This window comes from Spermophilus citellus (genome assembly GCF_964194105.1).
Source record: "Spermophilus citellus genome assembly, chromosome: 12".
In the NCBI taxonomy this organism is placed as follows: Eukaryota; Metazoa; Chordata; class Mammalia; order Rodentia; family Sciuridae; genus Spermophilus; species Spermophilus citellus.
In genome coordinates, this window is record NC_138198.1 from 112,557,291 (window position 1) to 113,134,006 (window position 576,716).

The window sequence follows — 576,716 nt, forward strand, 5'->3', positions numbered from 1 at the left end:
CAGGCGTGATTAATCTGAGATGGTCTATATTAGGAGTGATATAAACTTTTATTTTTTGCCTTTCTGCCTCCACTTGACCCAAGGCAACAAAACTGTAAAATACATAAACTACAGACATCACCACACCACCAGGTACTGTACTCACATACAAATAAACTGAACATTAACTAGTAACACTTGGGTTTCAGAAAGTGACCGCTTCAACATTAAAACTTCCACATAATTTTTCATAATCATATATAAACGTTAGCCTCCCAAGGGTAAACAGCATCTCTACTATACTTTTAGACAAACTGCCTTCAAATGCATTAGCTGAATCACACTTTATGTCTTGGTATTCTTAACATTAAATTTTAAAAATACTTACTTAAAAATTAAATTTATCACTATTTTCCAGATTACAATTTTAAGATTAAAAAAAAAAAAAACAAAGAACAGATGCTATATTTAACCAACCTTTTGTTAAAGATCTTTTAAACACAAAAATTTAGCGAACTCATTTTCAACCTTAAATCATGTTGTCTATATACCTATGTTGCATGTTTTAGTAGTTCGGATAATTACTGGTTTACAAAGAATTCCTATTGTTTCAAAATTTATTGTACTGTATTTTTCCCAGCTGTCTGAATTTGACATTCCTTTATTACTACAGAAAATGAGTATCAAAATTTAAAGTTTATACAGAATGGATTAAAATTTGGCATGGAAAAGGATTTGGAGACCCATCAACTGTTTTAGGGTAAGAGTAATTAAATCTCCTTAAGCCTGTTTATTTCTGGCAGTTTATAATTTGAATAATTTCTAGCCCAGATACCAAATACCCAAATATCTTTTAAAGAAAACAGGAGTCAATACTCATTTGAACATGGTTAGCTATTCCAAGTCCATTCTCAAAACTGAGTGCTCTATGTGCATGTGTATACCTGTACTCCTTGATTCCCTACAACAGTTTTGATGCTCTAAAAAGAGAAATTAGGCTTCAGTCAATATGCTACCAAACATTTAAGTCTCTTCTAAAATCAGAAGCTGGCTAATTTTAAAATAAAAGGAAGGAAGAAATACTTATATAGACTGACAAAATTTAAGCTTGGCAAAAGTAGTGACTTTTATTTACAATTGCATGTATCAAGATTACAACAGAAAGACTAGTGATACCATCTCAACAAAAGCAATGATTTATTGGTAATGGCAATGAATGAAACATTGACAGTCTCTGGAGAGAATCAAGCAATTATCCAGGAGCTGCAAATCTGATTGCAGTAGGTCTTCCAGTATCTTTTGTACCTTAGTGGCTTTCTCCTTTTTTGCCCACTACCTAGAAAAACAAAAATAAAAAGTTCATATTTGTAACTTACTGATTTAGAAATATGTGGGTATTTTTCAAAAATACTAATGTGGTAGGTATTTTTGCACCTGGTATTAATTTTTATTCTTGAATTTCTGCGCATGCAGTGTACTTTCACTGTGGAAGCAAACTGTGACACCCCTTCCCCAGGCCACAAGGAATTAAAAATGAAACACATGCAGGCTATTTTTGGTTTCCCACCCTGTTTTAAGAAAAAGTAATATAATTTACTCAAACAAGGTTGACAGTTTAGAGAAGTTAATAAAAAAAGATGATACTATATGAGTAAAACACATTTGGCATACTATTTTTAGGCAATTAGAAATCAAATGTCGATCACAAAATAATCTAAAATTAAAAGAGTAGCTAAATTCATGTCTTCATGCCCAAGATGACAGGTTTCTAGACTTTTCCTTCAATATGAGACATGCAATGAAAACAGATTAAAAATGACTACTTTTTCCCAGTTTCAAAAATCAAACACACACACACATCTTGGTTGCTACAAATTACTATAACAAAACAAAGAATAAACTTTGTGTCTGTCAATGATTAGAAAACTCTTCTATTGTGGGTTTTAAAACATGTCCTGATTAGTATAAATTTAGCATCATAAAAATGTAAAGAAAAAACTTGCCTACCAACCATTCTAGAAAACAAATTCTCTGTGGTAGAGTTCTAGGTTCTAATAGTAATTTACCTCAAATGTAGAGTTTATCATTAATTAATATATTCTCACAGACGAAATGCCTTTAAAGAAACCCACTTGCCAGACATTACATGTTATGTTTGTATAGAAAAAGACCTTATATACATTTATATATGTAATTTTCATATTTTAAATTGAGTCTGTTCCAAGTCATAGTATATATACAAAGCAAAACTCATAAAGGTCATCAAAACATGTCTGATCTAAAACAAAATAGCTGGGTCAATGTCTTTCAAAAGAAGATTTTAAAATTCTTTCCACTGAATTCCCAATCACATAATGCTGTTAATGTAGTCAGTCTAAAAAAAAAGCAGTCTTATTATTTTGAAGGAATTTTCTCTGATTAAAAAAAAAAGGTTAGAGAAGCTCAACAAGCCAGAAATATGATTAAAAAGATAGTGTCATAAATGAATGTAGATAAGAGTAAGAAAACTAGGATTAAAGAGACACTAACACTAGAAGGAAGGGGAGATGATGCTATCTGTATCATAAATGAATTTAAGCTGATAAACACTGAAAGCATTATTGATCATTGTATTATTTGGGAAATGCAAAACACTGAGCTATTAGATTAAGCAAAAGAAAACAAAAACAACTAATATTAAAAATTAAAAATTCAGCTGATGTGATACAGTTGAAGACGCAAATCTGCATACTGTTTCACAGGTTGATAACTCTCAACTTGCCAATATGTATTCTCTGTAAAAAAGAAAAAATTCAGCATTCCAATATGGATTTTTACCCCAAATATAAAGCTCTTTTATTATTCTTAAGTCTATATTAAACCTCAAACAAAAGTCTAGGTACATCAAAATTAGGTGTCAAAGACATTTATTCAGTAAAGAATCCACTGATCTTCTATGTTAATATTTTAGCCCCACCTATCATTCAGTCCATAAGTCCTTCTACTGGCCTTGAGCTCACTTAGGTGGGCATAAACAGAGGATCATTATCACAATCAATCAACAAAAAGACTTTGGGGCCAATGTTCCAATGAGAAAAGAAAAGCTATTATTCTCAACTAAAGTGTTGATATACTAGCTCAAGTATAACAGAATTTATATTTAAGTGGTTCTTTAAAAATAAAGCTTAAAAATTTACAATAGATTAAAACATTATCCAACTAATTTAATCTAAAAACATTTATAACTTTAGTTTTATTTCAATATTACTTCTCAAAATGAAAAACAAAATTAAAAATGAAACAGTAGAAAGCAAAAACAAAAAGTTCAGTGAGCAACACAGTATGGTAATTAAATTAAAGCACCTAGTTGCAAGCCCAAAACAAAAAGGCCAATTCAGAAACATGGCTAGGATGAGATTTGAAGGAAGAGATGGTTGAGGAAATCTAGGTAACAAGAAGGCTGATCCAGATGACAGAAGCTGTAGAAATCTTGCAGCAGCAATGGAGAGAATATGGGAAGGGTGAGAGCGGGTAGGTGCTAGATGAGCAGAGAAGCAAGGAGGGGAGTAGAGTGAGACAAGGTCAATCTGTATATTACTTCATTTTTAAAAAATCTTCTGGTTTTAGTTCATTTGAGTTGGATTAAAAAAGCTGAAAAATAAACAGATAGAAATGTTACAAAAATAGCTGATATGGTGAATGGCCAGTTTAGAAAATTCTATTTTTATTACAGTGATAAAAATCTGCTCAGCTTTTCACATGCGCCTCAATTCTGAAGAAGCAGAAGCCTCTACAATTTTCTCATTTTTATACACTTATATTTTAATATTAAAATAAAGCAATCTGTGTAAAGAGCATATTTTAGCAAAGAAAACATCTACTTCCAATTAAAATGGAAAGCTTTTCATGCTGCAACACAAGACACATTTACAACAAATAGCCAAAGTATATTTCATATTTTGTGTATGATGCCTTTAAAAGCCTAAAGCAGACAAGTGGAAGATGTATTCTAGTCTACATATCTTAAATGTATAACCTCATAAAGTTGTGATAGCATGCAAGGTAGTCTAAGATTTCTATCCACATCCAAGATTCATCAGCTTTACCTTAGCTTCTGTCATCTTAGTGACATAAGGGGAACATCAGTGACATTTCTCTGAAAACTAAAATTATCTACAAATAACTCACACACATAAAAATGTAAACTGAAAATGCTAAACACTTCTTTATCATTCATTAAACCATTTTGTATAGTTTTTTCACTACAAAGAAGATATCAAAACTTTCTTCCCTGTGCCTATAAAATACATGCCAAATCTATTTTAAATTTTAATTACAATGCATAATCTCTTTTAATTTCAGACTGACTGAAAAGTAAAGGGAAAGAAGAGTCATACTTGACTTGTCCTTGAATGACTCCTGCACCTTCCTATTTTCATGTCCAATTCTCTACTTTTTCACTCTTAAATGCCCATTACTATCTTCTCCACCCAAATTCTATTTCTGAACTTTATTTCAAATCCATCTTTCTTCATAAAGTATTTTCACACTTTCTCAGTGATTGTTTGAAAGAAAAATACATCTGGAGACTAAAAACATATGAGAATATTTTATGGATGAAGAGACCCTTGAATAAAATTTTGATTAATTTTCCATATGTCTGAATTATCCTACAAGAAGATAATCTCTGTGTAGACAGGAATCATGATTGAACTAGCATAGTACTACAGGGTCAAAAAGTACTAAACTGCGTATTATTTCCTTCACTGAAACCCAAACTCATTTATAATTTTTAATAAGCATCTCCATACAAGGACCAAATAGACCGATTTCAATTAAACTTTAAACTCTCTAATTTTTTACTTCATTGAAGTTGTGGCTTCACATAATATAAAAACAATGAAATACTAGCTTACTTTTGAGGAATAACCATACAAGACAATGAATGACTATATGCAGAACAAATCTCATCCAGAAACTATTACAAGGAAATGTAATATAATATTAAGAATTAAGAAAAATCACTCTACATTCATCAGACTTTAAAAGGAAAGAGCTAAGAAGTGCAGAATATCTATGAAGGAGAAACCTAAGAGTATTCAAATTACTCTCATACCAGTTATCAAAATGTGGCCCAGCCTGGGGTCCCTGATACTCTTTTAGAAAGTCTGTGAGGTCAAAACTACTTTCAGAATAAGGCTAAACAGTTATTTGCCTTTTTAATTCTCATTCTCACAAGGGTACAGAAGAGGTTTCCAAGGGTTACAAAAGACTGAATCAGCAGAAGCAGAGATGAGAATAAAAAAACTCTATTAGGAGGGTAGACAGTGAAGAAATTAAAAATAAATTATAAAATGCTCCTTCTTATTATTAAATTTGGTTTTCTTTTGGAAAAATATATTCATTTGAATTAAAACATAATATTTAATTAATATGATGAGTTTATTAGTTAGAAATAAATATTTTTTAAGTTCCCAGTTTTAACTTCTAACAGATAAAAATACTGCCTATATAAACAAAAGTTCTTGGTCTTTGATCATATTTCATAGCTTAAAGGGAAATCTGAAACCAAAAAGTTTGAGAACTGCTACTCTACAACTTTATAACAACTTTAGTTTTATTCTACAGTAATTTAAACAATATCAAAAAGGTTAAATTGACCAATGACTGTTACAAACACAAATACTCTCAAGCAAAAGAAAACCAATCCCTGTGCTAACTAATGACAGCCCTCAAAAGGGAAGTTTGGCAGTCAAAAAGGAGAAAAGACTAGGCTAGAAGTGATATGAGGAAGTATATAAAACAAAAAGGCAGAGTTAGATACTTAGATAAACAATGATTAATGCAAATCAGAAAAACTTTAATTAATGGCAAGCTGGCAAGAAGACAGAACGGTAACTATTGGAGAAAAAAATGGAAGCCAAATACATGAGCAGAGGTGAAAAAGAGGAAACTAGATCCAAATTAATGGTAGGAAAAATAATGCTTACTGTAATAGGCTGCAGAAAAGAACAAAGCTAATGAAAAACTATGCAAGTCACAGTTAAAGCAAGTCCAATAGCATTTAACTCAAATAGGCAAAGCAGCAAAACAGGAAGCCCAAACGTCTTTGTTGCTCATACATTTCCCCAGGAAAACATTTCTCTTATAGTAAAAATGTAGATGTTTAATCTCTGCTGCTTCTGATCTGGTATTATACATATATTATAAATCCACACATGACAGATCTATGTACATAATTGTATAATTGTCCCGATAGCTTCCAAAAGTTAATAAGTTATAAGAAAGAAAGAGAGTAGTTAAAAAAAACGACCAGTTATGATATCTACTGCAGAGGTTTTCAGTTTTGTAAAAACAATAATTTTATTATAAGACCATGCAATATTACATAATTCAATTACTTCTTCTGTACCTGAATTAAAATCAGATAAGCAGATACCCCCCACAAAACATTACAGCTCCAATTCCCCAACACACCTCATTCTTCAGGAATGCACAGCCCTAGGACAACTCTTTTTCTCATGTCCTAGTGTGGCTGCCAGATAACAGCCGCAAGAAACACTGTGACACATCTCCTGTGCTGCTACACTCCTTTTAGATGGATATTTCAAAATGTGATTAAACTGTTCTATTAACCTTATGAAATTCCAGGAAATACGATTTTGGGTCTTTATGGTCGAAAAAGTATGACTACTGATAAATATGAAATTATTCCTATAAAACTATATTATTCTAATTACATTAAGCAAACTTACTCGTTTGAAGTCATTCATATTTGTTGCCTGGACTGGAGTACCAATAAAAGTAAAATACGAAATTCTTGTTGTTTCTTCTTCACCCTGATTAGACTGAACAAATATCTGCCAAAAATTAACAAAAAAATTATCACACTTATAATTATAATCTTTTTTTTGATAAAAATGCTTTAGGTTTAATAGGTTTCCTTAGATTATTAATAAAAGTACCCTCCATTCTTTTTAAGGATTAATCTAAATTACATAACATTTAAACTAATACTCCTAAAGGTCTGTTAATTCCATTGTTTGCTCTGCTATTCTCACCTTCTCCAGGGGTATCATGGCAAGACACCCACATACACAATTTCATGGTAATTTAGTGTGATGGTATGGAGTAGTCATAATTAAATTCTTTACAGAGAATGTTGAAAGAGTATGAGATTCATGATTATAATAGGATAGACTGCTGTTGATTATTTTATTAAAATCATGATTTGTCACTGAGGAAAATTCTGCAGTTATATTCTTTGTGATATTCATGCATCCATTCTATTCCTAGAATATTAAAAGAAAAAATAGTATTGGAAATCAGCTCCTAAAACTATACTATGCCCTCCATACTTTTAAGCTTCACATTTTGCATTTTAAAACTCTGCTCAGCATGGTTTTTGTTTCTGTAGTGCTGAAGATTAAACTCAGGGTCCTCACACATTCCAGGTAAACACTCTGTCACTATACTACATTCCCAGCCGTACTTACTCCATCTTTAAAACACAATACTCTGGATACTGTCTACTTGAAAATACTGCCTTTCTTGATCTGGATGACATATTTCTTTCATTCCATGATAGTACTCATTTGCTGGATTTTACTGTTATTTTTATAGGCAAACATAGATTGATTTCAAACTAAGTTTACCATCAATTTAAAGACTATTACCAGTACACAGCTTATTTATACATAATGTATTTGGTCTTTGAATATAGCACAATTATTTCTTGCTTTTAAAATTCATCTGCTTTCTTTGATTAGACTCCAATCAAAACTAGTATTTTGATTCCAGTTTCATCAAAAAAAAAGTGGTAGGCATGTCTTTTGTGTCTTCATTTAAGTCATTAAAATTTTGATTAAGAGAGTACATAAAAAGTACATAATAGGTCTTGAACCTATTACAAGATAACTATCTTCAGTGACTCCCAATGACCGATTACTTCAGAATCTCTGAGTCAGAGGACTTTTTCCAATAAACAAATACCTCCTCCCCCCTGCTATTGCTCTGCTTAATCATGTCTTCACATTATGACTTTGTAAACTGTAAAACTTTTTGAAAACATGCTTAAAAAATTCATACTTGGGGCTGAGGATGTGGCTCAAGTGGTAGTGCGCTCACCTGGCATGCGCGGGGCGCTGGGTTCGAACCTCAGCACCCCATAAAAATAAAATAAAGATGTGTGACCACCGAAAACTAAAATATTAAAAATTCTCTTTCTCTCTTAAAAAAAAAAATCATACTAGAGCATTCTTCTTTTAAAAAAAAAAAAAAAGTGAACCCAAGGTGCTAGTCCTTTTAATTTTGAGACAGTGTCTTGCTAAATTGTTAAAGACCTTGTACTTGCCATCCTTCTGCCTCAGCCTCCAGAGTTGCCAGGATTACAGGCCTGTGCTACTATGCCACTACAGTCTAATTTTTGCAGAGTTTGGTTTAAGTGTCAGCAAGTGAGCCAATGAAATTTGAGAAAAGGATGAAGAGGGGGATTGTCTAGTCATTTCTTGCTGCTATAACAAAAGACTGGGTAATTTATAAAGAACACATGCTTAATGCTCACAGTTACAGAGGCAGGAAAATCCAAAATCAAGATACTAACAGCTTTGGTGTCTAGTGAGGATCTAGTCTATACCTCCAAGTTGACACCTTGTTATTGCATCTCACAGAGGGAAGGAACAAGTGTTCCCACAAAGTAGAAGATACAGAAAAGCAAAAAACTATAAGCATTCTTCCAATGAACCAGAACAGAATTAATCCATTAAATCTAGGCATACCAGACTGATAAATTTGTCATAAATTTATCATAAATGGTATGCCTAGTTCTCAATGACCTTGTGCTGGTTTCTTTCTTTTTCTAATATCCTTCTGCTTTCTTTTCTAACCTCCTCTCCTCTGAAAGATGGGGAGGGACTGGTGAAAGTGAATGTGGTGGGTTTTAATAATAAATTCTCAAAAGCAATTAACAACTGCTAAAAAGCATCTGAACTTTTGTAACAGGCATGCATGTTCTTTAAAATCAACATTTAGAATATATCACTTAAAATTATCTCGGGTACTATATAATATTCAGCTATACCTTAGGTCATTTTATAAAATGTAAGATAATGTTTTCAAAATGATATTTTTAGACAGAGAGTGGTGCACACCTGTAATTCCAGCAACTTGAGAGGTTGAGGCAGGAGGATTGACTGCAAGTTTGAGGTCAGCCTGGGCAGCTTAGCAAGATTGTGTCTCAAAATTAAAAATATAAAGGATATGGCTCAGTGGTAAAGTACCCTGTGTTCAATTCCCAGTACCCCCACTCAAAAAAAAAAAACCAAAAAACTTATTTTTACTGATAACATGACCACCACACTATTAAAATTCTGTATTCTAGAAAAGTAAATAGGATTCTAGAATTATATTATAACTCATTACCAGGTAAGAAAGATAAAGCACAAATTTAAGTATAAATGTTGCAGAATAAACTTTTTAACAGAAGTTGATGTATATATGCATACATAACTAAACTGACAAACCCACAAATATTTAAAACTCAACCTGTCCTTCCTCTTTAGGTTACATAGTTACATTAAAAAGAAGAAACTTTATTAACCCATTTTTACTCATTTCAAATTGCTGGACAAATACTACTTTAAAGGATCATTTAAATCATCTAGCATTGTTACCACAAACCCATTAAATATATCTCAATGAAATACTACTTACAGTTACACTGTTAACATTCTGAAACTTAACATAACGAAGTGGAACAATGCCATCTTCTTTGATATCATCCTCTGTCAGTTCCAGAGCTTGAGTTGGTTCACTTCTTTCTGCCTCTTCAAAATCCATAGATCGGGGTAGGTTGATAAAAATTTTTACATATTTAGGACCCTGACCTATAAAATGGTAGAATAAAGTGAAATGCTAAAAACTATGAACATACTATACTTTCTTTTATCTGTATACTCACAATATACATAAACACACACACACACACAAACGGGCACATGCATCTATGCACATACCCACATATACATTTATTAGAACTCCACCATCACAAGTTATATAAGTCTGAGTATTTTGACAATCCCTCCCTCCCCAATACATATTTACTGGTACCTTTTTGGCACAGCTAGCACTACTACAGTAAATATTAGGGATATAAGATTAAATTACACACATGAATGTGCATATATGTGTACACATACAAGTCAGTGTCTTTAACTACAAAAGACATGCTATGATAAAAGTGATAGCACTAATGAGGAGGTATAAGGAAGGTAGCAATGGATTCTGACAGTATATGCAGGTTAACAAATCTTCATAAAAGAAACAGCATTTGAGGTAGGTCTTGAGTTACCAACAAGTGATACATTTTGTCATTTAGAAGTATTATCAAGTGACACCATTTAGCCAAAAGGGAATGAATCATAAAAACTGTCAAATTCCACCTTAAGGACTAGATTTGGAATGTGCTCATAGTAAGATCACAAGTGGGTCTTAACCTTTTTAACTTCAGGGTACAACTTAAAGTCCATATTTTGTGACCAACTAAGGAATATTAAGATACATTTCTACAATATATACTTATATAAATATTCATAATAAAAGTATAATTTTACGAATGACAAATTATTAACATTTGAAAATTTAGAATAATACATGATAAGGAAATGCTATCTAATAAATGGGGGCCTTGGCTATTTCTCCCAATCAAGTAAACAAATCAACCAACCAACCTTAGATCCCCATTTCCCTAGGTTTCCCCCTCCCCGACTCAAAAAAAAAAAAAAAAAAAATCAGTAATAGAAAAAAAAGGAAAGGGTGGGCAAGGAAAATGCTTTATTTTACAAAAGTGAAACAGCAAGTCTATACAACTACGTCAACATACACAGACACTACTGACAGGGCACAAATAGGAAGATCTGAAGCCAAATTTTAGGAAGGGTTTAAAATCAATCTCATCTAGTTTTGACTCTAAAAAACAGCTGCTAAGAATATAAAGTTGGAAAGAAGGGTTCAGTAGTTTGTACACTAACAGGAAACAAATTTTAAAATAAAAGTTTAGAAATAAAAGTTCTATTTATTTATAATTCCAATCCCTAATAATTCCACATTTTTTGTCTATTCATTTCTATTCTTCCAAAAACAATTCCACTCTTTCCCAAGACAAGGAATATCTATCTCAATGTAATAAAAAGTTTTAAATATGTGCTAGCAAGTCTAGGAAAGCAGGTTAATTTGAAGAAAAGCTGTCCTTTACTCACCATTATCTGGCCCTTGAAATTTCATGGAATAAAGTTTAACAGGTTGATTGAATGCCACAGTAATAAGTAGCTGTGGGGAAAATAGTTTCATTATAAAAGGGCTCTTGAACACCGTGAATACACAAAAAACCTAAGCAGAATAAAAATAACAGACACAGAAAACACCAAGTTCATCTAACAAAACCTATGCAATATGGAAAATCAGTAAGTTGAAAGAAACTTGATTAGATTGACATTTGAGAAATACCACCATAAATTATTTATGTAAGTGAATGGTGAAAAAAAATTAATGACGTAAATTTACTAAAATTATACATTAGAACCTATGGTCTTGTAAACTAAAAACTGGCAGGCAATTTACTTCCCAACAAATCAAACAAAATCCACCCCCAAATTAAAATAAAATTTAAACTACACATGTTAATATGTAATATACAGCTTTTATAGGATGATAATTTAGAGGCAATGAATAGATTACACAGAGAAACTAGCCCTTATATGGACTTCTACCCCAAACTCAAAAGAAAAAATAGGGCTCAAGGACTAGGGCATGTACTTGGCATGCATGAGACTCTGAGTCCAATCCCCAGAACAGAACTTCTATAGCTCAACAGTATACCTTGAAACCTCCATCTTAAAGTTATTTAACTAAATCTGGAAGGCCACATAAGAGAACTAGGGTACAAAACACTGCCAGGATGTCTCAGAATGTGTGAGTCATTCATTCAACACTCTTTCCAGCCATAATTGTTTTGGACATAAGTACCTATGTTTCTAACCTGTAAGAAAGATTTCAGGGAGGCTGTAGGCAGTCCTGCTAATATATATCATGTTATTGTACCATTCACAAGGAACAAAATATGAATGACACTCTCAAAGCTATAATAAGGCGTCCCTTGTTAACGAAAGATTAATATTTAAGATTTGGATTTATAATTTCAGAATCATTTTGTGGTCTAAGAAAATGACCAGGCCAATTCCTTTGGTTATACCAACACTTTTTAAATTTTATTCATAATAATGTATCAAAAAATAGAAAGCATTACATGTTTAGAGAACTGAGCTACAAATGAAAGAAGGATAAGAGACCAAAAAGCCAGAAACACATTAAACCAGCAAGATATCTTCTTGAAGCCAGTGAACAATCATGTAATACTTTAAACACAGAGAAATATTCAGATCTGTACTTCAAAAAAAATAACTTTTGTGAGCATATACAAGATGAACTAGAATGAGGACAAATCAGAGACAATGGCATAGAAAGTAAAGAAAATAATACCCAGGTGAAGTTAAAAACTGGCCCAATGAAGGTTGTTGTGTCCTACTTCTTCTGGACGAGGTTGTTGCAGGGAAGCAAAGAAAAAAACCAGTACAGGTTTATATGTGGAAATGAGGAGCTAGCCACATAGGGAGTGTTCATCTAATTAATCTCTATTCCTCAGACACAAACTCATCTGGGTGGGAAAAATGTATAGGAGGGAAATGAAGGATTAAAAAAAGGACGAAAGAGTGGTGATGTCCCAACGAACAGTGGGAGCAATCCAAGAGTTCTCCAATTTTTCTTAATAAGTCTGGCAGCTTATACAGAAGAAAAAAGTGCATCTGGATGGTCAAAGGATCAGAGTCAAAGAAACTAAAAGCTATAAAAAGGAAAGGAAGAACTGATCATCTGGAGGAGAGAGAGAGAGAGAGAGAGAGAGAGAGAGAGAGAGAGATGAACCATGAGATGGGAACATGATAAAGAAATAAATAGTAGGGATAAACAGTGACAATCCCTATACCTTCAGTCAAGCAATTACCTGTTCATCACAGTCAGATTCCAAGAAGGTCATGTCTTTTCGTAAACAGTTGTCAAAACCATGTTCATCGCTTTCATTGAGACATTCACAACCAGCCTTGTTAATAAAAGGCATTAAATCCATCTGAAAAAATTAAAATAAAAACTTAAAAAGTATTTGCATTTGGTAGAGATATGTTAAAATTTTAAATCTCTGATTCTTTCTAGACTAAGCAATCTTAAAGAAAACATTTGTTGTAAATAGTTACTAAAGCTTTTATAATGGTCTTTTTATTTGAATTTCTGATTGAGAGCTACCATTAATTATTAAAGCCAAATCTGGGTTTTCTACTAAGTAAGATCTCAGAAACTAAGTCTTTAACACTAGAATTATAAAATAATTGACTTACACTTTTTAAATAACTGCTTTACAGTAGAGATTACACAAATTAAAATACCTGTGAGATCCAAAGAAAGTCTATTTTCCTATTAAACCCTGGACTCTTTAAATCTACATCTATAAAAAGTTAACTTTAGAATAAGTAACAAATAGGGACTTAATATTTTTATTATAGAAAATTTTCAATGTACAGAAATAGAATATAATGAACTTCACATATCTATCACCAACTATAAAAAATCACCAACTCATGGCAACTTGTTTCACCTCTACAACTTACATGGCCTCCCAATTATTTTGAAGCAAATCCTAGAAATCTTTTCATTTCATTCATGAACATTTCAGTATTTCTGAAGAGATAAGTATTTCTAAGAGATAAGTACTATTTAAAAACATACACACCTTAATATTATTACCACCACTAAACCCGTAATAATACTTTAGTATTAAGTATCAGTTTTATAATTTCCTGGGCTGTTTATAAAATATTCTAGAATTGAAGTTTTAAACTCAGAATATAGATTCCAAAAAGTATAAACATGGTCTTTGGTTAATGTCTCTTAAATCTCTTTTAATCTATAGTCATTAAGCCTGTAGATCTCTTACTACAATGTATTCTGCTGCCTGGTTCCTGTGGTGTCAGTCACCATATTCCTGTCTCATGGATATTATGTTGACCAACACTTTCATATTTCCACCACAACACCAAAGAGTTGAATGCTTGAAATAAACCCAATTTTGTTCACAATAGTATTTTAAAATTCTACTAATAGATTAAAAGTTTGATTTTTGTTTACCAACATTTAAAATTTTTACAATACTCATCGCTGAAGCTGATCTGTGGCTTTTCTTTTTGGCATATACTTTATTAGATTCTGGGATATTTACTTCAAGAAGAAATTTGAAAGTTTTCTCTTTACCATCTTAAAAAACAGTTGTAACATCAGATTACCTGATCTTTAAAGATTTGGATTCATTAGTGAAGTTATATGGGCCTTTATAGAAGAGCTATTTTACTGTTTCCTTTATTTCTCTATGCTAATTGGTCTATTTAGGTGTTCTGTTAAATAGTGGAGCTGGTTTTGGTAAACTATGCCTTTTTAGATATGTATCCATTTCACTTACCACAAGAACTACTTTTAAAGTTTACCAAGTAGTATAGATTATCAATCACTTGTTCAGCTTTCCATCACAAAGGACTTTCTTCATATTGTGAGTTTGAGTGTGTATGAATATATATTTGAAAGACTACATACATATAAATGTGTATTTATACATATATATATATATATATATACTATATAGTTTTGAAAAACTGAAAAAATATTTTTCATAGATTAAATAAAACTCAAAATGATAGTAATTCACTTGTATAAACCCCTATTTATTCATCAAATACCCTAAATGCTTTCAAGGTCAAAATGTTATATTAAATGTTTTGAATTGGTAACATAGCCAATTCAAAAAGATGGTAAGAAGAAAAGGAAGGCTACAGAGCAAAGTTTTACCGTAGTAAAATTATTCTGAACTTTATGAACATTTGTCTTGAAAGGGTAGTCCTGGCAAAATCTTTTAAATGCTGTCCTTATCTACCTACATACCACTAGGATTAAAACCCTACATATGAAGACAACCTTGCAATCATACTTTTAATATCTTAATGGTGAACATTAACTAAATGAGTAAATCATTTAATATAACTTTTATTTTGATTTACTGTGGGGCACACACACAAAAATACCACATGTAAATACTTGCTTTAGGGCTGAGGATGTGGCTCAATAGTACAGTGCTATGCTTAGCATACATGGGGCACTGGGTTTGATCCGCAGAACAAAAACAAAACAAAAAAAAAAGTAAACACCTGCACTGAAGTGTTTTCTTATACAATATTACCTGTGACAAGATATTATTATACTAGCACTTATGACATAACTGCAAAATGATACTCTAAAAATATACAATAAAAAAGAAATATCTAACTATATGATCAACTTGCCAATAATGAGGACACATAAGAAAATCAGATAAATTCAGATTGTGGAATAGTCTAGCTTGGAACTGCCAAATATGATGGACACTAGCCACATGTTACAATTTAAAATTAGATAAAATTAAAAATTCATTTACTCAGTCACATACATGAATGTTAGATCTACTCATGTGCCTAGTAGTTTCCATATTATTAGAATGTTAATTTAGAATTTTAAAATATAGTCATGAAAGGAAAAAACGATAGGGAAAGGTTTCTAGACTGAAGAACACCAGAGAAATAACAAATGCAATTCATGATCTTTAATTTGATCCTAGATTGGGAAAAAGGACATTCTGGGGATTATTAAGGAAATTTGAATGTAAGAAATTAGAGATGTTGGATCAATATTAAATGTATTAGAAGTAATTATGGTACCATGGTTATTTATACAGGAAAATGTGCTTGTCCTAAGTAGCTACATGTTAAAATATTAAGAGATGAACCATCAAGCTGTCTATAACTTAACTTACACAGAACTCTGCAAAAACTGAAAGTGGGCAGTGAGGTAAAACAAAAACAGCAAAATATTTACAACTGACAAACACAGGTGAAGGGTGTATATGTAATCTATTGTACTACTCTAAATTAGGGTTACATAAATTTGATTTCATTTTGACGACTATGACAAATTTGTACATCAAAACCCCTGAACAAGTTAAGTAATCAAAAGTTCCACAGTACTGAAATACACTAATATATCTAAAGATTCAGAACACAAGCAGCACAAGCTCCATTCAAAAGTGCCTAGCATTTGAACTTCTGAAGAGAGGAAGACCTAGCAGAGAGCATGAAGGGGATTATCTGAAGCTATACTGTCTACTACCTACTCTTTTAGCAAATGCAAGAGAAACAAGATACAATGCTTTAAATTTTTCCAAACTTTAAAAACCAATTTTAAGAAATAAAAGTCTTTTTCAGAAAAACATTTCCTTATATCTGATTAAGAATTTATTAAGATTTTTAGCTTCTGGGTATCATACTTATATCTTTGCAATATCTCCATACCCCAAAAGAGACACATGTAATTTCTCTTAAAAATTATAGTGAATTATATTTGTTCAGTCAGTTTTTAAAGAAATTCCTCATATCCTTTTAACTCCGGCGCCTGTAAAATTAAGAGTTTCAAAATAGCTGGGGAGGTAGCTCAGTTGTTAATGCACTGGCCTAGCATGTACAAAGTTCTGGGTTTAATCCCTAATACCACATATAATAAATAATTAAACATCATATGTAATAAATACTTAAATAAATGTTTTTTGAAAAGTTTCACAATAGAATGTATAAAACCAATAACTGCAAAGCTTCTGAGTCTTAGAGCATAATGATTAAAACTCTTTATTCTAAGAAACCCACATTTTTATCAAAAAACTACTTAAGATACAGGTTTTCATTCAGTGACTCTTATCCCTATTAATTGTCTATTTGTATGGTAAGAATATTCCTAGGAACATATTACTAGTTTTAAATATTTAATAAACGTATAGGACCTAAATAGTTCAAAACTTTAATGTCCTGAGTGATACCTGATAGAAAAAATATGCATACATTTTAATAGCTTTGCACATTTTGTATACAATATTTGCATGAAAACTAAATTTTTATTCCTTAAAACTCATTCCACCACCCCCTACCTTAGATCCTACCTGAGACCAACACACTGATATCACACTTGGTTGGTGTTTGTAAACAAGTATCACTGTAGCTAAATAGCAGGACTGTCATATTCTTAAGACTTTTTTCATGCAAACACACTGAGCAATAAAGGAAAAAATAATAATACAAAAATACAAACACAACAGTTTTTACAAGTTAAGTGATTTCCAAAAATTTTTAAACAGTGTCACTGAAACCAAGTTCAACAGGCTACAACCTTCTGTTAAGCATTTACTAAAAAGGGCTTACAAATGTAAACATGTACCTCTTGCAGAATTACCTGAAACACAATCCCCAAAATGAAAGCATCAAAAGAATTAAGACCTCTCTTCTAACTTAAAACTGCCAGCTAACAAAGACAGCTGACCTAATCTCATTTACACTAACCAATCCTTTATACATTTTACTTCTGATTCTAATTTGCTCCTTTCTAACTGTTGTGTAAGATGTTTTACAGAACATGGGCTCTGAGATATCACAAATTCTGCCCTAGGGATGATTCCAAGCTGTATAAAACTAAAAGTCTCAGGCCAAGATAATCTTAGATAAAGGACATGAGCTACAAGGACTAAAATAAAAACTGAGAGGTGCTGATGATGAAATCAAAATATATTGTTAGACTATTTAACTTTGCTAGAGATAAAACCTCTGTAATGTGGATCAGGATAGTAACAGTTGCTTAAGTTGTTTTCCAGGAACTTGGAGGCAGCTTTTATCTAGCTTAGACCAATTTAAACCACTGCGCCTTCACTTGGTCCGGTGCAACTGTCCAACAGGTGATTTCTTTCTCTGTCCTGAGATCACATTAACTTCTCTACTTTCCAAACATACACACTTTGGAAAGCCACAAAGTTACCTACACTTTTTCTCAGGTCTTAGACCACCCTGCTTGCTTGTTTGCTTTTCTCTCTCTCTCTCTCTCTCTCTCTCTCTCTCTCTCTCTCTCTCTCTCTCTTTGGTGGGGGGTAGTACTGAGAACTAAACCCAGGGGTGCTTTACCACCAAGTCACATCCCCATAAATATCCCTAAATCCTATCTCTGACTGGCAGATTTGAGACTTACACTCCATCTCCACACTTGGCTCCCTTGTGAATAAACTTTCTCTTTTACAAAACTTGTCATCTCAGTGATTGGCATGCTACATGACAGGCAAAATGGGCCCAGCTCAGTAATTATCAGCCCTGACTTCAACAACATGTTCATACTTTCTAATTGGATGTTATAACTTCAAATTACAGTTCTATTTTAAATAAACACTAACTGTACTTCCCAAACTTAAAATCATTAATGCCAGTATCACACATTACAGACACTGTTTGACACTCCTTAAACACACACAAAGAATCTCTCCTATTTACCTGACTACACTTTCTCCTTACTCAGCATGAGCTAAAAGATTTTTGAAAGGACTTACAGATAACTCTATCATGTAGATCTGCTTTAATTTATCTGATACACATTTTAAAATATATTAGTTTTAACTTAAGGTAACATTTTTAAAAATTCATTGTTTGATCTACCAATACAGCAATACTGTGAAAAATGTATACAAAAAAATTATGAAATTAATAAAACATATTAGTATGCAGAATTTACAAATTTGTATAAACAAATCTGCTACCTTGAAATACTTCTGAATTTTACTTCCTTTCTGAATAGCTCTCAAACTATAAAAATACTGCATTACAGTTATTTAGACTAGTTTTCAAAGACTATTCATTATTATGTAAAAAAAGTTTTAACTTACTCTATTATTTAAAAAATATTTTTTTAGTTTTAGATGGACTTAATACTTGTATTTATTTTTATGTGGTGCTGAGGATCAAATCCAGGTGCCTCACACATGCTAGGAAAGTGCTCTACTACTGAGCTACAACCCCAGCTCTTAATTTGCTCTTAAAACTTAGGAAAACATGATACTACAGTCACATTTGATTCTAAGACAAAATTAAACCAAAAACTAAAGAAAAAAAAATGAATGCCGGAAAAGAGGTAATAATACATTTAAAAAGAGAGAGAAAACTATAAGAAGTGGTGGCAAAGGGAGTTCAGAAGGTAATAGTCACATGTTAAAATTCACAAATTATTTTACATAATTATAAAAAAGTGGAATACTTTCCAATACATATTTCTTCACTTTTGTGGGGATAAAGTATAAAACAAGTATTAGAATGTGGCTATTTAAACAGTTCAGGGAACAGATAAAACAAGTGGGAAAGAAATTTAGCTGGAGAAATTTAGGAAAAAGTAGTTTATGATGTAGTCTTAAGGTTATAACACAGACATACAGCCAACACTCAATAGTCAACTTCAGTTTCAAAGTTCTTACATGAAAATATTCTGAATTAGTAAGAGAAAAAATATGAACACATAGTCAATTTCATTTCATTTCAACCAAATAATGATATTATTATTTCATTTTTCTATCTACATACATAGCCTTTTGGAATATCTGTGTCCTCATTGCTTCCAGGGTCATTTTCTAAGTGTTGCTTGATTTTTTCTTCTAATCCAACAGCATCTGCTCCTTGATATTGATCAATTCTCACTTTGTTTCGAAAAAACAAAAACGTAGGTGTTGCTGATATATTGTTTGTGGCAGCAGTTCCCTAGAAGTGGCAAATTAAACACTGTTATAAATTAAAATTAATCTTAACCATTTTGAATATTCATTCTATACCTTTATGAAAGTTAAATATCACAAGCTCTAACTAAAAAAAATATGTAAGACAACATATTCCTAATTGTTAAAAAGAAGCAGACCTATTTCTAAGAGAGTTCCTACTGAGGCATAGCAATGTTACCTTTACCCACAAAAAAGAACAACCCTATTTTTTAAGTTTTACTGTAAAAATACTTCATCCAGTAGAATAATTAGCTTGCAATACAGAAATTGTGCTTTATACCCGACAGTTAACTCATAATTACACAGTATGTATTTCTCAGAATGAGCAGCCACAAAGGGTATTGCTAAGTTAACACAAACCAATGCTACTAAGAAAAAGTACATATCTGAAAAATGTTGCCTAACTACCCATAAAAAGGAGGCAATGTCTTTTGTATTGCAACCCTCACCCAATTTCTACTTTTATAGAAACAGAGAATTCCAGTCATCCACAAATGTGCAAGTTATCTTTTAAAATTCTGCCCTAACTCAATTTTATACCACAAATAAATTAGCCATTAATAACCAGTAAGAAATATGATTCAAACATTTTGTGGATAAGTATTAGAAAGTAGTTGGGGACTGGGGGTATAGCTCAGTGCTAGAGCACTTGTCTAGCATGTGATAGGCCCTGGGTTTAATCCCCAGCACCACAAAAAAAAAAAAAAAAAAAAAAAAAAAAAAAAGTAGTAAAGCAAATGTATTACTTTATATGTTCAAATACTATGAAAAGGTACCACTACATTGTTTAAAGAAAAAAACCTACAAAGAGAGCCTAGGGATATCTTCTTAGCCATGTAAGTGAAAAAAACAATTACTAACATATTAGAACAGTGCTATCCAAAATAAATATAAATCATGACCTATGAGTTATGCATGTAATTTTGAATTTTCTAGCATCCACAATAAAAAAGTAAGAAGAAACAGGTAAAATCAAATTTGCCACATTTCAAGCACTCAAAAACCGCATGTACTAGTGATTACCACACCAGACAGCAGAGTTCCAAAGGAAAGTACTTTCAGATTAGAGATAGTGAATACTATATTTAAAATAAGGGCTAGGGCTGGGGATGTGGCTCAAGCGGTAGTGCGCTCGCCTGGTATGCGTGCGGCCCGGGTTCGATCCTCAGCACCACATACCAACAAAGATGTTGTGTCCACCGAGAACTAAAAAATAAATATTAAAAATTCTCTCTCTCTCTCTCTCTCCCCTCTCTCACTCTCTCTTTAAAAAAAAAAAATAAATAAAATAAAATAAAATAAGGGCTAGTGAAGTGATACAGTCCTATAACATATGACTTAAGTACAAAAACACAGATGTGTAATGCAGGACTTACGCCAAATCCCCAAACTTCTAACTATATGATATTCTAAAAATTTTCCATACTCAGAAATGTAGCAAATACAAAGTCTCAAAAAAAAAAAAAAAATGAAGTGCTGCAAAGTCGTTCCTTAGAACTAAAAATTCTATAATTAGTATATGGAAGAACCCTCCAAAATTCTTTTTTTCCTTAAGAGTTCTACATATTTCTAAATATGCAAATACAGAACTGTCATACAGCCATTTCAACTAAGTCATCAGGGCAATTTATCTACCTACAACATTGTGTATCAATCAAGAGTAATCAGTATTTTAAAATTTCTGCTGAATATATAGTTTCAGAGATAAGATTACTAACTGATCAATTCAAATCAAATACAAGAATTCCCTGTTATGACTTTATAGTCAATCAGTGCCTTAGTAGAATAAATAAATCTAGATATTGAAAAGAATTTTTTAAAAATGTAAAACATGGAACTGCCAGGTGATCTGTTACCCTTTTTTTCCCTTTTTTTAATTGGTACATTATAGTTGTACTTATTGGTGAGATCTGTTGTTATATATGTGTACATGCACACAACATAATAATATAATTTCGCCAATATCACTCCCTAGCACTTTCCCCCTCCCTCCCCACATCTCTCACATATTGGTTCCTTTACTGATATCCCTTTGATTTTTAGGAAATCCACTCCCATCTTTGTTTTCCTTTCTCCTGTCTAGCTTTGGCATATGAGAGAAAACATGACCCTTAAACTGAGTTTAACTGATTTCACTTCACATGATGGTCACTAATTACATCCATTTTCCTACAAATACCATAATTTTATTTTTCTTTATGGAAGACTAAAACTCCATTGTGCATATATACCATGTTTTCTTTATCCATTCATCCACTGATGGATACCTAAGCTGATTCTATAGTTTGGCAATTGTGAAATATACTGCTATAAACATGGGATGCAGGGATTAGTGCAGTAAGATGACTTTAATTATTCAGGATAAATACTCAGAAGTGGTATAGCTGGGTTATAAGGTAATTCCATGCCTATTCTTTTGAGGAGCCTCCATACAGATTTCTATTGTGGTTGTACTAATTTAGTCCCACCAACAGTGTAGAAGTGTTCCTTTTTCTCCACATCCTCTCCAGCATTTATTATAATTATTTGTATTCTTTTTTTTTTTTTAAGAGAGAGTGAGAGAGGAGAGAGAGAGACAGAGAGAGAGAGAGAGAGAGAATTTTTAATATTTTTATTTTTTAGTTCTCGGCGGACACAACATCTTTGTTGGTATGTGGTGCTGAGGATCGAACCCGGGCCGCACGCATGCCAGGCGAGCGCGCTACCGCTTGAGCCACATCCCCAGCCCCAATTATTTGTATTCTTAATGACTGCCATTCTGACTGGAGTGAGATACATTCTCAGTGTACTTTGATTTGCATTTTCTTAATTACTAATGATGTTGGACAATTTTTCAGACATTTTTTTGGCCACTTGCATTTTTTCCTTTGAGAAGTATCTGTTTAGTTCCTTTGACCATATATTAATTGGATTCTTTGATTTTTTTGGTGTAAAGTTTTTTGAGCTCATTATGTTTTCTAGATATTAATTCTCTATCAGAAAAGTAGCTAACAAAGATTTTCTCCCGTTCCATGGGTTCTTTCTTTACATTGTTAATTGTTTCCTTTGCTGTGCAGACACTTTTTAATTTGATGCTGTCTCATTTACTATCAGCATTATTTCCTGAGCTTCAGGAATCCTACTGAGAAAGTTGTTAGCTGTGCCTAAAAGCTAGAGTTTTGACCCTACATTTTCTTCTCGAAAAAGTTGCATAGTTCCTGATCTAATTGAGTTCTTAATCCATTTTGAGTTGATTTTTGTACAGAGTCAGAAATAAGGTCTGGTTTCATTCTTCCTACATATGGAATACCAGTTGTCCCAACACCATTTGTTAAAAAGGCTGTCTTTCTCCAATGTATGTTTTTGCCACCTTCATCAAGGATCAGTTGACTATACCTGTGTGAGTTTGTTTCTGTGTCATCTATTCTGTACCACTGGTCCATGTAACTGTTTTAACGCCAGTATCTTATAGTTTTTGTTACTGTAGCTCTGTAGTATAATTTGAAGATGGTATTATGAGGCATCCAGCATTGCTTTTTTGGCTTAAAATTGCTTTGGCTATTCTTAATTCATATGGCTATTATTCTTCTAAATGAATTTTAAGACTCTTTTTTCTAGTTCTGTGAAGAATGTCATTGGTATTTTGATCAGGACTGCACTGAATCTATATATTGCTTTTGGTAGTACAGTCATTTGAACAATATAAATTCTGCCTATCCATGAACATGGGATCTTCTGAGATCTTCTTCAATTTCTTTTTTCTTTTTTTTTAAAGAAAGAGTGAGAGAGAGTGAGAAAGAATTTTAATATTTATTTCTTAGTTTTTCGGTGGACACAACATTTGTTTGTATGTGGTGCTGAGGATCGAACCCGGGCCGCACGCATGCCAGACGAGCGCGCTACCGCTTGAGCCACATCCCCAGCCCCCCTTCTTCAATTTCTTTCTCCAATGTTCTACAGTTTTTATTGTAGAGGGTCTTTCATCTCCTTGGTTAGACTGATTCCTAGGATTTTATTTTATTTTTGAGGCTACTATAAATGAAATTGCTTTCCTAATTTCTTTCTCAGCAGATTCACTGTTGATATTTGTGTGTATGTGTGTGTATATGTATGTGTGTGTGTGTGTGTGTGAGTGTGTGTGTTTTAAGTTGTAGATGGACCCAATACCTTTATGTTATTTATTTATCTTTATTTGGCGCTGAAGATCAAACCCAGGGCCTCATACTTTCCAGGCAAATGCTCCGCCACTCAGCCACAATCCCAGCCCAAGCTATTGTGTTTTTTTTTTTTTCTTTTTTTAAAATATCTTGTCGAACCCAGTGCCTCACCCATGCTAGGCCAGTGTTCTACCTCTGAGCCACAACCCCAGCCACAACCCCAAGCTATTGGTTTTTTAATGTTGATTTTGTAACCAGCTACTTTATCACATTTGTTTATTAGCTCTAGTAGTCTTTTTGGTAGAGTTTTTTTGGGATCTTCTGGGAATAGGATCATATCATCTACAAAGAGTGATAATTTGACTTCTTCCTTTCCTATTTTTATCCTTTTATTTCCTTATTTTTCCTAATAGCTCTGGCTAGAATTTCTAGCAACATATTAAATAGGAGTAGTCTGAGTAGACAATCTTGTCTTTTCCCAGATTTTAAAGAAAATGCTTTTAGTTTTTCCCCATTTACTATAAGGTTGGCTTTGGGTTTTCCATATATAGTCTTATGATGTTGAGGTAGTTTCTTTCTATCCTTAGTTTCTCTAGAGTTTTTATCATGAATGGGTGCTGAATTTTGTTGAAGGCCTTCTCTGTATCAATTGAGATTACTTAATGATTCTTAATTAATTCTGTTAATGTGATGAATTACATTTATTGATGTGCATATATTAAAACATCTTGCATCTCTGGAATAAAACCAATATGCAATCTTCTAAATATGTTGTTGAACACAATTTGCTAATTTTTTAAAAATATTTTTGCATCTAAGTTCATCAGGAATATTGGCCTAATCTGTTACTGTAACCATATCATATTAATTTTACATCTGGAAAAAAATACAAATCTAATACAAATACAATAATGTGCTACCTTTCATAACTAATGTAGCCAGAATGACATTCATAAAAATGATAACATTTTCCTACCTGCTAAAGGACAAAGTACTACGTGCATAAAGAGATAAACAAAAGATATTCACATTGGATTTCAAATTTATTCAAAAGTAAAAGAAAAAAAGGACTCCTCTCCCTTACCTGACACTGATGTACATCTACTTCCAAGAAAACAGCCTGAGGATATTTATTACTCATAGAACTGAAAGCTGGGGCAATCCTCAAACATGGTCCACACCTGTGGAACAGAAAAAGCAGACATTTAGTAAAATAACACCAAAGATTGTACTAATTTATATCTTAAAAGTACTTGGTAATTGAAACATAAAATAAAAACAAACTAATATATATTCCTGGCTTTGGACACATTAGTCTTTTCCACTGGGCTATTTACATATACTTGTACCAATACCACACTGTCTTAATACAAATATTTTATTAGTTCTCAGGTTTAATATTGCTAGGTCTTCCAACTGCATGGAAAGAAATTAAACAAAAACCTAAATAAATGGAGGGATATACTAAGTTCATTAACTGGAAAACTCGGTGTTTTCAAGATGTTAGTTTTCCTTTTCTTGATCTTTAGAATTAATGTAAAATTCCAGAAGTTTTCTTGTAGAAATTACCAAATTTAAATTCCAAAATTTATTTGAAAATACCAAAGACAAACTGAGCCATCTGGAGATTCAAAATTGAAGAATTTACATTACCACATATTAAGAACTACTATAAAACTTTTTAATTAGGAGTACACAGTACTGAGCCTATAGCTTAGCATACAGGCTGAGAATCTTTAATTTTCATATTTTGGGCTGGGGATATGTCTCAATGTTGAAGTGTTTGCATGGCATACAAAGGACCCTGGGTTCGATTCTCGACATTGCAAAAAGTAATAATAATAATAAAGTTTTATAGTTTGAAGCATTGTAGATTTTAGATTTTCAGATTAGTGATAACTAAATGGTAAAATCTATGCAAATATTCCAAAGTCCTGAAATTTGAAACCCATGTATTTTAAACAGAGGGTAGTCAACCCCAACCCGTACAATGATAAATAAACTCATCAAAGAAAGAATGAGGTCCAGAAACAGATCCCTCCTACATCTGATTGATGAAAAGTTGACTCAGTCGTACAGTGGGGAAAGGATGGTGTTTTCAATAAGTAGTGCTGATCAACTGGCTATTCAGATGGGGGAGGGGGGAATGAATCTGATCGCCTTACCTCACATCATATGCAAAAACCAATTCCAGATGGGAAGTATTAGAATATATTTGATAAATTTGATTGAATATATTTTAAAAATATAAACATATATTTTTTGATACCAGGGATTGAACCCAGGGGCACTTAATCACACCTCCAAATTCTTTTTATTTTTTATTTTAATAGGGCTTCGCTAAATTGCTTAGGATCTTGTATGTTGCTGAGGCTGAAGCTGACCTCAAACTTGAAATTTTCCTGCCTCAGCCTCCTGAGCTGCCATGGGGATTACAGGTGTGCACCACCATACTCCTGTATGTGAAAATACTAACGTTAAGAACTTTCATTCATTAAAAGACACCGTTAAAAAAGTGAGAAGGCCAGAAGGGCAAGACGAGAAGGGAGGGGGCAGGGGGTTAGCAATGATGGTAGAATGTGACAGACATCATTATCCAAAGTACATGTATGAAGACATGAATTGGTGTGAACATACTTTATATGCAAACATTAATATAAAGAAATGTGCTCTATACGTGTAATAAGAATTGTAATGCATTCCACTGTTATGTATTTAAAAAATAAAATCAATTAAATATTAAAATAAATAAATAAATAAATAAAAGTGAGAGGGAATTCAGATTGAGAAAAAATACTCATAAACATATCTAATATGTAAAGAACTCTAATACAGAGCTGGGGATGTGGCACAAGTGGTAGCGCGCTCGCCTGGCATGCGTGCGGCCCGGGTTCGATCCTCAGCACCACATACAAACAAAGATGTTGTGTCCGCCAAAAAAAACTAAAAAATAAATATTAAAAAATTCTCTCTCTCTCTCTCTCTCTCCCTCCCTCCCTCTCTCTCACTCTATCTTTTAAAAAAAAAAGAACTCTAATACATAAAAAAGAAAAATAATGGCATCCAGAAAAAAAAACTGTAACTTCTTGAGCAGTAATTTGCCAAATGAAATTATCCAAACAGTCAATAAAAATAAAAAAGGTATTCGACTTCAGGAGTTAGTAGGGAAATGCAAGTTAAAACCACCTCCACCAAACCAATGGTATAGAATAGAGGACACAGAGACTAATCCACAAAGTTACAACTATCTTATATTTGATAAAGGGGCTAAAAGCATGCAATGGAGGAAGGATAGCATCTTCAACAAATGGTGTTGGGAAAACTGGAAATCCATATGCAACAAAATGAAACTGAATCCCTTTCTCTCGCCATGCACAAAAGTTAACTCAAAATGGATCAAGGAGCTTGATATCAAATCAGAGACTCTCCGTCTGATAGAAGAAAAAGTTGGCTCCGATCTACATATTGTGGGGTCGGGCTCCAAATTCCTTAATAGGACACGAATAGCACAAGAGTTAATAACAAGAATCAACAAATGGGACTTACTTAAATTAAAAAGTTTTTTCTCAGCAAGAGAAACAATAAGAGAGGTAAACAGGAAGCCTACATCCTGGGAACAAATTTTTACTCCTCACACTTCAGATAGAGCCCTAATATCCAGAGTATACAAAGAACTCAAAAAATTAGACAATAAGATAACAAATAACCCAATCAACAAATGGGCCAAGGACCTGAACAGACACTTCTCAGAGGAGGATATACAATCAATCAACAAGTACATGAAAAAATGCTCACCATCTCTAGCAGTCAGAGAAATGCAAATCAAAACCACCCTAAGATACCATCTCACTCCAGTAAGATTGGCAGCCACTATGAAGTCAAACAACAAGTGCTGGCGATGATGTGGAGAAAAGGGTACACTTGTACATTGCTGGTGGGACTGCAAATTGGTGCGGCCAATTTGGAAAGCAGTTTGGAGATTCCTGGGAAAGCTGGGAATGGAACCACCATTTGACCCTGCTATTGCCCTTCTTGGACTATTCCCTGAAGACCTTAAAAGAGCATGCTACAGGGATACTGCCACATCAATGTTCATAGCAGCACAATTCACAATAGCTAGACTGTGGAACCAACCCAGATGCCCTTCAATAGATGAATGGATAAAAAAAATGTGGCATCTATACACAATGGAGTACTATGCAGCAATAAAAAATGACAAAATCATAGAATTTGCAGGGAAATGGATGGCACTAGAGCAGATTATGCTTAGTGAAGCTAGCCAATCCCTAAAAAACAAATACCAAATGTCTTCTTTGATATAATGAGAGCAACTATGAACAGAGCAGGGAGGAAGAGCAGGAAGAAAAGATTAACATTAAACAGAGACATGAGATGGGAGGGAAAGGGAGAGAAAAGGGAAATTGCATGGAAATGAAGGGAGACCCTCATTGCTATACAAAATTACTTATAAGAGGTTGTGAGGGGAATGGGAAAATAAACAAGGAGAGAAATGAATTACAGTAGATGGGATAGAGAGAGAAGATGGGAGGGGAGGGGAGGGGGGATAGTAGGGGATAGGAAAGGTAGCAGAAAACAACAATTACTAATAGGGCATTATGTAAAATTGTGGATGTGTAACCGACGTGATTCTGCAATCTGCATTTGGGGTAAAATTGGGGGTTCATAACCCACTTCAATCTAATGTATGAAATATGATATGTCAAGAGCTTTGTAATGTTGTGAACAACCAATAAAAAAATAATAATTTTCTGTAAAAAATAAAACCACCTCCACCAAAATAAGTAAAACAAGAAAGAATGAACTGTTTTTAAGAATGTGGAGCAACTGAACTTTCATATACTGTTTGTGACAGTGCAAATTAGAATAAGCATCTTTTGGGGTTAAAAAAAAAGGAATTGGCAGTATTTCCTAAGCTAGACATATACCTACCTACCAATGACCATTCCCAGAGTATATCACCAACAAAAATGTTAACCTTACGGCACATGAGAAAAAAATTAATGATAGTAATATTCTTAGCAGTAAATAACAAGAAATCTACTCACATTCTTATCAATATTAGAATGAGTAAATTATAGTCATTTATACAATACAATACTATGCAACAATGAAAATAACTGATGTAAAATCTCAAGAGAAAGAAGAAATTTCACAAAAATAAAAACTACACAGCATATACTCTTATGAATCCCATTTACACACACTTCAAAATAGGCAAAATAATTCAATGATTTATAAATCAGGACAATGGTTACCATTGTGAGATTTAGTGACAGGAGGGAGATTTCTGGAAGCTAGTAATGTTTTGTTTGTCTGGGAGGTGATTACACTCGTGTGTTCAGTTTGTAAAAATTCACTGAATTATACCTTTATAATTGGGCACTGTGCACATTATAACTCAATAAACATGAGAAAAACCTTGGTTTTAGCAGACAGGGATGTTAGAAAAAGCAAATTCTACAGCACAAAATGAAAACAAATACTAAGTCAAGTCACGATTAACCCCATTCTTAACATATTCAGCATTTTTGTCCTGTGTCATCATAAAACCTCACACCAAAAAGCTAAGAAAATAACTATGCAGTTCTTAAGCACTAAATTTATTGTTTCTGAAAAAAAGAATATTTGGATCTAAGAATCCTCAGGCTCAGAAACACATGTACAGTCAACCAAAACTATCTCTATGATCATATTTTGATACTATATATGTATGAAAATGCAAACTATATATGTAAATACGTAGAAAAAAATTAGGCAAGACATAACAAATAGTTAACACTAATTACTTCTACAATGTGGAACTGGAAAAGAGAATTTAGATATGAATTTTTTTCAAATATCCATAATTCTGTTTCCTTCTTTTTAATGATAAAATGGCATTTTTATTTTTTAAAAAATTAAATGAATTGAAAACAGAATTTAACATTAACTGAATTTAAACACATACTCATGCTGACACAATATATCCGTTTCTGAAAACTGCCATACTGCAAAACCATGCACTCAAAATATGAGGATTTATGAAAAATAGAAACTTGAGGCAAAGCACTTGAAACTATGTAACTAGATCACCAAGAAAAACAGTAATAACTTGGACTCAGGAAATAGGTGGACATCCCAGCAGGTAGGCTACCTCAGAGGATATTTTAAATGAACAAAACAGTCAAGTGGAAACAGGTATTGTGATAGTACAGGTGGAAATAGGGCTCTGAATCAGTGGGACTGCCACTGAGAGAAACAGGAGGAAATGCAACCCTTCTGGAGAACAAGTGTTCAGTATAGGTGCTCATATTTAATTTTATTAACTTTTTTAAGTTAAAGCTGAATGGGAAACTGCCTATATGGCTGAGGGCTTTTCTTCTTTTAACCAAAGGTTTTATTTTTATTTCTGCTCTTCACTATTTAGGAAGAAAATCATACAGAAAACCAACACAATTTCCACATTATATACATATCACCTCTCAACTATTGATCAATCATCAATGAGTTAACCGTTGTTGAAGAAACATCCTGTAGCTGAACTGACTGACTGTACTAAAATGTTACCATTCAAATAATTATTTCAAGAATTAACCTGATTTAAATATTTTGTTTAATTTTACTTAGCCATCTTGGGTTACATCTTCAGTCAAAATTCAAAATAAGTAACAAAACAGAGAAGCACAAATACATACAAAAGTATACATGTATATGGCAGCATGTTTTCATGACAGTCATTCAAATAAATTGATTCTAAATAAGATGTTTGCCTTCTCTAACATGAGCATTCAAGAGTAAACAAATTTCAGCGTTGAGGAGCAAATTTCTGTAGTAGAGCATATGTTCAGCATGAGCAAGGCTCAGATTCAATTCCTAGCACCAACCTTCCCCGCTGCCAAAAAAAAAAAAAAAAAAAGGAAAAAAAGAAATAAATTTCCATTATAGCTGAGTTCAGGAACAAGTATAAAATAAAGATTTGATTTTCCAAAAACATTTTCTAGTTCTAAACTATTGTATACCAGTAAATTTGAATTTCAAAATTAAATTGCTCTCTTAACAACCTTGATTAGCAGCCCTGCTCATGGGTTAGGAGTTTTGATCTTGTTGCAAAAGGGTCCAGAGATCAATCACCTAGGCCAGAGATTTACAAATGGAAAAAAAAAAAAAAAAAAGCTTATGTTTAGTCTGATACATAAAATGGATATGTAAGAAGGATTTTAATTTTAAATTATGCTTTTAGAGGGGAGAATACAGAAAATGAACTTCTAGCCTTCTACAATATACAAAGAACAAACTCAAAAAACTAAAATTTTTAAAACTAGTGTAACTTATAAGAACTTACAATCTTTTAAGAACTGAAGACCAGAAAAAGTTAAATATCTTACCAAGGATCCAACACCCTAGTTAGTGGCAGGGACACAATCAGAGCAGTCAATTCCTAAATCCAATCCAACATCAGCCTTCTTTGAAAGCACTATATTAGGTTCTTATTAATAAGGCTTTTCTTTACAACTATAATTCAATTTTATGAACTTGTTAACTATTCTTCCCTATTTGTTACAATAGCCCATGCTCTATCTTTAGCAACACAGCTTGTATAAACATACAGATGGAAATGGATAAAGGAAACTTATGTGCTTTCTAAAGTCATATTTAAAAGTATTATTTTTCGTCCTGGGTGTGGTGGCACAGGACTATAATCCCAGCAGCAACCAGAGACTCAGGAGGCTGAGGCAGGAGGATTGCAAGTTCAAAGGCAGCCTCAACAATTTATCGAGGGCTTATGTAACTCACTATCTCTAAATAAAATATAAAAAAGGGCTGGGGATATGGCTCAGTAGTTAAGCACTCCTGGGTTCAAACTCCAGTACCAAAAAAAAAAAAAAAAAAAAAAAAAAGTATTATTTCTCTGGAGCATATAACTTCAAAATAAGCAATTTATAAATGTACCAAAACTAAGGGTTGCTATTAATTACATAAAATAGGTAACATTCATTGGGCACTTAACTATATTACAAAACTCACAAGATTCCTAAAGTGCTATCACTTAATTTAAGCTTTTCAACTCTCAAGACCATTGAAATACTGAGCCAGAATTTGATCCCAGATCCCAACTGTTAACCATTATTCCCAAAACTCCAAAACAGCAAAGTACAGGACGGCTTTCATTGTTACTTATAAATCAATTGCTAAGATCAAACTATTTATATGCTACTAAAAGGAAGCCAAACTACAATACTGTATTTTTCATTTCTTATAAAGTTTAAATGCAGCAAAACTAATATAAAATGTTAAAATTCAGGGGTGTAGGGATTTTGACTTGCTGATAATTATCTATATTTCATATAACTGTTGGTTAGATAGGTGTAATCACTTGAAATGTCATCAAACTGTATACTTCAATAAGTGGTACACATTTTTATATATACTTTAATTAAATTTTTCAGAAAAAAATAAACCTTCAATTAAAAAGTTTACTTAAAGGCCTCAATATGTCCTTAAAGATTAGTCTTAGAACTTACCTACTTTACTCACTAACATTATGGGCCTGGTTCCTACAAACTGTCAAGCCTGCTAACATTTTCTTTTAGTTAAGTACCTTCAGTTCTCAGCAATTTGAAAATATGCAGTATTTTATATTATATGTAACTTATACATACGTATGTGTCTGTCTGTCTTCTCTCTCTCTCTCTCTCTCTCTCTCTCTCTCTCTCTCTCTCTCTCTCATTTGGACAAACTACATGACCACTACATCCTTCTTCCACAGTGACAATGATACCTAACTACAAAGTAAAGCCTGCTTTAAGAAAATTGAAACATTGTCTACAAAAGTGATACATCCACCATTTCAAGATAAACATCATACAGGATAAATATCATACATACATATCCACAAACTATAACAAAAATAGCACTGCTTATAATAATTTTCCTTCCACTAAAATACTGTTTTTAAATATAACAGCTTTTGAACAACCCATGTTTTATAATTATGCTTACATAATGCCATTCTGGTAATGGAAGTTTCCTTAATAGATATGTTTCTCCACTTTTCTCACTCCAATTAATAAGTATTTATTACTTTCTCACCTCTTCCTCTGCTATGGTAAGGGGGAAAATATCACTTAGGACAAAAGTATAAAAATTCCAACTAACCAGAATTAGAAAAGTAAGACTCCTTGATGGAATCTTCTCTTTTTTTTTCTACCATGGCCTCTACACTTTAAAAATGTACAGGTATTCCCTTATTATAAGACAAAGGAATTACAAAATTGTTAAAGCTGAGAAGACACATTTATAGAATTAAGTATTTTTTTAGACATGTCTTAGAAATCATCTAACTATCATGAATCATCTAACTTCTTCAATTTAATAAAATGAAAGTTCACATATCATATGAGTAATATATACCACCCTAATAAATCCAACCTGCTACCCTTTTTTAACTCTGTGTGAGGCTGGTCCAAAAATATGTCCTAACTCGTTTGTTGCTGTTGTTTCACTTTTATTTGCATTTATTTTATGCTGCTGTGCCTATTGTTTTTGTTTCTTCATTTTCTTTTGGGGTATCTTTTTCTTCTGTGCAACCTCCTCTTCTTGTTTAGGAACAATTTGTTCCTTTTCAATGAGGATCATCTCAATGCGACAGAGGGAACTCACGTATGGGTTAATTGGACCATGAACTCTCTAAGTACAGCAATACATCCTGGGTGCTTTGCTCACCTGGATATTTTCAATGACCAGAGAATCTACATCTAAACCCTTAAGTTCAGCCATTTCTCTGCATTTTTAAACATGTGCATCAAAAATTCAGCACTCTTTTTGGGCCACTGGACCCTATGTTCAGCCCTTATATTTGGCCTAGGCACACATCCCAACTCCATCACTGTAACTTTGGAATAGCACACATTGGTTCTTTAAAGTGATATCTTTCAGATGTTTGCTGGCTTTTTGGCTATGCATAGACTGTGATGGCCTTCACAGTTTCCCGGGTGTCCTTAAAATGAATGTGAAGACTTGAACCTCTTGATTCGCATGATTTTGTGGAGTTTTCTGGGTCAAGAGAATAACAAACCATTTTCACAGATCATCTCAGGCTGCTAATAGGAAGAGCTAACTTTTTTAAAAATCTATATGCAACGCTCATTCCCCTAAAACTGTCTAATCCTAATGCCACCATTTATATATTCAACAGTTGAACATTTTTGACATTCAAAATACTGCTTTATATTCATAAAATTACTTGGTTGAGAAAACATGTTACATAAACTGATATCAGGAGTAGATTTCTCCAGGCTAACATATGTATAAATAATGCCAGAGGTCAAGGGGAAATCTCTAAACCCTCTAGGTACTGACATTCATGGTGTGTGTGTGGGGGGGGGGCCGGGAATCTATCAGTAAATATGAACACTAGCTGAATCTTGGTTCTCAATGCCTAGTTACAACCTGTCATTTTCACAGTACAACATTATCATACACCCAAAATAACAGATTCATCAGCTCTGTTACGTATACATTTTGTTGAGATCTACCAAAGACAGTTAACATCTTTCAAGATCCTTGTCATCCTAAATTATAAATTCCCAAAACGGAATTTGATCAAACTAGATGTCTGGTCACTCGTCTATCTGTAATATATATGTTTCGAACTATAATTTATGTATGCAATTATAAATCCAACGTAGTCAGAGGAGCCTAAGGCACAACCAAACAAGGAACAAAACGATAAGGACATTAAAAAGAATCTTAATCCAACATTAACTTAATGTAAAATGCACTACCCGAGCCTTAAAACCACGCATTAGTAAGATCAGTTGGAGAGCCCCATCTGAATCTGCCAAAGGCTTCACAAAGATGCAGGTGATGGAGGAAATGAAAGTGTTTGGAAAATTAAACTTCTAGAGAGTTGCTAAGATGCAAATGACAGCTTGCTCTCCTGGACAGGAGCAAATACCGAAGGCTGGAAGGTGTCGCGGGCCGAATTCTACTGAGGTCTCTGCTCAGGGCAGGGATCTCCGGAGCTGAGGGAGATGGCCAGCCAGGGCTCCGGGCAGGTCTGGAAGGCCCCGGTGCATAAACAGAGGCTCCTATCCGAGGGCTGAGGCCTAATCCTGACAGCGGCCTGGGGCTGCGGCCATCATCGGACCCTCCAGAGCAAAGGACAAGGAAACTTGGGCCCGGAAAGAGTGAAAGGAAAGCACAGGTCGATAGACGCGGGCCCACGGTGCTCCCACCCGGCCTCACCCTCTCATGGTGAACTTGACCACGGCGAGTCTGGAGCCCGCGCCGCTCAGCTCCGGCTGGAAATCAGGGTCGCTCCCGACCGGCTTCACTCCCACCATCCTCACAGAGAGCTTGGCAGGGCAGCCGAGACGCCTCCGGCTTCAAAACTGAATGAGGAGACAACCCGGGAGAGGAAGGAGAGAGGCTTAGGAAGGCTGAGGCCTGGACAGTGGAGCTGACGACAGCGGAGTCTCCTCCCGGGGATCTCAGTGCCGAGTCACGCCAAGGAGCTGAGCGGCCGAGGGGGCGGGGACGGGAAGGGGGAGGGGAGAGGCGCGGAAAGGAAAGGCTCCGGCACCCAGAAGCCACCGCGCGGCCCGGCCGCGGGCGCTTGCGCTCTTGACGTCATTTCCGTTTAGGCGTCCATCGCCCAATCCTAAAACGCGAAGTATGGCCCCACCCTCGACTGAGGAGCCACACGCTCTCCGAAAGGGGCAGGCGCAGGCGCGTAGCAGTCACACACCTACTGCAGTCCGCGAGTTAGAGAAGTTTGTGTGTTCCTACTTTTCCAGACGAGGAGGTTTTATTTGGGTTTTGCGTGGAGTGGGACAGGAAGAGAATTGCCCCATTTTCTTTGAGATTCATGGTAGCTGCCTAAGACCATAAGGCGGACTGAGGGTGTAGCTCGGTGGCAGAGCATTTGCGTAGCATGATCAAGGCGCTGTTTGACCCCCAGTACCAAAAAGAAGGGGGGAAAGATCATAAGGCCACATCGGGAGGAACTTTGAGGACGGTTCTTTCCTATCTCGGGGCAGGTCACTATACACAAGACAGGTCAAAGTTAAGAACAATAATTTACGGATCTCATTACTTAATGGCGCTCTCCGTGAAGTCATTCAGAAAGTGCGCCAGAAGGACGAAGACCTGTCAAATCTAGTGCTACAAACAACAGTTAACTAACAATATCGAGGACATTGAAGAGAACCGGTGAAGATAAATGAGATGGGGGGAGGGACAAGGTAAGCACTAGGAGACGTGAGTTGAGTCTTTTCTTTTTAAATATTTATTTAGTTGTAGATGAACACACAGTATCTATTTATTTTTACGTGGTGCTGAGGGTCGAACCCAGTGCCTCACACATGCGAGGCAAGCACTTTACCACTGAGCTACAGCCTCAACCCCAAGTTGAGTCTTGAAAGAAGGGTTTAATTAAGATGTCAAGAGACTATAGGAATATGCAAGCAAAAGGGACCAACCAATGCAAATGTGTTGCTTGATTACAATAGATAATATTTAACACATGGACAGGCAAGATACAAGTTCTCTGTACTTACTGGCTCATTTAATTTTCATAGGATATCAGCACAGTATAATGACGTTAATAGACAAATTGGCAGAAGTTTTCTTAATATATGCAACAGCACTATTTTATGGGTATGAGCAATCCATTAACTTCTCCGAACCTCAACTTCCTTGTTTGTGTGAATTGTATTAACACCTGCTTTCTAGGATTGTGAGGATTGATGATTATAATTATACACAAAAAACGAAATATGAGATAGTAAAAAAAATGTTCATAAACAATGGTGTTTTTGTCAGCTAGAGCTGTCATAGCATAGAATGAGTGGCTGAGTGGCTTAAACTTCAGAAATTTACTTCTCACAGTTCTGGAGACTAGAAGTACAAAATCAAGGTGCTTCTAGGGTTGGTTTCTCCCGAGTCCTGTCTGGTTGACTTTTGGGTGTGCGCACACTTGTTCATTTCATTGAGGAGATCAAACCCAGGGCCCTATGCATACTATGCAAGTGCTCTACCGCGGAGCTACAGCCCCATCCTTTCTCAATGACATTCATGGGGGGGGGGGCTGGGGATTGAACTCAGGGGTGCTTTGCCACTGAACTGTATTCCCAATCCTTTTTATTTTGAAACAAGTTCTTACTAAATTGCTGAGGTTGGTCTCAGACTTGTGATCCTCCTACCTCAGCTGTCTTGAGTCCCTGGAATTACAGACACCGTGCTCAGCCTTATTAAATGTTATATGGCTACGTTCTCATTGGATCTTCACATGATTCTTTTTCTGTGTGTGCTCATATACATAGTATTGGTCTCTTTCTCTTATAAGCGTGTACCATTTCTATTAGATTAGATCCCTACCCTCATGACCTCATTTTTACCACAATGACCTCCTTAAAGACGCATTTCCAAACACAGTACAGTACATTAGAGTTAGGACTTCAACCTATGATTTGGGGGGTTACCCAGTTTAGTTATAACAGGTGGATTATTATTCTCAGCTGTCCTTCCAGTTGTGTCTAAAAAACAAAAAGTGTCTAAAATAACAGTTTACTATTATGAAGGGGAAAACATAACTTATGAAATCAAAGCCTTAGCAATCTATGGATTACTGAGAACAAATGTGAAAAGAAGCATTAAAAAAGGTCTGACTGGGGCAGAATGGTGGTTGTTATCCTTACTTAATTAATGAAAAGGTTGACATTCAGATATGTGTGCCATTGGTTCAGAGTTATACAATTAAGTAGTTGTGTAGCTTTCTCTGGGTGTCACTCAGCGTTATATAGAAACCGACTATGTATGTGCATGGAAACATTTAGCAGATGTTATCCTGAGGTAATGCTGTTTTAAATTTTTTTTTCTTGTCTATATTTTCTAAGTTTCTTCAATAATTATAAACCACATGTATAATAATAAAAAGAAGGGACAGCTGCAAAAAAGACCTACACAAGAATTCTACAAAGATAATCTGAGTAGCTAAAGCAAAAATGATATTCACAGTTAATTAGGCTCCCCATGTCACATAACTACTGTTTAATATCATTAAGTAAAATTAAACATTTAGTGAGTGGAATTTTCCCCCAGTTAATATTTTTCTTTGAAATTCTTGTATGCCACCCTGAAAATTCCATTTCCTGAAATTTCCATGAAAATTACAGAAAAATCTTGAAGACTCAAAAACCTCTGCAAAGATGACTTGTGATTATTCTTAGACAGATGTGGAACACTTTCCCCATTCCCGAGAGTAATATTCAGAGGTGCCAAATGTGCTGCACATAAACTGGCCCCTCCCCATTCCCTTGGCTCGTCCCTGGTAGGCCTTTGAAGCCACATTTCCCATGGAATCTTGTTTCAGATTCAGAATACATTCAGTGGATCTACTACCAGAGTCAGCATTGTAGCTGAAACCTATTTGCATTCCCACACTTTATTATAAATGTAATATCCTGAAATTCATATTCTTGTGAGTTCACTAAAATGTAGGTTCCCAGTTGCATACCTAGAGATTCCAATTCATTAGAACTGGAGTTGATCCGGGACTCTGCATTTTAATAATCACCCAGGGTACTGATGCAAGAAGTCTATATTTTGGGGAACATTTGGTAGTAATTTGTCTACCATATACATAACATTTACAATGCACTTACTATATACATGGTATCGTGAAAATACTTTGAAACAACCCTCTTCATAGGAGTATTGAAAGAAAGACCAGACACTTTAACAAAAGCTAGTTAAAATAAGTGCCATAGCAAAAGTATAGATAATGTACCATAGCAGCTCCAAAAACGGAGAGATGATTTCCTGCTGGAATGAGCGGAGAAAGCCTACGAAGGAACATGTTTTAGAGAAACATAGGAAAGAAAAGCATTAATGTCTTCACTTCAAAGAAGTGACTCCTGACTGTCTTCTCAACTTATCAAGAATATAATTTGCTTCAGAGTCGCCCATTCTTATCAGGTTCAGCCAGTCACTAGAGCAAGGCCTTCTATCATAATAGTTCATTATTACCATGGGTTCACTGTGCTAAATGAGATATGTTGTACATGTATCTCTCTCCTATAGTCTTATGTACATAGTAGGTCCAAAATACTGGTTGAATAAATGAATGACCAGAAAGCACAATAAGAGTATTGGTTCTCAAAATCATGAGTACAAGAAATACTACTTTGTTTTCTGTCATTCAATTTTATTTTGACCCTGAATCTCCATTGTCCTGCTCCATCTAATTAGAACAAAACCTCAACTGGCCTCTTCCTCTCCCTGCTTCAGATATTGTGCCAATTTTCTGTGGTTGGGGTTAAGAGCAGGACATTAGAGTGCAGTTTTTAGGATTATCATCTGTCTCCTCTTGGAACATACTACAGAAGCTCACTGACAATTTCAAAAGCCAAGTAAGGTATTTCCCAGATATATAAAAGAGTTTTTCTTCTGAAATTTGTATCTGAGGTGAAAAAGTCATTAAACTGGAGTTTCTATTAGGAAGCCCAAATATTTAGAAATATATTTCAGAACACTTCAACCTCTGCAATAAAATGTATAATTTTATTTATTTTAATTTTTTGCAGTGAGGATTAAAATCCAGGGGAGCTTTAACTGAGCTACATCACCAGCCCTTTTTTATTTTGAGACAAGGTCTTGCTTAGTTGCTGAGCCTCCAACTTGCAATCCTCTTGCCTAGCTCCCAAGTTAAAGGCATGTATCACTGCACCTGGCTTCTGTGAACTTTTTAAGAGTATGTTCTGGATTTGCCTTAGCCAGTTCCCACTGTTGTAACAGAATATCTTAGACCTGGTGCTTAAAAACCAAACATGTATTTCTTGCTGTACTGAGGGCTAGCAGAACCAGCATGTGGCTCTGTTGCTGTTTCGCAGATGACTATCTTCTTTTATCCTCCCATGATGGGAAGAAAGAGAGGAAAAGCAAGCTTTCTTCTGCCTTTCTCTGGTCTTTTCTAATTCCATGATGAGGGTTCCTCATGATGCCATTTGGGTACCTCCCAAACACCTCACACCCAAATGGCATCACATTGTGGGGTAGATTTTTAACATATAAATGGGGGCACAAAATTTAGTCTATTGTTGAAATTAACTCTTTAGAAGTAAAATCTCTACATAACTAACAATCCATGTTTCACTTGGAGAGCACTTTTTGCTTGTGGTAGCAGCCCAGTTATTGACTAGCTAGAAAAGACTGACAGCAAAAGAAATGATTAAAATCTTAATAAAGATTTTTATTGTGTTCAAAGCCCTCTCTCAGGCTTGTCTTGGAGCAAATCCTTGTGTGTGCATATGTGCACACACCCCCTCATCATTCAGTCCATTCTTAAGTTACTTATCTATACGTCCAAAGGCTAGATACTGAAGAAATTCAATAAAAATAAAATTTTATCTTAATGGCTTTTCTACAATAAGAAGTGATTATTTACACAATGTTAAAAACAATATTTCCTACCCAAATTCAGAATATTAATATTGGAAGAGAAGTAGGAGGGTCACACCCACAACTGGCAGAAAGTTCCAAGATAATCAGTTCTCACAATGGTGGTTGTATCTATGTCCCCACCAAAATGTGAGCAAATTGGCCACAAGAACCAGGTTTTTGTATTTCCTGCATAGTGCCTAAGCAGTGCCTAAGCAGATTGTCTATTGGTGTTGAATAAGTAACCCATTTCACCTTCGTGAATTACATTTAGGATAAGCAAAGTAAAATACAAATTTTATGAAGATGGAAGTAAAGTTAACATGCTATTGTCACTATCCACTTCACCTCAGATTACTGTGGCATAAATGCCAAGCATCGTATAATTTCATCCGTAAGTATTTCAACCAGCATTGTAGAAGGGATCCTTTTTAAAAATCATAATCAAAATGACATTACTACAGGGCTGGAGATGTGGCTCAAGCGGTAGCGCGCTCGCCTGGCATGCGTGCGGCCCGGGTTCGATCCTCAGCACCACATACAAACAAAGATGTTGTGTCTGCCGATACTAAAAAATAAATATTAAAAAACTTCTCAAAAAAAAAATAAATAATTTTTTTAAAAAAATGACATTACTACACATAATATATTTAAAAATTTCTTTTATATTATTATATTTTATATTTATATTAGTGTTAAAATTTCCCATCTTTCTCCTGATTTACTTTGTAACTTATTTGAATCAATATCAAAATGAGGTATCTCATGTCTCTTTCCTTTCTTATGCCTCTTAAATCTCTCTTTCATTAAAATTTTGTTTAGTCTTTACTTTTGTCCAGTTTTTTTAGATGAAAAATTGAAACTGAAAGAAAGGTTGCAAAAGGACGTACAATGAAGACTGCAGATTTATCAATTGTTAAGATTGTTCCATGGAGCAACTTGGGAAGCAGACTCTGAGATGCAATGATGATTCCAAAAGGTTTATTGGGGAATAACAACCTGAGAGGAAAGAGGGAGAAGCAGAATTGATCAGAGAGAGGCTATGGCAGACTCCACTAACCCAAGAGAGCGCTCCAGGGCAGATTGTCTATAAGAAGACTCCTTCTTGGGACAGAAAGAGCCAATAAGCCTTAATACACTTCCCTTGCACATTGACCAGGGTTCCCCAGGAGAAGCATGCCTCTGGCCACCTTCTCTTGATTCATTTATTCATTAACCTGCTTCTCAAAGTAAAGCGACCAGCTGAGGCAACACCAAAGAAAGAACAGTGACCAAAGTAGGTGGGAAGTGGCTCTTCCTTGACAGGGAATCTGGATAGTGCATCTCTGAGTTTCCCATGATCCTCTATCTGCACTGCGTTGATCCCCTTCTCCATGCAGATTTGGGATGTAGCTCTTCCAGGGTTCTGCAGGTTCTCTCTTCCTGAAGGGAAACCTTGAAGAGCAGGGCGAATAGGACGGTCTCAAGCCCCTGTTGCTGCATTGGTGATGGACACTTATCACCTCCTTTACTATCCTAATTTCCCCTTGCAGATCCTGGAAGTTTGTTGAGGTAATTCCAAATTTTCTTTGGCTAGGACTTTTAGCACCCCCAATCTTCCCTCCTTCTACAAAGAAGGCCTGAATATGGAGCAACTAGAGATATTTCTAGAAAAAGGCAACATGTTACTTGGAAAGAAATGGTTTGATTCAGTAGAAGTCATGAGATAGGGAGAAAAAGAGAATTCTTACCAGTGGATTTTCACGTCATGTGAGAAAGTTCAAAGGGAAGCTCTTAATTACACAAGGGAGTTTAAATTACACAAAAATCACACAAAGAACATATGTTAAGCTCCTCTACTGCAACATGATAAAGTGTGAGGACTCTCAAAGTGAGCATGAGCCCCTAACTGATGTGACTTATAGGAGAATGGATAACCTAAGAAAAAGATATTATTAGCAAAGTGTGAGGCATTTGGGGGCACACCAAATTAATTACAGTCTATATGAGGAACAAAAAGAACAGCATTGTGAAATAATCAGAAAATGACAGTAACAATGAGATCATTGTCACATTGCTGGGCCATGTGGTCATCTCTCTTTTTTGAAATTTATAAGTGGAGGAACAAGTCTCTGCCTTTGGGAGAGCTAACTTGGAACCCAAGAAGTCCAGAAAGGCTTGGTGTGTTGTAGGGTGATTTGCTACTAAATTCTAAAGACAAAGTGATTCCTGCATTTTATTTAATGTCTCTAGTGTGATCAAAGCCCTATCCCTTACCTTGTGGGTTCTATTTATTGTTCTCTTGCAGTGACAACTATACATTTTTGGTTAAAATGACAATGACAATAGGGGCTGGGGATGTGGCTCAAGCGGTAGCACGATCGCCTGGCATGCGTGGGGCGCTGGGTTCGATCCTCAGCACCACATACAAATAAAATAAAGATGTTGTGTCCACCGAAAAACTAAAAAATAAATATTAAAAAAAATTTAAAAAAAATGACAACAACAATATCTCCCTTTCCTCCTTACCCCCCTGTGTTTCCCATTTAACTTACATGGTACATTGCTGCCAAATTAATATTTGTGGCAGGCATACCGTAAGATGACACACCCCTGATCCCAATAAGTCACATCTTTGTATGAACCTCTCTTCTGGAGAGCAGGTGAAACCTATTGCTTGCTTACCAGTAGAATATGGCAGAGCTACCAGGCTGCCCCTCTCTTATTTAGGATACTATCTATATGTACGTTTATATATCCGGATCGCTATCTGTACCTATGTCAATATGACTCCTTCTTTCTTGGGTTCACTTCATTCTCCTTGCTGGCTTTGAAGAAGTAAGCTGCCATGTTGAAAGAAGGCCTTTGATAAGGTCATGTGTTAAGGAACTGTGGCCTCCAGGACCTGATGGCCACTTCCAGCTGATTTGTCAGTAAGAAGCCAGAGCCCTTAGTCACTTAGCAACAAGGAAGAGAAGGAGACAGTATGAGTTTGGAATTAGATTCTTCTCCAGTTAAGTCTCCAGATGAGACTGTGGTGGTACGCTTGTGAAAGCATGAGGACAGAAGTCGTGCCTGAACTCTTTTTCTTGGAAGTGGAGGCAATAAATTTGTGTGGCTGTAAGTCACTGAGATTGTGGCAATTTGTTATAAAGCAATCAAAAATGAATATAACATTATTAGGAAAAGTATTGCTCTATATATTGGTTGAAATTATCCAATTATTTTGTTAGTGTCTTTGGAATAAAGTACAAAAAGCTTAAATCACTTTTTAAATTATTATTGGGTCTGGGCCAAACCTGATAAAGTCCCTACCAACCCAAAAGAGCATCAAGGCAAAGGTTGCCTGTTAGAGGAGTCCCCCACAGGGTGGAAATAGCTAGACCCTAAATCTACATTTTCCCATATGTCTACTTCATTCCCTGTATTACCCTCAAATTTAATTGTTGAGCATTTATAGCCATGTGTTACATTTCAATATTGGTGCCAAAGATTTCTTCTTTTAAAGTTTATCCTATCCTAAATCATTTCCATTTTTCTAGACCTTTATAATATCTAATGTTATTACACTTCCTTACTCCCACCTAGGAGTATTTCATTGCCTTTCTTCCCTATTCCTTACTTGTGCATTTTTCGTACTGTAGCATAGTATAGCTTATACATCTTGGTGGATGTTTGTCATTCTTTTTAGCTGCCCAGCATCCAATATGCTTCCCCATGTTTAGGAAATTCCCTACCTCCTGAGTCTCAGAGAGAAGCAGGGCCTGATTCCGAATATGCCAGATTTTTGTTTTCTCAGTAAGATTTTTATATAATCCCTCTGGATTGAGAAGAATAAATGTTTTATTCAAATAAATATACTCAGGATCAGCTTACTGAATATACAGATCTTATTTTTCAGGAAGGTTATATTTAAAACTCATGTATGTATTTGTGTGTTTGTGTAATTTTTCTGAACCAGAAATGTTTTAGTCATTAATATATGAATATTTATGTTAGCTAGTTTTAGTCATTAATATATGAATATTTATGTTAGCCCTGTAGCTCATTAGATTTTATATAAATATAGGTGGTGGTGATAAGTTTTTTGTTTTTTTTTTTTTAATACTGAGGATTGCTCCCAGGGGTGCTTTACCACTTAACTACATTCCCAAATCCTTTTTTTTTTTTAAGAGAGAGTGAGAGAGAAGAGAGAGAGAATTTTTAATATTTATTTTTTAGTTCTCGGTGGACACAACATCTTTGTTGGTATGTGGTGCTGAGGCTCGAACCCGGGCTGCACGCATGCCAGGCGAGCGCACTACCGCTTGAGCCACATCCTCAGCCCCGGTGATAAGTTTTATAAACTTGGTAGAGAAGGATCAGAGTGATAATAATACAAAAACTTTTCATTAATCTTTAAATTATGGAGGATTATGAGCTTAATGTTATAAATGTACTCATCAAAACAATAGAGGAAATGTGTGTACTGAAGCCAGCTGGCTTAGGAATTAACTTATTCTATTTAACATCATTTTTTCTCCTACAACTAAATGGTTGTAAAGTATTTAGTCAAAAGCAGAAGAAAATCACAGAATTCCAATTTTCAGCACAAGACAACTTCAGAATTATTGATTTTCAAGTACTTTATTAACTTCCCAGGTCAACAGTATGGCAGCAGATTTGGTCTCTAGAAATAAACAGAAGCAGCATATAAGAAAAAAGATACCTAAGACCTAAAGTACAGTGCAGAAGTTAGATGCTAAATGGTCTGGTGAAGGAACAAGGATTATGACACCCAGGACACCGATGGGGCTCTAATGTGTTTTTGGGAAAAGCTGTCTGCCTGGGGGGAAAGGGGAGGGACGATTTGCCATTAGCTGAAATAACAAACTGTAACAGGAAACTTTTTTCCCTCAGCATTGGGGACTGAACCCAGGTGCACCCTACCACTAAGCTACATCTCCAGCCCTTTTTATTTTTTATCTTGAGATAGGGTCTCACTAAGTTGCCCAGGCTGGTCTGGAATTGACTGAAAGCCTTTTGACCAAAGCAACAGTCAGCACCCTTGTGGCAAATGTTCCTGCTCTGGTCCCCTAGTTCCATTCTCCAGGCCCTGTATCCAATAGGATTTTGCAAGTTAAAGTATGATCCCAGGAGTGGCAGCGAGGGATATCATATCACCTGGGAGCTTGTTGGAAGTGCAGAATCCAAGAACCCACCTCAGACCTACTGAATCAGAAACTTACTATAACAAGATCCTAAGGTGATTCATATATACAGGACCTTTTGAGGACTGTAATAGGATTCTTACTTATCCCATAAATCCACTAGTAAGCCTATACAGACGACAAAACAAAACAACACCACCATCAAAAACCATATACTGAATTTTTTCTTCCTCCTTCCTTCCTTCCTTCCCTCCTTCCTTCCTTCCTTCCTTCCTTCCTTCCTTCCTTCCTTCCTTCCTTCCTTCCTTCCTAACAACAACAACAACAACAACAACAACAACAACAAACGGAATTGACCATTGGTCACCAGCATGGCACTAGTTTTCAGCTTGGCTGTCATCCATTCATTCATTCAATCAACCAGTCAATATTTGGGAGGAAGATAGAGAAGCACAGTGTCATTAACATACATTGAACTCCTTTAATTCCCCTAGAGATTCACTAGGTTATTATCCCAGTTTTGTAAGTGGGAAAAATGAAAAGAGAATGCAGAGAAGCAACACGCTCAAGATGACACTAACAATGTGCAGTGGAGGAAGTGAAATCCAAACACATGCCAGATTACAGACCTCATGCTCCACTAAGTAGTTCACACAGAAAACATATTCATTCCCTATTCTCTAAAAGAGTGCTGCACAAGGTCGGGCTTTCTTTGGTTGCAAAGGAGAGTTCCTTCTTTGGCCGTCTGCGTCGTGGGCAACAGCCAAGTTCTGAAGCCCACAGGAAAAGAGTAACATTTCCCAGGCCCCTGAATTGAGTCGTAGTGGAACAAGCACAAACTCTCAGTATCCGGGCCCCAGGGAAGACCTAGAGTTGCCACTCAGCTTCCTCTCAGCTCGGTCCTCCCAACGAGCAGTGGGAGGCGAGAGGACAGCCTAGAGCAGCCTTCCCACAACCATCATGGCGGCCGTGAGCTCCTCGCTCACAGCTGACCCCCGCGCCGCCTCCCGGTCTCCACGGTAACAGGCCGGCTCCTACGCGCTGACTTAGGCACGGCTTGTTGGGAAATGGTGAGCACTTCCCTCCCCCTCATTTTTGCGACAGTTGCAGCGAAAGTCACGGCAGTTGAGTCTGGTGTCAGCTGATTTACTGCGGCGGCGGCGGCAGCGGCACTTTGCAACCTCAGTGGGGAGAGGGTGATCCGCCGGCGCTGGCAGCTCCCGAGGATTTCCCACTTGGATTTGCGCACCCCACCTTCTCCTTAGATACGCCCTCGCCTTGTCCTCTCTGGTTGGGGCTCCCACGGCGGACTGATCTGACAGACCACATCGCGGCATGTGATGAAGCTGTGACAGGTAGGAGGGCTTGGAGCCTCTCCCGGGTAAACCCCCGCACGCGGTGTGCCCGCACTGTCGAGGGTCAAGGGTCACCAGCCCGCCTCAACCCGGGCGGCGCCAGCTGTCAGATCGCTGCTGCTGGAAGCTCTGTTGGGTGCTTAGCCTGTAGGTTCAGGCCCGCGGCCAGGAGCCTTTATCAGGATCGTAGGGGGTCCCCCCAGGGGTCTTTGGGGCCCCATGCCTGGTGAGTGACATATGCGCTTGTGACAGTGGCTTTGGTTTTGAGATGCAACTACTTTGCCTCCAGGGACAATCTAAACAGGATGAGGTGATAGTGATGATCGTGGATGGTTCTTGACAGTGCTTTCAGGTAATGTGCTTGCTTCTGGGGTACAAATGATCTGCCTTTACCTGTTGGTACTGCTCTTTCGTTTGCCTTGCCGGCGGTACTGAGGCGTCTGTTAGTTTCACCTTTTAGATGCCTTTGCCTTAGGAGCTGGTCTGAGAGGATATCTGCAACTTCACTTACTAATGGGTCCTCGCGTTTTGAAGCTATGTTTGGAGTCACCACTACCTTTCTTTTGATTTAAAAATCATATTGTATCTTTTGTTCTGTACTTTATTGTGTGTTTGACCCACTTGCTGTGTCTCTGTTAGGTTCAATGCAGAATTTGCCTGTTCTTATACTGTGAAACTATGGCATCTTCAGTTGCACCGTGGGCTGCATTGGCATCTTGATGCTGCTGAGTTTCGGGTTTAGTCAGTCACAGCTACAGATTCTTTCTCCCTGACGTTTGCCATGAAATCAAAAAGGCAAACTAACCTTTCATAATGTTTGTTTCTTGGGATAGTGTGGACAAGATGGCAAGAATCTCCTGTTGTATGAAAGAAATGAACTATTTTTGACATTTTGTTACATAAAAATTGGGATCCTCTTGCTTTATAAGAAAACTTGTGATAGTGTGGTGGTGGATGGCAGCTCAAAAATGGAAATAATCTATCGAAAATGTCTTATTTTGAAGAATTAAAGATGTCCTATTTCATCCAAAATAGCAGATCTTAGTTACTTTAGGTTGGGGATTGATTTTACCTTGTTTGAGTATCATTGTGGGAACTTAAATTTTGGGGTAGTGACTCTTGTATTTAACAATTTTCTTTTATATTGGATGTTTTATTTTGAAATTCAAGGAAATGGGTTGGTTTCTTCATATAATAAGTTTAGCACTGAAAACTTTTGAAATAGTGGTCTGTTTTTTTGCATGCATATCTTGAGAAGAATAGGATAATATTTAGGTATAGAAGAGAGTCCTTAAAGACTGTTTTGAACCTCAGATGCAAGGAATTGAGTTAGTCTTATTCAATTCAGTCATCATCACTGGGCTGTTTAAGTCCTCTCTCTTTTTTTTTTTTTTTTTCATGCAATGACTTTTATTTCCAATTCTCACTCCGTTCTCTTGCTCATCCACCAGTGGCAACCATTCTAATGTGTGTGACGTGCATTCTTCTGTTTGTGTGATTAAATGTGTGTGACTTTGGTATCCACATTTTAAATTTATACAGATGAGGGGCTGGGGTTGTGGCTCAGCAGTAGAGCACTCGCCTAGCAAGTGTGAGGCCCTGGGTTCAATCCTCAGCACCACATAAAAATAAATAAAATGAAGGTATTGTGTCCAACTACAATTAAAAGAAATTATACAGACGATGTCCTGCTATATAGCATATTAATTTCTTTCTTTTCCTGTTGTGCTTTAAAGACCTATTTGTATTGTTGTCCATTGCTTCTCTGCTACACAGTATTTCAGAATGTACATCTACTTCCATTCATTTGCCTATTTGTGGATGATCACATTGCCTTCATTTTCCTAGCACAGTGATGAATACAATACTGTGATAAATATATCACTTAGATTTCTGTGATGATATCTTTGAGACATATATCTAGGAATGTGATTATTGATAATACAATATTCGTGTATTTAATTGAAGCACTGTCAGATTATGTTCCAGAACAAACTTCAGTTGTCTCTACTCCTAGGTAGTTCATGCAGATCTCTCTATCTTTATATCCCCTCCAATATTTGATGTTATACAGTGCCTTAATTTTTCCAGACTAATAGGTAGAAAACAAAATGTGATTTAAAATTATGTTCCACTATTAGTAATAAATTTGAGCATTTCTTTTTTTTAGAGTAGTCCTAATAGAGGGTTGCCACTCTAATTTATTTTTATTTTATTTTATTTATCTTTTATTTTTTATTCTTATGTGGTGCTGAGGATTGAACCCAGTGCCTCATGCATAGTAGGCGAGTGCTCTACCTCTGAGCCACAACCCCAGCCCTTGAGCATTTCTTCATGTACAGTTTACCTTTTGGGGTTTTTCCTTTTGTAAAATTGCCTTTTCTTCCTTTTACCCATTTTTATTTTAACATTTCAGTCTGAGTGAGTTTATTTTGTTGAGTTAGCATAGTACCACAGATTGGATGAGTTGTAACACAGAGAGTTTTATTTTGACTTATGGAGGTGCAAGTTTGAGGGGATACACCTAGTGATAACCACCACTTTTGTTTTGTTTTGTTTTGTTTTCAATACTGAGGATTGAACCCATGGGCACTCTTATCACTGAACTACATCCCAGCCCTTTTTATTTTTTCATGTGAGGCAAGGTCTTGCTAAATTGCTAAGTTGCTGGGATTATGGGTGTGTACTACCACCACAGGTATGGTGATAACCTTCTCTCTGGCTGTGTCCTGGGGCAGTGCAAGGCATCACGCGGCCAGAGACAGGAAATGCACTCATGTGTATGTAGGTATCTTCTGGTTTGTCTCCCTGTTCTCATAAGGCCACTGATGTTCAGTCCTGGGGGGCTGTATTCTGATGACATTATGTATTCCTCATCACCTCCTGAAGGTCCCACCTCTAAACATTATTATCAGATTAAATTTCCTCTCCCTAAATACATCACATGGGGATTAAATTTCAACATGGGAACTCTTGGGGAATACACTCAAACCCTGTCCAAACCAAAGGTCACTCAAACTGGAGACCTTTCTTGATTTGCAGAAGTCCTGGTATTTCCTAGATGATAATCCTTTAAATATTACAAGTATATTTGTTGCCAATAAGCAATTTGTTGATAATCTTTTTAAAGCATATCCTTCATTAAACAGGCATCTTCAATATTTAAAGAAATTTTTTTGCAGTTGTAGATGGACAGCATACCTTTATTTCATTTGTTTATTTTTATGTGGTACCGAGGATCAAACCCAATGCCTCATTCATGCTGGGCAAGTGCTCTGCCTCTGAGCTGCAGCCCCAGCCCCAGACATCTTCAATTTTGACAGAACACTTCTTCCTCATATGGTTTATATTTTAGAGGTTTTGTTTCAGAAGTTTCCTCTCAGTTCTATTATACAGAGTTAGTCTCCTGTGTTATTTATCTCTAACTTCACAGTTTTCTTTTAAACTTACAGATTTTTAATGCATCCGGAGTCTGTCTTTCCACAGGTCACAAGTTTGTGATTCAGTTTCTTTTCCATAGAATGTTTCCTAGTGGGCTTCTCCTTTTCCCATAGGTAGTGTTACTGTGCTCACTGTGTTGAGTTCTCATGTGTACCCTGAACACTGGATCCTCCTCCTTCTGTTTGACTGCTCTTGCTCTAATACCACACTGTTGCTTTATAGTATATTTTTCCTCTATATTAATAATTCTTTCCATTTATTTTACTTTAGCTTTATGGTGATATGGATTCACAGGAAGTTTCAAAAATAGTGAAAAGATCTGGCTTTCCCTGATGGTTACATTTTATATAATTTCATTCAACTTTCTTCAGTGGTTACATTTTATGTAACTATAGGTACAGTATCAAAACCAAGAAATTGATGGTTGTTCAAGGCCTATGTATAGTTCTGTGCTATTTTATCTGTGTAGGGTTTTGTAACCACTGCCACAATCAAGATAGAGAACTATTCCATTGCCACAAAGATCTCCTTTGTGTTACCCCTTTCTAGTCTAGTGATTACTAATCAGTATTCTGTCTTTATAATTTTGTTAGTACAGGTCTGATAAATAAATGGAACCTTATCACATGTAATCTTTTCTAATTAATTTACAAATTGTTGAATGAAACAATTCTTGAGATGCATCCAAAATGTTGCATGTATCCATAGTTCTTTCTTTTTAGAATTGTTGAATAGTATTCCACAGTATGTATGTGCCACAGTTTAAGCATTCACCTGAATATCTGTGCTGTTTCCCATTTGTGGCTATTACAAATAAGGCTGCTAAGAATAGTTTTGTACAGTTTTTTTTTTTTTTTGTAGGGACATAACTTTTCTTTTTTTCTGGGATAAATGCCCAGCAATATGATTGCTGGATGGTATGGTAACTGTATGTTTAGTGTTTGAAGAAACTGCTAAAGTGTTTCCCAGACAGGCTGTACCATTTTACTTTTTAAACAGCAGTACATGAAATATTCAGTCTCTTGGCATCCTTACCAGCATTTAGTAATTGTCACTATTTTTTTTTTAAATTTTAGCTGTTCTATTAGATATGTAGTAATGGTCTGGTGGACTGTTATCCTAACTACTATAGTATGGATCTTGAAGTAATTTTAAAAGTTGCAAAGTTAGGCCTAGAACTATGAAGTGTGTTTATTCCTGATTATCCATTTTACATCTCCCCCATCCTTTCTCCTCTTTATGGTGCTGGGGATCAAACCCAGGGCCTTGAGCATGCCAGGCAAGTACTCTACCACTGAGCTATGGCTGTTCTCCCAACCCCCCTGCACCCCGACCTTATCTATTACATCTCAATGTAATATTTATTGTTTGTTTGTTGGGACACATAAACTCAGTGGTTAGAGTATGGAGCTAGTGTGGTTTATAACTTTTGTTCCTATTTGTCCATTTAATTGTAGTACTTTATAAAGAATCAACACTTTACAAATGTGCAGACCAATATCATGGGCTGAATCAAATAAGAGGAAGGATGACATAGTGAAATTCTACTATGCATAAGAATACTACTTATGTTTCCACTTATATATCCTATAATATAATGTTAAATTAGGATTTAAATTCCATATAGATGGTTCATTTTTCTTGATCTATACCTTATACTTAAAGCTAAATGGCTGAACCAAAAATACTTCTTTGAAAGGAAAAAACCTGCATCATTATTACATTCAGTAAATCCTAAGGGTCCAAGTGGAGTTTTTATTTCCTTCTATTAAAGAATGTATGTATGTATATTATATTCATATTAACTCTTAAGTAAGATTAGATTTCTAATCTTATTTAAATCTGGGTATGTTGACTTCAATGTGTTAGTGATGTTTAATGAAATTGCAGGGGTTTTTGGCTCATGGTTGCTTTGGTTAGTGGGAGCCATAAAATGATGGAACAATAAAATTTTAGGGCAGTGGTTAGTTCAGGGAAGAAAAATTTCTAAAACGTGGAGCTTATCCTGGGCACTTTTGGAATAGAAAATTTCCAAAATATATAACTTTTAAACCATTATCTCCATTCAGCCTAGCAGTTGTAATTTATGGCTCTTCACTCTCACTGAAGATATTTTATGCATGCATATTTCTCTCTGAATGTTGATAGTTAGTATATGTCAGTGATAACAGAATGATAGAATGAGCTAGTTACCTTCTGTTCTTGTATTTAAGTTTATTTATTTGGCTACCTTCCTTAAAGGATCTTTTTTTCCTAACTATTTCAAAAAGAAACAAATAAACCACCACTTGTGGGACTGAAAACTTCATGTAAATGAATTATGACTCTATTTACTTTAAGAAACAGTTTTGAAATTCATTAACTGCGCTTAATTATGTCAGCTTATTTACTTCATAGGTCCTAAGATCTGTTTTATTGGTTATATGTCACATACAGAATAGAAAAGGTAAAGAAGGTAGACAAAACTCGTAGCTGGGGGAAAAACCAAGTAGTATGTTAAAAGGAATTTGATTAAGGAGACCTATTATGATCGATGAGATTATCATAGAGAAATTATTTGATGGGACAGTTCTATAAACTCAAGATATACTTTGCATGTAAAATCAAGATATGCTTTATTTATTTGTTTTTGTGGTACTGGGGATCTTAGGGTGCTTTACCACCGAGTGACATTCCCAGTCCTTTTTATTTTTTGTTTTGAGAAAGGGTCTCCATAAATTGTGCAGGTTGGCCTTGAACTTGAAATCGTCTTGCCTCAGGGTAGCTGGTATTACAAGCATTACCCGATTGCATACAATTCTTTTTTAAATCAAGGAGAACATATATCATGAATTAGTTCATTTCTTCAACAAGTATTTGAATGTTTCTGATATGGCGGAAGTTTTAGGTACTGGTAATGCAGTAGAGAAAATGCAAATTTTCACCTTATGATGCTTATGTTATAGCAGGAGAGACAGGTGATAAATAAGTAAAACATGGTGTGTTAAATGATTGAAATGCTGGTTTGGGTAGTGGATTTGATCCTGATAGTCAGGGAAAGCTTCACCCAAAAGGTGATGTTATAGCAGAGATGTGAAGTAGGTGAATGAATGTGCCATGAGGAAATCTAGGGTTCATTGTTCTGAAGTGAGATCCTCCTTGGTGTCTTTGAGGAACACCAAGGAATCAGAGCATATGGAAAATAATAATCAAGGAGGAGGACAGCCATCTCACTCACAAAGCATAAGTTGTTATGTAGGTGGCTTTTATTCAGCTTTAGATGAGAAGCTAAGAAAGAATTTGAGATGTGATCACAATGTATTTTTTTTTTTTTTTTACATTAGCATCACTTCACATGCTGTGTTGAGACTGCAGGGTGCAAGGATGGGAGGTGCTGGTGGTTCTGAATGGAGTGGTTGTAGTGAGGGTGTTGAGGAGGCTTTGGATTCTGAATACACTTTGAGTTAGAGCCAGTAGCATTTGTTGAGGGATTGGGATGTGAAATGTGTGTAGGAGAGAGGAATTAAAGATGATTGTAGGATTTTGGCCTTGGTAGGTAGCTATAAAAACAGAGTTGCCATTAACTGAGGTGGGAAAGACTGTAGGAGAACACACTCTTTTGGGCAAGAAGACAGGGGCTCACTTTTGGACCTGTCGTCAAGTTAGAGAATCTTATTAGGATATGTGGTTGGGAGCTGGATATGTGAGTTTGAAGTTCAGAAGAGAGCCCTAAGATAGAAGTTGGGAAACTGTCCATGTGTAGATGGTCTTTAAAGCTGAAAGACTTGAGATCAGTGAGGGAAGGAATGTTACTGGGGGAAAGGAGTGCAAGGACTAACTAAGCTCTGGGTATGTTAACATTTAAAGGTTAAAAAAAAAAAAGAGGAAGAAGAAAAATAAAGCCAGTGAAGTAGAAGAAAAGTCAGGAAAGTATGAAGATTGGAGGCCAAGTAAAGAAGTATTTCAAGGAGGGAGTATAAAGTTTGCTAAATGCTGCTGCTGATTCCAAGAAGATGAAGATTAGGAATTGACACTTGGTTTAGCAATGGGGAGATTATTGATGACCTGTCAAGAATAGTTTGTGAGGTACCTAGAGCACTTTTCAATAGAATATAGGGACATAGGTAATGCTATAAATAAGAACACTCTTAACTGGGAGAGACTATATATTTCTTCAAAATTTACAGCCAGTAAATGGGAGAGCTGGGTCCTTCCTTAGTGTGACTCTCAAACCTTCACACTTTACCTAGCATATTTTACTGTTCCCCTGATTAATTTGAGAGTTCAATTTCTAGTTTGGGAAATCATGTTTGTTTCTTCTTCTTTTAGGTAGTTTAATTCAGTTTATATACAGACATTTCACTGTCCAGTGTAGAATTTTGTGTGAAGGGGAAAAGAAGAGAAATGTTTGGAGGTGCAGGTGAAATGAGAGGTGGGTCGCAGGAGAAAGTCACAGTTGATTGTGTCCTCAATAAAGTCCTGGAAGGCATAGTTTACTTTGAGCTTAATAACTGTTGAAATCCATGTTGATTGGTAATGGATAGAGCTTAAGTGGAAGAGATCAGACATCCTAATGGCAGCTGCAGAAGTTTAAAACATGGTTTTTATGTCTTAAAATCTATGAATCACTTTGAAAATTGTGATTTATTTTTGACCAGCTAGCTCTGCAGTTCTTCAAATCCTGTAACTTATGTGCTCAGGGCTGTTTTAGCGATAAGAAATAAGTGTAGTCTCCTGTTACCATCTGCTCATTCCACATGTTCTTTTGAAACTGAATACTGGAACTTCCTTTAACAAAGCAGTTCTAAAGTGTCAGGTTCATTGAGAATGTATTATTTGCCACCCAAATAAGAAAGTATAGTCTATTTTAGCTGCTTAAGTGTTCAGAAGGTTGTGTCCCTGACAACTTTTAATTCCAGAAACCCTTCTTTCTTCAAGGAAGCAGCTGAATACTGTAATTTCTTCAGTGTGTGTTATGGTTTAAATGTGAGGTGTTCCTCCGAAGCTCCTGTGTTAATGCAGGAAAATTCAGAGGGGAAATGATTGGATTGCGAGAGCTGTAACTGAATAAATCCATCCTAATTTGAATGGGCTGACTGGGTAGTAATGTAGGCAGGTGAAAGTAGGTCACTAGGGACATGTCCCAGAAAGGTGCATGTTTCCTGAGGTCCTTCCCCTTCCTCTCTCCCTGCTTGCAAGCTGCTATGAGGTGAGCTTTGCTCCTCTACCATGCCCTTCTGCTTCATCTTGGGCCCAGGGCAATGGACTTGGTGGACCAGGGATTGAACTCTGAAACTGTCATCCAAAATAAACTTTCTTCTTATAAGTTGTCCTTGTTAGGTATTTTGGTCACAGCAACAAAAAGCTGAATGAGACAGCATGTTTTATGGTCTGACTAACTCATTGCACTGTAATAAATAAAGTCTTCATTATCTGTTTCAGTTTTTTTTTTCACCAAATCTTCAATAAATTGGTGCCAAATGCATGAGCAAAACAAAAATTAATAATCTTAATGACCACTTCCTTTATCACATCATACTGTGATCTTGACGTGGACATGTTGTTTTGACAAATGATGTTGGAATGCTCTCTGACCATTTGAATAAAGCTTTGCAAGCTTTTCTTCCTTCATTGCTGCTGTGGCAAGAACATTTAGCTATTTTGTTTAGTCTCTGCTTCTCTTATTCCCCAGTGGTAAGAGGGTAATTGAGGCCTACTCGTGGGAGAGGGTTTGAGTTTGTTTTTTTTTCACAAGTCACAGGGGCCTGCCTGGTGCAGAGGAAGTACACAGACTGGGAAGATATACTCCCATGAAAATGCTAAGAACTTAGGATAGAAATATATCTTATTTGGCGTTTGAGAGTTTGAAAAACAATGTGGAAAAATTAACATTGATCTGATACTTGATTTTTTAAATATATAATCTTAAGTATTTTGTAGTTTTTAGAAATCATATGAAATACCAATATCATGTGGGATATTGTGTAACAGAATAATCTTATCAGAATATTACTCCTTAGGTTATTGATAGTTTCAAAGGGAAAAACACTGAGTTACAGTGGAAATATCTGATAGCCACTACTTTAATCAATGGTCAAGCTGGCATCACTGATATTAGGGCAGTGTGACATTATATGCTTCCCAGGGTGATGCAGTGCGAAGCGTGCATCACCTGTGGAGTGTTCTTGCTAGAATGTTGACTTAGGCTTAATGAAGTTTAAGTTTAATGAAAATTTTCAGTTTATAAGAAAAACAGTTGATTTTCTTATAAAGTCTAAAATTTGGAAGATTGGGCAAGCAGTTTAGGTTCATGGGTGAGTAGATTCTGAGATGAGATTAGTACTTGGTTTAATAGGGAGTTCTCTTGGGATCAACACTCAGAGAAAGGAAGCAGGTTTGGCCCAGGGTGAAAGTTGTGTTTTTATAAGTTTCAAAGAAATCTCAGTTGACCCTAGGGGCAGTTCTGAATGTAGAATGAGCCTTCAGAGATATCCTGAATTGGTGAGGAGACTGGGCCTTTGTATTTCTGCATCAGTCCTTGGATGTGGGATGTGTCCTGAGGAAGGGGCAAGAGCTTGGGCAAGTCATCTCTGGTTGGCTGAGGCCATCCGATTCGTTGTGGGTGCTGATGACCCATGCCTATGTGCCAGGTGCTCTCTTCCCAGGTGGGTGGTAAGTCCTTCATTCCTGAAGAAGGATGTGTTTCATTTCCCTCCCCTCCAACAACTCTTGCCCCAGATTCTCTTCCCTCTCTCAAGTGCCACTGATTCCAGCCAGCATGTGACTTTATACTGTAAGCACTGCAGTTCCACTTACATTTCAGTGAGCAATGTGTTTTGGTAAATTCTTGATTAACCAGATTGCCAGGATAATTTAATTTCTTGTAAATGGAATTTTGTGGTAAACAAAGACAATGTGGACTAGTGAGGAGATTTTCATTTTAGGAATCAGGAGATCTGTGTGCACCTCTGAACTCTGACATCAGTTTGCTGTGTGAGCTCAAAAGAGATTCTAATGGACCTAAATCCTAAATACCACCTGAATAAAAGTCTGCAGGATGGAAATGAGCTATACTTTTCTCCATTCGAGATTGGGAAACTGGATTTTTTTTTTTATTCCAACTACAAAAGGCTTTCTTTTTCAAACAATTAAACATAAAAAACAAAAGCAAAACAGCACTGACCCATCTCATAAACTTTTGAAATGACTGGTTTGGCAAAGGCTAATTGCATTCCTGCCAGTCACACGGGACACTTGTTATTGAGATCTCTTGTGCCTTGTTGGGACCATATTTTCTAAGGTATAATTTCTTTGAGACTCTTGCCTCCTTCCATTCTCACTCTCCTTTCTCCTTCTGCTTCTGCTTCCCTCCTTTCTCTTCTCACTCATCTTGGAAGGCTCATTCTTGTCCGTGACCTTACATACTTCATCAGCCCCTGGAATTTATTGTTCTTTCTTTATGTCTTATTTTTTCTTTTACTGTCATAGCTCTCATCATTTTAGTTAAGCTTCTTATCATTCTGCACCCAGGCTTATTACAGTAGCATTATATCTGATGTCTCAGCAATTTTGCGTTAACCTAACCTTTATACTGTCTTAAAAACAACATATTACTACTCTGTTTACATATATACTTTTGGACCATTAAATCTCACAATTTGGCTTAGTTGAAAATCAATATGAATCTTTGTGGTATTTTCACCTTTCACAAACCTTATAGTTAGTAAATTCTGGTTAAGTATAGAATAATTTATCTTAGTATTAAGGTAAATTCAGGTATTAGAATCTGAATTTATTGAGGACTTCTATGGGAATTAGTATCATGATCATAGTACCCACCCATTTTTTACTTAGAGTTGTTAGTATTTAAAAATACTTTTTTTATTTGATTCTGAGAGTACCATTGTATAAAACCTGTATCAAAACTCATATTGCATCCTTATCAACCTGATGTGTTAAACACCAAGTCTGTTGTATCTCTGAAATTATTTTCATGTTCATATTATTGTTCTCATTCTCACCAACAAACTTTATAATATATTTATTAAAGACATCTTATATGGCTGACACTATGTTAAGAATCATATGGTTGTGAATATATAGATTGTAGTTCTTGTTCTTAAGAAGCTTAAAGAGCAATATGGGAGAGAGCTGTTAAACAGAGAGGCTGGAATTAAGTAGTGAGAAGTCAGGTAAAATCCAGCCTCTTTAAACTGGCTTAGCCAGCACGTTATGTTCTGATGCATAAATAAGACACTGCCCTGTGGGTTCTTCTCTCCTCATTTTGCCTGTTCATTCCTATTGTGAGCCCTACTATTTTCTGTCAAGAAGGAATAGAAATCTTAACTCTGGGGCTTTCAACATGTGATTCCTTGAGCTTCTTTCTTGGTTCATTTCTACTCATTCTATTCATTTCTTTCTTTCTTTTTTTTTTTTAATGGATCTTTCTTTTAATTTATTTATCATGTGGTGCCGAGGATTGAACCCAGGGCCTCACACGTGCCAGGTAAGTGCTCTACCACTGAGCCACAACTGCAGCCCTCATTCCATTCATTTCTTTTTTTAGACTTCCCATTTTGTTTATTTATTTACTTATTTATTCTAATTTGTTTATATATGATAGCAAAATGCATTACATTTCAGATTACAAATATAGAACACAATTTTTCATATTTCTGGTTGTACATCAATTATAGTCACACCATTCGTGTCTTTATACATGTACTTAGGGTGATGATGTCTATCTCATTCTACTGTCTTTTCTACCCCCATGTCCCTCCTTCCTCTCCTACCTCTTTGCCCTATCTAAAGTTTGTCTAATTCTCCCATGCTCCCTAGCCCCAACCCTATTATGAATCAGCATCCTTATGTAAGAGAAAATATCCGGCATTTGGTTTTTTGGGATTGGCGAACTTCACTTAGCATTATATTCTTTAACTCTACGCAAATGCCATAATTTTATTCTGCTTTATTGCTGAATAATATTCCATTGTGTGCTTTCTTTATCCATTCATCGACTGATGGGCATCTAGGTTAGTTCCACAGTTTAGCTATTGTGAATTGTGCTGCTATAAACATTGATGTGGCTGTGTCCCTGTAGTATGCAGTTTTTAAGTCCTTTGAGTATACACTGAGGAGTAGGATAGCTGGGTCAAAAATCTTAACACCAAAAATACCCCAAATAACCCAATCAATAAATGGGCCAGCGAACTGAACAGACACTTCTCAGAAGATGATATACAATCAATCAACAAATATATGAACAAATGTTCAACATCTCTAGCAATTAGAGAAATGCAAATCAAAACTACTCTAAGATGTCATCTCATTCCATCTATTTCTTAGGGAAATCCTTCCTGGATGCCTGAAATCTTGGTGAGGGAATCCATCTTTTGTGCTTTCATGTCTTAAGACGATGGTAGTTGTTAGTTTGCATGTTGTGTAAGCCACATTGGATTTTGTGTCACTTTTTATTCCTTTTAATATTCTACACCTACCACCATGTAGGCTTACAATGGAAACTTGGGAAATACTGCTCTAAAATATACATGAATTATTGTTATTTTAAGATCAGAACTTAATTTGAAAGGTATTTTAGTATTGATGGAATTTTGTAATATTTATAATAAATCATGCAGAACCAATTGCCATATTTGCACTGTAAATTTCCATAATTTGAATTGCATTATACAGCAGTACTTTTATGTTGTGGCAGAAAGTGAATGAAAGATGTTGACCTGTTGAAAAGTCCAACCTTACTAAATGTTAAGTGATAGTGCTGGAAGAAACCAGTAGATGTGCAAGCAGGGTGTGAACTAGCAAAATCTTTTTTTTTTTTTTTAAATAATCTTTACTGAGCATCTGCCATGTGCTAGGTGTTATGCTAGTTGTATTTCATCTATGGTCCCTTAATCTTCATCTTTATGAAAGCTTTCTGAGAGGAGCTGTTATTATCCCTCCCTGAGAGAATTTTGCTGAAATCACATTGAAGAGCCAAAAATTGAATATAGGTCTTCTGATTGTCAGTCTAGTGTTTTTTAGTTATTATTTTTGTTGTTGACTGAAGTACAATTTTATTATTTCTATAAAGAACTAAGAAATATACCTGAAATTAAAGTCATCAAGAGATGACCAACATTTTCTCTCTTGAGATCCTTTTTTTTGATTCGATTTTTTTGACTTAATTTTTTTTTTTTAGAGAGAGAGAGAGAGAGAGAGAGAGAGAATTTTTAATATTTATTTTTTAGTTTTCGGCGGACACAACATCTTTGTTGGTATGTGGTGCCGAGGATCGAACCCCGGCAGCACGCATGCCAGGCGAGCGCGCTACCCGCTTGAGCCACATCCCCAGCCCTAAAATTTTTATTAATTATAGTCTTGATGAGAAAACTAAGCCTTAGAAATAAGATGGTGTGATCAAAGACTACAGAATTAGTGGCAGAAGGAGAAAGTAGGATCTAGAACTCTTTTTTTTTTTTTTTTATTGGTTGTTGGATCTAGAACTCTTGATGTTTGACTTTGGAACTTTATCTTTTAAACATTTTTGGTAGACATCTCTAAGTGTAACATGATCCAGATTTTGATATGAACACAAATGCAAATGGAATGTTCATAGGATTCATCTGTTTTTTAGAAGCATTTAGTCTTAGAATATATCAAATTTATTAGATAATGGGAAAATTTGAAATTTAGCATTTCCCTGAATGTCTTAGTTATAAAATATAATAAAATATAGATTTATTACATGTGTGATTTTTGTTTTGGAGTTTCTGTTAAAGTTAATACCATACATATTATTTAGACTTTGGCTTGCTCATTTTTTGCTTTTGGCTTTTTCCATGAAAATAGTTTTTTTTTTTTTTTTTTTTTTTTAATTTCAGTGAATCCTGTTCTGTGACTTGTTTAATATAAAACTTTTTTGGGGATATATCCAGTTTTCTTCAAACAATAGATAATAATGTTGGAAACATTGAGAATGGATTATTAACAAATAAATAGAATAGTTGAATGTTGACATCTGAAAAACTACATGCTCCACATTTCCACTGACCTTTTTTCTCTTTAGGAAAAACTCTCTTATGGTGCCAATTTAGAATGTCTTGGCTTATTGGTTATTGAGAGAAATTCAAATTTAAATATCTATGCTCTAATCAATGATTAGATCCTGTCTAATTTGCCCATTTTGGGGTTAAATTAGTTGCTTAGACCTAGATTTAAGGGGCTGCTGCTTCACTGGTAGTCTTGTTTAATCCTTCTTAGCAGCATTTGTGCTGTCGTCATAAACTCTGTTATCCTTTATTTCACATTATTTCATTGTTGCTTCTGTGGATTTTCTAGTTTCAATTTTATTTTGTTATAAGGTTTTTAAAGTTTAAGAAAAAAAATATTGTAGACATTTAGTACTGTATGCAGCTTGGTCCTGGATCCCTTGCTTTCTCCTTCATTCAGGCAGAATGCCCTCCCTTCCAGTCCTCAGGAGCCTGGAGAAGTGGTGTTCTTTGCAGAGCTCACCAGGAGGTGTTCAATGCCTTGGGCTTGTTTACTTACAGGAGAGAAACCTTCTTTGGTGATGTAATTGAAAGCTGAGGGTTGTCGCATGGGAAAATGAGCTCCTTCTAGATTCTCTTTTCCAGAAAGTCATTGTTGGATATGCTTCACAGCCAAAAAACATGCTGTTCCAAATTTATTAAATTGGTTCATAGCTTAGTTCTGTTTTCTAATATCAAATAGGAATATGGAAATGCTTATTAGTGTGATGGTAGTTTATGAAACTGTCATGACACAAATAGGGCAAGTAGGGTTTTCTTAATAGGAAGTGGTTATTTTGAATAATAATAATAATAATAATAATAATAATAATTATTATTATTATTATTATTTGACAGTATTGGGGATTGAACACAGGGTTGCTCTCCTGTGAGCTACATCCCCAACCCTTTTAATTTTTTAAAATTTTGATATAGAGTCTTACTAAGTTGCTGGTTTCAAACTTGGGATCCTTCTGCTTAGCCTCATGAGGCACTGGGGTAACAGGCATGTGCCACTGTGCCAGGTGTATTTTGAATGTTTTCTTTAAATGTGTACCTTGTACTTAAGCAAAAATGATGAGTTGTTTTTTTGGGGGGATGGGTGGGAACCAAATTGATGAAAGCTATGCATTCTAACATTAGCAAAAAAGGATATAATATGGGTTGTTTTGGGTAAGCATTCCAGTGTTCTTCATATTTTTTTACTTGATTCATTTTCATTTTCATGATCTTTTCTTTGGATTGACCATCTGTCAGACTGTAGGTGACTCCTAATAAGATCTGTCAGAGTCCACTTTTCTGTGGAGCCCTCTTTGTCTATTCTAGTCTTTCTAACTTCTCTGAACTTGTCTATTATTTTTTCCTTTATCACATAATTTATAACACTTAAATGTTGTTTTACCAATTAAATTTTAATTTTGTTAATGAAGGAATGATTCTTTCTGTTTGTACTCTTTTTAAGAGGTATATTCTAGTATATGCTGGTTAATTATCTCAAATCTAAATCCTCTCATATTACAGAGATATGAGTCTGAAAAGAAATTCTTTCCCCTAAGATTTAGGACTTATGGAAGGATGTCTGTGACCTTTGGACATAACAGGTTTGGAATAAATGTGTCCAAATGAGTTTCTTACTGAGCATACTCTGTTGAATGTTTAGCACACTATAAAATGTCCTGAGTTCTTGGGCATTGCTATTTACTACTGGTTTGGAGACATGGACTCCATCTCTTGTCACTTCATGACACTTTGCCTCAGTGACTCTGTGGAAGAAGAAGTGATCATAGTACTTATCTTATGATTTTTTGAAGGAATAATTGAAATCATTTTTATTTATATATATACAATGCTTGGGAGAATTCCTGGCATTTCTAAAATTCTTGATAATTCTGGTCTGGCGGTGGGGGTATAATTAATCTGTGTGGACTTGCTGAGCACTGTTTTTGTATTTGATTTGAATTATTTGAGGAGGCAGATGATTTGGGGTTAGAGGGCAGGATTTGCACTTGACTTGCTGCTTCTGGGTTTTAGGGTGAATATGTTTATGCCTCATTTTCTATCCTGCCAGCCTGGAAAGACTATTTTGAGATTTAAAATGAAATCTTTATATACATAAAAGTGCATCATCAGCTATATAGTACTAAATATGAGTATTGAATCATTGACTCTTCACTAGCAAATTTTAAAAATTGTGAATGCCTACAGTGAAGATTTGTGTCTAATTTTTTAATTAAAGAATCTGGGATGTGATAAATTAGTCATTTTGTTTGGAAATAACACATTTTTAAGTGGTCAGAATATACTACCAGAAATATATGCTTATTTTCAAATTGTACAACTTGGCTTTTTAATAAAGATATATAACATGTTTTAGAGGCTAACATTTTAATATCATATTATTCTTATAACATTTTCAGGTTTGAAAACACAATGGCAGGAAACAGCCTTGTTCTACCCATTGTGCTTTGGGGACGCAAAGCACCAACGCATTGTGTCTCAGCTGTGCTTTTAACAGATGATGGGGCCACAATTGTAACTGGATGCCATGATGGACAAATATGTCTCTGGGATCTTTCAGTAGAATTAGAAGTGAGTATTGAATTGTCTGTTGTACATCCTAAATACAAGAAGCTACTTATTAGAAAATTACACAGTACTGGAATTATACTTGAATTCGTAATACTTTTCTGCAAAATATGTTATGATCAAATTACTTGTATGCAGATTATCTGTTTACATTATTATAATTGATGTCTGCTGGTTTTTAGCAATTTTTGAATATAATATCTACGGTTAGTCACTTAATATTTATTTAGGTATTTAAAAAGATTATAATACATAAAGATGTGTTGAAAAACAGTATAAGAAGATGTGGCTTAGTGATAGAGCACTTGCCTTGCCTATGTAAGGCTCCGGGTTCAGTCCTCAGCACTGTAGAAAACAACAAACAGACAAAAACCAGTTCAAAACATACCTTCTAAAGTAAATGTTTTGAAGATGGCATAACTTTTTATAAAAATCACATAGGGATTTCTAAAATCACTATCTATTTATTGTCATTCCTTTGCCCATTTAGAAAAAAAATTAAAAGCTTTTTCTTTGCTTATGTTTTAATATTGGTTATTTTTTGATTATTGGTTTATAGGATTTTTTTTCTTTTTCTTCTGTTTTCTGTGTTGCTAGGGATTGAACACAGGACCTCATGCATGGTAGGCAAGCACTCTACCACTGAGATATGTCCCCAGCACTGAACTGTAGGAATTCTCTATATGTTCTTGGTACAGATCCATTAATAGATATTTAACTTGCAAATATCTTCTCCCATTATGTGCATTATCTTTCACTTTCTTGATGTTATTTCTTTCTTTTCTTTTTTTAAAATATTTTTTAGTTGTGAGTGGATCTTTTATTTATTTATAGGGTGCTAAGGATCAAACTCAGGGCCTCACATATGTCAGGCAAGCGCTGTACCACTGAGCCACGACTCCAGCTCCTTGATGTTGTTTTTTAAAGCACAAAATATTTTGATATTGATGAAGTCTAAATTATCTAGTTTCCTTTTATTTTGTTTTTGTTAAGGAGATTATTCTCTTATTGAATGGTGTTGGTACTCTTGTGAAAAATAAGTTGAGTATAGATGCATGGACTATTCCATTGTTTTCTATGTCTGTTCCTATACCATGTAATACTGTCTTGATTATTATTGCTTTATGTTAAATTTTGAAATTGAAATATATGAATCCTTCAATATTGCTCTTATTTTTTACGATTGTTTTGGCTATATAAGGGTCACTTGAATTTTCATACAGATTTTAGGATCAACTTGTCAATATCTATAAAGAAATCATTTGGGTTTTTGATAGGGAATATATTGAATTTATATATCAATTTGGGGAATATTACCATATTTTGTTTTATGATGTGTGAACATAGGGTACCTTTCCATTTATTTAGATATTAATTTTTTCTGACATATTTTGTAGTTTTCAGAGTATAAATTTTGTACTTCTTTAATGATATTTATTTCTCAGAATTTAGTTTATAATCTGGTACAAATAGAATCATTTTATTTTCTGTTATTCATTGATAAGGTATAGAAATGTGATTGAATTTGGTATTGATGATTGATGATTTTTATGAGAGAAGTGACAGTTGAAATGAAGTGCACAGCACTCAGGCTGATAGGAGCAAGAAACCATTCACAGTGCTAGGGAACCTTAAGTGTATGAGTGCAGGTAGGTTGGTTCCTCTTTATATAGAAATGCAGAAATTTCTTCATGCTTCTACAATTTTTTTTTTTCAGAAAAATAAACAAGGTCCTCAGTTGACAGTGAGGACAGGGGAGTTCCCACTGGAGGTTTAAGGAGAGATAAGTTGCTTACCTGGGAGGTTTAGGAGTATGAGTAGGCTAGAGAAATTAGGCAGGACTGCTGGATAGCACTCAAGGATCCTGTAAAATTAGATGTCATCAATTGCATATGAAAACAGATGGTGGTGTAGTGTTTCCACCCACCTTCAGTTTCTTGGGTATAAGTCCCAGCCAAAGAGAGAGCCAGGTTTAAGTAGGATAAAGTTTTCCTAGCAAGCTTAACAGGGAGAGATTGCACTTAAGGCTTGGTTGTTTTATGCAGGGTAGTAATTATGATGTACCGTGGACTCTTAAGTTGGGTAGTGGGGTTGAAGGATAATGGATTAGTGCAGTCGTGGTAGAATGAGATGGAATTGAGGTTTTAGGGGGACTGAAGAATTGTTGGGACTTGAAGTGGAGGGAATTAAAATGGCAGGAGGTAGTGATTAGAAGGAGAGGTGCCAAATAAGATTCTAGAGTAGTTCATTTATTAATGATCAGGGAACTTGAAGGCAGTACAGTAGGTATTACCAAGATCATTGGAGGTAAGGAGGTTAGAAGTGAGGCCTGGGTACTACTACAAACCTTGTCTGAGAAGATAATAAAACACCTAGAAGTAAGATACCAGAAGCAGTGGAGAGTGAAATGGTGAGCCAAGTGTTAGAGGCTTCAAGAAATGAGAGTGAGTAACTGTTATTTGTAATGAATATAATAAGGTAGGTGCTTATTGGTATAAGAAATCTTTTGCATTTCTACATAAAGAGCAACCAACCTACCTGCATTCATACAAAAGTGCTAAGGGTTGGAGAAGGAAAAACCAGAAGTTCTGGAGCTTAGAATGAGGGGCAAAAAAGACACTTAATCTTCTTTCAGGCTTTATAGTACACGTGATAGAGGAAAAAATCACCACCAGTTGAGAAGGTTTCAGTGGAGGCTGTCCTCAGAGGAATTCCAGATTTTGATTAGAGCAAGGAATTTGAAGCAATTTTCAGAAGTGCCGTTGATACTATATAGAGAATTTTGCTGACCGTTGATTGTTCTTGTGTTTCGAGAGGCCAGGAAGGAGAAATTAGGGGAAACATGACTGGATCACATTGGCAAGTATACAGAACATGTGAGGATTACTATTGACAAGTAATACTCAGAAAGTAATCAGTTAAATCCAAACTTATTAGTTTAACAATAATTGGCATTTAAAATTCTAGGCACTTGGATACAAAGATAATATTATAAACCACATTTCTTCCACTTAGAAAGCTTGGCCTAATTGTTTTGGGAGGTTGCATTGTATTTTCTGCTCTTGACTCATGAGAGAGGATTTCAAGCAATACACCAGGTGTGGTAAAAGTATACTTTATAAAGGGTCTTGCCTATTTAACACAAGGTTGGGGTAAGGTTTGGGTGAAGGAATGTGAATTAAGCTGTTGTCATACTGTTTACACATATGAAGGATTGATTAATGAATAATCATAGCATCTCAGGTAGTAGGGAAAAAAAAGCTAAAGGGAATTTAAAAAAAGAGAAGTGCTGAATGATGGCTGAGTGGCCTCAAAGCCTCTGACTGGAATATCAGTGTTATAGTATATGCTTAAGACCTGGCATGGCATATCCCATCTTTTTATTCTTGCCTTGCCAGTGATAACTCGATAACTTTTGCTTCTTAACTGTGTGATCATTGAAGATGAATGAATGATCTTTATGGATTGATCAAACATTATTTTATGATATTTCTTTGGTCTGATTAAGTGTGAAATATTTCATCACTAACTTTGATATAACAAATTTTTGTGGAACATGCTAGGATATAAATAAAAGGTACAAATGTAATAATCTAGATATTTTTCTCTAATAATGCTTATTTCCTCTGGAATTTTTGTTTTTTTTATTTTATATTGTTTTGTTTACTGGAGATAAGGTTTCACTATATTGCCCAGGCTGGTCCTGAACTCCTGGGCTCAAGTGATCCTCTTGTCCCAGCCTCCCCAATATCTGGACTTGAGGTACAGGCTACTGCACTCAGCTCCTGGAAGTGTCTTGATGTTTGACCATAGTGGTTGTGATCTAGCACTGATATTAGGCACAGATGTATTTTTAGGTGTTATCTCCTTATCATGATTATTATTCTTATTTCCTAATGTATTTATAACTCGTAGCAGAATACTTAGTAAGCAGGGAGTTTTTTCTTTTGGAATATTTTCTTCCATTGTCTAAACTTATAGGAAGATATTTGAATTACGGTTTTAAGATGTGAATTTTATACTATTAGTGATTTTGTAATACTTTTATTATAAATTTGGGAGCTGATTGCCCAACTATTTTAGAATAGTAGTATTAAGCCAGTCTTTCTACTAGACACTGTCTCTACACCAGTGTTCATCAAGGTTCTTCTTCCTGACAGTTAATTCTACTAGTAGCTTTTAGAAGGGTACCTGTCTTCTGTGTTGGGGGTTATGAATCCAGAGACTCGTAAAGCTTTTTCAGATCAGTGATATGTAAAAATAAGTGAGGCTAGATTTTCCAGTTTTATATATTAATTCAGATTCTTAACTCGCTTTCCTAGCATACTAAAGAGGTAGCGGTTAAGACTGCCTTAGTTTGAATCCTCGCTGTCTCTCTCCATCTGATCATGTAGTAGTGTAGCTTCTTGAATCCCAACTTTGACCTCAGAACTACTGTGATAGGATGATTGTGAGCGTTATATGGATTAGAGTTCACTGTTTACTCTTAGTTTTTAGTGTTCTGAGCAAATTTTTTCAAATCTCTATGTGTATATCAAATATTTAACATGATTACTAATCAAAAGGTTGGTTTTTTAAATGTGATATTTACACCAGTAAATTTTGCATTTCTAGGTTAATCCTCGAGCACTGTTATTTGGTCACACAGCAGCAATCACTTGTTTGTCTAAAGCTTGTGCTTCTAGTGACAAACAGTATATTGTGAGTGCATCTGCAAGTGGGTAAGTATTCTGCTTTTTGGTTTTGGTCAACTTTCTCTTTTTTCTAAAATTTTACATATTTTTAAAAACTTGTTTTTTAATTTGCACAAAAGAATTGTACAATTTATGGGTTACTATGTGATATTTATATATTTTTACTTATGTCTTTATAACTAGTATTTTGTGTTAGTAAGTAGGGAGTTATTTTGTTTGCTTATTTGTTTGTTGTTCTTTTTTTTTTTTTTTGGAGTTATTTTCTTCCATTGTCTAAGCATAAAGGAAGATATTTGAATGATGGTTTTAAGGATGTGGATTTTATACTATTAATTTTTTTGGAATACTTCCATTGTAATTTATGATTCTTTCTTTGCCTTGCTTTTGAGAAACTCAGAATACTATAAAAGTTAAAGTATGATCTCCATGGCATTGTTATTGAGTCAGTAGACAACTTCAAAAAATTTTAAAAAATCCTCAATGATGCTACTAGACTGGAATATATTTGGGAGATGAAGCTATGATAGAGTTTATGAATTTATATTGATGTGTGTTAATACATTAACTGTGTCTTCCTAAGTCTTAGAACATACCTTGCTTTTGGAGAATTAGGTCATTAAATAATAATAGCATTAGGGCTCAGAGTTTGAGGAATTTTAAAAATATTTTTGGTACTTTGAAATTATATATTGATCCCATGTACTATTGAAGCAGGTTAGGGAATTTGAAAAAAATTAGACATTGTTCTCCCTCTTTCCCCATAGTTTATGGATTAGAAGAGAACCTTGTATAATTCTTTGGAACAAGAAAATAAAATGTCAGGCAACAATGTAGTATCTTTGGTCAATGAAAGGATAATTTACACTAGAATGCTTGTTTAAATTGAGTGTTCTTTGAAAAATTATGTTAGGTGAGATGTAAGAAAATTATACTGTAAGGATATCCTGGTAATATCAGGATCATTGCATTTTATTAATATTTTCTTCTGTTAACTCTTATTTCTTCAAAATAAAAAGCATATTGACATTTCTAATTTTCAACTTTGCATCTTTATTTTGTGATATAAATTTTGTGTGTGTGTGAGTGTATGTGAAGTGTGTGTGCACTTAATAAATTTGCAATTAATTCAGAATCAAAACTGGAATATTATATTTAGTTTGCAAAGGATTGGAATTCAGTTGACTTCAACTTTGGCTTGTTTTCTGTAGTGCTGCATTTCAAGCTGCATTTAACAAATGGCAGTGCTCAATAATTTAAATTAAAAGTCCATGTCTTGTTTTTGTCACTTCTTGTCATGTGAAGGCTGTGCCTGGCTTCATCATTGTCCTTAGTTTAGGTTGATGTCGCAGCCGCTACCTACAGCAGAGGCAGAGGAAAAACAGTGCTGAAGAGCCTTGTAGTAGTTAGTTCTGGCCAGAAATGCTCCCAAGACTCTACCAACTAATAGGGAACCAGGAAGTGCATTCCTACTGTAGAGAGGATGTGGACTGAGGTGGGGTGGGCAGGTTGGAACGGGGATTGGGATGGTGAATGGGAGCACTGGAAATTTTGGCCAGCAGCAATAATGAGTATTAGCTATAATCTGTAATAAATTAGTGTTATTACTTCTAATAACACTAATTAATTTTAAATTAAATTAATTTTAAATTTACAAATTGAAACAGTGCTTTTAGCAAATCAAATTTAAAGTTAGCTATTTGTTTTGTTTTATAGAGAGATGTGCCTCTGGGATGTGAATGATGGCAGATGCATTGAGTTTACAAAATTAGCCTGCACACATACTGGCATACAGGTTAGTATATATTTCTGTGACTAAGTCAGTACAATTTGCAACAAGTATGTAATTTAATAATGTTTGAAATATTTTTTTTTTAAAGAGAGAGTGAGAGAGGAGAGAGAGGAGAGAGAGAGAGAATTTTTTTAATATTTATTTCTTAGTTCTCGGCGGACACAACATCTTTGTTGGTATGTGGTGCTGAGGATCGAACCCGGGCCGCTCGCATGCCAGGCGAGCGCGCTACCGCTTGAGCCACATCCCCAGCCCTGTTTGAAATATTGATCATGTATTTTTGTGTGAAAAATGCTGGGAAGGAATAAGACTAGAATTGTAGTAAAAGTATTCGTCATAAGATGCTAGAGTTGCATGGTAATAAAGTAGAGGACACCAATGAAGAAGGGTTTAGGATAAGCAAATTACCACTTTTGTTTTAGGCATTCTTGATTACCCAAATGAGATCTTGTGTTAGTTGCCTTCCTGATACTATACCAAATACCTGAGATAATCAACTTATTATATCGAAGGCTATTTTTGATTATGGTTTTAGAAGTTCTAGTCCATAATTAGGTAGGTTCATTGCTTTTAGGCCTTTGGTGGGGGTATCAGATGGTAATGGCAGGGAGTGTATGGTGGAGCAAAATTGCTTACCTCATGGCCAGGAAGCAAACGGGAGGAAGAGACCACAATACTCTTCAAGTGCATGCCTGAAATGACCCAAAAGACCTCCTACTGGGCCCCACATGCTAAAGGATCCACCACCTACCTGTAGCACCACCCTGAGGACCAACCCTTTATTGACCTTTGGGAGACACTTAGAATCCAAATTATAACAGAACGTCTTTACTACTTGGGCAAGTGCCCCAGATTTTAAAGAATGGAATTCATTCCTGCCAAAGCTATTCCATTTGTGATTAAGGTAAGTTGATCCCCTTTTTGGGTCATGTCTCCTTTTTTTGAAGTCAAAATATCATTTTTATTTTTTCCATATTTTTTTTTATTGGTACACAATGGTGAAATTCATTGTTATGTATTTGTACATGCACACAATATAAACATGTAATTTAGCCAATATCCTCTTTACCTCTCTTACTCCCTCTCCCTGGTTCATTTCTTCTGCTTTTCTGATACCTTTCAGTTTTCATGAGATTTCCCCACCCTTGACCTTTCTTTTCCTGTTTCCTCTCTAGCTTACACATATGAGAGAAAACATACGACCTTTGATTTTCTGATACTGTGGCTTGTTTTGTTTGCTTAACATAATGTTCTCAAGTTCCATCTATTTTCCTGCATATGACATAATTTCATTTTTATTTATGGCTGAATAAAACTCTATTTTTATATATAATACATTTTCTTTAAGCATTCATCCATTGACCGACATCTAGGCTGGTTTCATAGTTGGGCTATGGCAAATTGTGCTGCTATGAACATGGGTATGCATATAATGCTAAAGTGTGATGACTGTAATTCTTTAGGATAAATACTGAGGAGTGGTATAGCTAGTTGGGTCATACGGTGGTTCCATTCCTCCTTTTTTGAGTTACCTCCATGCTGATTTCAATAGTGGTTCTACTTATTTACCATCCTGCCAACTGTGTAAAGGTGTTTCTTTTTCTTCACATCCTTACAAGCATTTATTATTGTTTATATTCTTGATGGCTGTCATCTCATGGGAGTGAGATGAAATCTGTGTAGTTTTGATTTACATTTTCCTAATTGTTTACAGTGTTGAATTTTGATCCATTTTGAGTTGACTTTTGTGCCGAGTATCAGTTAAAGGTCTAGTGTTATTTTTCTATATATGGATAACCAATTTCCCCAGCACCATTTCTTAAGAAAGCTGTCTTTTCTCCAGTGTATGATTATGGCACCTTTAACAAGGGTTGGATCATTGTCTCAGTGTGGGTTTGTCTCTGTGTCTTCTACTCTGTACCATTGATAGCCTGTTTTTATGCCAGTGCTATACAGTTTTTATTAATATAGCTGTACAGTGTAATTTGAAGTCAGGTATTTTTATGCCTTCAGCATTGTTTTATTGGCTTAAAATTGCTCTGGTTATTCTGGGTCTTTTATTCATATCCTAAAATGAATTTTAGGACTGTTATGTTCCTAGTTCTGTGAAGAATGTCATTGATATTTTTGTGGGGATTGCCTTGAATCTCTATGTTGCTTTTGGTAGTATGGCCATTTTAATAATATTAATTTTGCCTATCCATGAACATGGGGGGTGTCTTTACATCTTCTTGTGTCTTCTTCAATTTCTTTCTTTTTTCAGTATCCCAGTAATTTTCATTGTAGAGGTCATTCACTCCTTGATTAGATTTATTGTGAGCTTTGTTTTTTGAGGACTTTGTGAATGGACTTGCTTTCCTAATTTTTTTCTAAGCAGATTCATTGTTGGTATATAGAAAAGCTATTGATTTTTGTATGTTGATTGTGTAACTTATTACTTGGCTGAATTTGTTTATTAATCATAGCAATCTTCTGGTAGAGCTTCTTAGATCTTCTAACTATAGGAGCATTCATTCACATTGATAAATTAATGTGAATTAATTTATCTTCTTTCCTATTTTTATTCATTTTATTTCCTTTTCTTGCTTAGTTTCTCTGGCTAGAATTTCTAGTACTATATTGAATAGAAGTGGTAAAAGTGGGCATTCTTGTTGTGTTCTGAATTTTAAAGGAAATGCTTTCCTTTTTTCCCCCATTCACTATAATGTTGGTGTTGGGTTTGTTTTATATAGCCTTTATGTAGCTGAGGTTCTTCTATCCCTACTTACTTTACTATATTCAGTGGATACTGAATTTTGTTTGAAGGCTTTCTTTGCATCCATTGAGATTACTGTGATTTTTGTGCTTACTTCCATTTAAGTGATGAATTGACATTTTTTTGGATTTGCACGTCAAAACATCCTTGCATCTCTGGGATAAAACCAACTTGGTCATGAGGTACAGTCTTCTTTATATGCTATTGAATATGACTTGCTAATATTTTATTAGGGATTTTTGTATCTAACTTCATCAGGGATAGCAGTCTAGTTTTCTTTCTTTGATGTGTTCTTAACTGGTTTTGGAATAGGTGATACTGGTTTAGTTATTCCATCCCTTTCTAGTTCATAGAATAATTTGAGGAGTATTGGCATTAGTTCTTCTTTAAAGGTCTGGGAGAATTAGCTGAAAATCCATCTTTTATCACTGCTTCCTTCTCATTGTGAATAATTGGTCTGTTTAGGTTTCCTCAGGCCTCTTGATTCAATTTAGACAGGTCATAGGTACCTAGAAATTTATTCATTTCTTTTAAGTTTTGCAATTTATTGGAGTATAAGTTTTAAAAATTGTCTCTAATGATCCTATGGATTTCTGTGATGTCTGTGGTGATTTCTCCTTTTTTATCTCTTATTTTATTAATTTGGCTCTTTTCTTTTGGTTAGTTTGACGAAGGGCTTATCAATCTTTTTTATCTTTTTTTAAATCTTATTTCTTACTTCTGTTTTTAAAATTTTTATTTATTTTTTTTAATCTTTTTTATCTTTTCAAAGAAATAACTCTTTGTTTCATTGATTGTGGGGAGCCATTCTGACACGTGATTGGGTGACTCCCGTTAAGGGCCTGAGGCACTCTGGCTGTGTCGGAGTTATCCCGACCCTTTCCTGATGAGAGAGCCCATCCGTGTGGGGGTGTGCGTAACCACTGACCCTGGAGACCCAATCACTGACCCTGACCTTGGAGTGCAGCCCCCCCTCAACCTTCATTGGATGGAATTCTCCCCTGAATCTCTTGTCCCCCCAAATAAAAGGCTACTCCCCGGCGTGTTCGCTCTCTCTCTCTCCTGCTAGCCCAGAGTAATCCTCGCTGCCCTGCTGGGCGGCTGGAGGCGGGGAAACAGGGAGGCAAGCCGTCTCGGACCTAGCAATGTAAAATAAGGTACTGTCTGTGTGTTTTATTTCGATCTCTTCTAACTAACTTAATGCCAGAACCTCATTAATGAAACCACTGCGCAGGCCGCGTGGTAGAATTGATCTTTTGTCCTAATTTTTAAAATTCTCTGTTGATTTGGCTTTGGTCTTGTTATTTTCTTCCTTCTATTGGTTTTGAATTAGTTTGTTTTTGTTTTTCAAGGACCTTCATATAAATCATTGGTTATTTGGGATCTTTCTGATTTATTTATTTATGTAGGCACTCATAGCTATAAACTTTTCTTTTAGAACTGCCTTTATAGTACTCCAAAGGTTTTGGTAGTTTGTATCACTATTCTCACTTGATTTTAAGAATTCTCCTGATTTCTTTATCACCCATTCATCATTCAAAAGAGTACAGTTCAATCTCCATGTGTTTACATAGTTTCTTTAGGGTATTTTGGTGTTGATTTCTAATATCATTCCATTTTGGTCAGATAAGATTAAAGGAATTGCATCAATTTTCTCATATTTGCTTAGAGTTGCTTTGTTATTTAAAATATGGTCTTTTGGGAAAAGTTCCATGAGCAGCTGAGAAGAAAGTGTATTCAGCTATTGTTAGATGAAATAGTCTATAGATGTTCATTAAATCCATTTATTTTTATTTTTTGCTTCTGAAGAGCCTTTACTGAGTTTATGTATGAATGAACTGTACATATTGGTGTGAAAGTTGTGTTGAAATCTCACAGTATTATTGTACTAGAGACTGAGTCTTTAATTTGAGTAGTGTCTCTTAAATGATTGGTTGCGCCAATATTTGGGGCATAAATATTTACTGTCATTATAATTTCTTGTTGGATTGTTCTTTTTATCATATGAAGTGACCTTCTTTGTCTCTTCTGATTAATTTTGGCTTGGAGTGTGCTTTTGTCAGGTATGAGTCCTTACTCCTGCTTGTTTGGGAGCTCCATTTGCATGGGATACCGGTCTCCATCATTTCACTTTCAGGAGGCTGTCTCTGCCTGGAAGGTGAATCTCTTGCTAACAACATATCGCCGAGTCTTGTTTTTTTATCTATTCTGCCAGCGTATGTTTTATAATCAGAGAGTTGAGGCCATTTACATTCAGTGTTATTATGAAGAGAGGTTTATTAATTCCTGCCATTTTAATGTATTTCTGATGTTTAATTTTGTCCTATTTCTCATTTGATTAGCTATTCTTCAAGTGAGATTTGTCCGTTTGTGAGTTCTGAGGTTCGTTTTTGATTTTGTTCCGTGTGAAATAGTTCTTTAAGTATTTTCTGTAATGCCAGCTTAAAAGTCTTGAATTCTTTTAGTTTCTGCTTATTTATTTAATTCTGTTTTTGTTTTGTAGGAATGAATGTCCAGGAGTAGAACCTGACACCTTCCCTTGCTGGCTGTTCCTATTTGGGGCCTGATCGTTAGTTTGGGGTTATGTTTCTTCTGTTCTTTCTATTAAAGTACAATTGACATTTAAGTGAGGCAAATTTGTATGTAGAACAAGGTGAACAGTCTTTTGGCTGGGTTTAGTTTAGCAGCAGAGTCTTTACCCTGTGAACTTGTAGTATCCCTGCAGATTCCCAGCACTGCACAGAAAAAGGAGAAAGAAACAACAGCAGCAATCAAGGCAAACAATATACAGCATTAAAATAAATACTGGGTGCCTACTATGACGTTCCCAACAGTGATTACCATGAAAATAGGAATGGAGGGGTTACCAGTTGTTAGCAAAAAACAATAAATAGCCACGAACCAAATCTGGTAGTTAAATGCACAGCAGATGTCAACTGTGTCATCCACAGCACTAATAACTGCAACAACATGAGTGGGTGGAATGGAGTAATATAGACCTAATAGTTCTAACAGATGATAAAATGAAGTTTATTAAGAGAAAAGAAAATGTGATAGGAAGGTAGAAGAGAGTTTAGAGTGTTCAAAATATGAACAGAGATAATGCAGAAGAGATGTATCTGGTGTGGTTACAAAGAAGGAGGAGGGATAATAGAAAAACCAAAGTAGAGAGAAATAGGAAATGAGAGAACTCGGCTGTTAGCAGAATAATGGAGAGAAAGATAAACAAGAAAACCAAACAAAAATGAAACAAAGTCAAAATAGATAAACCAAAAGCCCTAACCCTTAAAAGACAAAGAAAAATAGCTGTTGTACAAAACAAAACACAAAAAATACTAAAACTGAGAAAGGAAAAGAAATAAATATGTATATATCTACAAACAAATCAACACAGCAAGAACACAAAAAGAAAAAGAGGAAAAAAGAAGGATAAAAGATTCTTTTTTAAAAAAATTTTTTTAGTTGTAGGTGGACACGGTATCTTTATTTATTTATTTATTTTTTATGTGGTGCTGAGGATTGAACCCAGTGAGTGAGGCCTCACACATGCTAGGCAAGCACTGTACCACTGAGCCACAATCCCAGCCCGGATAAAAGATTCATAATGAAAGAATTTTGTCCATTGCCCTGTGGTAGTCAAAACAGTTAATAAGGGTGGACGGTCCCTGGTTATGCCTGTCTGTCCTTTCCATTTCTTCTTGGGCTATGTATAGAGAGAGGGAGCGCAAGGGCTGAGGGTTGTTAACCCCTTCCTCTTCCTCTTTTTGTGTTGTTCTCTGAGCTGCTAGCTTTGAGTGGCCTAAAACTGAAGCTGGTTGAAATGGCTCTCAGCTTCTCTTCTCACCAGTATAAGGTAGGACAGAATGGGAAGTCCTGTTGGTTGGAGTTTTGTCTCGACAGTTTAGGCAGATGCATTCCCAGGGTGGGCCTGCAGAGTTCTAAGAGAGAAGTTAAAACAGCTAGGACTTAGATCTATCAGGCTTAACTTTTTTTTTTTTTTTTTTTTTTTTTTAATTTTTGGCTGGAGTGGTGAGGGAGCCTAGCTCTGGAGAGATTAAATCAACATACCCCAGGGCCAGGCTGATGCCAATGTCTGTGGGGATTCTGGAACTCAGGAGCCTCCCAAGAATTCTACTTGCTCCCAAATTCACCCCTCTGTTCAGTTTCCTGAGTCTTCAGTGGGTCATGGGAGCCACCAGACTCAAAGGGAAAGTGAGTTGCACTCCCCTGTCTTTTTGGCTTGAATCCCCATAGGTACAATCTGGTGTGTGCTTGTTTCACTTATATTCCAGGTATACCCTAGGCCTCCTGCAAGGTGCTTGCAGGGACAACATGGCAATGCGTGATGTGATGCAATGTTGCTCCTGCAGCAGCAGCTGCACAGTGGCCGCCTCAAGATGGCTCCCTCCTCAGCTTTCCAGTTGCCAGTTGAGAAATGCAGAGCACTTTTCAGACACCACTTTGTTGTGCAGCTTGTGGATCCGCTAAGTTCAGGCTGCGTTTCTGATGTAAAGTTTTTTCCATCTCAAATTTGTCTGTTGTGCTTCTCTGTTATCCCTCCCATCACTGTCGATTTGGCTCCAATGTACTTTCTTGTTCCTTGTTCAATGAAACTGTATTTCTGAGTCTCCAAGAAACACTGACTGCCTGATACTGAATTCCAGTGAATTTTCCCTCTTACACCCACCTTGCTGAGAAGCAGTACTCCCACTGCTTGAATCCCAAGCCTGGAGCAAAACATAGGGAGTGCTTCAGGATTTCACATGTCATCTTTGTGTAGGGGCTATGCTAATCTTCTCAGTATCGTTCCAATTTTAGTATATGTGCTGCTGAAGTAAGCGCTAGGTTTGGCCTTTGAGCTCATTTTAAATACTTCCCAACTCTGTCAAAAGAAATGACCTGGCTCAATATGTAGAGTATTACACAGGAACTTGTAACTTCTGACATGCATTCCTGGTATTCTTTTTTATAATTGTAATCTCTCTCTGCTTCAGTTTCCTTGTTGTCTACTATATTGAGTGTTGGGAATATTATGAGGTATATAGGAAATATGATCAATCATTTTCTCATTGGGGAAGGAAAGGAAGAAGAAGAGAACTCATTTCTTGAGGTAATACTTAGAGGAGTTTCCTGTATTGTGTTTCATTTAATCTTCCCTGCATCCTTAAAAATTAAATTTGGAATGTATCATTTTACGTAAAAGGATGCTGAAGCCTAGAGTGATAAAATGACTTGCCCACGCGTCACAGTGAGTCATTCCTGGCACTAAGATTCCTCATCAGATTTGTCTGACTGGACACTGCGTCCTGCCCTTGCATCACATTGCCTCCCTTAAAACAAACTAACAAAATTAATCCCGAAGGTGCTCCAACAAAATTTAAAAGTAAAGGAAAATGTTTGTGGGGAGGTGGTGATCAGCGTGATATGGGGTCTTCCATGGCTATCTGTTGCCCTGGCAAATTTAAGAAATAGCTTCATCAATGTTTTTAGGGTATGTGCTTTTTATTTAAAAGGCAAATATTTATTTTTATCATGGGAGGAATCGATAAGGTAGGTAGACAGAAAAGTGAGGATAAAATGATGTAGATTCATTGATTTTATAACTTAGTTTAATTTTAACAATTATTTTGACTGTCGTACAGTTTTGATTTATGTTTTAAAAACTTTCGTCTTACATATTATGGAAAATTATCTGTTTTGTTCAACATATTTTCAGTGTCTGCTATTTTTCAAATCCCATATTAGCCCTTCTATATTTAGATTGGCTGCCATCTCTAAATAGAAGACGCTTTGTGGAAAATTTACTAGAGTGGTAGCAGTTTCCTTTGCAATTCAGAAGAAAGTACTTTTTTTATATCCTCAGAGATGATAAACTTTGGTGACATTGACACTTAACTGAACTCACAAGGCATTGCCAGTTTATTAAATTACCATGTGGGATATTCTTTTTTTTTTTTATGTGTGAAAAACTTGCTTCTCCATTTAGGATACTTTCTTTGCTAGTATCAAAGTGTTATGGAAGTTGAATTAGAAGATCGAGTGTTTGAATTTGACTTTACAGCAAAAGGTGGGAGTTGTTTAGCCAGGCAATTCTAATAAAGTATCCCACCCTCAGGAGGGAGTCCCTCTCTAGTGGCTGTAGTGCACATCTCTCCTTGCTGCTGGTGGTTGAATACTGACAGATTGCTTCACTGCACCTTGCCTTTCCACCTTGCTACATCCTCCCCTTATGGAGTTCAAGGCTAATTACTATGGCATCTTTCTTTCTTTCTTTCTTTCTTTCTTTCTTTCTTTCTTTCTTTCTTTCTTTCTTTCTTTCTTTCTTTTTTTTAATTTTTTTTTTATTTTTTACTGTGGCATTTTTCTGTTGTGCTGCTTGGCAGTCCCTGGGAATCTCCTTTGCTGTGTTGTGTTTTGGATTGAACTTCTGAGATCTAGAGCTGCCCACTGTGGTAATCTGCATTTGATTAGCCATCACACCTCCATAACCTCACCCCTGTTTTAGAGGTGCTACCTTACATTTAGTTGATTTGTTCCAGGATCAATGTTTACTCTTTTGTACAACATCTGAGTTGTACTCCTTTGCATACAGGTACTCCACAATTAAGATAAGAGTGTATTCCTTTATAACAACGTCAAGTTCTGAGAATAGGATTAAAGAGTGTGAGGCAGACCAGACCCAGGATTTCATAGTGTGGAGTAGTTACAACATTGGCCTCTGTGCTTTGCCTTGCTTGTGCTCCTGTTATTCATTTAGTAGTCCAGAAATGTCTTCACCTGTAAAAATCCTCTAGGAGATTGAGTCCCCTAAAGAGTCGCGTTTTTTTTTTTGAGGCTGAGGGAAGACAGGTCCTTTGATATGTATTGGTCTTGTTTTGATAGATATTCTTCCTCTACTCTGTGGTTGGTGGAAAACCATCTAGCCTCTTGAGTAGTTATTGCTAGTTATTGGTATTAGTAGTTATTGGTATTAGTGGAACATGGATCAGGATTATATTGGTTCTTCTGCTATTTTTTCTTCTACAAAGTGTAAATGCATGCTGTATTTATACAGTTTTCTTATACACTTATCTGAAATAACACTTCGTTTAATTGGAATCTAATTCTGATTATTAGCATGTCAATTATCCTTTACTTTAGATTTATTTAGTTATACTCAGTAATTATAAGCCTGTACTCACCTCTTACCATTCATTTAGAATTTGTATTTTGTTTTTGTGACCCACCTGAGCTACTCTTGATTTGATTTGTGAAGCTGGAGTTATTCAGGTGCTTTGCAAGTTAACTCAAAAAATTCTGTTTTAGATGCCAGATATGGGAATAAAAGAAAGAATTATCATGAATTCTGCCCCCAAACAGTTCAAAATGGAGGATACAAGGCTAGGAAAAGAATAAGTTTTGTTATATGTTTAAAATTATTAATAGAAATTGATGTATTTGTATGTGTGTACTACACACATTTAATATGAACTATATAGTACTTACATGAAAATATTACTGGAAGAGTTTAGTATTTAGGAAAATATCATAGTAAGCTTGATGAATGCTATTAATTTAAGTATCTGAGCTAAAAAGGGACCTTTAAAAATCCTTTTTCCTTTTAACATGAATATAGTTCTACCAATTCTCTGTTGGAAATCAGCGAGAAGGAAGACTTTTATGCCATGGACATTACCCTGAAATCCTTGTGGTGGATGCTACCAGCCTTGAGGTGTTATACTCCTTAGTATCAAAGATATCACCAGACTGGATTAGCTCCATGAGTATTATTCGATCCCATCGGACACAAGGTCAGTGTGTTCCCTTTAGATGTCTGCTTTATGACTTACTGCTTGGTTTACTGTCAAGTTCTATAATTTGTTAAAATTAATAATTTTGATTATATTATGTAAGAAAAAAGAAGAAAATTAAGAAATAATAGCTTTAATAATTTGTGGTCTGTTTCCTGCTTCATAAAGGAGAATTTGATTTAATTAAGATTTAACATGTTACATTGTCTTCATTCTATGGGAGGAATCACTAGCTGTGGGCCTCAGCCACATGTGATTTTCTGAAGTGGAGGAGGGGTATTGTAACCCTTTTGGGTATGGTGGGAGAAACTGTGACTTCACCTGTATATTTATGGATTGTGGTTTTGTCACTTGCTAAGAGACACAGGAAGTATTTCTGTTTCATGTGGAGAAATTGAAAAGGGAGGAGATTAATCAAAGCTCCTGGTAAAGACAAATGAGAAGTTATACTCCATTTATGTATGATGTGTCAAAATGCATTCTGCTGTTATGCATAACTTAGTAGAACAAATAAATATATTTTGAAAAAAGATCCTGTCTGGTACATACTTGACATAAATATTACTGTCTTTTGTTCATTTGTTTTGAATTAAAAATCTTTCAGTAACAACCTTGAGAGCAAATATAAATTATTTAAGAAAAGAACATTGATAAATGCTGAATGTTGAGTGTATGTTATTTTAAGCCTATTGAGGAGCACTCTTTTTCTCCCAGTGGCTACATAGTTAGGTGTTTTTCTATAGAGATTGACTGTTACCTCCTACCACCACAGGGACTTTATTTATTGAGTGCTTACAGTATAGGTATAATATGCTAAACAGTTGTATTTGACCAAGTTTCACAGTACCCCTTGAGATACTTGCTGCTGTTATTTCTCATATAAATGAGGAGACTGATGAGGTTTAGGGTGGCAGAGTCTTTGCCTAAGAACCCAGAGGTTCTTAGGTCTGGCTGACTGGAGGCCAGACGGACTCCAGAGTTGTTACTGTGTTCCGTTGCTTACATGAAGGAAGTGTCTTCAACTCTGTGGGAGCTTGCCTTTGCTACCTCTTGAGTGGGCTGGAGTTGATCCATGCACTGTAGCTTGCTGGCTCCCACTCTAGATGATGAATAGTCTCTGCTAAGAATGCCCGAAGCGACGTGGGTTGTGTAGTGGAGAATTACAGCTTTCTTCCTGAGCATAATAGTGAAATGAGATTTGATTTAATATTCCAGGCAATAGGGAACTCAGTTTTTGGATGTTTACCTCCAATCTTAGTTACAATCAATGACTTCTTTAAAAAGGGACTATTTTTGTGACCAAGCAGTTTGCATATTTTGAATTTTTATACTCTATATGCATGTACACTTTGGTCTAAATGGAATAGAATGTAACTTTAATGGAAAATTTTTTGGAGTCCATGCAATTCTAGATGTTATCTGTTTATAATGTTGCAAACATGCAATTTTCAATCAGCAGTTACCTTTTTCTAGTCTATGGGTATTTCAGAATTTTAGATATATTGTTGTGTTACAGCTTTACTATATAGGGGTCATGAATTGTGATCAGTGCATTCCAGTGCCTTCTGTTGCCTAGGGAACTACTGCATGTGATATGATGAGGTTTTTTACTTATAGATGCAAACAATTATTTTAGCAAAAGCAGTGACTAACCTTTATTAAGGATTGGTATATACTAATGTTATACCTAAGGTGTATCTTAATTTTGATAACAGCCTATTAGGATAGGCCCTGTGGTTATCCATTTCTATTTGCTTTGAGGTAAGTATACCAAATTTAAGATAGGTTTGTTAAGTTATCCATAGTTCATTGGTTAATTAGTAAAGAAAAAAGCAATTTTGATTTTACCGTACATCTCCCTAACTCTGAGGTCTTGTCCTCTCAAAAGTTTACATATATTTACTATGGTGTTGTGACTGGTCCCTGAACTGAGACTTATGAATTGAGGTGACCTCAAAAGGTCTGGGGATTTCACCCCACCGGCATGCACACCATCAGATCTGTAGAGGACATCAGCCAGCAGTCCTTTCAGTTCTGACACTGGCTGGGCATAGCATCGGATCCCACAGGTTAAGGGCTCAGATGCAAGACTTCTTCCCTGCCCCAGTTTTGATGCCGGGCACAGGTTTTTACCTGTGCTTGTGTTGTGATTGACCAGCTACAAATAGGAGGTTCCACACCTTCCTCTTCAGGTTCAGTTAATTTTGCTTGAATGGCTTGAAGAACTTAGGAAAACTCTTATGTTTATTGGCTTATTATTAAGGATATTACAATGGGTAAAGATGAAGAAATGCATAGGATGGTAAAGAGAAGGGAGCATGGAATTTCCAGGCCCTCTCAAGGAGTAACACTTTACAGGACTCTCTGTGTGTTGAGCTGTTCCAAAACTCTCTCAACCCTTTTCTTGAGGTGTCTATGGGGCAAGACACCTAATGGAATAAAGTCTTGTGATCTACTATCAGATAGTGTAGGTCAGAGAATTTCTTCCTGGCTGCCACCTGCCTTAGGGAAACATAATCTATTTGGTCTGCCCTGGGGAGGCAGTAAGAGCCAGGAACCATGGATGACAACCATATAGTGTCACACATGTTTTTCTTTTGATCACAGCCTGTGGTACTGTGCAGTAAAGTAACTGGAAGGCAGGCCAGTAGTAGAGGAAGGGGGAAGAATATGAGTGCCTTGCTTATCTGTGGTAACTAAATGAAAGTTGTGAATTTTGAATAATAAAATTTCTTTGTTAATCTATTAATTAAGAACAGTTGATATCATTAAAAACTTGGTGATTGGAAATAAAAAATTAAGTAACTGAAACAATTTTCCTTGAATTATGAATTGTTGGTGATTTTTAATTAACCTATGTTTCAAAAGCTTATTTCTATTTCATGAAAGAGAATTATGTTTTTCTGCCAATTATAAAACTGCTATGGTTAATTTCATTAAAACAAACTGTTTTAACATTTAGAGAGAAAGCATGCTATGTTTGTAACCTGGATTTCTTGTCGCTTCTTGATTTAGAGGACACTGTGGTAGCACTTTCAGTGACAGGCATCTTGAAGGTGTGGATCGTCACCTCTGAAATAAGTGGCATGCAGGTGAGACAAGTGAGACTGGGATTGTTTTCTCTGGTCTTATTCTGACATCTAAAGTTTCAGTGGACACACTCCTTCCTTCCCTCCTTTTTTTAAAAGGGAAGGAAAAGGCAATTTCTTTTTTGTGGTCCTAGGGACATAGTATAAAAGATCTCTAGGGTGCTGCATGTGTGAGTGAATTATTTCTTTCTCTTTGCTGATGACATCTGCACCACCAAGATTAGGAAATAGAGAAACATATTGCACAGAACGTGAAGTAGAGGAACAGAAGAGGTAGAGTTCTCCTCTGTGGCTTTTGCTTAAATTAAGTTAAAAGGTAGTTTGCTTGAGGGAAAAGATAAAGCAATCCACTGTGAAAAGTACATGAAGTCAATTTTAGTCTCTGTCTCAGTATGATGGGCATGGATTCTTAGTTCTTTTTCTTCTCTTCTCTCTCTCTCTCTCTCTCTCTCTCTCTCTCTCTTTTATAAATCAGTAAGAAGGGCAGATCAATTTTCTGACAGTATTGATGCTGTTCCCTGGAGCTAGAGAAATTTTAGGCATGGGAGATCCTAGAAGAACTGATCATTTTTTTTTTTTGTCTCTCTCCTCCCTCCCTCCCTCCCTTCCTTCCCTAAAACACATATACTTACAGAATTAGGATCAAGGCAAAATTTTATCATCTGCCTTTGCTAGAGTGATGACACACTGACTCATCAGAACACAAATCCTGGGTAGCTTTGTAGCCAAGATGTTTGTGCCCAGCTGTGTTTCAGAGTATATTTTTGCTGTTTTTTAATTACCTTTCTCCTAACCTCGGGGCTAAAATGATGAACGTATCAAGCAATGCCTTTATTTTATGTTGGTGTCTTTAGCGTTGGGTGATAATTTTAACTGACAACAAAACTATTCCTGAAGTTTTACAAATGTTTTTCTTTTCAGGATACTGAGCCAATATTTGAGGAGGAATCCAAACCAATTTATTGTCAGAATTGTCAAAGCATCTCTTTTTGTGCATTCACACAAAGGTCACTTTTGGTTGTGTGCTCCAAATATTGGAGGGTAAGATGACTACTTAAGTAAGAAACTCTATTTTTATCTTTTAAGATATTGGTTTATCAGACTTACAGAGATAGTCATAAAGAGCTGCTTGGTGAAAGACTTCTTTAGAATTTATGTCTGGTTTGATTTTTTTTTTTTTTTTTTTGGGTACTGGGGATTGAACCCACAGATCCTTAACTACTGATCTACACCCCCAGCCCTTTTTAAATATTTTATTTAGAGACAGGGTCTTGCTGAATTGCTTAGGACCTTGCTAACTTGCTAAGGCTGGCTTTGAACTTGCAGTCAGTCCTCCTGCCTCAGCTTCCTGAGCCTGTGGGCTTACAGGTATGCGTCACTGTGCCTGGCTTGGTGTGATACTTTTGAGAAATACTTGGGACTTGGCTTTAGTTGTCTTGTTTTGTTTTCATTCATGGAATAATTCGGTTAGTGATTTTATTGATCTTAATTCCTACATTTTGCTACTGTTTTAGTTACTGTCTCATCTATACATAAAAGCAGTATGAGCACATATTCTTCAGGACATATATTTCTTTGTAGGGTGTTGTTAGACCCAAATGCCATTTTTTTTTTCCTGGCTTCTTGGAGTTGTGAAGGTCTTCTTCCAGCACCTCAGAGTTAATGATGGAGGGAGTATATTATTTCTATGTTTCCAGAATTAATATTTCTGTAATAGAAAAGTGGTCAGCATGTTTTGAGAACTTTTTTCTTGCGTAGCACTTTTTTGAAAGCTTTCTGTGTATTTTTTCTTTTAATCCTCAGAACTCTCTAAGGGTAGGCGTATTAGTTAAGTTATTTAGTCCTGCTTAATAAATTACTCTAGAATGTAGCATATTAGAACAACACAAAAGCATTATAACCTATCTTATCATGGGTTAGTAATAAACCATCTTATTAGTAATGAAAGAGCTATGTAAGAAGATAAAGTGAAAAGCGAGTCTGCTTCATACCCTTTCCCTGGTGCTTCCTTTACCCTCTCCAGAGGCAATATCTAGTAGCAGTTTCTTTTGTGACTGTTATAAGCATTTTATAATTAAATGAAACAGACACTTTTCTTTTTAAAAATGCATACGTAAGTGAAAAGGCAACACACATGAGAGAAGATAGAGCATTCGTGTATGATGAAGAACTTATTCAGTATTTATAGAAAGCCAGGTCCTACAAATCAAGAAGAAAAATACAGACAGCCTAGCAAGAAAATAGACAAAATATTTCGCCAAAGAGGAAAGCCAGATGGCCAGTAAATGTATAGAAAGGTGCTCAGCTTCATTAACATCAGAGAAATTATGTATTAATACAGACACTGAGATAGTACAACAACATGCCAGAATGATATTTTTAGATATTTATTTCCATAAAGAAGTTTTTCATTTTAATATAGTCCAATATCATCTCTTATGGTTTCTAGAACAATTGTGACATGTTTTTAAGGGGCTTACTATAAGTTGAGATTAAAAAATACTCAATTTACTTAATATTCTTATGGTTTTACCTTATAGACATCTGATTCTTTTATCTTGAAATTATATTGCATAAATGGTGATATATAAATACAACTGTATTTTCATTGCAAAAGGATGCCCTGTTCCTGATGCCATATGTTGAACAATCCATTTACTTTTCCATTGTGCCTTGAAAATATGCCATTTTGCATGTTCCTAGACTGCTTAATTTGTCCATGCATTCATGCACCAATACAGTGCTGTATTATTTTAACTTTTATAGCTATATCATTTGTTTTAATAGATCATAGCACTGGAAGGCGGGTCTCCCTTCATTATTCTTTTTGGATTCTTCTTGGCTATTATTGTATTCCTAATGTTACATACTCATAAAAACTATTGCAAATCATGGGAAATTCAGCTAGGTTTATTCTAATTTCATGGGTTTGCACAGTCAACCTCATATATATATATATATATTTTTTTTTTAAGAGAAAAGTAAAACCTCTGGGCCATCAAGGCATGAAGAATTTTCATTTCTCCTGGGAAAGATTTGTAACAAAACAAAGTGTACTTTCATTAAATATTGAAAGTGGTGGAAAGAATGATGCTGCTAGGAATTATAAGACCAGGGTTTTTAGTTTTAGCTATTTCATTTATTGGAACTGTGACCTTGAGTAAGTGATGTTACCCTTATTTGTGTCAGTAAACTGAGGTAGCAATAGTTGCTTGCATTTCTCCTGCAGTGATTTGAAGGTTCCTGGGAAATTACCCTTGTAAAGGCACTTTGTAAAGCCTGATGTGCCTTACTTTACTGATGGAAGGCAGTGTAAAGTCAGTACCCTCTGTTGCTGGTGAAATTATAATGACTTGACTTTTACATGTAAGATTTACTAAATAAGCTGGGTGTGGTGGCACATACCTATAATCCCAGTGACTCTGGAGAGAGGCCGAGGAAGGAGGATTTTGAGTTCAAAGCTTGCCTCAGCAATTTAGCAAGGTCCTAAGCAACTCAGCGAGACTCTGTCTCTAAATAAAATATAAAAAAGGTCTGGGACGGTAACTTAGTGGTTAAGTGCCCCTGGGTTCAATTCCCTCTGCAAACAAACAAACCAACGAACAATCAAAAAACCCAATTTACTAAATAATGAAATGGAGTATGTTAACTTCTATTTATAATATTTTAGAACATTGGTAACCTAAGTTAAACAAGGAAATGCTCCAATGTCAAGAGTTGTGGTTAGAAATGTTACCAGAAATATGCTAAAACAGGAGCCAGAGGCTGCATTGCAAAGGGTCCTCCCTACAACTTGCCGTTCTTTATGGAAAGGTAAGGGTTCCTGTTCCTGTGTAGAGAACACCCCTGCTCTATGGTCCTGCTCTATTGCCTGATGGCCTAGAAGCTGCACACAGCTGGAAGCCAACTCTTTTTTTTCCCTCTTAAAGGTGACCCAGCCACAGAGGGCTCACTGACAAGATGTCTTCATCTGAGTTATCAAACTTGAAAGGCCTGAGTTTATTAAACATATTTATAGAAGTTTGTTAGTACTTTTTGAAATGTTGCTGTATCTTAGCTATATCTTATTTAAATCATCAGAACATGGACTAGATGGTGAATTTCTTGTTCCTTGTAGGTATTTGATGCTGGAGATTATTCCCTGTTGTGTTCAGGTCCTAGTGAAAATGGACAGACTTGGACTGGAGGGGACTTTGTATCAGCAGATAAAGTAATCATTTGGACTGAAAATGGGCAAAGTTATATTTACAAACTACCTGCCAGGTATGCAGTAAATAAGAGGTTAGGATTTTAATCAAAGTAAAAGATCATAATTTGGGGTGTAACTGGAAAGTATGAAAACATATGTAGTATAATATTTAATTTAGGCCCAAAACTTCAGAGCTTTTTAAGTTAGATTTTTAATGCTGATTTAACTTTGGAGTATAAAAATTAAGTGGATTTTTTTTTTTTTATTTGAAGAAGGATATTTTTATTATTTATTTATTTAATTTTGTGCCGAGGATTGGACCCAAAGATGTTTTACCCCACAGAGTTACACTCCAGCCCTTTTTATTTTTTATTTTGAGACAAGGTCTTGTTAAGTTGCTGACAGTCTCACTAAATTGCTGAGGCTGACCTCAAACTTGTAATGCCTTGGCCTCAGCTTCTCAAGTCACGGGGATTACAGGTGTGTACCACTGTGCCCAGCTTGAAGGAGGATATTTTTGTAATGTTAATTTAAAAAAATCTCTTTTTTGTTCATTGTTTAAAAAGAAAGAAAAACCCTTGTTATCATATGTAATGATAAAATAGCTAATGTCAGTATTTTAAGTGAATATTGTTCTTTTTCTAATTTTCAGTTGCCTTCCAGCTAGTGATTCATTCCGCAGTGATGTGGGGAAAGCAGTTGAAAATTTAATTCCTCCTGTTCAACATAGCCTCTTGGATCGAAAAGATAAAGAGGTAAAATTCTTCAGGTATCATTTATAATTGATGGTTATATTACAGAATTTTTACAGCTGTATTTTGGTAGCTAAGCATTTGAAAGACTTTTTTTTTTAATACAGTATCTTTATTTTATTTATTTAGTTTTTGTATGTGTTGCCGAGGACTGAACCTCGTACCTCACTGCATTTGAGGCAAGTGCTCAACCACTGAGCCACAGCCCTGGTCCTGAAAGATGTAATATAATTCAAGGCACTGTGTTAAATATCATAAAACATTTTGATATGATTAGTTATAAGCACATTCAAAAGTTGCTTATTTTACAATACATAATGTGTCTATAAAATAGCATTCACTTTTCTCTAAGTGCATATAATCTTATGCTGATTACATATTGAAATTGAGCTTTTGATAAAATTCAGATATATATTTATTTTACATTCTCATACAGTTAAAACACATGCTCAGAAGAGGTATACTGACCATCTACAGAGGTCTAAGGTGTTTTGAGAACTCTGTTACTCTGATGCTGAAAGTGTCTCTACACTGGTTTTAGCAAATATAATTGATTAGTGTAGTTGCTAGTGTACTATGTAAATTTAATGTGCAGGTAATAAAATAGTGTGTCTATTGTTTGAATAAATATGGTGTAATGATTATAAATAAATATAGTTTTATCTCTTTGATATATACTGGTAGTTTCATTTTATAATTTTAAAAGGGCAAAAGTCCTTATGTAATGATGCTGATTAATAATAGTTCATTACTTGACCAGTCATTGCAGTGCCTCCCCAAAGCCATGTAAAGATTTAACTCATTAGATATCAGACATAAAGAGTAAAATATTTTTTTCTCTATAAAATAAAAGCTTATTGTATTTTCTAAAATCCTGCTTAATTTTATCCATTAGCAGTTGAAATACAATAGCTCTTAGTACTAGATTTTTGACTCTGTTCTGTGTGCAGTAAGAAAGAAACTTTGGTTTTGGAATTTAAGTTTTCTGTGATGATGTTCTGGATTTCCACAATTCATGGTTCTGAAGAGTATGTTCAATCTTTTTGTGGTGGGGTAGTGAGGGGTAGGGAATTGTTTTTGTTTTTCAGGAATCTCTTGGATATACAGAATGTATACACATAGGCACAATTAAAATACTCTATATCCTATAGTAGGAGACCTTCAATGATACATAGAATTATAAGAGGTTATGAGGGGCAAGGGGGAGGGAAAAAAAAGGGAGAGAATTGAACAACAGCAGGGGAGGTAGAGAGGGAAGATGGGAGGGGAGGGGAGGGGGGATAGTAGGGGATAGGAAAGGTAGCAGAATACAACAGTCACTAATATGGCATTATGTAAAAATGTGAATATGTAACAGATGTGGTTCTGCAATCTGTATTTGGGGTGAAAATGGGAGTTCAAAACACAATTTGAGTCAAATGTATGAAAGATGATATATCATGAGCTATGTAATGCTTTAAATAATCAATTAAAAAACATATTAAAATAAAAAAAAATACTCTATATCCTGTCCATTCTTCACTTAACATAAACTTCTGCTTACTGCTCTCTAACCTAGTTAGACAGTCACTACCAGTTAAATGAAGGGGTAGTGACTTGAATAAAAAATGCTGCACAAAACAAAACAACATATCATTTTTCTTTAAATATCAGTCCCCTAATACATTTTAAAATCAAATATGTATTGTGTGGTACGAGAGTGCATATGTTGAAATATGGCATATGAGTATTTTTGCTGTTGTAGCAACTTTTTAAGTATGTAGTTTTTAATTAAAATTCTCAGTATTTAAGGAAAGTCAAATACTTGATTATGCTTAGTATATCTAGTTTGTATAAGTTAGTGCTTTTTATGAAACAACTAATACCAAATACAGTAACTAGATTATTTGTTAACTGTAATTGTCAAAATAGAAGTGTATTTCTTATTGCTCTTCAGGCTAAGATTCTATTCGTGAATGTTCCAGTATTTGTAAATTAATACTCCAAAGTTTAATTTAGTACTTAATTACTTATAAATAAGTGATTCACTAAAGACATAAAATCGTATGCTGAAATTTGTTTGAAAAAGGAAAATATACATATGACCCAGTGAATGGTTTTTGTTCCTAGTAGTCTGTACCTAACATTTCAGGCTAGATTCAGATTAATTATGTCAATATGACTCAGGTAAAATTACATTGCTTGTTGAAAAATATACTCATTGAAAAAAATGGGGACCCCTAGTTACACAAGACTGGTGCTTTAATGTCATTCTTATTTTTGGTGACTTATCAGGAGTGAGCAAAAAAGGCAGGATTAGTGAGCTTTCTTTTTGACCTTTTAAGTAGAGACTTTTCTCTTTGGTAGAGTGGCATACCTCTGTATTAATTATTTAATAACAGGCAATTAGACAAAATGACTTATTGTGACTAGTAACCGTATTTTATAAAATAAAGAGTATAATTATTTATTTTAGAGAAAGACTGTATAGTTTGTTTCCTTGAACATTTATTTTATCCTGATTTGAATATTGGTTGACATGCATATTAATGCTACAAAATTATATTAAAATACTGTTAAATAATCATGCCGCTGATACTTTTTTATCTTGTGTACTTAGGCAAGGTATTTAACATCTTTATTTGAAAAAAGGGTAATGTGTGAAATATTTTGATTAAAATATGATTAAAGATATTTGAATGATTTTTTGGCAGCTGCTAATTTGTCCTCCTGTTACTCGGTTCTTCTATGGATGCAAGGAATATTTCCATAAACTATTAATTCAGGGTGATTCCTCTGGAAGATTAAATATTTGGAACATATCAGACACTCCTGATAAACAGGAAGGTGACGAAGGTAATAGTAAATCACGTGTAGCAATTTCCTCATTCTCTTAATTTAGCATGTTAAATCTTAAGCACTGAGAAATAAATTCAGAATGTTCATATATAATTTTCTTGTAAGAATTATATTTGGTGAATGTGATCTTTATTGGTATATTACATAATCAACTAATGATGTAATTTTTTAACATGCATAAATATTTTTCTTTTATACAAAATTAAATCTCTACAGAGCTGAAAATGACAACCTCTATCAGCTTGCAAGAGGCCTTTGATAAACTGAATCCTTGTCCTGCTGGAATTATAGATCAGCTGAGTGTGATTCCTAATAGTAATGAGCCTCTGAAAGTGACTGCAAGTGTGTACATACCAGCACATGGACGGCTTGTTTGTGGCCGTGAAGATGGAAGCATAATTATTGTACCTGCCACACAGACTGCCATAGTACAGCTGTTGCAAGGGGAACACATGCTCAGAAGAGGTATACTGACCATCTACAGAGGTCTAAAGTGTTTTGAGAACTCTGTTACTCTGATGCTGAAAGTGTCTCTACACTGGTTTTAACAAATATAATTGATTAGTGTAGTTGTTATAGTGTACTACGTAAATTTAATGTGCAGGTGATAAAATAGTGTGTCTGTTGTTTGAATAAATATGGTGTAATGATTATAAATAAATATTCAGTTTTATCTCTTTGATATATATTGTTAGTTTCATTATTTATTTATATGGATTACCAACTATATTATCTGTAATAATGTAATCTTCTAGAATAGTGCTGTCCAGTGGAAACCTAACGTAAACTATATATTTAATTTGCTAATAGTCATGTTAAAAAGTAAAATGAAACAGATGAAATTAACTATAATATTGTATTTTATGTAACACAATATAGCAAAACTATCAGTTCTACTCGTAATTTGATATGAAAATTATTATTGAACTATTTTAAATTATTTTCTAAATTATTATAAATTATTTTTGTGCTGATTGTTTAAAATCTCCTCTCTCTTTGACATTCATAGACATATGAACCAAAACTAGCCCCATTTTAGGGGTTCAATAATCTCATGTAGTCACTGAATTTGGACAGACCCAGTTTTATATGATAAAATTGGAACCTTTTTATGTGATAAGACTTATAGCTCTTCTGACATTTCATGTTTACTTTCACTTGTTGAAACTTTCTAAGACTTTAATTTTTGCATTTTAAATCCAAAACCTCATTCACAGGTTGGCCACCTCACAGAACACTCCGTGGTCATCGGAACAAAGTCACATGTTTGCTATATCCTCATCAGGTCTCAGCTCGCTATGATCAAAGATACCTGATATCTGGAGGTGTGGATTTTTCGGTCATAATTTGGGACATATTTTCTGGAGAAATGAAACATATCTTCTGTGTTCATGGTGGTGAGATTACTCAACTTCTAGTTCCACCCGAAAACTGTAGTGTAAGTTGGTTTTTGTACTGATATCCTTGCATGGAGCCCTCTATATATTCTCATTTGACTTTAGTTGTAGTTGACTGGGTTTAGACATACAGCCTATGATATGGAACCTTCGTATGTATAAAACAATATGATGCCATTCACTTACATTTAGAAGCATACAAATTGATTCCATATACTTATACATGTGTAAGTAGTACAGGTGTTAAAATTGAATTGGAAAGATAAATGCCAAATTGAGATACTGGTTTGATTTTGGGAGTGAATGGAATCAGTATGGACAAGAACAAAAAATAACTCCTGGAAGGGTCATGTTTATTTACTTTTAGTTAGTATGTATTTAATATTTCTTTCACATTGATAACTAAATTATCAGAGCTGTTTTTATATTGTTGGAACGATTTGGAACAGGATTTTTGAAAGAAAGTGTTTTAAAATAAATTATTTAGTACTAAAATTATGCTTATGTATGGAGCATATTGGCTAAGTTATTTAATACATTAGCTAAAAAATTATAACTTTTCATTTACTGTGTCTAAATTTTTACTGTCCCATACACTCCAAAAATATCCAGAAGGGGGCAGCATAGATTTGTGAAAACAGAATGTCAGGCATCTGTCCTAAGTATTAGAGATTGTGCTTTCATTTAACAATATTAGATTCCTAGATCTAGAGACAGGTGTGATAATATAAATGGTTTATTTGGTTAAGTGTATGCTAGCATGACTAAGTTTCACAGCCAGTAAGAGCAATTAACAAATTAATTTTTCTTTTTAATAATTGTGCTTTTAGTCTGAAGAAATATTGAACACTTTTGCTCGAATTAGCTCTGATCTCACATTTTTAAGTCTGGGGTTTTCTTATTAATTTGTATTCTACATTTCAAAAGCAATGTCTATAATTATACCATACTCTCTGAAGCCAAGCAGAATAAACTCTGTTAATACAAATTAAACAAAAGCAGGAAACAGCTATAATTATTTTTCTAAAATATAATTTTTTTCTCTTAACACTTAATGATCTTAGATTTTGAGAGCATTTACATATGTTTTTATTGCACTAGCAACATCTTTTTGAAATTAATTTCATTAAAAAAATAAGCAATACATAGTAACAGAAAATACAGGCATTTTAAAAAGAAGATTTGGTTATCCTTCAGTGTCACTAAGTAAATTATGAGATCATTATTTTTAGTGATATTCTGTAACCTATTTAATTTTACTGGACATTTTAGAATGTTGCTTTTTAAAACTGTTTTCTTTCCTACCAGTGTGGGGGCAAGAAATACTGTAGCTAAGTATTTTTGTAGTTCCAGAATAGTTTCTTTGGATAAATTCTTAAATTTCAAATTGATATAAAAGAAGAGCATATTGATATAAAAGAGAGTACTTGCCTATCATGTGTGAGGCACTAGGTTCGATCCATAGTACCACATAAAAACAAATAAATAAAATAAAGGTATTGTGTCCATCTACAACTAAAAAAGTTTAAAAAAGAGAAGAGCATGTTAATTTTTAAAGGTATTGAATAAATATTATGAAATTGCTTTCAAAAGATTAGAAATAATTTTGTGTAGCTATCATTATACTTTCATAATTCTCTATTATCCTGTTTATAATCTTCCAAACTTTACTGATTTTCTAGACTTGTAGGTATCTATATATAGATTGTAAGTAAGTATAGTTCTCATCTTATTTGGAAAGTACAGAAATACTACAGATAGCAATACTATATTGGTTGTGCATTCTGATTAGTTTATATTCTTTTATAATTTTATGTTTCCAGCTACTATCAAAAACTAATGTATTCAACATGAAATTTATTTTCCTGCTATATTATCTCTATGTTAAAATTTTATGATGCATCCTGTCTTATGTAGTAAGCTGAAAAAAAACTCAGTAGAGTGCCAAGGGACTGTCGGTGAAGATCCTTTTTGTAGTAATGAGAAAGATGCATTCTTATTCTGGCCATGCTGATATTGTACAACATTTAAGAAATTTTAGAAATTTCTCTATTTGGGGAGGGTTTGTTTAGTTCTTACATTTGGATCTTATTATCTTTGGCAGTAAAATTTCATTGGGTATGAAATTTATTTTTTAGTAACAAGTGATTTGGTATTAAACATTGTAAATAAAGTAGTTGATTAAAGTACGTGTTTTAGTTTAGGGTGAAGAGAAAGTATGACACAAAACAAAGGCTAATTTTTCTTGAGAACTTAATAATATGGCATTTTTCAACAGAAAGTCTAATTTCTTTTAAAATGGCAAAAAAATTGTTAGTTAAAAGAAATTTTTTTTTCTAAGAATATTGTTCAGTTAGGTGCAACAACATAGTTTTGATTAGGCTCAGGGATATCCTCATGGGTAAGCTAGTCTGTATTTGATAGAGTTTAGTCTATGAGTGACCCAGACTAGCACATAGGTGATTATTATGCAGCATGATTAATATTATGAAAAAGTGTTTTTCAGGGCCTTTTGGGAATAAATAGAAGGTTCACTTTGGAGATCAGCTTTGGATGGTTTTAGAAGACTTCCAAGAAGGGCAATATCTATTGTATTTGGGGATATTAATTTTGTGGGTATATATAAAATTATACATGGTTTATGAACAACCTCTGTTGGCAGAGGCACTCAGTTTTAAGTATATTCTGTAAAGGGATACTTGATGAGTTTTTCTGACTAACATCTGATGGATCTGTCTATAATAGATAAAGGCTTGCTTTTAGGCAAATGCTGGCAGGAATTTGACATATATACATTACTTTGAAAATAGCAGCTAAGAGATCAGAGTAAAGGTTTTATATGTCTTGCAGACTAGCAGTATATGAGTATTAGGACACTTTATTTCATCCTACTTAGGAAGGATGTTTGAAAGAAAAAAGTTAAGATAATAAAATATGAAACTGTATTGAAAGGTGAAATATTTAAATTTGTCTAAAGAAAGACTTGACAAGTTAGGAAAGTAAAAAGAAAGTGGAATGATACAAAATCAGAAAGAAAGAATGTATGCTAATACTAACAAGCATAGTTTTTATGATTGTTTTGAGTTATTATGAATGGTTTCTTTAGCCACTGGTAAAGACTTTCAAAATAAGTTGGAGAAGGGCTGGGGTTGTAGCTAGGTGGCAGAGTGGTTGCCTAGCACATATGAGGCACTGGGGTAGATCCTCAGCACCATGTAAAAATAAATAAATAAAATAAAGGTATTAAAAAAAAGAAGTTGGAGAAAACATTCTGCTATTAATCTATGGACACGGAAATAACAGGGCTCCTGGTTAGTTAGGCTAGTGAAAACGAACCCTTTAGAATCAGATAGACCTGGGTTTGTGTCTTCATCTTGATCAGTAACTTACTTATCATCTTTGAGCTCTAGTACCAGTTTTGGTGAAGGGTTTTTCATATTTACAAATAAAGCCTCCTATAATGGGAACTCAGTAAATCATTACTATTGTTATTATTTGTTTTTTGATTTGACTACATTCTTGTTTGGATGATAAAGGCCTAAATCTGGGCAGTATGTTCATTCATTTTCAGTTCCAGAATGACTTAATCATAGATGTGCTTTGTTCTTATGTCAGGAGCTGCTATTCATTTCCTTGTTTCCCAACTATGGCCAGTTGGTTTTAGAAAGTGTTTTAGAGATGGATCTCTTTTCTCTGACTTTGAATCTTTTTTTGGGGAGAAGGGGGATTTAATATTATTAAAAATTAATATACATTTTAATTGACACATAATAATTGTAATTTTCTGAGTACAATGTGGCATTTCAGTAATTTTGTATCTTATTATCACATGAAATAAAAAGTTTTGGGTGCTGGGATTATGGCTCAGCAGTAGAGTGCTTGCCTCGCATGTGCAAGGTCCTGGGTTCGATCCTCAGCACCACATATAAATAAATAGTTGTTATGTTCAACTACAAATATGAAAATAAATATTTTTATTAAAAAAAGAAATAAAAATTTTAAGTTAACAAGAGACAACAACTGGATAAAAGGATTTTACTCTCTTAATTCCTTGGAAATTGTGGGTGGGTTTTAGAGGGGCAAGCCTTTGCCAGTATGACCCCAGATGATGAATGGGGTGTTTGACTTAATGTATTTTTTTTTTCTTAAGGTATAAATTACTTGCTTAATTATGGACTCTAAAGGTTAAGTTTCACTCTATTCTTTGATATAGCTTTAAAAAATAAGCAGACATTCTTTCAAAACAAAGAGATACTTTAGCATATATGTTCTGTTATTTACTACTGGAAAGAGACACATGGGTCCTTTCAGTGTCTCAGGTACTCACAATGAGGTCATTATCTGTTTCCATGAGAAAGGAAAGGAAAGGTTTTCCATGGTTCAAGGAGAGTTATGTAAGTTCAGTGTTTATTTCTTTTAAGGAAGCAGGTATAATGATAAATAAGATAAGGTAAGGCAAGCAGATTTTAAATGGCTAGGAATGATACAGTACTACTCATGTTCTAAGTTGAAGAAGCAGAAAGTAGAGGACAGTCCCAACACACAGCCCTCTGGAATCTAAATGCACTTCTTTCCAAAAACTAAAGCCCTGTGTCTTGGAAGGTGGTGATTCCTGCCATGTCAAGGTTCTGGGACCAGGACCAGGCAGATAAGAGACAGTTGACTGGTGTGCAGAGTGAAAACAGACAAAACTTTTGAACTGCTTAAACATAAAAACCTTAGAATATGTTCAGAGTCTGTAGATTTGGCCATCTTGGTCCTTAAAACCCATAAATATATAATTTGAAATTAAAGATAGCATTTTTACATTTTAAGGTGTGAACTGAAAAGTAATAAAGTTCAGTAGAAAAAAACATATAAAGAAATACTCAGAAAACAGTGGAAGGAATTTATTAAGTTGTTGGAATGAGTATTTTCATTGATTTATTATTAAAAATGTTATAAATTCATTAACCTAATGTTAAGATAATATGCAAGTGGTATTGGTGAATATGATGATGGAATTATTCAGATTAAATGAAAGCAGATATTAATATAAGAAGAAAATATTGAAAAGGGAAAGTAATGTTTTTGAAGAATTATGGATGGTTTAGGTAGATACCTAAATGTTGGCAACACTTAACAACTTCTTAAATAAATATAGTTATATTTTGAAAGAATTTATTGTATATAATGACAAAATGATAATGGAAGTCATATTAACTGCTATCATATTTTGTATTCATGATGTGTTAGTTACTATGCTAAATTGTTTCTGTACATTATCACACAGCAGTTCTATAAGATATGATTCTTGTTGTTAACCATATTATGCAGAGAAATGAGGCTCAGAGAAGTTAAATAACCCATTTAAGTCACATAGATAGCAAGTGACAGGGATGGAATTTGATCCTTAGTAGTCTGACTTGATGACCTGTACTGATCAACCATGCATATTACCTACTGGCATATTTAATAGTCTTTAAAATTGCATTTCTCCATTTTTTGACATTCTCAGCATTGATTTATGTAAGTGAATATGATTTTGATGCATACTTAAATATTCAGTCAATTAAAAACTAAAATTTTCCTTCAGTTTGTTGAACAAAACACCACCATTCTTTTCAGTTCCCAAATTTCTATTTCCTTTAGAGAACCGCATTGCTCAGTTTTCTTGTAATTTATCTTTTCGTTTTCCTTGGATTATTCAAGTTTGGAGTCTTTTAATTTTAGTTTCCTGTTGGTATAGTTTTAACTCCCATTTAATTAATACATACACAACGTTAAAAATTTTGAAAATAGAGGTAACTAAGAAGGTAAAAGTTCACCTGGTATCTTTGTACATATAAGAAAACTACCATTAATATATTTTGATATATTTTCCTCTGACCTTTAAAAATCCATTTATTGTATACTTGTGATTATACTATAGATATGTAGATAAGGTTATCTATGCATACTGTATCTTCATTTAATATTACAACACATTTTTCAAAGTTTTGCTTATTTAGGAAAATAATTTTTAATGATTGCATAACATTTCATTGAGTAAACATAATATATTTACTTAGCCATTCCACTCTCTTGATATTTAATTGTTTCCACTTTTCACTATTATAAATAATACAATATTGAATATCTTTGTGTGTAAAATTTTCTTGCATTTAAGATTATTCCTTTGGATGGATTCCTTGAATTCTTTTTATATTAGAACCTCAGAATTTTTCTGTGGTGGGTTAGTAATATTTTTAAGCCTACCAAGTTATTTTCTGCCCAGAGTTCCTATTGCATTGCCCCTCTCTTAAAAAAATGTTATTTGCTTAAGTTTCCACAGTATAAGGGAAATAAAAGTAATACCTACTTCAGAAGGTTGTTGTGAGACTGTAACGGATTCCTGTCAAGCATTAAGAATATACTTAGCATAAAGTCAGAACCCATCAAATGTTGATTGCTGTTTTTGGCTAAGTTGACAGAGGAAAATTGTATCTTATTGTTTGAATTTACTTTTCTTCAGTTACTAAATATATTGAAATTTTTCTATGAGAACTTAGGCAGTTTTTTAAGTTTTAATTTTTCTTATCCTTTGATGTATTAATAGTGCCCCCCACCTTAGGGGGGGTGCAGATATTAGTCAATGAACGTCCTCTTACCTAAAATACTAAGTGTATGTGGCTTCTGTTGTTGGAACATTTTCTAGTTTGTTATTTATTTTTGGATTTTTACCAAACAGATATTTTTGTTTTTTATATAATCCAATTTATATTTTTTCTCTGTAGCCTCCATATTTTTGAAGCTTTGAATCTTGCTTTCTTCCCCCCAGAAATTTGGTAAAACTTGATTAAAAGCAATGATTACATTAAAACAAATGTAAAATTTTTTATCAGAAATTTGTTTATGTTGTGGGGTGAGGTAAGGATTAAAATTTTTTTTTCCCTAAGCTGACAAATATTCACAGTGTTATTTGTTAAATAAATCTTGTTTCTCTGATAGGCAGCAACTTCTTAATCATGTATTATATTTATTTGCTGTTTTATAATTAAGAAATAGTAGAAGAAAGGAGTTCTAATTAGCCAACTTTTTATTGTTATCTTTTGTATATAGTGAACAAAGGAAAATGTTAGAACAGTAAGACCAAAGACTTATTGTTCATACATAATATAATTATCCAATTAGTTGGTTAGTCAGTTGTTTTGGTTGGATTACATGGTCTTATTTTCTAAAGTAAATATTAAATAGCCCTCTACCTTTTCTTTTTTTAAAAGAAGATTGGATTTCTGAAACTTAAAATTTCATTGTAATCTAGTTTTGTGGACGTGTGGAAATGAAATTAACATATAATTTTGTAGGCTCATTTTTCCCTTCAGGTAGAATATTTAAAAATGATAAATGATGCCTCTTAACGGCACATTTATGTTCCATAGAAAGAGTTCTGGGAAGTACAAGAAATAATGATTAAGAGAATAGTGGGATTGATTTATGAGCAAAAGAAGCTGGTCATTTATAGCTTGTCTAATGATGGGCATATTTAAAAGGAGAGACAAAAGAGTGTTCAGATATTTAGAAGATATTCACACAAAGGGAAAAATTGTTTGGGGTAAATATGAGATTGCTCCTCAAGTGATATGAAAAAAAGAGCAATATAGTTTAGAAAACAAATTAGCAGAAGTAGAAAATAAAAATATATATTATTTACACTGGGAATTGTTGGAAAATGGAAGCATTTCCCCAGAGAGCTAGGGGATGGGATAAACTAGCTGTCTCTAATTTCTGTAATTCATGGCAGATGCTTAGGAACAGGTTACATAAGAGGTTTCTGGGAATGGTTTAAAATGAAGTCTTGTAAAATGCGCAAGGTCAGACTGGATGACCTAGGTGGTATATTCTGACTCTGTCAGATGCTGTGATAGCTTGTGGCATTCTGCTGTTCGGCCTAATGTACTGTGAAGATTATTTACTGGCAAATTCAATGAGTCTTTATTTGGTTTAGGATTAAAATTCTTTGAAAAATAAAAATTGGCCTTGGAATGTACTTGTCTGAGTCCAGTATCCTCCCTCAACATCTTGCCCTAGTTGTCTTAATTTTTTCATTTTAAAAAATAGACTTTTCACTTGATTCAATATTTTGTTCAGTTGCTTATGTTTAGACTTTTAGTTAGCATTTTGTGTCATTTCTGTATGTTGTTTCTAGGACACGATTAATTTAATGAGTAATATTCACCTATAAAATACTAGTGAAGTTAATAGAATGCTCATTTCATGCTGCATGGTTCTCTACAACTATAAAAATTTTTAATGGGACTGTGTTTACACTCATAAGTCGTTTGATAGCAGTGGTTGCTGAAGTGGACATTGTGAGACAGTGGGGGTATGACGAGAAAATATTAGAACTCTAATTTATTGGATCTTTTAATCCGAGGAAATGGAGCTTTCTGAACATTTGCTAGATGGGTGGACACTGGTGTGCCCACTCCTATCATGCTCTGATGGGCATGTACTGCTGTGAGCAAAAGTGGGTGAGCCCCCAGGAGGTGCCAGTGACACTTATACCCCATGTGCTTCCAGTTAAAAGGTGTTGACTTAAGGAATCCGCAGATTATATTGTATAGTTCTTAACCTTGCTATCACAAATTGGTAGAGAAAATATTAATGGAAGATATTTCTGATGAAAAATAAACATTTTTTCATCAGCCACAATGAATTTCAAACAATGATGATCATTTGATGATTCAGGCAATAAGGCAGCCAAAATAATTTTGAATTATATAAAGTTTTTGGTTTTTTTTAGACTAACTTTGACTCCTCCTTTTAAAATATACATGTGTATGTTTACAATATATGAGATATATAACCAGTTAAGTACATATACAGAAGTATAAACACATGGAATACATTTTAAAATCTCTTAAATGAGTAAATGAGTGATCAAGAAAATTTGGAGCAAAAATGCATTTCAAGTAAGTTCATTTGAAGATGTGAGGGTCACATTTAAAAATTTTTTTTTTTTATTGTTGGTTGTTCAAAACATTACATAGTTCTTGATATATCGTATTTCACACTTTGATTCCAGTGGGTTATGAACTCCCATTTTTACCCTGTATACAGATTGCAGAATCACATCAGTTACATTTCCATTGATTTACATATTGCCATACTAGTGTCTGTTTTTAGTTGTATTACCATTTTAATTACACCAATTAAGTGTTTTACACACTATCTTGTTATAATGACCTTGGTGTTTAAATCATCTTTAGGTGACTTTTTCAGGTTAGAGTAGAAAAAAGTGAAAAGTAATGGAATTAATCAAATTGTGGAATTAGTCATTGTAGATGAATTAGATGTTTACTAACTCAGATCTCTAGAATTTAATAATAAGAGAATTGTGCTAATTCAACCCATTTGTGGAGAAACTCGATCTAAATCAGTAAGAAATATGAATTATAAAATATTCTTTGAGAAGTGCTTCTTAAATAATTTTGAGGACAGATAAGAGAATACCAGGTTAATTGTGTTTTAGCAAATCTTTTAAGTACTTCCATTTAACAGATGGCTGAGATTTATTTATCATTACTATATTTATGGTTTGAATTAAAATTAATACCAAAGCGTGCTTGAATGGTCTTTTTTCCTTTTACGTTTAAATAGGCTAGACATTTGTTTTGCTTATACCATTAATTTGTTTTCACACAAGCTGCAAAGGTAACCATCAACTCAGAATTAATTAGTGGAATCAAAATTAATGAGGTTTTACTGCACTGGTTCATTTCCACTCTAGGCCAGTTCTCTTTATATGAGTTGGAGTAGCACTTTGTTGAAAGAAGAAAAATTAGACTTATTTTAATCCATATTTAAAAAGCAGAGAACCATCTTTTCTTGTGAGTTAAGTACCTCTAATAACTATGCTTTCTTGGGCTTAGTAATTGATTTTTTTTTTGTTTTCATTCTTGATTATTTTGGCTATTTCAATATGTTCTTATTATAGTAAAGCTAAAGTTAACTCTTCAGATACATATTATTATTGACAGAATAGTATGTGATTTTTATAAGTGACCAAACAAGCCATGCATGGTAGTGCATGCCTGTAATCCCAGCGACTTGGGAGACCCAGGTAGGTAGGAGGATTGCAAGTTCAAGGCCAGCCTCAGTAACTTATCAAGACCCTGTCAGTAAATACATACGTACATACATACATACATACATACGTTATCTAACTTTTTTTTGTGGGCAGAGCATGTTACTTGTGAGTTTCATCATTATTGCACTCTGAAAAGGAATCAAACCATTATTTAAAATGTATTTAGGTAAATATATATGTAAAGAGAGTGCATTTTGTGGAAATGAAAAGCTAGAGTTTTTGGAATTATATATCTCTCTTTTTTTTAAACCTTCAGGAAATTATACCCTGTAATCTATTTTTTTTAAAGCTGATCCTATGCTATTATTTTATGTTTGTTGTATGTATTTTTAATTTTTACAATATAAGAGTAATATGACAAAGAGCTTTTAAATATTCTTTTGAAGACGGATTGCATTTCCTCTAATCTTTGAAATGATTCCCTGCCTATAAAGGGAAGGGTGAAAGTTCTGACAACAGAACTTCTTAGGACGGGTTGATCATGTTAAAGGTCAGGTTCCTCATAGGAATGGAAAAGCCTTTCTTGTTTGCTTAATGGCTCTTGTCCTCTGTCCACTAGAATATAAACTATGGTAAGGAGATGTGTGCACAGCTCTGTGGTTGTCATTAGCTTTGTATAGCTTCAGCTCTTGAGAGCTACAACAGATGGTAATTTTAGAAACACCTAACCTGATGAAGAATATTTGCAAAACTTCATATTGACTTATGCTTCTTTTCTCTACTTTTTGAAAAATGAATGAATTGCATGCATATGAACATTAATGAAATGAATTTGGACTTGGGACTAGCAAGTAGGCCAGTTGAGAGTGAGGTGCTATTTAAGGATTAGCTCTTTTTAAAGAGGAGTTTGGAGAGCTTATGAGTCGAAGTAGTAGAATCAAAAATAGTGAAGCATGTTTGAGTGTTGTAGTGGACCAGTGCGTGGTGAAAGGATATGAGTAGTTTGAAGAAAATGCTGTTTAGGAATCCTTTTTTTTTTTTTTTTTTGAGTTTATTATACCCAGAGACCCCTGGACACAGTGGTGGCACATGCCTGTAACCTTGGCTACTCTGAGACTGAGGCAGGGGGATTGAAAGTTGGAGGCCAGTCTTATCAACTTGGCTAGACCCTATCTCAAAGTAAAATAAATAAAATATGAAAAGTGCTGGGAATGTAGCTCAGTGGTAGAGTACCCCTGGTTCAATTCCCAGTAATGGGGGGGAAAAGTCATATAAGAGAAAAAGATCACTGTTTCTCTCATGAAAGATATGAATGACCTCTTTTTAGTGATGCAAAGTAGAAAACAGTAGTTAATCATTAAGGCTGCAGTTTTCCCTTTTTATAAAGTGAATAATAGATAATATTTGATAAATACAAAAACAGTACTAGTGACAATGTGTAGAAAAATCAAAGCGTCCATTGTATTAAATATCTAAAGTTAGCAATGCATGTTTTGTGTAGCTAATACTTTATGTTATGAAATAATTGAGAATAAAGGTATCATGGGGTACATATGTGTGTTCTTGTGCATTTGTATATATTTACTCAGTTGTATTCTGTAGTGCTTTAATTTAAATGATGTTAAATACTTTTCCACTTTATTTACATCTTTCTGCTAATTAAAAAAGTAATATTTGGGTGCCAGAATTCATCTGCCCCACAGTTCTTTGTACATCCTTTTAAAGAAAGAAATCATATTTTATATTTCAATTGAGTGTTTATCAAGATAAATGAAATAGCTTAACAAATGTTTAAGAAAGTTATAATGTTTTAAGGGAGGTTTGTAATATCTTTCTAAACTTAGTTTTCTTTCTTTCTTTTTTTAAAATTTTCATTTTTTAGGTGTAGATGGACCCAACACAATACCTTTGTTTTTATGTGGTGCTGAGGATAGAACCCGGGCCCTGCCCATGCTAGGCAAGCACTCTACCGCTGAGCCACAATCCCAGTCCCCCCCCTCCCCCGCCTTTTTTTTTTTTTTTTGCAAAACTGGGGATTGAACCCAGGGGCACCCTACCACTGAGCTCCATCCACAGCCATTTTTATTTTGAGACAGGTTTTCCCTAAATTGCTCAGTTTGGCCTTTAACTTGAGATCCTCTTACCTTAGCCTCCTGAGTAGCTAGGATACAGGTGTGCGCCACTGAGCCAGGCTTGAACATAGTTTTCTTAACTTTTAAATTAGTAAACCAACTGTTGTGCTCACTTTTGTGTCTAAATGATCATAAAACATAAAAAAGCTAACAAAGAATAAAAAGATAAAACACTTGAATTGGAGAACAAATTAGATAGTTTAATCTCATCTCTTTGTTTTATTAATGCCTTGTGTTATTCAAAATTGATTTTAAGTTGTTTATAAAAATAAACATTAAGGGACTGGGATTGTGGCTCAGTGGTAGAGTGCTTGCCTAGCATGTGTGATGCCCTGGTTCAATCCTCAGCACCGCATAAAAATAAAAAAAAAAATAAAGGTATTGTGTCTATTTGTAACTAAAAATATATATAAAAAATTAAGTAAAATAAAGATAAAGCTAAATCATGGTGAAGAGAAAATGAGAGAAGTGAATGAGACCACTGAGAATCCATGTTCAAATATGTATGTCCCAGGATCCTGCACTGGTATAGGAAAATTTAGTCTTAAGTTTGTTAGCAGCCACAATATAAAAGGAACCAGTTGCACCAGCTTTCCCTAAAATGTGACCTTTAAAAACTAGGTGTCATAGATAACATGGTCAAGCAAATTTAGAGATGAATTATATTTTATTTCCTTATAGGAATAATTATATTCACATCAACATGCTAATTCATCCTGGAAATTCTATGGTTAAAAACATCAACAACTGCATAGGTTCAGTGTTTTTCATGCACATTCAGCTACCTCCCCCACCTTTTCACCTAATATCTTTCAACATTCCCACTTGGGGAATCAGTGAGATATTGATCTCTGGCTAAAACAGTCTGTTTGCTCAGAAGTCCAGCAGGCTGAGGTTTGACAAGTCCCTTCCGTTAGATCTCATTGAAAGGAGAGTATATGTACGAACTGCAGGGGACCTCATCCTCTAGAAATAGTCCCAATACGTGGAGTAATTCAGATGGTTGTTTTCATATGCTTTCCCTCAGTATGACCTGAGATCATCATCTACGTCAACAAAGAGTTAAGTTTTAAATTGCTTAGGAATTGTATTATAGAAATTTAAAAACTTCAGTTTTTAAGTTTTCTCTGTTGTAGATTGAGTTCTTTGTTACTGGTGAAAATCCTTACAGTCCTTGATTATTTATATCTCATCTTGTTCTAAAAGGGAATTGAAAGGCAAAAACTAGATATGAGCAGAAAATGTTTAATTGGCTTATTGTGTGGTTAGCTGAGGTAATGCACCTGCCGGCATTATAGACAGAAGCTGGGAAGGAAGTAGGGGTGTGAATCTATAGATAACATGAAATATTCTTGACTCCCAAGGATGACTGGCAGGGAGACTGTGAGGGTATTGTTTCTGAGCAGGGAGGAACAGGGGTTTAAAATGACAGAGTCACACACAAACAGAAGGAAGGACTGCAGAAAGCAGCTCTCATGGCAAACAAAGGAAAGTTCATACTGTGGAAAGGGAACACAGAAGAACAGATCAATTTTTTTCCACCTTTGCCTGCTTAGATATAGCAACCATTTCAGTGAGCAGGCATCTGCAAATTTGAACAGCAGATTTTCCAAGGCTTCTTTTCCTGTTTAGTAAAAGTGTCTTGATGGTTGAACTGAGTGTTTTATGTATAATATAAAGGAATAAATTGTTCAACATTTAGTTGTATTTGATTTTTGGTGGTAGTGAATGTGTGATTAACTTTCATTTCAGTTATTTGAGAACAGAATCTGTTTTACTCTAAATTTAATCTAAATGTAATGAAGGTGCATTCTTCTTTTCAGGCAAGAGTGCAGCACTGTATCTGCTCTGTAGCCAGTGACCACTCAGTAGGACTTCTAAGTTTGCGAGAGAAAAAATGCATCATGTTGGCATCTCGGCACCTTTTCCCTATTCAGATAATCAAGTGGAGACCCTCTGATGATTACCTGGTCGTGGGTTGTTCAGATGGCTCTGTGTATGTCTGGCAAATGGATACTGGTAAGAATTAGCTTGAAAAGAAACTAGAAAATTAATGGGTATATTTGGTTTCCTAAAAATTAAGTTTTGCAATGTATAAAAATTGCTATTTTTTTCCTCATCACTGCTTTCCCTTAATATTCTCGTTGTTATCAATAAAGAAATATTTCAGTGTCTTCTTATTTGTTGTACTGTGCCAAATACTTGTGGATCAGTTCACCAGTCTTTAAAAGCATATAATTAAAAGTAACGTACAGATGAGGACAGATTTACAAATGACAAAGTATAAGTGATTTCTGTATAATTCATGAGATAAATTGTGAGTGGGATGAAGGAACCATGTTTGTCTCAGGTCAGAAAGAGCAGAAAAAAAATAAAATCCTCTTTTATTGAATAGCAGAAAGGCAGTGCTGGGCAGAAAATCATAGGAAGTAATCTACATCAAGGTTTCAAGTTCTAGTGGGGGCATGTAAAATTTCAAGTTTCAAAAATGTGATGTATGGAGTTTATAATGTGGATAAGTAAGGCTTAACTTAAAAGCACAGGTAAAGATATACAGTGTTCATACACACACTACCATGAGTTTCCCTGGGAAATACTTAAGCATGCAACAATGTTTTGCATTAATCTGGCTTTTTTGTGATAACATTGGATTCAACTTTTACATTGTTAGGTTTTTATCACTGATAGACTTATCTTTAGACTCCTACTTGAACTACATAATATTTCTACCAAATATTTTCTTTTTCTTCACCTTTTGTTTTTTGTTTTAGTCTTTTTGAAATCAGACTGTATACAGCTGCTTGCACAGTTATCAAATGGGAGTTCCCGTAAGCCTTTTTGGGATAAGTAGCTATCATCTTTAGCAGCCTTATTGATCACCCTCAGTTTAACTGTAACAGGCAGTTTTGACAAGAGGAACCTTCTGGAAGTCTCAGATTTCTTTACTTTTGCATTTAACTTTTTTTTTCTCTTGTCTGGTTGTAAAAGAAATTAATACTTTTGGTCAAATTTTAAAAGCACAAACATTAGAAGAGAAGAAAGGCAAAACCAGAGCTCATTACCCAGTTGTAAATATTAACATTTTGGCATATTTCTTTTTTATTTGTTCCCAGACATTTTTAAAAACAGAATTACTGCCATCCTATATGTGCAATTTTGTATTTTACTTTTGTGTTCCTTAATGTTATAGTCTACCTACTTATCATGGTCTTGCTTGTTGGTTTGATCCACTTCACACACTAAAGATACCATTTGTGGCTAGAATCAGATTGTTTGGTTTGAACTTAGGATCCACAATAACATGGAAGCACTGTGATTTCTTAGCTCACCAGACTTTTGCCCTTTGGTGTTTTCATCTGTCAAATTAGGATAGTATTTCCTATTTTACAACACTATTTTATAGTGTTGTAGGAGTAAAATGAGATAGTTCCCTGATATGATAAATAGAATGTATGTATAATGTATGTGTGTGTGTACTTTTTAGTTTGTGTGTATATGCATACATGTGTATGTATTTCCTATAATTATTAAAGAAACATGCTGCTTAATTTATTACCTCGTGGAATTTGGCAGAATGACTTTACCTACATTTGGAAATATTTTCTTTGGGAATAAGTATTGAAGAAAATTCTTACAACAATAGAACTATATTAAAATATTGTAAATACTGTAAAATTAATTGGTATGTCTTAAAATAGAAGATATGATAAACTTGTCTAGGCCTTTTTAAATAAATAAAGGAAAAGAGTATCATTGTCTTGAAAGATTGAAATTTTTAAATGTGTGGTGCTTGAATATTTAAGAATATTTAATCTTAAATATTAAGATTAATATTTAAATGTTTGTAAATAATACAGAGTAAAATATGAAATTCTTTCCAGATGAGATCTTACTGAAAAACAAGGTAACTTTTACAGTGATTTTTTTAAAGGGAAACAATAAATTGCCCCTAACTATAGGGATATTGGAGGATGTTCTGCTTGAAATGAAGTTAGTATAATTTAACCCAATTTAGATTAAACACAATATGTAATATTAAAATTTTAGTTATGCTCTGACCTTCAGGAGGACCTGAGTAAATAATCAGTTACTGACATTCTTAATTAAGGTACAAATAAAGAAACAAAATTTGTTTTCGATTTTAGCTATAATAGGAGGTATATGTTCTTTTTCTCTCTTAGCAGTATGTGCTGTAGCTAGTGATATATAGGTCTCTGGGGAGTCCGTAAGGTACATCCTGAAGGTATTGACATTATTTATTTATTAAATTTATTTATTTATTAAATAAATAAAAAATGAAGCTGGATAAATCGGATGCAGCCAGGGTTTGATGTATGAAATGTATTTAAACTCTGAGGAGATACTTGATCTTCGTGTTTTGGGAATGTATTTTCACAGATGAAGCTGTGCCATATAAAACCTGTTTATACGTATCAGGCATAGTTTGGTATTTTGAGTTTTACTGATGATTTCTAGGTTAAAACACATACATTTTCTTTATTTTGTACTTTTATGTGTCATTTGTTTTAATTTTTTTTTTCTTTTCACATGGATAGATTTTTGTCTTCAGTGTTTATTGTGTAATGAAATTAAAGCTAGGTAATATAAATATAATTAGGGAATTTGAAGTCCAGAATCTGTTATTCTTTTATGGGGACATTTTATTAGATGAACTAGCCACTTCAAAGTGATGAACAGGCCATGAAGATATTCTGGTTAAACAGTCAAACACTAGCAACAAGAATGGGCCAGATGAACCTTTTGACTCCCATTCATGAACTTATTAAAGGTTAGCCACTGATGTAGATGGTGACTGCTTCCACCTGGAGCTCTTTATGTGCTTCAGGGGTCAACTGTCTCATTCTTCACATTTGATATTCCAGTAACTGTGCATGTCATTCCCACAGGCCTTTGACAAGGTCAGAATCCTATTTGGCCCACAGTGGCATGCTTTAAGCCATAACTGGTGCCATAAAGTGTTCTTATGTAATCATTATCAAGCCTAAATAACATTCTCATTTGCTCATTTTTATCATCTTTGCTACTTGGCAAAAGTGATTCCCACATCATATTCCTATTTTAATAGGTTTAATTAGGTTGCCTTGTACAAATGCAAATATCATTAATGCTTGCCGAATATTATTAGAAATTAGCATATGAGTTCTTGTCATTTACTTTGTTCTGTTGCCTTTTTTTCTTTTTATTCATTTTCTGCCCCTCTGAGTTTTTTAAAATTCCAATTTTTACATTGACTTAATTAAATATATTCATCTTTTTGAACTGAATTACCTAATCAAACATAGCATAAAATTATGAGTTAATGTATATTCAGATGTCTGCTGAAAATGTCTATAAATTATGGATAACCAAAAATATATCAAGGATCAGATTTTTATACAAGTAAAGTCTAGTGTCATTCTTAAGACTAATTTCAAAAACATTCCTGTGCTTTTGTTTTCGTTTATTTAAATTTATGTTTCTGAACTTTTACTAAAATTGATGTTGAGAGGTTTTAGTGGCAAATATTTTCTTCACATATTTTACCTTTTTCCAGCAGTATCTGACATACTAGAGATTTGACCTTACCTTTCTGTTTTATAATATATTGCCACTACATTATTGACTCTCTATGTCTTTTACATTTTTTTACTTTTTTTTTACATTTTTTTTAGATGTTGATGGACTTTATTTTATTCATTTATTTATATGTGGTGCTGAGAATGGAACCCAATGCCTCACACATGCTAGACAAGAGCTCTACCACTGAGCCACAACCCCAGCCCACATTTTTACTTTTTTTTTTTTTACCCTTTATTTTGTTTATTTATTTTTATGTGGTGCTGAGGATTGAACCCAGTGCCTCACATGTGCAAGGCAAGTGCTCTACCTCTGAGCCACAAACCCAGCCCCAGATTTTTACTTTTTATTGTGTTACAAGCATGGAATAGAATAGGGGGAAACACAAAGAATGAATTAAAAAAGGTACTTGGTAAAATCAAGTATAATTAGAGAGTAACTTTTATCCCCTTTGATGAATGACTATAAAATATGAAATCTTACTTACCTATGTAGTTAACTATTTCCATTGCTTCCCTCTTGGAAGGAAGAGGTATCAAAGAAGAGATGTGATTGACTTTACCACTACCTCCTCACAACCCTGCATGCTGTTAATTACTAAGTCTTTCCCATTAGATTTCCCCCAGCTCCTCTTTTTTTCCGGTGTATTAGTCTAATTTAGGGTTTTATTTCCCCATACCTAAGCTATCTTTATTGGTTACTCTGCCTGCTCTTTCCCTTCTAATCTATCCTGTACTCTGCTTGTTAATTAATCCTAGGATAGAAGACAGCAGTAACATTTGGTTGATGCTACTGTTCAATGAATGAACTCTGAACAATGTCAGTTCACAATACCTTCAAGACAAAATCTTCCTACCTTTCTGTCTTTACTTCTTCTTCTTCTTATTATTATTTTTTTTGTTTGTTTTTGGTGGTGCTGGGGATTGAACCCAGGGCCTGTGCGTGCAAAGCAAGCACTCCACCAACTGAGCTATATCCCCATCCTTCTTATTATTCTTTTACATGACCATTTGCTGTAGTTAAGAATAATAGACTCGCTCACTATCACTTCTTTTAACTTGCATCATCTATATTCTCATGATTTTCACTTACTTAGGACATTTTTTTTCTTTCTGCTTTTTGAGAAGTCTATTGTAATTTAAGGAAATTGGAATAATTTGAATGAAGTCATATATTTACCTATGCATAATTATCATTTCTATTGTTCTTCATTGCTTTGTGTAGGTGCAGATTTCCACCTGAAATCACTTTTCTTTTTCTAATATTTAATTTTTCTTGTAGGTCTGAGGCAATGAATTCCTTCAGCTTTTGCTTGTCTGAAAAAAAATTCTTTATTTCACCTCCTTTAAATTTTTTTTTTAAATTTTATTTTAGCTGTGTCTATTTGCCCAGGCTGATTTTCAACTCATGAGCTTAAGTAAGCCTCCCACTTATGCCTCCTGAGTAGCTGGGACTAGAGGCATGTGCAGCTAAGTCCAACTTCACCTTTATTTATTTTTATTTATTTTTTTTGTTTTTTTTTTAATATTTATTTTTTAGTTCTCGGCGGACACAACATCTTTGTTGGTATGTGGTGCTGAGGATCGAACCCGGGCCGCACGCATGCCAGGCGAGCGCGCTACCGCTTGAGCCACATCCCCAGCCCACCTTTATTTTTAAAAGATATTTTCTATGAGTGTAAAGTTCTAGGTTCACAGTTTTTTCTTTCTTTCAATTCTTTACTATCTTCTTACTTCGTTATGTCCAGAGGGAAGTCTGCTGTAGTCTTTAACTTTCTTCTGTATATAACATGTTTGTTTTCTTGGGCTGCTTTAAAACTTTTTTTTTTCCTAGTACTGAGGACTGAACTCTGGGCCTCACACATGCCAGGCAAGTGTCTATGACATCAAGCTAGACCCCTAACCCTAAAACACTTTTATTACTTGTTTTAATTGTAATTTTCTTCGTTTTGCTTGGGCTTGGGAATCTGTGAGTGTGGGTTTCTATCAGGTTTGGAAAATTTACGGCTACAATTTATTCAAATATGTTTTCTGTCCTCCATTCTCCTTTCTTTCTTTGGAGACTCCAATTATATATGTTAGGCCATTTGATGTTGTCCCACAGCTCACTAATAATCTTATTTTTTTTCTTTTTAAATTTTTTATAGTTTCTATTACCGTGTTTTCAAGTTTACTGTTCTTTCCTTCCACAATGACTAATCTGCATTATTCACATTTAAATGTAAGTTTCATGACTTATGTTGTAGTTTTCATTTAGTAATTTTTTATTAGACACCAGATGTTATGAATTTTATTTCCCTGGATGTTGGATATTTTTGTATTCCCACAAATCTTTTTGAGATTTATTAAGGGACATGGTTGATCCTCCTTGGGTCTTGATCTCTCCTTGTTAGGTGGGGATGGGAAGTGATAATTCTGGAGCTAATTATTACCCGTGGTTGAGGCAAGACCTTACAGAGTACTCTGCCCAATCAGTTCTTCCCTGTGAGTTAGGAGACTTCATTCTAGCTGGTGAGAACAGGCACCATTCACAGTAGCATCTGCACCCCGCAGTCCTTCCAGGTGGTTCTTTCTTGAGCTTTTCGTGGATTCCTCACAATCATGAACTTCTCAGTCTTCTGGCAAAGATGTGAGGAACTTCTGCAGATTCCTATGTGGGTTACTCCACTCTGGTACTCTGTCCTGCAAACTCTAGCAGCTTTGGTCTCCTGGCCTCTCAGCCTTTTCTCTTCTTGTGCTGTGGTCCTAGAGACTCATCTTGAGGGATGAGCTGGAGTAATTGAAGACTGAACCTTGTTTGTTTCCATCTTTCAAGCATCACTGTCCTTAAGTGCCCAATGTCCATTGTCTGGAAAATCGTTGTTTTCATATATTGTGTCTTTTAAACACACACACACACACAAGCACATGTACACACACATACATGTGAATGTGAAGGGTGAATTTAGTACCTGTTACCCCATATTGACTGGAAGCAGAAGTCCTTTCTGCTTATTTGAATTTTAAAAGTCGTTAAAGATACAAACAGAATATACTCTCCTTCTAAATTGATTGTTTTTAAATAGATTTGCCTTGGACTGAATTTCTTTTTTCTCTTGAGTCTTTTCAGTATTTCCTTTTGGCTTGTGTTGATTACCTTTTTGTGTGCAAATGTTTTGAATCTTGCCATGTCATATAAATCTTCCCCCACCTTGAAGTTTATTACCATTGATATACTGCTACCATCTAATCTTCAGACCCTATTCAAATTTCTCCAGTTGTTCCACTAAAGTCTTTTATTGCAAAAACATCTACACTGGAATTGTGCATGGTATTTAGTTCTATGACTCTTTCAATTGGGAATAGTTCCTTAGTTTTTATTTTCCTTCAAAGACTGAAACTTTGGAATCTGATTGGCCAGTTGTTTTGTAAAATATTTCCCAAGTGATATTTTCTCATGATTATTTTCAGAGTATGTATTACAGAGTCACATTCCCAGCCCTTGTTTTTATTTTGAGCCAGGGTCTCGGTAAGTTGTGTAGAGCCTCATTAAGTTGCTGAGGCTGGCTTTGATTTTACAATCTTCCTGCCTCAGCCTCCCAAGTAGCTAGAATTACAGGAGTGCTCCATTATGCCTGGACCGAATATATATCTTTGGCAAGAATATCACAGATATTTTTCTCATTGTATCCTGTCACATGACAAATGATTTTAATTTGTTTCATCACTGATATATACTTAGATCACCTTATTTAGGTGGTGTTTTTTGGCTTCTTCACTGGAAAATTATTCTTTTTTTGGGGGGGCAAGGTACTTTGAAACCATGTAAACATCTGTTTTCAAATTTTTAATTTAGTCATTTATGTCATAAAGAACTTTTGGATTCCCATTTTATTTAGTGGATTATAATCTTAAACTCTTAATATGATGTCCTAGGAATCCCTTCAAGCTGGACATGGTTTTTGTTGTTGGTGGTGATGGTTTTGATTACCATTTTGCTGTCCAGCACAAACACATAGTGTTACACGGGCATCTTTTGCATTCTGCCTGGTTCTGATATACTATTCCTGGCCTGTCTTATGCCCAGTGTGGACATCTGCTCTTCCTTCTAGGGATCACATATCTGTGCAAAGCTACCTGCTTACACAGATGCTCTCCTCACCTCTCTCACACCTCAGACCATTCCTGCAGAGCATGTGGATGCTCTTCTCATACCTGTCAACACCCTGTGCCAGGTCGCCTTCATGACTAGACTTCATCCGCCCTCCCTCAGGTTCCATGCTGGGCTGCCTCTCGGGGTGAACTCCCTTTTCTGTCTGCCGGGGCTCCAACAATATCTTTATGCTAATGCTTCTGAGACTTTAGCCCCTGCACCAAGCTGTTACCTCCACCTTCCTCTTGTTAAGCTACCCTTTCGACCCTCTCAGGCTCAAACCTCCTGGCTTTGAGCCATTGCAGGCCCTTTCATCACCACCATGACTCACACCCATCATGGACACCTACCTTTGCTTGTTCCCACTTAATGACTTTGGAAATGTTGTCAAAATCAAGGAGTAAGTATAAACTTGACAAAAAGAGGCAAATTAGATATTTGGCGCTTGGCTTATAGTGTATGTTTTTTTGTTTGTTGATTAATAATTCTGTTTGGGATAACAATAAGTGTCACTTAAGTCTCTTCTATTATAACTACAGATAACATTTAATAAAGAACTAAGGGCTAGAAAAGTAAATTCTAAATTCATTCCTGTTAAACCCTAAGACATTTGAAACAATATAAGTATTTTTTTTCAAAATCTAATTTTAACTTACTTAAGTAATCTTACTTTTCCCATGATATTTAAAAACATAATAAAATATCAATATATTACAAATGATCATATAGAAGAACCTGAAATTCCTAGTATTTCAGCTATGTAAATATACCCTGTTAATCACTTTTTACTGTAACTATAGGATTCTTTCTCCTCCTTTAAATTATGAAAATTGTTCTCAACCTTGTTTTTTTTTTTATTAACAATATATTGTGGCTTTTATTCCATGTTGACACAGCTGAACTTCATTTTCTTATTGTTTCTACAGATTCATGTGTACAAACATGCATGTACATATAAACACACATGCTCTCACACATATATCTCTACCTCTAGTGGAGTTTACAGTTCTGGGTGGGTAGAAGCAAATCAGAAATTTTAAATAAACAGTGTGTTAATTGGCATTAGTGTTATAGAAAAAATAAAACAGAAAAGGGAGAAATTAAAACAATCAGAGAACAGCTGATTGGAAATGTGACATTATGTGAAGGTTCAGAGGGCTTTGGTGAAAGAGGTGACAACCCTGCATTATCTAGGAAGGAGAGGTCTGTGTGCTAACTTATACAAGAATTGCATAAATGGAGGTAAGTGGAAAGGAAGGCCAAATGAAGATTCGGAAGTAGTTATAAGTAGTAATTATTTTCAGAAATGTTTGGGAAACAGTTGGGTGGTGAGAGTAAGAATCAAAAAATTTCAGAGGCTGGGTTTTAGCTCAGTGGCAGAGTGAGGGCATTGGATTTGATTCTCAGCACCACATATAAATAAATAAAACAAAGGTTCATCAACGACTAAAAAAAATATTTTTAAAAAAATTTCAGACTGGGGGCTGGGAGTATTGCTCAGTGGGAGAGCACTTGCCAAGCATGTATGTCTGGGTTTGATCCCCAAAACTGAAAAACAAGAATCAAATGAACAAACAAACAAAAAAAGAAAAAGAAAAAGACAAAACAAGGAAATTTGCTTATTGGTTTGAAAAATTATGCATTTTAGTAAGATATTTTTGTTTAATATTGATGTACAACTTGGGGGACATTCAGGTCATCTTATTTCATGTTTATAATAGTGTAATGATGTAGGGGTAATCAAGGAAACCTGGGAAATAGGAATAGAGTGGAAAAAGCCTGAAGGAGGTTGTCAAAATCTTGGCTCTGAACTTGACCTTGTTGGGAAGTTGTGTTAGACTGAGGTAATCTGCATGGAAGATTATTAAAGAAAAGAAAAACAAGAAGATATTTCTAGAATTCACTGCTACTACATCTCTACATAGAAAGTTTTCTTAAAAAATAAAAAAAAAAATTTACAGTCTTGTGTGACATGTGAACGTATTTGCCTCCCAGGTGCTTTGGATCGTTGTGTGATGGGGATAACAGCAGTAGAGATACTGAATGCTTGTGATGAAGCAGTTCCTGCTGCAGTAGATTCACTTAGTCACCCAGCAGTCAACCTCAAACAAGCTATGACAAGACGTAGTCTTGCTGCCCTTAAAAATATAGCCCATCACAAACTACAAACCCTTGCAACTAACCTCTTGGCTTCTGAGGCATCTGACAAGGTGAGTTTTGTTGTGTGTTTATCAAGTATGTAGACCCCATTTAACTGCATTTAGTAACATACCTATAGTATGTCTTAGAGAATAATTTTTGAGAGATAATATTAATGGAAAATAAACTTCTGATTTTTTAAGTTTGTCCAGCAAAATTTTGGAATGATTCAACTATTTTACATTTCGAAAAAGTAAATTATTTTTACTATGTAAATATTTAAAAATTATTTCTGCTGAAAAATTATTTCTTCTGGATTTCTGAAATTAGAGCAAACATTATATGTATCATCTGTCTTATATTTTCTAATAGTCTTTGATGAAAGGTTAAGCACTAGTTAATGTCCCCAGTGAGAAAAAACAATGGGTACAACTAAGACATATATAACTGTGATGTATCATTTCTTTTAAAATTACAGTTTGATTTTAGTAAGGTTTTGGTCATTAGAAATGATTTAAGAAAATATTTGAGAATAAGTATGACAGAGTTGCACAAGTCTAGAAAGTTTTTTTTTTCCCTCAGACCCAAGCTCAATCACACTTTACCAACTGACACTTATAAGTACTTACAAAGCAGAAGTTTCTACTTCACTTAGCAGAAGATTGTCCTATAAAAAAACAACAAGCAATCCCAGCTCATTAATTGCATACCTGTCTTTAGCTTTCTAGAAACTAGCCACTATTTGGTTTGTGGGATTTGTGTTCTGTGGTATTATTAGAATGAGTTTGTCTCTAGTAATGGATAAGTGAAACTTACAGTATTTCATCTGAATCACCACTTGAAATTCTAATCCCATCTAAATATTCATTGGAATTATTTATGGATGGTACAAATATGTTTGTTACTTTTTCTTTTTTCCCCTGGGGTGGTGGGTGGTAACAGGGATTGAACTCAGGGGCACTTAACCACTGAGCCACATCCCCATCCCATTTTTGTGTTTTATTTAGAGACAGGGTCTCACTGAGTTGCTTAGCACCTTGCTGTTGCTGAGGCTGGCTTTGATTTCGTGGTCCTCCTGCTTCAGCTGTCCGAGCCGCTGGGATTACAGGCATGTGCCATCACACCCAGCTAATTCTATCTTATTCATGATTCTCATTTTTTAAATAGTTAGACAAGTGAGTTAATAGTGAAGGGGTTGAAAGGCTCATTAGCAAACTTGACATTAGCCACGAGTTAGTGAGTTCTAATGGCACACGGAGTAGTGGACAGTTCCACTGATCCGCATCCTCCAGTAACTTCCAGTAATATCACCCTTTGATCATTCTTTTCTTCCCCAGGAAATAAATGTTTTTTTGGTTCTGTTGTATTCTATATTTCATAGATTGGATTGTGAAATCCATCTGTTTGTTCTTCATGCTTTCAGTTCTGTGCTCTAGAGTTTGAGGAGAAATCACAGGTTAAATGCATTTGTTGTGCCCATCATTTCTTTCAAGGAACCACATATCTGTCCCTAGGAAATCAGGGGTTGTAGCATATTGTCTGGCATGCTATATGATTTTAATTTTGAGCAAATGTATAAAACAATGTATTCAAGAGCATGTGTGTATGTTAGGAAGTTCCCAAATATATTCTTTATCTTGGTGGTGTTCCTAGAAATAAAAATTCAGAAAAATAATTGTATAACTGGAAAATTAGAGAAAAGAGAGTGGTACAGTAACATTCATGAATGCCTTTTGTAAGTGGTCATGGTCCATTATGTGATTTTTACAATCTTGTTTGTCCCTGTTTTAATAGCGCATTTTATAGTGCAATTAGTGATAAAAGCACCAGATATCAGAGACATTACACTTATGTATTGTAAAATATATTGCTTGTGAATCTCCTCAGTTTTGTAGCAGTGGTAATTGTTGCCTGGCCTACCAGGAAAACAATTATGGAAGGGGAAAAGGCTTAGGAAGCTGAGGCTGCAGGAGGATAATCACTTTATGAAAAATGTATGTTGACTGGACCATTAGGGATTTCTTTAACTATTTTCTCATGTTGAGTTTGAGGCTCGCTCTGAGGGGAATATTTAAAGAGCTGTCCTCTGGATGGCTTTCTAACCTCAGGAGAAAAAACCCACCCAATTTTAAAAATACAACAACAATAAATCATCACCAAGAGCCCTAGAAAAATTTACTCTGTGATATTGGATCTTATTTTTTATGTGTTTTTTTCAGTGGAAAGTAAAGACTTTATTGGGAAACCCTATAGAAAACGTCCTGCTTTTGCCTTGTTAGAATACTGTTAGCAATCAGGCTTATTTAGAAGTAACAAATATTTATTTTGCTAATTATGTTGATTATACTGGTCGTATAAAACTTTATAACCAGGAATGAATAATTTGCAATATTATGATTTTTTTTCTCACCAGGAGACCAAAAGGGTATTATGTTATTTTTATTACTGCATTAAATCCTTGCAAGATTGTGTACGTTTGAACTCCTATCTATCTTTCTTAAGACTGGACAGAATTGAGTGTTTCTTCTTATTATTTTCAGTACTTAATGCATTATAACTACCTAACATTAGTGTTACTACATGTCTAATTACATACAATAGGGTATATACTAGAGAAGCATGGGAAGGGCTCAGGAAATTTAGTGGAAGGTCTGTTTGGAGGTGTAGATTGGAATCATATTGTGGAAGAACTTCACAGCAGAGCTGAGGATGTATCATTGGGTGATGATAGGATGTTGAATAGTTTGAAAGGAGTGTTTTGTTGTTTAAGAAGTATTTTGTCATGTCTGATATCTTTAAGAAATAAATGTTGATATGGGAAATTAAATGGAATGATATGGAGAGAAGTAATGGGACTGGAAATATGATTCAACTGTTGAAGTGCAAAAGAGCGAATGGCTTATAAGGTATTGTGTAAGTTGAATGAATATGTCTCCACAAATGGGCAGCAGAAGATCTTGACATTCAACATGATTTCAGAGACGCAAGCTGGGCTGAAAGGAGAATGGCTGATATCAGAAATGTGCACACTGTGGAAGAGACTTTGAGGATGATTATAATAGGAAACACCCTACTTCTTCTAGGTCAGGATTGGGAGGTGGTGTGTGTGCTGGGGGAGCAAAATGCCTCCAAGAAAGAAGTGACACGATGGTGAGATAGAGCAGGGACAAGGTTATTTTTTCATAGAAAAATGCTGGAGTGCAGAATATTTATTAGACTGCAGCTTACATTTTGAAGTACCGGCTGTCATGAGAGTTTTCCAGATATACTCTCTTCCTTAACCTCCCTGTAAATATGTGAGTCATTGCTGTCCCCAATTTCTAGAAAATGAACCTAAAACAGCTGGATAGAGCAAGGATTGATCTACACTTTCTATAAAGTAAATGTTTTAAGTTTTGTGGGTTATCTCTGTCACAGCAACTTAATTCTGCATGAGAGTGTGAAAGTAGCCTTAGACAAATGCTGAACAAATGCTCATGGCTGGCTTTTCCCATAAAGTTCTTCATAAAGGCAAGGAGGTGGGCTGGGCTTGGCTCATGGGCCATAGTTTGCTGACCCCTGCACCTGAAGACAGCATTATTAACTTCAGAATTGTGGGTATAGTTTTCTTGTGGAATGGCCTTTACTTCATTTTTGGAAAGCAGTTAACAGGAGTGGTTAAGAGCTTGGGTTTTGGTGAGGGGTATGTTTGTGTTCTGTAACTTGCTGGCTATGAGTGACCTTGGGCAAATAACCTACTAAGACCTCCTGTCACCTTTAAAACAAAACCCAAACTTCTTACATTGGCCTATAAGGCTCTCTGTTCAGATGTATACTTCCCTTATTTTATTTCATTCTTTATGCCTTGATTATTCTATTAGTCAACTGAATGCTTTTAAGTGGATGTTTATTGAATAGATTAATGAATGAAAAGAAATGAATGAATAAATTTAATTTAGTATGTTTTTACTGTTGTTAACACATTGCAAAGCCTTGGGAAAAAATTACAGTATAAAGACTGTAAGTTACATGTAAATTATCTTTTAAGAGTTACTTTAAAAAAGCTGAGTGTGATGGAACACACCTGTAATTTCAGCTACTCAAAGACTAAGGTAGCAGGTTGTAGTTTCAGGTTAGCTTTGGCAACATGTTGAGACCCTGTCTCAAAAACTAAAAAATAAGATTGGGGGTATTGCTCAGTGATAGAGTACACCTGTGTTCAATCCCAGTACCACAAACACACACAGAAACCCCCGTCAGAAATGCTTTTTGTGTCCTATGTTCTGATGATCATATCAGTGAGGAACACACGATGGAAGGTGAATAAATTTGAGGATGGTATGTTTGTTTAGGTGGCAGGAAAATGAGCCAGTGAGAGGCAGAGAAAGAAAAATTGCAAAATTCTAGATTGCACATATAATCAAAAACAAACCTTTGTAAAGGTAGTTAAAGGTCAGTAATTGATCAGAGAACTGAAATAATATTAAGAATTGGGAACCACACAGGGTATGGTGGTGCATGTCTGTAATTCCAGTGACTTAGGGAGGCTGAGGCAGGAGGATCACAAGTTCAAAGCCAGCTTCAGCAACTTAGTGAGACCCTGTCAATAAAAGAAAAAAGGGGGTGTGCTGGAGATGTGGCTCAGTGGTTAAGTGCCTCTGGGGTTGATGCCTGGTACCAAAAAAAAAAAAAAAAAAAAGAATTAAGACCTACAAAAAGAGTGTTTAGATTTAGTAATTAGGAAAACCATTGGTGATCATTAGGAGAGCTGTTTTGTAGAGTTAGTTGGGTCAGAAATCGTAAGTCTGAGGTGAAGTGAGGGAGACTGAAAAAAAATTTCCTCTTGGTGGACAAAGACAGGGTGGTAGTTTCAGTGATGGTCAGAAGTACAGTTTATATTTTGTCAAGGAGGCCACTGAACATCTTTGTTTCTAGAGACATAACTGGTAGAACATTGTACAAGCACTTGGTGTGGTTGGGGAGTTCACTGTAACTGGAGTATGTTTCCTTGAGGTTGGTAATGATGAGAAAGGGAGGTGACCATACTAAGTTATTTTCAGTGGAAGAGACTAGAAGCAGGCAGTGATGTCTGCTAAAAGGAAGGAAGTGGCTGTTATCTCTTGAAGGCAGAGCCATCTTCTTTTCTTAATCCTCACAACATCTGGCCTAAATAGTGCACTGGATTGGGAGAGGGAAGATTTGTAAAAGAGAAATAACTACATAACCATAGGTTACACATTGTAGTATTTGATGACTAAATAAATAAATAGAATAAGAGGACGGTCTGGGTATATCAAGTGATCTTTTTGACAAGTCTTCTCATGAAACACTTGCCTCAGACACTGGTTCTTGGGAAATGTCTGGGTCAGAAGGTTTAACAGTGAAACTAGAAAGCCCTACTGCCATGGAAACTCATTTCTTAGCCCAGGTGTGTGTGATTTTCTGTTCATCACCTTTACATCTGGAGCTTCGTTGTACTAATCAGAATCACCCTAGTTGTATGGAAAAATGACAAGGTTGAAGAAATTGAAAAATGACTAGGATTTTTTCTCTTTCACCTTACATTTCTTTCTCTGTTGTCTAATTAGTCAAAAGCCTGAAAAAAATGAATGGGCTATATTTGCAAAGGTCAGTAGCTTTGTATTCTATGTAACTAGGTGAGAGAATGGAATTTAGAAGTCAAATGTAACCTACTAAGAACATACTCTGTGTTTTATGCTTGCAAAATTCATTCTGTAAAAAAATTTTTACTGATGGAATTGACTTTTTGATTCACTGTGAAAAGGGCACTGTGAGGTACAGACAGGGACAAGGCAAACGACATTGTGTATAGGATCCCAGGCCTTGTCTACTGAACTGTTTTTGTCCTTAGTAGAATTCTTATGATACACATGACCTTTGAAGAATCAATTAAACTTGCTTAACATTCTACCCCCAAACTTTAATGAATATTTTAATAGAAATATGAGTGTGTTGATCATATATCCATTATAGGCTTTTTAGTATATATAAATTCAGTTTTGGTTGCTCCAAATGGTTACTAGGACAAAATTTTATATTATAGTAATCATTGTCTAATCTTTAATAAAGTTAGGAGACTTGACTAACCAGTCTTGAGAAAACATCTATGACTGTAAGAGAAGAAATACATTTCTTCTGTCAAATCATTTGTCACCTTCCATTCTGTGAGAAATATTGAGAGATATTAGGATATTCCAGTAATAAAATTATCATGTTCTTCTAACATGCAGGATATTTGTTGTTAGCTTAGGTAATTATTTGATATAGAGATGCTTAAATATTCTGTTAACCTCTGACATAACAACAGATATGATATCCCAAAAGAGAAATGTTGTGTGGGTCTTTATAATTGGAACTTGTATTACTTTCTGAATGCTTGCGTCTTAACTTGAGAATAGCAATCAGGGATTTTTGTCTTTTCTGTTATTATTGGCCTATTAAAGTATGTGTATTTCCTGAAATGTCCAGACCATGTAGATAGTATTAAATTATTTTTTTCTGGGGTGGGGAGGAGACAATATTTTTAAAGTTTAGCTTATAAATAGGAAACTTTGCATTTAAGGATATATTTAATGTTAATCAACTCTACTGTGTTTTTAGAATTAGTTGTAAATAAAACATTGTATGCACAACTTCTTCCTTACTAAGCTACTGATTTTTTTCCCCTAAATTGTTTATTATAAGCCTCTTATCTCTGCTATTCTTTGGCTAACTGCTGTGACCACTGACAATCTCTGCTATCCTTTCTATATTTATCTTAAAATTAATATATTTGGGTTTAAATCTACCATATCTACCATCTTGGTATGTGAGATTTTTTTTTTTTTTTTTTTTTTTTTTTTTTTTTTTTTTTTTTTTTTTTGTGGTGGTGCCGGGGATCAAACCCAGGACCTCATACATGTTTGGAAAACATTCTATAGCTTTTGAGTTCTCAACTGTTTCTTTCTCTCTCTCTCTCTCTCTCTCTCTCTCTCTCTCTCTCTTTTTTGTGGTGCTGAGGATTGAACACAGGGCCTCACTCATGCTAGGCAAATGCTCTACCCCTGATCCACATTCCTAGGCCCCTATTTTTTATCTAACCCTCTTTTATATTAAAGAAAAATTAAAATTTTAATTTTATTTTCTCCTTGCTAATTATTTCTAGTTACTCTAGGGGCAGTTTACCTGGTGAGTTTGAATCAAATTGTGTCTACTGCTATATTCAGGGCTTTTTTTTTTTTTTTTTTTTTGGTGCCAGGGATTGAACCCAGGCCCTTGTGCATACAAGGCAGGCACTCTACCAACTGAGCTATAATCCCAGCCCTCAGGACTTTTTTAAAGAAGCTTATCTGGTGGCTGGAGCAAGAATTGGTGGGATTTCTAATAGGACTGTTGCTATAGCCATCAAATCCCTTAGCCTCTGTCAAGCTAGTTATCACAAACACAGACTAATAAAGTAATATACAAAAACTCATTAAAAATTATCATGAAACCACAACACACCTTCTGGTTTGACTCAGAGCAGATATCCAGAAGAGGAGAGCCCATATGTTGGGTGCTGCCTGGCAAATTAAGAAGAACAAATTAAGAATATGAATTACATATTTAAAAAATTTGCCTTAGCTTGGTATCTACTATGGGCTTTTACCCCAGATGCCCACTCAGGGGTTTCCTTCTTTCCCATTTGCTGGATGAGATGGATGTGATGAGATCCAGCTGGTCAAGGCTATCCAGAGGTAAAAAATATTTTAATGAGAAGTTTGAAAGTTTTTAGAAGACCATTGCAAAGGATGAGAGGAAGCCATTGTTTGAGACAAAAGAAGGTGCAAGGAAAAGAGACACAAACAAAGGACATCATATAAATTAGCTCTACTAGACAACTGCAGTCTGTTCCCAGTGGGGTTCCTCTCACCTTTCCTGGAGCCCTGGGTTAGGCTCCTTATTCCAGATGTAAACTTGCAGTCAGGTTCTTCTCTCAACCATTTCTGGAGCTCTAGGTCAGCCCTCCAGGGTGAAACCAGTGTGAGTATAGTGGCTCCTCTCCCTCTCCCACAGGTGCTTCCTGTCATGGCAACTGGTAGGTGTGCCACTAGTATGGAAGTTGGGTTACAATGAAGTTATTTATTGTCTGGTGGTCACTCTTGTAGCCATCTCTAGATCCAGCTGGTTTGGGCTAGCCTTCCTGAAGAGGAACTTCTAACCTTCTGCTCCTGTCCTCAAAGATAAACGAGATTAGGGTCGAGTAGAAATTCTGGGAGGTCCTATAGGCAGTACACTGGGTAACGGTACCTGTGGTGTTTTGATGGATGTGTACACCTTGCTGGTTTATATAAAGTCCTTGTCTGCCAATTCTAATGTCTGTGTCATCTGGGGCTCTTTCTATTGCTTGTGTTTTCAGTCATATGCTCTAATCTCTTAGAATGTCCAGTACATTTTGAACCCAGGGCACTTAACCACTGAGCCACATCTCCAGCCAAGTTTTGTATTTTATTTAGAGACAGGGTTTTGCTGAGTTGCTTAGGGTCTCACTAAGTTGCTGAGACTGGCTTTCAACTCAGGATCCTCCTATATGAGCCTCCCAAGCAGCTGGGATTACAGGCATGCGCCACCACACCATTCCCAGTGCATTTTTATTAAATACAAAACATTATAAAGTCTTAAAAAATGTAATTGCATTCAAATGATGTCTTCTTCTAGAGAGGACTCACCCTTTTATTCTGGTGAAACAGAAGAAAAGCTAGTCAATTTAATTCAGTTGGGGGACTAGCCTGAGTTAAGGTTGAGTGACAGTGTTTGAAATCTCTGCCTCTCTGATTTTACTTCCGCTTCTATGGTGTAGTCTTCCAGGACTTCCAACTGAGAGCCTAGAGTATTTTAACAAGGCTCTTTCTTGTCGAGTCTTGAATCTATTCCTTGTCTTCCTTTTTTTTTTAATATTTATTTTTTAGTTGTAGTTGGACTCAATACCCCTATTTTAATTATCCATTTTTATGTGGTGCTGAGGATCAAACCCAGGGCCTTGGATGTGCTAGGCGAGTGCTCTACCGCTGAGTCACAACCCCAACCCTATTCCTTGTCTTCTTAATGTGACAACTTTACTAAAAACTTTTTAATTTTTTTTTTTTAGAGGCTTTCTGTGGAGTCTCAGTCTCTTCACAAAGCTTCCAAGTTTGGCACGTGGTAGGAGATGAATGACTCCTCCCGTTTTGCTGGGATCTTGGTCCCTTTAATATTCAGTTTTCTCTTTAGCCCTGCAAAACTTTTCAGAATTTTGCTGTTTTCTTTGTTCCTGGTATGGTCCTACTGCTTGCTTCATCTCCACTTTTTACAGTGACATTTGGTTTTTAGCAATTTAAATATGAAGTATCCAGGTGAGGTTTTTTTTGTTTTTTTTTTTTTTTGGTGTTGTCCTGCTTGAAGTTTTCAGAGCTTTTTCTGTCTGTTGGTTTTTCTCTTTCACTAGACTGAACTCATGAATTAACTAATTTTGTCACTGGAGGAGAGATGTCTCTGGAGAAGGATCCAAGGAGTTCCAAAGGAGAGGGGAACTCAATATAGGACCAGCAGGGTTCTGAGCATATGTGACAGAAAGAATTTTAGCGTGAGCCAGACAAACAAAGGCATAGACAGGTTTATTTAGGAAGGTAGAAACACATTCAGGGGAGAATGTGGGCTGTCTTGAGAGTGAGAAGGAGCCATGAATTGGCTGGGGGTCCAATATTTATGGAAAGGCTATATCAGGGCCTGGAATGGAGGTAGATTCAGGGTAGAGCTGCACAATTTTGTGCCGATTTTCCCTGTGTTTGCATATTTCCTTCATTTTACAAGGGCATGGGCCAAGGGTATGGGCCAATGGTGTGTTGCTTAAGATTTCCAACTGTGCTTTCTACATCTCAATGGATAGTGGGTATTTCTTTTAAGATTTAGTATTTCTCTTTTTTTATCCTAAATTTCTACCTCAACTTCATTGGGATTGAATTCTTAATTTTTGGATCCTTCCATTCCACATTGTTCTGCAGTATCTAGAGTCTGCAAATAGTAGTTTACAAGTCAGTGGGGCCCTTGAACTTAGGATAGTGTTTACATTTTAAGTCAAAAAAACTGAGTATAGGGCTGGGGTTGTGGCTCAGCGGTAGAACACTCGCCTAGCACGGGTAAGGCCCTGGGTTCGATCCTCAGCACCACATAAAAATAAATAAATTAATTAATGATATTGTATCCAACTACAACTAAAAAATAAATATCTAAAAAAAAACAGAGTTATGTGACAGAAACCTTGTATGACCCTCAATCTTTATTTGGCATGTGACTCTACAGAAAAAGTTTGCTGACACTTTCTCTATCCCAGTAAATGTCACCATTTGTTCCATTGTAGATGTTAATAATCATAGGTGTTATCTGACCCTTTTCCTTTGGAAATCAATCCAAAGTGAACTTTTATCATTTTTATCTGCTTCTGAAAGCAGTCTTCTCTTTGCCTTTACCATCCTAATTCATAATCTTTTTCTCAGATGATACCTTGTAACTGATCTTTCAGTATTCATTTGGCCCTCCCTCCACCCACCCAAGTCAGACACCTGCTCCAAATTCTCCATTAAAATACAAATTCAGTTTTATAGAACTCTCACACACGTAGAAAAGTATGCTGCACACAGGCTGCTAGAGCGTATATGCTCATTTACATGTGTTTGTGCATCATCTGTGTATATTTCTTAGAATTAGGGATGAGTACTTTGAAAATTTCCAACTCAAGTTAACTGTCTACCAACTTTTTCTTTAGTTTGAAGGTAATGAGTTTAGGTTACTATGAATGTAAAACCAGTTATTCTACTAAGCAATAAAACTAAATTCTCAAAACTAACTAAATTTTTAATTTGTATTTACTTTTTTGGGGGGCTAATTCCAGGGGTTTTTAAAGGATCCTTGAATTAGACATAACTGGATTTATTATGATTGAAAAAAAGCCACCAAATATCCAAGATGACTATCTTTTCTGAAACTTAATAAACCCCATAATTGTAGTGCTATATTGGCCCATGACTTGGACACAACAGTTGTTTGTAGTTCATATTAAGTATTATTTTCTGTGTTTTGAGCCAAGGAAAAGTGGTCTTCTGCGATGGTTTTAAATTCAGATCAGTTCTGTTCTTCCTTGGAAATTCCTTATTAATAGAAACACACTATACTATGAAGAAATTTAGATCGTTGTAGAATGTATGTGAGGCACAGCACAGAAATTTCTCTCACCATCTCACCTTATAAATCAAATAGTAGATTGCTTTGAGAATGGGAATACTAGGTAGATTAAACCCTGTGACCTTACCTAAGCAGCCAGGTCTTTCTAGCCCTGATGTATAACATTTTAACTCCTATTTAGGAATTTGAAGGTATTATTAACTAATCTGATTGAAATGCAAAGATTTGTGACTAAATGTTAATGTTTTAGTACTTTGAGGAAAAAGCAATTTCTTCTCTTTTAATGTACTTGAAAATCTGCTCTGTATTAAACCATATAAAAGATTTTGAAACTTCTTGACTTTTATAGCCTCTGTTAGAAAATAATTGAATCAGTCTAGTTCAGTAAACATTCATTGACTCCTGGGTACTGTATTAAGGCCTGGAGAGCCAATTTGGGTATGATATGACACTTACTCTCAGGAAGTATGAACAGGCCCACACAGTGCACTACAGGAAGTGGGGTGGCTGCAGGATGCAGAGAGTATTGCAGAAACCCATCTTGACTGGAGGTGATCAGAACTGGCTTCTGGGAGGAGAGAACATTAAAGAATGAGTAGAATATAGACAGGTAAAAGCTGATGGAGATGGGTTGCATTGTGTTCTGGGAGGTATGGGTAGCATAAGCAGAGAGGGAAGTGGAAATGTGTAGCTAGTGTTGCTGGAGGGCTGGCTGGGAGGCAGGTGTGGGGAATGAGGCATGGTCCCTATACCATGGGAGGATACTGAAACTTGATCTTTCACCCCGTTGGCCTTCAAGCTATTTTAAAAATTAGCTTTAGAATTCTGCCCTCACAAGGAATTTTATGTGAAAATCAGTATATAAAACTGATAAGAGGGAACATAGAAGAGAGATTAAATTCAAGAGTTATTTATGAGTTGCATTCCAAGGGACCTAGTGATTGATTGGGACAGTGGATTCACAGGTTTTGAGTGATTTTGAATGCTAGAGGCTTCTGTGCGGGATAGTGATGAGTGTGTTAGAATATGATGAATATGAGGTTCCTTTGTACTGTGTCAAGATGTCTGTCAGGCAGTTTAAAAGTGAAACTTGAATAGAGGGTTATGATAGGACATATGGATGTCCTTACCAACATACAGATGATACTTAAAACTGTAGAGGTGGACAAGATCATTCAGAGATGAACTCTCAGGAACACAAGTTCAAAGGGAAACAGTGGGAGTCAAATCTGCCAACAAGGAATCATAAGTTGCAGAAAAGGTTGAGAATCACTGTGTCAAATGTAGTAGATGTTGATTGAGTCTTCCAAGGGTCGAAATGTGTTTTTCAATGAGGTCATTAGTGTTCCCTTTTGGAACTGTCTTCCTAGGACATTGGTAGCAGAAGCTTAATTGTAAAGGGCTAAAGAGTGAATGGGAAGAATGTAAATAGAAATGTCAAGTGTAGGATGCTTGTGAAAAGTCTGCATGACAAGAGAGGAAGGGAGAAAGAGAGAAGCTAGTGCTAAATGCAGTTCTGAAGAAGTTGAGGAAGTGTGCTGGGTGTTAGGGCCCGTAGAGTAGGAAGGTTAGGATCAGAGCTGAGACATCCAGGGAGGTATGAGGGTCACTATGGCTCAGTCTCAAGTGGTACAAAGCCTATTCTTCCAGTCTTTTCTCCTTGCCATGGGGTGAAGAGCTTGGGATGAAAATGTAGTGTCATTTGGTAGACTGATTCAGGAACAGTGATTGAGCATATGGTCTGACTCTAGGCCTTGAACATGCCTGTTCAAGTGTTTTGGAAGATATAGTTTAAAATATTGTTGATGCAATCTGGATGTTGTGGCACATGCCTGTAATCCAGGGGCTGGGAAGGCTGAGGCAGGAGGATTGTGAGTTCTAAGCCAGCCTCAGCAATGGCGAGGTGCTAAGCAACTCAATGAGACCCTGTCTCTAAATAAAATACAAAAATGGGTTGGGGATGTGGCTCTGTGGTTGAGTGTCCCTGAGTTCAATCCTTGATACCCCATCTCCCAAATAAACAAACAAATAAAATATTGTTGATACAAATAAAAAACCCAAACTGCATGATGAAACTAATAGCAGCTTATAATTTAAAAGCAAGAGTAGCAGCATTTGAAGTTCATTGGATTAGACAAAAGGGAATGAAGGGAAGGGAGGTGGATGGGAATAGGAAAGACAGTAGAATGAATAGGACATAACTTTCCTCTGTTCATATATGAATACACCACTAGTGTGACTCCACGTCATGTTCAACCACAATGATGGAAAGTCATCTTCATGTAGGTAAAGTATGTCAAAATACACTCTACTGTCACATGTATCTAAAAAGAACAAATTTTAAAAAGGTGGGTGGGTGCTGGGGTTGTGGCTCAGTAGTATGGATTAGACAAAAGAGAATGAAGGGTAGGCACATGTGAGGCACTGGGTTTGAGCCTCAGAACCACATGAAAATAAATAAGATAAAGGAATTGTGTCCATCTGCAACTAAAAAAAAAAAAACAAAAAAAACAAAAAAAAAAAAAACAGCATTTGAAAGCCAGCACTTGAATGTACTGATATCAAAACATTGCATCCATGGGATATTCATATGTTCATGTGCAGTAAAACCTTTGTACCATTACTCTGCATTTCAAATAGCATGACATTTAATTAGAATACTGAAAGTCTGCATAAAACCAGTCATATGCTAATTTACAGTTATAAATAGCAAAATACAAAAATAGTACCTCTAGCATAATTAGCAAATTTAACCTTAGCAACTCCCTTTGTTACTGATTCAGTGTTTAAATTGCACCATTTGCCCTCCTACTTTGATTCCTTTTATAAGCAGCTCCCCTGATGAACAAGGACCTCAGACTTGAACTTGAAAATCACTGGTCTCTATGAATGGTGAAATTTTCTAGAATGATGGATGGCCGGGAAGACTTTGAGCCAGTGGCAATGATTGTGAAGTTTTAAAATTTTTCCAATATGAAGATGGTTTGATGATTTATATGACATAGTACTATAGACCCTAAAATTAACCTTGGAGGGAAATGTATTAGTCAATCATCCCAGGGAGACACTTTATTGCAGTGTTCAAGTAGAGATAGTATAATTCGTGTGTAGTGGTTGTGGTTAAAATTCTATATCTTGTCCTCAGTAGGTTGGAATAGGCAAAACGTTCGAAGATCTTTCCACTAATGTCTCCACTCATTTGTCTCTTTTTATTTTTCTTAATCATATTCAAACCTTGGTCACAATCACACCAGGTAGCAATCAGTCTTGGTGAGAGTGATATCATTTCAGGCAGGATGGGTGGAAAGGAAGAGGAAGGGAAAACAAAAGGGGAAGACAAAACGAGGGGATTTGTCGGCACAAACAGGATTTTAGTTTTTTTACGGTGAAACAACTTGGTTCTCCAATCTCCTTCACACATATTTTCAGAGGACATAGAACTTGCTGTTTGGTGCGTCTGGAGTGCCATGTCCCCTTCCTTCACCTGCCTAATTACCTCATGAATCTGACTTTGGTGACCATTGTCCCTACTAATAAAGCCGAGTTAGGCAGGGTCCAAGGATCTTCCTCTCTGATTCTCTGGCACTTGGTTTATGTTTCTGTCCTAGTGTTTATTCTGTTGTACCAATAAATGTAAGTGAGTTGCTGTGTGTTTTCATGTCTGTCTATATCAGGTTTTTCAACCTCAGCGCTGTTGACATTTTGGGCTAGGTAATTCATTGTTGTGGGGACCATCCTGTGCACTGTAGGATTTTTAGCAGCATCCCTAGTCTCTTTCCACTAGATGCTGTTAGTACCCCCTCCCAGTTGTGACCAACAATGATACCTCCAGACATTGCCAAATGTCCCTGGAGTGTGTCAGAATCACCCTGACAAGAACCTTCACTCTGTATTTCACTAAGAGCTTCTCAAAGGACTATGGGATATTCCTCCTGGTATTTCCAGTGCTCAGCACAAGGTGTGCGTTGACTTTCCATAAATAACCCAGTATTTGAGGGCTGACTAATGTGGAGTGCGTTTGCCCTTTCTCTTTCCACCTCCTGTTTCACAAATGTCTGTAGAACTTAGACTGAGAACCTGTTGATATTAAAAACGTGGGAAATATGAGGCAGACATAGGGGGAACCTGATTTCTCCTATATTTTCACCATTGACTTGCTGTGTTACCCTGAGTGACTGACTTGCCTTTTAGTTTCAATTTGATTTTAGCTTTAAAATTGGAATAATTGTGTTGTAATGAAATAAAATAGGATGTTTAAAAACATTTATTACCACAATTGGTGTTCAACACGTACTAGTTTAATACTCTTGATTGATTGATTCATGCATTTGTTCCACACAGATTGAGTGCATACCATAAGCTAGGCCCCAAGCTAGAACCAGTTGTAGAATGCACTAATCACATCCACACCCAGCAGGCCCTGGCACTGAGGAATTCTGCTCTGTGTGGGACACAGGTGTGCAATTCATCCTGATGAACCTTAGACTACTTAAGGTATGAACCACATGGGACACAACCATGAGGAAATGAACTAACCTCAGGAGTTGTTGGGAAGGCCTTACTGAAGAAACAAGGCTTGACAACAGGAAGAAAAGTGTGGACAGATGTCTTAGGCAAAGGTGGCACCATGTGCAGATGTGAGTGGGCATGGTGAACTGGCATACTGAGAAGAGTGAGATGTGGGCCAATGGGACAGGGAGAAGGAGAAAATTAAAAGTGATTTAAATCCATGGAGTGTCAATATTTCTGAAGTTAGGGGTTGTTCAACAGTGACTAGGGTAGATTAGAGCTGTATTATTATTATTTTTTTTTTCATTTCAGTCTTATACTTTTCCTTACCAAGTGAGCTTCCCAGAATCTCACCTTGTTACCATTTACAGATTCCTTTACAGATGCATGCAGGGATTTGGCATACCCAGGAAGGTATTTTATAATAGACCTTTGGGATTTTACAATTTCTTTTTATTTTTTCAGTTGGTTTAACACTATTTTCATGTGTACTTTTAACACATTCAAGATAAAATGAGCCAGATTTTATTATCTCCCTCCAACCAGTGAAAAGAATACTGCTTACATTATCTATTAGCTATTTGTAAAACCTCTCTGAGGTAGGTAGCTTTTTTTATTGGAAGATAGAGGAATTGATGCTAGGGAACATTTTTTCCGATTCATATGAAAGTCCATGGAGTAGAGAAGGGCTCCTAGCCTCGTTGCTTTGGTAACTTGGCTCTTTGGGAAGAATTGAAAATCAGGCTAGGCACTGTGGCGCACGCCTGTAATCCCAGTGGCTTGGGAGGCTGAAACAGAGAATTGCCTCAGCAGTTGTGAGGTGCTAAGCAACTCAGTGAGACCTTGTCTCTAAATAAAATACAAAATAGGGCTGGGGATGTGGCTCAGTGGTCAAGTACCCCTGAGTTCAATACCCAGTACCAAAAAAAAAAAAAAAAACCGAAAAAGAAAATCAATCTCTTCTATGCTACTGTTTTACAATTTATATTGTAAATGAGTATATAATAAGAAGACTATTAATATATTTATACAATCTGGATGTTTTTCATGCATTATTATGCAGTAAGATATGCTGGTAGGAATAGCTTTGGAAGATATTTTCTTTGTAAAAGGCATGATCTAAATTTTTATATTTAATACTTATAATTTACTTTTATGGAATGATTTATAAATAAATTTTAACGTTGAAATCCTTTAATGTTAAATATCTTTTTTTAGTTTATTTGTATTTGATATTAATGAAGAAACATGAAAGGAAGTGAACTAACATGAACTATATGACTACGTTGTCATTTATACCCAATTGTGGAATCGTATCTTATTCAAAAGCAAATAATCAAGATAAGTGAATAGTATATGATCTGATTTCAGTGTGAATGGATTCTCTGAAAAGAACTCCCTTCATTTACCCTCACAACTGGTGTTAACTAACAGTAGTACAACAGCAGAGGGCACCAAATATCCACTTCAATCTTACACATTTTCTTGATAATTCCTAGTTTTTAATGTTTCCCTCTCTAGTCTCTGCTCTCTTTCTCTTCCATCCTCCCTATCTTTCTTCCATTTTTCCAAAATTAAAACAGTCATTATTGAAATCATATGGTAAATACTTTTTAGGAGATGGGGAGGTTTTTCCCCATGTAATTTTTAGAATATTTTATTTTATTTTTTTTATTGGTTATAGAATATTTTAAAAGCACTTTAAGACATCAGTTTGTTTTTATTCAGTGTACCTTTTATATTTATCAGTGTGCATCAGAATTTCAAAGATTCTTCTGAAGGATTTTCTTCAAGAAAATATCATATACAAAATCCAAGGGGAAAGTTATTATTTTTTAAATTATTGTTCTTTTATTTTTCCTAACAAAAGATCATTGAGTAATAAACAAATTTTTCTTACAATATGTAGGAAATAAAAATTTTTAGAGTATGCATCGTAAGTGGATATATATATATATATATATAAAATGATTCATTTTGCAAAATAGAAAATTTATGATTTGCCAAGTACAAATTTTCTTTTGTTCTATTTTAGGACTCAAGATTGACAATTATAGAGGGGTGTGTGTGTGTGTGTGTGTGTGTTGGGACATTTTTTTGCCAGTTCTTTGTATCCTTAATCTCTGGTTTCAAAGCAGATTCTGATTTAAAAAAAAAAAAAAAAATATATATATATATATATATATATATATATATATATATATATATATATATATATATAAAGCCTTCTGGTATAAATCAACTCTATTTTTATATGGAAATATGAACCATATATATCATTCATTATATGTTGAACTCAGTACTTGTTCATGAAAACAGTAAATTATTGTACAAGATTACTTAAAAGGATAGTCTTGAAAATTATGATATTAAGTAAGCTTTGAAATCAGGACCATTGAATTGAATGGTGAATGAGTAAAATTATTGCCAGTGTTTTAAATTTCTTTTAGTCATTGGATAAATGAAGTGCACTTCAAATATTAATCCTTGTTAAGACTTTTACAACATTATGATATTGGTTTTAGGGGAGAAAGCTGTCAGGTGTTTCAGCAGACATGATTTAACCTGAATGTATTCAAACTTATTATGGTGATAAATGTTATAACAATGAAACATCAACATTTTTTCCTCAGCAGATTCAAAATTATTGCCTTTTGTTCCTGGGGTATATTGCATCTAGTGTATGTTTGTTTTGTATGTGTACTAAAAAATATCCATGCTTGAATAAAGATTACTCCTATCATCATGGTGCTGTTATTTTCCTGGGGTTTTTCACTTGAGAAACAATTTTACCTTGTATCCTTTGCATGATTGCCTGCCACAGGTTTGATTTTCAGTGGTGAGGAAGCAACACAATACTGTTTTCCAACATTGCATTTCTGTTGTATTTTAAGTCAGAGTTTTTATTTAAGATCTGAAGTGACAATCTGTATTTTCCTCATACAGAAAATATAAAGTTATAACAGACTTGATATTTATAATAAAGATGTCAAATATATCTTTTTTATGAGCTTTTTAAGTAGGTGTTAACATATGTGTGTATTTTGCATTTATCATTGAGTTTTACTAGTAATTTGACAGCATTTCATTTGTGTGAACCTTATACCTTATGATTCCTTGTTGGCTCTTTTTAAGTAAGTTTTGAAACTATTTTATTAATGTAAGAGGCTTTATTTTCTCCCAAGCATCTGGGAGATAATAGGCACTCCACAAATATTTGTAGAATTGAATTTAATCTTTCTTCTATGATAAATTAAAGATGAATTTGAGAGCACACATTTCAGAGGTTCTTAATAAAGGTGACAGAGCAAACATTCCTGTTAAATATTTCCTGGATCGGATAGCCTGTATTTGAAATTATTAAGAATATACAGTGATTTGAAGGAATTTGTCTTAGTGCTCTATCTATAATTAAGGTGAGACCCTTGGCATTTGATAGATACTTTTTTTCATTTACCTGTAGCTAAACTTTACATTGCTAGTTAGAAAATAAGATGGGTCAGTGGTTAACTTTGCTGGGCATGTGTATTTTGTTATAATAAGATTTTTACATTAGAGAAGCCACTTGTCAGGTAACACAGGCTCTGCAGGCTTGTCAGAGATTACAGCTCATGTACTTTTTTCTCCTGTTTTACTTTCAGCTGTTTCATTTTGGTGGTGTTTTTCTTTTCCTTACTCTTTCTGTGAGTTACTGGTAAGTTCAGGGTTTGCACAATGACACCATCAGTAGCTCTGAGAATGATAAGAGGACTCTCACACTCTCACACATGCAGATGTCATGGTACTAGATGTTAGATAACCTAGTAGTCCAAGCACCTGACTATCTGCTGGAGTACCTCCAGAAAGACAGAAATGGGAAAATCTGGGGGTGCCGAAAGGGGCACATGTGTGGCTGACATCTCATGAGAGAGTTTGAGGTCCACTTTGTGTCCTCACTCTTGCCTTCTTTTTACTTTAAGCTGCTCTTGCTGCTTCACTAATTTCTTTACCAAACATGTTTGCTTTTGCATTCTTTGTGCCACATCATCCCTATCTCTTTGCTAAAAGAATTTTGCAGATCTTTACTGGGAAAACAGTATCTGTTAAAGCGCTGTGGAGTTCTCCTTGTTTCATCTAGTTGTTCCTACCTCATGTTAGGTCTGTCTCCTTAGCAGTGTTGTAAGGTGGTATTTTACCTTTTGCAGTGACATAAGCTACCATAATATCTAGCGTGGTGCCTGGGCTGTAGCAGTGGCTTAGTATGTAGTAGCTATCATTATTAACAATAATTTTTCATATCACTGATATTATATTAGATACGATACACTTATTATACATAATTTTATGTGTTATTCACTGACATTAGTGTTGGAAGGTACAAAGCATTAAGAGTAGCTTACAGGTCCAATGTTTGAAAAAGCCAGTATAAAGCACAGTGCTGTGAGAAAAGGTCAGCATCTCCTTCCATCCCACAGTTTACATTCTCATCTCTACTGCACACTTTCACCTGGATGGCTTCTGTTGCCTCCATTTCATATTCCGGTCGCTGCTGTAGCTCCTTTTTGGTAATCATTGCTGGTGGAAGACTTTATATGATTGAATTTGATCATATTACTCCATTAAAGGGTTTGGATAGTAGTTTTCAAACTTCATTGCATCAGATCATCTGGAGTACTCATTATACAGATTCTGGCACATTCTTAGACATATAGATTCAGGTCTGATATCAGGCCCAGGAATCTGTATTTCCCAAACACCCCTGATGATTCTGAGAAAAGTTCTTTAGTGGCTCCCGGGCCTGCAAGATCAAGTTAAAAAGCCTTAATGTGACCCCGATACTCCAGGGAAGCATTCCTTGCATTCTTTATATTGATCACCTGTGGGTTTTATCAGTGTCTATCCTGTGATGTTTCTGATCCTTGTTCTTTTTCATATCCTGCTACCTTTCTGCCAGGAGTGCTCTTTCATACCGCTTTTATGAAGTGCTCTTGGTCACTCCAGGTGGAGTTGGTACTTTTTCCATTGTGTCCCTTTCTTGTGCCTTGCAACCCCCCTCTTTTTATAGTACCATTCATACTACCCTGTTATTACATGTCATTCTCTGTTATTCGATTCAATCTGTTACTTAGGTTCCATGACTAGAAAAGCCATTTCTTACTCTTCTTTTTGTCCTCAGTGCCTTGCACAAATATAGAACATAATAGGCACTGAGGTGAGTGTAGAATGAGTGAATTAAATACAGAGTAAGACTCAGAAAGCCTTGATTTTTTTTACTTCCTATATGTAACTTCATATTTACTAATATGCAGTATAAATTCATCACATTACTTAGGTTGTTTAAGTGTTTTATGAAAATATTTAAGCCAGGCATGGTGGGTATACCTGTAATCCCAGGAGCTTGGGAGGCAGAAGCAGGAGGATTGCAAGTTCAAAGCCAGCCTCAGCAACTTAATGAGATTCTAAGCGACTTAGTGAGACTCTGTCTCAAAATAAAAAATAAAAAGGGCTTGTGGATATGGCTCAGTGTTAAGCACCCTTGGGTTCAATCCTTCGATTAAAAAAAAAATTATATGCCATCCTCCTTTAAACATCAGTTCAGAAAAGTTTATACAAAAGGGTAGTGATAAGATCTACTTGAAGAATTCTTTATGGTGTAGGAGCCCGTTGATTAAAGCTGGAAAAGTAGTTTATCAAGTCAATGGGTCTTGAACTTTATGCATTTTATTTCAGAGCATTATTTTTCTAGTTATGAAAATAATATGCATTATTTATAATGTAAGAATTAGAAATACAAACAGAATGTTCTATAATTCCACTACAAGATAATACAATTAACATTTTGTGTGCTGTTTCTTTCTAGTCTCTCTTGCTATACTCATATATATTTAAGTGTTAAATAAGTGAAATTGGGACTATACTCTGAACATGCAAGTGACTATGTAGTTTTATTTCACTTAAAAGTGGAACATAGGCATTTTGCCATGTGGTTAACTATACCTAGAAAGCATGATTTGTAACATTCATTCTATCATATGGCTATGTTCAAATTATTTACCTATTTCCTTATTATATATTTAGGTTGTTTCCAATTTTTAAAAAACAGATGCCAAAATTAGGATGCTGCTTCACTGAACATCCTTGTATATAAGTTCTTGTCTGTATTTCTGACTTAATATTTAGGTTAGGATCCTGGAAATAAACATATTGTATCAAACAATGTTAATCTTAAGGGTTCACAAAGTATTTTGTCAAATTACTGTTCCAAAAGCTTGCACATCTGCTGTGTGTTGATTTGATTTTCACCATACAGGTTTTAGTGTTTCTTGTTAACAAATTTTATAAGTGATGTGGTTATTTTAACTGCAATTTCCTTGATCACTAGTTTGAGCAGGTTTTCCGTGTTTTTATTGACTATGTTTCTTTTACTGTGAATTGTCTTTGACCTTTATGTTTTTTCCCTTTTTCCTTTTATTTGGGCATTAGTATTCTTATTTACTTAAAAAAATTGTATAGATTATAACTTCATTAGTATTATTTCTGGCATATTTTATTTCTATTTCTTACTTGCCTTTTAACAATTGTTTTTACAGTGGAGAATTTTAAGCATGCTTATCATTTCTCATCTCAAGATCAGACATTCATCTATATTTTGATTTAGTTTTCAGAATTTGTTATTATCTATTTCTCTTAATAATATATGATAATGGAATGTTTTTTGGCAGAAGAGTGACATGATTAGATTTGTGCCTCAGAAGGAAGTCTGTGGCTCTGTGGGGGTGGCCTTGGGGTAAGGCAAGATGAATGCCTGTACAGCCTGACTTGAGTGGCAGACCCAGGGTCTGAATTTCTGTGAAGGTGCAGTAAGAAGGAGTAGTGGTTCTTGAGGACTAAGAAGACACTGCAGGATTAGTGGGAGGGTATAGGTGACACGTGTTAAATAGGAGGCTGGCTCCGTGGGCCATCCAACTAGTAGCATGTGGAAATACAGGACTAGAATTACTTTCAGAGGCCGGTCTGGCTGGAATTTGGGAGCAGCTACTTACAGGTGATATAGTTCTAGTGCCAAAGGAATAATGAGCCAGCAGGTGGCTGCCGAGGAGGAGGAAGGGTCAGAATTAGATAGCTTGGCTCTCTGGGGGCAGTAGGTGGGGATTCAGGGATGCTATTAGGTGGTTTTTTATTCTTTCTCTTTATTTATATTCTCAGTCTCTCAGGAAGAACAACAATAGCAATAACTGCAAAGATTAGGAAGGACAAAGACTGAAGAGTTCCCACTGGATTTACTATACTACTTTCACTAAATTTGACTAAAAGGGACAGTAGAAGGGGAGGGGAATGGAAGGGGAATGGTCAGACTAACATTTCAGGATCTGGAACAACAACAAAAAAGACTTGAATATGTTCTCTATACTGAGGGAAGGGAATCTGTGAACAGGGAGGGTCTGTAGGCAAATTAGCAGAAGAAAGGATTTGGAAGTCAGAATAAGGATTGGAAGTCAGAATAAGCAAACTCTTTCAGGTAGAACAGTAGTTCATTCATAGAGACAGAATTTGCCTATAAGTTATTGAAACAAATTTTAATCTCTTCTATGAGCAAAGAGACTCCTTGGTTCAATAAGACACTTTTTCTTTGATTTTTTAAAAATTTAAAAAAAATTTTTTTTTTATTTAGTTGTTGATGGACCTTTGTTTTATTCATATGTGGTGCTGAGAATTGAACCCAGTGCCTCACACATGGTAGGCAAGCACTCTACCACTGAGCTACAACCCCAGCCCCTGATTTTTAATTAATGACAATTTTATGATTGTTTCAGCATACAGATCTAATTGTTTAAAATGGTTCTTTAACATGCTGCTGCTGATTTGCAAAGTTAGTGTTATTTTTAATGAGATAAACCTCTGAAAAGACAGCTTAAAAAGCATTTTAATTCTGCTATTTATCGTTCATTAATGAATAGTCAAATTAAACACTTTTAATTATAACCATTTTTAAAAAATATCTGTTGCAGGGGAATTTACCTAAATATTCTCATAACTCCCTGATGGTTCAAGCAATAAAGACAAACCTCACAGACCCGGACATACACGTGCTTTTCTTTGATGTGGAAGCCTTGATTATTCAACTCCTGACTGAAGAAGCCTCTAGGCCGAATACTGCGCTTATTTCCCCAGAGAATTTGCAAAAAGCATCTGGCAGTTCAGACAAAGGGGGCTCTTTTCTAACTGGAAAACGAGCAGCAGTTCTCTTCCAACAAGTGAAAGAAACTATCAAAGAGAACATAAAGGAACATCTCCTTGATGATGAAGAGGATGATGAAGAGATAATGAGGCAGAGAAGGGAAGAAAGTGATCCTGAGTATCGGGCCAGCAAATCTAAGCCCTTGACCCTATTAGAATATAACTTAACTATGGACACTGCAAAATTGTTCATGTCCTGCCTTCATGCCTGGGGTTTGAATGAAGTTCTGGATGAAGTTTGTCTTGATCGCCTTGGAATGCTGAAGCCACACTGTACAGTATCGTTTGGCCTTTTATCGAGAGGAGGTCATATGTCACTGATGCTGCCTGGATATAATCAGGCTGCTTGTAAACTACCACATGGGAAAGCAGAAGCAGGAAGGAAGTTGCCGGCAATGGAGGGAGTAGGAAAGGGGACTTACGGAGTATCCCGAGCAGTCACCACCCAACATCTCCTGTCTATCATATCTTTGGCAAATACTTTAATGAGTATGACCAATGCAACTTTTATTGGTGACCATATGAAGAAGGGTCCTACCAGGTGTGACCATGATAGTTTGATTTTATTTTTAAGTTTTTAAAAAAGAAACCTATTTTTGTTATTGTTACTTTTTTTTTGTTTCTAAATACTTAGACCATTTCAGTGTTTCCCCTTTAAATTTTAAAACACAAATCTCTAAAATGCTTAGTTTAAGGCATATATATAAAATATATGTAATTTTATATATACATAAAAAACTTACTGGCTATTAAAAGGGGGTTTAGAATATGGGAATTGATCATCTAGACTAGCTCTTGAATAAATATGATTTTAAAATTGTGTACTAGTTTAAAATGCTTCTCAAACACAGATGCAATGAATGATATGTTTTCAGTGACTGGCTTCAGAATTTTGTAAGTATAATCTGAATTTTTCAGCAGGGAAAGAGAAAACAATTTTTGAAAACCAGAGTACTGTATTAATGTTTTTAGAACATCTAGCTTGCATGCTGGTTTCTATTTTCCCCAGGTTATGAAGACAACTTTTTATTATATTTTATTGAGAGTTGACCACCATATCAAGAATTCTTTTAAACAAATAATTATATAGCACTTACTCTGTGTTAGATTTTGTTGTAAGTATTTTACAAAAACTAACTAATTGGTGCTCTTAACTCTATAAGGTAAACGGTTTTATCATCCTTTCATTATAGTTAAGAAAATTCAGATAAGTGAAGTGACTTGTACAAGGTCACATCTGCATTCAGTGGTAGAGCCAGAATCCAAACTAAGATCTTCTGCTTCTGGGCCCAAGATTTTGTAATGCCTTAATGCCTTTTTTTATATGTTAGGACTGAGTACTTTTAAAATCCAGTATATTGTTCCATGAATTCATTTGCACCAGTGATAATGGGTTGGCTGAAATCTTAGCATGCTAATATTGAAGAATGGAGAATTAAGAATATTTACCTGTCAGTGGTAAATATTGGAATGTTCCTAAATATTTCTTGAACTAATAGTATAAATTGTAGGTATAAAATTTTTACTTGCTACTTGCTTAATCATGTAATTGTTTTATCATATTAAAATTTGAAATGGAAAATGTTAGTGCATATAAAATTCTTAGAGAGCCATCTTTTTGGAACAGTAAATTGAAAATTTTTTTTATGTTTCTTTGCAATTAATTTGAATCTAGAAAACAATATTTTAAATAGTTCTAGAAATATGAAAATGTGAAAAAATATATACATGTATTTTTTTCTTCTATTTAAAGGCCACCTAGACCAAGCACCCCAGACCTTTCTAAGGCAAGGGATTCTCCTCCAACTTCCAGTAATATTGTGCAAGGACAGATTAAACAAGGTAAAATTAAATCTTATTAAGTAATTGACATGACATTTCAGCTGTAGAAACTGAGGAGACATAGCTAATGTATAATCATAACATTTTGTTTGTCTCAGGTTGTTAAAAGAGAGAAAAGTTGTTATATTCCAGATGTAAATATGGATAATTAAGATGTCAGTTAAAAATAAATCAAATTTATTTGGAAATTGATAAATGAGCATATTTCACATAATTTTATTATACTGTCTTTGCCCTAATTTTTATGCATTAGGGGCACCTTAACTTGACAACACTAGTGTTTAATTGTGTGTATCTTGATTTTAAAAGCTATGCCTATTTTTAAACTACATTTAAGAATATTTAAATTCATGGTTCAATACTATGACTAATTTGCCACTTGCCAGTAGTTTATACATTGTGATTCACAAGTGGATATCCTTGTTAAACTATTCTTTTTATCTCTTTATTTAAATCACTATATGCCATCATTTTCATTTTAACTTTGTCTTTCATTAGTATACATACAAAAAAGTGCACAAAACAGAAATATACAGCTCAGTGATTTTTACCAGCTGAGCACTCTTGTAACTACCTCCTTGGACAAGGAATACAACATACCAAGAGTTCACAAGCATCTTATACCCTCCCACCCCGTTATCATACCTTCCCTTCCTAAGGACACCTTATAGGTCGATCATCCCTAATCAAAGTCTGAAATCTGATATCCTCCAAAACTCTGAAAAATTTTTAATTCTTTTTGTTCAGCTACTTCTTTGCTTTCTTTTATAGTTAACATCACCTAAGTTTAAATTCCTAAACTTTATAATTCAGTTTTGCCTGACTTTTGAGCTTTACGTTAATTCAGACAGAGAGTATATATTCTTTTGTGCCCAGCGTTTTTTGTGAGATTTGTCAGTGTTGCATTTGATGGTTCATTTTCATTACTGAGATTATCCTGAAGAATGAATAGATCACAATTTACTCATTTTGTTTCTATTAAGACTGGTGTTAGCTTTAGGATTTTCTAAGATGCCCTTTATTAGGTTTAGGAAGTTCCTATATGTGCCTGGTTCATTGAGATATTTTTACTATTATTATGAATGGGCATTAGATCCAGTCAGATGCTTTTTCTGCATCTGTTGAAACGATTATATGATTTTTCTCCTTCATTTTCTTTATAAGATAAAATATATTGACTTTTTTGTACTTTTTTGTTTTAAAACAACTTTGTATTATAGATCACAGTTCATCATGATGAATTATTTATTTTGTAGGTCATTAAATACAATTTGCTAAGATTTTGTTGAGGTTTTTTTTTTTTCTGTGTGTGTGTGTGTGTGTATGTATGTGTTTGTGTGAAGGATTTTGATGTGTGATTTTCATTTCTGATAATGGCTGTGCAATTTTGATAACAGGTAATACTGGCCTACCAAATGAGTTAGGGGGGGATTCCTTTTCTTGTATTTTCTGGAAGGATTAGTGAAAGCTTACAGGCCTGGAGTTTGCTTTATGGGAAAGTTTTTTAACTACAGATTAAAAATATTTAAATTTAAAATAGAAATAGATGTAAAATATAAATATATATTCATGTTTTTCAAAATTCCCCTTGAGCGAACTATAAAAGATTGTGTCAAATGTATCAATAAAAAATTGTAGGACTTGAGAAATTTTCTCTACTTTTTCATTTTTAATTTTCATAATTTTTGGTTTTTTTTCTGTTTTCCAAATCAGTCTGTCTAGTAGATTAATAATTCTATGGTTCTTCTCAAAGAAATAATTCTGGTTTCATTGATTTGTATCTGTTAATTTTGTTTTCTACTTCATTGATTTTTTGCTTTGATATATGTTAATTCATTATTTTCTGTTTTTAATTTGCTTATCGTTTTTAGTTTCTTATAGTAGTAGCTCAGGTGGTCATTTAATGCTATAATTTTCTCCCCAAGAATTCATTGCTTTAGTGGTATCCCACAGATTTTTATATGTTGTGCCTTTTCTTTTTGTGTGTTTCATTTAACAATAAGTAATTGAGTAATGAGTTTTTAAAATTTTTAAACATTTGGGGACTTTGTAATGATCTGTCTGGTTTCTAATTTATAATAGTCAAATTATATTTTGCATTGTTTTAATCCTTTTTGTAGGTCATTAAATACAATTTTTTAATTTTTGCTATTTTTTCAGTTTATTTAAAAAATAGAAAGTATATTTCGAGTATGTAATATGATGTTTTGAAACAAATGTACATTTTGGAATTGCTAAGCTCATTAACATGTCCAGTTCCTCTTATGTGTATATTTTTTTTCCTAGTGAAAACACTTCATCTTTACTCTCTGAGCAGTTTTCAAGTATGAATATGATTGTTATTAACTCAGGTCACCATATTTTGCAGTTGGAATCCTTTTGAATTTGTTGATACTTGTTTTATGTCCCATAATATGTTCTATATTGGTAAATATATTGCATGCACTTTAGGAAAAGTGTGTATTCTACTGTCATCGAGTGGAGTATTGCAAAAAGTCAATCTGGCCAAATTGCTTGACAGTGTTTAAGCTTAGTGTGTGTGTGTGTGTGTGTGTGTGTGTGTGTGTGTGTGTATTTGCTGGCTTTTCTGCCTAAATGTTTTTTATCAGTAGATAAGGACACACTATGTGCATCTATGAATTTGTTTATCCCTCCTTGCATTTCCATCAGTTTTTTTTTTTAAACTTCTTTATTAGGTGCATAAACTTCTGGGGCTGTTATTTCTGAGTTTTTGACTCTTTTGTCATTTAAAATGATCTTTCTGTTTGCTCTTATTCTTTGCTCTGAAATCTGCTTTGTCGATAATATTGTAGCCATTTTAGCATTTTTGGCTTCTATTATTCTGGCTTATTCTCTCCTGCCGGGGGCCAGCCCCGGCGGGGTCCAGGGAGTCCCGAAGGAGGAGTGGCGTCGGCGAAATGATGAGACAGGAGTCGTTCCCTTTGAGCAATCTTCAGAGAGAGAGCTAAAGCTGCTTTCTCTGGGTCCCCTTTTTATTACAATTTTTCTCATCATTATAGATTCACAATACGTCATTGATTATATAACTTAAAACTTTGCCAAGACATGACATTTCCTTAACCATGATTGAGAGCACACCGATCTACATTCTTCTAGGATATGACCCCCAGCCATACAATCATCAAAGTACAGATTCATCAATAAAACATGTCACCAATTTACATCCTTCAGATTTTCCCAAGATTTACTATTTTTCCCAAGATGTTATTTCCTTATTAACTAATGTCAAACTACGTAACCAGACTCTAAGTCTCCTAATTAATCATTAACCTAAAGTACACCTGCACTTTATTTTTAATCTAAAATTCCCATCTAAAAAAGTCCCTTTAAATCTTATATTTAAAATGTCCTAAAGTTTATGAATCATCCTTAAAGTATATCAGAAACCTATATAACTAAAGACTTAATAATTTCTAAACTTAAGAATCTAAATAATATTTTTAACATTATTCTAAAACTGTGTCTTATAAAGCTATTTTAATTAATTTCTAAATTTATTTTCATAAAACTGGTTGAGCTGCTTTCTCAGAGAGTTTCTTTTGTTTCTCAGTCAAGGTACACTAGTTCTCAAAGAATTTGTTTCTCAGTCAAGGTACGCTAGTTCTCAAAGAGTTTGTTTTTCAGAGGATGATTGTTGTCTGTTATTAGGTTTGTCCACAATGTACTAAGATAGAAGAATAGCCTTTTATTTTGTCCTTGATATGCTGAGGGGTGGGTAGCAGAACAGCTTCCAAGGCATGAACTACCTGTTCTGTTCTAGCCATCTGAAATTTAATTGTTTGGCATTTAACATACTCATGCCTCCTGTGAGAAACATAAGCATGAAAATGCAAAGTCCCAATTACATAAAAAAGGGTCTCATGGTTTCGGTTACCCACCAACCAGTGTGGCTTTGCCAGCATTCATCCTCACTGTGACCCTGTCAAGACAGTGGGAGAGCGGCTTTGCCAACACTTTTTCTCACTGTGACCCTGTCAAGACAGTGAGTGGGGGATCGCCTTCACCACTCTCCCATCCTTTTACTTTTTACCTACTGGGTCTTTTTATTTAAAGTATGTTTCCTGGAAGCAGTGTGTAGTTTAGTCTTGCTTTTTTTTTTTTTAATCCTATCTGACCTGCTTTCTAAATGTTTAAACATTTGCATTTAATATAATCATTGATATGGTTAGATTTGGATATCATTCTGCTATTTATTTTTATCTTTGTCCCATTTATTCTTTGTTCTTTCTTTTTCTTCTGCTGTCTTTTGGATGGATAAAGTGCATTTTATGATTTCATTTAATCTTCTTTGTTAGTTTATAAGCTAATTATTTTATAATATTACTGGTTATTTTAGAATCCATAGTCTACATCTTTAACTTACCACAACATACTTTTCTGTGATATTATACTACTTGACACTTTTAATATTGTATTTGCATTTCTTAACTCTTGGTCTTTATGATATCGTTAACCTGTGTTTTACTTTTACATATGTTATAAATCTCACAAATCATTGTTAAGAATTGTGTGTAATGGTCAATTAAAGTTCAAAAAAAAAAGAAGAAGAAAAAGAAATGCATATATGTATATTTACACATTTGGTTACTGTCTTGATGTTATTTATTCTTTTGTGTAATTCCACATTTCTATCTGCTGTAATCTTCCTTTTGCCTAAATGACTTGCTTTTCTTTTTTTTTTTCCCTTGTCCTTCCTTTGTATTCTTTTTTTTCTTTTTTTTTCTTGTTGGTTGTTCAAAACATTACATAGTTCTTGACATATCATATTTCACATTTTGATTCAAGTGGGTTATGAACTCCCATTTTTACCCCGTATACAGATTGCAGAATCACATCAGTTACACTTCCATTGATTTACATATTGCCATACTAGAGTCTGTTGTATTCTGCTGCCTTTCCTATCCTCTACTATCCTCCATCCCCTCCCTCCCCTCCCCTCCCCTCCCTCCTCTCCCCTCCCCTCTTCTCTCTACCCACTCTACTGTAATTCATTTCTCCCCCTTGTATTATTTTTCCCTTTCCCCTCACTTCCTCTTGTATGTAATTTTGTATAACCATGAGGGTCTCCTTCCATTTCCATGCAATTTCCCTTCCCTCTCGCTTTCCCTCCCACCTCTCATCCCTGTTTAATGTTAATCTTCTTCTCATGCTCTTCGTCCCTACTCTGTTCTTAGTTACTCTCCTTATATCAAAGAAGACATTTGGCATTTGTTTTTTAGGGATTGGCTGGCTTCACTTAGCATAAATGGTGCTGGGAAAACTGGAAATCCATATGCATCAAAATGAAACTGAATCCCTTTCTCTCGCCATGCACAAAAGTTAACTCAAACTGGATCAAGGAGCTAGATATCAAATCAGAGACACAGCGTCTGATAGAAGAAAAAGTTGGCTACGATCTACATACTGTGGGGTCGGGCCCCAAATTCCTCAATAGGACACCCATAGCACAAGAGTTAATAACTAGAATCAACAAATGGGACTTACTCAAACTAAAAAGTTTTTTCTCAGCAAAAGAAACAATAAGAGAGGTAAATAGGGAGCCTACGTCCTGGGAACAAATCTTTACTCCTCACACTTCAGATAGAGCCCTAATATCCAGAGTATACAAAGAACTCAAAAAATTAGACAATAAGAAAACAAATAACCCAATCAACAAATGGGCCAAGGACCTGAACAGACACTTCTCAGAGGAGGATATACAATCAATCAACAAGTACATGAAAAAATGCTCACCATCTCTAGCAGTCAAGGAAATGCAAATCAAAACCACCCTAAGATACCACCTCACCCCAGTAAGATTGGCAGCCATGATGAAGTCAAACAACAATGAGTGCTGGCGAGGATGTAGGGAAAAGGGTACTCTTGTACACTGCTGGTGGGACTGCAAACGGGTGCGGCCAATTTGGAAAGCAGTATGGAGATTCCTGGGAAAGCTGGGAATGGAACCACCATTTGACCCAGCTATTCCCCTTCTCGGTCTATTCCCTAAAGACCTAAAAAGAGCATGCTACAGGGACACTGCTACATCGATGTTCATAGCAGCACAATTCACAATAGCAAGACTGTGGAACCAACCTAGATGCCCTTCAATAGATGATTGGGTAAAAAAAATGTGGCATCTATACACAATGGAGTATTACTCTGCATTAAAAAATGACAAAATCATAGAATTTGGAGGGAAATGGATGGCATTAGAGCAGATTATGCTAAGTGAAGCCAGCCAATCCCTAAAAAACAAATGACTTGCTTTTCTTGTAGAAGACCTTCTCTTTTTTAGCTTTGTGTGTTTGAGAACATTTTTATTTGCTTTTTTTTTTTTTTTCAAGATTTTTTTTTTCTTGTACCATGATCTGGGTTGACTGTTTTTGTTGGTCAGTACTTCATAGCTTGCATTATTTCTAACAAGAAATATGACTTTTTCTTATGTTTGTTCCTCTGAATGTAGCATTACTTTATTATTCTTGCTGCTTTTAAAATTTTCTCTTTATATCTGGTTTCTAGAAAGTTGATTATGTGGTATCATAGTATTTCTCATAGTATTTCTTCTGGCTGGAACTTATTGAATTTCTTAATTTTATAGTTTTCATTAATTTTGAAAAAATTTTAACCAATTGTTTTTCAAATGTCCTTTCATCTCTCTCTCTTTTTTTAATATCTTTATTTTTATTTATTTATTTTTATGTGGTGCTGAGGATCAAACCCAGGACCTCACAAGTGCAAGGCAAGCGCTCTACCGCTTTGAGCCAGAACCCCAGCCATCTCCCTTTTTTTCTAGTGGACTCAAGTAACATTAGGTTGCTTGAAATTGTTTCATAGATCACTGCTCCTTTTTTATTTTGGGGTTCTTTTTCTTCCCTGGGTTTTGGTTTAAATTTGGATGATTTCTATTGCAGTGTCTTCAATTTCATTAGTCTTTTCTTATTAAACTGCCACTAATCTCATCTCAATACTTTTTCATCTCAGACAGTATGGTATGTATTTCCAGAATTCTGACTTGGGGCTTTTTAAAAGTAGATATAAGTTATGGTTATAATAACAGTTTTAATGGCCTTGTCTCCTAATTCTGATATCTCCTTCAGTTCTGGGGTTTTGATGAATTGTTTTCTTCTTTATGTGCTTCCCTGCCTCTTGGCATGCCTTATAATCCTTGATTAGATAGCAAATGTTTGAATTTTACTAAGTTGGATTCTAGATATTTTTGTTAATCTTTTGAGCATTTTTTTTTTGATCCAGTTATGTGGAAACAGTTTGACTTCTTTTTTTTTAAGTTCTGCTTTTATGATTTGTTAGGTAGATTTGGAGCATTGCTCGTGTAAGGCAAATTACTTCCTATAATGGAAGCAAGATGTTCCTGAACACTCCTATCAAATGCTCAGTTAGACTGGTGGGAACAGGCTCTGTTTCTGGCCTTTCTCTAGCCCACAGTAGTCTTCTTCCACACAAGTTCTGATTGGTACTCTGCTGAGCAATCCAAGGGGGCTTCAGTCTTTTTGGTTCTCCTTTCTCTGTCCTGTGAGTCATAGCTGCCCTGGTTTCCTGAAATTCTGAGCTTTGTCTACTCAACTCAGGGAGACTGCTTCACTTCTCCTCAGTTCCTCTCCCTGTACCTTGCTGTTAAATCTCTCTCAAGGCTATAAGCTAGACCTATCATACACTTGGTCTCCCATGTCTCATCCCTTTATTGCTTTCTTTCTTCCTTTTCCTTCCTTTCCTTTCTTTTTTTTTTTTTTAAGATGGGTTGTTCTTACTCCGTTTTATTCACAAGTACAAGTGTCTCTTCCTTCATTTGAAAATGGGCTTCATACACTTTTTTTGTGGGGAGGAGGTTGGGAATTGAACCCAGGGGTGCTTAACCACTGAGCCACATCCCCAGCTCTTTTTTTTTTTAATTTAAAGACAGGGTCTCATTACGTTGTTGAGGCTGGATTTGAACTTGTGATCCTCCTGCCTTACCCTCCTAAGCCACTGGGATCATAGGTGTGCACCACAATACGAGGCAGTGCTTCATGTACTTTATTTAATAAAATTCTTTATGTTTCTCCAAGTTTTAATGTTTTTAGAGCATTGTTATATGGAGAAATGAAAATAGGCTTTGATTCAGGCACAACCAGCATTTTAAAATTCCAGATATTTTGCATTTTCTCCAAGAGTATCTATGTATTTTTCTGAATTCACTTGCAGTATCTTCCATGGATAGATTAAGCAAATTGGGTAGCACATGTTTTCCTTCATTTCGTTTAGAGATGTTTTAATGATCCTGTTAAGGATATTTTGTTGTTGCTGTTGTCGTAGTAGTCGTCGTCGTCGTCATCATCATCATCATCATCATCTTTGTCATCATTCTTAGCAGTTGATTCTTCTTGAATTATATCTCCCTGCATATAGTAGAGAGAAGCATTCAGTATGATTTGTGACATGGCTGTAGTGCATTGTGTGTCTACCACAATAATAGTGTTGGACTTGTTCACATGCTGCAGACTGAAGATTTAAAGTGACATGTTCTAATATTGCTCCTCTCCGAAAAGCATTGAGTGTAGAGAGCAATAAACAGGCACTGAAAATTGAGTCTATTTCTAAAGCATCTATTTTAATCAATGAATTTAAGAATTTCCATTTGTTAAACACATAATGTTTGTCTTTTAAAGTCAGTGAAAGTCAGCAGTCTCTATTGAGAAAGCTACATAATAAAATACTTCAGGATGGCATTATGAAACTTACTTTTTATTTTAATATTGACATGAATATTAGTGTCATTATTTCTTCAACAAATATTTGACAAGCACTTTTTATCTCCTAACAACTCCTTTTGCTAGTTTAGAAAGATTAGTCTGTATGCTATCTTGAATAGTTTCTATATGTCTAGTAGATAACACAAGAACATAAATAACCAATATAGGGTAGGAAGTGGGAAGAGAACATACAAGGGACTCTTGAGTTCTCAAAGTCGAGCAGGGCATTATATATTCTTACTTTTACTCTAACTTTTATTTCCTTGCTTTTCTTTTCCTGATTGTTCTACAGTGCACAATGATTGATAATTTATTTTTAAGTTGGATTACAAACACAAATATGCTTATTTTTTAATAAATTATAATTTATATATTGGCTAATATTGTTCAGCTGCAAATAACCTACATGAAGTAAAGACTGGCTGGGGATAGAACTTTTCATTGAAATTCATGTTTGATAATAAAGATATGATAGATAGCTATATAATATTTCATAAACAATTCATTGAAAAATAATTTATTTATTAGAGTTTTATTTTGTCTGATAGTAGATTCATTAACTCAGTGTTTATCTGCAAATAACATTTACTGAGAGCCATCCATTTTTTGATATAATATTTACTTATTAGATACTCTTCTGCAAATTATGAAATACACTACTTGAGAAAGGAATAAGAGATTTCAGTCAACCAAATTTCTGTTTACAGTGATACAGTGCTAAATCTATGTTTGGCTTAAGGCACTTGTACATTCTGGCCTACAGTATTTCTATTCACGACTCTCGTAGCAAAAACCTGTGGTCTGCATCTCTGGTGCATCTCTGAATTTTATCTATATGTTTAGTTGATGCCTCCCTACCCTGGGGAGGTGCACAAGAAGGTCAGACAACTCCAAGATTTAAGATTATATTGCATTCTTTGCAATTTTGTTTTTCAGATATGGGTCAACATTGGTTGTCTAACCTGAGAGGTAAGAAGTTGTCACTGTTAAATTATCTCAGGAAACATTAATAAATTAACCAATAGTGTAGCAATATCCTTCCTTTTCCAAGATCTGTGGCATAAAAACTGAACTTAACCTGGAGTACATATTTCAAGTCAATAAATGGATCTGAGAATCCCTTAAAACTCAGTGTGTTTGAACTTAAATGCCTTTCTTTTTTTAACTGGCTAATAACTTTGATCTGCTTGGGAGCTGGAATGGCAGGGACATTTTCTTCCATTTTGTTTACTGATTTATTGTAAGTGCTTGGAACAGTGACTGATTCGTAGAGGGAGTATATTAAATATCTCTGGAATGAATGAACATATAAATACCTTTCCTTTATTTTTCTAGGGTCAGTATGTCAATAACTCCGTGCAGAGGCTGAAGGGTTGACAAAATAAATTCCTCCCCTCCAGGAGTTTATGTCTATTGGAGGAAATATAAGGAGTGCAGTTTGTGATAATATTTTAATTGGTTACTAATTTGCCTTTCTCTTAGGCTCAGTGCTTTGAGGGCAGAAGCTTTGTCTAATCTTCGTGTGTTTTTATATGCTTAGCTCAGTACCTGGTCCATAGTAATAAGCACTTAATTAGTGTCAGTTAAGTGAGATAGGACATGTTGACAGCTTTCCCATAGCTAGTTTGTTATTGTTTATGATGTTATAAGTTTATTTCTTACTTCTTAGAGAAGCCATTTATTTATTCTGGATATTAGTAATGACAGAAATCTTTATGAGATTTTTTTTGAAAAAATAATTTTGTTTTGTTGACTTGTTAGCTGTAGTTACAGGCCAAGGAAAATTACTGTCACATCTAGACTTATTCTAATTCTAACATAATCCAGGTGGTGATCTAGAAGTTAAATAGTGTTACTGAATTTTTTAAACATTGTGGGCACTTTCATGTGTTGCCTTGATGTGTGTTTGTCAGAATGCCACCTTGGGCAGGGCCCTTATCCTTGCTATTGTCTAGAAGTTTACTCTGCTCTATTTCTCGTTATTTGTAGTCTTGTTTTCAGTGTTTTAAGGATGTCCTTTTTTCCTAGGAATGTTTGACAGTATATTTCTTGATTGCTCCCAAATGTGTTGTTCATTTAGTGGTTCCATATCTAAGTGAAAGGTCTAAATTATTACTAAACCCATCACTTAAGTAAGGTTTTCATGCATATTTGTATAGCACCATGATGAATAGTGTGAATAAATTTATAATACGAATAAATGATTTACTTAGTACATATCATGCACTTTCCTCTAAACTTTTCATTCATTCCTCATATCAACTGGCCATAACAATTATGGCCATAATTTCTAAGAACATCATAATGACTTTTTAATTTCATTTTTCAAATTTTTAAAATTTTTTAATTTATTTTTTATTTATCTATGACAGCGGAATGCATTACAATTCTTAGTACACATATAGAGCACAATTTTTCATATCTCTGGTTGTATACACAGTATATTCACACCAATTTGTGTCTTCATACCTGTACTTTGTATAATAATGATCATCACATTCCAGCATCATTAATAACTCCATGCCCCCTCCCTTCCCTCCCACCATTTTGCCCTATCTAGAGTTTGTCTATTTCTCCCATGCTTCCGCTCCCTATCCCACTATGAATTAGCCTCCTTATATTGAAGAAAACATTCGGCATTTGGTTTTTTGGAATTGGCTTACTCTACTTACCTTTATCTTCTCTAACTACATCCATTTACCTGCAAATGCCATGATTTTATTCTCTTTTATTGCTGAGTAATATTCCATTGAGTATATATGCCACATTTTTTTAATCCATTCATCTACTGAAGGCATCTAGGTTGGTTCCACAGTCTAGCTATTGTGAATTGTGCTGCTATAAACATTGATGTGGCTGTGTACTTTTTTTTATATATTTTTTTTCAATTGTAGTTGGACACAATACCTTTATTTTATTTATTTATTTTTTATGTAGTGCTGAGGATCAAACCCAGGGCCTTGCACGTGCTAGGCGAGCGCTCTACCATTGAGCCACAACCCCAGCCCCATAATGACTTCTTAACACAGGGATTTATTTATTATATGGAGAGTGTCCAAAAATACCAGATAGATTTCATAAAACTCCAACTTAGTGTAAATAATATATTTGAAATTGTAATATCTGCTGATATATTTGCTTTTGTCTTTAGTCTCCAAATACATCTTATTTTTGATCATATTATATGATATTTATTTTCGCTATGTAGTTTCTTGTACCATTTCTACCCACCATAATAGTTTTATTAGTTATAATTCAGGAATAAACATGTTATTGGACTTTATAGCAGTAACTGAAAGCTAGTGAGAGGATAATGAAGTAGTTCTTTAACAATGAACCAAAATTTTGCATGCAAACTACCAATCAAATAAAAAAGCAGACCATTTTCAGGCATTTATGGTGTCAAACAGTTACTATATTGTGTATCTTTTCTGAGTAAGATATTAAAAAATATGCTTCATTCAATTAAAAGTGTAAAATAATTAAAAAAATAAGAGAACACTGAAGGAGAATTTGCAGGATTATAGTGAAGGGAGGTCTCACGATGGCAGACTTGCAGCAGAGATGTAAGAGTAGAAAAGAGATGGTTGGTGGAAAAATGAAACTGATCCGTGAAAAATCATTGAGAGCTTTCAAAAAGCATAAAAGATAAAGGAATAGGTACGTATAAAAGAATGGAAATGGAAAAAAAGGTAATTTTTAAGTTACTAATTTTTAAATAGCAGGTTCCCAGCAAAGGAAGTGTGATGTTAATAAGCTTCTTGGATCAACATTGAACAATATTTCTATGGAAATAATGTGAACACTTAACATTTATAAAACCTCAAAGTATGATGTAATTATTTTAGAAAGTTGGGGATAAAGGGAAATTTATTAGGGAATGTGGCTTGTCAGAGTGAAAACATCATCTTCTACAATATTGATAGAGAGCAGTAGCTGGTATTGGTGAATCACGAAATTACAATTAGCAGATTATTTAGTGATACAGAAGTGAATGCTGGAAGAAATGCTTAAAAGGTTTGAAAGTAGTTGCTTTTCGGGAACTATACTTTGGTTTGGCATGGGTTAAGGGAATCTTCCATCTTTTAAGATGAGCTTTTCAATATGTTTGACTTATTTAACTGCTTTATTATTATCCTTCATATTGAAGAAGCTGCTTTTTATGTTGGTCTTATTAAAATATGCTGAACTGCAGTGCAGTTGTCTTCTGTTTTTTTTTTTAAGAGGAGAAAGATAGTTTATTTACCTAGATACTTAGCATATTTGTTGCTTTTTATTCATTCTTGAAGTTTGAAGTTCCTCTCCAGTATCATTTCTTTTTTGCAGTTGACTGCTTGTGTAATAATTATTCAGGTATATCTCATCAGGCCTACTTGACAGATTAATCTAAGGAGCTTATTTCAGCAGAGAAGTAGGACTCCATAGGAAGGCACTTTTACGTCTACCTGAATCCAGCGTTATGATACTAAAGGGTAGTGTTGTAGCCATGTCCCAAGACACAGTCTTTATGGTTACTATACATGTATTCAGACACACACACAGTCTGAGGCTTCCATTTTTAGAAAGAAACTTTTGGGTCATAATTATGAATGTTGCTAACTTTCTGATTATGATAATAGATTTATTTGGTATAGCTTTTTGTTATCTCATTGTCATTAGTAAATATCATTTAAAAGATATTTTACCCTCTACCTAAGACATAAAAGAGTAGACCCGAAGGAGGCTCATTTAAAAGATATTTTACCCTCTACCTAAGACATAAAAGAGTAGACCCGAAGGAGGCTTGTAAAAAGGCAGATGTTGCCCTATACTAGATGCCAGACCTAGTGCTGAATGCCTTTATGTTCTAGTATATAGTGATTGGCTCTGCAAAGTTGCCTAATTTCTAAATGTTTCATGTTTCCTCTTCCTTTTCATGACCCTCCTCCTCTTCCTCTTCTCCCCCACTCATACCACACAAGTATCATTGCCTTATAACACCTTTGTTAAGGTGATTTATCATTTAATATTTTTATTCATTTTTTTAGTGTTACACTTTGAAAAACTTCCTTTCTTTAAGCATTGCATTTTTGTTTTCTGTAGTTTTTAGATTTTTTTCTTCTGAAAAATGCAAGGGCTATTTGTGTTTATATACTGGAAGGCTAATAAGATTTAGACCAATAAGTAAAGAGCACTCATCACTCACAATATGTTAACTGTCATACACACACACACACACACACACACACACACACACACACTCTCTCTCTCTCTCTCTCTCTCTCTCTCTCTCTCTCTCTCTCACACACACACACAATATTGTAATGGGAGTAGAGAAAAATGGAGATAAGGATCACTCAAATGAAGACTGAAATGCACCTGTTTAAAAATAAAAAGCATGGATATTATAATGTGAAGTCATAGATATGTGCTGTTTAAAGGGAAGCCAGAGCAGGCAGATATTTGTCTGTCTGTCTGTATGTCTATCTATCTACCTATCTGTCTATCTATTTAGATATAGAATAGAAATACACCACACAAGGTTTTTTTTTTTTTTTCATCTATCTTTTCATGTAAGAGTAAGTAGTTGAATAGGCTCTTAGCTGCTAAATTACTTTCTTAAAGCACACTTCTGGTCATACAATAGAATTGTGCCTTTTTTGTCTCCATTTTAAACCTGTGCTAAACCTGTTTTTCCTTGTTTTGCTAATCTTTAGTAAGAGAAGCCAATTGTTAGATGACATTACAGCTTTTCTGTTATAGGAAATCAAATGATTGATTATGTTTTATGGTATAAATCTTCAGTATTCAGTGCCACATATAACTTCAGATTTATTACTTTTCATTAAATAGGGAGCATTGTATTTTAGGAAGTAGTATTTTTTTTTCCTCCTAATTTCTGTTGCTGATTTTTCTATGTAAGTACAGTTGTAAAAGCTGTAATGGAGTTTAATTTCTCAATTGATTGTGAAAGTAATTCTAAATTCTGCATTCCAGTTGTGAGATGGTACGAATACATTTTTTTTAATGATAGTGATGCAAGATATTTTTAAAGATTTTAAAGGTGAATATTTTATAGGTCATAGAACTAAAATTATAATTAAATATGCTGATAAAAATTATGCAATGGAATACAGAAATATTTGTGATTTCTTTGCAAGATTATAAAGAAGTTCTTGGATCTTATGACACATGGTTGAAAGCAACTGTTAAGTTTAACATTATAAAATAATCATAATTTTATAAGGAACAAAAACTAAGTCTGTCATAATAAAAAAGAATCAGTTTCCCAGATAAAATCTTACGTGTGCATAAGGTGCTGCTAAGGGTGTATGGAGTTAAGTTTCCCTCCTTTGTTACTGTTCACAGACTTCTTTTAGTTCTACTGTTTACCTCACACGTGCCTGATTGACATTATGATGCATTTGTGTGGAAATTATGAAAAAGTTGTTTTCATGCAGCTGTCCTATTGTCACAAAAGAACTTCACCGCATGAAAAGCAAACATATCATTCAGCAGACAATGCTTAATCTGTTCAGGAGCCCAAACCTATTGCTGTTCAGTGACAGAAGAAAGGAGAGGGATTAATTTGAAGATGCTTGTGCATGACATATGGTAATTTCTCCATAGGAAGGAAGTGTCAAATGGTGACCTCTAAATCTTAACATTGACCTCCAGTTGTAGAATGTGTGTGCCATGTGGTCCTCTTGCTTTTTCATATGATAATTTAAGCTGAAACATTTTCCTGGCAACGTAACTTTTTTTTTTTTTTGAGGGGGATGGGTTTGGTTCATCTAATTCTATAAGAATGATAAGTTCGCAAGTATTATTTTTGTTGTGTTTATTTTATCATAAAAATTTTAAAACTCCAGTTAGTGAAACTATAATAAAATTCTTTTAATGAGTAAACATAATAATGCAGTATGTATATTTTTATGGTATATGGTAAATCAAGTTTTTATACAATGAGTAGGAAATTGAGATGAAATCATTGAGTATTGGTTTGAGATATTTAAAAATAATTCACACAAATGTTAAGAATAAACTAGAGAAATGTTATTGACAATGTGAAGATCAACATAAACTTTCTGATTATGTGATACATTTCAAAAAGTGTACTTTTTTTGTTAAATCTTAATACGTTGTCTTTTTTTTGTTATAACCTTCATTGTGTCAGAGCTATGTGTTGCAATATTTGATATACCATTTGTCTATAATATTAAACATTTTGACTTTAAGAGGAAGTTTAGCTACACTATGATTGCTATTCGATAAAATATATCATTTCCCTGCTATAATCTTTTATGATCATGCTCTTCTGATTAAAACATCATTTTTCAGTTTTATCTTCATTATATTTTGCCAACTTTGTTTCTCATTCTTCACTAATATTGAGCTTTTTTTCAGAAACTGCTGTACCTCAATTCTCTCCTCTTTATTTCTTCTATTTTCCTCTGCAAGTTGCTGCACCTGTCGTTTCCGCTCGGTCTGACGCTGATCACTCTGGCTCTGACTCTGCTTCTACTCCTGCTTTACATACCTGTTTCTTAGTAAATGAAGGTATTCTCTCTCAACTTTCTAACAACTTTCATTCAATCTATGCTTTATCCTAATAGACATGTTCCTTTTATCTAATTTATACATTCATCTGCTTTGTTATGTATGAAATCCCGAAGTTCCCATTTTATAACTTTATTTGCTAATGTCAATAAGAGCTAGTTATAAAAATGTTACTCCTGGCTGTCATAAACCATGTTACATATTATCTAGAATGCTGCTAGAGGAGTGCAGAGTTCCTACTTTTGATGTGAATTTAACGTTAAAAGGTGAATTCGTTTTTATAGTGGTATTTGCCATGTTATCTCAAGTATTAGTACTAATGAATTTGTTTCCCATGTATCATTAGTCTGTGACAGATATACTTTGCTATCTTTACTCAACTGTATGTTCTGGTGAGAGGGGGATGTGATGGAGTCTCCCAATTTACATTCTAATTTGAAAATTCTTCAGATTGATTATAGATTGATGGGAGTTCACCTATTTTATCACTATTTTTGCTTCAGGTTATGGCAAACATTCATAATTTAAGGCTATAAATTTAATTGGGTCACTGTATTATTCCTTTCTAGTTGCACAATGGAAAGTAATTTTGGAACTCTAAAAATGTGAATGGGATCTGCAAACCTTCGTTCCCTAAGACACATCTAGTATTATTTATAATGCCTGGGAAGTTAATGGAACTCATGAGTTCTGTATTGTATTCACTGTGTCTGTTGGGGTCTCAGTCTTTATCAGATTGTATAATACAAAAAAATTCGAAAATCTAAAATATAATCCAGAATGATTCTGATTCTAAACAGTTATATCACAAGCCCATTTGAATGGAAGGAATGTTGCAGTACCTGTGAAATACAGACCCCTTGTTGCAAGTAGCTCTCCTTTGGAAACAGAATATGGGCACTTAACAGTGTAATTTCATTTTTTGTTTTTGATTTCCCTATCATAAAACTATATGAAGCTTTGTGTCTTAGGACTGAGTTTTAGTAAAAATAATTAGGGTTATATTTACTAAACTATTCTGAAAAACATTTATTTGTTAATTCTAAAATGATCTGTTAGACTTTGGGCCTTGGTGAGAATCATGATATTATAAATGAGCTCATCAATACTTCTATGAAACATACTAATATGAAACATTAAAATAATTCAAGAAATTAATAAGTAGTAATATAGGTATGTATATATACATATACACACATATTCCTGTGTTGTATAATAAATTATTATCCAAAATTCATGGGCCTATTACTTAAATTAATGTTACTATGTATTTTCTATCAGTTGATGAGAATTTCCTCACTGAAAGGCTAAGTCTTTAAATAGATAACTTGTCTATCTCTCTTTATCTCTCTCTCTTATTTGAATAATCCCAGTGATCATTTTGAGATTTATAGGAAAATATTTGTCATTATTTTAAAGACTACAGTTTGGATTATTTCAACACATTGATTTGCTAAAATTCTTTGTTCATGGATAACTCACAATGTGAGTTATAATTAATCCATTCTTTATTATTTGTCTTTAGATATTACCATTATCAGGAAATAATGGTAATTGTTGTGGATTAATAATGGCCTCCTACATAATTTTGGAAGAATGAGGCACTTATTGTATGTACAAAGATATTATAGACATTTTAAAAATAGATAAAAATAATTGAGAACATTTGTATACTAGAACTTTAAAATATTGTGGTATACATAGTGTCTGATAAAATCAGATTCTATATTGTGAATTAGAATTTTGGAAAATATAACTTATTTCTATAGCCAGAGTTAATGATGTTTAAGACTTTGTACGTTTTGGATTGTCAGATTTTTATTTTGTGGAATTTCTGAATTCATTTTTCTTCTCAAAATTGGCATTACGTTGCTTATTTCAGTTATGATCGTGATTAAATATCTGATCCATTTTGTAAGGAGTGGGATCAATAACTACCTTAATTAAAGGCCCTCAGACAGGGACGGGAAGACATCTTTCTTGGCTGACACAATGGCAGCACAGATGGCCATGCCCTAAGTGACATAAACCTGTCCTTGGATATCTTCGATGCCCTTTTAACTGACAACAGTTTCACATATAGCTCTTATATGTATTTATTTGTGTCCTTTCCCATCCATTAATACATGTTTTATTTTAGAAAATCTGTTTAGAAATGTTTTTTTTCTTGTGAATCTGGTTATACTTTTTGTGGAAATTTATTTTTATTTGTTTTAAGATGTTGAGAGTTACAGGAGCCAAGTATATGATTTAGGTATAAAATCCATTTGGTATCATTCTTTGTATAAAAACATCTAATATTAAATTTAAATCATTTATAATATAACTTAAGGGGACTACCTGTTGTTTTGTTTTTGATATATGTATATAAAGAAAAACTTTTTTGACTTTGGGAATTCCAAAGTATTTGTAACATGTCACATTTTAACAGGATGGAGTCAGTTAGCTGCTATGCATTGTGTTATGCTGCCAGACCTGCTGGGATTGGATAAGTTTAGGCCTCCACTTCTAGAGATGCTGGCTCGAAGATGGCAGGATCGTTGCTTGGAGGTAATATTGAGGGGATAAGAATAGAAAACCAAGATATTAAAAAGGCTTGATCAAATGTAAATTCAAAACAAATAAATGGTTGATATTTATCTCATTTATCTTATTACCTGTTTATTATGTGATAGAAAATCTGGTCTCAGAATTTCCATATTTTTTGTCTTACTTCATAGACTAAAGTATAATGTTATAGCTTGTTTGTTCATTTGCTAATTTTTTTTTTATTTGTAGATGGGCACAATGCCTTTATTTTATTTATTTATTTTTATGTGGTTCTGAGGATCAAACCCAGTGCCTCACACGTGCTAGGCAAGTGCTCTACCAACTGAGCTACAACCCCAGCCTGTTCATTTGCTTCTTTTTGTAATTTTGTGATTATTTGATAAAAAGTTTCATAGCCTTTATAGAATTGTTTCTTAAGTATTAGTTTTTATTATAGATCATGCACACATGTACACAGATAAATACATATAACCACCTCCTCCAAGATCACACATTCAGTATAATCATATCAATCAAATTCCATTTGAATAGCTGTGGTCCAGTGGAAGATACCATGTATAGTAAAATAAGAAGGTCTTTAAAATTAGAAGAGAGGTGGGTTTGAATATTATTTCCAATAAGTATTAACTTTGTGGTCCCAGACAATTTACTTTACCCTATTTGAAGCTCGTTTGTAAGGTGGGGATAAGAATGTAGCCCTCATGGGTTTGCTATCAGGATCAAATAAGGTAATGCAAGTAAAATGGTAAGAGCTGGACACATGGTAGGATCTCAGTAAATGGTAGCCATTATTTTGTGTTAATTGACTTACTCATTATTGGATATTACTTGGAGTATAATATCACCAGAAACTTGGAAATGTTTTGTAGAAATTTTCCTTACTATGCCACTTATATAGCTCTAGCAGTTTATATCATTCAAGATTTTTAATTTTCCCAATATAATTATGGTCATTCATTGCATAATAATGGGGATATATTCTGACAAATGTGTCATTAGGTGATTTTGTCCTTGTGTGAACATCTTAAGATATACAGACTAAGATGTCTATGTTGTCAGTAGATATAGCCTTATGGGCCACTGTCTTTATGGTCTATGGTCTTTTGTTGATGAAATGTCACTGTGCAGTGAATGAGTATAAAATATTTGCGATTCCTAAACCACATACTAAAATTTTCATAGGTTTGGAATTCCCTTCAAAAGCTAATTATACTTAAAAACAACTGTTTTTGCTCAAACCCTTATTCAGATGCTGCTATCATTCTTTCAAAATTAAATAGTTAATACATAACCTAATAATTGATTAGCTTCTTTGACCTTATACCAAAGAAGCAAAAGTAAACTAAATTAAAACTAAAAGTTGTATACTACAATGAAAGAGAAATGATATGATTTGAAAACTGCATTTTCAGTTTCATCTTTAGAACTTACAGAGGTTATGTTCTTACATAGGAATGTATTGGACTATGTTATTCACGACTTAGGTAAATGTGAATCATGTGGGCTTGTACATGTTTGTATCAACAGCCTCTATTTAATATATATGGTATAAAGACATTAACTAGATAGCATTAAATTTCTTCAGGCTATGAGAGAAATTTAATGGTTTTAATTGTGACTTTTAATAATATTTATATGAAAATGTAGAATTTGAAAATGCTAGATGAGAATGCAAGAACGTTTTAGAAAATGAATATTTTAAACTCAAAGTCTGATTAAATAAATATACTACAATATGTTTTAGTCAAATTATTAATTACACTGTCATACAATTTATTGCACCTTGATAGCTAATTCATTATTTGATTAGTTGTTTTTCTCATGTAAATAAATGTGATTTCTGGTTTATAACTTTATTTCCTAGGAAACTTCTAATTTATAGGCACTCACCTCACCACCTGACCTTCTTTCTTTCTTTACACTTATTTTTGCGACCTCCTTTAGGTAAGAGAAGCTGCCCAGGCCCTGCTTCTAGCAGAGCTGAGGAGAATTGAGCAGGCAGGACGAAAGGAAGCCATCGATGCCTGGGCTCCTTATTTGCCTCAGTATATGGACCACGTCATATCACGTAAGAGTTCACATGCTTTTCTACAAAGCTTTGCAGGCACATGTAGAAAGAACATTTACCAATATATTTGCTATTACTTATCAACAAAATGAGTAGTTCACCTGAAAGTGAAAAGAGAGATCCTTAGATTCTGCTATTTAATTTTCTGAATCTGCTCAGTTTAATTTTCTGAATCTGGATTTTGGTAATTAAAAAAAAGCACAAGTTAATGTCACTATTCATTAATTAACTATTATAAAATTAATTTCCCATTTAAAAAATCCTAGTCTGTTTAACACTAGCGTCTTTCACTGCCATTGTATTATTATTTGTGTGAATTCCAGCTTGGTCTATACTGATTTGGTATGCAATGGCAAGATAGCTTGCAAGTTGAGATTGGAATTAGGAATTCTTAAAGTAATAAATATCTGGTAGAGTTAGAGCAGTGTTTAATCAGCTTTTTTGAAGCTGTAAACAAAAGACCTGACCAGAACAATTTTTGAGGAGGAACAGTTTTTTTGAGCTTCACAGTTTCAGAGGTTCAGTCCATAGTTGGCCAACTCCATTGCTTTGGGCCTGAGATGGGGCAGAACATCATGGCAGAAGTGTGTGGCAGAGGAAAGCAGCTCAGAGCAGGGCATCAGGAATTAGAGAAACACAGAGACAGAGACATAGAGACAGAGAGAAAGCTCCCTTCACCAGGACAAAATATAAACCCGAAAGACATGCCCCCAGTGACCCACCTCTTCCACCCACACCCTATCTGCCTACAGTTACCACCATTAATCCCTCTCAGTGGATTAATACAGTGATTAGGTTGAGGTTCTCATAACCCAGTCATTTCACCTATAAACTTTCTTGTATTATCTCTCACAATAACCTTTAGTGACAACTTGTATCTAAACCATAATAAGCAGTAAATTAAAAAAGAAGAAATTAGCAAAGATTTTGATTGATAGATCTTTCAAAAGAGTATAATTTGAAGGATTGGCAATATTGTTGAAGTTTTAAGTTTGTTTTTTTTTCTTACAAAACAAAACAGGTAGAATCATATTATATAAGGTCTAGTGGAGAAAAGTTACATTTGCTATCATAATTTTTTTATTCTCAAAGTATACTTATCCCTGATTCATCATTTCATTATACATGTCAAGATACTGTATGCTTATTCAAGAAGGAAAATGAAAGCAAAATTCAGGAAAGGTTATAACTATTATAACTGGTCTAATCCTATCAGATGTTTGCAGTGGTGACTGTCATAGATGTTTCATTAGGAATGTAACCTTGGGTACTTTTCTTAAGCTTTCTTAGCCTCAATTTTGTCATTGATAGAAATCAATATGATAGAAGCTTTTGTAGGATTATAATGAGTTAATGTTTGTTAAATGCATAGAATAATACCTAGTTCAGTACCATTAATTTGTTAAGTCAATAAGTACTGTATGAAAACACAAATACAGATTTCATATATAGCCAAAATATCTGGCAGTAGCAGCTCCAGTTAAAATTCTTATCTTTTTGAGTACCAGAATATTTACTGAGTGAATATTGGTTTTTTATTTGCTTATTGGGAGTTTTCTCCATTCTAATGAAAGGAATGTGTGTATAAAATCACGCATAATAATAAAAGAAATTTGTGTATAAAAACATCCAAGTGTGGTGGCACTTGCCTGTAATCCCAGTGACTTGGGAGGCTGAGGCAGCAGGATCATAAGTTCCAGGTTAGCCTGGGCAATATAGCAAGACCCTATCTCAAAACAAATATAAAAAGGGCTGTGAATGTGGCTCAGTGGTAGAGCACCCCTGGGTTCAATCCCCAGTCCCCACCCCACTCCACCCTCCAAAAAACTCTAGGGCTTCATGTACTCTAGATAAATGTAAGATATTAGGCTTAAGATTCTTTTAAAACTAGAGATTTAAAAATAAATTTCTAGAATATAAAAGTTTTACAAAAACAAAATTGAAATGATAAAGCCCTGCTTTTAAGTATTTGAATAATCTGGAATATGTTCTTTGTTTTAACTTGTGGCCATAAAATTCATATTTCAGGAAATAGAGTTCCATGATAAACTCATCATAAACCTTATTGAATAAAAGATCCCCCAAAGCAGGATGAACTCTGAGTGTGGTGCTGTTGAATCACTGAAGGTAGAACTACATAGTAGCAAATCACTAGGGATTCTTTTAAAAAGAAATGGTCATTGTGAAAATATTTAGAAACATTTTCAAAACATTTTTATTTAGAATAGATTAGGGTAAAGTGGGGGAATGAATTAAAGTGAAATATCTAAATATAGGATAAGGTAGAATAGATCATTTCTAGGCTTTGATTATTGATTGCATATAAAGGTCTAAAAAGCCCACCAAAATTAGTAGTACAGTGTTGTATTCTTGACATTTTCGGAGGAGAGGTATCATTACTAATTGTAGCAGATGCCATTTTACTTGTTCCTGGAAACAAGAAAATATGTTAACTGGGCTGGGGTTGTAGCTTAGTAGTTGAGCGCTTGCCTAGCATGCGTGAGGCACTGGGTTTGATCTGCAGCACCACATAAAATGAATAAAGTAAAACAAAGATAATGTGTCTGCCTACAACTAAAAAATAATTTTTTTAATTAAAAAAATTGTTAACTACGAGGTAAATACATAGTGTGGTCCCAAATTACTGTCTGAAACAATGATAGAAATGCATATGTTGTAGGTAAGAGGTCTATTGGTGAGTACAGAGAGTATAAAGTATAAGTAAAATAGTGACAATAAATACCACTAATAGGGTACTTCTCTGTCAGGCATTTGATGTGTTATTTTATTTAACCGTTGCCGTAACTTTGTAAAGTAAGTACTGTTGCCATCATTTTCTTTCATGAGTTAACTGAGGTCAGGAGAGATTCAAGAATTTTCTGAAGGTGTCTCAAATATTTAAGACTCCAAAACTCATTCTCTTACCTAATGTTTTTTCTACCCAGCTTGCTCCAGAAATTTAGATCTTAAATAGGGTAGAATGGGAAGACTAAATAGATGTTCATCTTAACTAATGCTTTCAGACATGTCCTTGACAGTCAAATTATGTTTAACAACAGCACAAAACGGAGCAGAAAAATTACTGCTAGAAAATTATTCTTTGATGGTTCTTATCATTGTTTAAATAAGCATAAACTAATGTGTTCTTAGGTCGGATTTAAACCTTTCTAATTATGTAATTAAACTGTTTTTTAACTTATAGTACCCTTGAGTACTTCATAAATTAACTGAATAATGATTTACTTATGATTTTAATCTTGTCATTTTATTTGTTTTTTTAGGGAAAGAATAAACAAACATGCAACCTACATATAAAAAAAGCATATGTTCCTTTGAAATAATATATTAATTAATTGATTCTGAAACTTTTTACATTGACTAAGTGTAAAATTACTTTTAGCTTGCTTTACTGAGAGTTTTCTGTTTTAATAAAAGGATGTCAAGCCAGAGGAATAGGGATTCTGAATGTATTAAAGGAGAAGAAAGCATACAACAAATGAGGAATGACCACATAGTGCTGTTGAACAGATTTGCCATCCGAAGGGATCAAAAGGTTATAGAGCCAGCTGGTGGACAGCCCACACCTGCCATCCACATGCTTGTAGTGAAGTCGCCTCCGCCATTGTCATTAATGTTTGAAGAGGTGATCATTATAGCAAGTTACATCATAAAGCATTGTTTTAGAGACTTAAAGCTTGTTTCTAGCACAGGAATCTTAATCACCAACGTAGGCAAAATATTAAACAATTTATCTGGTAAATACACTACTCATCAGAAATGTTCTTATAATGTAATTATTTTAAGCATTTAAAAATATGTAGTAATTTTCTGTGTGATATTGGTAACACCTAATTTATGACTACTCTTTGTCTAAGAGTCCCTTTATTAGTACTGCCTGAAACTCAAAATAATGCTCTTACCTGAAGAGCTGACTTTCATACTGGGCTCTTGGACTGTGATAGCCCTTCATCTTCTGAGATGGGGAGTCAGGGGTTTAAAAGCAGGTGGTAACTTTTTCTGAGTTCACAGTGAATGAGTGAGTGAGCTGGGACTGAAATGACCACTCAAGTCAACTGACCATATTGAGGGGATCCTCTGTATTTTGTTTAGATGCATTATGCAGTAAAAAGCCTTTTGCTGGTTTGTCTGAGAACTAAGGAAAATAATGGGCCCAGGCCAGCTGCTTTTCTCAGGACTCTCAAGAGCGTTAAATAGCAACTTAGCAAAGCATTCAGCACAGTGCATGATATGACTAGTGAATATTGGCTGCTTTCCCCCTTCTCTCCTGTACTGATTTCTGTAGTTTTGTTTTCCTTATTGACACTGCCTTGGAATTCACTTTAATTTACTGGGGAAGAAAACAGGAGACATAGTCTGTTTTCACTGAAAAGACACAAATTTCACTAAGAACCAAGTCTGCAGTTATTGAGCAACATGAGAAATTTGCTTCAGTTAATGGAGCTCTGTCCTTGAACTAGTCAGGATTATTATTTTATTCTTTATAAAGTAACAAAAATGTAAATTTTTGATGCCTAATTTCTGATAGAGAAATTTAAGGATAAGTACATTGTGATCCCTGTTCAAATGGTAATGGGACTCAAATGATCAATAATGCATACATTCCTCAATACTAACTTACAGAACTATTATAAATCTTTTCTGAATTATCACTCATCACATAGTCACTTTTATGTTCCAAACACTTCTAAAGAATTCTGCTAATTATTATTTTTTTTTTACTAAATAGGTGTTAGTATTATTTTGTGAAATTGTTGTGTTACAATTTGGATGAAGCTGAATGTTACGAGTTGTCTCAGATTTATTTTAGAGTGAAGATGTTTTGCAGAACCCATTTTTATATATTTCTTATTTGTGACATTCTACATGTAGCGTTTTAATAATTGACTTTTTTATGAGGTCAAGCACCTGCTAGTTTATGAAATATGCCCACACTTGCCCTTCATTTCTCTCAGTGACTTCTCTGAGGTAAATGCTGATAGTTCCTGATTTCCTTTGGCCTTCGATGCAGAATGACCTTATAGGGCATGAGGTCACAGGCGTAATTATTTCTTGTACATTGTATTCTGCTTGCTCACAGTGGCTCATCTCCTCTTTTAGTTTCAGAAACATTAAACACATAAAAGTCACTGTCATTATATAAATCAAAATCTCTTCTAAAGAAAGTGTTACTATAATTTTATTCATTATAGCCAATGTAGTATTAATTTGCAAATTTATCTTCTCAGATATTGATAGAAGGATGTGTAACACATCGTGTTTAATATGTATTGATGTCATCAGAAAGCACAATCCTTTGTTCTTATCGAGTCCCTGCCTTTTTAGCTTCCTTTTGTGTTAAGGTTACCAGGGTTAGGCTCGTCTTTTTATCCCACTTGGAAACAGAATAGAATTTCTTTGTTCAGTGAAAGACATTCCTAGTAAATGTTTTGGGTTTGACTTTCAACAAGCCACACTCTAGTACCTATTTTAACCTGGAATTGAAGTCACTTTTCTGATGATTATAAAGTAGTGGTCATTCTGAGCACAAATGTGGATGGACCAACAATATACAAGAAGGTAAGATGGAACTGTATCTTACAGAGGTAGACAAGAGTATATCATAGCTGGTAAAAATAAGTTAAATATTAGTATATTCTCTAGGAGTAGATATTTTCAGGGTTTGTGGTGGGAATAAGATGGGGAAAGGTTAGGGAGGGGGCTTGATAATATGATTTAAGTAAGCCTCTGCCCACCCATCAAAGGCTGTAACACTACACATCATCCCTTCCTTCCTTATTTTCTGGTATGTGCCTCAGTTATTCGGAACCTTGAATTGGTCATTTATAGAGAACGATTTTCTGAAAAACTGAGGATTTTAAAAATCACTAGATGCTAAGTTTTTTTTTTAATTTCTCCATTTTTTCTTAATATATTTCAAAACCTCTGGTTTTTAAGCATATTTTCAATAACCAGCATTGTTTTGTTCCATGCTATAAAATCGCCACCACCTGCTTATTGAAGAGAATGCACCTCTTTATTTGAATGAATCCCCAGGTTGATGTGCCTTTGCGTTTCATACTGGGCCTTTTAGAATTTGTGTTCCTCCTCTTTTTATTGTCTAGTAATTAGTACCAATTTTATTGCTATTGGGCTGTTTCATCTTACCCCTAGTGACTTCTGTCCTGATTTCTAATTTGCTCTATCCAGTGTTGTGGGTTTATAGATGCTATGTATACGAGCTTATTTGAGTTAAAAATAAAATAATTGGCTAAGAAGACAGGCTCTCTGATGAAAAAGTACCCAAGCTTTAGTGTATGCACTTGTGGTGTCTGGTAGCTCTTCACTCTCTGCTTACTTGACAATTTTCTCAGGTCTCTTGTGGTATTTTTGGGTGTGTCTTTCTTTTTGAGCAAGAATATTCTAATTAAAATTGAGGAAAAAAAGGGAAGATAATTTGGTTGCTCCTGAAGAACTGAATCAGCTGAAATTAAAAGATGACTTTGCCTCAGGGACATCTGTGCTGGCTGCCCTTCCTACAGTGTTCACAAAGCCAGTTGGAGATGATTGTGCATTGTGATTGGAAAAAGTATTAAATTATGACTGGATGATATAGATAAAAACCACTCTGTTCTGTGTGAATTCTTGTATTGGGAGACAGAGAGGATTTGTCTCAAGGCAAACTATGGTATGAAGAGCACACATCTGCACCGTGTCTGTCTGCAGTGTTTCACTGGGACCTAAGGTATTCATCCCTCTTTTTTCTTCCAGAATATCAGACCTATTGAGCTTAATTTTAAGTGTTCTAGACTGATCATGTATTTAATATCATTAAACTGTTCTAGTTACCTATATATAGCCACTGACCTAATGAAATAACAATGAAATTTGTTCTTAATTAGTCACAACTATCCAAAAAAAATGCCTTCTATGTGACTTGTGTTCTTTGACATAATATTTAATGTTCTTATGATTTCTTTTGTACTTTTTTAAAATTGCAAATTAGAGTAGTAAAGAAGCAAATTAAAATAAATTAAATTAAAGAGAAAGCTTACTGAATAGATTGGTCATTCAGACTTTACTTCTAAGTAATGAAACAGAAAACTCTGCTATCAAATAATACTGTACATTGGAACCCTACAGGGTTAAATAACTATGCTCCCATTGAATTCCTCTGTATAAGAGATACTCTAAGAATAGAGCCAATGTCTGCTTTTAGGTTATCAGTAGGAGCCCTGTGACAGGGTGCCACATTGTGGAACAAAGCAAAGAGTGGACTGTAGGGAAAATCAACCACTTGTTCCTTGTGGGGCAGTGAGGAACTAGGGGTGGAGGGTTCCATCTTCTGCTGCATCTCTCTAACTTATCTCACTTAGGGGACACTGGTAATTATGGGGCTTCTGCAACAAAGCTTCTGGACCTTAAATGGCTTGGAATAATTTTATTTGTTTCTTCATTTGTTTATCTTTTCCACTAGTCTCTCTCTATCTCCATCCATTGCAGAAATTCGTTACCACTCCTAGAGTTGTAGTTGGTGGCAAGGCCCCTAGGAGGCATAAGTGGCTTTCTTTGCAATGTTGATATGCTTCTCTGCTTTAAGAAGTTGAAGGTACTTAAACCTATGAAGACTGTTTTATAATAGAAAATCACCCATTCAACCTGTGATACATTCTTAAAAAAAAATTGGTGTTCAAATGGAAATGCCTGATAGACCTTTAGCTGAGATTCTAGTGGCCTTTGCTATAATAAATGACCTAGTATTACTTGGTATGAAGAGTATGATATTGATTTGTGCCATTATTCTCTTACTGATTTGCTGAAGAACAAAAATTTATAATGCTAATGGAAATAAAGCACTTTACAAAACACTGCACATGAATACTGGAACATGTTTTTGTAATAGAACAAGTGTCTAGTACACTTTTAAATATAAATTTTCATTATTCTAGTACAGAGGATCTCAGTACAGATATACTGAGTCCTGTTCAACATGTTTTTACAGAGCAAAAAGCTGATTTTAATTTTGTAATGTTTTAACTCTTAGGCATACATAAGACCAGTGGTTGTGAGGCTTTTATAATTCATACTATATTTTTAAGTTTCTTATCTTTGTATGTTGATTGGATATTATATGCATTTGCATTGTTTTAGTGTATTATGTTGAAGCCTTGTTGTAATCTGCATGTGACAGAATAGATTTTATAGTTTGGAAGGAAAATAGAATTATTACAAGAAAGGTATATGAAACAATTTTACTTGTGCTATTTTGCTTATAATAGCTAATGGTAGATTTTGTTCTAGGGTTGTTTATAAATTCTAGGATTAAAATGATCAAATTACATTAACATATCTTTGTTAATCCATTCTCCCTCACTTTCCTCTTTTTTTTTTTTTCAAGTATGGTGTTTTTTATCTAATTTTTCTCTAGTGACTTTGGCCTAATGATTTATTATATTTGCTATTTTTATTAAGCAGATTTTGATACAAATATGTATGTTAAAAATGCATTTTAATATTTATAAATTGTTTTACTGTGCATGACATTTTCAGACTTGGTTAATATTTTAGCACCTCTAGTATATGACCATAAAGAAAAAAATTGTTTTATTTGTTTGGGCACCCGAATTGACCCCAGCAAGATTGAGATTGATCTGGTTTCTTTCAGCCTGTTAAATGCCAATCCAGTCATCTGTAACAGTACTTAGTATTTTTGTAATTTTTCTGTACATATTTTCTGTTTGTTCTGTAAAACTTACCCATCACAGGAAGATTTTCCTTGCTTGATTTAGACATGAAAACAACCACGACCACCTATTTTATTGCTTGTTGTCTCTAAAAACCATTCCTACAGTCAATGCCAGTGCTATAATCACAGTTCTTTTTTTGTAATCCTATGAAAGGACTTCACAATTTTCTAGGAAAAGATGATAAGACTTATGTTTGAAATGTGTACTTGGATTAAAGAACATCCAATTCTGAGGGATGGAAGTGGTAGAAGAGAGAGATGGTTTTAAATATTTGAAGGTTCCTGCTGATTTTAAAACAATCAAATTATATCTTTCTAGCAATTAAATGCTATTAGGCAACTTCCAGCATACTTGGTGGGTACAGAGCTGCTACCTGAGCTTATTGTTTTTTTTTTAATTTTTTTAAATTTGTTGATGGACCTTTATTTTATTCATTTATTTTATATGTGGTGCTGAGAATCAAACCCAGTACCTCACACATGTGAGGCAAGCCCTCTACCACTGAGCCAGAACCTGAGCCCCTGAGCTTATTTTTAAGAGACCATCATATCTAAGGCATGAAGTAAAGGCCTTTTCTTCAGTAACTGTTAGGGGGTGACTAATGTGTCTTGCTCAGGTTTTGTTTTGACTTTTACTCATTTTTGCTCCTTAAGCAAGGGTCACTACTCAGAGCAAATAAGATCAAGATCAGAGAAACTAAATTAGAAATGAATCTCTGAATTTTGGGAAATGGGTAGTAGATGGAACATTTATAGTCTTAGTCATGGTACTTTTTTAAACAGTTTACTTAGGGCCACTTCAATTGACCATGTAGTCTCAGATGTCTCCTATTTGTAAGATGTGATTGGGATTTTGAGTCCGTTCCAAGCCTTCCCCCTACGAAGTGATAGGTATTTGGGATCAGGAGCTTTCTTACTCTGTCTTATCACTGAGAAGGGGTCTAGCACAGCAGTTCTCAAAAGGCAAGTGAGAGGCTGGAGGGAGGAGGAGTTTCAAAAGATGATTCTCCTGAACCTTACCCCTCCTCAAGCTCAGATCTGTCCTCCTCCCTCCCTCTCTCCCTCTCTCTCTCTTTCCTTTTAATGTTAGAGTTTCCAAATCAAATGACAATAAAAAGGAATAAAAATACTGTTTTTGAAAGAGTTTTCTGATTAATGTATAAATAACTAATTTACTGAAACAGATTATTAGGGGGGAAAGAACACATCTACACTTTGTCTTCTTCACCAGAGAGATCACTTATTGTTTCTCTCTCTCTCTCTCTCTCTCTCTCTCTCTCTCTCTCTCTCTCTCTCTCTCTCTTTCTCTTTCTCTCTCAAAGGAGAGGAATGAAAAAATTGTTTTTCAAACATTTTAGGTAGTAATCTTATATGTAAAATCTTAACTAAGGGCCCAATATATAAAAATATTTTTAAAATATTAAGTAGTTTCTTCAGGCAATTTATGTCTTTGTTATTTTTTCCCCATGAAAAAATATTTCTTCTGCAGTGAAACCCTCATGTCATCTTTTGTCTTCTGCAGTTTTTTTTCCCAGCATAATTGAAAACTGCTTAATTATGTGCTCACTAAATGCCATCTTGCTCCAACAAGTCTTTCTGTATTACATACCTGCCCACACACATGCACACGCACACAATATGATTCAGGGTAGAACTGGTAGAGTCAGTACAAACCTTATTATATAGAGAGGAATTACTAGAATTTGTTATCTTCCAAGAAAATGTTCACTTTCTCTGTAAATCTTATGGTTTTGTATGACAACTTGGGAATATACTCTTTGTACTTCTCCAGCAAATGATAGTGCTTTTCAGAGAGCTTCATGAGAAGTTACACCTAGCAGCATCATCAACAGAGAGCCTACTCAGGATGTGTCTAAACATTACCTGAAACAGCTGTCTCCTGGAAGCACAGAAACAATTTTGAATATGCTGTATTAATATTTGATGCATAGTTTTTAATTTTGATTTATACTGTGCTTACCTGTCAGTTATGGATTGGCCAGTATGGTTTTGGAACCTATTTTTGCTTATTTAAATGTATACTAAATGTATAATTTGATTGTAGATTCATACATAGCAAGTAACTTTGAATAGCCATGATCCATTTGACAAACCTCTATAATAATCACTTTTGTCCATTTGACTTAGTGAGTCATCGACTGAGGCTAAATCTGTTAACTTGGGTATTCTTTTTCTTTTTTTCCTAATGCCTAATAAGTTTAATAGGTTTCTGTGACATGTTCTTTGTGGAATCAGTAAATTGATTTGCATACCTTTCTAAGAAGCACACTACTTGCGTTTTGATTTATTTTTTTTCACGTTAAGTATTTACAATATTTTCTATTAGGTATGATTTTTGGTGGAGTAATTATTATGTAATTAATTCTGTATGTACTTTCTTCCTCTTTTTATCACGATCACACATGCTTTGTGGCCCTGTGGTATTCATGGGATGATCATGGTGAATAATAGAAACATTCATTTTTGAGATTTATTATTCAAGCACATAAATAAGATAATATGGATATAATGCTTTTTTTTTTTTTTTTTTTTTACATTTTGGTCATCTCTAGTAGTTTTTGCCCTAAAAAAAAAAAAAAAAAAGAACTGCAAAAAGTAACAACAAACAATAAATACAAACAATACCAACACATTTAAATATATCTTTTGAGAGTATCCTTACTGCTTTCTTTTCTATTAATTGTTTGCCAAGCATCCTTGTATATATTTGGTGTAATGTTGGAGATTTTAGGAGAAAACAAACCCAGCAGAGATCATTTCAAAGAAATTATGTTAACCTTCAGTACTACTCAGTTAACCTTTTTTTGATCTTTTTCCTTTTGGAATTGCTGCATAGAGATGTTAGGATGGTTTGTTAAATGATCTGTTTTGAATGCTATGGTATCACTTTATAGACTGGTTTTGGATAAATTATGTTTTTTGTTCAGTTTTTTTAAAAAAATCTTATCTATGTCTGTCTGTCATAGTCTATCTATCGCTATCCAGGGTAAGGTAATGAACATCTATGTACCTACTGCCTTGTCTCAGCCATTTCTAACTCATGGGCAATCTTATTTTATTATTACCCTTTATCTTCTGTATCCTATTATTTTGAAGTCATTCTCAAACACAAAATCACATAATTTATAAATTATTTACAAATATCTATTTGTATCTTAAAAGATAAGTACTCTTTTAAAACAAACAAAAATATTACAAGACCATTAGAATGGCTAAAAATTAAAAAAAATTTCTTAATATTATCCAATAACTCAGCATTTACATTTCCCCAATAAGTTTTATAATTGTTTTTCACAGTTCATTTATTTAAGATTCAAATAAAAATCCGTATATTACATTTGGTTGATATATTTCTTAATATTTTTTAATCTGTGGAATTCCTGTCCAACAGTCAATCAAACAAGCAATCATCTATTTTTTTCTAACCCTTTCTCCACTCGCCTCCTTTTTTGTGTGATTTATTGTGGAAGAAATTAGGAAGTTTGCATTATGATACTCTTTTCCTTCCTTTTAATTCACAGCAAATCCTGACATTCTGAATTCTACCATGCCATCTTTGTTAGCTAACAGACTTCTCTAAGAGGATCTTACCTTACTATTTTGTACCCTGAACTATATTTTAGGAAAGCCAGAACAAAGATGAGGTAACTTATAAAAATTTTATTTATCTTAGTATTAGTGTAAGTTCATGGATTGAAATACATTTAGGTTTTGATCAATTTTAGTATTTCTTATCATTGTCCAAACTGTGATCACATCAAAGATAGATATGATCTATCTGTGGTCAGTGGGAGCCTCTTCAGTTTACTTCTGAATCCTTTTGATAAGGCTGTTCTGGACTCCAGTAGTCTATTTGCTGACAGGACAGTTTGTGCTTGCCTTGTGCATTTCCTGACTCAGCACTGGATCAGCTCACACAGGAACCTTGATCCTTTTGGTGGGAAATGTTATCTTAAGATCACAAACAGTGCTGGTCATGTTCTCGACATGTGCTCATTCATTATTGTGGGGCTTCTGATAGACACATACATATACATTTGCATTTGGATATAAAAGTATATAGAATACTTGAGTTATGTTGATTCTTCCCATGAAGTGGAGGCCTAGAGATTGTTGGCTTTCATTTCATTCAGATTACATCTGTGTCTACGATCTCTTATCGTCTTGTTTCTAAATGATATCTATGTAATTACTCATTTGCTTTTGTCCCACAGTATACATCTAATAGTTCAGAATACTACCACCAACATGATCACTAAAAACATTGTGTTGGTATCATTTGTGTTTTTTGCTTGTTGTTACTTTTTGCAGTTCTTTTCTTTTTTAGGGCACAAACTACTAGAGAGGAACAATTAAATTACTATAGTGCTTAAGTTGCTGGGAATGACTCCTCTCTTTGATTACATCACCAATTTGCTACACATCTATGTTCATTTGTCTCATTCTTTTCATTTTAATTTCCCCTTCCCCTTGGTACCAGGGATTGAACCCATGACACTCAACCACTGAGCCACATCTCCAGCCCTTTTTATTTATTTTTTAATTTTAAGACAGGATCTTGCTAAATTGCTTAGGGCCTCACTGAGTTGCTGAGACTGACTTTGAACATGGTCATCCTGCCTCAGCCTCCCGAGCTGCTGGGATTACAAGTGCTTGCCCCCATGCCTAGCTTGCACTAGATATTTTAGTAAAATATTTTTAAAATATTACCTCCTAGGTTGCTAGAGTTATAGGTGTGTGCCACAAAGCCCATCTTAATTGCCCTATTTGAAAGTTATTTGTAAGGTTATGTAAGGCACTCACATGATTTCAAAGCCAAGGCGCAAAAGAAATTATACTTAGAGGAATTCATTTTCTATTGTTCCATGTACCCTTTATTCTATTCCCTTTCTCTCATTATACTTCTTTTTAGTATAGGAGTTATATTCTTGTTTCCTCTCTTTAAAAAATAATTTCAATCATGATAAAATACATATAGCATAAAAATTTACCATCTTAACCACTTTTTATTTTTGGTACTGGTGATTGAATCCAGGGGTACTTATCTATTGAGCCACATCCCCAGCCCTTAAAAAAAAAATTGACACAGAATCTCAGTAAATTGCTTAGGGTCTTGCTGAGTTGCTGATGCTGTCTTTCAGCTTACCATTCTCCTGCCTCAGCTTCCCAGATTGTTGGGATAATAGGCATGAGCCACCACACCCAGCCCATTGTAACAATTCTTAAATTCACATTTCTATGTGTTAAGTATATTCATGCTGTTTGCAGCTACTCTCCACAACTTTTTCACCATGGAAAACTGCAACTCTGTATCAATTAAATAAATTCCTGTCCCCTATCCTCCACCCTAGCCATTGGAACCATCATTCTGTTTTCTGTTTCTATGATATGAGTTGACTACACTTCATATGTCATGAATGTGAAATCACACAGTATTTGTTCTTTTACAGCTGGCTTATTTCACTAAGCATAGTTCATCTATGTTGTAGTGTGTGTCAGAATTTAGACTGAATAATACTCCATGTGTCTGTATTTATTGCATTTTACTTATCCCTTCATCAGTTAATGAAAATTTGGGTTGCTTCCAAAATGGAAGCTTGTAGATAGTGTCTAGTTTTCCAAGCGTGTTTGTTGAACTGACTGTCCTCTCTCCTTCCCCCCGCTTTTTTTTTTTTAAAGCAAATGCATATGTTTATCGATATCCCTCTTTTGTCTAGATAAATAGTAACTGCCTAATATATTTACCTAACTTTTCTCGTTTAACGTATCCTGATGATTAGGGCATTTCCTATCCCTCCCTTTTCATTTTGTTGGTGGACCACTTTTTATTGAGTAACGTTTGAATTGGTGGACATTTGAGTTGTTTCTAGTCTTGGAATTGTAGATATGGCTGCAGTGAATAGACCAGTTCTTATGTCTTTTCTCGTTTTGATAGGTGTGTCATGGATACATTCCTAGAAGTGGCTGTGCTGAGTTTTAAGGATAAATGCATGCATTATTCTGTTATATATTGCCCAATTCTTTGTTGTAGGCTTTGTACCATTTTTCATTTTGAGCAGCAATACATGTGAAGGCCTGTCTCTCTACCTCTTTCCCAGTGGAACACTGATATGCTTTTGGAATCTTGTGGTTATTATAGGCAAGAAATGAAATCTCATTGTTTTTCTTTTATTGCTGGGGTTTAGGATTTTATCATATGACTGTGTTTTGAAGATTTTTTCAAAGTAGCAATTCATACCTCTAGCTCAGTTGTTATTGGGATTAACCCTGTATCTGTGGTGGAAGATTAAAATATTTTTTTAATCTGCCATATTCTTATTTTGCTTGTGGTGTTTTCTCTCTTGTTTCAAAGTGAGGACAGTTTTTCTTGTTATAGGATTTCTCCATATTTTCGTATAATATTCCATTTCTACTTTTGCTTTCCTAAATGACAGTTAGAATTGGTTCTGCTTAATGGTATGAAGAATGGATTATTATTTTTTTCTTGTGTGGCTTATATCTGGTTCTCTTAAAAATCAATTCTATATGTTGTTTCTGTATGTAGTTTTATGTATTTTGGGGTCTTCCATTTTGTTCCATTGGTCTGTAGCTATTTCATATCTTAACATTTAGTGGTCTCCTTCCTGAATGCCCTTCTTTTTTGAGGGTTTTCCTGGTTTATTCTTGCTTGTTTGTTTTTCCAAATTGACTTTTTAATTACCTTATTTAGCTCTGGTAGGGGGACTCATCATGGCACTTTTTTGTAGGGATTTGTTTAATTAATAAATTTACTTAGGGAAGACTGACATTGTTATAACATTAACATCCTGACAAGAATAGGATAGGATAACTTTCATTAAAATCCTTTTTGTCTTGCAGGAAATTTAAATTTTTTTCATGCTGTTTTGGACATTTGTTAAGCTTTTGCTCAGGTAGTTTATTTTTCTTTGTTAAGTCCTTTCAGTTACTTTTTGTTTATGTATATCAATGCTATGAACTTTTTGATAGTTCCATAACCTGATATTATAATTTTTTTACTTCTTGTCTACATTTTCCATTTATTCTTTATTTTTATTTTTATTTTTTTATTGGTTGTTCACAACATTACAAAGCTCTTGACATATCATATTTCATACATTAGATTGAAGTGGGTTATGAACCCCCAATTTTACCCCAAATGCAGATTGCAGAATCATGTCGGTTACACATCCACAATTTTACATAATGCCCTATTAGTAATTGTTGTATTCTGCTACCTTTCCTATCCCCTACTATCCCCCCTCCCCTCCCCTCCCATCTTCTCTCTCTACCCCATCTACTGTAATTAATTTCTCTCCTTGTTTATTTTCCCATTCCCCTCACAACCTCTTATATGTAATTTTGTATAGCAATGAGGGTCTCCCTTCATTTCCATGCAATTTCCCTTTTCTCTTCCTTTCCCTCCCATCTCATGTCTCTGTTTAATGTTAATCTTTTCTTCCTACTCTTCCTCCCTGCTCTGTTCATAGTTGCTCTCATTATATCAAAGAAGACATTTGGTATTTGTTTTTTAGGGATTGGCTAGCTTCACTAAGCATAATCTGCTCTAGTGCCATCCATTTCCCTGCAAATTCTATGATTTTGTCATTTTTTTATTGCTGCATAGTACTCCATTGTGTATAGATGCCACTTTTTTTTTTATCCATTCATCTATTGAAGGGCATCTGGGTTGCTTTTGAGTTTTTTTCACACATATAATCATATCATTTGTAAGCAGAGACGGTTTTGCCTCTTCTTCTCAATTGCTATGCTTCTCACTGCTTTCTCTTGTTCAGCTGTATTAGCCAATATCTCCAACATAGTGTTAAATAGAAATGATAAATAATAAGATAGTTATTATAAAACACTAATGACATAATGAGTTTCTGTACATTGAAGGTAAAATTTTGTAGTTTGAAATTAAACTGAATCATTTATTTAACTCATTGATTATATATATAACCAGAATCATACAGATTACAGGATGTATGACATTCAGGTAATTTACATAGAGATGTGATTTGTCCCCTGTAATTCTCCTGGTCAGGAAATTTGTGGGAATGCTTTGCACATGGCACTTGGTGCCTCATATTCTGACAACTAACGTGTTTTGCTGTGAAGTTTTATTTCTTCTTCACCACCATTTGAAAGTTTTAGTTATTACCATTCCAGCATAACCCCTCCCATCTCCTCACTTAGGTAAATGCCTTAGTTTGGGGAAGTTAGTTATTTTCATTTAAAAATGAGAGTACCTTGAACTGGAGACATGAGTTCTTTAAAGCAATTCTTTAGTGCTGGCGTTTTCCGGTAGAGTAGTTAATCTACTTTTGTTAATCTTTACAAGTTTCTTTAATGATAATTTATTTTCCTGGCATTCTAACCCCACTCTCATCCACACAAGACTAGGGGAAAAGATATAGAGTTCCAGTCTAAGAGCGGCTGCCTCCTTTACACACTTATTTTGTTCTGTTTTGTTGTTTGGTTTTTTTTTTTTTTTTTTTTTTTTTTTGGTGTGTGTGGGGAGTTACTGGGGATTGGATCCAGGGGCATCTAATCACTAAGTCATAGCTCCAACCCTTAAATATTGCTTTTTTAGTTGTAGTTGGACACAATATCTTTATTTTATTTATTTATTTTATGTGGTGCTGAGGATCAAACCCAGGGCCTTTTATGTGCTAGGTGAGCGCTCTACCATTGAGCCACAATCCTAGCCCCACCCCAACTCTTTTTATTTCTCATTTTGAGACATAGTTGCTTAGGGTCTCCCTAAGTTGCTGAGGCTGGTTTTGTACTTGTAATACTCCTGCGTTAGCCTTTGGAGCTCCTGGGATTACTAGTATGAACCACCACATCTGGCTTGTTCTGGTTTTATTTGTAGAATGGGATTTTAAAAAATAAAACTTTATAATTTTAATATCTCTGTTATGTTAGTACTTTCCTGGCTCATTTTTCATTCTTTTATAACTTTATTTGCAAGCTAATTCTTTAAAAGCTCTCCCAGAGGCAATGATTCGTGCTCCTTTAGTTAATTCAACTTTTCATTCTCCTCTAAATCATTGGTTAGCTATGAATAGTTTTTAAAATGAATTGTGAGATTGAATCAGTGTAATGCAGTGGAATCGTGAGGTGCTTCTATAGATGCATTATGCTCATTACAGTGTATGAATGTCTGTGTCCTTCTGCAGATTGTTTCCACTTTGTCATGTTTCCAGGCTGAAGTAAACATATTTCATGCACCTGCTTACTCAGTTTTCTCTGAGGCTTACCATTTTGCTTCTTTCTTTATATTCCATCTATGAATATATATTTACATTTGGAAGACATAATTTGTATTTCATTCTGATCCTGAAGCTACACAATCTTCATAAAAATAAATATACCTAGTAAACAATCTACTGAGATCTGTCCTTGGGACCATGGTTCAGGACTTTGGTTTTTTGTCCCCACATGGCCTAGCATAAAGCCATTTGCAGGCTCTTAATAACTATTTGAATAATAGAATTCTTATAATGCCATTTTGTTGCTCAGGTTTTTCTAGCGTTGACCAAAAGAAGCTCTTTGGAGTTGGCTCCAGTGTCAATTTGATATGGTCTCGTCTTTTTAAAAGGCATTTTCTGATACATGTTCTTTGCTCATCTTGTATTTTCTCTGCCCAATTCCTAGACTCAGCCATTTCTCTAAGGAAGCTTAATTCTTTTTTAATGAAGGTATTAGAAACTAAGATCTGGGTGCTAGGCATGCTTGCTGCTCCTGGGGTTTTGCTGTTTCTAGATCATCTCAGTGGGCAGAACTTGGAAACAAATCTGTAATTACTTCAAATTTCTGTGTTTGTGTGCACGCGCGCATGCGTGCGCAGGACAAGGAGAAAAGTAAAATCAAACTTAGTTCATACTCATATCTCCTGTTTTTATTCTACTCCACTGGATTCATTCTGGTCTTCTCCTTTTGTTTATCTTTCTTTCTTTCTCTGATATGAGAAAACTGACTCTCATTATCTACCATAGATTTATTAATAATTCTTCAATCTAGTAGACACAAAAAGTAACATAGAATTGCTAACCCATAGCCTACAAGAAGCCTATTTACCAATTAAAGTGCAGTATTATACAGTTCTTTGTTTGTGTTTAGGTTTACATTAACCTATCTTTTTTCTGGACCTGTTTTTCCAACATTTTTTAGGTCAACTCCATTTTGCCTTACACCCTTCAGTGAGGTTAAACCATACATTTGTAATTCAGTTTAATAAATCTGTCAGAGTCTGCAGTTCATTCTGGATTGATTCCCCTATTCATCAGTTAATTCATTATTTTCTTAAACATTTATGTTCAACAAAGTTTACTATTTGTGGAATATAGGTCTTTATGTTTTGAGAGATGGGTGGAGTCAGGGATCTACTACCACAGTGCCATACCTTAAATTTCCTTGTGTAGCCTCTTTGAAATTAGCCCCTCTGCCTTTGATCTCTGGCAACCACTTACTGATTTTTCATCGTCCTAGTTCTGCCTTTTCCAAAATTTAATATAAATGGAATCATATGACATGTATCTTTCTGGATTTGGCTTCTTTCACTTAGCATAATACATTTAGATTTGTCCATATTATTGCATATATCAGTAGTTCTTTTTTTTTGGCTAAATAGTGTTTCATTATGTATCTGAACCTAAGTTTGTTTATGCTTTTGTTTGTTTAAAGACATCTGGGTTGTTTTCAGGTTTGGTTGATTATGAGTAATCTCTCTCTCTCTCTCTCTCTCTCTCTCTCTCTGTGTGTGTGTTTGTGTATAAACATATATGTGTATGTATACAAACACATACATACACACATATGCAAATAAATGTTATAAATAAATCCATAGTTAGTCAACTCTTATTAGTGTGATAAAAAGACCCATCAGGAAAAACTTTTAAGGAGGAAAAGTTTATTTTGGCTGTTTTAGTGCTTCAGGCTATAGTTTGTACCCAGTGTATATAAGAACATAAGAAAAAAGTGTTGGCCAACTTCTTAGCTCTGGGCCCAAGATGAGCTGATGGTGGAAAAGAGGTGTTCAGTTCATGACAGCCAGGAAGCAAAGAGAATTCTGCTGACCTAGAACAAACTATAAACCCCTAAGGCACACCCCCAGTGACCTATTTCCTCCAGCCACACCCCCATTGCCTACCCAGTAATCCATTCAAATTATTAATCCACCAATTAGATTATGGTCTCATAACCAATCCACTTCACTCCTGGACATTCTTCCCTTGTGTTACAGGAAACCACAAGCCATAGTATATAATTTAAAAATATACAAATATATTTGTATTTAGATTGTTATTATAGTTATACTCAATATATAATATATACTCAATATATACTCAATATATAGTTATACTCAATATATAACTACTATATCTATTATAGATAGACATATATAGTTTTATATATATAGACCTATATATATAGATATATATATCTATATCTATCTATCTCTCTCTCTCTCTCTCTCTATATATATATATATATAGAGAGAGAGAGAGAGAGAGAGAGAGAGAGAATGAATTTGTGTGAACTTAAGATTTAAGTTTACTTGAACAAATACCTAGGAATGGAATTGCTAAGTTGAATGGGAAAGTGTAATTGTTAAACATCTGCCAAACTCTTTTTCAAAGTACCTGTATCATTTTGCCTTCCTACCATAAATGAGTGATGCTCATCAATGAAACATCCTCACAAGTTTTTGATATTTTTAACTTTACACGTTCTAGTAATTATGAATGTGTATGTAACTGTGATTTTAATCTTCATTTCCCTTTTAACTAATAAAGTTGAACATATTTTCATATGGTTATTCATATATTCCTTTTAGGTAAATGTCTGTTTAGATTCTTTGCCCAGTTTTTCTTCTACTGTGTCATTGTTTTCTTTTGTTCTTATATACACTGGGTACAAGCCAGTACTGGTATGTATAAAGCAAATATGCAATTTGAAAATATCTTTTCCCAGTCTGTGACTTGTCTTTCACCCCTTCAGTAGTGACCTTTATGGTGCATAAGTTAAATTTTGATAAAGTTCAATTTATCCGTTTTTCTTTTGTGGCTCAGGACTTTGGTATTATGTTTAAAAACTCATTGGCAAACCCAAGGTCAAGCTGATTTTCTCCTGTATTTTCTTCCAGAAATATTATAGCTTTATCTTATGACTTGATCTTTTCATTTATTTCTATCTGCAAGTAGCATGACTTAGAAAACATGTGCTAAGGAAGAAACAAGAAAGAATGCTAAATTGCTCAGGGCCACACTAAGTTGCTAGGACTGATTTTGAACTTGTGATCTTCCTGCTTCAGACTCCCGAGCCACTGATGTTACAGGGATGCACCACCACACCTGGCTAGATAAGATTCCTATTTATTTATTTTCAAGTCAATCACTCACTGTGCATGAATAATTTAAAAGTCAAAAGCTTTTCTGTGTATGTATGTATATACATCAGAAAATAATATATTTGGCAGTCAAAGATTAATTAAATATTCTATTTTTTTAAAGTTTTAAATGCCTTATGTATAAACAGGTATCATAAAATGTTTGGAAATGTAGCCAAAAAAGGAGGGAAATGATGTTTAATAAAAAGTTCATAATGCAATAGGTTCACATGGAGAAAAAGTAAAAGTTGAAGTGAAGTACTTCCTTGGAAAAACTAAAATAATAATAAGGAAAATAGTAATAACAAAAACACGGTAGTGATATGAATGAATTAATATTGCTATTTATTGAGTACTTCTTACTACATCTCAGGCACTGTGGTAAACTCAACCTCTTATATCCATCATTGAATATAGTGTACAAAATGTCATTGTATTTGATCTTGTATTCATCAGGTTGTATATAGGGCAGCCTGACTGGGTTGCCAGAAGTTTCTGCTTTTCATTGATTATCTCTGTGGGGCATCTGGCAGTTTAGGTCAAACTCTCAGCATTGATATTTGATGTCATGTAGCTGCTTGTGGCTTTATTCAAACTGTAATCCCAAACTATTCTGGTCACCAGAAAGAGAAATGATGTAATTATCCTATGACTCCTCTAATATTTGGTATTAAGATTCTTGTTTATTGTCATTGCAGAGTCAACAACCCTAGTAGCCCTGTGATGACATTTACCAATTACTATTCTCAACCTACCAGCGTGGAGCCAGGTGTCTTCCTTAAAGAACATCAACATATTCCTTCTCTGCCTCAGATTTTCTGTTAGTGCTGTTTCTCTCTTTTTCCTGGGGGTTCTGACATCTAGTGTCCTGTCAGCCTCATTTCCCACCTCTCCCCACACTTGTTTTGTTCCTGCGACCTAGTTCTATAGATACATCAGGGACTCTTTACATAGGCCTTTGCCCTTTCTTCTTATGATTTTCTTCACTTAGTAGCATTCCATCATAACTTCTACCTCATTCAAGATGTAATTCAAATATTTTCTTCTCATGAAATTGTTTCTTTTATGTTCTTTTTAAAATCCCATTCTAAGAAGAGTTCATTGATTTTTCTTCATATGTAAACTATATTTTCACTTATGTATATATAAATCTGTATTCCTCATGTAGCTATTAGTTGTTCTAATGTGTAAGTTCTTGTGCTACCCTTCATTTTTATCCCCTTTGCTTAACATAACAATCATTCAGAAAAAGTTAAATGCATGAAATGTACCCTCCATGTCCTTCCTTATGTTCTGAGAGTCCCCCTTTTGTGTTTTATCAGGAAAAAAAACTCTTGACTTTCTTCCCATTCATTTTCTTTATTTAAAAAAATCAAGATGAGGGATTTTCAAATATTTTTTAGAAAGCAGTTAACTATTCTTCAAATGAAAATGTGTGTATATATGTGTTCATTCACCCACTATACACAGCCATGTATAACGAGGTAAAGATGGGGTTCCCTTCTAGGAAGTTCCTAGGGCTTCAAGAAGTATGGTTTGAAAATCACTGGCTTCAATTGCTACCTCAATTCTGGAGCCTTCCACGTCATTCTTTATATTGCTATAGAGGAGATTTTTTCCTAAAACAAATCGAATCAAAGCTATCTCACATTTCTCCAGTGACTCCCGTGGCCTCAGCTCACATGTGAGCTTCTTGGCATCTGAGATGGTGTCTTTTTCTCCTTGTGTCTCACCTAGTTTGTGGCTGAGACACAGTTGCCTGAGTGCAGCACGAGTGTGTAAGACAATGTGAGACCTCTAGTGGCTTTGCTTTCCTCAAATTGGCAATGACATCCTCTCTCTTATTCAGATCCCTCCTGTCTTTCAGCCTTACCCAAATCTCAACATCCCTATTTTTAAAACCTTTAGCCTTAGTAGCCTCTATCCATTTTTCTTTCTTTGACTTTCAAGGCAACTTACTATGATTGTAAAGGAGAACACACTTAGTGTACTCTGTGCATTTAGTTGTTACCACTTGGTGGTGTAACTTCAGCCAAGGTAATGCTAGCCAAAAGAAAAAGGAAAGAACATCAGAAAATCAAAAAAAGTTTAAATGTACCTTCTTTATATGCAAGAGAACATACCTTGCACAGTTCTGAGATATTTAATTTTGCTTATAATTGGGGTTTATTCATTCATTCATTCATTCTGGGGATTGAACCTAGGGTGCTTTGCCACTGAGCCACATCTTAAACCCTGTTTTTATTTTATTGAATTTTGAGACAGTGTCTTACTAAGCTGTTGAGACTGGCCTTGAACATTTGATTCTCCTGCCTCAACCTCCTGTAATTGGGGTTTTCTAATCACCCAGAGATTAAAATGTTAAGAAAGAGCGTGTCAAGACAGTTTTGCTTTTGTTTTACAACACTTTATAGGTTGAGTACCATAAGTCTTGGCTTCATTTGTTCTTTTGAAGCCAAAATTAAGTCAGCTCATGGTCTGTGAATCAAACCGAAATCTTTGGAAATGTACCTGGAGTGAAGCAGACTTATTAGATATGATTTTTTCCCATAGATCATTTTCAGATTCTGTTTGGGAAGAGAAATAATAAAGCTTTATGCTCTCACATTAGTATTCTGTTGATGTAGTACACTACCTGTAGTTTCTATTCTTTGTGTATTTTTTCAGTAAATATGTTCATTTTGCTGCTTTCAGAATTGGCTGTACTAGCATTTTATATAAAAGCAGTTATCTGAAAAATATTCAAAATACTAATTAGGAAAAGATGTATTTTATTTTTAAAAAATAACCATCAGTCCTCATATTACTAAACAATTACTATATTTTTATTCAGAAAGACACTTTGCTTATTTTTAATTACCCTTATATTTCTTTAATTGTGTTGTGCCTTTAATTGCAAGATGCCTTTAATAAGCTAACTTGTTTCTAATAAATTGAAATGATTTTCATTTAGCATAAGGGATAAATAACTTCACCGTTTTCTATAGGAAGTCATTTCTACAAGACAACATCTATAGTGTTCTATTTTATATTTTTGATGTTACCGCAGAAGGAAAAGTGGATACTGTGTCTTTAATGGAAAGCAAAAGGTTATCTTTCTGTGGCCTTTGTGTGTATGTGCTGATGTGGAGGGAGGCAGCCAGACAGGCAATGTGTGCAGAGAGACTAGGGAACGGCTGCGGATCGATACAAGTGGTGTGAAGTGAATTAATGTGAGGCAGGCCGTCTGTCTGTCATAAGGATTGTGGGGAATGTGGGGCAGTGTTGGTTAGTCACTGCAGAGATCTGCTTTCAATAAATCCCAGCCTTCTGCTGAAAGGAAACTGTGGATATTCACGTATTCCCTTTCTTATCGTTAAATTTTACTTCATTCAAAGTAAATGTGCACATCAAATAATTGCCTCCAGTGTCCTTCTTTAATTGGACCTCTGGAAAGCCACAGTCATGAGAAACTGATGAAACAGAAATACCCGCTTATTCTTTTGGATACATTTTTCAGTCTCCATGAAAATCTATATGATTTTGAGAAGGAGAAATATAATTTTTATATTTTGTGTATTTTTAATTTTAATCCTACCAGTATTATCACTTCCCTCTAACCTTCAGTAAAATAATAAATTATAATGAACTGATGTGGTTTTATATTCCAATATTGGATAAAGTACTGTATTTTACATTTTACTATATTAAAATCTTCATTTTAACCTCGATTAGCAAGTTAATCACATGGTGCTATAGAAGTCTCCCAAGTTCATAATATTTATTACTACTTAGATCTTATTAGCTAGTTGGAAAAAATGTTTATAAAGGTAATATGTAAGCCTGTGAAAGGTATGAATTTTATAGTAATATATCTGATTTTACTGGTGGGGATAGTTAAGTGTAGTTTTATACTGTTAATTTTGAAGACTGCATTTCCATATTTTTATTTTTTCTAAAGTGATTAAAATCTTAAATGGGCGATTTTATGTGTATAGGTCTCTCACAGTGCAAAGCAACCTAAGGATCTGGAATCAGGCTGGTGTAGAGATTTTCAAGTAGTCCCTCCTGTGACTACCAGCCACAACCTGCCTCTTCCTTCTTCTGATCATGTCCAGACTCACTCAGACAAATTTTCTGTTCCATTTTTCTCTTTTCCCTCCTGATTCACGGTATAAAAACAGTATATGAAGTTGTGTTATCTGGTGTAACAGTTTTTCATTTTTCATTTTGTGAAATCTGGATTTGGGGACTTACTCATTTTATAAGGAATGTCTTTCCATTAATTTATATTATTTCTTTGTATTTCTTTCCTCCAAACATTACCAGTATTTAATATTTAAATAATATAATTTATATATTATCTAATTTTGTGGGCTTAAAGGTATTCTAAATCTGTACTATTCAGCCTGTATTTGTTGAGCAATTATGAGGTATTCATCACTGCCAAATATTTTGGGGATGCTCAGAAAATAAGTCTTCTTAGATTTTATAGTGTAATTTGACAAAATAGCTCATATCAAGTGCATAAGAAAATAGGAAAGTCTGGTATAATTAATTGATAGAATCTTGTTTAAGAACAACAAGAAAGTGAAGTTTCTACATAAGGGATTTTCTTTTTTTTAACATAAATTTTTTTATACTTTTATTTTATTTATTTATTTTTATGTGGTGCTGAGGATCAAACCTAGGGCCTTGCACGTGCTAAGCGAGTTTCTACCACTGAGCCACAACCCCAGCCTCTCTACATAAGGATTTTCTAAAGATACTTTTTCTATATTTCCCAGGATATTTCGTCTTTTTTGATAGTAGATAGTGAGAAAGTCATTTTTATTCTCTGAAAAGCTTAGGCTTTTCATATCAGGAAGAAAGCAAGATAATTTTTCTCATCATTGTTTTATAGAAAATAGTATAGTATTCTGGCATAATCTTCAGTTCTCTTTCATGACAGTGTATATTACCTTCTAAAAGAGCTTTTGAAAAAGCAAGTTCATTGAGATATAATTTACATATAGTAAAAGTTGCCATTTTTTATTTATAGTTTATAGTGAGCTTTAAACAAATATGGATAGTCATGTCCCCATTTCCACAATCAGGATATGGACTATCTTCTTCCTTTTAAAAAATTTATCTACCTCTTTACAGTCAACCTTTTATCACACCCCCTACCCCTAGCTTTCTCTCCTATCGTTTTGCCTTTTATAGAATATCTACATTAATGTCTATAGACTTTAAGAGAATTAAACAACACATAACTGTAGTGATTAGATATAATCAAGTTCTGGTTTAGAATTTTTAAAAAGTTATTTTTTCTTTTGTAGATAAAGATTACTTAGAATCATTAAATAATGCTTTTAAATAGTCTTTTACCATAACTGTATGGTTAAAAAGTTTAACATGCAAACCACTTTCTAAAAGCAAACTGTTAAATTTGTTTTGATTGAGCTGTGACATTTCAGTTTGAGAATTGAAAGGTAGTTAGTCTGTCCATTCTCAGTACTTCTTTTTTCCTTTTAATTCTTTTATTAGTACATTATAGTTTTACATAATATTGGGGTTCATTTTGATATTATCGTACATGCTTAAAATATAATTTGTTCCACATTAATCCCTAGTACTTTTGCTTTCTCTCTTCTCCTCCCCCCTGCTGTTCCCCTTCCTCTACTCTTATGGTCTTCCTTCCATTAATTTATAGTTTTTAAAATTGGTGCTTTTTATATGTACATAAAGGTGAAGTTAACTGTGGTATATTTATATATGTACATAGCAAAATTTGGTCAATTTCATTCTACTGTTCCTTCCTTTTCCCATCCATCTTTCCTCTCTCTTAATTCCCTTTCTGAACTCCACTGATCTCCCTTCTGTTTTTATAGGCCATCCCCTGCCTCTTCCTCCCCTTATTTTGGTCTAGCTTTTGCATATGGTATAAAACATTCAACCCTTGACTTTCTGAGTCTGGTTTATTTCACTTAGCATGGTTTCCCTTTCCATCAGTTTATCAGCAAATGCTATAATTTCACTTTTTATATATGAATAAAGTTCCATTGTGTGTGTGTGTGTGTGTGTGTGTGTGTGTGTGTACATACACACACACCACATTTTCTTTATTCATTTACTTGTTGACAGAAATCTGGGATGGTCCCATCACTTAGATATTGTGAATTAAGCTGCTATAAACATTGATGTGCTTATATCACTATAATATACTGATTTTAGTTCTTTAGTAGGTAGTACACCATGACCAGATGGGTTTCATCCTAGGGAGGCAAGGTGAGTTTGACATACACAAATCAATTCATGTAGTTCAGCATGTAAATAAAGTTAAGAACAAGAATCTCAATAGATGCAGAAATAGCTCTAGACAAAATCCAGCACCCATTCATGTTAAAAGTACTGAAATAACTAGGAATAAAAGGAATTTACGTCAGCATTGTGAAGGCTATACACAAGAAACCCAAGGTCAACATCATAACAAACACAGGAAAACTGAAAACATTCTTTGTAAAATCAGGAACAAAACAAGAATGTCTATTTTCACCACTCCTATTCAACAGAGTTTTTGAAATTCTAGTCAGAGCAATAAGGCAAGAAAAGGAAATTAAAGGGATACAAATAGGAAAAGAAGATTTCAAATGTTCTCTGATTGTTGATAATATCCTATATCTAAAGACCCAAAATATTCCATCAGTCAACTTCTAGAGCTTGCAAATTCAGCAAAGTAGTAGAATGCAAGATCGATCGATCTATCTATCTATCTATCTATCTATCTATCTATATCAATCACTTTTCTATACTCCAATAATGAATCTGCTGAGAAAGAAATCAAGAAAACTATAACCTTCAACACAAAGAACAAACTTGGGAATAAATCTAAACAAGGAGGTGAAAGACCTCTACAATAAAAACAATAAATACTGAAAAAAAAATTGAAGAAGACTTTAGAAGATGAAAAGTAGAACACTCATGTTCTTGAATATGCAGAATAAATATTGTCACAATAGCCATAGTACCAAAAGTTTTACACAGATCAACTCAGTCACCATTAAAATACTAATGACATTCTTCACAAAACTAGAAAACTAGTTCTAAAATTCATTGGAAAAATAAAAGACCCAAAATAGCCAAAACACTCTCAGTACTTCTCACCTTTACTATATTATATAACACACTGTGAGTCTTAGGTAGTTGGTTACCATCCTAGGGTCCAGTCTGATGAGAGTTTGGACATTTAGTTTATCTTGAAAACATGAAATATATATAATTTTTAAATAACTCAAAATATCCATTTACTGATTGGTTACAAGAAAAAAGAAATTGTGACTGAAGATTAACAGAATGAATTACAGATGGTCCAAATCAAGAATATAATTCAATGGCTGGGTGTGGTGGTGCATGCCTATAATTCCAGTGGCTCAGGAGTCTGAGGCAGGAGCAACATGAGTTCAAAGCCAGCTTCAGCAACTTAGTGAGACCCTAAGTAACTAAGCAAGACCTTGTCTCTAAATAAAATACAAAAATTTCTGAGGGTGTGGCTCTATAGTTAAGAGCCCCTGGTTTCAATCCCTGGTACCAAAAAAAAAAAAAAAAAAAAAAAGTAATGAAAACATTTTAAAAACATAATGCCTTTTTTTTTTATAAAAGAAAATACTCATGGTGAATTTTGCTTTCTTATTTTATATATATATATATATATATATATATATATTCTATGTGAATCTTTTTCTTTTTTTTCTGTTCAGCTTTATGGCAGGAAAAAGTACCTAGAGGGTATATAGATGTGTCATGGGTGCCTAACCTGATCTGGAATGTTAGAAAATTTTACAGCTATATTGAGATATAGTTCATTAAATTCTCCTTAAATTTCAAACAATTTTAGGTTAGAGTTGCATAGTCATCACCACAATCAATTTCAGAACATGTTCATCACCTCTAGGTGAATCCCAGTACGCATTGGCCCCTCTTCTTACTCCTTGCACCTCTCTCAGCCCTAGGCTAAATTGCTAATCTACTTTCTAAATCAATAGAATTGACTGTTCTGGACATTTCATATAAATGGAATCATATAATATAATATTTTGTGACTGGCTTCACTTATTTAGCATAATCTTTTTAGTGTTTATGTTGTAACATGTAAGAGAAGGTCATTTCCTTAAATTGGCATATAATATTCCATTGGCATATAATATTTCAGTTTACTACTTATCAGTTTATGACTATTTGGATTTTGTCTACTTTTTAGGTTTGTGGATAATGTTGGTGTGATTATTGGTGTACAAGTTATTTTTGTGTATGTGGACATATGTGTTCATTTTCTAGCAGTTGTTGAGTCATATGATAACTTTACATTTAATGTTTCAAGGGACTACTGGACTGCTTACTGTTAAGTTTTGAGGGTTTCTTACATAGTCTAGGGACTAGTCCCATTCGGGATACCTGATTGTTGGCTAGTCTATAGATTGTCTTTTCATCCTCTTAGCAGGGTCATCCTCTTGCATAACAGAAGATTTTTAATTTTGATGACATCTACTTTGCCATTTTTCCCTTTTATGGATTATATTTGGTAATAAATTTAACCATAGGTATCAAAGATTTATTCATAGTTTTTTTTTTCCCCTAATGGCTTTGTAGATTTATATTTTGCATTTAAGTTCATGGTTCATTTTTAGTTAATTTTTACATAAGATGCATGCTATAGTTAAGATGTAGTTTTTCCCCAAAGGCTCACGTATTGGAAGTTTGGTTTCTATTTTGGCAGTGTTGAGAGGTAGACCTAATGGGAAGTTATTAGATTACTGGGGTGTCTTTGGAAGGAATTAACCTAGTTCTTATGGAATCCCATTTTCTTGTTCTGGTTTCCTGTTCCACCATGTGACTTTTCCTTGTGTGTACTTCTGCCATTGTTACACTGTTCACCATCTGTCAAGGAGGTCCTCCCCAGAGTCCAGCCAATGCCAGCACCATGCCCTTGAGCCTACAGCTCTGTGAACTAAATAAATCTCTGTTTATTTTAAAGTACTCATACCTAGATATTTCATTACAGTAGCAGAAAATGGACTAATAACAACTGTGAACCTTAAGTCAAGTTTCTTTCTTTCTTACTTTTTTTGGCTATGGAAGTCCAGTTGCTCCAGCCCTTATTATTAAAGAAATAATATTTCCTTCCTTAATTGCTTTGTACCTCTGTCTAAAATCAGTTGAACATACTGTGTGTGTCTATTTCTGGGTTTTTGATACTGTTTCATTAACCCATGTTTTCATCCCTCTGTCAAAGCCTTTAATAACTTTATATAGTAAAGTGTTAGATTCAGGTAGACTGACTTTTTCTGTTTTATTCTTTTTCAAAATTGTTTTATTCTAGTTTCATTGTCTTTCCATATAATTTAAGAATAATTTTATCCTTATCTCAAAAAAAAAAAAAAAGAAGAAAGAAAAGGGGGGTGGTCTTGCTGGAATTTTAACAGGAATTCCATTAAGTCTGTGTTACCAGTTTTTGGAAAGTTTACATGTTAGCTATTCTAATATTCTAATCTATGAATGTGGTGAATTTCTTCCTTTAATTTATTTAGATCTTTCTTTCATCAGTGTTTTGTACTTTGTAGTTTTGTGGTCAATATGCAAATTTTTTGTATGTTTTTTTAATTTACATGTAAGTATTTCAGTCTTTTAAACTTATTTTTTAAATTTAGGTGTCAGTTTGTTCAATACTAGCATATAGAAATAGAATTGATTTAAGTTATTTTATCATTATTATTATGATCATTATCATCATTATTTTTGGTACCAAGGATTGAACCCTGGGGGCACTCAACCCCTGAGCCACATCCCACGCACTTTTTAATTTTTCTTTTGATACAGGGTCTCACTGAGTTCCTCAGGACTTTGCTATAAATGTTCTATCTTATATTCTGTAGCCTTGATGAACTCACTTGTTAGGTTTTTTTTTTAAGATTTATCTGTGATTTTCCATATAAACAATCATTTTATCCTTAAGTAGGTTTTTCAGGGAGAGAAAACCAGTTGATGAATGGCAGATAACTAGCTAAGTAGGTAGAGAGAAAGAGGAGAGGGTATTTATTAGGGGATTGGCTCATGGAATTGTGAAGACTGAGAAGTTCTACAATAGAAGAACTTCTACAGGGAAGCCAGTCTGCCGGTTCAATCCAAGTCTGAAAGCCTTTCCCAGCTACTTAGGCATCTCTGAATCAAGTTACATTAACATCTAGAATTAGCCATCACATAGGGGCAATTGCACTATCTTTCCAAGCTGCGTGTTTTGTTTCATTTTTTTGTTTTGTTGCATTGAGTGGAACTTTGGTACTCTGTTGCGGTGAGGATGGACATCTTTGCCTGTTTCCTTTGTCTTAGTTATCCATGGACACAATATCATTACTTTTGTTTATTTTTATGTGGTGCTAAGGATCAAACCCAGGGCCTCATACATGTGAGGCAAGCACTGTGCCACTGAGCCACAACCCCAGCCCTACCTCATTCTTTATCATAGGGTGAAAGTATTTAGACTTTCACCTTTAAGTATAAAGGTTAAATGTGGGTTTTTACATATGTGCTCTTTTATTAAGCTGAGGAAATTTGCCTATATTTTTGTGTTTTTAAAGTTATTTTTTCTTTATGCTTGTATGTTAAATGTTATCAAATAATTGATATTATATTTTCTTTTTTAGTCTTGGATTATATTGACTGACTTTTGAAAATTGGACCAGATTTACATTTCTGAAATAAGCTCCACTTGGCTATATGTACAGTTCTCTTTTTATGTGTGAATTATGTTTGCTTATATTTGGTTAGAAATATTTACAACTACATTTATGAAAGATATGGTCTGTAGGTATTTTTTTTCAAAGGATTTTATAGTCCTTAGTTTGTTTAAGGGCTTTATAGCCCTTCTTTGTCTGAGCATCTGTCAAAGAACAATTTCAGTTTAGCCTTTTGTCTTTTAGTCTCAGATAGTTTAAGATGTATATGATTTATCTTTAAATTCTATCCCAAAATACTAAGTACTCTCAGTTAGGTACCTGCCTGGCACAAAACAGGGACTCAGTGGATAGATAGTGTTTAAATTAAATATTGTATGATTACATGGTTTCTCATGGATACACTGTTATGTTCTGTGATACCTTCTACCCTGCCCACAAAATTTCAGTCCTCATAAGTACTTGGTGGTAGAAGGATATTGAAGTTTGACATCAGAAGACCTGCATTTCAATCCTAGTTTCTGCACTAAGTAACTATGTTGTGTTGAATGATTACTTAGCCTCTCTGGCTAAATAAGATAAATGTAAATTAATTTGTAAATATCTTACAAAATAAACCTCCACTTTATTTCATTGAATATCCTGTTTTAGGAAAGTACTATTAATAGTGATTGCTACTATCCAAACTGTTCATTAATACTTTTTTCCTGTTTCTCTCATAATTTTAAAAATCATTAAGTGTTAGCAAAGAATGAGACTAAGATATTTCAAAGATTTATGCTTTGATTTAATTATATGGAAAAAGTGATCTTTGACTTTGTATTTAAACAATGCCTCTATTTAGGAATGTGGTATTCGCCTTTCTACCTTTTCTTTGTGACTGTTCTCTACTGGTAGATATCTTTAATTAATAAATCATTACTATTTTTCTAGTAAATCTCTTTCATGTTAAAATTTATCATCTTAGAAACCCACCAATGAAAAATGCTTCTGTAGGGAGAGGAGTAGAGAAAGGGGCTAGCTGGGGAGGGAGAGGAGGTGGGACAGGGGAGGACTGCAGAATACACGACCAAACGATGCTATGTGCACGTGTGAATATATCACAGTGAATTTCACTTTTATTTTTACTATATGATGCACTAATGGAAAGATAAATTAATGGAAGAACAATAGAGTAAAGGAAGGGGACCCGGGGAGGGAGGAGATAGTACTAGGCAGTGAAATGAAGCAAATTACGCTATATGCATTTATGCTTATGTCACAGCAAACCCCAGAATCATGTACAACTGTAATGTACTATGAAAAAATGCTTCTTTAAAGTATTTTTGTCATTTTCCATTCACCAGGGATCATTTTTTAGTAGTGGTCTTTTTATGTGGCTGGTTTGGTTTTTTAGGGGTACCTCTGACCAAGTAGTGATGCTAAAATTATGTCTTATTCTCCGTATTAAATCGTAGGGCTTGGCACTGCTTGGTGGTAGGGCCAGTTCTGAATCATTCATGGTGGTTAGTGACCAGGATTTTTCCTTTCTTGATGTCTTTCTTTCTTTTCTTAGGAGAAAAGAAGCCCTTGAATATTTACTTTGTTTGGTTTTAAAAAATTTTATGGATCCTGTGTGGGCCAATAATAAAGTAATTCTCAAGAAAAATGGATTAGAAAGTTCAACTCCTAAAGCAGCTTAAAAAAAATATTTTTAGTTATTGTGGTGCTGAGGATTGAACCCAGTGCCTCACATGTGCTAGGCAAGTACTCTACCACTGAGCCACTACAGTCCCTGAAGTAATTTTTTAGTGGTGAGATTTTTTTTATATTCCATAATTGAGTGATACCTGTTGATAATCATGTGAGTAACAGTCATACATCCTACTATCCATTGCCACATTAGAAATAATATGAGAGATGCAAATTAAACACAAAATATATCATCAAAAATAGAAAGAAAGGTATGAAGGGCAAAGACATTTGTGTGCACTGGCAAATTCTCAGATTTTTTATAGAATGGAAGTTTTGTCCCCTGGTCTCTTTTTCTTGCCTCCTTTCAGATAGTTTCTGTCAGTGTGATGCTATCCGACCTCAGGTGTTATTCCTTCATAGAGGGAAATGTTACACTCTTTGGGAGCCTTGCATTTCAGGTCTCTTTCTTATACTGAGGGGACAAATCCCTTTTTTGTCATCATCCTTTCTACCTAACCACTGTCTCATGAACAAACTAATGTCAAAGAGGAGCAAATGCTTTAAATTGTCCACTTTCTAGGGTATTCTGTCTTTGTTGCATAATTATGTTTAAATCTGTTAAATGCTTTTGTAGCAAAAACATTGATGAAAAAAATCAAGTGGACATGTAATTTACTTAAGAATCCGGTTTCTATTTCTCCTGGATCTTGGTTAAAAGTACCACCCATGTACACATATACATATATATTTATATACATATTTATATGCATGTAAATGAATAGAGCACATGTGAATGTTTTGCTTATTGATTTGTATCTCTTCCATTTGGGTAAATATATTGTATTTCTTTAAATGTATTATATTTGAGTTCAGTAAGTAAAAAGCTTTAAAAGTTTCTTTACATTTTTTAAAAATGAAACCTGGTTTTTCCTATTTGTTTTAGCTGGAGTCACAGCAGAAGCCATGCAGACTATCACCACTGCTCCAGATGCCTCAGGGTCAGAAACCAAAGTCCAGGAGGAAGAGCATGACCTTGTGGATGACGACATCACCACTGGTAAGTGTGGGCATCTTTAACATAATCTGTTTGGAGCTAGTGCAAAATGCTTTCTAGATCATTTATATTGGGACTAAATATTGTTAAGAAAAGGATGGAAACATATTAATGGTATATTTAGTTTTGTGAAAATAGTTGGAATTGTTTATTTGGTTCAGGTTGCTCATTGTTGCTTTAACAGTGAATCTGCTAGCTGTGCACTTGATTTTCTGAGATTTTTTAATTGAGAAATTGGATCATTACTAATGTCTGGGAACATGAGGAGAAACACACAACAACCATTAGGTTATGAAAAGTTTTGCAATTGTAAGGCACACTCAAGAATACTGAAGTTGTAAAAACAATACATAAAATATAGGCTTCATAAGGAAACTTATAGAAACTCTTTTTATTTATACAATAGAATTAAATGCTGCCCTTTAAATTTATTTACCCTATGTGGATATTGAACATTTTTATCCATATTATCTGTCATACAGCCAGTCACAAAGTAAATTTTAGGAAACTTACACATAAGATATATGCATATATTTGAATTACTGAATTTCTCTATTCATTTACTTTAGTTTCTTTGAATGCAGAGGATAAAAAAGAGTCTGAATAAATAGTTTCATTGGAATTAGGAATACTAAGCTTATTTTGGTGCAGATTAAAATTTAAAATCTGTCTAAAATCTATAGCCTGTGCTACTCTTACAAGTAAGTATTGCATAAGTTGGCAATTGTCTGATTTTTAATATAGGTGTTGAATAACCACCACCATGTATTAATGTATTTGTGTCCAGTAAATAAAAAGCTTTAAAAGCTTCCATTCTTCTTTTTTTTTTTCCATTTTTTAACTGTGTGGTGGTGGTTATTACTTATTAATTCTTTTTAATGTATGGGTTCTTTGATGACAGATATCATACAACTTAAGTATAAATGATTTCATGAACCACCAATGTTTGTGAAATAATTTAGTGTTTCCTAATTATGGGATTTGTTTTAATAGCTACTACATGAAATTCATTTGAATTTGCAGATTTTTTTAACTAAGACATTTTTTACTTCTTGTTTTCATTGCTTTTTTCCTGCTGCTCTAAATAAGTTTTGTTGTTATATCTTGATTTCTATAATTTTTTGATTCCTGTAATTTCCTGTAATGTTGTTGATGACCTACTTTAAAAAGTAGTTTTTTAAGTCATTATAAAAAAATTTGCTTTTGCAATGGTAGGTTAACTCTATATTCTGTAATAAAAGTTTAATGTTTGAGCAGTCCAGTAAGCATTACTAATCAGTACCCTGAATTTTTAAATTGTATGTTACTATCAAATTTATGAGGTGACATATATAGCACATTACTGTGTTCTTATTTTATTGTTTTAAAAATCAAGAGGCTGAAAAACACAATCCTAGTTGGAGTTAATTAATGCTGCATATATTATATTTTAATCTGAAAGAGATTTGGTTAAACATGTGTCAATGAATGGCTCTTGTGAGTTGATTTATTCACTTCCTTCCATGGGTACCAAAAACATCCATGTTCACTCTCCAAAGAATTTAAATGACTGAAATAGGTTTTCTTAACCTGTGTGAAAGTAGCTAGTATGCTGCAGTTGGTGGGTGGTTCGGCTTACCTTTAGATTGTGTGACTTGATTAAGCTGTGGCGTAGATTTTTGTGAAGCTTTAGAGGAATACCATATTTCTTTTTATTGACTAGAATCCTGTATAAATTGCATTATGAAAAATGTGGTAGATGTGCTGGGAAAAACCTGTCTCAAGCACAATAATCTTATTCTGGGATAGTGGGCAGTATAGAGTATGAGTGCTACAAAAGGAAAACTGGCCGTTCTAGCCAGCCCCACCAAGAAATCCTATTCGTTTTTCAGTTATTTAGAAGGAATTGTCTTAATATCTCTTCGTAAAATAACTAGAAATTATATCATGACAGATATTTGCCTATATCTCGAATGAATTCTTATTTAGAAACTTTTTTAGGTTAATATGTATAGTTATATTCATTTTGTTTGTGCAATAATCTAGTACTTGATCAGATCAAAATACTAATTGAAATGTGAAATATAATCTAGTGTTTTTGCTAAAGGTAGAATAGTCCTTTCTGGAATGTTTCTTTTGGTTGAGAATGAATGAAGTCTGAATGCTATCTTAGGATGCTGGCATCTGAGCTGAGCAGTCTTTGTTGGTGTTTGCTGTGTAAAAGTGAAGAAGCATAGATAAAGCTGTGTTGGTGTTGCCTATGATCAATTGGAACTAATTAAATTTATTTGAAATGAAGAGTCTTAACTGGAAAAGAACAGTGGGAAAAACTGGGAGGAAAAAAATTGAGTCTTGATTGAGACAATTTAAACCTTAGCCCTGTCATTTAAAAAATATGCTGCAGCTTCTTTCTATATCTTTCTTTTTAAAGCTAATATCTATTGATCGGCTCTACGAAGTAATGCCAGTGTACCTTGGTCAACATACTCTCAGATTTACTTAGCATTACGTCTTAAGGCTCATCAAATTCTTTCCCCAACCACATGTTTTAAATTATATATCACAGATGTTTTAGCCATTTTGGTGGATTAATACTATTTTTATATTGAAAAAATATTAAAAGCTATTACACATTTTTATATTGTACACTAAGCATGGGAAATTAACTTTATTTTTTAATGAAATTGCTTCAGATTTTGCTAAATTCTGTATATTTAAAATCTGTTTTAACATTTTCTGTGAACAATAATATTATTATAAATATAAGATTATTTCTAGATTATTTGTATATTCAGAGTTATAAGGATGTTATCCTATTCCTGTGTTTGCTTTTATATGTCTACTTTTATATTTAGCATTATAACTTGAAATTTGAATAGATAAAGTATGTAATCAATATTTGTAAATAATGTGTTCTTATTCACATTATGATATTAATAGGACACAATGATATTAATGGAGTAAATCTCAAAAAAATGACATATATAGAAAAGATTATAAAGTAATCATAGTCTAATTTTATAAAAGTAGACCTTTATGTGATTTAATTTCCCTTTGTATAGCTTTCTTCACTGTATAAGATGGCATTTTAATTAAGGATGAAGGGGTTGGGGATATAGCTCCGTTAGTAGAGTGCTTGCCTCGCATGCACAAGGCCCTGGGTTTGATCCCCAACACCACACACACACACACACACACACACACACACACACACACACAAATTGAGAATGAAACAATAGTATAGTTCCTTCAAATGTTATGTTAGAATAGCCTTCCCATAATTTCAGGATAAAAATATTTTTAGAAGAATTTCATTCATAAACCTGCATGTATTCCTTTAAGAAAGTCACTGTAGTCTTCTGAGGGTCATACTTCAGTGTCCTGCCTCTTGTTCAATATTAGGAAGGACACAGACTGACCATATAACAGTGATAAAGGGTCAGGAGTCACTGACATTGTCAAAAATGCAGCTTGTTCCTAGATCAGCAACTAGATAGTTGACAGATTCAACTGTTTACAACAAAAGCAGGAATAATATATGGATCTAAATGGATCTGTTGGCTGCGTTTTACTTTTTGATGCATTTTTTTTGTAAAATCATAATTATGTATATTTTAATTACTGATTTAAGTGAAAAACATGTCTATTTTACTGATTAATAGATGCTCAGAAAATGCATTTTGCTATGCTGTCTGTTTAGTGCTACAGAACTCTTGCCTGCCTGTCTGCCCCAGTTGCTTTCTGCACATGTGTTATTTTAAATCTAATTCTTAGCAGATGTGTATTTTACTGATTTAAAGTTTATATTTCTTGGAGGATATCCTATTTAAAGGTGAATATAGTTTTTTATAAATGTGCCTTTGTTTTACCTTGGCTTGTAGAATCAAAGTTTTTTGTTGTTGTTGTTGTTTTGTTTTGTTTTTATAGGAAGAACCTTAAGAACCTTAGAGACTGTTTTAGTGTACTCTCTTTTTTTTAATACTCAAATAAATTAATGTCACTCCTTATTAAAGAACTTACATGATTGATGCCTAGTGTCATAAAACATGCTAATTGAGCTCTCAGGTAGAATGTGTGAGTAGAATGATTTAATGTGAAAAATGTAGCAGTGGTTAAAGGTAGTATTACTGTGTATGTTTTATTCTTCCTATTGTGTGGTCATCTTAGTGCCCGTATAGTCATTCAGTAAATATATTTTGAATAGTACCAGACACTGTTTAGGATACATCATGGAATAAAATAGGTATCAACACTTTTCCTCATGGAGCTTATATTCTAGTTGGGGGAGGTACACAAAAATAATTACAAGTAAATATACAGAATGTTAGGAGATGAGACATCTATGGAAAGAAGAAAAAGGAAGGATAAGATAAATTGGATGTTATATCAATTTCCAACTTCTTCTGTATCAAGCATTTTATACCTTTTACAAAATTGCTTTGAAACAGACACTAGCATGTTCCTAGACATGCAGATGAAGGAAAAAAAAAACTCACAGAGGGAACTTTTATAGAAAAGATGCCACAGTTGATGGTGTCACAGGTGACCTTTATACTTGTTACCATTATACTTACTACTTTGCGGGATATCCACCTTATTTTTTTAAAATCCAAATTCTGTTATTCTAAATTTACACCAAGAAATTATCTCCTTTAGAAAAAGAATCATCATGTATTCATCCTAAATAATTTTTCTTTCTCTGTATTATTTTAAATATGGAGTAGGAAAATATAAATTAAAATATTTCTTTATTTAATGTTTAATGCTTTGCCTTAGTTGTATAGTAACAAGGATAAATACAGTACTTCTAAATATGGTATTTGAGAGTTTCTGACATGAATTTAAAAATATAGCAAATATGCTGCGATATACAACTGACACTCATTTTCTTTTCCCATATTTCTTCTTTGTGTGATTTACTTTCCTTGTTCTTTAGTTTCAAGTATAGATAATGATTTTCAGTTCTCTATTTGCAACCTAGGCTTCTCTTACCAATACCGGATTCATATATCCTCCTTTTGTCTGAATGTCCTGTAGATACTTAAATATGAGGTTCAAAATGAGTTCATGTTCCTTCCTAAAGCTCATCACCTTTCATATCTATACCTGCATTAAATACATCACTAATGGTGTCATTCATCACCCATCTTTCCAGTAATGTCCACGGTGTAGTTGATATGAGTTCTTATAAACTGTTCCTCTTAATTATCTCCTAGTGAATTTTCTCTTCTCTGTTTCCACAGAGAAGACCTAGGTCCAAACTCTTTTTTTCTTCTTTGCATTATTGTATATCCCCCTCTAACCATCTTCCTGCCTCCATTCTCTTGCCCTCATCCAGTTCATGTCTTCTCTTTCTCTAAAAGTGTTAGTAGCCATTTCATCATACGTCGTCACCCTCATCAACTGCAGTTTTACAGTCATGCCAGTGACTGTAGCAGAAAATCCAAACACCTGAGTGAGAGTCCTAGGGTCCTTCAAGGACTGCCACCCATCTCTCACATCATCAACTACTAAGCAATACTTAGTTTTCCTGGTATAAGTACCCTGCTATTTCATGATTCATACTCTGCATGTGCTCCTCTAGATGGTTGGTGTGTCAACTTTTTCACACATGGGGTGAAATTCTAAGGAGTTCCCCTCAAATCCAATTTGAGTGTCACCATCTTCATGAAACCTTTCTCTTATGAAAGATCTCCCAGTTTGTTGTATACACTCCTGCTATTGCAGAATATTGTGTAGCAATAATAATACAATGCAATATTGTTAGCCGTTTTCATTTCACTTGCTCTGTGGGAGTGGGCATGTAATTTTTATCTCTTTCTAGCACTGGATCAATGCCCTGGTACATGGCATTTCTCAATAAATGTTTACTAACTGAATGATTGCATTAGTGAATCCATAATGTTACTTGCATTTCAAATAGCACTTTTTATATATTATGTTATACACACACATACCCATAAATGAATATTCCTATATTTATATGGCATATATCTCCTTAACCACCCCCCTTCTTAGTGGTGTTTATTTATTGGTACTAGGAATTGAACCTAGGGCCGCTCTACCACTAAGCTACTTCCCAGCCCTTTTTATATTTTGTATTTTGAAATAGGGTCTTGCTAAGTTGCTGAGGCTGGTCTTGAACTTGAACTTGAACTCAGCCTCCTAAGTCCCTGGTGTTACTGTCATGTGCCATTGTGCCCAGCCTTAATGGTCATTTAATGGCTCAGAAAGTGTTTGTGACATATTAGTAACAGAATACAGCCTTATTTCCAGATAATCTGTGTTTCAATGTCATAAAGGTGAGAATTGGAACAAATCTAAGAACAGAGTAGTGCTACTGAACTAGTCATTGCTGATTTTCACTTTAATGTATATCTTTTTTGCTTGGAAACATGTGTTTTCAAAATGAGAAAAAAAATAGGAAAAAATACCTGGAATGAATTTAAAAGAGAAAATATAGGAAAAACACCTGAAACAAATGTGTTCTCTGGCTGAAATCCTGACATGCAGGTGGTAGGTGGGATGTGCTGTGTTGTACAAAAGATTCTTCTGGGCTTGGGGTGGCCACTGAAGGAGAAGCAAGGTGATTTGTATAGAGGAAGAGGTGGGGAAGTGCTTTGTTCTAGGAAAAGATGCAGTTTTTCCATGAAGCCTGAAATTTAAACACAGAACACTGAAGAGGAGAATGTGGGATTACACTGTGTTCCTGTTATGTAGCACTAAGGAAACTTCGCTTTTTATTGTCCACTGAAAAGTATAAGTTACACACCCATATTTCATGTGTTAAGCCTATTTGTTTAAAGGCCTGATCTGGGGAATCCTGCCTGAGAAAAAGTGCAAAAGAAAGAAAGAAGAGCAAGGACCAAAAGTGGCTATTAAATACCATTTAAACATTCAATTTCTCTTTAAACAAATATTTAGACTTTTATAAGCAAGGAATTTACTTAATATTGATGTATTTTGACTAAAAAGAATTTGTGTATTTAAACAAATTAAATGTCATAAAGTATCAGAGTGCTTTAACAAATTACATTAATCAATTGTTGGCCTTAGCACCATGTCTTTCTTAGTAATATTTTTCCAATAGGAGCTCTTTTATTTTTTAAAAATATGTATATATAGGTTGTTAGCATGCAATACTTTTGGAAGGGGTTTGGCAAACAAATAATAATTAAGACAGTTTTAGCAAACTCATGTAAAAGAACTCACTTTTAAATTAAGGACTTAATAGCCATCACAAAGACTCACTAGTGTGAATTGATAACATAGTGTGTGTCAGACTCTGCACAACAACTCCCGTGATAAGCCCTCATCATCACTGCCATTTTACAATAGGGAAGATTGAAGGACCATGTCCAGTCCACAGACAGGAAATGGTGAAGTCTGGGTTTGAACCTAGACAGCTTGCCTCTAGGTCTTATGCTTTTAAGTAGAGTAATTTGTTTGAAACCAGATCATTTAAAAATTCTCACAGAGAAAAAAGAAACAGATATAGTCATTATGGCATATCATTTTCTTTTTGATATAGAAACTAATCTATTTTAATTTTAATCCAGTTTACATAGTACATGAAGTATTTTAAATGTGGGGAAAAGATTTCCAGTTTTCTTAATAGGTTAACATAGATATTCAGTATATGAAAATAATTATATATATATATATATATATATATATATATATATATATATATTAGCTAAATTAGAATTTATATTTTATGTTTGTTTAAAATCACACACATAAATGCACCCACACACACACATAGTGGTGAGTTTAGAAAATTAAGGTTTGATTTCCACACTTAATATTATATCTTATTCTTGCTAAATTTAGGGGAAAAAAACCCCAGAAATTTGTACTTGTATAAAAAGCTTTTCCTGTGAGTGAATAACCTTCAGGATGAACTTAAAGTTTGGTCTTTGTAAGCTGTATGGTAAAACTTCACAGATAAGAATAAATTGCATTAGATGTGGCACACTATTATATATCTGTATATTACATGAATTGCCATTATAATTGATATCAAACCCATATGACCAAAAGTTGTAATTCACAAAAGTAATGACAACAATGTCTTATAATTCACAGACTTTATGTCATACCTGGGAATGATTACTTTTACTGTGCAAACAATGTTAAAGAGGAAAATCAGGTTTTAAAATGGATGTTGGGCTTTGAAGAGTCCTTCTTCCCAATACTTTATAGTTTCTTTTAATACATGAAAAGATAATCAAAAGTACGAGCGTCTTTGAATTTCCCCCATGATTTCTTGGATGAAAATCAGTTGTCAAGCACAAATACTTTTAATTTGAAATTTTTAATCACAAATGAAAGGTAATATTTGATATTTGAAGTGTAGATAATCATGAACCTGAATGTATTTTTTTTCTCATACAATGTTCTAGAAAGCGGAGACCTTCTCACTGATAGGGTGATAATTAGTGAAAATCTTTCTTATCTTTTGTTATTTTTGCAACTATATATCCTAAATAAAAATGATTGAATTAAATAAAATAATTCTAATTTAAGAGGATTGAAGGAATCTGAACCAGGATTCAGGGAATCTGTTTTCTTTTTTAAATATATTTTTAATGTGGCATCACTTAAAAGAAGTATAAAAAGTATTTCATTTTATTCAACACCAATGTTAATAAGCAGCTTATATCTTCTTTCAGCATACTCTATGGAGAATATAATAAAAGAAGCCTTTAGTTGATAAGTTGATAATTTAGACGTAGGCTGGGTAGTCACACATGTCTGCACACATGCACATGTGATGTGCATGGGCATGTAGACGACTTCACATAGATCAGAGCACTGGGACCTAGTGAGGGGTGGGAGTTAGGTAAGAGGTCAGCCTGCATTTGTGGAAAGATATGGGAAAAGCTTCCGTGCTAAAGCTTGTTGGTTCATTGACTTAAAACAAATTCTGTGTGAAGGGAGTGAGGAGACTGACCTTGCTAGAGCTGACAGAAGGACTGTGTCATCAATGGATGAGGGTCTACTATCAGCTCAACTTGTTGGATTGGGAAGCTGATCTTACATCCTACACTTTATTTTAAAGCAGGTTTATCATTAAACAGAAAGAGAAAGCATGTGAAATGTTGATGGAATGTATTAGCTAAGGCTTGATGTGCTTAATTCTACTTCTTTGGTTAATTTTGATCACCTGCTAGATATGGAGCCTTTAGAGAGAGTGAGATCTCCCTCTATGCCTTCTCTTTGTTCTCAAACATTTCATGTGATACTTTCTAGACCCCTTTGTCCTCCATTTAAACCTACCTCATTTGGTCAGTGATATTCTAAGGAATAGAATTCCTTAGAACTTGGCATCCAGAACCAACCATGCTACCACTAGCTAACCAGTATGGAACTGTTGCTTTCCTTTTTCTTGATACTGTAATTCTAAATTTAAATTAATTTTCTTTATTGAGATGTGCAGTGTGTTAAATAGACATTAGATCCCAAAGGATTACTAGGACAAACAAAATGAACATGAAATATATTACTAACAATTATTTTCTTTGCAAATTATGTTGGTAATCCATTGGGTTAAATGAAAATATATTAAAATTTATTTATCTATTTGTTTAAAAAAAGAAGTAAAGGAGAACAAGGTAACATTTTCTGTGTCTTGACTGCAGTACTATATATCCATATATATGTTGTCATTTTTATATTTGTGTTGTCAAAATTCATATAATTAGAAAGCAAATTGTACCATATATAAATTCTATCTCAACAAACATGACTTTAAAAAGAAATCTAGTTCATGAAGTGTTTTAACAGTATTGGGCACATACTAACCACCTGATAAATAATGGCTATTCTTATAGTTCATTAAAACAAACAGCATCAGGCTGTTTCATAGTGGGGAAGGGAGGGGGAGCATGGGAGGAATAGATAAATTCTAGAGAGGGTAAAAGTGTGGGAGGGCAAGGGAGAGGGCATGGGGTTAGAAATGATGGTGGAATGAGATGGACATCATTATCCAAAGTATATGTATTAAGACCCGAATGGTGTGAATATACTTTATATATAACCAGAGACATGAAAAATTGTGCTCTATATGTGTAATATGAATTGTAATGCATATAACAAATTAGAACAAAAAAAAGAGAAGGCATTCCATATCAATTGCCTAAGCTATCAGTTTTTACATGAAGTATGTTACTTCAAGTCTTCCCACTTAGGAGTAGGACTTGATATTTGTCCTTTTTGATTTGTATCTTGGTTTCAGCTCATCATCAAGTCTAGGAGTCTTTTCTCTTCTAACCTCTGTATTAGCTATTCCTGCCACCTTTATGTCCTCTGTAAATAGTGTACAAGCTTTTCATGTTGTCCATGTTAACTAGTGAATTGCTGACCAGCCCCCCGCCTCCCCGGTTAGGGAGCTACTCCACCTAGTCATCAATCCTGATATCAGTCTCTAGGTATGATTTTAAAATTCAATCCAAACGTTCCCTTTGCAGTATTCCCACCTCAATTTTAACCAACTTGCTTACAATAATTTTCCAAGAGATTTCTTCAAATGCTTCACTGAAATCAGAATACATTGCATTTATGGACATCTGTAGGTTGAAGATAATGGGTTTTACATTTGTGGGTTTGTGCCTAAACTACATACACATAAAAAGGTTTTTAAACCATTTTTTAAATGCTTTGAGTTATAGTGGAAATATATAATTTCCAAATTAGTAGCCAATAACATTAGTCATCCTAAGGATTTTTGGGGTCACTTGGAGAGTTATTGCCTGGATTGTCATCTGATAGAGCAGATGGAAGTACCTGCTCCTGGTATCTGTATATTATGCATATCTCCACAGTATTTAAAATCCAGTGTTGCTGCTGCATCTGCTCTGATTTTCATGGCAAATACTTATCAATGGTATATTTATAAGAATATGTAAATCTTGGTTTAAAACTTACTCCTTGAGTTACTATGTTTTTTAAAGTTGACAAAAAGCCATGTACAAAAAAGTAGCCATAAGACCATTTATGTCCCAGGCATGGATACTTTAGAAGCAGAAGCAGGAGAATCATCAAGTTCAAGGGCAGCCTGAGGAATTCATTGAGACTGTCTCAAAATAGAAAGTAAAAACGAAAAGAGTTGGGGATGTACCTTAGTGGTAGAGCACTGGGTTCAGTCCCTAGCAAAACACACACACACACACACACACACACACACACACACACACACACACATATTATTCATACATTATATTATTTTTAAATATCATGCTAGGAAAACTTGGCTTGGAATAAAAAGTAAGAACTCAAGTCCCTCTGGTGTTAATATTTTGATTCTTGATTTTTAGATACTTGCACTTGATTATATGTGATTCATGAAGCAAGTGAAGACCTTGCACATGTATAAATGTAATTTGTACTTTTCTGAGAATAATTTTCTTCAAATATGGGATGCTTTAAGCTTTATGAATTTAATTTGAATTAAAAAAATAAAGAAGCAAACGTAAAGGCTATTTGAAAGCCTGATATAGCTATATACAAAGTAGTTTTATAGTCTTCTTATAACATTCAGTTTTCAAGGCCAAATCTCACAGTTTTTATGTGATTTCAGTGAACTGAAGTTTTTTTAATTTTTTTTTTCCAAGTAAAAGTGGCAGGTGCAGTAATAGTTCTTTCCTTTCACTTGTGGCTGGGATCCACCTAAATTTTGGTGAAGAGTGAAAATATACAACAAATGAAACCATCTGCCACTCCCAACCAACTAGCCTGTAGCCCACTGTTGGGCACAATGCAGGGGCCCCCATGAGTCATTCCCTGGACAGGGCTCCTGCTGGGCCTCATTTTAGAGGGTTAAGGCAGATCCTGTCAGCACACATTTTGGGATGTGATTCCCTCACCAGTCAAGTCATATGGAGAACAAAGAAGCTTTTAATTTGCGTTTAATTATTCCTTGAAAAACTATTCACAATATCCAGCAACAGCTATTGTATAAAAAACAACTACATATGTATGTACTCTTTTGAAATCTGAAACAAACTTAACCCTTTCAAAGGCTAAATATGAAAATATTCATTCTTTCTTCATCTCTTTTCCATAAAATTATCAGTAAAAAAAGATGGTATGAACAGAAAGAATCATTATATTTTAGATCATTGATGCTTTGTAACATTTTACATTTTTTGAAAGATTCATTTCAACTCCAACTTCTAAGAAAATGGTTTAGCCTGTTTGTCAATGGGAATTTTTGTATCAGCATATAACTTCAAATTAAAATAATGTTGTATTTTTAGTGTGATGATTTTTATTGAGATGTAAAAAGAATTTAATTTTTATAGCATTGTTTTCTGAATCATGAAAGTTTAACAACAGGAAAAAAATTCTGCAAGTATCATATACTCAAAGGTGACTTCTCAGAGCTGTGACTTATAAACATCTATCTCACAACAAATTTACATAAACAATTTGTTCTCTGTCAGGTTTATGAGTTGACATCTATTTGAATGACAGATGTCAGTGAAGGTAAGATGCAATTTAATTTGAGAGGGTTAATCTAAAGAAGATCATATTTTAATCATTTGCTTCTGAAAAACAGTTGGGGCTATTGCCATTAATGTTATTGACTCCTTCTTTGGTGAAGAAGCATGGACACACAGAACTAATAACTATTTGGATCAAGCTTTTTATGGGTATGACCTGTAAAGAGATCTCAAAATTAGTCATTGTGACCATTTTGTGAGCTATTCTGACCAGTCAGAAAAGAAGTCTATTGATTAGCAATTGCTGACATTTCAAAATAGCCATGTAGAAAAATGTTATTGGATTTATTAATGTTTCTCATCAGCTGTAATCACCAGCAAATTTAAGTAAAAATGTCAAAAGCTGAATCTGTTTAATAATTTGCTATTATAAAATTTTAAACAAGTTTTGTAACCTCTAATTTCGATTAGTTCATTAAAATGCCACTTTATCAAATCTTTATTAAAGGATGTAAGTAAAAGGAAAGAATAGGGAAAATAGATTGAAAATTGGTTTAAATATTGAAGATTTTTTTTATTGAGGTAAAATAACATAACATAAACTTACCCATTTTAAAGTGAGAAGTTTGATTAGTTTTTAAAAAGATAAGGAATTTGAGGGCTAGCATACTATTGTCCTATGAGTGTGATGGCTATTTATCAATGTAAAGAAAATAGTAAATTTCTATTCAAAAATAGTTCTGAGATAAACATTTTTATCTTAATAACCTTATTATGTACAAAATAAGTACATTATAAAAACTCTATATTATGATGATGATATATATATAACTTTGGGTTTGTATGAATTCTGAAGAAATCAATAAGCAGTCAGAATAGGCGTATGTGCTAAACTTTTTATATCATTATAGCTTATTTTCCTTGCCCTTTACTTCTTTGTATATGAAAATATTTTCTTTATTCTTCTTTAAGTTCTTAGGCCTTTTATGCTAAAATAGGGGTACATAGCTCAAAGAATTTTAAGTCTAGATACTTGGCAATTTGCTTGAATATAATAGGCGAACTGTACCAAACTGAATGATTAAATTGTGTGAGGAAGTTAAACATAGTTTTCTATAATGTTTTTTGGATATCTGCTGATACAGTGTGAATATAAGATCTTTAATGACTAAATTTTACCTACTTTCAATTTGTCTATTTTATATTTATTTAATTTTGATCCTGGGGAACCCAGCCGTGGGAATACCAAAATTGTACCTATAGCAGAAACTTTTTAGTATTTGCTGCTTAAATTACTTGACATTGATTTTAATTTTGCTACATGTACTCATATTCGAAAACGGTTAGACACATCCTGTGTTTTAAGGTAGAAACAGATTCTCTTGCCCTGAAACTAGAATGATAGTCACTGTTCTACTTTCTGTCTCTGAATTTTTAACTAACATAGATACTTTTTATATAAGTGGAATAAAATAAGTGTCTGGCTTATTTCACTTAGCATAGTGTTTTCATGGTTTATCCATATTGTAGCCTATGTCAAAATTTCCTTGATTTTTAAGTCTAAATAATATTCCTTTGTATGCATATACCACATTTTCTTTATCCATTATTCTATCTATAGACGCTTGGGCTCTGTACCTTTTGGCTGCTGTGAAAAATGCCACTATGAGTATTGATGTATAAACATCCATTCAAGTTCTTGCTCAGTTCTTTTAGGTATATATTTAGGGTTGGAATTATTGAGTATTTGGTCATTCTTTCTTCGGTTTTTTGAGGAATCGTCATACTGTTTTCCACAGTGACTGCAGTTTTTCATTTGACTTGCATTTCCCTAATTACTAGTGACACTGAGAAAAAAAGAAGATTTTAGTAATTATTGGTCAGCATTTGAACTTCTGCAAATGTAGATACATTATTCCTGACACTATGTTCAGTGCTATATGAATCATTTTGTCCCTGTTGTCATACTTCTTATCTTCATTTATATGAGAGTGGCTGTTTTAATGATTCATGGTGCTTATTGTATTTCAGCCTACTATGGACATTCACAAAAAGATTAGACTATAAATTGAAATAAAATTATTATTTTTTTCATATGTAGTTTAGAAAATGTAATTTGGGACCCTTAACCTTGTAATTCATTGTTTAAATTTTAAACACTTATGGTAGGAGAAAAAAAGAGTTACAGCTCTGTCTGTAGCCACAGAGAAACCTTGCAAGAGTTCAAAAAAGGAGGGCCTCACAAGGCCCTGTTCTCTGTGAATGAATGATGTATCAGAGACAGAACATCCATACACAGTTTGGTAGAGGGACTGAGGATTGAGGACCAAGCAAGGCCTAAAATTGTCATGCTAATGATGTTGATTTTAAGACTTGTTTTTCCTGGTGTATTTTCATCTAATGTAGGTATAATGATTTGGGCTTGGAGTGAATTAATCCGATGTGTCCTGGCCTGTGCAGTTATCCAAGGTACTTATGAAGAGGGCTTTTTGACAATGAAAATATTTTCTTTCTTAATAATACTTCATACTTGATTGCATATGAAAGATTGCAAAGTTCTTTAGTGTTTCTGTGCATAGGACTTAGTTTCAATTTTAGTATTCTGAGAATTTTCTAATTTTATAGAATATTGTTTAATTTTTAAGTAGAAAGTAAGATAAATGAAATTTTATTCATTTTTATTCCTTTTCCAGAGATTTGTAATAGTATCTATGAAAAGTAAATGATTAATACTTCTATATGTCATAAATCTGTTTCTCAGCAGTGCTGCTTATAAGCAGGAAAAATATAGTGTTTTTCATTGAAGCTCAGCCATACTGTATCACTGTTACATCTAGTAAACATGTTAAAATCATGATTCAAACTGTTAGCTCTAATTTCCAATTTAAAATTTACCAGCTCATTTCGTTATGTTTTACATATTCATAATTAAGTATTTGATACATATTTTTTGAGAAGCTGCATGCATGTGCATTTTAAAATAAGAATCTTGAAGTTTTTAAAAGAAGTTATTAAATACACCAGAAATTTGGCTTGATAGTCTTTACCCAAAAAGTCTAAGCAATTATTTAATTTCAGGTTCCGAGAGAGAGAGAGAGAGAGAGAGAGAGAGAGAGAGAGAGAGAGAGAGAATTTTTTTTTTAATATTTATTTTTTAGTTCTCAGCGGACACAACATCTTTGTTGGTATGTGGTGCTGAGGATCAAACCCAGGCCGCACGCATGCCAGGCGAGCGCGCTACCGCTTGAGCCACATCCCCAGCCCCTCCACTAAAATTTAATTGTATTTGGAATAATATTTTTATCATGCTTATTAATTAGATTGGTAATGTGGAATCATTAAAACTATTGTTTACTTGATAACTTCCTTTCAACATTTGTGCATTTTTAATTAACACTGCTTTTCATACAATATTAAACATTTGGAAACAACATTTTATACTGTGGAATTGCGTCATGTAGTTTTAAATTGGGGTTGTATGTAACCTAATTTGCTGAGATTTGTTGATGAGATTTTTCTTTTCATATTTTTGTGTAAGAAAAGTTTCCTTTGAAAGAAACCTTTGAATCATTTGATTTTTAAGAAAACCTAAACCTAATTTATAGAATAAATCTCTATACCTGTAAATGAAGGTACTTCTATTAAAGACTTAATTGCTAAGTATTATCTAAGCAAATAGTGTGAGTGGCCTCTGTTAGTCACTGGTAGAACTTCAAACCACAAGCCCACTTTACTTTTCATATGATTTACTCAAACCCCAACTGGGTAATCGCTCACACATAGTGGTGGTGATTGCAGGTTGTTTGCTGTTCTTTTTCCACATTCTTTATTGAGGCTCTAGTTGTTCCAGATACTACATCAAGAGATACTTATAGCTTGCAAATAGACATGAAGTGTTTTTTATCAAGGCAAGTATACAGATTATTGACTAACAAAAACAGTTGCATTTTCTGATTTTTCCAAAGAGATTATCTTAATGTTTTCTTGGTTGCTAAATAATAAATGTTTCTGGGCCTCATGGCTCTTTCCTTCTAAATCAGACACGAATCTACCAAAATTTGCCATGTCTTCTCTCAACCCCGTGTACCCTTTAAATATCTTCTCTCACTTCTCTCCTTCCCAGCCAGGGCATGTGCTTCCTCAAGAACCTTCAAACCCTCTGCCATCTGGTCTTCTGCCTTAGATTCCATTGTACAGACCCTTATCTAATTTTCTGGGACCTAGTTGGTGCTCCTCAATAAGGTGACTAGATTGAGACTACTAGTTCTTGGCCCTTCTAACTACTTTTGGTTTTAGTTGTTCATGGACATTTATGTATTTTTTATTTATTGTGCCTCTAATATGCTAGGCAAGAGCTCTACCACTGAGCCACAACACCAACCCCTTTTTACCTGAAACCCCTTCACTCTTAGCACATGGTTCTTTTGCTTTTTTTTTTTTTTTAATCCCTCTTGCTCTGGTCCTTTTGCAAACTTCTTTTATTGCTTTTTCCTTTAAAGTTGGCATTCTTTGGGATTTTATCCTTTGTCCTTTTCTACACATCCTTATGACCACTTGTCATCACTGATCACCACTAAATTTTTAGCTCTGGGATCATTCATTTCTATTTTTTTTTTTTCTCTCTCCTTTTAAAACAGTTACCCAATTCTCCTTGTTTCCCACTTCTCTTCAAATCCAGGGTTACCATCTTACCATCCTAGCCTACATAACTTTCTAGCGATTTCACTCCTCTGCTGTTCTTGTGTCTACTTTTGGCATTCCTATAACTCACTTTCTATGCAGAATGACTTTTTTAAAATGTAAATCAAATTGTCACTTGCTGCCTAAAAACTTCCAGTAGCTTTCTATCCCATTTGAGACTAAGTGTTCAATTCCTGTTGCTCACAGATCTTCTCCTGGATCTGCTCTTGCCTCTTTCCATCCTGGGTCGTTGAGCATGCCCCACTGACTTTGAACACACTATATTAGTTCCAATTTCAGGAACTTGAAGACTGGCTGATGATGTGGCTTTCAGCTCAGATGCCTTTTCCTCCAGTTTTCTCAGACTGCCAATCTAAAGCACCCTTCCCTGTAGTCATTTTTTTCTAGTACATGATCCACTTTTGTTTTCTTCATTAAATTGAGAACGATCCAAAATTATTGTGTTTATTTATTTGTTTGCTTCTTTTTTTCTGATATAAATGACATATGAGCAGGACCACAGGGTGTCTTGTCAATAAAGGCTGTGTAACTGCATTGCATACAGTAGTATATGAAAAATAGTATGTGTTCAATAAATATTTGTTGAACAGTTGAACAAATTAATAGTCCAGCTGCCTTCTGACCATCTGTAAATAGGTTACTCTTAAATGCAGCATTTTGAAAACAGAACTGATGCTCCTAAACCCCAAACTTCTGTGACCTGTGTTCTTCGCCTAAGGTACCACCATTCACCATTGGTTCAAGGCAAATCCTGTAAATTATCCTTGACCACCACATGCTTCCTCCTGCTTCCAAGCCTAGTTGAACATTCTATCACTTCTCCCTCTTAAATCTTCCTGCAGCCCAATCTCTTTGACCACTTCAGTACTCCCTCACTGCTTGTGATGTAGCCACACCACCTTCAAATTCTCACTACTGTCAAAATGCTCTTTAGTAAAGAGAAGTTATCACCATTATTCTGTTGCTTAAAATTTTCAATGCCTTTGGGGTAAAATTTAAAATTTCTTAGAGTGATTTCTATACCCTTCATGATATGACCCTCTGCCCAACTGCCTGGCTTCATTGCTCAACTCTGCCCTTCTCTGTTGTTAGTTCTCCAAATACATTAGTTTTTCACTCCTCCATGCCCGTTCACAAACTTTCCCCCTTGAAACATCCCCCTACAACCTCATCTTCACCCTCTGTCACCGAGCTGTCTTCTGGTCATCTTTTAATACTAGGCTCTTAAATATATTCTGAAAACATATTCTTGTCTATCCGCATGGCACCCCTCCTCCCCCACTAGGCTGGCTATCTCTAGCTTAGTTAGATGTAAATATATCATAATTGACTATTCGTTTGTCATCTTTCTAGATTTTGATCTCCTTGTAGTTTGACCACCTAGTAAAGCTCCTGAACTGTAGCCGCCCAACAGTCATCTGTTACATGATTTAACATTCACCTCATGTCCAAGGGTTGTGAACTGGAGGCTTCATGATGCCCCCAAACACGTGTAATGCTATGGAAAATGTTGGAGTTATGAGTGTGTGATTTCTCTGGAGAAGTTGTGCTTCACTAAGATTCTTTTTTTAATACATTTTTCCATTTTTTCTTTTTAGTTATATGTGACAGTAGACTGTATTTTGACATATATACATGGAGTATAACTCTTGTGGTTGTACATGGCTTAGAGTTACACTGGTCGTGTATTCACATATGAACATAGGAAAGTTATGTCCGATTCATTCTACTGTCTTTCCTAATCTCATCCTTGCTCCTTCCCCTTCATTCTTCTTTGTCTAATTCGATGAACTTCTATTCCTCCCCCTCATTGTATGTTAGCATCCGTATATCAGAATGTTTGGCCTTTGTTAACTAAGATCCTTAATGGAGTCTTTTTCCAACAATTTTTTTGCAAAGATTTGTTTATGTAATGTATATGTATAATTAAACAATTTTTATTGCTTACTAATAGGTAATAGTAAAACCACAATTTATCCTTTTTTTCTGTCAATGGACATTTGGATTCTTAGGATTTTTGGTTTTATTTTGTTTTACAAACGCTGCTACCATGAATGTGTCATCTGTGTCTTCTGTATCCATTCCTATAATTTTTCTGTATATATAGGACTGAAATTGTTTAGTATATGCAAATGATCAACTTTATAAACTATAGTCAAATTCTTATCTAAGATGTATGAGAGTCTATTGATTTACATTCTCTTCAACACTTGCCATTTAAAATATTGCTAATTTAGTTGGGCATGGTGGCACATGCCTGTAGTCCTAGTACTCAGGAGGCTGAGGCAGGAAGATCATTTGAACCTGGGAGTTCAAGACCAGCCTGAATAACATTGCAAGACTCCATCTCAAAAAACAGACAAGATAAAATTCTGCCAATTGCTAAAGTGGAAATGATGTCATATTGTGCTCTTGGCTTGTATTTTTCTGCTTATTAATGAGTTTGAATATGTGTATTTCCTATTCCTGCAAAATGCCCTTTCAGGATTTTTGCCCATATTTTCCACTGGGTTGTTTGTCTTCCTAATTGCAGAGTTTTTTTTTTTATTTCAAACTAGTATTATTACTAGTACTAGTTTGAAACTAGTAATAGTACTAGTTTGTTATTTATATACCTGAAAAATAATTCCTCTTAGTTAGAATCTTATATTTTTCTTTTAAGATTCTTTTGATGAAAAGGGTTTAACTTTTATGTCATTGAATTTTATACATCCTTCCTCTTATGGCTGGTCCTTTTAGAATCTTAAGATATTTCTCTTTATATCATCATCTATATTTTCAAATGAAATTTTTTAAAAAAATTTTTATATATTTATTTTTAAATTTTGAGACAGCATCTCACTAAGATGCTTAGGGCCTTGCTAATCACTCAAAAGTTTTCAAGTTTTGTTATAGATATGTAAGTTCTTAATTTACTTGTAGGTGATTTTATATATGATGTAAAGTAAAGTTCAATTTTATTTTTATTCATATAAAAACATTTTTTCATGATATTTGTATGTATCTGAACTCTGGGTTTTTTTTGTTTTGCTCCTCATTTATTTTATCTAGTTATAAAATTTATCTACTATAAATTTATTCCTGCACCAATACCATGCTGTTTTAATTACGGCAGTTTTATAATTAGTCCTTATATCTATAGCATGTCTTTCCTTTCGACTTCTTCAGAAGTGTTCTGGTTATTCTTGGCCCTTTGTTCTTCCATAATACATTTTACAGTCAAGTTAATTATTCATCACAGGCTGTACAGGAAAATCACTGCCTTTCTCCTTTGTGTATCTGCTTCTATAAAACTCACAACTTTGAGAGCTGAGCAGAATATCTGCTCTTTGCAAGTAAATGTGTCCCTTAAGAGGGAGGGGCTGAGCTGCTCATGACAGATTTTCATATCCTAGACTCATCCATCAGAAAAGTCACTCTAGTACCTCTGGGGAACACTAAGTGAGGGGTGGGCCAGGAAGCCAGGAGAGCTTAGGAGAAAACTCTTCAAGGAAAGTAGAGGAGTGGTGGATAAGACCTCCCCAACCTCTACAGGTTTTCTCAAATTTCTTTCTTTTTTTTTTATTTTTATTTTTTTATTATTTATTTATTTATTTATTTATTTTTTATTGGTTGTTCAAAACATTACATAGTTCTTGATATATCATATTTCACACTTTGATTCAAGTGGGTTATGAACTCCCATTTTTACCCCGTAAACAGATTGCAGAGTCACATCAGTTACACTTCCACTGATTTACATATTGACATACTCATGTCTGTTGTATTTTGCTGCCTTTCCTGTCCTCTACTATCCCCCCTCCCCTCCCCTCCCCTCCCCTCTTCTCTCTCTACCCCCTCTACTGTAATTCATTTCTCCCCCTTGTATTATTTTTCCCTTTCCCCTCACTTCCTCTTTTATGTAATTTTGTATAACCCTAAGGGTCTCCTTCCATTTCCAAGCAATTTCCCTTCTCTCTCCCTGTCCCTCCCACCTCTCATCCCTGTTTAATGTTAGTCATCTTCTCATGCAGACTGCTTCTGTGGAACCAGCAGTGTGCCCAGACATACTCTGAGCATTTCGACTCTTAGCAGACATTCCTTTGCATATATGTATTCTATGAAAGAAATCAACTTCCATTATGTTTAAGAACCTGTAGTATATATCTCTCTGTGTGTGTTTGTGTGTAAGACAGAGAAAGAGACAGAGACAGAGAAAGAGACAGAGACATAGTCTCACCATGTTGCCCAGGCTGGTTTCAAACTCTTGGCCTCAAGTGATGGGCCCACTTTAGCTTCCCAAGCAGCTGGAACTACAATAGGGCACCACCCTGCCTGGAAAAAACCTGTAACTTCTAAAAAAAAAATTTGTTAAGAGTAAGTCACATTTTACTTGAATAAAAGATTTGTTATTGTAGTCTAGGCTATTTTTCTAGAATGACTAAGATTGCTATATTGATGCCCTATGTAATAAAGTATTAAATAGCTGTTTGTGTTTTCTGAAATTCCTTTGAGAAAAAAGAATAATACGTTGAAGCAAAAGTTTAAGGTCATTTTACTGTTCTTTCTTTTTTCCCCCTAGTACATTTTTGAGAAGTAGGGATTATTAGCTGACTTCACAGCTAATCTGAAATATTTGTTTCCCCTTCCTTGTATAATTGTTTTTATTATCTAGAAGGAAGAAATTGTGCAACATGAGGGGCATGTCTGCTTTTATTCCTTCCAATTACTTCTCTGTCAGTGTAAGCCAGCACTGAAGAGCCTGTGTCAGGTCCCTCACTAGAATGAGACGTAAATTCTGTGAGCGCTGATGTCCCTGCAATGCTGAAGTTCTCTATTGGTTCAATATAAATCATTCCAGAGTAATTACCTTCCTTTGAGGTAATATACAGGGCTCCTTTTCTTTTTCTTTGTTTAATACTATAGAGGAAGAAAAATAGTAAGTAGTGGTTTCTGATTTGGTATCTTTCCCTGTGAGCATGGAGCTTTTAGTGCACGAGGAGCATATTGGCAGCGTGATAGTTTAGGCACAGGCTCTGAAACACATGCATACATTCATACATACATACATACATGCATGCATATGGCAGCATGACATCTTAGCAGACATTCAGATGTACACTGACACTCATACATGCCTATATGAATGTGTGCGTTTGTATGTGCACATCCACCCTGACGCACCCTGGATTATGTGCATGGGACATGACAGAGGTAAGACATGGCAAGTCTCAGAAAAACCTGTGAGTGCTTCCAAGAAACCTTACTCTAGGCAGTGTGCAGCCACAGAGGACAGCCAGATCACAGAACTGATGTTCCAGCTGTGACCCCAAAGGCCTAGTCAAAGTTGTTTAGGTGAACACAGCAGGAAAGGGAACCACCCTTCCTGTGTTCTCTGTGGTCTCTTATGTCCTCGTAGACTTAGGACACAGCCAGGTCTCCCACAATCCTCTAGCCTTCTTCTTTCTTCTTTTCTTGGTGAGTTCACTCACTGCATGGCCAGGACTAATTTCCAGCTCTCTCTGGATCTCATCTCTGCTGAGCTCAGGCTTTGATTTTCAACTACTTGCTAGACCTCTCCACCTGTGTACCCTTAAGGTACTCAGTTTTATCCAACCTAAACTTACCTTTATGAGTTGCCCCATCCATCCAGATTTGAATCCTTAAAATTATGTGGTCTTTTTAACCTCTGCGTGTCTCTTAGGTCATTAGACACAGAGATAAAACACAAGAGTTTTTACTGCTGTGTGATATCTCTTATCTGTTTTCACTACCCTGGTTTGAAGCTTTTGGTGGCTATTTTCTCTCATATATTGAATCTCTTAAAAGTACAGTTGTCAGATTAATCTTCCTAATAATCACTATATGATTCCAAATCTTCACTTGCTTTTATAATATCATTTAATCTCCTTGGTCTGGTTACTTCACATCTGGCTTTTGCTTCTACTTATGCTTCTGTGAGCTCTTGGGCCCATGTAAACTGGTTTCTGTTTCCCAAAAAATGACTGGAACTGATCTGCTTCTGTGCTTTATTCATTCATTCAGCAAATATTCAGTAAGCTCTCACATGCCAGGCATTGTTCTAGATCTTTGAGCAACGTCAGTGAACAAAGTACCAGAAGTGTCATTCCCTGTTTTCTCAGCTGCATTCTAGCAGGGAAAGAGGGCCATAAATATAATAAATTAACATACACTTTATAGTGTGAAAGGTGCTGTGTGTCCTGGGAAAAGAACAGAGTTGGGCAGCAAAGAATGGTGGCTAATGCGTATAATCCCAGCAACTCAGGAAGTTGAGGCAGGAGGATTGCAAGTTCAAGACCAGCCTCAGCAATTTAGCACGGCCTTAAATAACTTAGTGAGATCCTGTCTCAAATTAAAAAGAGCTGGGACTGTAGTTCAGAGGTAAGGTGCCCCTGGGTTCAATCCACATACCAAAAATTTAAATAAATAAATAGAATGAAGAAGGAAGAAAAGACTAGAGCAGGGTAAAGGGGGGAACAAGAGGAGGCAAGAGTGGGGTGGTGGTCAGGATGGGACTCTACCTTGGCTGCAGTTTGTTATTCTTTAGATCCATCCCCATTTTTTTTTTTTATCTTTTTAAATCTGAATCCTGAATTGCACCGGAGACCTTCCTTCTCCAGGTGGAGACCAACTTCCTCTGCATATCCATGGCTTTCTTCTTCTTGTTGCCTTTGAATGATGTTAAGTGTTGCTTTCCTCCATGGATTTTAATTATTTGTTCATGATTTATGTTTTCCTGTAAAGTTGAGGCCTTTGAGGAAAAGGTTCATCCTGATTTTTATTTTTTCTTTAAGGTGGTAGTTAAAAGCATGGACTTTGGAGTTAGTCGGCCTGGGTTCATGTCCTGGCATCTCACTTGCTAGCTTTGTGACTTAGGCTACTTACCCAACCGCTGGGCCTCAGGTTTTTTACCCTGTTCCCACTTTGGGAAGTCGATTGTGTTCAGGCATATTTTCTATGACACTCTCCTTTGTCTTTGTTAATGCCCTCTAGTTTGTCTTTGTGTGGATTTACCTGCCTTCCCTGAGTTCTAGGTATAGGACAGCAGAACCCTTTGTCTGTATTTCTCCTCATTGTGTCCTCCCTCCCTCTTCGAATGAGTGGATGTTTGTATGAGTAAAATGAAACTGTTTGAAAGACTCTGTGTCTTCTACGAATATGTAAAATACACAGATTTAAGAGGAGATGCACAGTAAACATATGTGACTATTGAATACCAAGAAGTCTATAGTAATTCTTTTTAATAATGATGAAAAATAAGAATATCCCTTCTTGTCATAGTTTCTGCTTTGCTTTTATACTGAACATGCTCCCTCCTTGGTTTCCCTTGGAAAGACTTAAATGTCTTTATATTTATGGTTTTAGTAGCATTGATTTTCATGAGAAGTATCTGGTAAATGATTATATTTTGTGAATATAAATGCAAGCACAGTATTTTATAATAATGGATGGGTGGAGAGGGAAGGAGAAAGGGTTTCCAGACTCTCAGCCAATCGCAGCCCTTGGGCATGTGGTAGTTTCTGGGGTGATGGTTGTACTGATTCTCAAGCCTGACACTCTGCTCCCTGGAAATGCTGATGGATGGGTCCAGGTTTCTAAGAATATGGGGCTATTTTTGAGGGAAAACTAACAAAAATTAACCTGTATTCTGTCCAAATTTTTATAACCATGAGTACTTTATAGATTTTGATCTCTGTAAGATCAGAACTTAATTTCCTAATATAACCATGAATGCAAGGTTGTACCCTGAGTAACCAGGAGTACCTGGCTCAGAACATTTACTGTTGAAAGACTGATATGTAAAAATGTAAGAAAAACCACTGCTTATCTCAGCCAAAGCAAAATGGTTCAGTTTCACCATCCCTAAATTTGATCTATGTTTACATCTGTTTGCAAAATCTGAGCATTCCCTCCCCCCCACTGAACTAATGCTTCACTGCTCTCTCCTAATAAAAAAATCAATACATGCATCCAGCACTCATGAGTAACCCTATAATAATAAACCGGAGTACATGCAATTGAAAAAAATAATCTCAGGGAAAAACTGTTTAGGGTTGTGACAAACCACAGTGTTTCTTAAAAATAGATGGTATATGGTATTATGAATATAATAATTCACTTAATTTGATTATCATTGTCTTAAGATGTCCTTAACCTTTATTTTAAAAATCTTTTTAAAAATGAAGTGTTTGGTGTTTTTTTTCCTTCTCACAGTTAATGTAAGAAATTCTAAATTAAGATGTTTTAAAGTCCCTGAATTCAATTTTATAATTCTTTTTCTGACTTTCTTTAATTAATGGACAGTTATAATGTGAACATTTATAGAGGAGTATATGCATTCTAGATCATTGCTTTTGTATTAAATAAGATGAAAATACTGTATGGTAAAAATGTATCTTTAAAAAAAGTGTATATTTATTTTTCTAGAAAAACACTTTCTTTATTCCTATGTTACCTGCTCTGTCAATTTCCACCTCACAAATTTTTACATTAAAAAATTAAATGCACTTTTAAAAAATTGAATTCTTTATATTTTACAAATACATCAATCTCTTATGCAAAATAGTGAGTGTACAAGTCATATTGTTCACTCTTTTACTAGTCTTTGATGGTTGTACTTTGATAAATAAATAGATCATCTAAGATTCAATAGGCCAATTGCAGCATATAATAGCTATTCAGAGGCAATTAAACTGCCTTTTTTCATGCCGGCATGTGAGCCGCCCTTTCACAACCTTCAACTTGATTCGTGGTGATTCAAAATTAACTTAAAAGTCTTGTTTGCTGACAGCTTAAAGCTTAATTGACTGAAAGCCAAATAGAGTGTGTTCTGTATTCAGCACTAAGGCTATTGATAAAGCCATGTGTAAATTGTGCATGGTGAAAGACAGCGATTGGGCCTCCTGTTCCTGTATTAGTCCACAACTTAGCATTGCTGCGCAGTCAGAACTGCTTTGTCAAGTCTTTTATCACACCAGGTTAGCTCTCTCTGGAGTTGCTCCAGAAGCAGAGCAGTCTGAGTATCGAGCTTCTGTGATACTGTGGGGCCTGCCATAATTCTGTTACTTATTTGTGGTTTCATTTTTTTTTCTTTAATGTAGTATTGGCCTTTCATTTCTGAACAGGACCGCTGGTGGCATATTTCAAAAACCTTCTGATTTTCTGTATTTGTCACTTTAGGAATAAGCAATCTTTGGTTCGAGGGGTTTTGGAACATATTTTAAGAAAAATAAGTATCATAGTATTGATTTGTCTCTCTTATGAAAATTAAATTTTGCCATTTTGAACACTTGATTAGGGTAAGGAATGCAATGTAACTATTACATTCCAATAACAATTAGACCATTGTACTCCTTCAATACTTCATACAAAAAAAATTCCAGTGATTATCATAGGTTATAGATGAGTACATTTCTTTCTTTAAATTGAGGTTTAAGGGGGTGAGTTTATTAATATAAGTAAGCATATTCTATAAAATTTCATGGTTATACCCTTTTACAAATGAACCTAAGTATATTCAGTTGAATAGCAAATCAAAGAAAATTTACATATAAATTTTCATTATCAAAGAAAAACAGAAGCAAAGCTAAAAATTATTAAGAACACTGTACTATTGTCAGCTGTTTGTACTATACATTTTTGAACTCTCTAGACTTTATTTTTAAGAGCAAGATTTTGATCTGATATTGATTCAATAACTTAAAAAATTGAATTCACCGCGTAAGGTGTTTTAAAAATATTTTATAAGTAATATTCATACTGAATTTTGGTTTTATAGATTAGTTGTATATGAATGATAAATATGCTTGTAAAGAACTTCCTTCTGTTTTTTTGAGTTATCTTAATTTCATACAATCTTCTTTTAAATACAACATGCAGATTCACCATATTTTTTTTGAGAGAGAGAGAGAGAGAGAATTTTTAAAATATTTATTTATTTTTTTTTTAGTTTTTGGCTGACACAACATCTTTGTTTGTATGTGGTGCTGAGGATCGAACCCCGGCCGCACGCATGCCAGGCGAGCGCGCTACCGCTTGAGCCACATCCCCAGCCCAATTCACCATATTTTTGAAAAATTTTCTCATTTATGTATGTTGTCTATACTAAATAAATATTAAAAGTGTGATAAAATTTAAATAGCCTATTTTATGATTCTCCAATTTAGTATAGTTTCATTTTTAGAACATTCCAAATGAAAATATAAAATCCAGTATTAATAATAATTTTGATAATGAAATAAAGATAATGAAAATGTATTGTTTCATGCAGAAAGTGTAGTTTGCTGCCTTTTTTTTTTTAAGCATAAGACTTGGAATTGGATATTGCTGTATCTCTTATTGATATTCTGGTAACCATGGCTATCTAATTTTACCTGCCTTCCCATTGATTTCCCATAAAGACCTAGTCTATTCATAAAGAATCAGGATAAGTTGCAACTTAGTTTCAAAATGACTATAATTTAAAATACTGTGTTACTTCTATATACTTTTCAATAAAATAGTAATCATGCTTCAAAATGTAAAATCCAGAAGAGTACTGGTTTTATTGAAGTTTTACCTATACCCAGTGAGATTTGAGAGTCAAGAATGAATTGCTTTTATTGATTATGTTTTGTATTAACAGTTAATCTAACATATCTTTAAAAGCATGCATTATTTGAAAACAACATCTTGTTTCTTATTTGTAAGATACTTGTTTAGTATATACAAAGCGATTACATTGTTGGGGCAAATAAAATCTACTTTCTTATTTTTACCATTGAAAAGAGGCTAAATTCAATTGTAAGGATAAAAATTCAATTTCATTTAAACTAATTAAACAATTGTAATGATAAAGAAGCAAAACAGTTCTTAAAGTATAGGAAAGATGGCATAAATAAATATTGATTGTATGGTCAGTAAGAGAGTCTTGGTACAAAATTTGAAAGGGATGAGGAAAGGCCTTGGCCAGGCCATGCTCACTTTGCCAGTGCTATTTTTTTATGTTAAAAAATAAGAATTTACTAAGGTCCTGAGAGAGTTTACCTCCTCAAGAAGGACAAGGCTCCAGGCATGTTCAGGGGTACTAATTCTATGAATTACATATTTTCTTAAAGTACATTTTCTGGTGAATTATAATTGTAAAGCTTTAAATTTTTGATTTATCACCAAAGTATATTTTCAAAACTTTTGAGTTTTGGGGCTCTTATAGGAAAGTGAGAACTTTTGTTCACAATAGTCTTTCTAACTCTGCATAGTCACCTGTTTTCTTTTTATCTACATAGTATACATTTAAATAAGTAGAGTGTTGTAGTTTTATTATTTTTTTGAAATTTTTTTGAAAGAAGTTTCTCCTTTTCATAGTGACTGCACAGGTATTTTGTTTTAGTTAAAGACTTGATCAATTCAGTGGATCTGTGGATGTGCCTTCACAATTGAAAAGGACTGGCCATTTTATATTCCATTGTGCATTGACAGAGCTCTAAAAATCTCAATGCTGCATAGAAAGGGACAATTTTACCATGAAAATGAAATTTTGTGATGAGATTTGATTTTATGTTAACTTTTAATTTCCAAATCTTAAAATCTTTTATAAATTGAATACAATTTTGTGATGTTACATTTACCAAACTTGCTCAGTAATATTATTCATATCTTTGCAATTGAAACTCTGTTAGGGTATTGAAAGAAAAATTTAAAAAGGCATAGATTGAATGGAATAATAATTAGAATATTAGAAAGTTTTCAAATATTACAATTTATACTACACAATATATATTTGGAATTTGAAATTACCTGATGACTAAAAGAATACTTTTATTTTGTACTAAGTTACCTAAATATTCCTGGGAAAATATTACATGTCATCCAGTTAAATAAAATGTTCATATAATGTCATGGCTCTCACTTAGGTTGAAATCTATATTAAATAAATTGAAAATGATAAGTTGTAAAACCGTAGATGAGATCATAAATATCTGGCCATATACTTTTATTTGAGCTTTTAAAAATGAAGAACAAATTAATGTCTTGCAGAAATGACATTTTCATTAATATTATCTTGAAACTGAGAAGATTAGTCTAATAGCATACAAGAATTAAGTACAAAGAAAATTACTTTGACCATCAAGTTTTCACATTTGGGCCAATAACATTACTAAATAAAAATCATCCTGTGTTATTTATTTAACCTTGCAAGTAATAGAAGATAAATATATCTTAATTTCATCTACTTAATGATTTTCTAAAATAATGCTGGGTCCATTAAAATAGCTGTTCAGTAGTTGAGATGATCATATATGAAATTGAGTTATGAATTGGATTGATAAAGTACATTTTCTGGTAAATTATAAAATACATAAATTAAAAATACATACAGGATCAAAGCCAATATTGCCTCTCAGAGAATTCTCCATTGTGATTAACTTAGTTTTATTTGACTTCTGTATGCTACTGAATAACATGATGCTGAAAAGTAGGAAAGACATTAGATTTTATCTGCATTGAACAGTCAGGAAGGAGTTGCTTGTAGCTTGTGAGGTGGTGTGGTGTTATTCAAACAAGACTGATCATTGCATTGATGTACTAATCATTTGTATTTACTAATCACTTGTATCCATTGTACTCTAATTCAGTGGTAAATATGAGTTAATATTTTGGGAGAATTTTTGATAAGATGATGCATAGTTAAACAGAGTGACTGAAACATCTCTAAGTGCTAATGAGTACTTACTTGGTAGTCTATACTAATGCTTTAGTGGATGCTGAACAAGTTTAGATGTTAAGCTTTTTAGGAAGAGTGAATGATGGCTAATGATTATTTAATGACAGATCTCTGGACTGAAAGGCATTTAGCACTCAAAGTATACTGCAAAGCCTATTTCTCAAAGCTTCAGACAGGTTTATTTGGTCTCACCTTGAATAGAACAGTGCTGTATTGATTTCATTGGTGTGGATTTAAACACACTATCGGCTTAGAATAGCACTAGTATGCAGTAGAAAATGATTGTCTTAACCCTTATGGTGACTTTAGCTATTCTTCCATATTACAACGTGAGCTTCAGAAATGATTATGAATTTATTTCTGCTATTTGGAGTTCAGTTTGTGACTTTGGAACATACATGTGCATGTATACTTATAGTTGACATTAAGGTTTATGTAGAAGTAACTAAGATTTAAATTTATATTTTGAATTACTGTTTTTCACCAATATTGTATTTGAAGAAACTTTCCTTGTATGGAAAATGTAGCTGTTTCTGTGGATGAAATGCTGATTTTATCACTGTTAAATTATTTAGGTATTTGGTGTCTAGATGATATTTATGCTTAGTATTTTCTGTTGTTTTTCATGTTTCAATGTTCATATGGATTTTCATATAAAACTAATTTGATATACTTATTTCATATGCTTGATAAAATTTCTCTCCTCAATTTTTTTGTTTTTAGATTGTCTAGTAAAAAATGTATATATAACATTACATACTATAGACCAAAACTTATTTTAAGACTTTTTCTAGTTATGAATTTTGTTTGTTCATTATTTCTTTAGGAACATTTAAAATTGTAAGAATTTGCAGATACCTAATAAAGATTCATACTGCAGCAGATGCCAGTGAAGATTCAAGAGACCCATGTTGATGTTGTTTTCATGAATGCCCGCTCTATGTGTCCTTCTCCTCGTCACCTGAACACTTAACCCACTTAACTTTCCTTATCTATAAAATATGGGCACTGGTTTGGTTAGAACAGTTCTTTGATCCCCTTTCCTCTAAAATTTTCCGCTTGGACTTAGGAGATGTTTTATGTGCTCTGATAAGGATTTTTTTTCTTTGCAAATTTTTATAGTATTAATGTTTTTGTGAGAGAATTTGGAAGGTGGTTGTGAGCAGCCTGTAATCATATGATTAAGGCAAATGCATTAGTGAATGTGGGAGGCATCTTAACTGAGCAGATGGAACTTGTGTGAACCTAGTATGCTTTAAAATTACTGAAAACACGGATTTCAGGTTTTTCTGTTGGTATTTTTAAAATGGGGAACCTTTTGTCCTTAGCGTTTTGAGAGGATTTTTTTTCTATAAGTAAATACAGTATTATATGAGTATTTTGTAGAAATCAAAAGCACTGGATAAAGTATTAGAAAAGTTATTTATGTTTTTGTTAATGAGGAAGTAAGTTATATTTAAAATAAATGGGAAGTAGATGTTTAACTCTTGCTTTGGATTGTTTTCATGTGCCTGTACTGAACCTTCTTGTGGCAGTTTCTGATATCGACATCAGGGGTCTGTGGTGGTAATAATTAAAGAGTTTTCAGAAAATTTTATCTTCTCTTAATTCTGTACTCCTTTTTTTTTTCCTGCCCCAAAGTCTCTGATTAGTTAGGTACAAAAAGAGCCATCTTTGAAATGTGTGCTTATCCAACACCAATGTATATGTATTTTGTAGATTTTTCTATATGGGAATAATCTGCCTTAATAAAAATGAATTAGGGTAAGATTAGAAAAATATCTTTTCATAACTCATAAGTAACCTAATGAGTTGAATTAGGGAGAATTTTGAGTTAATAATTATGTTTTATTATGTAGCAGAAATGTTTTTAAAGCTAGCCTTTTAAAATTGTATAACATTAAATTTTTGTTTATTTCAGGAACGGTAGCTTTTCCAACCCTATGGTGCATCATCGAGGTAGCTGTCCCTTGTGGGAAGGGCTATGTAAAATTTTAAAATTCAAGCCTGTTTTAGTTTGCTATATGCAAGATAGCCAACCCAGATGCAAATTCTAAATAGGACTAACTAATTAATAGGAAAACATATACAGTAATTACATGAAAGAGAATATTAGTAAATTTTGATGTCTGTACATGGCTTACTTGAGAAAGTATATAGTTAAGTATATCAAATTTATAGGCAAAAAGTGTGAAAATTTTTTGCCAAATAATAAATTGTCAAGTTGTTGACAAGCTAGTTATATTTCTCATAAAATGAGGAAATGCAAAATAAATTTAAAATCATCTGTACAAATTTCATAAGCACACAACTCACTTCTCTACATGGAGTTTAACAATGGTGAAAACCCAAGTATGTAACACAATTAAAAATGAAAATTCTCTGTATTTGTCTACTAGCAATTCAAGCTTAGTACTACTTCATGCTCTATGGAGCTACTTAGAAGCTTCTGGAAAAATGAGAATTAGTCACTCACCATCATGCACCTTCCTTTGGTTAGAGTCAGACTACATTTGGTAGAGCAGAGTGCTAATAATGAGAATATACTTAACATTTTGGGTCTGTGCTTTACATTCTCAGTGGCCTTTAGACTTTCAGCATGGATTCTTGGTTTAATTTTATTTACTTGTCCTTTTCTGTTTCAAAGGTTTGCTTTCTTGATTACTAATATAATTAGTAAACTTAAGTTGTCTTTGATCTTTTTATTTCTCCTTTATTTTTTGCTCCTTATTTCTCTCTCTCTCTCTCTCTCTCTCTCTCTCTCTCTCTCTCTTTACATTTCTCCTTTAAATTTCTTCTTATTTCTTTAGTTTTTTTGGAATTATACCATAGGTTAGCCTCAGTTGAGCATAAAAACTAACAATACTAAAAAAATAAATAAAATAAAATTTAAAAAATCTCACGTACATCTGCTATTGGCTCATGTATCTCTGTGTTTGGGGACTGTCAAATGTTTACTATGAAACTTTGGGTTTGGCTAACACACTTCTATGCAGATCCACTATTACCACAGAAGTGTGGCCATTACTTTCCAAGATACTATCTTGAGGCTAACTGTTCCATTATTTCTATTTAATATTTCACTTACAGTGAAGAAAGCAGAAGAAAAAATAACATGTGAAATAAGGTGATCATTTTTCAAAATCAGAGATAGTATTATAAAGTAGTCTGAGAAAAATAAAAATGATAAACCCCTTAAAACTGCTGTTTTTCTCCCCACGAACCTTTAAAAATGATAACTTTTAGTCAAATCATTGTCTCATTATCCTGACCAAATGTGTAGTAATTCAACAAAAGTGAATATTGGAAATACTACTTATATATGAACAGATATATTTGTTAACTCCTCAGAGGTGGAGTAAGGCAATTTTCCCCTTTGATCTCAGTTTTATGTCACTTTGTAGATGGAAATAATTGCCAAGATGAGAATATTTTTTAAGTGAATTCAATAAATGATTTGTCATTTTATGAATAAAAATGACCTCAGATATAACAGTTTATTTCTCACTGTGCTGTAACGCACAGGTATAAAATCTTCGCAGAGCTCTCCTACCCGTCATGGAGTATTGTTTCATCTGTTTTGTGTGGTCTTACCCAGAAATACCCCATGGCTATTCCAGTGTTTTCATAAGTAAATCTGTTTGCATGAGTTATCTTTTCAGAACAAAAACTGCATGAGAAAAGATTATGAGAATGATTTGTCATGTTTTCAGATTTATATTTTATAAGCAACTTACCATTTTCTGAAATTTTTCTTTCCTCATGTAAAAGCTAATAATAATCTTCTTAACATTATAGCTTCTTCCATTTGATATATATATATATATATATATATATATATATATATATATATATATATATGATTCCCCTTGAAAGGTAAATTGAAACAAGAAGTAAACATTTTCAAAGATAAGTATTACCTATAAGATTTCTGATTACCTAAATATCTTAGGTATTTGGAATGTAAAAAATCTCTACTTTCTCCCAATTTGAAAATGTTTGCACTAAACATACAAAGAAAAACATTTGTTTTTTTTTTTTTTTTTTGATGTTTAGATAGAGAATATAGTGAAAAATAAGAATGCATATTATGGAAAAACAAGTATAACAGTATCTATGTGAAGAATAAGAATTTTTACATGAATTAGTTAAAAACAGGCAAGTTGCTCTCAAAGATAAGCTTTCTAGTTACCAAAGTTATTGATACACCACTAGGATAGTGATTACATTGAATTATCTTTGAACTGGGTGCAATGGTGCACACCTGTAATTCCAGCATTAAAAACATACTTTAGTTGCCTGTGACACATCTGCCAGCACTGTCCTCACATCTACTGACAGAGCACCTGGAATGTGCTTTCAGTCTGTGTAGCTTTTACTGTTGCTGCTGCTGCACTATTTACCCCTTTACTTAAAAAGTGAAATAAGAGAAACATGCTGTTAATTTATATGCATTCACTTAATAGTCCTCTGCTGGAACAGGACTCAGGAGGTTGAGGCAGAAGGACAGCAAGTTCAAGTCCAGGCTGAGCCAGTTAGTGAGACCCTGTCTCAAAGCAAAAAAATAAAAAGTGCTGAGGATGTAACTCAGTGGTAAAGCACCCCTGGGTTAGGTCCCTAGTACCAAATAAATAAATAAATAAATAGACAATTACATAGATAAATGAATAAAGTTCTCAGATATTTTGCTTTGTTCTGATTTAGTGTGAAATGGCTTGGTGTATTTTGTCAAATGCACACACATATACATAATACTAATTTGTGCAAAGAGGTGTTGTTTCAGAATGGCTTAATCAGCAGCAGCAGAAAGGAATATGCGTTTGCAGAACCCCTTGTGTTCCAGCAGGGGGCTATCGTGCATGCATACAAATTAACAGCGTGTTTGTTTTACTTCACTTTTCAAGTGAGGGGGCAAATAGTGCAGCAGCAGCAACAGTGAAAACTGCCTAGATTTGGGAAGCACATTCCAGGTGCTCTGTCAGTAGATGTGAGGACAGTGCTGGCAGATGTGTCACAGGGCCACTAAAGTATGTTTATAATGCCCCAGTGGAAACTCCTGTACTGCTAACGTCCTGCACAGACACCTGCTTTGATAATGTTAGAGTCTAAAAATAAAGGCAGAAGTGCTCTAGGGCAGTCATAGTTAATCAGTTGTATCTTTTTCTTTAGGAGGTGGAGAGGAAAACGTTAAAAACTATATACTATTTTATTTCCTTCAGATGCCTTTTGGCCATATAACCATCTGCAGTTGTATATATTTGTTTCCTATCAAAATTATTTATCATATTTTGAAAAAATTATAGAGCTCTAAGTTATGCCAGTGAATGAAAGTAACTTGTATAAAAGCACTTATTTAGAAAACAAACTCAATTATGTCATTTACAGTGGTATAGATCCTCCTCAAGACCCTTTGAAACCTGGATTCGTTACCAGGACAGTGAGGTCTCTGCATCCTTTCTCTCACGCTGGCTTGTCCCTGATCTATACCATTGTGTGTTTCCAATTAGCAAATTTATCTTGGAAGTATTTGACAAAGAATTGGGATATATTGAATAAGTGAAATTTGACTAGTCAATACTGTAGCATTTTAAAACTCTTTTAAACTAGATTGTTTTAAAAAGTGAATTATTAAAATATTATAGCTTGAGTTGTTTTTGTTTTTTTTCTCTGTTGTTAACAAGCTTATTTGGAAGACTACTTTTACATATCTGGTAATCTTTGACATTTTTATGACCTTGTTCTTTTATCAGTTTCAAGCAACACTCAGAATAGTAAGTAGATATGGATGATGTTTGGGCCAAACATATGCAGAAACAGTTACTCCTCTAAGGTCCAACATTACTATTCTAAAACCATGGGCATTACATTTTAAAATCTCAAAAAGCAGTTGTGTCTCTGTTATATACTTATATGAATGAGTACAATTATGTATATGTAATATAGGGAGACACCTAACATTTGATTTGCAGCATATGATGATTATTAAAATATGTCTCAAAAATTAAAATTAATATTCCATAGGTAACCAGGTATATTAACTTAGTAGTCAGTCAGGAAAAAGATTATTTTGATGAACGTACTTCTGAAAGACCATTTGAACTCAACTGTTTTTTAAAATCTAGTTTAAAATGTTTTTTTAAAAAATTTTAATTTTATTTTTTTAGTTGTAGATGGACACAATACCTTTATTTTAGTTATTCTTATGTGGTGCTGAGGATTGAACCCAGTGCCTCACACATGCTAGGCAAGTGCTCGGCCACTGAGCTACAACCCCAGCTCTTAAAATATGTTTTGATTGGGCAGTTTTCACAGCCATGAATTATCTTAAAATCATCTTTACTTAGAATACAATGTTATATGTGCTTTTTATCATCAATATCTGTTGATAATACCACAGCAAATTTTAAATATCTTTGGGGTCAATAAAATAGAAATAAATAAAATTGCAAATTTTAGAAGGATATGTTATTGGTCCGAAAAGTAGAAATCTTATGTAGTTTTATGAACTAACATTTCTAGAACTTGAATGATATTCTGAGACTACTATAGTTATATTCAGACATTGTAAATAGTATATCACATGCTTTATTCTAGAGGTTCTCTTGTCCTCCAGATTGCCGATATTAACAAAATTCACTCTTCTGAGTTTACTGTTCTTTAATAATTAATCAAAGCATAATATTCGCAAGTGCAGCTTATTGCCCATAAAACAAAACTGTAAAGAATTGTAATAGAAAGTATTTCTAGCTTAATTAAATTATTTTAAATAATCTCTATGTTCTATCCTTTAATTTTCTGCTATGAGATCTTGCAATTCATTGTTTTTCATATCCTTTTTTTTGTTTTTGTTTAATTAAAACAGTTCTTTTTCCAATGTTTATTCATTAAAGGTTAGATTTTTTTGTTGTTGTTGTTTTTTAAGTCAGAAGCCATGGTTTTTGATAAACATATAGTGTATATGTCTTATTAAATACAAATTATTTTCACTTTGCTAGGCAGCACATATTAAATACTATTCCATACATATGATTCTGAAATTATTAAATATTAAGAATGAAGAAAAATACCTAATATCATTTTATTTTAATTTATCATGAACAAATAGGTATTTCTGAATTTCAAAGTACCCTTTTGGGGTATATTGAAATGTATATCAAATTCAAAAAATATTCACAGCATTGTGAATGTTGATTGGATCTTATCATAGCCAGAAATTTCCAGCATAAAATTGGTATGCTAAGACCAGTCTTAATAAAATGTATCGGTCAAATAATAAAAAACCCAATAGTGTGTTTGCATTATGGGATATGTTTTAAATATAGTTGTAACCTCTAAGGGAATTCTGATTGAATCCAAGCACATTATTCATTAATTTTTTACTAGAAATATGCTTACATATGTCAAATATAAAAAGCATTCTGATACTCAGTCCTAAACAAAGAATCACATTTTGAAAACTGTTTTCCAGATCAAATCACACAGTTCTTAAGTATTTTCTCAGAGTAGTAAATTGGTGGTACCTACTTATCTAAGGTTTTAATACCTAATACAATAGCGGAGCCCCATCAATATATGGCTAATTGCAGATATAAAGTATCTGCTGGTAGTCTATCTCTCATAAAACCGCCTTTAGCCTTAATTCAAATCTATTGATTCCTATTCCAGTTAAAACTGAAGAACTTAATATGTCTTTTAATCCTTTTATTGTAAGCTAGGATAAAATTAATTTTACCCTAGAACTGCACAAAGCCAATTAACATGATCTTTAGAGTTATTTAGTAAAGTGCTTCAAACTGTTAAATTTATCTTGACCTCTTGGTTGCACTCTCTGACTGCTTTTTAAATGAAGTAATCAATATCTCATAGCCCTTTAAATAGCTTAAACTTCTCAAATATTTTACCTGTGCTCTAGTTAAGCTGTAAGTAAAGTGTTTACTCCTGTTCGTGTAAATCTGGAGTCAATTATGCTAAATCTAAAGACAATTATGTACTTTTGAGGAACACCATATGAATTAAATGGTTGTTTTAATAAAATCAAAGCCTCATATTTTGTTAAAAGTAACCCAATAATGAGGAAACATTATTTTCCCACAGAACCTGCATTCAGTTTGCAACTTAAATGTAGAACATTTATGTCCTTTACTATTGCAGGCAGCTTCTGTTTCCCACACAGAGTTGGTTGAAGGTATTAATTTTCTTACTGTGATAGGGTGATCAACCGTCCTGTCAAGAAAATGGATCTCCATGTCACCCTTTAGCATGATTAAATGGAGCCATGTCTCTGTGAAAAAATACCAAATTTTCATGAGACAAATGAAACTGTAGAAAGGTTTACTTTTACAGAATTATTTTATTTTTAATACCTCAAATGTCCTAGATAATTGTTAGTTTATTTGTAGGAAAGTATTGCAGCTAATTACATATTCCTTTTATTATTTATCAGAAAACATAGGCCAAAACAGTAATTTAAAGATGTTTCCAAATTTGAGAATCTAAAGAATAAGAAATTGCTGTGCTACTTTTAGAACAGTGGTAGGGGTGGGCACCTGACTTTATGCATGGACTAATCAGTCAGTGTCTTTTTTAGGACTTCCTTGCCTTTACTTCTTTCCTTGTTAACAAAGAGCTATCATCCTTTCAGATCCGAGTGATGATAAAAATTGCATACCAAAGAATTTCAGCATCTGTAGTGGTAATAGCCAATTGGGCAGTGTTATTATGAGACTATGCACATGCCAAACTTTAAATTACACCAAGTGATATACTTGACAGCTAATTAAGATTTCATATTTTGGTCACTTAGCAGAGGGCACCTGTTACAATTCTTTCTATTAGTGTAGGGATAAAATGTACAAATGACTGCTAGAAAGTACATTATTAGAACTTCCAAGTCTTAATTCCTTCCCCAGGAGTGGGAGTTAAGACAAGATTGAGGTAATTAAACAAAAGGAACATAGGGAAGGTGGGGGGCCAGGGCTGGAGGTGGAGCTCTCCAAATGCCCCTGTTGTTTAATTTCCTACTGGAAGCAGCCCATGTGTGCTTCTGTGCCCCCTCCCCCTTCAAGCAGTGGCCGTTGCAGAGGCTGCAGGCTGGGGTCAATGCCTTGCCTATTGATCAGTATCCCTGCAGTCCCCTGCTCCAGCAGCTGCTTCATTGGCTTCTTTCAGGGCCTGCTTCAGTACATTAGAATAGAAATCCATAACCAGAGCTGTGCTCATCCAAGCAAGGGAAGAAACTAAATTAAATGGTATAAAACAATCTTGGATCAGGAGTTTGTGCCAATTCATCTTGATCTAAGATGTCACACCGGGCTCTCTGTCTGAGCACCTGGGCTAGAGGCAGCCATAGTGAAAATAGATGGAGCTGCGATCATTCATTTGTCAGCTAAGGAGCAAGGCAGCGGTTAGCAATTCCCTTCTGCAGAGGTCAGCTGACAGAACAATCAGTGCAACTGCAGAATAGAGCTTTCCTTTGAACTATTGTTATGGAGCATGCTCTTGCTGAGACATGGGGGGAGGGGAGCTTGGTTTGTTTCCTGTTTCAAGAATACTATGTAAAGAGTAAAATATCTAGTACTGCAGTCCGTGAATCTAGGTGCAGTACACCGAGCTCTTACTCCTGTGTCTGTTCTTGTACATAAATAAAGTTGGTCTTAAATGCATGTACTGAGATATAGATTATCAAACTGTTAAATATCACTTTGTCTAGAATTAAGGTCCTTTTAAACACAGAGGCAATGATTATTGATTTTTTTTTTCTTCTGAGTATGGTTAAGCTTTTAGGTGTTATTTTTTTCCCCTCACTTTAGTTACCTTACCTATCACAGATCAGTGTCATACTTTGAATCTGTAATAGCATGTACTTGCTAATACTTGTTATTAACATTTCTTGTCTTTAAAAAACAAAAAATTTCATTGAGAGGGAGAAGTGATGCTCTGTGATGTCATTAGAAAATATTCTTGGTACGAATTAAATATTTTTAAACATTTTAATCTAGGGTTTTTATAAGAAATGTAATCGATGAAATATGATTTATCATGATGTTGGATGTTATAAAATAATTTTTTTAATATTGGAGAAGCACCACACATTGTGAAGCTGTCTACATGTGATCTAAAATATACTGTACAGAATTGCATAAATAAGGGAAATGGGTAATAACTAAAATTTTATATGAAAGAATTAGAATATTTTTAAGGATAAATCTATTCTTGTGGACATATTTAAATACTTGAAAATTTAATGATAAATTTCCTGAAGTAACTTAAAAAACAATAAAGTATGATACACAGGTTCTCGATATCATACAGAAACTATTGCTGCAACCACAGCCAATCTTTTTTTGCGTGATATCTACCATTTCTTTTTCTTAGACTTAACTATCTTTTTGTCAGCATCTAGTTGTCCCAGTGCCATTCATTGAAAACACTATTCTTTCTTAAATGTCGCTGAAGGATGTATTTCTAATCATAATTTTTTTTTTGTATTGATAAGCTTTTAATGTATATTTCTGTTGTGGTTTTTAGGATGTTTATCAAGTATCCCACAAATGAAAAAAATTTCAACATCCTATGAGGAAAGACGGAAGCAAGCAACAGCTATTGTTTTACTAGGAGTAATAGGAGCTGAATTTGGTGCTGAAATTGAACCTCCTAAATTGTTGACCAGACCTCGAAGTTCTAGTCAAATTCCTGAAGGCTTTGGTTTGACTAGTGGAGGATCCAACTACTCACTGGCCAGACATACTTGTAAGTTTTTAAATTCCTAATGCTGATCTGTTGCTTTTTAATACATATTATTTGTCAAAAAATTTTTCAGAGTATTCAATATAACCTGAGGGTTAGCTCATCTAGAGTGCTTGCAGTGAAATTAGAAAGTGGTACAATCTGTTAGACATGTTGCTCTCTAGTTATAGTTACCTGAACTTCTTTTTAAAAATTGAAACATGGTCTTTTAAATGCTTTTGTTAAAATAACATATTTCTGAACTTTGTGTTTTTGCATTTTTGACCAAGATTCTTGCCAAAATTTATCCAAGCTAACTCCAAGTTAAAATTTCTAACTTCTGAAATGATTTCTAAACTATATAACTTTTCTTGCATCTGGTTTGAAAAGTTAGGGATGGTGTGGAACATTCTCCCCAAAGAAAAGTGTGAATGATGGATGATGAATTATGAATTACCTCTATAATTAAAAAAAAAAATTCCCCAAGCTCAAAGGGCATGTGTCACATAGCCACCCTAGGTTCTGTGCCAGGTATGTGAATGATAGATTAGGATATTTTATGATGAGGTCTTTTAGTTCTTTACTCTTTGAACTCCTTTAGGTCAGGTCAAGGTGTGCCTACCATGTAGTGAATTGTGTCATATGTAAGCATCAAATGTAATTCCACTAATCACATCACAAGATATTCTTTGTAGAAAACAACTCAATATATTCTTTGGGGGGTTTTATCCCGAAACAAGGGGGAAAGGTGAATGCTATTTTGTTAGTTATGGCAGCAGAACACTTCACTGGATCATTAAATTATAGTTTTGCTGTAAAACTGAGAGTCATGTTAGTTGCTTTTATTATGCAAGCTTTTCAGTTGACTTAACTCTCCCTTCTGCTATTCCTGTAGCAAATCGCCATTTTTGTTTCTCATGCTTTCACTATAATGCAAATTGCTATTTTCAGGGGCCCAGTTGAGGAGAGCTAAATGACTAATGTGTGCTATAACATTATAATTGTGCTATAACAATGCATATAACAAATGTGCTATAACAATATAATAAAACACCATTTTATTTTCTATCTTCTCATTTGATTTTCAAAATAGACTTTTATGACTTTTTCAAAGTTGCTCAGCCAAAAAGTGGTGAAATCTGAACTTGAATTGTAGCTTCTTGTGATCTGAAAACTTATGCCTCTTCCATTCTCTACTTGGCATGTCTCCTTCCCTGTCCTGCAGAGGACTTCGTAATGTGGGTCCTCACTTCTCAATTCTAGCCTGTTCAACTTTTCTTGAGTTCAGATTCACTGCTTTCTGTTAATAAGGCCCTGATCAAATCTCATAACCTCTACAAAGGAGTCTTTTAATTAGGCTTACTTATTATCTGTGTCATTGCAAACAGCCCAAGGCATACATTATAATCTTGGAGTTAGAGTATTAGAGGGTAACAAAACTTTTACATGATTTAGTCTGGTGATTTTCAAACTTTTTTGCTCTCAAACACCATCTCCCTAAAGAGTATCAAGGAATGACTATACTTTGCTCATTTTGTTGTTGTTGTTGTTGTTGATAGTTGAAACTTTTAATTGTAAGCTTGAACATTTGCAAAAGTTATAATTTTGACCACATTGATGTTTAAACTAGAATTCGTGTTCTTTTTAGTTTATTATTAAGCAGAAAATTTACCTTAACTATTTGATATCCATTATTATCCATTAAACAAAAACATGAACAAACTTTCCTTTAAAAGTGAAAAATCTTACATCCTTTATTATTTTCCTTGAAGAGAAAATTTCTACCCTCAAAATTAACTACTTTGTCTTAATAACACTTGTGCTTTTAAAACTATTTCTTGAAAGTGAACATAAATCCCTACTTTCTTTGGAATTTTCCCATAGTCTCATATAAATATGCACATATAAATATAGGAACATAGTAGATTAATGAATTGCTGATTGAATTACTAGGCAGATTAATTTACATTACCTTATCCTAGTTATGTAGACTACCACTGTTACCATCACTTTTCTATCTACCATTATCTTCACACAAAATTCTGGTATTCATGAATTTGCTTCTGGATATTTTTTAACTGTGATGATTCCATTTGCAAATTGTTGCTGTTGCAACTCAAAAAAGAGGAAAGGTTAGGAGAAAAGAGATTTAAAAACCTATGATAGACTACAAAGACAAATATTTCAAAGATGTCCTGGGAATTAATAAAAGAATTGAAGGGCATTAGAACTGGCCTTTTGGCTGGGTGTAATTTCAGCAGCTGGGGAGGATGAGGCAAGAGGATTGCAAGTTTGAGGCCAGCCTCAGCAACTTAGCAAGGCCCTAAGCAACTTAACAAGACCCTGTCTCAAAATTTAAAAATAAATTTAAAAGGGGCTGGGGAATGTGGCTCAGTAGTTAAGCACACCCCTGGGTTCAATCCCTGGTATTTAAAAAAAAAAAAAAAAAAAAAAAAAGCCAGAACTGCTCTTTTGATTGTTAAAAAACAGGGAGCTGAAATACATGTGAAGGCATCCCAAGGTGTGTTTGTAGCATGAGGGAAATCCTGGGCCAACCTATGCTATGGGGAGGGACTTCCACACTGTACCTCCTTGGCTTTTCTCAGTAAGGTAAATAAAGTTACCTGAACATATCTATCTATCTATCTATCTATCTATCTCTCTATGTGAGGGATTTAACCTAGGGGTGCTTTACCACCAAGCAACATCCCCAGTCCCACCTCCCTTTTTAGAAAATTTTTATTTTGAGACAGAATCTCACTAAATTGCTTAGGGCCTCTGTAAGTTGCTGAGGCTAGCCTTGAACTTGGATTCTCCTACCTCAGCCTCTCAAATTGCTGGGATTACAGGTGGGTGCCTCCACAGCTGACACCTGAACATTTTAAAGAGCTAAATGATTCTTTGAGAATCTTGGATTAATAGTCTAGATATGGAAATGAAACAAGGCAATGCTTCTTAGCAAATTGTATTCATGATTATTTCTTTTTTTTTTAAGAGAGAGTGAGAGAGGAGAGAGAGAGAGAGAGAGAGAGAGAGAGAGAGAGAGAGAGAGAATTTTTAATATTTTTTTATTTTTTAGTTCTCGGCAGACACAACATCTTTGTATGTGGTGCTGAGGATCGAACCCGGGCCGCACGCATGCCAGGCGAGCGCGCCACCGCTTGAGCCACATCCCCAGCCCTCATGATTATTTCTTTGAGAGATTCTGAGAGGTTTCTAGCAAGCAAGGAGTAGTGCATCAATGAAATGAATGTTATAGTACCTATTACAGTCAATTAAAATATCTTTGATACTTACCTCTTTTCTTATGCTTATTCTATTTTATTTCAATAACATAGTATCTTAAAGGTAATCATAGATTGGCTTCTCTCTTCCTTCCCATTACTCTATTTTTTTTTTTTAATTCAGTGGCTTACCTTCATTGATAGTAGCTTTGCCTCCCACAGGGAGTTTGGGGACCTTTCTTTTTTTTTTTTTAATTTTTTTAATTTTTTTTAATTTTTTTTTCAGTTTAAATCTTGTACTCCTGATTGGAAGCAGTCATGTGTGTGCTGCCCACTGTGTTTTACTCAGCTGTTTTCAGTCGGTCATGTGTTGTATTAACCTGTTATAATTAATGCTCACCTGCCAGAAGCTTGGCATGTGCTGCCATGTTTGTTGATGTGGCATCTGGAATGCACTGCTACCACTACATATTTACTCTTTATGGCATCGTATTGAATGAGATAACAATTAGTATCCTAAGTTTGAGATAAGACCATTAAGATACACTATTTGATGATCTTTAATTGCTAACATAGTTAGAGGTGTAGATAGTGAGTTCTACCTTCCTCCCAGAGCTATTCTGTGAAGACTCATCAGTTTTCACATGGTCAAATCCAAGTTGTCCACATTGATGGGAGGAAAAAATGACAGTGATACATAATTCAAAAGTCACTTAGTTTTTTAATGCACTCTATATTTAGATTGGGCCTAGATAAATTTTCTTTAGGACTTAAACTTTACATATATTGAAATCATAAAAAAAGCTGAAAGAACTCTGAAGTTAACAAGAGGTGTATATTACGCTACTCTGTTAACTCATGTCCTTTGGGGAAGCTAGCCATCCCTCTGGGTTACAGTATCTTCTCATAAAATAATTGATAGAAAATATTTTGACTTTAGAGAACCTGTTTTAGTTTCTGTTTCTGAAGTTGAAATACAAAACATCCCAGGAAGTTTACCTCCTTCATCTCCTTCCCATTTTTCTGTCTGAGGAGGGGTGGAGATTTCCTTGTTTCACATCAAATGAATTCAGTAGAGATCTGTCTTCATTTTTATTCCAATCCACAAATGAGACATTAGTAGGGTATTTCAGAATACTATTTATAGTTTTAAACTTATAGGTCTTTTGGTTCATTTGTTCATTTGGCCTCTTCTTCTCATTTTATAATTGTAGAATTATGCTGGCACATCTGTAGTAAATTCCATTTTGATCTCTCATTAGCTTTTTGACTTTGGGCAAATGTCATAAGTCATTTCCCCAGGCAGCAGACTTGGAGACAGATTTGTGTGAGTATTCCCAGGATCAATAGCTTGAGGGGAATGAAAGAAGCAGGATTGGACAGGGGAGAAGTTGATCTGAGTTTTAGTTGCATACAAAACCTCAGTTAATCTTGGGGAACTTGGGGACTGGGATAACCCTTTGGGCTTTCCCCAATTTGAGCCTCAATTGGGACTTGGGGCTCAACTTTACTATCCCCATGTCAGACAGTCACTGGATCAGGGTGCCCTGAGAAGGAACCGACCTTGGATAAGACAGCCTTTCTTCTCCTGCTACAAAGCCAGACATAGACTCAGCTGAGACTCGCCAGCCACTAACACCCCCAGACTTTGGGAACATAAGTCCTTCTGGAGGGGGAGAGGTGGACTGCCTCCCCAGCTTCTGTGGGAACATGTGGCTGCCTTGCATGTTCCAGTTCACCTTTCTGTCATAACAGAAATGGACTGGGAAGGCACCACCATTTATTTAGGTTCCTTTTAATTAACACTCTGCGCATATCTTTCATTAACTTTCAAGACAGAAATTTTTATCACACATCTGACAAAATATGAGACCCATCAATGACAGTTGAGTTGTGACAATTTACCACCAGGCATTTAGCTATGCCCTTTACATGTGCTATCTTATTTAATCTTGGTGCTTTCAAATAAGTACTATTTCTGTTCCTGATTATCAGAGGAGGAAATGGAAGCTTTGCTTGGTACTACTGTACATACTTACCAAAGATTTGTGAAATAGGATTAAACTTCCCTTATGTAGACAATAAGTTGAGGCCTTAGACTATTTTTATTTTTCAGATTATACTGCTAAAAAGTAACCAAGCATGAACTTGAACACCTGGGTTTCAACTCTAGAGCAGCATTTTTGCCATTTCACACAGCTTTCCTATGTCTTAGACACATAGGCTTCCAAAGTGCTGCTTCAAAAAAGAGGGAGGTCAGGACATGCCTTATCACCCGTAAATACGAGCATCTGTTGAATCTTTCATTTAGGGATGTGCCGATGCTGAGGAGACACAAACACATAGAAAATCCACTCCTCTGAACTTTGGAAATGGCTTTCATCTGTGGCATAAAATACTTAAATGAGAGAAAATGAATTTCCCCCCATAGTGGATATTTAGAAACAATCTAATGTGAGGGTTCTTCAGCTGACTAGGTACATTGTCTTACTGACATTGCATTGAAAATGCCACACTTATGTGCTTCATGTTTTGTTCTGGGAAAAGGCTCCACAGAGTCCATTAAGTTCTCAAAAGAAAGTCATTAAAAGAAAAACGAATAAGAATCACTATAAAAGTTTGTCAAATAATTGCTTATCGGTTATTATGATTTTAAAAACTAACAGAGAGTTACATCCCTCTTGATTAGTTCAGCTCAGTACCACCAAATGGAAGCATCAATTAGATGCTGCCTAAGGGATATTTTATTTTTATGAATCTGTATTTAGACTTGTATTTGTTCTGCTCTCTGTGTTTGATTTTGTTTTGTCATAGCTTACTTTGTGAAAATATTTTCCCCCAACTCCCTGTACTTTCTAATCATACATATTTTGCCTAATTATTAGTTAATGTAGGTTGAGATTGATTTTACAATGAATTTATTTCCTAAGTTTTATTTAGCTGTTTAAATTAGAATAAAGTTAAGCCAAATCCCCAATACATGGTATATGTGATTTTGTGGGGGGGTTTTGTTTGTTGGTTGGTTGGTGAAGCTGGGATTCAAGCTGAGGGCTTTGTAGGTGCTAGGCAAGTGAGCTACATCCCCCATCCCCAGTCATCATAGGTTTGATCAGCAAGATTAGGACAAAGTCAGTGATAGTTTCAAGTTATGAAGAAAGTAGGAACAATGACAAGAAGAGTAGATACTTTTTTCCGTGAGCAATGGCAAGAGAATAGACATCTTCATTGTGTTGCTGAGCTGCCGCTGTGTCTCTTTTTCTTCACATTTCCAACCTGGCCTTCCTGGTACTCAGCAGGAATCGGACTTCCTATCTGGCTCCTTCCTTCCCTCCCTGCTTTGTTCCTTCTTCTTCTCAGCCAGCTAGCTTAGCATTCCATTTGTAATTTTATTTTGGAAAACCATCCCAGTACTAGGTGCCACTTTCCTGGCCTTGCCATGACATCTTCTGAGTTTAGACAGTGATTCTCCACTCTGGCTAGGCACTCGAGTCATGAACAGGTTTTTATAAGGCAGGTGTGTGAGTGAGATTCACAAGGGTTATTTTTAAAGCTTCATATGTAATTTTGATATGTAGCCAGAATAGAGAGGTTCTATTAGATGGAATAGTAGAAGATGGAATCCGATACAGTTATTTTAAATTGAGTGTTTTATGGTAGTTCTGATCATTAAACTACTTTAATGCATGGATTGTACATTTTTGTTATATTCTCAAGTGGAAGAGATAATGGGAACTAATCAGAATAAATAAATGACATTTTTACTACTCTCAGATAATTTCTTAGGTAACTCAGACTTTCTATTGCAATTTCATGACTTGGTGCAGGTGATGGTTGCCATCATGGCTTAAGAGGTGTGTGACCTTAAGTATTCTGTGACCACAAAACTATTTCCTTAACTAGGAAACAGGAATAATCATGGCACCTGCCTCAGAGTTACTGTGAGGATTAGGTAACCAGTGTGTGTAAAATACTTAGAAAAGTGCCTCACACATAAGTGCTTTATAGATGTTGTCATTGTTGTTTCTAGAAATGCTTGCAGAGTAGGGAAAAGAAATGGCTCTTTAAAAATGTATAGGTACTGCTTTTAAAACCTTCCTAAGACCCTTATGAGTAGGTTTTATTACCAACATTTTGTATATAAGTGAACTGATACTCATAAAATTATGTAACTACCTTCAGGGTTATCTGCCTCGTAAGATATTAAATCCAGATGTGTTTCTCCCAAAGCTCATGACTTTCTTTTCCTATTAATTCCCACTGTTTGTGGAACAGCACTTTAGTTCTCAAAGGGTTTATGTAAAAGTACACTTTTCTTTGGTCACATTATTGTTTAAAGAAAACCTTAAGTATGTTTATAATTTTTTCATTTATATTTGGATGAATTTCTATGTGTATTGCCTTCTCATTTTAACCACATCAGCATACTAAGTTAAGATCAAATAGAAGTTTTGACTCATTTCGTTTTAAACTTGTAAATAATTTATGTTGCATAACATCTTTATCATTTTTAACTGCATTCTGACACTTGCATTATATACTCTAACTGTCCTGATGATGTAACCTCATCCGTGTTTTCCAAAAATAACTTTAATTTGATCTCATTTTTTGTTAATTCACTATACTGTATGGGCTTTTGATTCCTCTTCCATAAAATGACTAAGTTGGACAAGGTTATTCCTAAGGTCACTTCCACCTAAAATAATAGAGTTCTATGAAATTATTAATGTGATATATTATTATCCTAAATAGAGTGCTTATATTTATTGATGCTATTGGAACTTGCCCAGCCTATTTTGATTGCTTTATAGCAGATATTCCCTATGTTTTTGCATGTGTTTGAAGCTATGTAACTTTAAAGCATTTTTCCACCCTCCCTCCATAAGACTTAGTTCAGCTCCCTAAGTAATGTCTATTTCTAAATAATTTGTTCTCCACCCATCTCCAGATTCATGGACTTTTGTTAATGTTGAATATGGTTGTACTGTATTCTATTCAGCACAGATCAACAAACCATGGCTATAGACCAAACCTGGCCTCCTATATGTTTTTGCAAATAAAGTTTTATTGGATACCCACCTATTTGCATAGTATCTCTGACTGTTTCACTGTGCATCATCAGAGTTGAATAGTTGCTATAGCAATTGTATGGATGGCAAAGTAAGAAATATTACTGTCTAGCTATTTATAGAAAAAAAAAGTACAACTATCATCTGCTATACATCATTTAAAAAACTTGCTGGTGTTCCCTTCTTGCCCTTTAGTTTACAAAAGAACTTTGAAATGACTTTAATAAAAAGATTTCAGTATGTAAATATAACAGCCATGGTAGAACTATATCCTTATAGGAATCTTAAGGATATAAAACAAAGGTTTATAACAGTTTTTGTTCTAAATTGTGATGTGACATTGGTGTATGACTCTTTTTTCCAACCACCTAATGTATATATTAGCTACTTTGGTTAAGTTTTCAATTTCAATTTAATTTTCAAGTGTCTTGATTCCTTGTCACTTGTGCTTGAGGAGTAGATTTAATGGCAAGCTTTAGCATTGTATTGTCAGTGAACACCCCCCACCACCACCACCACACACACACACACCACACGTAGGACATTGCTAATTCTAGTTTCAAAATAACCTTGATCTGATGTTTTCTTGACAACGCTACAGAGTTATTTGGAGTACTTTACAAATATTAGCTAATTTATTTTAACTCTTGAGATAGGCTAACTTTTTTATTATTACCTATGTATTTCTGTGGGAATATAAAATATGTAGGGTTGAACTTGACAAATTACATCTAAGATTTATAGAAAAAAACTTGAGATCTTACTGGAAGAGATCTTAAAAGACACAGATAAATAGCAAGATACACATTTTTTATGAGAGCAGCATACAGTACCATAAGGATATCTCTTGATTCATCCACACCAACAAAACACCAGTAGTGTCTCTGTCGTTATTGTTTTCATAAATAAACTTTATGTACTGATTTTCAAATGCATATGAGAGAGCAGTAGAGGAGAAGAATCTGTGGCATTCATTGCTAAAGAAGATGAACAAGAGAGAGATATTACATTTACCTCATATCAAAAGCTGTTATAAATTTATAGTTGTTAATACAGTATTAACTTGGTGCAGGAGAGACCAGAAGATTCACGAAACAAAATAGCAGAGAGGATTGCATACATACAGAAGAATTTGATTGTGCTTATATCTAGCATTACAGATCAGTGAAATAAAGGATAAACTGCTTAATAAATGATATGATTACCATTTGCTAACATAAGAAAAAAATAACAAAATTGGATTCCTAATATTCATCACCCCCCAAAACCAATCCATGTGGATTTAAAGACTTATACATGAAAGATGAAAGCCTTTCAAAACTTTATAAAGATGATATGGGGAAATATGACCTAAGAAAGGTAAAGATTCCATAAACAGTTGATAGAAAGTCAAAGTTTTAAACTTATGTTAATTCAAACTACCTTAAAGCAAGTGAGAAGTGAAGCCAAAGAGAGAAAAAAGTATAACACAGGTAACTGACAAGAAAGGGTTAAACACCTTTATATAATTAACTTACAGTAAGCAAATGATAAATGCATAGGAGAGAAGAGGGTAACGGTTGAGAAAAAGTACTTCTTAGAAAGGAAAGGAGTGGCTGATAAAATTGAAAAGGTGCTAAGCCTACTTATCAGGAAAATGCAAATTAAAAGCATGGAGCACTGTTATTTCTCACCTGCATCAAATTTTAGTGAGATGTTTGAACCAGAACTGTTTTTACACTGAGTGAAAGTTGGTTTAATAACCTCAGAAAATAGTTGCCTCTACTTTCTTGTGAGCCTGCCCCATGCCATGTCTAGAGAAACCCATGTGTGACCCATGCAACATATACATGCATGTTCCTAGCAAACATGCAAATGTATACTTATATATATATATATATATATATATATATATATATATGTCAGTAGGATTCCAAGCTTAAAAATGAATGGTTAAAGAATGAAACATTGTCTTTATGAAGTTTAAAAGCATTTAAAATTTAATGATTCCATTTTTACTAAGATAAGCATACATGTTAATAAAAGCCAGTGACCTAGGAAATAGTAATGAGTCTCTCAGTTACAAATAAGGAAAGGGAAGAATATTGAATAAACAATAAATAAAATTTGAGGTAACAAGTGTGAACTCATGGCTTTTGGTAAACAGAGAGAGAAAGAGAAATACATATAGATACAATCAGGTACACTGATTAGTATGCTTACGTGGGTTCCCTAGCTCTGACTTCTGAAAGGGCCTAAGAGTAACAACACAATGTCCATATCTAGAATTCCTTGGAGAAGTGGTTGATTCCAGGGCTGTGGCAGGGAAAGGAAAGATGAGTCTAGAAACTTGTTGTGTCAAAACACAAAGGAACAGGTTAAAAAGGATTGGTGCATGTCAGAGGGCCATGAGACCAACCTGTTGGTGCTTCCAATAGACAAAGCTAGAAGAATTTGAGCAACAAAATAAGTGATATGTTTTATGGAATTATAATCCATACCAATGTTAGTCAGTAAATAAATGTGGAAGAAGGGAGAGCTCTTACCAAAAAATTCCAGTTAATAAATAGAGAAGGAGTGAGAAGGAATATAAAATCTCTATCAGGTAAAGACTACAGTAGTAATTGTTGCAGATCATATCCACTTATGGATGCTGAAGTCAGTGTATTAATGTAGCCTTAAAATATCTTTTCCCAAGATATTTATCAATTACTAAGGGAAAATATATCCCTACACTATATTTGATTACCTTAACCAAGTGATTAGGGTTAACATTGCCAGTAGTAAGAGATATGGACATCATATTTCCCCTGAGATGATATACTGGGGAGGGCATAAAATCCCTTCTGTGATAATTCTGACAAAAAGAACATACCTGCGCTCTAGTCAAGAGAAAACATCAACAATCCCACCCAAGAGACATTTTACAAAATGTAATTTCTATAATTCTAAAATTATTCCAAAATAAAAATGGGCTGGTGTTGTTGCTCAGTGGTAGAGCACTTGCCTGGCATGAGTGAGGCCCTGGGTTCAAATCTTAGCACCACATATAAATAAATTTAAAAAAGGTACATCAACAACTAAAAATACAAAAAATAAAAATAAAAAAATTTCTTTTTTTATAGAGTTAAAAACATAAGCCCAATGATAGTATATGCCATTGCATTATTGAGTTTTAGAATAGAAAGATTTTCCACACTCATATTTATTCCATTGTTTCACATGTTTCTTACCTATCATTCTGTGTTTTAAAATGATGTATTTTTTGTGGGGGAGTGATATTGGCCAAATTATACTGTTATAGTGTGTGCAAGTACAAATAGTCACAATAAATCCCATCATTTCATACAACGATAATGCACCAATAAAAAAAAGGGAAAAATAAATAAATAGGTGTATTTTTCCTAGGGTATTAAATGAAATAAAGTTGAGACAAAATGTCAGAGCAGATGTTTTTATTTTTATTTTATTACCAATGGATTTTATTACCAATTATAAGGAGAAATTAAAAAAATGTTTCCTACTATTGTCAAGGAAGTTTTAAAAATTCTTACATTAAAAGTATAATAAGGTGTTTCTAAGGTATTGCCCTAAACTTCAGGCATGTTTTGTTTTTCAGTTGTTTCTCTTCTGCACGTATCCCTTGCAAATGTTTTGTTCCTTGAAGGAACATGAAAGAAAGCTGCCAATGGAAATCAGGTCCCCATATAACATGCTTTTTATTTATTAACTTTTGTTTTGTATTTTACTATTTAAAAAAAAAATTCCATGGCTGGGGATGTAGCTTAGTAGTAGAACACTTGCCTAGCATGCACGAGGCCCTGGATTTCATCTCCAGCATCACCGAAAAAAGAAAAAAAGAAATCATTTTAGGTTATGCAGAATTGATCTTGATTGTACCTAATATGAATATACCTAATGCTTTTTGTGATAATGATTTCTCACCATCATGTAAACCTTAAGAATAAATGAGTTTTTAATTTCCATTGAAATAAGTATTGGCATATGGATAAAGAAGTCATTTGGGAAATAATCCCTGAGAATTCAATATGTTTTTTAAACTTTTAATTTGTGTGTATGTTGGGGGGTGCATATGCGTGCACACATCAATCTGTTATTATGGGTTTTGCCCCAAACCTCTAGGTTTTCTACTTTAGGTAAATCGGATTAATCTCATGACTAATGAGTTATCTCTGAACTGAACTCATTGGACATATATAAAAAATAAATATCATTAATTTTGCAACTGGCACATTGAGCATTTTAGTAAATTTTTACTATCAGAAATTTCATCATGTCATCCATAGATTAAATTGGGCTGGGCACTTTAGAGAATTTTCATAGGATCTGAAATGTACTACTTCTCCATTTTGTGAAGAAAATGAGACACGGAATCTTCTTGAAAATCATCAAAGCCTTATAGATCAAGCAGTCTCTATCCAGAGCAGGTAAAGCAGTTCCTTTAAGATAGCATCATATTGTATCCTGAAACTTTTGATGGCAGAGGGGAAGAAAGGAGATACATACATCAAGAAACACAAACTACACAGGGAAATTGAAAAAAAAAAGAATTTCTTAATAGTAGAAAGTGGTTAAGTATTATAAAATAAGTCAGAAAGAGACTCTTAAGCATCCAGAAATAGTGGGTGTAAAAATATCACTATTAACTCATCTAGGGTGATATAAAGTAAATAATGAAAGAACCAAAGACAGAGAAAGGACTTCTTGGAAGCTGAAATTAGACTTCTTCAAGGGGGCAGTGACTATTAGGGGAACACCCAGACCATGGGCAATGAAACTTGCCAAAGGGCAGAGCCTAAAGTGGCATACTATTGGCTGAGAATGTGGGATGGGAGCTGGAGCTGCTCAGAAGCAGTCCACTGTTGTTGAGGTGTCCCACTGGTCCAAGCTGGTCCACTGAAGCAGCCTGCCGTGTCCCAAGGGCCAACCAGAGCTGCTTGGAAGGAAAGTCTCTTTCTCCCGGTGGGCAGGGTTGAGCTCTGTTGACAAGCCTAATTAATGTTCCACTAGCTGGAAAAGGAGAGATTTACAGAGTCCTGGTCCAGTGTTACAAAGAAGGAGGAAACACATGGATTTGGAGATGTTATAAAATGTCACTGGACCAGGAGGAATAATTTATTATTATAACTGTCAAATATGGTCTCATAAGGTGAGAACTTTGGATCACTACAATTTCATTTTCCCCTTGGTTCTTTATAATGCTGCTTATATTCTCCGTAAGTTTTGAGCAAACCATAATGAAATTGTTCACTATTTTGTTTTTTTCTGAGAAGTACCCTTATCACAGGTGCATAGTCTTGTAGCTACTGAAGGGGATAGGTTAAAACAGAAGGAAATAGGCCAGGCTTCAAAAAAAAAAAAAAAAAAATGAATTCTGCCTGTGTGTGGTAAGCACAACTAACCCCATTTTACATTTACAGATAAATAAATGATGGTTGGCAACTGGTTCCCCCAAATTTGCATTTCAATGGCCTAGTAATGTCCCATCACTTACTTCCTACTTCAGAGGGATGTTAGTGATAAGGAATAATTAATGATTTGTTAACAAGATCAGATCTTTGATTATAATGTACAATAGATGTACAAATTCTATATTTAACTTTTATTTGGCTTTTAATTGCTATGGATTTCTGGGCCTGCTACTAGGTACTTTATCAGACTGGAGAAATGGTTCCTATAATCTCTTATCCTCAGTCCCAGTGGACATTACAATGTATTTTCTCCAAAATAGAAAAGGCAGTCCAGTACCATTACATGTTGTAAAATGTTGCAGTGCCATCCATTTTAGCAGTGTTGTCAGGTCACTGGGACAGCATTCGGGAGTTAAGAAAGAATAAAAATGGCAAGCTGAGGATTTATTAGTGTTTTTGTGTTGAATGCTTTACAGAGAGAATACTATTGGCAGGTGGAAAATTCTTTGGACTTTTAAGCACTGGAAAAGAGTTTCAAGCCAAGAGAAGTAATGTATTAAGCTCAAGCTCATTTAAAATTCTACTTTGTTTGACTGACTGTCACATTACAGGGCAGTCTGCTCTGAATGTCTCCAGTGTGGGGTTCTGTGACCTCTCATTGCTTTGTGCAGCAGTTGGCTGTAGTGGAACAGGCCCCTCTGCTTCTGGGAAGAGAAGAGTTCTGGGCAGAAGCACAAGTCCTAAAATATTGATGCAGCCAGTCCTAAAGTATAGCAGTATTATATAGTTGTATGCAGTATGTCATTCAGTCTGTTTTCTTTGCCCAGAAATCATAATGCTGAACCTATAGGTTGTCAATCAAGTTAATTTTGGTAACTGTAGAGTTTGCTTTTGTGAGCACTAATATAGTGTATGTATATATAATTGTGCTTACTCAAAAATGTAAAATTTTTAAAATGCTCAACAAGATGGAAAAGTTAACCACTTTTCTTTAGTACCTTCTTTAAATCATATATCTAGTGACCTGAGTGCACACAGATGGAAGCCCTGTGTGATTAGTCCCTTTGAATGAATATGATGCAGATGAATTGGTCGTAAGGACTATGAAGTATCAGCTATTAGTTTGTGCCATATGAATTTACAGTTTTGAAAGTCAAAGATGGTTAAGTATTGGCAGTTTTACACAGCTCAGCCAAATAGTGAAGTATTATCAGCTGTGCTAGGATTTGAAAATGTACCAAGTCATTAAAGCAAATTATATAAACTAGAACCTAAATTAACAACAACTGGACAGGTGACAGACAAAATGATGTTAAGGGAAGTAAAAGCTCATGAGTGATTTATTTATGGCTCAGTCCATGCTATAGTAATTAGCATCAGTGAGATATGATATGGTATTGACTGAAAATATGTTGGTCAACAGATAACAATCTCTGAACAATGTGTTAGGATTATATAAATCCTTGCTGATTAATTCTTTCAAATTTGCTTATGAGTTTGCCTTCCCAACACCTCACATAATAATAGAGTTTTATTTCTGAACTCTGTTGCCTTCTGATTTTAAATATCAAGGTGATTGCCAATGGTGGTATTGTATTTAGTGCCTAGGGTGGTAACTATTTGCTTTTATTTAAAACTTAATGAAAACCTTGCCAAAAATATTTAAAAGTACATCATACACTGTTAAGGTTATACATCTGTTTTAGTGTGTTGTGTGTGTGTGGGGGGGGGGGGGGGCGGGGGTTATTAGGGGTTGAACCCAGAGCTCTATCACTGAGTTGTATCCTTAGCCATTTTTATTTTGAGACAGGGTCTTTCTCAGTTGCCCAGGCTAGCCTTGGACTTGGGATCCTCCTGCCTCAGCCTCCCAACTTGCTGAGATTACAGGTGTGCACTGGCTATTTGGTACTTTTATATCCTGACATTTTCTAAAGGTGGTGTTTCATCAATATCTTTAAATACAATGAATGAAATTGTAATTAGTTTGATTATTTTTAATAATCTTCATTCTTGTGCAATGATGTTTTTATTTTTATTTTTTAGTCAAGCTATATAAAGTGAGTATCCATTAATAAAGCAACGATCAGTTGACATTTGTTTTTCCATTTTTAGTGAAAATTGAATTTTAGGTTATTTTCTCAACAAAAAAAAGACTAAGGACAGCAGGTGGCTCCCAGTGCCACCTCACTGGTAAGAAGTAGTCATTTTATTCTGTTATCCAGACATGAAATTATTTAAAAATGTTGGTTGTGACCTAGTCTGACTCCAGCTAACGGTGGTCAACAATACATCTAAATTAAAATGTGTCATCCAGAGGATTATTTACTGATTCACAGCTTTACATTTAAAGTACAGTTAAAGCAATGTTTATAAAGTTGATAAATTTGCAGAACAGTTTTATCTTGAATATAAAAATAATCAACTAGTTGTTAATGCAGTGTATTTTTGAAAAACAAAACAAAACAAAAAAACAAAAACCTCTGCCTTTAACATGGTTGTTGATTAAAATGTTTTGCCCTTAAATTTAATTGCCTCTGAATTCATTTTAAAGGTAGCCTGACTTGGGACAATGATTTTTTTTTTTTGTAGCCTTTTTATTTAAAAAATGCTGTATGATTTTACCCTGGATATTATCAGACTTTTACAACTTCTGCCAATGTGTAGAGATTGACAGTCATTTTGGCTTTCCACATGAAGAGATCAAGTAAGGAATATAGTTCATTCCTGAGAGAAAGAAAGAATCCAAGGAACTGCACTTTGTTCTCACTTAGAATTACTAATTGACTCTGTGTAAGTCTGTGTTCAAGTGCACCGTCGTGCTGAGCAGACGTCCCTTTCAGATATTCTTTTCTTTAGCTTCTGTCTTCAGAATCTCCAGATAAACTACAGAACTTTTAAATATTGTATGTTGTATAGAGCAGTGAGAGAATGGGAGGAGATGAAGCAGATTGAAGTAAATATTAATATAAGTATTATGAATGCAAATTATTAAAGTGAAGTTATTTTCAAGTACAAGAACATATATAGATAGTCTCACAAACGTGTCTGTGACTTAGTGTGTAAAAGGCAGAACTTTGCTGAAGACTAAAAGTTAAAATGAAGCCTAAAATCTAGGGAATATCTTATCCTCCAAAGAAACAATGGAGATATTCCTCCATTGTATTAGTTCCCCTTTTTAATTATAATAATTATTAGAAAATGTGTTAGAACTAACTACTTTTATTCTTTTATTTAGAGATACAAGTGTTAGTGCCCTGAAGACTTACAGTTCACGAAATGCAGTCTGTTTTATTTTTAGTAGTAATGCTAGCTAGTTGAAATTTTATTTAAATTTATTATGAAGTAAGCTATATATTACACAGTTATAGAAGTGCTAAAAATGTTTAAAATGTCATCTGATGAGGCAGTACCTCAACACATGGTGACTCAATCCAGAGCAATTTATGTATTTATATAAATATTGTAAGTGAAGTGAAAAGACAATAATAACTGCAGTGGATGGAAATAGAAACATCAAATTTGCTTTGATTCAAGGATTTAAAATGATGTGAGAGGGAAATCATATCAACCTCAACCTCACTTTTGAATTATGCTAAGGAATTACATTGTTATTTTAAAAATTGGTAAATAAAGGAAAGTAAGAATTTATACTGTCTTTTAAAAAATATATATGTACTGCATGATTGAGGAGAGGAAATTCTCCTTCACAATTGTAATCTAGCCAATGAATGAAGGAGGGTTGATACAGTATCACTACTTGTCCCCCCAAAGGATTAGGGGACCTGGGCAGGATCTCCTAATATCCTCATAATGGAGGCAGCAAGCATTACACATTACACACTTCTCATGGAAGTGCGTAGAGCATCTAAGAAAGTCAGCACTTCAGACCTGAATCTGTTCAACCAAGTTATATGAACTCCAGAGGTCAGAACACTTCAAATATTGTCATAGAAACACAAGCAGCAGAATCCAGATTTTAGGAAACTCAATGAGATAAAGAACTGCCTGGGCAAAGGGATGTGAACTGTAGGTTAGGAGACAGATTTGGATTCTAATTGGAAGAGTCAAATGTGAATAAGTGAAGGAAAGAAAGAAAAAGGAGTGAAAGAGACAGTCAAGAGAGGGACAGTCAGATAAAAATGGGGGCAGAAAGAACCAATGAAATGTTAAGGCTGACTGGTTATTTAACAATTTTTAGAAATTAATCATTTTTTAAAGATGTGATAATAAATGTTCCAATATTTTTGACATATATGCTGCAGTATTTTTAGGTAGGATTTGCTATAAAGTAATTCAGAGTGCTGGGGAAGTCGGTAAGGTAGAGATGAAGCAGGATGGGCCATGAGTGTAGTCAATGCAGTGCTTATAAAGTGGCTTCAGTCAAAATGGCTAAAGTCAGATAATGCATACTGCAAGGTTTATCATACAGAACTCTTCTTTCTGCTTTTGTTTATGTTTGTAATTTTACATAATGAAAAAAAAAAAGATGTCTAAAGATGGAACTTCCTGTCTGTCCCACAAAATAGTGAACTCAGGCCAGTGGACTGAATTCATATTGTGTAGGTCTATGGTAGAGCCAAGAATCCGCTTTCATTAAGCTCATCAGAAGATTATACACATCAGCCAGGATTAGAAATCTCTAAGCCAGATCATTCTAAGGTCCCTGCTAATTCTGAATTGTCTTGAGTCTGTATTTCTTTGAATGGCATAAATAAGAAGTGGTACAGAAACTTGGAGTGACCAGCAAATCTTGAAGTGACCAGCAAGCCTTGGTTTAAAAAAAAAAATACTTGAAGTGATCAGCAAGTCTTGGTTTAAAAAATAAATAAAATTTGACTAAGACCTCGAAGGACAGATAAAGTATGAATGAGTAATGTGAATAGAATCCATTCATTCATCCCACAAATATTTTTTTAGTGCTTCCTTAGTGCCAGACAATGTGTTCAGCGTTGGGGTATGAATGCCATATCCTCTGCAGGCTGTGTATTACATTAAAGGGAATGCTGGGAGCTTTGGCTTCTTCAACTGCTCTGGCACCTGCTCTTTAGTTTGGAGTAAGCCATGATAACCTTTCTGATCCTTGGTCTTCTGATCTGCAAGATGAAAAATTTGGACCATTCTAGCTTTTGACTTTTAGAAAAGTATGATGCATAAAGCTAGTTTGTTCTGTTCTTTAAGTATCTTCTTATTCCCTTTGGACTAGTATAACAAAAATACCTTACACTGGATAATTTATAAACAACAGAAATTTATTGCTCACTGTTTTGGAGGCTGGGAAGTCCAAGAGCAAGTTCTAGCAGATTTGGTGTATGATGAGGGCCAGTTTCTCGTCAGTGGCTCTGTTTGCTATATCCCCACATGGTGCAAAGGATGGAACGAGCTCTCTCAGGCCTCTTCTGCACGGATGCTCATCCCATTAGTGCCCATGACCTCATGACCCACCAAAGGCCTTACCTCTCAATACCCTGGCCTTGGAGGTTAGGTCTCACCATATAAATTTTAGAGGGAAACAAATATTCAGATCATGGCATCTACATATGTGGACAGTGTTGTATGTGGAACAAAATGATTTCTTAAACTATCAGTAGCCATGAAATTTACTTGTTGCAGGGAAAGGGGTATGTTTCTCTTTTTCCTGCCTCTCTAATATAGTTCTGTAAATGCATATTTTAGTTCATACAATTATATTCTCTCCATAAACTGAAATAAGTCTGATGTTAAGCCCATTTACTGTCTTAGAATAGAATTGATCTTGCTCTCACATTTGATACACCCTTTACAGATTTCGAGAGAAAGAAAAATAGCATTGCTACCTCAGTTTAACTAGGCCAGAATTAATAGTGGGAAGGCTGGGACACCAACTGTTATAATATTTGCCTGCCTCTTTCTGACTTATTTTCATGTTAGTGTATGTAGAGCAGTCCAATGAACAATTTCAGCCACCCACATAGGCTTTTCACTTTTCATACATCTTATAATAATTTCTGCACTTACCACATTGTTAATCCAACAACTGTAAAGTGGGTTTTATCAGGAGGAAATAATGTGATACATTTCATTTGCAGCATTACACATAAAATCCTTTTGTAGATAGTACCTTAAGTGTGGTACAGAACAGAGACTGACTTGTAAGTCTATATTGTACATTATATGCACAGAACAGAGGAGTTAGGTTACCCTTATTCTAGCAATACGAACAGCATGATCTAGAATAAGTTAGTTAAGGTTTCTGAGAAGCACTTTTTCTCATCCTTAAAATTGAAACTAAGGGCTGGGGTTGTTGTAGCTCAGTGGTAGAACGCTTGCCTAGCAAGTACAAGGCACGGGGTTCGACCCTCAGCACCACATAAAAATAAATAAATAAATAAATAAATAAATAAATAAATAAATAAATAAATGTATTGTTTCCAACTATGACTAAAAAATATTTTTAAAAAATTGAAACTAATATTCATCACAGGATGTTTTCAGAGTCAAATGAAATGTCACATGTAAACAGCATAGTACCTGCCACCTACCAGAGAGTAGACAACTTCCTTTCTTCCCTCTTTCCTTCCTTCCATTTTCATTTTGTTGGGTTTTCTTATTATTTGGTAAAAATACTCAATAGTATTTAAACTTAAGTATAAAATTAGGTTGAGCAATAAATATACCACTTATGGTAACTTCAAAATAATATTTGTATTTATTATGTTCACAGAATTGAAAACTTGGGACTTTATGGGTTAATTCTTCTATCAATTCAAGAAAAGGTCTTGCTCCTATCCTGTTTATCTCTTAGGTAAAGAAACTAGTACTCCTTGGTTTATACTGCCCCAGATCAAAGTGTTATCAAACTGTAGGATTAGAATTAGAATCCAGATCTTAGTTTATAGCCCTCTACAATTATCCATAGATTTGTAGCCACCAGCAAGAGAGAAGGGTCACTTTTGCTGTCTAACTAGAAAGGGGCTAGGATTAAGGTGTGGAGTGGGGGGATACATCTAAATTGACTGGAGGACTTTAAGATAATACTCACAGAAATGTGTTCCCCTCTCTTATTGATACCTTCATGATGGCATTGTAAGACATGATTTGGTAATTTGTCATATTCCCTAAGTATGTTGAGATAGAAAAAAAGAAGCTGTTGTTCTAAGAGATACTGGCCTAGACATGAAATCATATGATTATGTCAAATGAAATCCCTACATGTTGTAAAGCCTTAAAATATTTTGACAACCTTTATTTTTCTTTATCACTCCTAGACAATTTAGAGTATAGGCATTTTTTATATGTTCTATATGTAAGAAGTAAATATCCTAGTATGTTGTTTCAGTTATGCTTAACTGTCAATGACAGCAGATTAACAGAGAAATATATTTCTCATTTTGCCTCACAGTATTCTTTCTTTCTTTATTGGAAGTGAAGGCTGTGTTATAGTACTTTTTAATCTAAATTTGATTATATAAAATAATTATCTAATGAAAATTAAGGCATATAGAGCTATTTTGAAAATTTAATAAAAAGGAGCTACATTTGAAGGAAAAACATTTTAAATATATTAAAACCATACACTAGCCAGTAAGGTATGAAGCAGCTAATTGCTTCCTGTTCCTTTTGAAATTACTCAACCTGAAAAAAGATAGCACTTATTGATTTACTGTGTAGTAACCGTCCCATTGTCTCTTCTCTTACGCCCCGCTCCACACACACACATGCACCTACATACACACCACACTTAGGTACACTGCAGTGGTGGAACTATGTGTCTTGCCATTTCCTCTCATCAAATTTATGTAATAACAAAATCAGGATGGAATGTCTTCTTTCTTTGTAAAATGAAATGACATAAAATTATGAAAACACAAAATGATTGGCAGTGTCATGTTAGGTTGAATGTATGACATGTTTGTTTGTATTAAAGCTCAAAAGAAAAGCAAGTTTCCAAAGGAAAAACAATTTTTTTTCTGATAACATAGTATCAATCTATTTATCTGCATATGTAACATTTTATCTATTTTATAAATGTGCATATATGGTATTAGAAGCAATGTCGAAACAACATTATTATATATTTTGATAATTTGTGCAAGTTACTATGAAGATTATGCAAATCAATTTGTACTCTCTGGTATAGTGTTTTGATTTATTTTAGGAGTGATCCACTAAACTAGAAAATGGGAATTTTATTCATATAATATGTTGTGGTTTACTTTTGTATAGATTTTTCTCCTACTATTTGTGATTTTTCTATAAGCATCTGATTTTTATTTCCAATAGACTTTGAAATGCTGATGTTAATTGTCCTAAAGGAAAATCAGTAAAATTAGCAAAAGGTTCAGAAAGAAACAGATTTTATACAGCATGCTGCTCCGAAAGGCAATTACATGTAAACATACAGATTTCAGAAGTATAGTCGTATATGCACATTTATTTTTTTGTCTTAAATAAATACAGATTATTAATTAAAATTCTTAATTGTAATCTTGGTTGCTTCTAAAGCTCAGTCATCATGTTGTTGTATCTTGTACTTTATCTTGGAAGGATCACAGCATCTTTATTTTCAGAAAAGAGAGTATCTTGTGATTGAAATGACCTTTTTTGGGTCATATTCTATGTTATTAATTTATCGATGTATATTCTTTTGTTAAAAAAATACATATAGCCCCAAATATTTCTTTGAAAATCTGTTTGTCCCCCATCTTGTTTAACATGGTGTCTATTCCTGTTTGGGATTTTTGTGGTGCTTCCTAGATGACTTTCTTTTAAACACCCTTGCCCCCTTGCTGTAGGAAGGCTACTGTTTACTGGCGAGTTCCCATTAACATAGCCACCACTCCTGGGTTAGATAATGGACTCAAAGGTTAAGAGCAGAGGATCTCAACAGCTCCAATCAGCAGGGCTTTTCCAGGGCTAATTACCTCTTTACTGCGCTGACTCTAATGTGACATGTTTATTGCCTTAACTAACAACTCATTAGCTTAGTTGATGTTTTTGTCAATATTAATTCGTTCATTTAAGCCAAGTCAAAGCTTAAACAAAGATGTCCAGACTGAGAAACGGGCAGCAGAGTGACTTTTGTTTGCTCATCTTTTTTCCCCCTTGTTCAATTTCAATAAAATAAATGTGTAGAAAGGAAACATTTTAAAGTGCTCAAATTGAGAATGTTGGTGTTGTCCATTTCCCAGCATGTAGAACAATTTCAAATTTACTTCTCCTGTGCCTATTCTAGTCACCATATCACAGATGACTTACTATGTAAGCGTCTACTATGGTATACTGTTGCTGCTCTTTGACTACACATCTGTAATGGGTTAACATCCAGCAGTTCTTTATTCCAGTTAATGCTTTATTGTGGTTATTAGAAAAGGGATCAAGTAATTTTTCATGTGCTTTTAATCTTCACTCTACTATCTATAAAATTACTTTGAGATTTATCTTTTAATGATAGCTTAACTTACTTAATTAGCCTGTGTGGATTATTTAAAAGAAGAGGCAGTTATGAAATTATAACGAAGTATTTCATTTACTTTCAGGGATTTTTTTTTTTTTTTTGGTCATACTTTTGGTTAACATCCATGGTGTTTCTTGGAGAAGGTCATTGTTTTGGTTTCCTGTGCTTTTTAATAATAATTAACTTGTTAATGCTGTAAAATAGTGAAATAGCTGAGTGTGTGCCTTAGACTGAGTAGTAAGTTGATTACTTTGGGCAGGTACATCAGCATCTTCAGAGCCATTTGGCGAGGCCCCTCTCCCAATATGTTTAACGGTGTAGGGATGACTAGGAAGGGTGCAAGTGTCTTCCTATCAAAATTAAATCTGAGTGACATGTCAGTGCTAAGGGGATTCTGTCCCCAGAAAGGCCAGCCTGTGCTTTGAAGTGAGGCTAGAGACTCACTCTGATGCCTTGTTTCTGGGAGGTGATCAGATCCACAAGACTACAGAAGCTGTACACAGGACATGATATGCCATTTTTAGTGAGAAATGCATGTCACATAAGCCAGAGATTCTCCTATCTATCTCATCCATCATTCTCTACCTACAGAAGTTTACATGGACATCAAATTATTATCAGCAGTCACAAGAAATCACTGTCACAGGAAAGAAAATAATTTAATCTGTAGAATTGTATACATTCTTTTCTAAAAATACGGACTGCATTTAACTTCCTTGCTTTCTTAGCGACTGTTCTTTCTTGAATTGGCTTCAATCTAGTTTTTCTGTCTCTTTACTGAAACCTTTCCAATAGGCCTACCAGTGACTTGTATAGTGCCAAATCCAATTAGCAATTCTGAAACCTCATCTCAGTCTCTTGGTAGCATATGGTAATTTTTGCTAGACTAAAACTTGCAATTTCACTTGGTTTCTATGATATCGTCATCTCCTGCAGTTCTCATGACTCAACAGCCACTTGTGCTCAGTTCTTGCTATTTCTCTTTCCAACCTGTAAATGTTCTTTTGTACCTACACTGATTGTCTAGGTGTGCACATCCAGTTTCATGGCCCCAATGACATCGGCACATGGATAATTTCCAAACGTTTAATTCTGTCCTGGTGTTGACACCTATCTCCAGGCTCTCATACCTAATAACTTAGCTGACTTCCAGCCTTTGGTGTGTGGTATGTACATCAAGTTTGAAATATCCCGAACTAAGCTGAATTGCTGTCCTCCACTTAAACCAAAAAGCTTCCTTTTCTCTGCTATTACTCATTTTAGTAAATGTCACTGCCATTCATCTAGTTGTTGATGACAGAATTCTTGGAATCATACTCCTCTTTCTGTCATGATATATCCCATCCCTAAAGAAATCCTGCTTGTTCTATCCTTTTAAAAGTTTGTTTGTTGTTGTTTTTTTTTTTTTAATCCAGAATTGACACAATTCTTATTACTCCATCACTACTCTGATGGCCTGAGCCCTCATTATGCCCTGAATGAGCCAGGCCTCCCTGATTCACTCTTGCCCCCAGCACTGTCTATACACAGCACCCAGCTACTTTCTATATCTAAAGCAGATGGGGCCACCCTCTTCATGTGACCCTCCCATAAGTTCTTCATAGCATTTAAATAAAACCCCACATTCAGAAGGTCCCACACAATCCATTTGGTGGCTACCTCTGTGACCTCATGTCGTACCCCTCTCCCCCTTATTCACTGCCAGGCAGCCTGGACTTTTTGCTGTCCTGTAGATGTCCCAGGCAGTCTCCCTCCTCAGGACCTTTTGTATTTCTCCCATAATTGTCCACGTGCCTCTCTAATTCCATTCACAGAGCTGTTACTCAGTAAGTCCTCCGTGAATAAAAGATTCATTCAGCTAACAGGTGCTGCAGCTGGAATGGAAGCCCTGGTGTTTGCCTCTGTCTCTTCCTCTTCCCCTCCTTGTCACCCACCCGCCCCTCTGTCTCTCTTATGCCATTCACCAATCCTTCACCTTCTGGGAAGAAGGTATAGAAGTATTTGGATTATTCACTGTTTAGTAGATTATAGATTTTTTTAACACCTCTTTGACCTATTAAACATCTACTTGTATAATTCTGCTTCTTAGTTGCTGACCCCCAGACTATCAAACAATCAGCACTTTTTATCTTCCTTAGGCAGAAAAAGGTTGTATGCATAAGCAATATCCTTTGTTTATTTATAGGAAGGTCAGACTATCTCATATTTTAGTCTGCCATCCAAAATGCATTATATCAAAAGAAAAATGACAATAAATTTCCCTGTGTTATACAACTTAGTTTGGAATTCAAGAGAACAAGAACAAAATGTGTTCAGAATCAAGGAGAATTAGGATTTTGTACTTTCCTGATTATAGGACAGGAAACAGCTAATTACTTTGAGTTAGGACTATTTTGATTAAGCTAATACTAGACTAATGGGTTTTTGGAATATCTTTGATAAACTAATTCCCTGATTTAACAAAGTTCCTTTATGTTTTTATTAAAAGAAATGCTGACTCATTGTTTATGCTATATAGGAAGTAAAAAGTTTCAAAAGTTTTTAATAATTGCATTGATTCAAAGCACCTACTTATAGAAATGTTTTTTAATTATTCCATATTCATTATAATGTGCACTACATTGGAATTATTTTTAATCAAATCAAGTACCTGTATAAAGCAAAGGAATAGAATTCTAGATGGCACTCTGCCATCCTTATTCTTTGATGGACATTAGCAAGTGGAAAAAGGCTTCATTCACTTGGTTACAATTTGAAATAAGTGGCCAATCATTATTAATTCATTTTGCACTCATTGTAATGGCATAAATCATCATAAATTCATTTGGTTTAAAGTGCATATAATATGTTCTCCCATAGGAATGTCCTTGTAATTGAGCTATTAATTAAAGTATTTTTTTTAATATGACCTTTTTGCCCTTCTCTACTATTTAGAGCTAAGAATGGTTAGGGGCCCTTTCTTCATTCATGATTTTTTTCTAAGTATGAGGAATGAGATTGTTATAACTAGGCCTGTTGATTGGCATAGGAGTGACCAAAGCCCAAGAAAATGGTTGTGTAAGTATATTTTCTACTAGCAGTATAGCAGTATTTCAGTAATAGTTATGGATGATCTCTGAGTGCTCTTTGAAAAACTCCCTGAAATGCTATGGTTTTTAATAATTTCAGTAAGAAAATTTCCTTGATAAACATGGTTTGACTCTGGCTTCTGTTTTAATTTCTTTCTTAAAACTCCTTTGGACTGATGATTTTCCATTAGCATTGATTGCCTTAAAATCCAAGTTTCCTTGCCTCTGGCAAGGAGTGCTCTGAAATCAAGGCCTCCTTCCCCTGTTATGCAGTTCTTTCTTGTTTCCCTCCTTCCTAGCCTCTTGAGCTACCCAGTGCTAGCTGTCTTCTTCTGTCAGGGTTACTGGTTGCTAAAAAGCAATGACAACTGATTCTAGAATCTGCATGTAGGTAACCACAGGATTCTCATGCAGGCTTCCAGGAAAGCTTGAGTGGGAAAACTTAGGCAAAAACATAATATTAAGGAAATAAAAATTATGAAAAGAAAAGCTAGAAATACGTCACCAATTTTATAACTAAAAATTTTATTTTCTTATTTAGTGCTATTATGCACAAACAGAAACTGGGGGAAAATACTATGTTCATGTTTCAGTGGGATCTAAGAAACTAATTGTGAGAAAACAAAGATGTGAGGCAGTTCTGATGTTCTGATAGTGTATGTAAGTGGCAGTTGACTGTGCAGGTGTGTATGAGTGTGTGTGTGTGTGTTTGAAGTCTGTGTTGTGTGTGTCTACTGCTGTGTATCCAGCATGCTGTGGAGAGCCGAATGCACTATTGTCAGGTTCAATCCTTGTTCTTGCACTAGGAATGCAAGAAGGAAAGGTGAAATAGCAACATAAAGCATACTTACTATTCAACAAAAATACTGAAAATGATCCACGATGCTTGCAGAAATATATAACTATAGTTATTTATGGTTAATAAAGTGTTCTTATATGGTAGACATTCAATACATGTGTATGTTAATAAGTTGAGTCTGTGCTTTGTGATAAGGATAATTAAATGTCCCAGAATACAAATTCATTAAGTAATCCTAAGTAATAACATCGGAGCACAAATGCACATGTGTATGTTATGTTAGGGTTTGTAAGCTGATCTTTTAAAAGGGCTAGCCATCATGGCTAGCTAGATATGACAGAAATTTTAAGCATTGGCATTTTTTATTGGTCAGTTCATGATTGGACATTCATCTTGCCAAACCAGCAAGTTAGCCATACTGTCATGCTGCCGGTTTTTTAACCACAACTTATATATGCTTCATTTTGCTATCTTTGTCTCATTTCTTTTCTCATTTTTAGCTTTTTGCTTTTAGAGCAAAATGTAAATATTTTCTTTGCTCCTCTGTAGCACTTAAAATAAAAAAACACTGAGATTAAAGTCGATACCCTTTTAAAAAATGAAAAACTTGAGATAAAATGCTTGAGATAAAATAAAATATGAGCTATTGTTATTACTCTTGACTGCATGACAACAGAATTAGTTTCTCAACAGCCAGAGGGTCTAAGTTAATTGTGATTTATCCAATGCTGGGCTTTAGTGCTTCTGCTTTTTAAAGGACTTTGTTTTGGTTCGGTTTGTTTTTCTCTATTCTGTGACTGCGTTTTCATAGATCATTTTGCATTTGGCTAGACAGAAGTAGTAGCTCACTATGAAGCTGCCACAGTATCTGTACTGCTTACCTATCTCATGAGTAGGAAGGACAATAAGTTGATAACTTAGCCTTGAATATGGCCCCAGATTGACCTGAATAATGCTGAAACACACCCTTTAATAAGTTGAATTAGGAGCCCCTTGGCATTTGAAGTCAAGATCCAGTGACCAACCAGTAAGTAATAGGACTTACTAGCTGTGACTCCTGGAATGAGATAAGATACTTTTTTCCCCGAGGAAAGTAAATTTATTACAAAGAGCAGTGATTCATAGGTGGTATTATGGACCAGTAAAATTTCCAAAAATAAAATTTGAGGGTATTTAGTAGTATTTTTATTTTCTTTATTTTGCTTGATACAAACATTAGAAAATATCATGTACATAATTTATTCAAAAACCCTTTTAGTCACCAAAAGGTTAATAACATAATCTCACCAAAAAAAGGATCAAGAAAGACTATAACCTCAGAATAAGCACTCCTTTAAATTGAATAAATACACTTTTATGAAAAAGATTTACCACATTGTTTGCATCTTTCCCATGTCTGCGTGGAACCATGGAAACTTTGCCATAGGCCAGAACAGGTTTTAGGAGACTCTTGGAAATTTTTGATCTGTGGATAATTTTTCTCACTGTGCTAGGCACATACAATATAAAGGAATTTTCAGTATTTGCCAAAACTTAGGGAATATAAAGCTGTGTATTAAATCTTAGGCTAAACAGAAAAGCATGTTCTTAAAGTTTCATGTTCCCAGGGAACTTAACTATTTAAAAGAGTGAAAAGGTAAATAAATAAAATTAGCATTAAACAATAGAATAAATATCAAAGATAGTATATTATTGTTTGTTAAAAGTTTGGACTTTAGTTGCTATCTTAAAGTGATGGGGCTAGGGTTGTAGCATTTAGCATGTGCAAGGCCCTGGGTTCAACCCCTAGCAAACAAACAAACAAACAAACACACATACACACATACACACACAGAGAAAGAGAGCAAAGCAAAAAGCAGAGGTTTTATTCTAACATAAACAGAGAAGATGTGGCAGAAATTCAGAAACTGCCAGCAATTATACATGATTCTGCTCTTCCACATGAACAAAATCTCAGTTTTGTTAAAAATGACAAAAAATATATTCACTAATGAACTATAATGAACTACTAATGAACTCATTCCTTGAAACTAAGGAAATATTCTATAATTATGACCCATGAAGAGTAATCAGACTTCAAAGCAAAAAATACTTAACTATTACATGTCTTTTATTCCTTTACCAATCTTTTTCTTCCTGCCTATGAAATGGTACTGGGCTGGATGAAGAATTAGTCATTTTGTGCCCATAATGCAACTAAGTTAGAACCAAGACAATAAAGGGGCCCTGGTATGATTGTCTTTAGCTGTTGAACCAATGAAAAAAACCTCTTTGTGTGAGAAAAGTTAAAAACCTATAATTGATTTAATCTGTTTTGGGGAGACACTGGTAACTGAAGCAAAAATTAATTCAGAAGGAGGAGCAGACAGACGTGAGATAGGTTGTAGAGGATGCAGTTCCGAATCTGTGGTTGAGTGAGTACCATGAATTCAGCATGACTCCATGACGCATGAGCGTTCAGAGATTCATTCTGGTCATTACACATGGTCTGGGCCACAGAAGCTGGACTCCTTACTTGGGCTATAGCTAACCATTTGCATCCTGTGGTTCTCAGCTGTCTCTTCTAAAACATAGAAACATACCAGATCTTTCTACAGTCCTTTTTAATTCAGAAATTCTGTTATTAATTAATTAATAATCTCATTTGGCCAGGGATGAGATCAGAATTGAAAAGGAACTAGGTCGTTCCAATCACTACAACTCAAGTGTTGATCTATGATGAAAATCATCTCTTTGCTTAACATTTTCCAATTGTTTCCTGTTATTACTACAATAACAAACTCCTTAGCATGGCTCTAAGAACTTTTTGCCTTACATCTACTGCTGTACTTAATCCCACTTACCGTTTACTTCCAATCCCCATATACAGTTTTCAGCCATGTTGAACTATGTGTAGTCTTTTGATCTTGCCACATTCTCTCCCATTTCCTTTTTTTCCACATGCTATTCCCTCTGCCTAGAATATTTCTGTTCTGATCTCCCCTGTATTTGGCTAATTCCTAATAGTTCTTCAAGTTTGGACATGGAGGTCACCTCTCCTAGAAGCCTTTTTTGTACTCCTAAAGATGGAGTTAAATGCTTCTGTTCAGGTCTGTGTTAATAATTTGTGCTTATAAACATTATAAGATTGTTCATAATATATTCAAACTGTTAACTCATCTGTCTCTTGAATGAGAATTAATTTCTTTAAGGAAAGAAACTTAGTCTTACTCCTTTATGTTTCTCAAGCACTTATAATAATATCCCATAAATAACTATTAGATGATTAATGGATGGGTTTGGACCAAATTGTGGAAAGTCTTGAATGAATGTCAGGCCAGTCACCTGAATGTATTGATGCTGTCATTGGAGATCCTTTTAGGAAGAGCTTAATCATGATGGTAGATGATAACATCATTCTCTACCTTGCTTATTATTCAAGGAGATGCTATGGAACAGTGGAGAATTTACATAAAATAAGTAAATATGTACTTTTGCACAAAATTAGAATCCATCTTATACAATTTTACATAGACAACTTCTGGGAATCGGGGTTCAGCTCAGTGATAGAGCATGTGCTTAGCAAAAGTGAAGATATGAGTTGAACCCCAATACAAATCACACACAAGCGCGCACACACACACACACACACAAAACCTTTACTGGGTGGCAAAGGTTTAAAAAAATTTAAATTTTTTAAATCATAAAATTGTGTCATGAGACTTTTTCTATCAAGAGGTAGGATACTATCTATTAGGATAGGGTACTATCATTATCTTTATTTTACATCACTTTGGTCTGTATTTGCAGAGATGCAATTATAAGCTAGAAAACCCTAAATGAGAGAGTACAAAGTAAGTTGAGAAAAGAATATCTATCCCTTCTTGTTTTCATACAACAATATTTTAAGGAGTAGTTCCATAGTATCAGCAGAAGGAATATCTGATGAAGTGTGAAATCAGGCATTCTCAGTTGTTTCTTCAGAATATCATTGTTATTGCTGCAGCCATAGTCATAAGCATGCGGCAAATTAATATGGCTAACAAAACAAAGGGTCTAACTCAAAAATCCTTTGTAACTTCTTAATTTATATAACAGTAAGATATCAGAGACAAATGTGGAATTTTATCACTTGTATGTCTTCATAATTCTAAAAGAGCTTGTTAGAAAAAGGCATACTTTTTTAGATGTAAAATGTATATGAAGTTGACCATTTTTCTCTCTTCTCCTTTAATGCCCTCCACATGTCCTAGAAGAGCTGTAAAAACTGCCCTGCCAAAGTGGTCAGGATCTTTGCTTTATGTTATCTGGAGACTATAATTTGAACTTCAATAGGAGGGATGCTGTAGGAGAATTTTACTTATGAGATCTTTGAGAGGAATAGAAAATGATTTAAGGAAGGGCAGCAGTGCTGCAGAGACCCTGTATTTCCTGCTGTGCTGCGATCCTCACCACCCGTTGTGGGTCACACTGTATAGGGGAGCAGCAAGGCAACCTGGTGGGCCACTGCAGGGCCAGGGGTCTTCTGGAGGACACTTGCTGAATTCCTGTTTTCTGTCATTTCTTCAGAGGGCCAGTGATCACATCTCCTAGGCCGTCCTTCCTATTTCCTTAGAACAGTGATGAAAAATACCAAGAATTCAGCCACTTACTGTTTATTTTGGCTCTCAGGGAAAAAAAATGTCAGAGTGGTGAGGAAGCTGCCTCCAGAGTTCCTATCACAGAGGCCCTTAGAAGCCAGCAAGGTCCCTAGCATTGCCAGAATGTTCCTACCTGTAATGAATACTGAGATGGTAGAGTGCAGTGAAGGAAAATGATGATTGAAAGGCTATAAAACATTGTACTCAGGAAACCTTCCTTCCCCTTTGCCATATTACTTACTAAGAATACTCCTCCAGGGAGCCCTAGTGCTTAGATTGGAAGCCATTGCTGCTGGTGCTTCAGGATGTCTGCAGAGAACAGCACTTGGGGTTTCTCTGTAGCTCTTACAACTTCCTGGAAATAAACAGGAAAGTGGTACATTTCTTAACATTTTGTAATATTCTGGCACTGGAGCCGGGAGCCACATTAGGAAGGTATGTGTTAGGACAGGCAGATCTATTTTCTGTTTTAGGCCCACAGTGAATGCAAAACACAGCGTTTTGGGGTTTAGAGATACCGAGTTATGTGACACACAGGTCCTAGTCTTATGGAGGTGACAGGCTTACCGAGGAAAAGGGAAATGCACAGAAATGCTCATGTTTTAAAATATCAAAAGGTGAGGCGCATACAAGAGCAGGCAGAAAAGTGAGAACAGTGATCACTTTTTTAAAAAGGAGTTCATTAATTCTTTTTATCCAAAAGCAAAACAGGAGGCTTTCATATGACATTAACATGGTTAAAAACAAGTGTAAAATTTATATAGACACATATGAAGTATGAATTTGGGGATATTTCCTCAAAGAGACATTTTATATGTACCCGAGTTTTTAACCCAAGGTTGTGGCCTCCTTGAAATTTTTTGCAGAATTTGGTGGATGTGTATTTATGTATGTAGTTTCCTGGGAAAAGGGCTGATGGCTTCAGTATATTCTTCAAAGGTTCTATGAGAAGAAATTCAAAACCACCAATTGACACAATGTCTCTGTAGATTCTTGGCCTTACAGTACCCTTCCCTTCCCTTCATCTCTACTTCACCCTTCTCACTTACCTGTTGATTCTAAGGTAAATGTGATTAAATGCTATTATTTGTTTGGCAAATTAAAGTTTATATGCCATGTTCTTATTTTGGAAGACATACAAGTTCAAGGTGTTATTGATAATGAGTGCTACCTGCCGTATTTTGAGCACTCACCAGGTGCCGGGCACTCCACAGCCATCAGTTCACTTCATACTCAGAATCTTCATGACAGCTCCCCTATGTTATCAGCATTTTGTAGAAGAGGAAACTGTGGTTCTGTGAGTAGCCTCCTAAGCCAGGCCCTACAGGGATCCTCCATTCATGTACCTGGCCATTTCCATCTTCAGTTGGAAGCCCCTGCTCCCCTTATTCACTATGCTATATTGTTCCCTGATTTATGAAGTTTTCTCTCTTTCCCCTCAAAATACAAACAAAAAGAGCTCTTCTAAATTACAGTTTGTTTTTCATAATCCCTAGTGGTTTTTTTTTTCTTTTTTGAATATCAACTGTCAGCATAATCTTCAACATAAAATATACAATTAAAATCTAGGACTGGGTGCAGTGACGCATGCCTGTATCCCAGTGGCCTAGGAGGCTGAGGCAGGAGAATCATGAGTTTAAAGTCAGCTTCAGCAATTCAGAGATGCCCTAAGCAACTCAGTGAGACCCTGTCTCTAAATAAAATGAAAAAAAAAGGGGGGGAGCTAAGGATGTGGCTCAGTGGTTAAGCACCCCTGGGTTTAATCCCTGGTACCTCTCCCCCAAATGTAGGTCATTTCATCAGATTTAGAACAGTTTTGCAATTGTGCTGTTTTAAAATTCATTTAGTAAACTTATATGAAGAACTTACCATTTGCTAATATCATTGTCATATATTGGTACTCAGCAAGAGAAAATGGAGGAACACTTTCCGGGGAGGGAAGCATTTTGAGCTTCACGCCCTACCTTCTCCGTCCCTGTCCCCTCATTGCCTATAATGAGAGGAGAGGTGTTATCCCTGGTAAGCAGTTTACAAATGAACTGCAGTAGGTACAACAGGAAGTTAAGAAATATCATATTATCTTATTTGAAACCATCTCTATTTTGTAGAATGCTGAGTAGGAAGAAACACTGTTTGGAATTTAAGATCACTCACAATATTTAGAAGTTATATATGCATATTTATATATAATTATTATGTAATTAAATACTTTAATATTTTGTATAAAATATTGTAGTCTTAATTTTTCTCTTGATAGTATATGACTGAACAAACTCTAAGCTCAAAATCTTTTATAATTTTATTGTTTACAACTGTTTTGGTAAAAAAAAAAGGTTTATATTTTGAAAGTATGCTTCAAAATATAACATGTTCAAAATATAAGTATGTTCAAAGAAAACATCACAAAAGTGTAATTACTTTACAGCACTGCATTTTATTTTGTGATTTTAGGTAAGGCTCTGACATTTCTTCTGCTTCAGCCACCGAGCCCCAAACTTCCTCCACACAGCACTATCCGTCGAACAGCCATTGACCTGATTGGGCGAGGATTCACAGTGTGGGAGCCTTACATGGACGTATCTGCTGTTCTGATGGGGCTTCTGGAACTCTGTGCTGATGCAGAGAAACAACTTGCCAAGTATGTGCTGAATTCCAGTGAATTTAATTTGTTGTTATTTGGGGGGGATTTTTTTGTGGAGGCCATCAGTTATCCTTCATAAATTATATGTGTTTCATGGACATTATCTGAATATAAGCAATTTGGGGTATTGGTAAAGAAAAAGAAGCACGTTTCTGTAATTTTAATACAACTGAGATTCAGCCCTGAGTCAGTGACTGATTAAACTTTGTTTATTTTACCTGGAGACATTCCGAGCTAATAACAGCATAAACACATTGTTTATAAGATCTGAAATGCATTACTCAGACATAGCCAAACAGTTTGAAGAATTAGTCCTCCACACTTGTGTTAACTTTAAAATCAGCTTTTTTGTTTGCACACAGTAAAAGATTAGTCATAAAGAGGTTGAAATTATCCAGGAAAGCAATGATCACATAGTGAAAGGGAGAAATGAGTGCAGCAAGTTGCCAACACGAGTGGGAACGCAGCTGGTGTTCTAGGAGCAACGGGGTAAAGGTGCAGGTGCTGGTGGAGATAGAGGGAGATTAGCATGGACTGGAGAACTCAGCCTCCTGATGCCTGGAAGAGTTGTTTTTTCCCCCTCCCTCTTTCTTTTGTTTTTGTTGGTTTTTGGTTGTGTGTGTATGTGTATTATACACAACTTGAAATTTACCATCAATTACATAACCATGGTCTAGACTGTCCCCCATTAGTTGTCACCCCAAATAGACACCCATGCTCATTAAGCAATCTTTTCCCATTCCGCCTCCCACCGGCCCCTGGTAATCACTAACCTGCTTTCTATAAATTAGTCTATTCTAGATATTTCACATCAATGCAACCTATGGTCTTTTGTGACTGACTTCTTTCACTAGCACAGTGTTTACAGAGTCCATCCATGTTGTAGCAGGTATCATTACCTCATTTCTTTTCATAAGTGAACAGCATTCCATCTGTGGGTATACCACCTAATGTTTGTTTGTTCATGGACATGTGGCTTATTTTTTACCTTTTGGCTACTGTGAATAGAGTTGTTGTGAACATTTACATCCAAGAATTCCTTTGAACACCTGTTTTCATTTGTCAGAGTGGAATTACTGTGTGTGTTAGTCAGCTTCTCGTTGCTGTGACTGAAACGCCTGGTAAAACAACTTAGAGGAGGAAATGTTTTATTTTGGCTTGTGGTTTCAGAGGTGTTAGTCCATCACAGCCAGTTCCAAGACAGAAACATTATGGCATACAGGAGGAACAGAGGAAAGCTGCTCAGCTCATGGCAGCCAGGAAGCAGAAGATGCAGGGAGATAAACCTTTCTAGGGTGTGCCCCTAGTGATCTAGTTCCTCCCACTAGGCCAATCTTCCAGTAATCCATTCAGCCATCAGTGGACTAATCCACTGATGAGGTTACTGTCCTCATGATCTAAATGTTTCCTAAAAGTCCTGCTTCCGAACCTTGCTGCGATGGGGATCATGTTTTCTTTTTTTTTTTTCATTTTTATTTTTTTATTTTTTTTATTTTATTTTTTTATTGGTTGTTCACAACATTACAAAGTTCTTGACATATCATATTTCATACATTAGATTGAAGTGGGTTATGAACCCCCAATTTTACCCCAAATGCAGATTGCAGAATCATGTCGGTTACACATCCACAATTTTACATAATGCCCTATTAGTAATTGTTGTATTCTGCTACCTTTCCTATCCCCTACTATCCCCCCTCCTCTCCCCTCCCATCTTCTCTCTCTACCCCATCTACTGTAATTCATTTCTCTCCTTGTTTATTTACCCATTCCCCTCACAACCTCTTATATGTAATTTTGTATAGCAATGAGGGTCTCCCTTCATTTCCATGCAATTTCCCTTTTCTCTCCCTTTCCCTCCCATCTCATGTCTCTGTTTAATGTTACTCTTTTCTTCCTGCTCTTCCTCCCTGCTCTGTTCATAGTTGCTCTCATTATATCAAAGAAGACATTTGGTATTTGTTTTTTAGGGATTGGCTAGCTTCACTAAGCATAATCTGCTCTAGTGCCATCCATTTCCCTGCAAATTCTATGATTTTGTCATTTTTTATTGCTGCATAGTACTCCATTGTGTATAGATGCCACATTTTTTTATCCATTCATCTATTGAAGGGCATCTGGGTTGGTTCCACAGTCTAGCTATTGTGAATTGTGCTGCTATGAACATCGATGTGGCAGTATCCCTGTAGCATGCTCTTTTAAGGTCTTCAGGGAATAGTTCAAGAAGGGCAATAGCAGGGTCAAATGGTGGTTCCATTCCCAGCTTTCCCAGGAATCTCCAAACTGCTTTCCAAATTGGCCGCACCAATTTGCAGTCCCACCAGCAGTGTACAAGTGTACCCTTTTCTCCACATCCTCGCCAGCACTTGTTGTTGTTTGACTTCAAAGTGGCTGCCAATCTTACTGGAGTGAGATGGTATCTTAGGGTGGTTTTGATTTGCATTTCTCTGACTGCTAGAGATGGTGAGCATTTTTTCATGTACTTGTGGATTGGTTGTATATCCTCCTCTGAGAAGTGTCTGTTCAGGTCCTTGGCCCATTTGTTGATTGGGTTATTTGTTATCTTATTGTCTAATTTTTTGAGTTCTTTGTATACTCTGGATATTAGGGCTCTATCTGAAGTGTGAGGAGTAAAAATTTGTTCCCAGGATGTAGGCTCCCTATTTACCTCTCTTATTGTTTCTCTTGCTGAGAAAAAACTTTTCAGTTTAAGGAAGTCCCATTTGTTGATTCTTGTTATTAATTCTTGTGCTATGGGTGTCCTATTAAGGAATTTGGAGCCCGACCCCACAATATGTAGATCGGAGCCAATTTTTTCTTCTATCAGACGCAGAGTCTCTGATTTGATATCAAGCTCCTTGATCCATTTTGAGTTAACTTTTGTGCATGGCGAGAGAAAGGGATTCAGTTTCATTTTGTTGCATATGGATTTCCAGTTTTCCCAACACCATTTGTTGAAGATGCTATCCTTCCTCCATTGCATGCTTTTAGCCCCTTTATCAAATATAAGATAGTTGTAACTTTGTGGATTAGTCTCTGTGTCCTCTATTCTATACCATTGGTCCACCCGCCTGTTTTGGTACCAGTACCATGCTGTTTTTGTCACTATTGCTCTGTAATATAGTTTGAAATCTGGTATCGCTATACCGCCTGATTCACACTTCCTGCTTAGAATTGCTTTTGCTATTCTGGGTCTTTTATTTTTCCATATGAATTTCATGATTGCTTTATCTATTTCTACAAGAAATGCCATTGGGATTTTGATTGGCATTGCATTAAACCTATAGAGAACTTTTGGTAATATCGCCATTTTGATGATGTTAGTTCTGCCTATCCATGAACAGGGTATATTTTTCCATCTTCTAAGATCTTCTTCTACTTCTCTCTTTAGGGTTCTGTAGTTTTCATTGTATAAGTCTTTCACCTCTTTTGTTAGGTTGATTCCCAAGTATTTTATTTTTTTTGAGGATATTGTGAATGGAGTGTTTTTCCTCATTTCCGTTTCAGAAGTTTTGTCGCTGATATACAGAAATGCCTTTGATTTATGCATGTTGATTTTATATCCTGCCACTTTGCTGAATTCATTTATTAGTTCTAGTAGTTTCTTTGTAGACCCTTTTGGGTCTTCTAGGTATAGAATCATGTCATCTGCAAATAGTGATAATTTAAGTTCTTCTTTTCCTATTTTTATGCCTTTAATTTCTTTCGTCTAATTGCTCTGGCCAGTGTTTCAAGAACTATATTGAATAGAAGTGGTGATAGAGGGCATCCCTGTCTTGTTCCAGATTTTAGAGGGAATGCCTTTAACTTTTGTCCATTCAGAATGATGCTAGCCTGAGGCTTAGCATAGATAGCTTTTACAATGTCAAGGTAAGTTCCTGTTAGGGGATCATGTTTTCAACATGTGAGCTTTTTGGGACATTCCGAACCCTAATACTGGGCTATATGGTAATTCCATGTTTAACTGTTTGAGCAGCCAACAACCCATTTTTCACAGTAGTTACAACATTGCCGTTCCCACCAGCATTGTATAAGAGTTCCATTTTCTCCTCATCCTCACCAACATATGTTTTTCTTTAAAGTGTAGTCACCTAGCGGGTATAAATGCAGGAATTCTTGAACTGCCCATGGTGCCTTCCTTCATGAAAATGTTACTACCTCTTTGATTTTCTCAGTGAATGACATTTTATTATTGTCATCATTGATCTTTTTAAAAAACTAGAGTAATCTGCTCTTTTCTTCATGGTTACCATTCCCTGCCCCACAGTTCTCTTAGGTTCCAACATGCTTTGGACCTATAGTTTTTCTGCTGACTGCTTTAAGCTCAGAGAGTGGAGACCAGATAAGCCACAGAAGGCTAGCACTCTGAGAGGGGGCATTCCCTGCCCAGTGTTCCAAGATTGAGTGGTAGGATAAAAATATTCATTTCAAACCTAAGCAGCTGCCTTCCCTCTTTACCTTCTATCATACTGCCATGCTTCTTAATTTTCACTTTAGATGGAGCTAGTTAAAGTACCTGTTTTGTAAGGTTGATGCTAGATGAGTTTATATTTACAAATGCTCAGAAGTGTAGTTAGCACATCTTGAGAAATTAAATGGTTGCTATGGTATGGTGATAGTATAAGTAGTGAGGTTGTGGTATGAACCCAGTGTTCAACAGCTCAATAACTGTTGAACCCATTTCTGGAATGAGCAATTTGGAAGCATGGTTGACAGTGTAGTTTCTGGATATAGGAGTCTAGATGATTTGCAGTAGACTTTAGAGAATGGAAGGGAATGTGAACCCATAAGTTTATGCTAATAGCACAAGGTATCTAGCCTTTGTGCAAAGCTCTGGAACATATCTACAACCTTTGGTCTCCGTCTGGCATCATTGCTACACATACCCTCTGGAGAGACCACAGTACGGGCCCCAGCTACCACCACTCTCCCAGTGTATCCTGAGAAGCCTTTGGCATATTCTGATTGTCTAGAATTTCCCTTGGCCTTGCATAGCTTATTTTCAAATCTGAGCTAAACACAGTTTCAACAGTATGTTCATTATTTTGTTACCTGGAAGGAGCAGTGAGACGTTTTTCTCTTAATTTTAGTATTTACAATTTTATTTCATTTTCAAATAATTTTAAATTAAGCTATATCATTAAAATAAAGATACACTTACATTCCATCTGCATGTATGTGCCTACAGACACAAATGCTGTAGCTTTCAGTGGTAATTTAAATCTTGCTATTACATCCTTCCTGTCATGAAGATTAGTATGACTTTCTATACACAGCTCTGAATAAATGAATGTAGCAGCATGTAGCCTTGAGGAGTCCAATGTAATTTTCATCATGATAAATTGCATAATAAGCAAGAAAATGTTTGCTTATTAATCTATAACAAGATTTAGATTGAAAATGGCCTGTTACTTCCATGACACACTCGGTACCAGCTGCGGAGGACTGAGATGGGGAGAAATGGAGCAGCATATACACAGGGGCTAAGTGTGCATCTTGCCCTCGTGGTGGCCTGCTGCGTTGCCCCTTTTTGTGCCTGATTTACTGTGTACACAATACCCACACTCAGCCGCCTTGCTTCTGTCTGTGATGTTAAGCTTGCTGTATAAAAAAGCTTCTGTGGTAGGCTGCTGCTTTTAAATTTCAGTTCATGTTTATGGAAAGAGAATAAAATAGGAACTGTTTCCTTCCTCATTCCTGTTCTTGTGAGTTTATGAGGATGGGTTTGGCAGAGGGACTGGAACCCAGCCCCCATTCTGGAGAACATGTAACACAGCAGGGTTCCTTTCTGCCTCTGCCTTGTAAAAACATCCCAAATTAAATTTTTACACCTAAAATCACAACATCAACCATTGTTTTCTAATGTTTTTAGCGATTTTTCCAGAATATAGACTGATTATTAATTAAGCAAGCATAACTAATAACTTTTTTACATAACTAATATGTGAAAGGGACAATGTTAGGTATTCGTAGTTATAAAGTAGAATCAAAGAACCTGTCTCTAAGATGCAGGAGAGATAAGATCTTTCCAGAGATAACCATGACACAATGAGAGGTGAGTGAAGGATGGACAGCCAGGGCCTGGTGGGAAGAATTTTAGCTGGGTTCCAGAAGGTAAGCAATGAGGAGTTCCATTTGAATTTTCATTTGAATGATTATGACTGAGGGAGGAGAAGAAGGATGAAAAAGAACACCGAGGTAGGAAAGCACAGGCATGCCCAAAGCTGATGAGTGGCTCCTTAAACCGATGGCAAGGAAAGAGTATTGTTTTCCACTAATTTGATTCATTAATTCCTTGCCAAACTTAAACTAGGATGCTTCCATCTAAAACCGACAATCTCCTTCCCAGTTATCTTTGATAGAATTAGGGTCAGAGGAAGGATTGGTTTGAGCCTTTGCTTTAGAAGCAGATTCTCACAAGGAGTTTTTCTTTACTTTTAGCACTTATAACAGTACGTAGCCATTCAAGGGATTGGGAAGTTCTTGTACTGAACCCTTGCTACCCATGTCTTTGTGTGTTGTACAAGTCACAAACATACTCATCTAGTTACACAGAAGCTCAAGAAAATAGGCGTGGTTACCCCAGTTTTGCACATGAGAAAAATAATGAAGATGGCTGAGAGAGAAGCCATCTCTTGTCCACAGTAACACTGTAGTCACTGAAGACTGCAAGGTCCAAATCCAGGTCCAGTGGACTCCAAATACCAATGCTGCTAGACCTAAACTGTCCTGCATTCAAAAGTCTTAACACCTCCCCCAGAATTAAGACAGCTTTTTAAAAGGCAATAAAATTGGTCAAGTCAGAATTTCCGTGTACTTTCAGAACTGAACATATTTAATGAAATTGTCTTCATCAAGGATTTTGTGTCTTCTAAAAATTAGGAACCTTGGGGCTGGGGATGTGGCTCAAGCGGTAGCATGCTCTCCTGGTATGCGAGGGGCGCTGGGTTTGATCCTCAGCACCACATAAAAATAAAATAAAGATATTGTGTCCACCGAAAACTAAAAAATAAATATTAAAAAATTCTCTCTCTGTCTCTCTCTCTCTCTCTCTCTCTCTCTCAAAAAAAAAAATTAGGAACCTTATTTGAATACCAATAAACTCCTTGAGTGCTTAGGCCCTGTAGTAGACGTTCATTCTTATTTATTCAGAACATATGGCAAGTGATTTGCATGCATTAAAATTTTAGTAAAGCCATAGAATTTTAGAGATGCAAATCTCCTTCCACCACATGTGATCCACACCCTCAGTATGCTATTAGGTAAAAAGAAGGTACAGCAAGATTTTGTGACTTGTCTGTGGTCACACTTGTACCCTAAGAGCTAAGACTGTCACTCAGGTCTCCCACCTGCCATTTTTTTGACCTTGTCCCATGTGCCTATGCCACCCTTTGTATGTAAGTGATCACAGGTAAAATCTCTTATAAGGGATTTAACAATTTTTTTATTCTAATTTATTATATAGACAGCAAAATACATTACAATTTATATTATACATATAGAGAACAATTTTTCATAATTCTGGTTGTATACAAACTATATTCACACCATTTGTGTCTTCATACATGTACTTAGGGTAATGATGATCATCTCATTCCACCATCTTTTTTACCCCCTTACCCCCTCCCTTCCCCTGCTTCTCCTTTGCCCTATCTAGAGTTTGTCTAATCGTCTCATGCTCCCACTCCAAACCCCGCTATGAATCAGCCTCCTTATATCAGAGAAAACATTTGGCATTTGTTTTTGGGGGGATTGGATAACTTCACTTAGCATTATATCCTCCAGCTCTATCCATTAACCTGCAAATGCCATGATTTTATTCTCTTTTATTGCTGAGTAAAATTCCATTGTGTATATATACCACAGTTTCTTCATCCACTCATCTACTGAAGGGCATCTAGGTTGGTTCCACAGTTTAGCTATTATGAATTGTGCTACAATAAACATTGATATGGTTGTGTCCCTGTAGTATGCTGTTTTTTAAGTCCTTTGGGTATAGACCGAGGAGTGGGATAGCTGGGTCAAAAGGTAGTTCCATTCCCAGTTTTCCAAGGAATCTCCATACTGCCTTCCATATTGGTGGCAGTCCTACCAGCAATGTCTAAGTGTGGTCTATTGTAGCGAAGGATCCATGTGCTGCTGAGAAGAAAGTGTATTCATTCTTAAAGGATTATATATTCTATATATGTCAGTTAAGTCTAAGTTATTGATTATATCATTGAGTTCAATAGTTTCTTTGTTCAGCTTTTGTTTGGACAATCTATCCAGTGGTGAAAGAAGTGTGTTAAAGTTACCCAGAATTATTATGTTGTGGTCTATTTGACTCTTAAACTTGAGAAGAGTTTGTTTGATGAACGGAGACCCTCCATTGTTTGGGGCATATAAACTTATTGTTATGTCTTGCTGATGAATGGTTCCCTTAAGCAGTATGACATGTGGATGTCTTCTTATGAGATGAGTCTCTTGGAGGCAGCATATTGTTGAGTCTTTTTTTTCTTTAATTTAATCTTGCAATCTATGTCTTTTGATTGGTGAGTTTAGGCCATTAACATCCAGGGTTATTATTGAGACATGATTTGTATTCCCAGCCATTTTTGTTTATTTTTGGTATTTAACTTGATTTGGTTTCTCCTTTGATTAGTTTTCCCTTTGCTGTTTTTCATTGTTGTCTTTCAGTTCCTCTTCATGGAATATTTGTAGAGGATGCTTCTGAGTTGTAAATTCTTTTAACTATTTTTTATCATGGAAGGTTTTTATTTCATCATCAAATCTAAAGCTTAATTTTTCTAGATATAAGATTCTTGGTTGGCATCCATTTTCTTTTCTTTTTCTTTCTTTCTTTTTTTATTATTATTATTTTTTTGTAGTTGTAGTTGGACAGAATTGCCTTTATTTTATTTATTTTTATGGAGTGCTAAGGATCGAACCCAGTGCCTCACACATGCTAGGCAAGCGCTTTGCCACTGAGGTATAGCCCTAGCCCAGCATCTATCTTCTTTCAGAGCTTGATATATGTTATTCCAGGATCTTCTAGCTTTCAGGGTCTGGGTTGAAAACTCTGCAAATAATCTAATTGGTTTCTGATTCCTTTCTCTTAATGCTTTTAATATTCTCCTTATTATGTAGGTTAGGCATTTTCATTATAATGTGCCTTGGTGTAGATCTGTTGTGATTTTGTACATTTGGCATTCTGTAAGACTCTTGAATTTGGCTTTCCAATTCATTCTTCATGTTTGGAAATTTTTCTGATATTATTTCATTGAATAGGTTGCTCATCCTTTTATTTGAAACTCTTTGCCTTCCTCTATCCCAATAACTTTTAAATTTGGTCTTTTTATGGTATCCCATATTTCTTTTTTTTAAGAGAGAGAGAGACCCTTTTTTTTTTTTTTTTTAGATGGATACAATACAATGCCTTTTTATTTTTATGTGGTGCTGAGAATCGAACCCAGGTCGTGCCCGTGCTAGGCGAGCACTCTACTGCTGAGCACTCTACTGCTGAGCCATAATCCCAGCCCAATCCCGTATTTCTTGAATATTCTGCTCATGGTTTCTTACCATTGTCACTGTGTGGTCCACATTCTTTTCAAGATTATGTATTTTGTCTTCATTGTCTGAGGTCCTATCTTCCAGTTGGTCTAATATGTTGGTCATCTTTCAATTGAACTTTTACTTTGGTTTATTGTTTCTTTCATTTCAAGGATTTCTGTTTTTTTTTTCCCTTAGAACATCTGTCTCCCTATCGAAGTAATCTTAAACTTTCTGTATTTGTTTATGTAGCTGTTTGTCAAAATGATCTCTTTTTTTAAATATTTAATTTTCTAGGTGTAGATGGACACAACACAGTGCCTTTATTTTTATGTGGTGCTGAGGATCGAACCTGGGTCCTACCCATGCTAGGCAAGCGCTTTACTGCTGAGCCACAATCCCACCACTCAAAATGATCTTTCGCTGCTTGTTTTTGCTCTTATATCATCCTTTAATTTGCAGAACATTCTAATTGTGAATATCCTGAATTCCTTCTCTGTCATTTTTTCTGCTGTGCTGGCCATGATTCTAATAATGTGGTATCTTGATTTGTTTGGGGTCACTTTCTTCACTTGTCTTTTCATATTGCTTGTGTTTTTTCCTCTTCTAGCACTGTGGATCCTAGGCATTAGTGTTTTTACCCTATAGGCTTATAATGTCCCTGTAGGGAACCAATACTCCTCCTTTGAGGTGAAGGACAATGTTATCAGATCCCAATATAAACAGTATATACCCTAAAAACAAATGTTTGGTGTTAAGGCGTTTACAGTTTGGTCACAATGTACAGAAATGGTGAATTCAATTATTATCTGCAATATACTCAGTAGGTTTGTAAAAGGGTTTACAGTTTCCGGTAGTGGACAAAGAACCAGGGCTCAGGAGTAGCATGATATGCTGAGGAGGTAGGAGGTGAGGATATAGAGTTGTTATATCATAGGAAGTGTGAAAGGGAAATATAAAGGGGAAGATTAGTAGTAGGCAAACGGAGAGGAAGTAATTTTGGGTAGACCAGTAAGTGGGAAGACAGTAGAGTACATAAAACAAACACACATATAAACAATGTTAAAATAGTAGAAATTGGTGGGAAAAAAGAAAAGAAAAAAGAATGTACAACACAACTTCAGACGTACCAGTCCTCAAAATCCTAATTTATGCAAAGTACTTGGTTTCACATATATTGAGGATGTGAGGGCGGGAGAATAGAGAAGGAGAGGAAAAAAAATCTTGAGGGAAGAAACAGGATTGTTTTGGTTGAAGATCAATATCTTTCCTGCTTCCCTTCTCATCCAATAGGTAGGGTTGTCTGTTGTTAGGTGGTATCTCTGCCCTTAGGATGGTGAAGGTAACCAGGTTGTCACTGTGCCTGGTTAGTGGCTGCTGGGGAGAGGGGGGAGTTAGAAACTGGGTACCTGGCCAACTGGAATTCCAAACTGGAATTTGACCCCTATTGAAGATGGTGATGAAGGCTTCTGCTTTCAGCATTGCGTTATCTAGTCAGGTGGGGAGCTGGGCGATGGTGTTGGACTGTGAATTCAGAGAGGAGCTCTGTGGTGTGCAGTGTGTGGCTGTTGCTGACTTCAGAGCCTGTGTGAAGTTTTCAGGCAGGTTACAACACGTAGAGGACTCTCTCTGCTGCTGCAGAGTCCCAAGATGTGGTGACTAGAGAACTCCACGTTGGTAGATGGGGGCCACATGGGAGTGGCGGCTAGAGTTCCTGCCTATGGAAAGCTGCCGGGTGTCCTGAGTGGGAGCAGCGGCAGTGATTTCTGCTTGGGTGGGTGGCCGAGAGTTCTGTATGGGTGCTGATGGTCCCACTCCAATACCTGTTGTCCTACCTGAGTGAGTAGTTGGGAGACCTACTCTGATGCTGAGGCCTGGAGCCCTCAATGGGGAGGGTGGCCGTGATCCCTGTGTGGGAGCAGAAGTATGGCTTGCAGAGAAGCAGTATTCTCACTACTTTTGTCCTAGCTCATGGAGCAACACAGAATGCTGCCTCCCTATGGACCGCCATCTTGGATCCCAAGGGATTTCTTTTAATGAGTGAGGATGGACTACTCATTTATGTTGAATGGGTTAGTAGAAAATTGAGGCTGCACTTCATTGAAATCCCAATTTTGAGAAAAATAGAAATATACAGGAGTATTTTTGTAACAAATCCAAAATTTGTTAGATCTGAGTGGTTGTATATATATTTATAAAATATTAGAAATAGATGAAAATTCTACCTTATAAATGAGTAGAATATCCTTGTGTCCTTGGAAGACTAGAGCTATGTCTGTTTTTGTGGTCTGCAATTTTGACTCCATTTGCCTAGTTCATGATGCAGGGCCCTTATTGTGTGTGAGGACAGTGGAACAGTGTTGGTCCAGTTGCCTAAGGGGCTAGTTTCTCATTGTATACTATCACAACTGAAGGACATTGGTGAATGACAGAGAGCCTGTTGCTTTTAGGGTATCATCATGGCTTACGAGATTTTAAGGGATAGACATTGTTGCTGGAAATCACACATACTTTAGATTATAGATAAGTGCCATAAACTAGAAAGATTCCTTTTGAACAATATAGAGTTGGAGGAAAGAATTCTCTATTTAACAGGAGTATAGCCATATTATTTATTTATTTATTTATTTATTATTTTTTTTAAGAGAGAGTGAGAGAGGAGAGAGAGAGAGAGAGAGAGAGAGAGAGAGAGAGAGAGAGAATTTTTAACATTCATTCTTTAGTTCTCGGTGGACACAACATCCTTGTTGGTATGTGGTGCTGAGGATTGAACCCGGGCCGCACGCATGCCAGGCAAGCGCGCCACCGCTTGAGCCACATCCCCAGCCCATAGCCATATTTTTTTAAATTGGAAGGGTGGGAAGTGGGAAAAGCAACACATCTTACAAGTGCTAGCATGCTTTGGGATTTGACATATAGACTATTCTTGTTGCGATGAGATTTACTTATAATCTGAGGAAGCCATTTAAGTTAATCATGTTAGCATAGCTTTCATGCACTGTGAATAAATACAGAATTTAGAATAGTTCTTTTTTAATATTTTATTTTAGTTCTAAAAGATGGGCATTTGGAAGAAAAAGAATTTCTATCTTTGGGTTTAAGAAATGAATGCTACCTATGAGTTATGATATTAAGGTCTATGTTGAATGAAGAATTGAAGATTCCAGACTACCACTAAATAGGGAAGAGAGGTAGGAGGGAAAAAGAGGGAGAAAGGGAGTTGCACGGAAGATGGAAGGAGAACCTCATTGTTATACAGAATACATATATGATGTTGTAATGAGAAAAAGGAAAAAAAGAGTGTGTCACATTATATTGTATAGAGAGAAAGGATGGGAGAGGAGGGGAGGAGGAGGGGGGACAGGAAGGGCAGCAGAATAGAACAGACAATATGATTGCTGTATGTACATTCCATGTAAGTATTATATATCAAAATGCATTCTACTGTCATGTACGACTAAAAAATAAATAAATAAAAATTTAAAAAAAAGAATTGAAGATTCCATATTAAGTTGACAGGAAGGATGAAAATCTGAACTGCTATAATATTAAGTATGCATTTTGATCTTCTTTGTTTTTGGTGGGGAGTGTTTTCAGTGCCCTTTTGTGACTGACCAAGATTTGCAGGCTATTTGGTGAATGTTTATGTGTTCTTCCCTCTGAATATTCCCTTATATTATTCCTTTATTTGACAAATGGTGAAGTCTTACAATTTTATATGGTGACATTTGACTGAAGTATTCTTACGTGTGAGTTTCAAAATACTTTTACCCTGGTGGAATGAGCCCCAGAACAGGATTAATGAGCAGTCAGGTGAAAGAGTGAGCAGAGCTTGAGTGGACTCCTTTTCTATTCATGTTTTTTATTTATAATATCTATCATCTCTGGTATTTCATATTGGATGTGTACACTGAAATGCTGAGCAAAATATAGTCTGTCATGTCCAATTTTTTAAGAATAGAGACTGAAACTAAAGGCCCATCCCATAAGCCTACAAAACAAATGATCTGTGTAACAGCCACATAAGCAGGATCAGAAACAAAGTGTGTGCTCCCTGTTCATATAGATTCCAGAACCAGACAGAAAGCCCCTTCCCTTTCCAGCCTCTCATCCTCTGCCCCCTCTTCACTCAGGTAGAATCCCACATTAAAATAGAGCACACACACAGTGCAGACTTGACTTTAAAGATGACTACGTGTAGAATTAGACTTTGTCTGTTGGGACCACCAGATCAATTACTTTGACTTCATTGCCTGGTCAATCCAGTCCAATAACTGGCTTAAGCGATTTCCCTTTCTCCTGCTGAATTTGCCAGCTGGCATCATTTAGTGCATAACTATTGAGCTTCCGCTGTGTCCAAGGGCTGTACTAGGCACTTTGGGGGGATACACAGGATTAGAAGGCATGCTCACAATCTGCACAGAGTTCACAGAACAAAACTAACTTCTAAGGCCTGGCAGAATGGGATTCTGTGTATTAAGGGCCCCTAATGAATGGGCTTTGTTGTTGTTTGTTTCAATAGAAGGTCACAGAATGCTGAAGCAATTGCAGAATACCATGTGGGGAAGACAGGAATTGATCAAAGGGGAGGGAGAAGAGTAGGCCAGTAGGAGGGGGCAGAGGAGCAGTGTTAGCAAAATCCTGGAGTAAGTAAAAGAACAGAATTTTCAGGAACAACTTTGAAATACAGTAGCCTGATGTTGAGAAGACTGAGTTGAAAATTAGTGAAACTAGATTTTGAAGGGCCTGGGAGTTTAGGGTTTTTCAAAATTCAAGCCAAGGAGTTAAGATTTTTCTTAGAGTGATGGGAAGCAACTGGAGATTTTTAAAGCAGGGTAACCATTAAGTAAAGCTGATGCTCTGTTGAGTAGAGGAGAGAGTCAGCTTTCTCTTCCTTCCTCCCCTGGGCCTTGGCAGCCTGTCTGCTCTCACACTCACAGCCCTCCCACTTTGCACTGAGGGTGCCCTCAAGGTCACTGCAGAACCCTGAGGTCATTGCAGTAGATCTGCTCACATTCTGTGATCCTGTGCTCAGGTGGCCAGGTGCTGACAAGGAAGTGTCTACATGACTTTGGTTCCCTTCCTTCCACCTTGTCCTACAGCTTATCATCCAGATCCTGCCACTCCATGGTGAACTTTGCCACTTTTTTTTGACATAAGAAGTTTACTGATTCCCCCAATTCAAAGGTCTTTTTCAGGAGGATAGGAGGATAGGAGAAGGCAGTATGTGGCTAGGCCTTTAATTTGAAGCCAGTGACCTACTGTTGGTTGACTCATTTTTCTTTCACTTTTGTGTATGAGACCTTTGCTCAGAAGAAGCATCTGTTGTTCATATGATATAGTCTCTCCTTTGCTTACTGTCTCTGCCCCTTCTTCCCTCTCTCTGTGTTTCCCCTTTCCACTAAACATTTGTCCTCCATGCAGAGAACAGAGAAGCAGTGGAAGTGAGGACTTAGTAATGGGTGGTAAGTGTGCTAGGATTCTCTTTTAAGTGCGTAGAACTCTGGTTTCTAGCTATAGAGCTTGGGGACTTCTCTGGACTCCACAGGTATTCTGTAGCTCTTATCTTTCAGAAGCCACCCCTTTCTCTTAGCACCTAGGGAGCTAGAGGAGGATAGACAGGCTATGAAGTATACAGCAGGAATAACCCCTTCCCCAGAATTACATCCCTCCATATAAACTAGCCCTGTTGGCAGCCATATCATGAACAGACATATTTATGTTTTAGTTACAATGCTCAGCAGTTCACAAGCTCAGAATAGTGTGTATTTATCCTCACATAAGACTTATTATTCAACTAAAGTTGATCTTTTTGAGGACTTTGTGTATCCCGGTTTGGTTACTTAATATGATTGTTCTCCATTACAACTTTATGTCCATGCCAGTTGATAAGAGTATATCCTGTATCTTCATTCAAACCACTGTTAATATTGAACAAAACAGCTGACGTCCAAGTATTAACATATCACTAGACTCCTCTCAGGGATGCAATTTAACCATTCATCTAAAGCTGCTGAGTTCAGTCATGTTACCAATTCATCAATCCAATCAACCATAGTATCATCAGGCCCCTCCAAAGGTCAGCTGTGCTGAAAGACATTACATTAATCCCCCCTTATCTGCAAGGGATATGTTCCAAGTCCCCTAGTGAATGCCTAAAGGGTGGTACCAAACCCTGTACATGCTGTTTTTTTTTATATATATACATACCTGTGATAAATTATAAATTAGGCACAGTAAGATTAAAAGCAATAACTGATAATAAAATAGAAGAATTATAATAGTATACTAAAATAAAAGTTATGTGAATGTGGTTTCTCAAAATGTCTTTTTGAACTGTACTCTTCTCATAACGTGAGCCAATTCAGTGTCTATGTGAAAAGATGAAGTGAGGTGAATGATGTAGGTACTGTGACATAGCTTTCAGCTATTATGAAAGGGTTATCTGAACATAAGCACTGCTATATGACGACCGTCTGATAACCAACATGACTACCAGTGGGTAGGTAGCATATATTGCATGGATGCTCTGGAGAGAGGGATAATTCACAGCCTGGGCAAGATTTAACAGGAAAGTATGAAATTTCATCATGCTACTCAGAATGTCATGCAATTTAAAACTCTTTAATTACTTTTGGAATTTTCCATTTTATATTTTGGAAAGGGAATACAAAATAATAGATAGGTGGGGAACACAGTATACTACTGCCTTGGTTTCAAATTTAGCTTATGTGGACCTGATTCTTCATTTGTGAAATGACTTTATCAGCTACCTCCTAGAGATATTGTAGGACAACTACAAAAGAACATGAAATGGCACAAGGAAGACTGGTTTCAATCCTAGACCCTGGGTCCAACTCCAACATTCTGTGATTTTCTTAATCTTGAAAAAAATTTTTTGGATTTGTTCAGAGTTATTCAACTGAAATAAATATTGGTTTGTCCCAGCCTTTCAATGTAATCAACCCATATTCACCCAAATTGATTAAAGAAAGGAAACATCATAGGATAACTAAAAAGTTTAGTTATTTTGTTTTTAAAAACAACCTAAAATATGGTATATAATCTAAATTTTACAATAATTATTAAGCAATTCAGCCCAAGCACTACTCACATAGTGAAGTTTAATCCAAAAAGGGAACTAGATAACTGCTCATCCTGCTGAACACTTCTTTCCAGCTGCTGCTGGGACCCTAGGGCACAAGACTTTTGAGGGAGAAACTATATCCCATTTGTTTGTTATTCAGTGTGTGTGTGTGTGTGTGTGTGTGTGTGTGTGTGTTTTCTCAGCTCACATTTGTAAATGTGATGTATTTGTAAACATCAAAGAAATACTCCCCTCTGAGTTCCTGCTTTGCATTTATCCTCATTTTGGAAAAAAGATGAAAGACAGTTATATATTATCAAAGATTTAAGCTGTATAAAAGTTACAAAAAAATTATAAGCAGATTTTTTTCAGGATCAATTTAGCTCCTTTAACGGTGACAAGAATGCCTGTGTCATCTTTATTTACAACTAAAAGTTCAAATACAAGGATACCTGTGAAATTTCTGAGAATTTTTAGTAAACATAATCCAGTTTACACATGAACCACAAAGACATATATATAATTGGAGTAGGATAAATCTTAATGTATCTTCATATGAATATTTAAATATGAAAACTACTTAATTAGAGAACTATAACAGGCTCCATTTTAACAAAACTATTTGTACGAAGTTAATATGCAGATCACATGCCACATTTTAATTTAAGGTCTTAATACTTTTCACAGTGGTTTATATGTAATATAAAGTACAATTGGAAGTAAGACTATCATTATTATGTGTCAGGTGGGAAATGAATATAGCACCCTATCCACCAGGACCTTTGTACTCTCAGTTTGGAAGGGTTTATTTCATTGAGCACATAGTTTTATATGTCCTGTCACCTGTTCTTTATATAAGGAGAACCAGTATTAGTTAATTTAATTTTATATCAATACTAAATAAACTGTCAGTAGAGCATGCCAATTAGTAGACTAGTTCTAAAAGTACTAAGTGTGGGGTAAATAGTAGTACTGAGGCTATTTCAAACTAAGAATAAAATACAAACTAAAAGCAATTTTGTCATTCTCAGTTCTTCTGATAATTTTCTAGATTAAGAATGAATTCTAGTATTGCTGTATGTATATACGTGGCCGTATAACCAATGTGATCCTGCAACCTGTACACGTGGAAAATTAAGAATTCATACCCAATTTGAATCAAATGTATGATATGTCAAGATCATTGTATTGTCACGAGCAACTAATAAAAAAAACTAAATAAATAAATAAGAATGAATTCTGCTTCCTGTCACACACACACACAGCCTAAAATAGTCTTTTAAGGTGACCTTATAAATAAATTATTACCTTTAATTTTTTTAGGCCAAAATTTGAAAAATACCCAGCATGATATTCATTCTTGCGTTTTTTCTGAGCTTTGTGATATGTATTCAGTACTAGTTCTTGATAATTTGTTAACAAGGCATTTTTAATACTTTGGACAGATGCGCATACTGTTTTCAATCTTCACGGTTAATTATTCGATTTTGTATTTGATGCCAGAACACCCTGACTCCTAATCACTGCTCATTGTTGCAAGTCCATTATATTCTAACTGTTTGAGTGCTCCCATTGACCTTGAACTGACATTATAAGCTGTGTCTAATCTTTTCACTCTATATTTCTAATGCTTCTTTTCTTTTTTCCTTTTTTCTGATCCCTGTTTAGCATCACAATGGGGCTGCCTCTGAGCCCTGCAGCTGACTCCGCCCGCTCTGCAAGGCATGCCCTCTCTCTCATTGCCACTGCCAGACCACCCGCCTTCATCACCACTATAGCCAAAGAGGTGAGGGGACTCCACAGTGTGCTGCAGTTTCCCATTTAAAGGAATTATCTGACACTGTAAACTGAGGGTTCATACCCACAAATGATCCTTCCAACTTGTTCTAAAACAAAGCAAGTTAATGATTTAGTACTGACATGAATATATGCGTGTTTGTGCATGCACTCTGAATTCCACAGCTGTGCATTCATTACTTGTGCTGTGGTATTCACTTCTGTTCTCAAAGCTAATTCACTTGCAAATATTTGACAATAGTTTTTCAATCTGAAATATAGCAGGGGTATGCAAAGTAAAGCCTATTAAAGGTATTCGCATTTTTCAAGTGTAAGTACCTACTTGTAATCAAAGTAAACTTCTTATTTAGCACTGGTTCTCCAACTGTAAACAAAAAATGTAAGTCATAAACGTGCTAATTGTTTTTCCTATTACATGTCACAGATAAAGACTTGAATGCCAATTGATTCCCACATTCTTAGTGTTCTAACTAATTGCCCACATCTAACTGAAAAACTAGTAAAGAACAATGAACCAATTATAGGATCTTTCTTATAGGTCTTGGTGATGGGCAGAAAAGAGAAAGGATGATAAGACCCTAAATTTTTTTTTAAAGGTTTGTTCCATTTCCACATGAATAATGTGCAGACGAGGTGTCCATAGGGCATGGGCTCTGTCTGAGTTGTTTTTCCTGTAGCTATGATGAATTTTTAAAATATGGAATAAATACTTCTGAGTCTATTCTGATAACCTGAAACCTATTGGGCCTGTGTCTGCCCCACAGCCATCCTTAACAGGCATGCTGTAAGTATTTCTGATGTAAAGGTAGCTAGAAGGGAGGAAAGAAGGTTCTAATAGCAATTTGTATAGGTGATTATGAGGCAGTGGAACTGTAGATTTATATCAAAAATAAATTTAGGACTAGAAGTATATCTTTCTAAAAGTGTATGGTCTTATAGTAAGGTTCCGCTACATTTAAATTATACATACGTATATATTTGGAACAAAATATTATAATGTATGTATATATAAATAAACAGTTAAAAAAATTTTTTAGTTGCTAGTGGACCTTTATTTTATTTTTATATTTATTTATATATGATGCTAAGAATTGAACCAAGTGCCTCACACATGCTAGGGAAGCACTCTACCACTAAGCTATAACCCCAGCCCAAATAAACAGTTTTATAAGTGTTGAAAATTCTTTACCAATTTTTCCCATTCATGAAGTACACAAAGAAAGTTATATTGACTATACTGAATAAGGGTTATATTAATCTAGCAGGTTCTTATATTAATTGTGATTTCAATCTTAATTTGTACCATTTACTTATGAGTCTTGTTAATTGAACTGTTAGAACACCCATGCTTTGGATTCTCTCTTCTTTAGTTTTTGGTTAGAAAGATATTTTAAAATATTTTGATGTAACAGCCTGTATTATCTTTTAAAACCAAGTTTTCCAATTTACTTTTTAATCATAAATTATTCAAGTAAAATACTAACATATTTCTCATTGTTACCACTGTTTCCTATCCTATCCCTGTGTCCACTGCTCCATGGCTAGTCCAGGACCTGTTAATATTCTGTCTCCTCTGAACTGGAAAACTTACAATTTGTATGGGAAAAATCACACTTGGATTTGTTGTTTGCTTTGTTCATTTTGATTTCCTAATTTGATGATAAAGCACTTAAAATAGTCTCTGGAACACAATGTTATATAAATATTATTTACCATTATTACTTGAGATCAAGGATCATATTTCCTTCTGGGTGTTTCCTAACCACACTATTACTTCAGTATCAAATATACTGAATCCATAAATCTTCAGTCTTCAATATGTTTCTTTTCTTAAATGTCATGGTAATATTGTATTAAGATCTCAAATAATACCCAAGATATATTGAATTTTTAGACAATATTTATTGAGTTATTATTTGGGGGTGGTGATCCAAAGTATTTCCTGAGCCACCCCATGATTTGCTTTTGTGCTCTTTTTTTTTCTGTAGTATTAGTAAGTGAAAAATAAGTCAGAAATGTAAAATTATATTAAGTGGCAGTTATATCTACAGCATGGAAATATTTTTATAGGTACACAGACATACAGCTCTTGCAGCAAATACCCAATCACAGCAAAATATGCACACTACAACCCTTGCACGAGCTAAAGGGGAAATCCTGAGAGTCATTGAAATTCTCATCGAAAAGATGCCTACAGATGTTGTGGATCTTCTTGTGGAGGTAAGAACTGTCTTGTTTAATGATATGTCAATATCCTAAATTAAATATTCCAGGGTATTAATATAAATTGGTACCTTAGTTTCCAGAATCTCTAAGATAAAGAGAGAGAAGAAGGGGAAGAAGGTAAGAGAGTGAAAGCAGGCAAGAGATAACTAAAATGAATTAACTTTTGTGACATTTCTAGAGGCTTTAATTAAATTTCCTCAAAAACCAAAATGAGTGCCATGTCCTTTTCCCATTCACATTGAATTGGTCTGTATTAGAGTATTTTTCAAAGGTTATAGAAATTCTCCTTGACATTATTAAAACAAGTTGTATAATGTGCTTGAATGAAAGCTATATGTCTTGTACATATACATGAGTAGATTCAAAGTTAACAAGTCTATTCTATTTACTTCACTGTCATTAAATTTTTATCACAAGTAAGACAAAGGATAGCCTGTAGTATACAAATGTTTAAAAGTAACTACTTTTGTTTTGTTTTAACTACTAAAATCAAACTATCTAGAATTTTCATGGGCAAATGAAGCCTAATGTAATCATTTAACTTTTTGAAAATTAAGCATTTAAAATTAATTTTTCATTCATTCCTTTTCCTCCAAAGGTTATGGACATCATTATGTACTGCCTGGAAGGATCTTTAGTTAAAAAGAAAGGTCTTCAAGAATGTTTTCCAGCTATCTGCAGGTAAAGATGCTTTCAGTAGCATGCAAAATAAGTAATTTCCAATAACATAATCTTAGTAGACTGTTTACAGCGATTAATTAGAGGTCTTGCCTCTTAGAAGGCCAATTATTAGTTAATATCTGCTTACCTTCTAAAATGATTTAGGTAGCTTTTAGGCAAAAATGCAAATATAGTAGAACCAGCTATGTGAAATCAGGTCATGAAGACATCTTATTCACAAGATAAAAGATGAATAAGAGATGCATGCCTAGATGTGTCTGTATTCTTCCATCAGTTACTCAGGGTATTATTACATTACAAAATAGGGTTTAGGAAGTTTCTAACTTAGGGAAGAAGCTGTACTTTCAGCCAACAGAAATATTATGTTACCTTTTCACCAGTGAATTTTATTTTTAATATAATGGCCAATATTTATATTATATCCTGTTAATATAGGTGTTTTCCCTTGAGAAAAGAATAAACTTTTTAAAACAGTGTTAAATATGTTAAGTATAACTGTAAGTATTACAGATATTTTGTGTAACATTAATATGCTATGAATTGAAGATTATTTTAGTGTCAAAGGTAGTAACATGTTTTTTTAAGTGTGTAGATCTCAAAATGTTCATAGCCTGAGACACCTTTTGTTAAAAAGAATTTTTTTTACCTCCATATAGGCAGTAGAAGCAATATTTAAATCCGTTCAAGATAATTGTTTTTTTAGAAAACAGGACCACCTATTACTCGTGGTTGCATAACATTTTCTTTTCATAACAAGTTCATTAATATCCTTACTTTTGCTAGTTTCTTTTTATTTTAAATTTTTGTTGCAGATGGTAAGATGGTGAGAGTAGTGACATTATATAGTACCACTTTCTTTCTTGTGTATTTCCTGGTATTTCAGCAAGTATTTGCTGAATTGATTGTACTCCATAAACCTTCCCATACATTTTTCAGTGTTTGCAGTAGACCTTTATATCTTAGTCTCTTCATTTTGCAATTTCTAACTTATGCTACCTAACAGTTAAAACATGAATACAGATTTTTAAAAAAAAAATTATATTGTAGCATATATGTGTACAGATGCACATTTTCTTATGATAAGATTGACAAATCGATGTTCATAGCAGCACAATTCACCATAGCAAGATTGTGGAACCAACCTAGATGTCCTTCAATAGACGAATGGATAAAAAAAATGTGGCATTTATACACAATGGAGTATTACTCTGCATTAAAAAATGACAAAATCATAGAATTTGGAGGGAAATGGATGGCATTAGAGCAGATTATGCTAAGTGAAGCTAGCCAATCCCTAAAAAACAAATGCCAAATGTCTTCTTTGATATAAGGGGAGTAACTAAGGACAAAGTAGGGACGAAGAGCATGAGAAGAAGATTAACATTAAACAGGGATGAGAGGTGGGAGGGAAAGGGAGAGAGAAGGGAAACTGTATGGAAATGGAAGGTGATCCTCAGGGTTATCCAAAATTACATACAAGAGGAAGTAAGGGGTAAGGGAAGAATAATGCAAGTGGAAGAAATGATTTACAGTAGAGGGGGTAGAGAGAGAAGATGGGAGGGGAGGGGAGGGGAGGGGAGGGGGGATAGTAGAGGATAGGAAAGGCAGCAGAATACAACAGACACTAGAATGGCAATGTGTAAATCAATGGAAGTGTAAATGATGTGATTCAGCAATCTGTATACGGGGTAAAAATGGGAGTTCATAAAAGATTGACAAATTAGAATACAGTTAATTTTTAATGTGTTGCATAATCTGTATTATGTTCTTCTTGTTAAAAACATTATGTATATTAAACCTATTGTGTGATTGATTTTTAAGAATACATAGAGCTGTTATTTTCACATTCGATTGTTCCTAAAGAAGTGTCTAATTGGAAATGTGCATTTGTCTATCACTTAGTGGAGGTGACGAGGAACAGCTGGATTAGGGCTGATCTCACTGAATGTTAACAGAGTGTTTCTTGTAGCAGCAGCTACTGCTGTGTAAATAACTTTTCTGGGGTTAACATGAGTCAATGGCTCAGTGTTTGAAGGGCCTGTTGTTCCCCTTGGCTGCGAGCCTGACTCTTCCCCAAGCAGCATCCTCAGTTCCTGGAGTCCCAAAGATGACTTTGGGTTCTGGGTTATATGCTGGAGTAGAGTACCTGCCAGGAACTGAGCTGGGCAATAAATGGAGTGCCCAACTCAGCATATGGGAATATGAGAAAGTTTCACAGACGAGAAGGCAGACAAATAATAATATCTGTGAAGAATGCTTTAATAAAAGCAGTTGCCAAATGGAAAAAAGGATGTATCCTCTGAGGGAATTGGGTGATGGCTGTGGCAGGAGTGTGGTGGGTTCTGGGAAAGCTTCAGAGTAGAGTTTGTTGAGATGGGTTATGCAGAGTAGATGGGAGTATGTCTTCTTGGACTGCAGAGAGAACCAGACCAACAAACGTGTAGAGGCACAAAAATGTACACTCAGTTCAGGAAATGCTGTGTGGTAGGGTGGCTGGAAGGTTGGTGGAGGATGGGAGTCTAGTATAGTGCCCAAATGTAGAACTTCAAATTTCATACAAAGGAGTTGATTGCTACTTGGTAGGTAATTAGGAGTCAAGAAAGTTTTAAACAAAAGCATGTAATCCTTTTACCAGAACATAGTCGATAGGACATAAGCTTACAAAAGATCAGATTTATAACAAATATTGTGTTAAATGTTATTAAGGCTGTGAAGATAAAAGCCACACAGGCCCACACATTGGAGAGTCAGCCCATAGATATAGAAGGATGATGAACAAATAAGTTTGTAGTTTATGCTAAATGTTAGACAAGAAATTATGGAGGACTTCAGAGAATACTAAAATTGGACAGGATCTCAAAAGTTTTACAGGTTGATGGCTATTCTATCTATTGACTGAATTTTACTAGTACTAGGTTAAGATATTAACAATAACAAAGTAACACAAAAGTTAAGATTATTTTATTGAATATCTGCCCTGTTTGTGGCATTGTAATATGTTTCTTATACTACTTATGAGCCCTCTGCTTATCAATGCCTTTTCTTAAATATGAAACTCCAATTGAAGTTGATGGCATGGATATCTGTGCGTCAAGCATGTGACATTTGTTTTTAAAACCTTGATATGGTTTTGTATTCTTCCCTCCCCGCTTTCCTTCCTTTTGCCCTTTCTTAAAGGTGAGGTGGGTTTTAGCTTAGACTGGTTTTATAATATTCCTGTATGCTGCTATTCAGTTGCTGTGGTTGAGAGATCATAAATGGTGTGAAGCTTCACTTAGTGCTTTTTATAAATGAGTAACATTTTTGAAAGTACCTAGAAGAATGCTTTTAGATGCTCAGAAAATGTTAGTTTCCTGCGGGTCTCTCTACCTTAATATTATTTGAAATGCCAAAATGTATATCAAAATATATTAATATATTAATATATTTGATAATATTTTGTATGTATAAAAATTACATGATGATATTGTCTTTGATTATTAGAAAAACAGTGTCTGTTTTCCTCTGCTGTCAAACCACAGTCAACACAAGGAACTTCTGTGACTCTGTAAGGTGTAGAGATTTCTCCCCAACTGCAAGCAAGCAGTTCTGGGTCTCCTAATTCAATTCAGTTTTAACTGTACCTGGAGATAGTGTCAGATCTTAGAGGTTGAAGACTCAGTCCCCAACACATCCCTCCACACCCTTCAGATGCCAGTCATAAGCCCTGGATTGTTTTACCTATGCTTCTGATCCACAGAGTACAAATTCGAGTTTCCACAGTTCCTTCCTTTGGTTTGAATAATTTGTTCAAGCAGCTCACAGAACTGAGGAAAATACTTGCATGTTTAACAGTTTAATATAAAGTACATTTCAAAGGACACAGATGAAGAGATGCAAAGGGCAAGGTACAGGAGAAGGGGTATGAAGTTTCCATTTCCTCCTGGGTGTCCCACTCTACAGGAACTTCCGTTTGCTCACTGTGCTATGAGCCTTGTCCTTTGGATTAAGGAAACTTCATTGCACAGATGTGATTGCTAATTGTCTGGGCAGGGAAATTCGACAAGTCCTGTCTATTCAGATTCTTGATGGCCTCTCTGAGCAACATTCTTTCCTCATGGGTGTGGGATACAACCCTTCTAGAATGAGGGAGGTCTTATGGCCCACTATCAGACAAAGGTGGGTCAGAAATTTTATTTTTGGCTAGTTCCAAATAGAAAGGAAGAGGAAGATTAGATTTTTTTATGGCCCACTTAGGGGAGGGAGTTATTAGCCATGGACAAGAACCAAAATAAATAAATGAATAAACATCACAACATTACGTTATCACCTTCACATCTATGAAAAATTAAATAATTTTAATCAATGTTATAAGTGTGATCTTCCCAACTAAAGTTGTATTAGTTCAGTTAAGAGTTAATGTAGTATCCTGAAGTCACTAAATATTTAAAAATAGAATGTTAATTTTTTATCTGAGTCCCAAGATGAAATAGCATCATAATACTAAATAATACTGAGTTAGGTTTCCTTTATTTTATTTTATTTATATTTTTTTCCCATCTCCACCAGTGGGTTTGTGATTCTGATGTGTATCTAGATTTATAGTTTCAGGTTCAGTATTTTAAAACTTGAGTGAGGTAGTTTCTCTATGATTTTCTTTTTATAATTAAATCTCAGATTCCCATTTTATTATTATTCTGAAAGTGTCTGGTTTATTAATTATTATATAATGACTGTAATTTAATAAGTTATACATTCATTCACCCAATCATATTGTTAACTGAATTTTTGGTTCATCAACATCTTCATTTAAAATGTTCTTAAAGCTACAGATTGTTAATTAATTGAAAGGATTGATATAAAAAGTTTAGTTTCTAAAATTTTGTTTATGTAATAGCTTATCTGTCAATTATTAAAACTTCTAGTAATATCATCTGCTTGAAAACAGAAATGGATTATAATATATGCCAGTACAATTTGTTAGACATTCTTTCTGCGTCACTGACCAAAACTCACTTGCTGATGTTAAAACAGGTAGCAGTGCATGATTAATAAAATAATACAATCATCTTTTTCATGTATATAGCACTTCATAGGGTACTAAATGTTTTAAACCACCAATTCTCAAAATTTTTAAGAAGGACATTTTATAGATATAAATAGAGGGAATTGAGGCAAAGGGACATAAGAATAGGAAAGAAAGATGAGACCAATGTGAGGTTAGAAGGCCTATGTATTTGACAATCTGAGACCCCACGCTTGTCTTTAAACTTAGGAGGAGCCAGTGTACAAAGCAGGACAGAGCTGAATCACACTGTTGATATGATAAAAAGAGAACACCTGTTCAAGAGAAATGTAACTTTTGTAGAAGTAAGATCAACATGAAATTGTAGGTTCTTATAAAGAAAACATTAAATGTATGTCATTGATAGACTATAAGATAGTTAGAGATTCTGTAAATCTTAAGAACATGCTAGGAAGGAGCTAAGTGTTAAAGTATATTTATTGTCTCTTATTTGATAGACTGAGGAATCATATAGGAAGGTAAAATTCAAAAACATTATGAGAAATCACTCCCCATTAGGTACTATGGGGAATAATGATCTCCGATTATTATTCCCAGACCACTTTCAAGAGAATGATCTGTTTTTAGGCTATACGACGGCCCCTACAACTGGGAAGCTGCAATTAGCAGCCTCACTGGTGATTCTTAGGCACACTAAAGTTGAAAACCAAGCACTCCGGCCATCTAAAATCAAGATAAACAAAACCTGTCACTGTGCTTTGTGGCCATTTTCTCTTATATCACACTTTGGACCCTTGAATGCTTTTCAGTTATACAGTGAATGCACTCTGATTCTCTAAAGAAATACCTAAAGACATTCCTTCAGCTCATGTAATTCCAGTGAGGACCCTTGGTTTTTCAGACTTGCTCTTAGTACCTACCACAGAAGGCCTACTGGGGACTTTAATACCTCTATGGTCTGTTTATTACTCTAAATATTCTAGTTTAATCCCTAGATAGAGTTAAACCATCAAAGAGCTGCATGTTATGCCCAAGTCGACTGGTTTCCTCCAGTCATCTCCCAACCTTCACATTCATATGATGCCCACAGTTTGCACTGGGCACCTTGGAGGAGAGCAGAGAAAGCCGCCAGCACAGGGAGTGTCGGGCTGTCACGTTCATGACATTTAGCATGTTGTTGACTGTCCTATGAAGGCTTTAGACATCTCTTTTCAATCTGATGACAGTCATTTTCTGTTATATTTTTTTTTGTCCCAAAGAACCTAGATTGTATATTGAGTTTTGTTTAATTTATTTATTTATTTTTTATTGGTTCTCAAAACATTACAATGATCTTGACATATCGTATATCATACATTTGATTCAAATGGGGTATGAATTCTTATTTTTACCATGTGTACAGATTGCAGGATCACATTCGTTATACATCCACGTTTATACATACTGCCATACTAGTGTCTGTTGTATTCTGCTGCCTTTTCTATCCCCTTCCTATCCCCCTGTTTTTTGTTTATTTTCCATGTAAGGAGTAGTAATTTAAAAACTTTGCTTTAGCCATTAGGGAAATTCTTTGCTTCATTTTAGTAAAGTATGGCTTCATCTCTCATACTGTGTACCTCATCATACTCCCACTCCTGTTTTCCTTTCCTTATTACTCTATTATATTCTATCAGCTTCCATAAGTCCTTGATGAGGTGTGTATATGTTATATATGTGTAGGTATATATATGTGCATATGAAATACACACAGTTTCAATTTTATTTCAAAAGCAATGAAAGCAAAAACAGTCATTGTAAACATCATATCAGCTATGGTTATTTTCTAAAAATAAAATTTCCTTATACTAACTGAAAAATTCTAGATCTTCCTGGAGTAGTTTATGTAGCTGTAGATATTTTCCTATAACATCACCAATAAAAGATATAAAAATCACATACTAATAACTATTATATAAACTTTATAGTCATACACTTAAATATTTCCTAATAATTCACATTTGAGTTCCAGGTATATTATTAATAACTTAGTGGCACCTATTAATAATACCAGAAAAATGACTGAGATTTCACTGCCCTTGAGAGAATATAGCATGCGTATCTTTCAAAACAAAGTTATACAAAATAGTTCTACTGTCAGATTTTTCATCTCCATTACAAATAAGACTTTATTATTGTACAGGAATTAAACTGAATCCTTTAAGTTACACATCAAACAGCATGTCAGAAATGACTTCCTGCAGATTCTTTGACATCTATCTCATTGGCCTTTGCTTTACCTTCATCAGTCTCTGAGGTGATCTTCAGAAGGCATCATCCAGTACTCTAGATAATTACTGTAGAGACAGAATGACAGAAGGATCTGAGTAATACACATTTAATTGCCTGGAATATAAATAATACAGCATCTGCAGTTAAAAATACCCTAGACAATAAGACAGTAGAACTAACTCTTCAAGGCTTGAAGGAGAAACATCACTGAAGTTTCATCAGAGTTTGTTGTTAAAAGTGGTTACAAGGTGCTGTATTTCTGAATTTAAATCCCCTTGTGAAGCTCGTCACCTACCAGACCAGTTGACACCAAGCATACTGTCTTTGACTCAATTTGATGTTTACTCCCCTCTTGGTCATCATACCAACCCTGACTCATTTTTTGCCACTCTTGTTTGATTCAGTAGCCTAACATGTGAAAATATATAGTGAGTGTACTTTTGGTACACTTTACACGGATGATACTGAAGTAAAAGTACTCGTGGAATTCCAAAGGAATTCTTAGTATTCATGTTGCAAAAGTATTCTTTACTGATGGTGGGATACAGAGATTTGAGCTCTTGTAAACTACTATCAAAGTTTAGTTAGAAATAAAGATAGGGCTGGGGCATGGCTTAGTGGTAGAGCACATACTTAGCATGTGCAGTACCCTGGGTTTGATCCTCAGCATCAAAAAGGAAAGGAGAGAGGAGGAGGAGGAATGGAGAGAGGGAGAGAGGGAGAGAAAGGGAAAGAGAAACAAAATACTTCTGTAGGTATGACACAAGTAAGTTTAAGGCTTTTTTTATTATGTTCTTCAGGACTAGTAGTGGAATAATGAACAACCAGAAAAAGAATAATTGATTTTTAAAATGAAGTACAAATTAATGGGAAAATAAGATCACATTTACATAAGCTCATATTTGTGACTTTGAGTCACTTAGAACTGCACAGTCATGCACATTGTAAGTAGTTTGAGAAAGGAGGCTTGTGCCTTCATTACTTGCCCAGTGCCCTATAGCAACTTGGAGTGGGCTCCATCTGGCCAAAGACCTATGCTGCAGGACTCCCCATTGGTTCCTATATCATATACTCATGTTTTTTTAGGTTGAGGCAATTTATTTGATGTGTAACTTAAAGTGATTTAATTTTCATGCTTTTAAAAGACTTGCCAAATAAATAAATTCACAAATACAAAAGAAATCCTTTCTTAGGTTCTGTCCCAATTTTTAGTTCAGAAAATATGAACACTCTACATAGAACACTCAACTCTAGAACAGTGGTTGAATAATGACACCAGCTATTTGGCTCCATATGTTCAGTCCTTAATTTGTTTTACTAGATGGCACCAATTTTTGCACTTAAGGAGTAACCTTGCTGCAATATTTTCATAGAATTGCAAGTTGCAAAATTTTATATCTGGAAAGCACCATCTGTAATGAGTCCCCTACTCCCATTCTTCCTTTTATGAACAGGCATACTGAAGGCTTTTTTGTGCTGACAGACCAATGGGAAGCTCAGCTCTACTGAACAGATTTCACACCTGCCGTGTGTTCTGCAGGGTGAGATGGGTGTCCATGCCTGGGTATGGACGTGTCAGGGGATGCAAAGAGTTGTGCCCACCCATCAGAAGATGACTGTTGATTGGTCCAAGCCCAGGCGCTTCCTCTCTCACCTCTTCTTGGACCTTGCTCTTTAGAAAACCCTTCTCTCACTTTTACCCAAGACTTCTCTGTGGCATCTCTTTCTCATCCCAGGAGCATGCTTATTATCTCTCATTTAAAAACCTTTCTTTCTGTCCACATCTTCTCTCCCTACTGTCTAGTCTCTCATCTCTCCTCTTCCAGGAAGAGGAGTCTGCACTCTGGACACTTTGTCGTCTTTCCTGCTGTCTCGATCTGCTGGAGACTGACTTTTGCCTCCAATATTTTGCTAATCTTTCCCTCCCTTTCTCTCTCTCTCTCTCTCTCTCTCTCTCTCTCTCTCTCTCTCTCTCTCACACACACACACACACACACACACACTCACACACTCACTCTCTCACTCTTTCCAAATCTGAACCATTTTTCAATTTCCACATGCTTTTCACTCTTTAAAGTAGTAGTTCTCCTTTTGGTCTCAGGACCTCATAAACATGGAAAAACCTAAAGAGATTTTTGATTATAAAGTTTCTACCTATAGATTCTTAGTGTATTAGAAATTAAAAGTGAGCGATTTAAAGAGTAATTACAGATTAATTTAAAGTTACAATAATAGACTTGCTTCATGTTAATAGAAAACATTTTTGTGACAAATAATTACTTTCCAAGACAAAATAAATAAATACGAAGAAAAGTAGTATTGTTGTACATTTTCATAGAATTTTTAAATGTCTGGTTTAGTAGAAGTCAAGTGGAATTTCATACCTATGCATGTTTTTAATTTGTTGCAGCATGTAGTTTTAGTTGAATTATATGGTGAAAATTTGAAAATTTGGCCTCACAAAAATAACTAATTGAAAAAAGGAAGGATGCTATAATTTAATAGTCTTTTCGGATAATTTCACATCTTTAACACTATACCCAAACTCAACGTGTGGTTATTTTTAAAGGTTAGTTCCAGTGGAATCTGCAATCATATAAGTTTTTCATACTGTTAAATTAAATCTATTGGTGTGTAGTACACTTTGACTCTTTCACCAATACATAATTTTGCAATATTTTGTGCTGGTCTTTGAAAATGCCCCACTCCAAGGAACTTGCTCATGAAAAGCTCTTGAAATCCTGTCCTTTTAAGTTTTTATGGAGATTTCATTGCATAGTTATGATTGAAGCATGGATGACCATGTAGAAAGGTGATTGAACACAAAGGTTGTTATCTGATGTTTATAGACTGGGAAAACCCTGAAGGCTGTGAGCAGAGCATTCCCCCATGGTAAAGCACTTGCCTAGTATGCATGAGGCTGCATGCATGCTAAGCAACTGCTCTACCATGGAACTTCATCTCCAGACTCTGACCTATGGATTGGAGTGATAATGCTCTGTCAGTGAAGGTTCATTGATTATAGCACAGGTGCCACTCTGAAACAGGATACTGAGGGTCGGAGAGGCTGTGTTTATGCGGGGGTTGGGGAGTAAGGGCACCCTCTGTACTTTCTGCTCAGTTTTATTGTGAACCTAAAACTGCACTAAAAAATAAAGCATTTAAAAAAATAAAAGCATATCATCCACTCAGTATACTGAGTCAGGAAGTCAATGTGAATTTCATTGTTTTTATTTTTAATGAATCAGTATGTCATTTTTAATCACCAAATGAGAACTTTTAATTAATTGCTTAGTCCATTATAGCATCCAATTATTTGAAATACAACACTAAATGGTGTTTATTTTAGAATTGAAAACTCATATAAACAACTATTTTAGTTGACTGGTTTTAAATATATAAATAGCCAATCTCAATACCAGATTCCAAAATAAGGAAAAAAGAAAACACTCAAGAAATAGGAATGGAAAAGATGGAATGCAAGTGATTTAATAAAGTTAAAGTTTTTAAGTACTCCTTTGACGTTTCTTAAAAATTCCTGAAAGTATTTTAGAATCCATTTGTTTGTTCCACACACATTACTGTGCATCTGCCTTGTGTGCCTTGCTGGATCTGTGCAGGCAGCTGAGCCACATCAAAATAGTCAGGCAGTCCCTGCCCTCACAGGCCTTGAACTGGGCTAGTAGAGACAGAGAGGTAAAAGCAGTGAAGTATCACAAACACTGGGAAAAAGGAGGCCCAGGACAGAGAACAAGATGCTCTGATGGAAGAACAGAATGGAAGAAGTGAGGAATTGTGCAGAGGAAAAAAGAAAAGAACTGGTAATGATTCAGAGGAGTTTTAAAAGATGAGTAGCATAGACATTCTTCAGGCACACAGGTCCTGATTTCAAAATCTATGCTTATTTTAGTATCCCAAATTGACTCTCATTGAAGGAAATATTATATTAAATGCTATATTGAATCTCTGACTAAATGAACACTGATTACTTTGCAAAAATTATACTGGATATTCTCTTACAATGCATATTTTACTTCCAAGAAAGAAGAAGTTTTTTTGTTGATAGAAGCATTCTGTACATAGAACTGAATAGTACATTTAGTGGCTTGACTACTTTGACTTCTCGGTACATATTAAAGATGTAAGTAATGGAAAGATGGGAACTAACTTTAAAGGTCTTGAGGAAAAAAAAAAAAAAAATATATATATATATATATATATATATATATATATATATATGATTTTTCTTCAAATGGATAAACCACCCAACTTTTAGTAGTATTGATATTGAAATTGAAAAGTGTTTTGTAATTGTTTTCCTGGATTTTCAGGTTATCTGTGAATTGATCTTCATTGGAAGGCATATTAGTAGTTTTTATACATAAAATGTGCTTCATATCAAAACATTTTCCTTCACCTTTTTCCTATAATTAAAATATGCTTACTAATTTTTGCTTGCATTAAAGTATGTTAGAACTGTGGTGCCCCATATAACCACTATAAACATGAGGTCAGTCCATTCCTACTCATGTGGGACAAATGTTATAGAAAAGACATTTAAAGAGGGACTAGCCAAGTTGCAGAAGAGTATATAAAATAAAATCACATTTTAAAAAGAAAACTGTGAATCTAGATATTCATGCATGTACCTGTGTATGAAAAATTCTGGAAAAACACACTCCAGGATAGTTCTGATGGTTATCTGGGAGGGGGATGGTGATGCATTAACTGGTAACTTCCACTTTTAACAGTTTTACATAATTTATGTTTTTTTTCCTCAATGTACATTCCTAGAAACATATATAAAACACATGCACATACATATGTGGCATGTATATGTATATTAAAATTCAAATGAAAGAACTAAAAAGTACTCACTCGGAAAATATTAAAGCTATAACATAGATAAGATACAAAAAAAGTCAAGGTAAAATAAGCATTTATACTTTTCAACTGAATTAAAAACCATCTAATCCAACAGGAGAGTAAAAAGTTTATATTTACAGAGATGGTGTACCTTTTCTTAAACTTTGTTATTATGTAGACAGACTGATTGATTTTGTTCTTCAAGTGAAAAGCTGAATCAGCCTTGTTCACCCTAAATGGGCACTTAAAGTCCAGTAAGGAAATGCACACAGTCTGCTTTACAACAGTGCATGAGCTCATTTTTAAAGAAACTCCTCCAAAACTGTGGTTTGTTCTCATCCCTTATGGTGATAACAACAATGCAATATAAAACAGTTCTATCCTAACTTCCAGTAAAATCCTTAAACTAGTAACTATTTTACATTTTACAGTACTTTTGATAATAATTGTAGATAATACTCTTGTACTCACAAGTAGAATTCCCTCTAAAATAATTCTAATTCATTTTCCTATTCCTAAAACCTCCCCAACAGATGGCTGTCTCTCATTATTAAAGTTCTTCATATTAAAATAAAACAGGGATGGAGTTATAGCTTAATGGTAGAACACTTAACTTGCAAGAGCAAGGGCCTGGGTTTGGTCCCCAGCACCATAATACATAGATAGGTAGACTGAAAGAAAGAATAAAGCAAAACAAAATTCTAGACCTTCCAGGAGTATTTATTTCATTGAATAACAGGAAGAATATTTATCTTTGACCTTTTTAAAGTGCTGCAGAGAACTAAAATCCATATTATTTGTATTAGCAAATATAGATTAAAACTAAAATTATTTATACTTTTTATCAGATTATACTTATAAATCACAGCTATTTAAAATATGTAAATATTTAGGATATTGTTTCCCCTAATTCATTAGCATGTTATTAGCACTTACTTGCCCTAGGAAAATAGCATATTAACTACATCTTGTTTATTCTTTCTGTAGTATATATTCAGAGATGCAGATGGCGATGATGATGATAGTTACTAAGGTTAATGTTTATCATACAAAGAGCTTACTGTCTGCCAGGTACTATTCTGAGTACTTTGCTAATATAAACTCATTTTAAGTTCCAACAACCTTAGTAAGTACTATTGTCATTCCCATTTTATAGATGAGGACACCAAAACGTTGATAATTTAAGCAGTTTGCATATGCTTACACAATTAGGTCAGAACCAGGTGAGACCAATTTCCCATCCATTGTGTCACACAACTTAGACATGCATACTATTTTTCCTTGCAGAAATTTCTGTTCTATGGACAGTCCCAGAAGCATTTTCAGTCCTTCCTTCAACACCCTGGCTACAGGGTGCTATGCTAAGCGATTTTTTTTTTTCTCAAAAGGAAAGTAATTCACATATCACTCAGCAGGAAGTATTTTTTACTATTCATAGTATGCAAAATCCTGTTTGGGAAATAGTAACTACAGTAACTATAGTTACTATAGTATCACCATCACAGACTAAGGGATTTTCATTTGGTCTTTTTTTTTTAATTTTTTTTTAATATTTATTTTATTTTTTTTTAGTTTTCGGCAGACACAACATCTTTGTTTGTATGTGGTGTTGAGGATCGAACCTGGGCTGCACGCATGCCAGGCGAGCGCTCTACCACTTGAGCCACATCCCCAGCCCTCATTTGGTCTTTTGAACTGGTGCTCTCCACTGGAATGAAACATTTCTAGAAAGTATTTTCTCACATTTGCATACCTCCAGAACTAAAGCATCTCCCCCTTAGCTGATGCCTTAACTGTAGACTTTGATGTATATAAATCTTCCAAATGCCTGTCCACAGAGTCCTCGAATTCTGGGAGGTAACTATGAATGTGTTCTGTAAAGGGCTTTTTCCTGTACAAAGTGTTCCCTTGATGGCAACTGTGGCATCAGTGAGGGTGCTGACCAAGGCTCTGAGGACCTATTCCTCATCTATTAGGCTAAACTCTTCATATGCATGGCACTCACCTTGTACTGTCCAGCCAAAGGGATTGGGACAGTGGTAGTCACTGGTATTTTCTTTTTGGTCAGAGTGAACTATGTGTTGTTCCCATACAGAAGTCCTGTCATTCTTCTCTGCAAAACCAGATTGCTTGTGATTTGGGCTCAAGTCTTTCTCCATGGTATATTGGGAACATATCATGGATATTTCTGTTTCTAGTATGCATAATGAATAAAGGACATGGTGTGTTGTTGATTCGATTTTCAATAATTTTTAATATTAATAATGAAATCCGCATATACATCCTTCAGAGTATAACCAAGTGAATCAATCCAAAAAGTTATTTCATGCAAATTAGAACAAAAAGCCAATGCTGAGTTTTCCCCCCTCTTATTGGCAAAAAAGTAGGAAACCTGATAATACCAGATGCCGTACCTTTTTGGTGAGAATGTAAAGCAATTTGGCATTTTCTATCAGAATTTAAAATGTGCATATTCTTTGATCCTGCTCTGGTGAATCCATCCTACAAAAATAATCACCAGGTAACTAAGATTCCGTATACAATATAACCTAACCACACAATAGGAAAAAAAATTAATTCAGGTGTGAGAAGAATTTCCTGAGATTCATGAGAGAGGCCTGAGATGAGAGAGAATGTCTCATGAAGTCCTGAGGGAAGACTACAACATTGTAGAATAACTGTAATATGATATCATTCCTGTATTAAGTTAGAAAAAGCTCTCCAAATTCTCAACAGCAGTTACTTTTGGTGTGAGAAGGAAGATGTACTTTCTTTTTTTTAATAAGTAATTATTATGTTTTAAACACAGTGGCCTGTAAAGGCATCCTTTATCTAGATTACCTAGAAACAGGACCCCAGTGAAGTGAGGCCTTTGAGCAGTGGAGATATTGGCCCAATGAGATTTTCAAGCAGAGGGAGCAGCAAGCAGCAATGTCACAGTCCTAAAGTGGGAACCATGTGAACATATCCAAGAAAGTGCAAGGAGATTTCTATGCATAGTGAGCCAGAGGAGGAGGAGATAAAGTCTGAATGGTGTTAGGGTTTTGAGGGACAGTTGTGAACAGACGAGAGAGGGAATGGGATTCATGGTTGATGACAAGGATCACCTTGGCTGCATGTGGACAGCAATGGAGGTTGGAGATAGTGACTTTAAACTGTTGGGATGAGACCACATCAGTCCCAGGCCCAGCAAGAGATGTTTTACATCATCACTCCCATCAACTTTCTTCTCCACTTGCCTGAGTGCTAACGTTCTCAGGTGTTCTTCTGGCCACAAAATAGAGGAAAACAGTTATTCTAACTTGAATGTAACAAAAGGATTCTGGCCAGCTTATTACCCATGAAATTCTACACGAGTGGCAGATTATCATCATAGAGAACTGGAGACTAAGCATTTTCAGAAGGCTTAGCACACATAAGACCCCAGAATTTTAGAAGAATTTAAGACTTTACTGGGGAATTAAGTCAAGACTAGCCTAATCATAAAAACTATGATGGACTCCCCTTTTCAATCCATTGATACCTTCAAGGGTGGGGGCAGTTAGTGCATATCTCACCATCCTTAATCTCATCAGCCCCCAAATAAGAAACTGGCTTCAGGAAGAACTCTCCTCTAGGGGTATGGCGGGCCATGGAATCCTCTATAGTGATTGACCTACTGCATCCAGTTCCCAGAGTAAGCCTTGTGAAGTGACTGTGTTCATGCCACAGATTTCTTAAGAGAAACCAGCTATAGCTGGGTGCAGTAGTGCACACCTATAATCCCTATGGCTCAGGAGGCTAAGACTGGAGGATCGAGTTCAAAGATAGCCTCAGCAACAGCGATGCACTAAGGAACTCAGCGAGACCCTATCTCTAAATAAAATATAAAATAGGGCTGGGGATGTGGGTCATTGGTTGAGTACGCCTGTGTTCAATCCACAGTACCTCCCCCACCCACAAAAAAGAGCCAGGTATAAAAAGTTTATTAGAAATCACAAGATAAAAACAAGCCATGAGACCTTCACTGTCCAGAGTTCTTTAAGATATTGTTTAGGAGTCATAGTCTAGTAGTAAATTGCAAAGAATGAAAAATGCAGACCTATAATATATGGTCCTTTCAGGCAGACTAAAGATTTGATACCAAGAATAGATTTGATCTTTTTTTCTCCCATAAATAATAGTGTTTGAAATGATGTAGAAGGATGAGGTTGATATCCAGAACATAGAAAATGGGAAATGTAACAAAAACTTTTTAGAATCTGGCTTGAATAAGATTTTTTCTACAGAAATGTATTTTACCGATGTTTTGTTTAGAAAAGGGTTATTTTAAGGGTGATTATATATTCACTTTTGCCAAAGGATTGTGGCAATATAGCTGTTAAATCTGGGCAAATAATACATAAAGCACTGCTGCAAATTTTATTTTCCTATGGCCATTAGCTTACACAGAATAAATATTTGTTAAAACATTTGTCAGATATTAAATTTCATGTTATCCTAATAGGATATAATTACATATCAGTGTTTTTTTTTTTTACAGGCAGAGATGTTGCTATTGACATAAATGTAGATTCAGTAATAACTAATTCTTAGACCACTGTAATTATTGAATTACAAAACATTAAATGTTTTTATTTTTTTTATTGGTTGTTCACAACATTACAAAGCTCTTGACATATCATACTTCATACATTAGATTGAAGTGGGTTATGAACCCCCAATTTTACCCCAAATGCAGATTGCAGAATCACGTCGGTTACACATCCACAATTTTACATAATGCCCTATTAGTAATTGTTGTATTCTGCTACCTTTCCTATCCCCTACTATCCCCCCTCCCCTCCCCTCCCTTCTTCTCTCTCTACCCCATCTACTGTAATTCATTTCTCTCCTTGTTTATTTTCCCATTCCCCTCACAACCTCTTATATGTAATTTTGTATAGCAATGAGGGTCTCCCTTTATTTCCATGCAATTTTCCTCTTCTCTCCCTTTCCCTCCCATCTCATGTCACTGATTAATGTTAATCTTTTCTTCCTGCTCTTCCTCCCTGCTCTGTTCATATTTGCTCTCATTATATCAAAGAAGACATTTGGTATTTGTTTTTTAGGGATTGGCTAGCTTCAATTAAATGTTTTTAAACTCTTCTAAATCATTTTCATTTTCAAATATAACAACATGAGATTTTTAATGTGAATTTCCACTCTCTGTTGAGGTAGAGTAATATAATGTTTTCTATTGAAAAAGTTTAAAGAAATGAACTTTTTATTAACCACTTAATAGCGAGGAAAGCTTCAGAGGTTTCGGGAACTCTCTTATCCTTCCTTCCCTCAAACCAGTGTATGAGGAGGACAGTGCTATTCCTAACACAACCCCACAGGCATTCTGAAGTAGTGTCTTCCATGGGACGAAAGTGAAGTCTTGACTTTCTACTAAAGGGAAAAGAGTTGGTCATTGGGTGAGGCTTGGGCATGGGACAAAAATACTGTGTTTCATCCATTACTTGGTAATAAGTAACAAACAAAAAGTTTTAAAACTAATAGTTTGTTTTCCAGATTTACAAACTATATATGAATGTCATGTCTGCAAATACCAAAAGGGCCCTATCAGAATGCTCCCATTCTCATGTTCAAACCTGTCTCTCTCAGCCTCTCTTCTATAATTTCAGAAATTTCTCATGTCCTAATAGTTTTTTACTCTACACCTACTTCAAGAAAGCATTAGACAAATGGTATTTTTTTCCTGTCCCGTTTTACCTCCCCCTCCTCCCTTTCAACAAAATAGAAAAGTTAGTTTGGTCATATATAACCAAAGGAGGAAATGACAAGTAATGAATTCAAAAATTAATGCAAAATTCTCATAAATATTTAGGGTAGGCTGTTTGTTCACCTTGACAACTCACACTGACGACACCATGGAACTGGATAATGTGATATATATTTAAAACTCTTTGCAGATATAGAATCATACCTGATTTATACTGGTAATAATTTTTACTCTTATATTCAGACCTAGCTATAAGAACTTGAAATCAGTATGATAAAGCATAAATCAGGAATTCATTAATATAGCCTTGGAATCTAATCTGGGTAAAAGAAAAACAAATGATAAAACAACCTCTTACAATCTTCAAAATCTTCCTAAATACTATTTTTATGTAGTACAAAATAAATAAATATCAACTATTTTATTCATACCACCTCTAGCCATAGTTATCATTTAGATTAATTGGTAATTGTGGAAAATCTAGAGAATTTTCCAGGTATCTTTTTTGCCAATGGATAGCTTTCTAACTTCATTCTAAATTATTAATGAGAACTTTAGACATAATTTTATGTAGCCTTTTGTGATTGTTCTGCTAGAAAGTATATTTCACTACTGAATAATGTTAATACCCCATGAAAATATAATTGAATATGTAAGCCTTTACAAAATTTTCCCCAATTCTATTCAAATGAAAATGTTTGCATAAGTCATTGTTGCAAAATTGGATTTTCAGAATTAATCTTAGTTTGTATTTGACTCATTGTTTGAGAAATTCAAGAGTATTTATGATTATAAAGTTTTCTATTGAAGATAACTAATAGGCCTAAATGATATTGTGCATCAGTTTTCTTTCAAAGGATTTCTATGAATTGCTAAAATTAAACATTCTTGAAAATTTTAACATTTATCATAGAGGTGTTTCTTTAGAAATATATATCAGACGTGGCTTTAATCTCTGAAATGTGATGCTGTCCACTTCCACGTGCAGGTCATCTCACCTGGCTTTCTGTTTTTGTTGTTGTGAAAATGTTTGATTCAGGTTCTACATGGTCAGCTATTATGAGAGGAGTCACAGAATAGCAGTTGGAGCACGCCATGGTTCAGTGGCCCTGTACGACATCCGGACTGGAAAATGTCAGGTAAATAAATCATCGTGACTTCCTCTCCATAAAGTGTGGAAGTTATTGAAAGGAGAAAGAGACCAGCACTTCACCAGTTGACGTGCTGAGCTGCTGGAACATTATGGATAATGCTAAAGGGATCAATAGTTTAATGAAGGACTCAAAGCATATAGAGCCCCACTGTCTTTATTCACTAGGACTGAAGGGCTGCCACAGATGGCTTCAGGATAGAGCCCAGAGTGAGGGGGTACTGCTCTCCAGCAACTTTGCAGTACACCTCTTCTTTTTTAAACAAGATTTTCTGGGCTCCTTATTTTTGTCATGAGTTTTCTGAAAAAAAAAAATTGATGATACACGGGTGTGATATAATGGTTGAACAAAAATTTATTCTCTAAGTAAAATGATTTATTTACATGGTAACAGGTGTTTATTTAATTGCAAGACAGTAATCTAGTCAGAGTTCATAAAAAGAAAAAGCAATTTCATTTAGTAAAGCTCTATTAAAAAATAAAGTAATGCTGTCTTTGAAATAATGATATTACTTTGTATACTTTTATAACACTTTTTATGTTTTTATAACATGTTACTCTTTATTAAAAATTCATCTTGGTTTTGATCTTGATCACCTTATTCTCAAAATATAACAGTTAGATAGACAGGGCTAGTCTAGCCCTACTTTAGATATAAGGGAATTGAAGCTCAGAGTCACATTAGTGGCTAAGGGCAAACCAGACCTAGGCACCAATGAGATGGCAAAATTATACCATTCATTGATAAATAGTGCCAAAACAGCTTCTCCCCCCACTCCTCTTCCTCCTTCTCCTCCTCCTTCTCTTCTTCTTCTCCTTCTCCTTTTCCTTCACCTTTTCTTCCTCCTCCTTTTTATTGATTCTTTTTAGTTCTACATAACACTAGGATTCATTTTGACACAATTAGAAAAGCACAATACATAGCTTCTTACATTTCATTATAGCATTTATTAATGCTGATATATTCACCTGTCTTGTAGTGTAAAGAATTTCCAGAAGGAGTATGAAAAAATTAATAAGGATGTGACTAAAATTTTAGGCTGTTTCTTAAATGCTATAAACTGTTCATTAATTCTCCAAAACTTCCCTGTCAGCTTTCAATGAAATAGTTCTAAGAGATGGTAACAGGTGTTGGGGTAAAACATTCAACAGGCAGACAAGTTTGGGAGATCTATTTGAATGTTAAGCACATTTATTTGTTCAGACTCCTGAGATGGTCATGTGTGTTGCTTTGCGCATAGATTATGCACCATTTGCTATACTTATTTAACTGTTGGATTGTGTTGGTATGTGTAAACCTCTTATCCCATGACATATTCCTTTATGCTGGGCTGTCACTGAAACCACTCTGAATGCTTGTCTAAAAATTAAGTTACACGTTATTTATAATATTCTTTCAGAAGACAGATTCTTCAAAGGGCACTTTCAGACTCTTTTAAGACAAATATTTTTCTCTTTTTAAACCTAATTTTTAAAACAGATATATAAAAGTTATATGTATTGATGGAGCACCATGTGATGTTTCAATACATGTATATGTTGTATAGTGTTTAAATCAGGTTAAACATCTTTATTTCCTCAAACACTAATCATTTCTTTGTGGTAAAACATTCATATTCCTTTTTTCTAGCTTTTTAATTCAGCACATTGTTATCTATAGTCACCTTACTGTCCAGAACACACAGGAGCTTTCTATTTCTATTGAACTGTAATTTAGTCCCCATGGATCAACCTTCCCCAATTTTCTCCTGTCCTCTACTCTCCTTAGCTTCTGGTAACCACCTGTTTTTAAACAGTTTGAAGAATTGGAGTTTATTAGACTTTGAGAGAAATAAACCACAAACATCTGCAAGGTAAAGATGGAAAAAAAAATAACAGGAGACCTTGTAAAGCTTCAAAAATGAACTGAAGAATTTCTAGAGAAGATCCTTCATTATCAGATGAAAATCAGTTGCCACTGGCAGACAGCCAAGCGAAACAGTGAGTGCAGTGAGCTAACCAAAAGTAAGCTGGAGGACAGCAAGTGTACACTAGTGACAAAGGACCAAAGTGCACTGAAGTATACGTTGCTTTCCATTTCTCTTCCTACTAAGTGGTCTCAGTGATGAACTCAGTAACATACTGAAAACGTTAATGTTTTGAATACCTTCTTCTTTTCAACTCGTTTACTTGAGATACCAATGACCAAAGTCATTCTTTCTTAAAAGGAATTTGAAATACCATATTTTCTGTACATTATTTTGATGCATTATTTTAGTGTCCCCAAGATTTTTTTCTACTTCATCTTCTTGATTTTAGTACCTAAAATTATCTTTAGTGTTGCCAGGGTGAATAGCCTTTACTTTCCCATTTTGTATGAAGGGAAAACCTACCCTTTTCTCTCTCATCATTCTCATCATTCTCCAAGATTTATCTTAACTACTCTTGCCAGCTATCATTTATATCCAGTGACAATGAACCCTTAAAAGATTCTCTTACTTCTTTTATTAATGTTGTAAGATTTAAGATAAGTGAGTGAACATCTGAAACAGCATACAGTGTAGGTAACATGTTTAGAAAAGGTGTTTTAAGAAGTGAATCCTAGGATCATTTTGAACTAGGAATGCAGTAAAGCACTTCTTGAAAAATATTTTGGAATCAGTTACAGGGACAGAGGGGTGATTTTTCTAGCAAAGACACAGAGATATGACATAAAAAATTTAGAAGGGATATTTAAAAAATTTACCTGACTATAGGAATAGGGTCCCAATAGCTGGAAATATAAAGTCTAATGCCTTAGATGGAATAAGGGTCAGATATGTCTCTTGCTGTAATTAGATTTGCCGGTACAGAATAAAGGAAAAATTAAGCTCCTTTCTCTTACCTTTTGACTTAAAAAAAAAAGAAAAGAAAGAAATAAATCAATGTTCTTTTGATCTGTTCCTCCCAGACTTGAAGAGGATGTTATACAAAGCCATAGGATGAATATGGTGTAACTATCTGGAACATGAATTTTACAGAAGTTAAGAGTTGGCAAAGTATGGCCTAAATCTGTCCTGCTGCCTGTTCTAATAAGTAAAGTTTTATTGGAACACAGCCACACTCATTCAATTATGCATTGCCTACCACAATGGCAGAATTGAGTAGTTGGCAACTGGCAAAGAACCTTTGTGATCTGAAAGCTAAAAGATTTACTATCTGCCCCTTTATAGAAAAGGTTTCCTGACTTCTAACTAAGGTGATTGAAGAGGAAGAGTTGACTAATTTAACTAAAAGTGATTTAGAACATTATAGTGTAATGTTAACAATAATTAGAATATTAAGAACAATTAGAAAGATGTGTGGGTTTGAATCCCATATCCACCACTAATTAGCTTTATAACCTTGAGAAAGTCTCCTAACTTCTCAGAGCTGAAATTTCCTCATCTGTAAAGTGGCAATAGAAATAGCACCTATTATTGGGACAAGTGTTAAAGAATTTTTTCAAAACACTTGTTGAAGATGGTGAGGCAGTCTTTATCAAGGAGGACCATCCTGATAGGTATGGGGACCACTGCAACAGGGTCTTGCAAAGCAGAAGGATTGGTTTCTGACTTTCACAAGGAGCAGATTGAAGTCCATAAGTGGAAAGTTACTAAGAGGAAGCACGTGATGTAGGGGCTTTCTACTTAAACTTACTGAGTAGCATTTGTGACCAAGTGTAGGCTAGAGTAGTCAGATACTAAGGGCGGGGGGTTTTCTCTAAACTGACTTAGGGGATTCTTTCTTAAATGAATTCAGCAAGAAAGACAAAGAGGGAAGCCCAGGGTCAGGCCTAGTCAAGCAGAGGACTCCAAAGAACCTAATTTCAAGTCTCTGCCAGAAGTAAGTAAGGTAATTTATATAGATACTTAGCTATCTTGTAGTTAGTATCCTGTAAGTGTGACTGTTATTACATTAAAATAAGTTCAGAAACATACTACACTATAATTAAATTTCATTAATACTAGAGAGAACTTTAAAGAAAAAAAAAGTGCTAAGAACTCGCTCTCCTGGCTTAGAAGTGCTTTGGTGGCAAGTGGAAGCAGCTTCATGAGGCCATGTGTGGGTGTCTTTTCCAAAGCCTCTCCTGCCTGCGGTGTCAGGATCTTGCAAAGCAGGAGAAGGATTGGATTCTGACTTTCACAAGGAGCAGAGTGGGGTCCATAGTGGAAAGTTACTAAACCCCAAGGTAGGGGGTTTCTACTTAAACTTACTTGGTAGCATTTGTGAACAAGTATAGGCTAGAGTGGTCAGATACCAGGGGTGGGTGGGGGGGGGGTTTCTCTACTAACTATGATGGTCAGACACAGATGGGATTCAATAGTTAAAATTCTGCTGTGCTGCTGACTTCAAAACTGCTAAGCAATTTAGGAATGTACCTGCCTCAAATTTCATTGAATTAAAAAAAAAAAATCTAGGTCCCCTTTGAAATGCTTAAATTTTGTTGCCAAGTAGCACTCTTGCTAAGCAGGCAGATTAGAGCCCATGCCTCCCTTGCGCTCTGTGAATATGTATTTGGTTAAATCGAGAATGAAAATCCCCTCTGGTTTGACAAACACGATCTCCTATCTCACTGATGTCCATTCCTTTTTGAATCCATCATTTGTAACAACTGCTGACTCTGTGCTGGGTTCTCTTGGGTTCACGTTAGCTGGTTTTCCTTATGAAGTTTGCACCGTGTCACTTGGAGGTGCCTGATCCACTTTGGTAAATCCTGGCGCTCACTTTCTTACCGTGTTTGGCAAAGCACTACAAAAAAGCAGTCATGTTTGAGAGAAAGAAAATAAGCCTGAAGGCTTCTCCTTATCTGAAATTATGTTTTAAAAAACTTTGTTACTGAAAAGTTTGAGTAAATGCCTTAGAAAACCTGTTCTTAAAATCCCATATTTATCTAGTGTCTGGTACATAGGAGAAATACAATGAAATACATGTTCATCAGATTTTTAAAATCCTAACTCTTCAAAATAAAAAAATATATTAAGAAATATATTGTGATATGATAAATGAAAACAAAGTGTGCCTAAATTATATAAAAATATCAATTTGGTATAGTTTTATTTCAGTATGTTAGAAACACTCATTAAATTATTATTATTTTTTTTTTTTTAGGGAGAATATCCTATCCTTTTAGAAATAGCATAGAAAAACCTTTCTTTTGAGTCAAAACAGATATATTTTTATAGTAGGCCATTGCCAGGCCTGCCATGGGCCAGATAATGAAGGGGAAAAAAAATAGAAGCAAAGGTTGATTTTATGTGTGCAACTGTGGCAACTGTGGCCTAGTTGTAATCCCTCACAGGGGATTACACCTCACAGAGAGGACATTAAATTCTGGAATGTTGATGTGTGCCCCATCACATAGCCTGATGTATACCAAAGCAACAATCCTACAGCTAAAGCTCCTGTGACCTTGAAGATTACTCCTTGAGGGATGAATGCACTGACCTCTGCACTTTCCATGTACCTCCATGAGAAAAGGCGGGGTGAGGGAGCGCGGCAGAATACTGAATCCTTTTAGTTGTACCCTTATCCCCTGAATTTCCTCTGTCTGTTTCTTTGATAATTCAGTAGTACAGAAGTAAAATCAACCCTGAACTCTGCCCACATCTTTTTTCACCAGTTTGTGAACTCTGGCTTACCCAAACTTGGCTCACTTTCACTTCTCAGCCAACAAGACATCACCAGTAGTCCGCAGGGTCACTACTTCTGCTAAGCATGTACTTAAACTCTAGAGAAGACCAGAACAGGCACAACCACATTAAAGTTCATATGGAAGATGAGGAAGAGTACCTTAATGTTTTATTAAACTGTCCTTCCCTTTTTCTTGTTTGGTTTTTCCCTCAAATACAAAGTAATTTTGGTGACTGGTTTTCTTGGCTTTTTTGACATCTTATTGTCTCAAATTCAATGTGTCAGAAATATCTCTACTTTCTACCCACATCCCTTCTACCTACCTTTTTCTGTTAATTGCATAATAATATAATGACACCACACTCACCCTGCCTTTCCTTCACCCACTCATATCTGTTACTGAGTTTAACTTTTTCTTAGCGCAAGCCTGGAATCTGCCTCTTTCCTCTGCAAACACCCTAACTTGGGCCTTGGCCTATTCAAGGCCTTCGAGCCTCTAGTTTTGATCATCATATGTATATATCCCCTTCCTTCTTTGATCTCTGTTTCATTCAATAGCACCCTCTTCTTCTATTGTTCCCTACCCTGGTCTTCTTGCAATTTACATAGAAAGCATTGAAAAGTATTGCTTGGATAATTTCTTAGAACCACAGTCAGAATTTCAGGAGATGCCCCTTTCCAATTCCATGTGTCTAGATTGTGTCCAATGTCCCACCTTGCCAAGAACATACCACATACTCAGGTGAAGCACTTCTAATGAGCAAAAATGCCAAAGTATCCTTGTTAAATTAATGATTTTTGCCTCTATTTTCATCGACATTTTTATTGAAATTTATTTTTCTCATCTTTTGAATTCCCTATACCTCTTGTAAGTTACACAGCTGTCTTAAGCTCTGTCCACTTGTATCCACTATTTCTTACCAGAGCAATTATTTGTTTCTGACATGATACACTTATTCTTACCTCTAAATTTAGTTACCAAGCTATTTATTTCCTTTTACTTACTAGGTAAGGCAGTGTAGTGGAGCACCTGCAAATAGATTCTGAAACCATACTACCTAGATTCACATCCTTGCTCAGCTTATTAGCTTTGTGGTTTTGTGCAAAGTATTTTAAAACTCTCTGTATTTGAGTTTCTTTGTCTATAAAATGAACATAAGAACATTTGTCTCATTGGGTTATAAAGATTAAAAATGCTCAAAAATTCTCAAAAAGTGTTAGCCATCATAATTATTATGTAACTATTAGTTTAAATAGGCCAAAATCAGTCAATCCCATCCTGTCCCTTCCTGCTGCCATATATTCTACTTCATACCTGATAGATCTAATTTCTTATGCTTTTTTTTTTTTCACATTCTTTTCCCCAGAACTGTTTGAATTACTCTTTTAAGTAGGGACAGTAATGTATCAATTAAGTAATTAGCAAATTTTAAGATTTTAGACATACTGATCTGTCCTTATCCATCTGTTTTTAGTAATTATCTCTGTCTTTCCTGATTTTTTCCCATAACATTAATCTCTTTTCCTACTACTATTTTGTTCTTCAATGATTTTTTGAAATCATTGTAAATATGACTTTTAATTTTACTTCAGTATTAGAATCTTTCTGAGTAAAGTGATCTCTGTTTCATTAAAATTTGTAAACAGACTTTCTTATTAAAAAACAGTTTAACTTTACAGCAAAATTGAGTAGAATATACAGAGAATTCCCATGTACCCTCTGCATCCGAACATGCGCATCCTCCCCCATTATTCACGTCTTCCCACTGAGTGGAATATCGGTCTGTAGGAAAGTTTACACAAGCTGGGATGTACTCAGGGTGGCATGGCCATACACAGTAATGTAGGAAAGTTCAAACTTTTCCTCTGAAAGTTGAATCAAACAGGTAAAAAAAGCCTACAAGTTTATTAACATGCACATGTACATGATTCATACAAAATATAAAACTCACAGAGGAGCCAGGTGATTAAGGTTTAAATGCTATTTTCTGAGGGGAGAGAGGAGTGGGAGGCTGTAGGCAATTTTAAGGAGGGGTATTATTTGAGGGCGGGGTGGGGAATAAACCTGGAAAATAGACTGTGGTCAGGGACAATATTCCTATGGGATGTAGGTGTGATTGCTTGACATTCAGTCTTCTCCTGTGTGATATGAGTTAAATCTTCCTTGGATAGTGCAGTGTCTGTGAGAGTATTTGAAGGCAATTATGTTCCTCTTAGGTAGATCTGGTTTTTAGGTAAATAAGAGAACCATAGGGAAAGTCCTTCTCTGTATTTGCTGCTCCCCATGTGTCCTCAATGGGAAGTTGGCGCATCATTTTCTGAGCCCCACAGAAAATTGATGAAGGTACACTCACCTATCCTCACCCAGAATCGATAGTTTGCATTGGAGTTTAATCTTGGTGTGGCAGATTCTATGGTTTTGAACAAATGTATATAACATGTATCTGCCATTACTGTATCAAGCAGAGTAGTTTCACTACCCTAAAATCCTTATTTATATAACTTTTAATGCATATTCTATTTTTTTAGTGTAAATTCCTGAATATACAGTGCTCAGACAAAAGACTTGTGCATGTGATGACCAGAATGCTCTGAAACTCTTGCATACATTTTATGAGCATTAGTTTCTTCATGCCCTTCCCAGTATTTCTGATAATAACAGAATGACCTTTGAACCATGGTTATTATAAAAAGTGGAACTCCACACTTGGCCTTTTTTGCCTCCTATATTTGTCCTCTTAGAAACAGACTGTTTCTTCATTTATTCCTGATTTAATATCCATTTTGTCTATTTAAAAAAATATAATGATGGTTCTTCTCTATGCCAAGAAGTATATTATATATAAGAGATAACAAAATATGAACCATGTTATATGCAAAAGATCACAAAATCCATGAGTATATCCCTTAATGACGCACTCTGGTATAGAAGATAATCTTAAACCCCCATTTGAAGTAATATAACCAGCTCTGAAGGACGGCAGCCTTCCTGTGGGACACTGCAGAGTTGGTCAGGAAGAGCTTCCTAATGGGGAGAGCATCTGAATAACAGCGAGGAAGTAAGCCAAGAGGGGAAGGGTAGGGAGAGAGTACCAGGCAGACAGGACAACCTGTGCAAAGCCTGGGAGACCAGGAAGCACAGGAAGGCCTGCTTGTCAGATGCTTCAGATGCTGGTCAGATGCTTCCTTCATACGCGGGAACAGTTCAGTTTGTACTACAGCAGCTTTCACATTGGCTTTATACTGGGAATTGCACAAATCCCACCTGAGAAACAGTTATTCCAATAGATAAGTAGAGACATTACTTATTTGTGACTTATTAAGTGCTAAATCAGCAACTAAATTTTGTAAATTATATCGTGTTAGCAAAGTGTTAAAGAAATGACTAAATGCTGACATATTTTGTTAACTAAAATATATATATATATATATATATTTTTTAGGGAAAGGGCTTGGCAAGATATGGAAGTGTTTTCACCATGGGATTTAAAGTGTTTTATGAAAATAAACCAGTGTAGTTTTCTGTAATGCACTTAGTTCTGGAAAGCACTCTAAAGTACTAGGTATCAAAAGAAAGCTAATATTCAAGACTAAACAGAAATGTCAGCAAACATAGTTATATTAATAGAAGTTTGGAAAACAATATGTTCTTTTCTCTAAAAATAACAAAGATTTTACTTCTAGTTAGGAGGAGCAATGGACCTTAGGGATCTTGTGGACAGTAAGATTGATGTTTCTTTAAGGAAGAGTTTTAAGCTTCGGGCACAGTTTTCACTGAGCAGAAGTCTATAACGCTTATACATCAAGGGCACTTATGCGGTGATTGCAAAAATTGCAGTGAGGATTGACTACAGTACTTAGTCAGGCAGTGACATTTTAGGTATTTTCTTCCTGCTCTTTTTAGCAGCTGGTTTTATGGCAGGTGCTTCATGTGACATTCTGGAGCAACAACCAGAAATATGGCATCAGGGGTGATAATAAGATAAATGGTTGGAGAAGACAATGGTTTCCTGACACTGTTGAGGAATTACCTAATGAGCTTCCTGTTTTAAAAGTGAACTGCTATTTAGAGAAGAACCTCTAGGAAAAGGCACAGATATCTGAAACAGTGCTTGAAATCAGACCATCATTTATTCTCAAAGTTTAAAATTTTAGAATATTTTTAACTGTGCAGAGGAGTATTTTCCATTATTTATTCCATTGCTTATTGAGCACTTCTTGTATTAGTGTGATGTTTTGAATGTCAGTATTCAAGGCTGTTGCTCTGAGAAAGAAAATTAAATCCTTCATAACATCTACAACTAGAAATACATAAAGCAGAGAGTTCTATATTTATAAACCCAGTAATTATAAATCTATAATTATAAACCCATTTCATCATTCTTACAAAGGCATTAAATAGGCTAAAAATTATTTTCATTCTCAAAATTTCCATCATTTCATTTATATTTCTCAGTGCAATCATTTTCCTACCTAGCCATTCTCTCCCTGTACCAACACATTAAAAAAAGAAAGTTTAAATATGTATATATATGTTTGCATACATATATTTTTTCCACAAATGTAGTTCACAAAATTAGGAAATATTAGGTAGGGGAGTCATAATACAGTCATCCATTGGTATCTATAGAAGATGGTTCTGGACCGCCCCCCCGCCCCCGACCAGGGATGTGAAAATCCACAAATATTCAAGTCCCTTAACATGGTGTAGTATTTGCATATAACCTACATAATTCTCCCAGTACTTTAAATTATCTCTAGAAATACTCATAGTATTTCATAAATATGTAAATAGTTGTTATACTATATTGTCAAGGAAATAATGACAAGGAAAAAAAAAAGCCTTCATATGTTCAGTACAGGTAAAGTTGTTATTTTTAGAATATGTTCATTCCACGATTGGTTGAATCAATTGGTGCGGACCCACTGGTATGGAGGGCGGAGGGCCAACTGTATATTGAATTCATGCTGGACTCACTGCCCTTTATATTTTATACCCACTCTTAATATGTAAGGGACTTAAAACAAAGCCTGGTATAATCATTCAATAAATATGACTCCTAAGTACTCTAAAACATATAACAATGACATGAGTCTACTTCATGATAGGTTGTACAGATGTTGATATCAACGCATCTTGACAGATCTGGCAGGTCCTATTTCTGGATGGAGCTTGAGTGTAGGTACACATGCAGGTGCTAAAAGCCCTGGATCCCACATAGTCCACCCCACAATTTGTTCATTTTATCAAAAATGTTCATCAAGTGTAAAATATAAAATGACATATACCATAGACATTCTTTTTAATTTAAATCTTGTAAAGATAATTTTATTTCTCATCTGTTTTGATATGGGACCAAAGACTTTTCTTTCCATATTGATCCATTGATTTTAGTTGTTGTTTTTTTTTTTAAGTTGTAGATGGGCACAATGCCTTTATTTTATTTGTTTTTATGTGGTGCTGAGGATCAAACCCAGTGCCTCAAACATGCTAGGCAAGTGCTCTGCACTGAGCTGTAGCCCCAGCCCTTGATTTTAGTTCTTTCTTGTGAAAGCAGAACAGTTTCTGTTTCTTTAAGTGGACTGAGGAATTAAGCATACTCATAAAGCAATGTCAGAGTATAAATCTGGATTTTAATGCTTTTCCCAGTCTTTTGCAGTTGTCTCACTTAAGCCTAATGTTGTGTGTATATATGTGTCTTTTTAAAAGCCCTCTTGTCACTTTTACCGTATAATTTTATTATATTTAACCCAACTACATTTACATCAGCAAGTTCAACTAGACTTAGCTCTGGTTAACTGTAGGTCTAGAGTTCAACTGGCAAGGGCAATAGTGCATGGACTTACCTGAGAGAAGCCTGCCAACCACTGACATGTGCACACTAGGTATTCAACAGAGGGAACGGAGAGCCTCAGTTACCCCCAGAGTCGGTCGGGATCCTGTCTTGCTGCCCCCAACACAAGACACCAGGAAGCATGAACAAACAGTCTTATGAAGTGCAGGAGAGAGTGACTCCTGGTTTGGGCAAGGTATTCACAATCTGGATACAGAGATGAAACAGGTACAGTAGAGTGTCCCAGTGCTGCAGTGACGTGGCAGGCCACCTTGGAGGAAATGGTGAATCCAGTGGACACAGAGGATAAGATCAGGAAGAGGTTCATAAGGAACATGATGTTTGCGCTGATCCTTGAGCAGATATCCTGTGGGCCCACAAGGAGGAAGAGGATGATGTCAACAGAAACATTTAGCCGGTGATGCCTTCTTGAAACTATAAGGTTTTGGTTCCACCGGAGGAAACGTATAAGAGTACAAAAGTGTGAGAGAGCAGTTGGAATAAAGCCTAATAATTAGGAGGCTGAGAGCATGGCAAGCCTCCCCCGACAGAAGCTTCCATCTGGAGTCTCAGGGTCAGCATTGACAAGCTCTCGTCCCTACAGAGACTAAGTAAGTAGCACAAACTAACACGATAAGCCTTCTTGGCTTCTTTTCATTTTTGATAGCACCATCTAAGAAATATTTTCCTTTTTAGTTTTGTCTGTGGCTTGTGTGATGTGCCTCAGTGTTGGTGTTGAACTTGGAGGGGTGGAATTGTGGCAAATTGGAGAGCACATCTCCGTGGAGAGACCAGCCACGCCTCAGATCCTCCATCAGTACTGTGTGCAAATGTGGACCTATTATCTCCTCCCTCTGATTTTTCAAGATAGTTCAAACATCTGTTTTGTTGTTATTGTTGTGTTTTTGTTTTGTTTTGTGGTGCTGGGGATCAAACCCAGGGCCTTCTGTATGCAAGGCAAGCACTCTACCAACTGAGCTGTTTTATTTTTAAGTGTTGATGACTGCTATCAAAATTTTTTAGAGTATATAAACTGATACTATACTGAGTGCATAGTTTTACATTCAGAGGTTTAAAGAGTTTCAAGCAGGGCAACAACGGGATGAGTGAGGTGGTCCCATTTTGGAAGGTCACTGTCGACACTGTGGAGGATGAAATGAAGTAGGCTTTCTCTGTGAGGCTTTATAACAATCCAGACAGCAATCGACTGGGGCCCAATGAAGTGAGAATCATGACGTACAGCGAGTAGATTCAGTTGAGCCTTAATGCATGCTGAGTATATACTAAGCAAAAATATAAATTGATACACTAATAAAGAAGTAAAAGTAGTATTTTCTGAGAAAAATGATAAATAAATGGTTTGTGAACTGAGGGAATACTGACATATAAAAGAAAAAATTTAGATATAGGAGGGAATTTAAACATACGAATTGGAGAATTATTTGGAAAGATTCATTCATTTCTTAACATATTTTATATGCAAAGGACTAGAAGCCATAGAAGAGGATTTAAATCAAAGACTTTATTATTTCATGCAACAAAACATCCAGAGGTAGCTAGTCAAGTGAGCAGCTTGGTATTTTTTCACATACCCTGGTCTTCTGGGGAACTCTGTTTCATTGGGCTTTTAGGTTGGGCTGCCTCAGGGTTCAAGATTGCTGCCACCAAGCCAGCAACCAATCCTGAGGCAGAAAGAGGAAGTTTTAAAAACAAATATATCCTTTGAGAAATCCATTCTTTTGTCTACTTGGCCAAAATGGCATCTATTATAACCCATTTTAAAACAATTGAGAATGGAATTACCAATGAATAGAATTATCAAGATTGATTAATCAAGATTCCCTCCTGAGACACTAGAACACCTCATCTTCCCAGAGCACAGGTGTCAGCCTGTAGAAGGCAGCCAACTCTTACCTTCCCACGGGAACTTGGTAGCCCAGCACCCTGTCACATTAAGAGGACAGGCTTGCCCTGCAGTCCTCACCCTGCCATGTCCCTCCTGTCCAACTGATTGTGCTCCTACCTTGGAGCAAGCTGTGAAGCAGCCACACTTGACAACAAAGTAGATACTCAGAAATAATCTGCTTTCATTCCTTTGAAGGTTTATTTATGCGGTTCTGCCGTTTCTTAAAGTGACATCTTAATCCAGAATATTTACTAATGCAGAGCAAGGTATGGAGGACATAGTTTACTTTCAAAGGAATGACAGAAGCAAGAAAACATCTCTATAAAGGCCACCACACCAAATTAAATGCTTCTTTCTCGCATGTACTGAAAGCAGTCCTTTGTAATAGTAAGAAAGCCAGATCCCATTTGCCTCTTGAATTTCTCTGGGTGAGAGTCCTAGCATATGGCATTGTTACTGTGTTGCAGTAATTTATGTAAATGTGTTGTCAGAGATGAATTAAAACTTATAGTTGTAAATCTACAAGGACATAGCTATATCTCACACAGATTTATTACTTATAGACACGTATATCAAACCTTTGGAATTACTACCTCTACACCAGACAGAGGTTAAAGAAGAAGGTAACAACTTACACGCCATTATACAGATACAGCAGTTTGTCATTCATTGGTTGGGGATGAATACAAAATACAAGCATGTGGAATGTCCTTCACCCAACACAATCTAATCTGGAAATTTCAACAAGAATGCTGTAAAAAGCATTTTCAAAGAGTACCAAATGAGGAGTCAGGAAATTTAGTATTAGATTCATTTGTTTTAGTTATTTAACTTTTCTGACCCTGGTTTTACTAGTTATAAGACAATATTTTAAAACCTATTAACATATGCAGTGTGGCTTTTGTGAGGTAATCATGCATGCATTCGTTCATTCAACAAACATTTGTTGAATGCCTACTATATGTCAAAGCATAAAATTATTTTTTTAGACTGAAAGAAATAATTTTATCCAATATCTTTTTTTTTCCCCTTGCAAAACAAGAAAATGAGGCCAGAAAGGTGAGGTACTTTATGGAAGCACGTGAAAGGGCTTTTGAAAATTGCAAAGTCCATTCAAGGGGAAATAATCATTAATTGTAATACAAAACCAATATCTCCTTTATATGATGATGTATGTGTGTTTAGTACTCCATGAATATTTCCATCTGTCTAGGAGTTCCTTTTATATTAATTCACTGGCTTTTGTCGTTTAGCATTATTCTTTCCAAATCAAGTGACATATCAGAATCATATAGGAAATTTCCAGATTTTCTTCTACCTCAGGCTTTCTGAGTCAAAATCCTGAAGACAGAGACCCAGACATCTCCATTTTTATAGAGGTCCCTAGGTAATTCACAGGCAGACTAGAGGTCAGAAACTAGGTTTACTGAATAAAACAGCAGACTACATGAAGAAAAAAATAACATGCAAATTTTTGTCAATTAATATTTGAGTCATTGAGGTCTATGGAATTAAATAATTTAAAAATAAGGAAAACTATTTCCCTTTAGATCTGAATCATATGGACTGAAGTAGAGACCTAGCATGAGTGTTATTTCACTCCCTCCTGGTTTGGTATTATCTTTGCAAATGCCACGTAGCAACAATATTGCAGGAGGGTTTAGAAGGGAGAAAAACCCATCACAACCCCAGCAATGTATATTTTGTTTATATGTTACTCAATTACTCACACAGGGAATTGTAGACATTTTTAAATTGTGATATATGCCAGGTGTGGTGGCGCATACTTGTAATCCCAGTAGCTCCGGAGACTGAGACAGGATTGCAAGTTCAAAGCCAACCTCAGCAATGGCAAGGTGCTGAATAACTCAGTGAGACCCTGTCTCTAAATGAAATACAAAATAGGGCTGGGGATGTGGCTCAGTGGTCGAGTGCCCCTGAGTTCAATCCCCAGTATCCCGCCTCGCAAAAAAATTATGGTATACATATTTCTATATTAGTGTTAGAATATTACCTAAAAACTACAAAAAGTTAAGAATTTTTTATTTACTCCTTTCCATGCAGAAATTTTTTAATGTCCTGAGCTGGTTTGAGGCTAGGATCCCTAGGCCTCTGCACTGCACTGGAGGATTTTCCTGGGGGTTACACTAATCTCCCCGCCACCCAGAGCCTTTGCCAGCACTGCTGGGAACACACACAGCCTCCTTTTCTTGCCTCATTCTCTCTGGTGCCTTTTCAGTTCTTCAAATTACAACAGGAGGGAGCTTCTATCAGATAAAATCACTAATAGAAAATGTGCTCACAGAAGTCACCAATATCTGGTCAGCTCCTTGTAGTTTTGTCTGTCAGTGGGACTTTTTCTCCAATTACTCAGATGCTGCACAGAATTTAAGATTTTCGAGTCTCTGGAACTCGATCACAATTTGGTAGGATCTTTTCTCTTGCTGCAGCACCCATTCAAATAATTTATTAATTTAATAAGTATTAAGTATTAAAATAATATTTCTAACTAAATATTGTGAGGAATCTAATGTTCCTCTGTAAATGGGAGGACATTTTTGGCTGCCTTACTTTTCTAAGCTCCAAAGCCAGTGAAATTTCCAGACATGAGCCACTTCCATACTTGGGGAAAAGTCTAAGTGTTTTGCTTGTTTCCATACCCCTAATGATATCCTAAAAGAAATCTGACACCAAGAAGATTTACAGTTGAGCAGTAAGACGCACTCCCCAACCAGCCACCAGAGCCTTTCTCCTGCTAAGCCCTGGAGCCTTCAGAGATCTGTGTTAAGTCTCCTCTACTCAGAGGCTGGTTGAGCACACTTGCTCCAGAGCACATGGGGGAGCAGGGTTCAGGTTAGCCGCCATCAGAAAGCTCTTTCCTGGCTTAAAGTCATGATGAGACATGGAAGCACTTAGGTTTTTTCCCCAGGTACTCTGATTTCAGAGATAGACTATGAAGGATTTCCTCAGCCATTTTTAACATGAAGGGGCATCTTGTAATGGCTCCCTCTGGGGGCTGCTGCTCCCCACTTGTGAGTTGTGGCCGGCACCCCAGACTGCTTTAAAACCCCAGAAGCTTTGGCAGCAGCCCTGAGCCCTGAGTAGCCTAAGGCATAATGGAGTGTGATTTTACAAGGTGGGCTTACTCATCGACTCTCCTTCATTCTATAGATGTCAGTGCTCGGTTCTGTGCCAGGTGCTAAGGTAAAATGATGAGAAAAGCAGACAAAGAGAGAGTCAAGCAAATAATCATCCAGATAAATATATTAGATTTTTAAAATGAATACTGTGAGGAAGACTGTAGAGAGTGATGAAGGAGTATAAAACAAGGGGAACTCAGAGGATGTCATACCTTTTTGAGGAAGTGACATTTCTCTTGAAGCTGTTTATAATGAGTAAGCACTAAGGAGTCCTCAGGTGGATAAGGTTGAAGGGTGTGTTCAAAGACTTGAGGAAAGAAAGACGTTCAGGAATTTGAGGGACTGCATGGAGTGACTGGAGGAAAGAGGGTCTGAGACAAGACTGGACAGATGGGCCATAATTGGGCAGGCCCATGCAAGTCATGATGAGGAGTTTTGATGTGCTCCTCAAGGCAGCAAGAGACCATTAAGGGTTTAAGCAAGTGACATGACCTGACTTAACCTTTATGAAAGATAATGCTTGCTGCTATGTGGGGAATGGATTGGAAGAGGACAAAAGTGGAAATGAGGAGACCAGCTAGAGGCTATTTCAGAAGTCTTCAGGCCAGAGAGAATAATAACCTAGACTGGTAAGAGGAAGAGAGAAATAGACCAATTGGGGATAAATTCTAAAGGCAAAATTGGCCGAACTTTTGATGCATTTTGTATGGTAATTAAGAAGGTGAGGTGCTGAGAATTATTCTCAGGTTTTTGGCATGAGCAGCTAATTAGATGAGAAATGGGAAGAGGAATAAATTTGCCCAATAAGAGGTAGTAGAAAATTGTTTTGTTTTGTTTTGTTTTTAGTACCAGGGATTGAACTTAGGGGCACTCAGCCACTGAGCCACATCCCGTGCCCTGTGTTGTATTTTACACAGAGACAGGGTCTCACTGAGTTGCTTAGCACCTCACCATTGCTGAGGCTGGCTTTGAACTCGAGGCCTCCTGCCTCAGCCTCTCGAGCGGCTGGGATTACGGGCCACCACACCCAGCAATAGTTCAGTTTTTTTATATTAGCTTTGAGATACAGCATAAACACTCATGTCAGGTGCTGTGTATGTAGCTGTTTGCACAGGTCTGGAGCACAGGCGACATGTCTAGATTAGAAGTAAAAACTTAGACAGTGTTGATATATTGAGATACTTAGAGCCACAGCCATAGATGGATATAAGAAAATGAAAAGAGGGCTAGGACAAAGTCCGATGTGAACACCTTCGACATTTAGAGATGGAACAGGAGAGGTGCATCTGGCAAAAGTGTGAGAATGGATGATTTCAGGACATGAAGAAACTCAGGAGACTGTGTCTTACATATCAAAAGAAGAGTGTCTTGTGGAAGAAATGTTGCAAAAGGGTCACCTGAGATAAAATTTAGGAACAGTCTACTACTCTTGCCAACAGAAGTTCACTGGTGACTTTAACAGCAGTCTCAGTGAATAAGGGGTGGAAGCCTGGCAGTGAGGGAGCCAATGGAAAGGCAGGTGGTGTAGACCACTCCTTAAAGATGCTTGGCTGGGAAAACAGAAGACAGAAGAGAGTCTTGCTTTTCAAGATTCATCTTTTTAAACATGCCATAAAGTATTTGACTGCTGCTGGGGAGTACCTGACCCCTGGTTTACCAAGGTGATGCCAACAGCAGTGGAAAGGGGTTTAGAACAAGTATAATAGATATTACTTTAAGATTTGCCATGAAAAATACACCCCTGCATGTTTTCTGCATATTGATGTGTGTTAGCACTATTTTTCTGAGCCACTTTATTTTAAATTTTTTTTTTAGTTGTTGATGGACACAATACCTTTATTTTAATTTATTTTTATGTGGTGCTGAGGACAAAACCCAGTGCGTCATATGTGTGAGGCCAGTGCTCTGCCACTGAGCCACGATCCCAGCCCTTGAGCCACTTTAATATCAATTTAATGCCAACTCAAAGAATCCAGGAGGCATTAAGGTTTATGCTAATTAGAGTAATAAAGAGGCCATTGAGGTAGACTTTTGAAATCACAGATGAAGACCAAGAGCATTATCCTAAGTTTGTGTCAAAAGGCCATACCTGACTTTAATAAAGGGCATTTGTCCAGGGGATTTTAAAACATGTATTAATTTGGTAGATTTCTAAAGCACTCAGCTTCTGAGTGTTCATAAAAGAAATTGTTCAATAATCCTATGCTTATAGGGTTAAGGGGTGTGTCTTCTTTTTGCTGGGAATGGAACATTACTTGCTTCCTGACAAAGACATTCTTTTCATATTAGCAAAAAAGGTCTCACCATTGGTAATCCTAATTTGTGTATGTGTGAACAAGAGAGATTTAGGTACCATTTGCGTCTGAATCCCTACCAAAAAAACACAGGTAGCCTCATGAACTTGAGCTGTTTTCCTTTGGTTTAGGAATCTCACCAAAAGAAGGGCTATGCTCTCATTTTTCACCTTTTCCATAAGGCAAATAGAGAGCTGTTTACAGCAGCCTTTGTCTGGCTTTGGCATTGATTTTAAATCACCTGGATTGATCATGTGGTTATGGGACTTTAAAAAATCCCACCAAACACCAAAGCCTCTAAACTCAATTAGAATTGAGGGGTTTTTAATCTGCTAACATTATGTCCATAGAAGCACATTCCAGATCATCCTTAACTTCTGTTCGTGTTAAGTGGAAAAAAAGCACCATCCTCATGTGTGATGTTTGGGGTTCTGTGGCTGCTCCCTACATGCGTAGAAATGTTTCTAGTTTTCAAAATGAGGAAGCTTCTAAAATCCATGTCTGTCTGAGTGTGTCTCACTGCACAGGCAATTTCCTTGGCCAATGAGAGAACAGCATGCAGATCAAGCAGCTGTCAGGTCACACAGTCCTCAGTTGCAGGACAACAGCAGGACTCAGACAGGCTGATCTCAACCAGATTTGACAAAAGAGGTGGAAGGTCTAAAATTAAATAGGTCAACACAAATTCCCTAATAATAGGTAGATGTGAAGGGACAACAAGGGATCCCATAGGAAAAGTGCTTTTTAAAGGCGGCTGATATTATTTCTTTTCATTTCAAACTTCCCATCAATAGTGGCATCAAAGTCTGAACTGTCTTTTTCATAAGGAAACAGTTTCTATTTTTCACCAATTATTCTTAGATTATTTCTAAAACAGTGATGTTTTAATGAAGTAAATATTTATAAAGCTTCAAGTTAGCTTTATTTTTAAAATGTTTTTCAAGTCAGTTTTAGAGTTTCCTCTTTTAAAGGCAGTTGTTTTCTATGGCTCACTATAGCACCTCAATTTTGTTGTCATGGTGACCAGAGAATATAACTTTTCAAAAATAAAAACCTGGTTTTAACTACATTGTACTGACCTCCCAGTCATAAATGTGGAGTTCAGAGTGAATGATTTGTACTAAAGTGTAAGTTGACTTTATAGACATCTGATTTCAAAAATTAAACACACAAAGCACCTGTCATTCTCCTAACAGTAAAACACAATGAACATCAAAAAGGAATTATTTTTAATTCTTGTTCCCTATTGTTCAAAAACATGTCCCCAGAATAATTATAATTTTGCAGCATTCTTATGGTAGCACCTGACTAAACTATATAGAGCCAATTTCCTCAATACTTCTAAATAATTGTCAGTGAATAAAAGAAAAAAGAAATAAGATAGTCTCTTATTACTAGTCTGAACAAACAGATAACATGCTTATAAAATGCAGTTAAAATGCTATAAAAGATCAGTGCTTTGTTTTCTAAATTCTCATGTGCTATTTTACATAATTATAATTTTTTTCTTTTTTAAATATTCTTTGGATACTGTTAACAATAGGAAAATACTGTGTTCATTTGATGACACTGTGTTGGAAGACAGTTCAAGCTTGAGCTAGGATACATTTAAATGCTTAAAATATTGTGTTCTGGGTTTGGAAAAATATTTTAATTTTGAAAACTACGAATTAAACCTTAAAATATTTCCACTCTTCTTTGTTTCTTCAGGCACATTTTCTTCATGTTTCAAGAAAGATGACTTTACGTAGTGACTTAGAAATAGCACCTAATGATTAACAGGATGATGGATGTGATGAATCACCTTTTTCTTGAGAAATAATAAATCAACATATTCCTACCCATAAATTTTTACAGAAAAATGTGAAATATTAGCATCATATATTTAACAAGGTGTCAGATACAAAAACTGTCAGCAAAAATGTTGCTCTCAGATCTAATAGAATACATTAAAATGTTATTTCTTTTTTAGAAACAAAGTAACTCAAATATAATTTACAATTTCTAAATTTTAGTATGATTTTCTTATTTTCCCTCCTGATGATAAGCCCTGCATGATCTGTTTGAGCATTCTCAGTACTAGATCCACAGTTAAGAGGGTACAGTCCCCATGTAGAATTACTTACAAAAATGTTAGTTAAACTTTAGTTGTAGGATTGTAAACCCACATGTTCCATAAGCCCATGTTACCCTTTTTCTATTTAAGCACCTCTGTCCTGGCCCCTGTGTATGTAGCTCTTTTCCCTTGCTTTGCCATTATTTTTAGACAGACTTTATATTGAATTCTGTTTGGAATTTTTTTTTTTTTTTTTTTTGGAAGCCTAGTTGAAGGATGGATTTGTGATTACATTAAAAGGTTAGTTGATTGTTAGTTGCCCAGCAAGTTGGCTTTATTTTCATCTGGGGGTGTTTTCCTACAGTCACCATGGTGTATTGTGGGAAGTGGAGCAGGGCAGTGTCCTTCCCCTGGCTGTATTGATTTGCCCTTCAGCTGTGTGCAGTGCAGAGAGAACCTCAGGCCTTGTTGTTGATTATCTACACAGTGTCTCTGGGAGCATTATTGACCCATTGCCGCTGACTGCCTGTGGCTCTTGATTTTTCACACCGTCTCCATGACACTCATAATAAAACATACTATCTTATTGCTACTCAGCTCTGGGAGCCAACTGCTTCAGCCTCTGAACATCACAATGTTTCTGGAGAACATTTATTATATGTGGGATAAAGCGTTGTAGCAATTTTAGGATTCCGTCTTGTGCAATTTCAATAGCTACCTTTATACAAGACATCTCACACACTATTGTATTTGTGTTGCTTTTAAAAAGCCAATTCTAGGTTTGCATATGCTGTCAACATGAAATTTTGCATGATTAATATAAGATTAATTTTAAAATGCTAAGCTAATGAAAAGAATATTTTGCATTAATGTTAAGTTTGACACATTGCCATAACATTTACAAAACTAAATTTTAAAATATGTTAAAAAGGTTTATGTCATAATTTGTTACTGTAGTATATATTTATTACAGTAAATAATAGTTTGGGGGCAAATTTCTGATTGTATTTGATTAGCATGTTTTGAGTTTGCTGTTGTCAGAATGTCCTCCAAGATACATTTTACCTTCTGATAACAATATCAAGTTACATGACATCAAGTGAAGTCATTCTTAGTTATCTTGAAGGATTTGTTTTCTATTTAAACCATAATTACTAGAAAATGGGTTTCTTTGAGCATATATCTTTTTTGTTTTATATTGGAGGTTTCCTATCTTTTATTAATATCAGGTTATTATAATCTTATTATTTCCCAATCTATTTCCTAATTCACAATTAGCATTAATAATTCTTTTGTTTCCTAAACATTGATTGGTTATATAGTATTTCAAAAGGAGCTCAGAGGTCCCTAGAAACAAGATTTATTCTTGTTTAAATATTTTAATACACTAACTTTTATCATAATATCAAAGGTAATATAACTCAATAAAGAGCAGTCACTCTATTCTAATGTCAGACATTTTTATAGAAATGATAAGTCAATGCAAGAGTCACAAGCAGGGTAATATTACTGTTTTTTTTTTAACTGAAATTAATTTAGAATGTTTTCATTAGTCAGAACAAACATTTCTTTAACAAATCTATTTGAATAAATTCAGCCAATTTCTCTTTATTGGTAAGTACTCAACTTCATGAATTCCCTGAACTCGGTCCTGCTTCCAGAAAGTCTGCTGTAATACTGGTGACAATATGTCCAAAGGATTTGTAGCTTACCATATGAAAATGTTTAAAGTCTGACAGTTTTGTCTGTGAGGTTTGCTGTTTGAAAGAAAATGGGGGGAAAGGGGATCTTGTTTTTAAACCATCATATTATCAAACTACCAATAATTTTTAGCACTTTATAATAATAATTCCTTTATGTTGGTTTGTGGTTCAGTTATGATGTTTTACTAAATTTTAGAGGGGGTAGGTTTTATATTTTTAAAGAATATATCATTTTTTGAACGTATGCTGTTAAGAATATCAACCCATAATAGAATAAGAATGTTTTAATGAAACTTTCAGCAAGCACTGCTTTGGGGTTGAGGTGGTACCTAGTGTATCCTCAGGACAGATCTGTTCAAGTCCCAAGCACTGCAGTTGCCTCCAGCTTAGAGCCAGTTATTTCTCAGCTAATTTACTTTGAGTTTATGTCCAATTGATATAAATAAAACACAATGACAGAAAAATCAGAGGAAAGGCACTCCACTTGTCATTCCCCAAATCTGGCTCATTCCTTTAAATTAAAAAATTAAATCCCATCATTATTTTTTATGCCATAACCATGCAGTAGTGGTATGCAGTGAGGGTAGATGCCATCAAACACTTCTACCTCTAGCTGAGACTTTTCAAGTCTAGGTACACAGGATTAAGCAACAGTTCGATAACCTCTGGGAAAAGTAGCAGGGTACATTTTACCCATTGTTATGCAAACATTGTTCTTTCAGAGTTGACCTTTACTTACTTACATGGATTTAGCACCCACAGTAAGTCAGGGTCTCAATTCTCTGTCTGAATTGAGTATCAAATTTACAATAACCATGTTCACAATTGTTTTGAGCCCTCCCACCTGATGGTTTTTGATAGCATAGGGTTTGTGTTCCACTTAAGCCTAAGTATTTCAGTGTGTCTTTGGACATTCAGAAGCACTTTAAAGTGTACACAAGGCTTCCTCTAACCGAGGTATAGTTATCAGGTATTGCAAAGGTTAAGCCTTATCATCTGAACCAAAAAGAAAAAAAAAAAAAAGGTGAGGTTTCATCAAAAACTTCCATCCTCACAACCTTTCGACCACAATTTGATGATTATTATTGATTATTTCACAGCCTTTCACTCAGGCGCTGCCACTGCGGCCAGCCCTGATATACAGATAGGGCTGTAGTCCAGCTGAAATAAAACTCCATCTTGATAATGGACTGAGATGAGATACTGTTATTTGATAAAGATAATTGATGTTTCACAGTGAATTGAAAAGCAGCTTCAAGTGCACGGTATCTGGAGCTATATTCAGTCCACAAATATGGCAGTTGTTTGTAAAAATAGAACAAAAGAACTGAAGTTAAATATTCAAGCATGGCCTTTTTAGGACGTTTTGATACTAAGATTTTTTTCTTTTCAAATTTAGTTATTTTAAGGTCTAGTGCAGAAAAAAAAAATAAGAAAGGGTTTATCGTTTTATTTTTAAACTTGGACTTCAGGTTACTTTGTTAAAACCTTACATGACATGGGGGTTATTGATCAGCCCCCTTGCAGATTTAATACCTAAATCCCGTGTTTGGATTATGATGAATCACTGTCATGCATAAGCCAGGCATCTTAAGTCAAAGTTAGATTTCATGTTATCATTAATTTCTTAAGCATTTTACAGACTGTATGAAAACAATTTAAATTATTGATCATAAACATCATGTCCCTGGCAAATGCAATTCAAATAATCTGTGAATGCAGATTGAGTTTCTCCTCATTTATTATTAACAAATTTTTCTAAAAATAATCTGTAACTCCCCATATGTGTCTGTTGATCCCGCTTCTTCAGCCACCAGGTTTAAGTTGATTAAGGTATCATTTATCTTAGGTACTGTTCATCCGATTTCTTTTAGTCTTATCACCTTCGTAACCCCTAATTAAGCAATAAGGCTTGACAGGGAGTATGGTTATCATGAGATAATGACACCCCAAGTGTGTTGTGAGGCACAAGGTTCAGCTGAGTGCTTCTAAACCTCTAGGGGTGTGATTATCTCATGATAAACATGCCACGTCTCTGCTCATTGATACCATTGCTGCATGCACACACCACTCGAGTTGAGGGAAAATTGACATTTCCTTGCTCACTTTCTCTTTATAAACTAAAGTTGGAATCTATAAGCTTTTATTTTATTGTTTAAATGGTATGAGTTGAACTTGCAAGTGCAACTTTGAAAAACATAAACTTCTTTAAAGGTTAAACTTCCACAGAACATGGGCCTGATGGAAGGCAAATATATCTTTTGCTAATACAATTTTGCAGCAGTTAATAGACCCATTGTAATGAGTGGCAAAAAAATTAGGCATTCCCACAAAGTCAGAAAAAACATGCATGTGCTTTCATGCAAATGATGTTAACAAATAGTTTGAAAGTTCTGTAGCAAATATTAATCATATTTTGGAGGAATTATTTAGAACTCTTGTAACTGTCACAGTTAAAGAGAGTATGAGGATAAGGATACTAGTTTTTTAACTTTTTTTTCAGTTTAGATTATTTGTGAATTAATATTTTAGGGTAGAATAATTTGTATTTTATATGTTGACTTTAATTTGATATTTTAAGGGAAAATTTGATTATGTACAGTAATTTTGACCTAACTATTCATAGAAAGAAGAAACAAACTTTAGATGACATACATCTCAGGAGTGTGTGTGTGTGAGTATGTGTGTATGTGCTGTTGTTGTTGTTGTTGCTGCTGTTTAAGCAAATTAAAACCAAATAGAAAATCACAGCCAGTTTTTGAATGTCCTCTGCATGAAGTTCTGTGTGTATTCTACAGCAATACTGTAGAATATTGCTAGAACCGTTGGTAAAGATGAAAGTGTTTTGTTGTTTGCTGTTAAGTATGGTAGTCTCTAGTCACGTGTAGCTAGTGAACCCAAGGAACTGAATATTTTAATGTATTTAATCTTAATGAATTTACATTAAGTAGCTATATATAAGTAATGATTGACATATTGGATAGCCTAGTTGTAAAAAGAAAAAAAAAATCCTTGCAAGTCAATTTTTTTAAACTCCTCTTGCAAGATTACTGAGAAATGAATGACTTTGTGGCTTAAAATAACATCTCCTAAGCAATTAGTCCATTTTATGGTTTTATTTTTTGATGTTCAAATAATTTCTGAAAAAGTCTATCAACTTTATAAAGACTTAAAATTCTCCTTAGTGCAAGGAACTTCTGCCATTGTGTCTTTATTTCATATTTTAAACTAAAGTGCTTAGCACAGCCCAGTCAATAGTTTTGTCCTCTAAATGAGCCAGCCATACCATGTAAAACTAATGTCTTTCTTTAAGTGGATGGTAAACATTTTTTAAAATATCAGCTGACTTATGGGGCTGGGGATGTGGCTCAAGCAGTAACGCGCTCTCCTGGCATGTGCGGGGTGCTGGGTTCGATCCTCAGCACCACATAAAAATAAAATAAAGATGTTGTGTCCACCAAAAACTGAAAAATAAATATTAAAAAATACTCTCTCTCTCTCCTCTCTCTCTCTAAAATATATAATATATATATATATATATATATATATATATATATATATATATATATATATATATATATATATAAGCTCACTTATGACTCATCTGTGCTATTTTGTATTTGCTTTAATTTCATTTTTAATAACATTAGGCTACCTAGACAGAAAACTGAGGACAGAATTTCCAGTATATGAGAGCATATAATTTGTATTGACTCTGTGGAAGCAAAGGGCATGTGAGCTCAAGACCCAAGGAGTCACCTTTCAGCACAGAAATGCATCACCAGTGTGGCAAGTGAGCCTGTGTTTGAAGCACAGTTCTGATGGTGACCATGGAAGCTACTGCCATTGTCATCTAGAGGAACAGCACCCTTTCTCCTGTGCCTGTTGCACCGAGAGAACCAGGAGTGCTCACCATGGGCCAGAGCCCATTGGGAAGTCCTTGTGATTTTGTAGGTCCTCAGTGAGGACCACCACACTCAGCACCTCCACATTTAACTTTAAAGCTTACCTCCTCCCCAACACAGAATAATAGGAAGTTATTTTAAAAGCAAATGTCTATAGATGAGATCGTGTAATTTCTCAGATTTTTTTTCAAAACAAAAGATGGGTCTAGATGGAACAAAATTAACCATAGTTTGGTAATTATGACAACTAGCTGAAAAGTATACAGAGGTTAATTATACTCTTCTGTCTACTTTTGTACATTTTGAAAATTTATGTAATTTTAAAATGCAAATACATAAATACTGGATTGATGTATGTGCTAATTTCATTACTGATAACACTTAAATTTGGTGAAATTTACTGATGCCATAGTTTTCTACCCTTATTTACTACTCTAGCCTCATCTCTACCTGCATCTCTGTGCTCAAGCTGAGTCTCTTCCAATCTCAGCTTCTCTCTCTCATCTCTGGACCTTTGCACATTCTGTTTTCTCAATCATGACCTGTCTTCTTTCCTCTTCTCATATCCTGTCTCTTTTACCTAACTACTGTACTCACTTGTTCCTGAACCCAACAGTCACTTAGTATACTTTACTAGTACCCCAAACTCTAATTGTTGGGTATTACGTGGATTCTTATTGCAGTCAGTTCCCATTCATATTCAGTTGCTTACCTCCTATTTCCTGACATGAAAATCAGGGCACCTGCCTTTCTCAGCTGTGGATGGGACACAGGAAGACTGCATCACTTTTCACATGCCACCCTGTCCCACCTCCTGCATTTTATAAATAGTTGGGAAGAAACTGGTCAGATGAGATTTGAACTGACCTTGAAGAACCTGGTAAACTGGCCTGGAGCAAGCTACCCTACTAGGTCTGGGGAGAAAACTGTAAAAATATTAGACATCATGTGGGCCACACTGGCCCTCTGGGCAGTCCATAGATATGGATAGAAGCAAAAGTGATTATCAGATGGAAAGGAAAAAGAATCTGTTCTTTGTTGAACTCTTGCTAACTTATACTTTTATTTGACATGGATTACTAGCAACAGCACAAGGTGTTATTTAAGATGTGAACACAATACCCTGCTTTAGAATGTTATTCCCAAGATCTCTAAGAACAAACTATTAGCAGAGATAGGAATCATCTGGAAGTTAAATTTTTATTATTAGTTTCTGTATAATTTAATGAAATGTTCAGACTATCCATGCCTTTCAAAAATGCTATCATTTTTGTTAAAAATATATTTTGTTCAATTTTTAACATTTTCCATTTCTTCTAATTAATCATATTAACCAATTAAAATTGAAAACATGAGGCCTGCTCAGTGTAATGTAACCTCACGCTCTTGCTGTTTAATTTTATAAAGCATTCATAATGAAAAAGAATAATTTGCTAATCAAATAACAACTTCCTTTTTCCTTACCTATCTTAATTGAGACAGCTGGTCTTCTGTAATCACTCTGTCAGGCTAAGAATTCGTTCCAAGCTAGCATGTCAGTAGCAAAATGCATTAATGTGACTGCTTCAGACTTGGGAAGGTAGTTGTGTCTGCTTTCTTTGTGGAACTAGCCAACAGTACACAACAACTCAGCATTGTGAAAATTAGTATCTGTCTATAGAAAGAGACTATAGAATATAAAGTTGTCTTTGTAGAATGTCTCTTCAAAAACTAAGGAATATAAAACATGGTAGTGTCAAATAGATGTGGGATTGCATGGGAACTTCACACACAGAGATTATTCCCAGAGGAGTCACATTCTTATGCTAATTTTAAAATTAAAAATAAAATTTGAATTTTGTTTAAAAGTAGGAAAAATACATTTCTAAGAATTTTAAGCATACTCATAGTAAACTCTGAAAAAGTATAAGGTCTTAAATAGAAGTGTGAATTAAAAGTTTAAGGTTAGGGACAAATGACACATAGATGGTAATAGAGAACTATTCCCAGTAATGGATAATAACTGTTTGGCATCACACGTAATGCAAACAGTCAAACAACAACAAGGCTGCACTGTCTTCTCCAGTCTTGTCCTGTGATTCGGATATTTGATGGCACACACCTGTGATCCCAGCAGCTCTGCAGGCTGAGGCAGGAGGACTGCAAGTTCAAAACCAAGCTCTGCAGCTTATCGAGGCCCTGAGCAACTTAGCAAGACCCTGCCTCAAAATAAAACAAAAAAATAGCTGGGAATGTGGCTCAGTGGTTAAGCGTTCTGGGTTCAATCCCTGGTATCAAAAATAAATAGATAAATAGATAGATACATACATACATACATACATACCAAAAATAAATAGATAGATAGATAGATAGGATAGAAAGAAAGAATATCTGATAGCAAGAATTTGGAATTTAGAAAAGGAAATAGTTTTTATCAAGTTTCTACTTCATACTTAGCTTTTCTCGAAAAATGATTTGGCATGTGAATGCCAAGGTTGACATGGTAATCAATTTAATTTTTTTTTGTTTTATTTTCTGTTGGCATGAAGCCAGTTGCTATCATGAGATGAGGCTGCCTGGAAAAATAGTAAAGTTGCTGACCACTCTGAAGCCACATCATCCAGGACTGTGATTTTAAATTTTTATTATCGTAAAAAGTGTGACGTCGTGTCTAGGGTAAAGGCTCTTAAAAAAAAAAAATTGAGTTTGTATCAGAAGAAATGTAGAAATGTATCTAATTTACCTCAGTCTCCCTGGATAGGCCTTTTCAGCTTTTAACTGTGTAAATGCTCCTTTTTAAGTGTGTTAGTGAAGCACTTTTGTTTGTTCAGCCTGTCAGAAGGAGCTTCTGTCTAGGGAAGAGGGCGGGATGTGGGGAGGGGGGTTGTGTGTTTTCCCTGTTCACCCTAATTTATAGGAAAGCCTTTCATAGGACTGGTATTTTCCTGTAAAGTGATCAGTTATCTCCCAGGATAATCTTCAGATTACTGGATACATATCTGGCAGGAATCAGGCAAATAAATTGTTGTCAATCAATTGTATGGCAAGTGCTTGGGGAGCCAGACTCTTCCTTGCTGGTATGCTGCAGACTTTGCGTTGTTGATTAAAATGGAACAAATATGACTGCTCATTACTATTTAAAGGGGCATTTTCAGGGTACTCTGAATGTGCCTCTATAGAATAAATGGAAATCCTTGGAAACGTATAAGTTTTGATATGCTTATAGCATTTCAGACTTTTTTCTTTTTCAATACTTTATTAATTTTTGATCATTCCATTTCTTATGTTCTTAAGAGTGGGAATTTGCTTACTTAAGTCCTGGTAATATTTTCCTTTTTTTGTGTCTTCCCTGAATAATTACAATTATGAACTCTAGGACCCCTAGCTGCATGTTTTATATGCAAGTCCTCCAAACCCTGGAAAGCATAGCCTCTCTTCATTCTAGCATCCACCAAGTTCTAGGCTTTACATCAAGGAAAGGGAGTTTATCACTGAACACAAGCTGGATCATGTTAAGCTTCTAGGAGGTGGCTGCAATTTGTTAATACATTCAGCAAGTATTTTAGGGACCAGTGGCACATTTCTCAGGTGAACCAGATCTCAAAGTGCTTGTTAAAATTGCTAAAAACAATTTAGGTTTCTTTTAGCTACTCATCAAATATCTGCTGTGTTGGAATAACTGAAGCTAGAATTTGAAATACAAAATCATTTTCTATTGAAATTCACACTTCTGTACTTTCTGAACCTGGTATAAAGCTCAGGGTTAGATTCTAAAGGCCACAACTGGTGTATCTGCTTGTAGTTTTAGGGTAAATGAAGATGGAGGGGGATCTGAACAAAGCTGCCCTTGGTAAAATTCTGCCAATTTCTCAGAAACACGCTTGTGCCTGAATCCAGAGAGGGAGTTCCTTTTCAAAATGGTTGCTCCCTGGGTTCCAAGCAAAAAATTATTTTAAGGCTATGAAACTTGCAAGTTTGTTTAAATATGATAGAAATGATTGCAGAATGTATAGCCCCTGCTTCAGGGATAGGGAATTAACTGGCAACCAAAACCACTTACTACTGGAACTAGGTCTACCATCCACTTAAAAAGTATATTTCAAGCATGACTCATGCTGTCTATAGTTAGTACTATTGAGATTATTTGAAGTCACAGCTTTCTTCGAAGTTATTTCCATATTTGTTTAGTTTTGAAACATGCTCACTTTTTCCTGAACCCATAGGTTTCTCTTCTTTTATCCTCCACCTTCAACCATTCACCTCAAACTCCTAAAATGTAGTGCTTTATATCAGAGAGTGTTATTCCTGGGATTTCACAAGAACTGCTAGGACCTACTCAGATGGTCCTAGTCTCTGATGTCCCACCTCACCGCACCTCCTGCCTGAACTGGATGCCCAGGATAAGCCAGAGCATCCACTCCAGAACCGGATGCCCTGTTCACATGCCTGTAATTTCCTTTGTCAAACACTATCACGGAGCTAGAACTGGATCTGCAAATGAAAAGGTATTTTGTCCAATGTGTGATACATGGGACTTGGCTCCTCCAAGCAGGCAGTTGGAATTAGTGTGTATTTGGTAGCTGGGCCACTTGCTGCTTTTAAGGCTTAATGATTTTACACGAAAGAATGAAGCAATAATTTGAGTGGACTGCCAAAGGGGCTGAAGCATCAGCACGTCCCAGTTTTTAAAGTGTGACCAGATGTATTTAATAGGAAGCTGACTGTGATTCCTTCCCACCTCATTTGTTCACCCATGTATAAGATAATTCCCATAATACAAATTGATTGTTTCTGCTTATAAGGAGCTGGGCACCAAGCATCTACTCTGCATGGAGGGCCAGGGCTGACCATGCTCTTTTTATTTTTTTTATATTAACTTTAAAATAAGATTAGATCCTATGAACACAGTTATCTTTTGTGCATTTAGTTACAGAGAAAAGAAGTAAGGGCTTCTCCCAGATGCTGGGCCTTTCAGAGAGACTTTTTTTTTTATGGCTCACACATTATTGAAAACATTTCAAAATTAAATTTTCAGAAAGAAAATTAAAATAGCTAAACCATATTTACCACAGATTAAATTTCTTAATGTGGAAATATAAAATGTGTAGTAGTTTTGACAATTAGATGCAACCAAGACAATATAAGATAGGATACAAATAAAATAGGTTACTTGGCAGATTTTTTATTATGGGCTGGGGATGTGGCTCAAGGGTTGAGTGTTCTTATGTTCAATCCCTGGTACTCCCCTTCCCTCAAAAATTAAAGGTAAACTGTGGAATTGAATGATGCTGTGGTAAAAATTTATTATTCCTTCAACTTTGAAGCAATTGGTTCAGTAGGGAGAAGAACCCCAAGGGACTCAGGAGTGCCCAGACTGGAAAGGAGGTGACAGGAGAGCCTGGCTCCTCTCTTCCTTCAGCTGGGCAGCCAGTGCACAGTGGGGCTTGAGGTCAGGTCTTCCACAAGCAGCAGGGTTTCGTCATCTTGCTGTAAAAATTCCTTATTCTTTTTAGACAGTAATGGTCAGATAAGTTTTTCAGTTTATTTTTAAAGACTTCTGTAATATTTCACTTGAGAAGTAGAAAAGAGTATGCAAATATACTAAAAGAAAAAAAAACTAGTTCTTTGCCAGATTTAATGCCAAAAGAATAACAAAAAAGAATAACATTTTTTAACCAGAAAGAATGTCACATGAGCTTAATGTTAACAAAAGTTGTAGAATTTCAATCTTTAATTTTCTGAGAATTTTATAAGAAATTGTGACTTGCATTGACCTAAAAAAATCAAATTTTAAACAATCCTGGATAAACAATGAATGGTTCAGAGGAAAGGAAGCAATTACTTTTCAGCAACAACATATATTCTTCTCCATGGTCTCTGGCAGAGTGTTTTCAAGTATGATTTGATCAATAACCTCACAGTAGTGGCAGATATAGAAAAAGAATAAATGTTTATCACACTTGTAAACATCTGAGGCAAAGCCAAAGTATTTGCTGGAAAGACAACATCTATTCTTGAATTTCCCCAAGGGTCAGATCTAGGGGGCATTTGCTATTAGGCTTGTAAGGTTGGGTATTAATGACTAAAGCCAGAAGTTACACTAACAATGCATTTTTATTATAAATATCTGTGTGTTGTTTCCTGGCAAAGTGAAATAAGGAATGGCATGGAATTGTCCAGAGGGTGTTCTATTTCTGTGTGGACAGACCTTGGCAACCAAAGGGAGCTGGAGAAAAGCTGCTTGTTGGGGACTTCTTACCAACAAACAAATGTAACCAAGTCTTTAAAAATCATTTACTCCTTATAAAAAAAATATTTCTTATTTAATTCACCTTGGGATATAATTTAGCACTTAGATTAATCTCTAGATTAATCATCTTTTTCAGAAGAAAGATGAATCAATTACTTAGATCATCAGCAGATGATCAGCTAGCTCCTGAGAAGAGTGGGCCTTGACATGTTTATAGCACTAGCTGAGAGGCTTGGGGAAGGAAATCAACCTTCCTTCTCTCCAGTTTGCTTATTTTTTCATTTGATCTTGTGTCCCCTAATTAAATAATGAATACACATGCAACTGTGTTTGCAACTTACCTTCATCCTGGTTCTGGTCTTACAGGGCCATTCTCCTGTAAATCTATTCAGAAAAGATGAAGAGCAGGGCAGAGCCCCCTTCATACTGTGTTGCTTTCCTTACATTCTGTGGAAAACAAAACAAAGGAGTGATGCAAAGTCGGAGGTACCTTTGAGCATCCTGAATCTCCTAAAACCTGGCAGGAGAGTGCTAAGGTCATTTCTCAAAAGAGGTGTGATGTCAAAGCCCCCAGGTATCCTGGATTTTATGTCCTTCCCTCCACATGAGGACCTGTGACAGATGGGATTTCAGTGTGGGTCCCTTGGGAATTGTGCTTTTCCCCCGGGACCCTCACTGAGCAAAGTCAACTGTTGCCATACCTCTGTGTGCATACTTAACACTACAGTTGTAGGCATGATGTGGATTTTTAATGGATTCTGTAAAATAAAATTGGATAGAAGGCCATCCTAAAACATGGAAGTGGGCGTATACTTTACATGAAACAAAATGATCTACAAGGAAAAGTTGAATTGTTCATCAGCAGACTTAAAACCGGTGACTTCAGTGATTTTGAATTAGTCATTTAAGTTCCATATTTTTTTTACTGTGCTGCTCACTATTTATAGTGCCTCCCACATAGAGTTCTGTTAAATGAGTCAGTCATCAAATGATGCATGCAATAACTGAAAATCTTTGTAAAACGTCATTATACAAAAGCAAGTCACGAATAAATAAAATTTACTAAATTGTTTAAATAGAAAGACATCTTTCCAGGGTGGTGAAGGACACCTATAATCCCAGCAATTCAGAAAGCTGACGCAGGAGAATTGCAACTTCAAAGCCAGCCTCAGCAACTCAGTGAGGCATTGTCTCAAAATAAAAAATAGGTAGGGATGTGGCTCAATGGTTGAACACCCCTTGGGTTCAATCCCTGGTTCCTAAAAAAAAAAAAAAAAAGAAAGAAAAGAAAAAGAAAGGCAGACATCTTTCTTTGTTAAGGAATAGTATTTTCTGTGGATTTGAGTGATCATTTACAACAAAGAGAGTGTTCTACTTAAAATGAGAAAATTTTTTTAATATTTAGAAGAATTGAATAGTTGAGAAATTGCAGACCTCATTTTTTATTGTTCCATGTTCTGGGTAGTATATTACAGCACTTAATAGCTGAAAAAAAAATAAGCTCTTAGCAACAATTTCCCACCTACTAGTATGAATAATGTGTCACAGAGAAGGGATAATTTGTCTCATGATTTCCGGTATCTGGAGATGACCTCTTCATGAAGAAGTCAGAGTTATGAGAATATTCATAGAGTTATACTGGAAAGCACAGTATAAAGAAATTTGCAGAGAATGTCAGTGAGCCAATATCCTGACAATATGAAGTAAGATTTCATAGCAAATAATAACAGAGTTTCAAGTCCTTTCATCTTCCACAGAATCTATTGGATCTCCTTGTTTTATATGTATTAGAAAAAACCTAGTGAAGAATTTAGCTTTACAAGGGGATTTTTTTAAATGCAAAGATATAGAAAAGCATTTGTTGAATAGGTAGAGAGATTAGAAATAAATATTTAGTAATCGGTAAGCATTAGGAAAGAATATATATGAAATGGTGATGATGGGTTGTATATTAAATTTCAAAAGGGCAGAAAAAGAAATCCATGGAATTTTTTAAAATTATTTATTTTTTAGTTACAGGTGGACACACCATCTTTATTTTATTTTTTTATGCAGTGCTGAGGATTGAACTCAGTGCCTCATGCATGCCAGGCAAGCGCTCTACCTCTGAGCCACAACCAGTGGAATTCTTTTTTTAAGACACTTATTCCAGTGTGACTAACAGAAAAGGGAAGTAGAAACTTTTTCTACCTTTCTCCATGAGGTCATCCCTGAGTCAGTTTGGGCCATCCAAATCCTTGAAAGATACTTAGAAAAAGTGGCTCAGAAAATGAGCAAATGTTGAGAAAAATGATTTAGAACAAGGGAGGAAAAACTTATCAAGGGAAGATTTTGTTTGTGTTGACAGCCAAGAGGAGATGCAGATACATTATGGTAGAGAAAACAATCAAGGAGAGATAACGAAGACTAATGAGGAACGTTTAATGCTCTTGTACTATCATCATATACAGTAAATTCCACAGTACCAGAGGAAGGCAAGGAAGGATGGCAAGAAAAATAGAAAATTGCAGATTACCACCTGGTAGGGTAGAAGCAAGACTGGCAGAAGCCCTCCCCACACAACAGTCCTGCCATTGTCTTGCCAAGGCAGTTCTTAGAACAGAAGGGCTCTCTGTTTTCTGGCCCCCCTGAGCTTCTCTTTCTCCCTTTGGCTAAATTCCCTCTATATCACCTGCACTTGAGGCAGAATTCTCTGTGGCAAATTCCTCCCTTCTGGACGTGCAGTAGCACTGTAGCTTCTAGCAGACCCAGACTTCCTGTGCCCGGGGTGGTCTGGATAGGAAGCATTGGGTGCATCTCCACACTCGGTCCTGTATTAGGAGATATGGTATGGAAGCATTTAGAGAGAATGTCAGGAAACTAAAATCTGAATCCTTTTCTTCATAAAGTTGTTTTAAGGAGATTCATTAGTATTTGAATTTAATTAACTAGAACTATATTTACATTTTTAAAAGCCTGTCATAAAACAAAATTAATTCAGTGACCAAGAAGAGAAGGCTTAATGAATAGTTTTCCTGCTGTTTTTTTTTAATGATTTTACCGATCCGTGTGATTTCATTTCCTATGTTTCTTAATAATCCGTGAAGGAGGATACAAAAATATTAATTTTATCTCTCCTTCATTGATATCTTTTGTTTTCTTTGCTCCTTTATCGGGTACTGCTTTAATTGTATGTATTATATTTTTCTGTGGACAGATTTGTTTTTTCTTTTGGGCCCTACTCATTTGGTTTTTTAGTGGTCTTGTAGTCTTCCTTTTTGGAAAAGGATTATTTTGTTGCAGCCATTTAACTATCTGTACTCACAAGCTCAAAACAGCAAGGAGGACCCTTTTAGAACTGTACCTCAACACCCACTTGGAGTTTGTGAGTTTAATATTTTTCTTAAAGTTTTATTGTTCTGGAAAATGTTCTAAAAATTTCTTTATATAAAAGCTTGATTGTTCAAGCACTGTGCTATTTATTAAATATAAATCTTTTTTTTAAAGAGAGAAAGAGAGAATTTTTAATATTTATTTTTTTTAGTTATCGGCGGACACAACATCCTTGTTTGTATGTGGTGCTGAGGATCGAACCTGGGCCGCACGCATGCCAGGCGAGCGCGCTACCACTTGAGCCACATCCCCAGCCCAAATCTTAATCCATTTCTGGTATAAAATCTATAATGCATAGAAGTTTATATTTGTAGATTCTGAAATTTTTCAAACCTACTTCTATATCTTTACCTTTTGAATGGAATACAGATGTAACTTGAGGTTTAGGGATTAAAAATATAAATTAAGAATGGTTTGGACAAGCAATCTTGAATGATAGCCAATATTATACATTGAGCAAAAATGTACAGCTTATGTTAAAAAGGAAGAACTGTGACTTGTGGCAGACACAAATCTACTAGAGTCTGATGAACCACAATTCAAGGAAGAGAACACTTCCAGCTGACTTACAGGAAAGGTGCCCTTGCTGAGAAATGGTGGGTTGTGGTTGAGGTTCCCCGAGAGACATAGTGGGAGCACTCTCCACGGAGACCTGATGAAAACTCAGAGGCATCCCAGGAAACAGCCTTCTACATGTGCATTTCTCAGTGCTGCCAGGCAGTAGTAACAAAGCATCTCACACTCACTTTGTTCTAATGTGTCTTGTTTTTCTATACATACATTTTCTAACTGCTTTAATGAGGCACAATGTACATACATAAACTTGCTGCTTATAAGTGCGTAGTGTTATGAATAGTAAGCAAAAGTGTACAGTCACATCACCACCACCAAGACAGTCAGGATCCGAATATATCCATCACTCCTAAAATCACCCTTCTGCCCCTTTGCCATTAGTCCTGTGCCCCTGGCACAGAGGTTTTGCCTTATTTAGAATTTTATTAAAGTAGAACCATACAGTATATAATTTTTTGTCTCTGGCTTATTAAACTTAGCTTTCTGTTTATATTCATCTGCTGACTTATATTTCAACCTGTTTCCTTGCTAATAAATAATAACATTCTTTTAAACACAGAATCCCAAATATGAACGCTAACTAGAAAACCAGATCCATTTACACTAGAACAGAAATTATTTAGACATATTAAATGAAGAAAGACAACATCTATTATTGGACAAGTCATTATTTGGAGTTTATTTCCTTTCATTATTGTTATTCTTTGGAGTTTCATTCCTTTTGTCTTTCCCCTCCTATGGTGCTTTCTGTTATCTATATTTTTTAAATTACAAGGAAAACTTTTTGTTTTTAATATTTTGTGATAATTTCACAGCTCTTATAATGACATACTATGCCATGAGGTATCTCAAACCAGGACTAGAAATCACTGGGTTAGAAAATGCTTATATGAAAAAATTAAGCACAACTTAAAACATTTGACTGTACTATAGTTTTCTTTATAGATAGGAATGTATCTACAATAAAAGTAAATTAAGTAAATGTATCTATTTCTGCCTCCTAGAGAAGGGTAAACTGTGTTTTGAGACTAATTAGTTATCACACAAAAAATGCAGGACAGGAGGCAGTTTTTTCCATATCAGACTTTATACAGCTGTATACTTTGTTCTTTAAAAATAGTATCCAAGAGCATGTTCTACAGTGTGTCTCTAAATTAAGAGTTTATCTGCATCGTAAAGCACAATTGCTGAATTAGAAAAATAGACTAAATGGGATATAGAAGTCATATGCAAAAAATATTGTTTCTGAAATATTTCTTCCCACTAATAGAGAAAGAAGGCAAGGTAACTTATTGGCTGTCACATTTAGTGATATAATATTTAGAATATATAATCATGCCTTTTACAAACATGTGTACAATGTTCTGTAACACTTGAATAGCTGCAGCTGTCATCTCATTTTTTTCTGGATTAAGTTTGGTCAAGAAAGAAGCTGCCTCATTTTCTAGTTGTCATTTGCCCAGGAAGTAAAAGCAAATTGTAATGAGGGAATCACAGCAGGAGAGCCTCCTAACAAATGAGAGGCATATATTGACTGGCAGCCAGCATGCCATTTCAGTGATAAATGTATTTTTATACACTGCTGTTCAAGGTCATTCACTGTTGTCCTTGAATGTGCAGCCATCAAAAGTCATGCAATTCACATTCTAAATAGTTCTAATAATCAGTGTAAAGAAGCCTTTTAAAAAAACAGTCATTAATTGTACATATTATTTATATAAGTAAAACATTTACATTTTTACTGCAATTTCATCTTGCTGTTGTTGAAAATTGATGAGAAATCAAAGAAAGTATAAATGTATGAGACATTTGTGAGTTGAATTTGTATAGGTTTATTATAGTGCTCATAGGAGCCAAGCTTGAACATGGATGAACTTTAGTAATTAGCCAGTCTGTGTTTTGTGGTTCTTCAGTGGTTAATATTTGTAAGAACTTTTAGAACCTAAGAATTCCAAAACAAAACTATTTTTATTTTAGAACTTCTATATATTTGATTTGAGATTTCTTTTTCTTTTGTGCTGAGGATGGAACCCAGGGCCTCATTCATACAAAGCCCACACTCTGCAACTAACTGCACCCCCAGACCAAGATTTCTGTATGTTTGAAATATAGAGTATATACCAAAAATACAGAAAGAACATTTTGCTTTTCTCCCAAAATTAAAAGAAAATATTTTCACAAACTTTAAGGATGTTTTTAGCACTTTAATAAGTACTCTGTAATTACTCAGAGAGAATGCTTTATTCACCATTTTTATTCAAAAGGAATCCACACTTACCTAATATAAATAACCAAAACCAGTTTTTAAAATCTCAGAATTCATAAATACGGAAAATGTTTGATTATCAATCTGGTATTAAATAACTATATCTTAAAAGTTAGATTATGTGGAAAATAAGGTAGTTTGGTTCACACAATGTCTTCAGTAATTTTTTTTTTTTTAATATTATCCTTGCTGCATTTAAGGATGCCTCTCACACTATGGCTTCACAGTGAACCTGCATTCACTGAAAACTCCCAAGGCCCCTCCTGCTCTGTCTTCAGCCTGACAATGCCACCCACCCTGTGTCTCACCACTTCACCCCCTGACCATAAAGCCTAACCATTCTGAAGGGTTTTAGTTTTTCTGATAACTCCCATGCTCCCTTTCCTCTGGCCTTTGATTATATACACTCTCCACCTGGAACGCTCTTCTAGTCTTGCTGTCCCTTGCTTTACCCCAACACATACATGTGTGCGCACATACCCCTTACCCCTTAGAGTCATTCATATCCAGAAAACCGGCAAATCTTCCTACTGGCCTTTCAGTTAATGCCCTAATTCAGTTTCTCTCTGAGGTGTGTGTTTAGGGAGGTAAGTGAGCGTCTCCCTGACTGGAGTTTAGAACTTTGGGAGAATCTGGTGATGGGACTGCAGTCAAGACTGTTAATAACATGTCAAGATGCCCCTATATATCTAGAGGTGTTAGAAGTTTCTGGTGCCTACAGAGATTATTAAATTCTGGCATCTGACTTGGACCTTGAAGTACTCTTTTCCATCGAACCTGTTACAAATGGTACTTAGGAGATTGAACAGGCACAATAAATTCTCAGACATTAAGAATTCTGTAGGCTTTTGGAAACTGGCCTAGAAATCTAACTGCTATATGTGACATTGTTTCTGTGGATAAATGTGTTCTGAGTTCCAACCAACTGAATTTGAAACTTTAGGCCCTCTTAGGCTTGGTGCCTGCTTCTGTAGAAATCCTGCGACATACTACAGGTAAAATGTCCCCAGTGGCATGATTAAAAAAAAAAATTACCAATCTGCATATGAAAGGGAAAGGAGTAACATAATAAATACACAGAAATACAAATAGAAGGATTTCTTGTGCTTAAAGTATTTAAAGTAAAACTATCTATTGTATTCATTAAAAGTAAAGCTGTATTTCCTTGTAAAAGAACAGTCATTTTTAAAAGAGCACCTGCTCTTTATTATTTTATAAAAATAACTTAATATGTGTTAAATGATATTTTCTAAAGCACAGTTTGGGGAAAGACATCCATTCACCATGTGATATTACACTTACTGTGGTACTGTTAAGAGATTCTATTTTAACATTTAAAATGATCTGACAACTGTGAATCTTGTCTTAGAACAAACGAAATATTTTTACAAAAAAAGTAAAATAGTGCAGAAGAATTGTTCATTCTAGGAAAATGGATAAACCTTGTGATTTCAAAGACAAGCTAATAGAAATTCTGAAATATGAACCCAGTCAGTTTTATTATAGGTACTTCAAAAAACAGTTGGTAGGATTGCAGGTAATTTTTAGTTTACTTTCTTGTGTCTTTTCCTGTATTTTTTCAAAGAAAAAATTAAATAAAAATTAAATAAAAATCATGCTTTTGCTATAAATTATTTTTATCAATGCAAATTTCATGTGTAATCTATTAAGCCTTCAGAAGTATGTCCGGACTGTCTTCTCCATACACTTACTCCTAAAAGAGAAACATTATGTTAAATGGAGAGCTTTGGGTTGAGTTTTGCAGGTTTTGTCCCAAAAGTGAATAAAATTAGCAGGCATAATGTTAAACTGTGCCTTTAACAGTATCTGTAGCAAGGCATATAATGTTCTTTAAATCACACATCTGTGGACTACACACACAAGAGCAATCATATGCATATTACTAACAAAGTGCGATCTGAGCTGTAAGCAAGCGGACAACCTCACAGGAGTCCTGGCTGCTGGGAGAGGACTTAGTTCAAATATCAAAGCAGTGGTCTCCCTTTAGGGTTGTAGTTACTTGGACAGCCCTCAGGGGTAGAAAGGGCAACAAGTTGGTTATTGATTTTCACCTTGTGTTACCAAAACATTCTTCATTGACAAATATTAATTGCTTATTAAGTGCTAAAGAGTTTGATGGATCAAATATTGAATTTTGTAAAGAATTGGCCCTTTAGTTTTGCTCATCATTTGGCCATATGATTGCATTAAAGATATAGAGGTTTAAACCAACACATCTCCTACTTTAAGAGTATTAAATAGACATTCCTCTGGAGTTTAGTCTCAGTGCTAGGATATTTAATTCACTTTCCTTTGCACTGAAATGATTTTTTTTACTACAAAACTGTAGGTAATGCTGGCTTCAATATGAAGGGTATGGCTGGAATCCACAGCAAAGTATCCAGTATGTCTTACGTTGTTTTAGTTTATAAATCAGTGAAAGTTTTATCAAAACAAAACTGTGACTGTGATCATTAATATGGACTTCAGTAAATCTTTAATTTGGTGAAAATATTTTTTTTTATTTTAGAGGGCATCTCCAGATCAAAGTGAGTAATTAAATATATAAGCAAATGTGTGTATATACAGGCATAAGTTCATTTTGACTGCTTTTTAGTATCTTTCCTCACTTTTAATAATGTCTTTTTACTTTTTATAATTACAATTGGAAAAGTCTTAAGTGTATTGTGTAATGACCTTTCTAAAATATCATAATTTGTGGATAATTAATGAAATTTAAATGAAATAAAATTGGAGAAGTTAAACTGTCATTTTGACAGTTCACTAGTATTTGTAGTTTGCAAATATAATTCTGATATATGTTTTTGATCCTAGAAATTTGATTCTTTAATCATTTATTATCTCTGAGCCAATCAATTACTAGTTGATAAAGGGTTATTTAAAAATTAAAATATTATCAAACTTTGAGGTAATTTTTTACTAACTACCTTCTTTGCAAAATTATTTCTACTTAAAAAGTGATTTGTATGTTGGAAACAATTTTGAAATCTTTTATTTAAAAATAAAACCAGGCATGGTGGCATGCACCTATAGTGCCAGCTACTCAGGAAGCTAAGGCAGGAAGATTGCCTGAGCCCAGGAGTTCGAGTCACTCTAGGAAACAGTGAGGACCACTCCCCAGCCCTGGCTCAAAAGAATGAAACAAACAAAAAATCCCCAAGATTTCAAATCTACAGTTTGTAAACAGACCCAGCTTCCTTTTCTGTCAAAAGAATGAAACAAAAAATCCCCAAGATTTAAAATCTACAGTTTGTAAACAGACCCAGCTTCCTTTTCTGTCCCTGGATGCTGTTAGTGTCCCCTGTTATCTTATCCTGACCTTTTGCCGTTTTGTTGTCTATGCTGTGTGGATTTTCTCCAACACCTTTCTTTGATCCTTTAGCTAAAGCTCCTGGAGAGACTGCTGTGGACTAGGATCAGTGCCGAGTTCAGGGCCTGCACCTTCAGTGTCCATCTATGGACTAAGCACTGGAAATGGACAGGTGCGGTGGCACACGCCTGTAATCCCAGTAGCTCCGGAGGCTGAGGCAGGAGGATGGCAAGGTCAAAGTCAGCCTCAGCAATTTGGCAAGGCCTTCAGCAACTTAAGGAGCCCCTGTCAAAAAAAAAAAAAAATACAGACCTGGGGATGTGGCTCAGTGGTTAAGTGCCCCAGGGTTCAATTCAAGAGAGAAAGAAAGAAAAGAAGGGAAACCAAGAACTCCTGGAACTGGTTTTCTTCTCATAAACCTATTCCTGAGCTTCATCTTTCTAACTCTCGTATTTTCAACTGCCTACTCAGAGACTCCACCATAATATCTACATGCCCCAAACTAAGTGCATTATTTCCCTTGACAACTTTCCAGCCCCACTTACACCCTCAGCCCCAGATCTTCCCATGTTGTCTTCCGTGTCCGGGAGTCTTGTCACCACCTTACCCAGTTGTCTTCTCCTTCCTGTCCACATCCATTTTCTCATTGGTCTCCTAACTTATCTATTACGTTTGTTTTCCAACCAGCTCTTCCTTTCTCTAGTTTCTTTTCCCTGTACCTTTTGCTAAAATTTGCTTGAAACTACTCTGACCTTACCTAAAAGCTTTAGAAAACTCACTGTTGACTGAGAACCAAGTCCAGATCTTTGAGCACAATTGAAGCAGTATAAACTTTGTCATCATTTCCAAGCTCATCTCCCTGATTCCCACACTTCCTTAAGTGGTGTGGCTCAGGGGTCCTGACTGACTGTGTGAGCCCCTCTCACGTCTTCACCCTGCACATGATGGCTTAGATTCATCTATCTGCTTAGAATGGCCTTCCACTTCTTGTCCTTCTGGCCAACTTCTGACCCAGATGCCACCTTCTCCCCGGGTGTGGTGGTGCACACCTACGATCCCAGCTACTCAGTAGGCTAAGTGAGGTAGGAGGATTGCGAGTTGGAGGCCAGCCTGCATGACTTACATAAACCCTGTCTCAAAATAAAAAATAAAAAGGGCTGAAGATGTAGCTCAGTGGTTAAAGCCTGCCTGTGTTCAATCCCCAGTATAGCAAAAACAAAACAAAACAACACTCCATGTCTTGTTCTGACATCTCCTACCCCTGGCAGAAATTATTGTCTATGTCTATGTCTGTGTTTCTGTTTCTCTGACACCTTATGTGTGTTTTCTATTGTGCTGTTTATTATATTTACAATAGTTCTATGTTTCCATTATGCTATTTATTATGTGACATAATAGCTGTTTACTGTTAACTTGTCTAGCTTCTCTCCTAGATTGACTGGAAGGGATCATATCTCCTTTGTGTATTCTGATGTCTACCATAGAGCCTGCAGCATAACAAGCCCTCAAAACATTTTTAATATATTTGTCCTAAAAGTACTTAATCCTGTGAGGTAGAGAAGACAGACGTTAGCCCTATTTTACAAATAGAAAATGTTTCCCATTCATAAAACTAGTAAAAACAAGTTATAATAACACTAAGTAAATGTGGAGTAGTCTAAGTCAGAGGACTGACAAATAATGTCAGCGTTATTTGCCATGATAACTGCTCTGTGATATTTGCAAATAAAAACTATATGTTATTGCATTATTTATGAATATTACTATTTTAATACTAAGAGAAACTTGGATATTATATGAAAACTAGGAGAGTAATTCTAATATTTTTATGTTTTATAATTTGGTATTTCTTGAGAAGCAAAATTATCCCTGTAACACAAAACAATAGTAAACAGGTTTGTGTCACCAGGCACGACACCAGCTGAAAGAGAGGTGGTGAGGCAGGAAGGAACTTTTTGAAGGCCTGTGCTCTGCTTCCACCAAGCCATCTCCTGGTGGCCTTCAGCAGCTCAGAAACCACAGAAATGTGGAAGCATCACAGCGGACACTCACTCAGGAGTGTGATTGTTGTCCGTGAGTGAATGTGATGTTGTGTCTGCCAGAGGAGTCACGCAGTGTCTGAGAGGGCGCCAAGTTCAGGGTACCAAGTTAGATGGGATAGTCCATGCGCCTGAGGAGCTCTCCGTAGAGCAGCAGCAGTTTACGTAGTCAGCGCTGTATTACCTTTCACTGGGCCTTCTCCTGTCTGCTTTCATAGCCATTTTTTAGTCTTTTTGGGTTTTTTTAGGAATCTTTTGAATATTCACAGAATTTTCATAGTTCAAGAATCCAAAAATAAAACTTTGTTCATTTTAAGACTTCTAGTATGTGCTTGAATATGTCTATTAAAATACTGGGGGAAAAAATTAGCTTTTATATCTGCCCAAATGTGAAAACATTTTTTTCTATTAATGTTAAGTATATGTAAGTTACATTTTCATAAGTGTTTTTTAATTATTTCATATGAGCAGTGTGAACAGTTAATAATAATTTATTAAATATCCTTTTATTTAAACTTGAACCATGCATTTATCTAAATCACATTACTAGTCAGTGTTTGAGCATCCATGAATAATCTTTAAATATGGCTCTATAATTATATTTTAAATGTTGAGTTATATGGAAAAATGTTGTTTTAAATTATGTCCTTAACTAAAATTTTTTCTTATGTTATCATTATTGAGTTGAAGAGTCTCATAATGTAAATCTCCTGCTATTACCTTATTAGCCAAAAATTGGCAATAATCATTTTATATAATAAGTTGGAAAGTTGCAAAGTTTGGGTCTTAGGACAAACCTAATTTTTGAAATATGTTCTATAAAATTCATCATTTCATCAAAGGATTAACATACATAGTTTAACTGGGTGTTATAGAGTTATATCATTGAAAACATTTGGTGTAATAAAGCAAAATAGGTGTGTGTGTGTGTGTGTGTGAGAGAGAGAGAGAGAGAGAGAGTGCTCACAATTATCTGCAGCAAGAAAAGGAAAAAGGGGACTAGATATTAATGGGTGAATTAATGTCTAACTTTCTTCTTTGAAACTTTCTTTTTTGAAAGTTTCTTAGTTGAACAGGAGGGGAAAATTAAAAATTAAAAATTGCTAAAACTAGCACATGTATTTTTACAGAGGTGATATGAGGGCTATAGTGTTTGAAAATTGATAACCTACTAATGACATATTCATTTTCTATTTGTTTATTCATAGACTTTTCTTTTTAAAGTTAGTGTTTATACTTTGATTTTTTAGTGAAAATACAAGTCTCAATATTGTAAAAGAGTAAAACTATACTGAGCATTTATGTGATTCTCCCTTTTCCTAAATAATGAGGGACTATAATCCCCCACTAAAGGAATTTCAAAACTGTGTTGCTTGTATCATAGGGTTATCAATATAAAGGTACCAAAAAGCTTTTTAATTTTTCAGTGTCTGTCTGTCTTCAAACAATATATAAATAACTTTTAGTAACTGAAAATGAGCAATAAATGTTGTAGCCTTTTTAAGGAAAAAGAGAGTCTGTTAACTTGAAGCATTATATCTTACAATAAAAAACTTAAGGTTTCTCACTTTATTATATTTATCCTTAAATCTATTTTCCATTAAGATGTTAAAATGATACCAAATCTACTTGTTTTTCTCCTAAATACCATATATATACTACCCCATTAGGTGGTGGTAGAAAGTAACTCACTGAGTAGCTCCAAAGCCTCTTAGACTGGAAAATGCCATAACAGGTTGATTCTCATTACATGGAGTTGGCATAATGTAAAAAAGAAGCATTGCTTCAGCCTTCCAACAAGGAAAGAAATTATAGAAATGAATAATCCATTTTCAACCCTCAAATTTCTTTTCATAGTCATTGTGCAGTTGTCAAATGGGCAGATCTAGACTTATGTGCTTAGCTGTAGGAGATAACAGGGTCACAGAGAAAAGCCAGGCTCTCTTTAAGACTCAAAGAGTTTTAGGATTCCATTTACTGCGTACTTGCATTTTGATCCATACTTTCAGTTTCTATATTTTGTGTCCCCACTTAAAAAGAGGCAGGCTCCTAATTTTATACTTAATTCTTTTCTTTAAAAATGTGTATTTATAGTGCTTATAGATAGATTTTGCCCCTTTGGGACACAGACCAGCTAATGGGAAAATGAAAACTTTCAGGCACTGAGGACCAGGGAAGGAGGCTGCCGATGAGCGAGATGGAGCCACAGTCCCCACTGGGCTGGGTGTCTAGGAATCATCCTCCTTCCTGGCTAAGGTAGAATGTCAGGGCAGCTCTGTTTTCAGGGTTTAAACTTCTGGAGCTAGGTCAAGGAAAAGCTTTTTTCTTCATCTGACATTGTTACATGGGCCAAGGGGTCCTGCCTCTTCCCACATGACTTTAGGACTGCTGGGTGCCTGAGCTTCCTTGGGAGACGGGCTTCCCCTGGGCCAGGCCTCACAGGATGGTAGGGCAAGGGGATGCAGTGGGCCGGGACAGCCCCAGGGTGTGAAGGGGGATTGGGATGCACCAGGCGCATTCTCCTGGATGCAGAAATCCCCTTTGTGCCACTGGAGTTGACAGTCTAGGAATCTGTGAGGCTGAGTAGGGCCTGCAGGGTGGGGCAGGCTGATTGGCCTGTCCATGACTTAGGAACAGGCACTTCCACCACAAGCTCTTGCTCTCAATAGTCTAGTTGCATCTGCCTGGGCTGAGGCTTCACCTAATCATCACTGAGCACCAGCAGGCATCCCTCGAATTCATCACTTACACATAAAAGTCACTTAGGAGTGTTAATGTGTAATGTATGTAATGCCAGCTACATGAAAATGAAGTATTTTACTTAGTTTTTTCATTGCTGTTACCAAAGACCTGACAAGAACAACACAAAAGAGGAAAAGTTTATTTGGGGCTCACAGTCTCAGTCAATAGTAGTCAACTTCATTGCTCTGGGCCCAAGGTAAGGCATGGCAGAGGAAAGCAGCCCAGGACATGGCCACCAGGAAGCAGACAGAGTGCTCTGCTCACCAGGCACAAAATATAAACCCCAAAGGCACACCCCCCAGTGACCTACCTTCTCAAGCCACACCCTACAGTTACCACCCAGTTAATCCATATCAGGGGTTTAATCCACCAACTAGGTTACAATTCTCATAACCTAATCACTCTATCTCTGAACATTCTTGCATTGTCTCACACATGAGCTTCTGGGGGACATCATGTATCCAAAATGGAAATGGAAGGCTAGTAGTTCTTTTTTTTTTTTCCCCCTTCACCTAATACTCTGTTAGACAACAGACTCTAGAGCCAGACTGCTGGATTCTAATCAAAACATATTATTATACCTCCCTGTGCTTCAGATTCCTCATCTATAAAATGGGATAAATAGAGTCTCCTCTATGGGTAGATAAGGATTAAGAAGTTTATGTAAAAGTGCTTAAATAGTGCCTGACACATAATATGTGTATACAGAAGATTGACTTCTTATTATATTTTTAGATTCCCCATAATGCCTAGCCCACTAATGCACACAAAAATACCCTCATAAATACCCTTCACTATTCAGTTTTAAAACTTATCAGAAGGATGGCAAAAACTCTTTGGTAGTTGGCCTTTGCTAAACCATGTTTTTGTTTTAAAGCATCGAGTGATATGATGCATTTTCACTAACGACAACAATGAGATAGAAGCACCCAGGTGATACGACATAAGTGTTGATGATTGGTAAATGAAAGAAAGTAAACAGAGAGGGATAGGAGAGGACTGAGGAGCAATAAGCAAATGGATGTATGTGACTTAATGAAAATAAGCAGTCAGAATGCAAGGTTAGTGTGAATGGCTTTTGGGGAGGGTAACAGAAAAGGACGTGGAGCAGGGGCTGACAATCTGCATTTGTCCATGTCTACACTCTGCGCCTTTGTCCCCTAGGGCTCAGCTGTCCACATCTCAGTCCCCTAAAATTAACTGGGAGCATTTTGAATGTCAACCATCTGCATGCCAACAACTCCACCAGCTTTTCCTCTTCCCTTCCAAGGATTTGTAATAAATTATCTTCTAATGATAACCATCAGCCATGATTGCTATTTTCTGATAAAGTGCTCATGGAGCTGGTCTGCCTGCATGGCCTTAGGAGGAAAAACAATACAATGATACCCAGTCTGTCTTCAGTACTGTCTGGTTCGAAATTTCACATTTTTAGATGGAGTTGAACAAAGTGACCTAAGGTACCATCCAACTCTAAGATGACATAATTAGAAAGTTTAAGAAAAAGCAACCAAAATTACTTAAAAGTTGGAAGATGAGGCTTGAAAGGTTATGCTCACCAGAATGTCTTTTTAATCCCCAAAATAAAGAAGGAAGTAAAAACAGGGACATTGCTACAACAGCCCTCCAGTCTGTAAGGGATGAGTGCACTGGAAGCGCTGGGCAGCAGTGCTGGTTCTCCATCTCTACTGAGGACATAGAACAAGAGAAAGCAGGCCCAAGCTCAGCATTTGGGATTTTGATTTGACATCAGGAAAATTTTCCTGACAGCACACATTGTTAAACACTCAGAGGGGTCCTTGGGGGAGGTTTTGGAAACTTCTCTAGAGTTATTGGAAAACAAAATGATTTTCATCTGTTTGACCTGCTTAAAGGCAGCCATAGCCACACACAGCAAGAATGGGTGACCTTTCCAGGCTCTTGGCAGCATCGTGTGGTCCTGAGAGCTTACACACAGGAAGGCTTGCAAAGGCTTAGTGCACGGCGATAATTAAATTTCACTTGAGCCTTTTAATCGGCCATAGATGAGATTATCTATTTTTTAACGGTGTTATTATCTGCGTAAATTATTTGCTAAACCTATAATTTGTTTCCTTGAACAGCGAACCTTAAATATTCAATAAAATTTTCATAAATTGGTTGCCTGGGAGAAAAGAAAGACATACTTTTTTTCTTGAATATAATTAATTCTTAACTTTTGAACTCTCTTGAAATGGCTCTCTTTTGATGAGCCTTCCCTTGCCTAACAAACAAAGCTGTCAGGCAGAGCGATGTCTTTGTCTTCTCTCTGCCGTGAGCGGTTACCTCCCTGCCAGCCAGCCATGAAATCTGTGGCCTGGATTGGGATGTCAGGAAGGCATGCAAATCAGGATTGGCTGACTTGGGCTGCTGAGAATATGTAGGAGATGGCAAATTACGTGATGAGGGCTGAGTGTGGAGGTACCCGCACCCTAAGCCTCACGTGCTTTTGGTTGTCATTAAGTGGGACCAGTACTAAGAAAATGCTGGTAGTTGTAGGTCCTCGGAATTGCCTTTCCTTTTCAAGGACCCATCCTTGTTCCCTGGTCACTCACTGCCCTAAGTATCTGCCCTCTCCAGTACACAAATGGATACTTCTTTGGTTCACCCTAAACTCAGGGCATCTGCCATGATTGTACCTCCTGAGAGTGTATTCACCCTGTTTGCTCTCTGCAGAGCACATCTAGGGAAAACGCCTCTGCTTAAAGGCATAGTTGTGTTTCTAGAGATTTCAGAGGACATGTGCAGCCAACTGGGGACATGTTTTCAGCTCAGCAGACCTTTCAAGTGCCCCTCAAATTGCACCTTCCTTTAATCTAAAGTCAGCCATGTGCTCCTGGAGAAGGACCATGATCAAGCTGCCACTTCCCTCTCACCCCTAAAGACCTTGGCACTGTCAAGACTCACTCCATATTATTTTACTTACTTATTTATTTTAGTTTATTTTAGTATTATACAAAATACGAGAGTCAGTACTTAATAAATCTTTCCCTTTTGGTGATATTTTTGATAGCAAAATTTTACCTACTTTTAGAAATCTTCCCTTCACAATTTATGTTTCAAGTAACAAAATGTTTTGATTGGTTAGGGTTTTTTCCTCCTCCCCTTAAAAATATAATGCGACCTGAAAATATATATTAAATATTCTCTTTAATCCTGTCTGTTCTTTAAAATGGATCTAATAGAGTCCTACATTTGTGTTTCCAGTTTCAAACTCGTAATTTGGAAGATGAATATCAGGAAGGAACTCCAAGAAGAGATAGGCGGTGTGATGAGAAATGTTAAAGAGAATATTCTAGATAGTCATGGCTTCTGTTGAAACTGACCAAACCATTTTGGAAATTCTGGTCTCTGTTTCCTTCCCTGTACAGTAGGGTTAATTTTATTTCTTTGCCGAGCACACTGAAAGTAACCTGTTAAAAACTGGTATGTCAGTGTAAGTATTGCTCATTATTAATCCTGCCTCTCAGACCCTTTCCTTTCATTAGACAAGGGGTTGGGGTGTTTAACAGTTCAGCGCTCTTGTCTCCTACCAGGAATAATTGCTTGATTTCTCTCATTGTTCATAGCACTTCCTGAATTAGATTAATTTCTTTATGTTCTATCTCTGTCTTTTTATGACAGAAATTCCTTTGACTAAAAATATAGCAAGACATGATACCATTTGCATACAAAAAGTCAATCAAACCTCTTTTTATTTTGAAACCTATCATTTTAAAATGGCCTTTAGCATCTAGCATTTGAGACCTAAACCATTGGGTCTGCCTCATCACAGAAAACTTACAAGTTTGCTGTGATCACTGTGCAGCTGTTTGCTTAATGCCTGAGTGAAGGTTAAAGTCAGTTGGGTTGGTGCCTGCACAGATCTTAGAAGTTCAGAGAGTCTGAACAAAGACAATGGCAGCATTTCCATTACATTGAGGGCTGAAGCACCTCTCAGACTGAGATGATAATGAACTCACCAGATGTACAAAACCATTAACATAGCAAGCTTCCCCGCTCTGCCCCGAGTGGTACTTGCTTCTTAGGAGACAACAGACCTGTCTATCAACTACAGTTAGTGCTCTCTGGGTTCAAAAGACAGCCCTGTGGGGCATCTAGCAGTATCTTTGTCCAAGTGTGTGTATGTGTACACATGTGCATGCACACACACGGGTGCACATATGCATCTGATCTAAAGCATAATCCTCCTTTGTTCAAAACAGACTTTTCAGAAATTTACAAAATCAAACTCAGTATATGTTTAGACCTCAGCAACAACAGATGAAAACAGCAATGATTAGTGAAATTAATAGGAAGTATTTATTACTAGTCATGGAATGAACTTAAAATTTAGTTCTGAATTTCCCGGTACAAAAGAAAAACACACGTTAGCTTATGTAATTATCGTTACAGAATAAAAGAAAGCAACAAAATTTACCCAGAAAGAGAAAAACTTTCCAGGTAGAAAATTCCAGGATGAATCCATTTTACTGGATCATCTGTTAGACACTAGATAACAATGGGCAATGTCCTCTACTGATGTAGGAGGATCCTTATGGTGTGCTCTAAAGGCCAGCCCTGGGAAAAGGTGAAGAAATTGTGTGAAATAGTTAGTGGAGATGATCTGAAGGAGCAGGCATGGTCCCAGCATGCTAGGTTTTCTGCTTTACCACAGGGTTGCCTTGGAGAGCCTCACAGGAGGTCATAGTGAGGTGCCCATTTGGTTGTGACATCTTGGCCTGCTGGATTAGAGTCAACTTGTGGTGGCACTGTTAAATGAAGTGCAAACTGGTTGCTGATTAAGGCAGATTGCTAATCTGAAGGAGGCAGGCCTTGTTTTAAATTTTAGAAATTTTGGAGATCCATTCTCCAGGAAGATCAGCCAACTTCCTCAAGCCCAACTTGAGGGCTTTCTAGAATGACTAGTTTATCTTGGTAGAACTTTTTGTCTGCTCACAATTTTAGATGGATACTAGGATTCCAGAACAAGTAAGAAATTATTTTGAATCAGATGTTCATAATGGAAAGCATTGCATTCAGTGTTGTGAGGGCCCAGGCTGGAGACCTGTGAGCCAGGCAGTGTGGTGCACAGGACTTCTCTCAGGTCTTGCTGGGCTCATGGAGTGAAGAACAATTGCTTAGACTGAGTGGCTGCCTCTACTCTGCCCTGGCTGACGCTGCAGCAGGTGAACAAAGGCCTAGTTTTGCCCAATCTTCCAGTTTTCCAGGAGAGGCTAAAAATCTGACTTTTTACGTGAATTAGAAATGTGGTCTTAATGTTTTTTTAAGAAACATTTATGCAGGCCAAACCACACACATCTGCAGTCTAGTTTCAGCTTAAGGCCTGGTCAATGATCTTAATCAAAAACTAGATTCAGATTGGCACAGTAGAATTTCAGATGTTTTGCAGAACTGAATATTGATTTTAAGAAACAAAAATGAGTTTATTACACTGGCCCAGTAAACGGGAATGGCCAGTTTTTCCCATGTAATTAGTTGGGGTCCTCCTCCCCCCCCCCATCCAGAATAACTTTCATTCTAATGAACTTGAAGCTACTCTGGTTTCTTGATTCACCAGGCATACCATTACTTACTTTCAGCGTATGTGTGGGTCAGCACCATGGATAGGTACCATACATGTTTAATAAAATGTCATTGTCTGAAATCTGTTTCTAAGCAACACAGTATGCTGAATAATGCTGATTTGGGGATAAATGGTCCAGGCATTTTTTATTTTATTTTATTTTATTTATTTATTTATTGGTAGGGAGATGTCTTTAAAACAGTATACTTAAGTAATTGAGTTTTGTGATTTTTCCCCCATCGGTCATGTCTAAGCAAGCAGTAGAAACAAAAATGTCAATAGTATTTATTGAATGCTTATTATGTACCATGCATTGTGCAGAGTGTTATTTATATTTCATTTAATTTTCCAAAGCTCTTTGAGGTGAATATAGTCATTATAATCATCATTCTCCTTACATTGTAGGCATGGTACCCTGAGGCTAAGTACCTTAAGCAACATGGCCCTAAGTTCCATAGTCAATAGTTAGTGTAATGGAGCCCAGATTCAAACCCAGACAGTGTGACTCACATCAATGCCCTCTGCCTGCCCAAGCCCAGGTCTCCAGTATAAGTATGACATTTTTTTCTTTGAGTGTTGAAAAACGTGTTATTTGGGATCCCACGGTGTCTTGGAAGTCAAGTGACAGGAAGGAACAGGTTATAAAGGGCAATAAGGAATGTCCGATTGCCTTTCTCCTCACTTTCTCATTTCACTCTTCAGATATGAATTATGAATAATTCTTACTGAAATTTACAGTATGTATGGGCTGACTCACACAGCAAATCTGAAGCTTCCAGTGAGCCTCAGGTTTCACAATTCTTCATCAGAAATTACAGATGAATACAAACCGTCTGATCCTGTCTAGTTTAAGAGCACACATTTTCCATTTCCTCTCTAGACAAAGGGAGGGAGAGCAGCTGAGAGCTTGTACGCCAGATCTGGTACCGGTTAATGTAGTAGAGGTATGGCTTTTAACAGTTGAATGTAGGGAGTTTAATACAATATTGTGCCAATTTTCTTAGTACACAGTGTTTTCTGTAATTATTAATATCAAACTTGACTGTATTTTTTTTTATTAGTAAAGACCTTTTAGCAAAGGCCTACTCTAAAATACAATCTCCTTTTTATTATTCATGGTTAAATCAATGATAGCTATTGGCAAAGGTTCAAAACTATCCCTGTTAACTTGTTTTTAATAGTGTTTGATTTATATGTGTGCCCGAATCTCCAACACATGAGTGTATCTGTGTTTACTAATTGCAGTTATATGCATTTAAACACAGTGTTATTGGTGGAAAATCAAGCATAAAACATGAAAAATGTGTGATTATTAAAGAGTTCAAATTATAGTTTCTCCTTCCAGCACAGGGATATCCTGATGCAGCTTTGATAGTTTTTCGTTTCTGGATAATTTTGATGATCAGTTTCTTCCCTTTCTAATTAATTGCAAAAGTCTTCCCCTTAATGGACACAAATTAATTAAAACATTGTTTTACTCATTAGTATATGCTTTTTCTTTGGGCCCACACTGTCCTTCCCAACTGGAAAGTATGTCTACTCCTCAGAACAAGATTGAAGCCCTTGGATACATAATGAGAAAACTTTGGTCACTTTTCCCATTTTTCTAACTCCATTTTACAAACAAAGAACATCATAGTATCTAATATCTGTGATATCACTTGTTCAAATCGAATGCATTTACATGTGTCCTTGACATGTATCTTGTGTGGGTTCTGTGGAATGTATTCCATTAATGACCTATGAACTTTATTTTAGACAATCCATGGACACAAGGGACCAATCACTGCAGTGGCCTTTGCTCCTGACGGGCGATACCTTGCCACCTACTCAAACACTGACAGCCACATTTCTTTCTGGCAGGTAAGAGTATATGTTATGGGTCTTAAAGTATAAGCTGCATGGTGTGTGTGCCGTGGTGGGAATACCTTCCTGTGGGGCCCCGCTCTGAGCCCTACTCCCTGTGCTTCTTCCCCTCCTTCAACAAATGGCAAGTGTTTATTGATTGCTGATTACGTGTCAGACACTTGTGCACAGGGTACCGAGGACACAGTTAGCAATCTGGAAAAGGGGCATCTACTGTCACAGAGGATACAGGAATAAGCCCAGCATTCACAGTGCAGGGGAGAGTCTGAGCATGAGGTATGGGAAGCTTTTCCAGAGGAAACCGCATCCAGACTGAGCTGTGTGGGATGCTGAGCGGGGAGGCGGGTGGGAGAGCACGGGCGCAGTCACTGGGAAGCAAGGGCATGGCATATTGCAGGGCCGGCCCAGCCTGAAAGGAGCTGGGCAAAACCTTGCTGAGGCTGGGAATTCACACAGAGTTCTTGGGTCTGTGACTCTGAGTGGGCACAGGACACAAGACAATGAGGTGCTTTCCGAGTATTCACTTTATGCCCCCTTCAAATGATCTCACTTTTGTTTGAATTATGAGTTTCCCACATAATGTTATTAACTCCCTAACTCTTCAAAACATTTTTAAAAACTTGAGTATCCCTTTCTGGCAATTCATGAGAATGCCCATATTTAATTCTGACTTCAGTGATTAGTGACTTGGTGATTAGTATTCACTAATTTAAGTGAACACTGATTTTTACACTAGAATGTGTTTTGTCCTCAGTGTTTAATTGTTATCCATCTTCTTTTTTAATGACATTACTCTTTTAGTCCTGATAGTTTTAAAAAATTACATATCACCAAGTCCCCCAAAAGAGTTAAAATTTTGCCACCTTTATTTTCCTAGGATACAAGTTATATGTTATAAGATTCTGTGTACTGCTTTGAAAGCTAAAAAATAAAATAAAAGTTTAAACAAGGAAGGCTTCAGCACAACTTGATGCCGGTTTTAAAAAATCAATAGCTAATAAAATGTAAAACGGATACAATAAATTGCTTAATTAACAACATGCTATTAAAGCGTGACAACTTCCAAATCTGTCACAGACTTCTACTTTTTATCTAATTTAGTTTTCCAGTTTATTTTCTCATTATCCTTTCTTCTAGAATATATCTCCAGCATCTTAATTAGCTCGTATTAAACTCCTTTCATCAGAGATCATCCACGTTTCATTCTTCCCAATGGGCAACCTCAGGACTGGCATTTTACTAAAATCCGATTGTGAGTCCTCTAGGTGTCCAGAAACTGGACTCGTGGAACAGTGGTTCTTTTAAGAGTGAGCTCCTGACGGCTTTTATCTACCCATTGACACAATGGTCTCTGTGCCACTATTTCCCTTTATTCCCCGTTCTCTTGGAATCGTGGAGGAGTGCGCCCATTCATTCAGCCTTGACTGGCCGTCCAAGTGCTGGGTGCTGGCTGCCCTCTGGAAACGGAGATCAGCAGGTCACAGCCTCTGCTTCCAGAAGCTTCTCTTCTGTCCATGCTTTCTCCTTTGGAGTAAACAGACTAAACCTTTTCCTTTGTGTGCAATTTTTTTTTTTCTGCTAAGGAAATCTGTGATTTAAAGGATTGCCTCCAAAATCAGCCAGATTTGACACTTTTTACAGTATTTTCTTGAAATTTCCATTTACTTCTTCCCTTTCTCTAGGTCTTTAAGATTTTAATTGCACGTGTTTGTTCATCTTTTTCTTGAGAACTCTTTCAGTCACAGTCTGTGTCCAGCATGTTGGTGGAATTGTGGTTAGCCTCCTCTCTTACCAAGAGGTCAAGGTCATTCACAGGTTGTTATCTTTCTGAGATCCCTCTTCCTCTTTGTAGCACCCACTGTTGTCCCAGTACTCTGTCAGGTCTAGCTAAGCCTGTGTGCCTGTCCGTGTGGCTCTGTCCGCAGTGGGGGTGCAGCACTGTTGGTTAGTCCACAAGCTCTGCCTGATGGCCTTTGCACATGGCAGAGTGCCCCAGGAACCAGAGTAACACACACGCCTTTCTCGCCTCTAAAATCAATGTCAGGATTTAAGATGTAGCCCATTCCTTGGGTGCTTAAATTATACCCAGCTGAGTCTAGAAAATTAAATGGAAGGTACAGAAACACATGATTTCAGCTTTATCAAGAAAATATAAGGAAACCTTTTCTAGAAGTGCAGTGGTCTTGTGTTTGAATTACGGAGAACCCAGAAGGCAGAAAGCAGCATTGGATCTACTGCTGCTCTCCCCAAATGAGCTTGACTGATTTATTTAGATACATGTTATTTATTTCTAATGATGTACGCGAATACTTTTATATTATTCCAGTAAGTGTACTGTAATGCATTTTGAAAACGTAATGAAGTCTTATTAATACAGAGCCTGACTAAGGCTATCAACTATTAAAATCTTTGCTGAGAAGTGAGTGTTAATGAGAAATATTGGTTGGATAATTACTCAAGTGAGACTTAGTAAAAGGTTTGTGTACAGCATTACTTTTATATATAAGGGAAGGCAGTAAAACATTTCCTGTTTTGATGAATTGTATCTGTGTTTCTGTATTCTGAAAATAATCTCCATAGAACTGGTTTTGTGCTGCATGTTTTTGAAGGGACGGGAAAGGCCAAGTTGGCATGTTAGTTTACACATTCAGCCATCGAATAATGTAATTCAGCAGTCTTTCAAACCTTTTGGTTCTCTCACATCATTTTCCTACAATTTGAATCCTTCACTTCAGTGTATCTCTTGATATTTGAGCCAAGGGGAAATCGGTGATGAAATACATTTGTAATTCTCTTACCTAAATTTACCACCACCATCCAACAAATAAATATCCTCTTTCAGAAATGCTATAAAAAATCTGACTGACATTGGCTTCATTTATTTTTATTTCCTCCATCATATAGTAGGATAATACTGTTCAGCAATTTTAAAAGAATGATGTAAATCTACAATCATTAACATGCAAAGATTGCCCTCAACGTTTTGTTGATGAAAAAAGCACATTGCAAAACTACCTTTTAATATGGATCTCTTGAAGTCCATTTCTCCCCCAGTGTGTCTATACTTAGAGGTCTGGAAGGTTGTTTACGAAACGTCAACACAATTGTCTCTGGGAAGTGAGATTCAGGGCATTTTGCTTTCTTTTTTGTAGTTCTATTATTTGAGTTTTTTATAGTGAGAGTATTTATTATCTTTATAATCAGGAAAAATGCAATATTACCAAATCTGGTAATTCCATGCTTTGTTTGTTCAGGGTTTAAGTTGCCCTTAACTTTAGCCTAGTTTAATCAAGAAAAAAATGATGCTGAATAGCCAAATGGTGAATTATTTCAGAGAGAGTTATTTGGTTAAGCTTATTGGGAAAATTAATACACACCTTTCCTACTTGAAATTTGCTCCACGGGGAAAGGATGGTCTGAGGAGCAGTGGAATTTAGTGAGTATGATGTCCTCATCCCTTCAATGGGGTGCAGCTATGGCAATTCTGGACCTCTACAGAACCCCATTCTGAGGCAGAAAGGGTGTTTGACACTAGTGATAGCATTTATCAAAGTAGGGATGACTCATGCCATAAAAGGAACCCAGATTAATAATGGAATTTTCTGGAAATCTTTCCATCTAAAGAGCTCACATAAGATATTTTCTTCCTCTCCCCTTTTACTCTCAACCTTTTTCTTGTACATAGCTGGATTTCAAGGAAAGAATTAAAAGTAGAAAAGCATCTGAGCATGTTATATATCTTTGCATTTTGAACCACAAGCAGAAATCAAGCTTCATACATATTTTCATAGAAAATCCATAATAAAAGAAAAATACTTTGTAGTTATTTATCAACTAAGAAATTAGATTTTTTTTTTGAAAGTACAGTTTGCCTATTGATGCCAGTTAATTTTAACCAGCAATTTTCTGGATCATTTGGATCTGTTCTGTAAGAGGACTAAATTATATACTGTTACTTTTTGTAGATGTGAGACCTATCCAATCAAGCTTACTATTATTATTCATGTTTGAACTATTTGGAAACCTCCAAAAGGCAATAAGGCATTGATTTTTCTCTTTATTGGAGTTTTTGGAAACAGGAGGGAAGGAAACAAGAGGCTTTTGGAAGGATGACAGTGTGATACTTCCTGAATGTGAACTGAACTTCAACAGAAAGAGTTAACGATAACCATACATTTGGTTTTAAAATGTGACCTCGTACACTAGTGATTTTTTTTCACCTCTGTGTTGTGTTCGGCACTATTATTAATGCAGGAAAATCAGTAACATTAGTCATCTTAAAAGGGTTATTACTCAAGATGATTTAAATTGTGAAAATGTCAGTGGAGCCTGCGCGCACTCTGCTAGAGATGCCATGATTTACGCCCTCTGACACCATCCTGCTGCTGAGAGAGGCTGGCAAAAGGAATGGCTTGTATTTTGCTCTGATCCAAATGCAGAGCATGATATCAGCAAAACACATCTTAAGTGTCCTAGGACTCGCTAGGGTTTTATGTAGCAACCATTTGTATAAGCTGGACCATAATCTGCATGCTTCCTCCAAATCCCTAGCATCCTATGCATGTAGACGGAGACTTTACCAGCAAGAAGAACCAGAAATGAAAATTAGTGCAAAGAAAAAAAAATATTATTTCTAAGGCATCTTTCCTGATTTTCAGTATGCTTTCCATGTGATTTATGATAGTGCAAATGATGCATTTGCAAACATTTTAAGAAATATTTAAAATCTAAAGAAAGCTTCAGATTCAGTTGCTCCAAAAGCAGTTCACTTAGAAAACTGTCATTCAAAAGTGAGAACTTTGACCTGAATACATAGTTGTTCATGATTTATAATTTCCACATTATTTTTCATTCCATGAATGGAAGAAGAAAGCTATAGTTGAAATCAAATCCAGAAAAACTACTTTTTTCAGAAATCACCAACTGATAAAGAGGAAATGTCCATCAATCGTGGAGGGTAAACTCTCTTTAGCAGGGTAGCAAAACAATGAAATGGAATTGATTCTTGTTTCTTCCTTCAATATAAGTAAAGGTTTTTCAGAGCCTGTTTCCAAAAAGCAGGTGAGGAATGAAGGTGTTGGCAAAGGGATAGGGATTAGGGTTCATGCTTGGTTGCAGTCATCAGTCACTCATGACTACAGCCTCACTTGGCTTCATTTTCTTGAGCTAATTATAGACCCTAAAACTTGTCTTTATTGACTCATCCTTCAGGAGATACAGCTAATGTTATTGTCAAAGAATACAAAGATCTGCAGTTTTAAATACCTACAACTTCCAGATATTGTCTAACTGAAGCATTTTATTAACAGCTGTAACTTAGCTTCCTTCCTAAAGATTGATGGACTCACCTGCTGACAGGTTCCGCCCCCAAAGTAAAATTTCTCGAGTCTTACATGTTTACAGTACCAGCATCAGAACAATTTCAAATCCACCCAAAGAAGTGCTTAAAGGTTAAGAATAAGAATACAAGTTAGATGAATATAGATAGCCATTAGGGAGTAGAAAATGACCAGAAGAATGTGGCCAGAAGAGATGAACCAGTCTCTTTGGAAGGAAAAGGGAAAGGGTTCTTTAATTGACACTTGTGCTCTTCTGTCCCCTGTCCCATCAGATGAATACATCCCTCTTGGGAAGCATCGGCATGCTGAATTCAGCCCCTCAGCTGCGCTGCATTAAAACCTACCAGGTGCCCCCAGTGCAGCCAGCATCTCCTGGCTCCCACAATGCCCTCAGACTGGCTCGGCTCATCTGGACTTCCAACCGCAATGTCATCCTCATGGCGCACGACGGGAAGGAGCACCGCTTCATGGTCTAGCGCTATCTGCTGCCCTAACTGCGTCTTGTTTCTCTCAGTTCTCTAGGCCGACGTTGCTCTGTCCCTACAGCGGATCATCCAGTGTCATCAGGGGCGCGGCTGGGTCTGTGTCACTCGTGCATGCTTCTTGGGGGCAGACTCCCGCACGGGCCTCCTATTGATTCAGAGGCATGCACACACCACTCGACAGGATGTGGCCATTCTGTCACTAGGTGGTTTTTCCCTGCCAGAGATGGGAGGGGTAAGCCAGCGGTTCCTGGGAACACTCTTGTTGCTGGGTGCAACAGAAGCCCAAAAATCAATAACCACTGTGATTGCACTCTCAGCCCCATCAGCCTTCCCAGCCATTGAAGCCAGCCCTGAGAGCTGCTTGAATCTGGTCATTCTGACGCTGGCATTGAGGTGATGTGGCAGTCCTCATTATTGAAATCACTCCCCTTTGGATTTCCTAAAACATACTGTTGTTTACCAAAAAGATTCTGTGTTTACATGTTTTTTTCCCCCATTGGTAATTGCTAGGAAATTACTCGATTCAATTTCCTAGGATTTAGCCGCCACCTTCTTCAGTGACACTTAGCTGATTTGAGATTAATGAGAAAATATTTAAATATATTTTCCTTGTATAAAAATACATTTTCCAGATACCTAGCTTTCTGTAGTGCTCATTTCCTGCTGAAATAATGGTATATGTAGTAGTTTAAAATAAAAATCACTCACTATTTATTATCTAGCTAATATAATTATCCAGTCACTGTAACTAATCTTTTGAGGGGACTCTTGTGATAATGAAGCAAGTTTGGAAGCATAGAATATACCTAAAATGAAGACTCTCCTTTATCTTGCTCTAGACCTTTTTGTTCAGGAAAGAGATTGCTTCTTCCTTCCGGAAACTTCTCAACCTGCAGATCCCATGTGTATGACATATCAGTTATAATGCTAGAATTACATATCAGCATTTCAACTACTGATCAGGTAAAGGAAAACTAAGGAAGGATTTCTTTTAGACAAGTACACTTGGAAATTAATATCGATGGCACAAACGTTTAGGAGAGACACTGCAGCACCTGTGTTCTTCAGGCTTTGAAGGAAGCTTCAGCTAGCTCACTTTCTCCTGATGTCGAGTTATGCTGGTCTGTCTTACAGTAATGGAAAAGTCCATCAGTTAATATTTTATATGAATTGCTTCTAACAGATTTTATCTATATAGTGTTCAGGGGAGTGATTGGTTGGTTGGTTGGCTGGCTGGCTGGCTGGTTGTTGATTGGTTCATTAGTTAGGCAAAGTGGTTTATTAAATGCAAAAATATGAAATAATTTATTAAATTCAGAGAAAATATGCAAAGTTTGCAGAGGAACCAGAACATGATGGAAGCAATTAATCTAAAAAGCTTAGATTGTTCCATAATTCATAGAAACATAGGATCAAGGTCCAGAAACAAATATATCTGTTATTTTACTGAAACAGATTTTTAAAGAACATATTAAAAAATTAAGCCCAGTAGAACATACCTTTCATATTGATATAAAATGTTATTCCCATTGATGGCAAATATGTACTATTTCTTGGTTTCAGACGTTGGGTGTTCTTTCAAAAGTGAATTTATGCTACATGCATGTACATCATATTTATAATGATTATATATGTAGTTTCCAAGAAAGAAACCACGAACTACACAGTGTAGACTTTGTGTGGTGAATGTGCTGTTGTGTTTGTGGTAGAGAAATGTGGGGTAATCTAACAGGCACACTGCGTTTTTCCAGTGGGCTTCTGAGTCTGCTCTTTACTCAGCACATGTTTACTTTCTGAACTTAAATGGAAATTAATTTATTCTAGACTACAAAACTATTTGGAATGAGGAGGTAAACATAAACCTTAATTTTTTTTTTTAACAAAACATTCTGTGCATCAGAATAAAAAAAGGTGTGGGACTCGTAGGCAAGCCACCACACTGCACGTGTGGTACCCACCGTGGAGACTGAGGACAAAGCTGTGAGATCTGGGGGAGCAAAAACCCTGGTCAAGGGAGAGCCAGCCTCTCCACATCCCATGTGCCCAGACACCGGCTGTGATAAGGCAGTAGATTATGAGGACTGTGGAGCTCCGTGGGGGGTTATGTTGATGATTAGATGACATCTCTAACTGCTGAACTAATATTTACATTCTTGTTAACATAATGCTCTCCTTTGCTATTTGACACCCACAGTCCCAAACTTCATCCCAGCTTATGTTTCTCAGCTCTGAGGTAAACTTTGTATTGTCATCCCAGTATACACTGTTAGTGTTTTATTGATTTTGTTAGCATTGCTTTTGGACCTGTCCTTGTAAATGTAGACACATATGTGGCTCCACTGGTAATTTACAAGCAAAAGATGACATGACGTGACATCTGTATGAAAATGTCGTAATGATTGAACTTACTATGTACAGCAAGTGAATTAAAATGTCTGCCTCCCAGGACATTTCTGGATAATTCCACTTAATAGATTCTGTATGTGCTGAATGTCCCTGTGTACATAATGTGTGTTAAATAAAACTGAATTATACTGAAGATTGTTTTCCTGATATTGTTGCTTTTTCCAGTGTTTACCCTTCTTAAACATTCTCAGTTGAAATCCACGTGCTCTCCTCATTCTTTCGTTTCTGATGACTTATTTCACTGGAGAGGTGGCTTCCGGAAAGACAGACTTATTTCAACAGAGCAGTGGAGAAGGAAACCTCACCCACACTGTCCCAGAGGAAGACAGCCAGAGGGAGGAAACTCAACAGTGCCCCCTGTGGCATGGGCAAGGGAATTGCATGCATGATGCTTTATCTCCACCCCAAGTTGCTCCCAGATTGTTAATTGTACCAAATTGTATCTTGTCAGACATGACAACATAGGTTGGCTGTCTCATGGGAGCTGGGCTGACATCATTAAGTTTATTTCATTTAGTGCTCGTTTGAAAATGAGTTTGAATCCCTGAGGTAAAAAGTGTGTCATTGGTTCTCAGAAAAAACAAAAATCACAAAATAGGCCCTCAATGCTCCCAGAGTATAACATGTAAGTAGCAAATGGACTTTTATTTTAATACTTTCAGATGAGAATACAGAACAGTTGGAATTCGGTCAATCATCATATAATAGTATATTCTTCTATAGGAATTAGATAAACATTCAAGAGTTGACTGTGGACCTGTCAAATGCCCAGGGATGGCCCTAGAATTGTTTTAACACATCCTGATGACTTAAATTTATCTTTATAGGAAAATAAGAGTGGTAGCAGTTCTGTATGATTGGTGATCACATAAACTGATCAAATGTGGAAAGGGCATGACATTAATAGGAAGGTAAAGCCAAGCAGTGCTGAGTGAACTTTCACCTTTCACCCCTTCGCCTGACTGACAGAGCTGAGTGTTGAAGAAAATCAATACCTTGGAGCCAGGAGGGAAATATTTCCACCCTCTAACTAGAGAATGTATTTTGACAAGGCCAAGATAATCCAAGCTGCACAGGAGAAAGAGAAAAGAAGAATCATTTTTAAAGCTTGACACTTCAAGGTGTTTTTGTGCAATGGCTTAGAGATCGTCAATACATACAAATACCAAAGGTCAAAAAGAAAAGCCAGAAGAATTTCAAAAATTAGATGTTCCAGTTTCTTTTTACTGTTTACAAACTAAAAAAAGACTACAAAAGGGTTTGTGCTTGTAATTGTCATTTAGATGAACTGAGCTCATAACTGGGTTTCAAGGTTATCATCCCCTCTTGAACGATACCTTAAATTTCATATTCATGTGAATATCACATGCCAATAATGTATTCAGACTTGCTAGTGTCCATTTTGGGGGGACATGAGTTGGTTTTTGAGTGATGATGTCATTTTGCCTCCCATCTTGAAATATGGTTGTGCAGTTCATTTTGATCCTGCTGCGTTGGCATCATAAACCTTAGGCCCTCTTCACAGTTGGTTCAATTGTTGGCATGAGAAAAGAGTTCACGTGCCTCTGAGTTTAAACCATTTCTCATTTCCCAAGTCCCTTTAAACACATTACTTATAAAGGTACACTAATTGAGACCCTTCTAAGTGAGAAGCTTGAGCACCTCCAAGAAAAAGGTAAGTGGGTTCACTCCATTGTCGCCAGTAAGACTAGTCATTCCTTCTGTGGACAGATACCTCCAGCCAACAGATATGGATTCTTTTCTTGCCTACAGATAAAAGAACAAAGAAGTCAAAATTGTGTCCATACCTTCAGAGAAGCTTAGAAGGACAGAGGAAATTCTCAAGTGTAATAAAGTGGTCCTCAAAGGTGTGCTGTATCAGTCCCAGTGAAAATGCATATTGAAATTGTAGAGGAAACAAATCCTCAGATTATATGCCCTCTTTCTCATTAATAAATTCCACTCTGTTCTGAGAAGATTGCTTAGGCTGGAGGCTTTGCTCTACTTTGCTTCAAAAGGAAAATGCAGCCAGCCAACACTCCTCAATATTCTGAGATTTCTCAGAGAAGGCCAAGAATATGTCATGCAAAATTTGTAGTAGGTATCAAATAAATATATGCTGTATTTGCAAATTCCATGAGCTTGCACCTGTAAAATGCTTGGAAGTTCACCACCTGGTAAGCACTCAATAAAATGTAAGCTCATGTTTTCAGTAGACATTTAAAATTCCATGTGGAGCATGTATAAACAAGGTTACCCATGTCCTTTGGAAAACATGGTTAACTTTTTTTTGTTGTGTGCTGTTTTCATCTCTATCTGTACTCTAGCATAGGTCTGAACAACTTATCCAAAGCAGAGCTTCTGTTATGCTTGGATTCATCAGACTCTGCTGGATTGCTCTGTGCATCCATCTTGTTTTACCCCAAAATCTGTAGACACAAAGAAATGTGCAAACATATGCCAATGGATTGGACAGCTTGATTATGGCTAAAGTTATGACTGATTCCTCAAAAAGAAAGTAGATCAACATAAAACACTTAGAATTCACAATAGAATAAGTAATGATTTTGAGTTACTTAATGAATATCTTCCAAAAAGCCATCAAGATTGAACAAGACTCTGGACAAAGTTTTACAGAGTGGGTTTCACAGAAATCATCAAAGCAAGGGAAAACAAATATGTAGGTTCTGTTACCAATTGCTTGTTTTGACTAGGATCAAAATGATTTAGCACTTAAATTTACCCAAATAAGAAATGTATTCTTTAAAACTTGACACACTTTAAGTTTTAGTGAAAATGTGTGAATAATTTACAGATCTGGCAATGAAATGTTATTTTTATTCAATCAGCAAGTATTGATTGAATCTTAGCATGTGACAGGCAAATGTTCTGTATTTTCCTCTGGTGGATGAGCTCACAATCTAACACTGTGGGATAAGTGCTAAAAACAGATGGGTGAAGAGCTAAAAGGGGGACAAGAGAGTGATCAATTCTGATGGGACAGTGGCAAATTAGGCAACCCAGAGATAATTCATTTGGGCTGGGCCTTGAAGAATAAATAGAAATAGGAAGATGGGAATGTTTTAAGGCAGGAATTTATGGAAGCCCAAATCTTTATGTGGTCTGAATGGATCTAAACTCCACCAGACCTACAACTTGAAGGACATTGGTAGGTACTGCCCATGGTCCAGACAGCTCTTCACTTGCAGCTTGAACTGCAACTATGGAAAACCAGAATCCCTTATCAAAGAACACTTGAAATTTACATGGCAACGACCTTAATTAAAAATGTATCTGACTTCAAGTTTCACATTTTATTTTTTTTAACAGCTCTTTTTGTTTTAAAAATAAATTGTGCATCCTCTTTATTCCAATCCCAGTGTGTAGCAGACACAGGAGTTGAATGCTGGCCCTGCACTGCCCAGATCCTCCCACCCCAGGATGGAGGCAGTTATTTCCCTAGCTTCTGGGAGCGTTGACATCTAGCAGTTCCTTGCTGAGTCCTTCTCTTGATATTTCTTCCCAGCCAAATAAATTGTCTTACCCAACATCACATTCTCTTTCCTGGGGGGCAACCATATCCCAAGATGGGCTAAGAGTGGGTATAAGGGCCCTTCCTCATGTTGCATTTCTAAGTAACTGTGAAGGGCCCTCTCAGCTCTAGAACTTTCCTGAAGGCTGGCTGAAGCCTTCATTGAATGATTCATGGCTCAGCCTCACCCTCTGCCTAGTCCTGTTTCCCTCCCTGATAGCTGTTCATCCTGAGAACACTGCTCCATGAAATTCCTATAGAGAGATCTCTCTCACAGTCTGTATCCCAGAGAACCCAACCCATGACAGTTGGTACCAGGTGTGGTTCAAGAAAACAGCTTTTAAAACAGGACTTGGGAGTTGGGTCACTCCCTGACTAAGACAGCAAGGAGGAGCCCATCACTGGTGGGAGATGATCATGGATAGTCTGTGGCATGCTGGAGCTATGCAATTGTTAAAACTTTCATTGATGATGACCTGAGATGGCATATTGATGGAAGGAGGTGTGCTGGAGGGTGCAATATGGCAGGCATCTGAGAAGCATGGGGAAATAGAAATTATAAGGACAATGGGCTTGGATGACTGTTCTGGGTGCACTGGAAAAAGACAATAGAACGTGGAGGATGATTAATCATCAATCAAAGGCTGCATGTGAAAGCCAGAGAGGCTCTTTGACAATGTCTAAGGAGAACTTCATCTGTAGCCAAAGACAATCTAAGGATGGGGCCCAGGACTTGCATTGAGAAGCAGAGCTCCAGAGAAGATGGAACTCAGCTTCCAAAGGTCTGCTGCCCCACAGCGGGACCTGGCTGCTGAAATGCCGGGTCTGCTAAGACAGCAAAAGAATCATATCTCCAAGGAGTCCACTGCTATTTTTAAGCCTCCCCCAGAATCTTGGAGTAGCTGATCCTATAATTTATTAGAAGCAAGTGAGTCTCAGTGGGGCCAAGTGTAACAGTAGTAGATGTGGCAGTGTGTGTGTTTGTACCCCCAGAGATTGAGCTATTGACAGCTGGCCTCTTTCAGCTGAGTCCTTCTCCAGGAACTGCTTGGACTGAAGAGAACCACACTCTCCTCAAGGTCACACCCTTCTTCCTACTGGCAGCTGCATCCAGTAATTGGTCATGGAAGTACAAAGATTCCACCCTCCTTGCTTCAGTGTGGGACATCTCTGAAGGGCCACTCAACATTCTAGCTCCCAGTGTGTTTGGACAGAGTTGGGCATCACAGTGTAACTCCCCCCTCTCTCCCTGTTTTTGCTTCTTTCACATGGTCTTGACCTCAGGAGCACTTCCCAATACATTTCCTTCCAGAAAATTTGTCCCAGAATCTCCTTTCCAGAAAATGTACCTACAAGGTTTAAATCTGGTTCTGCCACTTACTAGCCAATTAGCTGTCCCCATGCCCAGTTACTTACATCTCCTCATGCCCATTTCTTCTCTGCAAAATGGGAATGTAATAATCATACCTACTTCTGGTCCTATGGTAAGGATGAAAAGAAGAAAGAGTTAATACATGGAGACCTCTCTCAGAATATGTTGCATATGATAAATATGCAGTACCTGCTAACTGTACTAACTACTCTTGTCCTATTAAGGGATAATTGTGAGATTTTTCAGGTTTTCATTTCTTGCTTCTGTGTTATGGGAAGATATACTTTTCCATTAATTATTTTCCTATCTTTCTTTCTTCAATCAGATAAAAGTGTTCCCTTTTTTAAAAAACGTGCAGGAAAGTCACAAAGAAATTGACGTTTCTGAATACTTACTTTGCACCAGACACTGTGTTAGGTCATTGCTTGCTTAATTCTTACTCCTAAAAGCCATGAATCATCTCCATGAAGAAAACTGCAGATCATGTAGATAAATGGCCAGGATCACATAGCTAATAAAAGGCAAGTCTGCTGTTGAATCCCAGACTCTGTTGGCAAGGTCTGTCTTGCTTGGTTCTTCCACTGTCCCTTGTGATAGGAGATGAGAATTGAGCAATCGGGGACTGGACAGCCACCCCCTTCAGGAGCAGAGGAAATGTGGTAGAATAGAAAATCGTTTGGCTTCATTGAAGCCATTGTTTCCCTTTGTATTTTTAACCATTACGTCAAATTTTTAAAGAACTGAAATTATGTTGATTGTCAGTTGTAAACAATTGGGCTAGTTTATCATGAAATAGTTGAGTTAAAACGTGAGCTTCAAAATGTACTGCATTGGGTGGAGTGATTTTATTATAACTGAGGAACAAATTTTATCCCTCTTAAGAAATGGATGCCTTTTGGAAAGGAGAATTGGACTTGCAGCCATCAGCCCCATTTTCATTGATTACTCGGTAGCCCGTGGTGCTGCCGCCCATTCCTCCCCTGCCAGGCTGCTCTCTCCCTCTGCCTCCGTGGGTGGCCATGTCTCTCTGACCTCTTTTCTGGGTTGCTTTTGCTGGCACCTCCTCTTCATTTGGATGCTCTTCTCTGTAGAAGCATTTGTTTTTTAATAAGTTGAAAATCAGTGACATAAACTTCAGAGATTAAAAATAGGATCAGAAAGCAAGCTCCTAGAGTTCACCTCCCAGGTGACTTGAACTCCCATCTAGACAGGAGATGACAAAACTTATTTGCTCCACTTGTTCTTTGGTCAGCACTCCCCAAAGAACTCTTCCTGCCAGGACAGGGGCCACCCCAGCATTCACTGTCACATAGGGGTTTACATGGCCTTAGCTCCTCTATCCCTGATCATCCATTCCAGAGAATATTGGAATGAATCAGAACTTTCTTTCTTTTTTGGTACCAGGAATTGAACCCAGGGGCACTTTACTATTGAGCCACATCTCCAGCCCTTTTTATTAATTAATCAATTTATTTATTTATTTTTGAGACAGGTTCTCACTTGCATCAGAACTTTCTAGAGTAAACCAGAGCACACACCATCACACTTATGTTCCTTAGTGTCAGCTTTGGCCCTGTAGCATATTCCCTGATTCCATGACATACAGATCTCAGGTCTCCTTTCTAACAAGAAAAGGGGTCCCTCTTTGAGGGTCCAGATATGCTTTGAGACACATGAAGCATTTGAAATATGTGGTTTCATTCAAACCTCTGGGTAATTCTATGAGTTAGCTATTTTGTACAGGTTAGAAGACTGATACAGGTTCAGTAACTGGCCTAAGGTCATGCCAGCTGGTTTAGTGGTAGAGCTAGGATTAAAATCCAAAGTGCTCTTTCCTCTCCATCAATAGACAATGTCTTCAAGGCCAGTTTTATAGTAGCTGCAGAGACATGCTTTATTCTCATATTGACCTCAATAAAAAACCAAGGACCTCAAAATTCAATCTTCATTTATTTATTCCACAATGACTTATTGAGTGCCTATTATTTCCCAGGCATTTCCAGAGAGGGCTAAATTAATAGAGCCCAGGCACTCACATCATTTATGCATCTCAAATTCTCTCTAGCTCATGTGGTGCATTTTGTGAAGCCCACTGTACATACTGCACACACGAAGCCCTGCTTCTGAAGGTTGAACTTAGGGAGATTCTCATGACCACGCTTAGCCACATGACCCCTCAAGTGTGCATGGACATTGGGCTTGATGCCCCCCCCCCCCCGGTGGCCCAGGACTCTGTGGGCTTCCTTAATTGCTTCCACCTGTTTGCCTGGATCCCAGCTGCTAGCGCCCTACAGATCCCTCTCTTCATTTCTCTTTTCTTTCCTCTTCCCGTTCTTGTCTCCAGAGCCTTCATTCCCCAGATAGGTGACCAGAGCCTGAAGGAATCACCAGGAGTACAAAGGAGGAAAGGACAGAGACAGGAAACGAGGGCACGGCCTGGAAATGAGGAACATTCATAACACAAACACCCATCCAAACATACACATCTGGCAGACTCCACTGAAAATCAAGCTCATTCATTCATTTTGGTAAATACCTAGTGGACGTCTCCCATGTGCTGGGCAGGGAGCTGGGCACTGGGATTGCAGAGTGAAGCACTGATCCTGTGACCTGGCCTCATGGGGCTGATGCTCTAAGACCAAATAACTCAGAGGTGATGGGCAAAGCCAACAGGGAGTCTCTGAGGGAAGAGAAGGAGCCAGACATGTGAGCAGCAGAAGGGAGTGGGAAGTCTTCAGGCAAGGAAATACGTGGGCACAAGGTCCCTGAGGCAGCAGGGAGCACAGTACAGGTAGCAGGCTGGACCTTGGGCCATGAGCCGGGAGTTTCATAGTGTTCAAGGGCATTGAATGGGGGGGGGGGACTCGGGTGCCATTTAAAAGTTGTAGGTTGAGAGTCTGATATGATTCAGCTAAAAAAAAAACCACTCAACTCCTCTATGGAGAATGCACTGGGAATGGTTTGAGGGAGTGGCAAAAATGGAAGCAGGGGAGGCTATTATGTGTGACAAGATGGCCACAGACAGAATAGTCTAGAACAGTACACATTTGTTACCTTATAGCCTCTGGACTGGGAATCCAGGCCCGGCCTAGTGTGGACCCTCTGCCTCACAGTCTCTCTCAGGTTGCAGTTGAGGTGTTGCTGGGCTCACCTCTGAGACTCACATGGAAGAGAATTCACTCTCAAGCTCCTGTCGTCGTTGGCAGAATTCAACTTCTTCCGCTTGAGGGCTGGCAGTCCCTGGACACTCTTGCAGGATCTTGGTGGAGCTGCCTTGGGCTCTTAGGCGCTCACCCAGCATGTAGCCATGTGGAGCTTCCTGACACTGCCACACCGCAGAGATTGATGGTGGTTGCACTTGGATGGATAAGTGGGAGTTTCCCGGAGTGGAAGGAAATTTAAGGGACACACTGACAGAAGGCACAGAAGAGACACAGTGGATGGTGTTTTCAAGGTGTAACAAATACAGCCAGTTGCTTCCCAGAGTCATTTCCCCTGGATCCCAAGACTAAGCCTGGGTTGGGTTCTGCCCTACATACCATGTGACCATGCTTAGGTTGAGGTTCTCTCCTTGGCCTTGGAGATTGAAGCATGAGAATACAAGCCAACAATGCTGATCAGTTCCTAGCTGTGGTTAGGCAGGGACTTCAATGCCGTTCTGGACAAGGAGATGGGAGGGCTGATTGGGAAGGAGGTGCTATTAGGAAAGGTGGTCCTCCCATATAAAGAGAGAGATTCAAGTAGCAGTTTCTATATGGTGAGTACTTGATATCCGGGACTACTCACACTCTCTCAGGCCCCTGCCGGAACCCCCAAAGGCCTGAGCCAACCCACTGAGAATGCAGAGAGGAGAAAGATGGAGAACACCCCTGGGCTTTAAAAATAGCCAACACTGCAGCCACTCACCTCCACCTCCTTGTCATAGGCCAGTCATTTTCCCCATTAATTATGCCACTTGCAGCCAATGTTTGAACCAGTCTGGGCAGTGTTGAGTGACGTAGTGAGAAATGAAGCCTGGAGGGATTTTCCCTGCCAGGTCTGAGCAGCTCATTTTAGAAAGAAACGATCTTTCTAGAAAATAGAAAGAAATGTGGCAAAGAGGCCAGTAGGAGATGCCAGCAAGTCTAAAATGAGATGCTGAGGACTCAAATTGTAGCAGGAGTGATGACGCCAAGAAGAGCCGAGGGGCAGTTGGGACAGATGCTTGAGGAGTCAATGAGCTTAACTTCAGGAAAGAGGGACAGACCTGAGATTCCCCAGAGGCAGAAACAAGTGCCCTAGAGCATCTCCCTGCCCAGCTCCCTCGCCTGCCATTCCTGGAAAATACCATCCAAGGTTACAACCCAGTTCCTGTGCTCACGCTATTCCCTTTGCCTGTGGGATCTTTCCACAGCAAATTCCCATTCACATCATCCCACATAATAGCATGGCTGCTGTGGGGAAATCAGATTCAATTTACACCATTTGTACTTGCAGTGCCTTGATTAGGAACATATCCCCAGGAGTGAGAACCACTTGTACACACTGTGTTCACGTGACCCTCTAAACACCAGCACCCCACACGACAAACCGTGGGGTGAGAGGTGAGCAGAACTACTTCTGATTCGTTGATGAAAAACTTGACCAAAAATCAGAAAGCTAGAGTCTCACGTTAGACCTGCTTCTTGAAGACAAAGGCAGTGCTTCGTTTCTGGCTCAGAAGAGCACCCTGGGCAATGATCGCTATGTTTCACCTCCCAGGACCCGTCATGTGCTGCTGTTGATAAGATGCAGTATTAAATAATGAAGGGCCTGGGCATAAGGGAGTGGAGGCTACAGTCCTCATGCTGAGAACCTGCTTAGAATGACTTATAAGTTACTGTTAACCCTCCCCATAAAAGAACTTCAGTCTTTTCTTGGGGCTCTGACTCCATGGTAGAGCGCTTGCCTACCATGTGTGAGGCACTGGGTTCAATTCTCAGCCCCACACATAAATAAAATAATTAAATAAATAAATAAAGGTCCATTGACAACTGAAAAAGAAATTTAAATTACTCCTAAAAAAATTATGGACTTTTCCAGTAAAAAAGTGTATAAATTTGTTTTCTGTTTTGTTATGTAAGTGCTTGATTTTCTTGATTTTGCCTCTTGGCCCACAAAGCCTGACATATTTATTATCTGGCCCCTTTCAGGAGAAAAAAAATGTCGGTTTTAGTTCATTTGGGCTGCTATAAAAAGTATACACTGGGTGCTTATAAACAACAGAAATTTGTTTCTTATAGTTTTGAAGGCTGGGAAGTCCAAGATCAAGGCTTGGGTAGATTCAGTGCCTGATGGGCCTGCTTTCTGGTCATAGAGGTGTCTTTTTACTGTCATAACATGGCGGAAGGGATGAGGCAGCTGGATGGGTCTGCTCTACAGGGTTCTAATCCCATGAGGGCCGAGCCCTCGTCACCTAATCACCCCACCTCTGGATGCCATCACAGTGGTAGGTTTCAACATGAATTAGAGGGGACCGAGACATTCAGGCCATGCCAATGAGTGATGGCTGGGTGGCAGCCGTGCCACTCAAGGAATGGTCTGGCCACCGGCAGCATCAACGTCCCTAGAAGCTGATAGAAATGCAGAATCCCAACCAACCCCGACCTCCTGGGTCAGAATCTGCATTTTGACAAGCTGCCTGGGTGAGTCCTGTGCACCCTAAGTTTGAGAAGTGCTTCATTATATCATTGCGCAGTCTCACAGGGATTGCTGAGATTTCGTCAGGCACTAGGTAGGGTCAAGGCCGGGGTGGGCTTCACCCCTCAGGGTACATCTCAAGCTGGAAGCCCTGACCATTCATACTGGGGTTCACTGGTATGCTGCTTCCCCAGGAAATGCCCAGAAGTTGGGCATCAAAACTGAAGGCAGGAGGCCCAGAGTCCAGCCCTGATCCCAAAAGCAGCCTGGTAGCGTCTTAGGAGCCTCAGTGTTCCCATCTGTTCAGTGGGAGGTATGAAGAGCTGACCTCGTGAGCCCAGTATGCTCTTATAGTAAGGCTTATTTTTATTGTGTTTCTATTTGCGTGCGGGGAGTAGCAGGTGATTGGTTCTGTGAACGTTGCAGGTTGTATTGGAAAAGGCAGAACAAGAGCCACAGTAGCTTCCAGTTGAAGGTGGTATGTTGAGACACAGGATCTGGGGTGTTCCGTTTTCTATAGAATGTATTTTGTAATGTTCTCTTTCTAGTTATATGTTTTGTTAACATCATAGGTGATTCTTGGGGCATCAGGTATGGAAAAAATTCTGTTTTGCTGACCCTGAATGGCTTGAGGGCTTTCATTCCTAATCACTAAAATGAGGATGTCTGGACTACAAGGAATTCACTAGTTCAGCTCTTCTTGATTGATGACTCCTAGTACTCAGCAGCTATGAACCAGACACGGCTCCTCCCTGCATGGAGCTTCCATGCCAACAGGTAAGACAGACACTGAGTGGTACTTACAAACAGAAGGAGAGAGGGGTAGAAGCACAGTCCAAGCCCGGGGAAAGCACGTACCAAGTCTTTGTGCCAGGAGAGAGTAGGGCTGTGTTGGTGAGGAAGGGCCAGAGGCCAGCACATCTGGGCAAAGGTAGGGTGAATGGGAAGAGAAGGTCCAAGGGGGAGGCAGGACGTGAAGGTGGTTTGTAATAGGGGAGAGGCCACGCAGGGCTCCCAAGGAAGCCTGTTCAGCAGGAAGGGCCAGCTTCAGAATCGTGTTCTGAAGAAAGCATTGGCTGACTTGTGGGCTTGGAGAAGAGGATGGGACATGGGGAGACCACCCTGGAGCCTGCTGTAACTGTCCTGAGATGACCCGGGTGAAGCAGCTTCTTCCAGTGAATGGCGTGAGACTGAACCCAGAGAAGTCAACAGGTGAGTCGGAGACCCAGATGGAAAAGCACCACCACCACGTTCCAACAAAAGTGGTTTAAACTGATCACGCTGAGGAGCCTGCTGCTGAATGCCATGGGCAGGTCACTCCACTTCTCTGAGCCTTTCTCTTTCCTTGAAAAATGAAGAGGGTCAACTAGATATGCTCTGCATGTGGTGATCACATAGCTTGTGGTCCTAATGGTAACAACTCCGAGGGTGAAGGGAAATAATTAATCATCACCCCAAGACAGCAGGCAGAATCCAAGTTAGTCCTGGCTTTTCCAGATTCCCTGAAAATCTGGGCTTAAAACCCAAGTGTCCTCCAATGCTGTTTCTCAACAGTTCTTTCACAGATCGGGAGCTGGAGCCAACACACTGGTAACTAGAGTTCTATGGATCGGAAGTCCCTGGTGAATTGAGCTCCTGGCCAGCTGGGAGCACTGCAAACAATCTCTTGTGCTTCCCGGTGTGCCTTTCAGCTCTGTGGTGGTAGAAGGAAGCCCTGCTTCAGCCTCGAACGCAAGGCTGGCCGAGCCTTGATCTCTCTCTGATGGTTGATGATGCTGTGGCTGCTGTGGAATCGTGGCTCAGGCCCAACTCCTGTTAGTAAGGACTCCTCACACTGGCTATTGTCTTTAGACATCTCAGTTGGAAAAGCAAGCGGGATTTGGAAATATGAGATTCAGATGCAAGTCTCAGGTCCACATACCAGTATGAGACGGTGACCTTGGACATGGACTTTACCTGCTTGACTTCTCATTTTCTTGCCAGTGAATATAGATAATGCCACCTATTTGAGAGTCTATAAACAGGATGTAATCAAATCAGTGATATGGAAGTATTCAGTATATTGTGACTTTTTAAAAAAAAAAAAAAGCTATTTTGAAATAATTTCAGATTTAAAAGCAAGTTGCAAAAAGAATTCCCATGTCCTGACTCAGCATCCTCAAATGTTAATGTTATTGGACATAATCATAGTTCAATAATCAAATCCAGTAAAGTAACATTTAACAATTCAATTAAACTAAGCTATGGCCCTAAAATTTTACCAAATGTCACAGTGAATATTCTTTTTTGGTCCAGGATCCCCCAGTGTGGGATCCTGATTTCTTTGGGTCTGTTGCCAATTTAGATTATGGCAAACCCTGACAGGGCCTCAGTCTTTTTTGGTCACTTATTACCTTGACTCTTTGGAAGAGTACAGGTTAGTTATTTTGTAAACCATCCCAAAATTGTGTTTGCTTGATATTTCATCATAATTTGATTCAGATTGCATTTTTGCAATAGGAACACAAAGTGAAGACGTGACCTTCTCAGAGGATTGTATACGGGGTGCCTGGTGGCTGAGCGTCATTCTGGGTGATGTTCTCCTTTGTATTTCATAAGTACCTTGTGGAAGATGTCTTGGGATGCAATTTCCCATCAGACTTTTGCCTACTACTTTTGCCTGGTGTGGAGAGCAAGACAGGTGCCATATTGGTAATTCCGGAAGAGATCCGTCTCTTTTGACAGGTAGCTCTTGCCCACTAGGTCTCCTTTGGGACACCTTAATTCCTCTGAGTGGCTGAGCACCAAGGTACCATGATCTACATTGTTAGTAACCAAGTATCAGGACATTTACACCAGAAAGGGCCGTTTGTGTCAGGCTCCAGATGAGCAGGGCTAGAGCCATACCTCTCTCCTCCCATCTTCCTGTACCAATATTAATATCTCTGCCAAGATCAGCATTGCAGCCAGTTGCTTGCTGTGGTCCAGGAAGGCTTCCCAGGGGAGGAGGCTGCTGGACCTTGAAGGGTGGGAGAAGTTCACTGGTGGGAGCCCAGGGCAGATGGAAGGGTGTTATTGCTTCAGCAGAACGTGCCCTCTTCTTCATGAGCTGTATTCATCTTTCTGGGTCTCCCATTAGATCAATTTCTTATTGCTGCTATAACAAATTACTCCAACTTAGTGGCTAAGGGCAACACAAATTTATATCTTACAGTTTCAGAGATAAGAAATCCAAGATCGTTTTCACTGTACTGAGTCGGCGTGGGACTGTGGTGTGGGGGGCTCTCTCCTCGCCCCTTCCAGCTTCCACAGGCTGCTGCACTCTTTGGCTCATGTCCTCTTCCTTCATCTTCCAAGCCAGTGGCATAGCCTCTTCTCCCTCGGATTCTGCTTCTTTTGTCACATTGCATTCTTGGTACAGCTGACCCTCCTGCCTCCCTGTTGTGATTACATTGGGTCTCCTGGGACAACCCAAGATAATCTTGCTATCCCTAGATCCTTAAATCAATCCTATCTGCAAAATCCCTATTCCTGTGCAAGGTAACGTGTTCATAGGAGAGGAGCATGTGGACTCCGTGACAGTTCATCACTTGAACCTACCCCATCCACCGTGACCCACATTGTCCTGAGCGGCTGCATTCATGTTTGATGCTATAACAGAGGATAAAAATAATAGTGACTTAAACACAAGAGAGGTGTTTAACTCTCTCTCGTAGATAAGTCCAGGCATGCAGTCTAGGACAAGGATGATCTTCCAGACCCCCTTAACATCAGGGACACAGGCCCCTTCAATTTTGAGGCTCTGTCATTCTCACCATGAAACTGTCTCATGGCCTGACGTGGCTGCTTCCACTCCCACCATCAAATCTGAATTCTAGACAGCAGGAAGATAGATGAGAAAAAGTACTTTCCTCCCTTTCAAAGCCAAACCCATGTGGAGCTGGCATCAAGTCAGCTCACATCCTGCTACTCACGTGGCTGCCCTGAGCTACAAGAAAGTCTGGGAAGCAAAATCCTTTCTAGAGCTACATGTCTAAGATACTACAGAGGAGGAAGCGGGGACAAGACTTGGTCTCTCCAGGAAAGGTAGGAAGGCAGTGAGGGCTTCTGCCTGGATTGATGGACACAAAGGAATAGACCAATCCAGGATGCTCAGTATGTGTTGTGAGCTGGGCTTATCCACCCTGAAAGTACAAGGTCTACTCTGAGTGGGACAGACAGGCAGAAACAGCAATGACATCCCACAATGAACCTGCTGCAGCCAGTGTGACACCAGCTCAGCATGGGGAGTGGCCAAGTGGAAAGAGCCTGCCCTCTAGAGCCAAGTAGACCGACTTGTATTTGGGCACTTCCCCTTGATAGACACGTGAACCTCTCTGGGTCTGTTTCTTATTAAATAAAGAATGACAAACAGACTCTGGAGCTGTATGAAGAATCAATGAAATAGCTTTTGTGAATAACCTAGCCCAGGGCCTGGCACAAAGTAGGTGCTCAGACAATGTAACTAGGTGTCATGTCCACCCACTTAAGGATGTTAGCTGCAGCCTTCCAGATATTACAGACAGACAGACAGGTGTGATTCATATCCTCTTGCGGGGGCCCCTCAGAGCAGAAGATCTTTGAGAAATGGCAGGATGATTCGGCTCCGTTATCCTGCTATAATTTTTGTGTTTGGAAATTCGTTAAGAATTCATTTTGATGAATCCCAAATGCATGCACCATAAAAAACAATTAGCATTAAAAGTGTAAAAGAAGGAAATCAATAAATAGATTCATTTTTAAACTGTAATAATTTATTTGCTTCCTGACTTGTGGGAAATACTGCATCTTCGGGTGACGCATCAACCATTAAATAGCCGAACTGCGATGATTTGTGAAAGGAAGTTGATTTCTAGGAGGCAGATCCAGCCGGAAAGGGCCAACACCAAGGGGAGCAGGCCGAGGCGACCACACAGCTCAGTGCAGCTCATCAGGTGTGTCTCATCCTTGGGCACCATCCAAATGCATCACGGCAGGTGGGAAAAATCCATAGGACCAACGCACTAAAGATGGGGAGGGTGAATCTGCCACTTGTCAGACTACAGCGGGGAGAGGGGACAACTATTGACGATGAGCTGAGGGGCTCCAACAGGAGCAAGTGCTGCTCCGGCATTTACGCAGAGCAGAAGTCATGTCTGGGTGAAGAAGCAGGAGATCATTCTAACATGAGGAAGGAGGGAAGGGCCGAATGAAGGGAGAGAGCCCATGATCGTGGAGGGGAAGGGAGACAGGAGTGAAGGCACTCACTCCTCACCTCCTCACTGGCTGGGGGAACAGAGGTTGAAGACAACGCTACCTAAGGCACAGCACCCACTCCCAGCTGGAGGAAGTGAGGGTTTGCTTAATGACGGGGGGCGAAGGGGTGGAAGTGAAAGATCAGCCTGCTGTGTGGGATGTCACGGTGGCAGGTGTAGGTAGGGACGTGGGAGACTTCACACAGCAGCACCAGGGGCTAAGGAGGATGGACAGATAGACCATGTGGCCAGGAGTCCTGAAGGCCACCTTCCAGGCTGCGGGCCCCTGGCCTGGTGGACGGCTGCAGATGGCCAGCCGGCCTCCTCCCACCAGGCCTCAGGCTGGGGGCCGGCACAGATTACATTTTAAGGTGATAGTCATCTTTGACCTTTGGGACCTCCAGGGCCACTGGTCATCCATCTTAGAGCCGCTGACCAGCAACCTCTGGGCTATTTTTATGGCCAGCAAACACTGTCCATTGATTGCATTGATTGAAATCTGCAGCTGGTTCGTGGGGAGAGGACGTGGCAGCCTCACAGCCTGGAGTTGGCAGCTTCATGTTCTGCTATTGTCCCCAACTCTCTCCTCTTCCCACCTCCAGGGCAAAGTGTGTGGAAACAGGGCACACACAGAGACACACACATCTTGAATATGAACACAGCACACTCCACCAGGAGCCTGAGTACAGATCCAAAAAAAACAAAAAAACAAAAAAAACAAAAAACACCATATCTAGTATTTTTTTTAAAAAAAGCATATCTGGGTGATTTTGCAGTATGTCACCTGGCTAAGCTAAACAAGGGTTTCCATATTCCCTTTTGGGTGTGGTGAGGCAGGCGACTGAGGCGGAAGGGAACTAGAGCGGTGCTTGCTCTGCAGGGTCCAGGAAGGCTCTGTTGCAGCTGAGGCTGGGCCCATTTCAGGGGCAGAGACCGTACCACCTCCCCACCTTCCTCCATGGAGAGGAATCAAGACTATTGAGCAGCCCTGCAGCCATGTGCCGTCAGATCCCTGCGGCGGGCTCTTTATTCTGTATCACCCCTGGTGGTTCCACTTCTCTGGCTGAATCCTGGCCAAACAATGTATCCCAATAGGAAGCGGTTTAAACAGGGAAGTGCTTCCCAGTTTGCTTTCCCCCCACGTCAGCCTCCAGAACTGAGGGTACCCAGGCTGGGGTAGGAAGGTCCCACGGTGCCAGGCAGATGTCATGCAAACCCCTGACATGGATGGGCCGTGACTCTGGTCATCGTCCTGCACCCTGTACCATTTCAAAGTCTCCTTCTCCAAACACAGCAGTGACTCCCCTCTGGAATGCTTCTCCATCAAGGGCTTTGAAAGCAGGTGAATGTGTCCTAGAGGTAGCACTTTGCTTATCACTCCAAGCCCATGTGGGATGACAAGAGTGAGAAAGGAAGGGCCCCCAGTGCCATTAGGAGAGGAGCTTGGCCTTTGGGCGGAGTTGGGAGAGAACAAAGGCCCCTCTGAAGCCTGTATGATGGCCTCCTCTCTCCCCCTGACACTGTCACCTGCTGGGTGGGAGGAAGGGCGCCTTGTCTAGATCTGCCTGTCCAAGAGTCAATCGGCTGCTCCCCTGTCAGGAACACACCCCAGTAGGCCCTGGGTACTGGACTCAATGCACAGCCCCCAGAAGGCTCAGTAAATGTCCCCTCACAGATAAACCCTATGAAGGGATGCCAGCAAGCAGGTGCTACCATACTGTCCCTGGAAGTGACTTTTCTGTAGGAATCTATTTTTTTTTTCTGAATTGAAAGGAAGGAATCTCAGATCTCCCCACTTCCTGTTCTAGCCCATGCATTCAAGGTGAGGGAGGGGGCACAGTGAGGACAACTGGCCAGGCCTGGGAAGCCCTTTAACAGGATCAGTTGGGCTGGGCAGTTGGGAGGCTCCATGGACCCTAGGTTAGGGACAAAGGTGGTAGATTTGACCCTTGAAGCTGGCTGTCACCAGAAGATGGTCTCAAACTAGATGAGTCATTGAGGTCGCCACACAAGACACCAGAGATCAGCCCCAGCTTGAAGAGGGGAGCTTCCAGTTCAAGCTTCTGATCTAGTGCCAGGCTGAGGACAGACTGCTGAGGATCAGCTCCTACAAAACAAGAAACCATGCAATGAATTTCAAGGCTATTCTCTTAGTTGGAAACTAGGCCAACTGGCTGGGCAGGCTGGCCCTTGGGCAGGGGGTCTGGGGGACAGCAGCAAAAAAGGCCCCCAAATCTGATGGAAGATGGGGTTCTGCATTTCTCCAAGCTGCTTCCTACCAGGCCCCATCCCATCCCATCCAATCCTGTCCCCCTGTATGGCCACCTCCTGTTCAACCTGATTCTAGTCTCCTGGCTCTGAGACGACCAGGAGTCTCAGTGGCAAAACGGTGGTCACTTGGAGCTAAACAGGTGTGGTTCAAATCCCAGCTCCATTTGTTTCTAGTTATGGGGACCTTGGGCATCAGTTACCCTCACTTTTCCCTCTGTAAAATGAGTCTATTCATCTACCATGGGGCTTAGAAGAAATAACCAAGTGCTAAATACGGCCACTCACGGTCCTTTGGTGACTATTCATCCCTGCCCTGCCTCTGTTCCCAATCACAGCCCTGTTGACATTTTGGGTAGATCATTCTTAATGTGCATTTTGTAATTAATTTAGCTGCATCCCTGGCTTCTACCCACTAGATGCCAGCAGCACTCCCAGTTGCGACAACCCAAAATGTCCCCAGACATTGCTAAGTATCCCATGGGGTATAAAAGTGTGATGATCAAGGCCAAGCAACTCTCCAAGAGATAACCTGGTGGCAGAAGGCATTGCCTTCCGTGATCTGTGCTCCCCCTACAAGCTTCTAGAACTTGCACAAACCTTATCCCATCTGTAAAATGGGTATGATAATAACCCAAGGAAAGGCTGGTGGAATCACTGGGTGACTGCCACGTGACCGTGTTTGTAAGTCAAGTGTTATTTGAATCTGAGGCCTCGTTACCATCTGGAACAGTGGCCCCCGAGGACAAGAATTTTGTCGGGCCCATGTGTTCTCTGCAGTCCTAAGATGCAGCATCCAGGTGAATGGAGGAAATGGGCCCTGCAGGAGGGACTGAGGATCCAGCATGCTGCCTGGGGCCTGCTGAACTGGGCTGAGGGCCCATGACTCCTTCAGCTCTAAAAGTCAATAAAATTGATTTGTCCATGGCCCTTTGACCCCTGAAGCAAGGCTGTCACCAGAAGACGGTCTCAAACTAGAGTGTGCATGAATCCCATTCCAGAGGTCAGGGAGGCTCGGGGTTTCCCCCTATAATCTCACTCAGCTACTCAACCACCTGCATGTCTTAGAATCTCTGCAAGTGCCCAGGACAGGGCCCCCCGGGGGTGAGCTGACCTCCCAGCAGGCTCAGCCTCCCCCACTTCTCCCAAGGGGCAGAGGGGTGTCAGTGGTAGGCCAGGGTCCAACACCATGCGTCAGAGGCCAGTGCCTTGGGCTGGCCCCGTGGCTGTGCAACTCTCCCTGTGTCAAGGACAGGCTTTCTGGGTTGCTGAATTTGTTGTATTGGTTTTGAGAAAACAGAGCCCCAGGGCCATCATGTGTTAGGAACAAAGGCTCTGCTGTGGAGGCCACAAGGAGAGGGCTTTGGGTCTGAGATCCTCAGATACAAAGGCCCCTCAGGCTCCATTTTCACTGCGATCCTCTTTGCAAATCAAGCTTTACTAAGGCAGAGCCCAGGCCTAGCAGGACCTCCGTAAATTTTGATTTTAAATAGAGTTCTGGAAACTTGTTAGCTATCTCTAAGTTTCCCCCAAATCCTCAGTTTCATGTAAAACCCTGACTATTTAAACCTGCTGAGGAGACACCTCTGCCAGATTCTAGGCCCCAGAGACTCAGCAAGACCCTAGAGCCTCCGAGCCTCCTTAGTTCTGCTCCTTTAGCAGGAACGTCCCAGTCTCCATGGGAACACACCTCTGAGGATGCAGTTTAAGAACGCTGATTTTTTTCCCCCTATTTGAAAGCCCTAATTAAACTAATTTGGCTTCTTAATAGCTTCATTTGCAACTACTGTTTTGCCCCAAGTCATACTTAGGGTTCAAAAACAATCAGCTGCGGTCCCCCAACAGCAGCTGTGAACTGCCGCCCCCGCCTCCACATACACACCCTTCCAAGCCGCTCTCGCTCTCCGGGCTGCAGGAGACGAGCTGGTGGGAGGAAACCCACATGGAATCGGGCAGCAGCCTGGGAAGCTGCGTGTCACTAGGCCGAGGGATTTGACCCCTCCAGGGTCACAGTACGAGTTCAGACCCTCTGATTTCCAGGCACCTTCAGCCTTCTCCTTAACCGACACCTCATCTGGCAGGAAGCTGGCCATTCACAGGGGCAAATTGGCTTCCTCATTTTCCACTTTATTATTGTCTTTACTCAGTAACCATCTTTCCAGGCATTTGTGGAGATTCCCAGAGTCAGTGGGTAGAAATGGGTCCCTTGGATGGGGCAATTGCCCTGTTCCTCTCTGATGTTGTTGCCTAAAATCCATGGCAAAATAGAAGGGGATTAGGGGAGGGGGGTGCAAAGGGTCCTGATGAGAAGTCCTTCCTACCTCTGGTCCACATGCTCTTGTCCTGCCTGTGTCCGGCCCTTGGCCTGGGCACTTGGTGTGACTCTTTCCCAATGGCAGCACAGAACATTGAGCATCTTCTCCTTCCTTGTTCTTTGCCTCCTATGATGTTCCATTTGTCTTGACCCCTCAGCCTGGGAGGTCTGACTGAACACAGAGTGTCCCCAGAGGCCTGACCAACCAACCTGCTGCTCTCTCCAGACGCCCAGCTGCTGTCCCCACAGGTGAGGTGACTATGGCTGATTCACAAGGAGGTTTCTGCTCACCCCAGCTCTTCTTCGTATAAGATGTGAGGTCCCCTGGCACCCCCAGCAATCACCCATGCTATCATTTGGGTAGAAGTACATCCCTTATAAAACATATCCTGTTACCTCAGTCTATAAGATATATAGATATTTTTCAATCCTTATTTTATTTACCAAACAATTGGTCATCTATATGCTATTTATTATTTACTTATTTAAATTATGGGAAAATAAATTCAGCTTCTTAAGCATTTTTAAGTGTACAATGGTGCTAGGCAGCTTCACATTGTTGTGTAAATAATCTCCAGAACTCTCTGCAGTTGCAAAATTGAAACTTTGTACCCATTAAACAAGAACTCCCCATTCCACCTCCTCTTAGATTCCAGGAGCTTCTGTTCTACTTTGTGACTCTGAATTTGACCCTTCTATGTACCTCACAGAAGTGAAATCAGAGGATATTTGTCCTTTTGTGACCTGCTTATTTCACTTAGCGTAATGTTCTCGGGGTTCATCTGTATTGTAGCGTGTTTCAGAATTTTCTTCTTAGAGTGGATAGTCCCCATCATACAAACCTACCACATTTTGCTTCTCTATTAATTTGTCAATGGACACTGGGTTGCTCCTACCTTATTGGCTAGTGTGGATACTGCTGCTCTGAACACCTTTTTGCAAGTGTCTCTTTTGAGAACTTGATTTCAACTCTTTGGGGTGTACAACTAGAAATGGAACTGCTGGATCTTTGGGGATTTTTATTTTTATTTTTTGAGGGATCTCCATACCGTTTCAACAGTGGCTCCATTTTACATTCCCACCACTAGTGCACAGGGATTCCAATTTCTCCACATCCTCACCAACACTCGTTATTCTGTTTTCTATTTGAGTTTAGTAGCTCTCCTAATGAGTATTAAGTGATGTTTCATTGTGGCTGTGATTTTGCAACTGCAGAGAGTTCTGTGATTTACATTTATCTGATGATTAGTGATGTTGAACATCTATTGATATATCTGTTGGCCATCTGTATTTCTTTTTTGAAGAGATGTCTATTGAAGCCTTGTGTCCATTTATGAATCAGGTTGTTAGTTTTCTATTGTGTTCACCTTCTTTTGTTCATCCAAGTCTTTGATAAAAATGTAGGACTTGTGGGTCTGAGACAGAGCCCTGTAACATAGCAGAAAAACAATGCTCTGGTTTCCTGGAGTTGCACAAATCATTCTCCAACTCAGACCCCCTGGTGGGGCTCTGAGTCTGGGTAGTTTCCTCATTGACCTGGGACGGAAGACTCTAAGTGGCCCAGTTCTCTGGAGACTTCCCACTGTCTCAGGCTTTCTCTCCTGAGAAAGAGGAGTTTGGTTTGCTCTTGTCAGACTGGGGGAGGAGATAAGGGAGTTGACTTCCCTTGTGTCCTTTACCCTGAGATAAGAGTGAGGTTAGCATCTGGGACCTGGGACCTGGTCTAGGTTGCTTTGAGGAAGATGCTTCATCTTTCTAAGCTTTGTTGCTTTATTTATAAAACGGGATAACAGTCCTTCCCTCACAGGCTGGTTGAGAGACCAGAATCATTATTAGGGAAGTGGACAGGAGTCTCACACCTTCCTCCGACCTTGCCAAGAGGAGCACTTGCTGCCCCATGTGTTTTATCATGGATTTTGAAGTCTCTTCTTTGGGGCTTTTTCCTTTCCACGGCTGATACCCAAGCCTGGGTGCTCCTCTTCTCCATCTGAGCATCTGAGCCCGCCTGAGAGCTCGGCAGACTGCTTTAGAGATGCCTTCTCTTGGCTTCCTCATGGGGGGTATTTGTGGGTAGAGTGACAGTGGTATCTTTAGAAGCCTTCCCAACTCTCCCTGGCTGAGTCTCCACCTTTGCAGGAAGCCAATGTTTTTCTCGCACTTGAAAGAACTCAGTCTTCTGGAAGCCAAGTGTCCATGTCCAACTCTGCCCAGACTTTCCAGTTATCATAAAATTTAAAGTGAAAGGAGTCACTCCCACAACCCTTGTCTCTTTCACTCTGCCAGCCCTTTCCACCTTGTTGGGCAGAATTGGGTCCGGAGAAAGGAGGAGTCAGGAGAAGATGCTAAAAAGGTCCACTGAAACTGGAGGGAGGAGAATTCTGGGAGGCAAGGAGGAACCACAGGGGGTTCTAAGCAGAGCCTTGGAAGAGTCATCATCTCCCAAGTGCAAGGAATTAAGAGGAGACAGATGGTTAGAGGTGGCAGGTTGGGGAAAATTGGGAGGGAAGGACAGTCCTGAGACCCTGTGATGCCACTCCTGAGACCCAGGAGGATGGAGGTGCTGTTGACACAGACGGCAATACCTGGGCTGCTGAGTTGGCTGTGCAGGGAAGGTGGGTGGGGTGGGGTGGTGATGGGAAACAAGGGACTCAAGTTATTTTTTGCAAGTTTTTATCAGGATAAAGTTCATATGAAACATAATTTTAAAGTGTACAATTCATTGGGTTTCAGTATTTACAATGTGGGGTAACCATCACCACTGTCTAGTTCCAGAAATAGTTCTGTCCTCCTCCCTCCCCAAAAAGCAGCACCTGTTGCTGGGCAATGCTAAGTCTCCCTCCCTCCTACCTCCCAGCCCTTGGCAACCACTAATCTCTATGGCTTTGCCTGCTGTGGACGCGGCATATGGACAGAGACCACTTAGCATCATGTTTTCAAGATTCATCCACGTAGTAGGATGCAGGAGAACTTCATTCTGTTTTCTATGAAACTGTCCCATAAACCTGAATGTAGTGACCCAAACTTCCCATTTCCCAGGGATCAAAAGAACTCTCCACCCCAATCCCAGAGAAGCAGGCTGACTTGCAAACCTCCTGCCCTCCAAGGAAAGACTTCCAGCTCCTGCCGTGGGGCCTGGGCCTCAGCTCTTGTCTTTTCTGACAGTTGGGTCCAGGAGTAGGATCAGAGGGGTTACCGGGAGGAAGAGAGACAGGGGTGGTCAAGGTTTCCAGGAAGCTGCCACGCTGGAGGCAAGATACAGCAAGTAGGATGAGGGTCAGGAAGCACACAGGGACCCAGGACAGGTCTAGGTGCAGGCAGACACCTGCAACCGGCCAAGAGGTCCAGGTGGGCCACGAAGGCCGCCACTGGGCCCCTGATGGGAATATGATTTTGGAGTGGAATCTAACTCAGTTGGGCACGCACATGCCTGCCAGTCTTGGGTGGGTTCGAACAACAGAGGAGGATCCTTAGGAGAAGCCCACAAAAACTAAAGCAGGTAACACCCTTATAAATCATACCTCAGGGTGGCAGAGCCATAAAACACTCCGGGGATTATCGCATTTGACCTCTTGATTCCATGGAGAAGAAATCAATGCCCTTGGAGACCAATGTATTGTCCACCAAACAGGCTGACCAGAGGCCAAGTGCCAGTCTGAAGCACTCTCTGCTCCGCCAGGGTTTTTCAGCATCATCAACCACAGTCCCCCCTCTACATGACAAATATTTTGTAATGCCATCTTTACTATCTTGGTATCACATTTATAGATAATATAACCTGCCTATATACATAATAAAAAATCGATATAATGCCCTACATGTAATATAAGGGAGACTACAAGGGAAGTCATTTATAATGAAGTAGTTCAATAAGTAAATAGCAGGCACAGCTACAGTGGCATGAATGCTGCGGCTGCAGACGCAGACAGATGGAAATTTGTTACACTGGTGACTTCAATATCCTAAGTGTTGTCGCCATGGATTGTGTGATTTTTCTGAAACGGTAAACAACAAACACTTGGTAAAGTTGCAGCCAATACAAATTACACTCTTCTTTCTTTAGGGACATTTGAGCCCAAGTTGGAGCCTGTATTACTGTAGGAGGCGGGGATGGGGAGATGATGCTTCCCCCAGGGGGTGCCACCTTTGGGCGGTGGGGGGCGGGTGGGAGATGTAGTGAAGTGGAGAGAGCCACACCCACTGGGTGTTGCAGGGGCTGCTGCTGGACACACTGGTGTGGTAAGTGAGCAGCCATGGTCATACAGCAGGTCTCTGGCAGTCCCCGGGGACTTTAAAAGAGTCCACCGGGAGAGGAAAGGGACTGGAGATCTAGATGCCCATGGTCCAAAGTTCATTCCATGAGGAGGTAGCACTGCTGTTCTTCTGAGTTATGTCATTTGGTGCCTTGGGTCACTGCTAAGGAGCCAAACTGCAGACTCTCCAGAGTGACCTGTCTGAAAGCAACAGCAAAATCCTAAGACCCAGGGCACAGGGTGCACCGGCTGGGACAGTGTCACCACCATGCCTGGCAGAGGCAGATGGATCAGGAGGCTGAGGGCCCAGGAGGCCCTGGAGCTGCATCTGGTGCAACGTGGTAGTGGCCTTCCTAGGAGACTCAGTTATGTGAGAAACTTAACAACATTGTGTTTGTGTTTTAAATAAAAGAGTTATTTCAGACTCAAAAAATTTATAAAGCCAGTTTTAAACCCACTCCAATGCTTACCAAAACATCTGACAGTCACATGGAACACAGGACAATTATTAATTCTATAAGACTGCCCCTTAGATTATAGGACAATGATAACTGATGTTGCATAAGTTGCAGGCCCTGGAACTTTGTAAGGATTCCAAAGCCCCCATGTGCGGATTAACTCACCACATGTGCACAACATCTTAGGAAGCAGGTACCACTATTATCTCCATTTTATAGATGAGGAAACTGAGGACAGAGGCATTCACATGATTAGCAGTAGAATAGGGATTGGAAAACAGGCATCTGGCTCTCCAATAGCTTCTGGAGAGCATTCTCTAAATGCCAGTGGTGTCTCCCCCAATCATGGTGATAAGGAAAACGCTTACACACGCACACAAACACACACACACACGCACACACGCTCATGCACACATACCATAGGACCTGCAACACACTATTCATGGACACACAGCCTCCAAGGAGCTAAGCTGCTCAGGTGAACTCCAGGTTTACTGACCTGAGCAGGATGTGGATGGGGTAGCGTGGAAGGGGCCCTGCAGGAAAGGGATGGATGAAGCCAAGAACTTGACACTCCTGAGAAATCACATTCTTCTGGACAGGGAGACTGGCTGGGCCATCTGGCTGAAGCAGAAGCTGAAGATTTTCAGGAATTTTAACTCTCATCACCCAGACTCTGGGCTGGCACCAGAAAAAATAAAAAAGACAAAACCCAAACCCCAAACCAAACTGATCTCCTGCTTCTCTTTTTGTACAACTCAGTCATTGCCCTCTGTGACCAAAGCCACCGGGCTGTCATCAGGTCCATGCTGCTCCTTCTGGGTCAGTTGGAGCCCATCTGAATCTCGATTCCAAACACACCCGCTGCGGAGCACGCCTGGCCCAGGGGCGGGTTTCTCCCCACAGAGCTTCTGACAGGCATCTGCAGGGGAAATCTAGCTCCCAGCATCCTGGCGGGTGGTCTCAGATCTTCCAAACCGCCAGGCGAGTGGTGCCCAGGCCAGTGGAAGTAGGTTGGGGGGTGGTGGTAAGGGGGTCTGCCAAATAAGCTCTGGCATCCACAGCTGGCGCAGCCTCTGGCTCTGGGGGAGAGGGATCCTGCTTTGTTCTGGGACCAAGAGTTGTTTTCTGTTTTCTAAATCAGCCAAGATATCTCTTAGATGGCCACCCTCTTACTCCTGTGATAAGTAAAGGAACAATAGTAATGATAATGGCACCTACTATGTCCCGTACAAGGTGCTTAGCACTTTGTATGTATTAACATGTATACCGCCCCTGCACCGTGTATGTTTATCATCAGCCACACCCACTTCACAGATGAGGCAAAGTGACCTGCCCATAGTTGTGCATCCAGCAGACTTCTGGCTGTGTGTTTCTTACTCTTGGATGGAGCTTCAGGACTCCTCTCCTACCTAACTCTTAGCTTTCTTCGACAGACAGGGCACAGTATATCAAGTTGGGCAGCCAATGCTTAAGACTACCGCTCTTTTTGAGTTGATCAGCCTGTTGGGGCACTGGCTTCCATGCTCCCATACCCGCCCTGCGCCTGGGGCAGACACTTCCAGGGATCCTGGGCTCACTCTCCTGTTGACATCAGCCTGGGTCTCAGGACTCCAGTTCTTCAGAGGATACCAGAGCATGTCTGAGTCCCCCGTAGCACTGTCTCCAGCTGACTTTGCTTCCCTCCACTCCACTGTGGGCCTTTGGGTCTCCTTGACCTCCTTTATTCCTGAGTTCACCCCTGGGCCTCTCCTCCCAACCTACTAGGTCTTGGTACCTCCTCCTCTTCCTTCACTGGACTCCAATGCACCAACACTACTCTTGGCCCTGGAATAACAGATCTGGCCTGTCTTGGATTTCCTTGACATTGGACGTACCAGGGGAGATGGTTAATGACATATGACTAATAAAGGGCACTGATTCTCAGGGTAAAATAAGCACTATTTAATTTCATGTCAACTTATGATGACAAGGGATAAAAAAGAAGGCAGGTTTGTCTTTAGAATCAGGGATGTCCCTATATATTTGCCCTTGAAATTCTGGCATTAAGGAATTCCAGGCCTCAGTGGTGGACCGGGGGCCCTCTCTTCCTGCTCCTGATGGTGGTGGGGTCTCTGGGAGGCAAGCACCGCCAGCCTTGGCTCTGGCCCAGGTGTGCAGGGTGTGGGCACAGAAGTGTTGCAGCCCCAGCTACGCCCAGACCCTGCAGTGCTCCGTGCACCGCTGCCCAGGAGCCCAAGAGCCCCAGCAGCCCTTTGTCACTTGCTGCCCAATGTGCATTCTCCAGTGGGCACAGCAGGCGACCCTGCTGCAGGGCCTCTGCCCGAGCCTGGGATTATGGGCCTGCCTGCAGCGGCAGATGGTAGCGCTTAGAGCTAAACTGCACACGGCTGCTTTGAACATCTTGAAAAGATTTCTTTAGAAGTTAAACTTGGCCTGGGAGTGACAATATGGTTCAGTCTGTGGCTTTGAAAAGGCCTCCGGTGGGGCGGGGTGGGGTGTTTCATGTCTCCCCGCCTCCCTTCGGCTCTTGTTCTGGAACCTGTTTTTCATGTGTCCCCTGGCCATTGCAGCTCCTGTATGTCAGCCCCATTGTTTGGGAGTCACACTTGCTTCTGGTGCCTGGGCTGCAGGAAGGCCACTGTAGCTGTGTTGGGCTGCCCCACAGGGTGCATTTAGATGCCCCTGGGCAGTAGCATAGCCCTGCATCTTTTTGGTACCCAGGAGTCAGGGGCATGTCTGTGCCCCGGAGCTGTTTTTCTGTTGCCCCTGCTTTAGTCCATTGAGGGGCTGCTGAGGCAGAGGTTTGGGTCCCAAACCCTTTGGCACCAGCCTGGACCAACCGACAGCTTCCTGAATCCTGGAACGCCTGGCTAATTGCCCTGGAATAAGACCCTCCAAATCTCTATCCTAGGTTTGTCCTACTTAACGAATCCATCCAGGGACAAAGGGTTAGATCATCTCTGGGCTCAGACAGCATCTCCCCTTCCCCACCCCACCATTTTCCTGCCCTTGATTTGGCCATTCTAGACCCCATCAGGGAAGACCCAACCTGCCCCACAAGGAAGCCCCCAGAAAAGTGCCACCAGGGAGAGAGGTCTTTCAATTGGCAGAAAAGAAGCACCACCGTGCTCTGCTCCTGGCCAGGCTGGCCACTGTCTCTCACAGGAGCTTCAGCGGCAGGAGCAGGCTGCATTGCCCATTCATGAGATGTCAGGTGGTCTACAGATGGGAACACTGGCTATTGATTTTTACTAGCCTGCTAAAACTGAAAGGAAAAAAATCCTTCTTAAAAGCTCCCGGTGAAGCTTTGTTTCCTAAATGATGATTCCAGGGCTCCAAGTTTGTCAAAGGCAAATTTAAAATATTGGGGCTGTTGGAGATATAATAAAATGAAATCTTCTTACAGCCATTAACTTCAGAGAGGAGCAGATCTCTGCTCAGGTTTGGGGGCTGAGGGGGAGGGGGTGAGACCTACTGAGGGGGAGGGGAAACGAAGCCAAGAACAAAACCCACAGCTCCGCCCCTGCCGCTGCACGCAGCTCCTCTGATAAGATCCGATGTGGATATGAAGAAATGATTTCAAAGGGCTCCAAATTGACAACAGTTCCCTGGCTAAGCAACTACAGGGAATGCAGTGGGGGTGTCAGCCCGATGGGCTCCTGACTTGACAATGGGAAAAATTAGGATGAGCTCAGGGGGGGGAAGCTAGAGTGAGGAGGCCCCCATCGACCCACCCAGTTACTTATTTAGATGTTTTTCTCTTGTCTCTTCCCAACAGTGAGCATTCCTCCTGCCCTGCACCCTCTAGGGCACAGTCACATCTGCAGAGGTACCTGTACTTCAGGTGGGCTTGCTGGGACTTAGGCAGTTCTTGATGCCATCTTGAAGCTCAAATGCGCCTGTTGGGTCGTTTTTCAAAGAATATTTCACATTAGGCAAGGCCTCAAGATGCCCCAGCAAATCCACCAAAGGGCGTGACTCATGAGGTGGCTCTTAGAAATGAGTGTTCTGCCTTGTGACTGAGCCACTATATCCTTAGTGTGTGTGTACGTGTGTGAATGCATGTAATGAGTATGTACAGGTGTGTACATGTGCATGTGTTTGCGTCCATGTGTGCATAAGTGTGCACGTGTGTGCACATGTGTTCACATGCATGCATGTGCAACCATCTCTCTCTGCCTGTTGAATCAAGATGGGAGTGCCATTTTCTGGTTCTGACTCCCTTCCAAACTGCACAGTGTCACTGCGGCATTGTAGACAATACATTGATCGATTGATTGACTTTTTGAAATTAAAAGAGCAAGGAACTGGGAGTCATGAGCCCTGGGATCTGACCAATGGATCGATCAACAGATAGCTATTGAGCCTAGGAAAGCATTGGTCTGGGTACCAAGGAGGATTCAGACAAACAAAAAATATACTCTCTCTCCCAGGGTAACAAAAATGTGCTGGGAGTCACCAATTTCTATTGGGTCCTCAGACTATAGGTCCTGAGATCTTTGGGGTTGGACAAGAATTTGGGAATCCTCTGGTTCCAATCTCTTATTTTGTGGACGAGAAACCCAAAGCTCAAGGAGCTGAGCTGACTCATGTCAGCACCCACTGGCAGGTCCTGAATTCTAGCCTGTGATTGTCAACCCACTGACAGATCTGCTTTTCCTAACAGATACCCAAGTTACCAGCGGATCCAGGCAAGTCAGACCTACCCATCTTCAGGCTTTCTCTTCTGTCATGTGGGTGGGGCAATTGCTGGAAAGTACTGAGAAACTCAGCAAAAATGACCTTGGTCACCTCCTTTAGTCCATTCATAGCAGAGGCCATTTATACAATGATCACACAGCAACGAGCTATTATCCAGGAATAATGCAATTCCAGGTGCTTTTCCAAGAGCTCTATCTTTATCATCAGTTTTAATTCTTGGAATGGCTTCATGAAGTAAATACTGGTGAGGACACTAGAACTTAGAGAGGTGACATGACTTGCCCTTGGACACACTGCACACTGATGGTGTTGGGGATTTGCATATGAACACCAGGTTCAGTGGTCAAAGTGCAAAAACTTCAGCAACCTAGTTGTGTTTGTTTCTATGTTCCCAAGGATTGTCTGGCATTTATTTAGTGCTAAAACACCCAACAACTTCAATGTAGACAAAATATGGGCCAGCACCCATTTATAAAGCTGAGATTCAGTGGCTAGACTGATATAGGGACTAACCTTATTTCATTAAGGGCTGACAGCATGTTGCCAGACTTGATAAGTATATGGGGAAACGGGCTGTAATCAAGTCTGTGGAACAGCAGGCTAACACAGAAGGCTGGATTATCAGGCTGGTGGTTTGAGAGAATCCTTCCTCTCATCTCCCAGAAAGACAAGTGGTTTTTTTCCCATTTTAGAAATTTTTAAAGAAACAGATTAAGATTCTAATTGCCTATCACATGCCTGGCAAACAATTTCAAAATCAAATTCCTTTCTTTTGTAGCAATGAAGTCTGCTATGGTCAGGAGGGGTTGACTTTCAGACACCAGGTGATCAGTCGGAAAGATGCCCATACACCTGGCACTTCCCCCACTGTAGTTTTGGAAGAAGCATGACATCACGATTGAGTCTGATGTTGGACATGCTTTTGGTTTGTCTTGACCTCTTCAGGAATAATCCAGCATTACCTATAAGGAAATATTCGCAGAAAGAGCAAAAGGAAGTTAGCTGATCTTTGAGCAAACTGGTCTTACTCTCGGGCTCCATTTTGAGAAAGTGTAACAGAGGCTCTAGGAATTTCAAGGGCAACCTTTCTACACCCTTCTCTTCTCTGCCCCTGCCCCTGCCCTTCAATGAGGCTGTTTGGTTAGTCTCTGACCGTAACCACGGTAACCAGCCTGTGCAGAAAGGACACTTCTTGGTCCAATCTCTAAAACAAGATGGACACTCTGCAAGGGTTAACCCCAGAGGGGACCCTGGTGACCAGTGGTGCAGAATCTCCCTCTCCAGAGCTATTGGGGCCAACTGACAACTGCAAGGCTGAAAGTGCCACCGAGAGACAGAGGAGGGCAGGGCCCTGTGGATAGGTTTTTATCACTTTGGTGAACACTTCCAATTCCAGGCATGAGTCCTGAGGCTGTGTCTGGCCATCAGTGGTTTCCTTTGTTGATTTACATGGATGCATATTGTAGCTGGCTTCCAAAGCACATCATTTGGGTCAAGGGGTTGTTTTTGTTCCTGAGGAATTCTTGAGGGAATGTAGGAGGATGCAGACATCTGGGGAGTGCACCCCTGTCCAAGTCTCATCAGTTGGGGGTGGGGTGGGCAGCATCTGTGTTCTCACAGGCCAGGGACAGGCAGCAGGCGGGTGACTGTTGCACTCCCCATCCTGGCCTGGCCCCATGCTCTGGGTAGCCTACCTCAGACTCTGCAGTATTGACATTTTGGGTAAATTGGTTTTTGTTGTGAGGAGTGCTGGACACGCATCCTCCCAGGCTGGGCATCTACATACCAGATACCAGTAGCAGTCCTTCCCCTGGCCTTAATAACCAAAAATGTCCCCAGACATTGCCAAATTGAAAACCATTAGCTCAGTGTAGCCAGAGAGTCAACTCACCTAGATTTGCTACATGCTGGGAGAGCTCCCAGAGCTTAGGGTGGTTCCTGGAGATTCAAAGGTATGTGGGGCTGGGAGAGAGGATGAAGTTGGACCCGAATCGCCATCTAGAAGAAAAATAATCAAGTTAGCCAACCCTCTGCAGATCCCCAGTAACCCAGCACTTCACAGTTAGGATCTCATGCAATTTCCACAACAGCCCCATTGGAGAGTGATTCTCATTCTTCTCCCTTTGCAAATAAGGAAACTGAGGGCAAGAGAAGTTAAACAGTCTGTCTGAAGCCAAGGACTAGTTAGAAGCAAAACTGGGATTCAAGCCTGGGTCTTGCTGGCACCACTAGATGTTTAAGAGCTATGAGAAGTCGGGAGGAGCCCTGCTCCCACACACGGCCCCCCTGGCTTTTATTACCTTTTCTGCAGCAGTGCCCACTGTCAGGGGTGCCTCTGGCCTGCTGCCTGCGTGACAACGCTCACAGGAGAACAAAGAATGGCCCTGCTTGGCGGCACCTGACTTGGGCAATGCTCACTCTCTCCTGGAGGCACACCAAGAACCTTCCTTGGGGACACAGGGCAGAACCTGGCAAGTCCCAGGTGGCACTGACCTTCCCAGCCCGGTACTTTCTCAGCCTGCCACGTTGCCCTGGGAAAACCGTGGCTTTGTACAAAGGTGCCGCTCCAGTGTGCTGCTTTACCCTCCCCCACCGTGTTTACTAAACAAAGCTGCTGCACAGATTCGGGGGCCTCCAGGGAACGTGGCAAGGTGGAAGGCCAGGGGTCAAGGAGCAGGGTCAAAGGGCTGGGGCGCTGGGGAAAACGGGAGATTAAACATCCTCCTTTTCAAATCGGGAGGTTTGGATAATTAATTGGTCTCTGAACATGAAAGCTCTCACTGATTGTTCTGGGCAGCCGCAGCCACTGGGTCTCGCTCCTCATTTTTTCTGCCCTGAGCCCTTTCTGTAGCACCTACGCATGCTAGGGCCCCGGGGAGGCTTTGCTGGTGCTGGGCCCACATGGTCCTGTCCTCTCCAGTTCAGCAGAAGTTGGTGTCTCATGCAGAAGGTGGACCCTGAGGGACCTGGCCGCCTGAGAGAGCCAGGAGAGTTGGGGAGGGGTTTACCCCCATGCGGGGCCACCCTGGAATCTCTGGTCGGGAGGAAGCAGCTGGGTGGTCCTGCCTCTGGTTTGCTCCTTTCCACCGGCAGAACAGGAGACATCAGGGTGACCAGTGCGGGTGGGGTGATAGCCTGCCTGTGGGAAAGTGAGATTCGTTCCTTGAAGTCTTTTAAAATCCCCCTTCGAACCCATCCCCCACCCCTGCTGTGACAAGCAGCACACGCATGAAGACACACCAGTCCGTCCACAGGGATTCACCAGCTGCCACAGAGACCTTGCTCATCAGCGTGACCTCATTTTACAGATGAGAAGACGGAGGCTTCTTAGGAACAGGATAGTGGAGCTGGGTCTCTGCCCAGGGCTCCTGCCTGCATTGTCATTCTCTGGGGGTTGGGGGAGACCCTGAGCAGGCAGCTTCTCTACCCTGGAGAGCAACTTGCTAGGTCCTGGGAGCAGCCATTTAGGGCAGGACCAGGCTGGGCTGAGGCCACCTCTAGTAGAGTCAAGATCTCTCAAGAAAGTCCTAAGAGGCCTGTGCTGGTGACACCTTGGTCAAGGATGGAGCAGAAAGTAAGGGGACAGGCTCCAGGTGGGGGTGGGCTGGGGGCATCCTGAGCGGCTGCTAAGTGCCCTAGAAAACGAAGCTTAAAGGGCTCTTAGCTTCCCTTTCTTCTTTCCTGAAAGAATCAATCGGGTTGCTCTGTCTTTGTGTGTGTGACGGGCCTGCTGTGAAGTACACTTAAGGAATCAAGTTTTCTAAAATTCTATAAATCATTATTCTAGCCTTCTCCCCTCCCCCTCAAAATCATTCATCTGCTGAAATATTTAGTGATGGGCTGTCTGGTGTGCACCCGCCGTAGGCTGGTGTGAGGGGCGGTGGGCAGGAGAGCCTGCAGGGGTATCCCTGTGGCCTCCTGTCTGCTTTCTATGGACTGTCATCGCAGTCGCCTTTTGGTCCCCTGATCTCTCGTGATTAGGTGGCAGAAACCAAGTCACATGGTGGGGATTCCTCAGCCCCTCTTAGAGGGCTGCAGAGAGGACAAAGAGGGAGTCCCTGGAGGGTACTGAGGGAGCAGGCCAGCAACTCCCCTGGGGGTTGCATTGAGGCCTGCAAGGGGCAGGGGTGGTTGAGTGCACAGGGCAGGGAGGCAGCTGGCGATGGAGAGTGGATGAGACCCCAGGAATTCCTGCTGCCTATCAGCACTGTGGGCCCGCTCAGCAAGGGTCTGCAGGAGCAGTGGTGGCTGAGGGTCTCAGGTGTCCTGTGGATTGTGAGCTGGGCAGGGGAGATGGAAAGCACTGGCCTTTCCATGGATTCAGTTCTTTGGCAGTGAGGGCTTGGGCCTGCTTCTTCTAGCCTGGCTGGAAGCTCGGGCACTTTCTAGAATTTTCCACCCCTTACCCCCTGTACACACACACCCTGACACATGACAGTGCTGGCTTAATAGCCACAGTGAATGTCCCTGAAAGGCAGGCAAGACCTGATTGATTCGTCGTGGTTGATCTGTTTAATGTCCCTTCTCCCCAAGCGCCCATCTCGCCCACAGAGGTGCTACATTACCTCGCAGGCCTGGCTGCTGGCCGCTGACACCCTATGCCTGGAGGATGCTTGGGGAGGTTATAGGTGCAACAAGCAAAATGAAAATCCATAGTTTTTAAACCTTTATGAATTGAGAATGTAAACCTGGAAAATGGATCTGGAGTTACTAATGGACAATTGGTCTGCCCAGCCCATCCATCCTCCACATTCCCGGCCAAGGCCGTTCACATTATGCCTGGCTTCTGAAAGGGGAGCCCCGCAGCCCACCACCTCTTGTCCTTCCCTGCCCACCTCTCAGGATAAAAAGGAAAACAAAGCAGGCATAGGAAACAGACCTGCAGGGGGCCCACCAACCAGACCCCCCACCCACTTACACTATGTGCCTAGGTGAGGCCCCAGGAAGGTGCTGGCAGGAGGGAGTGACAGTGGCTTTGGAGGAGAGGCCACAGTTTCAGCCCAGTGGCTGTCAATGGGCAAAACAGAAAGTCTCATCCCTACCTCTGAATGCTGGCGTGGATCAGATCCAGCATGGAGCCACCCCTCCCCACCAGGTCCCCTCCCCACCATGCACACGCACATAGCTGTACTATGGGGTGGGAGGGACACATGGCCCTGGGTCCCCTCTGGTGGTAGCCATCTGCACATACTGAGCATGCTGCTCTTTCAGGGCTTGGGAACACGCTGTCCCCTCTGCTGTGTCACGAGCCACGCACCTCAGGGACGTCTTTCCTGGCAGTGCTCCTATTTGATGCTGCCCCAATCCCACCTGCTGTATTTTCTCGGCAGCAGTAGCTGCAATAAGACATTTTTTTTAACCTATTGTTTGGTTGAATACCTGACACTCCCCACTAGGATGTAAGTTCAAGAGGGCAGGGATTATTGTGTTTTGGTTGCTATTTTTTTTCTAAGCATCTAGAGAAGTGTCTGGCACAGAATAGGTGAATAATAAATAGGTGTTGAATGAATCAATTTGGACATCTTGTGGGCACGATGCACTGCCTCATGTGAAGCCTCGAACTCTGGCTCTGCCCACAAGAGGGGCAGGGTCTCCTTTCTGCTCCAGAAACTCCCCCCTTGACTGCCTTCCAGTTCTTCCTTTTTTTTTTTTGCCCTGCTCTGCTTAATTCACATGCAGAATTAGTGAACTGCGTGACAGCAATTCACTGTCATGCCCACACCTTTGTCTGCTCTTTTTTTTTCTTTTTGATATTTTCAGTTATAGATGAACACAATATCTTTATTTATTTTATGTGGTGCTGAGGATCGAACCCAGTGCCTCACAGTGTGAGGCAAGAGCTCTACCTCTGAGCTACGGCCCCATCCCCAGCCCCAGCCTCTGCTCTCTTTTCTTTTAGGACAAAGTTCACTAATTCACTGAAGAGACTCAGCCCCCTCTTCCCTGCAGCCCCCATCTTTCAGCAGCTGCCCTCTTTCACCCCACTGAGAATACCTGCCCACAAGTGATGCTGAGAAAATTCCCTAAAAGACAGCCTTTCCCTGCAGCCAACAGGAGACACCCCCTCACCTCTGCCCACATGGGAACAAGGAGACTAGCTCAACCCTCTGAGGATCAAACTCTGAACTCAGCCCATGATTCATGAGAGCAGAGACACACAGCCTTGAGAAGCAGAAAAAGCACAAAAGAAGTGATCTATAAATGGTAGTTTCCTTCTGCTTTGGTCTAAATGTTTGTGTCCCCCCCCCCGAAAAAAATTCATATTTTAAAACCTAATCTCCAGTGAAATATTAAGAGTTTGTGTCTATAGAGAGGTGATTAAGGGCAGCAATTCCCTTATAAAGTAGGCCTGAGGAAGCTTGTTTGCCCCTTCTGCCATCCAAGGATATAGGTTTCAGTCTCCAGATTGTTGGCAATAAGATTCTTTTGTCTCTAAATTGCTCAGTCTAGAGTCTCTCTCTCTCTCTCTCTCTCTCTCTCTCTCTCTCTCTCTCTCTCTCTCTCTCTTTAAGATTCCTTTTTATTTTTCACTGCACAAGTCTTGGGCAATGTTAAATCAGATGATGTATTAGTCAGGTTGAGCTACGTCGTGCTGCAGTAACAAAGGGCTATTTCTTGATTATGCTATGGTAATGAAGGCTTATTTCTTCTTCATACTACATGTTCCCCGTGGATAAGGAACTTTATCCTTCCCTCCACTCTGTGATGCAGGCTTATAGGAAAGCCACTATCTTTAACATATCCAATTGCAGAGAGAAAGAGAAGATATCATGAATTGACACTCTCTTAAATCTCCTACTCAGAAGTGACACAGGTATTCCCATTGGTTTTTTGGCTTGAGCAAGTCATGTGGCTACATATAGCTTTAGCAGAGTGGGAAGTACAATTTTGCCATGTGCCTGGAGTATGAGTCAGAAATATTTGCAGGATGGCACTGACTACCTCAGGTGAGAGTTCTTCTGAGAGGGCCATATCGGACCACTGCCAATCCTTTTCCTACCTGAAGACTCTGCTTTCAGGCCAAGCCTGCTGGAGAGACCCTGAGATTCTGCTTGGGTCCCTCTACACTTACTCTGAATATAGCTCTGGCTGCTCACCTCTCAGAGCTGCGCTGATAACTCCAGAGGCCAGCGTCTTGTGATATGGCTGCATCAGGATTGTTCACATTGGATGGAGGCTGATCAGCCAACCAGCCCATACCTCCTGCCACTCACCTTCAGCCCTGAGCTCTGATGTAGGGTGCAGTCACCTGTCGAGTGAAGAGGAGGGCAGCCCTGTGCCCACTTACTCCAGTGCTGGACCAGAAAGAACTGATTCTGCCTGCATTGTCACAGAACTGGCTTCAGAGGCTCAGGGCTCAGGGAAGGTAGCGAATGTCTTCTAAGCGTCAGACTTGGCTTTTGAGTTTTGCCTCTTTTCTCCTTTGTTAAAAAAGAAAAGACTGCCATGGCACATCATTTCAATAACCTCCTTTTCAGTAGCTCAAACTCTCTGGTTCCTCCGTCTTTTCAATGCTTGCCAACCTTGGATGAACCCAATTATCTGCTAGCATTCAAGTAGCTGAGGACTGTTGGGACAGTCTCTTAGTGGCACAGACTGATACCACTATAATTTACAAACTCCAAGCTCAAATGAGCCCTCGCAGCACCCAGCAGTCCTGTGATGTTTCTCAGCAGACACTCTTTCACGCTCCAAAATTATACGTTCAGAACTCCGCCATTTCTTTCACCCTTTCAAACTCTCCTACCCTCAGCTTCCCAACAGTACTCCTCGACACTTTTATTCTGGAGGAACTCTGAAATAATTTGCAGGTCTTAGGTAACTACTGTAAAAAAATTATTTAATCTACAGCTTGTGGTACAATAGTATGATCAGCCAGTTGGAGGTATTATAGCCCAATAAAATTGTCGTTGCACTGTTGAGTGGTGAAGAAACAGAAATGGCAGAGGCCCACAGATGCTTTGGGGATGTTAAGTTCCTTTCAAGTAAGTCTTTTAATAAGGGAAGTGAGAATACAGCAGATAAATAAGATGTATGTGCAGGGCAATCGTGTCTTGGGAGGTGCCTTTTCTAAATTGTTAATGATACCAAAGCCCCTGTAGAATCTGTTTCCTGACAAGATTTCTGATGGCCTTCAACTCCTTAGCATTTCAAAATGCAGACAGGAGGGAGCATCATGGGTGATGTCAGACTTGGGACACTGGTATAAGTTACCAAGTGGGAATGCAATAATAGTTTCAAAATAAAAAAATGGAGCACCACTCCTTCCTGACATAGGAAACAGTTCATGAGGGATTTTTAAAAATTATATATATATATATATATATATATATATATATATATATATATATGTCCCATTTGACTCTTTTTCCCCTTTTTTTTTTCTTCATCTACATGACTGAAAAGTTACACAGGATACAAAAAGTTGCAGAGGTTCCTTGGTTGATCTGGCATGTTAGAAAAGCAAGCTTAAAAAAACTATATTCAAGTCACCAATTTAAGGTGTACAATTCCATGGCTTTCAGTATGTTCATAGAGTTGTGCCTCCATTAGTTTTAGAACATTTTCATTACCCCCAAAAGGAACCTGTACATTTTAGATGTTACCTCCTAATTTCTTCATCTTTTATCCCAAGGAAACTCACTATACTTTATTTTCTGCTCCATAGATTTATTTATTTATACTAGGTGTTTCCTATAAGCAGAATCATACCACATGTGGTCTTTTGTGAATGGTTTCTTTCATTTAGCACCATGAGTTCAAGGTTCATTCGTGAATTGGTACAGTGTTTCCTCTTATTGATGAATAATGTTCTATGGAAATAAGATACTTTCAAACGAGTTTTAAAAAAAAACAAGTATGAGAAGGAAAAAGATCCCTACAGTTAAGAAAAGAAGCTTATAGGCATTTTAATGCCATCCTAAAGTCCTCCAGTTTGTAGGTTGACCTATAAAAACTTATGGCCTCCAGAAAGGATTCATGGAAAATTTTAAAAAAGCATTTGGCTCAGTCTTGTTGATAAGATGGGAGCTAGGGTTGTACAATATAGGAACCACAGAGATTTGTTTAGTACTGTGTTTTATTAATATTCTTAGAATAATTTATTCATTTGAAGACGAAAGGAGGAAAATATATTTGTTTCAGTGTTAATTATTAATTTTCTTAAAACTGGTTGGCTGCCACCATGACTTCACCTGTCCCCAGAGAAAACACACCTCAGTGTTGAAGAGAAGGGTATTGGGAACACCGAGACAACAATATGAAGCTATAAAGGTAAATCCATAATGCTACTGTTTGACAGTGTTGCAAAAATTCATGTGTTGGAAACCTAATCCCTAATTCAATGTTAAGAGATGGGACTTATAAGAGGTGATCAGGTGAAGCCTTCTCCCTCATGGATAGATTACCATTATTACAAGAGTGTGTTTGTATATAAGGAAGCTTGGCCCCTTCTTGCTCTAAAGGGCTCTTTCCTTTGTGCCTTCTACCATGAGATGATGCAGCCAGATGGCCCTTGCTAAATGCCAACATCTTGATATTAGACTTCATAGCCCCCAGAACTGTGAGGAAATAAATTTCTTATTTTTTTTAAATAAATTCACCAGTCTTGGTCCATTTTGTCCTATAACAGCACAAAATAGACCAAGATGCTCAATCTCTATGAAAATGTCACTACTCTTGCTGTCTGCAATCTGCTGGCATATTGCATACTAAAGTCCAGACTCCCCAGTTGTACAATATGTCTGTGCCCACCAAGGCTATAGAAAAAGACCATGTTCTTAGACCTAGCCCAGAGTAAAAAAAATAAGAGGCTAAGAGTGGTGTTAACTGTTGATGAAGCAGGTGCTCTCAAGCCTTTGTTAAGTATGTTCCTCAAGGGTGATTGCCATTAACAGTTGTACCCTTTGCCTTGTAAGTCCGAACACCCTCCCACTGCACTGAAGGCAGGGGTGACCTCCAAACACTTTACCACTGGCCTCAGTCATGTGACTTGCTTTGGCCAACTGGATGTCAGCAGATGCATGAACAAGCCAGCTCGACTTCAGTGCCTGGATGAGCCCAGCCAAGATCAGAAGATAGTGAGCTGACCCTGAGCGGGGAGCTAGTAGCAGTTCCACAGAACCTCATAGTTGGTCCTTTGCTGACTCCAGACATTTGTGCTTGAGCAAGTGCTTATTGTTGAATTCCATTGAAGCATGTGGTTATCGGTTACCAGCATAAGGTGATAGATAGCTGATACAGGACCTTCACAAAATCATTCTTGAGTTTACCGAGTAACCTAATTTTTACTAGTAATTCTAACATCCACCTTCTCCTTCCCTCATGAAACCCAACGTGGGTTTCTGCTTTTCTCCAACCTCATGTCATGTTCTAATTCCTCCTGTGTTCGGCCCACAGGCTCTTCTCTCCTGTTTTATATGCCAGTGGTTCATTACACTAATTTGCTCTCCCAATCTCTCATTCCTTCATTATACAGTATGAACAAGAGAGCAGGAAAACGAAGAAAACAGGGTGTCAGTGAATCGACTGTTCAGCTGGAAGATTGAGATATGGGATGAATGAATGAACTAGAAAATGGAAAACATTGATTGCTTTACATTTTCATCTGCTCCACTTTCATCATAGAGTGCCCTCACATCGTGGCAGGACAATCATTAACCTGTCTTAAGTACTCCTGGAGAACCTCTCAGTGATTGCTCTCATTAAAGGGTATTAACAGAGGCTGCCCAGCCCAGGGCAGGACATTCAGGAAGAAGGAGGCAGAGGGAGAGGGAGTGGGGGGCTTCCTGCCACGGCCAGCTGGGGCCCCTGGCGTTTTCACAAATGAAACTGTAAATACACTCAAATTCAGGATGTCACCAGGAGGTGATGGCTGCCTTGCCTGGGGTCAACTGTGTCTAGATGGACTTCTGTCCTGTACCCTGAGAAAGAGGACAGAAACAAGAGGCTGAACACAATCAAGAGAAAAGGAAGTGACTGTAAGAGAGGAAAGGGAAGACGGAGACCACTTTTGAGCTTTGGTTTGAACAAGAGGTGCACCCTGCCTGTGGAGACCTGGCCAGCCTCACTCTACTTCCTTGAGACTTGTTTCTGACTGTCACTGGGGACAACGAGGCTGGTTAAGTTCTGTTTCCTACAGAAGTCTCTGCACCATGTGCTCATGTGATGCTAAGAGCTGCCTGTTGCCTGATCCACAATGGGGAGCAGAAAAAATGGGGGAAAGGGGGGAGAGAGAGAAAGAAATGAAGCATCGGGAGAGAGAATGCAAGCTGGAGAGGTTCCTAACCAGATTCCAGGCCCTCAGGAGAAGGACCGGGGGTCTGCTTCACCCTTGGTTGGGTTCTAAGAGGCACGCTGTATCCTCATAATGACCTCCTCCCCTCCCCTGCTGCTCCTATTCTGAGTTGTTTGCTCTCCCAACTAGAGAACTTTAGTTAGGACAAGGGGCGTTGGGATCCAACTCATCATCTAATTATCTATTTTGCTTTCTTTTTAGTTTCTTTTCCATCTGTCTCCAACTCTACTTTCAGAGCTCAAAATACTGAGATTCCCCTCTCTCAATGCCACCTGGTTGCAGAGTGGGCAGTATTATTCAGAAGTGAAATCTGTTGATACCGAAGGAAGGAAAATATTGGGGTGAATTAGTAAAAATAAAATGAGTCTGGACAGTGTGGTTAAGAAAGAATGTGTAAGTTGATGCAGGCTGACAAGCCACAGATGGGAAAGGCTGAACTGCAGGGAGGTTTGCAATCTTCCAACAGGAGGACTGAGGGGTAACTAAGGACACCATTCAAGAACCACCAAGCAGAATTAAGTTTTGATTAAAGGTGGCAAAGCCCATGTACTACCCAGGATTGCCCAGGCAATGAGGTTCAAACCTCCTCAGGATGATTCTATGAGGAAGTTCATACATAAATGAAGTCAAGAGTAAGTAAAACAAGTAAAGGCAAAGTATTATGTGTCCCAGTAGGTCCACCTGGGGGAGGGCTGGCGTTGGGAGGGTCAATAGAAGACACAGAGACAAACCCACACAGATACAGCCATCTGATCCTTCATAAAGGCACCAAAAACAAATTGGGGAAAACCAGCATTTTTTAAAACAAATGGTGTTGGGAAAACTGGATATGCATATGTAGAAGAATGAAACTAGGTACTATCTCTCACCCTGTCCAGAAGTCAACTCAAAATAGACCAAAGACCTAAGAGAAATTAGACCAGAAATTTTGCAGCTCCTAGATGAAAACACATAGGCAACACACGAACATATAGGCACAAGCAACAATTTCTTAAATAGACCCCCAAAGTTTAGGAAATAATTAATGGTATAACATCCAATTTTAAAAAACCCTCTGCATAGCAGAGGAAACAAGAACATAAAGAGAGAGCATACAGAATGGGAGAAAATCTTTGCCAGCTATTCCCCTCACAGGATTAGTGCAAAGAACTCAAAAAGTGTAACACCAAAAAACAACAATGAAAAAGCAAATAACTCAATCAATAGACGAACTAAATAAACACTTCTCAAAAGAAGAAATTCAAATAGCCAGCAAATATATGAAAAAAATGTTCAACATCCTTAGCAATAAAGGAAATGCAAATCAAAACTCCACTGAGATCTTATATCACTCCGGTTAGAATGGCAGCCATCAAAAATACAAATAATAACGATCCGCATCATTGTCATCTGCTGGAGACCTGAGCTCATCTATGAGAGGAGACAGAGTATATTCCTCATATAACCATAGACACAGAAAGAGGGGAAGATCCAGAAGTTCAGATTCACATTCCCAGAGTAGAAGCAGGCACAACCAGAGGAACTGTAGAAAGCATCATGGGAAGAAAAGAATGGAGAGCAAATGACCGAGAAGCAGGGAGAATAGCAGACCTAGAGGAAGAAGAGACAAAAAGAGATCAAGAAGTAGAGATAGCAGTTGGTCAAGAAGAAGCCAAACTTTTTCTCAAAGTAGTGAAAGCACAAGCAGATCAAGATCTCAAAGCAGTGATCATGGCAAAAGAAGATCACAGCAGAAATAGAGGTCGCTATTATTTAAGAAATAATTATGGAAGCAGATATAAGTGGGAGTATACCTATTACAGTAGAAACAAGGACAGGGACGGTTATGAATCTTCTTACAGAAGGAGGACTCTGTCCAGAGCCCATCATTCTAGACAATCTTCAAGTCCAGAATTTAGAATTCAGTCCTTTTTTGAAAGAACAAATACTAGGAAAGAGAATAATCACAGTGAAAGGAAGTATTATTATTATGAAAGGCACAGATCGGGGAGCCTGTGTAGTAATAGGTCAAGAACTACATCTACAGGGCCAGCCGGGTGAGAAATGAAAAGCCTGGAGGGAAATGAAAATATACAACACAGCATTTGGAGGGCACTAATGAAGTTGCTCAACCATCTCGCGAATTTGCTTCTAAAGTAAAGGACAGTCATTACCAAAAATCTTCATCAAAATTGGATGGAAATTACAAAAATGAAAGTGACAGTTTTTCAGACAGCCAATCATCAGAGAGAGAAACAAAACCCGAGAAAAGAAAAAGAAGAACCCGGAGCTTGAGTGTGGAGATAGTTTACGAAGGGAAAGCTACTGATACAACTCAACATCATAAAAAGAAAAAGAAGAAACATGAGAAGAAGCATAAGAAACATCATGGAGGTCATACTTCACGTTCCCCAGTTGTTATTTCCATGGACAGTGATAGGGATAAAGATTCTGAAGTGAAGGCAGATATGGAATGTGACAATAATTCCTCAAGACCCTTTACAAAATGAGTTTTGGGCTCCTTCCTTGGAACCATTTGAAACTAAAGACCTAGTCACAATAGAAGATGAATTTGGTGTCCTGGACAAGGAGTGAGATATCACCACGCTTACCAACAACTTGAGTAATGCCAATAAGACTGTGGAGAATATCCCGCCCCAGCCAACTTCAGTTGAACAAACTCTTGATGTAAGAGAAGAGACAGTTTTGCCTCTGATTTGGAGAACCAGCCCAGTAGTGTTGTGTCTATTCAGACTGAGCCACCAAGGCAATTGCCATCTCCACGGACATCATTAATGTCCTTGTCTCTTCATAGAGACTGATATGCCTTAAAACTGCCAAAGCATCTCATTGAGGATTGGATGGTATAGAAAGGAACATTATCATCTGTTGCAGTCTATTTAAAGATGACTTTTGGTGAAAACTCTTTTCCCCTTTAAAATATTTTAAGTGATTTTTTTTGTTTGTTGATTTGTAAAAATCATTATTTGTTCTAAAAGTATGTATGTCCCACCCTCGGAGATAAGTAAAGATAATGATATTGCTAGCAGTTTACTTAAAACTTTGGATCCTTTTTAAATAAAAAATGTAAATTTTAGAAATTATTTCATAAAGCCATATGGTATTGACATATTTTTAAGGTAGTCAATGAGTATTTTTGAAAAATTATTCTGGAAATGTGTTATAAGCTAGGAGAGTCCCTTTGGACAGTCTTTATTTTTCCTCTTTAAAATTTGTATGATTCAAAACATTTCTTCAGGCTAAATTGAAGCACTTTCATCTGCAGTTTATCTTGACTTCTGCCAAAAGAAAAATTTAGTATTTCCTTTATATACTTGTTTATCTGGACTGCCAGTAAAACGTGAATTCAACAAAAGAAAATAAAATAGTAACACTTTACAACAACAATAACAAAAAAATATATAAGTAATAAATGTTTATGAGGATGTGGGGAGAAAAGGAATTCTTATACACTGCTGGTGAGATTGCTAATTAGTACAAACACTGTGAAAATCAGTATAGAGGCTCCCCAAAAGACTGAAATGGAACCACACCACATGAACCAGCTATACCAATCCCCGGTATTTATTAAAATAAATAAATAAATAAAGTCCACATACTGTAGTGGTACATCTATACCCATGTTTATAGCAGCAGAACTCATAACAGCTAAGTCATGGCATCAGCCTTGTGTATCTTTCAACAGATAAATGGATAAAGAAAATGTGGCATATATACACAAAGGAATTCTTTTGAATATATATGCCACCTTTTCTTTATCTATTTATCTGTTGAAAGACACACGGGATGATTCTATGACTCAAAAATAGAATGAGGGCTAAGGTTGTGGCTCAAAGGTAGAGTGTTTATGTAGCATGCGCGAGGCACTGGGTTTGATCCTCAGCACCACATAAAGTAAAATTAAAACATTGTATCCACCTATAACTAAAAAATAAATATTAAAAAATGAATGAAATTATGTCATTTGCAGGAAAATGGATGGAACAGGACAACATCATATTAAATGAAATAAGCCAGACTCAGCAAGTCAAGGATCATATGTTTTCTCTCATGTGAAAGAGAAAAGGAAGAAAAGGGGATCTCATCAAAATATCAGGGAGACTGGGAAGGAGGTAGGGGGTCAGGGGAGAGAGGAGGGAAGGGTAAGGGGAGCTATTAGGGAATTGACCAAATTATATTATATGACATACAAATATGTCACAATTAATCCACTATTATGTATAGTTATGATTCGCCAAAACAAGAAATGAGGAATGAATAGTGTAAAACGGTGTTAGAGCCTGTGTGCCAGCAAGACAGAAAAGAAATCCACAAATACATAAACAAGAAAAATATCTACTAGTTAAGACCTTTGTGGAGAATGGGAACAGGGCCACGCAATTACATCAGGAGGCTTTGAGGTTAGGTGGTTAGGGTGTCTGAATTTGTTCCCCAAATATTTTCATTCGCAATTTATAAGAGCACAAGAGCTTTACCTCATGACCAGTTTTGAGAACTGCTCCATCAGGGACTCTAAGAAAATGCAAAATCAAATTCAGCCACCAGGGCACGGACATCAAGGAGACAAAATCAGAAAGCCTGCAGAACATGCTCATGAGCACTGAATGGAATCCACTCAGGTTTCTCTCTGGTTCCTTCTATAATTGGTTCCTCCAAACCTCCTGAGGCCCACCCTCCTCACTGAACCTTGTTGGAACTAGCCCCTTGATCCTGTAAGTATAGCTGGGGATCCCCATCGGTAAACCTAGCAGTCCATCCTTCTTCCCTTAGAGTCCAGACACATCCTCTCCCGTGTCCCTTCTTACAGACGTGCCTGGCCACACAGTGGGGGTGAACTAGGAAACCTTACACGTGCATAACAGCTAACTTAAACCTTGTAAAGGCTTCAGAAGTCAAGGGATTAAGGAAACTCAGAATCGTTTTGGAGACAGATGCCACACTCATCACTCTGTCCTTCACTCGCATTGCTCTTGTTTGCTTTTCCATATTTTCAGCATTTTCTTTCCTTGGATTTTAAAAAGTGAAGATGCCTTCTCTCCTCAACTCCCTTCCCACTGTAGATTTTCCTGGTGGAAGTAGACGAAGCATCAGAGAATGGACTTCTCAGAAGACAATGACATTTACCTAAGTTCATTCACGCTTCTGGCCTGGGCGTGGCAGCTGTGAGAAGCTGGCAGGTGTGAGCCACCCAGGGAGACCTGCCTTCTGCTTATGCAGGGTGCTGCTGAGGGTAGGCCCAGGAAGAGCAGGCCCTCTCCTGCTGCAGGGTCAGACAGAAACAGAGCCAAACACTTGGGGTCCAGTTCATCCTTTTTCTCTGGGATGGGGGAAGGGAAGAGAGGAGATGGCCAGCCCCATCGCCCTTGTTCAAGTGACCGCAGGGTTGACTAGGGTTAAAGGGAAGGAAGGGGGCAATGGCTAAGAAGTAGTAGTTTTCTCAAAGCTGGAACCACCTTGCTTCAGAGAGAACTGACCTAAATGGCTCTTAGGGACCTGGCTCTGACATAGTGGGGTCAGAGGTGGAAGTCCTCACTGCTGCTAGATATGGTCTGGCACCAGGCACACTGGCATTACCTTGGAGCTGGAGACCAGTGCAGAGTGCTATCAGATACACCCTGGAGCCAGTGGCTCTCTCTTTGTAAGCCCCCAGGTGAGCCCCCAGGTGAGTCTTGTGCACACTGGGGCTTGAGAGGCACTTGCGTGGGAGGCTATGCAAATCACACTGAAGAAACCCACCCAAAGTCCCTCAGTTTTTAACCACAGGATGCTTATGCACCCTGGTTATGTGTATGCTGTATTTGTGTGAGTGTGCACCGAAACAAGATGCTATTGTGTAGGGCAGGTGACTCCGGGATTGAGTGACATTCACAATGAGAAGAAACCAAGTTTCATGGGGAATCTGTCCCTCACCATAGCATGCAGGACAGGGTCACTAGTCCATTAAGACCCACAGAATATCTGCTTGTGACCTCCCTGCCTGCCCCCACCCTGCCATGGGGGTTCTGATAGGCTTCTGCCCACCTGCCTTTACTCTTCTCCTAATTTGTCCTCCAGTCAAGTCTATCTGTTTGCCTTTCCCATAAATGTGCCTGTTTCTTAATGAAACAAAATGGAGAGATGGAAGGAAGGAGGCAATGGCAAAGGAGTAGCCCAGATTAATGATACCTCGCCTGCCATTGTTTAGTCACATGCCTGTGGGTGGTGGCGGAGGGACCAGATGCCGATCAAGAGAGAGAAAGTGGAAGAACTTGTTGGAATTTGTCCCTCAGGCTCTCCATGGCACAGCTTGGCACACAGGGCTGCTCAGGTAACTACGGGGTGTCATCTCCACAGGGAGGCTGGGAACGAAGGGGTGAGCAGGCTTACGACTGGTTAGTGTGACTTGTCTCAGTGAATGTGGGGCCTCAGGGCTGCAGTTAGTCATCTGGTACCTGACCCTGGGTGATCAGGGCAGAGTCAGAGCCCAATAAAGGGGGTGGTGACAATGTGGGCTTAATCAGCTGCTCAAGAAGAGGAACTGATCTACCTCCACCAGGGCCTCAAAACTGGGTCAAGATAGCACTTAAAAAATGACAGTACAGCCAGGCACATGTTAAGGGTGAGCCTACATTATCTGATCCAGTCCTGCCAAATACATAAGGTGATATCTGTTTGTTCCAGTTTTTTATTATTGTATCACCAACCACCCCAACCTCAATGGCATAAAACAACAAGCATTTATGATGCTGTCCAGTTCTATGGGGCAGGAGGTGGTGAGGATGGCTCTTCTCTGCACCATGATTTAGAGAATTCAGCTAGGGTTAATTGTGTGATCAGAAATGATTCCAGCAGCCTGATTGAGAACAGGTGCTGGAGGGTTCACTTATGAGAAGGCCAGGTGGGCCTACAGAAAGAGGGGCTTAGCTGGGACTGTCCACCAGAATGCTGGCATGTGGCCTCTCTTGCTGTTGATCTCAGTGTGGTCACACTTCTTGCGTGAAGGCTGAGGGCTCCTAGGATTAGTAAAGCTCCCAGCCTCCAGGGTAAGAGCTGTGTGGCTTTATGATTGAGCCTCAGAAGTCACATAGTTCACTTCCCTCCAAATTCCTTGGCACATTTATGGGAAAAGCAAAGATGATTGACTTGATTGGAGGACAAATTAGGAGAAGAGTAAAGACAGGTGGGCAGAAGCCTATCAGAAGTCATCATAAGCCCTGTACTCTCAATTGGGCACACAGGACCCACCTCCCCAAGGTGGGAACATCAAAGACTTTGTGACTTAACACACCAAAGAGGTCAGGCCACAAAGTCAGACTTTCACAATGAGTATGAGAATATTAGCCTTGATGGGTTTAGAGTACCGTGGCTTTCCATGATGGGAATCCAAAAGCCTGTTTCAAATGCTCAATTAAAGACGCTTCTCTACTCTCTTCTAGGAATCTCACTTCCACCTTTCTACACTGAACTGTTTTTCTTTCTGGCATTCAGAACCGGTTTAACCATGGCTGAGGCGTAGCTCAGTGGTAGAGTACTTGCTCAGCACATGCTACCATCGTTAGTACCACAAAAATAAACCAAAGACTAAGCTGAGGGACACTGGAGGATCATGGACTTTTGCTATTACTATTTACTACAAAGACTCCCTCTGCAAAATCTAGTTTAATCCCACACATTGGTGTTGAGTATACACATAGGTACAATAGCACCATAGATAAAAGCAAGAACCCCACAGTCCAGTTGCCTGTTTGAAATCCTCCCTCTGTCTCTTCCTAGCTATTGCAAAGGTTACAGTCAAGTTATTTTAAACCTTTGGTACCTCAGTTTTCTCATCTGTAAAGTGGGGATAGTGCAGTAATCCTGTAGATTACCATTAGAGAAATACATGTAAAGGACCTGGGCAGTGCTTGGCACAGAGTAAGCTTGATGTTGGTGTTGGCTAGCGCTGCTCTGGGTGAGAGAGGTTCTGTTCCTCCCTGCTCTGCAGGTCTGCACATGTCCACCAGGTGGAAGAGAGGGAAATATTCAACTAACAATTCCACCAGGTGGGTGTGGTCATGCAGCTGCAGACAGTATGAGAGCAAAGCAGAGGGAGCTAGAAAAATTGAATATTGAACAAATTGTAAAACTGCAAACCCGAGTATGTTCGGCCCTGGGAGCTTTGCCCAACTGTCCGATCTTTGAAGTCTCTGCTCAATAGCCCCGATTCCAGAGTGGGAGCTTCATAATCATATTTCAACTTCAGGGACTGCTGAATATATATATATATATCTTTTACAAGTCCACCTGAGGCTGAAGTCTCTTGATTCCCTTTCTAGACCACAAGGCTCATCCTGTAGGCTAGAGCTCACTTGGATTTAATTATACAGCCTTGCCTGGCTCTAGAGGTGACACTTGTGCGTTTCTATTTCTTTCCCAACTCAATACTGACTTCTTGAGCAGGAACTCTGGTATCCATTCTTGTTGCTTCCAGATAAATGAAGTTCATGACTGTCATGCAGTTTTTGAGAACTGCAGATTCCCCATGTAGCCACAAGAAACACTTCCAGGAAGAAATTCACTCTTCCAGGAAGGTCGAGCACACTGGACTTGTATGGGTTGCAAATGGCCTCAGGATGTGGGCTAGGGATGAAGTTCTTGACTTGTTTTCCTTCCCTCTTCCAAGTTCCCACCATAGTCTCTGGCATATAATGAAGAATTCATAAACATTCTTCGAGCAAGTGAATGAGGAAGGTGTGTGATTAATGTTACCAAGTTGAAGTGTAAATTCTGAGCTCGAGTTTTGGATGAAACAAGTTCAACAAACAGTAGCAAGACCAGGAGCACATATCCAGGACAAGTTGCCATCCTAGTGAGGAGACTCAGAGATCAGAAACGTGGGGGAGATACTCATGTTCAGAATCACAGGCAAGAAGATGCTTTGGGCTGCAAATAACAAATTCTCATTCAAACTGGTATAAACAGTGAGTGACTGTAAGGGTTCACTTGGCTGAAAGTTTAGGAATAGTGGAGCCAGAGGCTCAGATGGACCCAGGTTGCTGTCATCAGTGACCCAGTTTCTTTGATTCTCTTTTTCTCTCTGCCATGAGGGTTGATGTCATCTAGAGGTGGCTTCCTTCATAGTAGCCAGCAGTAATGAGTGCCTCATGGGTGTTTGTTCAATTCCATCAAGCATGTCAAGCACCAGAGTCCGGACATTTTGGCTGATGGGATCACCCTGAAGCAACTACCATGACCAGGTAATGTCAGGGGTGGGTAGGTTAAACGTCATTAACTAAGCCAATCTCTGTGGCAAGGGGGAAGGGGGTGGGGTAGGTCTGGATGCTGGGGAAGGATCACTTGGCTGTGTCTCTTCCTCTGAATCTCCATCACTAATCTGTCCTCCTGTGGCTGCTTCTTGACATCATTTGTATAGTTTGGGGGACAAGGAGATTGGGATGAATTTGTTATGCTTCCTGTACTCAAAATCCTACCTTTGCTTTCTAAAGCACTACTACTTTCTTAGTCATGTGATCTGGACTCAATATATTTGTGTACTTAGAGTGTCCTAGATCTTCAGAGCAGAGGGACCTCAAGACACTGATGGGATTCTGTATTTTTGAAGTGCCTGTAGTCTTACCAGTATCCTGGGAAGCAGGCTTCATTCTTCTCGCTATATATGAGGAAATGGTGACCTGGTCAGCCGAGTGAGCAAAGTAGGATCAGATGCCAAGTCCATCTCTTTCAAGTCCAAGCTCATCTTGCTCAGAACTGTATTGCTCCCCACTGGGCTGTGCAGTGAGTTCAGCTTAGTGGAAGCTGGAGCCGTAAGCACTTGCCAACTATGCTTGATGACGCCAGCAAAGAAGTGTGGTGGAAGGATGGTGGACACAGATGCAGAAATGTCCACTGAATGCCAGGGTTGGGCTGGTGTTTCTAGGTAAGGTGGCCAAGTGTGTAAAATTGTTTTACACTTTTCTTTCTGGCTTCCCCTTTGGTCCAAAGTGTTGCCAGGACTCTAGCCCATCCTGTCACAAGTCAGTTCCGAGGCCCCGACTGTGAGCCTAACTGCATTTCTGTCTTTGGAAGCTCTCTCTTCATCCTAAGGTCCATTCCTTCAGAGCCTTGTCAGAGGACTGAAGCTAACAACTGAATAAAGTTAAGTGCTAAGAAGTTTCTATGACATTCTCGAACCATGTGTTTGCATTTTGCAAAAGCAGTTGGAGAGAGCAGTGGTTGACAGCATAGATGTCAGTGGAGGCTCCCAGGGGACGCACATGCAAGTGGTCTCACCCTCTGGGTTCTCTCCTCTGGGCAGTCCCACCATGTGGGCACGTGGGGATGGACGGGGGTGGAGTGGAGAGTGAAGATGTCCTCCAAAGGGGACCTTTCTGTTGAGAGCAGGCTTCAGGATGAGAAGGGGAAGGAAAACTAAGCCTCACAATAAGATGCAAATTAGTCAAAGCATGAATGCACACACACACACACACACACACACACACACACCCTTGCATATACACAAACATGCACCCCCCCCCCAACACACACACTGAAAATTGCTACCAGGCATGGTGTGAAGGCCCTTTTTGCAAAAAGGAGATGAAAAGATTGTCCCCAGGAAAAAGGTGCTCTTGTCCCCTTTGTACCTGGGCCAGGGAGTACAATCATTTTCATGGAGAAGAGATGAAACTAAATGCCACTCAGGAGGAAATTGGAGGTGACATCTAAAACACAGTTGTTCCAGGATGAAACCAAAAAACAAAGGAGTGGTAGGGGGAGGGGGATGGAGGAGAATGGAGGGTGGGGAGATGGGGAAATGAGAGGGCAGGGTGAGACGGGGAGAGAGAATAAAGGGAAAGAGAGAGGATGGGAGAGGAGAGGATGGAAGAGAAGAGGCGAGACATTTCACCCAGAGAGGCTGGAGCTCTGTCTTGCTCTCAAATACCCTGAACTTCCATCTGCTTTTAGCACTTGTGGTGGAAGCCTGCTTCCTCTCTGTCCCTTTCTTCGCCCTCACATTATGCTCTGTCGATTGCTCTGGCTTTGCGAAAGCTTCTTCTCAGGACCCTCCGCCCCCAGGAGTCTTCTTTTGCTCCAGCAAGAATGTGGCCCTCTCAACAGCACCAGTTGTGGTCAGAGGGAGGGACCCCAGTCATCTCCAGAGGGCCTGAGAGAGGTCTCACTCAGTGTCCCTTCCTCATCAGAGGCTCTCAGGGCAGGAGGGCACGCCTCAGCCCTCTGACCCCTGCTGATCTTTCTGCCCCGGGCTCTTGTAGTTGGCCCCGACTCTGTGCCCAACCTTGTGGCCCTGTCCATCCCTCACCTCTGAGGGGCGTCTTCTGCCTGGGCTCCAGCCACTCCCCTCTCCACCCACATCCCAAGGTGTCCCCACTCCAGAACACTCCCCTGGTCTCCCAGCTTTGGGGTCAAGGTTTTGAGCTCTGGCTGTCACCTCGCTCTTCATCTCTCTCATTCTCCTTGGCTCAGACTCCCATCCATAGGGTCAAACTATGTGCAGCTTCCGGAGGGAAGTTTTCTAATTCTGGAAAGTTTTCACCAAGTATTCCTTATCTTCTTCTTTTTTTTTTTAAAAAAAGTTTTTATTTGTTCTTAGATATACATGACAGTAGGGTGTATTTTGACATATCATACATACACGGAGTATAACTTCCCATTCTTGTGGTTGTACACGATGTGGAGTTTCATTGGCTGTGTATTCATATATGAACATAGGAAAGTTATGTCTCCTTGATTTTCAAAATGAGAAAGTAGGAGTGGATGCAAAGAGGGAGGCCCAAGGAGTTAGAACCTGGAGCTCTACACAAAGGCTCTGCCACTAATAGCTCCGTGGCCTTGACAGCTTTTTTATAAAATGAGGAGACCAGAACTCCAGGGCCTTTCAGTGCCAACATGCATGATTCAGAGAAGTAGCAGACTCTTGCAATTTGACTTAGCAAGATCAAATCTTGGTATTTGCTGACTTGCCGCTTTTCCTGAGAGAAACCAATTAGCCCTTCTTCGTGTTACTCCTCCCGTCTTAAATTTTGGCACTGGGAAGAATTAAATGTTGAGAGTCTCACTTACGAGAATTTCTTTTTAAAAGTGCAAAGTAGCATTTTCTTCACAAATAAGGCACCTTGGGTCAAAGCAACAAAGCTCTGTGGTGACTTCCACTTAGCTAGACAAACACAAAGGTTTTGCATGACTCTAAAACCCCAAATGATACACAGGCAAATCTGCCAGTTGGTGCAATGCAGCTTGTGATGAGGATCCTCGTGCCCCCCGAATCCTGTGCTCAGTTTTGCTCTCTCTGGGTCATTTCTGAGTATTGTCCAGGCTGGGATGCCCTTAAGGATGGCCGGTGACAAGCACATGTGCTGGTGGAACTAGAGTCTGAAGGTTTCTTGGTTGCTGTGATATGCATTGAAAAGATGTCAGCCTTCAGTTAGAAGTGAAATCTGAGGCTTTGGTTTCCTGCAGAGAGCAAAGGGGGAAGGCAGAAATGTTGAGGCTAAGAAGTCAGACAGTAGGAAACAAGACAGAGTGATTCATGGGGGAGAAGAGAGCCTGGGAGCAGCGATAAGAGAAGGAACAAAACCACACACGCAGGCTTATAAAAATCAAAGGAAAATGATTTGTGAGATTTCATGAGGCAGGGATGGACACATGCTTTGACCTCTGGCCAAGTCCTCCTGAGAGGACTTGGGATCAGGGTTGTTCTGCAGGAAGGTCTTAGCTCAGGATGGAGAAAGCCCACAACATGGATGAATTGCTTGAAATACAATAAAACCACTTAAAACATATTTTGGAGGAGCTGGTTCTTTCCTTTCATCTTTTCATTCTTAGAAAGGATTTCTGGATTTTTTTTAAACCTGATAGCCGCAGGGGCCAGAACAATTCCCTGCAGGAACTGAACAGATCTATGTGGACCCAAAGCCAAATTATAAAACTAATGAAGCCAGTCTTTGCTCTCCGCCTCTCTTTTCTGAGACTGTCTCCCCCACCTCCATGTTTTTGGTGTGGCATCCTCTGTCTTTACTTTTACCACCTTCTCCCTCTCCCAGAAGTCCTCATGACTACCTTTCTTTTATAATTAGCTTCTATCTGGCAAAATCATTAATAATGTGAAGTCCTTGTTCTCTTCCCTCCAAGGGATTAAATTACTAGTCACAGTGCCTTTGACACGAGTTGCAACATATTTGCCTTAAATCTGGCAATATGGAGTAAGCCTTTTCTCCACCCTGTGTAAGGACTACTGGGTACAAAGTCTGTGGGAAAAGTCATGTTTGTGCCCCTGCTGGGCATCAAAATGACTTCTTTAGGAGATGACCCAGCATGGTGGTTTGAATTCTAGCTGTGTGCTGTGGTGCATGTTGACTAACCTTTTAGAATCACATTTCCTTTTCTGAAAAACAGAGCTAAAGAATAGAAGGCCCCCATGGAGTTACTGTGGGGTTGAGGCAAAGTCCAGCACAAAGCAAAGTTTCATTATAGGGTGCTGCTCTGGACCCTCTGGGAATGTTAGATAATAAGTAGTGCATACAACTGTGTTTTCTTTCTAACAGAAACTCATCTGGCCCCAAGGCTTTTGAATAAGGAAGTATGGACCCAGGAAGTATTATACCAATCATTTGAAGGAGTAATTTACATTCTCTAAACTTCCCTTCATCCATCTCCCACCTGTCAGGTTTTTAAAATGCTCCCTTCTCCCCTCTCCTGAGATCCCATGGCACATACATTTAGAGCCAGAGGGTGGATTTCCCAAGTGTCGGTCAATGGAGAGGCATCAACCTGGTTGCACCAGAACCGCTTGGGGAGCTTAAAGCACATGTCCAGGCTCACAAGGGTTTTAACTAAAAGAGACTGAGGTAAGCTTTACAATTTATATGCATTAAAAGCCTTTCACATGACTCTGTTAGCAAAGCAGGTTTGGAAATAACTGATCCAGTACACAGTGACAATAAGTCAGTGGGTTTGTACAAGCAACTGATCTTATGAGATCCAGTATTATTTATTGAGTATAATTCATTAAAACTTCTATAGGACCAGATTGTATGCTCTGGTCCTATAAACCAATCTTCTGTCATTTAGAAATAGATAATGGGGCAGGAGCCTACTCTCTCTCTTCCTCTTTCCATCAGACCATAGCCCTGTTGGATTAGGACCCTACTCTTAACATCTCATCTAACCTTAGTTATCTCCTAAAAGGTCTATTTCCAAATATTGCCATATTGAGGATTAAGCCTTCAGTAGATGAATTTTGGGGGAAAATTATTCAGGCAACAGCTGACTAAAAGGTTCCAGTCATTTCTTCTTGTAACTCTAAAGTTCAAAGCTTGAAAGATGCCTTGATTTCTGCTATATGGAGAAATAAGTGATGAGAAAAAAAGGGGGAAATAATGCATGTGACACTCAAGTGAAGCAGACATAAGATACAAACATTTGAGAGCAGTTTTGATATTGTCATATTCCTGGTATCAACTGTTCCTGAATCCCAGATGAATCTTTAACCTTCTAGGGTCTTGGTTGGTCTGTGAGGTGTCATCGGTTTCCTCCCAATAGATGTCTCATTTTTCCATTTCAAGTTGGTTTCTTCCATTTTTTAACCAAAAGATAATCCTGACCACTATCATTTCCCCAAAATCAAAATAGGTTTTTAATAAAAGAAGAACTGAAAATAAAAATAGAGTTTTAGCAATATAATTTTATCTGTGATTACTGAACAAATCTTAACAGACTACCTGGAATTTTTTATATCAATACTCAGTTTCAGAGCTGAGAAGATCAAGTTACAGGGCACACTGTGGGTATATGCCTGACTGCGCCATTAAGTCAACTTGTGTCCCCACCCTATCTATCTACAAACACTGAGGACAGACTCCAACACGTTTCACAATACCAAGCTCAACTTTATCCTAATCTATCCCTGATTTTTCAAAATAACTCCCATAACACTGATCATATTTTCCTTTTAAGACCTGTATCTGCCTTGTTGGGTTGGAGATACATATTGTTCTTTTGGCTTTATAGATATCACTTAAGAGCTTTACCTCAAAAACACTTTCCTCCAGACATTTTGGCTCTAAACCATCTTGACATGTCACACCTTGGGTAAGTCCTAGTTTTGGTAACCTGAGACATGGTTTTGAGCTATAGCCAATGGTATGATGAAAGGAACTTGCACTAGCTCACTGGAACTTTCAACATCATATGCAGCAGTGTCCCATGTGAAACATGAAGTCATTCATTATGGAAATACTACTTATCACGAAGATTGGAGATTGGAAAACACTGCAAATCTTGCTTTTTTCCCCCAGGAGACCCATCTGTTAAACATTTCCTAGTACATCACAAACTATTATCCCCTTGAATTGATGGTTCCTTTCTGGAGAGAGATTGGAAGGGAAAAAAAAAAAAAAGACAACCAACTGTGGATGTCTGAATACATATTTATTAAGATTTATAAGTTGTAATTATTATTTTACTTTATTTAATTATTTTTTTTGACCACAAAAACCAAGCAGGTATGTTAAGAAAAATCCTTAACCATCCTTAACCACTTTCCCCGCTCAGAGTGTACATGGCTGCTGTTGCTAAAATCAGCACCAAGGACAGCGCCAGCAAATCCTTAAAGCGGCGGAAATTACAAGGACCAACAATACCACAAAGATAAGGATCTGGAGTTAGTATTGTGTTGAAAATGAAAGGGTGGAAAGGAATCTCTGATGGAGAATCTATGATGGAGAAACAAGCAAATTAATATCTACCAATATCTAGGGTCTATGCTAGGTGAGGCATATAGAAGAGGAGTGCCTGGGTAAAAGCAGAGACCAACCACCGTGGATGTAAACTTTGACATAACAATTCAGGAAGGCAGGAGTAGGGAATCGGGTGAAAGGTTAATGTTTGATGGAAAAATAGATAGCCAAAATACGAAATAGATGGCGAGAAAACAGCCAAATCATAAGAAGTGGGAGAATGAGGGAGAGGAAATTAGAATAAGCAGGAGCCAGTAGCAGCAGCAAGCCAGTCCAGGCCCTGGGCGGAGAGCATGGTGTGATAAGCAGTGACCGACAGGCCTTGCCTTGGCTCTGCTTCTGACTTGCTGAGTGACCTTGGTTAGATCCTTCGTCCTCTCTAAACTTTGATGTTCTCATCTGTGAAATGAGGACACTGAGTTATATGATTACTGAGTTCCCTCTAGCTCTATGACTACAGTATTTTGTCCAAGGAGGAAAAATTCTTATAGGACTTTAGGGGAGTTGGAGTGGAAGTTGGAAGGAAAAATTCTTTGACTGGAGTATAATTTAAAATGAGGTTTGCTTTTGTTCTGACATTTGTTGTGATTTTTTAAAAAAAAAAAAAACAAAACAAAACAAAAACACCAGCATCCCAAAGAGACTCAAACTCCTAACCTAGGGCTGTCTCCAACTGACCATTCATCATGTGACTCAGAACTGAGACACACTGATTGTACTAATGCCTTGGCATCAACCAGAATCTAGCTCCACCTTTTCAATTATTTTGGGAGTAAGCATTACTTATCTACCAACTTTTAAATCTAAGGTTTATCCCAAATATACAGAAGAAGAAAGGGCATTCTTAGACACACACAGCTGAGATACACATACCCCGGTGAGAAGCTCAGGAAATATGCATAAGGAGAAATATCTTTAGCTAAAGATTAGTGAATCAAAAAATGGGTCAGTTAAGCTGGGCTGAGTGGCACATGCCTGTAATCCCAGTGGCTTGGGAGGCTGAGGCAGGAGTATTGCAAGTTCAAAGCCATCCTCAGCAATGGTGAGGCACTAAGCAACTCAGTGAGACCCTGTCTCTAAATAAAATATGAAATAGGGCTGGGGATGTGGCTTGGTGGTTCAGTGCCCCTGAGTTCAATCCCCAGTTCCAAATAATAATAATAATAATAATAATAATAATAATAATAATAATAATATCAATTAATTATTAGAATTACTAGAAAAATTAAGCTGAATTTATTATTGGATTTGTATAATTGATGATCCCAAAAATCATTTAGGCAATAAAGGAACTACATAGAGTTCAGCTCTTTTTTTTTAAGAGTCATCACACTGCCAATAAATGATAGGTTAGAATCAAATACCACCTTTTTGTGCAGTTTGAGCACAGGGGCAGGTGATGTGTTCTGAGGAGATCATGCATTGATGTGTGATCTAACCTGTGGTCTGGGACATGAGCAGACTTTTAAGGAGCTTTGGTGATGGCACTGAAGATGCCCTTTGCACAGAGATTTACATAAAGGATTATTTTAGTCCCTGATAAATTAAAGTCTAACTGTGCCAAAAGACAGGGACACATGTCTGGAGAACATAATCCTGGGCCACTTGTTGACTGGCTTATAGACATCAATTTTACCCAAAACATATAACTTTTTCCTCAAACACTTATCTAATTTAAAGCTGACTGCTTGAGCATGCAGAAATTCAGAGTGAAATGTGGGATCGATGCCATGGTCCAGAAGTGGAACCATGATTCTTAGTTCCTTCCTTAATGACTGTATCAGCTTAGCATCAAGAGATTGTGCTGGTCCCAACTTCTATTATAAAATTACCAGCAAGAAACTTTCCTGTTTCCAATAAATTTGGATATAATCTGATCTTTAGATCATCACAATACTTTAATTCTTAGAGCTTGACGGAACCTAGAAAGATCATCTGTTCTGACTATGGATAAAACAGTGACATGATTATATAAATGTCTGAAGAAGAATTGAATTGTCCTGAAGTATCTTCAAGGCTTGCAGACAGTAAAGATAATTAGCAAATTGCTGATCCCATTGCACATGGAAAGTCCAGGATTGCAATTTGGGTTTGACTTGTGTCTTCCATTCATTAGCACCCCATGATCCTCTGCCCCCACCCTCTCTTTTGTTCTTGGTCCTCACTGTGCTAGGCACTTCACAGTTAGTGGTCACACAGCTTGGCTCATGCTCTAGTCAATGCAGGTGTGAGAACACATGCACTAATTTTCCCATGCTGCTCAGCAGAGAGCTTTGTGCACTGGATTTGCCTGATCATTGGGGGGAATGGCTCCCCTTTCCTCCTCCAACCCCATGCAGCCGAGATTCTCGGTTCCTGCAGAAGCTGTGCCAGGGATCATCCTCTTACCCTTTTTTCCTCAGTACCTCAATTTCCCTGATCAGAATTTCCTTCTATTTCAATTTTCCTTTGAGTCTTTTGGATTTAGCTGACTTGCCAATGAAGTGCTGACGTATAGGTGCTAGCAAATCCCTTAAAAGACTGTTTAAACTTTGTAGAACTTCATCATTTGCTTGTCCTGATTCCAAAAGGGAGATGACAGTAGATAGCGTGTGACAGGAAGTAATGAATTTTCCCTGACCATGAAATATGGCTTTTACCAAAGGCCCTACTGAGTTGCTGCTAGATGAGATGGGGGTGGGTAAGGAGGAAATTAGCAAGACATCACTGGTGCCAAAGAATAAGCCACTTTGTATAGTGACACCCATGTTATGGTGTCAGTTGGTACAGATTTTTCAGTGATTCATATGATGAAGAAGTGGTCACAATTCAAAGCTGTCATTGTGAGAATATTCAATGCTGTATCAATAGCACACTAGTCATCTGCGTTAATAGGATGCAAACACCCTTGTCAGGTAGCAGATAACCTGGGCTGGGAGTCAAGCTGTCACACTCCAAGACAATTGAACTGATTTGTGTTTGCATTCTCATTTTATCTCTAATATGTGTGGAAAATCTAGAAAAAAAAAAAGGATGATTGTCTATTTCTCCCATCTACAAGGCACTACCTACTGCATTCCACAGTTTTCTGGGGTTTGTATAAATTATACAAAATTGTATAAATTGGCTGTAAGCTTTGGCTAGGAGCTAAGTATGGACCTGTCTGACCAGACAGTCCTACCAAGAAGTTTGCATCCCAGTTTCAGTGACTCCAGAAATCCATAATGTGCTGATAAATACTTTACAACAAGCTTCCTGAGTGGGGCAGGGGGAGTTCAGATTTGTCGCAGTTAGTGGTTTCCATGGTATAAATACCCCTATCAGTGCCAGTTTCAAGTTGCCACCATGGCCTCACCTAACACAAAACCAGATGGAGATGCTCTATTTGGACTGGTACCAGCCAGTTCTGGCACAGTACTGGCAGCAATTCCAAAACAATCCACAGAAAGGTGTCCTTGTAAATTGGGGACAGAAATGCCATCCTGGTTCCCTGGTACTTTTAAGTTCAGAATAGGAGTATGTGTGCACAAATCTTTCTTTCAGTGTCTTGGGGACAGGTATTACATACAGCAAGCTTGAGTAGCTCTATGAATTAGGAGGACTATATACTTTAGTATCTTTTTAAAAAAATTATTTATTTACTCTAATTTGTTATACATGACAGCAGAATGCATTTCAAGTCATAGTATATATAGAGAGTATACTTTAGTATCTTAACAGGGGCACTTTTGAGATAGAATGGGGATGTTATTAACAATTATACTAGGACAACTAAGGCTGTGCCCAGATGAACCTGGACAATGTGGTTATACTTCCCATGAAGGCAAAGTGTGAATAAAGAAGGGAGAAAACATTGGATCCATTTGAAGTCTGCAAGAATTCTGCACCTCTGTGCCTAGTTGTCTGCCCTTCTGAGAGAATTGTGCTGAGGTTCCCGCTTAACCTGGGACTTCAGCCAGCCGGGGAGGGGCAGGGTCTGCATTGCTCATAAAACTGAGTATGCTTTCAGGCTTACAGCTTCCCTCAATGCATATTTTCAAGCATTGCAAATGTCCCTTTCTGACCAAGCAATTGTTTCAGCAGCCAAATGCTTCTCTTGTTGGTCCCAGGCCAGCTTCCTGATTTGTCATAAAAAGTAAAAAAAAAAAAAAAAAAGTGATTCTTTGGGAGAAAGAAAGAATCCAAGAAGTAATCCTCTAGACTGACCACACTAAATTTGCTTCTAGTTCTTGCTGACGAGTGTGCAGACGTAATTATTGATGGAGTTGTAATCAGTATGTGCAAAGTATTGGGTGTTTTGCTTGTTAGCATTTAACATTATTTCATATACTCATTCCCATATATTGACATGATCCTCATGCTTATTGTTTTTTATGGCAACATAGTACTCCACCAATTTCACATCCTGCTCTCCAAAGACAAAATGTCCTGGCTTCCTACAAACTGGTTGTCATCATGCAGGTTGGTAGGGAGAGCTCCATCTGGCTCACACCGTGGGAGGCACAGACACAATGGTGTGTGGGAAATCAAGGGTTATCAGCAACTGGTGCTTTCAGTTTGGGAAGTGAATCTCTAATAGGTCACCGCGACATGTGCAGGCAGAGGTGGGGGCACTGAGACAATGTCAAAGTCAATGTTAACACTTTCCAGCCTTCTGCTTTATGACCTTCAGCTTTTCTAAGCCCCAGATACCACAATGAGCCATACATCGATAAGCTCATTTAACCAAGGGGCAAACTAACACTATGTAGCCTTTGGGGCAACTTCTAAGTGTGTAAGAACACAGGGATTTTAATGATTCAGCAAAAGATAAAGTCTGCCAACTTCTGCATGGTTTCTGAAGGACATCCTGCTGCCTAGGTCTTTAAAGGTCACAAGAGCTGCAGGTAGACAGTTCTACCCCAGAGGTCCAGCCCTTGGTCTGAGGTCTTGGCTTAGGGCCCCAGGGTTTATAGCTCATGTCCTCTCCGTTCTGAGTCTAGGCCCAGATTAGGTTATTGATTTGAACAAGTGTTGCTTCGGTTCCTGGGGAAGATCGATAAATAGTAAAAGGGAAGAGGGTTTTGCTTAAGTGAAACCTTTGGCCTTGAACCTAAAACTGAGTTAGTTAAATATGATTATATTCTTGAGGGGGTTAAAGTCTCATCTTTTGTGTAGTGAACTTGCTTAGTCAGGGAATCTAAAGAGAGGTTTGATTCACCCCCTTTTGTAAAGGCTGTATGGCAGCCTTTGATCTAAGCACTTTGGGTGTATCAACTCGTTGATCCTCACTTTAATTGTGCAAGGTATGCATAATTATTATCTCCTTTATCAATAAGGAAACTAAGGCAAAGACAGGTTAAGTAACTTGTTGAAGTCAGGAAGTTGGCATGTGGCAAATCTGGGATTTGAACCCATACGGGTTGGCTCCAGGGTCTATGCCTCACTCTTCTACAACTGTCTTCTCATGAAATCCCAGTGGTGGGCCTAATCCCCTTCCTTCTGTGGCCTCCTTCTGTCCCAGGCCAGACCAGGCCATCTCAGCCTCAGAGGAAGAGCCACAGACAGGATGGGCTGATCACATCTATCTGAGCCTTGTGGGTTGCACAAAAGAAAACACAGCTAAAAGGATTAACCCCAATTTTGCCTCTAATTTCCTTCCTAAGTAGATTTTTCCCCTCCTGATGAAATCCATCTCAATCTGGTGGGGGGCGGGCAGGTGAACTGATTTGGTATCAGAAAATCTCACATGTCTGCAGGGAAAAATATAGGGAGGGATTACACTCTCCATATATGGTGGGAAACCATAGCTCCTCTCATGGTTTATCTGTCATTCCATCTATCTATCATTCTATCTATCTATCCATCCACCCATCCATCTAGCTATCTATCATCTTTGCAGGAGGTTGATAATAACAGTATTGAGGCCACTGATCAGGATGCTGCCCGGCATGTCATTCCGCCACAGCCCTGTTTATGGCCATCATAAAATGTCTGTGGATAGTCCAACGGCTGATTTTCCAGAGTCTTTTTCTACTGTCTGAAGGATCAGAAAAAAAATCTATCAGCTGGAGAAATTAAGCCATTTTTCTTCAGGGGAGAGAAATGGTGAAGCAGACTTTTCACATTAAAATGCTACAGTGGATTCCAGATGAATGAAAAATTGGTCTGCATAGTAATGAGACTAGAGGAGATTTGGAACTGGCTCCTGGCAGAAGCCCCAGGGTGAAAACCACATAAAACCTGGTGGGGTTAGGCAAGCTTGGCTCTTGGGACTTCCACTCTGGGGAGCTGGACCCAAGACATCATCCGCTTCACTTTCCCTGACATTTATTTTTCTGAAAGGCTAGCTGTCCAAGAGGTGCAATGGCTGGGCTCCTCCTCCATTATAGTCCTTTGTTCCTGCTGGTGTTTGACAGAAGCCCTCTTGCTCCTCAAAACTCACACAGGCTGTGTCTATCAGAAAGAGGGGTTCACCCTTCAGAGGATGTGGATCCTGTTATAGGCAGAGGATATCACCCCAGCTTGGAGTGATTAACCCAGATATGATCCAGGTATAATGCTATGAGCAGCTGGAAACCAAATCAAGGTCCATCTTTGGGTCTTAACAAATAGGTGCAGCTGCTTGGATGACAGTAAGCAGGTTAGCAGGAAGCCACAAAAGCAAGAGAATCCACTTAAGGGTACTTACTCAGTTCTCGCCCTTGCTAGGGGTGAGTCTTCAGAAGGGTCTGGATGCCTGACCTTCCTGATATGCCCTGGAGTTCCTGGCTTACAAAGGCTATTTCTCACCCATGTGGGCTTTGGGGACAGAGGCTATGTTGTCATAGCCTTTTGGGAATGAGTCTTCAGTCTACAGCCAGTTTTCCGTTCCCAATGAAGGGACCCTCCCTTGTAAGAGAAGAAAGATTGCCCGGGCAGCCTGAATGGAAACCTTCCCTTTATGGTGATATTGGTCACTTAATTGCTCAAAGGGTCAGTTTGGTCATTAATAAGGTAGAGATAACAGTGCCCGTTCTGCAGAGATGCTGTGTCCACCTCATAGGTGCTCAATAAACAGCAGATGCTATTTTATTATTATTGCCTAGAATGAGTTCAGGGGTCTTGGATTTCTGCTATTACCAAACATTGTCTGATGCACAATATCTATGATTCTATCATTATTTTCATGTATTTATGTCAGTTTCATTCCAGAGAGACTTATGTACTCTTGCCCAAGGTCTTCCTAAAGGGCAAGTAGTCGTGGGTGAGGCCATTTCACATTTTTTTTTCCCACAAACATCTAATGATAGCAAGAATGTATGAGTATATCCTGGTTGGGGGTGTGGTTGGGGCCATATGGCATAAGGAAGAAATTTGTTTGATTTTTTTTCTTAAAGTTCATGTGAAATTTGAAGTATATTCTATAACATAAATTCTTTATTTAGAAAAAAAGAAAAATTTGGTGCTGCAGGAAAATGAGTAATGATGAACTGGAGTTTGGAGTGGGGTGCCCAGACCAGCTGCCTCAGACTCAATGGGACTCAAAAATGTATCAGCTGCTCAGACCACACCAAATTCTGACCACATGTCTGGGCGAGACCCTGAGAATTTAAACTTAAGAAATTGTCCCTAGGTGATTTTGACTTGAAGCTGGGTTTAGGACCATGGTATAATGAGCACCCTGGCCTTTGCCGGATAACCTGTAGAGACAGGCATGTCCTGAAAAGTGTAGGGCCATTCTGAGACCTCCTCCAGAGCACAGCAGGGGGGTTGGCAGGAGCAGAAGCCTGCAGAGGGGGTACCAGACAAAGAGGATGGGCTGAAGCAGGGGAGACCCATTGGATGGGCCTTCTGACAGCAGTTTCTGTATCTATGTTGCCTTCAAAGGCTCTGGGATTGCCTTAGTCCTTTCAGTCTGCTGTAACAAAACATTTTAAACTGAATAATTTCTTTCTCACGGTTCTGGAGGCTGGAAGTCCAAGACCAAGGCCACAGCAGATTTGGTGTCTGGCAAAGTCCCCCTCTGCGTTCCATATACGGCACCCTGTTGCTGTGTCCTCACATGGTGGAAGGGGCAAGGCAGCTCTCTTCATGATTCCTGATCCCTCATGACTTAACCACTTCCCCAAAGCACGCCCCCTGAATGCTATCACGCTGGGGATTAAGTTTCACCATGTGACTTTATAGGAGCACCAATATTCATAATGTGGCAGTACTGAATTCAAATTCGATTCAAGCTTTTGGCTTCTTATGAACCTGAACGTTGCTTAAGGGACCAAAGGCACCCAGGCTGGACTCTGACGGTGCCACCCTACCCTGTCCACCCCAGAGCTGATCTGAACTGGTCTGAACTCAACATTTGAGTCAGGCCCAGGGCAGGTTGGTAAAAAAAAAAAAAAACCCAAAAAACAAAAACCACAACAGCTGTAGTCCATCATAGCATGTGGCATGTGCTCTGACTACTGGGGAGAAGAGGCATAGATGTTATTGGCTTTCAAAAGACAAAGCTCTAGAAGTTTCTCTAGACTCTGTGTCTGGGACAGACCTTCCTATAATCTGGGCCACTGACTATGGCTGCACTGCTGAAGGCTTCGTGGACCTGGCTCCTTCAGGTGCCCCTCTCATCCCCCGTCCCCACGAGGCAGTGGCCCTGTGCACTGGCTGCAGCTTCACCCTGCTGTCAGACTGAAGGGAGAGCGCAGCCGCAGACAGGCTGGCCAGGAGCTTGCCACTTCAGGTTTTCCAGTTTGCCGACCAGCCAGGCCCCAGGCCTGGATTTCTGCTGAGGCAGGTGAACCCCTGGGACTTGACCTCTGCCCCCTTGTCCCTCGGCAGGGCCAGTTGTCAAGGAGATGACAGGATTGGATTCCGAGTTAAGGGAACCAATCTTGTCTTTCTAATTTTATCTTTATTCTCTCTTCCTCCTGCTGTCCCTTCCTCCCTTTCTCATCCTTTATCTTTTTTGTTTGCTTTTATTGTTTGCAGCCATTAAAAGAATGGTGGTCATTTTCTAAATTGTGACCGAATCATTATTTTATTTATTTTATTAAAGCAAGACCTTCTGTGGGCTTTTAGGTTTTATTTTGCATATAATAAACTCAGAGCTGCCTTAGGTTTTGGGCAGCTTAAAGCATTTTGACTAATTCATCTGCAGTCATCATAACATCTGAGGAAGACTTTATTACCTCCAATTGTTTGGTGTAAAAATTAGAAATCAAAAGGCAAGGTCCACCGCTAACCAGTGACTAGCCTGTGCTTACGTCCAATTCAGAGCTGGCTAGGACTTAGGACATCTGGCTGTTCCTGGGCCCCTGAAGCATTACACCTCTGGGGATGGGTAAATACACTCAGTGAGCGGCAAACAGCTGGGCTTTGAGCTCATTTTCATGCCTTATTCAGACGATGCTGATGCCGATGCAGATGATGCTCAGCTTATGGGATATGACATCATTTGCACCATTTGTCAAAAGCTGTCAGCATTTCAGGACAAACCTGGCAATGGTGCTTCTTGTTTGTCCTTTCAACACCCACTCATTCTTGTTTGCTTCAGGACAATAAAAATAGGTGGTATTTCTAAAACTCCACTCATCAGGGATCTTAGAAACTTGCAAGGAAATGAAAGAACCCAGTGGGGTAGACTTACTTTCTTCAATTGGTGGGTGATGTGGGAATCAAATTCACATTGCTGGAGTCCTTTTCTGTTCATCTGGTACATACAAAGAGTCTTCTAGAATGATCTCCACCTTATCCATTGTCTTCCCATCGTGTAACCCAGAAATATTTGTGTTTGTTCTTATTTCAATTTTAGCAAAAAAACAATCACCTGGAAATTGCTGAGCTTACCCAGAACCCAGGCCAGTGGGCCAGACCCACTGGGATTGGCAAAGTTGATGGACTACTTCTTTTTTGTTCCCACTCAAATTTCTTTGCCCCAACCTTCCCCAGCTGTCCATCATCCTTTCAGTTTCCCTCCTGCTCTGGAGGGACTTGGGATCCTCCCCTACATAGGTCTCCTTGGCAGTTGTCTTCTTTCCATTCATGGAGACTTTTCCAGCCTATATCTCAGTTATATTGAGGAACACAAAGAAACTTCTCTGTAGGAGCTGTCACTGTAGAATGATTGTCATTTCAGCATAATCATGAATAACATATTCCTTTTCTCAAAGAGTGTCCTGACTTGAACAATAAATTGCATGATCGCCCAGTTATCAGGCTCTTGAGGCATGGCAACTTCATTGGTGTTATATAATGTGATTGGTTCTTCGTGTGACATTATAGTAAGTCCTGTGGAGAGGGAGAGGAACCTCAGGAGGAAACTTTATAGGCCTCTTGTCTAACTTGCCTGGTTAAGCTATAAGCTCATTTCTCTTGGTGCCCTCAGAACTGAATGCAACCTGTACACATTTTGGGGGGTCAGAATTCCTTTTACATTATAAATGTGTTGAGGGCTCCAAAGAGCTTTTGTTTATATGGGTTACATCTCAGATATTTACTACTTAAGGAGTTAAAACAGAAAAATTTAAAATACAATAATTCATTTAAAACAACAATAAAAACACATTAAATGTTAAAATAAATATGAAAAAACTGTATTATCTGATAACAAAGAAATGTAGCAAGGAGAATGACCTGAGTTAAATTCAGTGAGAAGAGCAGCAGTGATTTGCATTTCTGAAAATCCCTTTGATGTCTAAATTAATATCAAATAGCTAGATTCCCATATCTGTTCCTGTATTTCATCTTGCATCTCGCCCATCATGAAGCTTCTAAAAAAAGAAACTCTACTGCAAACTCAAGAGAGCACAAGAAAGGCAGAGAAAGTCTAGTACCGTTATGAATGTAGTTTTAACCTTGTGGACTCCCAGCAGCATCCCAGGAATTTTGGGGTCTCGAGACCCTGCTTTTAAGCTGCTGCACTGGATATTCAGTTAGTACCTGTTGAATAGAACAAATTTCTTCTTCTCCTCCTTCTCCTTCTTCCCCTCCCCCTCCTTTTCCTCCTCCTCTTTTGGTACTGGGGACTGAATCTAGGGGAACTTTACCACTGAGGCAGGGTCTTGCTAAGTTACTGAGGGTCTTGCTAAATTGATGAAGTTGGCCTTGAACTTGTAATTCTCCTGCCTCAGCCTCCCAACTTGCTGGGATTACAGTTGTGCGCCATTGCACTCAGCAAACAGAACAAATTTTAATGTGAAAAATCTTTGACAGAATGTGGCAGTTCCTACTGGATTATTCTGATGGGATTTAAGCAGCTACTTTAGATGTTGCATTATGGTTTAAGTTTGAGGGGACTGAGTGGTTCTGGGTTCAAGTTTTGGGGGACTGGTGGTTTATTATAAAAAACACTATTGGGGTGGGGGTATAGCTCAGTAGAAAAGTACTTGGCTAGTATCCAGAGGCCCTGAGTTTGAAAAGTGGCTTTTCCATGGGGAGAAAAATAAAAGGTGAAACAAAGGCCAAGTTTAAAACAGAAGCAAAATTTTGAGCTTATTTGTGTTTGTGTGAAAGGGTGAAAGGGTTGCCTACAATTCTCAAGTCATTAGAGGGTGAAGAGAGCGATGGTCTGTTTCTTCTGATAAAATTATAAACTCCCCAAGGTTAGAGTTAGAGTTTCTCTTTCTTTTGATCTGGGGGGTGGGGTGGGGGGCGAGCCTTGGGACTATTGACCACTTGAAAGGTGACAAGCCAAGCTAAGATGTGAGATTGATCTATCTATCTATCTATCTATCTATCTATCTATCTATCTCCTTGATTTTGAAAACAGTATGAAAAAAGAAGGTAAAATATCTCAGTAAGTTTTAAATATTGATTGCACATTGAAATGATGTTTGACTATCTCGAATAATAAAATATATTAGTAAAATTAATTTCCCAACCAAAATATCCTTTGATGGTTACATATCTATTTATAAATGGGAGCAAGTTTATACCAAAGGATATTATTCAGGGCTAAAAGAAATGGGTTATCAAGCCATGAAAAGACATGCAGAAATCTTAAATTACTATGCGAAAGACGTCAAACTGAAAATGCTACATGCTCAAAGAGTCTGATTATGTGATAACTTGCAAAAAAGGCAGAACCATGGAGATAATAAAAGACCAGTGGTTGCCAGGGGCTGGAGAGGGCTGGAGAGGGAGGAAAGGGTGAACAGGTGGAGCACAGGGGGAATTATTAGGGCAGAAAAGCTATTCTGTATGATACTCTAATGGTGATACACGGCATTAATACCTGTGTTGAAACCCCCAAAACATATGACACAAAGTGATGGGGTTTAGTTAATGATAGTATATGAATATCGGTCCACTAATGGTGACAAATGTACCACATGGGATGGGTTCTTTGGCCTCTCCCATGGCACCCTTCCTTCACCCACAAGCTCTGAGACAGAAAGAGTACCCCCTGCTCCCTGACCCTCGGCATACAGTGCTTCTGGAAGGGCAGATGGGCTGCTGCACAGGACCTGAGCGGAGTCACTTGATGGGAGACTGTCATGGTCCCCCATCCTGTGATCCCATCATGGAGGCGTCCCCCCTCTGCCTACTATGGCTGGGTAGTCCCCATCTCCAGAGAGGTGTCCAAGGCCTGGCTCCACTTTGTGAGCAAATCTTGAGTGCCCACTGGGTCCCTGAGGGACAGAAATCTCTGAGTGGCTGCAATATGCAGTAGTAGCTGGCCTCTTGATTGCCTGCAATTTTGCAGAGAGGTCTGTGAGTGGTAGTTTTTTGTACATCCTAAAGTAACAGTAGAAACAACCTTAAAGTGGCGCCCTAAGGCACAGCCACCTGCTGAGCCAGTGGTTCAGCCAGGCTGATTTTCTGAGGAAAGGTGAGTCTCTGAGACTTGCCCCTCCCCTGCTGCTCATCTCCGCAAGCAAAAGGCCTGAATGCAGATTGTCACCCCCTGTACACTCTGTCACCCTTAATCAGAGCAGTGGTGGGTGTTCAAGTGTGGAATGGGGCAGCCTCCAGGCCACACAGGGGGCTCAGAGGTGCGATCCCAGGCCCTTTCATTCTGCAAATACCTTCCTTTATTTATTTTTATTTTAAATTATGAAATACTCCAAACACACAGAAAAGCACAGAGAATACAAACTCCCAGGCACCTGCCACCTGGATATAACAACCATTAATGTTTTGCATAAGGCTTCCAGACACATTTAAAGACATGAACCTTTATAGGTGGATGGCACCATGCCTACCTAACCCCATCCTTTGCCTCCTCTTCCCACCCAGAGGGAGCCTGTGTCCTGACATACCTGCATGTGTTGTCTATGACATAGCCACAAATCATATGCATTAAGATTTTTACCAACATCCAATAAATATCTGTTGGGTGCTTCACATCCAGCAGCCATGGTGCCGGCCAGTGAGGATGGGGCAGTGAAAAACCGGATCTCAACAGCTGAGCTTAACTTCTAGTTAGGGAGACAAAGGAAAAGCAAGAAGGTGCTCAGGAAAAGAAAAGCCAGGAAGAAGCTAATCAGGGGTGCCACTGCTGTCCTTCACAGGCTGGGCTTGTCCTCACGGTTTGGTTCATCATTGTGTCACTTGCCCTCTCCTCTGGGGAGCTTGTTTCTCTGTGGGAGTCCCCTTGCCCTGGGAGGTGGCCAGTGTGCAGAGACAGAAGTTTTGCATTTGCTTCTGCTGGGGGCTCCAGGGCCTCACTGGTATGTGACTAGTTTTGTATAGATATCTTGGATTGGCACTTGACCTCCTCCATGGGGGTGATTTGCATTCGGATGTCATCTCTAAGGGGAAATGGATTTCAGATGTCAATGTCATTTGGGAGGCTTTTTTTTCCCCCCTGGGATCCCAGGCAGATGGCATCTTCTTTGCTGCTTCCCTGAATCACTGGGAGAAATCTTCCAGGCTTTCTATTGCTTGCTCCCTGATTCCAGAAAGCCTCAGTCCTAGATCCTCTGCCATGTTTCTGCCAGTCACAAGAGCCACATCCAGGGTCAGTATCCCCCTGGGTGCTGCAGCACTTGTTGGTTCCATTTTGTAATCTCCTATATCTCTGTCACTTGTGGAGGTTCCTTTCTTTTTTAGTGTGGCTATAAATTTAAAACATTTTTTGGTTATATTTTATCTAGCATTTCTGTGTGTTTGGAGCAGGAGGGGGTCCATGTCTGCACTGACCGCTTTGCTGCCAAGAATACAAACCACATCTTTATTGACTTGTCTCAGGCCTTTAAATCTTCCCTGTCTTCTCTAACATTGTGCTCAAGAGCACAGAACCGACAGTCAGATATGCTAGGTGCAAATTCTGGCTCCCACACTTACTAAATGTGGACCTGGAGAAAGCTAATTAACATTGGTTTCCTTATCTGTTAAGAGAGGACGATCACTTGGAATACTGTAATTACTGACCTCTTTTCATTGTTGGAGAGATTCAATGAATTTTTGATAAAATACTTTGAACTGAGAACGAGATAAGTACTGGTTACTATTAGGTTTGGTGTAAAGTCTTTGTTAGTTGGCTACTAATAAAATATTCAGCCCTTATACAATATACCCACTGGGTTATTACTATGCATCCATCAGCTAGTGTTTTATTTGGTTAGTTTTTGCTTGTCATTTCAGGAAAAAGAGATGAGGAACCTGTAGAAATTGTAGCCTGGATGAACTTGGAGGCTAGTTTGTCCAGGGATGGCCTGGGAAGGCAGAAATCTTACCGCCAGAGGGCCTGTATTTCGTTGATTAAAATTCGTCAACTTGAAAAAATGTGTCTTGGGGCTGAGGTTGTTGCTCAGTGGTAGAGTGCTGCCTAGCATGTGTGAGGCACTGGGTTCGATTCTCAGCACCTCATATAAATAAATAAAAGTCCATCGACAACTAAAAGAAAAAGAAAATTTTAAATGTGTCTCACCTAGCAGGCACAAGGCCCTGAGTTTGATCTTCAGCACCACACACACACAAATAAAATGGTGTTTCAGATTTTGCCTCTTTCCCATGATTTTGAGGAAATGGGACTCTTTTTTACTGGAGTCTTAGGGCCATTTTTGTTTGCATATTTTACTGAAGCAGATGTCATTTCCCACTAGATGGTGTCTAGGAGACATTTTTAAAAAATTTATTTTTTAGTTGTAGTTGGACACAATACCTTTATTTTATTTATTTATTTTTATGTGGTGCTGAGGATTGAACCCAGGGCCTTGCAAGTGCTAGATGAATGCTCTACCACTGAGCCACAACCCCAGCCTTCTAGGAGACATTTTAAGTGTTCCTGTGGGATGCAAACATGGTTGGCAAGAGTCTTCTCCTGGCATTATGAACTAAATGCTCCAGCCTCAGAGGCTGGGACTTTTCTTGCCTTGCTGTGAACCATTTGAATGTGTCAAGCTGCAAAGATGTTGCTGCAGATGGACATTCCCTCCATAAAGCCTGGGAATCTTGGCCCAGGCCCTGGTGTTGATGTTGGTGGATAAGAATAATCTGGCACATGGACTACTGTTTTGTGCTTGGCGGAAAGCCAGGATAGGCTAGGAGAGACTTTGTTCCTCCAATAAGTACTCATTGAGTACTACTGCAGTTTGAACATTAGTACCCCAAAGGAAATTGCTGTTTCCAGTGTCCTAGACATCCTCTAGAACTATTCTATATAGGCAAATACAGAGTCTTAGACACACACAAACACACATACACACACACACACACACACACACTTTGCAAAATTGGCAGCATACTACACTCACTGTTGTGTCTTTTGCACAACATTTTATCTGTTTATCTTTCATATCACCACATATATTTAATTATAGCTGCTTGATTCTTTTTAACAATTTCATAGTATTCTACTGCATGGGCTTACTATAATTTATATCAACAATCCCATACTGGTGGACATTTAGGTTATTTCCAATCATTAATCATTACAATGAATGCTGCAGCTATACTCTTGTACACACATTTTTTTTTTTTTTACAGATATGAGAATGTATACAGATGTGAGAATGTATCAGCAGGATAACTTCCTAGGAAAGTTATGTCTTCCTTTTTGGAAAAAAAAATGCACATATATCCTTTCTGTAGGTAGCAAAAATCTGAAATGCACTCTAAGTGAGCAAATGGAATATGGGTGCACGGTGCAGTAGAGGACACTGGCCTGGGGACGGGATCCCGAGACCTTTATTTCACTTAGTTAACCAGCTGGGTGATGTTGGGCCAGTCTTTTAACTCCTCTGAATCATGGTAGTTTATTTATGAAATGAATCTTTGTATCGTTCAAGGCCGAGGGAGAAGCATTCAGGAATCTAAGCACCAATCTTGAAGTCCAGTGTGGCTTTCTCCCTTTATTCAGGCTTCTCCTTGCCCAGCTATGTGAGGTCTTGGTTTTAACTTCTAGTAAGTTCTGCCAGAGCAGCACACACACAGCCAGGTTCCGTTTTGTCAGAATATACCTTGCAGTGAAAATGAGGCTGGAGAGGGGGCGTCCCCCCTGGACTCCTGCCCTGGCTGCATGATGTTGGGAAGTCCCGCCTTTTGCAAACCTCATTCCATTGCTGAGTAGATAAATTCAGAGTGAGGTTTTGGAGTTCCAAAGAAGAACAAAGCCCCCTTTCCATCTTTCACACATGGGACATTCTCGAGGAAACAGAACATGTCTTTGCTATGTTTGGTTTTTCAATTGACCGAGTCTCTCTGTAATTCCTTCCTTCCTGTGGTCAGTGCTTGGGAGGGTGGTAGGCTGGCTGGGGAACCAGGCAGACAGAGGAGGGAGAACTGCTAGTGGAAAAGGATAGACTAATCCCCATAAGCCAAAGGGCCATTGGGGTCAGGCTGTGGTGCTGTTGTGACAGGTAACCATTTACTACCTGAAGTTAATCCTGAGCTTTTTTCCTGAGGTTGTGCTGCTAAGAACTGCGCTGCTAAGAAAAGACTGACCAAGCACAGCTTCCAGTGTGGGAGCTGAGCAATTTGGCCAGGAACCAGAGTTCCATGATTCTTCAGTGATCAGCATTAATGACCAGTGGTAAAAAAGGGAGAACTTAGTTAATGAAAGACTACTGTTGGCGATAGTAAGCACAACCTTAATTAATGAACTTTGCTAATAGTTTATCCCTATAAATATTTTAGCTTCAGTTCAGGCTTGAGCCCAAAGGGATTATAAGGAAGGGGTGGAGGGCATGTACACAGAGAAAGGAGCAGGGTCTTAGCAAGGGGATTTGAGTGAGCAAGATTTTACTAAGCTGAAAAACACGGATGAATAGAAATGACAGTTGTATGGAAGTGTCTGGCCTCACGCAGGTTAAGTCTCCAGCTTTTAACTGAGTCTTGCTTTGTCCTTGGACTAATTTGTCATCATGGCTATTCTTGTTTTCCTGAATGTTCAAGCTAGGGAGAACTCCATCCTCACAAAATCCCAGGCTAGGAAAGGTGCTTAGCTGGCTCTAGAAGTTGGATGCACCTTCCACCTTCAAGCATCTGAGGTAGAATGCTCCCGGGGCCGGGCCCTGATGGATGGCTGGCAGGATGGCCGCCATCTTGGTTGGATCTTATTCAAATCAAGAGGTCAGTGTCACCTTGCTGGTTGACTTCACTTTCCATGGGGCAGCATGAACAACCCACAGCCCTTCATCTGCCAAACCTGCTCTGTTTTCAATTAGTATCTAATTTTACAGCTGGGCCCTTTTTTACATCAGCTCTGAGCACTCAAATAGCCTTGCCTTGCTTCACAGGTGTCTGTGAGAAGTAAGGAAACATTTATCTCCTCTTCTTCGCATTTCTATATAGCAGAGAAGCACTGGAGAGAACTCTCATCTGATCTATACCTCCTCAAGGCTGTTTGGTGAGATCAGCTGGAGTCCATATGCATTAGGCCACTGTCATCCGAGGCGGGATCACTCCATGGAACCGCAGGTAACGTGGGCCCACCTTTCCTGCTCTTCCGTAGTCCTTTCCACTCTCTGCTGCACAGTGCTTCCTTTTCTAAATTCCAATCTTTCTGCTTAAGCCTGAGAACATCAATTCAAGTTTCGATGGCAGACAGGAGGCCCTGTGGGCCTCTCCCGACCAGCTTTCTTGGCATCTTAAACTTCAGATTTAATAGCTAGTACTTTGATCCTTTCAGGCAATTTGGATATAGTTCTTAGGTAGGCAGAACCTGAGAGGGAGGAAGAACTAAAAAACAGACCTCGTCACTTCCAGTAAATATCAAGTAATAAGATACCACTGCTCGTTTGCCTGTTCTGCTGTGAATCTCCAGAACCATCTTTGCTTAACCCACTCTGATATCTTCCCAGCCACCAGGAAAATGAACTCTGCTTTATGAACCCTATTTCCTCCCTAAGGAAGTCTGTTACCTCTTTGGACCAAGGACCTCTCCCAGGTCCACGTACTGGACATTGGTGCCCGGTCAGCATTTACAACAGCACCAGTTCTTCATTTGCCTGTTCTTCCAGCGAAAAAGGCACCAGCAAGTATCCATATTCTGGTCACAAGGGGCATGCCATCAATGCTGCAGTGCTGATTTTGTCACCATCCTGCTGGACTAGGGAAAGGCCAGCGCCTCTGGGCATTTCATGTACTTGAAGGAGCAGGTGAATCAACCTGGGAAATCTGGCTGCCAGTGCCATTGGGCCACAGTCTGCCCTGTGGTGACCTTTCCCTCTGTCTTTCTGCAGACACAAAGGGAGTGTCCCCAGAGAGTGCTGTCAACTCCAGCGGCCACCACATGAAACCAGGTTCTGGTTTGGCCGAGGAGATTAACCCTGCCTCGGTGCTGTGGCCAGGGGAAGGTTTTCAGGGACCAGACAATGCCTTTCTCTTTGTCCCCCTTTTCCAGTTATTTCTACTTTTCCTTGACTTTGTTCTTTGTTAGAAAGGTCCAGAGTGGCAGAACCGTGGCTGCTGTTGTGCAAGGCATGTAATTTTGACCCCCTCTGCTCCTAAAAAAAAAAAAAAAAAAAAAAAAAAAAAATCAATACTCCTTTTGAGTCTCTGTGGAGAGTGTTTTATAGACTCCCTTCTGAGCAGCACAATCTGTAAAAGCTGATATTATCTGATGACCCTTCTCATACTTACACAATATTCTTTTTACAAAATATTTCCAGAACCTCCTGTTCCCCTGTAACTGGGACTTTACTGCACATATCTGCTTTGTGACATGCAAGTATAGTGCATCTTATCTATCCAGCTTGATAAGAAAAGCTCCTCATTTGCATACTCAAAGGCACTGGGGTATGACAAAAGTCACTGGCTGACACAGAGGCCTCCGGTGGGAGGGGAGTATGAAGTGTCCAGCCATGTTAAATGCAAGATGATGAGCTCAGATGTGGACATGGTGTGGAGTTAGAAGTTCCTCAGCTGGAGAAGGTCTGACACCTGTTGTGTATCCAACCTTCAGCAGTGTCACCCAAAGAGAGAAAGCACCTATGTTGGTCCTTCGTGCCGTACATCTCCCATCAGAGGAGGAGATATGAACAATCTCCACTTCACTACAAAGATCCAGAACTAGGAGAGAAGTCAGAGGTCACATCAATCCAGATGTTGTGAACTGGTGGCTAGATGGGTCTGCATAATGGACAGGTCTTTTCTTACCTGTTTGACTCTGTCTTTTTTGGCTTGCATATTCTTTCACTGTCAATATTGTCAATATTGAAACATCAGGTGGTTTCAAATAAAAATAAAGTTTGAGAATTTTCTTGAAAAATCAGAATCTCTGGCAACTTCAGAATCGGTTCCTTCTTGGGAACAATGGAGAGACAGTGGCCCCCTTTTACTCTCTGGAGGCTGATGTCCTCTGGCTGCCTCATTTATTTATGATGCGTCCAGATGTTGTAGGCACCTGGGTCTGTGTTTCTTGTCTAAATTTAATCCTCCCCAATTTCCTATATAAAGAAAGAGGAAACTGGAGGATGAGTGACTTCCAAGACCCCAGGGACACAGAGGCAGAGTTCTCTCGAGACCTGGGTCTCTTCCACCAGGCCAACATGGTTGTTCTTGTTTCTAAGCTCCATCTTTAAAACTTTCAGCTGAATGTCCTCTAGAACTGGATTTTCACTCCTAAAGTTGTCCCCAGAAAATGGGGGCACTCAAGTCTCTGGCTTCTGTGTCCCCCCACCCAAATATTATTTTTTCCCATGCTTTCAGAGAGGAATGCTACAAGTTTGTTACCATTAGATCTGTTCTGTGAGAGATGCTAACGGGACTCTGTCCTTTCAGTCAAGATGTAAAGAAGCTAAAAAGTCATTTGAAGGTGTATGAAGAAATGCAGATCTTCAGTAAAGGTAAATATATGGGCAATTTCGAGGCTGGTGTTACTGCAAATTTTTTTTTCTAAATATACTTTTTATTTTCTACATGATTTAAAAAAGTAGTTGTAATTTATCATGGAAAAGGTTGGGGACCAGAGAAAAACCAGGAAAAGAAAACCAATCACTCATAATTCTATCATCCAGAGAAAGCGGCTGGCCAAAACTTACGGGTCATTTTTACATCTGATTGGGAGCTTATTCTTTGAACTCTTCAGTCCCTGTCTATTTCAGTCCTCACTACATGGAGACTATTTTTCCATATCACTAAATGTTCCCGAGTGCTGTTAAGGCTTCTGCAGCTGAGCAGCTGATTGGCTTGTGTGGGGTGTTATCCGCTGTATTGGAAGAATGGGCCCATCACGGGCAGTACTGTGACCTTGTTCTCTTCCTCTCCCATTCTATAGCACCTGCCCCCATATCTCATTTAAAAAATTCTATATGGTGCTTTGACACCTTTCAGTCTCCAGGGCTTCAAAGACCTACCTGTGAATTCTCTTGTTCTCATCTAACGCCCTCCCCCACCCTGCCTGAGGAAAGGCTGGCTCCCTGCCCACCAAGTTCCCCTAACTGCTGGGCCAATTGCCTCCCACTTTGTCCTCAATCTAATACGTTTCACCCAGCTGCCAGGCATGACATTATTCAAACATGCCAGTCATCTTCCTACAGACCAGGACACCTCACCCCTGGTTCCTACAAAGCCTGTCCCCCACAGTCCCGGAACACAATTCCTATGTGGACCTGCATGGTATGCTATGTCCCCTGCCCTGGGCTATGATTATACACAATTAATAGATTGCTGTTGATCTCATCTGTCCGGTCTTGGTGACCTATGTTTGGCTATCCTGGAATCTTAGGGTAGGAATCTTTCCAGCAAAAAGGTAAAGAGAAGGTGGACAAGACCATCACTCTGCTCTTGGTACTATTAATACAAGGCTTTCGACAAGGGGTGAAAGTTTATTTCTTCTAAGGAGAAGCTTTTAAGAAGTTGACATTTTCATTCTTGTCTGTTGGAGGGTGCTGTATATTTATAGAGATCAATACTGATTAAAGTCAGAGAGCTAAGGATTCTAGTAGGGCCTTGGAGGGGAGTAGTAGAGCAATCTCAACCCAGGGGTTTCATGTGCTTCCTGAATCTCCTCATTGACTGGCACTTGGTGTTTTCTTCAGTCAGTCTCTGTTCAGGAGTTGGGTGGTCTATTTCTGACACTGAATGATTTGGGGCAAAGGACCTCATATTTTTCGACCTCATCTTCCTATTCCTGAAATGGCAAACCTAAGGCTTGCTTGGTGCCCAGGGTGCTGCATCTCCTGCATCCTCTTCCCTTTCTCTTGTTTCTGTGGTACCTTTCCCCTGCCTCATTCAGTAAATATTTGAAGAGCACTCACAGTGTGTCAAGGACGGTTCTAGGTGCTTTGCTTTAGTTGAAGTGGGTACCGAGGAAGTTTAAAAAATGCAATCAAATGCTTACCTTTCGTAACCTTTGTATTGGAAAGAGCATTGTGTTGGACTTCAGACACACCTGGGTTTCCGGTCCTGATGATACTCAGAACATAAGCAGCACTCTGGGCACATGAAGCAGTGAGCCAGGCAGAGAGAAAACATCTTTGGTTCTCACCTGCACACTGGTCCACCTGCTTAGTACCTACAGACGTCTTCATTGTGCTGCGTGGACCTTCAGACCCCTATGCTTACACTAAGCACACAATTGCATTTGTTCCACCAGGCAGCAAATCCAGACACTGGATTTTTTTTGTTTTTTATTTGTGTTTATAATTCCAGCATGTGACACTTGGTAGGCACTTTTGAAGGTGTGTTGAAAGCCCCTGGTGCAGTTGCTGTGATTTTCACAACTAGCACATAGGAATGGATGTGTCCAAATCCAAGCCACTGACCAAGGCACTCTCCTTGGCAAGACAGTGGGGCCAACACTTCTCCAAGCAGAACTTGTTCTTTGCTTTGCATTTAGATCATTCTTGAACCACCCTCCAAAACCTATTTTTTCTTTAGTTGTCTTGTCAAAATTTTCGCTCAAATGATATTTACCACCTTCTTTAGTCATAAATTTTAATACTAAAGATGTCATAATTCTCTGAACCTGTAAAAATGCTTCTTTAGACATTGAATTATTATTATTATTTGGCCAAATAGCCATGGCTAAACCCACTCTCAAGGATAAAAAATTGCCACTATTAATAATAATCCAAAAGAATATTCAAAAAGCAATGGGAGAAACTCCTAAAGATGTATCAATCTATTTTGAACAATGAGGATGTCATTGGAAAAGGAAAGTGATTTGAGCAATTCTTTTTTGTTTTTTAATGAACAAAATATAAATCAGTCTCGTTGCTTATGGTTACCCTATGCCTCAGGGAACAGAGAAAGGAAGGAGAGGGCCAGAGAATTGAACAACGCGGTATTTAGAGAGATGAGCTAGCTGAGGTGAGGAGACTATAGAAAAGCAGGAGCAGCCTTAGAAAGGCACCTAGCGCCGGGGGAGAAGTTACTTCCTTGGGTAGGTCTCAGGAAGGAGGAAACAGCGATTCCTCGGGTTTTGACAGGGAAGGATCCCTGGGAACGTGTGGATGGAACAGAGTGCAGAGCGAAGAGGGCCGTGTCCAGCAGAAGGAGTGGACTCAACCCAAACATACACAACCAAGAGCTGTTTGTGGACAGTTTACTTACCCCACTTCTCACGTTTCCTTCCAGATTGGAAAGAGCATCGTGGGTTCTCCTTAGGTGCTTCTCACCTTCTGTGCAGCCAGCCCTGGGATGTCATAGGCTCCTTTGCCCCTCAGTTTCACCTCTAATAGAAAAGGGAAGATCGCACGGCTGGCCTGCCTCACTGGGTTGCCCTGGCGATGGAATGCTATATTCTGTGTGGAAAAAAAAATCATTCATTCATTCGTGTGTTCATCCAAACATCCATTTATTTATTCCTTTGGGCTTCCGTCTAGAGCAGAGGAGGAAAGGCATGGATATGGGATTTCAATCACATCAAGAGCTGTGACTGGCTTATAAAGAGAGAGAACTGGAGAATAATGACTAGAGACACCGGAGCTTTGGCTTTGGAAATGTTCCCTTGGTCCCTGCACTGCTGGTGATTGTGTCCTTTCTCTCTTTTCATTAATGGCTAAAAGGATAAAATCTCGATACTGACAGAGCAGCATCTCTTGCAGACAAGTCAGTGGAGGGAAGAGTCCACACAGAGCCACCTCTGGGTCTGCAAGGCCAGGCTGTCCTGAGCACCCCCTCACCTGTCATGTGGCTTGCCCGACTACTCTTTCCTCTTTTGCAAACACAACGCTGATCAAAGACGGGGGGTTCTTGACTTGTCACGTCTCTGGGCAAAATGGAAGCACAAAGGGATCTGAAGGGTGGACATGCTTTGCCTCCGTGCTGGGTCATCCCTGGCAGGATGTGACCAATAATACTCCTGGGAGTGAGCTGCTTCTCTCAGGAAGATCCTAGAATGAAGTCTCCAGCTGGCCTCTGGGTTGACATTGGTCAAACGGCCTAGTGGCTTTGCCTGAGTTCACGCCCCTCCACTTTTTACCTGGGTTCTTGGGGCAGGACAGTTGCTAGGAGCCCTGACAGGAAGATTAGGAAGAGGTGAAAGGTGAGGTTGGGAGTAGTGTTTACTCTCCCACGGTCCCTGCATGACCCAGGATGAATGCGGAGACGGCAGATAAGGTTAATCAGAGCAACAGGCTACTTGCTTCACAAGGACATGGCTACAATAGTATGAAACCCTAAGAATGGTTTTGATAAAGAGAGAAATCATGTGTTGGTTTTCACTGTTAATTCCTTCAGAAAATTAGGCCTTTCCAGGAGATGGTTTGATATTGTCTGTAAACACAATTTGTCTGGGGTCCCCGCCACATGGTAGTAAAGATGCCTTCAAAAAAAACAGGAGGAAGATTAAATGATTACATTAGTAGAGCAAATATATGTCTGATAAAGTTTTATGAGCTCTCCTTCCAAGAAAGGGGCTCCACAAAAGCAATATTTTATTATCCTTGTTCCAAGGCTCAGGGAAATGCAGCCTCCCTTATTTAACTTGGTGGTTTGTGACCATATTCTCTTCATAGAACATATATAAATTAATATATCTATTAATGACTTATCTCCTTTTTAATTATTATTTTTCAAGAAAATTCAGACCAGGCATCAAATCCTTGTTATTAACATCATTCAATGCTGAATCTTTAAATATGTTCTTTTACACTGTGTATCCTTCTCTACTAGGAAATAGCTCAAATTTTCTCTTGTCAAATAGCAAAACTATATCATAGAAAAGTAGACATTACAATATGGATGTAATGTGATCTCCTGCTCAGATTGTGAGATTTCCTTGAGGAAAAGGAATTTAAGAGGTGGTTTAAAAAGGAATTTAAAAGGATTTTAAGAGGTGGTTCCCTGACTCAGAGACCAGAAGTAGAGTTGATAGGTGGGTACCACTGTTACCTTTTCCACAAGCACAACCCTTAAGTAAAATGAGAACTTCTGACCCAGATGTCCTAGGTATTAGACCTCACAGTTAGGTGTTGAGGCAGGCAGGTAGTTGGTGTAGTAACATCACATTGTTCTCACTATGAAGCTTAATCAGTGCAATCAAACTGACTTTATCAGGTACCCACCTCCTCTGGAGGGAAACCAAGTTATGGGAGTCACATGTCAGTGCTGATCACTACTGGTCTCTCTGTCAATTGGGGAAAAACATCCCAAAGGAAATGTCTTTGTTGTGTTCCATTTTGCTGAATGACAAAAAGACAGAATCTGGAAGGTTAGGGAGGGGATGTTCTAGGTCTTCTAGACTTTGTCCTAATAATTGGGAGGGAAATGTAATGGCTAGAATGCCATTGTTCTTTATTTCTAAAAGGTATATATAAACAAGCCCAAATGCTTGTTACACTGAGTCATCATGGAAACTCTGCTTAATTATATTAATTACCTATTGATTTATGACAAATGACCTCAAAACTGAATGGCTTAAAGCAACAATTAACATTTATTATCTCACACAGTTTTTTTGGGTCAGGAGCTTAGGAGTGGCTTAGCTGGGTAGTTCCAGCTCACAGACTCTCATTGGGTCAGATGATAACAGCTGGCACAGCAGTCATCGAAGACAGGCCTAGAGCCAGAGAACCTGATTCCAAGATGACAAACTTTCATGACCGGCAATTCAGTGCGGACTGGGTGAGGCATCCCAGGTTTTTACCACTTGGGCCCCACAGGGCTGCTTGAGTTCCTCATGGCATGGCGGCCAGCTCCTCCCAGAGTTAATGATCCAAGAGAAAGCAGGTAGAAGTTGAAATGCCTTTTATGACCTAGCCTCAGAAGTCACACTCCATCATCTACCATACCCATTGGTCATGTAGGTCAGCCTTACCTGGGAAAGGACTACACAAAAATAGGAATACCAAGAGGTGAGAATCACTGGAGACCATCTTGGAGGCTGGCTACCATATTAACTTCTCTGAATTTTCTATGCACGGTAGCAATATTTTTCCAAATGTTCTTCTGTGGTTTTCCAAAAGATGTTAATAGACATTTGGCAAAATCCACTATGTACTTTTCCATCACCCTTACCACATACATTGTTTACCACCACTACTAACAATACTCTTCTGTGGTCCAAAAAAAAAAAAAAAAAAAAGACAAACTACACTCAGAGAGTTATAATTCACTTTGCATCATACCAGCTCTGAAGTGCACTCCTGTAAGATGTCTTTAAATTTGATCCAGAATTTCTTAAACTCCTTTGACCTTGAATTCACTTTTGAGAAATATATGGTAATGGCTTCTAAAATGCAATAATCAGAAAGGTACCATTTGAGAAACTCCTTTCTGGAATTGTTCTAAATTAGACTCACCTGACTTCAAATTTTCCAATAAGGTTTCTATGGCTCTATGACATTTGTAAAGATTCGAGCAGGGTGAGAGGAGATCTGCCTCTGAAACCACCTGCTTTTGCCCACTGATGATTCAGTCTCAGTATGAATCCTTCCTTGGTTCCAACAACCATAAGACTCCAGGAATAGACTTCATTAAAAAAATTGGGGGATCATCCTACCAGCCATTTTATACTAGGAGTGTTTTCATCTTGGTTGTTACATTAAGATGTATTTGTTCTTAATAAAGAAAAGAGAACATGATGTTACCAATCTTCTAGAAGCACTTTGGGTTTTAGGGAAGAACAGCCCTGTGGTCAAGCACACAGGCTCTGGAGTCCTCCCTTCACAGCCACGCTGCACCATGCGTGAACTGAGTAAGCTTGGGCGCATCCCTTTAACTTTTTTATGGTTCAGTTTCTTTGTCTGAAAAATGAGAACAATAATAATAAAACGTATCAAACAAAGTTGTGAGGAGCAAATAATATGAAGCTTATAGAGTCCTCAACCCAGTACCTGGTCCATAGTGAGCATTTGATAAACATGAACTCCTGTTGCAAAGGAAGGGGATTATTTGAAAAGTTGGTGGTTCTAGGGTCCCTATCAAAAAAAAATCCACATCTCTGAGTTGCCAAAATAATAAGAAACCAGGTGAAAAAGAGACGTCACTAGAAAAGAATTCAGAAAAAAATAAATAGATGAAAGAGATGGAAGAGGAATTCAGGAAGCATGGATGGGCTGGTGAAAGGGCAGGCATGCGTCAGGAGTATACCAGATGTCACTGGCACTCAGTTTTCCAGTGACCTGGTAACTTCATCAGCACATAGGAATGGTGCAGCCTGATTATTGAGTTGCAGAGTTAAAGAGAAAGTTACAGATTAGCCAGTCTGGAGCCTCCTTTGATAGTTAAAGGGACAGAGAGTCACAGAGAATAAACATGCAGCCAAGATCCCCTGGGCTGTCAGACACAAAACCAGGCTCCTGGTGCTGGGTTCTGGCCCATTTTATGTGAGTAAAAAATGTCTTATGTGAATTTTAAAAATTCATTGAAAGATAAAATTTTCCTAACAATACAGATCCTAAAGCATTGTTCTGAGTTGACATGCTGTATTTGCCATTCAAATTCTCACAAATACCATGGGCCAATTATCAACCTCACTGACATATCAATTACATACCACAAAATGTAGATTTTAATTGTATTGTTTGGTGGGTTTAGGAAAATGTACACACCCAGGCAACCACTACTCAGTCAAGAATCAGAACATCACCATCCTCCCAGAAATCTCTCCCCTGTGCCTTTGCAGTCAGTCACCTGCCTCTGTCCCCAACACATGCTCCCAACAAATATCCATCAGATTTCACATTCAGGTTTCAGCCAGTGCAGTTGGAATGGGTCTGGCTTGGTCCTAGCACTGTGTTGGTGCTCTGGGGAAGAAGGGGAAAAGCAGCGTCTGCAACCCATGAGCTGCTTAGGAGAAGGCCAGAGGAAGCAACTTGAGTCACACAGTTCCCTTCTTATGTCATCTGGGACCAAAATGACAAGGGATGAGGTGATTTGACAGGTCTGGGAATCAGAAGCCAACCATCAGGGGTCGGGGTGGCGGGATAAGGAGGGGTGGGGGAAGGGAGGACAGGCATCCCCATAGGAGGTGGGATGGCCAGGGGCTGGCTTCCCACGATTGCTGATTTTTCGTGGACCCAAGAAAAAGTCCTTGGCTAAAGGAGGGATGCAGAACTCCCGCTGGGCAGCTGCAGAAGACAACTGAAGTCTGGGATAGGAAGACCAGGCCTTCCATAATTATTGCATAATATAGCATATGTTGCATTAACATACATTATTTACTAAATAAATGCAGGTTTAAAAAAATGTCGGACCATGATCCTGCTGCCCTTTTGCTTTTGAAAATGGCCTTGGTGCCTCTCAGCCCTTGGCCCGCTCTCCGGGGCTTTGAGGAGCCCCAGAGTGGGAGCGTTTGCCAAGCCTCTAATGACAGGGGCCCATTAGAGCACATGGCTGGATTCCTGGAACCACTGAATAGATTAAGAAATGGAGCTGGAGAATTAGCTTGATGCACGCCCTGCCAAGGAGGGACACATGTCCCCCGCCATGGTGGCTCCCTAGAGGGCGGGGCAGATGGGAAAGATGTGACTAGGTTGTTATGGCAGCATTACTAGTAGCAATGGAGGTGCCCAGCGTCCCTCCCTCCCAAATTCCCTCTGCCCCACACCCACTCTGGGCATCTCAGGGACTCCTGTGACCCCCAGGGCTCAGGCTGTCAGGAGCAAGAGCTACAAAAGAAAGAAAAGAAAGGGAGGAGCAGGATGTGATATTGAGAACTACCCTATGCCCAGCCAGGGAGCCAGACTCTGCTCCTGGATGGGTGGGGGGCTCAGAAGAGGAATGAGGACCGTTAGTATCTTTAGGTGTGAAGTGATGAGGGCCCTGTTATGGGGCTGAGTTTTGGTCTCCCCAGATCCATCTGTTGACATCTGAACCATCAGTACCCCAGAATGGGTCAGTATTAGGAGATCGGTAATAACAGAAGTCACCAGGTTAAAATGAGGCATTCAGGGAGGACCCTAATTAAATATAATTATATATAAGTGGTGTCCCTGTACAAAGCGGAAGTGTGGGTACACAGATATGCATAGGGGGAAGACGCCAAATAAGACCCAGAGCGAAGACGCCATCTGCAGTCCAAGGAGAGGGGCCTGGAACAGTCTTTCCTCCCAGCTTTCAGAAGGAACCGACTCTGCCAAGACCTTGATCTGGGACTTCCAGTCTCCAGAACTATGTGAAAATACACTTCTGTTGTTTAAGCCACCTGTGGGGATACCTAACAGCAGCCCTAGCAGAGAACACAGATGCGTCCCTTAGAGCAGAATGCCGGGTTGAGGAAGGTTGTGTTCCTGAACCAAGGAATGTCTAGGCTAGGACCTAAATGGAAGAGAGCTTAGAGGAGAAGAGGTGGTGTGGAGGGAGGAGGGGGGAAGTCACATCTGGGCAGAGGCACAACCCATCCAAAAGCCCTGTGGCAGGTCAATCATAAGTCTATGGAACTGGGAGCACAAAGATGGGTATTGAGCCAGAACCTAGAGGTGGGCATCAAATGCCAAGCTAGGACACAAGGCAAGAATAAACAAGAGCATGCAGACTGCCCAGCCCGGGGCTCTGGAAATTGGATTCTTGGAAATGTCCCTGGTCTTCTATAGGCAGCTTCTTCCAGATTCCCACCTGAGATCAAAGTTGTAAACCCAGATCACTGACCTTGTCTACACATTTGCCACTGCAGATCGAGAGCAGATCCTGTTTTTTTTTCTTTTTAATTCAGTGACTGGTTGATATGGGTCTTTTGGAAATCAGATTAATCATGAATAATAAGGTGACAATAAGGTGAGTTTCTACTGCAAGACTGAAGGGGGATTGTCAGCAGCCTGTGTTACTCCCAGTTCTTCAGACTGAGAACTTCAGATGAAGCTACCCAACCCTGTGCTGATGGGGGTCTGGCCCTGCAAAGCAGTTGGGCTCAGCTGCCCACAGACAAGGTGTGGTGACTGACCACCTGTCATCAGTAATCAGCTTGACAGGGAGTCAGTCAGATTAGGGGGTCGGTAACTGGCTGAGAACTTTGGATTTTAGTTCATTGTTGTCTAAACAATAGAAACCTTTTCTAAGTAGAAACAAGGCAAAATGTTTGGCTTTAAAAAAATCCTTTCTGGGAGCATGGTGGGGGTGTGTTGTGGAGGAGGACGTGGCCCTGGGTAAAGCTGGTAGGTGAGATTTATCTCCATGGAGATGCACAGAGGGAGGCATCCCGGGGTGCTGGAGGGCAGTACTTTCTTGGCAAATGAGTAGGAGCAGGAGACTGTTAGATGGTAAGTTCGGGCTTGCGGTGTTTGTGTCTCAGGAAGGTCACGGGAGAATGAACGATGAACTTTCTCAGGGCCAATTTCTGGACAATGGATCCTGTTTTATTGTCCAGAGAAAGGCAGGGGCTATTCTCTAACATTTTGTAGGCTGTCAAGAGGCAGGATAAATCTGGGACCACTTTTAAATACTGAGTTTCAATTGCTTCCTCCTTCCCTGGGCAGATATATGGTCTTCCGGTATGATTGTATGATTTAGTGCCCAAACCTCAGGGACTGGTGTGCTTCTTCAGGCTGGAGATGCGACTTTCCAATTACTTTTGTGTTCTCTGCTGAGGACAAGCTCCACCCCCCTGTAGGGGGGACACTCAGGCCAGATTATTTTCTTAGGGAAAGAAAGAGGCCTGGACCATTGCTGGCCTGGTTCCCTACTGTTTCTGGGATTGGGAGAGGGTCCCCATAATAATATTAATAATAATTGCTATGATTGTGCTTGAAGGGTGGATGTGCTCAGTGCTTATACTTTGTGCCCTCTTGGTTCTAACCAACAAGGAGATACATTAGATCAAAGTTTCGATGATATTACCTGAAGTGTTGGGCTCTCTGGTAAAACTGGACATCAAGAGATTTCAATTGGCTCTCCAGTCTGAATGTGCATACTGAGCAACTCACCCCATAAAGAGAGATAGATTACCTCCCTGTGGTAGGGACCAGGAAGGGAGGGAAGCCAGCTCCTGATAAAGTCAGCCAGGTGTGAGCATTGGCAAGATACATCCACGTTCCTTTTGGAGACACTGTTCCTGGCAAATGTAAGTCAGTGGATTTACCTGGTTCTCTGAAATCTCACCAAGTGGATGAGTCATTCTTCCCCAGGCTGGAGCAGCCTGTGATAGGGGAATTTACTTTCTTCTGGCTATGGGGCAAAGTAGACTGTACTTATAAGGAACAGGATCATAAGCATGCCCCTTGAAGAACTGCAAACCTGGTGGGTTCTCTCTGTACCAGGTGCTTTGATCAGTTTAGTACATATTGTACATTACTCACTTCAGGTGGTTTTGCTTTCTGACAAGGAATCAGAAACCATGGATTTGCCACTTGTTCTAAACAGTCACTGGCCTCCCTAGGTCAAACTTTGGGCTAGCAAAGCGCTTTCACTCTGTACAGTCAGCAAGGTCCATGACTGGCCACAGGTTGAGTCTACTTTGGATACTGGGGATCAGGAGTCTGGGCAGGAAAGGAAATTTCTGGGCATGTGATTGGTCCAAGGATGCAGGTGAATTCAAGTTTGACCAAGAGACACGCTCTTGGGATTCTTGCTGGAATTCCTCTTTCTCAGGTCTAGGTGCTCCTTTGTCATTAGAAGTCACAACTCTGTGGGTAACATACCCCCAGGGATATTGGGACAGCTCTTGTGGAGGTATCCAACCTGAGAGGAAACCAGAGGGAATCAAGAGATCGAGCTGTAGTGACTGTTCCAGCACCTGGACCCCACAGTGTCTGAGCAAGGTGTTCCTCTGGTTTTTCAAGTGAGTCTGTACATCTTCCCTGCTTTTTTGAGCTGTGTACAATCAAAAAAAGTCTTGGCTAATAGCAGGAGAGAGCACTGAAAATATAAGAAGAGGTGATGGTGAAAAATATCAAAGGTTTTGTCTCTAGAGATGTCACAGAAAGTATTTCAAAAACAATCATCCTGAGTTGCGCCTTCGACCATGGTATGAGGCGCCCAGGTGATACATCAGGAAAATCAATACTGATAAAGACGACTGGTGTGACCTGAGTCGGTCATTCAGGTGACTGCGTGTGTGGGTGTCATGGGTAGGAAGAGGAAGTGGATTATGTGATTGCGAGTGGGTGTGACGAGAGTCAGGCTGTGTTTGTGTGCATCTATGTATGTAGTTGCTGGTGGAAGGTGCTGGTGAGAATCAGTAATGGGCTTGGTTTGGCCGACAGGCAGCTGTCAGCCAAAGGGCGCTTCCAGTTGTAATTGAGAAATGGCAGTGAGCTATCTCTCCTGGAGCGGGATGATAGTAATTAATTGTTCATTGATCCTGCAGGTCAGCTAGAGGTCAGTGAAGTTACTCCAGTGGCCTGCTAGTTCACCAGGCAGCCAGGAGCAGTAGTTTGAGACCTCAGCGGGGACTGTCCTGTGCCCTCAACCCTGACGCAAGGTGATGAGATAATTATGGTAACCTTAATGTCTATTATTACAAATAATACACAAGTGAGCCATTCAGAAAAACCATGTCAGCATACTATTTAAGATGGGAGGAGGAGAAGTAGGAGAAGGAGGGGGATATGTGTTCGGCAGTGGGCATTTTGTAGCACAGAATGGAACACCGCAGTGTGCCTGTTAGTACTACTACCATCCAAGGCTTAGGTAAGTGTCCACCTGGGTATGAGACTGTCCCTGGAGAACTCCATAGATCTCACTCCTCACCTATATAAGCGACTACAGTTTAAGACAGAGAATCTCTTATGCTGTCTGAAGGACACAGAGAGTGAATGAGTAAAATAAGACTGAGTTCTAGCTTCAATTCTTTTCCAAGGCCTTCCCCTGTCTGACACATCCTCTCAGTTCCTCGTGCCAGGTACTGTGCTGGGTGCATTTCTCACTTATGTTCATGTTACATCTCTGGAGCCTTCATACGTCCTGAATTATCTTCCCTCCAACTAGACTGTAAACTTTTTAAAAAACTGACCACACTGAGTATCTTAGACAACAGCCCTAGCCAGTGTTTATTGAGTGTTATATTGGGCTGGTCATCTAGTAAGCTCCATAATGCTTGGTACAGGTCCCCATGAATACTAGTCCCTCTAAACATACTGACAGATGAGAAAAGTGAGTGCTAATTGTCTTAGTAGATTCACTGTTTGTTCTCATCTCACTTTGGTTTGTCCCTTCTAGGAATTTCTACTGGAATGTCTGTAGAGATGTCACAGAGAGTATTTCAGAAACAATCATTCTGAGTAGTGGTTAAAAGGCAAGATTACTGGTGGGGTCTTGTGTGGATTTTCTGGGTGAAATATTACTTTTGTAGTTATGCTGGGGCTCAGAGAACAACCTTAGTGTATTGCAGTGAAATCATGGACCCACTTTTCTTTTGAAATGCTGAGTTTTCTTTCTGTGCACATGACATCTCTACTGGACAGGGCTGGACAAAGTCACCCTTTGAAGTTCTTAGTTACAACCTGTTGGCAAGAGTTGGAGATGCCCACTGATCAACACCTCCGTTGTAGGGTCACCAGTGACCACCAAATCTAAAGGACACTGTGGAACTCAGTGGGACATTAGACCCCAGGGTCCTCCTGAAATGGCGTCTGTTGTGAGTGATGGTTCAGGGGTCCCACCTCTTTGGCTGCTATTCTCAGTCCCTTCATGGGGTCTCCGGGTGTTCCTCCAAGCCATCCATTGCAATTACCACCTATATTCTCTATTTCCAGAGAGAGAGAGAGAGAGAGAGAGAGAGAGATCTCCCTTGGGCCTCTTGTCCTCATTGCTTTGGATTTTGTAGGCAGATGTCTCCACCGGAATACCCCAGGTATACCCCAAACTCAGTAAAATTAAAGTGGGATTATGCTGTCACACTCTCTGTCTTCCCATCTTCATCTCTGAGCCTGTTTTCTATTTAATAAATGGCACCTCCACCCGTACTGCCCCAGTCGACCTTCACACTCTCCTCTCCTTCACCTCTCACTTTGAGTTGGTCTCCAAGTCCTGGAAGAGTCTGTTTTTAGGTGCCTTTTGTGTTACTATTGCCTTCTTCACCTGCTGGACTTCCATTGTCCTCCATTCCACCTTCTCCTTCACTGCTCCTTGACACGGGGGCTTTGGTGGCCCCCAGCTGTCCCTCCTGGTCACTCCCCATTCATTTCCCATTCCACTCCTGGAGGCCTTTTAAGAAACGCAGATTATATCCCAGTCCTCTTTAAGCTCCACCAGAGTTTTTGCAAATCTCTAGAAGATCAAGCCCCTGACATGGTTTATGAGGCCTATAATCCTTGGGTCCTTGGGTCCTTGGTCCCCTCTGCTGACCCAAATTCTGTTCTCCTCGTTTCACAGCCATGCCACCTGATGCTTGCGGATGTCTTGTGCTGTTTGCATCACCGTGAAAAAATGCCCTCGATTCTTTCTGCTTTAAAATCCAGGCCTGCAAAAGTTGCCCATAAGCCCTGCCTCCGCATCCACAACCAGGCAGTGCCAGTCTCCTCGCTCTGTGCCCCCACAGTCCCCAAAGCTCTGCTGATGCTGTAATAGCAATTTAGACGTAGGAAGCGCTTCCCATGGGGCGGGGGCATGTGTTGAGCCTGCTCTCCCTTATCCTAGTTCATCTGCCGACCTAGTGAAAGAGACCCACCTCCATTCTCATTTGATTCACGGGAAACCAAGAACCCAGGGCTCAGACTCCACACAAGTGGCAGGGCTGGGCCTGAGCCCATGTCCCAGCTCACAGCACACATTGTTACTTGTCACAGTAAACCAGGGCTGCTGAGAGGTCTGTGTCCCTATGTAAATGTGAGCTTTTTTGACCATAGGGATTAGCTTTGCTTATTTTGTCCCCTCTTAACCTCTGTGCAAGGCACCTCACAGAGGCTCAGCAATTTGTAGACTGAAACTACTTCGCACCTGTCATTTCCAGAACTTATTTGATTTTTCAGATCGTGGCTTTTATAAAATAAAAGGTGCAAAAAATAATTTTAACCTGGTATCTATGTGTTCAAGCAAAGAAGACCTTTCTTACCCCTGTAGGTGTTTATCTGTAATGTTTACCTGTGAGTAATGTCATCAATGATTTTCAAAATTTGGAGTCCTGAAGGCAGAGTGGCTGGCCACAGAGCACGACACGTCCTCTTTGAAAACGTCCCAGGTACCGGGCTGTTTTTTTCTTTTTTAAATTAGCTTCTGAATATGAACAAGCCAGCTCTTTAAAGTTTAATGTCCCAGCCATTTTAATTGTTTCTTCCAAAGTACAAAAGAGCAGCCGGGCCACATTGGCACTATTCACTTGCCAACTTTCCTTTTTGCAAAAACAGCTAAGCTCTTTCTGAGATTGAAAATCACTATCTGAGACCCCAGCTTGGCACTTACCTTTGCACTAACATAAAAGGAGCCTAATTTCTGCTTTTAGGAAATGTGTTGCAGAAGAGATTCTTGGTTTTTTAAAAAATGTAATAAAGTGTAGTAAAAACTTAAGTTTTCCTCAATTAGTGTCTCTTTCCCCTTCTCCATTTAATGAGGTTACCATCGAAAATATAGGACATTCATTGTCTTAATTTTATTGCCATTGCTGTCACAAAATACCTGAGACTTGGTATTTTACAAAGAAAAGAGGTTCCTTTAGCTTGCAGGGAAGCTGAAAGTCCAAGATGAGGTGGTCCCATGGATTTGACCTCTAGTAGAAGTCTCCTTGGCAGATGGTATCATGGTCAGAGTGCATGTGAGAGGGAGAGATCACATGGCAAGACAAGAATGGAGAGGAATCAGGCTTGCTCTTTTATAACAACCCTTTCTTGAGAACTAACTGGGTTCTCCTGGGAATGGCATTTATCCCTACAAAGGGTGTCACCCCCGGTGACCTCCTACTAGGCCCCATTTCTTAAAGGTTCACCACTTCTCACATTGCTGCATTAGAAACCAAGCTTCCAATAACTAAAAAATAAATATTTAAAAAAATTCTTTAAAAAAAAATAGAAACCAAGCTTCCAATGTGAGAAACTCGGGGAGGGGGGGCATATTCAAACCCTGTGCAAACCACAGTACTCAGTGAATGTGGATTTCAGAGAAGCAACCGATTCTTTCTTAGTGGACATACTGTCACATGCCTTATTTACATTTTTAAAAGTTGTATTTGCTGGTTCACTGGGCTCTCTAATTTGCTAAATCTGGTGCCCTTAGTGCGAGCACTTCCTGTTTCCTCCACACGAGTGTGGGAAATGGAGAATGCTCACCTCTATGAGAGAACAATATTCTGAAAATGAATAAGGGAACAAATAAATAAGCCCTACCACTTGAGATATCGGATCCTGTGCAAACCCGGATTCACACACATGCACTGGTTCCTGATGAATGATTCCTTTCTTGCAATTCAAAAGGACGAATGGATGACATTTCTGTAGTCCTACACATTCCTATCAATAAACTTAAGGTGTTTATTGGAAATGTATGTTTTGGGGGTACTTGGGAGCCCAAAGGGCAAGGTAGCCTATTCCTGTCCCTGGGGTCACAATTGAACTTTCATGAAGCAAAAACGAAAATGAATTATTGTCGCAGTGATCCCAATGATGAATGGAGTGATTTTCAGAGAGGGGACAGAGCAGTAATAACCAGCGAGGTAGAGACAGAGACAGAGGTAGTGAGAGAGACAGACAGAGGTGTGTGTGAGACAGACAGAGGTGTGTGTGTTCCTCCTTCAGCTGCGGAGGGCCCCTTCCCCTTCCCCCTCCCCCCTCCCCCACTGCAGATCTCAGGGCTGGGTGGGTCCTGGGAGCACCATTTGGCCCTGAGCCTGAATCGATTCTTTTTTGGGTTGCAGGGCAGCAGCAGCAGGCAGGAGCTGGCCTGTCACTCCAGGACTTTTATAGACTCTGACAGCAGCGGCGGCTCCCTGTCTTGGGTCTTTTGTATTCTGTTGGTGTTCAGCCTCTGATCCACCTGGGGAGGGCCTGCACATGGTCCACATGACAGTGGGACAAACCTAGGAGGAAACTGTGAGCATGGCCCCCTGCCCCAAGGCGTCCCCCTTTTTTACTTACATGTGAGCTCTTGGAGGAAAAGCTTTCTGGACCTCCACCTTGGAGGCACCCAGGGATGCAGGGTCCTGGGTGGGAGATACACAGGGGCTCTTCCCCAAAGGCCCTTCGGGGAAATGAGGGTCTAGCTGGACAGGGAGCGAGGGATGAGAGCTGCTGCTATTAGTGCTGTGGCTTCAGAGTAGGTAGCAAACCTCAGGGCTGAGGTGGTGCAGGGGTCTTTGAAGGAGGAGAGTCTTGAGTAGGACTTTGGAAGACAGCTGGGGTTTAGTTAGCTTTTCTCCACCATGGCCGAGATACCTGACAGAACAATTTAGAGGAGGGAAAGTTTATTTGGGGTTCATGATTTCAGAGGTCTGGGTCCGTAGGTGGCTGACTTTGTAGTTCTGGGTCCGAGGTGAGGAAGAACATCGCGGTGGAATCGTGTGGTGGAGGAAATCAGCTCAGGACATGGCCACCAGGAAGCAGAGAGAAAGCTCTGCTTACCAGGGACAAACTGTAACCCCAAAGGCAGGACCCCAGTGACCTACTTCCCCCAGCCACACCCAACCTGCCAGAGTTTCGACCCAGTAAATCCATATCACTAGATTAACCCACCGATTAGGTCATCCCTCTCAATCTAATCACTTCACCTCTGAAAAATCTTGTGTTGTTTCAAGTTCCCCATGCTGCCGGTGCTGCTGGTCCAAGGAACACACTTTGAGGACCTCTGTGTGTCTGTCATGGCTCCGAGGACCACAAGGACCCCTCCTCATCCACTTGCTCCCCACTTCCTGGAGATGACTTTTTTCCAGACTCTTAGTGAACATCATAATGATATCGGTCGATTACTTGCATTCATTTTACTCGTTCAGCAGGAGGGGTGGAGGAGGAAGAGAACTTGCACCTAGCGTCTACCTACTCAGCCTTTGGAGTTCCAGCCGTCGTTTCTTGGTGGCCACTTCTTCTCCTGGTCCAAGTCATCCCCTATCCTATGAATAGCAGATCACCAGTATTCAGCAGGCCTAAAATATTCACACCAGCCTTTCTTCCTCTGTGCCCCTCTAGGGACTGGACAACTGGTGGATGAGGACCCCGGATTTGGGCATTGTTCCTAATGAAGAGAGCTCAACAGGTTCTTCCTGCTCCGTGCCCTTGGGAATGACTGGAAATCAGTGAACTCCAGATAGAAAGAGCAACATGGGTCCCCTTAGGATGGGAGGTTGAGCTCTATCACTGGTTGTAGGCAGGCATGGATAGAACAGACGGGTTTTGTGACTGAAAAACTAAAAATCTCCTCAGACCAAGGAGTCCAGAGCTGTGTTGTTGCATGGCGAGAGTCTCTTGAAGAGGTGCCTGTTAAGTGACATTCTAACTGAATATTTCTTGTTGCTTCCTTTAATCTATTAAAAATTAGTTGTTATATAAAGACCCTCATGTCAATACACTACCTAAAAGTGGTCGAACAAACGATGCTAAGGTTTGGATATGGTTAGAGCATGCCTTCCGAAAATTTATGTGCTGGAAGCTTGGTCCTCAGTGTGGTAGTGCTGAGGAATGGAATGTTTAAGAGCTGGGGTGGGTGGGTCCTAGTTCAAGGTAATGATGTCACTTGAGTGTGGCCCTCAGAAGGTATTAATATAGTTCTTGTGAGACCCCAATTTGTTCCCGTGAGACTAGGTTGTTCTAAAAAGTGGAAACATGGCCTTTGAATTTCTCTGGCTTCATATCTCACCATGTGATCTCTTCCTCTCACCACCACCCCCACTATGAGGCCATCATCCATCTTGTGATGTGGATAGAATACCCTTATCCAAGCCCAGAAGATGCTGGCGCCATGTTCTTGAGTTAAATAAACTTCTTTTCTTCACAAAATATCCATCCTCAGGTACTTTGTTATAGTAACACAAAACAGACTAGTAGTGAGGGAAAGTCTCCAGCTCAAAAGTTTGCATGGTCTACAGACCACCCACTGGGGCTGCAAATGGACAGAGCTCATCTGACCTATGTAAGGATAACTAAAAAGAAGGAAACAACATTACAAGAAGCATTAATAGAAGAGAGGTGAAAAGATCTCTGAGAGGCATCAGGAGCGCCAAAGACAAAGGTTGGAAGGGTTGGCAACCCACAGAGTCTGGGCATGGAGTTCAGGTCACCCAGTACTCCACTCTCAGACCACAGTCACCGCCCTGTAAGGCAAGATATGACACTTTGTCACCAGCCTCTGAAGGGTTGCCAGCAACCCTCCTCAACCTGACCAACTAGAGAAGAAATCCCCACCCTCAGAGCGCCTATTATTCCATATGCATGGTACACAGTGGGTGCCGCTTGGCTCTCTTCAGTTTCAGCTCCTACCAAGACTGTTTTCTCCCTCTTGCCGACTTCTTCACTCACTTACAGCTCTTGATCCAATCTCAGAAGCCAAGCACCCTCCCACTGTCTGGTGGGTTAGTAGCAGGATTGCAAATGGGCTTGGGAGGGTTCTGTTTGCTTTAGGGCTGCAATTGATTGTTCCTGTGTTTCTTGCACACACCCTCTTCTGCTATTCTCTTCATGGACTGTGGAAGGAACATGGACTGAATGCAAATGGCAGGGGACACGCTCATTCTCAGATGGGAAGAGCCCTGTGCTGAGAGGCCAGAGATCCAAGGTCTGGTTGTGATCATGTGTGCAACCCGGCATTTGGCCTGAGGCAGCTCACAGAGCCTCCGTGGACCTCCATTCCCATGTCTTCCTGAAATGCTCACCTGTGGCTTCACACCAAAGGTGGAGACTGTCTGAAGACTCCACTACGGAAATCTACCACAATGTGGAAGTCCGAGGTGCATCCTCAACTCTCTCTTAGGAGAACATGCGGATTTCTTAAGTTGGTTCATTGTATCCTGGGCCCCGAAGAGATAAGATCATGGTAACCAGTGGCTGGGCTAATGGCTCTGCATCCTCCTGGGACAGCAGATGATGGAGGTCGAGTCGAGTAACTGAAAGGAATCAGGGACCAGGAAGCACCTGAGACCCAGCTGAGGAAGGAGGTCTCAGCCCCTCTCCCTCCTCCCTGTGGCCCCGCCTGGGCCGACCCTTCCTGTGTGAGAGATTTGTCTACCCCATGAAATGCATCAAAATGGGATAGGGAGGAAGAGCATGAGAAGAAGACTACCACTAAATAGGGAAGAGAGGTGGGAGGGAAAAAGAGGGGGAAGGGGAGGTGCACGGAAGATGGAAGGAGAACCTCATCGTTATACAGAATACATATATGATGTTGTAATGAGAAAAAGAAAAAAAATGTGTCACATTAGATTGGATAGAGAGAAAGGATGGGAGAGGAGGGGAGGAGGAGGGGGATAGGAAGGGCAGCAGAATAGAATAGACAATAGGATCGAGGTATGTACATTCCATGTATGTATTATATATCAAAATGCATTCTACTGTCATGTATGACTAAAAAAAATAAATAAAAATTAAAAAAATAAATAAATGTTTGAGCAAATTAAAAAAAAAAAAGAAATACTTCATGTTCCTGGTTTATATTAGTCAGCTTAGTGAACGAATAATTTCAGACACACTTAAAAATTACGTTTTAGTTAACCTACACCATATGGCTGGATGAATGAATAGATGACTTCTTTTTCCTGCTTTTAAAGATTAAAAATGGGTTGTGAACTCTGGCCTTGAGCCCCTCCAGGGACTAAAAGGAGAGATGACTAAACTAAAAAAGCAGGAAGAGTGCTCAAGAATAGAGAAGGGTAGACTCCCGTTGGGGTCAGCTCTCCAAGCTTCCTGCCCCCGCTGTCAGCTCAAGGAGGCGGGATTTGTGCCAGGCCACCAAGCAGGTCCCTCTCAGCAGCCGGCTTCCAGAAGCCCCCCCCCCCCACTTAGGCTCTTCCTACCTCCGCCTGCCTTGGCACCCAGCTCATCTCCCCAGACCACATAGGCTAATAGCTTGTAACAAAACTTGGCCTTAGAAATGTCAGGCATAATGGGAATGGGGAGGAGGAAGAAGAAGGGAATCGAAAACAACAAGAGGAATTTGGCAGAAGCCACTGCCGAGCACGCAGCCTCGGGGCTTCGGGGGCCAGCAGGTTTATTAACTGATCTGGATTTAGAAGGTCACCACCTTGCCCAGGCAGTTGCTCCAGCCCAGTAGCCCCCAGGTAGCAGCTGTCATGAGAACACCTTGGAAAGGGCAGGGAAGTGTCAGCGGGCCCCACAGCACTTCCCAGCAGCCCTGAGGCCTGGCCAGGGCCTGCCCTCTTCCAAATGCCAGGGTAAAACATTTATTAAGCTAGTTCCTTTCAGTCCACTGGGCCCATCACTGACAGAAGGCAGGCTTCTTCAGAGGCCCATCCTTGACTCAGGGAGGCCACAGAGACCCTCCCCATCTCTCACTTCCTGCTGCAGTAACTTTGGGTGGGGACGAGCTAGAATCTGGGAAATGATAAGCATGACCTTGGTTTGTTTTCAGAACCTTAGAGGTCTGTGTTTTTAGAGTGTCCTTGTGTTCACAGTCTCCCCCAAATTGGATAAGGCTGATCTGCACTAAAGCATTCACAGAGGGATGGGGCTTCTGAAGGGTCTGGCCCGGGACACTGCCCCAGCTGGGGGGATGCAGCTCCCTAGCCCAGCCTGAGTCTGTCCCCAAGCAGGGCAGAATGTGTGTGTGGAGCAGGGAGGGGTTTCTGGTCCTCTGTGTCCAAATGTCAAAGTCAGTGACTGTGGATGTCAGCTCCTTGCCTCTTGGCTGAGGCCTGTTGTACATTTAGTCAGGACCCTGGCACACAGCTAAAGGCACAGCACGTGTATTCAGAGTCCCAGGCAGACAGACTGCCTGGGTTCTTTACCTGCCTCTGCCTTCTAGCTGGCGAGGAACTTCATCTCTCTGTAGTTTCCTCACCTTTAAAATGAAGAGTATGGAACCAACCTCATTTGGCTATTGTGAAGATTAAATAAGTTTATTCAAAAAACAGACACAGTGCCTGGCATATGGTGGATTTGATATAATTTTGTTAGAAGATACTTTGCCAATTTTCTGTCTGAAATATTTGCACTGCAGCCATTAAGGGTAGCTCTCCTTCCCCTAAAAGCTCACTCTTAGGAGAGGATCTGTGTATAGGACATCAGCCAGTGGGATTTATTGAGCATCTACAATGTGATTTTAACTTTAGCACATGTAAAAATGAGCAAGACCCACACGCATGCCATTATTTGTGCTACCTCAAAGGAAATAGGGTTTGTACTCGGGCTTCCAGCAAGCATGTGCTCAGAGCTCCCTGGGAGGCAGATGGTGCCAAGGGCCATAGCACAGGGGCTGTGAAGAGCTCAGACCTGGCTGCTGTCAGGGGCCCATTTGCTGTCATTGCAAATGTGATGTTTTGGTTGTTTTTTTTATAAGAGTGAAAGAGACTTACTATGCATATCAACTAAATCCAGGATGTAGACATTGTCTGAATCTTGTTTTGAATAAACTAACCTTAAGACCCCATTCTAAAGATGATTGGGGAAGGTTTGATCACAGATGGACGTGTTGCTAGGTTGGACAATGGTACCAAGTGTTTCAAGTCTCTCTTGTGATTAGAGACGCACACAAGTGCTTACAGATGAAATGATACAACTGGAATCTACCTTAAAATACTTCCGAGAGGTGGGGGGGGGTGAAGAATGTAGACAACACCAAACTGACCACACGTGGCTAACTGTCAACACTGGTGACACTATAACAGGGATTTGGTTTCTCTTTGAAAATTTCCAAAATAAAAAGCTAGGACAGGAGAATGCATTACAAATTAGAATTTTTAAAAATTAAATTAAATTAAATTAAAAAGCAGGGGAAAAAAAAAGCTAAGACAGGAACAGTGCAGATGCAGGGGTCCTGGCTCCCGCGATCCTTGCGCTCACAGCAGGGCAGTCAACCTGAGCCTTGTTTCTATGGCTGCAGCCTCTCCCTCCCCTGTGTCCTTGCCTTGGAGAAAGTAAACAGAAGCGGGTGGGTGGGTGGAGGCTGGCTATAGAGACTGAGAATTCAGTTTTCAGGGAGGCCTGCATGGAAAACATGGAAGCCTGGAGAATCCACCGGGATTCAGCTACCCAGCTGACCACCTTCCCTTCCCCGCCCCTCTGATCTGGTTACGGCAACGGCTTTGAGGGCCAAGCACTTGCTTTTCCCAGCCTCACGGCACACACGAGGAGGCTTCTACCACCTTGAAGGGTCCCAGCGTCCCTGAGAGCCTGGGCTGTGCCATTTCAGGAAAAGCCTGCTGCTGTCAGGAAAAGCGGGTCCACCCAGGCCCGTGCACACAGTCACATCTCCTGGGAGGTCACTGTCACTTCCCACTGCCCCCAGGCAGATTTAGATGTGGCTGCTACCGTGTGGATGTGGTTTGTCCCCTCCCAAACTCACATCCATATGGAATTGCCAGTGTGACGTATTGAGAGGGGGTGGGACCTTCGTGAGAGCCTGGGGGCTGCCCTCGCGAGGGGATTGATGTCGTTCCCATGGCAGTGGGTTGTTACAGAGCCATGGTGGCTTCCTCTGCTCACACTCTTTCTTCCTTTCTTGTCATGTGATCTTTTTCATGTGCTCCTGAGCTCTTCCATGTGGGGACCAGCATGTGGCCCTCACCAGTAGCTGAGTAGACGTCAGTGCCATGTTCTTAGACTTCTAGAACCACGAGCTAAATAAACCTCTTTCCTTTACTAATCACCTAGTCTCAAGTATTCTGTTATAGCAAGAGAAAACAGAGGGGGACTCAGGGTCACTCTCCCAAAACATCTCCAGAAAGTCACCATAGTTTCCCACAAAATCCCCCCACCCACCACCTCTGTGCCCTCTCCCTGCCCCTACTTTGCCAACCCTGCTCCATAGCTCCACTTCAGAGCATTCCCCTTTCATAAACGCAAACTGGCCCTGACTGGGTGGAGCGGGACATTGGATTACAGATCAAGAACTCTAGAATTCAGAGGCAGCTCTTCTGTGACCAGGTTTGAATCAGCCTGAACAATTCCTTTCATCTCTTTGGAATCCAGATGTTCTCATTTGAAGAGCTATATTGGAAGAGAGCTTCTAGTTCCAAAAGTCAAGTGTTTCTTTCTGAGAATAAGTGGCATGTTCCCTCTTAGCAAGACACCATCTAATGGATGCTAATGATCACACCAGCCTCAACAGACCCCTCCTGTCCCAGCAGCGCTCCAGTGAATGGCCTCAGTGTCTCCCAGAGGGGCACACCAAGGCTCCTGGAGAGCGGTCCTAGCCCCCTGCAGTTCTTTGGGAGTGGGAGATGAGTGGTGGCCTTATTAAAACCACTGATCATGCCCCTGAGAGGAAGAAAGGGGATTTTTGTCAGGTTTGCAGGAGCCTGCATTCTAGAACCTTCCCAGCAACCCTCATGATGTCAACTAACCTATTAGCAAGCCCTGGTTAAACCTGCCACTTTCCAATAGTGAACTATATTTCTGGCCACCTTTTCCTATTTGTAATTCTGGTCTCTCTTGTCACACTGGCTCCGAGCAGAGGAGGGAGTGTGACAGGAGGGAGTCCAAGTTGTCTGACCAGAGTCTTTCCCAAGTAGCAGCTGGCACTCTGGCATTGAGTGTGGGTCTCCTGGGTGTTGGGGCATGGTCGTGATGTGGTTAAGACGAGGGCTCTGGAGCCCCTTCCAGCTCAGCTGCTGACCGACCCTGTACGATAGGGCCCGCTGTTTAAAATTTCTGGGCCTCACTTTCCCCATTTATGGAGGGGGATAATAATAACCCTTACCTTAGTGTTTTGTTTTTTGTTTTTATTTTTGGTAATAATTGAATGAGTCAAGCTCTCAGGAAAGTGCTTGGCACACAATGAGGGCTTGACAACTATCAATTATGGTCGTAACTCTTCAAATTGCTGCTACCCATTGCTGTGTGATTTGTCACTAGCTGGCTTTGGTGGCTGGGAGTCTGGGGTGGGGTGTGGAGTTATTACGTAGTGGGGGAAGAGAGGGAGGAGTCTCCATTATTTTATTAGATCACAAATCAGAGAAGAGCCTCTGTCCTCGGTTCCCTGCAGCACCCAGGGAAGCAGCTCAGTCTTGGTTTTGCTTTGGAGGATGGTCCCTTCTCCTCTCCTTGGCCAGGAGCCTGCGGGCTGAGTCAGGGGCAGGTGGGCAATTTTTGCCTCTGAATCAGGTCCGTCACCCTGCTGCTGCCACCTAACTTCTTCCCTGTGAAAGTAACTCAGGAAAACTGCCTGGAAGTGGATTCATTTCTTTGAACACCTCATTGGCTGAGTGTCTAGTTTGAACTTGAATTTGGCCAGATGCTGGTCCACTGTGCAAGACCCAGGCCCACAGTGTTTCTCCAGCCTCAAGACCCCAGGACCTGGCTGCGCTCAGCCTCCTCAGCTCTCCCTCTCCACCCCAGGCCTACACCAAGCATCCTCTTGCCTCCGAGCCTGCTTTCCCTGAGCTGGGAACCCTCTCCCTACTCACATATGCCCAGGAGCACACATGAGACTCCCTGCCCAGCATCCTGCAGGTCTGTGTTCAGATGTCACCTGCTCCAATAGCATCTGCTGATCTCTGTGTTTAAATCAACCCACTAGTCTTTTCTCTGCCTCTAGGTCTTCACTGCACTAACTTGGCACATTTCATATTGGTCGTTTAATTTCTTCCCATCTGTGTCTCCCAGACTTGAGGACACACCTGCTATTCTCAACCTCTGTGTGATCCACGGCACTGTCAGGAGTAATATTATCGAACATATAATATTACAAAGGAAACACACTAGATTGAAATATGGTTATTGAAATACAAAAGAATTCACAGATTCATGAGACAGATATTTACTTTTCTTCATTCACAAATAAAGTAAAAGTATCTAAAAGTGAACTATTGACTTTCTAATTTTGAAGTAATGCTCCTTTTTCTTTCTTTTTTTCTTTGGTACTTGGCATCTCCCCAGCCCTTTCTAATTTTTTTTTTATACTAGAAACTGAACCCAGGGGCATTTAGCCACTGAGCCACAACCCCAGCCCATTTTATTTTTTCTTATTTTGAGACAGGGCCTCCCTAAGTTGCTAGGAACCTTGCTAAATTGCTATAGCTGCCTTTGAACTTGTAATCTTCTTGCCTCAGCCTCCTGAGTTGCTGGGATTATAGGCATGTGCCAATGCACACAGCTGTATTTTTAAATTTTGATACAGAGTATTGCTAAGTTGCCCAGTCTGGCCTCCAACTTGCCATCCTCCTGGAGCCTCAGACCCTTGTTGTTAGGGTTATAGGTTGTGCCACTGCATCTGGCCTGAAGTAATGTTATTTTTAATAAATATTTCTAGGTATTTGTAATAACTATAATGTGATAGGAAGAATCTTTATTTCTATTGAAAAGCCACAGGTACAAAGTGTGGTTTGTCACCTACACTTGTAATAGAAGGAAAGGATGGGAAAAGAATGTTAAATTTTAATTAGGTTGGTGAAGATCAGGATGCATTTTTTCCCCATCCTCATTCACAGATTCTCCTGAGTTCTTAACCTCAGGGTGCGCTTTGGCCACAGACATTGTTTTCTCCTCTATTAGCACTGAAGAACCATGCCTGGTATATTATGGGGCTCAATGAGAATTTCTGGAATAAGCAAATGCTTTTGTTACAGACTTGTCGTTCAAGGGTTAAAATATTATTATCATATTAATAATAATATGCTAACCACAGCTACTACTCAGTAATTGCTGCTATGCGCTGGATGGTACTTCATGAACATCAGCTCATTTAATTCTTCCAACAAGGAACCCTGAGGTATGCACTATTTGTACTCTTATTCTTTGATTATAGGAAGTCAATCTGACAATTTAAGGAAACCATTCAAGCCCACAGCTTGTATGAGAACTCAAATACAAGTCAGAGCCTGTGTTCTTGGATGTTAAATAGGTTTCTTTGGATGTATCAGCCTTGGGGACTGGTCCTCAGTTCCAACAGGCCCTGACCTGGTCCCCTTCCTTGACTGAGGTGCTGACCTGCTCTTATTCACCCTCATCTTTTCAGCCTACCCATGGTGCTTGAGATCGGGGGATCTTAGCCATTCACCCAGCATCACACACCTGCCTCAAAGATAATGACCCCACCAGGCTGGTATCTCCAGGGCCGACTACTGTTGTATTTTCCAAATCTAGACATCCACTTGCCCACTGGATACCTTGCTGGATGTTCTTCAAGTCATTCTTTGCTAGTGGAAAGGTCACTTTCTCCCCAAGGACTTTCCTGCCCAGCTCGCATCCCTGTTGTTCTCTATACACCCACTTCCCCCAAGGTGTATGACCTTGTTTGTTTACATACCTACCCCTCTTTACCTCCTAGAAGCTCAGGTACTATGTCTAGTCTATCCCCAAATCCCTGTGACTTGGAACAATATCTGATACAGGAGGTGACTGTGGGTGTTTGTTCAGTGGGTGAATAGACAAATGAATGGATAAATGATGAATGAATTTGAGTATGAATGAGTATGGCACCAACCATACTTGACATTGGCTGTTGTGCTTGTTTTTTGTTAAACATAACCAAGTGTATAGAACCATTAAATAACCCAAGAGAAATGAATTCTGAAGACTCAAGAACAGGGTTCTCCTTTATTTCCAAGCCTTAAGTCAATCTGCAGTAGAAATATATAGAACTAGATCACAACAGCATATGGTATCTATTTGCTTTGGTTCCTCAAATCAATTCAAACCCCGTTAATACTAAATTTAATTCATTGTTTTTTTTCTAGAACATTAACAGATATATTATTAAGCTGTGGGGTCATTCATAATTGGTCATCTCTCTGTGAATTAAATTTTAAAAAGGAAAAGTAAGATCAAAGAATAATCAGATTTCCTATTTATGCAGGACAACCAAGTGAAATTATATTTGCTTTCTAAATATAGATTATTTTCATAAGAATCAAACATTTATTTTGATCTCAAGTGATCTCAATATATCTTATGTAGAATTAACAGAAATATTCCAGATAATAGTATTATATATTTAATAAATTTAGCATGTATTGAATGCTGTTTGAGTGAAAGGCACTGAATTGGGTCTTGGAGGGAAACAGAGATGGGTGGAACATCTTTTCTTCCTTAAAAAGGGGCTTGTGAGAAATAGAAGGGTGTGAGTCTTCAGGAGAGGGCTGAGTGAAGCTGCCTTTGGAATCTGTGCTTCAAGACACCAAAGTGAAGCTTTGAGGCACTTTGAAGTCTTGGCCTAGTGACATGGCTAATTGGTAGAGGGGACTATGGTGTCTGAAAAGAAACTTGTGGGATAAAAGGTGACTCTAAGACCACATTGTCTTTATTAATTTCCTGCTATGAAGGGCATGAATGGACCTCAATTGCCAACTGTTTCAAAAAAACCGTGATGAGAACACTCATACATGTGTGCTTATGGGAACTCTCCACATAGGTACCCAAGATTGCTGCATCACCAGAAATGACTCTCTGTGTCTCCACAGTTCCTTGGGTTTGACATAGGCTAATGGCTCCTAGCTGGGGACAGTCTCTGCCCCTCTGCCCAGTGGTCATTTGGCAATGTTTGGACACATTCTAATGGTCATGATCGGGGTGTCTAATGATGCTGCTAAATATCCTGCAAGGCAGAGGACAGTTCCCATAACAAAGAATGATCCAGCCCAAAACGTTGAGATTGAGAAATCCTTGTCTAGGCCTCTTAGTTTGTCCATACTCCTTTCCATGACATGTAGATTGAGTGATACCACAAGTCTCCCAAAAGAGGTGTGTGTGTGTGTGTGTGATATATAGTGGATTGAATAGGGTCCTCCCTTCCCAAATTCATGTCCAACTAGAACCTCAGAATGTGATCTTATCTGGAGATGAGGTCTTTGCAGGTGGAATTAGTTCAGGATCTCAAGAAGAAATAAGATAATAAGTATTTAAGATAATCTTAAGTTCAGTGACTGATGTCCTTAGAAGGGGACACCGAGATCATGCACAGGCTAGAAGCCTTTGTGAAAACAGAGGAGGAGCTTGTAATAATGCTGCCACAAGCAAGGTGCCAGGAGCCACCAAAAGTTGAAAGAGGCAAGGAGGGGGTTCTCCCCTAGAGCTTTCAAAGACAATATGGCCCTGCCAGCACCTTGATTTGGGACTTCTCCAGGATTCAGAGAGAATGCAGTAGTGGTTTGTTAATGGCAGTCTTCACAAACTAGTGCAAGGTATATATATTTCTGTTGGGCAAAGATTGTATGTTTTGCCCACCTGACATTCCTTTTTCTTTTGGTAATAGCATCCCAACTTCCTCACTGCTTGAACGACCTTTATATTGCTGTTTGAAATGTGTGCAGTGCTGTTAATAGGAACATTGTATGACCACAGCAGAAACAGGACTTTCCAAACCCAGAAATGGGGTCTCTTTGGTTAATTGGATTTGGAGTCTTACGTTTTATAAGTTCCAAGGATTACAGAATATTTTAACTGAAAATTATATTAGAGATTATCCTGATGTTTCTTGTAGATAAAAACCTGGAGGAAGAAGATAAACATTGGCAATCCAGATCATTAGAAATATAATTTATCTCAAGGATTCTTTAAATAAGCACTTTTTCATTGCACATCTTAAATAAAATCTATTCAGAAAAATATTCCTACATAGTAATTTTGGGACTCATCTATTCTATAAAGAAAGATGAACCTGTAAATGACACAATCATATATTAAAATGAGAATTAAAGGGGAATATTAAAAATCTATTTGTTTTGGTCACATCCCCTTTCTGAGATGTCTGTGGCTGGTCTGTGATTCCCCTAGTGCTCTTAGAAATCCCTCAATAAATGAGGTGGATACTTCTCCATTGTTTGCTCTTCCTCTCTCCTCTGGCCACCCCTCTTTGAGCAGGTGCCTGCAACAGCCATCAGCAAAAATGAAAATAACTCAATGTGTATATCACAGTTCTGCACAGAGTCCCCCATGCAGATTTGGGGATCCACTCATTCTTGGTGTATAAGTAGGTGGTTGTGTTTCATTTTCCCGTCTCACCTCACTCACCGACATGAGGTTCTGGCAAGAGTCCCTCATCTTGTGTTCCAGACAGTGGCCTCATCTCCCTGACCCCTCTAGCATTGCAAAGCAGAAGCGGCAGCATCTGTCTCATCTGCTGTAATGAATTTTGCTGTACCAGCCAAATCCCTCCATCCCTTCTCCCGCCTCTCTTCCTTAACATGGAGATATTTGACACTCTCTTGGGCAGATCTTAGAAAACAGACTTAAGTAACACCAAAGTCACTATTCCCCCGCCTCCACATTCTTCTGAAGTATGACCTTTAGATTCTGAACAGGCTGTTGCATGATTATGTCTGGTCCTTGGGCTGGCCAGCCTGAGGGAGGGGATGGCAATATAACTAAGCCTGCATCCCAATAGTTAAGCTCTGCAGCCCTCTTTGGAACTCAGGGGGATTTACAAAATAGACCTAAAACTGCCATAGAGCTAAATAAGCCCCACAAGGACATGGATTTCAAATATGTGTGAAGGAATCTCAATACAATATTAACCATTAAGGAACAAAGACAACACTCACAGAGAAGTTTCCCTGAACTCAAATGCCCTGTTTCTCTGACTGGTGATGTGTGGACACAGGATCAGAGATATTTAGATAACAATGTGACTCAACTTCCCCATCTTGTTTGAAAGAACTCAAGACTGGCAAGGTAATGGTGTTCCTTCACGATGATACAAATTGTTGCAGAGCAGCCTAAGACAGGCATTCTCTTTGTGGTGCTGTTGAAAGATGGTCCCCATTGAGAATGGGTCCTTGTCTTCTTTCTTTGAATCTGGGTTCTGTGATTGACCAATAGAATGTGTCAGAATCAACACAATAGCAGTTACCCAGTGTAGGGCTGTAAAACAATGGCAGCTACCATTTTGTATCTCTTGGAACTTATACTCTTGGAACCAGCCACAAGGCTTGAGGAAGCCCAAGCAGCCCACGGATAATTCCACAAGCACAGGAATGGAGGTCTCTGGCATTCAGGCCTCACTCATCTCCCTGACAACATCCAGTACTGATCACCAGCCATCTTGGAAGTGGATCCTTTAGCTCCACTCCACCCAGGACACAACTGGTATTCCCTGGAGCAAAGATAGGCCTTCCATGTAAGCTTTCCTCTGATGGAAGATTGGTGAGTTGAATCATGTTTGTATTTAGACATGTGGTGGTCTTAAGTGACTGTTTTGGGGTGATTTGTTACACAGCAAGAGATGACTAGAATCTTCCCTGATACACTTCCAATTCAATCAGCATATCTTTGGGAATGGGAGATTCCCACTAAGGAAAGTCCTATATTCGTGATTCTCAAACTTGACCTTGGAAGCTTTGAAAATGCACATCACCTGGCTATTTTAATGGATCTGGGTTAGGTCCTATAACCTGCATTTTTAGCATGTGCCATAGTAGTCCAAAAATATCATATGGTCATCAGTTAATTAATTTATAATTACTCTAATAAAAGAGCAAACTCACCAGCCAAAAAGGCTTTGGGATAATTATAGCCCTTCTTTTTATCAACCTCTGTACCACTTTTACCTTTTTGTAGCTTCAAAGAGACTGTAAGCAAGCATTCTACAAAGAAGGACAACATATAATGTTAATCCACTCAGTCGTATGAGCTAAAGCTCCATGTATCTGGAAGTAGCAGGCTACTTTCCTTAAAACTCTTTTATTCAAAGTCTGCATATTCAGAGCTGCCAGCCCATGGCTGTTCCCTGTATCCTCCTGGCTGCCCATTGCTTGCCTGGGGCAGTGTGTCATAGCGGTAAAAGCCTATTCCTCAGAACAAGGCGAGTCTGGTTCAAAACCTGAGGCCTCTCATTGGGTGTGTAACCTTCAGCAAATGACTTTATTTTTCTTAGTCTCTGTAAGGTAATGATGATCATGTTGCCCATCACATAGGATTGCTGTGGAGATTAAATGACTAACACACATTAGGTACTCAGTAGGATGCCCCGCACATGATAAAGGCTCCATAAATAGTCTGTCTCACAACTTGTCTAACAAAAGATACAGGGAGGGGCCACGATACACATCATCTTTTGCCACATTTATACCAAAATATCAGGAAATGGATAAATTCAGTAGCATCTAAACATTGCTGGGAACTAGAGTCAAATCTGTTTGTTAAAAACCAAGGATTCCCAGGCCTGGGCTCACCAATTCTGATTCAGCAGAGGTACATGAGTCCAAGAATCTGTGTAAACAATTCTGAAGAACCATCAGGTTTGGGACCTGGTGGAGCATTCAGAGTTCTTTGCTGCTAAACATGCTGAATCCTTTAGATAGCAAAATTATCTGTACCTTATGCACTCCACCAACAGAAATGAGCTCTGTTGACAAACTCGAACAACAGGTCACTACAGGTTAGCCCTGTTTTTAACTTCCAAAGAGGACAGGACTTTAGTCTGTCCAGGGCACAGCCTTAGAGAGAGGAAGACCCAGGAATCTGACTGTCCTAACCTCTCAAGTTTCCTATCAGCCACCTGCACACCTAACCCAGTGTCTGCCCAAGGAATGGAAAGAGATTTTAATTAATTGTCTTCCTATTTTTTTTCCTTTTGGGTCAGACTCCTAAATGTCTATCATGTTGACAGCCCTCTGGGGAGTCTTTTGTTCTGAATAGGTGAAAAATTGTACCCACAAAAAGAGTTCCCCATCCGATCAATTCTCTCTAACAACTTTATTGATTAGTTGCAGGAACATTTTTCATTTATTAATTATGAAGAAGATGTTTCAGAGATTTCTTAAAGTTAACTATTGTAATTTTTTAAAAAAAATACTGAGTTAACATTGACTGACTTGACTCAAACTGCTTAACAAGGAACAGCAGCATAAAAGCAAGGATTTAGAGTCCTAGCAAGGGAAGTTCTGAGTGCCTGTGAGCTCAGGCAGCGGTCTGAATCTTCATTTGGGGCTGATTAATTGATTACTTGAAAAAAAATGGCTTGTCCTTTTCAATAATGTGTTAGCATCAAAATATCATCCCATTATGATGTTCAGGCTAGTGACGGTTAATTAATTAATTGCTGCCAGTTAAAAACAATGTTCGACCCAGGTAAATCTTTCACTTATTAAAATCAATTTTGATAATGGCTTTGCAAAGGGATTTGGGAGTGGAGTCAGGAATCTTGGCTGGTTCCTCCTTCCCTCCCTCCCCCCCTGCCCCCTCATCTTCTTCCCCTCCCCCACTCCTCAGTTCCATTCCCCACTGACCTGGCAGTGCAGGTGTCTATTAGAGCCTCATTCAGCAGAGCAGAGCTCCCTGGGCTGTGGATATTTTCTGAAGGTCCCAGATTGACTGCATCTTCCTGAGTTACTCAGAAGAAAGCAGACTGACAGCAGACATCCTTGCCAGCTTGATTCCCAAGGCTTCCTGAAAAGGAAAACTGGGCTGATGGGAAATGAGGCAACTGGAGCAGGAATACAAATTCTTACCCCTCAACCCCCAGCAGCATCCCCAGCCTTGTTCTTCACCAAGTCCATTCTAGACAGTTCATGGCAAGAAGCCCCACTCCTGGGTGAAAGAAGGAATGCACACTGTTATTCACCTTGTCCTCAAGAGGCACAGATGGGCCCAGGTGGATCAGGTTGTGTGTTAGGCACAAACATGACTAAGGGCTGAGCCATACTCTCAGGGTAGTTTCGGTTTACAGAAGCAGTCTGCTTACAGTTCTGGCAGAACTAAGGGCTCTCTGGGAGGAAAACTGGTGGTGGATGAGAAAGATCAAGACAGGAGACCCACTTTACCCCGAGCACCTCAGAGGAAAATTGGGTTTGAGTAAAAGATTATAAAGGGAGGTATTCCCCAAAAGAAATAGAAGAGGGCAAAATCAATGGGACTCTTGAATGTGAAGGAATCCTGTGAAAATGAAGAGGTGAACAGAACAGAATAACCACCAGACCCCTGGGACTTCTCAGAAAGCCCAGGGCAGAGTGTGAGTGTCAGAGTCCTGCAGCAGAGGAGCAGGCTGCCCAGTGGAGTGCAGAGGACTGGGCAGAGGGAATCTGCCTTCCCAAGAGCTAAAGAGAATAGCAAAAGCTTCAAACTCAATGTTTGGTGTAAAATAAATGGGGGAGGGAGGGAAGGCCCAGGCTTGAGAAGATGTATGAGGGATTACTGGGCATCTGGGTTCTGTAGAAAGAATCAGCCTTCCCAGTGGTGGGGGGAGCTCAACTGAGGAAGTCGTGAAGGACAACAGAGAGCATGTCCCAAGTGACACAGGCTAATGTCTCTACAAAAATTGCACCCCTACGCCCTTAAATGCAATCTAAGTAGCAGTAAGTACTGCTTTGCTAAGCAAGTGAGGAATGAGGATATGAAAATAGGTATTGGGAAGTCCTTATTCTCAAATAAAAAGATAGATTAGATTCTGGATCATACCCTGCCACTATGCATGCATAGCTCCATGGTAAAATTCTGGAACAGATTTTTTAAAAATATATTTTTTAGTTGTCAATGGACCTTTATTTTGTTTATTTTTATGTGGTGCTGAGGATCAAACCCAGTGCCTCACACATGCTAGGCAAGCACTCTACCACTGAGCCACAACCCTAACCCTAAAAATATAATAGATTTTTAGAAGGAAGATTTGGAGTTTATAGAAATGAATCACATGATTCTTCATGGGTAACATGAAATTGGTAAAAATAAACCAGACTAACCACATTTCATTTCTGACTTGTGTACCGAAAGCATGACCTAATCTAGATCATCCTCCATCTAGCAAAGCCACTGGACTGATCTTGCCTGATATTCTTTTGGACACATTTGTAAAATCTGGGTTGAATTCCTGCAGATAGTTTGCATCACTATCAATGAGGAGTCTTATTGAAGGAATCTCAATTAGTGAACCGAGGGGGGAGTTAAGTTTAGCTCTGTTCCCAATTGTACCTTGTTCAACATTTTTCTAAAAGAAGTGAATGAATGTACAGAAGACATACTTATCAGATTTCCAAATATGACTCATGTCTGGGAGGGATAGATAACACAGCAAAAGAACAAATCAATATTCAAAGTTATTCTGTTAGATTGGAATATGGAAATAGGCCAAGAGTATAACAGGAATAAACATAAAATCTGAGCTCAGGGTTACAAAAAAAATCAATAGCAAAGGCACAGCATTGGGGAAATATGACTTGGTAGTGGTCGACATGAAAAAATGGCTGGGATTTTTATGATCATAAGATCAGGAAAACAAACAGCATAATACAAACCCTAACAAAGCTAATGGAGTGTTTTAGTGTGTGTACTCTCAGAAGCCGAACTGAAGGTAAGAATTCTAGAGCAAGTGCTTCCCTGGGGAGAAGCCTCCTCCTATACTGAATAGGGGAAGTGAGACAGCAAAGGAGCCAACAACTGTGACAACAACCATTGTCAAGTCAGTGACCATGATAGAGCAGAAGCATGATGCCCCTGGGGAACTTAGAGAAAGGTGGGGGACATAAATCTTAGGGTTATCCCAGCTGAGAGGGAGAGGGCTGTGGCATTTATATTCCAACTTATCTTCGTTGTTGGTTGAAGGTTGTTCTGGGGAGTATTGGTTCTTGGCACCTCTGACTGTGCACAAAGTGGGCTCCAGTAGCAGAGAAAGACCTCAGGCAAGACATAGGTGCTCACAGATAGGAGTCTTGAAGATACTAAAATGGTAAGGTTCAAGGGAACTATGGGCTGGGCACTGATGATATCTGCTACAGTTTCCAAGCTCTAGAGTAAACATGTCCAGTATAATTATCTGATATAATATATTAAACTATGGGTGCCACATTCAAGAAAATCCTTGAAAAACTGGAGTGCCTCTTTAAGCAAGAGCACAAGATGATAAGTAGTTTGATAATCATGTCATCTGAAGATAGAATTAAAGAATCCCAGTTTGGAAAAGGAAAACAGGAGCAGAAGATATCTCTGTGAATCTCAACTTGGTTGTATAACAGATGTCTTCAACTTCTCATGTCCAAATGGGAATTCAATTTTCTCCTCTCAAAACTGGATTACTTTGTTTGAAAAAAATAGTGGATAAATACAGAAAATACCATATGACACCTATAGCTGCCTCCAAATGATGAGGTTCCTGTTTTAGAGAGATGGTGGGAAAGGGGAGCTGAATAAATGTGAGGACCGAAACCTACTTGCCAAAATGTTTACACACACACACACACACACACACACACACACATACAGAAGTGAGTTTAAAGATTTTGACTAGATTTTGATATCAAAGCAATTGACTGAGAGACTATACAAAACTTGAACAAATTCTTAATCTGAGACTATGAAAGAGCAAAAATTTCATTTTAAAAAACTAAATAAAACACTATACATGAAAAACAAATAAGAAATTATTTAGTACTTATGTGAGCATATATTAAATGAATAGATAGCCTTACACATAGATTGATTTGTGGTTACATAAAGATGTATTTGACTATTAATTGTTTACTCATACGTATATGGAAAATTATAGCTGTATATGACAATACTGTGGTCTTGGTATTATTATCAAATTCTCCAAGTTGGTAAAAATAAGTTATGGCACACCCACGCTACCAACCACTCATTTGCAAAACCCTATATTGAAATGGAATAATCCTCAAAACCATTTTCTCACAATGAGCAGGGTATACCCTGTACCACATGTGTTAGTCATCTTTTTTTTGCTGCTGTCCCCCAAAACCTGACAAAAACAACTAGAAGAGGAAAAGTTTATTTTGGGGCTCACAGTTTCAGAGGTCTTAGTCCATACATAGCTGACTCCATTCCCTGGGGCTCAAAGGTGAGGCAGAACATTATGGAAGAAGAGTGTGGCAGAGGACAGCAGCTGGGAACATGGCACTGGAAAGCATAGAGAGCTCTCTTCTTTATGAAAACATATAAACCCCAAAGCCACACCACTAATGACCAGCCACACCCTACTTACCTGCAGTTACCACCCAGTTAATCCCTACTGGGGGATTAATGCACTGATTAGGTTGAGGTTTTCTCATAACCCAATCTTTTCACCTCTAAACTTTCTTGCATTGTCTCACACACATGCTTTTGGGGACTCCCAATATCTAAATCATAACATTCTGCCCCTGGCTCCCAAAAGAACATATTGCAAAATACATTTAGTTCATTTCCAAGAGTTCCTATAGTCTCAGTAGTTCCAGGATTTCCCAAAAGCACAAGTTCAGGGTCTCCTCTGAGATTCAAGACAAGCTCTCAACATGAGCTCCCGTAAAAGTCGAAAGCAAGTTACGTGTATCAAATATATAAATAAAGGTACAGAGTAAACATTTACATTCCAAAAGTTAGAAATAGGGGCATAGAAAGAAGGGATGGGACCAACACAAGAGCAAAATAGAGCTGAATAAACAAGTTCTGTAGACTCACGTCTAGCATCTGGGGCACAGGGCATCCTGATGTTCTCTGCAGAGGGCTTCTGTAGCTCCACCCCTGTAGCTTTGCTGGTTGCAGTCCATATGATCTCTGGTCTCTCTCTTGGCTTATCTGTGCTTGATTCCTGCAGTTTTCCTTGGCAGAAGTCCCACATTACTGGCATTTCTTATTGTCAGGGGTCCCCACTGCAGCTTTGGCTTTCTTCTCACTTCTCCACCCATCACCCTCTCAACAAGGACTCCAACCCTGCTGCACTTTGCTTGGTCTCCAAGGCCTTCCTTTGGAATCTCAGTGAAAGCCTCTATGACCCCCTAACTCCAGTGTCCTGCACTCCTGTGGATCCAGCACTTTGTGGTTGCCACTAAGGTCTGCTGCCATATTGAGCAGTAGCCAAGCCTGTAGGAACCATGGCTGCAGTAGCCCCCCTGTGCAAGCAGAGTGTCCCAGTGGATTTCCAAGGGAAGTTTTACTTTTTCACCCTTGAGCCTGAAATGGGTGTGATCTTGCCAATACCTGCGATGTCCTAAAGCCATCCTTCCTATTGTCTCTGGGCAAAGTATTTAGCAGTGTCTCTTTAGTGGCTGTATGATCTTTAACAACTATACCTTCCTTAGACCCAGCTTTACTTGTAGTTTTATGACCAAACTGTAAGTTTTAGAAATCTTTTTCTGTTTTGCTTTTTGCTCCTGATTATCACAATAAACTTGGCTCAAAGCTGCCAGAAATATCCATGCAACTGCCTGAATACTATGCTACCTAGAAATTTTTTTCACCAGATTAAGAAGTCCATTGCCTTTAAATTCAGCCTCACAGAAAGTCTCAGGACACAAGGAAAAAATGCAGACAACTTATTAGACAGGATATAACATGAATGACCATTAGTCCAATTTCCAATAGAATCATCCTTCCCCTCTGAAACCTCATGAGCCTTGTATTTACTGTCCATAGTCCCATTGACATTCTGGTCTTCTGAGCTCCCACCAGAATTACCCATTAAGGTCAACTTACTACAGTCTAAAGCTTTTCCAGCTTTCACTGCTAAACATTCCAAAATTCCTCCCACAAATTCCAAAAATTTCCAAAAGCTTCTGAACCACATGCTCAGGTCAGTCACAGCAATGACCCCACCTCTTAGTTTCAATTTCTGTTTTAGTCAACTTTTTTTTTTCACTGCTGTGACCAGAAGACCTGATAAGAATAATTAGAGAAAGGAAAAGTTAATTTGGGGGCTCATGGTTTCAGCAGTCTTAATCCAAAGACAGTTGACTCCATTCCTTAGGGCTTGAAGCAAAGAAGAACATCTTGGCAGAAGTGTGTGCCAGAGGAAAGCAGCTGGGGACATGAAACCAGGAAGGGGGTCGGGGAGAGAGAGTCTGCTTTTCTCTCTGACAAAATATAAACCCAAAATGCACATCCCCCAATGACCCACCTCCTCTAGCCACACCCTACCAGCCTACAGTTACCACCCTGTTAATCCCTATCAGGGAATTAGTTCACTGATTATGTTAATGCTCTCCTAATCCAATCATTTTACCTCTAAAGTTTATTGCATTATCTCAAACATGAGCTTTTGGGGACACTTAATAACTAAACCAAAACACCACACATGCTGGCCTAGTGTTGCCCTCAGTTTCAACACTAAGTTCTCAGGACACTTGCTTTTCATTGTTCCTGGATCCTGGTCAGGCTACTTACTAACCATGTGACCTTGAGAAACACTTTTTTTTCACTTCTCAGTATTTTGGTTTCCCTAAAATGTCTTTTTTCATACACTTGCTGTAAAGGACAAAGTAGAAAAGGAATAAGTTTGGGGAACTTAGAATTTTATTTTCTTTTGAGTTGGGGAGAACTAAAACAAAGCTGTTATAGAATAAGAGTATTTATTTTTATTTTCATTCAATATTATTCTGATTTAGGACAAAATACTTATTCCCCTGAGTCTATTCAGGATTCAATGACCTCACCAATAATAATAAACATGTATATATCAGAATAAAAGTGGGATTAACAATAGAGGAATGAAGAAAGAATTACATCCAAGACACCCTGGTTGTACAATTCAGGAAGGAAGCTCTGGCCTAGAATCCTGCAGGAATCCCATGTCAGCAAGAAGGGAAGCTATTACCTCCCCTCTTGGCTGCTGCAAAAGGCTTCTTATGACTTCAGGATTCCACAACAAATTGAAAGATACAGTGTGAATATCAGATACAAGAAAGGTTTCCTCAAAAATCAGGGAGAACTGATAGGATGCAGAAAACTCCTCCCCATGTCCAGAATTTATAAAATAAAATTCAAGTCAAATATCTATCTGTAACAAGAGAATTTTCTACTGTACAAATCCAAGAAATTGAAGTTAATTTTGAGACAAGGTGAATAAAATGTCCTTGAAGATGTGACCTTGAGAGCTTCGTTGGTTTACTGTTTCTATTAATGTGTTCTAGAGACACTTGTCCTCCTTCCTTTTTGCCAACGGTCTGATCTGCAAGAGGTTGGCAGTCTTGGTAGCTCAGTGATTTGGACTCTGTGGAAGAAAAGCAATACCTTGTACCTGAACAAGTCTTTCCTGGTTGTAAAGCACTTTCTTATCCATTATCTTAGCTGGCTTCAACATCACTGTTAGAAGCATAGTATGAGAAAACTTAAGGTCTGCAAGAGCCACCCTTTTTTCCTTAAATATCTCACTCCTGATTCACCTTGAATGGGAACTTCCATCCCTAAAGTATCATTCTTTTGGCAAAGATATCTCTGTAATTTCTATACCAAGACAAAATGTTGCTAGGATCATTGTTACATTGATGGCATTATTGCCAGTGAGGATGAGTAGGACCCTTGGGAGACAGAAGGCAAGACAGATACATACCTGCCTGAATTCCGGGAAGCAGAACACTGTTAAATAAAAGAGAATCCAGGCAAAGTGCCCTGAAGAAACTTTGGGGAGCCAGAGAGCATTTTGAGGGCAAGAAATGGCTTAGATAAAAGTGGGTAGAAAGACTCTAAGATCTTAAAGTGTAACCTACATGGTGGTTTTATCTGGAGATGGTCCATATCATACAAATTGTGCTAGGTCTTGAGCTTCAGTATGGTGGGCCAGCTCAGAGAGGTGAAGAGTTGGATTCAATTGAAGTAGAAAAAGAGCCTGGAAGGACAGAGATGACCACTAAAAGTCAGTCAGCGTTGAAAAGGATGCTCAAGAAATGTAAATCTAGGCAAAGAAGGTTATCCCAAGATCTAGAGAACAACACTGTATAGAGGGGGAAAAAAAAGTTTTTTGCTCTCTTCAATTACAGAAGTCTAAGTCTCAGAGGTTGAGATGGTGCCCAGTAGGGAGTTTATTGGGTAGGTGAAGGTGAATGGACTGGTGAGACCCATTAAAATGTTCCTGGAGCATCTGGTCCCAGGAAATCAGAGAACCAGGTTAGAGATTTGGGACATAAGTATACAGAGATCTGTGCTGTTTCCCAGGTTTCCAGGGATTATAAACTTGACTCAGAGAGGATGGCAAATCAGAGTTAAGAAGCACAAAATACCTGTTGACCTACCATTCCACTTCTGCGAATTTTATTCCACAGACATCCTCATACATGTGGGATATGACATATATAGAGGAACACTCACTGTGTTGTTGTCAGTAGTAGCCAAGGGTGGAAAATACCCTGAATATTTCATCACAGAAGATGGCTGAAATAAATTATGGCAGACTCATGCAATTGGAGAATCAGCTGTAGAACTTTTTTTATGCACTGATTTGGGACAATTTTTAAGATATCATTCCCACAAAATAAGTAAAAATAAAAATGGAATTAATAGTGAGCTATCATTTATATTTCTTTTTCTGAAACATGTCTGGGATCCTTTTGGGGATGAGGCCTGAGTGCTGGCTGATACGGTGGGAAGAAAAACATTGATTAATAATCTTTGTGTAACTCTGGAGATTTGTGTTTGTGTATATGACTTTTATTTTAGAAAATACAGACCTGGAAGGATGACATGATAGGAACAGGAAACCAAATTCCAAAGTAAGGTAGTGAAGATGAGAGTCCAAGCAGAGACTAGACGGTGGGGGCGGGGGTGACCCAGAACTGCATCAGTTCATTGTGGCTATGATTTCCCAGCCTGGATCTGGGTGGGTGTAGCTGGTCCCAAGAAGGAGACATCAAACTATGAGGTCAGAGAGGGGACAAATGACTGAACACTTCCCCAAGCATCTTCCTCCATGGAGTCTTGGTTCTGTAAGGGAATCTTAGGGTCATTAAATTCGGTGGTTCCAAAATACCAGTGTGTAACTTGTCTGTTTCAGAATCATCAAGGACCTTGATGCAGGTTCAGATTTGTGGCCCGTCCCAGCCCCCTGAATCTGAAAGTCTCAGGAGGAAGGGGAAACCTGGTGGTTCTCATGTTCCTGTGGTTCTGATGTTCAGCCTGGTTGGTAATCACTGAACTTGACCATCCATCTCTCACAGTGGAAGGGGATTTCCAAGATAGAAGATGTGGGTGAGGCCCATCTGTGGATCTGTGAAAGTACCTAAAACAGTGCAGTCTAGAGTACACTGCAAGGGCAGCTAGAAGCCACAGAGACCTACGCTTGAACCCAGGCCTGCCATTTATTGTTCATGTCCTTGGAGATGAGTATTAAGTCATCTTAATGAGTTTAATATGGGTTTAATAATGCCTTCCTACAGGTATGATAACAGTTCCCAGCTGTTAACATTACTCTTCTATTATTGTTGTTGCAACCTGCTATAAGGTAAGAATCTTGCAAATAGATAAAGGACTCTTATCAAAGGAAGAGCAAGAAACTAACAAAATGACTTTGGCAGCATTCATTATAGCATCAAAGGGGAGCTCCAACAAAAGTAGGCCTGGACTATGATCGGTTTGCTGCAAGGACCATAATCCTAAGACCACTTGAGTCACTTAGATTTCAGTTCTGGTGAACACTTAGTGCTCAATATCCCCCACAATATAGTCTATCAGGCTTGTAGCGGGATTGCCTTGGGCTTATGCAATGAGCCACATTAGAAAGAAAAGTAGGTGAGTTCTGGATCACCAGAGAACCCAAAAAGTCCTGTGTTTTTGCCTTTCTAGGGTTACAGAATGGAAGCTGGAGGTATTCATTTGATCCTCTTTCCCTTAGTGTGCCTAACTCCATTAATGTCTATAGAGGCACATTCCCAGCACATTTAGTGGGTTTGGACTCCTAGAGAATCATTTCAATTTCTCATTATGCCTGGGTGGTTGGCAGAGGCCCTAAAAAACAGAATACAGGAAATCTGTAGAGGTTTAGAAGCTCATCTCAGCCTCTCTTTCAGAAGCAGGGATACACTTTTCCCAAAGGCCAAGCTACAGACACACATTTCTTCAGATCCCGAACTTTGATTCGAGGCTTTATGCACATTGTGGTAGTTTAGTTACAGCTGTATTTCCAGAAATTCCTTTTTCTACCTTTGCAGCAGCTGAAGGGGATGGACCAATGACTGAGGCTCTCTAAATCTGATATCAAGTCCAACTGTGGCTTTTGAATTCCTGTTATATTCTTCCTCAGGGCTACCTCAGATTAGTTTTATTTAATTTCCCCAAAATGTTAATATCTTAGTCTTGGAGTTGCTATATAAAAAGCAAGGAGGAAAGAAAAGTAGGAAAACACATAGAGGGAGACACAGTGAAAACCTGATCTCTGAGAGGCCCAGGCAGTGGTCAGCCCATGGGTGAGGGGATGGGTGTTAGAAGGGGCTGAGCAAAGACATGGTGGTTATGTCTACTCTCCTTTCATAAAGAGGAAGAAACTGAGGCCTGGAGAGGCAGGGGATTCTCTGGTTAATCAAGGGCCAGAATCCAGGTGTTTGGATCTGACTAGTTTGGTCAATGTTAGAGGAAAAAGACTGGGGAGGAAAACAGGAATTAAAGTGAAAGGGTGAATGCATAAGTTTGTTGGTAAACTCATCTCTAGGATTTATTAAAATGCAGTTTTTAAAGTATCATTACATATAAGGATTATTTTCTATTGCTAAGCAGCAAATTAAACCCAAACTAAGCAACTTGAAACAAACAATTATTACCTCTGTTTTTGCAGGTCAGGAATAAGGCACAGTTTGGCTAGATGTCTGTGGCTCCAGAAGTCTCACAAGATGGAAACCAAGAATCAGCAGAGGCTGTGGTCACATCCAAAAGCTCATCTGGGGAAGGGTCTACTTGCATGTTCACTTGTGGTTCTTGGCAAGATTCATTTCCTCATGGGCTACTGCGCTGAGGACCTCAGTTTTTTCCAGTTGTTGGCCAGAGGTACCCAGAATTCCTTGTCTTGGAGATCTCTATAGCATGGAGGTGGGCATCCCTCAAAGCAGTTTTTACATCATAGTTTCATAAGTGAAACCCCACCAACTCTTCTGTACTCTCTTCTCTAGAATCAAGATATTAAAACCAGCTCACAGTCAAGAGGAGGGAATGGTCCCAGGGCATGAATACAATAGGTGGACATCACTGAGGGTTATCTTGGAGACTGTTTAACAGCAATTCATATTTTGGGAGAAAATTACAAAATGCAAATATACTACATTTCATACACAATTTTACCATGAAGATCTTGACTAGTTGCATATTCTTTTGTGAACATTTTTATAAATATATTTATTTTTAAAAAAGATGGTTCAAACTATACCTACTCTGGCTATCTGCTCTGTTAACCCAGAAGTATATCACAAATTGGTGTCTATAAATATTGTTCTATATCATGAGTAGAACTTGAGGGAAATAGGTTAAAGAAAAAAAGGGGGGCTGGGGTTGTGGCTCAGTGGCCGAGCGCTTGCCTTGCACATGTGAGGCACTAGATTTGATCCTCAGCACCATGTTAAAAAAATGAATAAATAAAATAAAGATATTGTGTCCATGTATAACTAAAAAAAATTTTAAAAGGACAGCATAATGTCAAGTTGATGCCAAAGAGGGAGTGAGTGTTCATTTAGTAGAGCAAATAAGAACTTTGCCTTCAGTGTATACAACAGACCTTGGATGGTCAAAGTATTCCAGCCTTGTAGGAGATGGCATATCATTCAATAGCATGTGACAATAGCAAATGATAGAGGCACTTGTAGGTTATATAAAAATAAGCTGGTGCCAGTTGTGCTGTGCCAATTGCCAGCTCATCAGTGTTAATTGGTCTTTGAATCACTTCAAGCATGTTCTCTGGGTTCAAAAGTGTGACACAAACAAGGAAGACTGACGACCACTGGAATAAGGTGACAAAGCCAATACACTGGGGTGAGGGAAAGAAAGATCCAACAGGCTTCTTGGCCCCATCTGATTGAGCTGGAAAGAGATCAGTAAACTCAGTGGTTCTCAGCTACGGTTGAACATGGCAGTCAGCTGAGCAATACTGCTGCCTGAATCCCACTCAAAGAGATTCTGGTTTAATTGGTCTGGGGTGGTTAAAATGTGCAGCCAAGGCTGAGAACCACTGAGCCAACTACAAGGCATTGGCTTGGGAGAAGGAAATTCAGCTTTACTTCAATTTCCTTTGCAGGCTACTAAGTTTGAAGAGTAGCACTGATAATCCCACTGCTTTAAAAAGAAGTAGTTGTTGTCTTAAAATTGGCATAGGAGAATTTCAGCTGAGTGGAAGAACAGATTTCCCCACATTGGTACCTTCTGGAAGGGCTCTCCAACTTTCCAGTCTCATCCTTTTGATAATCTAAAACTGAACTTAAAGCTATTCTAGGAAGATGTGCACCATCTATTCTATGTTGGCAGAAGCCTTAGTCTGTGCTGCTATCACAAAATAGCATAGACTGGGTAACTTATAAAGAACAGGAATTAATTTCTCACAGCTCTAGAGGCTGGGAAGTCCAAGATCAAGGCCATGTCAGGTTAGCTTGTCTGGCAAGGGATACTCTCTGCTTTCAAGATGGCGCCTCATTGCTGGATCCCATAGATGGGGAGGAACACTGTCCTCACCTGGTGGGAGGTGGGAGAGCAAGCTAACCAAGCATTGAATGAAGGCTCTTTCATAAAGACCTTAATCCCATTCACAAAGCAGGAGTCCTCCTGGCTTAATCACTTTTCCAAGACCCTCCTCTTAATTCTATCATGTTGGTACCACCTGAGTTTTGGAGGGGACACACAACAAATCACAGCAGTGTGGCTCAGATCAAGCCACTGTGTTGGGCCTTCCTCATCTTTCTTTAATATTTTCCATGGTTTATTTACCCTCTAGCCAAATGGCACTGATGGAACTTGTCCATGATCCTACTCTTTTAATTTCTCATTTCTCTGCCCCCCTTTTCAGAATCTCAAGGATTGGCTCTCTGAGGCTTTTCTTACCTTTTCACTTCCCTAGATGGCACAGAAGATGACAAATTTCATCATGGGTCATCAGAATTTACCTATTCAGGCCCCACTTCTTTAGTCCTCATGGATGATTTCAAGTTAGTGGTTTAGGGCATGATAGTAACTTAATGAGTTAATGAGGTCCACTGACTTCTGAGGACTAGGTGCTCCCCCAGAGGATGGTACTAATTGAGGAAGGCCATGCAGTGGGAGAGCATAGAGAAAAGAGTTGTAAGAGACAAGCAGAGCTTTTAATAGGCCTCGGATCTCATGAGTAAATTTATTTGCCTAGGATCAGTGAGAAGAAATTAAAGAAGGAAAAACCGAAAATTTTTTAAAAAGGGGTTGGGTAAAAGACAGTATTGGAAAGCAACAAAGCTGGAAGGAGTAATTAGCTGTGGCTAGAGTTGCTTTATTACTTTGAGGGAAAAAGAGTTTATTCCCTTTAACAAATGCACAGCATACAGGTAATCTGCAGATCTATGGGCTGATGTGGAAAATGAAATCCTTGAAGAAATGCAAGTTTGGGATTTTGGCAGAATGTGAGTGGTGGCGGTGGTAGTGGTGGTAGAGGTGTGTGAAGAACATATCTTCTGCTCCAAATCAAATAGGTAAAGAAATATGATAAATAATAAGTGCCCATTAAATAACTAGCTCAGGAGACTAATGAAAAACACCGAAACATGGAGAAGAGAAGCAAGATGGCTGTGTCATCAGGGGCCTACACATGGGGGAGGTTAGAGAGTTGGGGTGGGGAAAGGAAAGAGAGAGCAATGGGAGGAGAAGAATAAATCACAGCAGCAGAAAGTGGCTGATGGTGTAGGCTCAGGGCAGAAAGGTCAGACAGGCTTTAGTGAAATTTTACCGGAAGTATTCTTCATTTACATTACCCAAAAGAAAAACCAGGAAAATACCGTTCCCGGTGGACAAAGAGGGCAAGCAGGTAACAGAAGAATTCAAAATAGCAGAGATTTTAATGTGTGTTTTTTACTTCAGTCTTTATCAAAGGATGTTACATTTTGATGCAAGGTCTGTGGGTTATACTCATAAAGCAACCACAAGCAGACATTTTGTCTCACAGGGAACCAGTTCTCAATAATTCTCATGATTTCTGACCCTCTTTCAGCCCTCCCCTTGGCTGATGTACAGTAGAATATTTCTTCTTTGTCTTCCTCTGTTTTTAACCCTGGGGCTTGTTATCCAGGCATGGAGTCCTGTCCCACCCCATGTGACATGGTGACGGCCAGTAGACTTAAAATAGACCCAAACATCCTTTGAACAAAGCTTCCTGAATCAAAACCCAGAGGGACTCACAGCACTCAGGTGAATGGACATGAGGACCTGGCAGGGAGCATTGGGCCGGAACCAGCAACTATTCTGAGCATTCATAGAGAAGGGGCATTACCCTAGAGGCTTCACAAAGATCAAACATGATGCCCATCTTTTAGGAAGCAGAAAAAGATGACCACATACCTTAGAGCCTGATAAGCTTAACCTGCCTTCTGGGGAAGATGCTAGAACAAATCATGAAGCAATCAATGTGCAGTCAGCCAGAAGGGGGGAAGGCCTGGGGAGCTTATGGACACAGCCGTGTAAGGAGTAAATCAAGTCGGACCAATTTAATTTCCTTCTATGATAGAGTGACAGGCTATGTAGATAAGGTGGAAGCAATAGATGTAATCGACCTGAGACCTCAGCAAGGCATTTGCTTCTGCACCACGTGATGGGCTCAGTGACAAGCCACTTGCTACGGTTCAGGCCAAGGGTCATCAACCCCAGAGCTCTTACACAGGATGGCAGGGGGTCCAGTTCCCGTCACACACTCCAGCTCTCTGCTCCATCACTGCAGTGAGTTGGTACCATCCTCACACCATTCTATTTAACAAATGTTTGTTTTGTGCCTATTGGTTTTATGCACTGTTGGCACTTAAGAAATGCTTAGGGAATGAATGCTTAGGCATGTGACAGCAGCATTAGGAGACTGGCACAGGGAGCTTTTTCCCAACTCAGCCCCTCTACTGCAAACAGATAAATCCTCAGCAATGTGCTCCCCCATCCATTCAAAATGCCAGAATCCACTCTCGTATTTATTCGAAACCGAGATTGGGTTTACGCAGAGTTGAAAGCAGGATTTGTTTCCTAATGTTTGTCATTTTCTAAAAATCAAGGGAAAGAATGTGGGGGAGAGCGAAAGAGAGTTCTCCCATTGCACATCTTTATGGCTTAGATGACAGGATTTTAATAAGGCCAACTGTCCACAGGTCACCCCCAGAGAGGACCGAGTTGAACAAAGCACAGAAAGCAGACTGGTGCAATGGTGACACATGAAAACAAGACTCAGGAGTGACACTGAGCTACTCAGGCACGGAGTCGGTCTTTGTCAACATCGTAGGTCAGACCAGACCCCCGGCTGGCAGAAACCAACTAGCTTCCATGAATGGGACCAGGAAAACGTCACCAGGCCAGGAAGTAATGTTCCTCAGTGTCCCACAGAGCAGATTTTATGGGGTTTCTAGTCCTGTGTTTTGGGAAGGATGAAGAGAACCAGAAGGAGCACAGAAAAAAAAAATAACAGAAAAAAAATGATTCAGTGGATGGGGAAATATCTAAGGAGCAAAAGAGACAGCTAAGGCAGTCACACTGGAAGGAAGGCTGTCAGGTGTGACAACTGTCATCAAGGATGGAGAAGCAGAGAGTGGGCACAGAGGCTCATTTTCCATCTCCCTCTGGGTAAGGAAAAAGGAGATAGAGGATTTTAAGTTTGTCTTTTTTTCAAGATAAGACTTTGAAATCAGAGTGCTGAAAGACATCAAAATATAGCTGGGCCCTCACCCTAATCCTTCCCATCCCCAAGTCTTGCTTCCTGAGCAGTCAGTTCTTAGAACTCTTCTAGCTGTTTCTTCAGTTATTTACCTTCAAATAATATGCTTGGGCTGCATTTTTTGCTTTTATTGATTTTTCATATTGCCTATTGATTTTCATTATGAGACAAGATAATTTTACCTCTCAGCTGCATCCTCCTTTCCATTGTCCCACCCTCCTGAGTAGCTGTGACGCAGCTATGGCTGGCTAAGTCAATACTCAGTGTTGTGATTCCGTAGCTGCTGGTTTCTACAGAGCCATATAGTGGGCTGTAATTGCTTTTCCTTGTTGTGTCTATCTCTGGAATGAATAACTGTCTCCTTGACTTGTTTTTGGATGAGGGTTCTTCTTGCTTAGTTTTCTGTATAGCTATCATTCATTTTTTCTCCACTCTCCAACAGGATCATAAATCTTTCTATATTCCCTTTCACTTGAGAAAAATAAGGAAAAATAATCTCTGAGCTTCATTTGCCTCTTCAAGACACCACTTCTGGAAGTCTTTGTCTTTCTGCTACAAATATGGATGGGTCACACTCTTGGCTTGCCACCCTTCTGTCATTTCAGGGCCACTATCTGTTGATGTCCTTTGGCCTCTTTTGTATTACTTTACTATGATTGTCATGACAAAGTGCCACAAATAAATGGCTTAAACAACAGAAATTCATTGCTTCACAGTTATGGAGGTGAGAAGGTGGAGGCTCAGATGCCAGGATCACGCTCCCTCTGAAGGTGGTAGGAAAGGATCTGGGCCAGGCCCCTTTCCCAGCTCCTGGTGGTTCTTTGGCTTGTGACCATGTCACTCCAGTCTTCACAGGGTGTTCTCCTTCTGTGCATGGCGTTTGTTTTTTGGAACACTGGTTTATTAGATTAGGATCCCACCCTACTCCAGGATGACTTCATCTTAACTAATCACATCTGCAACAACTCTATTTTCAATATAATCATAGTCTGAGGCTGCCACAGAAAGAATAGAACTTAGAGATGCGACCCAAGGATCAGGACACTGTTCCAACTCATCTGCACCTCAATAGTCATTCACTTCCCTCAAAGCTGGAGACAGCTTGTGGGAAAACTCCTAATCTTTCCTGCCAGCCGATAAACAGCCCACAGCGTCAGGAAGAGGGCCTCCATGTCCCTTCCACTGTCCCCAAATGCCAAGTGCTTCTCACGGATACAACCAAATTCTCTTCTCATACTCTAGCTGCAAGGAAGCCTAGGATGTGTAGGCTTTAGTTTTCCAGGTCTCAGAGTATAGAAAGCCAGAATGCAAGGAGGTGGACTTGGAGTTCAATGCCAGAGCACTTCATCAGAGACCCGGGTGATCTTGGCCTATTCATTCATCTTTGGAAGTATCAGAAAGAACAGATGCCTTTCATTTGGGGGTGGGTTTCCTGAATGTTATTAAGGATGATCTTTCTCTGGACCTTTTAGTTTATCCAAAGAAGAAACCCTCGATCTCCAGCCAGGGTTATAAGCTGCTGACAAGCATTTGGGGTGCTGGAAAGGCCAACCTTAGGTATGGAGTCCAACTTATGCTGCCTCCTTCTACTTGAAGTCCTTAAATTAAGAGTCCTGTTTTTTTTTTGTTTGTTTTGTTTTGTTTTTTACCTAAAAAGTCCTGATAATCTAACAATCAACTTCATAATAAATCTTAGTTTCCTTGAATATAAAAATATTCTTTGCTGAATCTTTGGGTGAGATACTTCTCCAGAAAAATATTCCATGTTTAATATGTATTTGAAAAACTGCCTCCTAACACAGGCTCCAGAAGCCTCCACCCCCAGGTAGATGGATCCTCCAGTTTGAGAAATACAGACCTGGGTTATTTCTCTAATATTCTAGGATCCTAGGACTATTTTTCTTTTCTAAGTAGGAAGGTAAAAATGAAAAACAGCAAAGGAAAGGAAAAGAAGCTGGAGGAGGAACGACCTGCCTCCTCTTTTAAAAATAAATCATAGCAGGGAAAAGCAGGAGTGGAAAATTCAGAACAGTGATCAATACTTAGAGAAAAGAAACCAAAAGGCCATGTTTTATTGCATGCTCCGTGCACTGTGAGCAAGAAAGTAGCTGGCTGTGAACACAGGTTTCCAGGGCCAGGAGGAGGTAAAGACGAAGCCTCTTTTCAATGAAAGGAGCCAGTCGGAGCCTGCTGAAAGTGAAGTCAGTGCTTCTGAAAAATGCCCTATCCTACTCTGGGAAGCCCACAGCCCACACTTTTTGCTGCATGGAAACCAGAAACATCAAATCAGAATGGCCAACGGTGACACATCCAAGACACCTACCGTGAGGCTGGATGTCAGGCAAAATCAGTTGGCATAGACCCATGCAAGCCAGTGACCATTGGCTCCAGCCTAAAATAAGAGTCTCCTCATTGAACCATTTCCCTCCCCAAGATCTAGATCAAGCCCCCCTCATGCTCCTGCCCTCACAGACAAGACCCCCTTCTCTGAAAGGGCAAAAGCTACATCACTAGGGCTTCATTTTCTTGTGTGTGTGCTCCAGCTAAGCCTTAAACCACACTGCATTTCCCTCATTCCTCACCACCCATCGCCCAGCTAGCTGTGGAGATGCCACTCATGATCAGCCCATACTGTTCCCTGGCATGGTAGACCTAATCTCAGGGGAAAGCCATTTCCTCCAAGTCCCTAGAGAGTAAGATAACAAATAAAAGGCACAGTAATACGTATCATCTAACCAAGGCTACCAGACATCTGTACTCCTTTTAATCATTATAAAAGTAACACATGTTTGTTTTAGCAAATTTGAAACATACAGAAAATTATTTTTTAAGTCACGTGTATTTCAGTGTATTTCCTGCCAGTGCAAATAGGCACGTATTTTTAAGGAAATTAGAATCATACCACAGAGTTTTCTATGCTTCTTTTCCCTGTATTGTTTTAAGGAGACATTTGTCATGTTGGTATATATTTCACAAGTGTAAGTTTCCATGGCTGCAAAGTGTGCCACCATGTGATGTCCCCTGCTGTTTTGACCTATTGTTGGACATTCTAGACATTTCCTGAACCCCAGGGATCCTTGGTGAACCCCACCCTCTTCAGTCCCCTTCAGGCCTATGCTCTGCCATTTAGGTGCATGATGTGTCTGTGCAAAACATTCTCAGATCCTGCCTTACCTTGAGCAGCCTCTCCACCAAGGCCCTACCTCCCCCTCTCTCTTCCTCCCTCAGTTCTCAGCCCTGAGAGAAGAAGCTATGCCTTAGGATTCTCATCATACTCACTCTGTCCCCACAATCAGACTCACCCACACTATTGCACCCAGCCTGCCTTCCCAAAGGCCCCAAGGGCTGAGCCCACTTCTCAGTTTTATCTTTCTTGCTCTCTTTGCAAATATTAGACCTTCAATCACACCCTCCTTTCTGGACCTCTCCCCCGATTGCTGCTATCTTTCTTCCTCTCATTTTCATCTCCACCACCAAAAGGGGCATGCACTCCAGACCTTGTCCTTAACTCTCTTTTCTCTTCTTGACTACCCTTGTCACATTATGGGAGTTGACCAGTGAAAGCTGAGTATGGTGATGTCTGGGGATAGGGATCCCCCATATGGTATAAGTGGCTCAAACTCACCTATCCTCTCCAAGAAGCCTGAACTGAAGCCTTCAGAGCCTCTTCCATCTTGGGTGGTATTGTAGTTTAGATGTGAGGTGTTTCCAAAAGCTCATGTGTTAGACTATGCAAGAAAATTTGGAGGTGAAATGATTGGGTTATGAGAACCTTCACCTAGTCAGGCTATTAATCCAGTTGAATGATTAACTGGGTGGTATCTGTAAGTGGGCTGGAGGAGGTAAGTCGTTGTAGGCATGCCTTTGGGGTTTATATTTTGCCCCTGGTGAGTAGAGCTCTCTCTCTGCTGCCCTGCTATCATGACATGAGCTGTTTTCTGCACCATGCCCTTCCTCCTTGATTTCCTGCCTAACCTCAGGTCCTGAGGAATGGAATTGGCCATCTTTGGACTGAGACCTCTTAGACCTTGAGCAACAAATAAACTTTTTCTCTGGTCACAGCAACAAAAAAGCTGACCAAAACATGTGGGCTTACCTGGACCTGGAGCAAGTTTGTTTTTATTTGCAAAGAATGAGTTTGCTCTCAAGGGATGTTAGGGGGCTAAATAGAACCAACTAGTTCCAGAGCAAATGGCCAAAGCTTTAATTTCTAAGCAGGAATAGCTAATGGGCTAGACTGCCTGGGTTCACTTTCTAGATAGTTCTCTAATTCTTTGTGTTTCAGTATCCTCTCTTGGAAAATGGAGATGAAGATTAATGAGTAATGCGTAAGGCATGTTAGAAAACATTTAGTAAACATTTAGTAAATATTAGATATTTTACCCATGTTCAAGTCCTTCTCAAAGGAAATAAGGAGGCAAAAAAGAATCTCCAACCCCTTCTTCTTCACCCATGCCTCCAGAACAGAGGATCTCAGGGATCAGGGAGGAAAGTCATGGTCCAAATACATCAAGGAAGGCAAGGTTTAGAAAGTTTCTTTCCAAACCTTAAATCTTTGAGTTTAAAAGTGTGTGACTGTGGCCTGACCATCACTGACACTGCATTGTGAGATCCTTGCAGACACAATGATGCTGTACTCATCTTTGCATCTCACGCACAAGGTGACCTGTGCAGCAAGTGCAATATGCTGAGGATGGTGTTAGAAGAAAGAAAAATAACACCAAAGAAGAGGAGGGTGAAGTCATCAATGTTTAAAATTCTTCACCAACCAAAGAAGTTTGCTTCCTGATATGCATGGAGCTACAGCTGCTTGAGCTGGAGAAAAACAAAAGAGCTGTGCATTCTCAAAACCTCCTTTTGCTTTCTATACCCCTGCTGTTGAAGAGAAAGGAAGTGGGGGTGTGGTGAGAGAGGAGTTCATTTCAGTGGACATGATTTTAAGATGTTGAAAAATGAGTACCATGGGCTCTTATTAAATTAAGCATAACACTCCAGTGATACCTCAGCACTCATCAAGTGGTTAGCTGTGCGTTAGTTGGGCAGAAAGCATTAGAACATTTCTGTAATCGGTGAGCTGGAATTTGTGGAAAAACATCTCAAGATTGGCCTCGGGGTTAGTGAAAGGGGGGAAATGATACACCTTGCTTGCTAGGAGTATAGGGGTGGCCCTCAGCCAGATGCTGAAGTGGTCTGCTATCTGCTAGCCTGCCTTTGTGGATCCCTTGCCCTCTTTGATGTTGACCCCTCCCATTGTTGTCTCCCCAAAAGATATAGAAGTTCAGAAGCCCAAATTCCCAGGAGACCATTCTCCCAATCCTTGGTTTCTTCGGTAGGTACTGGAGCAATTAATTTTAACGTTGACTGGGTTTCCAGGCCCTTCCGTATGAGACAGAAGAGTAATGCTGTGTAATGAGGAAGGGACAGGGTTTGAATCACCTGGAACACTCTCCTCCAGGATGTGGAGCTGAAAGGCACGATTAACTCTGAAATAAGCACCCGGACCCCATATTGTCTCTTACTTCCCTTCAAGGACCAGCTTCTCGAGGCTTTAAATAGCCAGTTTTCTCTGCCAAACAAAAGAAGAGTTTTTGTCTAATTCTAATCTTGTCCACTGATGCCTGCCAAAGCCTTTCATGAACATTCTGGAATTTTCAATATTCTCTTGGAAATGCTAACAGAGCAGCTGGTGGGGCAAGTGATGGGGCAGGATGTCATGAATTTCCTTTTGAAACTTAGGGAGGCCAAGATGGCCTCCCTCCTGATAACCCCACCTCCAAGTCAGAGAAGGCTCTGACCTCATCTCGTTTCTGCTAATGAGTGGGGTTTGGAAGGCAGATCACACCTTCTATGTCTACACCTCAGCTGTGTATTAACAACTTCTGGGGAAATGCAAACATCTCTGAACACCTAAGCCCCCCTCCTGATCAATTACATCAGAATAGCTGCAAGTGGAACACAGGTGTCTGCATTTTTGGAACTTCCTGTGTGATTTCTATGTTCAGACAAGATTGAGAACCACCTCCAAGGGTTCCAACATTGCCTCTACTTTTGAGACCCTACAGTTGGGACCTGAGATCCTAAAATCTCTTTTCTTCCTTAGCTTTCATCTCCTGGGCGTAGATATTGTCCTCAACAAATGCTTTATTTATGCAAGAAAGATTCATTGTCCTACTGTGTGTCCACATGTGGGAATATAAAATCATTCATCACATCCAGTCCTGGCTGTGCAGACGACTGGCTGTGGAGAGAGAAGACACACCAACATAAAAGTTAAAACAGTAAAGACAGAAGTAAGTAGGATCTCAAGACATTTTGTGGCAGCCACTTGTCCAATGTATACTTAGTGTGGGGTTTTAGAAGAAAGAGCGGTTGTTGGACACAGTGGCATATTCCTGTAATCCAGTAGCTCTGGAGGCTGAGGCAGGACGATCACAAGTTTAAGTCCAGCCTCAATAACTTAGCAACTTAGACCTTCTCTTAAAATTGAAAAATAAAAATAAAAAAGGGCTGGGGCATAGCTCAGTAATAAATAAAGTATCTGCTGGTTCAATTCCCAGTATAAAAACAACAACAACAACAACAAAATGAAGAACAAGAAGAAAGAAAGGTGTTATGGTTTGGATGTGAGGTGTCCCCCAAAAGCTCACATGTGAGACAATGTGAGAAGGTTCAGAGGAAAATGATTGGATGGTAGGAGTCTTAACCCAATCAATGATTTAATCCCCTGATAGGGATTAACTGAGTGGTAACTGTGAAGTGGTAGGGTGTAGCTGGAGAAGGTGGGAACTGAGGCATGTCTATGAGTATATATTTGTATCTGGGGGGTGGACTCTCTCTGCTTCCTGATCACCACCTCAGCCATTTCCCTCTGCCACACTCTTCCGCCATGTTGTTCTTGTCTCACCTGGAGCTCTGAGGAATGGAGGCAGCTATCTATGGATTGAAACCTCTGAAACTGTGAGCCCTTAAATAAACTCTTCCTCTTCTACAGTTGTGCTGGTCAGGTCTTTTAGTCACAGAAGAAAAATTCTGACTAAAACAAAAGGAAAGGAAAAGAAAGAGCAGTTATTGGGGTGACCCTAGGAGGTGTCAGTAAAGATGTGGGTATTGAAGATGTGGAAGACTTGAGTACTAGAAAGAGAGACAAGGGGGAAGACGGAGGCCTGGAGATGGCTCCCCCAGAGGCCCAGACAAGTCTTCATGCTGGGCTTCACTGTGTCAAGGTCCTCCTCACTTCTGGAACATGCTGTCATTTTAGAGTGAGATTATCTAGCTCTCACCTTCTGAGAATCCAGAGACACTTGGGAAGAGAATTGCACTGTGGGTTAGGAGACCAGATGAGGATGGACAATTCTCAGTCCCTCTGGTCCTTGGTCTCTTAAATGTGAGGCAGGAACTAAGAAATTTCCACCTGAAATTTTCTAATTCAGGTCAAAAACCATCAAGCACAGACTCTACATTTAAAATAAACTTTAATGGAGTAAAACTTATATACAATAAAATGCACTTAAATTCATCAAAGTGAACACTTTGATGAATTTTGACAAGTTTATATATCCATCCATCACCACCACAATCAAGGTGGAGGACATTTCCATCACCTGAAGTCTCTCTCTGCCTCAGTTGCCACTTCCTGCCACTCTCGCATTAGGTAACCATTGATCCACTTTTGATCAGATTTATCTGATCTCTCAGATTTATCTCTCACAGAGTTTAATAAATGTAATCTCACATAGTCGTTTGTGTTTGTATTTTTTATTTAACATAATATTCCAAAATCCATATACCATGACCATATTGGACAGGAGGGAGTGGGGGGGGGAGGGAGCAGGGATGGGAATGGGAAAGACAGTAGAATGAACTGGACGTAACGTTCCAATGTTCATATATGAATACACAACCAGGGAAGCTCCATATCATGTACAACAACAAAAATGGGAAGTCGTACTCTATGTATGTATGATATGTCAAAATACATTTTACTGTCACATATAACTAAAATAAAAACCAAATAAAATATTTAAATAAAAATTTATTCACCAGTGTTTATTAGTCCATTCCTTTTTAATGTTGAAGAATATTCCACTGAATAGATATACCACACTTACTTATGTAAGTCTTCTGCTGATGGGTACTTGGGTTGCCCATAGTTTGGAGCTATTTTGATTAAAGCTGCTGTAAACTTTTATGTATAATTCTATGTGTAGATATGTGTTTTCATTGCTCTTGAGGAAACACCTAAGAATGGAACTATTTGTGTGTGGTTGTCTGATATAAATAGATAGATAGATAGATAGATAGATAGACAGACAGACAGAGGGAGTGTGTGTGTGTGTGTGTGTGTGTGTGTGTGTGTGTGTGTGAGCACACGTGCGTGTGTGTGTTTTAACACTATTAAATATCGCCAAGTGTTTTCTTAAATGGTTATTCCATTTTTCACTCCCAGGATTAATGTACCATTTGCTCTTTATCATTGCCAACACTTGGTATTGTTGTTAATTTTAGCTCTCTATATTCTGTTTTGATCTTAGCTCTCTACATTTTGTTGTGGGCTATGGCTACAGAGAAAGGGACTGAGGTGCCCTTTGGAGTATTTAGCTATTTCATGCTGTTTAGGTCCACGATTGGTTCAACCTTATGGGATACATGACCTGGTGTTCTTTCAGGTCCAAATGTGATGGTTGGTTTCACTGGAAGCCAAGACCAGCTGAGCCAGGTGAGTTGACTCAACATTCACCACCCTCAATGGGGAAAGCTTTAGGTCCCTTTGCAGCCTAATTCCCCAGTCCCAGTACCCCAGCCAATCCTCTTGGGCTCTTCTAGGACTGCTGACACATTTGTAATGAAGAGAGGCTTACTCTGGGCTCCAGGATGTTTTTCTTCCCACTCTTGCCAATGCTTTTATTTTGTAACATGCTTTAATGAGGGAGGATGAGAAGAGAAAATGAGTGCCAGATGTATCTGGAATGGGTCTGAACAATAATTACATTCTGCAGTGAAATTAAAGAAATGCTCCATTCTGTGTGCTTCTGAAAGGGCTGGCAGGAAAGAACTGTGTGTCCCTGAAAGCATTATTCAAGGAGCACAGCTCAAGATTCTAGCAGGAAAAGTTGCCTTAAAACACCCAAAGAAAGCCAGAGTTTTTATGTGCCCTTGTCTTTTGGAAAAGAAAAGAAAATTAAAGCTCAACAGAGTGTGAATATTCAGATTTGTCTCACAATGGATTCCTCCCCACCCTGGATTCTAAAACTATAAGGGAAGATGATGTGAGACACCCAACCTCCTCAGCCTTGGGAGAATTTGAATGGGGCATAACATTCAAATATACATATATGGGTTATACATATATGGGATATATATGTATACATATATGGGGCACAATATGGGTTAGAATATCATTAGCACTATGAGATTACAGGTATCTAGGCGGGCAGCTGGGTCTTCCTCAGCCATACTATATCTTGTATACTACTAGTGACAAAGAGCTGGAGCTGAGTTTGAGCTGCATCTCTGGTCTTAGAGGGTGATTACCAGATGGCACAGTGCTGTTGACACTCCCAGGGAAAACTAGTGTACCCATCTGGTCCAGATGCTCCCCTGAGAAGGTGTATCATCTGCCTTAACAGTCCTATATTTCATTTGTACTCCTCCAAATGGTCACCTATGTCAACCTTATATGTGGGCAGCAGAATCAACCTGAAGTGTCCATTGGCTGCTGCCCATCCCCCTCTACACAGAAGTCTTATCTCTGCCCTGATACTTTGTGTGGATAAAACATCCCCTGAAACTATGGACACAGCTTCCAGGACCCGGCATTCCTTAGGAGTGACATAGAAATGTCCCCTCCCCACAACCAATGCCTATAGACCTCTAAAAAGATGTTAAAGTCTGTGCCTTCCATAAAAAGCAGAAAACACATTTTTAAGGACCTATTCATAATCATATTTTCTGAGTTCAAAATGTATATTCAGATTCCATACAGAAACATAACTAGTGATATGTACTATCTATGTATTACAAGAAATCGGCTGACATGATTATGAAAGCTGAACCCCCAAAACTGCAGTACAAAGGCCTAAAAACCAAGAGCCCAGGGTGAAATTTCCAGTCAGAGTGAAGGCAGGACACCAGGAGAATGGACGCTCTGTGGCTCGGCCTCTGGTTCTATTAAAGCCTTCAGTGGATGAGACAACACCCCCCTTTCCATGACAATCTATCTTCTCAGTCTACTGATTCAAAGGTTAATCTTATTTGGATGTACATCCCATCCTAGCACACACCCAAAATAACATTTAACCAAATGTCTGGCCACCCCAAGGCCCAGTCAAGATGACACATAAAATAAACCTTTACAACCTTGAGCAAAAGTTACTTCATCTCTCTGTGCCTCGGTTTTCTCATCTGTGAAATGGGCATGATGATGGCAACTTCCTTCCCACCTGATTGGGGAGAAGTTTAAGGAGGCCAAATGTACAAAAGACCTAATGAATGCTTGGAATATAGTGAGTACCCCAGCTCCCAGGGAGGGGAGAAGTAGGAAAGGAGCAAGTAGGAAACAGAGAAGCACTTCCTGGGCTAACTTACGTCTACCTAAAACATTTTTCCACCTGTGACTTTGGTGCCCCTTCTTTTCTTACTCTGTTTCTCCTTTACAGAAGCTCTAACATCGACAGATAGAGAGGACATCAGAGATTGCCTCCGGGCCACATTTGCTTTACCTTCCGTTTTTGTTATCCTTCTTCATTAAAAATCTTAGTGTTCCACTCAGACTTTCTGATCAGACCAAGACGGACAGAAATGGGAAGGTCATGGGGACCTTGTTGTGGGCGGCCTGGGTGTTTGATATTGTGGGGATGGAGTGACTGCCTCCCAAACCATCTAAATGCTGTTGACAAAACAAGGAGCCAAAGGCATTGCCCCCTGTGCTCTTGGAGCTGCTGTGCTTATTCAATGACGATGGCATGAAACAGCCCCATGAAGACAGTTATACAGGAATATCGCCGGTGGCTGGGGATCGTGCCTTTGAGGCAAGCCAGGGAAGCAAGAGGAAGCAGTGGAGGAAATGGTTTATGTGAAAGAGGTCTCCCCTTTACACACAAATATCTAAAAACTATTAATTTGGGGCAGCAGCAAGGAGGAAATACATGAAAGGGAAATTGATTTCTATTTAAATGGTATGTTTTCATCACCTTTCTTCGGAGTCCAAGCATTCATCTTTGAGTACCTGTGTTAATTGATTTCAAATGCAATTCAAAGAAATCACTGTAGAATAATAAATCTCAGGGCAAAAGGCTAAAGGAGGAAACCTGAACAAGAAAAGGTTGTAACATGAGGCATTTAAAAGGTGTGTCTCTGTCATCCCGAGGTGAACTTGGGAACAGTCCTCTGATGGAGGTGGGAAAGTCTAGGCGCAGAAGTATCTTAGTTGTTTATGTCATGGATACACTCCCTTGCTGAGAGTGTCAACTTCTGGGTCACAGCCTGGAGCTCAGGTGGCCTATCCCCATGCATGCCGTGGGACTCTCTAAAGGAGGAAGGTGCTCGTGTGGCTGTATTTATTCCTTCTTCTTTGCTGTCCCAATGCCTTCTTTCCTAAGGGTCCCCACAGGCCTGGCAATCCTCTTCTTCCTGAACTCCATGTCCATTCTTCCCTAGGGGGAAGGCATGTGGTCGAGTGAGTGCTGGGAAGGTATGGCAGAGTCATGCTAGAGACCCAGACCCCTACAGTGACCAGAGGAATGAATTTCACAGTGGCAGGAATCTGAGCTCTGTGGCTGGCCAGAGTGGGAAGGTGGACCATTTGGGTTTTATCCAGGTGATCCCCTGTGGGTGCCTGGCCGCGTGTGCTAGAGTCTAACCATTGATCATTCCTGGGAGGGCTTGAGGAGGTGGCATAGGAACTTGGGCTGCAAGATTGTACAAGAAGAAAGGGCTCATGAGGGCTCTTACTCAGTAGCCATGCAGCGGCTTTTAATGTTCTTTTCCTGGGCAGGAACACAGCAGATAAGAAGGAGAACCACAAATCCATCAAAATGCCTTGTGCAAAGAACCTGAACAGTCAAAAAAGTAAAACACAATGTGCCCACTCCTGAAAAATAATTCATGAAAGCAAGGCTCAATCTCTGAGCATTGGGTCAGCAGGTGGCATAACTTGGAAGGAAAGAGCAGATGGTGTGGTGAACCTGCGGGAGCCCAGAGGATCTGGAATTGGAGTCTCACACCCCCTTGGAGACCAACGGTGTCGTGGTGGGCTTGTGCAGCCGCTGACTGCCATGTTCATACAGGGCACGATGCCATCTGCATCAGCATCAAATCTTTATAATTACCCACTCAGCATTCCTGGAACTCTGTGGTGGCAGAACTACTCCCTGAGCAGGACAGAACTGTGTCCAAGGGTTTATCTATACATGATTGAGAGCAGGAGTTTGATTCTGAGAATTAACACTTCTATCCAGAATGGACCTACTTAACCCAGAAGCAATATCCATATAGGATCAAAACACAAAGCCATTTCAGTCTGTTTGGGGATAAAAGCAGTTAATCCAAATTTCCAATGCATAGACAAAGTGTCCCAAGACAGACTGAATTATTAATGAACCTGATGGTTTATGTTTTGTATAGATATCAATTCATTCTTTATGGCAAGCATTTCAGTGGTCATGTAAATATATTTTAAAATAAAATAATCATTTCTATATTATGCCACATGAAATGAACTGGGTCCTCATGGCCCACATCTCTCCCCTTGCTACCTCATTCATTCATTCATTCATTCATTCATTCATTCACAATCTCTGCCCTCATGGAGTTTACTGTTTGGTAGAGGAAGGCAAACATTAAGCAGCTAAGCATGTCTCCCTGTGTTGTAGGGATATAATAAGAGAGATTTAGAGCCAAGTCCAGCTTTCATTTCCCCCTAGACTGTTAAGACGTGGGAGTTCATAACCCATTTGAATCAAATGTATGAAAAATGATATGTCAAGAGTTTTGTAATGTTTTGAATAACCAAAAAAAGAAAAAATAACCAAAAAAAGAAAAAAAAAAGACGTGGTCTCTGTTTCCCTCCGTCTCCCACCTGCCCACGTGGCCTATTGATTTCTGGCCTGCCGTGATGTAAAATGACACAGTCGTGGTATCATTTGCTGGAATGCTGACAAAGGTGAAAGAAAAGCCCTCTGGCTCGTGCTGAGAGTCCCTTGTCTCACACCCACTGTCCACTGTAGCGGCAAAGACACCCCACAGAGGGAGGAAGATAAATAAAATTTCCATCAGACCCATTGATCTCCCCTCTGAGCAATTTAATAGGAAGGTGGAGAAGCGACAGGGAAGAGCCTGCTACCCTTTGCTCTTTGACTAACTTCTGAGGGGTGTAGACATCCCTAAGTAAATCTGGGACTAGCTGAAGCCATACTCCCTGCTTGAGAGTCCTTTGGTGACAAATCCCTGAGTCTGTAGCCCCAAAAGAGAAAAAGGAGGCAAGATACAATCTGAAGGCATTAAGAGGCAGGACTTGAATGTATCCACTGGGTAATGGGGGAGAGGGATGTGGCTGGTGTGATTTGTGCAGCTTCTCCCTTCTGAGCACTAGCAAGGGGGGTGAGACTCACAGCCAAACTCCCGGCAGGCAGCCGGGAGAGATGTGAACAATGGCTCATCCTCCTCCTGGCAAAGACTAGCAGGCACCCGGGGATGTTTGCCAGGCTTCCCTCTGCATCGTGCAAAGTACAGTTTCTCTTAAAATTAAAACTAACGTTTCCCCTGCCGTGAGTGGGTTCTGTCATCTCATTCCTTCACTCCAGGGTCTGCACTGGGAGGATGGCTGAGCTCTGAGCTTGTATCCTTGGGTTCTAGTTCAACATTTTTATCACACTTTATAAAACTCCAGTGGGAAAATCCTCTGCCACTCTACATAACACCTGGGAGGGAATTGGGGGATGGGGAGGGGAGGTTCTGTTCTTACCAGAGGGCAGGGAGTAACCCGGACCGCTAGCAAGGAAATTTTGATGCGTCATTTCTACTTGGTAATGGCCCTCAGCACCAAATGTCACTGAGTTCCACAGAGGCCCCTGGAGTAGTCAGGACTGGCCCTCACAGAGAGGACAGGGCTTTGACCTTGTTCCTTATGGACTCTGCCCTGATCTGGGTAGCCTGTCTTTCCTCCTCCCTGGCAAAAGCTCCTCTCCTCTCGCCCCTGTAGCCACAGCCTCCCGGAGCCTGATCTTGGATCTCTTATTCGTCCTCCACCAGGCCACCATCCAAGGGCAAACTAGGCTTTAGCTATACTCCAAGACTTGAGATGCAGGGAGGAAGCTTAACTGAGGGATCAGCTTGTGGATGCCAGAGGACATTTTTGGATGCTGGCGCCTTCTGATGGTGCTCAAAACACACAACATAGCTGATCAATCATGAGCATCTGTCTTGGGGCCCTAACTGTGTTAGATATTGCTGTAGTTGAAACCTGCAGGGCTCCTTACTGCTTGTCCCCAGTGAGGCAAGTGAGCATGCTTGCAACCAGTAGTAGAAAGTACCAGAATGGTTCCCCCTCATTCTAGGTAGCCACATCATGGTTCTCAATGCTTACTGTTGGTGCAGAAAGCCCCAGAGTAAGTTTCCCGTGGCCCGTGAAACTTTAGAGATTTGCACACAGTTCTCCCACCAACCCTGTGGCTGCCCTTCCCTGGGCTCAGTCTTCTAGTCCTTCCGTTGGTCTTCAGGTCCTGTGTACTCTGAACCTCCAGGTTTGCTTCAGGTGTCACATTTAGGACGATATGACCTCATCATGCTAGCAGGGGTCATTTCAGGTGCAAGTCAAGAAAACCAAGGAGCTGGTCTCCCCACTTCTTTCTTTATCTTGTTTGTTTATTTTTATGTGGTGCTGAGGATTGAACCCAGTGCCTCATATGTGCCAGGCAAAGGCTCTGCCACTGAGTCACAACCCCAGCCCCTTCTCCACTTCTTTCATCTGGGGAGACTGTGGTTCCTATTTTGAGGATTTGGTAGCCATCCAAGTGGTACTTTTTTCTCCTTTGGTGCAGTCATATCTTCAATATCATCCAATTCAATTACTTCAACTGATATTTGCTGGGCATTTGTTATACGTTAGGCTCTGAGAGCTATAAACAGTCAGATCTAGTCCCTGCACCTCATGGAACAATTCGTATAAAGGATGAAAGGGGATGCAGGCAGGAAAACAGAACCTTCTAGTATGGTGTGATAAGGACTTTGGTATGGAAGGCAGAGGTTGCAGAAGGACTTAGAGCTCCTGGTGGAGGTCAGTGAATAAGAAGTGATGCCCAATCTAAAGTCTAGAGCGTGAGCTGGAGTTAGCAGGCCAAGGGAAGGGGAGAAAGACAAGTGAGCAAAAGGCTACGGGCAGAAGCAGGAACATAGGTAAAGCACCCGTGAAGCACTGCAAAATGTTTAGGATGGCTGGAGCTGGGACACGGGATGAGGGAGGAAGTAGGGGCAGGGGGAAGCCTGGAGAGACTGGGGTGCAAATGACAAAGGCCTAGAAAGGTTAACTGAGGGATTGGGCTTCATCTTCTCCAGATTAAGGGGAAGTTTCAAAATTAGGGAACAATGAACTTAGGTCTGTACTTGAGAAAGATCTTTCTGGCTGCAATAAGAAGAGGGAGTTGGAATGTGGAGTGAGACAAAGCCTCTCAACTGTAAGACTAGGTGCTGATGAACCAGGCCCTCTGGGCCAGGCCAGGAGATTTTATAGACACTGAACTCCTTGTCATTAGATTATGTGTCTTGCTCTCACTTTGTGTCCCCAGCACCAGTCACATAATAGTTGGGTGAAAAGTGTTTTTTACAAGCATGCGTGAATGAATGAATGCTTTTAATAAATGAATATAAGACCGAGTCTGTAACTTCAAAGTTCTTATAATCTTATTGCAAGGCAACATTATCCCACATCAAACAATTAAAGAACAGCACAAGATGGAACCTAATTAAGTTCTAAATCATCTAGTTCAGGCTATAGTGCCAGAGTTTCAGAGAAGGGAAAGATCAATGTGGGCTGGAGGAGTTAAGGATGGCTTAAATATAATTCCCTGACATTACAGTACTGTGGAAACAGCAGTGCTGGTCTTAACACTAAAGAGATGAAAGCCAACAAGCAGAGCCTTATCTACCCACTGCTGTATGGCAGACCACCATGATGCAGGGAGCTGAATTAATAACATTGGCCTTGGGGGTTAGCACTGTTCAAGTGGACTTATCCTTGTACAATTAGTAATGGGCTCTGATATAATTAATTCTCATCACATTAGTTTTCTGAGGGTTTTTTTTCTTATTGAGATAAAATCCACTTAATGTGGAACAGTCGTTTTAAAGTATAAATTTCAGTGGCATTAATACATTCACATTGTTGTGTGTCTACCACATCATGAGCCAAAGCACATTCATCACTCCAAGGGAAACCCAGTTTTGCAGTGTAAAACCTAGTAATGCAGTGTGACAGGCTGGATAGAACCCTGGAGAATAGGGCCTTGAATTCCCATCTGAGACCTATGAGGAGCTACCTCAGGTTTGACTCTGAGCAAGTCACCAGTGATTTTTCAACCTCAGTTTCATCATTTATAAATTGAGGGAGTTTAGCTAAGATGATACCCAAGATGTCTTCTAGCTTTATGCCCCTGTAATTCTGAGTCCAATTAACATAAAAAATAGACTTGTAGATTTATTACAGTATGCAAAGCATCGTAGTGAATGTGGTGTGCGTGTATGTGTGTTGGGGGGGGGCGTGTTGGGGGTGCATGTTTGTGTTTTAAGGGGCAGGGATGGGAGGAAGGGGCAAATAGCTGAGGCTCAGGTGGGACCAGAATGATGCCTCAGTAAGGAGAGTAGAGCTGAGAGTGATAAACCCACAGGCTTTCCCATTTTTTTGTTCAATTGTATATGTTAATGTTTAGATCCTTGTTGGACTGTGGTTGGAAGGGCTTGTTCCAGAGCTGCATGAGATTCTGCTAATGAGTTGTTTATTTTCTAATTTCATATGTAGTTCCATCTTTCTTTTTCTTCCTGCCCCTGATCTTTTATTAGAACTTATATCAACTTCTCCTTGAATCTCTCATGGAAATAACATATTCCCAGTTCTTCAAATAGTTTCAAACTCAAGGCCTTATAGGCCAAGCAAATGCCTAGAATCTTAAATCTAACGGAACAAAAGAGGGGTGATCACGTGCTACGTTGTCTGGGTTCATGAGGAGTCTTCTTAAATTCAGTTACTATTTAGAAGTAATCCTGGGCTGTGATGGTTAATTTTCTGTATCAACTGGACTGGTCTAAGGGATGCCCATAGATTTGCTAAAAAATTATTTCTGGGTGTGTCTGTGAGGGTGTTTCTGGAAGAGATGAACACTTAAATCACTAGACTCAGTAAAGATTTGCTTTCACTAATGTGGGTGGACATCCTTCAATCTGTTAAGTGTTTGAATAGAACAAGAAGGTGGAGGCAGGGAAAATTTGCTATTTCTTCTTCAGCAAGGACATCCATCTTCTTCTTCCTTCTCACACGGGTGTTTCTGGTTCTCACAGTTTGAGATAGATTCAGATTCAGTCTTACACCATCAAGCCCCATGATTTCCAGGCCTCCAGATTTAGAATGAATCACACCATTATCTTTCCTGTCCAACTTGTAGATGGCAGAGTGTGGAACTTCTCAGCCTCCATAACCATGTAAGTCAATTCCTACAATAAATCATATATATGTTGACATATTTGCAACTCTTGTAAAGATCTAATATATGATTATAATATATGATTATATACAGACATATATACATATATAGTATGTATGTATCTATATGTTTAATCATATATAATTTAAAATATATATGATTTAAAATATGTCTCATTATTAGTTCAGCTGCTCTAGAGAACTCTGATAATACACTTGCAAACATCTGAAGCTCCAGATTTGAGAGACTATCTCAAGATATAACTACCTCTACATGATTCAAAAATAGATCTAAAACTCTTGACCTAGGAGCCTCATTTCAGTGGTCCTCAGAATTTTAAGAGGAAAAAGTACAATTGAAAGGCAGAACAAATGCATACATAGGTGATTAACAGGACAAATTCTGATATAAGACTGCCTGGATTTGAATTCCAGTTTATCTTCCTAACCAGATTATTTAGGGTGACTCAGCCTGCTTTGTGATAGTCACTTAAGCTAAATTATGCTGCAGTAACAAACATTCCCCAAACCTCAGTAACATAAATAAACACTCATCCCAGCTCAGAAGGCTGAGGCAGGAGGATCACAAGTTCAAACTCAGCCTTAGCAATTTAACAAGGCCTGAAGCAACTTAGTGAGACCCTCTCTTAAAATTAAAAAACAAACAAACAAAAACAACGAAAAGGGCTAAGGATGTGGTTCAGTGTCCCTGAGTTCAATTCCTGGTATCCCCTCAAAAAAAAAAAAAAACCCTCTAGTACAAAGAGGTATAAAAATCCTAAAGGAATGAATTATCAAAAGTGAATATAGCTGTTTAACAGCAATCCAGATCAAGTAATGGAACATTACCAGAACCTTGAATTCTCCTTTATGCCTCTTCCCTAAAGATAATCACTGTAGGGTAGTTTTGCCAATTTTAGAGCTTTATATCAATGGAATTACACAATATATACACTTTTGTTTCTGTTTTCTTTTCCACAAAATGTTGTGAGAGCCATTGGGTGACTGTAGTTATTGTTGATTCATTTTCATCAATCTCTAGTACTCCATTGAAGAGTTACACTCTAATTCATTATTCATCCATTCTAATGTTGATGGGCATTTGGGTTTGGGGCTAATACAAGTAATGCTGCTGTGAACATTCTTACATTTATGTCTTGTGGTGTATATACACTCATGTCCGTTGGATTTTCCACATATTAGTCCTTTATGCTGCAGATAAATTGCCTCAAATTTAGGAGTTTAAACAACACCCATTTATTAGCTCCCGTTTTGGTAGATCAGAAGGTAGCCTGGTGTCACGGGGTTTTTTGCTCAGGATATTACAAGGCGAAACAGTGTCAACTGGAATTAATTCATCGGTTTTAGGAAAAACTCCACGTCTCAGCTTCTTTCTGTTGTTGGCAGAATTCAATTCCTTGTTATAGGACTGAGGTCTCCATTTCCTAACTGACTGGCAGCCGGGGGTGTTCTCCACAACTGGTGGCCTCCCCCATTCCTGCCACCAAGGGCCAGCAATGGCAAGTTGAATCCTTCTGCTTTGAATCTCTGTGGCTTCCCCGCTGCTGCCATCAGAGCAAACACTCTGCTCAGGTGATTGGATAAATGCCACCTGGATAATCTCTTCCTCAAGGTCAACTGATTAGTAACCTGAAATACACCTTCAAAATCCCTTTGCCATGTACTGCAGCATAATCACAGATGTAGGTCATGATATCCCATCATAGTCATAGTCCCTGGATTAGGGTAGGAAATCTTGAGGTTGTCACTTTAGGATTCTGCTTATTTTAGGATATATACCTTAGAATAGAATTGCTATGACATAAGGTGCACCTGTGGGTTCAAAGATAGAACGTTGTGCCAGAGATTTTTCCAAAATGGTTATATACCAGTCTGTCCTCCAACCAGCAGGGTTAGTGTTCTTGTGTCTCCCCATCCTTGCCAAGGCTTGATATGGTCAGTCTTTAATTTTTGCTTTCCTGGCTGGTACATAGTCCTGTCACATAGTGGTTTTAATTTGCATTTCTCTGATGGCTATTAAGTTTGAGTGCATTTTTATATTTATTGACCATTTGGATTCATCCCTGGTGTACAAGTGTCTTGTCCCTTGTACCATTGGGTCAACTGTCTTTTTCTTGTTGTTTTGTGAGACTATCTTTATATATTCTAGATATTAGATCTTTACAAGAGTTGCAAACATTTCAACTGTGATTTGCCTAGTCATTCTTTTTTGGGGGGGAGGTGAGGGGGTCCTGGGAATTGTGCTCAGGAGCACTCAAACATGAGTCACATCTCCAGCCCTATTTTGTATTTATTTAGAGACAAGGTTTCACTGAGTTGATTAGCACTTTGCTTGTTGCTGAGGCTGGCTTTGAACTCACAATACTCCTGCCTCAGCCTCCCGAGCCGCTGGGATCACAGGTGTGCACCACCGTGCCTGGCTGCCAAGTCACTCTTAAAGCTGTCTTTTGATGAGCAAAATTGCTAAATTATGATGTAATCCAATTTATTAATATTTTATTTTGTAGTTAGAACCCTTTGTATCATCCTGCTTTAGAAATCTTCACTTATTCTAAAACAATGAAACTATTTTTCTGTTATCTTCTGGATGATTTTTTTGTTTCCCAGTTATACCTATAAACTCTCTGAAACTGATGCTTTTCGCCTAGTGTTAAGGTTCATGTTTTCACCATATGAATATCCTGCACCATTTATTTTAAAATGATGTCCTTTCCTGCTGGTTTACAGTGCCATCTTTGTAAAACCTGCAGTGACTGTGTATGTGTGAATCGGCTTCTGAACTCCCTGTTCTGTTACGTTGGTCTATTTGCCTATTCTTTTGGCAATTACACACTGTCTTAATTATTGTAGCTCTGTAAGTCTTAGGATCCAGCAATAAAATTTCCCCTTTGTTTTTCTTCTTTCAGTGTTCAATCCTTGCAAGGCTAGTATATACTTGGTTCACACTTACTTTGAAGGTTGAGCCCTTTGGGTTCAAACTCCAAACATGGGGCAGGGATTAATGGCCTCCATGTACTTGCTAGGCCCTGAACCCCCACCAGCCTTGAGGTTTTATTCAGCTTCTTATCCTTTGTCTCTTCTGAAATAAGCAGAGACTCTAATAGTCAAACTTGCCCTTCATTTCCTGGTACCATTCTAGACCTTCTTCTCTCAGATCTTGGCATCATGGTCTTTAGTGCCCCATTCAAACTGATGTATTTTAAGTTTTGTTGAGTTTCTCTAGTTCTAAGTGAGAACTTTATTCTGAATGATCCATCCAGCTTGCTATTACCAAAGGCAAAACTCCTTGTCCTCTTTAATGATTTAGTACATTCAGATATGTTCATAACCAAATCCATTTTTTAAAAAAAATTACAAAAAAGGCCTCTCAAGTCTCCATTCACTGGGGTCATTATGTAATTTCTGAGTCGTACAATTAACATGACTGATTACTGATGAGAAGCCAACAGAATGTCCAGTGGCTGGCAGAAGTCCTCTCCCCACCTGCTCTAGAGCAGAGGTGCCTTGGAAACCCATTCAGAATCTTGGGCCCACACAGGAGGTGGAACAACCCACACCAGAAAGTTCTGTATTCGACCAGCCCGGTCAAGAGAAGCAAGTTGGTTCTAAGTTTATGGAAGAAAAGAAAGGAGGAGAAAGCTCACTGACTACATTTTTCACTTTTCAAGGCACATCTTTGAGAAGCACCTTATATAGACACGCATGTCATGTGGGCTCTTTGATGTTCTTCTGAGTAGGCTTTTATGTTCAGAAGAGACTTTCAGGTTTGGTTTTAGAAATGAGATTTTCAACTTATTAGTATGGAATGAGTTCTTATTATGTGGCAGGAACTATTCTAGTGGTGACATGCATTTATTATCTTAGTTAGGGCTCTGTTAATACCCTGTTAACATCAGCACTGCCTCTGTACGTGAGGAGGCTGGGGAACAGCCAGGTTAATATACCTGCCCAGGATCACACAATAATTAAACAGCCACGCTGAGTGTTAAGCCCTGGAAGACTGGCTTCAGCTACCAAGCTCTTAACCACCCTATGCTACTATTTCTCCTTAGAGAGCCAAATTTTAGAACCTATTTCTTCCTTAAGCTTTTATCTTTAACTTATATATCTCATTATTCCATAAGCCTAACAAATTCTAGCAACCACTTTAAGGGCACCTTTGATTCATGGTTGGTCCCATTTATTAATGTGGTTAATTAAATGCCTTAAAACATTTTAATCTGTGGTTATAAATTTAATATGCTTTGCTTTCTTTTTAAGTACCTCCTTTGATAAACAAAATCTTCCCAAATACTTAAATTCTTATAAAACTAATAAATTAAACTTAGAAATAGGGTGACTTTAAGATCTCCTACATTCTCTAATGTGGTGTTAATTTTGTAAGATTTCCTCCTCAGATTACAAGTGTCATGAATCACTCAGATCACATTTTAAACTGATATCACAAGACTGAACTGTTACTGCACAAGATAATTCTCTTACACATTATAAACTAAAGATACAAAATATACACAGAATTCCCTAATCCAACAAAACCAATGCTATTTTTGGCTTGATACTTTTAAACATTTATATTTTTAATTTATATTTTTAAATGCTTATATGTTATTTAATTAAATGTTTAAATAACTATATATTATTAAGTTATTTAATATACTTTTAATTTTTTAAAACTTTTTGGGGTTAAAACATAGTTGCACTGTAAGGAAACAATTTTGTCTTCCTGAATAAATTTGGATGTTACCATCCAGATTTTATTTTCCTCTACTAGTTGAGGTTTCTTAAATGACTAAGGTATAAACTATAATTTGACCAGATTCTTGTCTGCGGCCCCTGATTTATACTAAAGCCCAACTTTCATAGTCACTATGATTTTCCAAACTCAAGAATCAGGTTGTCACTTAGCTCTTCTCCCATGCCCACCTCCCCCAGTCCTGAGTTAGGAGTTTAGCTAATTTTTAAGTCACAATGTCTATAACTTCTCCTCAGGTAACCACAGACTTGATTGGGGTTCAATAATCTATTTGCCACTCTGTTCCATTCAGATTTATTTTTTCTTCTTCTTCTCTCTTAAGTCTATGCAACTTGTGTGGATATTAATATAACAACTGATTGGATTCTGCCCATCTCCTTTGTATTACTGAATTCAAATTATAACTTCTTCCAGCAATAGTCACACCACGTACATGACGGTCACCTACACACCCACAGTAATTTTAGGCCCACCTGGTGTCATAGACAATCTATTGGCCAACTTGAAACATCTCTTAGATGCATAAATCTCAACATTTGCCTAGGTGAGTTATAAGAAGGTTGAATAAGAACATTTGCACAAGTTAAATATTGCAGTGTTTGCTAAGGAAACATGTTGGATTGAAATACAATTCCAGACGAGCTTGGGGATTATAAATGAGTCAGTGGTAAAATGTCCACCTTTATGTCCACTTCACCAGGAAAATATCCCCCCCCCACTTTTTTTACTTTAAGATTAAAAAAAAAAAAAGGTAAGGGATTCTGAACTTCATTCCCTTTTCCTTCAGACTCAAGGCTTAAGCCCCTTGTACTTGAATTATCATAAAGCCTTGGTAATTGCTTGAACATGTTAATTTATCCTGCAACTCACTGGCTTTATCTGACTGTATTTAAAGGATTTAAGGGGTGACAGGGAATAGCTGAAGAGAGGGTGTTTGGTCTGTAGATGGGGAAAGTATGAGTTCAGAGATGGATGTGTTAGGACTCAATTTGCTTGGAGCAAAGAGATGAAGTGGCCCCAGGCTCGGCTGGTGTCCAGACTGGCCTGAGGGCCCCTCCTGTCTCTTCTGCAGCCCTCCTCCCTAATGGCTCCTCCTGGAGCTCAGTCTCTCCCTCCCTCCCTCCTCTCTGCTCCCTCCCCTCCCCTCCTTCAACCCTCCCTCCAGACTGTAACCTAGCCAGAGAGGTAGATCACCACCTCTGCACCCCACCATCTTATTATCTTTTCTACAGTCAGAGCCAGGAGTGGTTTTAATGCACATATTGATAGTCACAGTTGGGACTGCATAAGCAGAATAAAACCAGTAAAATAAGAGCTAGTGGACAGTCAGAGACCACGGAAAACCCATCGATTGTTGCTGCCGTTGCTGCGGCTTCCTTCCGAAAGGCAGAAGGAGTGCAGAAGAGCTGAGCTCTGGGTAATTTCTAGCAAACAATGTGCTGTAGAGTGTTATTTGTAGGTCCTGAAAATCGAAGTGGAACCCCCAGCTCCCTGTAGAACATGCTTCGTTAGTGTGGAACAAAGGGCTATTGCTGGCCGGGTACAGCAGTTCCTGTCTGAGGCATCGTGGGGGGATTGAGGGGGAAACAGGTTCAAAAGAAGCTCAGGATGCTGTGCCCATGAAGACAGAGGGGCTCCAAGACAGAGGAGAGCCACCCGCCTCCTTAGCATAGACCTGGCACTAGTTAGGTCAAAGATGCCATCCTACAAGAACTAGCTGTGGGACTTTCAGTAGCTGTTGGTCCCAGAGTTCTCAGTTTTCTTCCTGTTCCTTAGGGGGATCAAATATGATCAAATATGATAAAATGATACAAAATCATCTATTTTGTATGCATTGTATGACTTTAGAGATTTGCCCAGCATCGCCATGGGGCAGAAGTGTGTCTCACGGACAGCCTGGCCACATCCCAGAGGAAACAGGTGGCACATTCCACCGAGGTACCTGGGAAAGAGCTTGACGAAGGGACTCTTACAAAGCGTGGATGGAGTAAAGAAACCCAGCAAAGGATGACAAAGTTATCCAGTTCTCTCCCTGGGTTAACACAGTGGAGAGAAGTTCCCTGCAAGGTCTATAGGGCAAAGGAGGAAGCAGGTTCCAGAACTTGGAGAGAGCTAAGCTGCAGCTATGGAAGAGGGCTGCCTTGCAAAAGCTGTGGCCATTGTTAGAACACGGCCACTCTGAAGAGCCCATGCAAGGAGTCAGTGACAGTGGCAATGCAGAGTGAATAATGCCTTGACCTGGCTCTCCCCCCACTGTCTCTCATCTCCTGGCAGAGACTTGCATTGGCCAACACAAATGAGAGCCACAGGACACAGAAGCCCATTCCAGTCCTTCCAGTCATCTTCCTGGGACCAGGACATCTAAAGAAGTTTGATTCTGGAAACGTGGGGGCACAGTGCTACTGCTCTACGTCCCCAGGAAGCCCCTGGAATTTTCCATATTCTTCAGTACACATCCACTCATATTCCATTTGTCCACATTAGGCCCTTGGAATTGGACAGTTTGGAACATCTCTGTGATTCTCTGGGCCTCTCCTTCATGCTTATCACTTCACGGTGACATGATCCACACATCTCATCATTCTATCCTCAGTGTTCAACACAGTCTCTGGAACCTCAAGGATACTTCATAAATTGGGAGTGACAGAAAGAATCAGTTAATGGTGACCTGACCACTCACTGAAGATAGTCAAGAGAGGACTACCTCTTTGTCTGTGGGCACAGCCTTCCGAGGGTACTTCCTGAGCAGACCACATACTCAGGAATCTTCAAGTGACACAGCACCTGTCCTCTGATGTCTCTGTCCTGGGCACTCCAATGTGCCCCTTAAATCTTTGGAGCACATCTGCACTGCGACATCTGAACTTGGCCTCTGCTATCTCCATATCCGCCAGGAGATCCTGAGAACAGGCCCCATCCTGTCTCTCCCTTGTCATTCTCTTGTCCAATGGAGCAATGAATAAACCCAAGCCCCTTCTTACAGATGAGAAACCATCTCAAGCTGATTCTTCAAGATCCTCCTACGGAGCATACAACATGGGCTTCAGCCTGGGGAAAGGAAAAACGCTGTCTGCTCCTGTGGTCTCCCACCCCCAACCTTCTCACCATCCCACAGCCAGCTGCTCAGAATGCAAGCCCTTTAAGAAGGTCTTGATTTAGAATGGGAAAGAGAGAAGGAAAAAAGAAGGAGGAGGAGACACAGAAGGAGAAAGAAAAGGGAAAAGAGCAGGAGGATAAAAACAGAAAGGAGAAGAAAGAGGAGCAGAAGGAGGGAATCAGAAGGAGAAATCATGACCTCAGGCTCCTAGAACTGATCAACAGGAGCCCCCATACATGTGCCCACACTCCAATTCCTTTGGCCAACGGCCATACTTGCCAGATTTCTTTGGTTGGCAGAGACAGAGACAAAACTCTCCTGCCCCGCTTCCGGGGTTTTCTAGATAACGTCCAGGGCTTTAAAGAATCATGGAAACTGGACCTTCTCTTCAGAGAGTCCACAGAACTCTTCAAAGGGTAATAGGTAGTCAGAGCCACAAAAAGGCACATCTCTGGAGCCACAGGACTGCTTTCTTTGACCCACAAAGGCATTTTTCAACCAAGAAATGAGTTACTGTGTTAATCAGTTGCAAGATTCACCCATGAGTAACAAACCCAAGATAAAAATGCTTGAACAAGACAAAAATGTATTTCCATCTCATTTTAAATTTAGCTCGTTAGCACAGTCCTCCAGGGCATCAGGGAACCAGGCTCCTGCTGTTTTGTTGTTCTGCCATTCCTGATGTGTTTATTTTGTCCAAGGACTCCAAAATGCTCACCAGCCCGTCTGCACACCTGCCAGTACGGAATGAGGAAGATGGGAGGGAAGGCAGGGCACAGTCCCTTTCTTTTTAAAAAATAATTAATTAATTAAAATTATGTATATATGACAGCAGAATGCATTTTGATTCATTGTACACAATTGCAGCACAACTTTTCATTCCTCTGGCTGTACATGATGTAGCATCACGCCATATGTGCAGTCATACATGTACCTAGGGTAATGATGTCCATCTCATTCCACCATCTTTCCTGCCTTCATGACCCCTCCCTATCCCTCCCTCCCCTTTGCCCAAAGTTCCTCCATCCCCACCCCCACCCCCACCCCGACCCCACTATGAGACAAGATAAGAAAATTTTCCTTTTTTTTTTTCCACTTTCAATCATTTTAGTCTCATGGATAACCTCAGCTGCAAAGGACATTGGGAAATGTAGCCTTTGTTCTCAGTGGCCTTCTTGCCCAACTAAAAATTATTTTACTCTAGAAGAGAGAGAAAATATTTTTAGGGATAATTAGCAGCTTCAACTCTAATTGTCAACATATTAAAACTGGGATAATTTTTATAGAAACATATGCTTTTAAGCTTTCCTTTAAAAAATTAGAGGATCTGACACTCCTGGGAGATTTCTTTTCAGGGTAAGAATCAATTGGATTGATAGAGGCTAAGCTCCTTCTGAAGGATATGGTTTCCCCTAGTTCTTACCTGATGATGGTCTTACAGCACAGCATGATAAAGTGACAATTTGGATTAAATCCAGCCCCAAGGAATTAATCTTTTTCTCACATTCCCTGTTCTACCAAATGGCCCACCTCACTACCACCACAACCACCACAGTTAGCCCTGTAAGGACAACAGTGCTTTGAACCAACATTAACTCACAGGATTCACTTGTTCACTTGTTCAGCACACATTACACAAGAACTTGTTATATGCTAGTACCCAAATTGGCCCAGGAAGACAAAGATAGATACAACACAGATCTTGTCTTCACAGAGCTCTTAGTTTGTTGAGATGTTTATATTTCTTCTCTTTTTTTTTTTTGAAGATTATCCTAAAAATTAAATTCATTACTCCATTAAATTAACCATGATAAGAATTGTCAGGGAGTCAATATATATATATATATATATATATATATATATATATATATATATTGTCATATATAAACAAATCACTGCTGAGAAACAAGAGAATAAATTAACACAATGGAAACAATCAGTTGTGACATTTCATGATGGGGATCTGGGAAAGGTTCCTTTTGTCACCTTTGTTCCCACTTTCCTGGATGTATGGAGAGCAGCATGCGGTTTTATGGGCTAAGAAGCCATGCTTTCCCCCGAAACATATAGCATGTTTCTGCAATTTAAGGAGACAGAGGCAATACTTCCCTAGAATTCCCATTGTTTTGGGCTGATGACCAAATCATTGTCTTTGGGTTTGGAAGAGCCAACCGTAGAATGTCAGTCTGTGGATCACCACATGACAAGCATTTAGGGACTAGAATTTCAATTCTGACTCCATCAGTAAGTAAAACCTGCATCTGACCTGTAAAGGAGCATGGAGCAAGTGCAAGAGGAATGAGCACATTTGTTCTGGTTCCTTTAGCATGGACTGGGAGACATGACAGAGCCTAGTCCCACCCCACCCCTGGGGGACTCTCTGAGAGTATCAGACTACTTAGTCATTGCTTTGGAATCACACAGATCCGAGTTTGAATCTTTTCTTTACAACAAACTCAATGGGAGACTTTGATGATATGATTTAATCTTTCTACAGTACAGCTAGTTTCTCTTTAAAGTAAAGATGATGATGATTAACAACACAAGATTGTTGGGAGAACTCATTGATTCATTTAGCATATTTTTGAGCTCCTACCATGTTTTAGGGACTATATCTTAACACTGGTAAAACTGTCACAAATTCCTGTTTTCCTGCAATTTATATTCTGGAAGGTAAACTAAATGAATGAATGTGTCATTAGTGTGCTATTATGTGCCATTAGAATATTATTATAACAGAAGCCAGCAGAGTTTCTATTGTACCTCGGGAAGAACAAAATACCCTGTGGTGTGCTTGGAACCAAAGAGGAAGGCTATAGTCCCAGGGCTCAAAGGGAAAACATCCTGTTCCAGTTCCCCCCTAGATTCTACTCACTCAAGAGGGCTTGCAGTTTCCAAGAAGACACCAAAGGATTACTGTAGAACAGACACCCAATACATATGGTGGAAGGAAGGACAAAAGAAAGGGAAATACTTAACCCGTGTGCATAAAACACCCATGGTGAAACTTCAGGCCCTGAAATATTTGCAGAAGTAAAACTTGCAGTGGAAGGAAGGCTCAGTAGTTCCCTTGGTCACAATCAAAAAGATATGGACTCCCCCTCCCTCCAGGTAATACTACACCTGCCTTGAAGCCTTCTTGTTTCAGAAAGAGTACACAAGAACCTTCTTCTGCCCTCAAGAGAGTTAAACTCTCTCTCCATCCTATAACCTCCATGCCAGGAAGGCAAACCCACCGGGTTGCAGAATCTTTCTTCCCTTGGGACACCTGCGTGATAAACTGGGTCAGCGACTCTGGAGAATGTTAAAGTGCTCAGCAGTGACTCTCTTGACAGACTCCTGGGCGACCTCCCCCACAGGCTGTGGGTGCAGGTGGAAGAGGGGAGGGGAGGTTTTGTTCCCAACACCTCCTCTCTGCCAGGCAGAATGGGGGCACATGAAGAAGCATGTGTGCCTGGCACAGCAATGAAGGAAAAGGAAGAACTGCGGTAGCTTGAGGCTCACACCTACTGGTCAAGGATTTCCAGAAAAACCAAGTCCCACTGGGATGGAGTTCCTGGAAAAGCAGTGGGCAGCAGTTCCACCGTCACCCCTCAGTAATCAAGGTCACTAAGCAGGGAGCAGGGTATCAAGCAGGTCTCATTTTATTCCAGTACTCTCAGGGTAAGAGCCAGTAGCCCTGTGGTTTATTAGCTCTCAGCCACCAAGGCAGGCAGGAAGAAGGTCTAGAAAATTCACATGACTCAACAGAGCTGCTCTAAAACAGGAAGAAACGAGTAGGACTTTGTGTCTTCACTCACAGCTCGAGGTTATTTCTAAGACCCGCCCCCCTTGCATTTTTGCTTGGTTTGAGCTTAAATGTTTTCTTTAATATATTAGTTTATGAAGGTTTCATTGATTATCATAAGATAAATGATGTCACTTTGAAAAACATTTTCTCTCGTTCATCATTTTAAATAAAGGGGATGATACATCAAATGGCAAAAAACTCTCCTTGGGTTTGGGTTCGTTCTGTGGCCATATATTTTGCAAAAATAGATTTTTTTTCAACTCACTGGAAAGAGACCCAGAATAGGAAAGAAAAATGTAAGGGTTCCCTCTGCTCTTCTTGCCAATTTCCTTGAAGCTGAAAATCCATCTTGCCTGGCCAATGTGGGCTAATTGCCAAATTGGGTCGCTGTCTCCCAGCTCTCATACTTATTTAGCTTTTTGGATGGCCTCCAGACCTGGCTCACGAAGGGCCACAAGGGGGTTACAATGAGCTTTTTCCTAGGGCTTATTCAAGGGACCCTAGTACTAAGCCTCCTGTGCCCATGGCAGATGTTTGCTCCAGCAATAAATCCCCCTTTCTGCCATTGAGCCCATCTGCCCGCGGCCAGTCCACATAGCTATTGTCTACTTGGCTTCACCCACTAAGGTTCATGGCCAAAAGTCAGACTCTTGAGGTGGGGGAGAGGTTGAGGCCAGTCTTCCCTTAGGTGCCTTGAAGTATAATTTCATATTCGAATGCCCATCAGCCATTTAGAGACAACTGTTGGGGAAATGGCATCTATTCTGATGATGTAAAATGCCATTCAAGACTTCAGCCCATATCAGCTTCCTGTGTATCCTCACCCAGGACCTGGCCTCCAGGGTGCAGGGATCAGTGCCCTGCACATGGAGGTGGAAATGAGCTGTGCCCCAGATCTGCCCATAACTTAATGTGTAAACCAAGCAAGCAGTTCCCATTCCACATTCTACACAGAGCTGTTGTGAGGACCAAATGAAACCATGTTTCTCAACCATGGGAGATTTTAGAAAAGATCCCAGATAAAACAAGACAGGGATTTGAGTGGGACGCAACCAGTGCCTTTGGGGCACAAGAAAAGCCCTTCTTGCTCCCAGTCAGAGTCATCCAACTCAGTATGGGTCTCATATCCACAGGAAGTCCTTAAATAGGCAGTTCCCGAAATACTTTAAATGGGAAGTTCCTAAAACATAGGTTCCTTGGATTACTTCCCTGGTGGAAAGCTGCCCACAGACCTGAATCCATTCCAAACTTCCTGTTTCCAGGTTCAAGGCTGCACAAGAGGACCTGGCCTGGCCGATGCTGCTCTCCTTCTGTACAAAACAACCTTTCCATCTAGACCAGCCCGCTCACTGTCCCCAGAGCACAGACTCCTTTTCCCCCACTGCTTTCCCTAGGGTCCCTCCTTCTTTGGGTCTAGATTCCATCTCAAAGCTTTTTAGGGCATTTTCTGTCTCTAGTCCAACCCCTGCAAGCCGCCCTCCCCTGAGAGGAGTACTGATCATTCCCACTCGCTAGGCAAAATCATGCCCTACCCTCGTGTTGGGATCTTTTGAACTGTTATTCAATTTTTGGATGAAGATTGAACTTCTTCTGAGCTTTTTATCTTGCTTCTGCAAGTAGGTTGGGAGCTCCTCAGGGGGCAGGAACTGTGTCTAATTCATCTTTGTATCCCCTGGCAGGCAGTAGGTGTTCAATCAATGTGCACTGAGTGATCAATATGAAAATCATTCTATCTCCAGAACTTTGTTAGGCTCCAAATAAACCATAAAAATCACAAAACAGTCCCACTTGTTGGCCTAGTTGAGCTCTCATGTGCTGTGGTTACAGGCTTGGAAAAGAACCCTGTACCCCGATTTACCCCAAATCCCTGAAATGATGCTAAGTAATTCCTTACCACTAACAGAATCAGAAAGGTGAAGCCAGGCAACTGGCCTCAATTCCCTCCTGCTTTCATATACTCCAACTCTGCTGTTCATACATGACTCCTTGTAGCTTGATAATTGCTAACTTATGGAGTGTCTCTTGAAAGCTCAGAGCTATTCTTAGGCTTTCCCCTATGCCAACTCGTTGAGATGGGCTCTACTCTTCACTTTACAGATACTTTAAATGACAGTGACATCATAGCTCAGAATCACTTAGCTAGTGGAAGCATGATTTGACCACCCCAAACCCCCATCTTGTTCTAAAATCCCCCATTTTAAAATTACCATTAAACTACAAGGTAGATTCTTCATCTCAGGGGGATGAGGGCATTCCAAACTATGGGACCTGCGTCATCATAGGTTCCAGAAGCAGGATGCAATGCTTCAATGTGGCTACTCCAGAAAAGAGAGGAAAATTCTGATACCCCACTGACACAAGTCAATCAACTCATTTAGAGGATAGAGCATATCTTTTTCAGGGCCACACCACAAAGGGTATTATGGGAAAGTCACTATTGACCAATAAGACATCCATAGCACTCGTTCATTTGCTCATCCAGACAGCAAGTGTTTATTGAGTGTCTCCTATATCCCAGACACCTGTGAGAAAAAACATAATAAACCCTTGGCATTGAGGAGCTTCCTACATAGAAAGAGAATGGCTATAAAGGCACACAGTCACAGAGCTAAGTCCAGGAGAGGGCCAAGTCTGCAGAAACGGGATGGAGAGGAAAGCCACCAGCTTCAGGAAGGTGGGGAGGCTCTCCATAACCTGCTCTCCACTCTCACAGATGTTCCTGCATGTGCATCCCTGACACCTGCTTGCCTCTCCCACCTCCCCAGCCTCTTCCATTATGCTGACAGATCCCACCACGCTCTTGAGAGGAGAAGGGAAATTTGACTGACAGCTCAGCTTAGAAGCTCTGGGAACTGCCACAGAGATAGGATGGCAGCTCTGAACCTTCTGGAGAGAGCAAAATGTGTGGGAGAGAAAAAAAGAGAGGAGAGAATGGGAATGAGAGAACGTGGAATAATAGACCACTTACCTGGGCAAACCTGAGACAGCATTTCTCTGGCTCTCAGGCTTTCTGGAATACACACTCTGTGGTTATTTCTGGAAACAAACTCAATGTGCACATGCATGTGTGCGTGCACACACACACACACACACACACACACACACACACACCTATCAGAGCCCCATACTTCCTCACTAAGCTCAGTGTCCTTTAGCTTCTCCTTACCATATATACCACAAAATGGTCCAAACCCCAGTTGAAGGATGGTTGGGAGCTTTTCTGGATCCCATAGGCAGTTATGCCTATTCTCTTGCCTAAGAAACCATGACAGAGAAGTTGATTCAGCATAGCCAAGTTTGTGACAATAGAGGAAAGAACGGATCAATTAAATTTCATATTTACTCAATGAACAATAATCTTGAATGAGTGAATAAATGAATCTTTCTTGAGTTATTCCTATTTCCTAGGCCTGTATAAGAATGTTTTCACTCATTTTAATCCTCACAGTGACTATGAAGTCAGGATTATTATCTTCATTTTGATGACAGAGATCATGAAGGTCAGAGTGGATATGTGATTTTCAGAGATAACACAAAAATGTTGGTAAGTAGTCAGAAGGGACCTTCTGTGGGTTCCCCACTGTTCCTTAGATGATTGTTGACACCATGTGCTCTTGCTGATGGTAGGCATATGTGAGTGGTGTGAAAATAGGAGACATGGCTTTTATTTGAAGGGTTCACAGATTAGTGGACATAATATGCCTTTCAGATGGTAGGGGAGGGTGAATAAATCCATCTATATAGGAACCTATAATGGAGCATATCATATAGATGCTGGAAGGAGGGCAGGGTGACTGCTCAGGGTCTTGACAAAGACACTGTGGAAGGACTGGAGGTTTCTTAACAAGTGTCAGACTGGTCTCCTGCAGGTCTATCAGCATGATCAATGGAGGAACAAAACAGAAAGCCCAGAAACAAAGTACAAAAATAATTCACTCTATGATGAAGGTGGCATTTTAAGTAAGTAGTCACAGAATGACTAATCAAAAAAGAGTTTGGGGACAACTTTCCATTGGATAAAAAGAAAAGCTACATCCTGGCCTTATATAGAACAAAAAAAAAGTAAATTCCAGAGGAAATAAGAATTTACATGAAAACAATTCTAGAAGAAAATGTAGCTGAATATTAGAAAACCTAATTATTTTCTTATCGTGTTTGCAAGGGAATGTTTATAAATAGAAGAACAGATAAATTTAACTCTATAAAAAATTTAAATATCTATAAATAAAATCAAATACCATTAAAATTTAACAATCAACTGGGAAAAAAAGCATTTGAGACATTTATAAGAGAAGACATTAGTATATTTAATATATAGCATACATGTATGATCAATAAGAAAAGACGCTTCGATTGAAAAAAAAACTGGCAAAGGACATATGTAATTCCCAAATATAAAATGCAAAAGGCCAGTAGGCCTATGAAAAAGTGTTCAAACTCACTAAATATTTCAAAGGCAAACTAAAATCTTGAACCAGAAGAGTGTGATTTGTGTTATTTCATTATAGATTTTATTGTTTTTCATTTCTTCCTCGTGTAGTGTTTTGCTCAAAATGCTTTGCAATGCTGGTTTTCTGGCTGCAAATTCTTTTAACTTTTGTTTATCATGAAAGATTTTTATTTCGTTGTCATACCTGAAGCTTAATTTTGCTGGATACAGAATTCTTGGTTGGCATCCATTGTCTTTCAGTGTTTGAAATACATTGTTCCATGACCTTCTTGCTTTCAGTGTCTGTGATGAAAAATCCGTTGTTAACCTTATTGGTTTACCCCTGAATGTAATCTGTCTCCTTTCTCTTGTAGCTTTTAATATTTTCTCTTTGTTCTGTATATTGGATATCTTCATAACAATGTGTATTGGCGTTGGTCTACTGTGATTTTGTGTGCTCGGTGTCCTGTATGCATCTTCAATTTGTATATCTGTTTCCTTTTTTATTTCTGGAAAGTTTTCTGTAATTATTTCATTCAGCAGGTTACTCATTCCTTTGGTTTGAATCTCTGTACCTTTTTCTATCCCGATGACTCGTAAGTTTGGTTTTTTTATGTTATCCCATAACTCTTGGATGTTTTTCCTCGTGATTTTTTACCAGCCTTTCTGAGTTGGCTAGACTGTTTTCAAGATGATATATTTTGTCTTCATTATCTGACGTTCTGGCTTCTACTTGCTCCACTCTGTTAGTGATACTCTCAATTGAGTTTTTAATTTGGTTTATCGTTTCCTTCATTTCTAGAATTATTGTTTGATTATTTTTTATAATCTCTATCTCCTGATAAAGATGCTTAACTTCTTCTTTTATCTGTTTATGTAATTCATTCTCAATGTGTTCTTTCGCTGCTTGAATTTGCTGTCTTGTATCCTCTTTAAGGTTCCATTCCATCTGTCTAAGGTGTTCCTTGAGTTCTTTATATGACCATTTTTCTGATGACTCTAGGTCCTCCTGAATATTTAGGCTGTCCTGCATTGTTTGTACTCCTTTTATTCCTTGCTTTTTCAAGTTGCTCATGTTACTTCTTGTTCTGTTTGACTGCTGAGTTACTGTTTACTCCTATAAATTTATTTGATGCTGTAGCCACAGGTTTCAATGAGGTTATCTCCTCCGCCGCAGTCTGATTCATTATAGATTTTAGATAGTAAATATATTTACCTATGAGATATATTTAAATGAAAAATTAAGAATACAATGAAAGGCCTTCCTCCCACCCCAATCTCCCTAGAACTCACCACATGCAAACAGGTCACTACAGTCATGCATGTCTTGAGTACCTCTCTTATGTCTCTCTTTATATGTACAAAAAAAAATGACTGTATGCATAATCATTCATAATTTTCATCCTTGTAGATAAAATAAAGCATACTGTATGGTATACAGCTTTATGCTTTGCTTATCCCTCTTAACAATTTGCATTAGAGAGCTTTTCATGTGAATGTATTAAGATCTTCTTCCTTATTTATCATTAAATGATTTCTCATTGTATAGATATAATAATTTACTTAGATGGTTTCCAATATTTTAGTCTTATAACCAATACTACAATTAAGAACTTAAACATATGTCATTTCTCAATTGTGCCAGGGTATCTGCAGGATGAATTCCAAGAAGTGAAATTACTGGGACCAGGGACCGTATGCATTTTTAATTCTAAAAGCTGTTTGCAAATTGCCTTCTATAAGAGTTTTATCAATTTACACATCCATATAAGTGTACAAGTGTGCCTGTTTCTCCACACTCTTGCCAACAGTATGTTATCAAACTTCTGGAATTTACCAAATGGATGGGTGAAGAGTGGTAGCTTAGGAAACTTTGTATTTCTCCTGTTATAAGTGAATTTGAACATCTTTCCCTAGATTAAAGAGTCATTTTTTTTTCTTTTCTTATGAAATGTATGTTTATGCTCCCTTTGTTTTCTTTAAATCATAAAATCTAGGGAACATAAATGCACAAGGTTCCAGACACAGACTAAGTAAGAATAAAAATCGATACAAACTTTCTCAAAAGATCATTCAGTGAATTATATCAAAGCCTTTGCATGTGAATATTCTTTAATCCAGAAATCCCTCTTGTAGAAATTCATTATAAAAAGAATCATAGATAAACAAAAGTGTACATGTATAAGGATGTTCATCGAAGCATTGCTTCTAACGTCAGAAAAGTAAACTCGGTGCCTCTCTGGGTCTCTTCGTTTTCACCCGTTTCTCTTTGCTCTCTGCACCTTTCTCCTGCTTCTATCTTCAGACTCTTTTCTGAAGCTTGTCAAAGTCAACCACTGATCATTGCCTCAAAATGCCTGCCTCATGGATGGCAGCCTGGGTGGGGAAGAAAATCAGCATTAGCTAACAGTTTTACGTCTGAGCCAGTGTTGGTAACTGAGTCAATTTCTCTGAGAGGGACTGTGGTAGAGCCAACTGTAGGTGGGCTTTTGGTCTAGAAAACTGTAGGCTTTGGAGGAATGGGCACCATGCTTCTCTAGTAATATTTGAAAAAGAGACATTTCAAAGAATAGAGCTGAGCCCTGGCAGGTAGAGCTTTGGAGCATCAGAAGCAGCATCTTTCTATTGCTTCTACCTAAGCTGCTGCCAGGACCTCAGAGCTGGGAAGAAGGGTCCAACTCCCAGAGCTTAAGGAAGCAAAACTTATCCAGTGGGTCATAGATTTTATTTATCATATTACAATTACTATTTGTTCAGTAGGTTGGCATCCCCAAAACAAAGGCTGACAAACTGAGCTATGATTCCTGTGATTTTAGTGGTTGAACTGGTAGCCACTTTTTGGGAAGAGGGAAGGAAAGCACCTCATCCATAGTATATATACTTCCAGAGATACAGCTTTTCCAGTGTTTTGAAAGCATGTGCAAAGCCTCCACACCAGTCTCTGTGTCTGCAAATGTGTGCATATGCACGTGTGTGCAAGTGCACAAAGAAAAAGGTTGCTTTTTTTTTTTTTTTTTTTTTTTTTTTTTTTGCTGGAGAAGAAAGGGCTTCTGGCAAGTTGAAGATTTTTTTATTAGTTCGTCCTAAGCCCAGGTTCAAGAGCCATTTCAAAGTTAGAAGACTTGAATGATCTGATGAGGTGGGTGAAGTAAAAGAGAAATCTGCTCAGGGATTTCTAGCTAGGGAACTTGATTGAGCTATACTAGTATGGACTGATTGATCCATGCTAGTTCAGAGAAGGAAGGAGAGGCAGAAATCAATATAATTGGTTCAAGATCATGTTGATCTTGAGATCACATAGGTCTGTAGTTACTGTGGGTCTGGAGATGCAAAGTGAGTCTAGCCCTGAAATTTCCGGGTTGGAGCCTTGTAGGTCAGGTCCCCCCCAAAAGAGAACTTGAGACACAAGACATGGGCACCGTAGTTAGTTGGCAGGGGATGCCAGAAAGTAGAGTGAAGAAAAGGGGAGAGAGAGATAGGAAAGAAGAAAAGCCAGTAAGGGGTATGTTTCTAGGTGCTTATTGAGATGGGAAAATGGAGCTCAGTCTCACTGAAGATTCTCTAGGGAACTAAGTATACAGCAGTTGAGAATTATTCCCTGAAAGGATAAGAAGGTGGAGTGTTTATCCACTGGCTCAAGCCTCCCCTTAGCTAAGGATTGCACCCACAAAGTATTAGCTCCTCCATACTTCCTACCCTCAAGCTGGGCCTTCCACAGCTTCAGAAAAAGGCCTGAGGCAGGAAAGTGGAGAGACACCACAAGCATCCTCACGTGTGCACAGGGCCACTTAGCCTGACGGCACTGAAATCCAATGGGTTAAGAGATGAGGTATGTCACTCGAGAGCACTGTGGAGTCTGGGGTGGTGGGGGGAGGTTGGCACCATGGAGCAGATGAGATTGGTAAGTCTAGGAGAAGAGGTTAAGTACAGAACCTCAGGACCCAGAAGAAATGACAGAGGGGACCAGAAAGAAAGGAGGACAGCAGCCAAGGGAGACATGAGTATGAAGAAGGAGAGAGGTCAGTGGTACAAATGCTGCAGAGTTCAAATGGACTGAGGGCATTGCTGACCTTGGTAGTGGAAGTGGAATAAAGTCTCCATTACTGTTGGAGACAAGTAGATGCTTTTGTGGAGGGAGTAGGAAAGCACAGCCACTCGTTGAAGAACTTTGTTTTTAAAGGGAAAAAGAGATAGGTTGGAAATGTGGGAGTGGGAGCAGTGGGTATGCTGGTGAATTTTAACAACTGGCTCTCCTGAAACAAAAATGAGGTCCTTATTTGTGGCATGGTGCTGATGGTCACAAGGTAAATACTCCTACCATGGCAGATTTCAAGTTATCAATGTGATATCAACTGTCTTGCAAATTTCCTGAAGTTATACCAGTCAGATTTTATATGCTGGTGAGTTAATGCCAGCACACCACTGGGTGAGAGATTAAAGAGTGTTACTGTTCTCATTATTGTTAATAGGGAAAAATTTTAATTGAAGGGACCAAACTAGTGGAGGAGAGATTGGAAGATACAGGAACAAGAAGACGGTTAACATCAGAGACCCTGCACCTAATACAAGAAAAATTAGTCCCAAATCTCCATCATGTCAGATTATGCCCAACTTCCTTAATAAGACTCCTATAGAACAAGAATTAAAATCGAGAATCAATAAATGGGATTAATTCAAACTCAAAAGCTTCTTTTCAGCAAAAGAAACCATCAGTGAAGTGAATAGAGAGCCTATATTTGGGAGCAAATGTTTACCACATACACATCAGATACAGCACTAATCTCTAGGATATATAAAGAACTCAAAAATCTTAACACCAAAACAAACAAACAACCCAATCAGTAAATGGGCCAAGGAAATGAACAGATAATTCTCAGAAGATTACATACACTCAATCAACCAATAAATGAAAAAGTGTTCAACATCTCTAGCAATTAGAGAAATGCAAATCAAAACTACTCTAAGATTTCATCTCCAGTCAGAATGGCAGCTATTAAGAATACAAACAACAATAAGTGTTGGTGAGGATGTAGGGGAAAAGGGCACATTCATACATTGCTGATGGGACAGCAAATTGGTACAACCAATCTGGAAAGCAGTATGGAAATTCCTTGGAAAACTGGAAATGGAACCACCATTTGACCCAGATATCCCACTCCTTGATTTATACCCAAAAGGACTTAAAAATAGCACACTACAGGGACGCAGCCACATCAATGTTTATAGCAGAACAATTCACAATAGCTAAATTGTGGATCCAACCTAGATACCCTTCAGTAGATGAATGGATAAAGAAAATGTGGCATATATACACAATGGAATATTACTCAGCATTAAAAGGGAATAAAATCATGGCATTGGCACATAAATGGAAGGAGTTGGAGAATATAATGCTAAGTGAAGTTAGCCAATCCCAAAAAACCAAATGCTGAATGTCTTCTCTGATATAAGGATGCTGATTCATAATGGGGGTGGGGGCGGGAGGAATAGATGAACTCTAGATAGAGTAAAGGGGGGGAGGGGAAGGGAGGAGACATGGGGGTAGGAAATGTTGTCTGTGGAATGAGATGGACATCATTACCCTAAGTACATGTATGAAAACATGAATGGTGTGACTCTCCTTTGCGTACAACCAGAGACATAAAAAATGGTGCTCTATTTGTGTAATATGAATTAAATGGCATTCTGATGTCATATATAATAAATTAGAATCAATAAAAAATTTTAAAGTAAAATATTAAAAAAAAAAGAATATGGTTAATATCATTGGAACCAAGCCCAGGAGAAGATGGAAGGCACAGAATAAGAAGCAAAATGATTGTTTTGGAATGCAGTAGAGACCTGATAGAAGTTCATGAAGTTTGGAGGTAGATGATGGAGGTGTGTTGAAAAAAAAAAAGTCAATGGCCGGCAGCTTTGCTCCTGAGGACAAAACTCTTCCTTGGGAGGGGACAGGTGAGCTTCCTGGCCTGCCCAGGGATTTGAGTGTGGGAGTTTTACTTCCCATCTCCTGTAACAAAGAGATTGCAGACAGGCCCAGAAGGTTGTGAGTGTGACAAACTGTCTCATATTTTTAAATGAAAAAATGATACTTCATCTTTCTAATGACAGAGAACTTGGAGGTGGCTTAGAGTAATATATGCCTTTTTTTAATTCCCAGCTCGTCATCTCTGGGCAATCACTCAATGAAGGATGGAGGATCAGACAAAAGGTTAATGGAGCATCAGGCCTTTTTTAATTGAAAAAATGACTGAGGGACCCCACAGTTGACTGAGTGGTAATAGTATCAGAGACTGTAAGTATGTTCCAGAGACTATGCATTCGGGGTCGGGTAACAGCCATCTAACTATGTCACTAAACCTCCACAGCAACTGCAGTCCATTCCCAAGGAGGTTAAAAAGCCATACATGGTATTTTTTTTATAAAATTAAATGTATTTTTAAAAATCTACCTTCCTCCTTTTTTATTTTTCTGAATTTACGGTTATCTCTGAGAAATGAACACACCATGTGTTGGCCCAATTTTTATCATTTCTTTTTTGTCAATGTATCTGAACTAAATTTGATCAGATTTTCAGTGCTCATTCTAGGTAAATTATTGTTTATTTTTATGCTTCAAATAGAAAAAAAAATAGTTACAGAGTACTTTCTGAAAAGATCCTATGTGAAACAGAAAAATCAGTATTTTTTTTGGACATAAAAATGAGATAATAGTTGAGGAAGTGCTCTGAGGGTGCAGGTGTATATACAAACTTCCCCTTCAACATGTCTTCAAAAGTGCATTTGTTTACATGAGAATTTTCAAAATCCTTCAGGACACCTTGGAACCTGCAGCCTTTTGAGTTGTGTGCTACACAGGGCTTCGCCCATGAAGGGGTGGTTATGAGAAAGACTCAGCCTTCTGGCTGGAAAGGGGGCTGCCATTTAATGCTGTGTCTTTCACATGTGGCCTTCCAAGGAGCCCATTCAGAGGAGGACTTGGTGAGTTGGTCAGGCAACAGGAGAGTTAGCAACGGAGCCAATCAGGCCAATCCAGGAGGGCCCAGTCCCCTCACAATAATGTTTTTGTGCCTCTCTTGCTGACACTTTCATAAGTGGAGAGAGAGGCCCTGGAGATACAGATGCAGCAAACATCATGCACCTCCTCCTGAATACAAGACCCAGGGTAAGGCAGAGAATAGACATGTGAGCAGACAGAGTCCAGCTCATGAGAGTCCAGCAGCCACTAACAGAAACACTTCTGGGTCTTTCCAAGCCTCAAAGCAGTTTTCCAGCCTGGTTTACCAGAACATGTGTGCTAAGCAAACCTCTTACACAAAAACAAAAACCTTTCTGCTTAGAAGTAGAGTGATAATTGAATTACAGTCATGTTATCTCAAAGTTTGTCTGCTAGCCAAGCATGGTGGTGCACCCCTGTAATCTCAGCTGCTCAGAAGGAGACCCTGTATCAATTTTTTTAAAAAATGGCTGCTAAATACTAGTCTAGAAAGATAATTTTGTTCAAGGACTGTGCTGGTTCTGAAACGGACATGGGGCATCGAGTAATGACCATTGCCATCAAGTGTGACCTTAAAACTCAGCCCTTTTGTGAGGGTCCAGCAGCTGTTATAGGAGACATGGCTGTTCTGTTGTTATTCCATCTTTATTTCATGGAAATACCACAATGTTCAAAGACAAAGTAAAATCAGTTTGCCTTTCTGCTTTAAAACAACCATGGAGTTTTTATACTTCATTATTATTCTCAGACCCTGAGAACTCCAAAAGTAATTGGGCCTGGAAATAGGCATCCCAGCTATCTGAGAAGTTAAAACTTTATGTTTTACCCCAATAAGCCCTCCACCATCCAGAACAGACAAGAATGGAGTAGATGGCCTGACAACTCTGCCTGGGCATTTCTGGGCCAGTTAATGAGGGGGTTAATGGGGCCTAATTTTGAATGCACCTAGTAGAAACTGTTCCTTTGGAGAACTCATGACAGTACCTGAGCTCCTCTGTGCTGAGATAATGGCTCCCAGCTCACTGTCAGTTGCTCAAGGGATCTCAGAGAAATGATATGTACATGGACCCAACGGAAAACATAAAGATAATAAATGAAACTAATAATGCAAAAAGCATTGGGGAAATAAGTAGTCCCTTCTGACATGAGCAGCACTGGAAGCCTTAGGGAGGGAGGGAAGGCTGGAATATTCAATGAAAGATGTAAATTGTAGAAATTGGAGCCATAAATTTTCCTTCAGAAGAAGAAGGAGCCAACAGCTCTGTTCAGAGGGAACCCACCTCCCAGGAGCTGGTTTGCTGTTCAGGTTCAATCCAAGGAAGGGAGCCTTCCATCTCTACTTCCCCAGAGGGGCGGGGCTCAGGAGCAGGGAGCGTTGGGGAGGGAGAGGGGCACAGATCAGCAGGACTTGCAATCTGACATCCTCATTAAATTCAATGTGCTGTTTGGAGGGGGCGGGGGCTGCAGGAGGCTGAGGGCTGGTGGTGCAGCAACACCTTGTTAAACCTTCCTTTTCTCAGCCCAGGCCTCCTGTCTCTGCCCCCTTCTCCCCTGAGATGGCCGACCAAGGAAATAATGCCACAGTGGTCAAGTGGGAAATCTTGACAAGGATGAGCAGAAAAACCTAATGAGGCAAACCTGCCCAAATTTGATCGAAACGTATTTCCAAGTGAGCACAGGGCCACGGGATGGAAACATGAAGACGTTTGACCTGTTTTGCTCTAAAAAGGACAGACAGGAGTGAGAGTGGAAGGGCTGTCTGAAGAGGCAGTGTGTTGGTGTTAGTCATTGGTCTCTGTTGAGGATTTTCTGATCTGAGTCAAGACACTGACTTTATTCAGTTGGTCATTTTTAACTCAGCTCTTTGGGCTTGCTCAGACCTTCTCCAGGCTGCAGCCATCTGGGAAAATCAAATCCAGCAAATTCCATGCTGAAGGAACTTGTCCACACCACCGCCTTCGGACCCCTGCCTGGACTCAGCTCCCACCACGACTCAGCAGATGGACAATGGAGGCCTTGGAGCTCTCAGGTCACTGCCCAACAGTTGTCCCTTAGAATTGCTCCCTCCATCCATCTGAGATGGGAAGGATAGGATCAGTAGAGGATGGCCAATACACCATGGTCCAGCATGCATCCCAGCCCCAAATGAGCATCAGGTATCATGCAGGGGACAGACCCAGGGTCCCGTCTTATGCCACCAGCTCTCTACGTGGCCTTTGTTTATTAGTTTCTTAATCATTCACTCAGTAAACCTTACTAAGCACCAAGTACATGCCAGACACTGGGCCTTCAGTAGTGAGTGCAGCAGCACGGCTGATGTCCTAGGGGGCTTTGTGCAATAAACACCTAACACACGTTGAACACTTGGGGCACGTGGGAGGAGGTAAGATCCTGGCCTTTGAAGCTCTCCATCCAGTGGGACTTCACAAGTGAAGGAAAGATCCCAAGGCAGCCTCTACCTGTGACTTGACCCAGGTAAGCAGTGCAACAGGGGCCAGGAGTTTTGTCCCTAGCTCCAAGTCTGCTGCTCCACATGGCTGCAGAATGTGGGGAGCACCACTTAAAATGCTTTCTTCCGGGGACACTGATTCCTTCAGTGATCCCAACTGGATTTTTACCTCCTATGTGACCTCACAGACATCCTACAGCCTCAAGAATCCTCATGGACCAGCAGGTGGAGTCCCTGCAAGTATTGTCACCACACCATCTCAAAGCAGCCATTAGTTTCCTCGGGCTACAGTAACGAAGTGCCACAACGTGGGTGGCTTAAAACCATAGAAGTATACCCTCTCCATTTTAAGGTTGAAAGTCAAAAAATCAAGGTGTGGGCAGGACCTACTAGATCAGAGACGCCGACTCGACTGTTCCTTGCCTCTTCCAGCCTCTGGTGGAAGCCCTCTATCCTTGGCTTGTAGCTGATCTCTCCAATCTCTGCTTCCGTCATTACATGGCATTCTCCTTCTTTTCCCAAGGACACCAGTCATGTTCTATTTAGGGCCCATCCTACTCCAGGATGACCTCATCTTAACTAATGTCACCTGCAGCAGCCATATTTCCAAATAAGTCATATTCTGGAATACTGGGGCTTAGGACCTCAATATATCTTTTGAGGGGACACAATTAAAACCATCACACCAGAGCACATGAATAAAATCCCCAAGAGTTCTTCAGAGAAGCTTCCAGGACTGATGTGCTGTAAGGGGAAGAGAAGCAGACCACTGTGTACCCAAAGACACCTTCAATCAATGTTTACTAAGTGATTCTTCCCAATCCTCTTATATCCTCATCCCGGACATCACTGGTACCTCTTTTAAAATTCACAATGGTAGCTAAGTCTCTTGAAGACACTGAGTTTCACAAAATCCTCACTCATTTCCTCCCCCCATATTTACTGCACACATATTCTTTGAAAGACGCCATGCCAAGCACTGTGGGACCTACAGAATTTTCAAAAACATGTTTGTCTGAAGTAATGGTAGTAAAAGTAAAATAAGAAAACACAAGGTTATGTATGAGACTGAGGATATAGAGCAGGAAGGTGGTGGGCCAGCTCACAAACACAGGCTCAGTAGATGCCTGAGACTGACTCTCACCCCCTGCCTGAATGGATCAAGACCTTGTACCCAAGCTGCCACAAGGGGAATGGGACAAAATACAATCAAGGGGAATGGGGACAAAACACAGTGGGGTTCATTAAAGCTATTTCCAAGCCGTTTAAATAACTGGGAAAAGAGAACCCTCTGGAAGACATGCAAGATGCCACGTGTCAAGAGTTCTAATGAGCCTTGAGGCTCTGCTGTGCACATCTGGGCTGTATCTGTTGCAAGCCAGGAATAAGGGATTTATTCCATCCATGAGTCAGAATCAGAGAATAACTATTATTATTTAGCATTGATTAATTGTTTTTGTGTTCCCCACCCCCACCCCCCAGGCCTTTCCACACAATTCTAAGAAAATCATTACACTTCAAGGGTTGCCTGGGCTTTGACATCCTGGGTAAAGGAGCTATGCTGTGAGCCCTTCAAGAGTAAGCCAGGCCTGCGTGGCGGTGCAAGGGGACCACCCAAACGAGATGGTCCAGCCCACAGCAGGATGCTCCATGACACCGTTGCCCCCATCCTGATCTCATGTAGCTCCCAGACCTCACTGTGGAGACCCAAGCAGAGGGACAGAAATCATACACATCTCTTTCTCACAGAGAAAACAAGCAGGCTCTGACTGTCTTCCATGCTGAGGACGTTGGGAAATGCATAAATATTGCATAATTACTAATCAGGAGGGGTGGCCCTCCAGGGGTAATTACGGCAGCTCGCCTCAGCCACGGTGGTGCAGTCCTGATTAAATGTAACGTGGGAGAGGGAGCCGCAGCAGTGAATTTTCATCCTGACATCCAATAACGCTCCCTGACCCTTTGTATATTGTCCTCCCCAGAGGTCAAAAGTATGAATAAATTATGCTTCTGACAACCTTGACATGGAGTAGAGGTGGGATGGAGAGCTCTCTGGGAACAACAACAACAATAAAAAAAAAATCCCAAAACCTGACATTACATTTGTGGTCGCAGAGAATAAAGGAAAATCCATATCCTAATTTTGCTAAATTTAGGCCTGATGGGAAGAACAGAGAATAACCTTTGACGTGATGTTTATTCAGAAGGCCAGGGGCTCTCGCAGCTCGCAGCCAAGACCCGTGCTCTGTCATTCCCCGGAAGTCCAGGAGCTCCTGCGGCTCACTGACGATTCTTATTGATTAGAAACAATCAACCCAGGGACAGTGCCATCTAAAGGAGTTGGCTGTGAAACGATATTGTTAAATAGTTTGTGGGGGTGCTTCCAGTTAGGTAAAACGTCTGTCCAAAGCGTGGGGCCATCTGTCATGGGTGGGAATCGGCATTTACAGAGACAACGGAGCCAAGGCCAGCGGCCTGAAATCTGCTAAGATGGGAATTTATGACAGTTCAGCAAAGGAAGGTCGTCTCCTGGTTTAGGTTCTGTCAGTGGATGGGGGAGGAGTGGAAATCAAGGCCTGGAAGAAGAGGAGGGAATTACTCAGGTGGCCTTGGGTAGGCCATCTTTGGGATGAAGGGTAGAGGTCAATGTAAAGAGACCACTCATCCATCCATTCCAGCCTGGAGCCTATCTGCCTCCAGTTCAGAGAACCAGCACTGGGGACATAAAATCTACCAGATTTGTCATTAGAGCAGCTGGAAACACATCCAGGAAGGAGCCCCGCACCACTCAGAAGGCCCGATTGATGGAAAGAGAGGTACAAACAAATATCCTTGTCCTTGAACATCATGGCCTCAGTTTGACTGGATCAGTGGTGACACAGTAACCTGCTGGGTAGCTAAGGCAGTCCCCTTTCTCTCTGGACCACAGTCCAGAAGGGTCCATGTGCCCATCGGCACAGACCCTAGAACACTATGATATTGCTCCCAGCTCTCTGCAGCCCTGTTGACGTGGATGTGTCACAGAACAATGCATAGATGTGATTCTGCATGCCAAGGCACTGTCCTGGGCGCTATCCTCTGTTCCTTCCATCAGTCCTTTCCCTGGAACTTCTTCCTCCGGATGCTTCCAGGCAGTAGAGGGCAGTGGACAAGCATCTAGGCTGTGGAATCTGACTATTTAGGTCCCAATTTGGCTTTCCTTCTTCCTGGGTATAGTGGGAGCTCTGGTGTGTCACTCAGATGTCCCCTTTCTCCAGTAGCAGGGAGCAGTACCTTGCCAAACCACACTGTGATCCATGGCAAATATAAATAACAGTATTACCTATTCAGTTTCTGTAAAATGTTGAGAGATGTCTGTTTATCATGAGTGGTTGCATTAATTTATTTTGTAATTTTGCTTAAAATGCTATTTATCTTGATTGCTGAGGCTTGGCACCCCCTGGAATTTTGCACCTGGAGTGAGTGCTTCACTTCTCTCATCCTGTCTCAGCTGGCAGGGAGTGTTGGCTGCTGATGGCTCATAGTTAGCACATCTTCAGGAACACCCCTGAGCCAGAGAGAGCTGCCTCATGCCAGTGTATGGCCTTCTGATGGGAAGAGCAGCCCATACCCAATGACGGATCAATGAGAAGGTTCAAAGGCCCTACCCATGGACTAACCTGGGACCATCCTGAAGGGCATGCCAGTCCCGGAGCTCCCCGTGGAATTGGCTGTGTGTGTTTCTTGGCTCCCTTAACAAAGCACAACACTGGGTGACTTAGAACAACAGAACTCGGGTCTGGGGTGATGGCTCAGTGGTAGAGTGCTCGCCTAGCATGCATGAGGCACTGGGTTCAATTCTCGGCACCACATAAAAACAAACTAATGTATCCACCTAAAACTAAAGATACATAAATAAATAAATAAATATTAAAAAAAAGAACAACAGATCTCTATTGGTTCACATTTCTGAGGCCAGAAATCTGAAACCAAGGTATCAACAGGTCTCTCCTCTCCCTGAAGGTACCAGGCCTCTCTCCTAGCTTCTGATAGCTCCTTAACTTAGGATAGCATAGCTCGAATACTCACTTTGGATTAGGGTCCACCTACTCCCATATAACCTCATTTTAACCAATTAATATCTGCAACAACCCTATTTTCAAATAAGGTCACATTCTGAGGTACTGAATGTTAGGACTTCAGCCTATAAATTTTGGGTGCAATTCAACCCATAACATCAGCTGAACTATATCCCAGCCCAACCTCTTCAGCCAGCCCTACCCAACCCCTTCAATCACTCCCTTACAAGTTTTAGGCCCAGGGTAGTTTCAGTTATTTTAATCCAATCTAGTCCAGATGCAGCTTCAATATAATATCCAGTTTAACACTCTTTTTTTCCTTGTGTCCTGGACTTGAAATGGAGGGCACCATGAATCCTCATTCCTTCAGCCCTGGGTCTACCCTTTTCCTTGGTGTCACAAGTCACTCCCTTCTCTGCTGCCTGGGGCAGGGAAAAGCACTAACTGACACTAACATGCCACTCATATCCCATGTGACAGGCCTCTGATTGTTGAGGGGATTCTGGGATGAAAGAAATGGGTCCCTGCCCCCACGCACTCGCCCCATCCAGTTCCTGTCTCTGGGCAGGTTTAAAGAAGTCAAACTCAGCTACCTCCCATCATGTCTGTGAGCCCACAGGCAACTCCTGCAGCCTTGCCACCAAAGCATGGGAGACCAGGGTGCTGCTCTTCCTCTCTGCCTTCCTGACATCTCTCTCTAAGTCTCTTCTCCTCTCCCAGCCCCTCAGTCACACACAGGGATAGGATCGCTGGGTCTGCCGCAGAAGCTTCATCAGCAAGCAAACCAGAAAGGCTTCCCTTTCCACAGATGGCCCCAGTCTCCATGAGGGATTCTTTCAAATCTCCGTCCCTTTCCTTTGGAGAGAAGGAAATCACAATAATCCCCACAAACCAAGAGTCCCCAAATGCCTACTGATTCTTCTTTCTTCCCTGATTTTCAGCTCAACCATTTCCTCATGCTAATTAAGGCAGGGGAGTTGTGAGGACAGGGCTCTGGGATGGGGTGGGGTGGGGTGGCAGCAGAGTCATTTGCCCATCTCTTAGTGGGACATTTAGTGAAGCATTCTGACACTCATTTCCAACTCTCTTTGTCATCATTGGTGGGTCCTTCTTACTGATTCTGACGTCATAGACAAGTACCACTCAACATCTTGCTCTAGGACTTTCCAAATGACCTGATTCCCATGTCCCCAGGGATGTGTCAGAATCCCTAGTCTCCCTCCATAAAGACAAGTTGCCCTTGTTGTCACTGTTGCCATGGTCCTAAGGGAGAGGTGGTGTGCACTTCTATCAGTCTGAGAGGCACATTTCTACACACTTCAGCAGGGCTTCTGAGGTAACCTTGGCTAATGATCTTCAAGCACAACAAGGGCAGACACTGCTGTTTTCTTCATATTCTATGCATTTTCTGAGTCTAAAATGCTGCTTCCAAGTGGCAGGACATCCCAACCAAATCAGGGACTGATGACAGCAAGGTTGGTACTGAGGTGTCCCAGCCTCCTGCATCCTCCTGGCCCAGCCAGGGACCTCTCATCTGCTTGCTTGGGGTCATCTGCAGAGCCCAGGCATGAGCACTATCCCCTGTGGTTTCACAGAGACCATTATCATCCCCAGGGTTTCAACCAACACCATTTACTGAATCCTTGCAATGTGCAAGAATTCTGTATGCATTATTTTATTTTATTCTCAACCACCCTAAGAGGGAGGTATTATTCTCTATCTCCTTTCACAGATGAAAAAAAAAAAACAACTGAGTCTGAGCAAGGTTAAACACTTGCCAGACATCAAACTCTTCAGTGGCGGGGTCTGGATTTGGACTCAGTTCTCTCTGATATTAAACTCAAAGCTTTGTCCTGCTGCCTCCCTGGTGCTTTCTGGCCAATAGTCCATCCTTCAGGAGGAGGAAGGGGAATGTGGCAGGGGAGCATCCCTCAGCATCCCTCCTTGCAAATGGACTGGTGACAGCAAAGTTGGTACTGAGAGAGGTTGGTCCCCTAAGAGAGGGGCAGTTCTCTGTGGCTGGTGTTCACTGCTGGCAACGTCCAGCCTGCTTGATTCTTGCCCAGCCCCCTCAATCAGACACTCCCCAGTCTCTTCTCCTCTTCTGGTTTTCAAAAGGTAAGAAATCAATCCCCCGCCAGTTCTGTTGCCTTTGAATTTCAAGAACATATGTTGAAAAGGAATGGCAAATGCAGGGTGCACACTGTGGACCTCGGCAGGGTCAGCGTGTGCAAGAGGGTTGAGTGAAGGGTTCAGTGAATCATTTGTATAAATTTGGAGCCACTGCTTGGATGTTCATACCTCCCAACACTTCATGAACCTAAAAAAAAAAAAAAAAAAAACAAAAGGAAACAAGGACGAGAAAGCTAGAAATTGCATTAACATTTTCTCTTATTTCTATTCCTTAGAAAACATTATGTATTGATCAAGAAAATGAACTTGACCTTGAAATCAGCATCCAAAACCTCCCCATCTCATAAATCCTAAAGTGTCCACCTTCAGCCTCTTGCCTTAACTCTTCCTGATGCCTGTTCTGGGTTTGGTTTTTCTGGGGTAACTTCTCCCCTCCCTCTTTCCTCTCCACCTTAACTTCAAGGCAGATTCTTGGTCAAATGGCTTTCTTTCCTTGATACCTGCTCAAATATTAGCTGAAGATTTAAATTTGGGGGTCTCATAGGAACTTCTTCCTAGAAATGATCTGAGAAGAAAATACTGCTCCCCAAAGCCCTTCTCAAACGTGACCTCTGGAACAGGGTGGCCCTCTCTGCCTTTTCAGGTGTTTTTAAAACCCAAAGAGCAGGATAAATACAGGAACCAGTCCCAGGTGGGGCCACAGCTCAGCTAATCTATGGAGACAAAGTGAGTTTGAATAAAGAACAAATATTCTCCCTTCTTGGGAGGGAAATGGATTCCTCAAAATCCCACTCCAGATCTACTCCCTCGACTCCAAGATCTCAGTCCTAGAGGTTGGAGTGGGATGTGACACTGAATTTCCTCTTGACCCTGTGGCAAATTATGGGCAATAGGGCACAGATTTTGGAGTCTAAACCTAGACTCAATGACTGGAGTCCAGCTTTGCCATGTACCAGCTTTGGAGACCTTCAGGAAAGAAATTCTCCCTATGAGTTTCAGGGGTCACTTTTTCTATGATGGAGATAACACAGTAGTGTTTGCAATTTTATCAGGGTTGGGTTCTAAAGTCAGTGCTTAAAGAAGGTCAGAGGTACTTTGGAAAACGTCTTGAATCAGTCACAGTTCAGCAACAGTCTTCCTGTTCACAGTGATCAGCACAGCATCTCCTGTCACATAGATCGGAGCCTCTTCTGTCCATCAAGAGAGAAAGTGGCTGTCCTGTCTTCAAGGTCCAGGCTAAGTATTATAATTACACTCCATATGGTGAGATGCTACACTTTGGAAATCTAATGGGAATGGAATCCAATGGTGGAGAAAAGGAAGTTTATGCTTATCTCACTTTCCTCCATGCAGGATGCCTTTCAATGGAAGATGTGAGATAACCCTCTCTACTTAATCTTTATCTCTTTCTGAGTGCATGCACTTTGTGATGGGTGGAACTGTGTCCTTCTCTGAAAAAGATATGTTGAAGCCCTAACCCCCAGTACCTCAGAGCATGACATTATTTGAAGATAGGGTCTTTCCAGAGGCAACCAAGTTAAAATGAGGTCACTGCATGGGTCCTAATCCAATATGACTAGGATCCTCATTAAAAGGGGGAAAATTTGGACACAGAGACACATACAGAGGGAGAGCCTCATTAAGATAGGAATAAGAGGGCACTCTATAAGCTAAGGAACCTGAAGCTAGTGGGTAGGTCATATTCTCCCACATGGCCCTCGGAAGGAACCAAGCTTACTGACACCTTTATATTGAACTCTCAGTCTCCAAAACTGTGAGACAATAACTTTCTGCTACTGAAGCCACTCGTTTGTGGTATTCTGTTATAGAATTCTCTGAGAAACTGGTACACAGTTGGATTGGTACAAGTTAAATGTGCTTTTAATGAGAATCCCCTGAAATACCAACCTCACAGCAGGGTTATGAGGATCCAACGAGCTAACAGATACACAGGGACTTTTTTGTACCTAGAACATTATTAAATATTCATTGTTAGCTTGCATTATTCAAGAAAAGAGCCATGAGATCTTTGGTCTTAGTGGTAAGGAAGGGACATCTCCCTGGACCTCATATTTTTCCTAAGCAAAATGAAAGTTGGGATGTGTATGTTCCTTCTAGCTCTGGAGTCAAGCAGATGGAGATGAAGGACACCAGCAAGATGTGGTGTCCTCACTTAAGGGTCTGCTCAACCTTGAACTGGGGCACAGGAGCAATCACTCCTGTAACTATTTCAGGGTCACTCTGTGCTGGGCCAGAGACTGACACATGTTGACCTCCTTGGGCTTTTCATGCAGAAACCAAAAAAAAAAAAAAAAAAAATCAAAAGGGCAATTCTGTGTCTTGAAATTGAAGCTTAATACCTCTCCCTTTTCCCTTGTGTTAACTGTAATTGCTTCACTTATCTGCTTTTTGATGCTTGTAAGGAAAAGTTGCTTTTTCTACTTTTGTGTCTTTTTCCAAATAGAAAATATGGATTCTACTGTGTCTCAAAAAGTATTCAACTGGGTGAGGCAGCGGCATTGGAAAGTCCTCACCCTGTGTTCCCAAGTCACTCTCAAGGTGTATTGTTCTATTTCCTAATAATGTTGTTCCCATGAACCTAATACTTAATCAGAATCTGCCTCATCATCAGCTAGACCCAGGGCAAGATGAAAATGCAGTGCTCTAGCCAGAGACAGGAAAATCGAACTCCTACTCCTCTTTCCATAGGCCTGCCTCCCAAACCACTGCAGATGGGCAACCCCTCAGGGATTGCAGTGTCTGCACCTGGACATGCTCAGTGTCTGATTTGGGTTGAGAAAGTATCCCCAACAGAACTACCAGTGAAATGCACTGTGGTCCCACCAGCCAGAATGGGGATGGCTCTACAAACCTTGGATGCTAAAGGACAGGCACCTGACCTCCATTCTTGTATGCTCACACTCAGACCCTGTCAGAGGCAATAGCAGGATGTGGACTTACCCATCGAAACTCAACTGAAGGGTGGAAGTGGTTAAAGAAGGATAGAGGGAGAGAGTCTGGGAGGCTGGGTAAGACATTTCATGCCAGGGGACTGGGAAATAAGCAGCTGAAAACCTGTCCAGGGGAAGCAGGGAGGCCACAGGTGGTAGCTCTATGCTGGACCAAGGCTCCATGTCTCCAACAAATGCACTATTGCCCCATTGGACTTCACTTACAAAATAGAAACTCAGAGACAAGATAATTAAAAATGTCAAGACTGAGCAACCATAGATCATCAAACTCCAAACATGAGACCTTTCTTAGTGTCGGGGCTGTGAGATGAATGGCCAAATGCCCCCAACTTACCCACTGTACAAAATGAAGACTGTCAGAGCTCTTGGCTTGTGAGCTATGGGTCCACAGCAGAGAGGAGACAGGGTGGGCTTTGGAGGCCAGCCAGGCCTCAGTTCACACTCTGTTTCTCCCACCTATGCCCTGTGTGGTGTGAAGATGGAGATCAAGAGCACAGCCCAATAGCAAGCCCAAGTGAAGGCTCTGTGAGTGGCAGCTGTCACTGATTAAGTGATGAGTTTCCAACAACAATGTTTCATAAGCCAGCTCCAATCCTACAAAGGTGCTCCTATGAATCTGGTAGGGATCCAGGGAAAGGAAAAAGAGAAATTTAAATAGATGCATAGGAAAGACTGCCCAGAAAACATCTTCTAAGGGCTGAGGCAGGGCCAGAGGGCATCATGTTTCTGTCTAGTGAATGGTGACATCACAAAGCTGTGCCTATCACTAGTCAAGAAAACACTTTACTTTAGTCTCTAAAAATGAGAAAACAGACATGGTGGGAGGCCAGGGGAGGGAGGGGGCAGCATTGGGAGCAGAGATAATGGCAAGAAATAATCATTCAGTTGGGGAAAATTAAGCTTGTTGTCTGTGAGTTTAAATATGCATCTGAATATATTCAAATGCTTTGGAATCCAGTACTTCAAAGTAATTACAGTGATGGATTTTGCATTTTGTCACACAATGCAATTAAGGGGTAAGAATTGAGCCAACATCTTCAGCTTATTAAGAGACCTGGGAAGAAGCTGTCCATTCTCACATAGGGCTCAATCTCATTTATGGTGCCCTCTTGCAAAGCATGAGTTGACTATCCAGGTCTGCACAGGGCCACAGGCACCCTGGGCACACCAGCTCAGGCCATGCACAGGTGACAGCAGATGTGCAAGAGGAACCCGCCCAGCTGGCTCCCCAGTGACGCTACAGCACTTTAATACATCACCATTGTGGCCCCTGTCACCTCTGACAGCAAATATGATTTTAGCTGTCAGGCAGCTGACAGAAAACAAAACATAATTTACAGCCAAGTTCAGCCTGCAAAAGCACACACACCTGGCTCCCAGCAGTCTGAGCTGCAGAAACACACCCAAGGGCAGGATTTCGCAGGGCCAGATAAGTGGGCAGAAGCCCCCTCCCAGGGCTAATCAGTGCTTGCTGTTCAAGGAAGGAGAAGATGGTGATGTTACTACTTCTTACAACTGCAGTTTCTGAAATATGCTTTAAGAATTTTATTACTAATACTATATTCTGTCAATGAATTGCCTACTGAAATGAGAGGGGTTTTTTTTCCTTCTAATTTCAGAAGGAAAATGATATTTTATTTCTTTCACTGCCTGCCTTGTGGATCAAGTCCTCTAAAGTAACATTGGAGAATGTCCCTGTGTCCTTGCAAAAAGACACAAGTTGAATGTTCTGAATTCTTGTGCTGGCTACTTGGAGTTGATGGGGATAGAAGAGAAAGGATTGGAATTTAGAAATGTCAAGATCCATGTTTAAACTTGGCCATGAGCTCTCAGGACTGAACTGTGTGAGTATGTGTATGGATATGCTTGAGTGTGTCCTAAAGCAGGCAAACTTGCATTGGAAATAACTAGAGTGAGCCAAACTGAGACTAGGCGGAGGGACATGTGAGCTATTGTGAAAATGGAAAGCATTGCACAGTGGGTTATTTTAAAGACTGCTCATTGGTTGCACTGGGTCTCTGTGCACTGGCTCAAGAGGAAGAAGACCTGGCATCTAGTCTGGCTTGTTCCTAATTCCTTGCACCACCATTTCATGTAGGGCAATAATGAAGCACAGTTAGTGGCTGGGACAGTCAGGCTACTTGGGTTCAAATCCTGGTTTTAGTCCTTACCAGCTCTACATCATTAGGCAAATCATCTAACTTTGAAAATACTTAACTTTCTGATCTGTTAAAAGTTGATGAAAAGGATTCCTACTGCAAAAAGTGCAGAATGAAATGAGATAAACTATGTCAAGTTGGTCGGCAGAAAGTAATTATTCAATAAACATTATGTGTGTTGTATATCAGTTCATTCATCTAGCAATAACTGAACACCTTTTATGTGCAGGCACGGAGACTTCTACAGAGATGAAACTGATAGACTCTGGTTTCAAGGAATTCAGCAGGGCAGCAGGTAATACAAGGTAAACAGAGGAAAGACCCAGGAGAGCCACATCTGGACAAGGTGTTCTGGAATTTAGAAGATAGGAAACAAAATGTTCAAATCAGGGAAGCTGTGCTTATTTATCACATCACCTATTTATTTACCTCACCATATACAGAAGGAAATAAAAATGTTCTCTTATTTCTTGGAGTTGGTAAAAGCCCCTTCCCCCCATCCAAGTGTAGAAACAAATAAGATTTGGAAAATGCCACCTACTTTAAAATTCAAAGTAAGACCAGGGCGATGGTGACAGTGACTTTGTTAAGATGAGAAATATTCTTGGAAACCTGGAGACTGGAAGTTTAGGAGGACCACGGGCAGTTCCAAGTGCTCCAGCTTCACAGATCACCTGGGGCTTGAGGTCTATACTATAATTTTAGTTTCCTGACTCCCCCCCACCCCCACACACACACCATAATACAGGAGTTGAACAGAAACACATTCAACTGCCTGCACCTCTTATAAATGGGAAGTAGAAAATTACATGGAAGAAGTGACAAAGCAAAAACCTCTCTCTCCCTGGAATGTCCCCACTGCTCAAAGGGCCGCTGCTAAAGCTCCCAGCGAGCTCAAGAACACAGGAGGGTGAGAAGCCCAAATGCAGTTCCTGCAGCCACCAGACCTGTCGAGGACTGCTTTCCATCACAGGTTTGATCGTCAATAGCCTTGAATTTATTTTCAAATATGCCCTCCTGTTTATCTATAGTCCTAAAAAGTCCTTGCCTCTTTATATATGTCTGGAAATTATAAGGAAGGGGGGGATTTGTTTATTTAAAAAAAAAAAAGAAGACCCTAACCCTGCTGGCACCTTGATCTTGGGTTTCTTGCCTCCAGCACTGTGAGTAAATAAATGTCTGCTGTTTGAGCCTCCCAGTCTCTGATATGTTGTAACAGCAGCCCTTGCAGAGTAATATGTAGGGCCACCAGGTGCCAGGAACACTGTGAGGTATTGGAGATACAAGGAAGAGCAGGACACTGTGCCACCTCAGAGAATTCAGTCTAGTGAGAAAGCAAACACTCAAACACAGTGTGGTGGATGCGGGGCTCAAAGCCCCACCAGAGAGCAAGGGCCGTAGAGAAGAGCATGACTCTATATGGAGGCTGGGGTGGCCCGGGGGCTCCTGCTCGAATGGCTCAGGCTGGAAATGTGACATGACCCGGCTCATTCCTCAGTTTCATTTTGTTCTGGCTGATCTTCAATTAATGAATCATACTTCATGGAGTAGCAGGTACGTATTTACTTCCTAGACTTGTCCTTTTGGGCAGTAAAAAAGCATTAAATCATGGGACTGCAAGAAACTCTCAGTTTTCTAATTCCACCAGGCAGCCTGGTGAGAGGCAAAGTCACCTGCCCTTCCAGATGGCCAATCCATGAGGTCGGGAATGTCTGTGTGGACATAGTAACAAGGTGGAGGAAAGGGAGCAAAGAAGGATAGATGCAAGACTTTTCAGAATTGCGCTCAGCTCTGATGATGAAGGCTGTTCCCATAGAATGTCCGAACATCTAGATTTCATGTGGATAAAGCCAGTTGCTGGACTGACTTACAAGGAGCCAAACAAACTGCAGAGGGCTGCCAAAGCTTCTCCTCCTAGACATACAAGCATTCCACAGACTAACCCGGTAGCTGGAGTAGGCACATCTCAGGGGAATGAAAACAGATGCCCTGAGGCCTGAGACCCAACCCTCTCCCTGATCATAGACCAGAAGACTGCCTCCTGCCCCTAACCTGAAATAACACCCCATCAAGCCACCTGCTGTCAGCTTAGCCCAGACCCAACTGCCAACACCCACCTCTGTATCTACCACACTCTCTAAACCTTTAAATTATCTCTGTTCATTTCATTTGTCTCCCCTTCCTTTCCATCTCCTGACCCTTCCAGAGGATTTTTGACAGTGAAATACACTGTATGTGTAGATGTTGGAATGAGCAAAAGTCTGGTCCAAGACAAATAGCCAAATAGATAAATGACTTTCAACATTTGAATTCAAATGTAAACTGGAAATTTGGGGCCAAATAAACATGCTGTGTAATTAATACTTATTTTTCTATCAACCTCTATTTATGATGAGGTAGCTCCATAACCTTTATCTTACAAAAAGACCATTTTATACACATCCACTTAGGGTTGAAAAATAATCATTTCAGGATTATCAGAAGAATTCAAGGTGAAGGTGACTTCCCCCCCCCCATACTCTTGAACTTGGGAAGACTTTCAATGTAATGGTTGACATATAAAAGAAATTTATAATAATTGCTTAAGCACTAATGACAGTTTGGACAATAAGAAGCCTAGTTCTGAACTTCCTTGATCAGCAGTGTTTGCTATGACTAAGGACTAGGTAGACAGCAGGCACTGACTTTGCCTAACCTTTGACTTGTAATAAAAATGCAATAAAGTAATTGGTTAAAACACAGACACGTCTGATAAAGAGTATTTGCTTTTTAAAGTAACTGACTAAAATAGGAACATACTGATAAATGAGTTTATGGTCGAGTGGAAGGCCAGGCCTTACTAATTAGTCAAGATTCTGTTTTCTACATGGATTCCTTCTTTACCTCTTTGAAGAGAAATGAAGCAATGAAACAAAGAAAACGCTTGATAGTTAGAATTAACCATTAACATGTATACTCATCAAAGAATTATTTACACGCTCTATCCTGTCTTAAAACTCCCCTGCCTTATGAGAGTAGAAGATTCAGAATTCTACAGCACGTTTAGTCACAAAGCTGTGACTCTCACAGGGACACCAATATACTTTGACCCTCCTTGACATAAAGCAGAAGACAAACACAGGAAACTCTAAAACTCCCCCTTTTTAATTTATTACAATCTTCACTAGAGTTGAAAATCCATGAACGCCCTGATCAACCTTATTTCCCTTGAGAATTTGCTCTACATTAGGTTCCTTTTAGATAGTTTCAATTTTTAATTAAAATTTTATTTCTTAACAATTAAACAGATGAAGAATGACATCAGTATAATTATGAGCAAACTAGAATATATTATACAGCACAATGGCCACAACAAAAACAAGGGTATTGCATAAATAAGCAATAAATAAGCATGTATTGATTGTTGGCCTTTTTGTGTACTCCCCTGGCCCCCATAGCTGTTAATGAACTCAGAAGGTAACCATGGTGGCTGTGGGCACTAGAAAAAAATGGAGACTCCAGAACCCAGGAAGTGATGCTCCCTGAGCTGCTCGTGGCTTGTCCCTAGTGATGAATTTTAATGCCCGTTCTTGAGGTTGTGAGCTTTTCCTACTGAGATCAACTATCTCATTCCTAGAGGTTCCCAACCTTGGGCTGATTTGTGGGGAACTGCAGCAAATGAAACGATCGTTGGGGACCCATTCTCATGGCACAAGAGCTTTCTGTGCTTTATAGAACTCAGCAAAAGGAGAGACAGAATTTCCCACTCCAGGTGCAGCCTGCTCTGGCACCAAAGCCTTGGAGCATCAAAATGATAGCTGCAAACAAGAGAAGACCTTATCTTCCTGATCAGTTGGTACTTAATGGTATGTTTTCATAGATAACACACTTCTGGAAAAAGTAGCCAAAAAGTTAAAAATGCCTGATACATCAAATTCAATGTTCTGTCTTTCCTGAAGAAAGACATTTGGGGGAAGGGGAATACCAGGGATTGAACTCAGGGGCACTCCACCACTGAACCACATCCCCAGCCCAATTTTGTATTTTACTTTGAGACAGGGACTCATGGATTTGCTTAGCATCTTGCTTTTGCTGAGGCTGGCTTTGAACTTTCAATCCTCCTGCCTCAGCCTCCAGAGCTGCTGGGATTATAAGCGTGTGCCACAGCTCCCAGCAAACAAAGACATTTTTAAAGATTTTCCTATTTACAGAGGAATCTCAATTAACCAGAACCCACCTAATTAGAACATCTGGCAAACTGTATACATTTTTTTTCACATACGTATTTGTTTTAGGTGAGAAGCACTTAAAATTTACTCTCTTAGCAAGTTTTAAGTATATGATACATTGATATCAACTGCAGTCACCAGGTGAACAATAGATCTCTTGAACTTGTTTCTCCCATCACACTGAAATTTTATGTCTTTTGATCAACATCTTTGCCAATTCTGCCCACCTACTCTCCAGCCCATAAGGATCCCATCCTATTCTTTGCTTCCATGAGTTCAACACTTTTAAAATTCTACATATGAATGAGACCATATGATATTTGTTTTCATATGTCTGGCTTATTTCCCTGATTCTCCAGAATTATCCACACTGTGGCAAATGACAGATTTCCTTTTTACAAGGCTGAATAATATTTCACTCTGTGTGCGTGTGTGTGTGTGTGTGTGTGTGTGTGTGTGTACACATGCACAGTGAAATACTATTCTCTTTGACACACTGATTTCATCTTCTCTGGTAAGATATACAGTAGGGTAATTGCTGAATTATACAGCAGTACTATTTTTAATCTTTATAAAATTACTGTACCTTATTAAAATCTTTGGTCAACTAGATAGTCCCCTTTAAATAAAAATTTTAGTGAATATAATAACAAACATTTGCATAGTATTTACCATGTGTCAAGCATTTTTATGCCACACAATCACTATTATCACTATCCCAGTTTTAAAAATGACAAGGCCGGAGCTCAGAGAGTCACCACATTTCCACCTGGAGGACTGGAGAGTGAGCACAGACCCCAAACCAAGGCTTCCTAAATTCCACATGCCCCCAATTAGTCAAGATTTAACAGCCACAGACCGGATTTTTCAAAGCCCAGTGAAGACTTAGAGGCTTGGAAAGGTTTGAACACAGCAAGTGTTGAGGGGAATTGAATGGTGAAACAACAGTTGTCCCAGAAATTAAATTCACTTGTGTATGCCATTAATCACCTGGATCTTTTTATCCCCCCTCGGAAGCCCCCACCTCTTACACTGTGATTCTTTCATGTGAGGACTGAAGCTGACTTTCAGCAGGCACGAGAAGGTTCAGGATGAAACTGTCAGCACTCCTAACAGCCACTTCAGCTCCTAGAGTTATGGGAGCACCACACTGAGGCCAGGCTGGCCTGAAAGGAAGTTCAGAGATTGCCTCAATAAACCCCCAAGGCGTTGCAATCAGGTTCTACTGTCTCCACTACTAGTTTTAGAAGAAGTGATCTATACACTGTGGGGCTTTGTAATCTATCACCTGGCCCAGAAAGACATAGTGTAACTATTTTTTCACCAAGGAAAATAACTAGACCTGTGAGCAGAGTCTTCATGTTAAAGAAAGTCAAGTCCTTCTCCATTTCTTCCCCAGTGAATACTGAAATATACTAACCACATTCCTAAATAAGATCTAGTGGTACATATATAATGTTAATGCAAATATTGAGCACTTACAATGTTCTAGGCACTATTCTAAGTCTTAGACCCATATTCTGTCATTGGATCCTGTTAGCAACACTATAAGGTGGGTTCATTATTCCATTTTACAGATAGGAAAACTGAGGCATAGAGAGGTTTAGTGACCCTAGCTGATGAAGGGGTCAATCGAAGCTAAGCTGACTGCAGAAACTAGGATGAAAACAGGTGCTTAATAAATGAATATAGATTTTTATGAACTGAGAGACAACCGTGCTCTCGTTAGTCACTCTTACCCAGTGGTTTGAATGATTATGTCCCCCCAAAATGCATATGTTGAAATCCTAACCCCCAATGTGATGGTATTAGAAGGTAGGACCTATGAATGGTAATTGTTATAAATCAAACTAGGCTTTTGGAGTTGACATTTTAGTTTAATGTCAACTGCTCAAACGGTAAATTCGCATCAATGGTGATAACCAAAAACCAACAAATACATTAAAGGAGGGCAAATGCTACATAAATGGTTAATTCCATGAAGGTTTTTAAGATAATGTTATTTCCAACACCTGATGGAGCTCAAATTACAGTTTTAGTGACACACTCAATTCAAAGATTTTTTAAACAGAGATTTCCAAGTTTATGAACTCCTAAAAATGCACATCTTTGCTGTTTTCTTGGTAGAACATTTCCCCCATTTTCTGCTACACTGATTATTGGACTTCTTTCCTGAGTGCACAGTTGTTAATTTAAGATAAAGATACATAGGCTTGCGGGGCTCCGACATGTTCCTAACTCAACTCAGAGGGGAGCAAAGAATTGAGTCAGCCAGGCCTCTGATTTGCCCCTACACCATAGAAATACCAATTTTGTTGGTATTATTTGCTAAATTAAATTGTTTTCACACTGAACTGACCAGCTCTAGTATCAACCGGGTAAGAAGACTGTATTAGGAGCAGTTCTTGTCGGTAATTAGGTTAGGTTCATCTCTACATTTTCAGGCCTTAGAATGGAACAATCTCTGCTGTAAAATGTTTAACCTAACCACTCAAAACCATGGCCCTCTGTGGCTGCTTGGAGTTTGGGGGGTCCTTGAACAGCTCAACTGTTCCACTGACCTATTTATTTCTAACTTCCAGCCCTTCTGCAGTAAGGGAAGGAAGAAAGCATTTTAGCAATTCTAAATAATTCCAAATCCTTCCTAAAATGGAAGGAGTGATCATCAAAATTCTATTTCATTAATGTTAATCTACTCATGGACTCATGGGGAGTTAGTGGCAGCCACAAAGAACAGAACAGTGGATTCTTTGTTCCTAGGCCCCTGAGTTTCTGACTGGCCTCCCTGGGATTCTCCAGGTTCTCAAATGAGGTGCATAGGGTTCGAAGAGGTTTTATGGAATGCAGAAGCAGGTGGAGAACTACAATGCAGGTTCAATGTCAGCTGCAAACACAAAAACAGTTGAAGTTCAAAGGGCTTCCCCACCCAGGCAATTGCTCAGCTGGCAGTAACTGAGGACAGGAGAAAGGTGACAGGTGCTAAACACCCAACCTAACAAGGACAGGCTCTAATTTGGAGATCTGCCATGTAGGGAGCATCATTCAGCCTTTTTTTCAGAAAAGTACAAGGAGCTTCTGTGTGCTCGTGATGTAAGTGAGCTGATCACTGACCTGGATGTGGACTTTACTGCAGGAATCTGGAGCGTGGACCAAAGCTTCCTCCTCCAACCCCTGCTGTATCCTCAACCAACATTCCACAGGCTGATTTGGAAGATGACTTGCCTTTCAACATCAAGGGATGGTACCATACGTGGACATTTAGACACGATGGGGAGAATAATACCAAGGCTTCCCTTTCACATGTATGATCTACCCAGACTGGGAATTTGCCTCATGGAAATCATACTTCTCAGCTCAACTGAGCCATGGAGAGGCCACAAAATTAGCCATTGCTCTTTCAGGGAACATATACTCCAAAGCTTCTGTGCTACAAAATTAGTCACCACCTTATCTTTTTAAAGGGGAAAGAAATTTCACTGTTCACATCGTCTCCAGCCATCTGGGCCCCACAGAGGAAAACAACAGAGCTCAGAAATGCAGGGTCCCAATATTTCCTGGCATCTGCTACCCCCACCACACCTCCATCAGTCACTATCTCTTTCAAACTAAGGAAAACTAGGCATCACTAGCCTATTAGGCGCCCTTGACTCATTGATTGAGGAAAGTTCATTTCATTGAAATAAGCTCCACCTCTGGAATTCCAGCTGTTAGTGGCTCAATCCTGGGAAGCTCTATCCAACTGTGTTATGGGCACATGTCAGATATTTTCCTTCCATTTTGAGGATAGGAATCGGAACAGACTTGATCATCTGTTCAACCTTTCCTTAGTCCTCACAGCTTGAAAGCTCCCTGAGGGGAAGAAGAAGAAATGGTGAGCTTTCTTAGTAGGTAGCTGGTCCTGTGAATGTTGGCAAATTGCCTTGTAAGAATCTGAATCAAGACCATAATGGAGGAAGCAATCAGAGGAGCTGGTATATAAGCCCCTTTCCAGTCTGGCATTCCCTAATCCCATGATGCTTCCTAAAGGAATGTCCATGTAAACTCCCCTGAGGATTTAGGATCTGGGGATGCCGATGCTTCTTGGAAACCAAATATGGAACGGAGAATAAGGCTTCCAAAGCTGGTCAATGAACAGAAAAATTAAGCGGACTTGACAGACAGCAAGCATCTTTTAGAGTAATTTAAAGCAATTATCATGTAACTTCTGTTTCATAGCCCACCAGCCATAAGACTTTCAAAAGGAATTTTAGACTGTTTTGCTGTTTAACACGAAATCAGAGAGAAAAATTGGTGTCACGATCCGCATCCTTGCTACTACAAATTAGCAGGTACCCTTCTCTCAAAATATCCAAAGGCTTTTGTTGTGCAGCCAAAATTGATCAAAGGTTACCGCAATCTAAAAACAAAAGAAAGAAAGGGAGAGAGAATTCTCCAGTTGCCTGGTTGCTAAGCAACCCTGTCTGTTCTGGTAACTGGGTCCGAGGGTCTTTGCTGCTGACTTTCACTCCATATATAATATATACCAGCATGTTTATTCTCCTGTAAATGCCCAGCAAATAAAAAGCGATAAAGGCCTTTCACTGAAATTATTCATGTGCTAAAAGCTTTTATCCACATCACTGGTGTGACTGACAATATCATACTAGCAAGCTTCCTGAATTAGTTCTCATTCTGGTATCGCACTCCTGGGCTTTCTTTCTTTAATAAAAGAAAAAGAGCTACAGTTTTATGTAAGCTCTCTATGTCTGGCATTACCGCTCCTCGGTACCAATCATTAAGATGTCATGTCTATTCCAGGCACGTTTTTTCGTCTACTTGCTGTCAACTTTCTCGAGGAACTACCTTTCACATGACTGCCCCACACACACACCCACCACCACCTTAAAAACTTTGGCTTGCCTGGCGAACTAGTCTGCAGGACAGAATTCGAATGACTTATTTGCCTTTCCTCAAGTCTTTCAGGAAATCTAAGTGGTACACAATATCCTTAACACTTTCTCGAAGAGTGTACCAAGCATGGTTTATATCAAAATCGAAATCCAGGGGCCAGTCCTGGGAGTTCTTATTTTATCAAACATCAGGCCCTCCCACAACCAGGTAATTTTTTTTTTTTTTTTGCATTGTTGGGAATTGAACCCTGGGTCTCAGGCAATGCTAGGCAAATGCTCTACTACTGGGCTACATTCCCAGCCTCCATCAGGTAATTTTATAGCATGTGAAGGTTGAGAACCCTGGAGTGAAGAACTTGAATGGTTTTCTTTACACAAATTAGTCAATCCTGGTAAACCTACATTTTAACATCAGAGATGGGCAGTTTTAAGAGCCTCCCAGAGGGGCTGGGGATGTGGCTCAAGCAGTAGCGCGCTGGCCTGGCATGCGTGCGGCCCGGGTTCGATCCTCAGCACCACATACCAACAAAGATGTTGTGTCCGCCGAGAACTAAAAAATAAATATTAAAAAAAAATTCTCTCTCTCTCTCTCTCTCTCTCTCTCTCTCTCTCTCTCTCTCTCTCTCCTCTCTCACTCTCTCTTTAAAAAAAAAAAAAAAGAGCCTCCCAGAAAGATGCCACACAGGCAGAGCCTGGTTGCAGTCCATAAGAACCGAAGGGGAATGACAGCAGGAAAGATGGTGGAATCTGATAGACGTTATTACCCTAGGTATGTGTACGCCTGCACATATGGTGTGAGGCTACTTCGGGTACAATCAGAGAAATAAAATATCTCTGCAATTGTGTACAGTGAATCAAAATGCATTCTGCTGTCATATATACCGAATTAAAATAAATAATTAATTTTAAAAAAACAGAAGAGGAATCTTGGTGAACTCTGTTGCTAGTCACCCCTTGCCCCCTTTGACTCTATATAAAGATTTTACCTTGGCACTAAAGATTACAACCAAAAGTATATGTAGGGTACAAGCTTCCTAAGTCACAAACTCAAGGGTAAAGAACTATGACTGTATTTTCTGCAAGGATTTAATTTCTCTCTCAAAACTCCATTTCAGGGCTGGGGTTGTGGTTCAGTGACAGAGTGCTTACCTAGCACGTGTGAGGCACTAGGTTCCATCCTCAGCACCACAGAAAAATAAATAAATATAATGAAGGTATTGTGTCCATCTACACTGAAAAATATTTTTTAAAACAACAAAAATAAAAACTCCTTCAGCCTGGCGGCCAGAAATGGGATCTTATTAGTTCCAGAAAGTGCTGTCAGATTTAGAACGGCTTCAACCATTTCAGGTTTAAAACTCTGCTACATTCAGGATTTCCCATCCTTCCTTGTGCCTTCCTAGGCTCCAGGGGAAGGAGAAGTGGGGTTTGTGCAAGGTTGCTGTGGCCTGAATAGTGAATAAGTGACTCTCAGGTGTGACCCGTCCCCATCTTTGGCCCTTAAGTGACCATCACATGTGGTCCACTCCGGCTCTCTCACTGCCCAACCAGCTCTCCTCCTCCCACAGGGAACCCATGGACTAATCTTGTTTTCTCATCTGCACACATCTCATTGCCCCGTTAGCCTGCCCACCTGCTGGTTTCAAGGACTTGTCTAATGAGCCTGGCTGGATCCCTGGGCTTCATTCTGGATGAGCCACAGGAGTACTCTCAATCTTCAGATTTCCAAATTTTCCAAGGAGTTCCAAGAAGGAAGGACCAGGCTCCCTGCCCTGAACTATCTTCCTGTCTTCTTTCTCATCAATCCCTTCTCCCCTCCTGTAATCCAGAAGCTTCCACCTCCTTGTCTAGATGAACAAGGGAGAGGCATATGACCCCTTCAAAACCCGAGATGTTAGAAGCTAAAAGCTAAAGGAGACTGGGGATGGAAACAAGTGAGGGGCATGTTAAGGAGTGGCAGGAATGACAATGACCATCCCCAGAGATAAGCCTTTCCATCTCATCAGACCACACATATATGATGAGGTTCTGCACTATGTTTATGGTGCAAAATGAAAATATATAGCATATGTAATGTGAATGAAAAGACTCTTAAGTTTTCTATGACTTTTAGTTAAAGTAAAGTTCCTTGGTTAAATATCAAGTAAAGTGTCTCTCCATCAGAGTTCAAAGTCTTTTTATCTTACTATCAGATTATTATAGTCATCAAGACTTTTGAAATAGGCTCTTAATTAATGTACTCATCAAAACTTCCATGGTTACCTGGGACAAAGCTCTACCTCCAAGTGACTTAGGCTAAAAAAGATATTTTTTTTGACTTGCAAAATGGTGACTTGTAGTGGTTTCAGGCACAAGGTGGTTTCAGGACCACCAAACAATGTTGTTAGGGCTCAATTGTTCCAACTCTCAGCTCAGCACAACACTGCCTGCCTCTTTCTACCTGCTATGTTATGAAAAATGACCATTGGGAGTAGCTCCCAACTCACATCCTCCATGCTGAAAAATCCCACTGGAAATAGGGGTTGACATAGCTCTGGCAGCAAAGTCCCAGAAAATGTTCTCATTGGCTTAGCTGGAGTCTACTCCAAATTCTGCTCTACATACAAGATCAGAGGGGTGAGAACAGATTCTGCTCAAAGAGAAGGAGCTCTGTGCCCCAGTGAGAAGAAGCACTGGCCAACTAACAGAAAATGTCCATCATCCTGGAGACCTCAATACTATTCTTGTACCCCTTAACACCCACAGAGTCACCATTCCAAAACATGAATAAAACCTCACAACTCCTTTCCCCAATAATCATCCCTATATTTAGCAAATATTGATTGAATACCCTCTATGTTCTTGGTGCTATGTGCAAATAGACAAGGTCCTGCTTGGAGGAGCTTACTTCTATTCAAGACACCCCTCCCAAGCCCTGCCTTCTGCTTGTTTCTCCAGTCCCATCAGTCACCACTGCTGTCACCAGGAGACTCTCTCCCAGATCTGTCTCCAGTTATCTCTATGCCATTCCATGTTACGCTGTCAGTGCAGATCAGCTTTTCTTGTCCAAATATGCAAGTAAACATTTCCCAGCTGTTCCACCCTTCACCTGCCTCATCCTTCAAGGCCAGGTCAAATGTCTCCTTTTTCTGGAATTGTCACTGACCACCTATCTGCACCAATTGCTCCTCCCTCTATAGTTCTAAGGCCAGGTTCCACCACTTCCTCCATCCTGTCTAGTACTCTGGCTATTTGCATATTTTTTTCTCCAATAGATTGCAATAGATGGGTTTGCTATCTGCCTTCTCCAGTGGAAGTTAATCACATTTCCTTAGTCCTTGACTCCTCCCCAGAGCCCAGCTCAGTGCTGTGTGCATAAGTGTCCACTAAGTGTTAGTTAAATTAAACAACAAAGAGTAAAGGGGGAAAAAGTCTTTCAATGAGATCTGCCTATCAGTCTGCCCTTACTTGGCCACTGTCCTATATCAAACCATCCAATGAGTTGGTTCAACAGAATTATAATGTATCACTGGGCTTCTCTAGTGATACAAATGTGAGTGCCACCACCAGTCTCGTTGCTTGTAAGCATGCAGTGCCTCAGCTTGGTTGCACGCAATGGGACAGAACAGAGGCATCATTTCTCTTGTTGTTTCAAAATTCCAGTGAAGATAAAAGACTGAAGAAAAAATGTTCAAATAACAAATATACTTATCTTGGGAAACCTCTACTAGTTGAGGTCCTTCTTCCAGGGCTAATGAGAAGCTGTCAGGCTTATGCACGGGTTGTATCTGCACTGACTGCATGGGCACAGCCAAAGAAGGTCCCAAGAACATATGCTCCACTGGGGGTGGGGGAACCCACTGGTCCATGAGTTAACCAGGTTCTAGTTGGTTCCACCCTAAACTGGCAGCTGATTTACAGTAAGTTTCATTTCTCATGAAAATTAAATGAGCCACTGTATGTGGAAGACTTTGAAAAGTATAAAGTGGTAAACAAGTTTTAGCTACGAAGAATATCATCACCGGTTTGACCTCACAGATATGTGGAAGGAGGTCAAGTCCTGTTTAAATGCACCTGAGTTCATGAAAGTCCTGGGAAGCAGAAGGGCAGGGAGATTACATGGGTTGTTTGGGGACACATGGGAGATTTGTATTCATGAGATTTTAGAGATTTTGGTTGCATACCTGTCTTATGTAGGCATTCTCATTTCCTATGGACCTCATGAATCTTATTAGAAAACTTTTCAAGGCTGTCTTCCTTGGAGCAGGGAGAAGAAGCACATAATTTTCCTTCCCCTATGAGTAGCTTAGAAAGAATCTTCTCCTCCAAATGCTGACCCTTCTTCTAGGACAAGCCTCCTTTTTATAGTGATTGAAGATGGTGGGACTTGGACCACTAGTGTTACACTCCAAGGCCAACCCTCCTCCTCCAAGCATTGGATGTGCTGTGACCACAGGGTGCATGTCTGTCAGGAACCTGGACCTTCTCCATGTAGTCCACACCATGGTCTGCATTTTTATCCATACTAGGTTTCTGATCAAATAAAAAACCAGTTTTCCTAGAAGTAGTGTAACACAGAAAACTAGGGGTGAGGAAGACTTGAGAGGAAGGGACCTTGGACAGTAAGGGAGAGAAGAAGGCCGCTGGCCAAAGCCAATAAGATTCCATAATGGGATGAGGCCCCCCTGGTGGTTAACAACATATTTTAAAACAGGACATGGTAGAGGGGTAGCCCAGGAAGATACAGTTGTAAGAAGCTCCCACTAATTCAAGTTTGTCCTGGGCCAGTCTTCTTTCTCAACATCAACACTTGGACAAGTTCAAATCTGTCACTGCCATTTGCTTCTTCTATCATAGTCACCAACTCAGAAATGAAAAGAATCCCCTTCCCCAGTGAATCCTCTTCCCACGATGACCAGAGTCCCCCCACACAGCCTCAGGTCGTTTCTGAGTGTCAAATGGTTTAAGCAGTCATTGCATTTATAAATCACCTTCTTCCATCATCATCTTTTATGTGGCATTAATTATTTTTCCTTCTTTCATTGACAAAGCATTCAACCAGAGAGAATCCTAATTAATTTGAGGCAAGGATAATTTTTCCTACATCTTGCTTCTTCCAGTGTGTGATTAAAAGGGGGCAGTTTCAAAGTGTGCATCTTCAAACCTCACATGTAATTACTGAGTGGTTCTGTTAAATAGCTTTTAGATGGAATGCTTGTGTGTTATTTTGAAGAGAGCTGTGGATGACATTAATTTCTGATAGGATACTACAGAATGCCAAGTTCTTTTTCTGACTAATAGGTATCTGTGTGCAAGTGGAAGGGCTCCAACCCTTCATTTAATGTATTTTGGATACAATATCTCTCATGCCTTCTCCTCCTATGCATACTCCTTTGCCAGCTGCCTTGGAATGCATTTCTTTTTTATTTGTGTGTTCTGCCTTATCCAACTAGAGTATGGTCTTCTTCAGAGTGGGGCCTGGCTTTTTCCTACCATTATACATTGGATTACCTTGATTTGTTTTAAAAAAAAATAAACATATAAATTCTGTTAGCCTGAATAGAAAGGAGAGATCATTTAATTTTATAAAGAATACATATTACATGGCCTTTGTAGGAAACTAGCACTAGAAATGGAAAGCCCTTCTGACTCCAAGAAGTGACATGCAGGGTATGGCTGTGGGTTACTGGCAGCTAGCAAAATCCGGATGTAAATGAAACAATCTGAGAGGAACGAGAATCTGACTGGATAGAGAAGAATGAATCCTCAAGGGAACAGAGGAGAAAGGCCAAGACAGAGACAAAGAAGAACACAATAGCTTTTTGTTTGTTTTTACTTCTCTACATAACTTCTACCACTGTCTTCTTTATGAGACTTCCACACTTTTCCTCTTAGATATTCTCAACCTCAACATATTTGGAACCAAACCATGGTCTTCCTTCAGACCTATCTTCCTGCATCTTGACTGTCATTTTTATCTCCCAGCCTGCCAAACTGGATACCCACGGGTCATCTGTGACTCCTCCCTATTCTCAGCCCACATACTTACTCCCCTAGACTCCAAGTGCCATTGGTCTTTTCCTCAAAAGATCCCCTAAACTTATATCATCACCTTCCTTGCCACTTTCTAACTCATCTTGCCCATCACTGATGGACTAGCCTCCTTGACGCACTCATAAAGCCTCACCAACAGTGACTTGCACTTTCCATATCAGGCTGCAGTCCCTGCTCTAAACTTAAAAACATGCTGACCCTGTCCTGCTCAATCCCTCAATTTCCCCTTACTCTACAGCATGAATTCTTTACTGCCATGAAACTCCACTTGTTACATATTTATCCTCATGCAAATGAACATGATTTGCTCACTCTAACCACCAAAATATTGATGGTGCTTTTCCCTGTGTTGGACACTCCCTGCCCCTCCATTTCAATTGTCCCTCATCCTATTCAACCTTCAGAGCCTTGTCCAACCTTAATTTCCTCCCTCTTGACCCTTGGTTATACCTGACCACCCTGATTTCATCTCTAATCCTTTTTGCTCTCACTGCTACTGATTCTATATCAGTACACAGTGATGATTTTTTTTGACGGGGGTGACTATTCAACATATAATGAACATATAAATTCAACATATACTGAATGTTCATTTTCACCAAGTCACCAAGCTAAGTAATACAAATTGTGGAGAAGGAGGGTGGTTTAAGATGGTGGAAGAGGTCACTTTCCTGGCTGCTCTGTGGTGTGAAACCAAGAAAGCAGACAAGCAGCTTCTCAGCAAGGTGGGTGAACAAAAAAAGTGGGGTGAGGGGAAACTTTACTGGAATTTAATACAAGACATTCAAAGCAGATCAGGGACTCAAGAGGTAGGATATAATAAAATAGGAAGTAATCCCCAATGCCACAGCTGCTGCCAGAGGCACCAGCCAGAGTAGACCCTCTATGATCAAAGTGGAGGGATAAGGGAATTAAAGAAACCCACATTTTTAGGAGTCCAGCAGAGTATCTGGTTATGGAGAGTTTAGATAGCAAAGACTCTGCCTGACTAAACTGAAAGGCATACTGCACAATATCCTTGTGCAGGAAAGAAGCCACCGTCTCTCTTGGCTGCCTGTGGGAGACAGAGAAAGGAACCATTTTGCAGCTGCAGTGTGGAGTCTGGCAGCTGAGGGAGTGATTCCTGTCAAACCCAAGTTTGGCTCAAAAAAAAGGCCTGGAAAACACACACTGCATGACATAGAGGGTGCCTAAGGGATGAGGAGAAACTCAAATATGGAGAGAGGTTTATACAGGGCACTGCTGGTTGTGGAAACCCAGCAGGCTCTCACCCTTGTTCTCCAATCTGGCTGCTTGCAGGACCAGCAGGGAGAGTTTAGATATCAAATTCCTAGCACCTGGCTAGGAATTTAAAAGGGTGGGGACAGGAGAGATTGAGTGTGGAGTCTGAACAAAAGACCAGGAAACATGGGGTCTGCAAGTGACATACTGGACTAAGAATTGGGTCCTCCACCACACAAGTGGAACCCAGGGGAGATCACTGGGACTGTCAATTGCTGGGCCCTGGAAATGCACTAATTTAAAATCTCCAGACCAATTGGCATTCAGCAAAGAGTCTGGAGCCTACCTAAGCCTAACCCCTGCTTCAGGAGTTCCACCTGCAGGATTAACTCTTTCACCCTAGCAACCCCACTCTGAGGGTGGAGAAAACATCACACTCTAGACAACCCCACTTAACTGCTGAAAGAGAAGCTAAGAATATTGTGAACTCCAATGGAAAAAAACTCTTTTAACTTTTCACTGAGATCTCCCCACCCCGCCTTTTTTTTTTCTTTTCTCTGTTTAATTGTGATTTTAATGGTTCATGGGCCTTTATGTATATTCATATTTGTTTTTTTCTTATTTCTAGTGTTTTTGAAGCCAGTTATTTTTCATGGATCAGTTTTTTTGAGGACCAGGATGTTGGATTAGCATATTTCAGTTTTCTTTTGTATTCTTTTATTTTTATTTTTAATTTTTAATTTTTTACTTCTCATATATATTTTCTCTCACTCATCTGTCTCCTTGATTCTCTCTCTTTCCTCTTGCTTTTGCTAACAGCCAATCTCTATAGTTCTCTCTTTCACTCTTCCTCTAATTTTTTACTTCTTCTTCTCTTCTTCTCCCTCATAACCATCACATTCTATGTCACTTCTATTCTCTCCATGTCCACCATTCAAAAGTGTAAACTCTTTTGCAAACTTACTGTTTTAATGTTAGATGGGCAGACACACAAACAACATGAAAAAACAATGGAAAAAATCACCCCAAATAAATCAAGATACTTCAATAATAGAATCTATCAACACCATGAGTGGAAGAAATATTAGAGAAGGAGTTTAGAATGTACATAGGTAAAGACCATAAGGTAAAGAATGATTTAAAGAGTGACATCAGAGAGAAAATACAGAAAGTAAAAAATCAATTCAATAAAGAGAGATTCTGAAAAAAATAAATAAACCAAATTTAAAATACAATGGAAAGCATCACCAACAGACTAGACCACTTGGAAGACAGAGTTTCAAGCAATGAAGACAAAATATATAGTCTTTGAAAATAAAGTTAGACATGGAGAAAAGATGTTAAGAGAGCATGAACAGAACTTTCCAGACAATGAGATAAACTGAGAAGATCAAATTTAACATTTATTGGGATAGATGAAGGCTTGGAGATAGAAGCCAAAGGAATACACAATCTTTTAAATGAAATAATATCAGAAAACTTCCTAAATAAAGAATGAAGTAGAAAATTAAACACAGAAGGCTTACAGGACCTTAAATATACAAAATTACAATAGGCCCATACCAAGTCACATTTTTGTGGAAGTACCTAATAGGCAGAATAAGGATATAAGTTTAAAGGCTATTAGAGAAAAATGATAGGTCACATTTATAGATAAACCAATCCAGATCTCAGCTGATTTCTCAGCCCAGACACTCAAAGCTAGGAGATCTTGAATAATGTATATTAAGCTCTTAAAGAAAATAGATGCCAGCCAAGAATACTATACCCAGCAAAATTAAGCTTCAGAATTGATGATATTATAAAATCTTCCATGATCAACACAAGTTAAAATAATTCACAACTAGAAAGCCTGCACTACAAAACATACTCAATGAAATATTCCATGAAAAAGAAATGAAAAGTAAAAATGAAAGCCAGCAAAGGGAGGAACTATACTAGAAGAATAGTCAATCAAATAAAAAAACTAATTCAAATTAAAACCAGAAATATATAATGACAGGAAATGAATTTTAGGGAAGGGACATAAAGATTATTTTTAATGTTCTATATCAGTGGCAAACGAGGGGGTAGGGAGAAAGGGTTTTAGTTTTCTCATAATTCCCTCAACCACCTTCTATTCTTTACCATGGATAATTGATGTATTTTCTATTTTAATTAAAAGCTCTGGAGCCAATAAAGGTGCAACATTCCCTTCCATTAGGATGGAACTTCTAGAACTTCCTTTATTCTAACAATAGACCAAAATGTAAAAGTTGTTATTAGATGGGGTATATTCACTGATCAGAATATGATACAGTTGAAAACCTACAACAAAATTATTACCATAAAAATATGTACACCTGAAACTTTCAAAAAACATTTTCAAATAATTCCCAAACCAAGCTGTGAATAAGTACAAGTGAATTACAGACAACTTATAACTCAATAAGAAAATAGATTAAAAAAAACTTATGAGATGCAACCAAATGGTATTCAGAAGCCAATGACTAGCAATAACAAATTTATTAGCAGAAAAGACAGACTGAAATTAAATAAACTCAACTTTCAAATAAGGAGGTGCAAAATAACAAAATAATCCAAGTAAAGTAGAGGAAAATGATGTAAAAATATTTTTAAAAGAAACTACAAATTAACCAATAAAACCAAAGCCATTCCTTTGGTAAATTGGCTAAGCAAGAAAGCATGCAAACACATGATTTCTGAAAAAGAGGGAAGGCTAGATTTCAGCTTGAGTGTCAGTTACAAAGCAAGGAACTGAAGTCTCAGGCAAATTCCTTAACTTCTCTCAGTGCAGGCCCACCATTGTCAAAATGCAGATAACAAAACAAAATCTTGCTTCACAAGTAGATGCCAGAATTTGATGAGATAGCATGCACAAAAGAAGGCACAATGTGTGTCTCAAAGAAATGGACAAAAATCAACTGACATCATGATGCCATTTGAATGTCATGGACTTCAACAAATAGAGCAGTGGGTCTTAGTCCTTCTGTACCCCAGGATTACCTGTGGTTTTTAAAAAATTCTGTGATTGACTATTTTATTTCTAGGGACAGTCCAAATTCCTCCACAGAGCAGTAGTTTTTGTGATGTCCTCAACTATATTGTTAACACAGCTGTGCTTCATAAAAACTTAGGGATGTCTGATTCTGCAATTTTTTTCTGTCCTAGATATTTTTTTGACAGATTTCTTCCAATGAAAGCTTTAAGGCTGGAAATTTGACACTAGAAAAACTTTTCAACTTTTTCCTTCTTTTTCCTGTTTTATTCCTTATGCATGCGTCCATATTCGATGGTTAGTTTAGTGAAACCAATTAAATCACTCAAAAAAAACAACAACTAAGAAATAAAAAACAGCTGTCTGAATTTGGGTTCCTCTAGAAGCAGTTCTTGAGACAAGGATTTTGTTCATGTCATTTATTTCGGAGGTATTCTGAGGAACCTTCAGTAAGAAAGTGGAGAATTAAGCAAAGGAAGATGAGGAGGTCAGTAAGGTGTATTCATGCTCAGGTTGCCAGTGTGGGCCTGAGGCCTTTGAGAATGTCAGAAATGGTACATAAAGTAGTCTTCAGAATTGTCCTACTCAAAGTGTGCAGAAACTGGGTGCTAAACCACCAATTCCCATTCAGCTCAGTTTGGGGGTGCTCTTGAGCAGTTCACTCCAGTGGCAAACAAAGCCTTCCAACAGAGACTTGCAGGAGGAAGCCGTTGGCATTTAGGAGCCCAGGAGGGCCAAGTGGACATGGGCTTCTGTCATAGAAGACAACCAGTGTCACCCAACACTTATGGCTGGAGGGATTCATCTTTTCCTCACATTTGGAAATAAGTGAGAAGTCAACAACATGGTCCAAAAATTCTTTCACATGTCCCTTCTACTCTAGACCACTTTGTTCAGACATTCTAGCTTTCAGGAAACTCTTCATAAAAATGAGAAGATTGGTATTTATTGATGAAAGGAGTTGGAATTTAATACAAATAATCTACATGTGCTTCCTGGCATCACTGCTACTAACTGCTCCCTTACCTGTTCTGTTTCTTTATTCCCAAAACATACTTTCTTGAAAAAGGATCTGAGTACAGGATATGGGATTGGAAGGTGTGTGTGATCAGGTTGCTGTGGGAAGCATCCAGCACATTGGGTAATTATACAACAGTGTAGAAACCACAAGTTTTGAGGGTCTTCAAGAGCATCTGCTGCCCTTTAAATAACAGTTCTTACTCTTCTATCAGCAAAAATAACATTTGCCTATTTTTAAAGAATCTCTCAGAAGTCTCTTGTCACCCTGAATTTACTTTTTTCAGAGTTTCTCAACAAGATGAAGAATATAAATGTCCCCATTTTCAGATAGAAACAGTAAGGCACAGAGAGATAAAATGAATTTAAAGAGGTGGCAATAATCAGTCCACTTTGTAGGACAGCTGCATGCTCTGCTGAAGAACTGGCATTGGCAGAATTCTCCCCAGTGCTGGGTGAGGTCACATCTGCTCATGAGGGTCCATCCTGATAGGAGCATAGCCAGTTTGTCATGGGGACAGAATAAATTCTTAGCAGCATCCAAAAGCCACATAATATGGGATGTGACTTGAAATAAAT

The 576,716-nt window shown here is 38.2% G+C and overlaps 2 protein-coding genes and 2 pseudogenes across 12 annotated transcripts; 2 read left to right on the top strand and 2 right to left on the bottom strand.

Annotated features, from left to right (window-relative positions):
* Window positions 1-1,154: 1,154 nt before the first annotated feature.
* Window positions 1,155-35,388, bottom strand: TXNL1 (thioredoxin like 1). 6 transcript variants are annotated; one of them, XR_014018322.1, is made up of 9 exons: window positions 35,089-35,388; window positions 24,926-25,022; window positions 19,515-19,688; window positions 13,013-13,135; window positions 11,214-11,283; window positions 9,670-9,842; window positions 6,714-6,818; window positions 1,414-2,753; window positions 1,155-1,315 (listed from the first exon to the last, which is right to left on the bottom strand). XR_014018322.1 is itself a non-coding variant. In XM_081263188.1 (9 exons), the coding sequence occupies exons 1-8, from the start codon at window positions 35,184-35,186 to the stop codon at window positions 2,715-2,717; spliced, it is 879 nt and encodes a 292-aa protein (XP_081119314.1). In that variant the 5' UTR covers window positions 35,187-35,388; the 3' UTR covers window positions 1,155-1,315; window positions 2,711-2,714. The 6 variants fall into 6 exon arrangements, 4 of the variants coding, with proteins under 4 accessions (XP_081119314.1, XP_081119315.1, XP_081119313.1 ...); XR_014018323.1 differs by lacking the exon at window positions 1,414-2,753 and adding an exon at window positions 3,322-3,609; XM_081263188.1 differs by having other exon boundaries at window positions 2,711-2,753.
* LOC308632063 (large ribosomal subunit protein uL22-like) lies at window positions 33,376-33,919 on the bottom strand (annotated as a pseudogene). The gene has a single exon. The product of its transcript is annotated as a large ribosomal subunit protein uL22-like (transcript).
* Window positions 35,389-46,530: 11,142 nt separating the features above from the next.
* WDR7 (WD repeat domain 7) lies at window positions 46,531-376,348 on the top strand. 4 transcript variants are annotated; one of them, XM_081263756.1, is made up of 29 exons: window positions 46,531-46,765; window positions 63,630-63,801; window positions 68,413-68,519; window positions 70,206-70,284; window positions 80,652-80,826; window positions 83,842-83,918; window positions 84,837-84,956; window positions 88,033-88,178; window positions 88,757-88,859; window positions 91,550-91,691; window positions 91,911-92,159; window positions 92,912-93,132; window positions 107,098-107,293; window positions 116,978-117,192; window positions 140,794-141,563; window positions 142,776-142,864; window positions 152,551-152,583; window positions 159,055-159,153; window positions 161,585-161,703; window positions 163,648-163,771; window positions 198,235-198,348; window positions 238,702-238,923; window positions 272,971-273,157; window positions 291,444-291,561; window positions 293,643-293,792; window positions 294,397-294,479; window positions 313,404-313,503; window positions 367,878-367,982; window positions 373,597-376,348. In XM_081263756.1, exons 2-29 carry the CDS (start codon window positions 63,643-63,645, stop codon window positions 373,798-373,800), a joined length of 4,506 nt encoding a protein of 1,501 aa, XP_081119882.1. In that variant the 5' UTR covers window positions 46,531-46,765; window positions 63,630-63,642; the 3' UTR covers window positions 373,801-376,348. The 4 variants fall into 4 exon arrangements, with proteins under 4 accessions (XP_081119882.1, XP_081119884.1, XP_081119883.1 ...); XM_081263758.1 differs by lacking the exon at window positions 159,055-159,153 and having other exon boundaries at window positions 46,532-46,765; XM_081263757.1 differs by lacking the exon at window positions 152,551-152,583 and having other exon boundaries at window positions 46,533-46,765.
* Window positions 376,349-418,695: 42,347 nt separating this feature from the next.
* Window positions 418,696-420,215, top strand: LOC308631747 (E3 ubiquitin-protein ligase Topors-like; annotated as a pseudogene). The gene has a single exon. The product of its transcript is annotated as an E3 ubiquitin-protein ligase Topors-like (transcript).
* The last annotated feature ends 156,501 nt before the right edge of the window (window positions 420,216-576,716 follow it).

Coding starts and splice junctions, on each gene's coding strand:
- TXNL1 (XM_081263188.1), bottom strand. CDS start 35,186: ATGGTGGGAGTGAAGCCGGTCGGGAGCGACCCTGATTTCCAGCCGGAG. Junction 19,689..24,925: donor TAGATGTACATCAGTGTCAG/GTAAGGGAGAGG, acceptor TGCCACTTCTAG/GGAACTGCTGCCACAAACAA. Junction 11,284..13,012: donor AATCTGACTGTGATGAACAG/GTAATTGCTTGA, acceptor TTTTCCCCACAG/CTACTTATTACTGTGGCATT.
- WDR7 (XM_081263756.1), top strand. CDS start 63,643: ATGGCAGGAAACAGCCTTGTTCTACCCATTGTGCTTTGGGGACGCAAA. Junction 83,919..84,836: donor CTGAAATAAGTGGCATGCAG/GTGAGACAAGTG, acceptor TTTTCTTTTCAG/GATACTGAGCCAATATTTGA. Junction 238,924..272,970: donor CTCACTGGCCAGACATACTT/GTAAGTTTTTAA, acceptor TTGTGATTTTAG/GTAAGGCTCTGACATTTCTT.